Source organism: Hyperolius riggenbachi, chromosome 7 (assembly GCF_040937935.1).
Source record: "Hyperolius riggenbachi isolate aHypRig1 chromosome 7, aHypRig1.pri, whole genome shotgun sequence".
NCBI lineage: Eukaryota > Metazoa > Chordata > Amphibia > Anura > Hyperoliidae > Hyperolius > Hyperolius riggenbachi.
This window is the reverse complement of record NC_090652.1, coordinates 214,613,823-215,190,538: the sequence shown is the minus strand read 5'-3', so window position 1 is coordinate 215,190,538 and position 576,716 is coordinate 214,613,823. Positions and strand designations below refer to the sequence as shown.

The window sequence follows — 576,716 nt, the reverse complement described above, 5'->3', positions numbered from 1 at the left end:
ACTCAGTATTTGGCCTCTTGCACACTGCAAGCAAATCAGATTCAGATTCAGATTTTTAATCTGTTTTTACATCCGATTCCGATTCAGATTTTTAATCTTAACTGCATGCTGCGTTTTTTGATCCGTTTTTCTGTTGAATGTATTCAAGGAAAATCGGAAACGGAATCGGAATCGGAATCGGAAACGGAATCGGAATCGGAATCGGAAAACGGATTTGCAGTGTGCAGGGAGCCTTAGGTAGGTTTGCTTTGCTGTCTTATATATTAACATGTTTAGTTATATGATAGACATTGCAGTGTATTTGACTTTTCAATTATTGGTTCAGACTCAGAGTGCTAAATACATAAATGTAGTTTGGGCATTTCCTATCAAAAAAGTACTAGGCAGTCAGCAGCAGTAGGGTATGTGATAACATTCCATTTAAATTAAATTTACTTTTTGATTTCGGTCTTTATATGTGTTTGAATAACACTTGGGCTCAGCATCCTAGCTACCCACTGAGCCCAAAACAATTAGGAAAGTGCTACCAACACAGCAGAATAGATGGATGCATTTGGAAAAACACAACACCTGCTAAAACATAATACACAGGATTCAAACACAGGCTACCCCTGCTTTATATCATTCCATTTACATTTTATACTGTGTACTTAATGTATGTCCAAAGTGCTTCAAATACGCACATCAAGCCAAAAAGTAAATGTCCGTCTATACAAGGTTATGTGTACATTTTTGCCTACATATATTTGCATATTACTGTGTTTGGCACCGTATTGAATAGCATCTAATTTGTGTGATTAGAACTAGCTACATTTGGAAAACAGAACACAAAACAACACAGATGGCATTTAAACAGTTGTTAATACTTCTCCATAAGATCTAATTAAAACATTTTTTGTTTCCAAGTGATGATTCTTGCGAAATATTATTTTTCTGAGCTAGATTAGCGAGAACTTAGATGGCATATTTGCTGGAAAGAGGGCGATATTGCTAAAACTATCTATCGGAGTTTAGTTTATCTTATAGCTCTGTGTTTCATATTAGATATGCTTATTTATATGCTGCTCATCACTGTCTTTTTTTATGGTAGATATTTGAATGCTGCTGTAGTTTATACATTTATGCTTGATATGTTTGTAAACTAAAACACTTTTTGAATAAAAATGATTATATATATATATATATATATTGTAACGATCGGTGTAACACAGAGAGGATCTGATTACCGGTGATCTGCAGTATCACCGAGAATACAGATATATACCCGATTATTGATGATCTGCAGTATCACCGATAATCAGATATATCTCTAACCTCTGGACACCTGGGTAATAAGAGTGTTTGGTGCAACAGAAATACTTTGAGGACTGCACCTGAGGAGCAGGTGCACAGCAGTAAGGAGTACTGAACAGTAACACGTTCCTTCCGTAAGCCTGAGACTCTCCCGAGGGAGGGGTCAGGCTAGGGGTAGGAAGGACAGAGTGTGAGTGACACCAAGGAAGGGTGTCACCCCCAGGTCTGTGAGCTATCTCTAGACTGGGGAGATAGCTCTCAAGGTCGGACAAGCCGGGTCGGCAACAGACAGACAGATCAGGGACAGAGACAGGAGACAGATGCGGAATCCTAAGACAAGCAGAGTTCGGCAACAGAGTATCAGATATAGCGAAGTACCTAATCAGAGATCAGAAGAGTAGTCAGGAAAGCATAAGGTCTTAACAAATAATCAACAATGCCTAGTCTTGGGTGTGAGCTCCTTGATCATCAACACCCTGGAACTGGTCTAGATAATAACACAGATAATATACAGTTTTCCCTAGATTGAGGTGTGAGGTCCTTGATCGTCAACACCCAAGAACTGGTCTAGATAATAACACAGATAATATCACAGATACTGACAAGGTCTGAGTGCTACCACGTAGTGATCGCAACGGCAGACAACCAGAGAATGACCAGCACCCAGTATATTTAGCAAGGCGCTCTCCAGCGCCTCCCCTAAGTGCTGGACCAATGGAAAGTGGTGGAATTGTCAGCTGACCGGCTTGGTCAGCTGACTCCCTTCTGGCTGTCATAAAAGCTCTGCCTCTCAGCGCGCATGCGCGCGTCCTTCTAAACCTGTGTGGACTATCAGTCCCAGCCACACCAGACCTGTGCTGTAAACCATCCGCTGTGCTGGGTGCGGAACCAGCCGCACCGCTATCAGAGCATGCGGCGGTTCCTCCGCGTTCCGCCATACTGTCAGATGTAGGCCTATGCGTGCAAACTGCCGTGTCGGACGCGGAATCCGCCGCCTTGTTCTCAGGACATGCGACGGTTTTTCCGCGTTCAGTCATGCCAGCAGATGCAGGCACATGCGCGCAACCTGCCGCGTTGGACGCGGAATCAGCCGCCTTGCTCTGAACACTCGCGGCGGCTTTTCCGCATTTTCTCACATATATATATATATATATATATATATATATATATATATATATATATATGTATACAGTATATACATAGAGAGAGAGAGTTTAAAAAGAGGAGGTAGTGGTAGACTTACCTCCTCCAAGAAGACACCAAAAATTGATGGTTTATAGTAAACAACAATTTATTCAATACTAAGTGCAACGCGTTTTGCATGTTTAATCCCTCTTCATCAGGCAATAACAACGGAGTAATAGCATATAGGGTAAGTAGACGAACCAAGCACCTCTCACAGAGCATCTCTGTGAGATAGCATCTGGTTAGGTCTACAGCCCCTCTGTGGAAGTTTATCCATCACCATGTAAGAAGCATGATTACAGCCACAATGCAGAGAGACTGCTTTGCCTCTTTGCCTTGAAGATGTTTGTAAATGCTGTCAGTAGAACAAGTTAACTTTAGAAAGTAATTTGTCCCCATCATATTGACACTATAAATTAAGAAGGTGGCATTACACAACAGATAAAAAGTGTTCCAATGTGGTCCACAATCTTTGAAGTATTGCTGGTACTGGTAGTGATCCTCTCAATATGGTACAAAAATCCACCACCACACCCAATAGGTACAGACTCACCAGATCCACAGACCTATACGTAGGAACACTAAGCTGTTCCACACCGAAGTGGCAATGTTCTTCTATGACACAATCCTCTTCCTCTCATAGATCAATACTCTTGCAGGAATAACCTCAATGCAAACAAGGCTTTCATTAGTGTAAAACTGTATGCCTGTTTATTATATTAAAATAGATGTGCACTTACAAATTTCTTGACATAAAATTTGCTCAGAGTTTTAAAACGGCTCTCCCCTCTATGTAGGGCACTGGCTAGCTTTCTGGTAGATCACTCCGGTCGGCGTGCTATGACCTCTGCTATACCTCCAAGAAGCTCCGCTTCCCCACACGTGTGTTGCTCTCGCGTCCAAACGCACCGGGGAAACAAGAGCAGCACACATGTGGGGAAGTATGTAAATTTTTTTGGGGGAGGGGGCACACTTCAGGTATCCTTTACTATAGATTGCAGCTGAAGATATTTAACAACTTAGAGTGAAACTATGCATATACAGTTGCCCATACTAATAGTAAATAATTAAAAATGACACATTACACTCCAGGCTGGCATTTTAAAGGTCCATAAATAGCTTTATTCAATGATAAGACTTATGTTGAAATAAACAACCACAAAATATATAACTCAGTTTTGATCCACCACCATGGTTCAGACCAAATATATACAGAACAACTTCCAATATGACCCCATCATGAAAACTTGTCCACACATTCTAAGAGCGACTTTAACCGATTAAAATTGACCACGACAAATCCATGCAGATTAGGGAGAAGTGGATACGGAGCTCGTCCCAGACTAAGCTGGAAAAGGCAGCTAAATCAGCAAACATTATATAAACCCTTTATATACACCTAACTTACCTGTGATTCGCTGCTGCAACATTGTTTCACCCCAGCAACATCTGGCAGAAAACTCCATCTTACCTGAGCCGACCAATCAGCTGCTAAGCTACTATTTATTCCCTTACAACCTGTATAACAGTCATCTGCCAATCAGACAAGCTGTTACCTCAGAGAGGGAAACTTGAAAATCTCCTCATGACAGAGAATATAGTTTCACCTCACAAGGTTGCCACAGTCCCATATAGGGCCTACTTTATACAATGCGGTCCTTTTCATTCTTGCAGTCAGCATGCAAATTGCACGCTTCCTTAATAGAGTTGGGCCGAACCTCCGATTTTAGGTTCGCGAACCGGGTTCGCGAACTTTCGCGGAAGGTTCGGTTCGCGTTAAAGTTCGCGAACCGCAATAGACTTCAATGGGGATGCGAACTTTGAAAAAAAAAATTTATGCTGGCCACAAAAGTGATGGAAAAGATGTTTCAAGGGGTCTAACACCTGGAGGGGGGCATGGCGGAGTGGGATACACGCCAAAAGTCCCCGGGAAAAATCTGGATTTGACGCAAAGCAGCGTTTTAAGGGCAGAAATCATATTGAATGCTAAATGACAGGCCTAAAGTGCTTTAAAACATCTTGCATGTGTATACATCAATCAGGTAGTGTAATTAAGGTACTGCTTCACACTGACACACCAAACTGTTCACTGAACAGAACAGGTATACAGTGGCGGGTTCACTGAACAGAACAGGTATGCAGTGACGGGTTCACTGAACAGAACAGGTATACAGTGGCGGGTTCACTGAAAAGAACAGGTATGCAGTGGCGGGTTCACTGAACAGAACAGGTATACAGTGGCGGGTTCACTGAACAGAACAGGTATGCAGTGGCGAGTTCACTGAACAGTACAGGTATGCAGTGGCAGGTTCACTGAACAGGTATGCAGTGGTGGGTTCACAGTACAGGTATGCAGTGGTGGGTTCACAGAACAGGTATGCAGTGGTGGGTTCACAGTACAGGTATGCAGTGGTGGGTTCACAGAACAGGTATGCAGTGGTGGGTTCACAGTACAGGTATGCAGTGGTGGGTTCACAGAACAGGTATGCAGTGGTGGGTTCACAGAACAGGTATGCAGTGGTGGGTTCACAGAACAGGTATGCAGTGGTGGGTTCACAGAACAGGTATGCAGTGGTGGGTTCACAGAACAGGTATGCAGTGGTGGGTTCACAGAACAGGTATGCAGTGGTGGGTTCACAGAACAGGTATGCAGTGGTGGGTTCACAGAACAGGTATGCAGTGGTGGGTTCACTGAACAGGTATGCAGTGGTGGGTTCACAGAACAGGTATGCAGTGGTGGGTTCACAGAACAGGTATGCAGTGGTGGGTTCACAGAACAGGTATGCAGTGGTGGGTTCACTGAACAGGTATGCAGTGGTGGGTTCACAGAACAGGTATGCAGTGGTGGGTTCACAGAACAGGTATGCAGTGGTGGGTTCACAGAACAGGTATGCAGTGGTGGGTTCACAGTACAGGTATGCAGTGGTGGGTTCACAGAACAGGTATGCAGCCAGGGACAAGCTAAGCCTAACTAATCTTTCCCTATGAGAGAGAGTGTGCAGCAGCTCGCCCTACTCTCACTAATGCAGGCACACGAGTGACCGTAATGGTCGCCGCTGCCTGCCTTTTAGTAGGGAGGGAGTGGCTCCAGGGGCTAGTGTAGCCTAATTGGCTACACTGGGCCTGCTGACTGTGATGTAGAGGGTCAAAGTTGACCCTCATGGTGCATTATGGGGCGAACCGAACTTCCGCAAAAGTTCGCCTGCGGGACGCGAAAGCGAACCACGGAAGTTCGCATGGAACCGTTCGCAGGCGAACCGTTCGGCCCAACTCTATTCCTTAACCGTTGCAACATCTGTGGCATCGTGCTATGTGATCAAACTGCACATTTCAGAGTGGCCTTTTATTGTGGCCAGTCTAAGGCACACCTGTGCAATTTTCATGCTAATCAGCACCTCGATATGCCACACCTGTGAGGTGGGATGGATTATCTCGGCAAAGGGGAAGTGCTCACTAACACAGATTTTGTGAACAATATTTGATAGTAATGGGTCTTTTGTGTATGTAGAAAATGTTTCAGATCTTTGAGTTCAGCTGATGCAAAATGGGAGCAAAACTGAAAGCACTGTGTTTATACGTTTTCTCAGTGTATACACAGTATTTGATTTTCTTATGAAATATGTATATGTGTGTATACTTTTTGAATGTCCTTTCATATGCAATATAAGGATCCATTAGTGAGTGTGTTGTAATTGAGAGGAAGTCAATATTTTAATTTGTTAGTGAATGGAGGATTGTACTCCTAAGGATTAAAGGACTCAATTTAGCCAGCGTTCATTTGTTTGATATAGTCTAGTAGTGTCTAGCCTTTCCCTTTCTTACTACACAATGCAAGTCTTTCAGCAATCCACATTCTACATTTCTCGTCTTACTGCAATGTGCTTAACAGTTCAGAAAATAAAGCGTTTGTTAGAGCTCAGCAAGGAACAATTGGAATGATTTATTTGAACATAACAGAAACAATGATGGTCTGTAAGCCCCAGTTCTGCTGCTGTTGGGCAAACAGAAGTCTGCACCTTGAAGGGAGATGGATTCAGTTCACTTTTTTAACAGGAAATATCACAATTACTAGATTGGTCATCAAAAGACAAATAAAGGACGGTATCATCACACATTACCCATTAGCCTAAAACAAAGAAAACTGTTTTTTTTCTAAGCTTTCATGTTATTTCTACCTTTATATGAAAATAGTTTGGGAAATGTTACTAGGATCTGTTTGACACATTTGCTTTTCCATACTTCTGTTTCATGAATTCACATACAGAATTGTAGTTAGAATTGGTACATCTTTCTACAAGCCAGACAATGAATTATTTTAAAGAGCAAGATGAATTATTCTGAATTTCTGAGAGTTCTCTCTTTTTCAGTCTGTATTTTAAAAGGAATGTTTTTTGTTTTTGGGGGTTTTTTTTTAGCATATTTGTTTACTTATTGTGTTAAAGAGGAACTGTCGCGAAAATCTTAAAATTTAAAACACATACAAATTAAGAAGTACATTTCTCCCAGAGTAAAATGAGCCATAAATTAATTTTCTCTTATGTTACTGTCACTTAAAGTAGGTAGTAGACCTACTGACCTTACCGACAGATTTTGGACTAGCCTATCGTCTCATAGGGGGATCTCAGGGTTTTCTTTATTTTTAAAAGCACTTAGTGAATGGCAGTTACATCATCCAACTGCCAAAATATTGTGCAGTGAGCAGGGAGGCTGGCCACTATCTTTGTATTAAACATTTTCAGGGAATGTCTTTATAAAGAAAAAGGCCATGCTGAGAATCCCCCATGAGGAGATGGACTAGCCCAAAACCTGTCGGTAATCTCAGATTTGAAGTATGAGTATATATAAGTATAAGCACTGAAATATGTTTAATTAAGAAAAAAAAAAAAAAAATATATATATATATATATATATATATATATATATATATTATGATAATCATTATTATTTTTTAATTTATATAGTGCCAACATATTCCGCAGCGCTTTGCAAAGCACAATAAGTCGACTAGGAGGGCCAAAAAATGTACAGCAGAGTCTTAAGCAGCACAAATATTGTGACAAAAACAGTAAACATTAGGAGGAGGACCCTGCCCTTGCGAGCTTACAATCTAAAGGTATATATATATATATATATATATATATATATATATATATACTGTATATATACGGTGGGATGCGAAAGTTTGGGCAACCTTGTTAATCATCATGATTTTCCTGTATAAATCTTTGGTTGTTACTGTAAAAAATGTCAGTTAAATATATCATATAGGAGACACACACAGTGATATTTGAGAAGTGAAATGTAGTGTATTGGATTTACAGAAAGTGCGCAATAATTGTTTAAACAAAATTAGGCAGGTGCATACATTTGGGCACCACAAAAAAGAAATGAAATCAATATTTAGTAGATACTCCTTTTGCAGAAATTACAGCCTCTGAATGCTTCCTGTAGGTTCCAAAGAGAGTCTGGATTCTGGTTGAGGGTATTTTGGACCATTCCTCTTTACAAAACATCTATAGTTTATTCAGGTTTGATGGCTTTCGAGCATGGACAGCTCTCTCTAACTCACACCACAGATTTTCAATTATATTCAGGTCTGGGGACTGAGATGGCCATTCCAGAGCGTTGTACTTGTTCCTCTGCATCAATGCCTTAGTGGATTTTGAGCAGTGTTTAGGGTAATTATCTTGTTGAAAGGTCCAACCCTGGCACAGCTTCAGCTTTGTGACTGATTTCTGGACATTGGTCTCCAGAATCTGCTGATATGGAGTGGAATCTATGGGACGCAGAGATTCCACTCCATATCAGCAGATTCTGGAGACCAATGTCCAGGAATCAGTGACAAAGCTGAAGCTCTGCCGGGGTTGGATCTTTCAACAAGATAATGACCCTAAACACTGCTCAAAATTCACTAAGACAAGATTCCCAGTCCCTGCACTGGCCACACAGCCTCACAGTATGGTGGAACCATCATCATATTTTACTGTAGGTAGCAAGTGTTTTTCTTGGAATGCTGTGTTCTTTTTCCTCCATGCATTACGCCCCTTGTTATGCCCAAATAACTCAATTTTAGTTTCATCAGTCCACAGCACCTTATTTCAAAATGAAGGTGGCTTGTCCAAATGTGCTTTAGCATACCTCAAGCGGCTCTGTTTGTGCTGTGGGCGGAGAAAAGGCTTCCTCTGCATCACTCTCTCATGCAGCATCTCGTTGTTTAAAGTGCACCGAATGGTTAAACGATGCACAGTGACTCCATCTGCAGCAAGATGATGTTGTAGGTCTTTGGTGCTGGTATGTGGGTTGACTCTAACTGTTCTCACCATTCGTCGCTTCTGTCTACCTAAGACTTTTCTCGGTCTGCCACTTCGAACATTAACTTGAACTGAGCCTGTGGTCTTCCTTTTCCTCAATATGTTCCTAACTGATGAAACAGACAGCTGAAATCTCTGAGACAGCTTTCTGTATCCTTCCCCTAAACCATGATGGTGAACAATCTTTGTCTTCAGGTCATTTGAGAGTTGTTTTGAGATCCCCATGTTGCTACTCTTCAGAGAAAATCAAAAGAGGAGGGAAACTTACAACTGACCCCCTTAAATACGCTTTCTCATAATTAGATTCACCCATGTATGCAGGTCAGGGGTCACTGAGCTTACCAAGCCAATTTGAGTTCCAATAATTAGTTCTAAAAGTTTTGGAATCAATAAAATGCATCTGCCTAATTTTATTTAAACAATTATTGCGCACTTTCTATAAATCCAATAAACTTAATTTCAATTCTCATCAAATATCACTGTGTGTGTCTCCTCCTATATTACAACTGACATTTTTTATTGTAATAACCAACGATTTATATGGGAAAATCATGACGATTAACAAGGTTGCCCAAACTTTCGCATCCCACTGTATATATATATATATATATATATATACATGTATTGCTTGATGCATACTGTACATAGATATATCACTAGTATTACATTGTGAGCTCCTCTGAGGGATAGTTAAGTGACAAGACATTATACTCTGTACAGCACTGCAGAAGATGTCTCTATAAATACTAAATAGCAATATATATATATATATATATATATATATATATATATATATATATATATATATATATATATATATTGCTATTTAGTATTTATAGAGACATCTTCTGCAGTGCTGTACAGAGTATAATGTCTTGTCACTTAACTATCCCTTTAGAGGAGCTCACAATGTAATAATAGTGATATATCTATGTACAGTATGCATCGAGCAGTATATGTATCATAGTCTAGGGCTAATTTTAGGGGGAAACAAATTACCTTACCTGTATGTTTTTGGGATGTGGGAAGAAACCAGAGTGCTCAGAGGAAACCCATGCAGAAACAGGGAGAACATACAAACTCCATGCAGATAGTGATGCCCATATATATATTTTGTGATTAGAAACACTGCGGCTGGATTCACAGTGGTCCGTTGCATACTACACGCATTATAATGAGTGTGAACTGCAATGGAGACTGGACATAGACTTTAATACAAAGCCTTCATGTAGCGATTTAGCGTAACACAATCAGTTACAACGCAGTACTGTATTGTATGTGCAGTGAGTTGACATGCAGAATTATTCTGCAATGCAACTGAACACTGTAAACTAGCCCTGCATGTACCATAAGTAAACATTTCAGCAATGTTGGTGCTGCATCTGCACCTTTATGTGTGCTGTTTTATGAACAGAGCAGAGTGTCACTTTACTGCTACAGTATTCATTTCTCTAACATTACAAGAAAAATAACTAGACTTGTTACTCAGTACTAGAAACCACTGTTCTCTTATCTTAAATGATTGTCATTGAAACCAGCAGATCACATTTTAATTTGTGATGTTTTGTAAAGTGGCGTAAAGAAAAAATATATCTATAGAGAAACAGATCACAACCCAGATTAACAGAAGCTAAGCATACAAAGTACATACAATATACCGTATATACTCGCATAAACGCCGACCCGCGTATAAGCCAAGATATCCACTTTTCTCTCAGAAACCAGGAAAAAGTGATTAACTCGTGTATAAGCCCCCTACCTGGTATAGCCCCCTACACAGTAGCCAGAAGTGCCTCCAGTGCAAGTCAGCCCCTCTCCCCATAGACAGATGTGCAACAAGGATGATACAGCTGTGTCTTAAGACGCCACTAGATGGTGTCATAGATATGAGAGACAGCGATTGCCACACAGAAAGAATCCCTGATCATTGCACTAACACCTTGTTTGCACGCTCCGATTCACAAGTCAGGGGACACAGGTAGTCTTGAGCAGATCACTCTGCACACCATGTTGTGGGGGATTGGGCACGGACCCAGCAGGGAGCCAGCTGGCAAGAGCAGGATCACAATCCTTAAAGCGGACCCAAACCAAACATTTTTTTAATTCAAAATATTTATTTGCACCACTCTGACACATACAAAGATAAATAAAAACTCCTTCAAACCTATAATCATTTCAGTGCATGCTTTTCACCCTTCTCTTTTCATAGCTAGGGTTATACTGGGGGCAGCCATTAGCAATTCCTCCATTGCCGGACACCATCTACTCCACCAGTTTGCCGGAAAAATCCTGGCAATTTGAAAGGAAGGGAGGGGTTCCTCCAATAAATGTAAAATATTTTATATTTGTCATCGTGCAGCTGAAAAAAGGCTGCTATTTATTATTATAAGTTAGAAAATAGATTTTATTTCTGAAATCTTGTATTTTTAGTTTGGGTCTACTTTAAGCTCCTCTGCCAATAAGAAAACCTGCTCCACCATCCATTCTGTTCAACTGACTCGCATATAAGCCAAGGGGGGTAACTTTTCAGCACATTTTTTGTGCTGAAAAATTAAGCTTATATGCAAGTATATACAGTAATTCTTATTGAAATGTACATGTCACAGTGATTGTTGTGTGAACAGGGAGCAGGAGGCTTCCCACCGCTGAAAAAAAACGGTAATGGTTGGCCAAAAATAACTGATGCAGCCAATTGCCCATGACACAGCTACAGAGAAAAGGATCCCTGTACAGATATAAAACTTGACCTAGAACCATAACAAATAGTTATTTCTGGTGGCACAATGTTCATGTCTGTATGAAGCTTCACATATAGCAAGGAGTAAACGTGAATTGTTAACTGACAGTGCTTTGTGCTGACTTAAATTGATTAAAACCTTAGCAACTTAAAGACAATTCACATTGGCTGCCATGGATTATTTTATTTATCAGATTTAATGTTCATTTCATGAAGACTCTGTGCACAGTAGGGTCTGTTGATTGCAACAGTTGCAAATAAGTAATAACAATAAAGTTGGAGCAGAAGTTGTATAGTTGCCCAGAGCCATCAGCTTTCAGATCACTTGCACTGAACAGCTGCTTCAATTTTTCCAGGGTTTCTTTTTACCCTAGTCCTGATAAACCAGCCTCAGCTGGATATACATTTTACAGCAATTCCCTTTGCAATATATACAATGATTTGTTTGTCTTTGCAGGTTTGTGGCTGGAGGAAGAATGACGGATAACAGGCAGGATGAGCCCAAACCATCTCACTGGGCCACAGGGCAACTCACTGAGGCCTCACCTCTCCCCCACACCACAGACATGAAAGAACAAGGAGAGGGGATAGTTCACAGCTCCAATGGCATTCCCTTCCGAGAGTCAGGATATGGGGAGCGGGCTCTCCAAGATTCCCATCCCACGAGCAAGGAGAATGGCATTAATGGAGAGATGCCCTCTGCAGATTCAGAAACAGCAGGTATTTACACTAACAATTATCAGCAATCATTTTTCAGTCTTTAAAAAAAACGTTCCTTTTTTTCTTCTTTGTACGTACCAGGCAAATCAATTTGACTGTTTTGCAGAAAATTTGCTGTTATTATTGGTTTATATTGCACTAGAAAAAGAGCTTGTAAAATATAAGATACATAGAGGAATTGGCAACAGTAACTTTGTTGTAGATAACATGGGAGAAAGCCAGCTAAAACAGATGGTTGGTGAGAGATGCGAATCTAGGCTTCATACATGCTAAAAAAAATACAGGGCCTGTAAAATGTATTCAACCACTTTGAAGTTTTCTTGTTTCATTGCCAGATAACATTTACAGTGGAATTTAATAGTTTTTTTTTTAGGCTGATGAGCAGAAATCAACTCTTTCATGTCATAGTGAAAACATAAATCACCTGGCCATGCACGGAGGATGCATGGAGTGACCCTGTCACACGTTCAGAGGCTTTGGGGGAGGGGGGGCATCATTTAGGAGCAGTAAGGATGTTAAGGTGCAGCCTTATTGTCCATGTGAGTTTGTTTCTGGTGCTCACAATACTGCTTTAATAGTTAGATTAATTGTGATTCAAGGGGCCTTGGAAATGCATTCCACATCACATACCCACTTAACAAGCTAAAATAATGACAAACACAATTAATGGCCAATTTTATTGGGGATTCAAATTAACACCTTGTTCATTAGAATTCCATGTTTATTTGAAAATACAACCAAAGGATAACTCAGAAGATCACTGAAACCAAACATTGACAATACCAGCCAAATAACGAATTCGTATCCACCAAAATGACCAACCATACCTGGGTACCATTATCCAAGCCATCGCCCATTTGGACAGGCAGCAAACCCCCAATAAAGTTAAAGGCCAGCGACAGGGAGGGTGGGCGATGCTTTTCCGCTGAGACAGTTACTTGCGGGGACACACCTGCCGAACTTCCTCCTTAAAGAGACTCTGAAGCAAGTCTAACTCCTTTTTTTTAATGTTAAGCACTGTAAGCCCTGCTAAACCGCTGCATCCCTGCGGCAAAACAAAGGGTTTATACCCCCAAATCCCCTCTGCAAAATCCACGACTTTCTTGGTTGTAGATTTCGCTGCTCATGGAAGCAGAGCTTTGAGCTGCAGCTCTGCCTCCATGCGCGTCAATCTGCCCGTGGATCTCCACCTCTCCCCGCCCTTCTCAGTGAAGGAAGATTGAGAGGGGAGAGGCGGCAATCAGCGGGGATTGACGCGCGAAAAAGCAGAACTACAGCCCTAAACTCTGCCTCAAGCAGGAAGCGCTCCCCGGACTTTGCAGAGGGGATTTGGGGGGTATAGACCCCTCGTTTTGGTGCGGGGATGTGGCGGTTTAACAGGGCTTATAGTGCTTTACATTAATATAGGTTAAAAAAGTGCATTGAGACTCGCTTCAGAGTCTCTTTACGTAATCTTCACTCCGGCTCCATTGGCTGCTTCAAACTATTCGACGAGCGAGAGGGCCAATCAGGAACTCCACCTGGAAATTCTCTCCCCAGAGACTGGGGGAGAGATGCCTTACACCTGCGGAGATGGAGAGAGATCGAGAGACAAACACCTGCAGGTAATTAATTAACCCCCCGAGGGTTTAGCATTCCCATGTAAGGCCTTCCTTATAGCTGTGGCCTTTTATGTTAGAGATTGAAAATGTTCCTGCATCCATCACAATTTAAAGTTGCTTGAAACTTGGTGTTATCTATATGGTAGGAAAAGTGCTGTGGCATTTATTCACCAGGATGCATTTCCCCTAAGCAGCCATGCAGCCATTCACCACTGAACTCTTTTTGTGACTTAAGAAAATAGTTGTCTGCATCAGTGATGACTTAGCTTTGTCCTATCCAAAGGAAAATAGAGTACCTGCATAATTTCGATATGTTCTAAAATATGCCTTGCCTCTCTTAACAAGCAGGTTATTTGGTTCTAATAGTAAGTAGACGTGAAGGAGTTGCTCAGTAAAAGTGATTATACCTCATATGGAACACAAAACAGTGCCTGCTTGATGCTACTTTTATCTATTTGTATCACTTCCAGGGTAATTGAGAAGCTTCATGGAAATAGATTTGTCACATTAAAGAGGTCGGATACGTCTATGTAATAATTTATGCTGTGATTTGGAGAGATCTATTTCTACATTGCTTGAACAAGTCTGTTTCTGTTCATTAATGTAAAAAATTATTCCACAATGATTCATGGTTTTTCAACAGTAAAACCCGAAAACTCCAAAGGGAATGAATACTTTGTTTAGGCACTGTACCGTAGATGTTGAGGAACATTGGAGTTTTGGAAATGTCTAGAAGCATGTGAATATGGAATTCTAATAAAAGGGGCTCAGCAGGAGAAAATATGGAGATGTCAGAGGATAATGTTTGCCAGTTGGAAGAAGAGATTGTGTCAGCATTAAGGACTGCAGTGTTTTGTTTGGCTATGGAGTAAGTCCCCCTGTATATGGCAATAGATTTAAAAGGGCCTCCTCTACGCACCTCGAAACTCAATGATGCTGTCTTATGCTTACATAAATAGGAACAAGTCCATAGCTGCTCAAATGCTTCCTACCATGTTGGGTTCACTACAAAGCAGAGTCGCGCCTTCCGTTAACAGCCTATTATACTTAATCATTCCAAACATTTTCCCCATTAAAATAGCTGAAGTAGGGCAAACATTCTTACAGTGACTATTTTCTAATGTACATAGTTTATACTACTTACAAGCAACCGTATCATTGTATCCTTGTTAACAGGACTCAAGAACGTGCCCATAGTTCTTATGCTTGTGCCGTTCCCCCATGACTGAGTGAGCACTGTCCCGTGACAGAGGCAACATGAACATAAGAACTAGAAAGGGAAGGATGGGAGAAGTTTGATGTTATATAATTGTGGTAGAGTTTTGATATATAATTGTGGGAGAGGTTTGATGTTATGTACTTGCGCAAATCAGGGTGGAAAGAAGTAGCATGTGGGACTTGTTGGTGTGACTAAAGAAGCAGTCAGGTACAAAGACTTGAAAACTTAAAGAGACACTGAAGCGAGACTAAATCTCGCTTCAGGTCTTATATATAGCAGGGGCACGTGTGCCCCTGCTAAAACGCCGCTATCCCGCGGCTTAACGGGGGTCCCTTCACCCCCAACCCACCCCCCGCAAACCTGGGTCGGAAAAAGGTCGCTGGAGCTGATCTTCCTGGAGGCAGGGCTAACGGCTGCAGCCCTGCCTCCAGTCGCGTCTATCAGACGCGCATCGCCGCCTCTCCCCCGCCCCTCTCAGTGAAGGAAGACTGAGAGGGGCGGGGGAGAGGCGGAGGTACGCGTCTGACAGACGCGCATGGGGCAGGGCTGCGGCGGTTAGCCCTGCCCCAACCAGGAAGCGCTCCCCCGCTGCTCGGAGGGGGTTTGGGGGGACAGGGACCCCCGTTAAGCCGCGCTATAGCGGCGTTTTAGCAGGGGCACGCATGCTCCTGCTAGCTATGAGGTCTGAAGCGAGATCTATTCTCGCTTCAGACTCTCTTTAAGTTATAGCAAAATACACAACAACATAATCAGTTTATTTGTTTTTGTGGTACGTATTAAAGCTGCATGATCCCTCTTTATCTCCTGGTTGTGCTCTTGTCTTTGGTAATCCAGACAAGGCATGTGCAAGTAAAGTGCTCGCATGCCCAGTGGAACTAAGCCGTTTATACATAATTCTGTTTGTCCATGCACAAGTGCTCCATTCTTCATTCTACTGATCATGCGCAGACCTTACTTGCACGCCTAGTCCAGATGTCCTCATCCTCTTCAGGGAACATAGTCCGAAGAAACCAATTTGACAAGCTTTTCTTGAATAGCTTTGGAAGGAACATGCTCTGGAATGGTGAGATATAGGAGGAATTTGAGTCTCCACAACAATTCAACAGTGTAAAGCAGGTTAGTGTTAGGTATACATGGGAGGCGATTATTGTTATAGTTTAACGGTTATACAGTATATATCATCTTAATTATATTGGCAGCCACAACAGTTTAATAGTTTCAGGGGGGTTAGTGTTAGGACTGCTTCATACGGGAGTCTGAAACAGCCACCTGTCGTTTTGCTCAAACGCTTTTCTGCAAGCGTGCAGCAAAGCATTTGGCTACCTTTGTCGCTGCTTCCCGTCATTTGTACTGAGTGACGCATTTTAGATTTCCCCCGGGGGCATGAAAGCACTGAGATACGAAGGTAAAAATCGTGATCAAGCGCAGCATTTGCGCGAACAATGGTAAACACTGGTACCAAGCACTGTCCATTCATTTGAATGGGCATTGCTTAAAAAAGTTCCACAGCCATTGTTTAGGCATGGTGGGAGGTTAGTGTGAGAATTGAATAAGATGATAAAAGAATATTGTTAAATTTACCAATTTTGTTCTATCCGTAACATGCGCTAGTAGAATACAGGTAAAATTACCCATATTGTACTATCCAGAATAGTCGGTAGTAGAATATCAGTAGTACTACAGATATACTCCTATACACAATACCCGCACCCAAATTTCCTTGCAGCTTTATTAAATAGAGAATCAGAGAATCAGAATCTTTATTTCGCCAAGTGCGATCAAGTCGTACCCGGAATTGGTTGTGGTTCACATGGCAGTGGCAATAGAACAAGACGTTAACAGATACAAGCAGTACAAAAAACAAAAAACAGACAGGCAGCAACACAGTTTAAATTTTCGATTGGCTCGTAAGCAAGTCATGAGTCTTGAGTCATGAGCCGCCACCCAGGTGTGGGTTTGTGCCACTCGGGCAGTAAAGTTGCACTTGCACCTAGAGTCATGAACTTCCTGTAAGTGAACCAGGGTGACAGCTGGGTTATATGTCGGCCACCGGCTAGTATGCGTCGACCAGGCATATCTCGACTGAGTGGGGCTAGAGCGCCACTGATGGCCTGGAGTTCAGCAGGATGGCTGCTTGGGGAAAGAAGGTGTCTCTGCGCCTGTTGGTTCTTGGGCGGATAGTCCTGTAGCGTCGGCCCGATGGAAGGAGCTTGAAGAAGCGGCAGCCTGGGTGGGAAGGGTCCTGGGAAATCCTGTTGGCCCTTGCCCTCATTCTAGAGGTGTAGAGGAGGTCTAGAGGTGGCAGTGGAGAGCCAATAATCCTTTCCGCTGAGCTGATAACTCGTTGGAGCTTGTACTTATCTTTAGCGCTTGCCCTTGCATACCACACGATGATGGCGGAGCAGAGGGTAGCTTCAATAGTGGCAGTGTAAAAGCTGTACAGTAGCTCCTGTGTCATACCAAATTTTTTCAATTGGGGCAGGAAGAATACTCTCTGCTGAGCTTTCTTCTGGATTTTGGAAGTGTTCTGTCCCCACCTAAGGTCGCTAGTTAGGGTTGTGCCCAGGAACCTAACACTAGATACCCTGGAGGCTTCGATCTCGTTGATGAGTACAGGTTGGTGTGTGTGTGTGGGGGGGTCTCCTGAAGTCCAAGACCAGTTCCACTGTTTTTGCTGCGTTAAGGACGAGCTTGTTGGCCTCGCACCATCCGCAGATTCTCTCGATCTCGCTGCGATAATTGTGTTCCCCCTCCCTGCCAATGAGCCCGATGATGGTCATGTCATCCACAAATTTGATGACTTTTACGGAGTCGGCGGAGGAAGTACAGCTGTTGGTGTACAGTGAGAACAGGAGAGGGGAAAGAACACACCCCTGCGGTGCTCCTGTGTTGGTAGTGCTCACACTGGAGAAGCAGTTGCCAAGCTTCACCTGTTGCGTCCTGTTTGAGAGGAAGTCCTTTACCCATGCGCAGAGTGTGGAATCCACACCGAGATGTGCCAGGTTGTCAGTTAGGATGTTTGGGCAGATCATATTGAACGCAGAGCTAAAGTCCAGAAAAAGGATCCTGACATAGGAGCCTGGTCTTTCGAGGTGTTCGGTGATGTGCGCCAGGCTGATGTTGATGGCGTCTACGGACCTATTTGCTCCGTATGCAAACTGATGTGGTTCAAGGAGGGAGTTGGTGAGATGCTTCAGGTGGGCAAGAACCAGTCGTTTGAAAATCTTCATTATGATGGGGTTGAGGGCCACAGGTCTGAAATTATTGTGTTCTGTGTTGCCCAGCTTTTTTAGGACCGGAATGATTGTGGACCTTTTGAGGCAGGAGGGGACCTTGCCTTCCGTCAGGGATCTATTGAGTAGGGAGGTGAGCATGGGGGCCAATTGGTCCGCGCAGGTTCTAAGGCAAGTTGGTGACACACCGTCCGGGCCGGCTGCTTTCCTAGCATTGAGTCTGCGGAGGTGACGGAGAACATCGGGTTCTCGGACCGCTACTGGCACTAGGTCGGCGCAGGCCTTCGGGGGGGGGCTTTGTCGAGGGTGCTGGGTCAGCAGGCTGCGTGGAATTGTGCTCAAACCTACAGTAGAACTTATTACGTTTTTAGTTTTTAGTTCCTCTGCCAGTGTGGTGCTGGGGGTCGTATGCTGAGGGGATGGTTTGAAGTTCGTGGCTGCTCTGAGGCCTATCCACACCTCACGTGGGTTGTTTGACTGGAGGCAGTGCCCCAGCTTTTTAGAGTAGGCCCTTTTTGCAGCACACAGTTCATGATTGAGGGCGTTCTTTGCCTCCCTAAACTCATCTGGGGTACCGTGTTTGTGCGCTGCCTCCTTGATCTTTCGGAGGTGGCGCAGCTTACTATTGAACCACGGCCTGTTATTTGGGAAGATCTTGAAGGACTTTGATGTAACGCACATCTCCTCGCAAAAGTCGATGTAGGAGGTGGTGTTCTCTGCCCATTCCTCCAGGGAGGGTGCCTCTAGGACTGACCAGTCGGTGCAGTCGAAGCAGGCCTGTAGTTCCACCTTTTGACAGACTTGACAGCAGGCTTTGTAGTTTCAAGTTGCCTTCTGTAGGTGGGGATCAGGTGGATTAGGCTGTGGTCAGAGTTCCCCAGTGCTGCACCTTGAGTGGCCTGGTATACGTTCTTGAGGGTCGTGTAACAATGGTCCAGGGTGTTGCGTTTCCTGGTGCAGCAGGAGATGTGTTGCTTGTAGCGGGGCATCTCCTGTCGCAGATTTGCGCTGTTGAAGTCTCCGAGGATGACGAAAAAAGCCCCCGGGTAGGCAGTTTCCCACTTGAGGATGCTGTTGCTGAGTACACTCAGGGCATTCTTAGTATTTGCATCTGGGGGAATGTAGACCCCAATGAGAACGATGGAGTTGAACTCCCTGGGGGAATACTGTGGCCTGCAGTTGATGGCTATGAGCTCCACATCAGGGGAACAGGTTTTACTGAGGATGGTGGTACAGGTGGTGTTAACGTAGAAGCATATGCCGCCTCCTCTTTTCTTCCCGGAAAGTGTTTGGTCACGGTCTGCGCGAAGGAGCTCGTAGCCTGGGACAGCGATGGAGTTGTCAGGAACACCGTCATTCAACCAGGTCTCAGTAAAGCAAAGAACCGGGGTGCAGCTGCTGATCGAGGGCTTGTTGCCAAGCAGTAGGAGCAGTTCGTCGACCTTGTTAGGGAGTGAGCACACATTCCCCAACAGGATAGCAAGGATGGGAGAGCGTAGGCCTTTCCTCTTGAGTCTGACGCGGACTCCCGCTCTTCTCCCTTTGTGGCGCCGTTTGCTGTGGGGGAGTTCAGTGGTGCTGACCAGGTGTATGATGTGGGCGCTGACTACCTTCCACAGGGGAGAGTCTGAAGGGGGGTGCCCGGCAAGGGAGGGATCCTTGGTGAGGGGGTCCCATTTTAGGAGCTTCACTCTGGACAGCATGGCCATGTGCAGCTTTTACCGGGGAGGTGCTAGCTGAGCCTGAGAGCTATGGCTGGGAGAACATGATGCAAAATACAGCCCAGGGGTGCCCCAGAAAGACATGTGACCAAAACAAGACAGAGGTGCCCCGAACAAGTCCGACTATACAGGGATACAGTTCTAATGCAGTTCAGATCAGTTCAGTACAGCACAGGAATACAGTTGTAATGCAGTTCAGCACAGCACAGCACAGGGATACAGATCTAAGCAGTTCAGCACAGCACAGGGATGCCCCCATGGAACAGCAGTTCAGCTGGGGTAGCAAGGTAGAAACTGGGATGAGCAGGTAGAAGCAGAACAGTCCGACAGCACAGGGATACCTAAGATGCAGTGCAGCACAGGGACACAAGTTCAGAGCAGTTCAGCACAGCGTAGGGATGCACAGGGATGCATTCAGCTGGAGATGAGCAAGACAGTGTATATAGTCCTCACCCTGTATCGCTGCGTCCTTTGGTCCTTCGGTTGAGGGTCAGTGGTGATGGAGGAGCAGTGGTGATGACCAGCAGTGGGACCAGGAGAAGTGTGGTGGAGGTCGGGAGGCACAACAGCAGTCCATCGGGCAGTGCAGCACTAGCAGCAGATCAGCCAGCACGTGGTGTGACGAAGCAGGCCTCAGCAGCGATCGACACCTGGAGGAGGAGCGTGGCGGTGAGCGCGGCCGCAGAGTAGGTGGAAAGCCCGGCAGCAGCGAGGAGTGGTTGGCTAGGTGGAGGCAGACCTGTGCAGCGCTGTCGTGTAGGCGGCGGGCCGCTTGTGCCGGTAGAGTAGGAGCTGACTTCGGCGCCGCTGGCGGCGTTATCTGCCTGAAGCCACGTGGGTGCCAGAGATGTTGGGCCTCCTGGGACCGTGGTGCCCGCAGCGGTGTCAGCTGGGTAGGTGTGCCTCGGATCGGGCATGTGCTAGGCGCAGGGAGAAAGGCACTGCATCGTCCGGTGCTGGAGAGCAGCCAGGATCGTCACAGGGGCCGATGTGTCTTGGCTGCAGGAGGCCAGGAGAGGCTGCAGGTAACTGCACGGTGGCTGTGTTCCGCTTCCAAGCATTCGCTGCACACAACACACTAAAACTAGAATCTAAAAACTAAACTAAACTAAGACGACAAGCTACTCTACGCTACATCAACTATTCTGCAGCTGAATAGTCGCACAGGAGACGCCAGAAAGACAGAGAATTTTTGCCTAGCCGATGTGACCGAGGCGTCCACCTACGGCGCCGGGCCGGCTCTTTGACGCCATTCAGCAGAACCTTGGCTTACCGTGTGCAAGCTGTACAGCTTACATATGAACTTCCCACACAGTCAGGCCAGGAGAAGAGGCACATTACAAGGAACTTCTTGTATTTTAAGGTAAAAACACTGGTGGTTCTTTCACAAGCCTAATTTGATTTGTGAAAGGCTTTTACACCTCCTGCTTAAAGCTTATTGGGACCAGGTGCCTGGAGTTCTGCTGTGCTGTAATAAGTCTGGTGAACAAGGGGAGCAGCAACTTTAGCCCCATAAGTTCTCGAGCCCTGCTTTGTTCCTACTTTCTGTAGTACTTGTTTATATATCCTATGATAACCACCTCTACTGTGAGCATCCCTGTATATACTAACAGTGTAGTTCTCGATAGTACCTGTACTAGTTTAATATTCTATTTTTAAAACAGACAGCATTTACTAGCCACCACAGACCCTGCTGGCTTTTATTGCTTCTTTATAGGTCTCCCAAGATGTTTTCCAAAGGTTTAAGCTTATTAGACTACAATTAGTTTTATGAAGCTTAGCTCTCCGTAAACCTCCAAAGCTGCAGTAATTTTTTTGAAGCACATGTAGTTGACTGTGGATAGATTGTTAAAATGAATCATTGGCCAGAGGCATAAAACTGCATTGCTGAAATTCTCTGAAGTATGAAAAGGTCAGTCTTAGTGCCATTTAGATTCTGTTATGATGTTTGGCTGGAGGGAATGTGCTATTCTAGGTGCAAATATGTTCTTTTGCCATTTGGTTATTTTATATGAGGTGGTGGCGACAGTTACTGATGCATGAACAATTCAATATAGAGGCAAAGGCTGGACATGAATGTGATACAATGTGGATGGGAGATTGAGACTTGGTGTCACAGGGCTAAACAATGAAGTGTGTCTGCCGCCTATATACAATAGTATTAGTACTCTTAGTCCGCAGTAAGTGTATTCTGGGATATATGCAGAGCTGTGGAATAAGAGTCAAGGAGTTGGAGTAATTTTGGGTACCTGAAGTTAGAGTCGGTGGTTTCAATAGACTGAGGAGTCTGAGTCAGATGATTTTGGAGTTGGAGTCGGAGTCGGTGGTTTCATAAACTGAGTGTAATACACGAGGCAGCTGCGGCGAACAGCACCGCCGCCGCAGCTGCCTCTATGCGGCCATCCGTCCGTTCGGCGTCTAGGTCGCCGAGGACGGAACGTTCTCTGGTGCAGGGGGTCGCCGTCTCGCGCGGGTGTGCGCACAGACAAGACCTTTATGCGGAGAGGAAGCCCGTCAGCTGACCTGTAGGTCGGCTGACGTCAGAGGAGTCCCACGGCACCCAGAATTGGCTGATGGAAGGGGGGCGTGCCAGTGGGGTCTCCTCTGCTTCTTAGGCCTCCAGGCTTCATTTACATATTGTCTGTTGTCGTGAATACTCTGCGTGTTAGCGCTCAGACCTTAGACTAGATCCCAGGTGTTGATGCTAAGGATTTCACACCTAGTCTAGGATATTGCTACCTTGTTACTGTTTATTTGATTAGACTAGTTCCCGGGTGTTGATGCCAAGGACTTCACACCTAGACTAGGATATTGTATTGTATTGATCTCCTGTGTATTCTCTTGCTATCCCCCTGACTCTGATCCTGCTTTCCGTTCTTGTACCTTTGCCTATCTGCCTTGTTGTTGCTGAACCTTTGCCTGATTACCGACTACTCTTTTGTCACACGATTCTGTACCGATACTTACCTCTTTGTTGCTGAACCTCTGCCTGATTACCGATTATTCTCCTGTCTCAAGATTCTGTACTGATATTTACCTCTCTGTTGCCGAAACTTGCCTGTCAGACCATTCTACTCACCAGTGGGCCCTCGCCACTGGTGAGGTGCTAGCTTCACCAGCGCCTCTGGTGAAGTTATTATTTTGTGCAGTCCTGGTTCTGTCTCCTAGGCTGCAGTACAGTCTGACTCACCTGCTCCAAGGGTGATCACTCGGCTGCAGTACGGTCTGACTCGCCTGTTCCCAGTTAATCACTAGTTCAGTACTAGTTGTATATCATAGGCTGTAGTATCGTCTGAGTCACCCGCTCCACGGGTGATCACTTGGCTGCAGTACTTCCTGAATCACCCGCTCCACGGGAGATTCAGCCTCTTCGATATTGTTTTCTTCAGCCTGCTGGAGCTTGTACTCTAGTGCACGCTCAGTGTACTGATAGTACCTCACCAGCCCCTCTGGTGAGGTCTCATTAAACTATTAAAGTTATGGTTGCACCTAATCACTACACACTCAGCTCTTTGTCTGCTATACTGGTATTATTGGTGATTCTGCAGATCACACATAATCAGGTATAGCGTCTGCATTATTGGTGATTCTGCAGATCACCACGTAATCAGACATCTGAGCTACGACACAAGACCGTTACACTGAGGAGTCGGATGATTTTTGTACCGACTCTACAGCTTCGGATATATGCCACCAATTGAGGTTCTTGAGTTAATTGGTTGTTGCCCTGTTCCTTAAACCTTCTCCGGGTTGCAGAAAGCTCCAAAATATGTTTAGCGCCTAGGTCTGAAGCTCTGAAGCTGAAGCACTGCCAGCCCAACATTTTTAGTTATTCCTTCCCCCCCCCCCCCCCCCCCAAAAAAAAATATCCTTTTCTGATTCACAAAATTCAGGAGACAGAAATGATGACATCTTCATTAGCCAACAGAACTCGGAAATGTAGTGACATCTGGGCTCCCTGGTCATCGTGGGTGACATTGCACTCTTGATCCAGTACTGGGCAGGATATCTGGCATGTTGCTTGTCCCTCTGTCCACCCCTAGTGGGTTTATGTATCACTAACAGATATTTTCTTTTTTGTTTTTGATAACTTGATTAATTCTCCTAAGTACTGTATTGTATTTTGTTTTTGCTATTTGTCCTTCCTTGATTATGCATCACAAATTGTACTTGATTCCTAGTATGAGCATATCGTCAAGTTTCCTTCTACTTTGCCATCTTTTTTTTGGTGTCTAATTTTATTTTTTAAGGGGATTTCTTGTAAAAAAAATATATGTGAAAAAAGTGTAAATAAAAATAAAGTTGAAAAAAAGAATGATCACACTTAGGTCCTGAACCAGTACAGGTTGTCTAAGGCAGGGATCACACTTGGGGGAAGCGCATGTGTTTTGCCATAATGCATAATCATATGCAAAAATGCAGGTAATGCTTTCCTACGGACTTTCGCTGTCAAGTGTTACAATGTACGTTTTTCTGTGTGAAGTGAACAAAAAATACCAGCTTTGTTGCTTTTTTTCACACACCGCTTTCACAAGATACCATATATCGAATCTATAGGGTATGAGTGCTGAGATACTGGTCCTTAAATATCAGTAGCATAATATAATACTGTAGAAATGTGATCAGACACAGCATAGGCAAAGCAGCCGAGTGGAGAGACATAGCAGACAGAGATAGCAGAGAAGAAATAGCAGAAAATAACACATTGTGAAAACCAGTATGGTTCATACTGAAAATCATAACAAAATTTCCCACAATTGCATTCGCATTTTTTCATTCACAAGAATTGCAAATGGAGTTGTGGCAAAATAACTGTGATGTTGCAGAGATTTTCAGTGTGAAACGGGGCTCTAAGCAATCTGGATAAACTTGGGTATCTACACTTACCTAAAGGTATATTAGGAACACCTGTTCAATTTCTCATTAATGCAATTAGCTAATCAACCAATCACATGGCAGTTGCTTTAATGCATTTAGGGGTGTGGTCCTGGTCAAGACAATCTCCTAAACTCCGAACTAAATGTCAAAATGGGAAAGAAAGGTGATTGAAGCAATTTTGAGCGTGGCATGGTTGTTGGTGCCAGACGGGACGGTCTGAGTATTTCACAATCTGCTCAGTTACCGGGATTTTCACGCACAACCATTTCTAGGCCTTGCAAAGAATGGTGTGATAAGAGAAAAACATCCAGTATGTGGTAGTCCTGTGGGCGAAAATACCTTGTTGTTGCTAGAGGTCAGAGGAGAATGGGCCAACTGATTCAAGCTGATAGAAGAGCAATGTTGACTGAAATAGCCACTTGTTACAACCGAAGTATGCAGCAAAGCATTTGTGAAGCCACAACATGCACAACCTTGAAGCGGATGGGCTACAACAGCAGAAGACCCCACTGGGTACCGCTCATCTCCACTACAAATAGGAAAAAGAGGCTACAATTTGCACGAGCTCACCAAAATTGGACAGTTGAAGACTGGAAAAATGTTGCCTGGTCTGATGAGTCTCGATAGAGTCAGAATTTGGCGTAAACAGAATGAGTACATGGATCCATCATGCCTTGTTACCACTATGCAGGCTGGTGGTGGTGTAATGGTGTGGAGGATGTTTTCTTGGCACACTTTAGGCCCCTTCATGCCAATTGGGCATCGTTTAAATGCCACAGGCTACCTGAGCATTGTTTCTGACCATGTCCATCCCTTCATGACCACCATGTACCCATCCTCTGATGGCTACCTCCAGCAGGATAATGCACCATGCCACAAAGCTTGAATCATTTCAAAACTGGTTTCTTGAACATGTCAATGAGTTCACTGTACTAAAATGGCCCCCACAGTCACCAGATCTCAACCCAATAGAGCATCTTTGGGATGTGATGGAACGGGAGCTTCGTGCCCTGGATGTGCATCCCACAAATCTCCATCAACTGCAAGATGCTATCCTATCAATATGGGCCAACATTTCTAAAGAATGCTTTCAGCACCTTGTTGAATCAATGCCACATAGAATGAATGCAGTTTTGAAGGCAAAAGGGGGTCAAACACCGTATTAGTATGGTGTTCCTAATAATCCTTTGGGTGAGTGTATATAAGTAAAAAAATAGCTTGTCTTCAACTAAGGGAATAAAAACCCCTCTAGCTCTGCATGCCAGTAGTAAACATGATTCCTACCATGCTGCATGAGGCAATTTTTTTTGCACAACACTCAACAGGGTAAGAGGATTTTTTTCTCTCTTTTGCTTATCTCTTCTTCTTTGCCTCATAACACACTCTCTTTCCCTTTTTTTGTAAAAAAAAAAATCCTCTCCTTACAGTTCCTCTTTAAATAACAAACAGTGCTATTAATAAATCAGATCATATGCCCTACAAGCAAAGCTGAAGAGTAAATAGACTGATGAAACAAGTGTGCAGGGAGCATTATACCCATATACCACCAAAGATTACTTTTTGCATCTACCTAGCTACTGGCCACAAGAGCTCCAGGATCACTTGGTCACATGGCAGTGAGCTTGAAACTCTTGTGGCCAGTTTGGAAGCTGACAGGGAGATGCGCGGACCAGAGCTGGAGCAAGGAGAGGTAGATATGCTTCCATTGGCATGTTCCAACGTGCACACTGCATGGGGGACTAGGGTGCCACATGGTGGTGTTGGGAAATCGCTATGCTGCTGCTTTTAACTTATTTTGTAGGCGAAAAGTGTGTGTGGGGGCGCTTATGCGTGGGTCGCCTTATGCGTGGGTATACACGGTATATGTATGGTGCTATTCCTGCATAGGACTTTCCTAGTGTGCCACACTCTTATTTTGTGTTTAAAAGCTAAAAACATTGTTAAATGTTTTCATTGTCTCAGCTGAAGGACAACATTTTTTAATGTTTTACAACTCTCATCTTGAACTATTGATCTTCTATGTATATTCCTCGCACTCAGAAGTGTTTCTCTTCCATGCATTACGCTACAGTCCTATTCAGGCCTGACTAAAGAGAAAGTGTCATTTACTTACCTGACTTTTCAATCCTTACAGTGAATCAAAAGGAACATAGTCTAGTTGTATGTAGGATTGGGGCTGTTCATGGCATAGTTCCCGCAGTGGCATAGTTCCAAGCCACTGTGTTCCCCAGCACTTTTGGGAGGCTGAATTGTGTGTATGTCAGGCAGTTCAGCCTCCCATTTGCCATGCGTGTCAGCCCTTGACATGGAATGCAGTTGCCCGGCATAAAAAAAAATGCATTATGACAAGTCTGCGCAAATGTGACTCAGTGTGGTGGCTGCCTCTGCACTCCTGTGAAAGCGCTAGCATGTACCCCATCGATGCACAGGAGCTGCTGACAGGAGGTGTCACTACTGCCTTCGGCCTCTCTTGTGAAAGAGGCCTCAGAATCCAGAATAGCTGGCTAGCTCAGTAAGCCAGATTTAATTAAAGTGTTACTTATTAATTTGCACACTTTTCAATGAAACTGGCAGTTATGTAGATATTTAATGACACAACATCTTTTCTGAATGTATTATCAACAGTTTACTGTAAACTGATGAATTATGCTTTATACAGTATGCATATTATTCTGTATAATAGAAGGGAAAGTATTGTGCTGATACAGGAAGATGGGTATGATGAGCTAAGTATGTTTATATCAGAGGGTTTGTAGTTGAGTCAGTGAGATAATTGGTTAGCATCAAACAGTTGTCTGTTCTTGGTTGGGAGCCCCAAATCAGCTGCCTTCTACCAGTGTTGTCATGGCAACCTTCCAGCTATGTCTGCTCCTTTCCTGCTGCTATGCTGTGCTGGGACATCCAGGCACAATATTCTATGCAGGGGAAGAACTACTAAAAGATCTATAGATTAATCTAGTAGGTTTACTACATACTGGCCACCTTCAAAGGCAAATAGCCAGCACTAGAAGATGCCGTATGCCACGCCCCTCACATGGGGGTCAGTAGCAACACAATAGGATCTATTTATTTAGAAACAATTGAGAGCACTTATCAGATTTGTATTTGAAAAGAATATAAAAAATAGCAGCAGAGTGCAAAATAATTCCTTGATTTAAAATTCCCTTGAAACTGGCTTAAAACCAAATCCTAGCTCAATTCTTCTGAATATCCCCACTGACTATCAGAAAACGACAACAAGGTAAGCCCCCTCCAGTCTTGCCATCTCCTCACTTTAGTTACTGATACACATGGGCGTCCGCACATACAGCAAAACCGGGCATCAGCCCGAGCCTGGCCGCCCGCTGCCCCCCCCCCCCTGGTCGCGTGCCCGTGCAGCCAGAAGGAGGGAAGCAGCGCAGAGAAGAGAGAGAGCTATGGGCACAGTGGGGAAGGGCGGACGTCTCCCCCACCTTCCCTCACCTTAGGGGGCTCTCTCTCCCTCGCTGTCCCCTCCGGAATGAAGTGTGCTGTGCAGCGGCTGGGCAGCGGGCGAAAATTACCTCGTCTCGCTCCTGCGCCGGAAGTTCTGGTGCCGCACTCTGGTCTGGATCAGGCCAGAGTAGCGGCTAATCCATCCGGCGCGTGCAACGAGAGGAGGTAAGTTCTGCCCGCTGCCAGCCGCTGCACACTTCATTCCGGACTCCAGAGGGGACAGCGAGAGAGGGAGGGAGTGCCCATAGCTCTCCCTCTTCTCTGCGCTGCTCCCCTCCTGCTGGGGCACACATGGCCACTTTTTCTGGGGACATATACCCCTGCCTACATATACTGGGACATATACCCCTGCCTACATATACTGGGACATATCCCCCTGGCTACATATACTGGGACATATACCCCTGCCTACATATACTGGGACATATCCCCCTGGCTACATATACTGGGACATATACCCCTGCCTACATATACTGGGACATATACCCCCTGCCTACATATACTGGGACATATACCCCTGCCTACATATACTGGGACATATACCCCCTGCCTACATATACTGGGACATATACCCCTGCCTACATATACTGGGACATATACCCCTGCCTACATATACTGGGACATATACCCCTGCCTACATATACTGGGGCATATACCCCTGCCTACATATACTGGGACATATCCCCCTGGCTACATATACTGGGACATATACCCCTGCCTACATATACTGGGACATATCCCCCTGGCTACATATACTGGGACATATACCCCTGCCTACATATACTGGGACATATACCCCTGCCTACATATACTGGGACATATACCCCTGCCTACATATACTGGGACATATACCCCCTGCCTACATATACTGGGACATATACCCCTGCCTACATATACTGGGACATATACCCCTGCCTACATATACTGGGACATATACCCCTGCCTACATATACTGGGACATATACCCCTGCCTACATATACTGGGCATATATACCCCTGCCTACATATACTGGGGACATATACCCCTGGCTACATATACTGGGCACATATACCCCCTGCCTACATATACTGGGACATATACACCTGCCTACATATACTGGGGACATATACACCTGCTTACATATACTGGGCACATATACCCCTGTCTACATATACTGGGACATATCCCCCTGGCTACATATACTGGGACATATACCCCTGCCTACATATACTGGGTCATATACCCCTGCCTACATATACTGGGACATATACCCCTGCCTACATATACTGGGACATATCCCCCTGGCTACATATACTGGGACATATACCCCTGCCTACATATACTGGGACATATCCCCCTGGCTACATATACTGGGACATATACCCCTGCCTACATATACTGGGACATATACCCCCTGCCTACATATACTGGGACATATCCCCCTGGCTACATATACTGGGACATATACCCCTGCCTACATATACTGGGACATATACCCCCTGCCTACATATACTGGGACATATACCCCTGCCTACATATACTGGGACATATCCCCCTGGCTACATATACTGGGACATATCCCCCTGGCTACATATACTGGGACATATACCCCCTGCCTACATATACTGGGACATATACCCCTGCCTACATATACTGGGACATATACCCCTGCCTACATATACTGGGACATATACCCCTGCCTACATATACTGGGACATATACCCCTGCCTACATATTCTGGGGACATATACCCCTGCCTACATATACTGGGCACATATACCCCTGCCTACATATACTGGGCACATATACCCCTGCCTACATATACTGGGCACATATACCCCTGACTACATATACTGGGCACATATACCCCTGGCTACCTGTTCTGGGGACATCTCTACCCCTGGCTACCAGTTCTGGGGACATCTATACCGCTGGCCACCTATTCTGGGGACACCTATAGACCTGGGGCTACCTATTTTTGGAGAACCACTGCTGTCAGATTTAGTGTATTTTGGGGAACTGCTGCCAGGTGAGAGGTGTCTACATATTAAGGGGGCATTCTGCCTATTTATGTGAAAAGCTGTCTATTTATGTGCCTCATGACTGCTGAATTTGTCTTGTTGCGGGCCTCATGGTTACTGACTTTGTCTTGTTGGGGGCCTCATGATTTGTTGGGGGCCTCAAGATTGCTGAATTTGTCTTGTTGGGGGCCTCATGATTGCTGAATTTGTCTTGTTGGGGGCCTCATGATTGCTGAATTTGTCTTGTTGGGGACCTCATGATTGCTGAATTTGTCTTTAGGGGGGGGGGGGGGGGGGCTCATGATTGCTGAATTTGTCTTGTTGGGGGTCACATGATTGCTAACTGCGAAACTATGGGAAAAGCTGAATCATCATCATTAAACCTACTTTTTCGGCTTTTTAAAACAGAAAATGAAACTGGGAGGTTCTAAAAAAAAATGAATAATTTTTTCAAGAGTACGATGGATGAAATTGTTTATCTTCACAGTTTATTTTCAACTTAATTTTCCATAATGTTCATGTATGAGTTAAAACGTTTGTATTTAGTTTAAATTGCTGTTGGCACTTTCTGATAGTAAAGTGACTTTGCAGTTTGGACACTCGACCTCCAAAAGGTTCGCCACCACTGTCCTAATCTAATGTCCCACCATTGCTTAGTTCATGTAAACTTGTTTCCACCCACGGCCACACCCACATTCTGGTTCATGACCACACCCATTTTTTGGCGCGGCGCGCAACGCGCGCCGCATGACGTAGCTCCATTTCCTCCGACCCAGACTTGCGGCGCGGCGCACGCCCCGCTTTTTGCTCCCCACTTTTTGCCCCCCCCCCCCTGGAAAATGTTCTGCGGACGCCCATGCTGATACATATAAATTATACAGCCTTTGCGGATGGTTAGATTCAGTTTAAGCACTGATTGTATATAATTAACCACAGAAACTATGCAACGTAGACATGCCAGCAATTTAAGTGAATCTGTAGTGAGATGTGGAGGCTGCCATAGGTATTTCATTTTAAACAATGCTAATGCCTAGCAGTCTTACTGATCCTTTACCTCTAATACTTTGCCAATGACCCTGAACGAACCCACAGCCAAGGTGCTCTAACTAAAGTCTGACCACATGATACTGCTTGTTTCTGGTGTATGTATGTATGTATGTACAGAGGCACTGCTGAATCCAGAAGAACCAGCAGGACAGCCAGACAAGTGGTATTGTTTGAAAGGAAAATACATGTGGCAGCCTCCATATCCATTACCAATGAGTAAGCAACACTGCCCCCTCCTGTTCCCTCAACACGTGACTATGCCGTGACCTCTCTGTTTGAGGACAGGGCTGTAGCATTGATTTTGTGATGTGTTAAGCATCCATAGCTGCCTACACTTCTGCTAGTCATAGGTGCTGGAGCCCCGTTATATTCTCCTGTACTCTCATATAACATGATGCAATAATAGAATCAGCAGTATGGCAATAGGGGATGCAAGTGTACTTTTCTCCTATGTTGCTGTCACTTATAGAAATCTGACAGAAGTGACAGGTTTTGGACTAGTCCATCTCTTCATAGGGGATTCTCAGCAAGGCTTTTATTCTTTATAAAGATATTCCCTAAAAATGATTTAAACAATGATGCTGGCCAGCTTCCCTGCTCGCTACACAGATTTGTGGCAGTTGGACAGAGCAACTGCCATTCAGTAAGTGTTTTTGAAAATAAATAAATCCCTGAGAATCCCCTATGAAGAGATGGACTAGTCCAAAACATGTCGCTTCTGTCAATTTCTACTACCTACTGTAAGCGACAGCAACATAATAGAAAAGTAATTTATGGCTCATTTTACTCTGGAAAAAAAACATACTTCTTATTTGTATGTTTGCACAAATTTTAAATTTTACAATTTTTCGCCATAGTGCCCCTTTAAAGGCAGATGATCAGCACAAGAGTTAATCAAGTAGTATAATTTAAAAATAAGTCAGACATGGCTAACTTATTCCTTAATTTCCTTTTTTGTTGAATCTATTCAGTTCAGTTTTATATACTGTATTGCAAGAATAGATGAAAACCCTTATTTCAGCTTGCTTACTTTCTTTTACTCTCCATATAAAATACAGCTATTCCACTGTATTTCTAAAGCCTTGTACACATGCTAGAGGGAATCAGCTGGGAATCTAGGCTGTGTACAGATGTCCCACGCTGTCCCTTTGAGATCTGTTATGCTGGATCTCTAAGTGACATCTGTGACAACTAAACGCTAGTCACCTGAATTCAGCGCAAATCCTGCACTGGGGGACAGCAAGAGTTCCCCTCTAAGTGGGTGTGTTTAAGAGACATAGGCAGAAGTCTTTATATACACTATTTCCAGGGAGTGCTTTTGCAAACAATAAATGAAATACTGAGAAATCCCCATGAAGAGTTGAACTAGTCAAACACGTGTCAGTTCTGTCAAATTTCTATTAACTACTGTAAGTGACCGCAGCATAGGAGAAAAGTAATTTATATTTATAGCTCATTTTACTCTGGAAGAAACATACAGTACTTCTTATTTGTATGTGTTTAGATGTATTTTAAATGTTTTCATTTTTCGCGATTGTAGTCCTTTAAAGGGAACCAGAGACGAAGCACACTTGTGTATTTCACCATATATATCAGTAAGAACATTAGAGAAAACACCTACCATGCTTTCGGTTTCATCCTCACTGCTAAAAGTGTCTTTTACCAGTGGTGATAAGAATCCCGGACTGAGCATTCAGTCTGGCTTTGCAGGGAATAATTATAGCTGAGTCATTATAGCAGAGCCACAAGGGGGCAGGCTTGGGCTTGAAAAGACACCAGAGAAGACAGACTCAGCTGTAATCTTTCCGCAGCAAAGCTAGACTGAGTGCTCAGTCGGGGATTCTTATCAGAGGTGATAACAGTCAGATTAAAGAGAGAACAATGAAACAAAGAGCAGATTAGGTGTTTACTGTCATGTTCCCACTGATTTATAAGGTAAAATACAAGAGGGTGCTTCATCTCTGGTTCTCTTTAAGCACCTTGTGATTATGAGTAATGTGGACCCATCAAAGTTAGATCTTATGGTTTGTGAGAGTAGTGTGGAGCTTGCCTGTGGAGGAGACACTCCTAAATACCTTACAATCACCTACACACGTCTTCCATTGCTGTGTACCCAACAATAATAAAAAAATAGCATTTTATATGTACCGTTTCCCTGAAAATAAGGGGTCTTATTTTAAAGGACCACTATGAAAAAACATTTAAAATTTAAAATAGATGTAAACACATAGAAATAATAAATATGTTGCTTCCAGAGTAAAATGAGCCATAAATTACTTTTCTCCTATGTCGCTGTAACGTAAAGTTAGTAGTAAAAATCTGACAGGTTTTGAACTAGTCCATCTCTTCATGGGGGATTCAAAGCTCCTTGCTTTTACTGATGACTAACACAATACAAAACTCAACTGCTTCTACTGTGATAATGAAACATCACAGACAGTAGAGGGCAGTAGACAATAGGTGACTATACTGCTTCCTCTCCGGTTCAGCTTGATTCACAACACTTCCTTGTGTTTTGTTTTGCATTCTTAAGGCATAGGGAAACATTTTGTTTTTATTGCATGATATGCCCGACTGTAATCCAGTGTTTGCCATCTTCCAAGAGGAACAAGTTTCTTTAAGTGACCATCAACAACACAATCTTGATTGTGCTATCTTAGCAAATCTATATAGTTGAAGGATAAACTGAGTATGACTATATTTTGAGTGGATACTTTAGGTAGTCCCTCACATCATGTAGTGTGGTAAGATTGTAAAATCAAGATTCTCTCATTGACAGGACCCTTTAGGGCCCTTTCACACCAGAGGGATTTTTCGGCGTTTTAACGCCACGGCCGAAGTTGGCGTTTTGCTAGGTAAAAGAAAGCCCATAGACTTTCATTTTACCTTTCACATCTAACTCGGCGTTTTGGAGCGTTGCGTTTCAACGCTCCCAGGAGCTTTTTCAGGGCTGTTAACAGCCGAAGTTGGCTGTTGGCGTTTCAATGATAGTCAATGGAAAACGCCAACTTCAGCGTTTTCAAAGCCTTTTCAAAGCGTTTTACAGCTATCTTGTTCACTTATTTTTATAGAAGAAAAAAAAGGACGTTTTCATATGGGCTGTAAAACTCTTTCAAAAGGCTTTGAAAACGCTTTGAAAACGCTATGTATTGGCGTTAAGCAAAAGGCTGACTTTCAGCCTTTTCTACCGCAGCCTCTAGTGTGAAAGAGCCCTTAGGGCCCTTTCACACCAGAGGCTAGTTTCGGCGTTTTACAGCCAAGACCATAGTTGGCGTTTTCCAAGGTAAAATAAAAGTCCATAGACTTTAATTTTACCTTTCACACCTAAAGCCGCTTTTTTGGGCGTTGCGTTTTGAAGCTCCCCGGACCTTTATCAGGGCTGTTTACAGCCGAAGTTGGTTGTTGGCGTTTCAATGACAGTCAATGGAAAACGCCAACTTCAGCGTTTTCAAAGCGTTTTACAGCTGACTTGTTCACTTATTTTTATAGAAAAAAAAAAAAAAGGACGTTTTCATATGAGCTGTAGAACGCTTTGAAAACGATTTGAAAACGCTATGTATTGGCGTTAAGCAAAAGGCTGAGTTTCAGCCTTTTCTACCGCCGCCTCTAGTGTGAAAGAGCCCTTAGTGAGTTGTGCAAAGCAGAGAGCTGTGGCTTAATGTAGAATGTTTTATTCCTATCTGTGGTGCAGCAAGAGAACAGAAACACTAGCAATTGCTATGGGCTATTAGTCCCTGGTGGTGTGCCTGGTCCATAATGAAAGGGAACTTGTTTTTTTCCCTTTCATTGTATGAATTATGTAGTGCCAGTTAGCTATAAAATGATATATACTTACAAGTGTGTTATATAACGCATTTACGGTATGTGTGGCTGGGTTACAAATAATAAGTGTAGACATTGGGATCCAGTATTAGTTTTCCACCATGGTCCAGAAAATGTTACTTGTGCTACTGAATTGTATTCTGTCACATCTTTACAGTGTAAACAGACTCACTTTAAATATAGTTTAGTTTTATCGCTGGACCATCTGTGGAACACACCATTTGGATATGAGCCAACCCAGACACAATTAATAGCTGTTGCCATGGAAACCTGCTGCACCCTGCCAGCAAAAGAGAGTCATGTTTTGACTGCAATTCTGCGATAATAATTATATCTTTACTTACACTGGGTGCAGTTTTTGTATTTATACATCAAGAGAAGAATAACTGCACATGGCTGTATAAATGTACAATAAATACATATGCTTTTTACATTTTAGGTATTGTCTAATTCCATAGGCCCTGCGATTAGAATGTTCCTCTGGGCAATCTCAGGGTTGTTTGCTGTATGTTAGCCAAAGAGCATGCAAGTCTTACTACATTTTTGTAGAATAAAGCCTTGTGCTAGGTGTGTAGAGCCAAATCGATAGAACATGCATACGGATCTGCAGAGCTAATCTGAACTGGATATTCAAATTACATCAAATTTGTCAGTCCTTATATTAAGTTACAACCAAACAAGGGAACCAATTTCTCACAATGCTTCATAATTTATTGATTCATATACAAACCCCGCAATAAACAACCCCTACCCCCCTAAAAACAATGCCTATATTGGATTGGAGCGCTCCCCATTCACACCAACACATGCACATGCAAAATTAAGGCCTGGTCAGCACAAACAATGCTCAGTTTGAATAGCAGTTCAAGATCTATCTAGTTTTCTTTGCAACATCACATTTATCAATGGAATTCTGTTTGAGATCTAGGCAGTTTAATTTCCGCATCACAGTTCCATATATTGTTTTAATCTTCCAAGGAAATACTAATGTCCATGGACTACACCTTCCTCTACAATGGGCTGTACTCTCACAGCATGGTTAGGGCTCCCTTGAGCTTTCTTAATCATGCATAGTCCTTATATGATGCTTATTCCAACGCTGCTCAGCAGCAGATGCACTGAGGAAGCCCACGTGACGACTAGTGGGCGTAACGCGTATGCGAGGCGTGGTACATGCCGCTGGAAGAGAGCATGTGACGCTATGTACGCCTCCACCAGCACATAGATTTAGCAAGTCTGGCCGGTCAGAGAAGACTACCCCTCAACTCGTGGAGTATCATTCAGTGATGGCAGAGGAAGCCGCGGGACGCCGCGGACACAAGTCTACAAGCGCTGAGATGATCTTATAAGAGACGAGACGTGACATGAGGTGGTGAGTGCTGCTGAGCAGCATTGGAATAAGCATCATATAAGGACTATGCATGATTAAGAAAGCTCAAGGGAGCCCTAACCATGCTGTGAGAGTACAGCCCATTGTAGAGGAAGGTGTAGTCCATAGAAATTAGTATTTCCTTGGAATATTAAAACAATATATGGAACTGTGATGCGGAAATTAAACTGCCTAGATCTCAAACAGAATTCCATTGATAAATGTGACGTTGCAAAGAAAACTAGATAGATCTTGAACTGCTATTCAAACTGAGCATTGTTTGTGCTGACCAGGCCTTAATTTTGCATGTGCATGTGTTGGTGTGAATGGGGAGTGCTCCAATCCAATATAGGCATTGTTTTTAGGGGGGTAGGGGTTGTTTATTGCAGGGTTTGTATACTGAATCAATAAATTATGAAGCATTGTGAGAAATTGGTTCCCTTGTTTGGTTGTTAAGGATATTGGCACCCTTTGCTCCCCCTTAAAGGGGTAAATGCACATTAAATAACCTGTTCTCCAGTATTTAATATGGTCCTTATATTAAGTTAGCAATATACGAGTAAATGGCAGCACAAACCGTCTAGTGATTGAGTGCTCCCTGATTAGAAATTGATAAGATTGAAAAACTAATTAACCCACATGCACCAATTGATTGTGAACAGATTTCAACACATACCCATACCCAGTACACATATACACATACACATACCCAGTCATGAACTGATTGAACAGTTGTACCTTCTAGCATGATGCTGCTATATGCAGTACAAAGCTATGTATCCATTTAATCCTGACTGTTTCTCGAACCTAATGCCCAATTAATATTACTGCTGCACCTAATTTACTAGTGTTGGTGTTGGAATCAGGGTTGCCAACCAAATTTCAAATTTTTGACGGACAAAAGGCCCAAAAATGCAGGACACCCCAAATTTTGGACAGACAGGGGGTGGAGTTAGGGGCAGAGTCAAAAGCACACTTTTAAAGAGGAACTCCAGTGATGTAGCTGCTGCATGGTTTTTGGCAGTTGGAAGCAGCTGTAACAGCTATTTTCCACAATGCAACAAGGTTCACAGACAGAAAACTGCCCAAAAAAAGTACGTACTTTTCTTGTGGGAGGGCTTTCTTGTGGGCGGGGTTTCACCACAATATCAGTCATACAGCCCCCCCTGATGGTCTGTTTGTGAAAAGGAATAGATTTCTCATGTAAAAGGGGGTATCAGCTACTGATTGGGATAAAGTTCCATTTTTGGTCGGAGTTTTTCCTTAAGTAGAGTTGTGAGTGGGGCTAAGCACTGGGCATTATTTTTTTAAGTATTTATATAGCACTGACATCTTCTAAAGCACTTTACAGAGCACATAGTCATGTCACTGACTGTCCTCAGAAGCGCTCACAATCTAATTAGCATAGTCATAGTGCAGTCATGACTGGCAGGCATAAAGGGGAAACCAACCAAGCCGTCTGGATTCTGTATCGCGTCAAACAGTGGATCAATGAAGAGTACCAGGAGGACTACGAAAGACCAACAAACCTATGGGGGCTGGAAGAAGTTATATACTACGTTATGTTGAGGGAAGGCTCTGGATCCTATAGAACCTACCATGTCCTCTCTCGGTGGAATCGTTCCAGTGCTGTACCTAGTTCAAGTTTGCCACCTCTGGAAGCTCTCCTGTACCCGAGTACTTCCAAAGACGAGCGGCTTCGTACTGCACATGCACAAGTGTGCGATCGCATGGTACAGAACTGCCTTTCTTCTGTAGCAATTGAGGACAGGAGGGATTCCAGAGGTGGCAAATTTGGATTAGGTACAGCACTGGAACAACTCCACTGAGAGAGGACAGGGAAGGTTTTATAGGAATGCATTCCCTCTCTATGTGAGGCCCAGTGCACATCGAGCAGTTTTAGGAGCGATCCGCCAACCACATCCGCCTGTGAAAACGCTTGGCTAATGTATTTCAATGGGATGGTGCACACCAGCAGTTTGAGGTTTTTAGCAAACTGCAAACGTGCCTCCAGCTGCACGTTTGCGGTTTGCAGAAGCGTTTCTGCTTCAAAGTAAAGTATAGGAAAAACGCGAACCGCTGTGGAAAACGCTACATCAGAGCAGTTTTCCAGGCGTTTTTGTTACAGAAGCTGTTCAGTAACAGCTTTTACTGTAACAGTATTTGTAATCTGCTACACAAAAACGCTCCCAAAAACGCTAGGCATGTGTAGAAAACGTCTCTAAACATGCCTAGAATCGCTCTGAAATCTGCTTCAAAAACCGCTAGCGTTTTGAGGATCTGCTAGCGGTTTTGGTGTGCACTGGGCCTTAAAGTATGTGACTTTTTTTCAAGTCGCTACACATTTGACATTCTTAATCTTTATACAGACATTCTAAGCACTGCAGATTCCCTGTGACATATTCCACTCACTATCACACAGACTATGACAGTCTGACTCACTTGCTGGCTTCTGAAGCTGCTGACTGTGGCTTGCTAGTGTACACTGTCTGCATGCCTCCCCTCCTGCAAAGGACGCTAGACTAACTGCAGTCACTGCTTCCTCTCAGTGACCGTGTCCTCTCCTCCTTCTCGTGACAGGTTGGACCAGGCTGGGCTGCCTGCATCACTTCTAGCTGCCTCTCTCTTATTGGGCAGCAGAGGCGCCCCTCACCAAAAGGCAATCTGTCACTGGACGGGACTCGGAGGAGGGAGGCTGAGAGCGTGCATGACGCATGCGCAAAAGAGATTAAAGGAATTTATGTGTATTTGGGCGGACGAGTGCCCAGGAAATACGGGCACTACGGACAGCAGTTTTTTTTAAGTGTTTTTTTACTGACAGTCCGCCTTTTTATGGACGCTTGGCAACCCTGGTTGGAATTCAGGATCTTGCGTTCAGAAACCCGAATTAGGCCGAACACGCACTTCAGAACTTAAGCTGGTGGACAGGGTCATGAAGAGGTCATTAACAGCGGGCTTCATGCGATGCCTCCTCCTTCCAGCTTGCAGAAGAAAGCATTGAAGTAATGTGAAGCGCAATGCTGACCGCAGCCCTGTGACCCTGTCCGCTAGCTTTGGTGCTGAAGTGTGGTGTTCTGCAAAATTCGGGTTTCAGAATGCAGGATCCCGAATTTGAACACCAACACTACTAATAATTACCCTTTCAATAAATAAACTTTAAAGTGATCAATAGTTAGTTAATCAGGCTAGTGAAGGTCAACAGCTAATTGTATGGCCACATTTACTTAGATGTTGGCCATATTTTATTGTGGAAGGCCGACCTCAGTAATGTGCATATTTTTACCTGATAAACAGTATTTGCTAAAGTATTTGCTATTTACAACAATGAGAATATGTTTTTCATTCTTCATTCATGCTTACCATTTTATTCTTTAATTAGTTTTTAAATTATTGCAGCTTCCAATGCTAAGGGCCATGTCACACCATAGTCTCAGTTGCTGCTAATAAGATGCTACACAGATGCTGTCAATGTTATAAAGGGAAGTTGCTATAACAACAATATCAGTTAGTTGCAACAGCTCCAGTGTGGCGTAGTTCTTTGCAGCTTCATTGGATAACATTAGTAATAGCTGTGACTGGTAGCATGGCCCTTAGGCATGACTATGCAGTGTGACAGCTGCCTTGGCAATCACGTCAGAAAGAATTTAAAGAGGAACTGCAGTGAAAATAACGTCATGAATAAAATTGCTTGTATTGATAATATTCATTTATAGTTTACTTAGTCAGGCTTTGCCCATTGCAAAATCGTTTCTTACCGTTTTACATTGTGAAATTTATCACAAATGGCCAGTATCTTTAGGTCTGTCAGGTGATCTCTGTGGAATGTTTGGTTACTGAGAGTTCTGAAACCAGTACAAAATATACCTGGTTTCCCAGAATGCTACGTGTGTGGGAGGTGGGAAGATTCAGTTTTAGTCCCTTACAGGCGGGTGGTGGTGGGATGGGGGGTATAGATATCTGCAGGGGTGCCCAAAAATAATTATGTTTACCAGGCACCCCATGTTACGCGTGTGTGTGTGTGCGTGCGTGCGCGCGTGCGTGCGTTTTTAGAGTGTGCAACTCTACAAACAGGAGTGCTAAGCTAAGTTCCTGTTAGTGCTATTAAGAAGGGAGGAGCTGGCAAAAGTGAGTTACTGTGCCGGTAATTGCCGGGCAAGGTTGTCCATCCTGCCCATTTACTTCTGTACTGCATGGCTGAACTTGGCCACCAGTGTTTATCATAATTTGTAGCATCTGCAGAGCACCTAAAATCCACACCATACAGGCGACTCTGCTGTTCTAATGTGTTGCCCCATTTGAAGCTGTGACATGTCTCTTGCAGCTGTGGCATATAGCTAACAACAAAAACAGACAGAAATGAGGTGTGACAGTGTCACTTCTCAGAATCTTTGGCAACCATCATCCCCTTAGCAACTAAATGTTCATAAAAGTTATTCAGACATGCTAATTGCAACAGCACATTTCACAGCCTCTACAGACATGTTGTGAAATGTTGCAGCAGTGGAGTTGCCTTTTGTGACCAGGCCCTGTAATATTACAGGCTGTGCTAACTGCTATCTCAGGTCTTTAGGTAACTTTAAAAGAGCCCATAGAGCATCTTGCTATGGCAACACTATTTGTACTCCTGTCCTGATGCAGAATGTTATTTATTAACAGCACCAAACTCATATTTGTGAACTCATCAGCACCTTTACTGACTGATGCGGAGATGGGTTTTATGGCATAACCTCACACTCTATGGCACTTCTTTAAAAAAAAAAATGGACTAATAGAAAGCCCTGGCCCTTATGGCTGATGCCATGGTATGTCTTTCTGGTATGGAAGTCTGGCTGTAATGAGAGTAGCCTTCCCCTTTGCATTCCACTTGACCATAGCCTGGCCTCTCTAATTGTGTATAGGTCAGCTTATTATCTTGCTGTCACTTACAGTAGGTGGAATTAATGTGACATCCCTGCTGACAAGTTTTGGACTAGTCCATCTTCCTATGGGGGATTCTGATCATACAACAGAGAAGCAAGCAGGCACTAGATCATCCCCAAGCTGGCACCTTTATTAAAAAGCTGAATACAGATATGGGGATATACAGCAGTGGGAGTGAGAAGGCCTCTGAATGTTTTTTTTTTTTTTTTAGGCTAGGTTCGCAGTGGTCAGTTGCTTAACGCATGCGTAGTAATGTGTTATTATGAGTGTGAACTGCAATGGAGACTGGACATAGACTTTAATACAAAGCCTGCATGCAGCAAATTAGAATAACACGATCAGTTACAACGCAGTACTGTGCACAGGCCCATAGAGTTGTATGGGCGGTGAGTTGACATGCAACATTATTCTGCAGATGAGCACTAAGATTTTGGTCTTATTCTTTTCAAAAGCATTTCCTGGCAAGAACCTATACAAAGATACTGGTCAACCAGCCTACTGATATGTACACTGTTTTGGCAGTTGGAACATGCCATGTCTACTCAGGGAGAGCTTTTGAAAAAAAATAAACCTTGAGAACCCCCCTTGAGGAAATTGACTAGTCCAGAATCTGTCAGCAAGAGGTTCAGACTTCCCTTACTAATAATACCTAGTGTATTTGACAGCTCTATAGGAAATAGTAATTGTATACACATGTCTTACTTGTATGTGCATATACCAATTTTAAATGTTGCACTTTTTTGCCATAGTAGTCCTTTCCTACTATATACAGTATTGTCAGCCTAAAGGAATAACTAAACATCTCCATGTCCATGAGCTATATTCACTTATAATACTTGTAAAGGTAGGAAGAGTGTGCCCAAGGGCAAGGGGTTTGATGAAAATGTTGTTATGGGGCCTGTGACATACAGCTACACCATAGGTTGGGCACGCTCCACCTCACTGCTGCTTTGTCACTTCTTGTAGATCCATTAAGTTGACTTCCCTAAGAGTCTATGATTGATGAACTAGAAGGGTATTCAGGAAACTCTAGATACAGAAGTGCAGAACAAGGAAACACAGTAGCTGTAGGATGCTGCGATTTCAACAGCATAATTGCCTACTCGTTGATGAATATGACTATGATACCCACACTAATCTACAGCACAGGAGCTCTTCTTTAGATCCACCTAATTAGCTGTACAAATGTCACATTTATTTTTGCATGTTTACAAATGAAAAGATCCTTAAGATATGCTCTTTTTATTCAACATATCACTTCTCTGTTCAAAGCTTTAAACAGTCTTTTATATACTTTCTTCAGTTCTTCAAGAACATGGAGTATTTTAATCTAAATAAGGAAGGCCGTAAACACATGCCAAAGGTGTTTAGTGTATTCCTCAATGTTGGTTTCATAGTAATCTGGCATTCCTTTCCATATAGAAGTCGGTGGAGACATCCTCTTGATCTGCAACTGCCATAGGCTTTTGAACAGAGGTCCAATTGTACCTTGTCATGCACACCCTAAAATGCATACATGTAATTAATACGCCGGAAAATTTGGACGCAGGGTAATCCAAAAAATGGTTCACCCTGCTCCTGCAAAAGTGTTAATTACTATTCCCCCCTAGGCCGCCGTTGACTCTGGGGTAACATGCAATTCGGCTTCCAGCTATTGCTGGAGGCTGAATTACGCAGTTTTTATTGTAATTTTGGCTCTTTCCTTTGACAGCAAACACATCACTGCCTGAGCACCGCTATAGCCGTAACTCACATTACGGCCTATGGCGACTCCATCTGTGCCCAAATTTCCAGAGAAGTTTTTGCCTAACTGGCTCTAAAGTCCCCTCCCGCTTGCATACATTAACTCAACAAAACCCTTCATTGGAAGAACCCTACAGGATGTCTATACCACTTCATCTATCTTTCTGAACATGAAGGAGGAGGCCTGCATAACATCTGAAGCCACAGTGGTGAAGTCCAAAAAAACCTTTGGCGATATCTATTATTTGCATGTTAAATTGCAAAGCTTTGATTGTAATGTTAAATATTAATAAAGCTTTATTTATTTTGTTTAAAAAATGGCAAAGCTGCTCTTTAATTGCCCATAGCTTGTAGGCCCTGTTTATCATTTCTAAAAAAAAATGTATTATGCCCCCTTTTTCTCCTAAAATACCCTTTCACAAAAATATGCACCCCTTTAGGGACTAGCAAATAAATATTTGTGATGGAAGAACTGCACAGCTCTGCCATATACAGAATAATATCAGTTTAAGCTTAGTCTGTCCTGGTTATTTGATATGTCTGCCATTTCTGTCCAAGACAAAAATACATGGAAATTTAGTACGTGATACATATGAGCAAGAACTCATTTGACAAGTGTTTATTTGATAGCAACCTTGTAAATTGAGGGGGTCTCTCCACCCTGTGAGACTAAATCATTGAGAAAATTGGACTTCAGTTAGACATAATGAGACATGAAAGAATGAGGTGAAGGCAAACAAGCTAAGAAGCAAAAATGTACAGGCGACTTCAAACTTGGCAGGCTATGTGTTTCTCACTGTATCCTTTCTGTTCCTTGAACTTCGGCTGAACCTTGAGCAAAGTACAGCTTGAAGACTATCTGAATGAAGCCTTCAAGGGTAAAGCAGCATGGCTGGCTCCGCTATTTATAGAGCACCCCCATTAGTTCAGAAGTGTCTGTCCTTTTTTCAGCATCATTAATAGTAAAATCACAATTTCAGCCGCAGTGCTTCCTTCTCTTGTCTTTTGGAATAAGCATCATAGTGGAAGATATAAAGCTGCATTGCTCTTCAGGAAGTCCCTAAAGGCAGGCTGGTCATTTTAGCAAGTGTTAAAATCTGTGCACTTTCATAAAGCTGCATCTTCCTTATCATTCCTTACCGAGTCTATATTAATGACATTACCTCTTGGCAAGGAACATCTAACCATCACGGGCACCTAGTGTATCAGCATAGACAATGGAGATAAAATGTTTTGCTACTGAGACACCAGTAATCAGTGATGTCTTAGTCTTTTCTGTTGTTGGCAGAAGCCCTGGCTTTCTAAAAGGCTCTTCTGTCTCCATAAACAGGACTACCCAAGAATGCACTGGTGCAAACATTTAAATATTCAGTGTTAAATTAGCATATTAATCTGGTTTGTAGAAGATTTATATTTTGCCACCTATTTGGTTTGGTCCCCTGAGGGCTCTCTGGTTGAGAGAATCCCGCCCGTCTGGCACTGTCAGGACAGCTGCTTCCTTGTACACTTCCTGACCTCCTGCTCACAGCAGATGTCATTTATTTTCTTTGAGTATGTATTGCAATACTAGGGTGTTGTCATTGTTTTTACGATAACACTCCCCTTTGATACTATTGTACAATATGAGAGGTCAATAAGTGTGTGTTACCAGCAGATAATGAATCAATTAAACCCCTAATTCACCATCAATTTTTATACATATGATAGTAAATTTGCTTCAAAGAGGAACTTTACTGAATATAAGGTAATGCATAAAATTGCTTATTTTTTTTTTACAATACTTTACAATATGAATTTGTAGATTATTTAGTCAATGTTTGCCCATTGTAAAATCTTTCCTCACCCCGATTAACATTCAGAAATGTATCACAGGTGGCCACATCTGGCAGATGCATCTCTGGGGATTGTTGATATACTCGGTGTTCCAAAGTAAGCATAAATAATACCGGGTCTCCCAGAATTCTCTTGGAGGAAGGAAGAATTCCACACAGCAACACAGCTAAGCATCACTGGGAGGGCAGGGTTACATCTGAATCTACAGCAATATATAGATATAGGAAGTGTTTCTGATGATGAAACCAGGATAATTAACACAAAAGAATGTATCCTGAATAATTTACTACATTCTACAATATTTCACTACTCTTTAATACGCAACACACAAAATGTTGCTTCCAGTAGTGTGAGAATTGAGGTTTCTATAGGAATATGATCAGTTAAGATACCTACCTTGGGAGGGGGAAATCTCTAGATCCTCCTCTGGCTTCCCCATCCTCCTCTGCCAGACCAATCCAGCAATGGGACGCTTGAAGCACAGCCACACTGCACCTGCACAGTAGCACAGACCCGTTTCAGCTTCGGCAGGAAAAGCCAAGCCTGATTGAGTCCCTGCTACTGCACAGGTGCATACGGCTCACTCTTGCACAGTAGCGCAGACTCGATCGTTCTTGGGCGTATCTAACAAAGCCCTAGCGGGTCCATGTTACTGCATGTATCCGAGCTGTCGACATGCAAATTATCCGTGGTTTTCGGCTGGACCCAGTGGAGGAATGGTGAGGAGGAGGGGGATGGGGGAAACCTCTGGATTATGCAGAGGTTTCCCCCTACCAGGTAAGAACCCAAACTGCCCACTTTTTTCCCTGCAGGTTTCCTTTACAGTGAGGGAAGGAAAAATGATTAGGGTAAGAAAAAGAAACTGTGTTTTAATAAAACACATACGTCTCTGGATATAATTATGGATCCATGCGTGTGGACTTACTACAGGGCTATGTTAAAGTGGCTTGATAATAACAACAACAAAACATTTGAAAAGTGCTTTTCTCCTTTAAGACTCAAAGCGCATAAGCTTGTTTCAGATCGGTACGTAGTGGTGCATGCAGGGGAAAAAGTTATGTGATCATAAACGCCAGACTAAACAGGTGGCTTTTGTGTTTTGATTTAAAGCGTGTCCAGGGTTGAAGCTGTCTTAATTAAGTTTGGTAAGGCATTCCACAGGGTAGGGGCAGCATGACAGAAAGCTCTGGCTCCAAAAGTTTTTAGTTGAACTCTAGGGTGGTTAAGTTATTGGATCCTTTTGACCTGAGGTTGTGGGAGGTGTGATGCAGTTGCTACAAATCCTTCAGGTATCCAGGGCCTAGATTGCGTAGGGATTTGAATGTTAGCAGGCTGATTTAAAAAAAAGACTCTCCACTTTATGGATAAACTACATATAGCTACATATATACAATATATACAAAAGTGAGTACACCTCTCACATTTATTGTCAATGTTTTATTGTATCTTTTCATGGGACAACACTTACAATATGTTACTTTGATACAATGTAAAGTAGTCAGTGTACAACTTGTATAACAGTGTAAATCTGATGTTCCATCAATATAATCCTGAAATGCAGTACAACTGCATAAGTAAAAGTAGCCTTAGTAGGCAAGGTTACAAGGAAATTTGCTTCAACAGGTAAATGTTTGTGATTTCATAGGGCAGCCATCTTTTTGGTTGAAAGGAGGTAACAGAGCATGAGACACAGTTCCAACTGTCCTGTGTCCTGATCGCCCCTCCCAGCTGCATGCGCTAGGCTTCAAATCTCAAATTCAAAATGTAAAAAAACAAATTACGCCAAAAGAGCAGAAGGAGAACAACAACATCAGAAATCCCATCATGCTTTGCACAGCATCGGGAAAAATGCCCAGGCAGATTTCTTTGATGGGGCAGAGCATAGCTTCTGTGCAGCTAAAAATGAGGCTTGGGTAAGAAAAACAAAGTTCTGATGCCATGAAACTGTTAAAGAAACACCAAGGGCTGCTGAGTAGATTTTTAGTCTGGAGGTTCATTTTAACAACCAAAATCTGATATATTGTATATACATTACTAAGGCAAAGAGAAAAAAATGTTACTGACTGCTAAGGGCAGCTGTCATCTAATGAAAGTATTGTCACAGCTCATAAACCTACAAGATGCTGTTGAATGAAAGTGCCCTGTCTTCCAGCAAAGTCTCCTGAACTAAAGGGTAAATTTTATAGCACTTAGCATCAGTTACTGTATAGTGCATTATTATGTCACTCTCCAGTTGCATTTTGGTTTAAAAGCTTGATTCATGCAGTGAGCTGGATTTGGATGGCTGATTTGTGCAATGAAATGAGGAATATTGATAGTACATATTCAGCTACCTGTTATTGCTGAGCGCGCAATTCATTTTTGTGATGAGTGCGGTGGGTGCAGGAACAGAATGGTTCCCATAGAGAGGCGTGTTATGGCAAATTTTACCATTCCGAGATTCTTTTTGTGAGATATAGCACTACTTTTAACACCTGTAATGCAAAAAGAAAAAGGGACCATAGACAAGTTATTTGTAGGACTGGTACAATATGTACCGATGTTTATCTCATCAGGGAGTTGATTTATCTGTCCTCATCTATTTCTCACATTACATGTATACATAATATGAAAATGTTCCTGAACATTTCAGTCAAAAAAAGAAAATTACTTAAAATAAATTATTCCTGGTGAACTTAACTTTGACCTTACTTTTTAGTCTTGTTTGTAGTGCCTTTTGCTCTTATGGTGCTTTAAAAGTTTTATATAGATAAGGGGAAAACCAGATAAAGTGATATAAATTATGAGAGAATCTCATGTGAATTGCCCCTCATGTCACGTGTCAGAAAAGGTACTTGTTAAAGGCAGATCATACACATTTTATATCCTTTATTTTCATTGACTGTCTTATCAGAATTTGCTTCCTTGTTTGTGGTAGGAATAAGACTGTTTATTGTTTCCAGTTTGGGATATTGGAATAATGGAACCCATCTTTATATTCTGGGTTGGCTAAAGTATGTATTAGTAACACAGTTAGCTTGGTTGCCATCAAGATGGCAGTCAGATAATAACCCTGGATCAACACTGCCGTGGATATCCTTCAACGCAAGGAAAATCATCTAAGCCCCCTTTAAAGGAAACCTAAACTGAAAAGGATGTGGATTTTTACTTTTAAAATAATACCAGTTGCCTGACTCTCCTGCTGCATGCAGATCAGGTGCTCTGACTGAAGTCAGACTGGATTAGCTGCATGCTTGTTTCAGGTGTATGATTTAGCCACTAATGCAGCTAAAGAGATCAGCAGACTGCCAAGCAACTGGTATTGTTTGAAAGGAAACATGCATATGCCTCCCAGGTAAGGTTCCCTTTAAATCCCCCCTAAAAATGCAAATATAGAATTTGCCATAACTACTCTCTGTGGCAACAAATTTCACATATTAACCACTCTCACAGTAAATAAGTGTGTATGTGTCAAGCTTAGAATGACTGTGGAGTGTCTCACATAGGACATAACTTTTCTGGAGAGAGCAATATAGCAGAAATGGCATAACATCCTGTGTTTGCTTTCAGGGAGCGAGTTCTTCTAGCATTGATCAAACCTCCTCGTGAGCAAATTACATGATCAGATTTAGAGGACAGCAATGAAACTGAATCACAATACTTCCTGAACAGCTGTTACACCATTTACTCCCCTGGGGAATATTGTCCCTAACCACACATGCTGGGAAGCTGTATGTCACAAAGCACAGCTTTCTTCATGTAGCCCATTGAATAATATTAATATCAAGTATGAAAAAAAGAAAATAACTTATCAATACTTATTTCAAACAAACCACCATAATTGTATCATAAACGGAGTTATTCCCCTTGCTTTCACGTGTTAAGGTAGCCATATACGATGCTAACACGTTTTTCACATTTTTTTTAGATTTTTTAATCTTTTAAAAATCTATCATTTTTTTCAATCATTATCTTTCAGTCCCATGGAAAAAAAATAGATTTTGGTGATCTTTTTCCTGTTTGCCATCATGTACTAGGAGCAATCTGACCTTATATCAATTGTATCACCACTAGCTTTGCTTTGCTTATGCAGTACAAAGCTACAAATCCATCAATTGTGTATCACACCCGTCTGTTCCATTTGATCAGTGATCTGAAAACTTGGCTCTCCAGCTGTTAAGGAACTTCCCACATTGCTGTTAAGGAACGTCCCACAATGCATTGCAGGAGTCTGACAGCCACAGATTCATAAAGGCAAATGCATTGTGGGACTAGTAGTTCCTTACAGCTGGAGAGCCAAGTTTGCAGATCACTGCATTAGATGAATTACAGCCTTTCCCAGTGTTTGATCGATATAATAATCAAACATTGATCAAGAGGGTCTGAATTTTTAATAGATAGCATAGAATGCATGGGTGCCTTTAGTCTGAAATACAAAATGCATGAATGTTTTACAAAAGACAAATAGGTGTTGACATTTTTTTTTATTAACAATGCGTTTTTTCAGATGCAGACAGTTTTATGAGGTAAAATCTGTATAAAAATAGTTTAAAGCTAGTGCTTCTTTAAGTCTTAAAGTGGTATGACACTCAGCATTTCCTCTTTGTTCTAAAAGATTATTTACAGCATAGAATCCACTACCACAAAAAATGTAGCAGAAAAGTATTCAAACAGTTAAACACAGCACTTTGTTCTCAGTGGATAGCTTTTGGCCACATCCAAAGAGGTGATAACATTATCTTTTGTTTATATTTCTTTGCTACAATTAGTATACCGCCAGTAGCATGCTGACACTGAACTGCACACTTTGTAGAACCAGAGACAGCTGAAAAGTAATCACTAGATACATTCTAATATATAAATATAGCAGCTGTGCAGTAAAATGCAGTGGCAGCTTGAGAACAGATAAACTGTGCTTTGGGAACTTCTAATTTGTAAACAGACAAAACTATGTGTGCACAGAAGCAAATATGATAACGGTATGCGTAATAAAAAGTAGGATGACACATTTTTATTGAATTTTTTGTCAGAGTTTTATCCAACTTTAAAGTGGTGCTATTAGCTCCAAGGTAAGAATGTAAGCTCACCTTCCCTAGCACTACACCTTAGGGAGGCACTTCCAATTAGTGTGCTTTCCCAAATGTACCTCCGATCAGGAGGTCATAATATACTGTACCTGTAAGCCACCCCCTAAAGAGTTTAGGATACGAGAGCAAGCTGGAAGTGAAATAATTATTTTATTTTCTGTTTTTAAAATGTTAGTATTAGTATATTTTTATGGACTTTATTGCTTTCCTGCTGGAAATACTTCCTTTATTTGCTGTCCCTGGGACTTTTGTGGAGCTTTGTGGCTGTAATATGAAAACTAGTAGTCACAGGAAATTATTGATAGCAATAAAAAAAAACTTGTTGGCGTCCTATCTATTTTGTTTTCTATGAGAAATGGTTGTATTTGCTGTCTCCTGAGTTACTATTGGAGAATGTTCCCACTTTTTGTCTGGCAGGAAGTAATGGAAGTGCTTATAGATGGAGACACAGCACAGCAATACACATAAAAAAACACCATAGCTTACAATCCAAAACTATTTATCCCCTGGAAATTAGCTTTAATTACTGTGCAAACCATTTAACGAGTGGTAAGACTCAGGTGCCATATACTTAAAGAGAACCTGAACTGAAAATAAAAAGTCAAAATAACCATACACAGGTCATACTTACCTCCTGTGTAGCCTACTACTCAGTCTCTTTCTCCTCTCCTGCGTCCCATTTGTCTACTGTGATTAATGGATTTCTCCGTCCTCCATTTTAAAAATGGCCATTACCCCCTAACAGCTTCCTGGTCAGCACACAGTTAAACTGTAATATCACCCACTTGAGCCATAGGGAAACATGGACATTACCTTGCAAATTCAGTTGTAACTGACAGCTGCTGAAATATAACTGACAGCAACTGGTATATTTCAGTTCTGACAAAATATTGTCAGAACTGGAAGGGATCAATGTAAGAAGAAAATGGTGAGCCTCTGAGAGGAACTGACGGTGAGGTTAATATATAATATTCATTTGCAGCAACATCATGTGTTTATTCTAAATAATTTTTCTCGCTTCAGGTTCCCTTCAAAGTTGACATATATTTTGGATCATTTCATTTTTGAAAGAAAGAGTTCGAATCAATTAGATGTATGCCAGAAAAAATGTTGTAGTATAAAACGTTGGCCGTTGTAGTTTGGTTGCCTCTGTGATAAAAGTTGCTTTGATACAAACCCAAGCCAGAGCTCTTCAACTTCTATGTTTGACCATGGGTGGCATTTCTTATTCTGTTTTATGTCGCAACTGCATTCTTCTCCTTCAAGTTAGGCTCACCTCTCCATAGAACCTACTTCTGTTCTTTCTCTTTCCATTTCTTGTACGTCTTTGTCCACTGTAGATGCTTTTTTTGTGGGGCGACTTCCAAGATATACAGTTATATTTTAGTTATCAGTTATTTTTTAGATATCTTAATTGACCGGGTGTCACCAAACCTTAAAACATATCTGTATAGTTTTTAGAGAAATCTAACATTAAACTGGACTGGGCAAAAAAAAAATCAGCATTAAACAGCTGTAATATTCCTCAGGCTTTCTGTTTAGTCAGCGCTTTATTTAATTCTAAATTTGGAGTGGCCTCCTCAAATGCTTGCTTGACAGCTCTAGAGACAATAGAGAAAAATCATTGTCAGGCTTTGTCAATATAAATAGTAGTGTAGAAAGTAAAAGTAAGAGACTATAGAAACCTGACAGAGGCTTATCCACCTTGTCAAAATAAAGATAAGTTAGATGGAGTTCTACTTTTATGGTCACTTCTTCAACTTGTTCTTTAAAACAGCCAGGCAATGCAGTAGGGTTCTTTCGTGCTCCATAGTTATAACTTTAATGTACAATTAAAATGTTATTGCCACCACAAGAAAAACTCACCTAAAATCTCCCATTGATGTCTATAGAGTAGCCGTCATTGCATCAGTAGGAACTAATTATTTGGCCAATATTTATCTAAAGTATAGGCAAAAGCTGTTCTCATAGGAGTGGATCTGGTGCTGAATTGTATCAGCTTCTATTCACTTTCATTGCTATTTATATAACAGTCTTCTCTCGTGGGAATGGCACTTGTAAATGCAGCCTTAGTCTTCCTATGATTTCTATAAGTTTCAACGCAAACTCCTCCAAGGATTTAATGGGAGAGAGATGAGGTAACAAAATCTTGTGATGGCTACAGTTTTGTCGATAGCTGTAAATTATGAGGCCCTGAGGAACCTGGGGGAAGTTGCTCAGAATTCTCCTTTAAATGTGACAAGTGGAATCTAGTTGTTATGGGTAATCATTTCCTTCCACTTGGTTTATTAAGTAGATCTACTGACCATACTGAATTAGATTTCTGTAAATTCCCTTCCCAGCCATATTAACCATGTCTGTATTGTTTGCTTGTCTTGTTTTGCCCCCATTGGTGCTTCGGCAGAGGAGGTATCTGCAAGAATAGTCCAAGTAGTAACTGCTGATGCTGTAGCGGTCCTGAAAGGTGAACAGGAGAAGGAAGTCCAGCTCAAGGGCCCTCCAGGAGATCTGCCTTTAGGTAACAGAAGATATAGTGGGGAGTGTGGGCGGGGCTTGTTCTGTCCTTTAGAAACCTTCTATAGTTTTATTCATAGTGATTTAAAGCCCTAGTTCAGCCTTAAACTTGTTTAATGCATAGTATTTCAAATTTACATCAATTAGCAAATTAAGCAGTGGGTTCCTGCCAGCCTCGAGTGGGTGATATTAGCATGGGGAGGAGTTTGAACAATGGTCTCTCCAATAAACTTGTATGTCAACAGGGAACAGAGCTATAGGACCCACCCATACACTGATTTCAGTTTTTGCAAAATGTGCAGATGTTCACATTACAAAACTTTGTTAATTAATGTAAATGTGTCCTGTGCATTAAAAAAAGGGGAGGCTGATCTAGCATTTTAAAGTGCATTTTTCAAATCGGTCCTTTACCACTGCCCTACTTAAAGTAATTATTAACATATTGTTTAAAACCTGTAACCAAGAGTCATTGGTTTAGTTGGAAACAGCTATAGGTGTACGTGTTTTTGGATTGTTTCCATTGTCTGGCTGTAAGCAAATGTTTGGGTACATATGAAAGTGTATATCTTTGTTCGGTTCGGCTGCACAGGAGTAGGTATAAGTTGGGCTGTGTGTAAGTAAATGGGAGTTAAGATATACAGTTAAACGTCAAATTGTGGTGGGCAGTGAGTCCTGTAGAAGGTGAATGGCCACAAGCATGCTAAGAAGTCCGCCAGCATTGTTTCTTGCCCATTTTGTGAATAATTTTAGCATAGGGACTTTAGTGTATAAAAACATTTTTTGATTTTTCATACTTTTAAAACTTTATATTTTTGAAGATGTTTGTTTATATAGTATACTGCAGATCTGTTTTTTCTATTTGACTAAAGAACTTAGTTATTCCACAGTACTTCTGGTTCTGAAACATTTACCTGTCTGGCTTCGAAACAGTATTTCGGAAACAGCTCATTTTTTGTTCCTTTTAAATGTTTGTTTTATTGCCCATTATTACAAGTGTCTGAATGCACTGTTCAATAACAGTGTTGCAAGGGGAAGTGTACCTTCACTTTCATTGATACAAATCACGACATTGCAAGTAATTAAACGAACATTTTTTATTTCCTCTCGTTCTTACTCACAAACTCATATTGCTGTAGCTGCACCTTGGTTGTGGCCAGACAGTTTGGGCCCAGATATAACTCTAGCTGTGAACAGGCATAACTACAAGGATGTTGGCTGGATAGTGTAATGGTCAAGGGCTCTGCCTCTGACACAGGAGACTTGGCTCGGCTCTGCCTGTTCAGTAAGCCAGCACCTATTCAGTAAGGAGTTCTTTGGGCAAGATTCCCTGACACTGCTACTGCCTACTGAGTGCGCTCTAGTGGCTGCCGCATAAACGCTTTGAGTCCGACAGGAGAAAAGCGCTATACAAAAAAAGGAATTATTATTATGAAGCACTTGCTGCACAGGTAAATTAGGTTGACTGCAGTCTGAAGTAGAAAATAAACACATGTTCACACATGATGCGATGAAGCCAATTTTGTTATCTTGGAGATTTTAGCTTTATGTGCCTGCACTTCACTATTCCTGACATTCTTGAGTTATTAAGTTTGCTGATAGGTTCTGAGACAGCCTGCTTCATACATGATCTATGTTTTTGGTGGTGGTGGGGATACTTTTATTTCACTTTTCTTATCAGACTTTGTACGATAAACAAGGCAAAATGTTTCTTTACATAATAGGAAACCTGGTAAGATTCCCCTACTGCAGGCAGCTACAACTCTTTGCCTTTGAGAATGTGCACACTTGTTTGCTTTTAAAACTAGACTAAAGTTAAACAGATTTGTTTTCCAAAACTGAATTTACCTTATTATGACCTTAATTCAGTAAGCGGCTCGAGATAGGGTGAGGAACACCTTTAGAAAAAACACAGGGACAACGGGAGCCCGATAGTGCAATACGTCACTAAGTTTTGTGTACAAAAAGTAGGTGGCAGAAAATATACTCACAAAGGTAGGTTGCATGGGGAGCAACCAACCACAGAGAGCAGGTGCAGATCACAAGCCCGTCTCCACTCCAGTACCTCTAGGGACGGCTGGATGCAGGATGGTCGCACTCTTGGAAAAAGAGGGACTAGTATAACTAGTGGCTTAGCCACTGTAAACTGTCCCTCACTCCCTTACTGCAGGAGATGGAGCTAAAACTTGCACACAAAGGGTGAAGAGGTGCCCAGAATCGCATAAAGGTAGGTTTAAAACACATAAAATAGAATTAGTATAGGTGGCTTTCCTCTTAATGACAGCAAACCTATGGGGAAAGATTCATTTATTTGCATGGGCAATGTGTCTCGTGGGTGCTCGTCCACTTCATCAGGTCAATAAATGCACCGCAATTAGCCTCAAAATTTGGAGTGCCTCCGAGATTTGAGGCTAACTAATTGCATCACATTTATCGGCCTGATGAAGTAGGCGAGCACCCACTAAATGCGTTTCCCTTGCAAATAAAATGTATCTTTCACCAGGTGTTTGTCGTCATTAAGAGGAAAGCCACCTCTACTATTTCTATTTTATGTGGGTTTAACCTAATTTTATGGGATTCTGAGCACCTCTTCATCCTCTGTATTAATTCAGTAAGCTTTTTCTTATCATTATATCTTAGTTTTATTTTATAATTTTAATATTTTTTCAGCACCCAGCAATCACAAGGGTCTAAAGATAAACTGAGAGAAAAAACAGGCAAACTTTAAAGCCATTAATCAGGAATAACTTATTGCAGTGTGTCTTTAACTCACCATGTGCAGAAAACATTATTATATATATAAACAAGGTGTACTGTAGGTGGAGATGGAGATACAATGTAGATATCAGTGGGGTAGCTAAGGAGCTATAGGCCACAGTGCAAGTTTTACATTGGGGCCCCTTAAGCACTCTATACATAACAATTGATATGGCGCACCAAAACAGGCCAAGGACAACCACAGTGTCAGAAGTGCCAGGAGGGGATGGGGAACAGTGTGTTAATGATTACTACTAATAAAAGCACCTATAGAAGTGATTATTACCAGCATAGGACCAATAGAGAGCTAATTCTGTGTTTGAGGGTGGGCCGCACAGGGCCCTGATGCGGTTCCTACCTCTGCACCCCTATTTTTACACCACTGCGAGATATGATACATAAGACCAGTGGCATAGTCAGAGATTATGGGGCCCCATAGCAAAATGTTCATGGGGCCCTCAGATGTAGGCACTCTTGAGAAATGCCCCTACCCTAGATATGCATTAATTGGGCAATTTACATTATTGTGCAATCTACACTCTACATAGTCCATGGGCACGGAGACAAAGTCAGTGGGTGGAGGAACACAAGAAGGTATTTATTGAATACATCAATTACCACCTGGGCCCCCGCTGCTCCAGGGCCCCATAGCAACTGCTATGGCTGCTATGGCTATTGCTACGCCCCTGCATAAGACGTGTGAAAAAGTGGCTGGCTTACAGTAGAATTCTCTACCTACAGTGAGGAATTGTTTTAAGTGGCAAAATTAGCTGTTTCAGATTTCAGGGAATGCTACAGACATGCAACGTAAATTACTTCTTTAGGCATTTTACTATATAGAAAGGAGGTCAGAAAATCAGGGCCGCCATCAGAAATTTTGGGGCCCCTCACAAATCATCAGTCCGGGCCCCCCCCCCAAACTGAGAAATGTGCGTAGCCATTACATGTTGGCAGAGCTAGTTGGAGGCTTGCTGTCCACAAATTAATCACGAATAACCACGGTGGATACTCGTGATTCAAGTTAGCTCTAATTGCCTAATTGCCACAGCTGAGCGGCTAGATGCGGCGGGGTTAATTACCCAGAAAGCCGCTCTCCGCCCAGCGTTTCAACGAGGTGCAAGTTTCCGAATGGACGCGTTGCAAGCCTCGATATCGAGCACTTCCTCCTTCAAGCCGGAAGGAGGAAGTGCTCCATCATTTTTTTAGAACCTCCCAGTTTTATTTTCTGTTTAAAAAAACTAAAAAAGTAGGTTTAATGCTATTGTCTCATATGGTAATGATTCAGCTTTTCCCATAGTCTCGCAGTTAGCAATCATGTGACCCCCAACAAGACAAATTCAGCAATCATGAGGCCCCCAACAAGACAAATTCAGCAATCATGAGGCCCCCAACAAGATAAATTCAGCAATCGTGAGACCCCCAACAAGACAAATTCAGCAATCATGAGGCCCCCAACAAATCATGAGGTCCCCAACAAATCATGAGGCCCCCAACAAGACAAATTCAGCAATCTTGAGGCAATGAGGCTCCCAACAAATCATGAGGCCCCCAACAAGTAAAAATTCAATCATTAGGCCCCCAACAAGACAAATTCAGCAGACATGAGGCACATAAATAGACAGCATTTCACATAAATAGGCATAATGCCCCCTTATTATGGTAGACACCTCTCACCTGGATTCTGACAGGGACCCCCAGGTTAGGTAGTGAGTGACATGGAGCCCTTTTAGGTAGTGAGTGAGTGACAGGGAGCCCCTTTAGGGAGTGAGTGAGTGACAGGGAGCCCCTTTAGCTAGTGAGCGAGTGACAGGGAGCCCCTTTAGGGAGTGAGTGAGTGACAGGGAGCCCCTTTAGGGAGTGAGTGAGTGACAGGGAGCCCCTTTAGGGAGTGAGTGAGTGACAGGGAGCCCCTTTAGCTAGTGAGTGAGTGACAGGGAGGCCCTTTAGGGAGTGAGTGAGTGAGTGACAGGGAGCCCCTTTAGGGAGTGAGTGAGTGACAGGGAGCCCCTTCAGCTAGTGAGTGAGTGACAGGGAGCCCCTTTAGCTAGTGAGTGAGTGACAGGGAGCCCCTTTAGCTAGTGAGTGAGTGACAGGGAGCCCCTTTAGGGAGTGAGTGAGTGTGACAGGGGGCCCATTTAGCTAGTGAGTAACAGGGAGCCCCTTTAGCTAGTGAGTGAGTGACAGGGAGGCCCTTTAGCTAGTGAGTGAGTGACAGGGAGGCCCTTTAGCTAGTGAGTGAGTGACAGGGAGCCCCTTTAGCTAGTGAGTGAGTGACAGGGAGGCCCTTTAGCTAGTTAGTGAGTGACAGGGAGCCCCTTTAGCTAGTGAGTGAGTGACAGGGAGCCCCTTTAGCTAGTGAGTGAGTGACAGGGAGCCCTTTTAGCTAGTGAGTGAGTGACAGGGAGCCCTTTTAGCTAGTGAGTGAGTGACAGGGAGGCCCTTTAGCTAGTGAGTGAGTGACAGGGAGCCCCTTTAGCTAGTGAGTGAGTGACAGGGAGCCCCTTTAGCTAGTGAGTGAGTGACAGGGAGGCCCTTTAGCTAGTGAGTGAGTGACAGGGAGCCCCTTTAGCTAGTGAGTGAGTGACAGGGAGGCCCCTTTTAGCTAGTGAGTGAGTGACAGGGAGCCCTTTTAGCTAGTGAGTGAGTGACAGGGAGCCCCTTTAGCTAGTGAGTGAGTGACAGGGAGGCCCTTTAGCTAGTGAGTGAGTGACAGGGAGGCCCTTTAGCGAGTGAGTGAGTGACAGGGAGCCCCTTTAGCTAGTGAGTGAGTGACAGGGAGGCCCTTTAGCTAGTGAGTGAGTGACAGGGAGGCCCTTTAGCTAGTGAGTGAGTGACAGGGAGGCCCTTTAGCGAGTGAGTGAGTGAGTGACAGGGAGCCCCTTTAGCTAGTGAGTGAGTGACAGGGAGCCCCTTTAGCGAGTGAGTGAGTGACAGGGAGCCCCTTTAGCTAGTGAGTGAGTGACAGGGAGCCCCTTTAGCTAGTGAGTGAGTGACAGGGAGGCCCTTTAGGGAGTGAGTGAGTGACAGGGAGCCCCTTTAGCTAGTGAGTGAGTGACAGGGAGGCCCTTTAGCTAGTGAGTGAGTGACAGGGAGGCCCTTTAGCTAGGGAGTGAGTGACAGGGAGGCCCTTTAGCTAGGGAGTGAGTGACAGGGAGGCCCCCCCCAGCCGCCACCGCTGCTTCCCCTACCTTGCCAGGCTGCCAGCAGCATCAGACCTCAAGATCAGCGGCGACCCGACCAGTAAGAGCGGGCGCTGGACGCACCCGCTCTATATGCGGAAGTGACGTCACTTCCGCATATCAGTGCGGGCGCTGGGTCCTAGCGCCCGCACTATTGTCGCCGCCTGATCGGGGTCTGACGCGGCTAGAGGGATGGAGGGAGCAGCGGCCAGGGGAGGTTGAGCGGCGGTCGGGCGGCACCCGCTAGGGCCGCGGCGGGGATGGGGCCCCCCTGCAGGCCCGGGCCCGTGACGGCAGTCACGGATGTCCCCCCCTGATGGCGGGCCTGCAGAAAATAGAGGCCCTTTTATTCTTTTGTAAAAGTATACATTATGCTATGAGATTGTTATTTGATAGCCTAGGGTGGAAGCAAGTAAGCAGAAACGCGTACACAGATGTTGCTGGCATTGTATAGTCCCAAGGAATGCATGTGGTATCCATGAAAGTGTCTCCCTTATCCCATTTGTATCAGTGTCACTATGGAATTCAAATGCTTTGGGCAACAACTTCACATTCCCTCTCCACAATGCAGCTCGGAATTCATGAAATAAAAATGTAATGTTAGGGATGCTGCTGCATCAGCAGCTGCTTAGCCCACTGTGCAGATCTTACAAGACAAAACATGGGGATACCCCCACCCATTCCCCTTCTTTCCCTGGTGTTACATAATCCTCTGTACTCTCTAATCTATCTTTATCCAAATGCAATGTGAAAATGAGCTTCTCATGATGCAGCATACATGGGGGACCAGGTGGTCGCAGCAAGAGGTGAGGAAGTGACCTCATAACACATTGTTCATGTCTTTACATCTACAAGAGCCATGTCTGGTAGACCTGACACGCCTTGAAGCACACCGGAAGCAAGAGGGATATGGAGGCTGTCATATTTATTTCCTTTTACACAATGCCAGTTGCCTGGCTGTCCTGCTGATTCTCTGCCTCTTATACTTTTAGCCATAGACTCTGAACTAGCATGCAGATCAGATATTTCTGACTGAAGTATGACTGAATTAGCTGCATGCTAGTTTCAGATGTATGATTCAGACAGTGTGGCAGCCAAAGAGATCAGCAGGATGCCAGGCAACTGGTATTGTTTAAAAAAAAATGTGGCAGCCTCCATATTTATTTATTTATTTATTTAAAGTGGATCCGAGGTGAACTTTTACTCATTGCATAATTGTGTTCCTTTTCTATTATTTATAGGACATTCCTCAAGCCAAATACTTTTTTGTTTTTCTTATTCCTTATAAACGAAATAAACCACGCCCACAGGTTTCCAGAGAGCCTTGGAAGTAGCAAGGGCTCATGGGAGCTCAGTCTGGGCAGGAGGAGGAGGAGGTGTTACTAACCATTGATTTCAGAGGCGGAGGGAGGAGGGAGGATTAGGTTTTTTCACAGGCTTAGTGATCAAGATACAGATAAGCCTGCCTCTGTGTAAACAACATGGCTGCTGTCATTGTATCACAGGAAGAAATAATAATTTTCTATTAAAGCTGTTTGCAGCTATATTTGCTGTGTAAACTATCTGAACTTTAGATAAGATATATAGACAAGTTATTTGTTATAGTTAGTTTTTCATCTCGGATCCGCTTTAAGTATTTATATAGCGCCGACATATTATGCAGAGCTGTACAGAGTATATAGTCTTGTCACTAACTGTCCCTCAGAGGGGCTCACAATCTAGTCCCTACCATAGTCATATGTCTATGTATGAATTGTGTAGTGCAAATATCATAGTCTAGGGCCAATTTAGGGGGAAGCCAATTAACTTATCTGTATGTTTTTAAGATAAGGGAGGAAACTGGAGTGCCCGGAGGAAACCCACACAGACTCGGGGAGAACATGCAAACGCGGAGGAAACACACACACACACAGGGAGAACATGAAAACACCTTGCAGATGTTGACCTAGCTGGGATTTGAACCGGGGACCCAGCGCTGCAAGGCGAGAGCGCTAACCACTAGGCCACTGTGCTGCCCAAAATATATATATATATACCTCTCACTTCAGGTTTCCTTCAAAGGGGACCTAAATGGAGAAAGATATGGATTTTTCCTTTTAAAATAATACCAGTTGCCTGACTCTCCTGCTGATCCTGTGTCTCTAATACTTTTAGCCACAGCCCCTCAACAAGCATGCAGATCAGGTGCTTTGAGGTGCTTTGACTGAAGTCAGACTGGATTAGCTGCATGCTTGTTTCAGGTGTGTGATTCAGCCACTACTGTAGCCAACAAGATCAGCAGGACAGCCAGGCAACTGGTATTGTTTAAAAGGAAACATCCATATCCCTCTCAGTTTAGGTTCCATTTACAGAGAAACTCCGACCAAGAATCGAACTTTATCCCAATCAGTAGCTGATACCCCTTTTTACATGAGAAATCTATTCCTTTTCACAAACAGACCATCAGGGGACTCTATGGCCTCAATTCACTAAGCTTAGCTCCTGTCTTTAATAACTCTTCTGAGCTGTTTTACATTTATCACAATTATATCACCATGGTGATAACTGTAAAACAGCTCAGAAGAGTTATTAAACACAGGAGTTAAGGTTAGTGAATTGAGGCCTATATGACTGATATTGTGGTGAAAGCTCTCCCACAAGAACCTCTGAGGACTGTGGTACTCCTGGCAGTTTCCTGTCTGTGAACCTTGTTGCATTGTGGGAAATAGCTGTTTACAGCTGTTTCCAACTGCCAAAAAAGCATGCAGCAGCTACATCACCTGCCAACAGTAAAAATGTCACGATGTAATAAATGTCAGAATGTGAATCAGGGATTTGAAAGATTTTACAATGGGCAAACACTGACTAAATCATTTATACATAATTATTGTAAAAATGAAGCACTTTTTTATTACATTATTTTCACTGGAGTTCCTCTTTAAGCAGTTGACACTAATGCAGTTGTCCAGTTCCCCAGTAAAATTGCATTGTAAATGGACATCTCTTCATTCAATGAGAAAATGCAAATACTGTATATACTTTACTTTAACTTTTGTAGTATAATTTTGGCTGAAGCTTGGATTACTTCCAAGCTGCCCAAAATAGGACTGGGGTTTTATTTCTAGAACTAGCAACTGCTTCCGCTGCAAACAGTATAAATGGGTGTGTGCTCCCTTGGACACACGTCTACTGCAGTTATTCATCTGTGCTGAACCAACTATTCTCCTGAAGTCGTATGTGTCATTCCATCACCCAGTCTGTCGGGGGGAGGGGCAAATGACAGCTCTCTTTGCTGCCGCGATAAATAGCATTTCCCCACCAAGTAGTAGCAGCTCGGGGCCCGGGAGAGATATCATTCGGGGCCTGGCTATTGCCAGCACCCAAATTATATTGAAAATCCCTTTGTGCCGCTATAGCTGTAATAACATTACATCTATGGTGGCGCTCAAAGCAGGTGCTACACTGCTGCAAGTTTTTTCAGGCTTAAAGAGAAACTCCAACCAAGAATTGAACTTTATTACAATCAGTAGCTGATACCCCCTTTTACATGAGAAATACAATGATTTTCACAAACAGACCATCAGGGGGCGCTGTGTGACTAATTTTGTGCTGAAACCCCTCCCACAAGAGGCTCTGAATACCGCGGTACTCTGGGCAAACTGCCACAATGTAACAATGTTCACAGACAGGAAATGGCTGTTTAAAGCTGTCTGTAACAGCCAGAGCAGCTAGAAACAGCTACATAACTTGCCCACAGTAACAATGTCACCATGTATTACATGTCAGAATGTGAATCTGGGAGAGGAAAGATTTTACAATGAGCAAACACTGACTGCTTCATTTTTACAATAATTATGTATAAATGATTTACTTTTTTTAATTAAATTATTTTCACTGGAGTTCCTCTTTAAGTGCAGTGGAACAAAGAAATGAAGTGGCGGTACAACACTGGCTTTGCTAATTAAGGGTATATTGCGATGGAACAAAACAATACACTACATGTTGTGAACCATCATGGTCCTTCGTCAGATGTACAACGTTGGTACCATCATAACTTACATATATAGCAACCTGAAGGACACACCTGAGGGCGTGGTTTAGAAATATCATTGTAAGTTTAACCCATAAGAGTCCATGCAAAAGTCCACTTAAAGAGACTCCGTAACAAAAATTGCATCCTGTTTTTTATCATCCTACAAGTTCCAAAAGCTATTCTAATGTGTTCTGGCTTACTGCAGCACTTTGTACTATCACAGTCTCTGTAATAAATCAATGTATCTTTCCCCTGTCAGACTTGTCAGCCTGTGTCTGGAAGGCTGCCAAGTTCTTCACTGTTGTGGTTCTGCTATGCACTCCCCCCTCAGGGGGGAAAGAAACACACAAATGATCTCTTGAGATTCAAAAGGAAGGGTGTATACAGCCTGCTTGTGTATGGATGTATTTTCTATGTGTGGACATACTGTACATCAACCTACTTCCTGTTTTGGTGGCCATTTTGTTTGTTTATAAACAAACTTTTTAAAACTGTTTTTAACCACTTTTAATGCGGCGAGGAGCGGCGAAATTGTGACAGAGGGTAATAGGAGATGTCCCTTAACGCACTGGTATGTTTACTTTTGTGCGATTTTAACAATACAGATTCTCTTTAAAGTAATCCTAGGGCACTCCAATTTATATCTACCCGTGAATACCAGTCTGTGAAGGAGGATAAAGTTGATGATAAGTAACAAAGTAATGAAACAAACATGTACACAAATATGCAACAACATGCCATCTGATCTAGCTCATAAGTGCAGTGGAATCACATGCGTTAAGTCTGAATACCAGAGCTCCATGGTCTCTCGAGGTCAGGAGTTTAGAAAGCATTAGAGACAAGATCAACATGACAGCCAGCCATGCAGTATTTGTACACTGAACCCAGCCTAGTATCTCTCATTCCCGTATGCCTTTAGTATGAACACACTGATACAGTCCCTTGGTGTGGTGCAGCTTCCCCACACAGGTGCTGCCTAAAGCCAGCGTCCATGCCTGACAAGCTATGAAGCTGTAATGTCAGCAGACAGTCGCTGGAAGCTAACATGCCATAGTCAGCAAAGCTCTCTGCAATATAATGCAAACTGACAGCTTCTCTTTAAAGGAACATGTCGTTCAATACAGGCAGTCCCCTATTTACAAACAACTTAAGTTACAATTTGTCATAAATACAAACAAAATTGTCTCCATGTACAAAATATACATTACTGTTTTTTTATTACTCATTTTTGTTGTTACACGATACAGTATTGTATAAACTGTTGTAAGTAATTAAAAGCAAACTTAAAGCATGTTGAAAACAACAAAAAAAACCTAGTTTAAACTTTATGTTCAAATACAGAGTTATTCAAAACCGAAAGTAAATCATTAATCCTCCTCTCCTGATGTTTAACACATGCCTCGACTTACAAACAAATTCAGCTTACAAACAATCTCCCCAAAAGTAACCTGTTTGTAAGTAGCGGACTGCCTGTAAATAAAATACAATAATAAAGGTGTCCCATTCGTGCCTGTTTATCCAAATGCAGTATTTTGGGTGCAGGGCTGTTGCTTATACTTTAATATGACTGTGGAACATGTGAAATATTATTTGTTGAAAATCCATACCACTAAATATATGTAGTAGGGTTTCTCTGAATCCAGATTTAAGATTTTTCCTTGTCTGAACAAGAACTGTATTGTACAATGTACCATTAGCTTCAGGCCACAAAGGCCATGGCCTTGGGTGATAAAAGCAGAAGGACAGTAGGACTCGGAGGGACAAGATGTCACATGTCAAAGTAAATCATCTCTCCTGGTCCATGACCGCCGTGCTTTGCTCTTCACACACTGGTTGCAGCCTGAATTCCCTCCATCTCTTTCACCTGGTGTGTGATGACAGTCACAGCATGCTTTGCTGAATCTGCTTTCTCCTGATGATCCCGTCCTCTGTATGACAAGAGAGACATACAAGCTGCAGTGATTAGTGCCAGGGGTTGTACAGTAAAGAGCAGAACTCCTGAGTTTGGTGAGTTTTCCGGGCCAGGAAATATCAGCTCCGCTAGTTCCTTCTTATGTTGTCTTCAGCTATCAGACAGTTTATTGCTGGGCAGCCTGTTAATGACATGAGTTCATCCTCAACCCCTTATCTAAAGCTCTAGATTTATGGCTGGCTTTTATCCCTATGGATGTTTTTTTGGCAGCAACAGTCTCAGGGCTAAAGGTTAACTCTTTTCTTGCCTCATCTTAAGAACTCTTACTCATTTTCTTTTAAATTAGTCAATAAATGCTATCATCCTGATTCAGAACTTCTTGCTAAGTGCTAAAATGTCACTGTGTAAAAGACACCTTAGCTGACACCATATCTATGCCAGCATGTGTAGTATGGGATCCTTCTAGTTACATGTTCTCCGTTTTGGATGGGATTCTCTCTATAGTACTGCCCTGTCCCTGTTTGTGGCTTTGACTGCAGTCAGTCACACAGAGGTCAAAGAAGCAGTGCATGCGCTGTCCACTTGTGCTCGCTGTAATTTTATGCTCCTGTCCGGATGTGCACAGCAGCTGAGGCTTGCAGTGTTATGGGTATGTATACTTGATGAGGCCTGCTCGTACTCTAGTATCATGCCTCAAGTATTTATGCCCAGAATGTTATCACCTGCTGTGCGCACCTGGGCAGAAGCACAATATTACAGGAAGCGCTAGTGGACAGAATATGCAGTGCTCCTTTGTTGAATGAGGGCAGAGCAGCACAACGGAGGGGAGCTCATTCAAACCTGTGATCGCTAGTCAGAGTGTAGGACATAATGGTGTTGGGTGGGAAGGGGCGGGTTGGTGACAGCGGATCTTGGGCACTGGAAAGTACAAATCCATCTCTGCACCTAACCTCCCAAACATAAATGTCAAATTCTCATTATAGCATTAAAAGGAGCCTAAAAAGGGTACATGGTGAAATAAACATGTGTATGGACAGTTCCAATGCTGTTTTTCTTGTCTCACTATAAGGGTTAGGAATTCAGGACTCCAAATGACCCTTTCTCTCCAATGAGACTGCAGCGTAACTCTCACGGATTCAGATACCTAATTAGAACTCATAAAACTCCTGTATACCTAAGAAACTCTTTTGAATGCAGGGAAGAGATAAAAAATTCAATAGTTCAACATTTGTTTGCAATTTTTGAATTAGGACTATACACACAATTATTTATCTCATAAGTTCACTTTCCTGAAATAAAATATTTTTCTGCCAGCTTAGACGCCAGGATGATTTAAATGGATTATTTTCTGTAAATTCTGCAGAATGTTGGTGATTTCTGTGCAACGTGTGCCTCTGTTATGTAATGTGGCCTGTTCTGTTCGATGCAGGGCAATGCTACGGTCCATGGATTGTCTGCTGGCAATCAAGTTTCAATTGATTTTTGGTCAGAATTGAGTGTTTCGATGAGACATATTGGGGCATGGAGCTCTGATAGATGTGAACACTCCGATCTAAACTGCCAGAAAACAAATGGAATATTTGAAGATCAAACTTTCAGGATTGACTGGGAACAATTTCCAGTAAATATTCAATTTAGGACTGGTCACATAGAGAGCAACACTGTCCTATTTCTGTGATCAGATAAACTCTAAAGTGTATTTACAGTTTCCAAACTTATTTGGACATCTGCTCTCCAAACTCCCAAACATGGTCAATAGTGCATATTAGGCAACTTTAATCAAGTGGGAGTACCTGATTTTACTCTGCAACAGCAGTCACATGAACAGCTGTTCTAAACCAGAGTATACAACTTGTTTAGTACTGTTTAGCAGATGTTGAAATGCCATCTCCTCTTCTTTAGTTTTCTGTTGTGTGGTGTAATTTCCTCCCCCAGTATACTGTGTTAATCCTCCTATGTGGTTGATGCTGGGTGGGTCAGGAAAGGAAAAAATATCATCTTTGTTCACAAGGGAACTACAAACTCACAGATAATGCGGGGCTATAATGCATTTCCTCTACTTTCTTATTCAAAAACTATAGAGCTTTGAGGGTCAGATATTATAATAGAGGGCTTGTGCTGCTGATCAGTATTCAGAGAATAATTGCAGGATCTTGGGTTCTAATGGAAGCAATCCCATTTCACTGTAGGCTATTTAATGTCAGCCAGGCCACACAGAATGCTGTATGGGCTCTTTTCTGTAACTGAAGTTAGAATATAATGATTCATGGTCAGTAGTGACTCTGTACCTTCCTGTCTCACTGTATACTGGGAAAAATCAACAACATTATATCTAAATTGAAACCACTTATTTACCCTTACTTAAAGAGGAACTGCCGCGAAAATCGTAAAATTTAAAACACATAGAAATAAGAAGTACATTTTTCCCAGAGTAAAATGAGCCATAAATTACTTTTCTCCTATGTTGCTGTCACTTACAGTAAGTAGTAGAAATCTGTGACATTACCAACAGATTTTGGACTAGTCCATCTTCTCATACGGGAGTTCTCAGGGTTTGCTTTATTTTAAAAGTACTTAGTGAATGGCAGTTGCCTCGTCCAACTGCCAAAATAGTGTGCAAAGAGCAGGGAGGCTGGCCAGCATCTTTCTTTTAATCATTTTCAGGGAATGTCTTTATAAAGAATAAAGGCCATGCTGAGAATCCCCCATGAAGAGATGGACTAGCCTAAAACCTGTCAGCAATGTCAGATTTCTATTACCTACTGTAAATGACAGCAACATAGGAGAAAAGTAATATATGGCTCATTTTACTCTGGGAGAAATCTACTTCTCATTTGTATGTGTTTTAAAGAGACTCTGAAGTGAGTGAACCAGCATGTGTTTACTGTAAAGCACCTTACATAGTGCTAAACCACCGATATCCCGCGGCAAAACGAGGGTTTTTACCCCCCAAATTCCCCCCGCAAAATCCACCACTTTCTTGGTCGTGGATTTTGCTGCTCATGGAGGCAGAGCTATGAGCAGCAGCTCTGCCTCCATGCGCATCAATCGCGACACGGGTCTCTCCCCCGCCCCTCTCTGTGAAGGCAGATTGAGAGGGGCGGGGGAGAGGCGGCGATCGGCAGGGATTGGTGCGCTGAGAGGCAGAGCTACAGGGCTAAGCTCTGCCTCTTCAGGAAGCACTGCCCCGAGTTTACAGAGGGGATTTAGGGGGTATAAACCCCTCATTTTTCTGCGGGATATCGGTGGTTTAGCACTATATAAGGTGCTTTACAGTAAACACATGCTGGTTCACTCACTTCAGTCTCTCTTTAAATGTTAAGATTTTCACGACAGTTCCTCTTTAAGTACTAGAAATGCTCCTGTGTTTTCAGATAGATACCTTTAAAGTAGGGTGTTGCCCATTATCTTTTGAAAAGAATGGGGAAGAGTCACAGCCTCTGGTCTTTCTTGCTGTTTCATTTTTTCAACACACAGCCTATGTTTTATTTTTTTTTCAGAATAGGAACTAAAAGGCAATCATCCCATCTATATTATTACTAGCAATAAAAACACATTTTGTTGTTGAGTGGGGAAGAGTTCAAAGATCTGCCTGTTTTTAACATTAACATTGCATGTTGATTCGGTCACATCCTATTTTGCTAGAATACTGAAAACACTGGTGGTGGTGCTGCCCTTGATGAATAATAATAACTATATGATGAGGTATAAGTGAGAAGTCTATGTCTTTCCTTCTCAGAAGAACAAACCAAGTGTAATGGAAAAAAATATTAATTCATGTACATTAAGACAACGAGTTTCGAGGGCTTTTGTCCACTTCTTTGGGTCAATTCAAGACTAGATGGAATGAAAAGACACTACATGCAAATGTCGGAGCCCTGGTGTAACGATTTTTGTCAGCAAATAACAGAATTCTGATTATAGGTGATCTGCAGTATCACCTATAATGCAGATGTATACCTGATTATATGGTGATCTGCAGAATCACCTATAATGCTGATATATCAGAAGCTTTAGTGACAACAATATATAGTGATTTGGTGCAACAGTAGTACTGATAGATTTAACAATACCTCACCAGAGGAGCTGGTGGGTACTAACAGTACAGTGCCCCTCACAAGAGTCAAGGGCCCTCTGGTGAGAGTAGAGAGGTCAGACTGATCGGGTTGGCAACAGACAGACAGATGCAGTACAAAATCGGAAGGCAGAGACTGAAAGGTATAAACAAGCAGTCAGCAGCAAGATCAGATGGGCATAGGTACAGAATCGCTGAGCAGAATAATAGTCAGAACAAGCCAGAGTCATGCACAAATAATACACAATAGTATAATGATTAGAGCTATCAAACAATTCCTATCTTGTGTGAAATCCCCGGTTTCCTCCTGGATCAAAGCACACGGGAACTATCTAAGGGTCTGAGCGCTAGCACGAAGTATTCGCAACAGCAGACAAGTTGCGAGTGAATCAGCTAGGCTTTTGAAGCAGAGGAGACCCATCAGGCACGCCCCCTCCTATCAGCCAATGAGGAGCGGCGAGCGTCTCCTCTGACGTCAGCCGGCCGGTCAGCTGACGCGCCTCCTCCCCGCATAAAGGTCCTGTCTATGCGCGCGCGCACGCGACAAAGCAAACCTATGTGCAACAGACAGTCACGTCCTCGCCGTGCTAGACGCCTGAGGCACGGATACAACGCTAGACAGGAAGCTGGAGGCAGCCACGGAGGTAGCGCTATTCACCACGGCTGCCTCTCCAACATTTGTTACACCTGGGAGATGTTTAGGGGACAGGACCTGATGTGTTCCACTGTAGCAAGCACTAGGCTCTGTCATGTACACTGCCTGTCCCTCCAAAAGTCAACCACCTGCATTTAACAAAGCAAATACACTAGGTTTGCTGCAGTTGGTCAGGTCAGATTGAACAGTTGGTCAGATTCAGCAGTTATGTACTCAAAGTATGAGGACATCTGACTACCTAAATATACTGCATGACCAGGTTATTCCATCAGTGAATATCTTCTTCCCTTATGGTATGGGCATATTACAAGAGTGAGTGATAGAGTGTAGTGTTGGTGTTTCGAAATCGGCATAAGGAGTATATTAATATATTTTTTTTAAAGATTATGGGCTTGTAAATAGTGATGGACGCAAATTGAAAAATTGCACCTTTACTTCCAAATAAAATATCGGCGCCATACATTGTGATAGGGACATAATTTAAATGGTGTAATAAGCAGGACAAATTTGCAAATAAAGTACATGGGTTTTAATTATGGCATGTGTGAATTTTAAACTATAATGGCCAAAAGCTGAGAAATAATGATTTTTTTCCATTTCTTTCTTATTCTTCCTGTTAAAATGCATTCACAGTAAAGTGGCTCTTAGCAAAATGTATCACCCACAGAAAGCCTAATTGGTGGCGGAAAAAACAAGATATAGATCCATTCATTGCGATGAGTAGTGATAAAGTTATTGGCAAATGAATGGGAGGTGAAAGTTGCTCAGATGCAAAAAAAATGTCAACCCTGTGGGCTTAAAGAGAACCCGAGGTGTGTTTAAAGAATGTTATCTGCATACAGAGGCGGGATCTGCCTATACAGCCCAGCCTCTGTTGCTATCCCAAACCCCACTAAGGTCCCCCTGCACTCTGCAATCCCTCATAAATCACAGCCCTGCTGTGAGGCTGTATTTACATCTGTAGTGTCAGTCTCAGCTACTCCCCCGCCTCCTGCATAGCTCCGGTCCCTGCCCCTGTCCCTTCCCTCCAATCAGCAGGGAGGGAAGGGATGCAGGCGGGGACTGGAGTTCTGCAGGAGGCGGGGAGAGCAGCAGACTGACACTATAGAGATAAACACAGCCAGCTCTGACAAGCTGTTTGTCAGCAGCGTGGCTGTGATTTATGAGGGATTGCAGAGTGCAGGGGGACCTTAGGGGGGTTTGGGATAGCAACAGAGGCTGGGCTGTATAGGCAGATCCAGCCTCTGTATGCAGATAACATTCTTCAAACCCACCTCGGGTTCTCTTTAAGTGGTTAATGTAGTATTATATAGATGAATATACAGTAGGTCTCCTTTAAATAAAAATGCAAACTATACGCTTCATTTGCATTGTGTTCAGTGCATTGCTGATACTTCGAACACTGATCCCAGATGAAGTGTCCCTGTTCTATATTTTGCCTTTTTATGCTGAGCTTGTGCTTATATTTATGCATAGTATCCTTCATGGAATCATGCATTTCATTAACTGCCTTTCTTTCTTTCTTTTTTTCTTTACATCTTAGCTGTAGAAGATACAACCAACCTGCCTCCTTCTCCTCCTCCTTCTCCAGCTTCAGAACAGATGGGAACGGTAGAAGAAGGTAAGGCCTTCTTATGTAATTTGTCCCTTGGAAATTTGTATGTTTCATGTACAGTGCAGAATGCTCATGTGTGATTCCAAGGTGTCATAAACAACCTGCTTCTCATGAATAAATATAATCTGGTGGTCGGTGAGCTCAGGGAAATTCATCACCACCACAAGTAGCTTTTACACAGTTACCTGTTCCATATCCATTTCACATACTGCATTTACCCTCTTTCTTTGCACGTCACTATTCCCAAACTGGAACAAAATCCAAGTCTCGTTACATTATGTTTTTAGAGCAAATACTTAGGTCCCTATTTACAAAGTGGTGATAAATATAATTTCACGTTCAGGGCAGCAGATGATTTTGCCCTGTTTATAATAAGTGGTGAAAACCTGAATTGATGGGCTGTGTGCAGTAAAATCAAAGGTAATTCAAATGCATCAGAATTGCCTTTTCTTTTTTTTAAAAAAAAATTAAAAGCCCTTTGGTTGGACCTATTATGAATGATGGAGGAGGAATTAGGAGGAATGAGAGGTGAAGAAGAGGCTGATATATGGAATGTATGATTGATAGTAAGCAGAGAATGAATGTATATGTAGGATGGGTGGATGGAAGAGATGATAGGGGTAGGAGTGATTTTATGGGAGGGGAGAATGTGAGTTGGGGGATAGGGGAGGTATTGGCTATAAGAACGGATTTTTTGCTCTTTGTGCAAAATTATACTCTTGCTTGCTGCTTGGCTTATTATATTATTAAATAAAGGAAAGAAAAAGAGAAGAAATATAGTTGAGGTGCGAACTATGATGCAAATTAAAGAGCTAGACACTGGTTGTGTCCCAATGAAGCCCGTGATTAGATCTTGCAAGGGCAAGGCCAAGCTGAGTTCGCAAGAAGAAAAAAAAAAAAAAAAAAAAAAGAATTGCCTTTTCTTCAGAAAACTGTGCAAGGAAGTAATTATAGGATGAAAGCACTGCACAATGCTTTCTTCTGCTGGCTTGCAATGATATTAACGTGTATATAGGTTGCCAAAATCAATGCAGAAGCCACACAAAAAAACAAAACAAACAAAACACTATTGTAAAGCTGTTTTATAAAGAAGTCAATGTTAGGCTTCCACTTTTTTATTTCAACACACATCGTTGTTGATTTTTGTATTATTATTATTATTATTATTATTACAACATGTTCTTAATTTGTTTATTTATTTTTTTTTAAGTAAATCTCAAAGTTCATTTAGCTGTTACATAAGATTTTTTTTTAAAGTGTAGCTCCACTTTCATGTAGACAAATTTACATGTTGAATGGCAGCTTCTTACTACTCACAGTGGTCAATCTAGACAAAGAGGAAAATAAGAACATGATTAACACATAATGGCATCTATGGCCGTAACAGATAATGTTGGCGCTGAGCTGTTTTGGGCACCGCCATAGGCCATATTGAGAATTGTGTCTAAAGCGGTGCTCCGTAACTAATTTGGGTGTCGGCAATTGCCAGAGCTCAAATTAAAAAATTCGGCTTCCGGCAATAGCCGGTGCCCAAACATTGTGACAGCTTGGTGGGGAAACAGCATTAACGCCACCCTGGAGTTTGCCTTCAGCAGGGTAAGCCATCTTTCGGCTTCATCCTGCTCCGAAATTTGTCAGTAGCGCTTTTGAATGTATGCATCTATGGCCTCTTTTAGATACACATCATGCTTTCCCAAACACATGCAACAGACTATAGAAAACCTAAGGAAAATTTGCCCTAAGATGCAACACTTTTCTTTCTGCTTTGAGCAGCTAAATGTGTAGATGGGAGTTTGAGGACATTCTGTTCACTGAACGTAGCACCTGGACCATGGTTGCAAGCAGGTGAAATTTGAACCTCCTTGTCAATTTTAGAAAAGCACCACTGACTGCAAATTGAAATGAATTTTTTTTCGTAACAATTTTTTATGAAATGTTAGGGTTAAGAATGATGTTACATCAATTATTTAAATAAATAAGGTGAATATATACTTTCAAGAATTTAAAAGATTTGAGAGACAGATGCAATTGAAAATAATAGATTTTCTACCATTACTGCCACCTGACAGCCTCATTCTGTACCATTCAGGTATCAGCTATGGTTCCTATCTACTACAAGGAGCAGAAACTTTAGGTTAACAGATAGATCGAAGCCCTAGTTTACCCTCACTGATTTTGCATTGTTAATAAAGGTAAATCCAAGACTAATGGATTATGCCATTCTTACAATTGTCAAAAATGTGGTCCGGGGCCCATTGAGCTAGTGAACAGCTTTTACTCCTCCGCACAGATTACCTGACCTCATATCCCCTCTATTGCTTATAGACTCGTTGTGTCCAGCTCTGCAACTCAGCAGTTTCACTTCTATGCCCAGTTCCCACCTGCTTAGTGTTTAATAAAGTATAACACGTTCAACGCTATCCTCAGAGTATGTTTTTAAACATTATGTGCCCCTTCTCCCATTTTCCTGCCCTATTGCTTCAAGAATGTATTTCTTACTGCTTTGCTTTTTTATGTAATCTTTTTTCATTAAAACACTAGAAACATATGGAAAGTGTAAAAGCTTTATTGAAACAACCAGCAGAAATGCTCGAGACAGGTATTGATGATGAGACCCTGTAGAACTATAGCTACTTTGCTGGCCACAATCAGTTATTTCTCAGCAGCATAGGGAAGGGATAGGCAGGGTCAGACAATTTGGTCACAGTGGAAGGATATTGGGCGCCCAATCCTAAATCCTCTCTAAATACTTTGTGTGGGTGGTGATGGTATAGGGAGGAATTTGTATCTGCTCCCAAGTGTGTCAACCTAAAAGCAATAAAACTCAAAAGGACTTCCCTTCTTTCCACACTAAAATAGAAACACTGACAGGTAAATTATTTTATCTGCCAGCATTGTAAGATTAGAACTAGAGTATTTAAAGCGGAGCTTCAGCCCATTTATGGTGTCAGTAGAGTTGGAAAGTGTTAGAAGTCGCCAGTTACTGGTAATTCTCACTCCATATCCCTGTGAAGGAGGCCATACACGATTCAATTTCTCAGGGTTTTTTTCGATCAGAAAAATCTGATCTTTTTTTTTTCATTGAATAATCTGCAATATATCACACACCTATGATCATTTTTTTCCAACACATCCAGAAAGATTTTTATTGAAAAATTGACAATTTTTTCTCGTTCGAAAAACATTCTTTTCAGTTTTGTATACAATCGATCATTTTTATATACAAACGGTAATGGTTGTATCGTGTATTGCCACCTATATGGAAATATCCTCCCATTTCCTATTGCAGTGACATCTAGCACACTGCTTTCATATAAATTGTATTTTCCCCATTTGGAGTTCATTCTTTATAGGGAATATTTTGTGGAGAATGAACTGTAATGGGTTTCCAGATTTGTATAATGTGCCTCTTTAAGAATATCATCGATCTGTTTAAGCACCGCTCAAGTTGTGTTCTTTGTAGGCCACACTATTCCAAAGCTCTTCACAGTTCATCTAAAAGTGTGTTTTCCTCCCAAAATAGACACAGTTAGGAACTTAAAGTGGTCTAACACCCAGCATTTCAACTTTGCTTTAAAAGATTGCTTACAGCTTAGAAACTATTATGTCAGATTTTTTTTTTTAGCAGAAATTCACTGAATGGATTAAACATGACATTTTAGTTTTGCATTTAGCTAGAAATCCGCTTCCGTGCCGAGGTTTAGATACAAATGTATCTATTTACAATGTAAATAAACAACACCTGAGAGAGCACAGAGGGCTTCCCAGACAGGCTTTTCAGAGGTCTATTTGCATTCCAAACAAAGATACATTTGTATCTAAACCTCAGCACGGCTGCGGATTTCTAGCTAAATGCAAAACTAAAATGTCATGTTTAACCCATTCAGTGAATTTCTGCTTAAAAAAAATCTGGCATAATAGTTTCTAAGCTGTAAGCAATCTTTTAAAGCAAAGTTGTACTGCTGGGTGTTAGACCGCTTTAAGTGCCAAAGTTAGACCCATGTCACACAGGCAACTTAGTAGCAGTGTTTTGTTTTGTTTTTCTTTATTTTCCATGTGTGCTATTACATTCTAAGTTTAATTTAACATAGTCATCCAGTTATTAAGTCACAAGGGATGTCACTGCAGCTATTTTTATCACCATCGGATTAATTTTATCAGCATTTTGTGCTGATGCCGGTAAGAGATTCTGCCTATTAGTTTCTTTTAATAGGTGCACAATCCTTACCTGGCAACACTTTGTTGTTATGTAACATAGCAGCTGGCTAATGGCTGCTTCAGGTACTCTATAGCTAGGAGTTATTAATGAGGTAGATTTGTAGCTGCTAGAGATCTTTACTATATGTTGTTGCCCGTGTGATATGGACCTTACATGGTTCTGCAGAAAAACCTTGTTAATGTGGAGATTGTCTTTTCTTCCCAAACATTTACTAAAATATTCTTGCATATCTCTTCTGTGAACATCTTGTCTGTTCTCTTCATGTCATCTTGTTTCTCAACACCAAAGAAGAGAGAGTTAAGGGTCCTGTGACTGAGAAAGAAGATGAGACAGCTCAGGGGGGAGAGAGCGGGCCATCTGAGTCCCCTGTCTCGGGGCTTGACCAGATCCAATCAGACACAGGATCTGATGACGCACAACACCAGGAAGAAAGTGTTGAATGCGAAATAACAGATGACAAAATCATTACAAAAAGTGAAGCAGAGTCTTCTGCTGTTATATTGCCTTCCTTACCAGAGGAAGGTGTGTCCTGTGTATGCTCTGCATGTAACTGCTCCCCAATGCCGACTTAAACGCTTGTCTGAGGCTGTTCCATCTCCACGTGTTGCCATGATTACTGGCTATGCTGTTATGCTAAGCTGACCGCAGTTTGTTGTTTGGCGCATACTACATGGGATGTAGCGTTTCCTACCTCAATAGCTGACTGCAAGTTACTTTGCCATGATACAATTATGCTTTGCTGCTAAGCTATTGCTTCGTGTTAGTCTCTCTTCTGCCTTGTTAGATGTTTGCCAGTCACATTGCTGATAACTGTATACTTCTCTGTTTTAATTTTTTTATTCATTTAAATACTTATATTGGTTCTTTTTTTTTCACATAGAAGCTTGGTTTTTCAACATGATTTTATATCTCATTTGTTTAAGTTCAGTTTTGTTATTTTTTATGTTGTCTTCTTTATTTTTTTATTTTTTTTAACAGTTGCTGTTTTTTTTCTTCTTTATAGCATGTCCTTTTCCATTCATTGCAGTTTGCAGCTGTTGTTATAAAGCTATGCTATGAGTTAGTCTTCTTTTTCTTGCCTAGATAACTGTTTAGCTTTGTTGTTTCCTTTCTTCTGTATGTGGTCTTGTGTACAACCCTACAGATCATTATATTTTAGCAGAGCCATGATAACAGACTTACATATCTATTAAGGTGGACTGATTCTGTGCACTGCAATGTTACACTGACGTATGAAAGAAGCAGCAGAAGTGGGGGCTACGTAAAACAGAGACATCCTTAAATTTAGATCATTTTTATGCTTACGTCAACGTCAATAAGTAGTTGACCTATGTGAACTCTATGTGAAGAGTTTAGCAGGAGTGGGAACACTTTCTTGCTTCAAGTGATCAAGTACAAATTAAGGGCAGGGAACATACTCAAAAAGTAGCTGTTACAACCTATTTTAAAAAATGTTTAAACTGAACTTGTCATTATCAGCATTTTTAAACTGACTATGGTAGCTCTATATTCTGTATCCTTCCTTGTGCCCCCAGGAAGCTTTCATAAATCTCAGGTCTACACTGAATAGAAGTTTTGATGCCCAACTTGGATGTCTGTACATTCTCTCTGTTATGGATAATCAGTAAGACTCTTGTCTTAATGATGGACGTGTTCTGGCTGGTGTGTAGATGATAGGCATGAATGTGGCAGAGCTCCACATTTGAAGTTATGGCTTCTGTTTAATGTAGGCCTGAGACTAATGAAGACACCATGGGAACACATTAAAAAAAAGATTTAAAGTGCTGATGAGTATGCTTAGAATGTCTTAAAATGAGGTCTGACCAGTATGAAATACACTTGCATTACTGATTTGTATAGATTTTTACATCTTATCCCAATAGATATAGTATAACCAGTCACTCTGTGTCTGCCCTGACTGTAAACTCGATACAGTGTAGACTCATCCCTGTTTGTCTACAATTTTCTTTACCATATTCCACAGTGTGTCTGCACTGCTTATCTCTGCATAGCTCTTAAGGCGCGTACACACGCCATACTGTAGCGAACGACGGGTCCGTCAGACCCTCCTGCTGGGCGGACTTCTGCCGACAGGGTGTACACACTGTCGGCAGACTGATAAGACAGATACGCGGATCTGTCAGAAACAGTCTTATCAGTCACGTGCTACTATCGGCAGAACATCTGCCCAGCGGGAGGGTCTTCGCTACAGTATGGCGTATGTACGCGCCTTTATGAGTGCAGTAATGTGGATTGATGATAAATTATCCTTTAGCATAAACAAAGAAGGGCCACCTCCCGCCTTAATACTCTGCACTCGGTGTGCAATGTGTGTTAAAATTAAGATAAGGTATGCACAGAGATAATGTGCAATGCAGATACACAAATTATAATAACACAGACGAATAGGAAGATGTTAGATGAGCCTTTCTCAACCTTTTTTACCCTGGAGGAACCCTGCAAATAATTTTTGGATACAGAGGAACCCCTGCATTTATTTTGCAGGAGACATGGTCTTTAAAAGTAGGTGTGGCTGTTTATTTCACTACACTGCCACACATTATACTGTCTCCTTATGCTAGTGCTTTTTATTACGGTAATGTTATGTTAGTGCTTTTTATTAATGTGCTTATTATTTGACCTCCAATTTAGTGCTTCTTTTTTACCATACCCCCTATTATAATGTGATCTATCATACTTCCCCCACGGTGGAGGAAAATGCCAGGGAACCCCTGCAGAGTACTCAAGGAACCCTGGTTGATAAAAGCCTGTGTTAGACACATCCAGACAGAAACAGCACACTCTGCAGCTAGTGTGCTCTGAGTATAGGCACAGGGTAACAGCTTCTACTAAACTTGATGAGGATAAAATCAATAATGCAAGTATATCCAGGCCCATTTTAAGAAATATTAAATAAGCTTAAGTACATAGAGTACAATAATACTCTAAAACTATCAAAGCTGGTTGTGTGTTAAGATGTTAAGAGTCAGTTTACAAACCCTGAGAAACCTGACAGATTTGCTTTAAAACCTTATATAAAAATGTAATGATTACCCTTCACTTGCCCATACACATACAGTCTGTTCACTTGATCCGCCAGTCAGCTACATTATTTAGTTCAATATCCACTGAAGACGCACAGCGCTCAATCCAATTCACTTTTACTCCTAGGAAATACCGGTAATCTTTGATCCTATGTTTAAAATAACGTTACGCTCAGCAATTAGAAAAGTACCAAAAATTTGGTGGAAAAGTACTATCAAAATGATTGTATTTTCTTACTTGCTAGTGGCTTGGAAGGAATTTTATTTACAATGTACAAAATATCACCTAGTAGAAAACTTAGGACAAAAAGTGAAATGGATTGGCCTTACACGGCTCAAGTGACTAATAAAAATGAGTGAGTCTTCTGTTGATACTTCAATGATTCATTGTTGAACTGTCATTCAGATTTTATCAACAGAAGGCCAGATCAGACTATTTTTGATTATTGATTGATGTGATCACTACTGCATGGTCACCTTGAAAGATATGTATAGTTTATCAATGTAAGACAATCACAGATATGGAGTGTTTATACTGATTTTACATTTTCAGAATTTATAACAGAATCATTTTTTATTGGTTTTGTTGGCGTGTTCCCATCATTAGAGGAAATTAGGCAATTACAAATAGATAAGAAACAACCAGTGCCTACATGCCACTTCAAAATGGTTATCAGGGACATTTTGTTTGCAGTGGCAAGACTTTTCCAGATAAGCACACTGCATTGTTCAGTCCAAGCAGTGGTATAATTCAGAAAATAGCATACTCCACAACACTGTTATTATACAACTGAGCCTGTTTATAACCTTATAATTCATGACCATTTTATACAGCTAATTCATTAATGAAAAATGACTCTAATACAGTAGAATTTTGGGTTAGAATAGGACCCCTGCACAGTAAACTACCTAATAAATGCTTTTTTTATATACAGTCTGTCCTGTTTCAATGTATTTTCCTAATGCACTGTAACCTGATTAATAAAAAAGGGATAAACAGTGTAAAGATTTATCCAAAATATGTCATGTTCACAGACTTTATACTGGATTATTAGAAAAAAGTGGAAGTGGACATTAATTTGTTTTGCCCATAGTCAATATATTTAGTACTTGTATCATTGATACACCAGTTTTACATTTATGGATCCTCTGCTACAAATCCACACATTTATTAAGAAATGATATATGCTATGAACTGTGATTGTACTGTCTTATTAAAGCGGAATATAACCCTGCATTTCAACTTTGCTCTAAAACATTATTTACAGCATATTATATGCAACCAGCATTTTTTTTTTACTAGACCAGTATTGGAAGGGTTACACACAGAGCTTTAAAGTTCCGTGCAGAGAAATTCTGCTGCAGCCGAAGTTAGATAATGATACATTTAAGTAAACACAATATAACAAATGAGGAATGTGACTCACTCTCTGACTGTCCAGCAGCTTCTGCACAGTCAGAGAGTGAGTCACATTCCTAACTTGTTATATTGTATTTACTTAAATGTATCATTATCTAACTTCGGCTGCGGCAGCATTTCTCTGCACGAAACTTTAAAGCTCTGTGTGTAACCCTTCCAATGCTGGTTTAGTAAAAAAAAATGCTGGTTGCATATAATATGCTGTAAATAATGTTTTTGTAACGATTGATGTCAGCACACAGAGAGAATCTGATTATTGGTGATCTGCAGTATCACTAACGATACAGATATATACCCGATTATTGATGATCTGCAGAATCACCAATAATACAAGTATGACTAACCTCTGGACACCTGATAAAGTGTAAGTGTTTTGGTGCAACAGTAGGCTGTCTCCCGTGGGGCGGGAGACGCCGATAACAATGAGCATGGACCACCTGAGGAGCAGGTGGCCCTTGGCTGTGTGTGAACTATCTCCTAGGAAAGGGGATAGAGATAACCTGCGAGCCAGTGATTCCCTGCAATACTGGGAATCAGAGTATACTGCAACCAAAGGACTCCTAAGGGATAGAGCCCCTGACTGGACTGCAGAGAGGCCTTTCTGAGGAACAGGAGGTATCTGCAGCTACCTGACACTTGGAGGGGTAGTGTCACAGGTAGTACAGACAGACTGAACACTCAATGTATGAGTGACAGCCTGGAGGGTCGGCCAGGCCAGGTCGGCAACACACGAGCAGATAAGGTACAGAGACAGAAGGCTGATTCGATAACCAGGTACAGGCAGGGTTTGGCAACAGGTAGACAGATATGCATAGGTACCAAATCAGAAAGCAGGAGAGAGGTCGAGAGAGCAATAGGTCATAACAGATAAAGCAGAGGCCTAGTCTAGAGTGTGAGGTCTGTGGTCTCAACACCCAGTAACTAGTCTAAAGTATAACACAGCAATGACACAGTATTCCTAAGCTTGGGTGTGAGGTCCTTGGTCACAACACCCTGGAACTGGTATAAAGTACAACACAGCAATGACACAGTAATAACACAAGCGTAATCTGGCTAAGTGTGAATTCCCAGGTCCACCTGGTTCTAACACACTGTGGGATCTGACTATGGTCTGAGTGCTCGCACGTATGTATTCGCAACGGCAGACAACCTGAGACAGACCAGCGAGATCTATATATAGTGCAGCGCTCCTCAGCGCCACCCAGCTCTATACAGCCAATGACAGTCTGCGCTGGGATCAGCTGACCAACCTGATCAGCTGATCCCTCTCCTCCTGGCATAAAGGTCCTGCCTCCCCGAGCGCGCGTAGCTCTCCATCTGTGTGCACTAGAAGGCTCAGACAAACCAGACACATGCTGCTGTGCGGAAACCGCCGGTCTGAACACGGAGACAGCCGCCCCGCCGCCACACCGTGCGGCGGCATCTCCGCAATCCTTTACAGTTTTAGGGCAAAGTTGAAATGCAGGGTTATATTCTGCTTTAAATAGAAAGCCTCTGGTGGTCATAACAGGAACTGCATTTTTCTACACTGGCTTTTGGACAGCTTTTTGTAAAAACACCATAGTAATGCATTAGTCTCTGTGCACATTAAGATGACAATAACAGATAGGAGTAAACAGCATCTGCCAGTATCATCAGCACTGAGCGCCTCTGTGACAGAGGCGCCCAGTGTTGATGATACTGGCAGAGTGGCAGATGCTGTTTACTCCTATCTGTTATTGCCTGATGAAGCGGGTTTGTATCCCGCGAAACGCGTTGCACTTTATTTGGAGTATCCAATAAAATTGTTTTGACTGAAAATCCACAGTCGTGTGTTCTGTTTGGAGGAGGTGAGTCCACCACTGCCTCCTCTATTACCAAGATGGGTTTTTAAGTTCTTTTAGTGTTTTTTTATCCTGTTGGCACCTCTGTTATCCTATTATCTAAGATGACAATAAGTAGCATTGCTTAATATTACTTATCATGATTTCAAAACAATTAATTTAAGATCTTTATAAATATAACTTACCATATTCTGCTGCTTAAAAGTACCGACACAAGTTTTCATTAGGGATGATCAGTGAGATGCAAATAATTCAAAGTTCATGCAAAATAATAAAATTTCTGTTTGCAAATGTATACAGCTTGAAAATGGACAAAGCAAATCCCACCAAGGTTTAAATTGATCGGTCAATTTTCAAGCTGCGTACATTTGCATACAGAATTTGCATAACCCGGCACCAAGAACAAATCTCTGATGCTGACCACTCACAGAGCAATCTGCTTAAGCAATCACTAACAAACTTGTAGTATGAGGAAGGTCCTAAAGAACATGTTCAAATTGTACAAAAGGGGGGAGAAGAGGGTATGATAAAACTAGGTTAGGAACCAAGTAAATGAGAAAAGGAATTAGATGGCTTACCTCAATGAAGACAAAATCCATATGATAAATTAAGTTTATAATGCGCTAGCAACGTGTTTCATGGGTCTGTGACCACTTCCTCAGGCCAATCCAATTAAAGTGCCAAAAGGTGCTTGTAGTCAAGATTCGAGTTCCTAGAACCTTCGCTACATGCACCCTTTGGCACTTTAATCGCCTGAGGAAGTGGGCACAGACCCACGAAACACATTGCCAGCGCATAATAAAGCTAATTTAACATATGAATTTTGTCTTCAAAGATCAATGTGATCTTTTCATCAAAGATCAATGGGTGTGGTCAGCATCATAATTATATGTTCCTTTGACATGATGAAATGATAGCCTCACTTAGTGTTGCTGCTTTTCCCTTATTTTGGTTACAATGAGAGGATTTCAGCATATAATTTTGGGAATTAGTATTCTGCATTCTTATTGAAAAAAAACAATAACATTTTTTGTAGCATAATCAATTTCATTTCCTGCCCCTATACAGTTTAATCTCAGTTAATCAGGTTACAGTGTGATAAATTCATGCTTTCTATGCCAGTCCCTGCTGTTATGAGCTGCAGTCCTATTTGCTTTACACGTATATTGCTTTGCATCCGTTTACAAAGGTGTCTCTTTTGAATTATTACCAGCTGATTGTTGTGAATAAATGTCAAACTACTGTAGATTTGCTTGCAGCCTCGAAGATGGGGGCACAAGGACACTCCGAATCTATTCCTCTCTCCACGGAAGCTGTAGACACTATTGAAGATATTTCATCAGCTAAGAGCATGACTGAGGCAGTACCAAAGCAAGAAACCCTGTCATCACACACTCTTGAGAAAGATGTGAAGACTTCAGTGAAGCAAGATGATAAATTGCCTTCAGTACTACAGATGTCTGCTGCTGACACAGAGTTTGAGATTCCACATGGCTACTCATTTTCTATAGAGCCGTGCACTCCAACATCTCCTGAAGCGGAACAACAAGACTTTATGAAAGCTGAAAGTGTAGGTAAAGACAGTCTTTCAACATCTCCAACAAGCAGCCTGACGGAAAGCCTCCCTTCTGCTTTCCATGCTAGTGAAAGTTCTCTTCTACAGGACAAAGGACTATCTGTCAAGGATGAACTTTCTTCACATATGTCATTGTCTGTTAGAGATTCATTTGAGAAAGATATTACAAGTGGATCCAACATAGATGTGTCAGGTAGTGCCAAAGATAGTGCCAGTGATAGATGTGACAGTGAGATTTTTCACTCAGAGGCAGGACCTATTAGCTTAACAAGTACACAGATAAAGGAGGACATTTCTAGTTCAATGGCATCTGCTTTACCAAAATCAGATGAAACCAACGTTCTGCCAAAGCAGGCTGAAACTATTACTGACAGAGCAAGTGAAAATGAAAAACAAATTCAAGAAAAGCAAGAGGCACTAGTTATAAGCAAAGACACATTTGAGATTCATGATGACAAAGAAATTATGCCCGAATCACCTAAAGAAAGACATTTACCAGAATCAAAGGAAGATGTAACGGATCACAAAATTAAACTAGAAGAAGATAAGTCTGGCATGTCCACATATTTTGAAACCTCTGCCTTGAAGGAAGAAGCTTCAGACAGCAGTGTTCAACAAAGCAGTGATTATTATGAGCTTACTGATGTCAAAGAACCCCCTTATGAAGCTTCTTCCATTCCACATATAGCCAAAGGAGAGGATGATGAGGAAGATGAGGAGGACTTATTACCAGTTGTGGAAGCTAAAGATAGTGGAGCTCCACATGTAGGTTACAGTACACTTACATCAGGAAAGGTCCATGCAAATGTATCTCATGGGGATCGTCTTTTTACAATTGATCCTAATATCTATGCTGACAAATCAGAGTTTCTTAGTAAAAATAAAGATGATCTAACTCTAAGCCGTAGTTTAGGACTTGGTGGAAGATCAGCTATCGAACAAAGAAGCATGTCTATAAATCTTCCAATGTCTTGCCTTGACTCCATAGCTTTAGGTTTCAGCTATGCTCGTGCTCATGACCTTTCTCCTCTAGCAACAGATATTCTTTCTAATACAAGTGGAAGCCTAGATGAGGGTGATGAGTCTGACTTACCAGCCACAACTCCTGCTATTGAAAAAGCCCCTTCTTTTCCAGAAGAAGCTGAACAGGAACAGGAAGAGGAGGAGGAAGAGGACAGGGACAAACAGGAAATAGAAATAGATACAGGGAAGGAAAGGTTTGCCCTAGAGCCATTATGTGAGTCTCAGTATCCAACTAAAGAGTACTACAAAAATGGTACCATTATGGCTCCAGACTTGCCAGAAATGCTAGATTTAACTCAGCCTCGATCCAGACTAGATTCAGGTAATGCAGACATAGATGTTACTCGGAGAAAGTCTGGAGCATCTGAAATAATTATTGATGAAGGAGGTGTAATGCAACATGTTCCTGTAAGTGAAGGAAGCAGCTTTCTTGTAAAGACTGATAGTGAGCAGGAAGAACTAGGCTATTGTGTTTTCAATAAGTATACTGTCCCTCTTCCATCCCCCATACAGGATAGTGAAAATATGGGTGGGGGAATGTCTACCCTTTATGAAAGCCATGGAGTAGATCCATGTCTTGTTGAAGTGAAATTGGCTGCAGCTGAGAAACTTGGAAAGGAATTACAAGAAGCCAGCAGTGACACTTTGACAATGGGGTGGGATTCAGAGCAGGAGAAAAAGTTTGGGGAGGTAAAACTTGACACTGTCATAGAAAAAGGAGAGGAACAGGCTGAGTTAAAAGAAGCCTCTGTAGAAAGTATGCAAACAGGCTTTAAAGATGAAAAAGATACCTTAGTCAAGAAAGATAAGCAAATTAGTGAGGAGCCAAGTGGCGTCTTTGATGATAAGATATCCGTAAAAGACTTGAAGCCTGAGGAAAGTAGCACAGGCCATGAAGCTGTTCCTGATCAAGTTGTATCAGAAACATTGGAAGAGGTAAAGTTGTCCATGGAAGAAACACTTGGTTTTCAAGAAGATACTAAAACTGCAAAACCTGAATCAACAGTACTGAAAGAGGCAGAAAATGAAACAGATACAGGGACTCAAGCCGTGGGTAAAGATTCTGATTCTGATATAGTGAACGTAGATTCTGATGCTCAAGATGAAATCACTGGGAAGGATAGTGGCAAACTTTCGGAAATTGATATGAAGGAGAAAGGTGCAAAACCTGACTTAGTACATCAAGAAGCAGTTGACAAAGAAGAATCTTATGAATCTAGTGGGGAACCAGAACAAGTTCAAGAGCGTTCACAAGAAGGGACCCAGAGTGTCTCAACTGTAGATATCCAGAAACCAGATATTCAGGAGGATATCAATGTGCAGGTCAAATCAGAACCATCAGGCGCATCTGTTTCCCTTACACAGGAGACAAGGCAAGAGCCAGAGGAAGTTGAGACAGAACAAGTGGCTGAACCTCAGCTACCACAAACCACTGAGACCACCATAAAGACAGAAGAAATTGAGCAAAAAATGGTAACACAACCTATTGGTGAAGAATCTGATAAAGAGATACATGAGGTAGAGTTGATCGTACCAACTAGTAAAGAGTTGACAGAAGAACTGCCTGAGCAAACTGAGCAAGAACATTTTGATAAAGAACCAGTTACAGAAGAAATTACAGGGATTATTGAGTCTGTAGTCACAGTGGATGATGACTTTATTAAGGTAGTGCAGACAGCTGTGGACGAAGGTGAACCTGTAGCTCACAGTGTGCGCTTTGAAGCAACCCAGCCCCCTGAAATGGGAGAGAAAACTTTAGAAGAAGAGGAAGAAGAAGAAGAAGAAGAAGAAGAGGAGGAGGAAGTAATAGAAGAAGAATCCCAAGAAGAACCTAAGGAAGGGCAACCTTGTAGGCCTGCTTCCCCAGAAAGAGAGGAGACGGAATACGGGACAGAAACACAAGATGATTATAGAGATGAAACAACCATTGATGACTCTGTGCTGGACACAGACAGCATCTGGGTAGACACTCAAGGTGGGTCACGTTATTTTATTTTTAATAATTACACAATTGTTTTAATTGAACTACTTAAAACAATCAATGCACCGCAACAACTAGGCAGGGCAGCAACAATAAAAAAAAGTGATGCCCCTTCACTTTCAGATATTGCTACAAAAAACAACATGACTTGTGTACTTATGCCAGTACGTCCAAGTAAAACACATGTATTGGAAAACTGATAAGTGCCAATAGTAACCAATACTTAACAGCATTACGCATGTACTAGCCAGAACGTAATAAAGAAAATAAACAATGACAGTAATATAAGATAAGCAACATTTTGAGACTCTAATGAACAAAAAGTATCTACCTCTGTGGACCAGACCGCTACAGTGACAAGAGTAGATTCCACCAACAACCTCCCTCCGTCACCTCAAACATACCTATGCCCTCATGCCACATATTCAGTCTCTTACACAACATTCCCAGTTTCAGTTGACACATAATGCAGTATGCAGCTGCTGAGGTAATACCCCTACATAGTGTAACCATTTAAAGTAAAACTAAAGTGAAAAAAAAGTCAAATACATACCTATGTATAGGTAAGGATTTCATTTCTATAGAGCCCTCCCTGACCCCTTGCTCCAGTGCTGTCACTTCCAGCACACGTATTCAACCAACTGGTCAAATACCCCTTCGTACTGTGCATATACGAGTGTGCACTTATGCATGCGCAGCACGGAGTCGCTTGTGTTCTGAAGCACTTGGGGATGCCAGTGCCTCTGAAGCCTTCCAAAGGCTCCCAGAGGTGGTAAATTCAAATCGGGGGCAGAACTGGAACCAAGACAGCAAGAGAGGACAGGAAAACATCTATAGAATCCAGAGCCTTCCCTCTCCATTGGTGAGTTTGTGACCCCCCCCCCCTTCAAGTGCCTAAAACTAACCCAATTCATACCACTAACCTGAAGCCCGAATGGCCACCAGTTTTAGCCCACCTTCTACAATCGGTTACAACCATTATCACCTCTGTAGTAGCCGATCAGCTACTATCCGCATCAGGAGCCTAAATCACTGCCAACAATTAACACAGCTTGACGAACCCTGCACCCAAAAATCACCTGAATCGAAATGTGTCATCTATTTATTTCTAAATGTTTTGTGTCAGACAAATCTAGAATACGCAAAAATCAATTTCAATAGGAGGTAGTTTGCCTCTGTCTTGTTAACCAGAGTACCCAGGCCCAGATTTACAACACAGTTGCCTATAGGCACAGATGTCCTGGCACCCTAGACCTTGCCCTCCATGAACCTACAAACCCCCGCCGAACCTCACCACAAGTGTGCTGGCTGGCCTGGTCACTTCTCCCTTATTTCCCTTGCCCGTTATAGCTACGGGTGTCCCTTAGCATTAGGTAACTAATTGCAGGGTGATCTCATCAGTAGAATGCCAAGAGCTGGGTGAGTAACATATCATGTACGCTCTGCATAGGGAAGGAGGGAGGGAGGCACTGGGGGAGAGGAATGAGCCGCCTTTGCATCAACAGACGCCTGTAGGCACATGCCTACAGTGTCTTATGGTAAATCCGACCCGGAGAGTACCATTACATTGCGAGGCAGATCAAGAAATTTTTCCAAATTACACTGAACACTTGTCTTGGCCACCTTTACTTCCACAAGCCTTTGTAGCATTCAATCATCGCAGTGAGAGCTGTCAATGCTTTGTAGACATGTGGGCACACAATCATAAAATAATAACTACCCCCAGTAGTTTTAAGTAATCCACATTTCCAAGTAATCCAAATATAACTGTTAAGCCTAGGGGAAAAAAATGTGTTCTTGGCTTGAAACTGCATTGCCATTGTTTGCACTTAATATTGCTGCAAATAAGTTACACCAACAAATAGCAACGTAGCAAGCTCAGCACAATGAGCAGCTGTCAGCTCTCCAAGCCATGAATCAAGTGTGATAGCAGTTGGGGCATATCAGGTTAGCCTGCAGACACACCGTTTCTAAATCAACAGTATAATTTGTACTTTGCGGTTTGATTCTTTAACGAATCAGTAAACCTAAAATTGTAGAAATTTAAAGGAGCAGAAATAATGAAAAAAACATGTTTCTGGCAGGATTCAGGAGCTCACATTGAGAAGTTGAGAAATTATTTGAAAACTTTCATAAAAGCCTGACATTACCTTTGCAGACACTTTGTTCCCTGATGAAATCTACATGTAAACACATAACCTGCTACTATTATTTCAGTGATGTTCCTAACAATGTCTGAATTGATAAACTGAATACTCAATACGTGTAAAGGATACATAGCCAATACTGTTCATATTAGTGTAAGAATATTAAGGGTAAGCTTTAATCAGATCCCACCATGAGCACCCTAATACCCCCAGCTTCATGTAAAATATTAAAAGCTTTTCCAAAAGTGCACAAAAATTAGACCCCCTCTTTTAACCCTCAGTTAAGTTTGATGGACTAGAGCTAATCACGTATAGCTACAGTCATTGAGATACTTGCATGAACCAAAAGTTTACAACCACAATTTCCAATTATTATCATGTACTTATATATCGATTCCATTATAGAGCACATACTCTTGTCCTTAACTGTTCCTCAGAGCCCATCAGAATTTAAATCCTACCGTAGTCATCGTCTGATGCCCCTTCCATAAGGTGGCCATCAATGATACAATATGGATTGTAGAAACTTGCCAGATCTATGTAGTAGAAGAGTAAACTGAGGACATATTCTATGAATATTGAAGGTGCTTCCTTACATTACAAAGAAGTGGTAAGATTGTATCAAGTTTATATCATTAATGGGCACCTTCAGATTCTGGCCAGTTTTTGGAAAACGGGGGCCAATTAGCTCACCAGTATTAGTATATTTATAGGAGTAAGGTAAGACAGAGATCTCCTGCTCCTCTGCTCTGTGCCATCTTCTAATAATGTACCGTACATGCTTAGTTTGTGCTTTGCACATCCAGGTACCACCAATTATCTGTCAATAACTTAATGCTTGCTGACTCTTTAGAAACAGCACTCAATCATGGTAAAGCTACAACAACAATTTAAGATATGGCCCTCGCCAAGTTTTAATGAATGTGTCTTCTGAATAAATAGCATTGCTGTTGATGGGAGGACATACGTGGAATAGAAGTTCCACAGTGTAAGTTTACACTGGAAGTTCTTCTGAATGTTTATGAATAGAACATACCATTGATCCACTGATTTCTGCATAACTCTTGACTAACTTGCATGAAGATTCAGATATTTGTAATTTAAAGACACTTTTAGACGTTTTTAAACATTTCCTTCCTTTTTCTGACACTTATATATGTGCTGCTCTCCTGACTCTTTCCAACTGCGCAGATGATGAGCGAAGCATAATGACTGAAGCAATAGAGCCAATTCCTAAAGAAGAGAAAGTAGAACGAGAGGTACAAAAGGTCCCAATTGAAAGACATCGAAAAGATAAGATGCACAAAACTGGCCGAGGGCGAATGTCTACTCCGGAAAGAAAGGTCCCTAAGAAGGAGCTCAGCGTAACCTCCAGAGATGAAATAAGAAGGAAAAAAGGTCCATCACTTATTCATCTTTTATATCCAAGTGCAGCTTGGCGGCTCATCCAGGGAGCCTAAATATTATTTTTCAGCAATGTTGCTATTTATTGTGAATCCCCCTGACCTGTACTTTTTTCTCTCTTCTCATTTTCCCTATCTATAGCAGTTCTTAAGAAAGCTGAAATTGGTAAAAAAACAGACGTTCAGAGCCACTCTCCCTCCAGGAAAGTTATTTTAAAACCTGCGGTCAAGCAGTCTAGAGCGGCTCATCAGCCTTGCGTGAGGAGAAAGCCGGCAGGTGACCGCTCTGTTCAGTTTTTTGCAAATGTGGCTGGCAAACATGATTTTGGTTAGTTTCCATGTTGCGTTGCTTGCAAATCTCATCCTTGCAGAATTTCTTCTGTCTTTTTTGTTTCCCATTGGAGAATTTCCAGACTTCCATAGATACTAATTTCCCATTACAAGCCTTGCAAACATTTTTTTTTTGTTTTACTCTGTGTTGCTTCTTATTTTGTTTCCTGTTCTATTTATTTGTTGATTTATGGATTCTTGTTCATTTCTTTGCAGAACTCATGATCACATTCGCTTGCGAGAGCCATAAGCGTGCATTGGTTGTATCTTGGCATAGTGACTTAGTGCTTTCTTAGAAGTTTGTATATCCATGTCTCTGTTCTGGTGGAAACCTCATGATCGATTGCAGCCATGGTACATTTCCATTGATTTGCCTCTGTTTCATAAAGTAATTACATCACCTTTGAGTTTTTTCTTACCTGCTGTAGAGAATGGTAAAATCAATCTGTCGCTAGCTTCTGTAGTTATGCCCCTCCCCTCCTAAATGTCTATGCATGTACATGTTAGTGCAATGTGTAAATAATATACGTCTTTATGAAACTTTGCTCTAAAACCATTGAGGTATTATATGTTCAGAGTGTACACCAAGCATGGTAACCTGTAGCTCAAAATGTATTTGGTTGTACATCAGCGCGCTCTTCAGCTAATTATACTTCTTTACTGTTTTTGGACAGCATGTTAATAGGATCAGTCTACCCAGGAACTAGGGTTCAGTGCAAGCTTATATAGCACTCTGGGGCTCTGCACTTGAGTTCCAAATGTTCTTTGCTTTGTCATGAATTTTACGCTACTTGGAATCGTCAGTGAGAATATACAGTAAATTCATGGTGGGAGGGGGGAGAACGTAGAGCAAGAGATACTCCAAGAATAATCAAAATCATGTGGGTAGTTCAGTTCATTCAAGATTACTCATATATGAAATATAAAGAAGTTTGATAATTTTTTTCAGCCAATTGCTATAGTTTGTCCCCACATTGGGAAGTCCCCTGCTACTCTTCTCCCTTCCCTCTCCCTATTCTAGCACATAACAGTTGACTGAGCTAAGTATGCATGTCTCTGTGGGTACATATCCATGGCTGGGCTCTGCACAGTCTGACTACGATCTAAAATCACTTATCTCCTATAATGCACACACGTTGTCTGTCAGATAGCAACTGAGAATGGGAACTATTATTGAATCAGTTGTTTGTAGATGCAACTAATTATTTTCTAGAAGGGGGTCCCTTCCTTTATGCTTGACGTAAATAAATGCAGAAAAAGTTGAGAGGTGAAATATTTTATTATCAGCCATTAATGTGGCTCATAATAAAATATTATTATGATAGTGCCCTTTATAAAGTGTTAGTGTCCTTTATACTTATTTGCAAGTGGAGAGCCACAAAAATCATACAAACCCTATCTACTACCTGAATACACTGTTTAAGAAGGTCGTCATAAGACATAGATTTTGGTAAGGTTTCACAGGAGCTGTGGATTGTACACTCAGATTATAGTGTTTTTATGTGTAGTTTATTTTATTGTCGGCAGGCATCAGACTCTGGCAGGCTATTTTAATGTGGATATGTGATTGTCAGAAGGCATTTTGCAGATGTGGGAAAGGCACATTGTAGGGTAGCACTGGAGCAGTTAGGTCTAGGTTGTCTTTCTTGATTGAAATGAGTTTCTGAGTAATTTGGTGGGGAACACAGGACAGGATTGTAAAGGTGGACAATAATGATACAATTTGCTGAACGATTAATTACGATCGATTCTTCATATGAACAATCGTGAACAATCATTTGGGTCCACTAATGGACAAACATCTCCTAACCAATCCGATTGGATTGAACTGAAATTCGGATCGATTTCATTAATCTGATCAAATTGGTTTGGAGATTTTAGTCCATTAGTCGTCCCAAGCAATCATTTACGATCATTCATACGAAGAATCATTCGTAATCGATAGTTAAGCAAATTGTATCATTAGTGGCCACCTTAAGGTTTGTCTGTATGTCTCTGCTTCCATATGCAGCATATATGTGGCCAGCTTGAAAGTAAGCATATACCTCCAAATCAGTCTTGTTATCTGGCTCAAGAACTAGTAAGCTGTAAGTTAGCTGTAAGTTCGATTTTAAAGTGATATTCCACACCTGATGACAACACTGATCTCCTCAGTTCAGATCACATGGTATTTGCAAATATTACTTTATATAGATTTACCTGGGGTTTATTTGCAGAGAAAGCAGCATGAATTGCTCAGGTATATCTTATTATTGCTACTAGCCGACCCACGGCGTAGCATACGCCACATAAGGGGGTAGCGGGCAGGAAGGGGGTATTTGGCACAGCGGCGGGGAGGGAAGTCGGACCCCCCTCCTTCACCTGGGTCCCCCATGTGCGCTCCCCCTCCAGCTTAAGTTTGCGGCGCGGAGGGGGGTCGGACCGCCCCCCCCCTCCCTCACCTGGATCCCCATGTGCGCTCCCCCTCCAGCTTAAGTTTGCAGCGGAGAGGGGGGTCGGACCCTCCCTCCCTCACCTGGGTCCCCCATCTGTACTCCCCCTCTAGCTGAAGTTGAGCTGCAGCCGCCGCTATTAGTGAGAGGCAGCGGGCGGGGTTGACTCACCTCTTCCACGTTCCAGCGTGCATTCCACTGTCGTCACTTCCTGCAATGCCACCCACTGTATTGTAAGTGGACGGCATTGCAGGAAGTGACAACAGTGGAATCCACGCTGGAAAGAGGAAGAGGTGAGTCATCCCCGACCACTGCATCTTACTAATAGTTGCTGCTCAACTTAAGCTAGAGGGGGAGTGCAGATGGGGGACCAAGGTGAGGGAGGGGGGGTCCGACCACCTTTCCCTTCGCTGTGCCCAATACCCCCTTCTTGCCCGCTACCCCCTCCAGCTTGGCGGACACCCTCCAGCTCGGCGGCAAGTCTAGGACCGCCCCTGCAGGCAGGGCGCTACTTGTTCTTCTTGCTTGGACCTGCCCCTTCTTCTGCTTGGACCGGCCCTGGGGGCAGGACGATACTTCTTCTTCTTGCTCGAAGGTTGAGGCACGTAGCCTATTATATATATAGATAGTAGTACAGTATAAGGAGCCCCCCATATACAGCATTTTTTTAAATTTGCCTCTGGGGCTCCCTATTGGTCCTTTAACCATTTAATGACAATGTAACGTATTAAAACGTCATGCTTTAGCCTATTAAAGGCAACATGACGTTTGAATACGTCACGCATTCCTGACGCCGCTCCGCACGTGTCCGCGCCACTGTTTCCGTCGGTATCCCTTGTTAAGCGATTGGGGAAGAGGACCGAGCGGTCCTATACCCAATCGCAAGCCTGAAGTGAATGGACGTGACCGCGAACAGCAGCCACCTCCATTCATAAAACAGGAAACAGTTTAAGTTAAATAAAGTCTACAAAAAAAAAGTGATCACTTCCTTAACGGGAAAGTGTTCACTAGCGCCATCTTGTGGCCAAAAAGTATATTACACACAAGCACAAACATACTATGTAAAATACACAATATTAATAAAATAAATTACACTTCCACCAGCCCCCCCCCCCCCCTTAAAAAAAACCCCTTGTTAAAAAAAAATCAACTTAAAATCAATAAATAAATAGTTGACTGAGGAAAAATTAATTTTATTACATAGGAGTTTAATTATGGCTAAAAAAAAACAAAAAAACTGAAAAATAACACCTATATTTTAAAATAATATATTGTTGCCATACATTGTGATAGGGTCATAATTTAAATGGTTTAATAATCGGGCCAACTGGGCAAATAAAAAGTGTTGGTTTTATCCACAGAAGAATGTTTAATTTTAAAACTATAATGGCTAAAAACTGAGAAATAATGATTTTTTTTCCATTATTTCTGTATTTTTCCCATAAAATGCATTTAGAATAAAAAAATTCTTAGCAAAATGTACTACCCACAGAAAGCCTAATTGGTGGCGAAAAAAACGACGTATAGATCATTTTCTTTTGATAAGCAGTAATAAAGTTATTAGGGAATAAAAAGGAGGAGCACTGACAGGTGAAAATTGCTCTGGTCGGTTAGGGTAAAAACCCATGGGGGTGAACTGGTTAAGAGACCAATGGAAATCCACCCCTGTGAGGATTCTCATTGGTCCAGTCAGGGGAAGCCTTAGTGCCAATAATTAGCAATAGTGTCGGTAGTGCCCGACAGAGGTGAGGTGGGGAAAAATTTGTGCCAAAGAGACCCTTTCATTAAAAATTTCAGCTAGCTATCAGTTTCCAAAAACACAATCTGTACTCTGTATTTATCATATTTATCTGTCATTTATCACATTCTGACATTTTTACTGCTGGCAGGTGGTGTCTGTGGAAAGAAAAGTAAAATCTTTTAAATCCCTGATTTACATTCTGACATTTTTTACATGGTGACATTTTTACTGTTGGCAGGTGATGTAGCTGCTGCATGCTTTTTTGGCAGTTGGAAACAGCTGTAAACAGCTATTTCCCACAATGTAACGAGGTTCACAGACAGGAAACTGCCAGGATCATGGTCCTCACAGTTTCCTGTGGGAGGGGTTTCACCACAATATCAGCCATACAGAGCCCTGTGATGATCCGTTTGTGAAAAGGAATAGATTTCTCATGTAAAAGGGGGTATCAGCTACTGATTGGGATGAAGTTCAATTCTTGGTCACGGTTTCTCTTCAAGTCCTGGCAAAGTGTAGAGCTGAACTGAATGACCTGCATATTTTTTAACCTAGGTGGAATTTTACTTTAACAACTAGACTTTTTTAGGGCCATTATAGAAAAAATAACATGTATTCTTTATACAGTAGCTTATTTGATTGAAGTCCATTAGTTACCAATCTGATGCTAATTAGCAGTGGAAGTTCTGATATAAATAAATTAAGTTAGTTGTTTAGATGACAGGCATGATCCATTTGCTGAACAATAATTTTGTCTAAGCTTTGCAATATTGATAGATATATTCTTTGTGAACGTGGCTGCCATATCACTGACCTTTTATCGATCCTTGCTATGCCTGATTTTAATCCAGGCAAACTTCTCCCACGTAGTAACACATTTCGGTAATACAAGCAGGGATTGCAGCATCAGTTCTGGTCCTTGCTGTTCCCCAGCAACAGAGGACATTAGTGAATTACTTTGGTACCAAAAAATACTGATATGGGTTCCTCTTATAATTTAGCATTAGATATTGATGACAATGATTACAGTACTTGGTTGCAGAATTTTCAGCATCGTGTGAAAGTGGAATGAGTGAACATTTTGCTCATCACTAACCTTATTGCTGCTGCATGCATAAAACTAACCTTTTTACCCACCCTAATACTAACTATCCGTGACATTAATTCTGACACAAACCATCCTAATCCGTCCAACTGATATTGTCAGCTGCTTACACAAACAGAAAAAAAATCATATCATATCAATAATGGTACCCAAATAAATGTGGTAAAAATAAAGACACTAGGGAGTTGGATTCACCAAATGGAGGTAAAATTGCTGTGCACAGAGTGTACAACAGTTTTACTGATATTTATTCATGTAGCATAGCATACATTGCGCTCAAGCTATAACTCAGGTTATGTACACTACACACGGGCTACTAGTATAATGGCCAATACGCAAATGGCGCAACATGCATTATAGAAGTGAAAACACGCATTTTGTGCACAAGGGGAGTTGCGATATGTGCGTAAATACCCACAAGCAAGAGTAGCCATCCTGCTGGGAACAGGACAAATACTAGTAAAACTATTGTCCAGTCTCTGCGCAGTGCAATTGTACTGGGGTTTGGTGAATCAACTCCTGTGTAAGGAATATAACAAGTTGTTATTTATTGCTGCTTATTACAAATGAGTTTCTGGGGGGGAAATTGCCCACATATTAGAGACCTTGATAATATCGTAGGCCATTTTTGTAGTGTACGTTATTAAGTACCAGCTGATTACAGGCACATGACTAAACATTTTCCTAATTTTACAAACTGTGAAATCTTAAATACTCCTGTAAACATACATGTAAGATATATAATATATAATATAATAAATATACTGTAAGTGGATGAATTATTAATATTAAAGGGGCACTATGGCGAAAAATATAAAATTTAAAATATTTGCAAACATATACAAATAAGAAGTACATTTTTTCCAAAGTAAAATGAGCCATAAATTTATTTTCTCCTATGTTGCTGTCACTTACAGTAGGCAGTAGAAATCTGACAGAAGCGACAGGTTTTGGGCTAGTCCATCTCTTCATAGGGGATTCTCATTGGATTTATTTATAAAATAAAACCTCTTAGTGAATTGCAGTTGCTCTGTCCAACTGCCAAAAAACTGTGTAGCGAGCAGGGAAGCTGGCAAGCATCATTGTATAAGTCCTTTTTAGGGAATATCTTTATAAAGAATAAAAGCCTTGCTGAGAATCCCCTATGAAGAGGTGGACTAGTCCAAAACCTGCAATTTCTGTCAGATTTCTACTACCTACTGTAAGTGACAACAACATAGGAGAAAAGTAATTTATGGCTCATTTTACTCTGGAAAAAATGTACTTCTTATTTATGTTAGCACATATTTTACATTTTACAATTTTTCGCCATAGTGCCCCTTTAATGTTACTTATAGCCAGCATTATTAAACGTATGGCTGTAACCTCTTTTGGACTAGCCCATCTCCTTATGGGGGAACCTTAAGTTTTTTTCTGTTAAAAGCACCCCCCTGGCAAGGATTTATACAGTGAGCCAGCCCAGCCATACTCAGCCAGCCAACCCACTTGCTCGCACACTATTCTGGCAGTTAGACTGAGTAACTGATATTCATAAAATGCTTTTAAAGAGAAACTCCGACCAAAAATTTAACTTCCCAATCAGTAGCTGATACCTTCGTTTACATGAGAAATCTATTCTTTTTCACAAACAGACAATCAGGGGGCGCTGTATGACTGATATTGTGGTGAAACCCCTCCCACAAGTAACCCCTCCCACAAGAAAAGTTCAAACTTTTGGGAGTTTCCTGTCTGTGAACCTTGCTGCATTGTGGGAAATAGCTGTTTACAGCTGTTTCCAACTGCCAAAAACCATGCAGCAGCTATATCACCTGCCAACAGTAAAATGTTCACTGGAGTTCCCCTTTAAAGATCAGGAAAACCCTGTAAACACTTGCTGTACGTGGCATCTACACAGAGTCATTTACAGTGTATTTTACTCAGAGACAAACATACATCTCATGTGTTTGTGTCACTATTAAGTCAGCAGCTGCAAGTGAAAGGTACTGAAAGACCCAATAAACAGAACCCTCTGCAGTCAGGCTGGCAGGTCACCATGTTGTCAGCTGTAGGGAACAGGCTGCTCTGAACAAGAGATGTTATGATAGAGACACTACTGATACAGCCATGATTAGAATATACTGCACAATAATGAAGTGCATATTGTCACGGATGAGTTTTATATGTAAAAATTATTATAGAAATACGTCTGTGGAATAGACTGAACTATTTAATACATTAATTAAATATTAGTATTTGGTTGTTATGGTGATAAGAGTAGAGGGTACATATCACAGAGTTTAAATATTAGGAACTAATATACTCTGGCTTAGCATTTGGTTGTTATGGTGATAAGAGCTGAGTGTGCATATTATGGAGTTTAAATACGGTATTAGGAACGATCATACTCTGGCTATGTTTTCTACCAGTAGGATTCTGGTCATTTATTAGAAATAATGAGGAATCTGAGCAGTTATGTCATTTGTTCAATATATTACTTCTTCATAAGGTTTGCATGTGATATCCTCAGTGCTTTCATAAAACATATGGAGCACTTACAATACTTAACATTAAGTATATGAGCTACTAGTACACCAAGCTGTGTATACGATGATCACTAGGATCTGTAAAGACATTCATCTGCCAGCACCTCCTGTCTGGTAGTCCCTTTCTATTGAAACTTTGCACTCTTAACCATTAAGTTTTTCTCTTTTTTGTTCCCATGTTAATGCCAACAGGGGGAGATTCACAGCAGAGTGCCCATCGGCAGACCAAGGACAGGATCAGCGTGAGTAGAGCATCTGCTATATTTTACCTGCTTTCTGTATCTGATGAGTCCTAATATATGTAAAGTACAGTACACGAATATAATGATGTAATTGGAAATAAACAAATTCCAAATCACAGCAGCATCCTGGTTAGATAGTATGGTACAGTTCAGTTATTTTATTGAATTAACTTAAAAATAAAATGTCTAGACCTCGTTCAGACTATGCACGCTGCTGTGCACATTTCGGCAGCACGTATAGTGTGCAACATGCAAAAACGGTAGAGGGGCATAGACGGCCCTTCTACCGTTCCCATCCTATGCTCTGCGCAGCAGTGTGATGCGCTATCGCACTGCTGCATGCATTTTTCGGGAATCGCAGCGCAGATCCATTCACTGTAGTGAATGGGATCTGCAGCGCAAAGTAGACCAGATGGCGTGCGATCGTACGAGTTGCGTTCCGATCGCACAGCCATCTCTGCTAAATGATGTGAACGAGGCCTAGTTACATACACACGCTAGATTAAACTCAGCCTGGGGTGGCCCATAAGGACTGGCTAGGGCCAAAATCTGGCATTTGTACAGGAGCTACCAAAGCCGCCTAAAGATCTGGCATGCTGTATCTTTAGCAATGATTGACGCACGACCAACCCTTAGCGCATTGTTCTCCTAATCACCTGCCAGCTGGAAGCTGCTCTATTGTGCACTGTGTGTTCTCCACAGTGTCAGATAGCCTCTAGGCTAGCAACATGTCTGCAGAGAACCCGTCACTAAACTGTCACTCCAGGGACCAAATCGCAGCGTTTAACTGTATTTACATCTTCTTATATCTGAAACATTCAAAACAAACAGAAGCTTTTTAATATCTTTCAACCAAAATACCACATTTTTGTGTTGTTTCTATTTGATTGTGATCATCTTCAGTTGAAAATGATCAATACTGGTTTACTCAGTCCTTAGGGAGACAGTTCCGGGCACAAGTGCTATACAGGCCCATTGCTCAGCTATGGGGAAGGAAAGAGGGATAATGGCATGGAAGATGATGGATCTGTGGGGTACATTTATTGCTGTAGTTTAAAGATTCAGTATACCAGATCTTTAAACGACATCAGAGGCAGCTGTACACATGCTAGATGCTAGATTCTTATCTGAAGCAACCCCAAACGGCCACTTCGGCCATTTTCGGTCTAACTTCTGCATGAGGCTTTAGCCTACACAGGAAATTGCTTGACACCATTAGAAAGTTTATGCAGGTCTCAAAATATTGATTCTTGCTTCAATCACCTACAGTCAGATTAGAAAATTGTCTTATTAATAGGGCTGTCTGGCCACCAATCAACCTCCTGTTCCTAAACCTATTTAAAATGCAAAGCAACCAGCCAAAGTATTTTTTCTCACCCAAATATAGATTGCTTTCCCTCAAAGATAAAGTATAATCTCCTGCTCCTCTCCTCCACGTTAAAGTGTGCTGGTTAGCTGTACACAACTCTTTTCAGGAAAAACCGATTTTAGGTGGTAAAAACATGTTTTGCTCTTCCAGCTACCATTCAAACTTAGTGTGTAGCCATCTTCACACAACCAGTAGATTTAGGAAACAAAAATTAGATTAGACAAATACCATTTATATTGCACTTTTCTCCTGGTGGACTCAAAGCGCTAGAGCTGCAGTCACAAGGGCGCGCTCAGTAGGCAGTAGCAGTGCTAGACAGTCTAGCCCAAGGACTCCTTACTGAATAGGTGCTGGCCTTCTGGCTGAGATTTGAACTTAGGTCTCCTGTGAAAGGGGCAGAGCCCTTACCACTATCCAGCCACTGACATTCACCACTACTGATGCCAATCTCAGATACTGTACAAAATTATGTCGTTCTGCTATCTGTTTAGCCACACATTCAATGGTAGCAGAATAACATCCTCATTATAGTTTGTACAAGTCATTCGTGTTCAACTCTGGCCCTGTGAGCCATTAAATTTGGCCCTCAAGAGGTTTCCCTACTTTGCATTATGTATGGTCCACTCTAGGCCACCAGGGAAGCTATATTGGAGGTGAAGCCCTAGAACACTAGGAAAGCAATATGGGGGAGATGGGGTAAATAATTAAACACTATGATACTGTATAGGGGAAGGTGGGGGCCTCTAGACACCAGGGAACTGTATAGGGGAATGAGGACCACTAGGCACCAGGGAACTGTATAGGGGCTGAAGGGGGGCCATTAGTCCCCCCGGTAACTTTATAAGGGAGAAAGGTGGCCAGTAGACATTGAGGTTGGCCCACGACTAGGTCCCAGTGTACAATTTCGGCCCACTTTGTATTTGAGCTTAACACTCTTGATATAAGTAAAGGAAGGGAAAATAAGCCCTTAAAGAGAAACTCCAACCTAGAATTGAACTTTATCCCAATCAGTAGCTGATACCCCCTTTTACATGAGAACTATAATGATTTTCACAAACAGACCATCAGGGGGCGCTGTATGACTGATTTTGTGCTGAAACCCCTCCCACAAGATGATCTGAGTACCGCGGTACTCTGGGCAAACTGCCACAATGTAACAATGTTCACAGACAGGAATTAGCTGTTTACAGCTGTCTCTAACAGCCAAAACAGCTAGGAGCAGCTACATAACCTGCCCACAGTAAAAATGTCACCATGTAATAAATGTCAGAATGTAAATCAGGGAGAGGAAAGATTTTACAATGAGCAAACACTGACTAAATCATTTATACATAATTATGGTAAAAAATGAAGCACTTTTTTTACTACATTATTTTCACTGGAGTTCCTCTTTAAAGATAGCATTACACATGTAATAGGCAAAATATTTTATTGAAACATATCAAAAACCACTATAAGTAGTAAAAACACTTAAAACCAGGAGAACAACCATGCCACAATGTATCGTATTAGTATTCAATACTATAACCTCATAATAATGCGTATAGACAACACATAAGTAGGGTAAAGGGTAAAGAACCATTCTTAGTCCACCGGGGGCTCCTCTCTTCCATGCCACAGTACAGCCTCTTGGAATACCTTGGCTTTATTGCTCCTATTGTTCATAGCTTATCATGTCCTATCTCCCTCCAACCTTAGCACTGGGATTCTTTCATGTACTTTTCTTAAATAGGTAGCTGAACCCGGGTTCTTTACCCTAGGGTGCTCTATTCCTCAGGGAATACTTAATATTAGCTACTTATGTGCTGTCTATATGCATTATTATGAGGTCATATTATTGAATACTAACACGATACATTGTGGCATAGTTGTTCTCCTGGTTTTAAGTGTTTTTATTTCTTATAGTGGTTTTTGATATGTTTCAATAAAATTGTTATACAGTGGGTTGCAAAAGTATTCGGCCCCCTTGAAGTTTTCCACATTTTGTCACATTACTGCCACAAACATGCATCAATGTTATTGGAATTCCATGTGAAAGACCAATACAAAGTGGTGTACATGTGAGAAGTGGATCGAAAATCATACATGATTACAAACATTTTTTACAAATAAATAACTGCAAAGTGGGGTGTGCGTAATTATTCAGCCCCCTGAGTCAATACTTTGTAGAACCACCTTTTGCTGCAATTGCAGCTGCCAGTCTTTTAGGGTATGTCTCTACCAGCTTTGCACATCTAGAGACTGAAATCCTTGCCCATTCTTCTTTGCAAAACAGCTCCAGCTCAGTCAGATTAGATGGACAGGTTTGTAAACAGCAGTTTTCAGATCTTGCCACAGATTCTCGATTGGATTTAGATCTGTACTTTGACTGGGCCATTCTAACACATAGATATGTTTTGTTTTAAACCATTCCATTGTTGCACTGGCTTTATGTTTTGGGTCATTGTCCTGCTGGAAGGTGAACCTCCGCCCCAGTCTCAAGTCTTTTGCAGTCTCCAAAAGGTTTTCTTCCAAGTTTGCCCTGTATTTGGCTCCATCCATCTTCCCATCAACTCTGACAAGCTTCCGTGTCCTTGCTGAAGAGATGCACCCCCCAAGCATGATGCTGCCACTACCATATTTAACAGTGGGGATGGTGTGTTCAGAGTGATGTGCAGTGTTAGTTTTCTGCCACACATAGCATTTTGCATTTTGGCCAAAAAGTTCCATTTTGGTCTCATCTGACCAGAGCACCTTCTTCCACATGGTTTCTGTGTCCCCCACATGGCTTGTGGCAAACTGCAAACGGGACTTCTTATGCTTTTCTGTTAACAATGCCTTTCTTCTTGCCACTCTTCCATAAAGGCCAACTTTGTACAGTGCATGACTAATAGTTGTCCTATGGACAGAGTCTCCCAACTGAGCTGTAGATCTCTGCAGCTCGTCCAGAGTCACCATGGGCCTCTTGACTGCATTTTTGATCAGCGCTCTCCTTGTTTGGCCTGTGAGTTTAGGTGGATGGCCTTGTTTTGGTAGGTGTACAGTTGTGCCATACTCCTTCCATCTCTGAGTGATCGCTTGAACAGTGCTCTGTGGGATATTCAAGGCTTTGGAAATCTTTTTGTAGCCCAAGCCTGCTTTAAATTTCTCAATAACTTGATCCCTGACCTGTCTTGTGTGTTCTTTGGACTTCACGGTGTTGTTGCTCCCAATATTCTCTTAAACAACCTCTGAGGCCCTCACAGAGCAGCTGTATTTGTACTGACATTAGATTACACACAGGTGCACTCTATTTAGTCATTACTCATCAGGCAATGTCTATAGGCAACTGACTGCACTCAGATCAAAGGGGGCGGAATAATTATGCACACACCACTTTGCAGTTATTTATTTGTATAAAATGTTTGGAATCATGTATGATTTTCGATCCCCTTCTCATGTGTACACCACTTTGTGTTGGTCTTTCATGTGGAATTCCAATAAAATTGATTCATGTTTGTGGCAGTAATATGACAAAATGTGGAAAACTTCAAGGGGGCCGAATACTTTTGCAACCCACTGTATTTTTCCTTTAATATATGTAGTACTATCTTTAAGGGCTTCTTTTCCCTACCTTTGCTTATAGTTATAGTTACACACTGGCCTGGTTGAGTGCTGTGACTACTATATGTTCTCAATATAATTTGTGTTAAAAAAAACAAAAAAAACAGCTCATAAGTAGCACATTTCAACATCTGACAACCCCTAATTGCTTTGTAGGGCCAATGTCAGACACATGTATTCCCTTTCTTATTTTGTCTGTTCCACCTAACAGCTGTTACATCCTTGCTCCAGAGGTCCTCGCTAAGCCCACTTCCACCACCTACCATTGGGGAAATAGTGGTAATGATTACCACTATGCATGCTTTGCTGCCTTTGCACTTTAGCTTGCACTAGTGCGGTTCACGGATCTGATCAGAGGCATCTCTTTTCTATCTCTGAAAGTTTGAGGTTGATGCTATGCGTCACATGACACATCACATGAGGCAAAGCGCAGTCACCAAAACTGTGGAGGAGAGCTTCAAGTGATCGTATCTGAGATTGGCATGCATAGTGATGAACGTTCAATCAACCAGTAGTAGGGGTTTAACAGCATTGTAGCTGAAGAGCAAATGTAAAGTAGGTCACCCAGCACTGCACCACAGTAGATCTGAGTATCTGAGTTGATTTTACTGAATTCTCATCTTGCTAATCTACCACCTTAGGAGAGAAATCAATCAAGTCTGTAACATATAGACTAAATATGATTTATATTACCTGCATACTCTTAAGTGAATCCTCTCATTTTAACCTGCCTATGAGCACCTGAGGTCACTCCCTCCTGTTGCTGCCACACTCTTTGTGCATTTTGGCTTTTCCTTCTTCTTGGTTCCTGACTGTGTCCCCAGTTCTCTACAATCTCATCAATGCTTCTTCAGGTGTTGAACAACATACTGTACTGGTGAATTCAGCAATCACAGCTTAAGCCATATTTCAGCAACGTTCATAATTTCATAATACTAATCTGACTAGCATGGAAAGCTTGGAACCCTTATTAGTTATAGCTGTGTCATAGTGTAACACTGTCTATCATGCTTGTTGTGATTCATACATATTATGTTGACCAACTTCACCTATTACTGACTGTTGAATCACTACGGTTACTATAAAATAAGCTGCTGTATGCAGGGGCGTAGCAATAGGGGGTGCAGCGGTAGCGACCGCATCGGGGCCCTTGGGCCAGAGGGGCCCCGAAGGGCCCTCCCTCAACTACAGTATTAGCTCTCTATTGGTCCTGTGCTCATAAAAATCACTTCTATAGATACTTTGAATAGTGGTAATCATTAACAAACTGTTTCCCATCCCTTCCTTGCACCTCTGACTCTGTAGTTGCCATTGGCAGGTTTTGGTGCACCGTATCAATTGCTATGTATAAAGTGCTTGGGGGGCCCCATTGTAAAACTTGCATCGGGGCCCACAGCTCCTTAGCTACGCCACTGGCTGTATGATTAGATGTGCATGTTCTCACACCTGGGATGTAGCATTATGTTTTTAGTTTTGGGTATTTTGATATGCTTGTTATAGGTGGAACAAATCACCTTGGTCCTATTCCCACCATGGCGTATTTATCAGTTTTGTTTGAAACATAATAAACAAATTGCATAATTACCTGCTTCTGGTGTGTACTCCATCAATAGCTGCCTGAGCGTTGCAGGCATATTCACCATGTGATGCCACACTGTACTGTACTTAAAGGGAACCTGAAGCAAGGAAAATTATTTAAAATAAACACATGACGTAGCTGCAAATGAATTTTACATACTAACCTCACAGTCAGTTCCTGTCAGAGGCTCACCATTTTCTTCTTACAGTGATCCCTTCCAGTTCTGACAATATTTTGTCAGAACCGAAATATACCAGTTGCTGTCAGTTATATATCAGCAGCTGTCAGTTATAACTGAATGTGCAAAGTAATGTCCATGTTTCCCTACGGCTCAAGTGGGTGATATTACAGTTTAACAGTGTGCTGACCAGGAAGCTGTTAGGGGGTAATGGCCATTTTTAAATTGGAGGACGTAGAATTCCACTGATCACAGTGGACAAATGGGACGCAGGAGGGGAGAAAGAGATTGAGGAGTAGACTACACAGGAAGTAAGTATGACCTGTGTATGGTTATTTTGACTTTTTATTTTCAGTTCAGGTTCTCTTTAAGTACCGAGTGATTATGCAATATTCACTAAGCCCATCATTCTGCACAGGGAAGGAGAATACTGGCATTGCACCTGAGATGGATACATACCACATCCACGGGAAGCCAAATAGTCATCAATATCGTTACCACGGTACAAACTCAACCACCCCTACCATTGCTATGGTAATACCCCAAAGCATCCTACAACCATTACATTACGGGCTTGATTCACAAAACCAAGATAACTCGTATCACGGCTGCGCTAGCATTTTTTAATTTTCATGCGCAATCATTAAAATTTGCGATTGCGCGCGAAGATGCTACCGCGGCTGTGATATGACTTATCACAGTTTAGTGACTCAAGCCCTACCAGTGTTAATGAAGACTAGACTATCCCCATTGTAATGTAAATTTCAAGTATAGGTTTGCGTAAGTCCTAATAAGCTAAACTAGAGTTCTTTCCTTGGGATCATATAACCATATAGATCAGTGGGCACATTATTTTGTGTTGAAAGGGAAAATATAAGTCCAGTTTGAGGTTCTGATTGGCTGATTTTAGCAAGAGGCTCGGACCGGATTCCACAAAGATCAAGTGGTACTACAATTTTTTTTCTGCTTTAGGCTGCTATGGAAGCTGTTAATACTTTGACTTTTAATATACTGTTGTATTGTGTTTTAGGATGGGGTGAACAAGAGCCCTGAGAAGCGCTCATCCTTACCTAGACCTTCTTCTATCCATCCCACAAGGAAGATCATCCCTTTAGTAGATAAGGAAGAGAACTCTTTTTCCACCAGTACTTCTGTGTCTTCTTCAGTGAGACGCACAACAAGTATGTTTCTCAGCTTTTGGAAAACATTTCTTTAAAGGTTCTTAATTATCCAGATGTGGCCAATGGAAAATAGCGTATCTTCAAATGTACTTCTTTTTTGTTCTAGATGTTTCACCACTCCCAGATCGCATATTTCTCAGTTCTAATAAGGTTGTGAAGTTTATTAGGCATTTTTAACCAACGTTCTTCAGCCAGCAGTCTAGCTAATTGACTGTTATACAGATGGTAATTGTTAAGTGCCTGTAATACTCAAAACATTGGCATAACACTCCAAAGAGCATTCTGCAATTACCAAACTTGCCTGTGTTAAGTGCTGGTGGTACAATCAGGCAATTTCTAAATTGATTATCCCCTTATTATTGTATGGCACTTCCTGATTCTACTATAAGTCTACCCACAGGACCTACCATCACATATGTGGGGTATTTATACATACCTCAGAGTTCTCCCCAGAATTGTTTTCCAGCTGGGTGGCATGAAAAAGTAGAAGGGCGGGGCACGATGGGGAATGCAGCACTGGTGCAACTCTGCTTACAGCATAGGAGGAGGAGGAGGAGGCAAGCCAATGACATCCAGGTGCTCACCAAAATTAGCACCTGGCTAAAAGGGTAGTGGAGGTGTATATGAGACGCTTGTCCTTGACATGGATGGAAGGGCATTTCTGAAGAGGGGAGGGACATCATGGACCATGCAAGCTGACAGGGTATAGTAGGACATAGCCTCACACTGTCTAGCTCCGCCATCTTGGCCATACTAGTGGGCATGGGGCACAAGGGATTACAAAGTCCTGAGAGAATGCAACTACATAATTGTTTATTACTTTTAAAGTGAACCAGAGACGAAGCACCCTCATGTATTTTACCATATATATCAGTGGGAACATTAGAGAAAACACCTACCTTGCTTTCTGTTTCATTCTGCACTGCACAGCTTGCTTCTAATCAGCTCTGACAAAATCCCGACTGAGCATTCAGTCTGGCTTTGCTATAATGACTCAGCTATAATGATTCCTGAGCAGAGCCAGCAGGGGACAGGCTTGGACTTGAAAAAATATGAGAGAACACAGACTGAGCTATAAATATTCCTGAGCAAAGCCAGACTGAATGCTCAGTCGGGGATTTTATCAGAGCTGATTAGAAGCCAGCTGTGCAGTGCAGAATGAAACAGAAAGCAAGGTAGGTGTTTTCTCTAATGCTCCCACTGATCTATATGGTAAAATACATGAGGGTGCTTTGTCTTTGGTTCTCTTTAAGTTTAAAAACAAATTCAAGAAACAGTCAGCACTGCACTTTGCTCACAAACTGCCTAGTTTTGTCTTTGCAACAGAGAGAAGCTGGCAATTAAATTAGTCAGTAACTCATATGTTAGTAGATAAAATACTCGCTCCAAGTGAGTCTTTTACCCAGTGCAATTGCACAGATCCCAGGGGATCACATTGTTCAGTCTTTTAAAGACATATAAATCTTTAAGGAGAAAATGAATGAGCTGTCATGGGTAAGACATTCACCTCTATTCAATTCACTTTTTTCTCCTGAGTTTATTCCCAGATATGTTTTACATCTTATCAATAAGATGCGTTTTAAGCCACCAACAAGCAAGAAAATGCTCAATATAATTTTTATAGTAAGGTAATTTTTCATCTACTTTTTGGTACGTTTCAGTTGCAAAGAAGATACATGTTATTTTATAGAGAACATAAAAATGATCTCCGGGGAGAAAACGCAGGAGATAAAGTTAATTGAATAAAGTCCATTGACTGCTTAACATCTGGAAAAGCAAAAGGCAATTGACCTTTAACCTGTGGCAGCTACACCATGCATACTTGGTGGGAGACCAATAAGACCTATTGTCAACAGTATTAGCTTGGTGACATGCCACAATCCTAGTTATCATACTTCAGTCATAGTTCCTAAACTCTAAATAATTATTTAAGAAGGACAATGGATTTATTTTAGGAACATAAGATGGAGTCTAAGGTGTCCTACGATGACACATACCTGTCCACTAGTTTACCTACTGTAGAAACAAACAACTGAGAGGGTGCAGAATTTTTTGAAAATTTGAACACCTTGAGCAGACGGATACAACTTAATTTGGACCTCTTATGTGATTTTCTGGACCTCTGACTAAATATCACTTGTTTAAAATACAGGGATAACTCCTACAGACAGAAACAATAAATGTGTCAAAGTCCAATATTCAAGAGATCATATAAATTCCATGGATAAAAATGTCAAGACAGGATTGATGTTTGATTGTATCCTCAACATACAACCACAGTACACAGTTTCACCCAGTTCAATGTACAATCTTACCTGTTCTATGTAAAATGAGGGACTAGCTAAAGTATGCATGCAAACCATATTCACTCAGTTTACCCTACTTCTGCATTGATATGGCAAGATTGTACAATTATGATTGCATCATTAGTGGACCTTTAAACAATAAACTCCATAATAGTGTTAGTTGACTCAGTGTTTCTCAACATAATCACATTTTATTCTGTACCCCCTTTCTGAAAGATAGTATGCACCAAGTACCCCCTGTTATGGGTGAAGTCATATTGTGTAACCTTATATGGTTTGATAGGTCTCGGACTTAGGAGACCTGGGCTCAAATCTCGGCTCTTCCTATTCAGTAAGCTAGCACCTATTCAGTAAGGAGTTTTTTACAGCGCCAGTCGGTGGTGGAAGAGGAGTGATGGAAGAGTCTCTTTTACCACACCTTAACCACCACCAAGTATCGCTGTAACTCTGACACCATCCCCTGGTTCCCAATCACATGTCATATCATGTGATCGGGACATAGAAGTCATGTCAGCTTGCCTTGTTCTAAGTATTAATACAGGATAACCAGTAACCTACCTGGACACCCTGTTTGTGAAAATATGCTTGTTTTTTTTTTCTTGTTTTTTTTTTACTCTACTCAAAGCAGTTCTTTTTTGTTTTGGTGGTGTGGAGAAGCATTAGAACTGGCATTTCCTGAACAGTAATGTAAAACTTTGCAAACAGGTCACAAGTGATATAATCCTATAGCAAGCTAACCTAAAACAATATGGAATTTCACTTTACGTTAGCCTGGAGATGACGTAATTGTCACTCAATACTATTCTTTGTAATCATTTTTAATTTTAGTCCTGTGTGTACAGGCATCCTCTGTCTTATGCCACTGCGTAATCTGCAGATCAATGTGTTGGATTTCTTTGGTCAGTTGCTGCGAATTCCACCTCATTGGGGCGGTTATCCTCTCCTCTCTTTTCCATTAAACACCAAATACTGTTCATCATAGAACTGAACATGTAAGCCTTTAAAAGAATGCTGTCCAGATTGAAGAAGATGGTCAGATAATGACCAGCTGTTAAGTCAAGTCTGTATGTAGCTTAATTTATACAAAACTAGCACTACAGGTAGACCCCAACCTAGGAACACCCAACTTACTAATGACCTACTGATATGAATGGCCTAAAAATGTGAAATTTGATTCTGCGAAAACAAGTGAATTTTTTTTTCAAAAGACATTGTAGTTTTTGAGAAAATTAATATAAAAAATAATCAAAGAAAAATGGCTTTTAAACCGGTGAAATTACATTTTGCTGCAGTACACTGAGGGCATGGAGGAGAGAGGTGACACAATGGAGGAACACTGATGGTACAGGGGGACAGAGGTGAAACAGTGGGGGGGACTGATGGTACAGGGGGACAGAGGTGACACAATGGGGGAACACTGATGGTACAGGGGGACAGAGGTGACACAATGGAGGAACACTGATGGTACAGGGGGACAGAGGTGAAACAGTTGGGGGGGGGGGGACTGATGGTACAGGGGGACAGAGGTGACACAATGGAGGAACACTGATGGTACAGGGGGACAGAGGTGAAACAGTGGGGGGGGGACTGAAGGTACAGGGGAACAGAGGTAACACAAAGGGTACTAATGGATGCACAGGGTGGCAAAGAGAAGGTACAGGGGAAAATATGGAACAGTGTTTCAAATTATGGACCGATTAATCTGTCCTGATCTGAATTATGAATTATGGTCAGTTTAAGAACAAACCTACAGTCCCTATCTCATTCATTAATCTGTATTTGCCCAATGCCCTTCGTATATACAAGTGTAGCAATTTCCCTAAGAATGCAACAGTCCTTATCAAATAATGTTGTACAGTTGAATTACAGTATTTTAAAATGTTGACTTTACATTGGGAAAATAACAGAATGTGTAAGTTAATAGACTGCAAACTACAGAGAGCTGTTGGTGAGCAGTTAATTTAAATAATTAATTATTTTAGTTTAGATCTCCTTCCTGACTGGGTAGAGCAGCCAGTTGCTTTGCGATTTTTTTTGTTAGTGTTATAAGCACAACTTCTTGAAACTTCAATATTAACATATCAAATGAAGCCCTGTCTGACTGCCAACTAGATTCTGTAGATGGATTGACAGACTTATAGTATACAATCCTATGTATTCCTGAGTCAGTGCTTGAAAAATATAGATAGACTAATAAACACCCATACAAGGCCGTATGTGCAGCTGCTCCAGTACTTCAAACCAAGGACAACTATTAGATTAAAACTTGGAAACCAACAGTTTGAAAGCTCTAATTTGAAAAGCTGCAGTTGGGACTTATGTCAATACTAAAACGGCAATACACAAACCACATAGTGAATATACAGTATATACTCGCATATAAGCCAAGGTACCCACTTTTCCCTCAGAAACCAGGAAAAGTGATTGACTTGCATATAACCTCCTCCCTAATATAGTACAGTAGTACAGTAGTCAGATGTTCCCCCAGTACAAGTCAGCCCCCCTCCCCATAGTCAGGTGTGCCCCAGGATCATACATCTGTGTCTCAAGAAGCCACTAGATGGCGTCATAGATATGAGACACAGCGATTGCCACGCAGGAAGAATACTCAATCATTGCACCGCTGACACGTTGCTCCACTCTACAAGCCAGGGGACACAGGTAGTCTTGAGCAGCACACTCTACACACCATGTTGCAGGGGATGGAGGGCACGGACACAGCAGGGCACAAGCTGGTAAGAGCAGGATCACTAGTGCACAATCCTTACACTCCTCTGCCAGTAACAAAACCTGCTCCACCATCTGTTTTGCTCCACTGACTCGCATATAAGCCGAGGGGGGGGGGGGGGGGGGGGTAACTTTTCAGCACATTTTGTTATGCTGAAAAATTAGGCTTATATGCTGTATCATTCACTTGCATTACATATTTTATGTGTGTAAAAGCTGCTCAAGAATATGATGCACTCTGAAACCTGCTTGGTGGCAATAGAGATTTAACAAATTTTAAATAGTTCAACCCATGCACATCTGCTTTATAGAAAAGGGGAAAATGTTGGAGTCATTACTGTATGCCAAGGCCATTACAATTATAGTATTACACTATTATAGAATAGTGTATTTTTCATAGCCACTTTAATACGAGATTTAAGGGATTATTGTGTTTAAGTATGCATAAATCTTGCCTGAGCAAAGGAACTTCTAAGGTCCCTCCTCAAACTTGATTCCGCACACACCTCCTGTTTGCACAGCATAATCTCCATTTATGGAGAAATTCCTGTCCACTGTTAATTGTCTGTGTTTAACAAACCTCCAACAGGGCATATGCAAAGGCTAAGATAACGCTATGGTTTCTGCAGCAACTGTGGTAAGGTAATTTACACATTTCCAAAAAGCAAGACAACAGTCTCCATAAAACAGAGACAACGTATTATTCAGTTTGAAAAGATGATACGGCATGCTTGGACCAATATTTTATATGTACAGTAGAATAAGGCAAAGATGGACTCATGCAGAGGAAAATTTAGTTCAGGTTTGCTTTAAATAATAGTCCTGAATGATTCTTATCTGTCTACCATTATTTTAGAAGAACTTCTTAAATATTCTTGCTTTATAAGTACTGACAATTGGTTGATGGAGGTAAATGTTTCTGTAGACTAGAGAAAAATGTATCTGTTGCTTCAATTATGTGTTAATTTTTACTAGGATCTGAACCAATCTGGAGTCGAACAGGGAAGAGTGGAACTTCTACTCCAACCACGCCAGGATCTACAGCTATTACTCCTGGAACACCACCAAGTTATGCTTCTAGAACTCCAGGCACACCAGGCACCCCTAGCTATTCTCGCACACCGCGCACACCGCGCACTCCGGGAACTCCAAAATCTGCCATGTATGTGCCTACTGAAAAGAAGATCGCCATTCTTCGTACACCTCCAAAGTCACCTGCCACACTGAAACAATTGCGTTTGATGAACCAGCCACTACCTGACCTGAAGAACATCAGATCCAAGATTGGATCCACAGACAACATTAAATATCAGCCTAAAGGAGGACAGGTAAAGGTCTACATCCTGCTGCTCTGTTTTAAAACTCCATTTATGTGCGGCTGGCCACTGGAATATCCTCAAATATGACATGGAGTTTATTAAGATTATATTTTTTCTTATCAGGAACAAACAGTAATATTACAGTTCTGAAATTTAATTGTATATCTCTTTGAAGTCACTGTATGAAGCCAGCTACAATTAAATAGTCTATAACATAATATATTGTAGGTTAATACCATTACCGGGATTGCACCATTGGAAATCCTTCTCTACAGTTCAACACTTTGCATATTGGAGATGTTTCCCATAAACAGTCAAAGCAACACTTATCCATGGTGATCTAGTTTATAATTTGTTTATATTCTGAAATAAAGTGCTAAGTAAAGCTGTTCTACCTTCATAGAGAGAAACTTAGAACAGTGCAGGCTGAAGGTATCTGTACCTGGATCACTGAACAAATGCTGCACAGTGTTAAAACGTAGTACTTTATTGTGGTCAAATACCAAATATCAAGATGCCCACTAACATGTTTCAAACTCGCACTGGCCCTTAGTCATAGTCAAGTGTATAGGCTTAGCAGAAACATTTAAATATGTAATTAGCTCATCCCACAGGTGTCCCACCCAAAGGTGCACACCCAAAGGGGGGGTACATATGCACAAACAATAAAAACAATAATTACAAATGTTAAAACCAATAGCGTCAAGCAACAAGGCATATCCAATTAGAGTAATCCATTCTTATAGTTACATAGCATATATATTGCTAGATGAAGAGTGTAGTAGAGCACCAAAAATATGTACCGTATATACATAAAAATATACTGCTGAGCACTAAACAGGGGGTTTAAACTTGCAAACCATTCTGAACTTACATGATGAGACTAATGGCTTATCTTGCATTAAGGCCATTTGGGGCCCATGAACCCAACTCAAAGATCATCCGGGCTTCTTTTTATATTCAGCAACTAATGGGTGTAGACACACGCTCAGTGCCCTGAAATTGAAAACTGGTCATGCCACCCTTGTGGACTGTCAAAAAGTGTTAAACAGCATTGGAAAGGTTGCTGGTAAGCTACCCAGGACCCTTGTAGTGCTCTGCAATCCATTGTTTAAATGCTGCATGTGTTAGACACACACTTTTACTTAAAGAGAACCAAATCCAAAGCTTGGGTTCAGAAACTCATATTTACCTAAGGCGAGAGAAGCCTCTGAATCCTAATGAGGCCTCCCTCTCTTTTCTCTGGTTCCCCATTGCCGCTCTTCAGCTGATTGGGGCCATGTTCCTCTTCTAGCATGAGCACGGCCGTGCTGCAGCTGTGTGAGCATGGCCACACCTGCGCTGTAACATGGAGATGCTCATGCATGAGCGACTCTGTCTTACTGAGCAGGCACAATATGGCTACGCTTCTGCTTGAAGAGGAGGTCGGCCCTGATCAGATTACCAACAAGCCCACAAAGATAAATTAAGCAAAACATAGTTCAGATGGTAAAATCCTTAACCTCAGAAGAGCTCAGCCAAGTTTCTTTCTGGAACTGCCTAAGTTATTTAGTGTTTCAGTAATCCTCCTACCACCACCAAGAATTTCTGCATTTGTTTCCCTCTAGTTCCTGTTCACTAGTCAATCATGTAAACTGGTTAGATAACTTATCAATTGCATTTTCTGAAACATGCTGCTATAGTGTTACATGCCTTTCTTTATACGTACACTTGAGAATTATAATCATTGGTGTATGTTGTACAGCCAATAATAACGTAAGGTTTCCCTTCATTCTCTGGAATTGACTTGTGCTACAGGAAGCATCAGGACCCTTCTGATTGGGTCAGCTGTGAAGTACATTACAAGTATAGGTTTTGGTGCTTCCTGATTTCACATGGGCACACTTATTCTGCCTCCTGTTCCTTTTAGGTTAAGATCTTAAGTGAGAAGATTGATTATAGTGCTGTTCAGTCTCGTTGTGGCTCCAAGGATAACATCACTCATAATGCTGGGGGAGGTGAAGTAAGTAAGGGCACACTTTACAGTAGAATTTCTTCCCCCACTTTCTTGGTGCTCCTTTCAAGATCATCGGAGGTTCTACCCTTATTTGTGCCTCACCTAACCTCTCAGCACTTGGTCTGTCCTATATGTCTGTATGCTCTATGTTCACTCTTGTAACAAACTTCTAAAGCTTACTTTGGTCGCGTGAGCCACTAATCTAAAACTTAACAGTTTGAAGAGTTATCAGTTACGTGCATGTCTAGAGAACACGTTCTTCACCAAAGAACTCCAATTTTGAGATCTCCTTTCCTCTGTCTTCTTTTCTTGTCAAATGTTTGGAAATAATAGAAGCCATGTTCAGTTTATGAAGATGAGAAAGCAACTGCATTGCTTTCCATCTGGAGTCAAATGATACAGGGACATAGTAAATCCTAGTGAATTCTAGATGGGCTGGCGGTTAAAAAAAAATCTGAATTTTTTTTTATGTATTAAGGAATAGATGAAGGAACACTTAATGTGAGAGGGATCTAGAGGCTGCCATATCAGTTGTCTGGCAGTCCTGCTGACCTCTTTGGCTGCAGTAGTGTCTGAATCACACACCTCAAACACGCATGAGTCTAATCCAGGCAGATTTCAATCAAACAACTGATCTACATGCTTGTTCAGAATCCATGACTTAAAGTATTAGAGGCAGAGGATCAGCAGGGCAGCTAGGCAACTTGCATTGTTTAAAAGGAAATAAATATGTCAGCTTCCATATCCCCATTGATTCACAAAACGTTTCTTCCCATGATTTATCTCCCATTATTTGTTTTTCTCCTGATTAATTTAAAATGGTATTATTTTTTAGACAAGGTGAGAAAGAGGTAAGAATAGTTGATTCATTTGAGAAGATTTGTGAATCAACCTCAATGTATCTACAGTACCATGTTAAAAAAAGAAGTTCAACCCAACACTACCAGAATACCTGGTTATTGGTAAGTTTGGGTGACAGGCATTGTTTTGCTGTCCCTAGCCTACTTTCAGCTAGGTGTTGAGTTAGTTCTCTGCAGGGTAATTTTTAGATAGTGTTTGACACATCCAGGTGTTTTCAAGCAGAATGCTTGTAACATGATAGAGAAGATATTGAAAAGCATTCTGTGAGTCTGGAAACAGTAACTAGAATCAATGGAACTGTCTCAGGAGAATAATAATACTATATCGTCAAACACTTAAAGCCATTTTAGCTTATATGCATTAGGGGATTAAATACCAGTCAACGACAACCACAGATCCAAGTACAGTGACCTTTTCACTTGAATGTAACCTTTGCTTGTTGCATTAACTCTCTCCTGAATGCGGTGTAAGAAGGGTTGCTTGAAGTAGAAGCTTTCTGCACCACTGACCTTTGTATCCGCACTTCCTATGAAGCATGAACCTGCTGTTATAAACAAACTCTTTTCCACCCTTTTCACTAATTTTCTTGGGAAAAGGCTTAGCTGGATCTTAATTAAACCTTCATGCTTTTATTACATCTTAATTTACCCTTCATGCTTTTATTACAGATCCAGATTGTAAGTAAGAAGATTGACCTTAGCCACATTACATCCAAATGTGGATCCCTAAGGAACATACGCCACAGGCCAGGTAAAAGTTCAGATCTTCCAGCATCATTTGTTTCATTAAATAATAATTTATCATAGTTGCTTACAGAGTTATTCTAGTGGGATTCTTCATAAAGGTGAATCCCATGTGGTCAAAACAGTAGTATGTATGAATTTGGTGGAGGTAGTTTGGGCACAGGCTCCAGATTTCACCTATGCACCACCCAAAACAACCACACCAAATTCATACATACCATAGTATAAAGAATCATAAACAGCTATATGTTGGCAACATTTTTAATTCTAATCTTTGCAAGCATCAGACTAAAATGTATTACTTTTCCTAAAAAATGTAAATTCTAAATAAGGCTAGGTTCACACTACCATGGGTTTATACTGCACAATGCACTGTCATCAGCCATGCCACAAACCTCTGTTCAGATCTGTCAGTGTCATTGTACATGTCATGATACCATTGCTATTATTACTGGTCTGGCTTCCACCTGGTGTCTGAAAAAATTGTGCTAGTTGGGATTTTCTATCCTGTCACACCAATGGACACTGTAGTACCATATATCAGGGGATAGACACAAAAAGATCCTTCATGGTTCTCCACTTCACCAATTTACATCACAATCAATTAGAAGGATTCAGAAAGGTTGAAAAGGCATCCAGAAACTGAAAATGAAGATAAATTGCTTTTTAATTATTCAAAAGTGCAAAAACATATGGAAATATATTCAATCAATAAATCTATCTTTAAGTGTAGCCCTTGCTCAAAATTATGAAACATGCAGACATTTTTTTATTGAATGTTTCCTTTAGGTGACAATGTGCAATGAGTAAAAGTTCATCTCGGATCCACTTTAAAGGAAACCTGAGACTTGAAATAGTGCAGCATTTATACTTACCTGGGGTTTCCTCCAGTCCCATGTGGGTTGTGGGCTCTTTTCCAGAGCCGTAGTGGAGCACAACTGGCCAATGTACCAGAGCTGACTACTGGACAACGGAGCTCCCTGGGAGGACAACGAGGAGGGAGCCCACTGCCCACATGTGGCTGGAGGAGGCCCAAGGTAAGTATACATGCTGCACTATTTCAGGCCTCAAGTACACTTTAAAGTGATCTTGATGCATAGAATGGGTGAAAATCTTTTTTTTTTCTCCCATCTGAAAAGGATCATTGTAATGTGGCTGTGAGATAGTCAATAAAGATCCCAGTCAGATACCATTTAGGTAGAAGTGACCGCAAAAGACCAGTTTACATTTGTCATTGATTCGAACCGTCGCCCGTCGGAGCTGTCGCCAGGCGATTGGCGCGGTCAATCGCCTGCTACAGCTGTCGCCGCAACTGTCGCTAGTCCGCCGTGTGTATGCAGACTAGCAACAGCAACACACTTACCATCGACGGAGCTTCCGGCGGGGGGGAGGAACCCTCGGCGACAGCTTCCGCCGCATCTCTGTCCCTCTGTGCGCCATGAGGGACCTGGCGACGAGCTGTCGCTGCTTTTTTTTTTTTTTTTTTAGTTGCGACTGGCAACATTTGTGCCTCGTGAGTACGAGGCTTTAGCACATAATGAAACATGAGTAAGCTTGACTGACAGAGCAGAAAGACTATGGTGGTATAAAGCAATTGACCTGTTTGGAAGTGCAATTAATAGAGGATTTGTGGGCTTTCCAAAATTGAGTTGGATTAAAGTAATGGAACACTTTAGAGACATATACAGTATATCAGAAAATAAACCCTTGAGGTGTGCGCCGTAAAACAAATAAATAAAAACACAGTTCAGTCAATTTGTAAGCATTAAAGAGACACTGAAGCAAAGAAAAAAAATGATGATATAATGATTTGTATGTGTATTACTGCTAAGAAATAAAACATTGGGAGTGGAGACATAAGTCTAATATTGTTTCCAGTACAGGAAGTGTTAAGAAACTCCAGTTGTTATCAATGTAAAAAAGCCATTGAGCTCCACGACTTTTAAAGTCGCAGAGAGCTCTGTCTTCTGAAGCTTATTATCTAAAGTGTCAGTCACTGTATTTTCTTTTTCTCTGCAGAGGTCAGGTCAATAGTTCACAAGACTGCTCTGTAAAAACATTTAGAATGCTGACTTGCTGAGTAGTGTGTAAACTGCAAATATTAGAGAATGATGCAATGTTATAAAAAAACACTATATAACTGAAAATAAAAATATGAGAATATTTTCTTTGCTACTAAACTTCTAGTAATTATCCGTACTACGCAACCAATTAATTATATCATAATTGTTTTCCGCTTCAGTATCTTTTTAAATAGAACATTATTTTTAATTCAATTTTTATTAAAAAGTTTAAATAAAAACCTCCCTATAAAGCCACCAGTTTGCTTGTAAATCTTAAGTCATAGGTTATGGTGGTGGTGAGGAACCGGACACATGGTACCCCGGTGACTTCAGTTTCTCCAATAGAGACTTGGTTGAGGGTGGGTGAGTGCTTTTTGAAGTCTACAGTCAATTCAACAGTTTTTGCTGTGTTGAGGACGATCTTGTACATTGTAGTTTTTTAACACTTGGTCAGGGTCTGAGCCCACTAACGCAGTTGTGTCTGCTTTTCAGCATCTATAATATTGATGTGTTGTTGAAAAGAGGACACAACTTTGTTAGTAGGCTCAAGCGCTTATTGATAGTTGTCCTTTAAAGGACAGTTTACTATGTCTTCTTCACGGCATTTTTAGAAGCGTTTGACGTCCAGTTTTTATCAGTTGCCAGTGTAAACCCATCCTAAATACTAAGTGGGTGAAGGGTAGAGCAATTGTCAGTTGCTTACAATTTAGTGTATTCTTTTGTCACATTAGAAACAAAATCTTTGTTTGAAAATGTAAAACGGAAAACGTCTACGTTATCAAGATAAGTACATGGGCTGAACAGATACTGTAACTGTACATCCAGACTATATCAACTGCATTTCAGAATAATTCTACATGTGAACTCACTTCCCATATATGCATCTCTGCGTTATTTTTTAACTCAATAAATGCAGGCTTTGAATTAGCATGTACTGTGTGTTAAGGCCATTGCAGTTCACACATATTATAACACGTGTTGTGCAATGCGCGTAAATCCACTACAATTTATGGGTAAAATATGTTAAACATCTTAAAGGGAACCTAAACTGATGCAGAAAAAAAAGAGATAAACTTACCTGGGGCTTCTACCGGCCTCCTGCAGCTGCCCTGTGCCCGCGCAGGTACTCAATGATCCTCCCGTCTCCCGCCATGGCTCAGTTTTGAATCTGCCAGTCGGTGGCCACAGTGCGTGCCCGCCCCCTGGCCGCGCGCGCCCTTGTTCATTCTCCCATTATGTGAAGCGCCCTGCACAGTAGAGATTTTCTCATATTGTACCTGTGCTGGATGCTCCCAGCACAAGAGCACAAATGAGGACGCACGTGGACAGGGCCTTGCAGGCGCAGTGGCCATCAACTGGCTCAGTCGGCATAATTGAAACTGAGCCATGGCGGGGGACCGGAGGATCATTGAGTACCTGCACGGGCACAGGGCAGCTGCAGGGGGCCGGTAGAAGCCCCATGTAAGTTAAACTTTTTTTCTGCATTGGTTCAGGTTCCCTTTAATTACAAATGTATTGTTTTCATATATGTGCTTGAAGTATCTTTTACAACTCTGAAATGGTTAAACCAAAAATAACAATGACAACTTCTTTTTCAAATCACAGGTGGCAACTATCTGTCATCATTGTGGGCTAGTTCCAAGCTTGGACTTGGAGCGCCGCTAGCTCGTGTTAACGTTCGGCTCCGCGATTGCGATTTTAACTAATATCTTGCGATTGTGCCGCGATTTGCGCTTGTGATTCACGTTCAATAGAATATGAATCACAGAGCAATAGCCCCCAAAACGCTGCATGCACCACGTTTGCGATTAATCGAAATTGCAACCGCTGCAGTGTGAATGTATCCATAGGGATACATTGTAGCAGTGCTTTGCTGATCGCCGGTGATCAGCAAAGCGCTGAAGAATCGCCCGAGTGTGAACCAGCGGTACGGAGAGGAGTCGGACCCCCTCCCTCACCTGGGGCTCCCCCGTCCGTACCCCCCCCCCCCCCCTCCAGCTAGTTTTGCTAAATTTAAATGAGCCAGCAGTGAGCGGGGAAGCAATTACCTACTTCCATACTTGCGTTCCACCACTCGCCGCGTCACTTCCTGTAGTTCCTGTACTCCTCTGTACTTCAGTGGGCGGCATTGCAGGAAGTGACACGGTGAGTGGTGGAACGCAAGTAAGGAAGTAGGTAATTGCTTCTCTGCTCACTGCTGATTAATTTCAATGTAGCAAAACTATCTGTAGAGGGGAGCACAGACGGGGGAGCCCCAGGTGAGTGAGGGGGGGTCCGACCCCCCATCCCACCGCTGTGCCCACTACTCCCCCCCCCCCCCTTGGCTGCTACCCCCTCCAGCTTGGTGCCCTCCCCCCACCGACGGCCAGGCAGGCATCGCCCTCCCACTTCCGCTGCCAAAGAAACCTGCCTCACCCCGCTTCATGGGCGGCCCGGGGCTGAGTAATATTGCTGTGCACTGCCTGCACACTGAAGTTTTACCAGCACTACATGAATCAGGTCCTTAAAGTACTTCTTTTGTTTATTTACAATATGTTTTGCTGTTATTAATAATAATTTTTAAAGATGTGCAGAAAGATTTCATTATGTGGTCTCAGTTTTATTATTGTCTTCTATACAGGTGGAGGACACGTGAAGATTGAAAGTGTTAAACTGGACTTCAAGGAAAAGGCCCAAGCAAAGATCGGCTCATTAGATAATGCTCATCATATTCCTGGAGGGGGAAATATAAAGGTAAGGAAGCTGATTATAGGATTATAGTATTGCCATTAGTGCATACTAGGGAGTGTTCATAAATCATACCTATAATAACAAAAGGTAGATGCTGAGAAGGTAGGTGCTCACTACTGGCCCTTACAGCAATGCAGGAGCGTGGGCGCAAACCCAGTAAGGCAGAAACATTCTTAAAGTGTAACTGTCGGGCATAGAATAAAAAAATCAATTATTTATTTTTATCTGGTAACAAGTAATAAGGATGCTAACCAGGCAATCCAAAAGTTAAAATCTCTGTTACTTTTCTTGTTTATAAATGATCATTCCCCAGTTTACCTGACTCTTATTTGGTACGTTGCCACACAAAGGAAGTTGCAGGGCATGCTGGGTTGTCTTTTTTTGCTTCTTTATTTCCCCTCAGACTTAACTAATGTACAGAAGCCAAAAAGGACAACCCAGCATGCCCTGCAACTTCCTTTTTGCGGCAACGTACCAAATAAGAGTCAGGTAAACTGGGGAATGATCATTTATAAACAAAAAAAAGTAATAGAGATTTTAACTTTTGGATTGCCTGATTAGCATCCTAATTACGTGTTTAACAGATAAAAATAAAGAATTGATTTTTGATTTTATGCCCGACAGTTACACTTTAAAGTGGAACTACAGTCTGGTATAAGATCTCAAATACTTTTCTAAAAGCTTTAAGTGTCCTTGATGGGCATCTCCATGTGTTTTCAGAAGGGGCCATCCCTTGGCTGTGGTTGGAAAGAAAGAATTGCACACACAATAAAGGAATGCTTATCACACACTCGCACTATAATAATAATGATAATAATCCTAGGATTTGTATAGGGCTTTTCTCCTGTTGGACTTTGCTTGATACTGGACTAATTTTGACGGATTCATGCAAACCATGGAGCAAACCATGACACTCACCAATATACACACAATATTGCACAGATTAACACAGATCACAGTAATCACAATAAGGCTCCCTGCACACTACAAATCCGTTTTGCGATTCCGATTTGCAATTCCGATTTTCCCTTAATACAATCAACAGAAAAACAGAGGAAAAAACATAGCATGCAGTAACAATTAAAAATCAGAATCGGATTTGCATGCAGTGTGCAGGGAGCCTAATAATGTGGTGATCAATTACGTAGTTATAGTGTAGTATTGTAGTGTAGTATAGTTATAATTTGTGTCTTCTCAGTGAAAATTCTGCATTTTTGTTCATCTTTCAGATCAATGGCTTATGCTGCCACACAGTTATGACATTAGGTCATCAGAAAAATCCCAGTCAATCCTTGCACAATAGACTTTAATCACAAAGCCCTTAACCTGTTGCTGACCGCGTCACACTAATGGGCGTGGCCGCGGCGGCAGCCCCAGGACCGCCTAACGCAGATTGGCGTAAAGTCCTGGGGCTCTGTTTTGCAGGCGATCACGTGCAGACTGCACGCGCATCTCCTGCTTGGGGGGCCGAGCTCCGCCCCGCTTTCAGTCTCCGAGCGGCTATTGCCGCTCGGGAGACTGTTAGACGGTGTGATCGCTGTCTATTTACACTTTGCAGTGCTGCGATCAGCAGCAGTGCTGCACTGGGGACAGCTGTGTGACACGGCTGTCCCCCTGGGGGAAAAGAGAGCGATTGTCCCTCATAGGCAGAAGCCTATGACAGCCGATCGCCGTAATTGGCCGGCTGTGGGGAGGGAGGGAGGGAAGGGTTTTAAAGAAACAGGTTTTTTTTAAAAAACAAAACAAAACAAAAAACACGAACAATAATATTTATTATTAAAAAAATAAACATGGGGGGAGTGATCAGACCCCACCAACAGAGAGCTCTGTTGGTGGAGAGAAAAGGGGGAAGGGGGAAATCACTTGTGTGCTGTGTTGTGCGGCCCTGCAGCTTGGCCTTAAAGCTGCAGTGGCCAATTTTACTAAAAATGGCCTGGTCACTAGGGGGATTTAGCCCTGCAGTCCTCAAGAGGTTAAAGAGGAAGTGTTGGGAAAATCTTAAAATTTAAAACACATACAAATAAGAAGTACATTTCTCCCAGAGTAAAATGAGCCATAAATTTTAATAGAAATCCGACATTACCGACAGATTTTGGGCTAATCCATCTCTCCATAGGGGATTCTCAGCATGGCCTTTATTCTTTATAAAGACATTCCATGAAAAAGATATATAAAGATGCTGGCCAGCCTCCCTGCTCGTTGCACACTATTTTAGAAGTTGGACAGAGCAACTGCCATTCACTAAGTGCTTTTATAAATAAAGAAAACCCTGAGAACCCCCCTATGAGAAGATGGGCTAGTCCAAAATCTGTCAGTAATATCAGATTTCTACTACTTACTGCAAGTGACAGCAACATAGGAGAAAAGTAATTTATGGCTCATTTTACTCTGGGAGAAATGTACTTATTATTTCTATGTGTTTTAAATTTTAAGATTTTCGCGACAGTTCCTCTTTAAACAGTTAATTGGTTCTGCTGTTCCTGAAATGCTCCCAATCTTGACTCAACAGCCAATGATTATGCTTTTTTCAATATCTGAAAATTAGCACGTTTCCCCCAAGACAGCCACAGGTACCATAGTAATAACTTGCCGCCTTATATACCCATAAAGTCTGTCAATTCTTTCTTTGTCTGTGCATCACTGATGTCAGAGATAGGCGATGGTCGCAATAGCTTGCTTTACAGAACAGTAACACAAGGAATATTACGCTAAATATTTTGTATTAACCACTTGAGGACCACAGTCTTCCTACCCCTTAACCCCCTTGCCGTTCCAATTCTGGAGGCAAGAGGGCAGCGCAGCACTTTTTTTTTATTTTATTTTTTTTTAAATCATGTAGCGAGCCCAGGGCTCGCTACATGATAGCCGCTGAGCAGCGGCAACTCTGCAGCCACTCCGATCGCTTCCGGCGATCGGAGTAAGCAGGAAATCCCGTTCAGAACGGGCTTTCCTGCTGGGCTTCCCCGGTCGCCATGGCAACCGGGCAGGATGATGTCAGAGGGAATCCCGATCCACCCCTCAGAGCTGCCTGCCACTGATTGGCCAGGCTGCGCAAGGGGTCTGGAGGGGGGCGGCGTGGCGGATAGCGGCGGATCGGCGATGAGCGGCGGTGATCGAATGTTACAAGCAGCTAGCAAAGTGCTAGCTGCATGTAACAAAAAAAAAATTATGCAAATCGGCCCAGCGGGGCCTGAGAAATCCTCCTGCGCAGGTTACCCCGAGGTGAGCTCGGGATAACTGGCAAGGAGGTTAAGGACCAGAGCCTTTTTTTCCATTCAGACCACTGCAGCTTTCACGGTTTATTGCTCGGTCATACAACCTACCTAAATGAATTTTCCCTCCTTTTCTTGTCACTAATACAGCTTTCTTTTGGTGCTATTTGATTGCTGCTGTGATTTTTAGTTTTTATTATATTCATCACAAAAGACATGAATTTTGTCAAAAAAAATGATTTTTTTAACTTTCTGTGCTGACATTTTTCAAATAAAGTAAAATTTCTATATATATTTTTGTCCAAATTTATTCTGCTACATGTCTTTGATAAAAAAAAAATCCAATAAGTGTATATTTATTGGTTTGGGTAAAAGTTATAGTGTTTACAAACTATGGTGCCATAAGTGAATTTTCCCATTTTGAAGCATCTGACTTTTCTGAACACCTGTCAGGTTTCATGAGGTGCTAAAATTCCAGGATAGTATAAATAACCCCCAAATGACCCCATTTTGGAAAGAAGACATACCAAAGTATTCACTAAGAGGTATAGTGAGTTCATAGAAGATTTTTTTGTCACAAATTAGTGGAAAATGACACTTTGAAACAAAAATAAAACAAAAAAGTTTCCATTTCTGCTAACTTGTGACAAAAAAAAAAGAAACCTGCCACGGACTCACCATGCCCCTCTCTGAATACCTTGGGGTGGCTACTTTCCAAAATGGGGTCATTTGTGGGGTGTGTTTAATGTCCTGGCATTTGAGGGAGTGCTAAATTGTAAGCACCCCTGTAAAGCCTAAAGGTGCTCATAGGACGTTGGGCCCCTTAGCGCACCTAGGCTGCAAAAAGAGGTCACACATGTGGTATCACCGTACTCTAGAGAAATAGTTTAATGTGTTTTGAGGTGTATTTTTACACATACCCATGCTGGGTGGGAGAAATATCTCTGTAAATGAGATTTTTTTGATTTTTTTTACACACAATTGTCCATTTACAGAGAGATTTCTCCCACCCAGCATGGGCATGTGTAAAAATACACCCCAAAACACGTTATACTACCTCTCCTCAGTACGGCGATACCACATGTGTAACACTTTTTTGTAGCCTAGGTGCGCTAAGGGAGCCAACGTCCTATGAGTACCTTTAGGATTTCACAGGTCATTTTGAAGCATTTGGTTTCCAGACTACTCCTCACGCTTTAGGGCCCCTAAAATGCCAGGGCAGTATTGGAACCCGACAAGTGACCCCATTTTAGAAAGAAGACACCCCAAGGTATTCCATTAGGAGTATGGTGAGTTCATAGAAGATTTTATTTTTTGTCACAAGTTAGCGGAAATTGATTTTTATTGTTTTTTTTTCCGCAAAGTGTCATTTTCCACTAACTTGTGACAAAAAATAAAATCTTCTATGAACTCACCATACAACTAACGGAATACCTTGGGGTGTCTCCTATCTAAAATGGGGTCACTTGTGGGGTTCCTATACTGCCCTGGCATTTTAGGGGCCCTAAAGCGTGAGGAGTAGTCTAGAAACCAAATGCCTCAAAATGACCTGCGAATAGGACGTTGGGCTCCTTAGTGCACCTAGGCTGCAAAAAAGTGTCACACATGTGGTATCGCCATACTCAGGAGAAGTATTATAATGTGTTTTGGGGTGTATTTTTTCACATACCCATGCTGGGTGGGAGAAATATCTCTGTAAATGGACAATTGTGTGTAATAAAATAAAAAAATTGTCATTTACAGAGATATTTCTCCCACCAGCATGGGTATGTGTAAAAATACACCCCAAAACACATTATACTACTTCTCCTGAGTACGGCGATACCACATGTGTGACACTTTTTTGCAGCTTAGCTAAGGGGCCCAACGTCCTATTCACAGGTCATTTTGAGGCATTTGGTTTGTAGACTACTAACGGCTTAGGGCCCCTAAAACGCTAGGGCAGTATAGGAACCCCACAAGTGACCCCATTTTGGAAAGAAGACACCTCAAGGTATTATGTTAGGAGTATGGTGAGTTCATAGAAGATTTTATTTTTTGTCACAAGTTAGCGGAAATTACTTTTTATTGGTTTTTTTTTCACAAAGTGTCATTTTCCACTAACTTGTGACAAAAAATAAAATCTTCTATGAACTCATCATACCCCTAACAGAATACCTTGGGGTGTCTTCTTTCTAAAATGGGGTCACTTGGTGGGGTTCCTATACTGCCCTGGCAATTTAGGGCCCCAAAACCATGAGGAGTAGTCTGGAAACCAAATGCCTCAAAATGCCTGTTCAAGGGTATAAGCATCTGCAAATTTTGTGATTGACAGGTGATTGACAGGTGATCAGTGAGTGATTACAGGGAAGAATAGATGTATACAATACACAGGGGGGGGGGGGTTTGGGGGGGGGTCTGGGAAGGATCTGAGGGTGTGGGGGGGTGATCAGGAGCCCCCAGAGAGCAGATTAGGACCTAATAAAAAAATAGCGTTGACAGATAGTGACAGAGAGTGATTGATGGGTGATTAGGGATGTGATTGGGTGCAAACAGGGGTCTGGGGGGTGGGCAGGGGGGGGTTTGAGGAGTGCTGTGGGCGATCAGAGGGAAGGGGGGGAAGCTCAGTGTGTTTGGGTGCACATAGGGAGGGCTGCAGCCTGCCCTGGTGGTCCCTCGATCACTGGGACCACCAGGGCAGGAGGCAGCCTGTATAATACGCCTTGTATACAATACAAAGCATATTATACCTTGTATTGTGGCAGATCGGGGGTTAACAACCCGCCGGCGCTTCCGTACGGCCGGCGGGTTGACGTAGCGGGTGGGCGGAGCCAATTGCCAGAGGATGCGAGCGCAACGAGCGCGTGATCCCCGGCACTAAAGAGCAGAACGACCCTCCGCCAATCGGCGTATTGCGGTCGTTCTGCGGGCCACTTTGCCGCTGCCCATCGGCTGTGGGCGGTCGGCAAGTGGTTAAACAGAACTGCTTTAGGTATCTATCATGCAGCTTACATCCAGATCTCACATAAACAGCTTCCTCTAACATGCTGCATTTCTTGCTAACATTTATACAACTGATTTTACTTTCACAAAGTGTACCTAGCATCAGCCAAACAACAAAACTGCTATATTTGGGCTCTTCTCCTCCCTTGATAAAGCAGTGTACATTCCGCAGAATTAGTGAGGGCTGTGTGCGGAGTTCTTGGCTGCGACTGCTCGCCATCCAGATCTAATACACCTGCCTGCCTGAATCTGTACTCGTTTCCTGGGTCACATAAGCACACTTCTCATTCCACATGGTCAGGTCACCTATTTCACAGTTATGATTTATGCAAAGGTCTTTTGTTTGTTTGTGGTTTTGTTTTTTAAATATTTTTTGCACTACTGATTTTTTTGTTTCTATGCACTTTGCATCTAAATGAGTTCAGTATGTAAGTACATATTCAGCTTGATTCACTAAACCGAGATAATTCATATCACGGTCGTTTTTACGCACGCAATCGTGAATTATCACGCACAATCGTGAAAATGTCATTGTTTTCATGTGAAAATTCGCACTTGCACGCGTTAATTCGCAATTGCGAGCGCAAATTCGCAAACGTGCTCTGCGTAGCCATTTTTACATCTTGCATCAGGCTGTCTGCATATATTCATAGATTAATTACATATTCATGATATATACTGTATATACTATGGCTTGTAGCAGTGACAGTCTTTTATGGGCATTTTAATTATGTTTTAATGCAAAGATAAAATATACCAGATCATTTTGTTATATCTTTTCGACTAAACAACGAAGTGGTGCTACTTATATGAGACAGACAAGCTTCTCCTTTCCTATTTGTGCTTCTACATACAGTACATTGTCTTAGCACACTCCTGTTCTTATTATATACGGCAGGTGCGGATCTTTCCTCATTAGCTATATTCATATTTTTTTTCTGCCTGCATTTCTTCTAGAAGACATTTTAGGAAAGAAATTACAAATTTAAAAATGGTTCATATTCTGAAAACGACACATGCGCTACAACGACTATACAAAGCAATGCATTCATACCCGATTGTTAGTTTCTTACTGTGGTTTGTGCACAAAAGGCCTTAACCACTTGACCACTAGGGGGATTTCCCCTTTAGGATCAGAGCAATTTTCACCTGTCAGTGCTCCTCCCTTTCTTTCGCCAATAACTTAATACTAATCACAACAACATAATCTATATCTTTTTTTTTTCACCACCAATTAGGCTTTCTTTGGGCGGTACATTATGCTAAGAATTATTTTATTCTAAATGCATTTTAATGGGAATAATAAGAAAAAAATTGAAAAAAAATCATTATTTCTCAATTTTCAGCCATTATAGTTTTAAAATAAAACGGTCTACTGTGGATAAAAGCCACACATTTTATTTGCCCATTTGTCCTGGTCATTGCAACGCTTACAATATTTCCCTAGTACAATGTGCCAATATTTTATTTGGAAATACAGGTGCATTTTTTCAGTTTTGCGACCATCACTAATTACAAGCGCATATAAACAAATATAACAACAATATACCCTCTTGACATACATAATAAAAAAAAAATGCAAAAATTGTATTTAGGTACTGTGGGAGAGTGTAAGAGGTAAGCAGTTAATTTTAAATGTAAATATAGGGCTTTTATTAAAAAAAATATGTATGTAGGTATAATTTTACTAGTTGGCCACAAGGTGTTGGTGTACGCAAAAAGGAATTAATGCGTGGATGAGTTACTTCCTAGTTACAATGAATGCAGGCATGTCATTGATGCCGGTGATCATTGACATGGAGACTTAGATCAATGAATGTGTTCCCATTCACTGATCTCTCCTCTAACAGGGGGCGATGAGTACCCGCACTGGAGCGTTTTCCGGCTATCCGCCACAATAGACGAGGATCTATGTGCCTGGGACTTTAGATGACATTTCCCTTGGCGTAGATATACTGCACAAGGTGCAGTAAGTGGTTAAATGACACCTGAAATGAAAGCAATATGGAGGCTGCTATATTTATTTCCTTTTAAACAATGCCAGTTTCCTGGCATCCTGACAGGGCTGGCGCTTCCATTAAGTGCTTCCAGGCCCCCAACCCCCTCACCTTAACTCTTAAACTCTTACGTGCTCTCCGGAGCCCCTGCACAATAGCAGCATTGGTATCTCACCTGTCCCGGCAGCCAGCACGATGTTCTGCACCTTCGTGCTCCTTGTCTTCTTCCTACCGCCTGCCTCTTGTGACCGGCATATGTCATTAGGCTTACGCATAGCATGTGCTGGTCACAAGAGGCAGGCAGCAGAAAGGAGACAGGAGTAGTGTGCTGGCCACCGAGACAGATAAGTTACAATGCTGTTATTGTGCAGTTGCAGAGTTTGCTGGGGGGGAAGCGTTTACCTTTGCTCCCCGGCCCTATCTGATCTTGAACTGGCCCTGCATCCTGCTGATGTTTAATGCATCAGTAGTGTCTGAATCACCTACTTAAAACAATGATGTGGCAAATCCAGTCAAACATATGATCTGCATTGTTGTTCAGGGCCTGCGGCTAAAGGTATTAGAGCCAGAGGATCAGCAGAACAGCCAGGCAACCCGTACTGTCTAAAAGGAAATAAATATGCCAGCCTCCATATCCCGCTCACTTTAACTGTCCTTTTATATGGCTGTAGTTCCTGCACAGCAGCTCTTTGTCCATTTACAGATGAATTCTGTAGTTCACTGATACAGAGTAATAAAGTGGCCTTATTATTGTGCTGACCTGTGTGTTTTATGATGTGTGTAGAAGACATTAAATCATTGTATATTGCTTTCCCTTCCCTCTCCTGCAGATAGACAGCCAGAAGCTGCACTTCCGAGAATCGGCTAAGGCTCGTGTAGACCATGGTGCAGAGATCATCACACAGTCTCCAGGAAGGTCCAGCGTCGCCTCTCCACGGCGCCTCAGCAATGTGTCTTCCTCCGGAAGCATCAACCTGCTAGAATCCCCACAGCTTGCTACTCTAGCAGAAGACGTCACTGCAGCCCTGGCCAAACAGGGCTTATGAATGTGTTCTACCTTTAGCAGTGAATGAAGTTAATATTAAATAATATTAAGAATGAAAATATTTACGCATGAGCTCTTGGCAGGATTTGGGCTCAAAGCAGGTGTCACCTTCATTATTTATCCTTCAACACAAACAAGCAAATATCACATCATGTTAAGCCTATACCCATGTAGGTTTTCTCACTGTATACATGATTTTCCATGTGCAGATGCCAGATATACTCATTACGTCACAACAACTGACCAATGATGATCTTAGGATAGCAGTAGACAGGTAAAACTGGCCGTGCTTCATCACTCTTCCACTGGAATTAGAAGACCAAATGTCACCTATTACGACATTGTCAAAACATCACCCAAGTTGTTATCACTGCTCTTAACTAGTCTTGCATGGAGCCCTAAAATACTTGGTGTAATTTCAACATGTGCCTGCAGGCCACCCGAGCAGAGTTTGTGTAAGAGCCATGTCCCGTCAGAGCGGCTGCTCATTTTCTTGTTCAGTTTAAACAGTGGTCAAGCTCTTTGTTCCATCAGATCCCCAGTCCCCATAGGCTAACAGTCCCATTGAAGCTTGCTGCTGTGTGAGAGATCAGGAACGGTGTGTTAAGAGAAAGAGACAAACAATCTCCACTTCCCAACCTTAAAAGCCAATTTTTGTTAGCATTAAGTTGGTCATGCTATTGCAGTGGCAGAGAAGCAACCAATTTGACGAGGGTCCTTCAAGGAAACTGGTGAAACACTGTTATAAGGGAGCAGTAAATAAAGCACTTGTTTTTTTGACTAGTACATGTATATTTGATGGTCTTTAGCTACTAGAATTCCTGCATTGCTTTGTAACATGGTGCATCGCAGACTTTCCAAGCAGCTGAGGCCACGAACAGAAAATTTTAGCTTTGTGCATAGGCAAACATTTCCAACTCCTTTTTCCACCTGTTTGATACAGTATTATTAATCTAGATGTATATATATTTCTCTGTGGCCATGTTTTCATGCATTCCCCTACCCATTCCCTTTTCATATACTTGAAAATTCCATTTCTTACTCACAGTATCTGTGTCTATTGCACCATTTGGTAAACGAGTTTTAGGTAGGCATAATTTAATGTTAGGAAAACTTCTTCTTTTTTTTTTCCTATGTAAAAAAGTTACATAAAGCAAGAAAAAACATAATAAACATAAAAAGAACAACATATATTGAAGACAAAGAAGACTAAATTCAACAGGGCTCTTTAGCATGATGTTACCCTGTTTCGGGTCTTAAGAAGCATTGGCTATCTTGATTTCCTTTTTTCCGCTGGAATGCTCCAAATCAAGAGCTGTTTTGTCAATGATTTTGCTTTTCTCTTGCTCCTCGTTTTGAAAGGGCTGCCGTACACGTTGGTTTTTAATCCTGAAGGTTTCTGTTTTTTTCCACTTACAAAGATTCTGTAATGAGGAAATAATTGATTTTTACTTTCTACTTGCTAAAGTTGAACATAAGTACAGCTGATGTATTGATTATATGCCAAGTGATTTTATGAACTGTCACAATGGGCTCCAGACCAATCTTTATTTATACTCTACATATTCTCATTGGTGATCATTACAGCCAATCACTATTATCACATGCTTATGGAAAGTGGCATTTAATTCATACACATTTACTCATATATATAATCATCCGTGCAAGCCTCAAGGGAAGAGAGGAGTGGAATCCAGGGCCCATAAGTCTGTATGGGGCCATTGAAGATTTACATTTTTTTAATGACTATTTGGGCCTGTTGTTTTCTGACAGGTTCTCATTAACCCCTTCTGTTTCTTACAACTGCAGAAATCATGAAGGGCTTATAAAGATAAAGGCAGGTGCTAGTACTAAGAGGAAGCCAAGCCTTTGGGTTGCAGCATTTCCACAGTTTCTGACAGTGTAGCACTATGGATCCCCTCTTTCCCTCTATTTGCCCCCTGAAAAATAATGTCAGTGAGCAAGCTTGGCCAATGATGATCCCGGCTGCTCTAACTGCCCCAGAAAAGTGCTGTGCCCCAGTGCATGTCTAATCGTTCATATTTATTCAGTTATTATTTATTAGCATTCTACTACTACTACTATTATACTACTATTACTACTACCACCATTACTGCGACTTATAATTGTCATAACATGCTAGTATATTAAATACCCATTCAGACAAAGCTTACAGATTCATTTTTCACTGATTCTTCTGACAACCATTGTTCTGCTACACTGGTTTGATGCTGTTTCAGGCATACTCATTTTTCCATCCAGCTACATTTTATATGCTATGAGCTCCATGTTTTACAACATGCATTTGCAGCAACTCTGTAATGTATACCAGGTAAGCAATCTACCACAGAGAACAAGGAAATAAGGAAAGCTTTCAAGTCAATGGCAGCCATGTAGTGATACTGTTTATAGCGGTGGCAGCTACAGTAACTTGAAGGTACCTTTAGATCATGATGAGGGTAGTGTACCTGCAACAGAGAAAGCAGATCTCTGCAGGGACCATTCTATCTTTCTGAAGAGTAATCGATAATACATTTTTATTCTGTATTAAACTTAGTTGTCCGACATTTACAAAATGTGTATGGCTGTGCAGGGAAGTTGGTAGATTGTTTTGGGGTTAATATTTGTAAGGAAGGTTTTATGTTAGCAGCTGGTTCTTGGGTACTTGTCCCTGAAATGCCATTGACATACAGTACTTTTATTACATTTTGTTAGCTAATTAACCCTCCCTTAGCTATAGTCCATATTTGTTAAATAAATGGCATTGTTTTAATCTACCACCGGTACACAATAAGCAAAACACTAGTTTCATGTGCGTAGTATGTATTTCAAGTAGCGAACAGGTATAATATATTAATATTTTAATTGCTCAGCAGTCACCAAAATTCTGTGCACTATGATGTATGGAGCTTATGGAGTCTACTTGGCCAGGAAACCATGTAGAACTTAACATTATAAGCTTTATGCCCAGAAGTGTACTGTATGAGTGGCTGCAGACTGGCTATGATAGTCAGAAGATCCTTTATATCATTCCTAAATGTAAAATGACTTTCAAATTTAGCAGTGAAAGTCCTTCTAAAATGAATGCCTGTAGTAAGCATTTATCAAAGGACAATATACCATTTCTGCAGACACCATAAGATGTTGTGTCCCATGTAGTGTAGTTTATAAGTTGTTGCGACAGTAGGTAACCTCCTCCACTTGCCGCACAACAGAAGAAGAGACTGTTCAGGAAATGAACATTTCTGTTGGAGTGTGAAAAAAGGGTCTTCACATTGCAACAAAAAGAAAAGCCCTGTTTGCATCAGAACTTTGAGGGGCTTCAAAGGTCAGTGAAGGCACTTAGTGTGTATGAACAGGCAAATACCTCCACGTAAGTATGAGTGTTCTCAATCCCAGTTTTCCTACACTGTTTAACTGGGTGTAGGATACAGAAGTTATTGTGCACCCCTGATATCCAGAAACCTGGGATATCCAATAAAATTATATTAAGCCTCACCCCTTTCCCTATTCCCACTCCTTGTAGTAGTTACTTTCTGCCTTTCTGAGGCAGTCTTATTGAATGCCTACTACTAAGCCCTGATCTATTCCCTAGTCCTAACCCTAACAGTCAGTTTTTAAAGGACACCAGAACTGACATGTGACATGATGAGATAGACATGTGTATGTACAGTACCTAGCACACAAATAACTATGCTGTGTTCCTTTTTTTCTTTCTCTGTCTGAAATAGTTCAATATCAGGTATGTAAGTTGCTGACTCAGTCCTGACTCAGACAGGAAGTGACTACAGTGTGAGCCTCGCTGATAAGAAATCCCAACTATAAAACACTTTCCTAGCAGAAAATGGCTTCTGAGGGCAAGAAAGAGATAAAAAGGGGACTTTCTTATCAGTGAGGGTCACACTGTAGTCACTTCCTGTCTGAGCCAGGACTGGGTCAGCCACTTACATACCTGATATTTAACTCTTTCAGGCAGAGAAAGAAAAAAAGGAACACAGCATAGTTATTTGTTTGCTAGGCACTGTACATACACATGTCTATCTCATTATGTCACATGTCACTTCCGGTATCCTTTAAATAATGCCTAACCTGTCCCTTTAGCTATCATTACACCCAGCCTAACCCGTTACATTTGCCAAACCCTAACTTAACCTTGGCCTAAACCCTAATGCTAATCCATCTAGGTTTTGTATATCCTCAACCATCCTAACCCCATCTTATAGCATGGCCTTTTCTATACAAGTACCTAAAATGTTGCTGAATATTGTCCGATTTTCCAGAGGTGTTGAGGCAATCAATAAAAAAGTCTAAAACTTTTGGCATAATTGTAACACTGATCATATTACTTTTTTGGTAAATGAGCGACCTTCCTTATCTTAATTGGTGTGTCCATTTAGGCATTAATAAATGCTTGGACTGGCAAAGTGTTATGGTGTATACTGAGATTTTATCTGCCCTATACTTATACCACAATTCTATTTTATCTGCTCAATGGTGTATCCAACACCATTGTATAAACGATCCCATAAAGAACAGTGTGTTTGTTATGGCTCATAACTGACACTTTAGCTGGTGTGCTCTAATCAATTTTCTGTGACTAAAAAGGGCCTTGGATTGTAACAATACTGATCTGCTGGGAGGATATGATATGATAATTGCTTTGACCAAATAGTATCTGCTCCATTGTAGCTCTATTGTGTGATAGGAGCTTTTTAACTCCGAGCCTCACTATTTTGAATTTGTATAAATTCTTTTGAGCTTCATGGGTGAGAGATACAGAATAACTTAAAGAGCAATACATTGCTGTTGTTCATATCTCATAATGATCCTGCATGCAGTCAGCATTTCTTGATATTCGCAGGTGTAACTTTTACAATATATTTTCCAAAGATGACCATAAAATGTCCTTCGCTTCAATAGTATAGCCAGCATTTTACAAGACACCTGGAAATGATGTAATGTGTGCTGCATCTTATAAATCTCACTTTTATACTCAGCCATTTTGTAGACTACTCTTAATTCTGTTGCCTATCGCAGGCATCATATTAGAGTCTAAAAGCGGAACTTTCTGTACTGCCCACTGCTGCTTGATCGTTCTCATTTTGTTTTATACTCGCACATTAAAACAACAACTGGAATCTGCTTGGTTGGTGAAGATCAATGAGATACAGTATAGTATGAACATACTGTAGCTTTGTTAATACCTTCTACTGTATTGTCCATAGCCAAGGACTACTAATATGGCAGTTGAGTTACCTAGAGATGAGGTAGAACCCCCAGTCAGGAGCAACAGTCATGCATAATGTAACCGCAGCTATAATTGTCATTGCTGGCATTGCTAAGAACACTCCAGACAGTAGCCACTAGCCAGGGGTGCCACTAACTACAGTGGTATCCCAACTTACAAGCAAACTGCACATGCTGTCTAGAAAAATCTGCACAGCCAACACAAACTGTTAAATTTAGTGACTGAGGAAAAGGAAGCCAAAACTTCTGTGTGTCTATGAATATATATATATATATATATATATATATATATATATATATATATATATACACCATGCCTGTCTCCAAAACCCCTGAAAACAAACTAATCATTAGACGTTACATTTTCTCCTACTTTATAAATCCCTTTCATACATAACAAATTCTGTTGGGCATAAATATGTGCTACATGCCAATCCCAGTCTGGCACTGGGCACTGACCAGTAGCACAGAACACTTTACTACTTACCTGAAGGCCATGTGTATTAGTACTCCCTCCCTTGACTGCAGGATTTTGTGCACTGCTACTGTAGTATAATAGTATTAACATGTTTCAAAAATACAACAAAGTGGCACTAAAAATGTAGCCTTACTCACTATGACCCACCAATTACTTTCATTAATTTTTAGGAAGGCAATCCAAAGACAAAGTATGCTATTTAAAATACATTGCCCTATAGCAAGCAATGAGATACAGTTTTAGGGGATCGATTACATAATTGAAAGATGAGAATTTATAAATAATCTGCTCTAGTTAAAAATGCAAGCTCTCTAAGTCACTGTAACGTAGAATACAATTTTTGTAAAGTCCGCATGTAAAAATCAAATATGAACCAGCATAGTGTAAAGCCTTTTAAAGTTGTACAATCTGTTTACAAGTGTTTAGTGATAACGAATTTCCATACTGGATGCACATGTTTTGAAAGCAAAAACTCAACAATCCAGATGTTCAACTTTAGCAATGAGAAAGAAAATCTAGTGCGTTACTTTTGTGCTGGGCTGTGAGGGGTGTGATTTGCGAACCTGTGCATTTCCCTGATACCTTTAAAGCCTGTAATAGGGAGGTGTTTATTGAATGGCTGGTGGTAGTTAGTTCATGTTTTTCAAACCAATTTGCAGTTGTATTTGTTGCTGTATAGTGATTGTTTTGCAAAATAAACCGCTTGTCATGGTCTGTATTCCTCTTCATTATTTAGAAGAATGTAAGAAAATCATGGATAACGTCCCTACAGCAGTATAAAGACAAATAGAGTGATAGGGCTACAAAAGAAAGGTGGAACTACAGTTGCTGCATATGGTGCAAGTATACCAGCTCCTGTGAGTAGGTGGACACAATGCATGACTGCAGAGTTTTTTACTGGCAACAGCTAGGAGGTCTCATGACAGTCACATGACTGTGTGCCATGAAGCCTTCCTCTTTGACTGGATGCAAGGACGCTAGATTGCTGCAAAACATTTTGTACCCCTGCTGAAATGCATCATGGTCTTCAGAGTCACTCTAAATAGTTCTATATGGAGTTAAATGCGTTCAACACCACCTATTACAATAATTCCCTAAAGCAGGCACTTATTTTGTGATTTTCACTTAAAGATGTTGTTTTATTGCTGAAGTTTGAAGGACATAACCAACTAACTCTGTCTGAGTTAACACCCAATGGACAGGAAACCACTTACATATCTCTTTGTCATTCACTAATTATAATGTGCAGAAAGCCTTGAACAGTCTTCAACCTGCCAGTTATTAACACAGACAAAGCAGATGTAAACTGTCAAAAGAAGCTATGTATGTACTCCCCACCAAAGGGATCTCCAAAGACATGCTCCATCTACTGTCAACATCTAGGAACTCTTAGTAAGCTGAGCTTGAAATGTCTTTTTGTTAAACGATAATAGTACTATTCTTCACTAAGTCATGATATAACAATGTAAAAAGGACCATTTGTTACCATAACACAGAGGTGAAGTATAAGCATATCTATGTCCTTAGTCCCTTGCTTTATAATAAGGCAGAGGATGGGGCTTAGAGGAGCTCCGCTGGAATTCCGGAGAGAGGGTGGAGCAAAGTTTTTCTGTTCCAGAATAAAGTGGACAAAACGACAGTTCTTGGTGTATAGAATTGTCACATGCAATTAGGGAACCCTTGTAGTTTTTTAAAGGCCATCCCCAGGCGTAGATCTAAAAATACCAAACTGTTCAGATGATACTTTCTGTTTCAAATGAGGATTTTATAGCACAAAAATGCTGCCTTGAAATTTGAATTACTTAGCCAAAAGTAGAGAGCGCAGTGGCACAGCTTTCAGACTCTGTGGGTGTGTTTTCTGCTGATGCCCTGATTGCATCATCCACACTGCTCATACTGCAAGAGGAAGGCCATAGTCTGAATACCTCAGGAGATTTCAGCCTATAGCACAAACAATGGTGCAGAAAGTGGACAATAATTGAGCTCCCTCCCCGGTATTTTTGCAACTGATTTTCTTGTCATTAGCCAATCAAATAGCTTTTAGACAGAAAGCAAACTCTACAACTGAAGTGAAACGACTAGTGTCTGTTATTTTGATTGGTGATAACATTGATCAAATAACAGTCCAATAAGTGTCTAAGTTTGGCTCATTACTTGTGAAAAGCCTCATGCCTGGAAGGTCTACAGCAGGGGTGCCCATTAGATAGATCGCGAAGGCCTTCATGGTAGATCCCGACCCCATTACATTTTCCATTCTGTATATACAAGTGTGCTCCTAAAATTGTACATAGGTAGATCACTTTGACTTGCTAATTTTTAAATGTAGCTCACAAGCCAAAAGAGTGTGGGCACCTCTGATCTACAGTGTCATTTGAAGGAATCATTATGGAAATTACAAATTGCAAGTGGTTTGAGGTTGGGGAAGAGTATTGTGCCTTGCAAAGTACATGGGACTGCCATACACCTAAGTCCAAAGCCACTGCATTTTAATCCATAAAGCAAAGCCAAGAAAATTGTAAGGCTACTTCCACAGGTGGTATAAAAATTTACAAAACACTTTATTATACATTCCGTTAAAGCAATTTCAGGCAAAAACAAATTAAAAAAAATCCTTTTCTTATCTCCTGCACTAAAATGTAATTTATGGACAACTATTGTGAAAAATGCACTAGAAATGATTTTTCCCTATGTCGTTGGCACTTACAGTAGGTAGTGAAAATCTGACAGATCTATCAGGTTTTGGACTTGTTCATCTCCTCATGGGGAATTTTCAGATGTGTATTTATTTGTTTACTTACACAAGCACTTACTGAACTGTAGTTGCCCAGTCCAACTGCCAAAATAGTGTACACATTAGTAGAGAGGCTGGTTGACATCTTTGTATAGATCTTTTCCAAGGAGTGCTTTTGTAAAGAATAAAGGTAATGCTGTGAATCCCCATGAGGAGATGGACTATTTTATGATCTGTCAGCTTTCTTACTGCCTACTGTAAGTGACAGCAACATAGGAAAAAGTAATTTGCAGTGCATTTTACTCTGGAAGGAATGTGCACTTTATATGTATGTATTTACATTTTACAAATTTTAGTGACAGTGGTCCTTTAAATAGACTATGTTATCAGGTAAGTCCAGTATTTACCGTAACCCTTTGAACCCTCCAGACTAAAAAAAGGTACTGCAAAATTGTGTCAAGTTTAAAAGGACCTTGTAGTGACCAGAAAAGTGGTAATCTACCATTGACCCCAGATAAAAGAGGTAAGGTAGTTACAATTTATGAGATCCTACCCCTTTCCTCATTAGTATTACAGCAGTATCTACTCGGGTAATCTATGCTCTATCTGACCATCTGGCCTGTTGAAAGGAGATAATCTATAATATAATAATCCAAACATTTGTATAGCACTTTTCTCCTGTTGGACTCAAAGCGCTCAAGAGCTGCAACCACTGGGACGTGCTCAAGAGGCCACCCTGCAGTGTTAGTAAGTCTTGCCTTGAACTCCTTACTGAATGGGTACTGATACTAGCCAGGATTCGCATCCTGGTCTCCCATGTCAAAGGTGTTGCCCTTAACCAGTACACTATCCAGCCACTCTATCCAATCTGGATGGAGCATCATTCTCCTCCTACGTGGCATAAATCCCACCTACCTTTCCTCCCCTAAAAATCTTTTGGGCTAGTTAGGGGAAAGTGGGCAGGATTTACGTTGCTCAGCTCTGCCCCAGAGTGCAATTTACCAGATTGGGATTCCACCACAATACTAATGGAGTGTAGAATTCATGGTCAACATCCTGTAAGTCAATACATACATACATCACATACATTCACTATTTACAGCTTTGCTTGTGCACAAAACATTCCTTCACAAAACTTATCAGCATCTATGGCTCAGCTAGAATCAACCATCACTCTCCAAATTATGACTGCTGATCCAGGTCATTCTCTCACCAAGTACTTAACCAGATCACAGTAGACAATTACCAGTGGGCACTGCTGCCATCCTTACTCTTACCGCATGGGAGAAAGATTGGAATTAAGCATAAATATCCCCTGCAAACTCCAACACTTCTTTTCTTCATTCGGGCTTATGTTATTCCATGTACCCAATGAGGTATTGTGCCTTTATGCAAAACCCACAAGTGTACAATCACCAATGGTTTGGGACCAACAGGAATCCTCTGTGGAATGTATTCAGCAAAGTAGCATCTCTCCTGCAATATCTGATACAAGGCAGGAATTATGCATCTATAGGTGGCCATTATGGTGCACCTCCATAGGAAAGCAGGTGGCTGTTCTGCATGTCTGTTGGTTTGCTGCTGTCGGCTCTGGGAAACAGTTCACAGCAGACCCAATCTGTGAGCCTAACGTGTAAGGAGGAAACCATTTATAAATATGATAAAGAAAAACTGCTGCCTTCCCTAAGCCCAAACTGATGTAAAAAGAGATGAAGTGAAGCCCCTTCGTGTGATCTGATGAAGGAAAATTGGAAATTCTGTCTTAAGACTAAAGAGAAGAAAGACCATACATCCTGTTATCAGCACATAGTTCTAAACCTAACATCCATAATGGTATAGTGGCACAGTAATGCACATGGGTTTAGTAGCTTGTAATGCCAGTAGAGCCTTTGCTATTTTCCCTGTGCATGCCCACTGGACTCTCACTAGTGAGCACTGCATTGCCAGTAGAGCTCCTGGTGCTGCTGTCCCTCTACATGCCCACTGGACTCTCACTAGTAAGTGCTGTATTGCCAGTAGAGTTGCCAGTGCTGCTGCCCCTCTATATGCCCACTGGACTCTCACTAGTCAGCACTGTATTGCCAGTAGATATGCCCCTGCTGCTGCCCCTGTGCATGCCCACTGAACTCATACTAGTGAGCACTGTATTGCCAGTAGAGTTTCCAGTGCTGCTGCCCCTCTATATGCCCACTGAACTCACACTAGTGAGCACTGTATTGCCAGTAGATATGCCCCTGCTGCTGCCTCTGTGCATGCCCACTGAACTCATACTAGTGAACACTGTATTGCCAGTAGATATGCCCCTGCTGCTGCCCCTGTGCATGCCCACTGAACTCATACTAGTGAGCACTGTATTGCCAGTAGAGTTTCCAGTGCTGCTGCCCCTCTATATGCCCACTGAACTCACACTAGTGAGCACTGTATTGCCAGTAGATATGCCCCTGCTGCTGCCTCTGTGCATGCCCACTGAACTCATACTAGTGAACACTGTATTGCCAGTAGATATACCCCTGCTGCTGCCCCTGTGCATGCCCACTGAACTCATACTAGTGAACACGGTATTGCCAGTAGATATGCCCCTGCTGCTGCCCCTGTCCATGCCCACAGAACTCATACTAGTGAACACTGTATTGCCAGTAGAGCTCCCGGTGCTGCTGTCCATCTGCATGCCCACTGAACTCACACTAGTGAGCACTGTATTGCCAGTAGATATGCCCCTGCTGCTGCCCCTGTGCATGCCCACTGAACTCATACTAGTGAGCACTGTATTGCCAGTAGATATGCCCCTGCTGCTGCCCATGTGCATGCCCACTGAACTCATACTAGTGAACACTGTATTGCCAGTAGAGCTCCCGGTGCTGCTGTCCATCTGCATGCCCACTGAACTCACACTAGTGAGCACTGTATTGCCAGTAGAGCTCCATGGAGCTAATTTATAAAAGTAAGTGCAGAGAAAACTTTAGCAAAGGGAAAACAAATGCCCAGAGCAACTAGTCAGTATTTTTATTTCATTACAGAGCAGAAACCAAGGTATTGCCCAATGAGTATGTTCTCCACTTTTGATACAGCTTTTACAGCAACTCCTTTGTTGAACTGGGGCCATTGCATTCTGGCCAGCACTCACTACCACAAAATGCTTGTTGTATTTGAGATCTACTGTGTTATACATATAATACAGAGAAAAGACACTTTTTGGAATATCTAATAACCTCCTTTATGTGCCCTTCTACAAACAGATACATTTACGCAGGTAATCGTTGACCGATAGGGGGTATTAGTATTATATTATTATAACTATACACTAAATGCAATGCAATAAAAGTATTTTCTCGAAGAGAAGCAGTGTTGGCACCTAAGAACATGTCTATAGATCACATGTGTCGAACTCCAGGCCTGGAGGGCCAGATCCATGCCAGAGTTTAGGATGGACTGAGAAAGAAAGGAATGTGTTGTTGTGTGTTCTACCTTTCCTGATTCAGACCCATCAATTCATTTGAGCTATATCAAAAATGTGTGAGGATCTCAGCCCTTGTAGGACCAGTTTGACATACCTGCTATAGATGGTTTTCATCTTGCAAGGTACACACAACTAACCAACACACCCCTTTACAAAACAAGTATTTCTTCAGGGGTGGCCAAACTTTTTAGGCTAAGGGGCATATTGCTGTTTTTTAGAGTGCTAGGGGGCCGAACTAGCGAAATGTTACACATTTTTGCTAATTGCCATTAGGTACACTACGCCTGCAACATTTTGTCAAACAAAGCATTTCCACAGTAAATAGCCCATATTTATAGCATTTAGCACAGTGGCAGATGCTAATCAGTGGCTGTTACTGCTGCTGGCCCCAGCATGTGGCCCCGAAGCTACGGCCTGTGTGCCAAATGGAATTAACAACTGCAGAGAGCTTTCATGGGCACCAGCCACATTTGACCCCCAGACCGAACTCTGGACATGCCTGTATTACTTAAAGTGCTCCCGAGTTAAAGCTTGGGTCCAAAACCAGATAGATACCTTAAAAGAGGGAATCCTCAAGATCCTGATGAGGCTTTCCTTGCTGCTGTAAAGCCCCCCATTGCAGAGCGCGATCCCCCTTCACATCGGGGCCGTGCAGCTCTTCTACTGGAAGTGGGTCCGCATTGTTGCTAATTTTCTGGGGGGCTGTGCTCATCAATAGGGGATGACACAGCAGGGAGAGAAGCCTCAATCAGATCCTGAGGCTTCCCTCTCTTTAGGTAAGTATCTAATTCTGTGTATCCGAGCTTCAGTTCAGGTACTCTTAAATCATATCAAAAAAACATAACCATCTTCAAATACACAACTGCTTTTATCTGAGAGATATAACTACCTCTCAAAAAAGTGCTACAGTATTATTTTCCAATGCAGACTAAGATAATAGCTTAATTAACTGAGAAACTGATAGCTAGAGAGGCTTGGAATCTTAACAGAGCATCTGTGCTCACTTGTAGGTTCGAAAATGTAATGTAAAAGATGGTCTGTTGTAACTATGGCAACAGTTTGATCTTATCTCAGTCACCCTCCCCCAGACCAGAGCTTTGATAGAGTCACTGGAATCATTATCACACAGAAAGAGAAGCTTTTGAGACCAGAATACCAAAACAGCTACTGTATTTAAATTAGGGAACCTGTAACCTTGCATTACGTGTACAGTATGTATTGGTATGAATGTCAATGTCATTTCATTTGCTTACAATGACATTAATTTAAGAATTTCAATGCAAAATAGACACAGTGAAGATTGACAGGAGGGTATGGTCACATTACAGAGCTTCGCTGGCCCTCCCCCACCACAACCACCAGCATCCTCTATAAGATAATGGCAAAGAAAAGTCAGTAGATCGTACCAAGGTAAATGTAATGAGCATACACATTTTAATGCAGTGTTGATTTTGCATATGTTGATGATATAGGAGTGAATCCATCATTATGACAGCACACATGTTCGTCATTGTTGCAGTCACTATCTCCACATTTGCTTCAGTGACTATGACAGGGTTGCCAGATGGACATCACATGTATACAATATATTCCTTTATTCCATCTACCTGTTCTAGATACTGTATTGGCCAAAGAGGATAACACTTAGCTTAGCAAGTCTGCCAGGACATCTCTCCCAGCTACTATAAATTATTAATCTGTACTGATTATAAAATCACCCTTATCGACTTCTTCTGTGTCTTTGAGATAGCTTAAAAAAGTAATAGGAAACCAATCGACAAAGAACAAACTTCTATAGAATATAAAGTGTATGTTAAATTAGAAAAAAAACTAATACGGGTTTCACCAAATCCATAAAAAATATAGCTTTTAATTACATCACCATAAAATCACAAATAACAATTAAACTAAACAGAACTAGGCACCTTTAAATTCAAACTAGGGGAGTTGCTAAAGAAGCACGTTCCTATATAATCCGATAATAATAATCTAAACATTTGTATAGCGCTTTTCTCCTGTCGGACTCAAAGCGCTCAAGAGCTGCAGCCACTGGGACGCGCTTAAGAGGCCACCCTGCAGTGTTAGGGAGTCTTGCCTTGAACTCCTTACTGAATAGGTACTAACCCTAGCCAGGATTCAAACCCTGGTCTCCCATATCAAAGGCAGTGCCCTTAACCAGTACTCTATCCAGCCACCTTGTGTACATTTAAAGGAAACCCAAGGTGAGAGGGGTATGGAGGCTCCCATATATATATATTTCCTTGTAAAGAATGCCAGTTGCCAGGCCACCCTGTTGATCTTCTGGCATAAGTAGTGTCTGAGTCAAAACCCTGGAACCAGCATATGGCTAATCCAGTAAAACCTGAGTCAGCTGAGTCAGAGTACCTGATCTGCTGCATGCTTGTTCAGGCTCTATGGCTAAAAGTATCAGAGGCACAGGATCAGGAGGACTGCCAGGCAACTGGTATTGTTTAAAAGGAAATAAATATGGCAGCCTCCATATCCCTCTCACCTCAGGTTCCCTTGAACAGTACTTTTTACCTACTTTATGGTACTTTTTCCATTGCAAAGTGCTAAAAAGTACATTTAAATTGAGGATGAAAAATTATCTCCTAGGAGAAAACTTAGGAGAAAAAGTGAATTGCATATGGCCCAATGAATTTTAAATGAAACAACTAAGATGCAGTTGAAGTGCAGACTGTCAGCTTTAAAGGAATTGTCAAGCAAAAAAAAAAAAAAATGAGTTTTACTTACCTGGGGCTTTTACCAGCCCCATGCAGCCATCCTGTGCCCTCGTAGTCACTCACTGCTGCTCCAGTCCCCCACCGCCAGCTAGTTTCATTTTTGCCGACCTAGGAGTCGGCAGGCTGCATTGCTTACATTTTTTTGGCATTCCCACTGGTGCAGCAACATTAACGCTTACATTTTTTGGCGTTAGCAGTGTAACGCTAACAAATTTTGGCGTTAGTGTAGCAACGCAAACATTTGTTAGCGTTGCAACACTAATGCCAAAAAATGTATGCATTAAAATCATTCTTTTGGACAAATGAAACCAAGATCAACCTCTTCCAAAATGATGGCAAGAAAAAAGTATGGAGAAGGCGTGGAACAGCTCATTATCCAAAGCATATCACACAGTGGGTACCTAGGGCATTTGACACCCGGTGCTGGGGATTAAAAGACACCCCCCGCCATAAAAAAAGCGACTGTGTAGGCCAGGTGTAGGCCCCCCTAAAGTTGGCCTCAGTATAGGTAGCTAACAAAAATGGGTGCGGCTAGGCGGAAAATGGGCGTGATCATGACCGGATGAGGGCGGAGCTAACTGTAATTTAAAGTGAACCCGGGATGAGAGTGATATGGAGGCTGCCATATTTATTTTCTTTTAAACAATAGGCAGCCCTACTGATCTATTTGGCTGCAGTAGTGAACAATATTGTCAGAAACCCCTGACCTTCTGCATGCTTGTTCAGGGTCTATGGTTGAAAGAATTAGAGGCAGAGGACCAGCACGGCAGCCAGGAAAATGGTATTGCTTAAATATTATTCTCACCTCAGGTTCCCTTTAAAAGTGCAACGCAAAGACAGTGGGCTCAAGTTTTGGTGACCCTTTCCCCAGAAAATTCACATAATTGTGCAGATTTTCTCAAGAAAATACACGTAATGTGAGCAGATTTACCCAGAAATTACATTCAATCATGTCGGCAGATTTGACCAGAAAACATGTTCAATCATGTCGGCAGATTTGACTAGAAAATACGTGCAATCATGTGGCAGATTTGCCCAGAAAATACGTGCAATCATGTTGGCAGATTTACCTATGAAATACACGCAATCATGTCGGCAGATTTGCCCAGAAAATACATGCAATCATGTCGGCAGATTTGCCCAGAAAATACATGCAATCATGTCAGCAGATTTGCCCAGAAAATACATGCAATCATGTTGGCAGATTTGCCCAGAAAATACATGCAATCATGTCGGCAGATTTGCCCAGAAAATACATGCAATCATGTCGGAAGATTTGCCCAGAAAATACATGCAATCATGTCGGCAGATTTGCCCAGAAAATACATGCAATCATGTCGGCAGATTTGCCCAGAAAATACATGCAATCATGTCGGCAGATTTTACCAGAAAATACATGAAATCATGTGGAAGATTTGACCAGATAATACATGCATTCATGTGGCAGACCTGGCCAGTATAGCTAGTACAGTTGCCCCCAGTATAGCTAGTACAGTTGCCCCCCGTATAGCTAGTACAGTTGCCTCCAGTATAGCTAGTACAGTTGCCCCCAGTATAGCTGCCCCCAGTGAAGCTAGTATATTTGCCCCAGTGAAGCTAGTTGCCCCCAGTGAAGCTAGTTGCCCCCAGTGAAGTTAGTATAGTTGCCCCAGTATAGCTAGTATAGTTGCCCCCAGTAAACTTAGTTTAAATGCCCCCAGTATAGCTAGTTTAGTTGCCCCTAGTATAGCTAGTACAGTTGCCCCCAGTATAGATGTCCCAGGAGGGGGAAGCAGCGCTAGAAGGCAGTGGGGGCAGCAGCAGAGAGGGGGGCCAGAACCCCCCCTCCCTCACCTGGGACCCCTCCTTCTGCCTCTCTCCCCCTCCATAGATTACAGGCAAGTGTAGGCTCGGCAGGGAGGCATGCGGAGAATTACTCACCTCACTTCTGCGTTCCAAGCGCTGGCAGCGTCATGTCGTCACAGATCTCCGCCTTCAATGCCGCCCACTGTGCTTCCGCTAATCAGGAAGCACAGTGGGCGGCATTGAAGACGGAAACCTGTGACGACATGACGCTGCGCTCCAGCGATTGGAACATGGAAATTAGGTGAGTAATTCTCCGCATGCCTCCCCGCCAAGCCTGCTCTTGCCGGTAATCTATGGAGGGGGAGAGAGGCAGAAGTAGGGGTCCCAGGTGAGGGAGGGGGGGTTCTGGCCCCCTCCCCGCCACTGCCCCCACTGCCCCTCCTTCTAGCGCTGCTTCCCCATCCTGCTCTGCTGCTGTGGGGGGTCGTGGCGACTCTCCCCTAGCTGTCAGTCACCCTGTGCATGGCCACCTGCGCCCCCCTGCGCTCTATGGTAGGAACGCCACTGATATCACATCATCTGCAAAAAAACAGTGGAGGAAGTGTGATGGCTTGGGAGTGCATGGCTGTTCAAACTTACACTACTGTACTTCTATAAAAAAAATCACCTAAAATGGTACAGAATACAGAAAATGAGCTTCATTCCAGACCACATGGTCCACAAATAAAAACTGAATTGTGCAGATCCCCTAGGGATCCAGTACTCATTTAAAGTCAAAGTCAAATTGATAAATTAATTGATTTCAATAGGAAAAATTAATCTACAGCAATTCTCATAGTTTTAAACCAAGTTGCCCAGACTTTACATGCTTTCTGTGCACCTGGATTGAATGGGGATGATATTCTCTATAGTTTTTAAGCCAACATCATGTGGTTTCTTCAGAAACAACACCATCTAATTCACTATACTATATTTCATGTTCTGCCAATTCTACACAGCCCACTGTGTGCACCCCTATTAATATGTAGTCTCATGCTACTAAAAGCATCTAGAAATGGCAATTGCAGGGATTGTGTTCTCTATAACAACAAGTTCAGTCATATATGTCCTTCTTCCACAGGCCCCGTATTCGCCATCGCCAGGACAGTACTGCATTTTTCAAAACTGTTCCTGCTCATCCATAATTATTAATTCCTTTGAAGAACATGACTATGGATCCTGTAAAGTGTTTAAGATGTCAGCACTAAATTTATACAAAAAAATAATAACTAAAACATAAGTCATGGACGCTGGGGGGATAGAGAAAAAGAGCGGGAGGACATTGGGAACCCGATCTGGTGTACTATCTCAGGTATGATGGATAAGTATAGAAGATATTCGTATATGCTCCCAAAGCCGGGTTGCATATACAGCAACCAATCCGAATCACATGTGGGAAGTACCGTCTCCACTCGGCCTTGTGTCGTCGCTTCGATGGTCGCAGCTCCTTAGGGAAAATACCACACGCTTTTTGTATATATATATATATATATATATATATATATATATATATATATATATATATATATATATATATATATATATATATATATATATATATATATATATATATATATATACAAAAACGGAAGGTAAGGGAAGGTCATGCCTTGTAAAGTAGTCACTCAGGATATCATAAAAATAATTACTTTAATGGGGCACTTTTATAATGACAACGCATTTCGCGGCGTAAACCGCTTCATCAGGTCGAGTGTTGTGCCAATAAGAAGGTGTCCCCAGACTTAGGTGCCTAATTCTTTTTATGATATCCTGAGTGACTACTTTACAAGGTAGGACCTTTCCTTACCCTCCGTTTTTGTGTGTGTGTATGTGTGTATATATTGTAAGGGAACGAGTCCAATTTGTGTAGTCTCAGGGGGTTTAGGCAGATTGCAGGGACCAGTTTGGTCTTAGAAACAACAGTTCAGTCAGCAGACCAAGTTTTAAGCTGATAGCATCAGCTTTATTTACATATCCAACACACAGGAGTACAACAAAAAACAAAACATAAAAATAAACCCTAGCCTGTCCGGCTCTAACTAACATACATAGATTCCCTCTCTATGCAATAGAGAGGATCTAGCATCCAGCTCTACAAACAGTATGCTTAAGTTTGGTTACTCACTGTGTCTGGCTCTCTCCTTACTGCAGGCAGGCAGATCCCAGGAAGAGAGAGAGAGTAACACTGGAGACACCATATTTAAAGGGTTTCCCCTGAAGCCTAATGAGGCAATTAATTAGCCAGGCTTCTTCAAAAGCCTGGATAGCCTGGTGAATGGAAGTCCCACCCGCTCACTTCCATTCACTCCAGGGCCCCTTTTACCGGCTTTTCCAAAAAGCCAAATGCAGTGAAAGAACACCCTTTCACTGCTGAAATGCTTGCTGCCCTGGAGTTTTAACATATATAAGAGAGAAATCTGGGAGAAATATACACACCTTCTACCTCTAACCCAGCATTTCTCTCACACACCCTCCCCCTCTGTTTCGACGTAGGGGTCGGAACATAACTAGCCTCAAGACAGTGTACCCGGGACAAGGCATCTGCATTTCCCAGCTGGGACCCGGGTCTATGCTCCACTGTGAACTTGTAGTTCTGAAGGGCCAGGAACCATCTTGTCACCCTTCTATTCTTTTCCCGATTTTCACACATCCATTTTAGGGGGGCGTGATCAGTAATTAATGTAAACTGGCGGCCTAACAGATAGTATCTAAGCTCCTCCAGAGCCCATTTAACTGCTAAGCATTCCTTCTCTACTGTAGCATAGTTTCTTTCATGGATGTTCAACTTTTTACTCAGGAAAACCACAGGATGCTCTGAACCTTCTCTGATTTGGGACAGTACTGCTCCCACTCCCACATCAGATGCGTCCGTCTGCACAATAAAGTTTTGTGTGAAGTCTGGGGTAATCAGCACTGGTTGGCTACATAAAGCTTTTTTAAGGGTCTGAAAGGCCTGTTCTGCCTCAGAGTTCCACTTGATCATTATAGACTTGGTCCCTTTTGTAAGGTCAGTCAGGGGGACCGCTATAGTGGCAAAATTAGCTATGAACCGTCTGTAGTAACCAGTGATTCCCAAAAAAGCTCGAACCTGTTTCTTTGTCAATGGTCTAGGCCAGTCCTGAATTGCTTGCACCTTGTTAAGCTGAGGCTTAACTAGCCCTCTGCCAATGTTATACCCCAAATATTTGGCTTCTTCCAGGCCTATGCTACATTTCTTTGGGTTGGCTGTCAGTCCGGCCATACGTATGGAGTCCAGCACGGCCTGTACCCTAGGTAGATGGGATTGCCAATCCGCGCTATGGATAACCACGTCATCCAGATACGCTGCTGCATACTGTCTATGGGGCCTTAAGATTTGGTCCATGGTACGTTGGAAGGTGGCAGGGGCCCCATGTAACCCAAATGGCAACACAACATACTGGAACAGTCCTTCGGGAGTGCTGAAAGCAGTTTTCTCTTTGGCTTGGTTTGTCAGGGGGATCTGCCAATAGCCCTTGGTCAAATCTAAGGTCGTCAGATATCTGGCTGTTCCTAGTCTCTCAATTAATTCGTCCACACGAGGCATAGGCTAGGCATCAAATTTGGAGACAGCATTTAATTTTCGAAAGTCATTGCAAAAGCGCCAGCTCCCATCCGGTTTAGGAATTAAGACAATTGGACTGGACCAATCGCTATGCGACTCCTCAATGACCCCCAACTCCAGCATTTTTTTAACTTCCTGAGATATGGCTTCTCGTCGAGCTTCAGGCACCCTATAAGGTTTTATGTTAACCCTTACCCCAGGTTCAGTTATGATGTCATGTTTTACCAAAGAGGTTCGACCAGGTTTCTCCGAAAAAACATCCCTATTCTTCATTACAAGGGCCTGTACTTCTTTCCTCTGAGTGTCGGACAAGGAGTCTGCCACCTTAACCTCTGGCACTAAGGGTTCTGCACTTAGAAATGAAGTAGGCTTGGTGAACAGTGACATCCTTTCTTTCCAAGGTTTGATAAGATTGACGTGGTAAACCTGCTCAGGTTTCCTTTTACCTGGCTGGCGAACCTTATAATTTACCTCGCCAATCTTCTCAAGAATTTCAAAGGGTCCTTGCCACTTTGCCAAAAATTTGCTTTCTACTGTGGGTATTAGAACTAGTACTCGATCACCAGGGGAAAAATTACGTATTTTAGCACTCCTATTATACACCCTCCGTTGGGCTTCCTGCGCCTGCTCCATGTGTTCTCTTACTATGGGCAGCACTGCAGTTATCCTGTCCTGCATTTGGCATATATGCTCAATGACACTTTTAAAGGGGGTGGGTTGACCCTCCCAGGTCTCCTTGGCTATGTCCAACAGGCCCCTAGGGTGTCTACCATATAACAATTCAAAAGGGGTGTATCCTGTAGAGGATTGGGGAACCTCCCTTATAGCAAACATTAGATAGGGTAATAAGTAGTCCCAATTTTTCCCGTCCTTGTCAACCGCTTTCTTAAGCATATTTTTGAGGGTTTTATTGAACCTTTCCACTAACCCATCAGTCTGGGGGTGGTATACAGAAGTGCGAAGTTGGTCCACTTTGAACAATCTGCACAACTCCTTCATGACCCGGGACATAAATGGGGTACCTTGGTCAGTAAGTATTTCTTTTGGGATTCCCACCCGGCTAAAGACTTGTACCAACTCTCTAGCAATGGATTTCGATGAGGTATTACGTAGGGGAATGGCCTCGGGGTATCGGGTAGCATAATCCATTATTACTAATATATGTTGGTGTCCCCGTGCAGATTTTACTATCGGGCCTACCAAATCCATTGCTATCCTCTCAAATGGTGTCTCTATGACAGGGAGAGGGACCAAAGGGCTACGAAAATGTGGCCTAGGAGCCGAATACTGGCAGTCTGGACAGGAACTACAGTATTCCTCGACTTCACAATGTAGTCCTGGCCAGAAAAACCGTTGCAAAATTCGCTCCTTTGTCTTCTCTACCCCTAAATGTCCACCCATCACATGTTTGTGTGCAAGGTCAAGTACCATACGTCGGTATGGTTTCGGGACAACCAGTTGCTCCACCCGATCATTTCCCTTTTCTACTACCTGATATAACAGGTCATTTTGGAGGGCTAAGTAGGGACAAGAGAGCGTGGAGTCAGGGTTTACGGGTTTCCCATCTATAACTTTTACATTAGCCCTTGCTCTAGATAAAGTGGGATCCTTTAACTGTTCTGAAGCAAAATTATCCCTCCTAATCTCCAAATCAGGCATGTCATTTTCTTCCTCAACCGAGTCTACATGGACTTCCCCCTCTGGTATCACCGGGTCAACCTGGGGTTCCATGTCTACCTCATCAGCTTCCCCTGCTAAAACAGAGAACGGAAAATCTCTAGTAGCCCCAGCCTCCGGTACACCCTCAGACACATTAGTACCAGAATCAGGGGAGCTTCCCTTTGAGCAAGATTGGTTCATAACCTTGTCTGTCTCCCACAATTTCCAAAAATGTGGGAAGTTTCTACCCAAAATGACATCGTGTGGTAAAGTGGGAACCAACCCTACGGGGTACATTAATGTCCCGTAGGCAGTTTTGATTTCCACTTCCGCAATAGAATACTCGCGAGTATCCCCATGTATACATGTAACCCCTACTTTATCATGCACATATTGAGGAGTTTCAACCAACACAGATTTCATCAGGGTAACCTGACTACCAGAATCCAACAATGCATTTACTTGTTTTCCTTCCACAACAACATTACACAGGTGCTTATCATTCCCTGTCTGTGGAAGGGCTGTACACACAATCTGAGCATACATTGACGTACGTCTATTTGTTAAGGCCATATCACACTGCATAGGTTCATCAGTTAGGCTGCAGTCTGCAGCAAAGTGTCCCAGCATATTGCACCTGAAACACCGCACTAACTCTTTATTAGGTCCTCGGCGAGGAGGGGGCCCTCCTGACACATTTTGGTACTCTCTGAGTCTAGCGCTAGTAGATTCTCCACGTTGGAGCATGCTCTTATCAGTTGTAGATCCTTTTTTCCAAGCAGGAAGCTTTCCCTTGGGAACCTGGGTTCGCTCTACTTGTTGAAGGCTGAGTAGCTCCTCAGCAGAAACGTACCTCTCCACCATTTCCACAAGCTGATCAGCAGTTTTTGGCTCTGCATGGCTTACCCATTTGCGCAAAGGTGTCGGTAGAGACCTAAGGAACCGGTCCATCACTACCCTCTCCACGATCTGTGGTCCGGTTAGAGTCTCCGGTTGCAGCCATTTTTTAGTTAGATGAATTAGATCATGCATCTGGGAGCGGGGAGGCTTTTCTGTTATAAACATCCACTGATGAACACGCTGGGCGCGGACTGAGAGCGTGACCCCCAGTCGGGCCAGAATCTCAGCTTTTAGTCTGTCATAATCTTTAGCGGCTACGTGATCCAGATCAAAATAGGCTTTTTGGGGTTCCCCAGATAGAAAGGGGGCCACCAGACCCGCCCACTGCTCTCTAGGCCACTCCTCACGCTCTGCAATCCTCTCAAATGTGGAAAGGTAAGCTCCAACATCATCATTTGTAGTCAACTTTTGCAGATAGTAGCTAGCACGAATAGCACTTGACTTAGCGGTTTCTGTAGGCGGTGCTGCTGCACTCCTTGCAGCTAGCTGCTGCACCACCTCTTTGAGGAGCTCATGATCTTGACGCTGTTCCTCTCTGTTTGCAATCAGCTGTTGTTGCTGGACTCTGGTGGCCTCTTGCTGGGCAGCCGTAGCCTGTACCAGAGCCTTGACAATGTCATCCATATTGACATGCAACAAAACACTTTATAATGATGAATTGCAATTAGGTTTCTAGCCCCTTAAAAAAAAAAAAAAAAAAACCAAACCAAAAAAAAAAAAATTTTTTTTTTTTTTTTTTTTTTTTTAATGCCAAAGCATCCTCCACCACATGTAAGGGAACGAGTCCAATTTGTGTAGTCTCAGGGGGTTTAGGCAGATTGCAGGGACCAGTTTGGTCTTAGAAACAACAGTTCAGTCAGCAGACCAAGTTTTAAGCTGATAGCATCAGCTTTATTTACATATCCAACACACAGGAGTACAACAAAAAACAAAACATAAAAATAAACCCTAGCCTGTCCGGCTCTAACTAACATACATAGATTCCCTCTCTATGCAATAGAGAGGATCTAGCATCCAGCTCTACAAACAGTATGCTTAAGTTTGGTTACTCACTGTGTCTGGCTCTCTCCTTACTGCAGGCAGGCAGATCCCAGGAAGAGAGAGAGAGTAACACTGGAGACACCATATTTAAAGGGTTTCCCCTGAAGCCTAATGAGGCAATTAATTAGCCAGGCTTCTTCAAAAGCCTGGATAGCCTGGTGAATGGAAGTCCCACCCGCTCACTTCCATTCACTCCAGGGCCCCTTTTACCGGCTTTTCCAAAAAGCCAAATGCAGTGAAAGAACACCCTTTCACTGCTGAAATGCTTGCTGCCCTGGAGTTTTAACATATATAAGAGAGAAATCTGGGAGAAATATACACACCTTCTACCTCTAACCCAGCATTTCTCTCACAATATATATATATATATATATATATATATATATATATATATATATATATATATATATATATATATATATATATATATATATATATATACATGCCTTACTAGTGGTATTTAAAACCAATTCATTTATCATTGGTATACAAACCACCATTCGAGTACCCCAAGGGCGCCTCCTACCCTTTTCATTCATAAAACATAAGTCAATCCACGGTGAATTGGGCAGTTTAATGAGTGAACCAGCATGTATTTTTATTCTCTTACCAGAAGTAAAAGGCCATCAGTAGGACCCTGCGGTCTGATTCCTGTGAGCCCAGGTCGGGTTTTATCAGTAGTAGGAGATGAGAGAGTAGGGAGACAGGAAAAAGCATCAAGCATAGATTTTATTGCTACTACATTTCATAAATCCTAACCTGGACTGGATGCTGAATGGCAATGCAGTCTATCTTCCAGCTCTAATTCCCATGCCAGGTCACAGGCATCAGGATAGAGGTGGAGGTGGGGCTACCCACACACAAATGCAGAAGAAGCTGCTGTCTGCTCTTCTAATAGCACAACTTCAGCATCCACTCTGTGCCCCCTAGAAAATATACCCGTGGCAAGTATGCCTACTACCTCCTCTCTACACCCGCTATCTGATGTACAACAAGGCTCTGTTCTTGAACCTCTTCCTAGATTCTCTACTCATGGCTTGGGACAATTAATATGCTCTTTTGGTTTGATGTCGCCAGTGGTGCTCACCGAGAGGTGATCACGATATGACGTGATTCCACAACCATTTTTAAGCTATCCGTCACGGACTTTCGTCGCCGTGGACCATTTTCATTCACTAAAAGCCACTTCGGCAGACCGTGAATGCGTACTTTTGAACGCATTCACGCTCGTGAAAACGGCACAGAAGTCATGGTTAGGTCATGAATAGCGGAAATAGGCAGAAGTGACTTCCCTGGCACCAATCAGAGGCCCCCAGCCAGGCCCTAGCAACCAATCACAGGAGGGGAGGCTATGCCCTCCCCTCCTGTATATAAAGCGGTGGCCATGATGGAAAAGCTCCGTCCTTGCTAGACTGTGGTACTGAGAGGATTATCTCCAGGCCACTGTAGCTTCAGCAAGCGCGTTTTTGTGTGGAAAACCTAGCGTTTTTACTCCTAACAGTGCTCTTATACTACACTTGTATTCAGTTAGCTAGCCAGTGAGTCATTGCTGTAGTTAGTTGTAGTCAGTGTAGTCAGAGTGTACTGGTGATTACTGATTAGTGTGTGTAGTGCAGGCAGGCAGGTTCAGAGTGTACTGCTCACTTGTATTCAGCTAGCCAGTCATACACTTCAGCTACTACTTACAGACAGTCACACTGCCAGTGCTGGTCATTCAGCAAGTTTTGTGAGTGAAATTGTGTACTGTGCTCACTGGTATTATTCATCTCATTTGGCAGTGATACCCTTCACTTATGCTATACTGTGCTCACTGCTCACTGGTATTAATCATCTCATTTGGCAGTGATACCCTTCACTTACGTTCTACTGTGCTCACTGCTCACTGGTATTAATCATCTCATTTGGCAGTGATACCCTTCACTTAGGTTCTACTGTGCTCACTGCTCACTGGTATTAATCATCTCATTTGGCAGTGATACCCTTCACTTAGGTTCTACTGTGCTCACTGGTATTAATCATCTCATTTGGCAGTGATACCCTTCAGTTAGGTCGTACTGCTCACTGCTCACTGCTCACTGGTATTATTCAGCTCGTTAACCAGTGATTCGCTTCAGTTACTATTTACAGACAGTCAGACTGCCACTGCAGTTCGTTCACCACCTTTCGTGAGCCCATCATGAATTCTTCACAGACCTCCGCTGTGAGCAGCACTCCTAACAGCAGCAACAGCCAACGCCCCACACAAGTTATAACATCCACCCCAGCAGCCAGTGGTCAGCAGCAGCCCTCCCCGGACGAGAGCGTTGTTTCCCTCGGTCTGGCACCAGGGCTATTGTTGAGGGCTACCATTGAGCAGATGATGGGGCCTGATATGGAGGAGGAGGTTGGGCTCGGGCCAGCATCCCAAGTTAATGTTGAGGACGATGAGGGGTCTGTGTCTGGGGATGTTTGGGTGGCAGAGGTGGTGGTGGGCGGGGGGGGGGGGGTCAGGAGAAGAGTTCTATGGTGATGATGATGATGATCTGGGCCATCTGTATGTTGTATCGTGTGTTTAGGTACTAAAATCTGCGTTCTCACTGACCGGGTCCACGGGTGCATATAATTTTTTGGGCAGCACTATCAAACTGTGGTACTATCAGTGAGTTGCCATGGTCCTTCTGTGCTGCCGCACTGACCATATAAGTACAAGGATATATAGTAAAGAAATATTTTTGAAGAGACAAAAAAGTTTCAAGATGATCTTAAATTTTAATGTATCAAAAAGTCCTGGTCGGTTCTTTCTTTTACTTTCACAGTCAGGACCAGTGTATCCCCTGCCGTGCCTGCTGCCTTCCTTGTGGTAGCCGTTTCTTAGGTTCCAACTCTGGAACGGAATCGAAGCAAAATTCCCCGGCCTGTTACCCGCCATGGACACCACTTGATCCACGACTAATACTTGTCCTATGGACAAATTCCCCCACCTAAGCTGTAGATCTCAGCAGCTCGTCCTTTACAGCAAGGCCTCGAAAAAGTCATGGTCGATTCTTTCTTTTACTTTCACAGTCAGGACAAGTGTATTCCCTGCCGTGCCTGCTGCCTTCCTTGTGGTAGCCGTTTCTTAGGTTTCAACTCCAGAACGGAATCGAAGCAGGATTTCCCGGCCTGTGTGTTACCCACCATGGACACCATGGTACTGAGAAAGTACCAAAGAAAGTTTAATGCACAGCTGAATGGATGCCAGACTTGCCCTCCCTAACATTTTCATTGAAGGTACTGTAGAGCCAGCAGAAAAAGCAATTAAAAAAAAATAAATGTAAGCTTTAACTATGGGAGAGAAAGTACCATGGAAAGTTGATAAGGCAGTCAGACATTACCTGACATCACTGAGTGAGGAAGAGCAATCTCGCCAAAGATGGAGAGAAGAAAAAGTAGAAGGTGAAGAAGAATAAACAAGAAATGCAGGAAAAAAGTTTTCCATCTTTTTTTTTTTTTTAATTACACCTATTTAATAGTGATTTCCCATTAAAAAAAAAAAAATTAGCCATAAGGCCATCCGAATTCGTGATCATGAATTCGAAACCTGAATTCAAGTATCGATCACGGTCCGAATTAGAATTCGATTCGAATTCTACTGGTTGTCGTGATCACGGCCGAACCCGAATTTGACTCGGATCCGAATTCAAATGCACTTGAATCGAATTTGGGTACATTCGAGCATCCCTGCTCATGCAAGGCCTGGGTTCATGTGTCAGAAAGCGTCGCCTTGTTCTCCTGTACCTCCACTTCCATCCTGTGTGCTGGGTTAGCGTTGCCGGTCCCATTGGTACTAGAACAGCGTTTCAGGAATATCTCATTTCTATTATATTTATCAATGCATGGCGATAAACTGCATTGGCCTTAAAGAGAACCAGAGAGGAATAATTAAAAGTTATTTATACATACCTGGGGCTTCCCGCAGCTGCAGAAGCCTAATCGCTCCCACGCTGCGGTCCTCAGCTTCCTCCGTTTGCCGTGGGGGTCCCGTCACTTCAGCCCGACTGGCCAGTCGATCGTAGCTGAAGTGCGCTCCTTGCATACCTCCCCAGCGGCTGCTGGAGAGATACGCAAACAGCGCACTTCACTGGCGTAGGCTGGCCACGCCCCCTGGAAGGACGGGACCCGCACCGGCGAACGGAGGAAGCTGAGGCGGCATGGGAGAGATTAGGGTTTCTGCAGCTGCGGGAAGCCCCAGGTATGTATAAATAACTTTTAATTATTCCTCTCTAGTTTCCTTTAAGCGTGCAGTTTTTCCCCATACACGTATGCCTTTGTTTGGGAGTTTTATGTGTTTTATTGGCAGTCAAGTATAATTGGCGCACTGCTCTGCAAACATGAGTCCCTGCTTTTATTCTGAGCCTAAGATATATGTGTAAAATGCCCCCCCACTATTTCCAACCCATTTTGCAGAAGTTCCCTAATTTTGCAAGTCATTTCCAGGCTTGCTCGGGTCCCCATTGACTTACATTAGGCGCGGTGTTTGGCCGAATATGCCGAACATCTGGACCATGTTCGGCCGAGCCGACCCGGATATCTGGGTGTTCGATCAACCCTACTAGTACTACTCTGCGTTCACTCTGCCCGGGTCACTGGACGCATCTAATTTTTGGGGCAGCACTATTACACTGTGGTACTACTACCAGCGAGTTGCCATGGTCCTTCTGTGCTGCTGAACTGACCGGCCGCTTTGTCCTCCTGACTCAGGGGCTACTAGTACTACTCTGCGTTCACTCTGCCCGGGTCACCGGACGCAGTTTTTTAGCATCTAATTTTTGGGGCAGGACTATTACACTGTGGTATTACCAGTGAGTTGCCATGGTCCTTCTGTACTGCCGCACTGACCAGCCGTTTGGACCTCCTGACTCAGTCGCTACTAAAGTCTGCATTTACACTGCCCAGGTCCACTGACAACTCTGCTGTTATGTCATTGCTAATCGCTGCAAAAAAAACCCCAACAAATTACAAAAACCTCTCTGGGCCTTTTTGGCGTCGGCCACTCATCCTCCTCCAGTGGCACCATCACCGCCAAGTGCCATTGGAACTCACCTTCATCTCTGTGATTGCTTAACCTGTATTTCCCTGTTTAAAACCACTTCTTACCAATTAATAGCCCCATTTAAAATGTTGATTTCACATTTTAAAATCCATTTTCTCAACAACAACAAAATATTTTTGGATTTTTTTTTAAGTTGTAGCCCCTTATCACCTTGATAATCCTGCAATTTGAGGGATTGTAGCATGTATGGGGGCTTTGCTATTAACGTTAAAAGAAAATCCGGATCCGGCCGTGGATCCGGTCGTGATTGCGTCATTCATGGGCGAAAATCCGCGTCGTGCCGTGGACGCGTATCGAAATCCGGATCCAATGATGCCGGAGGCGAAATTTTTTTGGCAACGGCCGTGGTTGCCGAATTAGTGGATTGGGACATCCGAGCACCACTGGATGTCACCCCTCTCTGACAATCCCTCCATAGGCTGCCAATCACCCAAAGGATCCAGTTCAAACTCCTAACACTATCATACAAAGCTCTACATAACATAAGCTATCCTCCTCACATATTTTTCTTTATCAATAACCATATATCATCCCTCCAGGAACATTCACTCCTCCCATGAGACCATCTTCTCCTCCAGCTTGGTCACCTCTCATCCTTGCATCCAGGATTTCTCACCTGTGTCACCTGTCCTTTGGAACCCTCTCCAACAGCCTGTCCATCATGTTCAAAGTCTGGAAATGTTTAAACATACAAAACACACCTATTCAAGCAAGCTCATAACTTGTTGTAGCTCAAATTTGAGGCTCACTGCCTCATCCACTAACCCTTTTGTCTGCTTCCCTAGTGTTTCCACAGCTACCACCCCTAGATTGTCAGGGCAGCAGGGACTTCCCTGTAGCGTTTCCTGTTTCAAATTAAATATATAACGGTATAGGTGATGTTTTCAAACTACACCTAAATTATAATGTCTTTATTGCACAGCTATTGAACTATTCATGTCTCTATGCTCATTATTATTTTATGTTTTCTACTATTACTATTTGTACTATTTACAGCGCTACGGAAGATGTTGCTACATAAAAATAATGATAATACATTCAGAGTCATGTACATATCTTTGTTCATCTCTCCTGCGTGCGGGTTGTATTCCGTGCACACTTCCATGGTGTTTACTCATTCTTTCCGTATGTCTGGTGCACCAATATCAAAGCAAATTTCCATAAACTTCGGAAAGGCAAATCGCTTGTGTGAATGAGGTATGGCTGCAGCAACAAGCAGCGTAGCTCAGGCTGCAGTTCTGCGCCGTGCCGCTAGAGACAAGGCGCTGTCCACAAGGGGAGGTGCTGAAAGCAGGAAAATCACAGGAGCGGACATCTTCCCCAGCAGGAGACGGGCAGCGCAAAGCAGGCTGCTAGCCGCTGCCTTCCATCATGGTGAAGAGGAAGAGTTCCGAGGGCCCAGATCAGGAGAGACTGCGGGGCATCCCGCTGCCCATTCAGATCTTCCTATGGCGGCAGACCAGGTACATCACTGCTCTTGTCGTGTCATATATGTGACCACAGGTTTTCACCTAAATTAATTTGATTAGAATACTCCATATGTACGCTCAGCCTGCTGCTGCTGCACACTGCTCCATATTGCTGTCTCCCTGCTGTATTCTATGGTGACCATGCTCGTGTACAAATTGTGTCCATAGATGAGTATCTATCTATCTATCTATCTATCTATCTATCTATCTATCTATCTATCTATCTATCTATCTATCTATTTATCTATCCATCGATCGAGCTATCTATCATCTATATGCATCTTTCTATTTATTTATGTATTTATATACTGTATATCATTTTCATTTTTCATGTACAGCAAACACTGCTTTTGCAAGGCTCACTAAATCAAGCAGGGGCCAAGACTTCTCTGAATCTCGTCTATTTTTAATTACAGCAAAATAGAGCAACTTCATTTGCACAGCCATTATTTTATCAGACGATCGTGATCACTAGCTGTTGCTAATGTTATCTTTTGATGTGACATAAATACTTGCATTTTCACTATTCAATGAAATAGCTAACAGGTTGAAACACCCTCTGCAGATTCCTCACATTTAGGGGGTGTTATATACACTGCAGCTTACATAACTGTCTATTTCTGTCCAATGTCAACCTGGAAAGGAAACTAATTTAATCTTAGCTGCCATTTTCTTAACAATGGGTCATGTAGGGAAGCTGAATTTCAGTTCATGTTCTGTAGAATTCAGTATTGTGATTAGGTAACATTGCAGTTCTGTTGTAAAAACAGCCACAGAAATGCTGTGCAAGAAATAACCAACAAGTGGTGATGCAGATTGGGCACTGTATATTGAAAGGAGTCAGCCATGTCCATATGATAGATAATACCTGATCTAGAGCAAGCAATAGGCCATATTATAAAATGACTTGGGAGATATTGTGTAATATATATCATAGGAGCTTCCTCAGCATCTGCATGTCATTTCTAACTGAATCACATTTTGAAGAATAAATGAACCTAAAATGAAAGAGGTACTGTATGCTGTTTGTGTGTAGCAGCTAATGTTATTGACTGGTGTGTGTGTAAGAGATCAAACGGCACAGAATATGCAGATAGTTGAGACATATATTAAAGCAGCACTCGGCTTCTCATGGAAGTCATTCTCAAGTGCTGCTCCTCTGCTTTAAAGCAGTAGGATCAGCCATACTATGCCAGGGGGAAAAACCACATATATAAGTAAATAAATACATGATCTACTTACATAACACATGTATTATACTGTCCATGTTTTGATTTCAGTGAATGTTATATAGTAAATGATGAGAATTCTGTTCCTGGTGGGGGCCATGTCTTTTGCCCACAGTTAAAGAGACTCCATGTGATGATCCGCTCAGCTGGCTGCACAGGCAGACAGCTGTTTGTCCATTCCTCTAGTCTGTGGGCTGCAGGTCTCTGGAACAGAGACCTGTCTTTCCATTGCAAGTTTCTGGTCTGTTCTCTTGCTGGGGAATTTGCATACATTCGTTATGCAAATCCCCTACCTGCCTTCTTTGATGACTGGCACTATAAGAGCTTTATGTTTCCCAGAAGGCTTTGCTGGTCATTTCCCTTCCATGGTCTGTTCCTGATGGACACTGCTGGAGTGTCAGCCATTGCTATCTAGTATAGTTAATTCCTGGGGGTTGCTTTAGGCTCCCCTTCTAGCCGTGTCAGGTTGTATTATCTGTATTGCCTGTTCTGTCTTGTCTTGCCTGTTGCCATTGTCCTGTCCCAAAGGTGGTCGACAGGAAATGGTTCTGATCTCTGTTCTTGGAGTATAGCTGGTGCAGCGGTTGCTACCAGCTATCTCTTCTGTTCTGTCTCCTGGGATCGCGCTAGCTACTTTTTGCTAGCACTGGGGATCCTTCTGTTCTGTCTTCTGGGATCGCGCTAGCTACTTTGCGCTAGCGCTGGGGATCCTTCTGTTCTGCCTTCTGGGATCGCGCTAGCTACTTTTCGCTAGCGCTGGGGATCCTTCTGTTCTGCTACTCTGTACCTGGATCGCGCTAGCCACTTTTCGCTAGTGCTGTAGGATCCTATCTCTCGATTGTCCCTGTTTTCGTGTGTCTGTCTTGTCCGCTACGCTTGCTGGAGGCTCGGTGAGGTAACCGTTAAGCAAGCGCTCGCGTCCTCTGTTTCATGTTTGTCTGTTAATGGTTAGTTAGGCGTGCTTGTCTCTATTGTGCTTATCACGTGGAGATCGCGCATAACCGCGTGCACTGTTGCGAATGAGTGCGGTGTTCGCGGTTAGCTAGCGTTTGTTATTTTCCGTATCTCCTTATTGTATTATTTGCTGTGCCTTTGCTACCCTCGTATTCTATTCTGATCTGCCTTGTGTCACGTCTGGCGATCGCACCTCTCGCGATCGCGTTCCTATTTCATATCTGCTGTTGTGTGTGCGCGGTCGCGGGGTGGCGACTGGATTGGCGCACACACATACAACCTGTCCCTTTGCTCAATCTCATTCGCAATCGCCTCTCTTGCGATTGCGTTCTGCGCTTCGTACAATTCCTGTCTGGCACTTGTGGAGGTACAGAGGATTGGTTCCTCTGCACTCCCCAGCGCCATCTGCCGACAGGAATTTCCCTCTACAGGTGCGTAGCACCTTTTGCTGGGTGCCTACAAATATACGCTTGTGGAGGATTTCCGCCGTGTCAGCGCACGCGTTGTGCGCTGATCACGGAGAAGGTTCCACAATCGTTACACTCCGTAACAAAAATTGCATCCTGTTTTTTATCATCCTACAAGTTCCAAAAGCTATTCTAATGTGTTCTGGCTGACTGCAGCACTTTATACTATCACTGTCTCTGTAATAAATCAATGTATCTTTCCCCTGTCAGACTTGTCCGCCTGTGTCTGGAAGGCTGCCAAGTTCTTCAGTGTTGTGGTTCTGCTATGAACTCCCCCTTCCTGGCCCCTCTCTGCACACTGCCTGTGTGTTATTTAGGATTAGAGCAGCTTCTCTCTTATCTTTTACAAGCTGGATAAATCGTCCTCTGAGCTGGCTGGGCTTTCACATACTGAAGAATTACAGACAAGGGCAAAGCTGTTTGCAGGAAGAAAAGAGCAGCCTGAAACTTCAGTGCATGGGGGAAAGAAACACACAAATGATCTCTTGAGATGCAAAAGGAAGGGTGTATACAGCCTGCTTGTGTATGGATGTATTTTTCTATGTGTGGACATACTGTACATCAACCTACTTCCTGTTTTGGTGGCCATTTTGTTTGTTTATAAACAAACTTTTTAAAACAGTTTTTAACCACTTTAAATGTGGCGGGGAGCGGCGAAATTGTGACAGAGGGGAATAGGAGATGTCCCCTAACGCACTGGTATGTTTACTTTTGTGCGATTTTAACAATACAGATTCTCTTTAAGGCTAACGCGTGATGTAATTTCTGCCCTTTACTTTTTTTCTTGTCTCCTCCAATCGCTGAGTCGCCTCAGCCTTGCTTGTAAACACAAGTGAGGAGGGGATTAGGTTTCAGATAAGCAGCTGACAGGGAAATAAAGGGATAAGGAGGAATAGTTCATAGATAAAAAGAACCTCCAGCATGCAATTCTTTGGCACGACTACTAAAGGGCCAATGCTCCTTAAGTATGTGATAACTCCAAATCATAACAGCAGAAAAAGTTTTGAAAGTTTTGAGTGCAGGATTAGCATCTTTATCACTTAATACACTCAGACCAGTTGCTGTTGAAATTTGATTTTTAACTAGCATGTTGTATAATGAATGTGCATGAAGGAGCACAGCAGTGATGATGCGCTCTGACCTCCTGGTGGCTAGCAGGGCAGCATGTTAAGTAGATGTGTAAAGGTCTGCACCATCCAAGTAAAATTAGCTCTTTAAAAAGTAGACTGCACTAATGCTGTTCTTAACATGTCTACATTTCAACAAAGAGCTTATTTTACCTGGATGGCGCAGACCAGCGACATAGCAATAGCCCTTGCGACCCCTGCCTTCGTGGGGGCCAGGGGGCCCGCTCTTGTACTTAATGCAGAACAGCTATGGAGCTTTATACATTACCTGTGTCTGGCAGCAAGATGGTCCCTTTCACTCCTCTTCAGTGTACAAGCAACGTACAGCCAATCACCATGCGCCTACAGAAGCCACATAGTGATTGGCTGTATGGCAATTTTACAATGAAGAGTAGTGAGCAGGACCCTCCCGCTGCCAGAGGCAAGTAATGTATAATACTCTGCTGCTGCTCTGCATTCAGTACAGGAACCCTAGCACCCCCCCTTCCCATGACAGAGAACTGCTAAATGGGTGGGGGCAGCATAGTGGGCAGAGCAAGAAAGTTGCTCTACTTAAAGAGACACTGAAGCGAAAAAAAAATATGATATAATGAATTGGTTGTGTACTATGAATATTTACTAGAAGATTAGCAGCAAAGAAAATATTCTCATACTTTTATTTTCAGGTATATAGTGTTTTTTCTAACATTGCATTATTCTATAATATGTGCAGATTACACAACACTCAGCATTCAAAATGAGTCTTTCTGAGCAGTCTGTGAAGTAATGACATCTCCTCTGGCAGAGGAAAAGTAAATAATCCAGGAACAGTTGAGATAATAAAAGTCAGCTAACAGCCCTCTCCACGACTAACTTAGTCTGAGAGCTTAATGGCTTGTTTGCATATAGATAACAACTGGAGTTTTTCAACTCTTCCTGTACTGGAAACAATTAGACTGATGTATCTGATCTTAATGTTTTATTTCTTAGCTGTACTACACGTACAAATCATAATATCATAATTTTTTTTTCGCTTCAGTGTCTCTTTAAGACTTAATGTTAAAAATGTGAATCTAAACTTTTGACAAAAAAAGCTTGCATTAAATGCGCACGGCAAACAGCTGACGTTTACTGGGAACTGTCCGCCAGCGAACTATTCAGGCCATCACTATTCTTCATTGCATACAATGAAGAGTTGACCTGTACACGAATCATGAGTTTATTAACCAGTTTACCCCCAAGGGTTTTTACCCTAACAGACCAGAGCAATTTTCACCTGTCAGCGCTCCTCCCTTTTATTCCCTAATAACTTTATTACAACTTATCACAAGAAAATGATCTATACCTTGTTTTTTTCGCCACCAATTAGGCTTTCTGTGGGTAGTACATTTTGCTAAGAATTTTTTTATTCTAAATGCGTTTTAATGGGAAAAATACAAAAATAATGGAAACAAATCATTATTAAATATTAGTTTTCAGCCATTATAGTTTTAAAATTAAACATTCTCCTTTGGATAAAACCAATACATTTTATTTGCCCAGTTGTCCCGATTATTAAACCATTTAAATTATGTCCTGATCACAATGTATGGCAACAATATATTATTTTGAAATATAGGTGTTATTTTTCTGTTTTGTTTTTTTTTGTTCTGGCCATAATCACAAGCCCCCTATGTAATAAATTAAAATTAAATAAATTTCCCCTCATAAAATATAGATTAAAAAAGCTGAGTCCCTAAGCTGATTTTTTTTACAAAAGTTTTTTTTGGGTGGGGGGAAGGTTGGAAGTGTAATTTTATTAATTTTTATTAATAATGTGTATGCACTTGTATATATATATGTGTTTGAATGTGTAATTTTGGCCACAACGTGGCGCTAGTGTTCACTTTTTTTTTAGTACACTTTATTGAACTGTAATAGTTTCCTGTTTTATGAATGGAGGTGGCCGCTGTTCGCGGTCACGTCCATTTACTTCAGGCAGTGCGATTGGGTAGAGGACCGCTCGGTCCTCTTCCCCAATCAGTTAGCAAGGGATCCCGACGGTAATAGCGGCGGTAGTGGCGCGCACATGTGCGGAGCGGCGGCGGGAACGCGCGACATATTAAAAAGGCATGTTGCCATTAATAGGCTAAAGCATGACGTTTTAATATGTTACAATGTCATTAAATGGTTAAAAGATGCAGAATTTATCCTTTACCACTGCTTGAAAAAGTGTCTTCTAAAAAATGGCAGGAGGTTTGAGAGTTTAACTCAAAAAGGTCCACCTAGCTCATCTTTAATAGTAGAAGATTATGCTAGAACCCCACATTCACCTTATTGACGTCTGAGTCTCAGTGGAGCTCTGTGCCCTTTGCTGATCAACCACAGGCCTATCAGTCTGGTCCATCATGAGTCACTTGTATCCCATCAGTCCATTAAGCCTATGACATATCTGTTTGAGATATTTCTTGGCCTATTTATTTATTTATTGTATTTATAAAGCTCCAACATATTACGCCAGGCCTAGTCTTGATGTTTCAACTTATCTATCTTGTCCAGTGGTGGTCCGGTGTCATCCTTTCTTAACTTGGCCATGTCTCTGACTACTACACATTGTACTTCTGAGCAATACAGATAGGTTGGAGTTCTAGAATACGACAGCAGTTGAGAATAATGGGTTCCTGGTAACTTCACTTTTGATTCTTTTCAAAACTTTGGCTGTTGATTTTTTTTCTTTTTTTCTCAACACTTTTCGTGCGGGGAGTACTCATCCCTCTGAGAGACAATTTTTGACCTTTTAGAGTTTGTTATATCTTTTTTTTTTTCTCCCATTTTATGTGAGTAAAAGAGGCTGCCTAATAATTATGCACACCTTGATATAGCGTGTTCATCTCCTTAGGCCATACCTTTACTCTTTACGCAGATACACATCACCTGATATGCTGACATCTAATTAGCATTCAAGTTTATACAGCTTGTAATTAGAGTATATGCACACTGTGTACTTAAATTCTGCTCTTCCCCCCATAGTCATGTTCAGTGACAACAAATTACAGTGGTACCTGAGTTTGCAAGCATATTTCATTCTGGAAACATGCATGTAATTCAAAGCATTCTTATATTAAAGCAAAATTTCCCATAAGAATTAATAGAAACTTAGATGATTCTTTCTACAAACATATATAGAGAAATACGTAATACAAAGTACTGTACTGTATAAAGTAAAAATGACTTTAACAAGGAACTTATCCAATAACAGTTGCCTTTGTCTACTTTTGAGGATTTCATGGAAATGTGACTTTATACAGTCCCTACATTCAGATTAAAGACACTCTGTATTAAAAAAAAGTCCCCTGGGGGTACTTACCTCGGGAAGGGGAATCTAGCGCTGGCTCCCTCAAATCCTCCTGCAATCCTCCCCCAACTATTTACCTTTCCAGGATCCAGCGCAGGCGCGGTTCTTCGTTTGGGCTAGACGAAAATAGCCGAGCCTGATAGTATCCGCTCAGTAATGTCTGCACAGTAGAGCGTATCGATCAGGTTCAGCTATTTCCACCTTAACCCAAAAGTAGAGCCTGCGCTGGATCGCAGAGGTAAATATTTACAGCGCCGCACTTTAGGGGGCTGCAGTAGGAGATTGTCGAGACACCGGAGGATGGGGGGAAGCCTTGTTAGGATCCAGAAGCTTCCCCCTCCCAAGGTAAGTATCCCCCAGGGGACTTTTTTCTTAATACAGAGTCTCTTTAAAGCGGAGCCAAACCAAACATTGTTTTTAATTCAAAATATTTAGATGCATCACTCTGACACATACAAAGATAAATAAACACTCCTTCAAGCCTATCAGCATTTCAGTGCATGCTTTTCACCCTTCTCTTTTCATAACTAGGGTTATACAGGAGGCAGCCATTAGCAATTCCTCATTTGCCAGACCCCTGCTACTCCACCAGTCTGCCGGTTTCTGTCCCGGCAATATGAAAGGAAGGGAGGGGTTCCTCCATTAAATGTAAAATATTTTATATTTGTCATCATGCAGCTGAAAAAAGGCTGCTATGTATTATTATAATTTAGAAAATAGATTTTATTTCTGAAATCTTGTATTTTTAATTTGGGTCCACTTTAAGTACAATCCTGCAGTGTCAAAGGGAAATGCATACTTTCCGTGCTTGCATATCAAGAAGTTGCTTGCACATCAAGTCAAAATTTCATAAAAGTTTTTGCTTGCCTTGCAAAGCACTTGCTCACGGTCCAAGGTTTTATTGTACTTGCTTTTGCTTTTCTAAGTGAGATTTTTAGAAAAGCTGAATTAATCAAATCCTCTGCACTCTCATATGCAGGATGACCAGTGGTGTAGCAAAAGGGGATGCAGAGGTTGCAACCACACTGGGGCCCCTTGACCAGAGGGGCCCACTAGGGGCCCTCCTGAATTTAACTTATTAGCTTTCCTTTGGTGCTATGCTGGTAATGAACACCTCTGTACATGCCTTGAATAGTAGTAATCCTTAACAAGCTGTTTTCTTACTCTGAGTGTACCTATCTGACACTGAAATTGTCCTTGGTAAATTTTGAGGCTCTACATCAAAAGAGTTCTTGAGGCCCCATGGAAAACTCACACTGGGGCCCCAACCTCCTTAGTTATGCCACTGTGGCTGACTTTTACAGATAGGAAAAGAGCCCAGCCACTTACTAATTTATAAGTTCTATTGTTATACATTGTGCTATCAGTAGTCAGAATGAACCCGTAAATATTTCTGTTACAGCGCATTTCTGAGACCAAAGCTCGGCAAGCAGTACGAAGCATCTTGTGTGGTATGTATGATGCAACTTTTAATGTAATGACATGATTAATAGGATGTATCAGTGACTGTTTATGTACATAATATGCATTACATTACTGCATGCAACTTTAAGGGAAATGTGTGGCTCATTGTATAATGCTAGCCCTGAGGTTACGGTATATCAATTAATGCAATTAATTTTTAAACCTAAATTGCAGGAAAATATAAAATTGGCTAATTGTATCCTTGTATCCCCACTTCCACATAGTGGACATATACAGTACATTTTGCACTGTTAACATGCACTGCATAACGTTTGTAGCTTAACACACATTGGGCCATATCTTATAAACAAACTCATCAGCAATAATTTCTGGCAAGTTCTTAAATTAGGCGATGGGAGCAATTGCCTAATCCAATTAATATTTAACACCACACCCATTCGTCCCCCCGGACGGTAGAGAACTGTTTTGTCCAATCATCTGCCTCAAAGTATGTTTTCTCAGATTTACTAAAATAGGTTCCCTTGGCCGAATATCGGGATGCTGCTACATGTCTGTGAAATCATTGCCCACTGGTGAATTTGAAAGCCCCATTCACTGCTGCATTACTGCCACTACAGCCAACATCTGTGATCTGAAACAGGACTTGTAGGCCAGGTTTATGCATACATTGTACTTTTTCTTCCGACATTGCACTGTAAAGTCTATTTGTTTGTCTGGAGATGGTAAGCCAGCCATTGGTGCTTGTGTGCAGACTAAAGTACCATGTCTACTGCAAATTTAACAGCTGGACGTATGTCTATGCATTATGTATAGTCATCTTTACTGTTCTGGATAATACAGTGTTAATGTTTATATCTTTTTATCATTGTCTCTACACATTAGTCTTTTGAAAGAGTTTTGGTGGAGAACAAGTTGCATGGCCTCTCTCCTGCCCTGTCCGAAGCAATCCAGAGCATCTCCAGATGGGAACTGGTCCAAGCGGCACTTCCACATGTTCTACATTGCACAGCGACCCTGCTGTCTAACCGAAATAAACTAGGTTGGTGTAAGTCAGACATCTCCAGACTTTATGTTATTTGTCTGCATGACGTGACTTTAATAGTTGAAATAGTCTACTTGCCAACAGTTTGAGAACTCTACTTGATCACAGATCCCTTTTTTGTCCACAAGTTGTATATCTCAGATGTTTCTGTGCGCTCCTAATGCTATTTTACATTTCTACTTAGGCCACCAGGATAAGCTTGGTGTTGCAGAAACTAAGCTACTTCATACTCTCCACTGGATGCTGCTAGAAGCCCCTCAGGACTGCAGTAATGACAGATTTGGCAGTGATCGGAGTTCCAGCTGGGGAGGTGGGAGTGGTGCTTTCATCCATCAGGAAAATCAAGGCTCCCCAGGACAGTCCAGGCATAGTAATGCTAATGATGAGGATGAGAACAATCGGCGGAAGTTCTTGCAGAATTCTATGGCCACCGTGGAGCTCTTTGTTTTCCTTTTTGCTCCTCTAGTCCACAGAATTAAAGTGAGTAATTTATAGACCAACAAACACATTAATAATTTTATTTACTCGGAACTGTTTGCTGTAAAATATTAACAAATATTCCTTTATGTATTACTAAGATTTACCTAACAGGGTCTTCTTTTTAAGGAATCAGACTTGACTTTTCGCTTGGCTAGTGGTCTTTGTATCTGGCAGCCGATGTGGGAACATAGGCACCCTGAGGTTCCAGCCTTCACAGCTCTGGTTAAGCCTATACGTAACATTGTGACAGGTACCTTGGTCAAAGTTGTGGCTACTGGCATGTATATCTTCTTGAAGCTCTGGTATAATAGTGTCAAACAATCTCCATATGTGCCATCACTACAAATGCCCAAAGAACAAAATAATTCACCACTCCTGTATGCAATACAATCTTCAGAGTCCAAAAATAATATAAAAGTAAAATAATGCATATGATTGCTACAATAGTTCATTAACGTTTCTTCTGAAAATCTGCACCATTTTTGCACAGTCCAAGTTACCGTGCACTGGATTTGACAAATCTGCCCCTTATAGATTGAGATAGTCAATGAAATTCTAATTTTTCCAAGCAGATGCAAATTTAGTAACAGTTTGTGTGCAGAATTCTGGACCAATCAAAATTGACTACAGCAGCATTTGATTGTTCAATGTAGTATGATAGCTTCAGTGTGTATGCTAATTGCAACCAGATTTGCATCTGCAAAAATTAGTATCTCGTTTATCATACTGAATTATGCGCAAGTGAAGAGCCTAATTTAAGATCTGTCGAAGTACATGGTCAAGTTTTCTCATTTGCATATGTTCTCTATGATGAGAACTAGGGATGGCCAACATGCTAATCATTCCGATATGATGATAATTTTCTGCAAATGTATGCAGCTTTAAAATGAACCAATCAAATGCAACCAATGCTGCTTTTATGTGGTCCATTTTCAAGCTGAATACATTTGTATAAAATTATAGTAACATTTTCATCAACTTAGAACTATTAGCCTCTTATTGACTATCACTAATAAATACAAATGATCATCATGTATCCTTTTTTTGTTTAAACTGTCTATGTTTCAGCAAAACGAAGTTCTCCATGCAACAGTCAGAACCTAGTGGTGGATTCTTCAAAGCAGGATGCTGGAACCACACAGGTAATTTTGAGGGATTACTATATCCTACACTCATAATTCTATACCACAGTAACTATTATCTAACACCTAGATATTACATTATGTATTTCAATATATTCTATATACTTTAACTTAGCCAATATGTAACCTATTGTTACTGTAGCAAGGATTTGAAGTGGTGTCTGAAGTGGTGCAGGCAGACTCCATATTGCACCGGCCTACTGTCTCCAGCTGTCAGAGAGCCAACTCTTTTGATGGTTGCACTACTTCCCAAGCTTCACAGGAGAGAGGACCTCCTCTGCCTCTAAGGTAAGAACATTTGCATCTTATCCTTTACAAGCATCTAACGATGAGCTCTTCTTTAAATAATGATTTTCTTACTTCATTGTCATTTTTAGGCCATCTCTAGTAATTCCACCCTGCCAAAAATCTCGATATGCCACTTACTTTGATGTGGCAGTACTAAGATGTCTGCTACAACCCTATTGGTCGGAGGAGGGAACACAGTGGGCGCTTATGTACTATTTATATCGGCTTAGACACATGCTGGAGGAGAAGCCAGAGAAGTCACCTGAGCCCGAGGATCTACCAATGCCACGGCCTCGCAGTAGCTCCATGGTGGCTGCTGCTCCTTCTCTTGTCAACACCCATAAAACCCAGGTAAGAAATCACTTGGAATTTTTAAAATGAGAACCTTACTCGGAGGCCTCCTGAAACAGAACATTAGTTGGTACAAATGTGATATTAGTAATAGAAAGTGATAACATTCATGCAATTTTTTATGTACAAATGTTCTTACTACTGACAGTTAAGCCTATCTGTCTGTCTAGACAAACATTGGTAGTAATTAAGACATGAAAGGGGGCTCCCATAAAGCACACAATGTTTTTAGACACCATATAAAACCAAATAAACTTCACTTATATCCTAAAAAGAGAGCTGTGCAAAATGAACAAAATTGTAGCAGTCACATATCCTTAAAAGGTATTCTGAAGACAATAATCCAGCAAGTACAAATAGAATCATTCTTAATCAATGCATTTGTTTTATTGCAACTTCCAATGTTTTGTGGTCACGCAAGGACCCATCTCTCAAGGAAAGGCAGTATAAATATCCATTGAAAACACACAAGGGAAAACAATATATGCAAATTATTAAAATGCAAAAAGTCTATTACTACCTGTAATCAGAACTACAAAAAGTGGAAGAAACGGAAACAGATATGTTGAAGTAAACTGGAGAAAGTAAACCTGATCACCAATCTTGACATCAAGCAGTGTGACAGGTCCAAAAGTATCAAGATGTAACAGGTGTCAGCAGGGCTGGATTTCTAGAAAGGCCACAAAGGCCATGGCCTATGGCACTGAAAAAGCAGTAGGATAGAAGAGCGGCAGGACTTGGAGAGAGATAGGAGGCTGCGTGTCAACAGAAATAATTTCTCATGCTCAGAAGCTGCCCTGCTTTACTGCACACAAAGCCTGAATTCCAGAGCTCCGTGCATTTTCCTTACTTCCTGTGCAATGAGATAGTACTATCTCCTGATGATCCAGGATTGGACTATACAAGCTTTAGTATAGTGCCAGGGTTGTAGAGAAACCTGGTTCACCATGTGTTTGCTGGGCAATGTGTAATTTTGGCTGTGGACAAAATTTCTGATCCGGTAAGGTAAACATTTTAACGGCATTATCAGCTCCACTTTACAACTCAAGCTGAGCTTAACAGTATATAGCTGGTCAGACTCTGTTAATGATTTGAGCCATTCCTTCTTCTCTCTACCTCCCTGGACTGTAAATCTTACAGAAAGAGGTACGTTTTTTGTTCCCCCTAGAGAAATTTATGGCAGTCCCTTCTAAGCTAAATCTTAGCCCCTTGATGGCTCATTTTAAAGGTAGCAGTATGGTATTTGTACCATGTTGGCAAACAGTAAAAAAAAAGAATCAATCAGTAAAATAAATGTTGCCTTTTGATAGCTAAGCAACAGGTCTCTGATTACAGGAGAGCACAGAGGGAGATGAACGCTGCTCTGTTACTTCATGCCTGGTACACACCATGCAATTTCCCATGAGATAGACCGGTGGAAACAATTATTTCTCTCAGCAATCTGATTTCTGATTGTTTTATTGATAGAAGCGATCGGAAAATCGGTTCAACCCATCTATCTGATGGGAAATTGCATGGTGTGTACCAGGCATTAGGAGCTCACTGCTCTGACAGGAAAAACAATCGTTCATCATTTTTCGGAGAGAAAACATACACACGTATTCATGAGTCACTAAAACAGGCATTCCCTGACCCTGACTAGTCAGAGTGTTGGACAGAATGCTACTAAGTGAGTGCGGGGAGAGCGTTTGGTGACTTGGAACTGGAAAGTAAAAATATGGCCCTGAGTGTCAGATATATAAAAAAGGTACATGGAGGATGACAGTGGCCCCCAGTTTGCAATACATAGGGCATGAGCACACTAACGCAGTTGTGGCCTCTTTTCAGCAACACATCAATGTTACAGATGGTGAAAAGTGCACAGAAGCAGACTCAGCTGTGTTATTGGGCACAGGCTCTCAATAAGTGAATGGAGCATTCCAATACGAAAAAGAGGTGGACTGACTGCTCATGCATACTTCAACAAAAAACAAGAACATTTAAAAAAGCACAGAGTAAATGTAAGAAACAAAACAATTAATAGTGAAAAAAAATATTGAAGAAAGTCAGCATACACTGAGGGAGCAGGAATACTCACTGCACAGTGATGTGTGTCCAAAGAGCTATAATGGGATGTGCACTACATCACTGACTAAGTATCCTCAGCATTATATTATACAGCATGCCTCTCCTGGCATGTCCAGCTATAATAGGTGTTCATCCTACAGATCTGCAGCAATGTGGGGAGTGAGGAAAAATCCCCCTATGATGCGATCAGCCAATCCTGGAGTCAGGCAACTCTAAAGATATCCCCTGGAACACTGTTAAATAAAATAATAGAGCGCTCTGAGTGTCAAAAATAAAAGCTGGCAGCCGTCCTCCTAGCCAGGACAGGTCTCACCTGATGTATGGTGGCCGTCTAGAAGGATAAGCCAAAGAGGACTTTGTCCCTCTTACGCCGGGGACAAGGCTTGCGATCGCTCCAGCCGCATCCGAGTCATAAGCACGTGGAAGCAGTCATCTGGTAGCGGTGATAGGGGTCTGGGGTCGGTGCCCATCGTGAGTCATCAAAGGCAGTGTGTGCGTGATGTCGCTCTCTCACTCCATACTAAACAAGAGAGGAGGGGTGGCTATTGCAAGCCACCCATCAGTGATTGCAGGCCTGGTCCCCAGCATCCTACAGATCTGAACTTCTCAGGTTCAGAACAAATTCAGAATATCTGAATTTGGAAAACTAGGAAGCTAGTCTTAGGGTATGGTTGATGTGCTTAACCACTTAAGGACTGCAGTCATAAAACCCCTTAAGGACCAGACACTTTTTTTCCATTCAGACCACTGCAGTTTTAACGGTTTATTGCTCGGTCATACAACCTACCATCTAAATTAATTTTACCTCCTTTTCTTGTCCCTAATACAGCTTTCTTTTGGTGCTATTTGATTGCTGCTGTGATTTTTAGTGTTTATTGTATTCATCAAAAACGACATGAATTTTGTCAAAAAAATGATTTTTTTAACTTTACAGTATGTGCTGACATTTTTCAAATAAAGAAAAATTTCTGTATACATGCAGCACGAAAATAGTGGACAAACATGTTTTTGATAAAAAAAAACCCATTCAGCCTATATTTATTGGTTTGGGTAAAAGTTATAGCGTTTACAAACTATGGTGCAAAAAGTGAATTTTCCCATTTCGAAGCATCTCTGACTTTTCTGAGCACCTGTCAGGTTTCGTGAGGTGCTAAAATTCCAGGATAGTATAAATACCCCACAAATGATCCCATTTTGGAAAATAGATATGCCAAAGTATTCACTGAGAGGCATAGTGAGTTCATAGAAGATATTATTTTTTGTCATGAGTTAGCGGAAAATGACACTTTGTGACAAAAAAAATGGAAAAAAGTTTCCATTTCTGTGACAAACAAAAAAGAAATCTGCCATAGACTTACCATGCCCCTCTCTGAATACTTTGCAATGTCTACTTTCCAAAATGGTGTCATTTGCGGGGTGTGTTTACTGTCCTGGCATTTTGGGGGGTGCTAAATTGTAAGCACCCCTGTAAAGCCTAAAGGTGCTCATAGGATTTTGGGCCCCTTAGCGCACCTAAGCTGCAAAAAAGTGTCACACATGTGGTATCGCCATACTCAGGAGACGTAGTATAATGCGTTTTGGGGTGTATTTTTACACATACCCATGCTGGGTGGGAGAAATATCTCTGTAAATGAGATTTTTTTGATTTTTTTTACACACAATTGTCCATTTACAGAGATATTTCTCCCACCCAGCATGGGTATGTGTAAAAATACAACCCAAAACACATTATACTACTTCTCCCGAGTACAGTGATACTACATGTGTGGCACTTTTTTGCACCCTAACTGCGCTAAGGGGCCCAAAGTCCTATAAGTACCTTTAGGATTTCAAAGGTCATTTGATTTCAAGACTACTCCTCACGGTTTAGGGCCCCTAAAATGCCAGGACAGTATAGGAACCCCACAAGTGACCCCATTTTAGAAAGAAGACACCCCAAGGTATTCCGTTAGGAGTATGGTGAGTTCGTGGAAGATTTAATTTTTTGTCACACGTTAGCGGAAAATGACACTTTGTGAAAAAAAAACAATAAAAATCAATTTCCGCTAATTTGTGACAAAAATAAAATCTTCTATGAACTCACCATACTCCTAACTGAATACCTTGGGGTGTCTTCTTTCTAAAATGGGGTCACTTGTGGGGTTCCTATACTGCCCTGGCATTTTAGGGGCCCTAAACCGTGAGGAGTAGTCTTGAAACCAAATGTCGCAAAATGACCTGTGAAATCCTAAAGGTACTCATTGGACTTTGGGCCCCTTATCTCTGTAAATGGACAATTGTGTATAAAAAAATAAAAAAAATTGTGATTTACAGAGATATTTCTCCCACCCAGCATGGGTATGTTTAAAAATACACCCCAAAACACATTATACTACTTCTCCTGAGTACGGCGATACCACATGTGTGGCACTTTTTTGCACCCTAACTGCGCTAAGGGGCCCAAAGTCCAATGAGTATTTTTAGGATTTCACAGGTCATTTTGCGACATTTGGGTTCAAGACTACTCCTCACGGTTCAGGGCCCCTAAAATCCCAGGGCAGTATAGGAACCCCACAAGTGACCCCATTTTAGAAAGAAGACACCCCAAGGTATTCCTTTAGGAGTATGGTGAGTTCATAGAAGATTTTTTTTTTGTCACAAGTTAGCGGAAATGTCATTTTCCGCTAACTTGTGACAAAAAATAAAATCTTCTATGAACTCACCATACTCCTAACTGAATACCTTGGGGTGTCTTCTTTCTAAAATGGGGTCACTTGTGGGGTTCCTATACTGCCCTGGGATTTTAGGGGCCCTGAACCGTGAGGAGTAGTCTTGAAACCAAATGTCGCAAAATGACCTGTGAAATCTTAAAGATACTTATAGGACTTTGGGCCCCTTAGCGCAGTTAGGGTGCAAAAAAGTGCCACACATGAGGTATCGCCGTACTCAGGAGAAGTAGTATAATTTGTTTTGTAGTGTATTTTTACACATACCCATGCTGGGTGGGAGAAATATCTCTGTAAATGGACAATTGTGTGTAAAAAAAATAAAAAAATTGTGATTTACAGAGATATTTCTCCCACCCAGCATGGATATGTGTAAAAATACACCCCAAAACACATTATACTACTTCTCCTGAGTACGACGATACCACATATGTGACACTTTTTTGCAACCTAGGCACGCTAAGGGGCCCAAAGTCCTATGAGTACCTTTAGGATTTCAAAGGTCATTTTGAGGCATTTGATTCTTAGACTACTCCTCACGGTTTAGGGCTCCTAACATGTCAGGGCAGTATAGGAACCCCACAAGTGACCCCATTTTAGATAGAAGACACCCCAAGGTATTCCGTTAGGTGTATGGTGAGTTCATAGAAGATTTTATTTTTTGTCACAAGTTAGTGGAAAATGACACTAGTAAGTAACTGCATCGCCGTAGACTAACATGACTTCTGGGCCAACCCAAATTGCCGCAGAAGCCACACAGTAACGTAGGCATGCACTAGTGTTAAGTCAAGCACTTCCGGGGGGGGGACCACAAGTGTGACTTTCGCTAGGCAATTTTCTCTAACGCATCACGCCAGTGTGAAATAGCACAGAGACCCTTGTGTGCCTACTGCTATGTCTGGAGTTCCCTACTCTCTAAAATCTGCTCATGATACCTCTGGAAACACTCCCCTAGGCATAGGCCAGGCTGGTTAGGACACATGGGACAGTAAACAGAGGTGTCACGCCTTGTTCCAGCCCTGCTGCAGACACGACAACGTTTTCTTGGGGTGCGTTGATTTGGGGTACTCAGAATGGGAAAGGCGTAGTGCCTTTCATGCAGCCGGCTAACTGCATTTTGGGGTCGGGCCACGGCACCTCCTGGATACAGGAGTTCCATAACGATGTCTTCCTGGAATTTAAGGAACGTTCCAGTTCTCCCAGCCTTACTGTAGAGAACAAAGCTGTTGTAAATACCCAATTGAATTAGATAAACAGACACTTTTTTATACCAGCGTCTGGTTTTGTGGGAAACTAAATAGGGCCCTAACATCTGGTCATTGAAGTCCACCCCTCCCATGTAAGCATTATAGTCGTGGATGGCGAGGGGTTTTTCAGTGACCTCAGTTGCCCGTTGAATTTGGACTGTGGTGTCTGTGTGAATGGTGGACAGAAGGTAAACGTCCCTCTTGTCCTTCCATTTCACCGCGAGCAGGTCATCTGTACACAAGGCAGCCCTCTCCCCCCGTGCAAGCCGGGTACTAACGAGCCGTTGGGGGAAGCCCCGGCAACTAGGCCACACGGTGCCACAACAGCGGATCCCTTCTATCTTTAAATGCTGATAGAGGGCCACACTTGTGTAGAAGTTGTCCACATAAAGATGACACCCCTCCTGGAACAAAGGTGACACCAAGTCCCACACAGTCTTGCCACTGCTCCCCAGGTAGTCATCCAACCGGCTCCAATTTTGAGTCTTTTCCCTCATAGACCCTAAAACCATAAGTATAGCCTGTGGCCCTTTCACAGAGCTTATACAGTTTCACCCCATACCGGGCGCTCTTGCTTGGGATGTACTGTTTGATGCCAAGGCGCCCGGTAAAATGTATGAGGGACTCGTCTACACAGATGTGCTGTTCAGGGGTATAAGCATCTGCAAATTTTGATGACGTGGTCTATGAGGGGCCGAATTTTGTGGAGCCAGTCATAAGCAGGGTGGTCACTTCAATGACAGGTTGTGTTGTCATTGAAGTGCAGGAAGCGCAGGATCATCTCAAATCGTGTCCTGGACATGACAGCAGAGAACATGGGCAGTTGATATATAGTATATATATAGTTGATATGGGCGCGTAGACCAATAAGACCGCAATACATTCAATTTGACTAGACCCATGTTAAGGAGAAGGCCTAAAAAAGTTTTAAGTTCGGAAACTTGGAGTGGTTTCCACCGGTAAGCCTGGGCATAGTACTTATCCGGGTTGTCGGTGATGTATTGTGTGGCATAACGGTTGGTCTCAACCACAATTAAGTCGTAGAGATCCTCAGTGAAGAACAGATGAAAAAAGTCTAGGGCCGTTCCTAGATTATCTGTCTCCACCTGGACTCCAGACTGGGCGGTGAAAGGGGGCAGTACTGGTGCGGCAGAACCAGGGGATTGCCAATAGGGATTTGCCAGCACCTCTGGAAGACTATGGGGAGTACGGGCCCGTTTTCTTGGTGGCTGCGACTCGGGTCTTAGTGCCACCGAACCAGTTTCAACTTCCATTCTGGTGCTCACCACTTCACCAGGGTCTACGGAAGTACTGGTGCTAGGTCCAGGAGATGCTGCGCTGCTGGTGTATGCCTCACCATGAAACCTCAGACCAGCGCTAGCACCACTCTGCTGCCCTTGAGTCAGATCCTGCGCCACCTGCGGTTCAGTGACATGGGGTGTGGTACGCCTGGCTCTAGCCGGGACCTCAACCTCGTTATCGCTATCGGTCAGCGAGCCACTGCTGTCCACAGGTTCGTACTCTGACCCAGAAGATTTGTCGGATGAGACGTCCCAATTGTCCTCATCCAACTGGGCCATGTACCTGTACACCTCATCATCGGAATACCCCTTTCTTGCCATGGTGGGCTGTTAAATCTAGGGGGTATTCCTCTGAGTTTTGAAAAAAAAAATCAAAACTGATCTTTACAGTGCCACAGCTATTGTACAGTGTTTTTTGCAGTAATCAGAAAAAAAATCCTGTCACTGCGGTGGGGCGGGCTGAACGCAAGTGCAGGCGAACGATCAGGCCTGATCGGCAAACACTGCGTTTTTAGTGGATCCTAGTGACCCCAATATAGATCTGTGTGCGATCAGTAATGATCACTTACAGATACTATATATTACCAATGCTGATTAGCGACAGTGATGACGCTAATCAGCGACTAATTAGTGACTGTGGTGCGGTTGGCTGAGCGCTAACTGACACTAACACAGGGACCTAGCTAACTGGCCTAACTGTTAACACTAGTGATACTAAAAACACTGTTTTTAGATCACTAGGATAGTGACCGGGGGGGGTTGATCAGGGGGCAGTCAGACAGCAATGGGGGAAATCAGAAACAATCACAGACAATCAGAGGGCAATCAAGGCAATTACAACACAATTAGAGCCAATAAGAGTGATTAGAGGGCAATCACAGCCAATCAGCGCAATCAAAGCCAATCACGGGGCAATCGAAGCCAATCACGAGACAATCGGAAACCAATCACGGGACAATCGAAAACCAATCACGGGACAATCGAAAACCAATTACGGGACAATCGAAAACCAATCACGGGACAATCAAAAAACAATCACGGGACAATCGAAGCCAATCACGGGACAATCAAAGCCAATCACGGGACAATCGAAGCCGATCACAGGACAATCAAAAAACCAATCACAGGACAATCAAAAACCAATCACGGGACAATCTAAGTCAGTCACAGGGCAATTGAGACAATTGGAGCCAATCAAAGCACAATCAAGCGTTACAGACAGGAGATTAGTTGTACACAATGGCAGGGGGGTGATCTAGGGCAGGGTGGAGTGATCAGAGGGAGATCTAAGGGCAGGGGAAGGGTGATCAGGAGCCCGCAGTGACAGGTGGTGACGGGGTGATTGATAGGTGATCAGTAGGTAATTACAGGGGAGAATATACGCAAGTAATGCACTGGCGGGGGGGGGGGGGGGGGTAGTGACAGGGGGTGATTGATGGGTGATCAGTAGGTGTTTAGAGGAGAGAATTGATGTAAACAATGCACTTGGGAGGCATTCTGAGGGTGGGTCTGTGGGTGATCTGAGCGTGTGGGTGGGTGATCAGATGCCCGCAAGGGGCAGGTTAGGGTCTAATCTGATGGGTGGCAGGTGATGACAGGGGGTGATCGATGGGTGATTGACGGGTGATTGACAGGTGATTGACAGGTGATTACAGGGGAGAATAGCTGTATACAGTACACAGGGGGGGGGGGGGTTGGAAAGGATCTGAGGGTGTGTGGGGGGGTGATCAGGTGCCCCCAGGGGGCAGTTTAGGACCTGATCTAAAAGATAGCGTTGACAGATAGCGACAGGGGGTGATTGATAGGTGATTAGGGGGGTGATTGGGTGCAAACAGTGCTGTCAGGGGGTGGGCAGGGGGGGTCTGATGGGTGCTGTGGGCGATCAGTGTGCAGGGGGGGCAGGATCAGTGTGTGTGTGTGTTGTCACTCACAGTGCTGCCTTCCTCTCTGGTGGTCGATCGAGTGCTGTGACCACCAGGGAGGAGGCAGCGTGTATAATACGCTTTGTTTACCTAACAAAGCGTATTATACGCTTTCTATTGGCCATTTTAAAAAGTTGCAACCCGCCGGCGCTGCTGATTGGCCGGCGGGTTGACGTCACATGTGGGCGGAGCCTAATGCCGGCGATGCACGTGCACCCGATCGCCCGCAATCCCCTCCCCCAGGACCTGACACCAATCTGCGTTACGTGGTCCTGGGGCTGCCACTTTGCCGCCGCCAATCTACAGTGGGCGGTCGGCAAGTGGTTAATAATAGTACAGTAGTGTGTTCTGATCTGTGGGTTAAAAATATTTAACAGGAATAAATGAATTGGCCACTACAAACCACTGCCTATACCCCACAGAGCAAAGGATACTGAGGCCAAATAGTAGTTGGAAGAGAAACTTTGCTTCACCATGTGCAGATAAAAAATTATCCAGTCTTTACATAACACAACACGGACACAGCAACAAGTTAGCTCATGCGTATCGGATAAAGTGTTGCTCCTTGGTCATAGCCAAAGCAGAGTTTCTCTCCCTCCAGTTTCTAAATGAATTGGCAAACCATTCACCAGACATGCAAATGTGTACCTCAAGAAAGGTAAAGTCATGTACTGAATGATATCTCATCATTAAATTCAGCGCCTGAAGACAGCCCATTAATGAAAGCAATGAATGTGCTAAGATCAGATCTTTCCTTGTGCCAAATCATTAATTTTGTCAAGGTACTTGATCCAACCTCCCTATCACACTATGCAACACTACAATAAAATAAACAGAAGAAGTGAACTCTTAAGGCCCGTACATAATAGGTTAGAGTCGGCTGAGGTGGCTGATAATGGACTGCTTTTGCCGACAAATCATTGTGCCAGCAACATTGGTGTAACAATCCCCCAGCAACCCGCACTGTCACTGGGGGGCTTGGCAGCTAAGGGGGCCCATTTCTGTTTGGGATGCAGGGGGCAGCAGGGTCATATATTAACTGTTTTTAGCGGCACATCATGTGACGTGCATCAGGTGCTGTAAGGACTTAGGCCGTAAGGCGTGGCTGGAGAGAAGAGTGTAGCTGTACTGAAAACAGGTAATTCATAACGCTTATGCTGCCATGCTCTAAATTTTGATCCAGGGGGGTGGTGCTTGAGGGGGCAGGGTTTTGCAGGAAACCCAGCCAGCTCAGTTTTGCTGAGGTTTGAGTTAGGACTAGAGGGGGCTAGGCATTAAGAAGAAATTAATGTAAGCATAAGGGATTACAATGGGGGGCAGGTATCAGATAATGGGAAGACTTTGTTTAGAAATCAGAGATTGATGAGAAACCAGAGCGAAAAACGTGACAAAACTACCAATGCAAAACGTTAGTAGAATATTGGTAGCAGAACATTGCCGATATTATACCTATTGCCATCACCCGGGACCCAAATGAACATGCACCTTTTTTAAACGTACATGTAAAGAAGAGAAACCGAGAGCCCAATATGGTGTAGTAGATCGGATATCAGCAAATAAGGATTAGTCAATAGTGAATCTACTCACAAACATGGGTTACCAGCCAGGTAACCACTTTTATAGCAGGTGGGGAGAATTATGACCTGACCCCTCTCAGGTATAAGAAGTCGCTCTCTGTGGATAGAAAAGTTGGGGATAACACCCCTCCACCTGGGGCGGACTAGACTAGATACAAAGGTTTTGAACAGAGGCGCTAATGTAGGCTAAAAGGCATCTAAAATCAGTTTAAAAGGAGGAAGTTGATGGACTTACCGCCTTTAAGGATAAACAGACAAGGATTCGTTATTTTTACAACAAAAAATAACATTTATTTGTAACCCCAATATGCTGTGGAGTTACAAATAAATGTTATTTTTTTGTTATAAAAATAAAGAATCCTTGTCTGTTTATCCTTAAAGGGAACCTTAACTGTAAAAAAAAATGAGTTTTACTTACCTGGGGCATCTACCAGCCCCCTGCAGCCATCCTGTGCCCTCGCAGTCACTCATGGCTCCTCTGGTGCCCGGCTGCCAGCTAGTTTTGTTTTTGTCAACTAGGAGTCGGCCGGCCGACATGCGTACGTTTTTACGCATCCCTGCTGGTGCAGGAAGCTATTGCAGACATCAACAAGTACATTTTACGCGTTACGGGTGTAATGCGTAAAATTTTACGCATTATTATTATTATTATTTTTTATTATTATTTAGTATTTATATAGCGCCAACATATTACGCAGCGCTGTACAGTGTATATATATATGTCTTGTCACTAACTGTCCCTCAAAGGAGCTCACAATCTAATCCCTACCATTGCCATATGTCTATATTATGTAGTGTAAGTACTGTAGTCTAGGGCCAATTTTTAGAGGGAGCCAATTAACTTATCTGTATGTTTTTGGAATGTGGGAGGAAACCGGAGTGCCCGGAGGAAACCCACGCAGACACGGAGAGAACATACAAACTCTTTGCAGATAGTGCCCTGGCTGGGATTCGAACCGGGGACCCAGCGCTGCAAGGCGAGAGAGCTAACCACTACGCCACCGTGCTTCCCCACCCGTAACGCGTAAAAATGTACTTGTTGATGTCTGCAATTGCTTCCTGCACCAGCAGGAATGTGTAAAAAATTACGCATGACGAACTCCCAGTCGGCAAAACCAAAACTAGCTGGCAGCGGGGGACCAGAGGAGCCATGAGTGACTGCGAGGGCACAGGATGGCTGCAGGGGGCTAGATGCCCCAGGTAAGTAAAACTAATTTATTTATTTTTTTGCAGTTAAGGTTCCCTTTAAGGGAGGTAAGTCCACCAACTTCTCCTTTTTAAACTGATGTTAAGGTCTTTTATCCTACATTGGTGCCTCTATTCAAAACCTTTGTATCTATTTTAAACGTATGCTCTTTTGTTATGTTTATTAGGATCTTTTCACAATCTTTGCCTTACTTTATTTTAAAGGATATGACAAAATGTAATGAAGAGGACAGGTCCTTGGGCACAGAGCCATATGCAAAAGTCTCACTGACTAACCTGAGAAGACCTGCAATACCGGATCTCTCCTCTGATCTTGGGATCAACATTTTCAAGAAGGTAAGATATAGAGATAAGTAGCTACAAAAAAGTTTTAGAAAATATGAAGTGTTTAATGAGAGAACAGTGGAGTGAAGTGTAAATTCATTTATGTTCATTGCATTCCCCAAACTATCTGATATGCTAAATGTTTTTTCAGTTTTCACCTATGTAGGAGAATCCTTAGGAAATTAGGCCCTATCATCCTCCTGCTTGAGGTTGGATTCATTTGTCACTTGTTGACCACCTTCGTCTTGGGAAAGTCTTGCTGTCTCTGACTCCAAGGCTGGATTTACACTTTTTGTACCCCCAGGCCAAGTATGTTATGTCTACCCTTTCTTGTGCAGCAGCGCCCCTCTCATTCCATGTGCAGCCCTACCTTCCATGTGTATGAACAATGTACAGCAGTTCCTTTGTTTCGTGAAGCTCCCTTGAGCATCAGTTTCCCTTTTTTATGTGTTGCTTCCCATTTTTAGCCTCCTTTCTCATATGTAGCAACCCCTCTTTCATGTTCAGGTGCTCATTTGGGTTGCAGCCTCCCAAGGCCTGGCCCTTCGTGACCTTTCCATAAATCCCACCCTATCTGAGTCTGTTGACTTTTGAAATAAAATCTGACAACTTTTAAGCATCTGTGATTTCAGAACAGTGGTTAAAAAAACAGGGGCGATCAGAGAGCCAGGACTGTTTACCACCTTCTGTTTTGATGCAAAGGCAATTCCCTTGGTTTTTATTGAAAGTGTTAAATTCAGTAAACATTTTTACAACTGCAAAGCCCTAGTGTGTCACTAAAAATGTTTGTAACATATTATATTAAAATTAACATTCAGTTGTGTATTCTTGCAGTTTAAGAGCCGTCGGGAAGATAGAGAGCGCAAGGGATCCATCCCATATCACCATCAAGGGAAGAAACGGCAGCGCAGAATGGGAGTGCCCTTTCTACTGCATGAGGATCACTTGGACGTTTCCCCAACCCGCAGTACGTTTTCCTTTGGGAGTTTTTCTGGTATTGGAGAGGACAGGCGCACTATTGAGAAAGGGGGCTGGCAAACCACAATATTAGGTGAGTCTGGTTTGCTGTAGGTGGTTGCTATAGGCTTTGTATATTAAGTGGGCAGCCATACAACAGATCTAGGGTGGAAATAATTGCACTTTTCTATTTTTTTTTTTGCTGCTTCCATCCTATCGTGAGACAATGTAGAAGTTGTAAAGTCTGGTTTACAGAAACAGGCTTTGAAAGATTTTTGCAGTGTAGAAGCAGTGCAGTATAATTACATGCGCATAGACTGAATAGAAGGACACCTGATAACTTTTGGACAATGTTATACTTAGATTGAGTAAAATAAAGGAAAAAAAATCGGTTTTCAGAAGCACTACCTGTCTAATTTAGGAGGGGTTCCAAAAAAGAACTGATCTGGTGCAAATTAAGTGTCCTGTTTAATCTAACTTTATAAGTAATTTCTATAATCTGACTATATCCCTGCTGTGTTTCTATGCTGCTCAGTGATTTGATTATTACGGAAAACATTTGTCATCAGAAATTATATACCTAGGCATTAGCAAAGGAATTAGTGTGTTTGTGAAGGTAATCTACTTTTGAATTCTCTTTCTTGGAGTCTTGATTGTAGGGTCAGTAGGTTTCAGAGAGCTGTGTTGCTGGTGGTCATGTGAATTAGGAAAGATTATTAGTTCTGCGTGTTGGTTCAGCAGATATACTGTACTTAGCTTCTAGCCATGCTTTAGTTCCAACTCCATCGGTTCTGTTTACATCTTTTTCTGCTACTTAGCTGTCTGTGCTATTTTGGAACTGGCAAGCCATACATTTGCTGAATAAATGGTCATGTACCCTATACAAAAATTATACATTTCCTACAATAATATTTTAAGATTTTGAATGTATCTTGATAATCACTGTACAGTGTAAATATTGGTCTAGGCAAATTCACCCGACGGGGGAGCTCTGATACAGCCACGGAGATGGAGAGCTTGAGTGCGAGACATTCTCACTCCCATCACTTGCTAACTGACATTCCTGACCACTCAAACAGTCATGGAGACAACACAAATAAAGAGGGTAAGTAAAATGTAAGAAAGTGACTGTGCATAATGTGTAATTGTACATCACATAAAAGAGTTGATAACATAATAATGCTAACTGACTCTTTGCAGTAAGATCCCAAATTTCAACCATAACTGTGGCTACTTTCAACACTACCCTGGCCTCTTTCAATGTTGGCTATGCTGATTTCTTCACTGAGCACATGAGAAAACTTTGCAATCAAGTGCCCATCCCAGAGTTGCCTCATGAACCTCTTGCCTGCGCCAATCTGCCGCGTAGTCTTACAGATTCCTGCATAAACTACAGCAGCCTTGAAGACACAGATCACATAGATGGCACTAACAACTTTGTCCATAAGAATGGAATGCTGGATCTAGCAGTAAGTCAAATAAAACTAGAAACTAAGGATCTGATTTACTCGGGTTCTGCTTGGCTGGAGAACATTAGCTAGGTTATAAGTCATCTTAAAAACGAACCTCAATTTATAAAAACAAATGTGTGTTGTTATGTAGAAAGAGCGTGCAGCAGTTAATGAACAACCCTTCCCACCCTGGCTGGCTTTACTTCAACCAGACCGCTGTTACAGATCCATCCCCACCAAAACCTCCACCTTCAGTCTCCCAGTGACGATCGCCGCTAGGAGACTGTTAGATGGCGAAACCGCTATCTATTTACTCAGTACAGCGCTGCGATCTAAGGCAGCGCTGTACAGGGGACAGCTGTGTCACTTGGCTGTCCCCTCCAGAGGGACAAAAGCGATCCACTGTGATAGGCTAAAGTCTATCACAGCCGATCACGCTGATTGGCTGGCATGGGGGGGGGGGGAGGAAATATAAAAAAGCCATGATGCGCAAGTAAGTCAACTCCCCTGACCCTGTTCTAAGGTTCGGTGCTGAATAGGGCTGAAGTGTACTTTTCGGGTGTATGCGGAATCAATGTTCCGAATTTGAATAGAACAATACTAATAATACTAGTTATTATATTAGGTTATATTAGGTGCTTTCAGGAGGAGTTTACCAAGTTATCCTTTTTAGTTAAATTCTGGTTCTCCTTTAATATATTTTTAACCAAGCAACATGTCAAACAGCAATAATTGACACAATTTATTTTTCTTAATTTAAGGTTGTTCTTAAAGCAGTGTATTTGGTTCTGAACCATGACATTAGCTCTCGAATATGTGATGTGGCCTTAAATATTGTAGACTGCCTGCTGCAGCTTGGCGTGGTTCCTTGTGTAGAGAAGAAGAGGAAAAAGAGCGATAACAAGGAGAATGAGGCAACTAATGTAGCCGGATCTGCCTCAGTTTCTGCAGAAAAAAGGCAAAGTGAAGGGAACTTCCAAATTAAAACATCTGCTCGTGGATCTAGTTGTGGTTTTGGTGGTCCATCAAGTGTTGGTGGCGGTGGAGCCAGCAGCGGATCAGGAGGAGGTGGAGGTGGAGGAGATGATGGTAGTGGTGGAGACCGATATTCTGAAAAGAATGAGAAAAGCAATGAGAAGGTAATTATGTATATGAAAAAATAAACAATGAACATTAATCTTTATTATCAAAAATGTATTTTATTGAGTAAAAAAAAACATCCAAATTGGTCTATACATGGCCAGGATCTTAACTCTGAACAAAGAGCTACAAATGAGGCTGAGCGCCTCTGTGGTGCCGTGTGTTGCTGTAACTTAAATAAACGAAGGAAATATGATTATTTGCACATTAGTAGTCATCAGGACATGATAGTGTCATGTAGGTGGTATATGTAAGAGTGTTCACAGTGAATGAAAGTATCCATCTTATGTGAGTGCAGAAAGTGCGGAGTGCATGAGTACGAGTGCAGTCTGCACTTATTTATGCATTTTATTAGTATTGAAGCGACTATAGCAGTCTTAGTTTTTTAATTACCCATTAAGTTTTCACTTCTTAACTTGCAAATTCATTATTTATCATTACTATCTTCAAACACTTTAATTACATCTAATCCATTAAAAAGTATAACAATGCATGGCTACAATTATCCTGAAGTCCAAACTGTCCTTGACATTCAACCTATCATTCCGAGTTGCGGATCATACAGAAACACTATTCCTTAAAACTTCATGTTTACTCGGTTTGAGGGCAAATTTGTGATACTTGCTCTAACAGTGCTGGACTGGATAGTAGGTAGTTCCATGTAGGCTAAAGAACAGGGCCGGGACAAGGTCCACCACCAACAGAGGCTGGGCTGCCCTAGTGCGCCCCCCCCCAAGTGCCCCCCTCCCCCCCCCCCCCCCCCGTTTAATGTCCTTCTCTGCCCACGACACATCGGTCCAAGTCTCTTTGGCCAGCAGTGGCGACCACCACAAAGCTGGCTGGTTGCCGCCAGACGGTGGCTCCTGCACATGTGCGGCCCCAAGCCATGCGCACACTGCGCATGTGCATTAGCAATTTTCATAAATGGCAGATGCGGCAAACGCCCCCGGGAGTGCGTTGAGGAGGCCCGCTGCTGGCCAGAGAGTCTTGGACCGGCACCGTGGGCACAGCACAAGAGGACTCCAGGGGGCTAAAAGAAGCCCCAGGTAAGTTCAACTCCAATTTCCTTTAAAGTAGTTATCAGGCAAATATTAAATGAAAAGCTTTACTCACCTGGGGCTTTCTCCAACCCCTAGCAGCCGACTGTCCCAAGCTGTCATCTCCACTCCCCGCCGCTGTCCCGGTCTCCATGCTCGGTGCAAACTGCCAAAGTCAATCAAGCCCACGTTGTACACGGCTTACTGCGCAGGCGCCGAACTACTGTGAGGGGCGTCCTGCGAGGGACGTTACTGACGCCATGTGACCGTCGTGACGTGATGCCTGCGGAAGGGGGGCAGACTCAGCAAGCACAAGCAGGCACTGTGACCACATCAAGTGAAGCATACCTCCCAACTTTTGAAGTCTGGAAAGAGGGACACTAAGACACGCCCCTGCATCACCTTTAACTACACTCTAATTTTACATATGCTGCGCCCCCTACCACCTCTATACTGTTCCCTGGTATCTAGTGGCCTCCCTCCCCTTATACAAGTTCCTGGTGTTTAGAGATTCCCCTCTCCTATACAGAGTTTCCTCCTTCCCTCCCACCCTCTCAAAAGGTCACAGGAGCAGGGACGCCACTACAATAAACCATGTGTGGTGCACTAAGGAAGGAATGAAGAAGCATACTGGCCTAGAGGATTTACCTTTCTGGCAAGCTTGTCCCCTGGGTGACACCTGGTGAGGTGACAATGCAGTAGACCATGCTGCTTACCAATCTGGCCCAGGTGTGCCCCAGTGACAAATGGCAAGATGACGATGCAGCATAGACCACAATGCCACTGACTAACCAGTTTCTGGCCAGTGTGCTCCTTCCCTGCGTGACCTCTGGTGAGGTGACAATGCTGCAGACCATGCCACTTACCTTTCTGGCCAGTGCACTTCTCCCCTCCCTGGGTGACACCTGCTGAAGTGACAATGAAGCAGACATGCCACTTACAGTAAGTGGCATAGTCTGCAGCATTGTCACCTCACCAGAAGTCATGCAGGGAAGGAGCACACTGGCCAGAAAGGTAGGTGGCATGGTCTGCTGGATCGTCACCTGCAGTGCAATGACCCCTCTTTCTGATCCCCCTACTCTCAGAAACTCACAATAGCCTGAGTTTCAACTAAACACACTATTTTTTACCTTTGAGGAGGATAAATTAAAATATAACTTTAAAGCTATTTATATTAAAAGTTATATTTTAATTTGTCCTCCTCAAATGTCAAAAATAGTGTGTTACTTAGCCCCTCACAGCAACAACACTGGCAGAGATTCCCAGTAAGCAGGCTGTACGTCACACATCACGGAGCAGCCAGGGCCAGTGAAGCGTGTCCATGACAGCACAGCCAGCCTGCTCTTGTCTGTCTGAGCAACTGTGCTATCCCTCGGAGGGGGGGGGGAGAGGGATGCTCTCAGCCAATACCTTTATCTTGGGGAGAAGACCTGCTGGAATTCACATCTGTCTCCCACGTGTGCGTTCTTTCTTGAAGTCAGTAGCTGCTTGCCGCTCTCCCATTCAAACTGCGGCTGGTCGCACAGTAAGGGGGCGGGACGGAGTGGGATCGAGGTGCAGTCTGTGCCTGTGTAATACACAGTTATGTTCCTAGGGGACTGAGGGGCGGGCCGCGGGCGGGACTCATGCGAGAGCCAGTGTCAGCAGCCACAGTAAGCATGAGCTTACGAGTGAGCTGCACTCTAGGTTGATATAAAGTAACAACATGCCTGGCATCGGCTCTTGAGAGGGGGCGGTGCAGGCAGCGTTATTGTAGCCATGGCAATTGTACACTCTCTCAGAGAGAGAGTGTACAGAGACAAATTATTGCAGGGCGGGCAGGCACGGATCCGAAGTGCGCTCATAAGTTAATTGATTGACAGGCGCCCAGAGGCCGTAGCCTCGCCAGCCTATGTGTCGGCCCGGCTCTGCTAAAGAAACATGTATCTTTATAGGATAGGCATTCTATTTCATGTTCTCTGTTTAAGATTTGTATACAAATATTGTAGGAGCCCCACATTCATTTCTGGTACGGTGAATATCAAGATACAAGTTTAGTTTGTTCTCCCAGAGTCGGGCTGTCCAATTCCAGTCCTTGAGGGCCATATCCACGCCAGTGTGTAGGATAGACAGAGAAAGGGAGAAATGTGTTCTACGTAATTAATTTTTGTTTTAATGCCGTAATTCCGTATTAACTATACAAGCTGCGCCCACAGCTCCTCGAGCACCTAGGTATTCTGTGTCTCATGTAGCAAGTGCTCATGTAGCAAGTGCTCTGGGGAGAAGGAGGCTTTTCCTGAAGAAGGAGGAGGAGGCGTTAACCAACTGGGAGCTTCTGAGATTTCAGAGGCAAGGGGACAAAGAGGGGAGGAAAGAGGAAGAGAGGGAAGTGGAGTTTTCACAGGGTGAGGGGTGGAGATGCAGAGCAGCTTGCCTCTGTGCAATGATGACAAGCAGAATATGGCTGCTTTCATTTGATCACAGGAAGAAATAATAGTATACTGTTGAAGCTATTTGAAGCTAGATTTACTGTGTAAACCACCTAAACTTTAGATACTTGCTATAGTTTTTCATCTGAGATGCGTTTTAAGTTTGTATTCTTTGTTCTTATCTCTATTATCAGGATGACGATATTCCAATCACCACCCACAAATTGGCTCTCACAATGCTCATTAGATTAGTGAAATCATTGGGCTGTGCATATGGTTGTGGTGAAGGACATCGGGGATTATCTGGAGATCGCCTTAGAAACCAGGTATGAAGCTAGACAAATGTGCTGTTGTTGAAATGATACTTCCATTTCTGCTGTGTATTGCTTTGCCTAGATCTATGATAAGGTCATTCACTCTCTTTATGTTTTACATTACATTGTATCTCCACTTAGTGGCAAATAAATCAAAATCATTTTTTATCTTCGTTTTCAGGCCCAGAACTGTCTCACCAAACTCTATAAACTAGATAAAGTCCAGTTCCGGCAAACAATGAAAGATTATGTAAACAAAGACTCACTCAATAATGTAGTGGACTTTCTTCATGCTCTTCTGGGATTTTGTATGGAGCCAGTTACTGATAGTAAGTGTGTAAAAAATAAAGGGATACAGAATGTAAATGCACCATAACCATAATCTAGTAATTATAATTGTAAAGTAAATCTGAACTGAACTGTTTTAATGAGTTTTTAGTCCTCCATTATGGAACATCAACATCCTTGCAATTCAGAGCATGCCGATGCAGTTACCATGGAATCTTCACTGGTGTGTGCGTGTGTATAGTGTGTGTGTGTGTGTGTGTGTGTGTGTGTGTGTGTGTGTGTGTGTGTGTGTGTGTGTGTGTGTGTGTGTGTGTGTGTGTGTGTGTGTGTGTGGTGTGTGTGTGTGTGTGTGTGTGTGTGCATAGTGTGTTTGTGTATGCGTGTGTGTGTGTATAGTGTGTGTGTGTGTGTGTGTGTGTGTAGTGTGTGTGTGTGTAGTGTGTGTGTGTGTGTGTGTGTGTGTATATAGTTTGTGTGTGTGTGTGTGTGTGTGTGTATAGTGTGTGTGTGTGTGTATAGTGTGTGTGTGTGTATAGTGTGTGTGTGTGTGTATAGTTTGTGTGTATAGTGTGTGTGTGTATAGTGTGTGTATAGTGTGTGTGTGTAGTGTGTGTGTGTGTGTGTGTGTGTGTGTGTGTGTGTGTGTGTGTGTGTGTGTGTGTGTGTGTGTGTGTAGTTTTGTGTTGTAACAATTGCAAAGAACGATATAATTAATTATTTGTCTCAACAGTATGCACATAGATGTCAACATATCATGATAAAACTGCAAATGCAAAAAACTGCAAATGCAACACAAGTGTATTATCAGTAATGTGCACATCACCCTATTTGAACCATATAATAGTCCAAAGATGAAAACACCATTTTATTAGAATTCACAAATATTTCATTAACCGAAATCATCAACTGAAGAAAACTACATGAGATCATTTAAAAGGCAAATTCAAAGCAAAAACAACGCCAGACAAATATAAATTAACATTCCAGTGAAAATGATAATTATTGAAATATTAATATATAATATATATGAAATACTACCAAATACAGAAAAATAGATTCCAACAACAAATGTGTATACAGTGTTCTCCCTAGATTTTTTTTCCATCTGGGTGGCATGAAAAAGTAGCCGGGTGGGATGCAATGGGGGATGGGGGGGGGTTCTGTGGGATTACAAGGTCAGCTGTAAGAATCTGCGCATGCAGATCCTTATGAAGGCAAAACAGGAATAAGAGATCACTTGCAAGGAAATGCTGAGGTCTGCACAGGTTGGATTTAAAGGTGAATGAATGTGTTTATTTACAGAAGTGAAGATTAACATACCGTCTATACTCGCATATAAGTCGACCAGCATATAAGCCGACCCCCCCACTTTTACTTAAAAAACCAGTAAAAAATGATTGACCCACATATAAGCCAGGGGTAGGAAATGCTGGCCGCCTTATTCCCCTAGTGTGTCCCAGTATCGCTAGTATAGTGCCCAGTATCGCTAGTATAGTGCCCAGTATAGCTAGTATAGTGCCCAGTATAACTAGTATAGTGCCCATTATAGCTAGTATAGTGCCCCAGTATCGCTAGTATAGTGCCTCAGTATCGCTAGTATAGTGCCCCAGTATCGCTAGTATAGTGCCCCAGTATCGCTATTATAGTGCCCCAGTATCACTATTATAGTGCCCCAGTATAGCTAGTATAGTGTCCAGTATAGCTAGTATAGTGCCCCAGTATAGCTAGTATAGTGCCCAGTATAACTAGTCTAGTGCCCATTATAGCTAGTGTAGTGCCCCAGTATCGCTAGTATAGTGCCCCAGTATCGCTAGGTAGTGCCCCAGTATCGCTATTATAGTGCCCCAGTATCGCTATTATAGTGCCCCAGTATCGCTATTATAGTGCCTCAGTATAGCTAGTATAGTGCCCCCCGCCTCCCCTCTCCGCCGCGGCCGCCGCTGCTTTTACCTTAGAAGGCGCCGCTTCTTCTATTCCCCCCCTCTCCGGCTCCGTAGGACAGCAGCACTCTTCACGGTGGCTGCTGTGATCAGACAGGAAGCAGCGGAGAGCGCGGCTTCCTGTAGCGGCGGTTGCTATGGGAACCACTCTCTCTCTCTACTGCAGCCGCCGTGAAGAGCGCTGCAGTGAATTACGGAGCCGGACAGGAGGGGAATAGAAGAAGCGGCGCCGGGCAAGGTAATTGCAGCAGTAGCGGCGGCCGCCTTGGATGGATAGTGCGGGGAGCTCGGACCACCATCACCAGCACCAGACTCGCATACAAGCCGACCCCCCAACTTTTCACCCACTTTTTGGGGGTCAAAAATTCGGCTTGTATGCGAGTATATACGGTATATATACACACATACAAACATACAAACAATATGCATGCAATCGTACAATATGACCACAGTGCCCCGATATCACCCTGACTAACTAACTAACTAACTAACTAACGAACTAATATTTACAATAAATATGCAAAGACACGGGTCACACGATATATACAATGGCAGCACACAGGAACCTGGATCAAACAATATATACAATTGCAGCACACGGGAACCTAGATCACAAATTATATACAATAGCAATAATAATACAATATATACAGACACGTATTAGCAGAATCAGCACACAGAAGAATTGTCGTACAGGCCAGGATCAATGATCAGAATATCAGAAGTATACAGACAGTGGGCAAGAGAGTAGTCAGACAAAGCAAGAGGTCGATACCGGGAGATCAATACAAACTACAGGAGGCAAGGAGTTAGGAACAAGGATGAGTGACCGGAGCACAAGGCCTACAGCAAAAAACGATCTAGCAATGTTCTTCTGCTAGAGGCAGCCTTAAAGCGGACCCAAACCAAACTTTTTTTTAATTCAAAATATTTAGTTGCACCACTCTGACACATACAAATATAAATAAACACTCCTTCTAGCCTATGAGCATTTCAGTGCATGATTTTCACCCTCCTCTTTGCATAACTAGGGTTATACAGGTGGCAGCTAGTGTTGGGCGAACAGTGTTCGCCACTGTTCGGGTTCTGCAGAACATCACCCTGTTCGGGTGATGTTCGAGTTCGGCCGAACACCTGATGGTGTTCGGCCTTTTAAGTTCGGGTTCGCCCCGAACTTCTGTATGCCCCCGAACAGGGCCGAACAGGGCCCCTGTTCGGGCGAACAGGGCCCTGTTCGGCCGAACAGGCCGCAATACGGCCCCCCTATGGGGTCGCAGGCATAAGGGGGGAGCATGCCCCGATCGCGGGGGGGGTCGGAAATTCCCCCCACCCCCTCCGCTAGCGCTCCCCCCTCTGCCCGCTTCCCCATAAAAAAAGTTTAAATCAAGTTCAATAGTAGTGTACCTGGGCTGGTGGCATTGGCTGGCAGTGGAGTGAGGAGGAGGAGGAGTCCGAGTAGCAGAGTGACGTTGAGGCCGGGCAGCGGGCGGTTCAGCGCTAGTACCCTTGTGGTACTTCCGCCCTTTCTCTGACCTCACGTCCTCTGCATACGAGGGTACGCATCACGCGTACCCTCGTATGCGTCATCACGCAGAGGACGTGAGGTCAGAGAAAGGGCGGAAGTACCACAAGGGTACTAGCGCTGAACCGCCCGCTGCCCGGCCTCAACGTCACTCTGCTATTCGGACTCCTCCTCCTCCTCACTCCACTGCCAGCCAATGCCACCAGCCCAGGTACTATTGAACTTGATTTAAACTTTTTGTATGGGGAAGCGGGCAGAGGGGGGAGCGCTAGCGGAGGGGGTGGGGGGAATTTCCGACCCCCCCCGCGACCGGGGCATGCTCCCCCCTTATGCCTGCGACCCCATAGGGCCCCCAAAATGGGCATGTTCGGGGGTCCCATTGACTCCCATTGAGTTCGGCGTTCGGGCCGAACATGCCGAACATCTGGCCCATGTTCGGCCTGTTCGGCCCGAACCCGAACATCCAGGTGTTCGCCCAACACTAGTGGCAGCCATTAGCAATTCCTCCTTTGCTGGACACCATCTACTTCACCATTTTCCAGGATTATTTGCCGGCAATATGAAAGGAAGGGAGGGGTTTCTCCAATAAATGTAAAATATTTTATATTTGTCATCATGCAGTTGAAAAAAGGCTGCTATTTATTATTATAATTTAGAAAATAGATTTTATTTCTGAAATCTTGTATTTTTAGTTTGGGTCTGCTTTAACCACTTCACCATATCTGGACGCATATATCCGTCCAGATAGGCAGTGGTGCTGCATCCATGTGGTGCACGCGATCGGGCGCGCCCCCGCGTGCGCTCCCGCTACCTCCCGCTGCCCCCCCCGATCAGTGAATGGGAATATAATTCCCATTCACCGATCTAAGTCCCTGGCAGAAATACCGACGCTTTCTCATCAGAGAGCGTGGTATTTCTGCCCCCAGGAAACTTCTTCTCTTCATTTTAGTTCCTAGATGCGACATTGTTCGCATCCAGGAATTTTTTGAATGTGGCCATCTTGTGGCCAAACAGTAAACTGCACCCACATACTTTTATTAAATAAAAAAATACATTATATTACATCTAAAATTAGCAGTTTCCCTTACAAACTAAAATTACCCAAATACATTTTTGTATTAAAAAAAAAAAAATTAAAATTAAAAAAAAAAAAAACTACATAAATAGTTACCTAAGGGTCTGAACTTTCTAAATATACATGTCAAGAGAGTATCTTATTAAATTTTTTAAAATTATAAGCTTGTAAATAGTGATGGACGCAAATTGAAAAAATGCACCTTTATTTCTAAATAAAATATCGGCGCCATAGATTGTGATAGGGACGTAATTTAAACGGTGTAATAAGCGGGACAAATGGGCACATAAAATGCATGGGTTTTAATTACTGTAGCATGTATTAATTTTAAACTATAATGGCCAAAAACTGAGAAATAATGATTTTTTTCCATTTCTATCTTAATCTTCCTGTTAAAATGCATTTACAGTAAAGTGGCTCTTAGCAAAATGTACTACCCAAAGAAAGCCTAATTAGTGGCGGAAAAAACGAGATATAGATCAATTAATTTTGATAAGTAGCGATAAAGTTATTAGCGAATGAATGGGAGGTGAACATTGCTCAGATGCATACGATTTTCGAAGATGTAGGCTGAAGTGGTTAAATACTGCACAATGGTCAGGTGAATGTTCACAGAGTTCCAAAGATGAGGTGAGACCTCTGCTGGCGGACAGTGGAAGGTCATGTAAAGTCCATAGTGTGACACCAGCAGGAATTCAAACAGTAAGCAACATAACATCAGCACAACTCTGCTTACAGCATAGCTGCGGAGGTGAGCTGGTGAGGACAGTCCGGTGCTCACCAAAATTAGCAGAGTGGAGCACCGGGCTAAAAGAGCCTGGGGAGAACACTGGTAGATAACAGCCATTCAGAAGCAATATAAAACAGCTGTTCAGAAGCACAACATATAGTGACAATGATTAGGAATAGCAACTGGAATGAAGAAAATAACTATGCATAAGATCACCGAAGTAATTCCTAATTTTGCATGAGCATGCAGGGGCTTTTATCACATTTCACCACCATTGTAGGCCATGCAGCGTCATCATCTTCAACCAGTCCTGTGGAAGGTAGGTTAACCACAAATATTGCTTTACCTTACCTGTGTGATGTTATAATTATATGGTAAATGTCATTAGGGGTGACTGTTGTATTGTGTTAATCATGTCATTGATATTTAGAACATTGGTGTTACCTATGTTGCCTGCAGCCCACACAGTATGATGGTAGGCTTTGTCTAAGTCATTACAATGAGATGGCCCTATAGAGAAGCTACAGCAGTGTTTGCAGGGAAAACGCTATTCTGCTACTGTTTGATAGATGAGGTTTTTTTATCAGTGTATTTAATAATGAATGCAAGAATGGTGGCTATTTCGGTAGTTTAATTTTTAATTTCTCTTTGATTAAAAATAGTTGGAAAGAATTTGAATGGCCTCTCTATGTGTTTTCACACAGACAGAGCTGGCTTTGGAAACAATTTTGCCACAATGGACAACAAGTCTACAGCTCAGAGTGTGGAGGGGATCATCGTGAGCTCCATGTTTAAGTCTTTGATAACACGCTGTGCTTCTACAACCCATGAACTGCACAGCCCTGAAAACCTGGTAAGACCATTACAATTATTGTGAGGGTGCAATTATAGGCATATCAGAATAAGTAGCAGGAAACAAAGACTCATACTACCAAATATATAACCTAGAAGGAGTTTTGATCCTTGATGGTTAACCCTAATCTCCAAATATCTGTGAAATGAGAGAGACCAGGAGCCCAATGGTGCAGTTTAGTTGGACAAGGAGTAAAAAAGAACAAGTGTGTATGTACTATACTCACAACGGTGGGTTGGAAAACTTGAAACCACCGTCAGAGCCTGCTGGAATAAAGCCGTCCTCGCTCAGTTTCCCAGGTCTTGTTGATGCAGAAGCTGGTTGGTTACTCTCCTCCTAGAATAGTAGTGAGGACTTCTAAGAATCCTCGTCACTGTACACCCCTTGGGGTATAGACTATGCATACGCTCATGGCCCAAAACCTCTCAGGCATTTGTATTAACCTGAAGAAGCGGGCTAAGACCCGTGAAACGCATAGTCTTGTGCATGAATAAATATACCTTTCCATTAACTTATGGTTTGTCTTTCTGAGAAGGTAAGAACTTACCCTTCTGATATAAAAAAACATTTATAGTAGCATATCATCAAGGGCACCTCCATCAGTGTTTTTAGCATAAAATATATAACGTGATCCAGAAGGATTGTGTCCTACATACAGTGGTGTGAAAAACTATTTGCCCCCTTCCTGATTTCTTATTATTTTGCATGTTTGTCACACTTAAATGTTTCTGCTCATCAAAAACCGTTAACTATTAGTCAAAGATAACATAATTGAACACAAAATGCAGTTTTAAATGATGGTTTTTATTATTTAGTGAGAAAAAAAACTCCAAATCTACATGGCCCTGTGTGAAAAAGTGATTGCCCCCCTTGTCAAAAAATAACTTAACTGTGGTTTATCACACCTGAGTTCAATTTCTGTAGTCACCCCCAGGCCTGATTACTGCCACACCTGTTTCAATCAAGAAATCACTTAAATAGGAGCTATCTGACACAAAGTAGACCAAACCCACCTCAAAAGCTAGACACCATGCCAAGATCCCAAGACATTCAGGAACAAATGAGAACAAAAGTACCCTAATTGAGATCTATCAGTCTGGTAAAGGTTATAAAGCCATTTCTAAAGCTTTGGGACTCCAGCGAACCACAGTGAGAGCCATTATCCACAAATGGCAAAAACATGGAACAGTGATGAACCTTCCCAGGAGTGGCCGGCCGACCAAAATTACTCCAAGAGCGCAGAGAAAACTCATCCGAGAGGCCACAAAAGACCCCAGGACAACATCTAAAGAACTGCGGGCCTCACTTGCCTCAATTGAGGTCAGTGTTCACGACTCCACCATAAGAAAGAGACTGGGCAAAAACAGCCTGCATGGCAGATATCCAAGGCGCAAACCACTTTTAAGCAAAAAGAACATTAAGGCTTGTCTCAATTTTGCTAAAAAAACATCTCAATGATTGCCAAAACTTTTGGCAAAATACCTTGTGGACCGACGAGACAAAAGTTGAACTTTTTGGAAGGTACGTGTCCCGTTACATCCGTAGAAGTAACACAGCATTTCAGCAAAGGAACATCATACCAACAGTAAAATATGGTGGTGGTAGGTCTGGGGTTGTTTTGCTGCTTCAGGACCTGGAAGGCTTGCTGTGATAGATGGAACCATGAATTCTACTGTCTACCAAAAAATCCTGAAGGAGAATGTCCGGCCATCTGTTCGTCAACTCAAGCTGAAGCGATCTTGGGTGCTGCAACAGGACAATGACCCAAAACACACCAGCAAATCCACCTCTGAATGGTTGAAGAAAAACAAAATGAAGACTTTGGAGTGGCCTTGTCAAAGTCCTGACCTGAATCCTATTGAGATGGTGTGTCATGACCTTAAAAAGGCGGTTCATGCTAGAAAACCCTCAAATAAAGCTGAATTACAACAATTCTGCAAAGATGAGTGGGCCAGAATTCCTCCAGAGCGCTGTAAAAGACTTGTTGCAAGTTATTGCAAATGCTTGATTGCAGTTATTGCTGCTAAGGGTGGCCCAAACAGTTATTAGGTTCAGGGGGCAATTTCTTTTTAACACAGGGCCATATAGGTTTTGAGTTTTTTTTCTCACTAAATAATAAAAACCATCATTTAAAACTGCATTTTGTGTTCAGTTATCTTATCTTTGACTAATAGTTAACGGTTTTTGATGAGCAGAAACATTTAAGTGTGACAAACATGCAAAAGAACATGAAACCAGGAAGGGGGCAAATAGTTTTTCACACCACTGTATATATAGTCAATCCTTTATATTATTATGCAATCACATTATTTTAGAATGCATAACAAATTATTGAACATTTGAAAATATAACTTCAATTAAGTTGATTTACATTGGTAAACTAAATATAGATGACATTCAATAATCAGTGTGTTACCATATGATCATACTATTATAAATGGAGTCTCATGACTCTGATCCATGTCAGTGGGTATATTGTCACTTTAATGGCTTAGGGGCAGGAAATACCAAGCCTCCTGGCCACAAATTATAGACAAGCTATTAACCCACTCTAATGAACACAACCAGTTAAAGGTACTCATAAACTAGAAATAATGGGTATCAAGTGTAATCAAAATTGAATATAGCTTTATTATATCAAAAAGGATTATAAAAAAAAACATTTAAAATCTTGAAGAGATGTTGCGGAGCTCCGCTTTCACATCCCTGGCCGGCCAAAGAATAAACACTCATCCACTCGCAGCCCACTCAATCGCCTCCAGACAACCTGCCTAGAGCTCTACTCTGTGCAAAACTATAGCATCAAGTCAGATTTAGATAAAAGTGAGAAATAGCATCAATTTGACTTCCACCACACTATAGTTGCATCTTAGAAGTCCACATATGTCTGACATATGTGGACTTCTAAGATGCAACTATAGTGTGATCTTCAAGATTTTAAATGTTTGTTTTTATAATCCTTTTTGATATAATAAAGCTATATTCAATTTTGATTACACTTGATACCCATTATTTCTAGTTTACGGTTACCATATGATCAGCAGATTTGTACTGTTTATGAGAATTACACAAGTGTTTCTGGACTGGGTATTAAATAGGAATAACATTTATAATTTATACCTTTCCGTTTTTTCTCTTTAAAAATTGTTGTATCATAAGACTGGATTGTATTATGATGCAATTTTGTTGAAAGGGCAATGAACACCTATTTTCATGCTTCTAAAATGTCTTAGTAGTGGAGATTTTACCCACACACTCCTTGATGTGCCAGAGGCAACGGAAAGAAATGCATTCTGTCCAACGGGCTCAGACAGCAGTATAAACCTTTTCTGTTTATAGTGTGGTGGTTGAAGGGCCAGCATTTTTGTGTTTTTTTTTTTCATTTAAGGGCTGGTTCAGACGGATGTCTGCGTGGCGTCGCGTTTGGGGGCGTTGCGGCGGCTGCGCGGTCAGGCTTTCAGTAGCCTTCGCGTTGCGTTCCGTTGCAGTCGCATTTTTTATTCCCCTAGGGGGACATTAGCCGTTGCGGTTGGCCGCCCCCTGGAAGCTACATGTCGCTTCCAGGGGCAGCTCGAACGCTAGCGAAAATCGGGACCCAAACGCCGTGATCGTGCAGACGCGCGCAAAAGCTCGGTGTAAACGCTCCCATTTACTTGAATGGGAGCGTTTACTGCGACGTTCCGAACGCTTGCGGTAAACGCTCCGCAAGCGTCCGTCTGAACCAGCCCTAACTCATGGAGAGTTTAAATTATCATTGTTACCATCTGCTTATTTAAGCCTGACATCTTCAACAGTGCTTTACGGAGTACATAGTCAGTCATGTCACTCAATCACTTAATGTTCCACGGAGAAATTCACAGTCTAATCTCGACCATAGTCACAGTCCTCCCTTTCATAGTCTAAGGCCATTTTTGAAAGAGGGACAATTAAATTACCAGTATGTTTTTTGGACGTGAGAACTGAGAAGAGTGCTCACAGGAAACCTGTGGTAAAATTGGTCTTTGATCTTTCACTTTCCAAATACTTTTATATCAGGTGTGTACTTAGCTTAAAGGGTGTATACACACATCCAATGTTGATTGGCCAATGATTTGCCAGTTTTACCACTTCCATGTAGCATGAGAGCTTACTTACACAGCCTGTTCATAGTACCTAAAATCTGTTTCAAAATAATATTGTTTGGTGAAAGATTGTTGCTTTGTTATGTAGTGAGTGCCTTTTGCAGAAGCGGTTCTCCAGTCTGTCCTGTAGTAATATGCTATTCTTCTGCTCCAGTGCTGTGCCTGTGTCACTTTTACATTTATCTTAGTGAATAAGTGGCGCTATCGTTCACATACATCTGGGTGCAGACATGGAGAATGACAATTAAGAAATGTATAGAAACACTCTCACCACCACTGTGTCACACGGATGGCTCCATTTATCTACGCAGACAAATGGCGGTTGACACAGGTGAATAAAACTCATTTTTCAGAAGGACAAACAATGAGATGTGTCTACAAATGGCACCTCCCCGCTTGTTTTAGCAAGCCATTAAAAATGATGTTAGAACCGAGAGTGAGCCTGTAAGGCATCCATCTTTTATTTTGATTGTTTTGTCAAAGCATCTGTCTTTTGTTCTTTCTGCAATGACAGGGTCTGTACTGCGATATCCGACAACTAGTGCAGTTCATCAAAGAAGCGCATGGCAATGTATTCCGCCGTGTAGCACTCAGTGCTTTGCTGGACAGCGCTGAGAAACTAACACCAGGAAGAAAATCTGTTGACTCACAGGAACCCAGACCATCTGGAAGCAAAAGGTGTGATGCGATATATAAGCACTTTGCTACATGCTGTTATATCCACGCTGTGCCCTGCTGCTGGATCTGTGGCTGCTTCAAGCTTAAAACTTTTCTTTATGTTGTTTATATGTTTACCTTTTCTACTTTGCTTGTAAGATTGAAGTAGGTCTGCAGTGATTGTCTATGTCCAGGCTTATGTACAAAGAGGCCATGAAGAAATGCAAATTTTACTGTGCCATTGGCTTACACTGAGGTTGTTGACAAACCTGGAGAATGACAAACTGACAGTCAGAAAACACCTTTTTCCCCCTTTAAGCTATAGTGTGCATGTTTGTACATAGGCCACGCTCTGTACGCTGCTAACGCTAATTTTTATTTCCTGGGAACCATGCTGCACTGACTGCTATCATGCCACAGAACAGCGGCTTCCTGGATACTTACAAATTATAGATAAAAAGATTTGTGCACTAGATGCAATGCTTTATTATTAACTTTTCAGTAGTCAATTTATTTAGAGGCTTTATTCAGCACATTTTTTATTCCTCCTTTGTTACATTTACTTACTTCTGATTAGTACTGCTGTAATGTGTATTTATGGCCATTTGTCACTAGGGGGCAGTGTGAGACAATAACAGAGAACTTCTGGTTTCAGTTTCTATAGTGTCTGCTAGTAGAGAGAGATCAATGCATTCCAAGAATTTACAGCACAATGAATTCTGCTGACTAAGGTCGAAAGCAGTGCATTCATCTCAAATGAGATCACTCTATTGAAGCTTCTTATGGGTTAAAAAGCAGTAGTTAACTGAGGTGTCAATGACAAATGTAAAATTACAGATTGGAAATATATGGAGGCAGAGCGGTTTGGAAAATGGTTCACATCTACCCAAAAGTGGGAAGTCCACTTCTTGTAGTGAGTACTTGTAACTTAATTCTCTCCTCCATAACTTCCAAGTATTAAAGCAGAGAGCCCATTCGGCTATGTTTTATCAGGAGCCATAAAACAGCTTTTGTTTCCCTCACAGCATTCCACAACACTTCTCTGGGAAATATTTGGTACATTCAGAAAGGAAATAAAATTGCCCTTCATAATGTAGTTGGCAGCAAAGAAGTTGGCAGGAAATAAGTTTACCCTGCATAATGTAGTTGGCAGCAAAGGAGTTGGCAGAAAATACATCCTATTCAGCCACCTACCCAACAAAGAATCCTTGTGTAAAGTGCAAGATGAAGACTGCAGTGCACTTGCCACCGCTAAATGGAAGGGGAGAGAGGCAGAAGGAGGGGTCCCAGGTGAGGGAGGGGGGGGGGATATTTCCCCCCTCCCCACTGCTGCCTCCACTGCCCCTCCTTCTAGCGCTGCTTCCCCCCTCCTGGGCATCTATACTGGGGGGAACTGTACTAGCTATACTGGGGGCAACTAAACTAGCTATACTGGGGGCAACTAAACTACCTACACTGGTGGCAACTAAACTAGCTATACTGGGGCAACTATACTAGCTATACTGGGCACTATACTGGGGCACTACCTACCTATACTGGGTACTACCTACCTATAGCGGGCACTATGCTAGCTATACTGGGCACTATACTAGCTATACTGGGCACTATACTAGCTATCTGGGCACTATACTAGCTATACTGGGCACTATACTAGCTATACTGGGGCACCATACTAGCTATACTGGGCACTATACTGGGGCACTACCTACCTATACTGGGTACTACCTACCTATACTGGGCACTATGCTAGCTATACTGGGCACTATACTAGCTATACTGGGCACTATACTAGCTATCTGGGCACTATACTAGCTATACTGGGCACTATACTGGCTATACTGGGCACTACCTACCCGTACTGAGCACTATACAGGGGCACTACCTATCCATACTGGGACTATACTAGCTATACTGGGGCACTATACTGGGGCAACTATACTAACCGTACTGGGGCAACTAAACTCACTATACTGGGGCAACTATGCTAGCTATGCAGCCGCACCCCAGCCCCCCCCCCCCCCCCCCCCCATAGCCTGCTGCGCACGGCACTGTCCACGACTAGGTCGCGCAAACACCCGCGCGCGAGTGTTCCCCGGGCCGGAAAAGGTTGGGAACCACTGATCTAGATGCTCTTGTATTAATAATGGAGTCCCCAGATATATGCCCCTCCATGGTGAATATTCAATGTTATGATATTTATAACATAGTCATGTTACCTATTCATCCTAACAAGATAACCGGTAAAACAAAAAACACCCATTTTTGTATCAAATAAAGCAGCAGTTCTACTTTTCTTCATCTGTATTCTCTCCTTCTTCTGTAATTCTTCTGTCTTGCTTCTGTGCCATTATTTCCATACTGCTAACTTACAGGGAGGTATAGCAACAGCATATTTGAATTTCTTGCTGGGGCTTTCTGTTGGTACATTATTATGAATGAATGGAAACTTTTGGCAGTAAATTAAACTAAACCTTTGCAGAAATTCAGCTCCAGTAGAGCTCATTCCTTCTCCAGGCATAAGAGCTGACTTGGGTTTTCAGGCCCAGGCTGAGGATTGTTAACATAAGCTATGGAGTCAGTAAAAATTATTTATAGGTGATTTTCAAGTAGTGTTGGTGTTCCAATCTGGGTATCTTCATTCGAACACCTGGTTTATGCCGTACACTGCAGTTAAGCACCAAAGCTAGTGGAGAGGATCATTGGGTTGTGGTCCATGTTGCACTTAATTTTACTCTGATGTTTACGCCTTCCAAGCCAGAAAGAGGTATCATCAGAGTTACATGAAACACAACATGGGCCGCAGCCCCGCGACCCTTTCCACTAGCTTTAGTGCTAAACAGTGGTGTACAGCCAGGGCCAGTTTGCCCATGAGGCGGGGTGATTCAGGTTCCTCAGGTGGCAAAATTTGAGGGCGGCACCTGCGTGGCCGTGGGTGTGGGGGGCCGCCGAGCTGGACGGGGTAGCGAGCAGGAAGGGGGTATCTGGCACAGCGGCGAGAAGGGGGATCGGACCCTCCTCCCTCACCTGGGTCCCCCGATCTGTGCTCCCCCTCTAGCTTATAATTGCAGCAGCTGCTTATTAATACCAGGCAGCGGACGAGGATGACTTACCTGTTCCAAGTTCCACTCTCGTCACTTCCTGCAATGCTGTCCACTGTATTGTAAGTGGATGGCATTGCAGGAAGTGATGAGAGTGGAACGCACGCTGGAACGCGTGAGTCATCCCCACCCGCTTCCTGATATTTATATGCTGATGCTGCACTTAAAAGCTAGAGGGAGAGCGCAGATCAGGGGACCCTCCCCGCCGCTGTGCCCAATACCCCCTTCCTGCCCACTACCCCTTCCAGCTTGGCGCCCCCCCCCCCCCCCCACTCCCACGGCTGAACCCTGGATTCAGACACCAACACTGCAAGATATTTAGAAATTTGGTACACTGTAGAGAAAGGACCACTCCGCACTCAGTGTATATTTTTGGGGGCGGGGACCATGTCCTGCATATTTTGCATAAACCTCACCCCAAAAGCAAAACACCTCTGTTGTGGCACTTTAAATAAGCTGATAGAAGTGCTGCCGGTTAAAAAATTGCAGAAAACACTATACAGATATGTCGTACATAGAGACAGAACGGGTACCGTCATTCAAATGCTTTGGTCCCTGGTCGGGTGGTGGGGGTATTCAGGGTGCGGGTGCCCTGGTCACCCGCACCCTGAACACCCCCACACCACTGTCAATCAAGGTTTGAACCGTTTATTGTGACTGTTGTTGACTATACTGCATAACTTGTGGTTGGAAAAGAAGATTAAAGCATTTAAATGACGGTGCCCTGGTCTGGTCTGGTTTATTCAAACACGTGACAAACCATTCCACAAACCATGAGTCGTTACGGGGCCCCGTGGAGTCCCCTTTGTCAATGCTACAGTACAGAATGGTAACAGTGTATAATTACATGAGGATGATATATGACCAGTTCTCCCACACCAAGCCACACCTCGCATTTCAAAATTGCCGCCAAAAATTAGCATAATTAGCATAATTGTCAAAATAAACATATACACATGGCCATCATATTACACCAGCAAACAGTAAACCGAGCAAACAGTATTAAACAGTATGTGCATTACCTGAGAAGGTACAGTGTCTGTCCCCCATGGTGCTGCTCTAAGTATGTGCTTTGCCACATTCACATTGTAAGTCAATGCCCACAGCTTCTCGGCTGCCGTGTGGGGCGGAAATCCTGCCTCCCTCTGGCCGTTAGCAGCCCCGGGTCATTGCGAGACTATTCTCGCTGGTCCACAGCGCTGTCATTCGCCGTTGGCCGGCACCGCCCCCATCGAGTTCGTGTGGCCAATGAGTTTGTGGAATGGTTTGTCACGTGTTTGAATAAACAGGACTTGGTACTTTAGAGTGTGCAGACCTTCTGGAATTTTTTGTAGATGTCATTCTTGGCTAGAGATGGCCCGAACGGTTCGCCAGTAAATGGTTTCTAGCGAACTTCCGTGGTTCGCGTTCGCGGAGAACCGCAAACTTTTGCGGAAGTTTGATTCGCCCCCATAGTGCATCATTAGGGTCAACTTTGAGCCTCTACATCACAGTCAGCAGGCACATTGTAGCCAATCAGGCTACACTCCCTCCTGGAGGCCCTCCCCCCCTTATAAAAGGCAGGCAGCGTCAGGCATTTTACTCATTCATGTGCCTGCAGTAATTAGAGAAGGGAGAGCTGCTGCAGACTCTCATAGGGAAAGCTTAGTTAGGCTCTTGTAGGCTTGTTAGCTTGCTTCTTGCTGATTCTTATTGCTAAAAAAGCACCCCTCAACAGCTTTTTTGAGAGCAAACCTTGTTCTTGTGATCTATTTTTTTTGTGTGTGTGGCCCACTTGCATTATATTTATGTACAGCCCTGTCAGTCAGTCGCAGCTGGCCTTTGGCCCCTTAATTCCACTGCCAGGCCCAGCACATTCAGTGACTACCTGTGTGTGTGACAGCTGCAAATTTGTAATCCCAATCACTGCATCTGTTCACTGCTTAGTGCACCTACCTACCTACCTACGTGAGCGCACGCATTGTTAATACCACCAGTCATTGCACCTGTTGACGGTACGTGTGTGTGTGTGTGTGTGAGACAGGTGTACATTTGTAATACTCAGCAGCACTGCATATACCTACCTACCTGTTGTTCGGTGCACCCACCCAGAACACCTCATCTTTCTCAGCTTCCGCACGGAAGCGTGACATATCTTCCTCCGACTGCTCTGATTCTGGCACCCCACTTAACACAAAGTCAGCTGCCACCACCAAAGTGCCATCACCCCAGGGCTCAGCGGTGTGGAAATTGTTTTGTGTGTCTGACTCAGATGAGAGCAATGCCATCTGTACTCTCTGCCACCGAAAATTGAGCCGTGGAAAGACCAAGACCTGCGTAGGGACAACTACCTTACGAAGGCACATGATTACAAAGCACAAACTGCAATGGGATGACCACCTGAGGAAAAGCAGCACACAAAAGCAAAGCCACACAAAAAAGGCGATACCTAAACTGTACCGTGATGTTGAAAAGCAAGTGGTGACATCTCTTGCACACAGCGTTGGGTCAAGGGTCCATCTGACCACGGATGCCTGCCCGAAGAATAAGTCAGTCCCCACACACAGCATCTCTGCCTGCACGCCAAGTGACTGCCTGCCCCGAGACTAAGTCAGTCCCCACACAGCATCTCTGCCTGCAGGCTGCTTGACTGCCTTCTCCGCCATTACTAACAGGGTCCACCAGGACTCCAGGCGGATTCCTGAATTTTATGGCCGCTGCTAGCAGTGGCCGTTTTAATAATTTTTCTGGTGCGTGTACATGCCTGCCTAATTTTTCTGGCTGCACTGCGGCTGCAACAACAAAACAAAAGGCATGTACATGTGTCAATTCCCCTTCGTGACCATTACCTTGCCGCGGTGAAGGGGCTTGTGTATCACAATGAAGCAATGACCGCCGGCTATATGAGTTCCTTCGGGGGGTGGCACACCGAAGATAATAAGGTCGTTGCTTCATTGTGGACAGACCAAATTCGATCAGCTGGACAATCACTGTTGTTCTGTCATTGAGCTACCTCAGCCTGGCGACCATATGGGCTTTAAAACGGCTATCGCCTGCACTCTCGTTATGGTGCGCACCAGTCCAGCACGGCCATCACAACACAAACAGCTGTTTGCAGTGCGTTACACAGTGAGTTAGTGTGAAGCAGTACTCTAATTACACTCCCTGATTGATGAATACACATGCAAGATGTTTTAAAGCATTTTAGGCCTCCAATTTAGCTTGCAATGTGATTTCTGCCCTTAAAACGCTGCTTTGCATCAAGTCCAGATTTTTCCCCGGGACTTTTGGTGTGTATCCAGGGTCGGACTGGGACACTAAGGGCCCACCAAGGAAGTTTCAGCCTGCCCTCCCCCCCCCCCCCCCGATCCCCTCCTCCTCCTCCCCCCCGATCCCCTCCTCCTCCCCCCCCCCCCCCCATTTTGGGCTCACATACACATGTACTCTAGAAATTTTGCATGAGTTTATGGTAGGGAAAAGATCGTGAGCACTTCTGAGGACAGTCTCCAATAGAGATATGTCCACATGCGGCGCGCGCAGCGCGCCGCAGCGAAAGTAATTGGGTGTCACCACGCACTGGAACATCGGCGTGGTCACGATGAGTCATGGGTAGACTTAAAAAACAAACAAACACAACATAAGTAGCGGTGTTATTCACAGAGATTAGGTCCGACCAGATACATTTTAGATAAAATATTCAAGTAGTTACATGCCTCATGATAATTCATCAAGTAGTCAAATCGCAGCAGATTTTCCGACAAAATGCAATCAGGTTGGCGGCAGATACCCCCACAACACGCAATCAGGTTGGCGGCAGATACCCCCACAAAATGCAATCAGGTTGGCGGCAGATACCCCCACAAAATGCAATCAGATTGGCGGCAGATACCCCCCAAAATGCAATCAGGTTGGTGGCAGATACCCCCCCCAAAAGTGGGCAGCAGTGACCAGAAAATCGTAATGTGGGCAGCAGACATCTGAAAATCGCAATGTGGGCAGCAGTGACCAGAAAATCGTAATGTGGGCAGCAGACACCTGAAAATCGTAATGTGGGCAGCAGACACCAGAAAATCGTAATGTGGGCAGCAGACACCAGAAAATCGTAATGTGGGCAGCAGACACCAGAAAATCGTAATGTGGGCAGCAGTCACCAGAAAAACGTAATGTGGGCAGCAGACACCTGAAAATCGTAATGTGGGCAGCAGACACCTGAAAATCGTAATGTGTGCAGCAGACACCTGAAAATCACAATGTGTGCAGCAGACACCTGAAAATCACAATGTGCGCAGCAGACACCTGAAAATCACAATGTGCGCAGCAGACACCTGAAAATCACAATGTGTGCAGCAGACACCAGAAAATCACAATGTGTGCAGCAGACACCAGAAAATCGCAATGTGGGCAGCAGACACCTGAAAATCGTAACGTGGGCAGCAGTTACCAGAAAATCACAATGTGGGCAGCAGACACCTGAAAATCGCAATGTGGGCAGCAGGCACCAGAAAATCGCAATGTAGGCAGCAGTCACCAGAAAATCGCAATGTGGGCAGCAGGCACCAGAAAATCGCAATGTGGGCAGCAGTGAGCAGAAAATCGTAATGTGGGCAGCAGACACCTGAAAATCGTAATGTGGGCAGCAGACACCTGAAAATCGTAATGTGGGCAGCAGACACCTGAAAATCGTAATGTGGGCAGCAGACACCTGAAAATCGTAATGTGGGCAGCATACACCTGAAAATCGTAATGTGGGCAGCAGACACCTGAAAATCGCAATGTGGGCAGCAGACACCTGAAAATCGTAATGTGGGCAGCAGGTTGGCAGCGGGCAAAGATCGGCGGGGTGGGGCGGAAGCCACCCCCCTCCCTCACCTAGGGGCCCCCCCCTCCAGAATTGCAGCCAGCGGCAGCAGCGGGAATGAATCACTTACCAGCATGACGGAGATCCGTAGCTCTGCGTGCCGCTGGCTGGTCTCTGTCTCCTGAACTGACTGTCCAATCACGCTCTCGCAGTACTTCCTGCGAGAGCGTGATTGGACAGTCAGTTCAGGAGACAGAGACCAGCCAGCGGCACGCAGAGCTACGGATCTCTCCGTCATGCCGTTAAGTGATTCTTCCCCGGTGCTGCCGCTGGCTGAAATTCTGGAGGGGGGGGGGAGCGCGGAAGGGGGGCCCCTAGGTGAGGGAGGGGGGGGAGGCTTCCGCCCCTCCCCGCCGATCTGTGCACAATGTCCCCCCTTCCTGCGCTTAGCCCCCCTCCTTTTTAGCACTGGGGCCCCCAGGAGGCGGGACGGCCGGGGCCCACCGATGGGACCATCGGTGGTTCGGTGGTCCTGTCCGAGGCTGTGTGTATCCCACTCATCCATGCAAAAACTCAGATGTTAGACCCCTTGAAACATCTTTTCCATCACTTTTATGGCCAGCATATGTGTTTCTAGTTTTCAAAGTTTGCCTCCCCATTGAAGTCTATTGCGGTTTGCGAAAGTTCGCGCGAACCGAACTTTTGCGGAAGTTCGCGAACCCGGTTCGTGAACCTAAAATCGGAGGTTCGTGCTATTTCTATTCTTGGCTGCACAGTTCTTCTGACATTAATAAAATATGGGAAGACACTGCACTTCTGTGCCTGTTTTTAGATTATGTTGCAGTGGAAGTCTGGGTTGAAAGATCTGATACATTTCATCCTGGAGCCTCAAGAATACTTTTTGTTTCAAGATTTTTTTTCTCTTAAAGTTGTCTGATTGAAATGAAAGAGAAATTTTCAAGCATGCATTTGTTCATAACGGAAATATAGTAATAATATCAATTCTGCTATAACTTCAGAATAACTACATTTAATGTGTAAATCAGACTTAATTGGATCGGTGCTCCCACATCTAAGCACTGATTAGAGATGGTTCATGAAATGCTATTAATCTTGGCTTACATGCATATGTTATGTAGATTATATACAGCCTGGAATTGGGTCAGCCAAATGCACTGCCTAATGTTTTTGGTTGTCCCGGCTCCAAGCTTGATACAATTTGCATGAAAGTTGCATGCAAGTCTTGTTGACCATAGCTTATGCTTACATTTAGATATATATGGTCACTCCTTTACATTTAAAGATAAAAGCACAGCAGAGCGGACATTGTCATGGTGAGTATTGCCTCAACAGTAAACCCTTGTGCATTACACACACTGCGTGAGGGAAAAGACTATCACCATAGACCGGGGAGACCACACACGCCCCTTTTTGCCCCTGCTCACCGGATAATTACTTTGAACCTTGCATATCAACAAATCCATGCTGTATATAATATCTATTAAAATGCCAAAACAACTCTCATAGCATAAAACCGCTTTATTAAGGCTCCCAATGGCCCCCAAGTTAAAACTGCGTACATTAAATACACTTGCGAAATAGCATATCACAATACCACATCTCCTCCAGCTCCGGTCACCTCTCACAAGCCCAGGCCACGGGTGTCTCGATAGCTGAACAGCTTGCGTCCTCCAAGCCCAGGCCACGGGTGTCTTGATAGCTGAACAGCGGGCGTCCTCCAAGCTTGGAGGGTGCACGCTGTTCAGCTATCGAGACACCCGTGGCCTGGGCTTAGAGGACGCATGCTGTTCAGCTATCGAGACACCCGTGGCCTGGGCTTGGAGGACGCACGCTGTTCAGCTATCGAGACACCTGTGGCCTGGGCTTGGAGGACACACGCTGTTCAGCTATCGAGACACCCGTGGCCTGGGCTTGGAGGACGTATGCTGTTCAGCTATCAAGAGACCCGTGGCCTGGGCTTGGAGGACACACGCTGTTCAGCTATCGAGACACCCGTGGCCTGGGCTTGGAGGACGCACGCTGTTCAGCTATCGAGACACCCGTGGCCTGGGCTTGGAGGACATATGCTGTTCAGTGATCGAGACACCCGTGGCCTGGGCTTGGAGGATGCACACTGTTCAGCTATCGAGACGCCTGGGCTTGGAGGACGCACGCTGTTCAGCTATCGAGACACCCATGGCCTGGGCTTGGAGGACGTATGCTGTTCAGCTATCAAGACACCCGTGGCCTGGGCTTGGAGGACACATGCTGTTCAGCTATCGAGACACCCGTGGCCTGGGCTTGGAGGACACACGCTGTTCAGTTATCGAGACACCAGTGGCCTGGGCTTGGAGGACATATGCTGTTCAGTGATCGAGACACCCGTGGCCTGGGCTTGGAGGACGCACGCTGTTCAGCTATCGAGACACCCGTGGCCTGGGCTTGGAGGACGCACGCTGTTCAGCTATCGAGACACCCATGGCCTTGGCATGTGAGGGGTGACCAGAGCCGGAGGAGATGTGGTATTGTGAGATGCTATTTCGCAAGTGTATTTAATGTACGGACTTTTAACTTGGGGGCCATTGGGAGCCTTAATAAAGCAATTTTATGCTATGAGAGTTGTTTTGGCTTTTTAATGGTTATCCTATACAGCACAGATTTTTTGATATGCAAGATTGAAAGAAACTATGCGGTGATTAGGGGCAAAAAGGGGCGTGTGTAGTCTCCCCGGTCTATGGTGATAGTCTTTTCCCTCACGCAGTGTGTGTAATGCACAAGGGTGTACTGTTGAGGCAATACTCACCATGAGAATGTCTGCTCTGTTGTGATTTTATCTTTAAAGGTTCTATACAATCTGGATTGATTGTGTATGGACTACTGGCGCGACTATTTCTTGTTTTTATTTGATTGGGACTTGTATAGGAAATTGAGGACGTGGACTGAGCGCGACATCACGGTTTAATACACTCCTTTACATTGTCATAGCTGGACAGTTATAAACTTGTAAATAATGCACTGGAAGCTTTCCATGCTGTGAACATTGCAGGCTGAGACAGATGACACGCAGGTTAGTTGTACACATGGATAGTGATGATGAGGTCCTGACACTGCATGTTTTTCTTTTCCTTCTCGGTAGGAAAGACAGGGAAAATGTTAATGGCTAGTGCTTTGGAAACTGCCATTGATGCATGTTATGTTCATGTCTCTTGGAGTCCCCAACATTGAGACTTCTGGTTTTAGAATTAATGTTGTGTAAACCTGCCATAGCAGTCATGAGTGGGCTCACTGTTTGATCCTTAGGTTACACAACTGTCTTGACAATAACAGAGTATTATTGTTATTAATATTTAGTATTTATATAGCACCAACATCTTCCGCAGCGCTGCACAGAGTATATTGTCTTGCCACTTAACTGTCTCTCAGAGGGGGCTCACAATCTAGTCCCTACCATAGTCCTATGCATGTATTGTGTAGTGTATGTATCATAGTCTAGGGCCAATTAAGGGGTAGCGAATTAACTTATCTGTATGTTTTTGGGATGTAGGAGTAAACCAGAGTGCAAGGAGGAAACCCACAAAGACACAGGGATAACATACAAACTTCATGCAGATAGTGCCCTGGCTGGGATTCAAACCCAGGCCAGGGCAAGGCAAGAGTGCTTACCTCTACGCCACTCATGCAGTTTACGGTAACCCGGAACCACTAAGAAAGTATAATGGGTTAAATGAGACTGAAAAAACCCTCTTACTAAAATGTGATGTTAATTATAATTTTGTCTTCTTAAAACAGAAGGTGTTTGCAATAATTCAGCTTTATGTGAGCAAGTGTGGTTACAGGCCTCCCAAGTACGCAAATCATCTCTTTATGAAATCACAGTGAGACTGCAGGCTGGACTGGAAGAGAGCCCAAAGTTCTTTCAGACCACTGAGTTCTATTTGCAACTACAATACCGTCCTTTGTATTCAGACTGGCTATCTTCTCTTTAGCAAATTTCATAGAGAAGCATGAGAACTCATGGAGACACATGTGATCAGTTTGGTCAGGTAAGTCTCTGATTTGCTAGTCGTGATCATGTGCTAAAGCAGGATTTGATCAAAGCAAATCAGAGCCTTACAAATCTATCAAAATTGCAATGATCCTGCAGGCTACACCAACTGAGGGTGTGTGGCGTGGAAGCATCAAGATCCCTCAGGGTGATCCACTACCCCTGTCAAGGACCAAGCAAGAAAGAAGATATGACCTGAGCTCAACCACAATTACAAATGAATTCCTTTTATTGCGCAGTGTGGATAATGCAGACAAGGAAATCTATCAGCTGATTAAACACATCCCATGCTTCTCCATGAGTTCTCCTGGACATGACCATCACTCATCCACATCCTGCACTTACTGGGTTAATGTAGATTTCTTGTTGTTCTGGCTGTTCCTAACAATGTTGCTGAACAGAGATAGAGCAATACTGTCACACTTTCCCATTTGCGCAAAAATGTCAGGTCTATGGTGAAAATCTCTAGATTAAAATCTTTTGTTTTATATACCTATGTCAAACACCTGTAGAGTTTGATATTTAGCTTTCTGGAAATTTTTGCCTTACGAATCATCCTTTTGCAGAACGATTGTTCAATGTAGAACACTGTTCCCACTCATCCATTGTCACTGTAATTGAGAAGAGACTTATTCATATTATGATTAGCAGGTTGACAGAACAGGTATCTCAATAGTGACAGAGAAACTACTGACACGTGTAAGGATCAGCTCTTGGCTTGAAACCAATGTGTGTTTAAAGGACCTCTGACACGAAAATATTTAAAATTTTAAATACATGTAAACATATACAAATAAGAAGTACGTTTCTTCCAGAGTAAAATGAGCCATAAATTACCTTTCTCCTATGTTGCTGTCACTTACAGTAGGTAATAGAAATCTGACATTACCGAGAGATTTTGGACTAGCCCATCTTCTCATGGGGGGGGGGGGGGAAGGGGTTCTCTGGGTTTTCTTTATTATTAACCACTTGAGGACCAGAGTGTTAAACCCCCTGGATCTTCCCTCCCCCCCCTTTTCTCCCCACCAACAGAGCTTTCTGTTGGTGGGGTCTGATTGCACCCCAGGTGTTTGTTTGTTTTTTAATAAATATTTATTTGTTTTTTCTTACCAAAGTAGTGCTTTTTTTTTTCCCCCGTGCAGTGGCCATACCCTCCCTCCCCCCGCCAGCCTATCACTGTGATCGGCTGTCATACGCTCGTCCCCGCCAGCACTTCCTTATCAGCGCTCGATTCCCTGCCATTGTCCACCAGCGGGGATCGAGCGGGCGGGGGTCAAGCGGCTTGATCGGGCCAGCTGAATATTCTCAGCTGGCCGGATCAGCTGGTCGATACACGGTACAGAAACGTACCATGTATCCCCAGCATAACAGTCTCCCGAGTGGCGATCGCCGCTCAGAGACTGAAGGTGGGGCGGAGCTCCGCTCCCTAGCAGGAGGCTGTGCACGATCTCCTGCATTAGCTGGCCCCAGGACTTTACGCTGAATGGCGTCAGGCAGTCCTGGGGCTGCCGCCGTGGCCGCGCCCAGTGGCATGACGCTGTCCGCAGGAGGTTAAGAGCACTTCGTGAATGGCAGTTGCTCATCCAACTGCCAAAAAAGTGTATGGTGAGCAGGGAGCCTGGCCAGCATCTTTGTATAAATCTTTTTCAGGGAATGTCTTTATAAAGAATAAAGTTCATGCTGAAAATTCCCAATGGAGAGATGGACTAGTCCAAAGCCTGTCGGTAATGTCAGATTTCTAATACTTACTGTAAGGGACAGCAACATAGGAGAAAAGTAATTTATGGCTCATTTTACTCTGGAAGAAATTAACTTCTGTATGTGTTTTAAACTTCAAGATTTTCGCGACAGTTCCTCTTTAAGAGGAAATAAAGCCATCTGTTTTGTTTTGAAGGTTGTAATCTTGGTAGGTCCATGCAGGTTATGATCCCTGCTGCCATTTGCAGTACATGCTGGATCTCTTCATGAACTAACATATTTCCACTTAATCTCTCAAACATGTACAGCACAGAATCCAGCTAGAATATCAGGTTGTTGAAGCAATGAGCACATAGCTTTTTTGTTCTATATAATGCAGTCTTGAATTCTTGCTTCATGCTGTTCCATTCCATTGCTTGCTGCTGCTAAACATACTTGCTATCAGCAGAGATTCCTGCTTATGCATAACCTTTCTTGTGGATAATGCTGAAAGCATGTCTTGCAGTTTCCGTTGCGCTCAAGATTATGTTAGTCAGTGCAAAGGGACTGGGCAATGGTTGACTCTTCTTTCCCCTGGTTGGTCCTATTGTACCTTTAGACCAGAAGAAATGAGCGCTCCTGAAAAGGGCCGGGTTTCCTATGCGCCCGAGGAGTGCCGAAGTTACATCTCTAGCCATCCCCCACAGACTCCAGAGCAGTAAGTAAGGCAATGATTTCAAAGGCCGTATTGTGTCTGCACTGTGTACATTGACATCAGCTAATAAAGAGCTTCTCATGTTATCTGGCTGTATCATTACTTCAGTCCCTGTGTTGCGAGTCTATAGTGATAGGTGATTAAATTCGTAAAATAGAACATAGATTCCAGCAAGTGTCTGTGGTTCTTCGGAACCAAACTACACAAGGAAATTGTTTTTATTAGCATGTTATTGTATCATTCCACAACAATTTCAAACATAACATAGACTTTCTCGGTAGTCCGTTGTAAAGTCATGCAACAGTTGTCATAAACACAACCTAAGGAGTATGCAGACAATTAATGTTTGTCAGCAGAAACAGTTCAGTCATCCTATCTCTTGTGACCAACACAACTCATCAAGTTGGATTTTGTTTGGTTTTTTTTGTCCAGTTTTTCCTCTCCTCCTCTCCTGATTCTTAAGCCTCTCTCCTCTCCATAGGACAGTACATGCAGCTCTGTCAAAGTTGTTAGGCAGATAATGGTCTAAATGTTCTGAATTATCCTTTTGTACACTAAAGTTTTATGTCTTTATTAGGGGCATAACTATCCTTGTCCGCCCCCCCCCCCCCCCAACAGTGTTTTGTCTGCAGGACTGCCCCCTTCCCCCCACGTTCATCATGGGGTGGTGGGCCAGGAGCTTGAGAGCCCAGTCTTGTTCATAATTATGCAGAGCAGGCAGAACAGCAGAAGTGTTATTATTAATTTCCTGCTCCCGGCGCTGGCGTCTCCTCCACTTCCTGGTTAGTTTACAAGAGCCGTGCACTACGTGCAGCTAGCCGATCACCATGCGGGGACTGCAGCTGCATGATGATCAGCTGGCTGCACACAGTGCTCAGCAGTTAGCAGACGTAGCAGGAAGTGGTTGGAGATGCCAGCGCAGGGACTGAAGCCACATGGTGATTGCCTGGCTTCCCGCAGTGCACGACACTTGCAAACTTACCAGGAAGTGGAGGAGACGCCAGTGCCAGAAACAGGTAATGTATAATAATGCTTAAGCTGCGCTGCCTGCTCTGCATAATAATTAACAGGGCTACCTCCCAAGCCCCCGTCAGCTCTGCCCCCCTTACCACTGCAGTGGGGGCTATAGTTGTGCCACAAGTCTCTATAGTTCTTTAGTCCCAAAAGTAGCAAGGGGTGAAAGATGCAGTACTATTTGACTTTTCAGATCAAAACATATTTATGTGTGTGCAAGTGAGACACACATAATACATACAAATAAACCAGATAAGCCACAAAACACTTATTTGTCTCCTGGCGGACTCAAATTGCCAGAGCTGCAGTCGCTAGGGCAAGCTCTATAGGCAGTAGCAGTGTTAGGGAGTCTTTCCCAAGGTCTCCTCACTCAATAGATGCAGGCTTACTGAAAAGAAGGAGCAGAGATTCAAACCCTGGTCTTCTGTTCCAAAGGCAGAGCCCTTAACCAGTACACTATCAAAACACAGAATGTTAAGACAATGTTGGACATTAGATGGTAGAATGATATGTAAAGCATTATGAAACCCATTTACCATCTTTTTCTGAAAATGACTTACCTATGGAGAAAAGATCAAGAACAGAGTAGAGTCCATAGTGAAGCAATGGATGTGTGATCCACCTCACTCCAACCCTTCAGAAACAGGGTCGCAGGGTAGTATTACAGCATGATAACAATCCCAAACACACCTTCTAGACGCCCACTGCCTTGCTAATGCTGGGGGTAAAGGTGCTGGACTGACAAAGCATGTCTCCAGGCCTAAACCCTATAGAGCATCTGTGGGGCATCCTCAAAAGAAAGGTGGAGGAGTGCAAGGTCTCTAAAATCCACCTGTTTCATCATGGAGGAGTGGAAGAGGATTCCAATGACAACCTGTTAAGCTCTAGTGAACTTCATGCCCAAGAAAGTTAAGGCAATGCTGGAAAATAATGGTGGGCACAGAAAATATTGACACTTTGGGTACAATTTTGTCATTGTTCACTTGTGTACTCACGTTTATTTCCTGCAGTTTAGACATTAAAGGGAACCTGAAGTGAGTAAAATTATTTAACATTAACAAATGACGTAGCTGCAAATGAATATTACATACTTACCTCACCATCAGTTCCCCTCAGAAGCTCACCATTTTCTTCTTACAGTGATCCCTTCCAGTTCTGACAATATTTTGTCAGAACTGAAATATACCAGTTGCTGTCAGTTACAACTGAATGTGTAAGGTAATGTCCATGTTTCCCTTATGGCTCAAGTGGGTGATATTACAGTTTAACTGTGTGCTGTCCAGGAAGCTTTTATGGGGTAATGGTCAATTTTAAAATGGAGGATGGAGAATTCCATTGATCACAGTGGACAAATGGGACACAGGAGAGGAGGAAGAGATTGAGGAGTAGAATACACAGAAGGTAAGTATGACCTGTGTATGGTTATTTTGGCTTTTTATTTTCAGTTCAGGTTCTCTTTAAGGGCTGTGTTTTAATTTATTTTGATGGGACAGCAATTTTACACTGTTGTACAAGCTGCAAGCTGACTACTTTACATTGTATCAAAGTGTCATATTTACAAAAATCTAAGAGGTGTACTCACTTTTGCGAGATACCATATATTTATGACACACACATACTGTACATACAGTGTATATTTTTTATGAAAGAATATCAGCAGCATACATGGTTCCATAGAGAAATCCACCGTCACCACCAATCATCTTCAGCAAATGTTCCAGACTGCATGTCCTCCTGAGCACACAAAGCTAAATTTACATGTAAATAAATATCACCAATGCAAAAAATGTTTACCATAAAAAAGACGCATGCTCTTCTGCTACTGCTTATTTGTAGGCAGAAGCTTACCAGATATGAAAGACCTAAATGATAATGTCTTACATTCCGGGGGACACCTCCTGAAAAACCCTTCACAAACCACTCAGTAATCTTGAAAAGTCTTCTTCCCTGACAAGAACTGGCACTTCTTGGAGGGTCCTCCTCAACTAATCTTAAGGTGGTTGGATGTAGCTAATGAATATACCCACCTTGCCATTGCTTGGCAGCTACAATCATATAACCACTAATTCATTAAAGTTTCAGCAACACTGTGGTCTTACATAAAACAAACTATTCACATTTTTAAATAAACATTTTTAAATAAACCCAAGCTAGTTTTCAGGATCTTCTATGATGTATTTTTTGTGAATGTCTTGTTCCTTGTTAAAATGGAATTATTGGTGGCTCAAGGATGAAAATCTTCTAGTACAAAAATGCAATTATATATGTATAGTTTACCTTTTGGTAAAAGGTTTTTGCTTTTACATTTTAGTTAATTATAATTTCTAGACCTTTATTTATTATACTTTGTATATTTACATATTTCGCCCCAGCTTTCATTAAATCAAAATTAGAGTGGTGGACAGAATGGTACAAACAAGCACACTTGTTATTAGTGCTTAAACTTTACATGTAGAAAGTCCTTTTGTGTTGTTTCTTGATTTCTGCTAAATCAAAACTATTAACTGTTGTAACATTTAGTTACAAAGGGATGATATTGAAAATGAATAACATGTATGTAATGTATTTTATATTATGTGGTATTGCTGCATAAAACGTAATTACAGGAAAACTAATGATAAGCCTGCGGTATATGAATCTATAATTTATGACAATGAACTTACTTTACACATTTTCTCTTTTTACTTAACAGCAATGCCGAAAACTTAAATATCCACCCCGACCTCTCTCGCAGTGATGAACAAATGCAGGGGGCAGGGTTGGGCCGTAAGGATTTCTGGCGTAAAATGTTTAAATCACAGAGTGCAGCCAGTGATACCAGCAGCCAATCAGAACCAGACACCTCAGAGTGCACTACAGCTCACTCTGGCAACACCAGTGAGAGACGCTCAAGATCCAGGTCTCGTAGAATCTCCCTCCGCAAAAAGCTGAAATTGCCATTAGGTCAGTAATCTTTAGTAATGTTTTACAATTACAGACATACAAATATGTGGGTTTATTCAGTAAGGCAAATTGAAGTGTTCAGTATTAAAAAAACAATAGCTTTTATCAGAATTACCTATTTATCAGCATATAAGACACTCCAGACTATAAGATGCACCTAGGTTTGGAGGGCAAAAACCCAGGGAAAAAAATATACCAAAGCTGGTGCGTCCATGGTCTAGGAGGATCTTGTAGGTGTTCTCCCCCAAAAATTGTGTTCTCCTGTGTCCCCCATGTGTCCTTCTGTGTCTCCTTTACCCCACTTGTCCCCTCCTGTTCCCATGTGTCCCCTTCTGTCCCCCTGTGTCTTTTGCTTCCATGTGTCCCTTTCTATGCCCTTGTTTTTTCCTTTGTTCCGCCTGTGTGTCCCCTTCTGTCACCCTGTGTCCCTCTTTGCTCCCCCTGTGTGTCCCCTTTCATCCCCCTGTGTCCCCTTCTATTCCCGTGTTCTCCTCCATTCCCCCTTGTGTCCCCTTCTGCTCCCCTGCATCCTCCTCTCCCCCCCCCCCCATGTCTTCTCTGCTCCCTGTGCATAAATGTAAGTTAGTTTTGGGGGAAGAAAAAGTGCATCTTATATGCCAAAAGATACAGTAATTGAGACTGAAGCAAGGAAAAAAATGGTTGATACTCGCCTATAGAAAGAGAAAGCTCTGGATCCTATGAGGCCTTCCTGGTCCTCATTCTGTCTCCTTGTTACAGCGCTGTCATCCCCACTGCATGTATTCAACCAACTGGTCAATTACGCCTGTGGGTATCCTGGAAGACTTCAGAAGCACTCGTTTCCCTGAGTGCTTCCTAAGTGTGGCAGATCCATACTGCGTATGCGCAGGGACACATAAGCGCATGTGCAATTCGGAACCGCATGTCTTTGGAAGCACTTAGGGACACAAGTGCTTCCGAAGTCTTTTAAAGTGGGTAGGTTTGGCGTGGTGCACCTAACCATGTTAGTTGGGTGCATTACCTTGGAAGCAAAAGAACATCCTGTGCAAATTAGCAAGTCCAAAGATTGGTTAGCACACCAGGCTTCTCAGGAGCAAACGTGGTATTTATTCTTCAAAGCTTGTGTCAAACACCATATGTTGACAATAGTTTTGGGACCCCCTACTTCAGAACAATGCAGACGTACTATGTCTGTACTGTCTGAAGAAGGGGATCCTGCGTGGCCCCAAAACAATTGTCAACATATGGTGTTTGACACATGCTTTGAAGAATATATATCACATTTGCTCCTAAGAAGCCTCTTGTGCTAACCAATCCTTGGACTTGCTTGCTTCTGAAGTCTTCTGAGGGCTCCAGGAAGCAGCAAATTTGAACCAGGGACAGCCCTGGAATGTGGACACTAAGAGAGGACAGGGAGGGCTCTATGAGTTCCTGAGCTTTACCTCTCCATAGGTAAGTAGCTGACTTTTTTCAAATTTGCTACACGTTTGCTTTAATATAAACTGAACTCTGAGGGCCTTTTCACACTGGCATGGTGTGGTGCTGCAAATTTCCGCACTGCTACTGTAGCCTAGTTAAACTCTATATGGAAGTTCATACTTTCCGCGTTGTGCTACACTGTGCTGGAAGTCCCTAATCTAACGTTAGGGCCGAACTACGTTACCGTGCTTGATCCGCGGCGATCTGTGCCAGCCTGGAAGTCATGTTAGTCAATTATGATGCAGGGTTTTTAAAAAAGTTGATGTCATGGTGCGCATGCATGGAAGCATATTTTTACAATACGCTTCCATGCACTTACACTTACCCCGAAGCAGGGAGTGACCGCTGGCACGCGTCACTTCCTGCTTAACTTGTGGCCAGACAGGGAACACCACATTTTTGGCAGTGGAGTGACCAGCCTCAGTGCTGTGGATCATCACTGTGCATCAATTGCACATGTTGCATGACATTATTGAATATCCTTACATGCTACGCTAAATAACAGGCAGACTTCTATAACATGCCAATATAACAATGTATGCATTCCATGCCAAATGATTATTAATATTGTCTTCACCTCTGTGTATATTCAGGCAATTGGTTGAAGCGTTCCTCACTCTCTGGGCTGACTGACAATGTTGAAGATCTCCTGGACATAAGCTCTGTAGATCGGCTTTCGTTTATCAGGCAGAGTTCCAAGGTGCACATATTATATTTCCTTAATCTATCATGATTATACTTCATAAAAGTTATTTGGTTTAGGAAAATCACAGGATTGTAGATTTAAAATTGTCAAATTAATTTTTCATTATGATTTAAATACATGAGATAATGGTAATTTTTATTTTTTTATTTTTGACAATTTCATACAGTCTTTGCATGTAGGTTCAGATATGGAGTAGTTCTGATGTCAGTACAGCAAGCTATGGTTACTCCCCACATCAGTGCTGAGGACCACAATACTTGAAGGATTTACCATGTCCAGAATTTGTTGACCATGATCAGTGAAGTTTCCTGCAGAAAGTAAATAGTTACTGTATCTGCCCCCACCATAAAGATTTGTCCGAGACTGCTGAAGCCTGCCCTATAGTAATGTAATTTAAAGTGGGTGTCAGAATGTTTGTTGACCCATTGCAGCTTTGGATTTGTGGAATCCTGAAGGTAACAATCACCTCACTGAGAATGGATACTTGAGATAGATTAACTCGTATAGTTATATACAGTAAAGTTGTCGATAGCCATGATAGAACATCAAAATGTATGAAAGATCTGATTGCCTTCTAGGCACTCTGTCTGTAGTCCTAACCTTGTAAATATGATTGTTTGACTCATATGCGTATTCAAATTTTCAGTCGTGAGAGATAGAAAACACATCCTCTTATAGGTATCAAGACATATGTTTGGAAATGGCCTGATAACCTTCCCCACATTGATGGACAGCAACAATTGTTTTTTTATATCATTCCTGATGTTTCCTCCTTGGCATTGGGTTAACACTCATCTTAACCACTTGATGACCCAGCCTTTACCCCCCCTTAAGGACCAGCGCTATTTTTTGTGATCTGTGCTGGGTGGGCTCTGCAGCCCCAGCACAGATCAGCTGGCACGCAGAGCGATCAGATCGCCCCCCTTTTTTCCCCCTATGGGGATGATGTGCAGGGGGGGTCTGATCGCTCCTCCTGGCTGGCATTTTGCGGGGGGGGGAAAGGGCACCTCAAAGCCCCCCTCTGCGGCGAAATTCCCCCCTACCTCTCCTACCTGCTCCCCCCCCGGTGTTCGGGGCTGCACAGGACGCTATCCGTCCTGTGCAGCCAGTGACAGGCTGTCCCCTGCCACATGGCGGCGATCCCCGGCCTCTGATTGGCCGGGGATCGCCGATCTGCCTTACGGCGCTGCTGCGCAGCAGCGCCGTACAATGTAAACAAAGTAGACAAATGTCTCCTACGTTTACATTTAGTCTGCGAGCCGCAATCAGCGGCTCGCAGGCTATTCACGGAGACCCGCTCCGTGATCTAACAGGAAACGGCCGCTCGCGCGAGCGGCCTTTCCTGATTAATTAGGGAGGCACCTGGCGACGCAGAGCTGCGCCGCTGGTCCTCCAGCTACCACTTTGCCGCCGCACGGTATGAGTGTGCGGTCGGCAAGTGGTTAAGCCTCATACACATGCCCCAACAATCTGCCCAACTATATTCTAAACTTGGTCTGTTAAAAGATAGGAGATCGCTGGGCATGTGGCAAACAACCAACTGATAACAGGTTGTTTGTCGATTAAACAGCCCAACTATCATGCAGGTTGGAACGCGTGTACAAGTCTTTTGAACAACTTTGTTGTTTTTGAATGCAGGCATGTTGTGCAGTTTGTCGTTTATCTTGCACGCATAGTATTTAAGTGAGTTGGTTTTTAGTTGGTTGGTTGGTGTGTGTGTACGTACTTGTTGTGTAAACAACATGTTGTGCAGTTGGTCATGTTGTGCGGTTGGTTGTGTATTTTGTTGGACGTGTGTATGAGCCCTAAATGCTCCAGACCAGTTAATTGCCAAAACATCTGCTTTTATTGAGGTTTTCACATTTTACGATAATAATTTAATCAAGTTCATTTGATTAGCAGTGCCTGGAATTGCTGAGTGCTGGTTCACACGGGCATCTCGGGACAGCAGCGGTTATGGCGGCGTGTTTAGCCCAAGCCAAATGCTTTTCTGCTACTGATCAAAAAAGCATTTGACATCCCCTGCATTGTTTGCTGTCAGTTTTGTTGTTGTGCCCTAAGGGGGCACAGAACTGCTCAAACAGTTGGCATCTTTGGTGCTACAATTAGCATCTAAGACAATTTGATAGGCTCTGCCATGGTGTTTACACAAATGACGGGAAAAGCCATTACTGTCATTTAAACAACCACTTGCATTCATTTGGTTGGAAAGGTGGTTGATCCCATGAAACAACATTTGTATCGCCCACCAGAAATGCCACTGTAAGCGCCATGTAGAAGCCCATATGAACCAGCCCTAAGAGTGTACCTAATTTTTCACACACTGCTTCTGCATTTTGACTTAGACCTTGATAAAAACATACTGATATGATGTAATATGTCATGTGTTGTTGCTCACCTGAGGTTGTATTTACTTACATTTTAGACCTGCTAAGGACCAGGTGAGTTTTATTATTTCATGGTAAGCAAAATGTAAGATCTGAATTTCCTCATGACTATCTATCTATGGGGAAGGAACTGTGAAGAAATGCTTTAGGAAGAAGGCAGTGCCCTTTATCACCATGTGGAACAATAGCAATCCTGGTTTTTCATGATGCCTATACAATAGCTTCACCTGAGGACTGACATTTAGTGATCATCAGAGGCTTCCTCGGATGTGAGATCACTGGATAAGCTGGCTGAAAATGGTCAGACTGGGCATGTTTCTTCTCGTGTCTTTCAGTACTGGAATTCTAAAGTGGTCAGAAGAACCTGAGTGAGCCTACGGTTAAGGGACCACTGTCGTGAAAATCTTACAATTTAAAACACATGTAAACATATATAGATAAGAAGTATGTTTCTACCAGAGTAAAATGATCAATAAATTATGTTGCTGTCACTTACGGTAAGTAGTAGAAATCTGACAGAACCGACAGGTTTTGGACTAGCCCATCTCCTCATTGGGGATTCTTAGGGTTTTCTTTATTTTCTAAAGCACTTAGTGAAAAGCAATTGCTCCATCAAACTGCCAAAAAAGTGTGCAGCGAACAGGGAGGCTGGCCAGCATCTTTTTATAAATCTTTTTTCAAGGAGTGTCTTTACAAAGAATAAAGGCCATGCTGAGATTCGCTTATGGAGAGATGGACTAGCCCAAAACCTGTCAGTAATGTCAAATTTCTACTACCTGCTGTAAGTGACAGCAACATAGGAGAAAAGTAATTTATGGCTCATTTTACTCTGTAAGAAACATGCTTTTTAGTTGTATATGTTTACATGTATTTTAAATGTTAAGATTTTTGCGACAGTGGCCCTTTAATGTGAAAGCATTGTCCTGTAGCTGCAGTTTGTTTTACTGGTTTATTGATTTGACATGTAGATCTGAATGGTCATTATTGACACATTTTTTTGAAGAACAATGTTATTTTAAATTTTGCCGCCTTTAACCACCTATTAATTTTGGAAATCAATGTAGCCTTTTTAAATGTTGTTGGTTGGCCAAAAGATTTACTATATTTAGATCTACGAATCATTTGATGAAAAAAAAAGAAAACATGACACTTTTTTTTCACTCTTTCCTGGTTACCATAGAAATTATTGTAACTGGATTTGTCATTATCCTTGACTGCATTTTTATTAATTTATTTTGAGATGGAAACATCAAAAACATTAACATTTTTACTTCTATAGGGAAACTTTAATTGACAAAGTGGGGTTATTTGGGCATGGCCCATCTTATTTTATCATCAACTAACCACTAGAATGCCTGCTGAACCTGTCTGCTCCTTCTCATTTGCATAGAATGTTACTGGCACTAGGAAGAGCTTGCCAGCAAAGGAGATGGAGGAGATAGACAAAAAGGTAAATGACTGACTTTAAAAGAAAATATTTCAGGAACAAATATCTAGCATGGCATGTAAGCTTACGTAATGTATACACAGCTGTCTGTGATATGCAAGAATTACAATATAATCTGGGTTCAACCCTTTTAATTTAGGGGTAGCCCTATTTAGGCTTTTGCTACTCAAACAGTTCTTTAAGTGCTCTACTGCTCTACATAAGTCTAGCTACCTTGCTTCATGGGTTAAAAAACAGCTGTCTGCCTGGTCAGATGTGCAGGACAACCGTGTACTCCCTATGCCCAGTTGAGTAAGCCAGACTGATTTGTATGCATGAAAGGGCCGGGATCAGTCACTGCGGGTAAAGATGTCCATATAGGGTAGTCAATTGCGTACCCTAGTCAAAGGACCACTATCATGACTTTAATGGCATTTTGGTAAAGTCCTAATGGAAATCCTAATCAAAATAAGCAACATCTCAGTATATTTTCTTAATTAGGAAAACTGATTTATTTAAAATTCCACAACTTCAGATGTACACATCACTGTATTAAATATGCATCATAGGTATTCAAGAATATCCATAAAAAGGAATAAGGGTGGACAGCAGCTGCAGGTGAAAAAAAATTATTGGATTCTGTAAACAGATATTTCCGTGCTGCTTTAAGTGACGTGTGTGTATGTCTAATAAATGATAATATCCAAAGCTATATAATGTAATTCAATAGTTTATTGCCAGTGAACAAAATCCCATGGTGTGTGTGTGTGTGTGTGTGTGTGTGTGTGTGTGTGTGTGTGTGTGTGTGTGTGTGTGTGTGTGTGTGTGTGTGTGTGTGTGTGTGTGTGTGTGTGTGTGTGTGTCCCAGCTGACAAATTATTTTTTTACTTCTCTGAGCAGTGAAAGCTCAGCAGCCAAAGTAGAGTTCTGAGCATCTGCATTCCTCTCGCTTGTCCATATTCCTCTCTGTTGTAATCTATGTTAAGACTTGTTGTTCAGCTATAAAAATGCAGTAAAACAATTAGCTGATTAAAAAAAACACAAGTGTAACTCATTACACGCTTTTTGGGTCTGAATTAAAAACAGCAGAACAGCTTCTTTCCTGTTCTGTACATGAAGCAGTTAATATGTGTCTGTTTACCTATGTAAACATGGTGTGTTCCCTCCCCATCTCACAAGTAGTTAGTTGTGTTGATAAGACACTGGAATTCTGCTAAGGCTGCTCTCTCTGACTGAAAAAAAATATAGCCATGCACATTAATATGTTTCTTTTTATTATGACATTACAAAATGAACCTTACATTTGTGATAGTGGTCCTTTAAAAGCAATCCATGCACTGACTGTCATCTTGTGCCTAATGGTGCCATAAAGGCAGTTTAACGGGCTCCTTAAGCCTAAGGGAAAAAAATCAGTTTTACTCACCTGGGGCTTCTTCCAGCCCCCTGCAGCTGTCCCGTGCTCTCACAGTCACGATTGGTTCCTCCTGTCCCCCGCCGCCTGCTGCTTTCACTTTTGGCTGACAGGCTTGCTGCTCCTGCACAGGCCTGGATATGTGTCTCCTTCTACGCGTTCCCATCCGCAATAGTGCTCTGCGCAGGTGCAGGATGCTAGTGCGGACGGGAACGCGTACAAGGAGACGCGTGGGCAGGCCTGTCAGCGAACTGAAAGTAGCTGGCGGCTGGGGACAGGAAGAGTCGATCGTGACTGCGAGGGCACGGGACAGCTGCAAGGGGTAGAAACCCCAGGTGAGTAAAACTGATTTTTTTTTTCCCCTTAGGCTTAAGTGTCTCTTTAAGCCTTGCAGTAGTGTTTATTTAAAGAGCTGCATTGTAGAAAAGTCCTTATGCCAAATAAATTTATATTCTGCCTCACAGCAATTGCAGAATAAATTGCAGAATAAGTGGGAACCTTTTATACGTGTGTGTCTTTTAGATCAATTTACAGTATTAAATCTAGTCTGACACCCAATAGTAATATAAAAGGGGAACTGAAGTAAGCGGTATACGGAGGCTGCCATATTTATTTCCTTTTAATCAATACCAGTTGCCTGGCAGCCCTGCTGGTGTTTTTCTCTGCAGTAGTATCTGAATAACACCAGAAACAAGCATGCAGCTAGTCTTGTCAGATCTGACTTTAAAGTCTGAAACACCTGATCTGCTGCATGCTTGTTTAGGGGCTATGGCTAATAGTATTAGAGGCAGAGGATCAGCAGGGCTGCCAGGCAACTGGTATTGCTTAAAAGGAAATAAACATGGCAGCCTCCATATACCTCTCTCTTCAGTTCCCCTTTAAGCTTTATGTATTATTGACTCTAACATTTGTGGTGCTGTACTTGCTGGTTTTTACTGTGTGTAATGTTTGTGTTTGTGTTTTTCCTAGAAGCTTTTTGCTGCATGTTAATATGATGCTTATTAATAACAATAATATAAATGTCAAAGTCAATTATGAATTGTGTTGTATTTGCTTACTGCTTGCAAAGAACTGTGCTCAAAATGTGTTAATGCAGATGTATAGATTTATTAAAAGAAGACTCGAAATAATATTAGTATAGTTTTTTTTTAATTTTTAGTTTTCATGTTCTACTGTCAAGTTTTCCTGCACGTTCGGAATACAGGATGAGGTTGACAGAAAGCTAGTTTTGACAATACAACCGGCGGAAAACAGAAAACTAATTACAGTTTAATGTTATGACACCTATCTACAGTATATGGGGACTTTTGTGGGTAAGCTTGAACCAGGGAGGTGGGTAGTTATAATACAAACACTTAAACAAATGGAACCCTTCCTCAAACTAGTTTGCATGTAAATCTCGCTAAAGGTCATTGGCAACCAACGCCGCTTTATTCTAAGCTTCATCTAAGGTTTCCAAGCACATGTGTATATATGTGTGTAAACAAAGCTCTATAAGAAACCTTGAGGCAGAGTAACAAATTACAGCATGTCACCTTTTACAGCCCATTAAAGGGAAATAAAAAAGGGGCAATATGCTAGAGCAATGACACTTTGAGGCTGAAAGAAAAGGCAGTTTGCTGTTCCCAGTTACCCTATTAATTCTTTATTCATCAAAACACTTGTAACCCAAACTGCCCAGGTGTCTAGTGGTAGTTGTTTGTTCCATTTCTCCAATTATCCTAATTCTGTTAAAATAGGTTTTACAAGTTGGAGGGTTCATGTATTTCCCTCCTGCAAGGATGTAATCTTTAGCTGCGTTTAAAAGGTGCATAGTTGATTGTTAAAAGACAACAGCATCCCTTAAAGAGAACCCGAGGTGGCATTTCATTACGTTAGTGGGGCACAGAGGCTGGTTGTGCACACCAACACCAGCCTCTGTTGCCCCATCGTGTGCCTCAAAGACCCCCCTGCTCGCCGCTATACCCCCGCAGTGCTGGTGACACGCAGCGCGTCGCCAGCACAATGTTTACCCTAGCGCTGTCTGTCAGCGCCGCTCCCCCGCCTCCTCCGTATCGCCGCTACCCGCCCGCGTCCCTTCCCTCCCGCTGCGTCGCCAGCACTGCGGGGGCTATAGCGGCGAGCAGGGGGGTCTTTGAGGCACACGATGGGGCAACAGAGGCTGGTGTTAGTGTGCACAACCAGCCTCTGTGCCCCACTAACGTAATGAAATGCCACCTCGGGTTCTCTTTAAAAGAAAACGTTAGATAGTCACCTAAGAGGAGGGAAGGCTCTGGATCCCACAAAGTATGCCCCCCTTCACAGTATTTGTCCTCAGAAGGCCACGGAAGTACTCAGGTCTCCGAGTACTTCCGAAGATGACCTGTCCCATACTGCGCATGCAATGAATTCAATTTTTTTAATCAATTCATTTTTTGAGATTTTCACTCATTTCCGTGCACAACTTCACAAAAGAGATATTTTTTGAAACTTTGGGTAGTTGCACAGTTAAACACATGGTGGACCCTTGCGCCCATTAAAAGGAAAATATAATTTACAATTTTAATACTCATTTTCAAAGACAGTAATTTTGTGTAATAGATTTTTAAGTTCAAAAGGTCACCAAACTGCACCAAGGGGCTTGGTAAAAAAAAAAAAGTAAACTGGTAAACAAAAATAAACAAATCAGCTCTGATCTTGACACCATGAATGTTTTGGTGTTCATGCAACATGTTCAACAATGGTTCAAAGGTCAAAATAAATCTGAGAGGGGAAGGGGAAAACCCTGCTTAGTGTCATAATTTGTTTGAAAAGGTTATTATTAAAAATAACTTGCACTGGAATTCATATTAATTGATGAGACCTACGTGATTCTTTGGACCCGAAAGCCAGTAGTTCATAGTTCCATGCCAGCATATAAATGGCCTTCTCATTTTGCATGGAAAGCCTTCCAACAGGCCCAATAATAAACACTGTGTTATATTGATAGCCTTTGTGTTGTCCCTGGCCTCTCTTACAGTAATGAAGTCTACCTGATCCTTACCTATCAGCTTAGGGATGAGGAGAGAAATGCGATTGTCCAGCATTTTAAAAGTAACTTATTGTTATTGAGTAACAATATGGGCCTACAATAAGTGCACATGGAGTCATCTTTGCCCACCTTTGGTATAAGGACTATATGTGCCTCAAGTAATGCTGGGTAGGGATGAGTGATATTTGTTAAGGAGTTAAATGATTTTAGGAATGTCCAAAAGATTTTATATTATTGCAATGCCAGTCCATCTAGGCGTGTACTTTTATTTGCTTTTGTGCCAGAAATAGCTACCTTTAATGACTCTTATATAAAAAAAAAATTCCAGCTCATAGACCTCTTTGGTGAGCCCATGTTTTCAGTAGAAATCAGCAATTAGACTTCATTTGATTTCTCTTTGACTTCCCTTTTAAAACTGTATATATTATTGTAGTGTTGCCTAAAATACCATCAAAGGTGTACTTTAAACCACAATTGGAAATCCTGATCACGGTTGTTTTAACCCCTTTGGCTCTATTTTTAAGTGCTCGTGCCAAACATCTATGTGGCTTACTGTCTAATTTACTTATTTAATTTAAGTTTTCTCCCAGGAGATAATTTTAAAATAACTTTTCAGCAATCTGCAACTGAAAAAAGTATTACAAAGTAGGTGAAAAAGCACTGTCAAAAATATTTTCTTGATTGCTGGCAATTTACAAGGCATTCTATTCATAAGATGTGAAAATATTACCTAAGAGAAAACTTAGGAGAAAGCTGAATTGGATTGGGCCCTTTCTCTTTTAATAAACTGTTTAGGCTGTTTAGGTCTAGCCTTGCATGTTGTAGTTTGTCATAATCTTCAATATCCATCATTTTGTATGCACAGCTTCAAGCTCAGTGGTACTTTTAATCAAGTTATGAAAGGATTTCTCTTTTAATGTGGGACTCAGGCTTAATGAGATCCTCTCTAATGCCTGCATTGTGCGCCTTCCATATTGTCAGAGATAAAACATTCTCTGTCTTATTTTAATTTACATATTGTTTATTTCTGAGATTGGCATCAGAAAGCAGGGAAGGGTTTAGCTTTTAGTCACATATATTTTGCTGTGGAACAGGTCTGGTAAGAGAGAGAATCCAGTTACTGGTCCAAAATTTAGATTTTTTGTTCCAAAGCTTCAGTAATATCGCTGAAGTCAAATAATAATTAAAAACAATCAAATAATCTAAAAAGTGAACTGCCCTGGGTTTGGGAAGTAGACATTCACTAATATAATTGGTGTTTCATCAATTTCTCCCTCCAATGATGATATATCTACCTTCTAGTCTATTCTATCTATTGTCTTTCTTTAGCTTGAAACTCTCCAAACATCAGCATCCTTCCTGCCCTTGCTCTATTTGTTCTTCCAAGTTCAATAAGCAAGTCCACCAACTGTTCTTTTCAGCAACTCCTTAAAGATAGAAAGTGAGGCTGAATGTAGCTGATTCAACATTAGTAATTCTGGTATACCATGTCTAAAAAAATGTGTTGTGTATGACATGTGTTAATGTTGCTTTTGTATATATCATGGGTTGCTTTGGTCTCTATAGTACAGGAATAATGGAAAGGATAGTTATGTAACGCCATAATCAATTGCAACAGTGTAGGCCATAAGTTAATGGCCTATGTACATTGCCCAAAAGCTTAATCTGAAGTATATTTGAAGGAAGCCTAGTGGCATGAGAGTTATGTTTTAAAGGCCATATTGAAATGTTCTCATCATGGTTTCCATTTGTTTAGGAATACCTGAAAATTACTTTCATTGAGTCAACCTACAGTTTTAAACATATGTTTAGTAAGTGTTCACTGTTAAGTAGTAGAAACAGGGATATAGATAGGAGTCAGGTTGCTGTTCATGGTCATAGGATGTTTACTTTATTTTCCTAACCAGCACTAATCACATGAATATGCTCTTGCTCCTTCTTGGCCTAGGTGAAATTTACTAGTGCTGTCAAGCTGTCTGAACCTGGACCCGGGTCTGGAATGGATGGTGGACGAGACGATGAAGAGAATTTTTTCAAGCGTCTTGGTAAATGGCGCTCAAGCAGAAGGAATGCATCCAGGCTTCATCACACAGAAGAAAAAGATGGTTAGATATCAGGGTTCTATTTTTTCTGCTCCTTTTGTAATTATTTTACCTTCTTCCACTGAAATTTTGAACAGTTTTGCTGCTGAGGTGACTTGCAATGGATTCATTGTCAGTTCACTGCAACCCCCTTCCTTAGCAAAATATGACCATTACGATTCCTTCTCTCAATCTTCACATTTTCTCCACAAAACCCTTATCCAATCTGCTCATCTTTCATGTTTTCTACCCATTTTTCTTATTTTCCATTAATTTACCACATGAATGAAAAAATGAATCAATTTTTTTATGATCATTTTTTATGCAGGCCATTGCCCAGACTAATTAACAGAAGCAATAAATATTATTATTATTATTAAGGTTTTATATAATGCTATCTTCTGTTCAGCTAAGATGACAGAAACATGTGTACAAACAATTTACCTGATATAAGTATGAATAATATGACAAGTACAGAGACAAGATGATACTGAAAACCATGTTCCTCAGTTTGAGGATACAATAGGAGGGAAACACCATTCCATGTGGCTAAAGAAATTGTTTTATAGCAAACAAGGAGAAATGGCAGAGGCAGGCACTACGGCAACGTGCAATAAACAACAGATCCAAACTTCACAATCAGATCCCTTGGGTATAAACAATGGACTGATTATAGCGTGCTTCAGACAAAAAAAAAGTAGATCAGCATCAAATATTTCATAGGTAGAAGATAAAGTCTGGCACTGCTTCTACTTTCCATAAAAAGAGCTTTATTGTGCTCGGCTCATGATAGTACAAAAACTTGTCATAAACAGTTCTCGTACACATACCCATTTGGAGATTAAGTCAGGTTGTGGGGCATAGTGGTGGCTACCGCCCGCCTAACTACCGTTTCGCTAGGTTTAGTGTCTTCAGAGGCATGTGTGGCAATCGCGGCGTCCCGTTTCCTTTTTTTTATACAGGTGAAAGGATCACTTCCGGTTTCCTGTGCCGCCTTACCACGCGTACGTAAATATGCATACACCCATGAACGTACGCGTACCAAACTGACGCGCACGCATAGGTGATGCGTATTTCTGTAAGTATGCTTCTGCCATATATCTTCTGCATACTTATCAGTGACCACCAGTGACCAGATGTAAGAGTGAAAAACTTCACATGTCAAACGAAGTGAAACGAAGATTGTGGTCTATATTATATGGTGCCCCTGCCATCGTTTCTATATAGGAATGACGACACGAGAAATGAAAACTAGAGTGATGGAACATTTTAGATCTATTGAATCTGGGAAGGGATGCCCTAGGTTGATCGAGCACATGAGGGTAGCACATAATTGGGATCCAGATTGTTTACTGTTTGCGTGTTTGGACTTTATGCCAGTACCACATGGGGGGGAGACAGAGAACGCTTGCTTCTGCGTAAAGAGTCCTCCTGGATCATTAAGTTTGATGCTATGGGCCCCCTGGGACTGAACACGAATGTCGAGATGGCTTGTTTCTTGGATTCATAGTCCCTAGTATTAGATAGTTATCCAGACCCTGTAAGCGAATAGTTAGGTAGCTGTGTGACTTGAGTATTGAGTAGTATTTACAGTTTTTTTTTTGTTTTTAATATGCTAGCAATTAGCTATATGCTGTAGCATTATGGAGAAGGTTGTACGGTTGTGTGACACTAAGAGGCATCATGTATATTACAGAGTAATTTTCAAGTAATTTTTGTAATAAGTAAATGTAGTACAAACTTTGTTGGTTTTGTTTTTGTTTTTTCCACCCACTGCCTTAGATCCAATTCTATTTGGTAGCAGTGATAAACATTCTCCAGGTTGCTTCAAACCTTGTAGCAATGTTTTTTAAATTCTGCAGCACTTACCCATTTTTACTGCCATCTTGTGGTCACTGATAAGTATGCAGAAGCTGTATGGCCGAAGCATACTTTATTATTATTATTATTTTTTTTTATATAGCACCGACATATTACGCAGCGCTGTACAGTGTATATATATATATCTTGTCACTAACTGTCCCTCAAAGGAACTCACAATCTAATCCCTACCATTGCCATATGTCTATAATATGTAGTGTAAGTACTGTAGTCTAGGGCCAATTTTAGGGGGAGCCAATTAACTTATCTGTATGTTTTTGGAATGTGGGAGGAAACCGGAGTGCCCGGAGGAAACCCACACAGACACGGAGAGAACATACAAACTCTTTGCAGATAGTGCCCTGGCTGGGATTCGAAACAGGAACCCAGCACTGCAAGGCGAGAGAGCTAACCACTACGCCACCGTGCTGCCCATACTTACAGAAATACGCATCACCTATGCGTGTGCGTCAGTTTAGTACGCGTACGTTCATGGGTGTATGCGTATTTACGAACGTGTGGTACAGCGGCACAGGAAACCGGAAGTGATCCTTTCATCTGTATGCCACACAGCCTTTGAAGATGCTATACCTAGTGAAACGGTCGTTAGGCGGGCAGTAGCCACCACTATGCCCCACAACCTGACTTAATCTCCGAATGGGTATGTGTATCTTTTATGAGAACTGTTTATGATAAGTTTTTGTACTATCATGAGCCGAGCACAATAAAGCTCTTTTTATGGAAAGTGGAAGCAGTGCCAGACTTTATCTTCTACCTAAGAAATCGTTGTATAGCTTCTCTGGGTGCAGGTTGGCCAATAAAGCTATTATTAGGATCAATACCAGTAATTGTCATCTCCTAATGGAGTGTTGAAGCACCTCTGCTGTTTCCACAGCGGCATCTGATGTTCTAGCTTTGCAATGTAGCAAGAATGAGACGGCACACAAAGGGTAGAGCAATCATGCTTTATTGAGTATGTCCAAAAAGTGCATAACTATTTTTGGAGCCCTTCATCAATTGCTGATGAAGCACGATTGCTCTAACCTTTGTGTTGCTGAAGTGTGTTGCAGGGGGTGGTGTCCCTGCAGAGCCTAGTGCATCAGTGATACTGTGACATTGTCCAGTCCTATCTGGCCAGAGGTGGGTACCTACCTGACCTTGGATGTTCTAGCTTCCAACTAATTAACTAACATAAGACTATTGAAGCCAGGAACATAGCAAGAAACATCAGAAAAAAAGAGGTGGGCCTGGTCCTGAGGGAGACAATGTGGTAAGGATAAGGCGTAACCCTCATTTATTTATTTATTCAAGTATTTATATAGTGCCAGCATATTACACAGCACTGTACAGAGTATATAGTCTTGTCACTAACTGTCCCTCAGAGGGGCTCACAATCTAATCCCTACCCTTCTAGAAATGAGCTATATGGAAAGGTTTTTTAATATTTATTTAGCTCCAACATCTTCCACAGCGCTGTACAGATTATATTGTCTTGTCACTTAACTATCCCTCAGAGGGGCTCACAATCTAAGCCCTACCATAGTCATATGCCTATGTAAGTATGTATCATGGAGTGTATGTATTATAGTCTAGGGCCAATTTGGGGGAAGCCAATTAACTTATCTCTATATTTCTGTGATGTGGGAGGAAAGCAGGGTGCCCAGAGGAAACCCACACCGACTTGGGAAGAACATACAAACTCTGTACAGACAGTGCCCTTGCTGGTATTGGAACCAGGGAGCCAGCGCTGCAAGGCAAGAGTGCTAACCACTACGCCACTGTGCAATGTTGAAATACTTAGAAACTTTTTGTTTTTAGGCCTGGATGGAAATTTAAAAGTTACATTAGGTAAGGTTAAGACTATTAGTACTACATCATAATATGAGTAAAATGTCAGATTATATGCTTGTCTGACAAGGTGAAAAATTTGGTTGGTTTGAGTTCAGAACAAATTGTGAGAAAAGGTTTTGGAGGAAGGGACCAGTCTAGGAAAAGGTCTCTAGAGTGTCTGGCAGAAAATGTCCTTTTGCAGAACAAACAATGGGCATGATCCATTTCAATTTCTCTCCAAAGTTTTCTCCTAGATTATATTTTTACATCATAAATAAAATGCATTTTAAGCCACCAGTAAGCAAGAAAATAATGAGAATTTTGACTGTACTATTCCGCCTACTTTTTGATACTTTTTCTGTTGTAGCGTGCAAAAGATATTTTAAACAGAAGATGAAAAATGATCTCCTAGGAGAACATTTAGGAAAAAAAAGTGAATTGGTTCAGGCTCATTGTGTTTCATCAACTATGTTGAAACAAAATAAATATTATTCAGACCACCTTGATTTATTCATTTTCAGTAAAAGTGCGGGCTTTGTTTTTATTAGTGGTAATGACCCTGCTTACAAAATGATTGACATCATTATACTTATGCATTTTCTATAGATAAAATTGGACTTCAAAGCATGTTTTAGTCAACATCCCTCACTGAACCCCCATCCATTTCATAGCATGCCTCCTTCCATTTTTCCAGCATGACTTATTTTTCTAAATTTGGATGGCCAACAATTTCAAAAAGGACATTGCAAAATTCCATAATTTTTGCTCCAAATCCACATCTTTGTTGTAAAATTAAAAATATACATATATTTTTTGTTAATATTCCAAAACACTGAATGAGTTGAAAATCCCACCCAGATACCTTGTTTCAATTATCTCTTTTCTTCTGTGTTTGCATGACCAGCATTTGCATAACCATCTTCAAATAAGACACTGTCCTCCTTGCATCAGCACTGTTAAAGTGTGACTGTAGTCGTGAAATAGGATATGAGAGTATTGTACAGAGGCAGCATGGATGTCCAACAGACAGAAATACAGTATTAAATACTGCTAACTAAGAACTACAATACATGTTCAATCAACACCTATTTGAAGTTATCACTGTAACAGAAATATTTGGTGGGGCATTAATATTATATTTGATTATATTTGCTTGGTATTTATATAGCACTATGAACTTCTATAGTGCCATACACTGTTAAATAAAAATATGGTGGGTAATGTAGTTAGTACAAACAAACGAGTCAGTGTGTCTATAAAGGTTCCTATTATTTCAGATCACAGTACATATAGTGGAATGTGCAGATTTAAAGCCTTTGTGCCCTCTCTTATGTTCCATGTACAAGTGAGCAGTACAGCCTGGCCAAAGCCAGTGCCTCTGCAGGATTATCAATGAACAATAGCAGCACAATAATAATTTAGCTTCCTGCAACCTGCACTCTTTTATAGCCCCCTCCCTCTTTCTAATAATGCTCAACATTTTTAAAATGCATTAAGTTATTCTTGAATCTGCCTGCCATTCAGTTTTTAATGTCAAGTTTATCAATTGTACACCTATCTCTAAACAAATGTTTCTGTAGGTATAATTTCCCTCTAAATACCAAATGAATAGATCTTAATAGCAATAAATTAATGAGTAGTAAAGATAATGTATGAAGCTATATCACTAACGTTATCACTATTATTGTATCTGTGAGATAATATCAATTTCAGCCCTAAAGCTATGCACCCTGTTTAAGTATTTGCTGCCATGCTCTCAGTGTGGAGTGATGTACACCTAAGGAGACATGCTTTCTGTGACACCATATCAAGGTGGGCAGAGTTGAATGGCTTTATCTGACATGGGGGGCTCAGCAGATGATGATTGTGATGGAGCTGACCTCAGGACACTGCCTTTGGCTGCATTCCATCTCTGTCTCTCTGCTCTCGTGGTACTGTGCTTTGTGAAGTGTTGTAATCGGCTGCCCATCTGTTCCTTTAGCTCTGTTGTGTCTTATATATTCTATTTAAGAGTTAGCCAAGAGAAATTCCTAATTTAAAATTGCATTAAAACACTGCATTATATTGCTAATGAGGAAATACTGGTCAATCACCATGTTAGCGCAGACCCAAACTTTTGCACAGCACACAATTGAAAGCCTTTATCCCATACAGTGGGATGCGAAAGTTTGGGCAACCTTGTTAATCTTCAAGATTTTCCTGTATTGCGATAAACTGTATTGCGTTGGTTGTTGCGATAAAAAATGTCAGTTAAATATATCAAATAGGAGACACACACAGTGATATTTGAGAAGTGAAATTAAGTTTATTGGGTTTACAGAAAGTGTGCAATAATTGTTTAAACAAAATTAGGCAGGTGCATAATTTTGAGCACCACAAAAAAGAAATGAAATCAATATTTAGTAGATCCTCCTTTTGCAGAAATTACAGTCTCTAAATGCTTCCTGTAAGTTCCAATGAGAGTCTGCATTCTGGTTGAAGGTATTTTGGATCATTTCTCTTTACAAAACATCTCTAGTTCATTCAGGTTTGATGGCTTCTGAGCATGGACAACTCTCTTTAACTCACACCACAGATTTTCAATTATATTCAGGTCTGGGGACTGAGATGGCCATTCCAGATTGTTGTACTTGTTCCTCTGCATGAATGCCTTAGTGGATTTTGAGCAGTGTTTGGGGTCGTTGTCTTGTTGAAAGATCCAGTCGCGGCGCAGCTTCAGCTTTGTCACCGATTCCTGGACATTGGTCTCCAGAATCTGCTGATACTGAGTGGAATCCATGCGTCCTTCAACTTTGACAAGATTCCCAGTCCCTGCACTGGCCACACAGCCCCACAGCATTATGGAACCACCACCATATTTGACTGTAGGTAGCAGGGCCGGGCCGAGGCATAGGCTGGAGAGGCTCCAGCCTCAGGTCGCAGTGTAGGAGGGGGCGCACAATTCATTCAGCTGTCATTCCTAATTGGGTATGAAGCAGAAAGAAATAAGAAAAGGGGATACATAGCAGTGACTGCAAGCCATATAACTAGATATTAAGGTGTTGGGGAGGTTGTGGGCCCTGTGGCCCTCTTAGTCTAATAGCAATCAGTGTGTGACGACTGGGAAGGGAGGGATGGAGGGGCGCACTTTGGTGTTCCAGCCTTGGGTGCTGGAGGACCTTGTCCCTGCTCTGGTAGGTAGCAGGTGTTTTTCTTGGAATGCTGTGTTGTTTTTCCTCCATGCATAACGCCCCTTGTTATGCCCAAATAACTCAATTTTAGTTTCATCAGTCCACAGCACCTTATTCCAAAATTAAGCTGGCTTGTCCAAATGTGCTTTAGCATACCTCAAGCTGTGCTGTGGGCGGAGGAAAGGCTTCCTCTGCATCACTCTTGCATACAGCATCTCCTTGTGTAAAGTGCGCCAAATGGTTGCATGATGCACAGTGACTCCATCAGCAAAATTATGTTGTAGGTCTTTGGTACTGGTCTGTGGGTTGACTCTGACTATTCTCACCATTCGTCGCTTCTGTTTATCTGAGATTTTTCTTGGTCTGCCACTTCGAGCCTTAACTTCCTCAATATGTTCCTAACTATGGAAACAGACAGCTGAAATCTCTGAGACAGCTTTCTGTATCCATCCCCTAAACCATGATGGTGAACAATCTTTGTCCTCAGGTCATTTGAAAGTTGTTTTGAGACCCCCATGTTGCTACTCTTCAGAGAGAATTAAAAGAGGAGGGAAACTTACAATTGACCCCCTTAAATACTCTTTCTCATAATTGGATTCACCTGTGTAGGTCAGGGGTCACTTAGATTACCAAGCCAATTTGAGTTTCAATAATTAGCTCTAAAGGTTTTGGAATCAATAAAATAACAACAGTGCTCAAATTTATGCACCTGCCTAATTTTATTTAAACAATTATTGCACACGTTCTGTAAATCCAATAAACTTAATTTTACTTCTCAAATATCACTGTGTGTGTCTCCTATATGATATATTTAACTGACATTTTTTATCGTGACGACCAATGATTTATATAGGAAAATCATGACGATTAACAAGGTTGCCCACATTTTCGCATCCCACTGTATATAGTTGCCAAAGAAATCCACTTCTTTGTGTTCTGTGTTTGTTTAGCCAGATCAAATTTTCTTAGCAGCAGCAGCTGTGACTAGACTGCAGGAGAGCTCTGCAGAGGCAGCTGTAATATAGCAAACACTGAGGCTTATCCGTTCAGTGCCTTCTGCAAAATTGATACCAAGTTTACCTTACATTTCCATATTTCCTATTTTCATAAATTGTAATGAAGATTTTTATATTTTATACCTCTCCACCCTTTGAAAAAAGCATCTTAAAATGTTTTGCTTCTTTAACTTAAAAAATGTTTTCAGCATCAAAAATAATATTGCAAACTGTTTTGTCTAGTATAATAAGTAGAGTACAACAGTGATGTTTGTGCTCACAATGCACATTTTGAAGCTGAGGATAGCTTAAAATTGCTGACTACATAAAAGAAAAAGGTTTCTTTTAACAAACTCACTTTTTGGGGTGATTTACTTTCCCCTCCTCATTGTGTGATGTGGTATGCTGCCTTTGGGACTAGACTACCTCACTGGTCAGTTGATTCTTATGACCACTGGCAGATGCGTCAGCTGACTTGACAAACATTTAACAATTCAGAACTGTCATCTGGGACTGTAGAATCTAATATAAGCTATGTTGGTTGCATGTCTCAACACTGATTATACCAATAGCCAGAAGTGGCCAGCACTAAGCAAAGACAAATAGTTAGTAATTATTATTATAATTATATTCATGGAATCCAAATCCAAATCCAAAAAGATTCTTGAATCCTTTGAATCTTGCATCTAATGAATCCTGTACATAAAAATTGTGTGATCCATGTAAGGATAGTAGTTAAAACAGTAGTTAAACTTAGAATATACTAACTAGTATCCTTACATGGATCAGACATTAAGTATGTACAGGATTCATTAGAATCGAGGATTGAAGAAAATCAAAAATCTTTTTGGTTTCGTATTTGAGGAAATAGGTCCATGGACTGTTTTCACCATGAATTTGGGCACAACCCTTGTGAGTGTACATTTTGCTTACATGTCTCTTCCAAATGGAGGTCTAAGCAAACCTGTGTCAAAAATGTGCTTAGTATGTTTTACATTTCTCGATAGACACGGGATATCAGCCCCTCATACTTGACTTATACAGTATACATTATAATGACTTTTTTTTCCCATGAAAGGCATGTCCTATTTTCACTTGTCATTTCACAGAGCTGGTTTGCAGATATAACAAGAAATAAAAAGAGCTATACTATATACTTAGCTTAACTAAGTTAATTGAACATAGGTTCCACCAATCCTGTAAAAAATATTACATGATGCCCAATGGGATCAGCTTAGTGAGAGGGGGGTGTACGTATGATTTATGGCTCAGACCTATGTCTCACTCTGTACAAATATGCAAAAAGGAAATTTAAAAGCAAAGACAAATAACAATGAAACCAGGCATAGATCATTCATAAGAAAGCAAGAAATGTAATGCTTTTTCAGGCTGGCCTTACTTTACAGGATCTGAAAAAGTTTAGTTTAAAGGGTACCTGAGACAAGTAAAAAAATACTTTTATATATACCTGGGGTTTCCTCCAGCACCCTTCAGGCTCATTGGTCCCTCGCTGTCCAACTCCACTGCCTGGATCCTCCGCTAGGTGGCCCAGTAATTTCACCAGTTGGTGCTAGTCGGCGAAGGCACAGTCTGACTGTGCAGACTTTGCTGTCGTGCTACGATATCTGGGAGCGTTCTGCACTTGGGAAATAGTAATGTGTAGGCGCAGAACTCTCCCGGTGATGGGACGAGTGCGCACTGCTGTGCAGAGCATGTGCAGTACATCCCAACTTGCAAAGGTACTGCCCGGCCTAGAGGAGGAGAACGGTGAGATATTGATCAGCCTGAAGGGGGCAGGAGGAAGACACTGGTATATATAAAACTTTTTTTTTTTTTTTACATATCTCAGGTTTACTTTAAAGTGTACCCAAACCAAAGCTTGGGTAGAAAATCGCATATTTACCTAAGAAGAGGGAAACCTCTGGATCCAAATGAGGCTTCCCCGCTGTCCTCCACTCCCCCATTGGCGCTCATGGCTCCGTGCTACTGCATAGATGCAGCCCTGCTTGTGTCAGAAGAGGAGTGTGGCCCTGATCAGCTTGTGGGTCTGAGGACCAGAGAATGCTGTGGGAAGTCTCATTAGGATCCAGAGACTTCCCTCTCCTCATCTACGTATGTGTTTTTAAACCCGAACTTCGGCTTGTTTGGTACAACATTTCATTTCCCTAAAAACCCTCCAGTTTCTTAGTCCTTTTCTTTTGAAAAACATTACTTTGATCAAAATATTTTGCTTTGAGTAATATAATACTGTATATTATATATTACCTATTTCCTCATTAGCAAGTATATACAAAACACATGTAAATCCATAAGGATTAAATCCAAAATACAGCAGAATACAGGTTCTTAATAAACATGAACATTTTTCAGATATTTTATATATATTGTAAAGCAGCAATTTTGGTAAGCAGATTAGTTGTGTACTTTGCTATTGCTATCTTGTGTGTATGCTATAGAATGAAAGTCAAACTATCTCTTTATTGGTTTAAGTCTAGCTGTATTAGAAAGACGTATTAATTTTCTTAAGATATTCCACACTCTAGATCCAATGTATAAGCCATTAGGCTGCTTTTGTTCTACAGATTACCATATTTTAGATGTACCATCTATGCATGTTATTTAAGGTTTTGCAAGAAGCCATCTGATTTGTGGAAAACCCAAACATATAAGAAAGTTAAAAGTAAAATGCAAAGGCGTGTGGAATACCTTGAATAGTCATTGTCTGTACATGCCCCATAATACGCTGGTGTTGTGGGTGATGCCACCATGTGCGCTTAGCTTCAGACCACGCATTAGACTAGAGTTCTGGGGTAATCCAGTGGGTTGGGGTTCTGCATTGGCTCTTTATTGGTGAGATCTTGTGCTTCCCCCCCTCTTTCCCCTTGCCTTTGCATTCTTCAGGATGCCACAGCTATGACGATCACAGCACTGCTAACCAGGAAGGCAACAAAAGTAAAAATGTGGTGAACCTGGGAGCTATAAGGCAAGGCATGAAGCGATTTCAGTTCCTCCTCAACTGCTGTGAGCCAGGAACTATTCCCGATGCCTCCATCCTCGCTGCTGCCTTAGATTTGGTAAGCATCTATTGTTCTATCTACTATGTAGGAATGATTGTAGGAGAACTTCAGTCTGGTAGTATTTAAGGTTTCTAAGGAAGACATTTTTGGACCTTTCATTATCGAATGAGACTCCATTGTGTGTAATGGCTTATTGAAACACACAAAAGCATGATACCTTTGCATATTTATGTCTATGGTCAGCCACTTCAAACCTAAACCTTTTACAATGTTAATTTTTCGGCAAGACCAGACTGTTTCAGCCTTTGGAATTGTCTGTCACGTGTATAGCCAAATTATACATTTAGAGAGGACAGATGAGATGTTATTTTGATACTATATATAAAGCCCACACTATAGCTATCTGAATCTGAAGTGTAAATAAAGTTATGATATAATAATTTGTATGTCTAGTACAGCTAAGAAATAGAACATAAGTAGCACAGATATGAGTCTCATATTGTTTCCAGTACAGAAAGAGTTAGGAAACTTCAGCTGTTATCTATGCAAAGGAGCTTCTCTGAGCCCCCCAGTGCTGTTTTCTGAAGCACTTATCTCAACCTGTTGCTCACTGCTTCTTGTTTTTTTTAAGGTTTTACTGCCAGGAAATTTAAAGGGTCATTAGCTCTGCTTTGTTTCATCATTTAAAATACAGAGTGTAATTTGTAAACTGCAAATGTTAGAAAATTATGCAATGTTATAAAATAATCCACAAAATGGAAAGACAAGAAGTTTTGGATCAGGATGATACCATTTATTGGTTAACTTAGAGATGAATAAACAGTAAGCTTTTGGCTAATAATAGCCTTCGTCGAATTTGGTTCTTGTATATGAAACTGAAAATAAAAATATGAGACTCTTTTCTTTGTTACTAATGTTCTCTTAATTATCCATACTACACATACAATTCATTAAATCATACGTTTTTTTATTTCACTTCAGTGTCACTTTAAACCAGTAGCTTTACCCTCAGCAGATGGCAGGAAGTTGGGGAACAGGAGCTAATTGTTTGTCACTTTCAGTTTCTCACTTGTCATAGAACTTTCTGCTTCCAAATCCCTGTATGCACAACTCTGACGAATATAATATCTCAGCAGAAGGAATGATAAACACAATAACCATAGAATAACCATGTTTCAAAGAGTTACGCAATATGGAGTAACAATTAATATGTATAGAAGGTGCATCATGAGTGAGGTTGAGTAGGTTGACCGAGATGAAATCTAGCTATCCAATTGGACCAAAAACAATTAGAACTGTCCAGGTTGGGCTTTTATTTGTACGATATCCGTTCCATATGGTAAATCCACTACCTTCTATCCAATATATCTATGGTGAGGGATGGAACCTTTTCAATGCCTTTCGATCAGTCATCTGGTGGCCACACAGAACAAAGAGGCCAAATCATTTTGGTGCTTGGTAAGTTGTTGAATTTTCTGGCAGAAAAGTTCAACGTAGGGGCTCAGGAGTGATTCATATGTGTATCAAAAGTTGTTAATATTTTGTGAAAGAAGCTGATCCACATATCTTGAACCTGAGTATAGACCCACCAGCAGTGGGTAGAATCTACATTTACATTGTTACAATGAAAGGGCTGTACAGTTGTAGGCTAGTATATTGTAGATAGAATTTTGGGAGTTTGATACCATTCATAACAATTTTTAGAACACTTCTCTTTAATAATAATGTTACTAGAGGCCTTAGCCATACGGAGGAAGAGCTCTTCCCAGTCTGCAGGAGGGAACATTGCAGATCATTTTTCCATAGGAGGGATAGTGTTAGGCCCCTTTTCCACTAGCAATCGCTAAAATTTCGCGGCGATTACCCGACGTTTGCGATCGCGATTTTACTATGCTATGCACTGCATAGCAAAATCACGGCAATAATCGTTCCACGGCGCGATTGAGTAAAAAACTAATCGCGGTAGTGGAAATGACCTACCGTGATTCCTATGTTAAATAGCAAACCGTAACGATTTGAAAATCACTAGCGGTTTGCGATTCAGCAATCGCAATCGCGCTAGTGGAAAAGGGCCCTGAAGGAGGACATTGTACCAGAGCAAAGAGTCTAATCTAGATATCAAGCCTGAGGCTTCCACAGTTTCAGTTCTTTTTCTGTAGAAGTTTGCATGTTTTGTTGTGATTTTTCTATGCATTTGAATGAGAATTTGCATTTTTTACATTTGCATACCAATGAAATGAACTCACATAAAAGTTCACATTAACTTAACTTAAAATTTTCATGTGATTTTTCATGCAAAACTTGCACATGGCACATTGCTCACAAAAAAACAAGTATACCTGCCGTCAGAATTTTAAATGCAGAAAAATAAAAATTTCAAAAGAACACACACAAATTGCAAAGTCATTACATGTGCGGCGATCGCATTTCAGAGATTCACAAACTGCAAGCATTTTCTAACAAGTGTCACCTTTACCTAAGAAATATGTTTATGTTTACCTAATATGCTCTCTCTGTCTCTGACAGGAAGCTCCAGTGGTGGCCAGAGCAGCTCTCTTTTTAGAATGTGCACGATTTGTGCATCGGTGTAACCGTGGAAACTGGCCAGAATGGATGAAAGGACATCATGTTAACATTGCCAAAAAAGGCCTTTCCCGTGGTCGATCCCCTATAGTAGGAAATAAACGCAATCAGAAGCTCCAATGGAATGCTGCCAAGCTATTCTACCAATGGGGAGACGTAAGTAGACTATTTCGTTGTGATTCCAGTTATCGTTAATCAGCCTCTCCTGTCTGGTGGGATTTTAGCTATTTCAGAAACAAAGCATGATGACAAATATGCCTGATCAGTGAGCTTAAAGGGAACCCGAGGTGAGAGTGATATGCAGTCTGCCATAGTTATTTCCTTTTAAGCAATACCAGTTGCCTGGCAGCCCTGCTGATTCTCTGCCTCTAATACTTACAACCATAGACTCTGCACAAGCATGCAACAGATCAGGTGTTTCTGACAATATTGTCAGAACTGTCAAGATTAGCTGCATGCTTGTTTCAGGTGTTATTCAGTCACTACTGCACACAAATAGACCAGCAGGGCTGCCAGGAAACTTGTATTGCTTAAAAGGAAATCAATATGGCAGCCTCCATATCACTCTCACCTCGGGTTCACTTTAAAACACAAATATGAGGTTCATGTGGCTGAGAATAACTGGTCAGACTGATAGCATTTATAATAGGAGATTTGATGCCACCGCAGAGGTATGATGAACTTTTGCTACTGTTAATGACAATAGCACTTCTAAAGATGTATACAAATTGAACTTCCAATAATCGAATATGAGGTGTAGGGTGGGATGTGTATAATGTGGCTTTATAGCTTGTTTCTGGAAAATCTTAAACACAATATGCAACCACAGTACAGATATCAAAAAAACTAAAATTGAACCCATAATTAACTGAAATCAGATTATTCTGTTCTATAATGGGCCTTTGCAGGGAGATCCCAGCAATTTAACTTTTACTAGCGCAGCGGGAGCACTGGCCCTCAACCCATCAGCGGCACGTGTGTTACCGTGGGGACACACACACACTGCTATGTTAACATGCAGGGTATTGCGTGTTTCCATAGCAGCGTGCGTTACCTCAGGGAGTGCATGGCAACTTTACCGTACTTTAGTGCATCAGACCCTGAGTCCACTAGGTTGCTGTATGAGAGGTTCTAATATGGGGAGGGTGCAATAGTCATGTTTGTGGTTGTAGGATGGCTAGATTGTCCCAATTAGAAGATGTACAGTGTGTTATGTGTGAGAAGATTGTGGGGAGGGTGCAGCATCATGTATGTGATTGCATCCAGTGGCATGGGGAGTGCAATAGGGAGAGAAGTACTATATGTGCTGGCCAAATATTGTTGTGAAAAGGAATGTGCTCAGGTGGAATGTGCTGGAATGGGGGACCTTGTCTTATATGCAGGTCTCATGGGAGTGCCAGAGGGTTGTGTGTGTGGGGGGGGGGGGGGGGCAATGTCATGTGAGCATAATGTGCTGATGTGCTGTGTAACTTCTGTCTCTCTCTTTCTATCTCTCATAGTTTAGGTTCTCATCTGATCTCTTTACTCTTTACCATTAGCTCTTTTCTCTCTGCCACCATTGTTTTGCCACCTCTTTGCTTCTATACTGGGGGACTGTTACTTCCCTCTGTCTCTCTCCACCACCTCTATATCTCACATCCCTCTGCCCTCTACCCCTTCCTCCTCAACTTCTCTACCCATTCAACCTTTCTCTCACTCCTCCCCCTATTCAACCTGTCTCTCACTATTCCAACCTCTTTCGCTCCCATCACCTATTTTTCTTTCTCTCCCATAAGTCTTTTTTCCTTCTCTTCCCAACCTCTCTCTCCACAACTTCTCTAATTTACCTCTGATTTTTTTTTCTTTCTCTCACATTCTCTATTTAAAAAAATATATATTTGGCATGTATTATAGCTTTGACATCTTCCACAGTGCTTTAGAAAGTACATAGTTACATACTTTGTCTAGGATCAAAACAAATTATCAAGTTCAACCTCACAAATCATCTCACTGACTGGAAAGAAGATATCTTCCTACATCTAGAAGTCATAGCTCTGGATTTCCTTTAAACGACTTCCTGTGGTAACATATTCCACTTTTTAACTACTGTGAAGAACCCCTTTCCAAACAGGTTGTAAAATCTCCTTTCTTCCATGTTTAGATCCTATCTTCTTGTCCTTTGTACAGACCTAGGACAAAAACGCTTTTCTATTGCCCTTGGATGTATTTATACATGCTAATCAAAGCACCACTCGGTCATAATTGTTAAAGTTAAATAAACCCAGTTTGTCCAACCTTTTTAGTAAGTGAGACCTTCCATCCCCATGATGAATTCAGTTGCCCGTCTTTGTACCTGTTCTAGAATGTCAATGACCTTCCTACAGATGTGGGAGAAAACTGGAGTGTCCAGAGAAAACCCACACAGACATGGGAGAACATGCAAACTCCATGCAGATTCAAACTTGGGACCCAACTCCGCAAGGCACTGCCCCACCCAATATTTCTTCTCAGTCCACCTTCTTCTTTCTCTCCGGACCTTCATTTGCTAAGTAGCATAAACCTATAGCTCATTCTTTTCATAGCACCTGTAAAGGAAATTTCACTGTACTGACGGTGTAATCTGATTGTGATGGCAGTTCTGTCCATGACTTCTTTATTTTTTTAAGGCCCAAAGGGCATAATGTGAACCTCTTTATCGGTAACGCTATTTTGCTGAGATAAATAGGACAAAGAAAATGCAAGGAAGCTCTAAATGTATTGCTATATATCTTAGGCAGTAGATGCCAGCTAATCAGACACAGGCTGGTGTCTAAGGAGCATATTCCAAGCCTCTATCTGTGAAATTACATACATACAAACATAATGAGATACATATTAATCTTGTTGTAGGTTATAGGTGCCCGTCTCAATGAGGTTTGTCACAGTGAGAGTGAAAGCCCAGCCAATCTTCTAGGCCTTATCTATGATGAAGAAACCAAGAGAAGGCTGAGGAAAGAGGATGAGGAAGAAGACTTTTTAGATGACAGTAAGGAGAATCCCTTTACTACAAGAAACCCTGCTTGTAAGGACCTCTGCTTTAGGAGCACTCTATTTCTTTTTTATTCTTGATAATTCTTGCTTGGATATTTTAGGCGGGTTTATCACCTGTTCCTTGTTTCTCATATCAGATCAGCCAATTGCGTTTTTTATATGGGGTCAGGAAGTCAAAAGGATAATGCTTGGAACTTTTAATGTGCTAGTCCTGACCTTGTGTTTAGAACCTGATATGGCTGGATCATCCTGAGGGACCAAGATGCAGGTGGCAATCCTACCCAGAGGCTGTATGCACAGAACTCTTTGCACGTGCCTTTGGTAGACAGAGTAATAGAGGCCCCCAAAGTTTTTCCTTGGATATCAAACTGAGGTAAAGTTTTCTAAACTCTCTTATATATCTCTGCTGATCTACAAGTATATTTTGCTGACAACTGGAAATTGTTGGGTTTTCCCCCATACAGGACAGCAACAATACATCATCCAGTTGAAAACCGTATTTCTTCTAAAACAATATTGTTTTGTGCTTGTCCAAACCAACTGGGATTAAAATATATCTTATTACCTAACCTACACTAACCCTAAATATATACTGTATATATAGATCACATTCAGATATTCTAATGCTCTCAATGCACACCCAACAATCTCTAGAGTAAAGAAAATTAGCATTGGTTTTAAAGCTGACTTAGCCCAATAATTCTATTGAAGAGCTACACTACATTGCTCTATGATGTCTCTGTGATCTTTATTTCTTTAGCTGAAATGAAATAAAGATTGTAATGTAAATTATTCATAGCTTCTGCATCCCTTAACCTAAAGTGCAGCATCTGTTTGTGTCCAGATGGGTCTATACCATGTGCCTTATTGCTCTGTGGAAAATATTACGTTTTACGTTGTTAAGGCTCTTTTTTCTGTGCAGTCTGTCTCCATATATTTCCAAGGCATTATGTTATACGATATCTACACTGTAGCAAAAATGTTCCATTGATAGCTTGATAACCTGCCTTATCAAGCACAAAACTGCTACAAAACTTTACATAAACAATATGCTCTAAATTGCACAGCACCAGAAATTGACTTGCTCACTGCTATCAACTATTGCTTCTGCCCAATTTTTTAACATATAAAATCCACAAATAATGCCTTGGCCATATGTGTGCTAACACTTCTATTCTTCTAACTAGAAAATACTGAAATGTTAAATATTTTCTAGTTAGTATTGATTTCTACAAATACAACTATACAGCTTTTGCAATGTTAAACCTAAAGGTTGTGCTTACTTTAACTTTCAAATAAACTTGGTCCTTTGGACTAATGACAAAAAAGGTACTATGTATGAACCAGATGTTTTTGGGGTTGTTTTCTATTTTACGCATTACTCACGTGGATCTATGTTATATGGATTCTTAAGAAAATCCCCACAATTATGCTTCAAGAGTTCACAAATATAATCATAAAACACACTAATGGACAATAAAAAAGAAGGTAGGTGGAAGCATAAAGCTGGACAATCACATGAAATCGGAGTTTAATCTGATCAGACTCATCTGACTGTTTTAAATCTAGATTGGGAGACAGTCCTAAATCTATTGCACCAGTAGACACCACCAGCTGACTGTTCTTCCGGCGGAAACGTAAAGGTCTGAAAGGCTTGTCCAACATCAATTGTCCATTGAGATAAGTGGCTACAGGCAGTATCTCTTATTTTTCATGCCCCTTAGGCATAAACATCCATGTGTGTGCCTGCATTGTGCAGAAAGGAGGGAAGAGACGTGAAGCTAAGAAGGAGATGTTTTGTCAGAAGATGTATGTCTAACGGACCCCAAACTGGGATGCAAATTATGATCTAGGCAGAGGCAGCAGATGTTGGTGGTTATTGAGACCAAGTTGTTAGCATCACATTTTAGCTTTCAGCTCTCACTATAGATGGTAAGGCCAGGAGTTAGGATTATTGATGTTAGCTATGAGTAGCTTTGAGTAAGTAGCTACTCATAATCAAAATTTAAATTAGATAGCGCTACCTGCGGCAGAGTTGGGTTAACTTATCTATGCCGTCGCCTATAGCCGATGCATTCCACTTGCGGTCCTTGTAACTCCACTACTTACTTCTGCAATCTTGGAAGGAGGAATTAGTGGCATTATGTGGACCATGAGTTGAACGCATCGGCAATAGGCGACAGCATAGGAAAGTTAATCTCCCCCCCTTCCTCGCCAAGGGAAGCACTATCTAATTTAAATTTCAATTATGAGTAGCTAAGTACTTGTAGCTATTTGTAGCTAACATCCCTAGTTAGGATTAGGTTGGTGTTGGGGAAGGATCCAGAACAATGTTAAATGTACTTGGTGCTGAAAGCGTGGAATGAAAATCAGTACTGTCAAATCCTATTCATAAAAGTAATGGACTTGCAAAAGTATCAGATATACTTAAGCTTCTAAGCACCTACATGCAAACCACTTAACGACCAGCTAACGCCCATAGGCGTCAGCAGGTCTTAAGTGGGTTACCATGGAAACGGCCGCTCGATCAAGCAGCCTTTCCATGTCAGTTCACGGAGGGTGTCTCCGTGAACAGCCGGAGAGCTGCCGATCGTGGCTTGCCGGCAAAATGTAAACACATGGGGAAGAAATCCCCGCTGTTTACATCATACGGCGCTGCTGCGCAGCAGCGCCGTAAGGCAGATCGGTGATTCCCGGCCTCTGATTGGCCGGGGATCGCTGGCATCTGATAGGCGGAAGCCTATCCTTCAATGCGCAGGACGTAAGTCCGTCCTGCGCATTACGTAGGAAGAGGGAGAGGGAGGTAAGCAGCGTGAGGGCGGAAATGGCTGCGGAGGAGGGCTTTGAGGAGCCCTCCCCCCCGCAAAACGCAGATGGCCGGCGGCGATCAGACCCCCCTGGCAGGACATCCCCCTAGTGGGGAAAAAAGGGGGGAAGTCTGGTCGCCCTGGCTTCAAAGTGATCTGTGCTGTGGGCTGGAAAGCCCACGCAGCACAGATCGGACCAGCATAGGCTGGTCCTTAAGTGGTTAAAATACCATACAGGTTAGCCTCAAGTCCCAGGTACTCAATTACCATACCTTACTATTGGTTGCAGTTTACACCACCCCTTCTTTGCTTTATACACACTAAGTATAACCTCTCAAGCTTTGCAATTGGCTTGAGAGGTGACCAAAGTCTCACTAACTGATTGTGAGGCCTGGGAGTAGGGAGAGATTGCAAAAAAAAAAAAAAAGCTAATTAAAATTATATGACTGGGTCAGTATTTGAATGCCCTGGGGAGATCCTGTGCCATCTAAAAGGTTGGAAAAGTGCTTATAGGGATTTGAAAATGCCTGCAACCCATCTATGTTAACAGTTTAGAAATCATCAATTATATTACATTCATGCTTGTTGTAGGTATTTGCAACTTACCTCTCAGAAATATTGCTTTTACTGTTGCCAGGGTAAAATACTTAAATTGCTACACTAATTGCTACTTCCTTTTTCTCTGTTTTGTACTATAGAAAACAGAATTTAGATCCATTTTTATATTTTAATCCTGTATACACCATTTACCTTATGCAGGGGAAAAGAAAACCAAGGTAGAAAACTGATAAACTGTCCATACACTGCTCTGCTCAGTTAATATAGTCAACAACCCATTAATTATTATTGATTTTTTTTAAATACTTGTGAATATATTATCAGTGTTTAATCTTTTGGCTTTTTTGTTGTAAATGTAGTGAGAGACGATTTTAAAGTTCAGGTTTTTTTTTTATATATAAAAGAGCCTTTTCTGGCCAGCTAGTACATAATATTCAGACAGCATACCATTTTGTGCTGTCTGCAAAGAATAGTAATAAATGCAGATGACTACTAATTGACGATCACAGGACACAACCTACTTTGCTAATTTGCGTATCAATAAACTAGTATGCACGGTGGCTGACTTACAACAGAACAAACATCTGGATCATGCATAAAGACCTACAACTATGTGGTCAAAACCACAACATTTTGTTTAAGTTAAAGTGACCATTTTATGCCAATTATGTTGTCCTTGTAACGGCTTTTTATGTTCTTTATCATGTGTATGTTGGAATATTTGTAGTGTCAGATGTGCAACCAGATCTAGTACTATAAACATTATACTCTAAAAATTCCATACTGGAACATCACGGATGCTTTTGTATTTTGATTTTTAGGCACAAAATTCTATAGAATATTTATTGTGGACGATCAATGTAAAACTATATTTAAGGCTTTCTCACAGTGGAAACTAATAAAGATATATATATATATATATATATATGTGTATATATATATATATAATATATTCTGGTTGCATCTTTCTGAGATATTAACATTGCTTTCCTTTTCTAGCTATATTCTGCATGCATTTTACATGCTAGTTACTATATTGATTTTGCATGCACCTAACTGAAACATGTTGAGAATACCGCTTACTGATTTTCATAGTTTATATGGGTGGAGCAATCTTAAATTATTCATTTCTTTATATTATCATTAATATCATTAATTATTATTATATACTACAGACGTATAGAATACTGTAGAATACCAGTGTATACAGAGAATCATACATATGTTTGTTCTGAGATACACTAATATGGGGAAGATGTTCACCGCATGATGGTACACTGCGAAAACTGCATGTTTATTAAGCTGCTACACCAGTAAACTGCAGTAAATACATAATCAAACACTTGCCGGAGTCCCCTATACTTTCCTAATGGTTTTGGGTCACCCGAGCTGCTTAGGTATTCTGTTCACTGTACTACACATACAATTCATTATATCAAAAGTTTATTTTCTCTTCAGTACTTTTTGGAATACTAGATGTTGTATAAGTCTCATTCACTTCCATTTAGAGTACCCCAATTACAGATATGTACATAGTCTACAATGGAAATTTACTGTGTAAATTATGAACAGCATGCATGTTTCTAGAACACATTTCTGATCGAAATCAAGAAAACCCTGTACTGTTAGCTGAAAAGTTCCAGAGAAGTTCCTTATTTCCTTCATTCTAATACAATGTTAGAGCAAATCTTTGGAGGTTTTTAGACGATAAACTAGTGGCAACTGTGTTTACAGCTATGCCACCTCTTATTGATGAAGCTTCTTGGTTGAGAAGCTCAGCCACACCTCCTCCCATCTTAACCATGCCTTCTGCTGCTAGTGGTCATGCCTCTACTCACCCTTGGCCCGTGCCTCCTGCACCAGACACACCATGTCTGGCTTCTTGGGGATATTATTGCTTGGCCTCTGCACCATTACAGGGCCAGGCCGGTATAACATGGAGGTGGTGATAGTAGACAGATCAGTAATCAGGACTAATGGGAACTCACCAGGGCTCAGAAGAGCCACATTTGTGACAGCAGACAGCACTGCCGAGGTAGTAAAAATATAAACTTTACTTCTTTACTGTAAGATAGGAAAGCAATAACCAATTCAGGGTAACTTCAAAATAAGTTCAAAATATACACATGGAACACAGCTAGAGCAACTACTGTGATGATTTTCAGTTGGAAACCATTGTTTAATTTAGATAAATGTGATTTGGATGAGGTCTTCTGGGAACACAACAAAGGTATAAACTAAGGTCTCTCTCTATGTGTAGACCAGAAAAAGGCACAGTTGCTGCTTCTTGTTAAGGGGCCATTATCCTTCCTTCAAGAGTCCTTCCTTCCAGGCCATGTGTGTTTGAATCTGTCATAAGTGGATGGTGCCGTCTCATAGTTTAGATGCACCACCAGTTGATTAATTGTGAGAGTCCAATAAACAGAAAGTATATGCAAAAAATATGCATTCACAATTCAGTGTTTCCTGCTGATATTCCCAAGCACTGCAAATGTTCACAGTGTAATGCTGGGCATACATGGGGTCGATCCGGCGGCCGATTAGCCGCTGGATCGACTCCCGCCGCGTCCCCGCTCATCCGCGCGTACGCCCAGATAGATTCCCGCTCATCCCTGCCGGCGCTTTTTATCTTCCGCTCGATTTGCCGCTATGGTCCGCCCGCGGGTATTGAGCACGGATTCGATCCCCTCGGCAATCGGACACGTCGGATATTATCAAACAAGCCATCAGCTCGATTGATAAGCCTCCCTCGACGCCGTGTATGCCCAGCATTAGATTACTTTACAATCAATACATAAAAGCAAAAATGTTGTCTCTACAAGGATGGCATGCTAAAAAGTCAACCAATGCTTCTTTGAAATCTCAGATTTCTGAGGACAGATTTGTTATGTCTAGGATTAGCATAATTAACACAAGTTTGATTATGGAAAAAAGCCCTTATTTACAGTATATTCTATTTATGCTGTAGCTACGTGACAGTTTATTGAGGGAGACATGCAGTGAAGGGCAGTCACATTTAAAGCCAACCTGAAGTGAAAATAAACTTATGAGATAAATAATTGTATCCTGACCCTAAACAGAACTTTCCTGGAGTCCATATTCATATTTGGGGTTTAAGAGATAAAAAAAACTCTGCTCTAAAAGATTAGCCACAGAATGAAAACCTTTTATGTGCAAAAACAAATTTCTTACTATTTTTTCATTACTATTTGTGGAAATCCTTAAAGAAACTGAAGTTAAGAACTTGATTTCACTTTGCAGACAGCACTAAAGAGGTAAAGCCTCAGTGTTTACTGCATGGAGAGAGAACCGTGGCGGTGCTCCTGTAGTCTATTCACAGCTTCTGGTAAAAACTAATTAGACACTTTGATGTTCCAACCACAGAAATAAAGCACTGGTTTAATAAACCCTTGCTGTGAAAAAAAAAAATTAAAAATGGACCCAGGCAAGTTCTAAGTAGGATTGGTACTATGTATTCTTGTTTATCTCATCATGCCACATGTTACTTCAGGTACCTTTTTATTTCTCTGTGTTCAAACAGAATATTCTTGTTGCATAACTTTGCTTCACTGCTCTTTACTGCATGGTCGTCTATTAGTAAGTGCTCTCAAAAGTAGACTGCAGTATTTCCATGAGATTAGTGTTCACACCCGTACACACAATCTGAGGTCCAGAAAAAAATTGGCTTTGGTCTTTTAATCATGTAAACAAAAGACAAATGCTCAAAAACATGAAGATGCAATTTTGAGGAGAGCGGTCTTTGCTCTGTACCTGAATGCATGAAGGTGTTTTTATGATTGGAAAATGTGTTCTTACACATATATATCTTCAGTCTGTGCTGATCTGCACAAAGCAGTATCTCAACATGTTTTAATTTTCAGGACATATCTGACAGACTGTTCAATTATGGATTCTTATAGGTATTACTCTAACATATTTACTTTCTAAAATCCAAATAAGAAGCACCCATAATTGTACAGATAATGTCTTGATGCAATTGAATTAAGTAAATATATTCATAAATGTTCAATGTCTGCAGTGCCATACTTTCCCTCATTATCTAGATTCTAATTTCACCTTCGACTTTCTTTGTATTCATTTACTTTTTCAGGTTGGCTTCTTTTTGTTTCTTATACCTCATACCTGCATTCTCTCCATCTTTTGCCTCCTTGTACTTTTCACAAATGGAATTTGCACTCAGGCACACATGTTTAATGTGTGACGTAATCACAGTGGCCAGTCCAGACAGTAACCACTGTGGATCCTGAAGCAAGAAAGCAGATGCTGATTTAATCCTCTATGGGACTGAAATTACAATACTGCATAGAGGCATTAAATCAAATCCTTGCAATTTTTAGCTGACCTCTGATATAATGGATATGAAGGTTTGCTGGAACAGGCACTTCAACCTACCAGAGATCATTCATTCATACATGTGTGCTTTCAAGATACTATTTCTTTATGATTTTATGTTTACAATTTGGCAGTAATTAAAAGCTTGGAACAGTGTTAGTTAGAGGACCATATAGTTGTCCTGGGTTTTTAACTATGCCGAACCCAGATGTGTGTATATTTCCAATTTGCTAAGCATCAATGAACTTTCGGTACTAACTGTCTACACAGTCAAAGCTACAGTTCTTCAGGGTCAAGCATAAAAGTTGTTTAGGAAATATCAAAATGGCAGCTCAGCTCCAAACAGAACCTTATACAACTCACCAATGTCCTGATAGCATATGCACTTGTATTTGTTGTCTGAGTTCAATCAACTGCAGTATACACTTAGTGCAACTTAAACCCCAAATTAACATAAAAGGGTTAGAACTGCAAGTTTCTTTGTGTTGCCTACTAGGCAATCACTGCTCGATTCACTGGCCATTCTATCGAATAGTCCCAAATTGTTCGGGTGATCGAATGGCGAAGTCGAGCACCAATAAAGTCAATGGGGAAAAAATTCAGGTTAGGAGAATCCTTGCAAATTATAAGAATGTTAATGGACTAAGGGCTCTTCCCAACCTCCATGCCTCTCATAAATGTGGTGTGGTAATAAAATGGGGGGGGGATCATGGTGATTATTTGGTATTCAGCTTATAGAGGTAACCAAACAGTCACTCCCACCAAGGTGAATAAGTTTCAGAAATCTTTTTTTAACACCTTATTCTCGACAAAGTGTTCAAAATATTAACAAAAATTAAATTAAAAATGTAAAAAAACACATATTATGATGTTAAACAGATTTTATTAAAATCCAGCATCGTAATGCAAATCCCTTTTCCTAATTTAATTTCATATTCATACTTCTTTTTTTTTCTGCTCATAATTTCTTCCTAGATTGAAAAACTGAAGTCTCACTATTTGCAATTGTTGCCGATCTTCTGCATATTCAATTACAGTGTCATGGGCTGCCATTAATCCACTGTTCTGGGCCCCTAGAAAGCCTCTTTAAGAAGGTTAAAAACGTTGGTTCCTGAGTTCCGGGGCAATGTGCACCAGGGAGAGTCAAATGCAGACGGTGGGCTACAATTTTTTAATCAAGCAAGACAACTGCAAGGGAGTTAGTAAAACAAAGAGAGTTATGACACTGGATTTTAAATTAAATGTATTTATTTCATTAAATCTTTTTTAAGGGGTGTGGGGTTTTGTTGTTTTTAATTTATGCAATGTTTAATCTCTTTCAGAAAAGGGTTAGAAGATTAACCATCTACTTTTTCACCTGGGTAGCAGTAGAAAGCACCATAAACCCCCATTAAACTACCCCACCTTTTTTTCTGGGGACACAGATGTAATGGGACAAAGGTGATATTTTCTATCTCTCTCTGCAAAGTACCCCCTATATGCTGAAAACTATGTAGGCTGGTTTTTATTCAGGAGAAGGACCAATAAGCTTACTAGCAATTTCACACTGGGCCACGTAAGCTACATTGTCATATAAGAGGTTAGGTACTATGTTGAGGGAGGCTACATTTAAAAAAAATAAAAATAAAAGAATTGCATGTCACTCTTATTTGAGGTGCCAGTGATATTTTAGAATCATTGTTCCTGAGAAAAATCAGTGGTTGAAAAGTATTGCTTGACCCGTGAACAGTTAATATGGGGGGGGGGGAGTTAATGCAGCCATAAGGATATTCTCAATATCACTGGCACTCACGGTTTACTGTGGCATTAACTTGTCAGATCTGTGGCCCCAACTAAAATTAACGATTTCTCATGGGACTTCTCCTATGAGATATATTTTCATTTGTCTTTAAGACTATTTTTTTAGTACTTTAAAAATGAAAAACTACCAAAAAGTAGGTGAGAGTGTACTATCAAAATGTTTTTGAGTATTTTCTTGCTTCCTGGTGGCTTAAAGGGCATTTTGTTAACAATGTGTGAAAATATCACCTAGGAGAAAAGGTTTATTGAATAGGGGCCCTTGTTTCTCTACCACAAGCTGTGTGAATGGGTGTAGCTACTAAGTTACCTCAACATCAACTAGCAAAGTCTTTTGCATTCCAATTTTTAATGAAGCCATAAATCAGTTTTAATGTTATTTATTTTTGTAACCATTCTTTTAAAAAAAGCCAACACATCAGAAAAGTACATTACACACAATAGACCCACAACAAGTCTCTCATTGGAATACAAAAGGAAGTTAAGAAAAGGCAAAACAAGTGGAAACGAGTGAGAAGCCCATTTAGATTTAATGATACAACTCAAATAATTAACATCATTGACACAAATATATACAAATGGTGAAGAGCCATCTATAAAGTACAGTGCACCATGGATAATTTGAAATAAAGTAATGGATCAAAGAGATGAAGACAGGGGTTAGGTCACTTAGATCTCTTTATCCTAGCTGGTTAGCCACCCCAAACAAAGTGTGTGAGGAGTTTCTGGAGTTCAGCTATCCAACACTTTCTGATATAAATAGGGAGGGTTTGGACATGGTATAGGATACGTGGTAAAGCTGTCATCTTGACCCTTGCAATTCTACCAAACCAAGAGAGTGACCACTCTCCTCACTGTACCTAATCAGTTTAATTTTATTGTTCATAAACTTCTAAAGTCCGTTTTACAAGAAAAGAGAAGCGGCAGTATAGGCACACAGAACTAACAAACAAGACTAAGTATACCAATAAAATATGGTGCCTTCTATTCACATTGTTAAATGGAAGTGCTAGATTCGGTCTGCAATGCAATTCTTCTCTTTTTTACCCATGATGACTAATCTCTGGTGTTGAATGTCTGGTAAATAGTAAGACGGTTGTACATTTCTCGGCATCCACTTCTCCCCTCACAAAACATATCACATTATAGGTTCCGTAAACCCAACAAAGTGTGGCTGTCCTTTTGCCCTGAAGATGTCTGCATGTCAGCTGCTCCTGGAGATCACCACTTTCTTAAGGGAAACATTCCCATGTCTGCCCAGACCTAGGGCTGAGCCTCTTGTGGTAAGTTTAAATCTACCATGCATTAATCATTTTTTTTCAGAAAGTAAATAAGACAGAACATTAGAATGAATTAGTCATTTCTAGGTGCATAGGAGGTAGAATCACATCACATGGGGGTCCCCTGGCTTTAAAACACTCAGTGAGTTCAGGAATGTGAAGCTAGGGACAAAGGTGCATGATGGGGTCACCTGCGTTGCTAGCCAGCGCACAAGTGTGGATGTGGATTCCGCAGTGCTTCACTGGGACATAGTGCTGTGCATCACACAAGTGTGGACATTAAACACTGTCGGGAATGCACTTTCTGATGTTCCTGAGGAATTCACTATGTGTTGCTGAATCAGCAATGCATAAGGCTTGATCCACACTAGGGGAAAAAAAACAGCATTTTCCAGACATGCAAACAGTTCCCATGTAAAGTATAGGAACCGTTCACATTTCTTTTCTTTGATGGATGTGTTTGTTCAGATCTGCGTACCTAATGCAAAGTCCCAACGTGCAAATTTTTTTCGGCTGCGGATAGCGACAGATGAAAGCCTATGAAGCTGGCCACCGCATGCATTTTACAAATGTTACTCACCTGCCTTTGTCACAGTCGGTTCCACTGCTGCTGCTGTCACCACCACTCCCCCCCCCCCCCCGTGCTGTCCCCACACATGTAAATGTTCAGTGTTTCTCCCCCCATAAAAACACATATCTAATTCCGATGCGAAGGCGGGGGGGGGGCACTCTATTTCCCCCTCTCCTTCAGGACCCCCGCTGCAACAGAGGGAGGAAGGGAGGAAGATGATTTGCATTAGCATAGCTGGAGCCTGTGTGACATGGCCACTGTTCAAGGCTTCAGACTATGTGTGTGCCCCATACGGCGGTACTAGTCATACCGCCCTGACTGCAGCCCTGCCTGGCTTAAGATGGCCACTAGTGGTCCAATTTCTAGCAAAAAAATTATTTTAACAATCAGAAATTCTGATCAGATTGGTTGAAAATAATTTCAGTTGATGTGCACAATCGATTATGAACGATTATAAAAAAAATTGTCAGACTGGATTTTTGTTAAACCAAAATTTGAATTTTCTTGATTGGTTGTGATAGATAGGAAGCAAAGATTGGTTCGTTGATGGTGTAGTGAACAATTGTTTTTTCCGATCAGAATTTCAGATCGTGCAAATGATTTTTCGCTAGAAATTGGACCATTAGTGGCCACCTTTACTATACAGATACTCTGCTAAATCCAACTGTTAGCTTTTTTATACAATAATTTTTACTGTTTCATGGTAGAGAAAATGGTGCTTCTTTTTGCACACTTCCAAGCCAAGCAATTAAATGTTTGCACACAGTGCCCCAAATAACTTTGTATAATAGTCTTTTGCAGCCACAGCTTTGAAATACCATGTTTTAATGTCAAGTGAGAGCAGACCTGTAATACCCTATGCGTTATGACCCCACACTAGGACCTGGAGTCTTGCCGCTTGCGTCTTGATCCTGAGATGGACCGCCACAGGTATGAAAGGAAAATCAGTTTTGCTGGAATCCTAGATGAGAATGAAGACTCTAAAGACTCTCTGCATAGTAGCAGCCACACCCTGAAGTCTGACACAGGATTTGAGGAGAAGAAAGGTAGGAAGATGCTGCACCATCTACAGTAAAATTATTATTGGTGCACAGTGCTTTGGCTCAGTGTGGATTAGTTTCCTGCAATGGGTATATTTCAAAAGACTAACAGATAAGACAGAGCCAGAGCAATGTATAAGATGCTTACCTTCTCTTGCATAAATATGTATTTTAATATGATCTTAATTGTACAAGATATGATTGTATCATCCCGCCATCTCAGTACTTATGAAACACTGAGAAGAACCTGTATCAGTGCCTGTCTAATAGTCTTAATGGGTGAATTAAATGAAAAAAATGCAGTTTAATTTACCTAGGAGATGAGTTAGGAATCTCTGCACCTCTTGTAGCGTATAGGTCAGCAGCAGTAAGTAAAATAAGTTTACCTGAACTGCGCTAGGGTAATTAGCCCAGGTGTAAATAAATTGCTCTAGAATATACAGATAAAGATCCTCCTTTCAGGCAAGGACACTATTAATATTAAGTAAATCAAGATGATAGAAAAGTTAATCAATTTAAAAAGGCAATCTGCATATTTATTGTAACAACCAGTAGTAACAACCAGCAGTGCATCAATTAGCATAAAAAAAAATCACATATAAGTATAGTTAGCATAACGCAAGGTTATTAAACACAAAGAAATGGACTCGCCGCATGTCACTGGAGAGTGGCATTAGTCAAACATCCCTTCGGCGGATATTAGCTACTCACAAATGGCACCCTTACAAACTCCAGCTACTGCAGCATCTCAACGAGGATGACCCAGATCGGCGCACTGAATTTGCAGAATGGGCAAAACAAAAATTGGAACAGGACCCTCAGTTTACGCAGAAGATTTTGTTCAGTGATGAGGCAAACTTTTATGTGAATGGTAAAGTTAACAAACAAAACCACCGCCATTGGTCTGACACTAACCCACATTGGATAGATCCCTCCAAGACTGTTGGAACAAAAAATTGATGGTATGGTGTGGTATATGGGGTACAAAGATAGTGGGGCCATTGTTCATCATTGGAAACCTCAAGGCCACTGGATGTGCAAAATTGCTACATGATGATGTGTTTCCCTCTTTATGCACTGAAGCTGGCATGTTCCCTGAGTTTTTCCAGCAAGATGGTGCACCACCACATTATGGGTGTCGGGTCCGAGCATTCCTAGATGAACAGTTTCCTGGAACGTGGATTGGTCATTGTGGGCCAGTTGAATGGCCCCCAAGGTCTCCCGATCTGACCCCCTTAGACTTTTATCTTTGGGGGTCATCTGAAGGCAATTGTCTATGTGTGAAGATACGAGATGTGCAGCACCTGAAACTACAAATATTGGAATCCTGTGCTAACATTTCTCCTGCAGTGTTACTATCAGTGTGTGAAGAGTGGGAGAAGAGGGTTGCATTGACAATCCAACACAGTGGGCAGCACATTGAACACATTTTATAAGTGGTCAGAAACTTGTAAATAACTCATGAAAGAATAAAGTTACGTTAAAAGCAAGCACACCATTGTTTTTCTTGTGAAATTCCCAAAAAGTCTGATTTGTCACATGACCCTCTTCCTATTGAAAAAAATAAACGTTGGATTCAAAATGGCCGCCATGGTAACTACCCATCTTGAAAAGTTTCCTCCCTCACATATACTAATGTGCCACAAACAGGAAGTTAATATCACCAACCATTCCCATTTTATTAAGGTGTATCCATATAAATAGCCCACCCTGTAGAACAATTAAAAATAGTTTTTATTAACCCCCCTGGTGGTAAGCCCGACCTGAGCAAGGGCTGTGATTTACATGTGCATAGCGGTAATCCCGTGCTCAGGTCGGGCTGGCTGAAACCTGCTTGTGCTGAGAGCGCTGCACAGCGTGACCCGGACGCCCCATTACCTCTTTGATCTTCCGAGGACCCGGCAGCCAATGGATGGCTTGAGCGGCGGTGCAGCGTGACGTCGGGGGGCGGTGCGGAGTCATGGAGGAGGGAGGGAGATATTTAAAAAAAAGTAATAAATAATTTCATTAGAGAAGAAATTACAAAACAAATGCCTGCACTAAAACTGGGATGTTAATATCTTACAAAGTAGATGTTCACCTCCTTACTGATTAAACATGGTTTCTTATGTTGAAAAATATAAATTACAAATGAGTATCCTCTTGGATTGTAATATTAGACTTTCAGTTCAGGAAGATGAATATCCACTGGAGGATTCACTGGAACATCTGTGGCTGCTAATCTGTGTTGCAGTTACTGCTTTCAACAGATTCTCCACCCACTTTTATGGACTTCTGATACATGTATGTTTGCCCACTGCCACAGTACCCACTGCTTATTGTGTTTCTTAACTGCTTGTGTTCTCAGTGACAGTACATCTGCATCTGTATTTCTGTAGCTTTTAATGAGCTTGCAGCTCTTACTAGCATGTCCCTGTGCTCACTACCGCTGGGCTGTGGTTCCCCACCCTTTTTTTGCACCATGGACTGCTTTCTTGCAAAATATTTTTTTCTTATAGACTGGGTGAGGGGTGGGAGGGGAATCCAAGAGCCTAATAAAACACAGTCCATAAAACACAGTCCAGAGCATAGTATATAATTTAATTATGTCATATATGATTTTGATGTAGTGTAATTATTACATTTTATATTATACATGATATCAGTACTGTACTACTATCACTCTTGTGGTGACTTTCAGAGCAGTGGGAGCAGAGGATGATACTTAACCTACTTTCAGCGGCATGACAGGTCCCCACTCCTCTCTTCAATGCAACTCCACACCGCACAGCTTAATGCATGTCACTTGACTTGCAGAGTCAGAAGCTGCAAAGAGATAAGCTGTGAGTAGCGTGGGTGCACTGAAGTGAGGAAAAACCTGTCCCAACACTGGGAGTAGGTAAATTATCACACCCCAATGTTATATTTACTCTAAAGGCAATGAGAATGTGTTCAGCACAACTGATGCTTTATTTAATATAAAGCATATTAGCTGTCTAAAGAATGATGCTCTCAGTAGGCAGTAGCAGTGCTAGGCAGTCTAGCCCAAGGTCTCCTACTGAATAGGTGCTTACTGAACAGGAAGAGCCGACATTTGAACCCAGGTCTCCTGTGTCAGATGCAAAGCCCTTAACCATTGCACAGCCACTGGGTATCCAGCTGCACATAAAGAACAGTGTTTTTGTACAAGTCAGGGAAAACATGATCTGATTGAAATTAACTTTCTTTATATACTACTGTATACCCATTGGCTCAATATGATTGCATATTTTAAAGATGTTTTAAAACTTTACCACTTGTAAAATTGCTTTGCTTTTTGGATCTACAGCTGCTACCGTGTTTCCCCGAAAATAAGACACTGTCTTATATTAATTTGTCTTTCAAAATTTGTGCTAGGTCTTATTTTCGGGGAGGTCTTAAATTCTATGGTGGTAGCCAGATAGATTCCCCCAACCCGCCCGCTATCTTTACCTCCCCTACTCCTGCTGCTGTCCCCCTGTTAAACGGAAACCTCTCCTTATGCCTGTCATTTTACACACCACCTGCCCGCCCGCTCACTTGCCTGCCCGCTCCCTTTACCTCCCCTGCTCTCACTGCTGTCCCCCTCGTTAAAGTCCGGGAAGCCTCTGCCTATTCCTGTCATTAATCACACCACAGATTAGCGGTGACTCGCGGTGAAAGCAGCTACAAGGATGTATCCGGTAACAGCGCCGACAGGAAGTAAACAGAGACCACTTCCTGTATAGGGCGGCACTGTTACTGGATACATTCCTGTAGCTGCTTTCACAGCGAGTCACCGCTAATCTGCGGTGTGATTAATGACAGGCATAATCAGCAGAGGATTCCGGACTTTAACGAGGGAACAGCAGCAAGAGCAGGGGAGGTAAAGGGAGCGGGCGGACAATCGAGCAGGAACAGGTCTGCCACTAGGTTTTATATTAGGGGGATGTCTTATATTTCGGGCATACTCGAAATATATGGGGTGTCTTACTCTAGGGGGAGGTCTTAAATTCGGGGAAAGACGGTAGCTTGACTGCAAACTGCCGACTTGTTTTACTATTGCAGTAAACATGCTTAGCATGACAGAGGTCAAGCTTCCTGACTTGTTATTTCATAAGCTCAAGTTATTTACTATGGACTTTTATTTACTACACTGCAGTAGGAAAAATGTTTTTGAGGTAAGAAACTTGTAAATCAAACCTGCAGATGGCTCTACGCAAATCAAAACCTTCATTTCTTATATTTTTAGATTTCATAACAAATTCTAGTACTGTACTAAGACTAATAAAGTCGTACAATAAAAATTGCTATATACACTTTTTTTTTAAAGCATAAAGATTGATTTGTTTATAATATTGAACTACTTTCTTAAAGTCTAAAATGTCATCAGTATAATTTAAATACACCTGCAGGTATTATTGGTAAGAATTGAGCACCAGACTGTACCTTATGCTTTGTTATACAAACTTGTTTATGGTTGTTAAAGCTGAAAATTACTGTCTTATTCTATGTGTACAAGAACTCACATTTCTAACAAAGACTAATTTAATGTTATGCAGTGGTGTAATGCTTTCTGCTGTGGCAAAAGGCTTCTCGCAGACTTCATTGCTTTTTAAATTGACTAACTTCATTTTGACCTCTCTGGCCTCCATATGTAGTTATCACAACTTTCTGAAGTCTCCTTTTGCCATTTAAAACAAAATATCTTACACAATCTGTTTATTGTTAATATATAACATGGGACTGATATACACTAGACATTTATAATAGCGGAGGTCAGAGTACGTACAGTATATAAGTATGTTTTTTTGTGCCAATTTTGTCCATTTTAGGTGGATTGTGTCATTTTAATTTTTCTCCTGTGGTGCTGTCTTCAATCAAGCCCCATTTTGGATTTTTTTTTAACATTTGTATATCATATTGCAGTATGTGTGATAGAGGCTGTTTCTGTAAACTATTTATTACTCTTTAAAAAAAAACGGTTTTGGAGGCTTGTAAAATATTTTGTGAAAATTATAGCTCTTATGTAGTATGATAAGCCTTCATTATCTTTTTTTTTAAATCATTATTATAAATGGAAGAAATAAAAGCCTACTAAACAGCTGACAAATGCATATAAAGTTTATACAGTACAGCTTTGAATCCTTTCATCAAACTGTATATTTATAAATTGTGTTTTTTAAGTTAGTTTACCTATTTTATGTGTGGATATGCATTTTTTCTTTTGAAGGAATCCCATACTGGCCCTATACTTACTGACATGAAATATTACAAATTAATGTATCATTATTATTTTTATTATTATTTTTGTAGTGGCACTTGCAGTCTGGAATGGCAAGTTTTATAAGCAGAAACTGTCTTACTTTGCCACTGTAGTAAAAAAAAAGTCTAACATTCCAGAAGCCAATCTGAAAGACTTTGTTAATGATGGTTAGTTAAAGTGGACCCAAACCAAACATTTTTTTTATATCAACATATTTAGTTGCACTACTCTGACACATACAACGATAAATAAACACTCCTTAAAGCCTATGAGCATTTCAGTGCATGCTTTTCACCCTTCTCTTTTCATAACTAGGGTTATACAGGTGGCAGCCATTAGCAGTTCCTCCTTTGCTGGACACCATCTACTCCACCAGACTGCCGGATTATGTCCCGGCAATATGAAAGGAAGGGAGGGGTTGCTCCAATAAATGTAAAATATTTTAGATTTGTCATCATGCAACTGAAAAAAGGCTGCAATTTATTATTATAATTTAGAAAATAGATTTTATTTCTGAAATCTTGTATTTTTAATTTGGGTCCACTTTAAGTTCTGTTCTGTACTTTTATTAATTTTACAGCAGTAAAACAAAAATTTACACTGAGTACACTGAAAATGTAATATTTATTTTCTTGCAAAAAAAATAAATTAAAAAGATAGAAAAATCTATATTTTTTTAGTACTAATTTGTAAACAAAAATAGAATAATATTTGTACAATTCAACTAAAGTACTGCAATTATTATTATTATTATTGATTTATAAAGCGCCACCATATTCCGTGGCACTGTACAAAGTAAAATGTGCTACCATTTATCTTAAGTTAAGATTTAATTGGATATTTTCATATCTTGTAAATAAAATGCCCTTTATTCCACCAGCAAGCAAAAAAAATACTCAAAATAATGTTGACAGCACTTTTTAACCTACTTTATGGTATGTTTTCCATTGCAAAGTGCTATAAAGTTATTTTAAATTGAAGATGAAAAATAATCGCCTAGAAGAAAACTCAGGTGAAAAAGTGAATTGTGTATGGCCCAACTGTCTTAATACTACTATTACATTAAGATGCAGAATAATGCTTTTCAATAATGTCACATTCACTTGATATTGCTAACTGAAAGCAAACCTGAGGCAAAAAAAACCCTCTTATGATATGTATGTGTAGTAAAGACAACAAATAGAACATTAATAGCAAAAAAAAAAAGTCTCATATTTTTAAATTTCAGTTACATAGCTTTTTTTTTTATAACATTGCATCATTCTGTCATATTTGCAGTTTAGAAACCACACTCTGGCCCATATGCTATTCACTTTTTCTCCCGAGTTTTCTCCTAGGAGATCATTTTTCATCTTGTGTTTCACATCATTTTTCAGCCCTTTGCAAATGAAAAAGTAGGTGAAAACGTATCTAAATTATTTTGAGTATTTTCTTTCCTGCTAGTGATTTAAAAGCCATTTTATTGACAAGTTTGAAAATACCTAGGAGAAAACTCAGGAGAAAAAGTTAATTGCATATGGGCCCTTGTCTTTGAAGCCATAGAATAGAACAGAAAAAAATGCCTATTTGAACTTCCCTGCAGTAAAACCTTATCTCAAGCTGTCTCTCACTGTTTCTTGGCTGTTTAAGTGCTTCAGAAAATAAGACTGTATTGGGTCAAAGAGCTCAGAGAAGCTCTTTTGCATAGATAACTCACGTTTTTTTAACTCTTCCTGTACTGGAAAACAACATGAGCCTTTTTTCTTTGCTACTGATCTTCTATTTCTTAGCTGTACTAAACATACAATTCATTATTTCAAATATTAATCTCCAGGTTTGCTTTAATACCTCTTGTATTTTTTAATATATTTAAAGTATTTATATATTTTCAATTAAGCATAATACTCTATGGATGAAATTTCAAAATCAGGCCACATTTATTTAGTTTTTATCTGTAAAAATATTATTTATGGACAGTTTGGTGGAAGGATAATGGTAGTATAAACAGCAATATGATATACTGTGCGTGTGTGTTTGTTTTTATTTATTAAGAAGGAGAACCAATTCAAATGCTGTATCTAATATAGTCATGCCCAGACAAACACAAGTCAACATTTCCTTAAATAATAAAATAATTCTGAATTTTCAAGCAACTGTTAGATCAAATTTTTTCTTCTGCTATCATCTTAAATGATACTGGAATTTACAATAGGACTGAGATTTTCTCCAAACAAGAGGCTATAACTTATGGTAGTTACAGTGGGGTGCAAAAGTTTGGGCAACTTTGTTAATTGTCATGATTTTCCTGTATAGATCGTTGGTTGTTACGATAAAAAAATGTTGGTTAAATATATCATATAGGAGACACAGTGATATTTGAGAAGTGAAATTAAGTTTATTAAATTTACAGAAAGTGCACAATAATTGTTTCAATAAAATTAGGCAGGTGCATAAATTTGGGAACTGTTGTCATTTTATTGATTCCAAAACCTTTAAAACTAATTATTGGAACTCAAATTGGGTTGGCAAGCTCAGTGACACCTGACCTACATACACAGGTGAATCCAATTATGAGAAAGAGTATTTAAGGGGTCAATTGTAAGTTTCCGTCTTCTTTCAATTTTCTCCGAAGAGTAGAAACATGGGGGTCTCAAAACAACTCTCAAATGACATGAAGACAAAGATTGTTCACCATCATGGTTTAGGGGAAGGATACAGAAAGCTGTCTCAGAGATTTCAGCTGTCTGTTTCCACAGTTAGGAACATATTTAGAAAATGGAAGACCACAGGCTCAGTTCAAGTTAAGGCTCGAAGTGGCAGACCAAGAAAAATCTCGAATAGACAGAAGCGACGAATGGTGAGAACAGTCAGAGTCAACCCACAGACCAGCACGAAAGACCTACAACATCATCTTGCTGCAGATGGAGTCACTGTGCATCGTTCAACCATTCAGCGCACTTTACATAAGGAGATTCTGTATGCGAGAGAGTGATGCAGAGGAACCCTTTTCTCTACCCACAGCACAAACAGAATGCTTGAGGTATGCTAAAGCACATTTGGACAAGCCAGCTTCATTTTGGAATAAGGTGCTGTGGACTGATGAAACTAAAATTTAGTTATTTGGGCACAATAAGGGACATTATGCATGGAGGAAAAATAACACAGCATTCCAAGAAAAACACCTGCTACCTGCAGTAAAATATGGTGGTGGTTCCATCATGCTGTGGGGCTGTGTGGCCAGTGCAGGGACTAGGAATCTTGTCAAAGTTGATGGATGCATGGATTCCGCTCAGTATCAGCAGATTCTGGAGACCAATGTCCAGGAATCAATGACAAAGCTGAAGCTGCACCGGGGCTGGATCTTTCAACAAGTCAACGGCCATAAAAACTGCTCAAAATCCACTAAGGCATTCATGCAGAGGAACAAGTACAACGTTCTGGAATGGCCATCTCAGTCCCCAGACTTGAATATAATTGAAAATCTGTGGTGTGAGTTAAAGAGAGCTGTCCATGCTCAGAAGCCATCAAACCTGAATGAACTAGAGATGTTTTGTAAAGAGGAATGGTCCAAAATACCTTTAACCAGGATCCAGACTCTAATTGGAACCTACAGAAAGCATTTAGAGGCTGTCATTTTTGCAAAAGTAGGATCTACTAAATATTGATTTCATTTCTTTTTTTGTGGTGCCCAAATGTATGCTCCTGCCTAATTTTGTTTAAACAATTATTGTGCACATTCTGTAAATCCAATAAACTTAATTTAACTTCTCAAATATCACTGTGTGTGTCTCCTATATGATATATTTAACTGACATTGTTTATCGTAACAACCAAAGGAAAATTATGACGATTAACAAGGTTGCCCAAACTTTCGCGTCCCACTGTATATGCTCCCTTTCTCAGAATTTGTAAAATTGGCTATTAAAATGCATGAATAGCCTTCCTACTATAATTTAAAATTCTTTTTAGCAATTTTGACTCCTCTCAAGCAAAAATCACTGTTAGTATATGTATAATGTCTTCACTGTTTATATTCCACTTTACTTTCATATCATGTACTTTAAATAATAATGAAATGCAAATTACATAGATATAAATGTCGAACCAAATTCTTAAAAACCCTTTTTTTTTAACTAAAGAACACAAGCTAATCATAATTAGCAAAATTGTAGGCCTCACATGCGTAACATGCAATCATGCAAAAACAGCGTCGGGAAATTTGGGCGCAAGGTGAAGCCAAAAACCGTCTCACCCTGATCCTGTTAATTACCATTGTCCCTGCAGAACGCCATTGACTGCAGGAAAGTTGCAAATTGGCTGTTTTTCTCATAATTTGGGATCCATCTTTTGCTGGCACCCAAATTACCCTCTGAGCGCCACAGCCTAAGGCGGCACCCAAATGTCTGGGTCCTTTTTTGACCGCCACACCGACAGTGTAATACGTGCCTGAAAAGAAACTGTAATTTCCATAGTAATCTGCCAGACACTGTTTTTACATGGCTAAATAACTGTAAGGTATATGTCTCTATAATTTAGCATCATTTAATGATGATTCTCTAAACTGAAAAAAAATGGTTATTACTACTAAATAATTTAGATGAAACATATATCAGTGGCTGTCATCTCATACTGTCACTGTCTGCCATTAAATACCATTTCGTAGAACTGGCAAATGCCAGTTTTGTAGCTCTGAAGTGAGCCCTATTTTGCATCCTCATACCAAGTGGAGTACAAAACTCCATGATGTCTTTTGGTTACTGTGAGTCCAATCCTAGTTATACTGAACGTAACACAAACAGATTGTGCAAGATTTCCTGCTTATATTTTTCTGTTTCAAACGTATGGTTTAGTAATTCTGTCCAAGATAAAAACTCTTTATTTAGCCTTTTCCTAATGGCTGCAATTAGTTTAGTCTTGACAATGAATAATTGGATAGTTAAAATAATTGATTTGTTCTTAGCAAAGGAAATTTAGTAAGATGTGCTCACCAACATTCAGAAAAGAGGGAACAATTCCTCTTGTGTTCTTTCAATGCAGCTCCCAGCAGGAAGATCAGGATAGGAGGCTCCCGCTTGCTCCAGATAAAAGGAACCCGCAGTTTCCGGGTGAAGAAAGGGGGCTCCCTGTCCAGCATTCGCCGGGCCGGCAGCTTAAAGAGCACCAAACTTACCCGACAGGACTCAGGGTCCGAGAATGATGACATCCAGCTGTCACAGAGCAGGGACACAGTAACTGACATAGGTAACTCAGTGAGAACATTTCAAAAGGTGTTTGAGAAAGCTACTTTTTCCCATGACAAGATGATTCTAATGCTCACTTTCTGTTGTACATTGACAGTCAATTTTCCTATCTCTCTTTTTTAAAAATCTGCCTTAAAAGTGTAATAAGATCAACTAAGTACCATATACAGTATGTCCATCCATAGTTGAAAAATCAAAGCAGTTGAAAATGATGTTGACCACAGACCAGTTTGGTACCAATAACTGAAAGCTCAGGAGCTGAGAAAACTTTCTTACATTAAGAACTGACTACTTTATTTGGCTGGCCCATAGCATAGAAAATCCAACTGAGATGGAAGACCCTAAATTAAAGATAAAGTTTACTCTAAACTGATATAACAGGAAATCATTTTATATGATTACAATATGAATTTATCAATCACTTCAAAAAAATAAGTAATATCAAATCATTTGTTTGGACACGCTTTTTTATTAACATTAAAATATATAGGCAATGTTCCCTTTCACTTTGTAATGTTTAGCATAGATTCTTATCAGATTAATTGAATGATCTGCAGCATCTCCAAGATGCAGAGAATTCGTTCTCCACTTTTTTGTCCCATCCCTTTGAAAAAAGGGGACATGTGCCAATAGCTGTGCTTGTCTTTGCCAATCCTGCCAGTGATAAAACGGTTGGGTGCTGGGGTTTTGTGTTGTGTTGCTCTGTTGTGACATCATTTGTGCATGGCTGGGACAGCTGGATCATCTGAAGGCCAATTGCATATTTTGGTTATGTAACCATATGGCTTGTTTAATGTTTGTTTCTGAGAAGAAGGGAGCCCGTGGAGCACTAGTGAACCCAGTATTGAGCCAGATGGAGGCAACACTGAGGAAAGCTATCATCGTAACATGTCTTGGTTGCATGTAAGTAGAACGTGAACCACATTGCACAGGTCTGCAAAGCAGCTGTACATGATGAATGTGTAACATGTTGGTACAGACCACGTTGAACATCATGTACAACTTCCTTTCTTCTCCTAGAATGTTCATTACAGTAAATGTAAATTTCATAAGGTGTGATATTTTTTCATAAGGTGTGATCTTTGATAAGGTGTGATATTTGAGTTATCACGGTTTAGTGAATCAAGCCCATAGAGTGAATATAAAAGCCTTTCTATGAGTGCGTATATAGAGTGCAGATATAAACCTCTCTATCAGTGAATATTTAAACAGAGTTTGCCTTGTTATGGAGAAATCTTCATAAACAGAGCAAAATGTTTATTACAGTAAGTTAATGCTTTTTAGTTTCACTCTTTTTTCACATTTCTTACACTGGCTTCTGTGGAGGAAGGAATGTCCACAACATGCGAATTGATATAAAATTATTTATTCCAGCGTCACAAAAAAAAAAAAAAAAATATGCAAATTGCCTGACTATTTTGCTGTTCATCCCAGAAAAGGATTAAGATGAAATGGGGCCCTTGGCAAGAAGCAGTCCCCCCCCCCCCCCCCGATGGTCACCTGGCTTTGTTTTTAGTAAGATTTGGTGGGGGCTAGCATCCACCAGGCCCCTAGACTCTCTCCAGACCCTAGGCAACTGCTTATGATTGCCTTGTGGATAATCCAGCTCTGGTTCATTTGACTCTAATACTCTTAGTCATAGACCATGAACAAGCATGCAGGTCAAATATTTCTGACTAAAGTCTTACTGGATTAGCCACATACTTATTTCAGGTGTTTGATTCAGACATTACTGGTTCCTGAAAGGTCAGCAGGATGCCAGGCAACTGGTGTTGTTTAAAATGAAATAAATATGGAAGCTTCCATATCCCTCTAACTTCAGGTTTCCTTTAAAGAGAGTTTGTGTAGGATCATTTATTAGCTTTTTGTAGAATACCACTTTACCTTGAAATAAATTTGTGCCCAATATTGGTGGATTTTTTTTCTCACGTATTTCTCACAATTAATAGGTTATGATCCTTTTATGCAACCAACAAAGCTTCATTTGCACCCATGTGGACTACTGCCACCCCCACTGCTACCTTCACCACAGTCGCTCATGTGCCCGACTGGTAAGAGCTCTCAAGCTGCTTTATGGAGACACTATAGATTCCCTCAGAGAAGACAACCTTGGCTGTGGCTCTGGCCTCAGGGGGAAAAAAACTAAAGAGGTGTGTATATGTATATGTGTATAACCACATCTGTACTTAACAAAAATCTTTGTAATGTGTATCCTTTCATAGGGAAAGTACAAATAAGTGGACGCTAGCTGAAACATGAGATTTGATGACAGATTAGCTGACTTCTATTATAGAGTTCCATGTGATGTCATCAACCAATGATTGGAGGATCAGGGCATCGATAGTGTTTATGTGTTAATTGCAATAGAAATTGGTACTACAGAACCTCACTTAAAATTGGTGGGCAGCACCACCAAGACTATTGAAAAACCAACTGGCCAGCAAGCACTCCAAATGTAAATCAATATCTACTAACAGATTGCATAAGATATTCCAATGTTTTGGGATCACTCTGGATCCCTTTCTCAAGGAAAACAATCAATATTAGGACAACTCATCAGGATCTGTGCACTTATTCACACGATGAGCTCAGTCCCATATACAATACTGTAAAAACCTTCTTATAGTAAATTTTAATGGATCTGGCCAAGTACCGTATATACTCGCAAGCAAGCCGAATTTTTGACCCCCAAAAAGGGGGTCAAAAGTTGGGGGGTCGGCTTGCTTGCGAGTCACCAGTGCTCTATACTAGCTATACTGGGGCACTATACTAGCTATACTGGGCACTATACTAGCTATACTGGGCACTATACTAGCTATACTGGGGCACTATACTAGCTATACTGGGCACTATACTAGCTATACTGGGGCACTATACTAGCTATACTGGGCACTATACTAGCTATACTGGGGCACTTCACTAGCTATACTGGGCACTATACTAGCTATACTGGGCACTTTACTAGCTATACTGAGCACTACCTACCTATACTGAGCACTATACTAGCTATACTGGGGCACTATACTAGCTTTACTGGGGCACTATACTAGCTTTACTGGGGCACTATACTAGCTATACTGGGGCTCTATACTAGCCATACTGGGCACTATACTAGCTATACTGGGCACTTTACTAGCTATACTGGGCACTATACTAGCTATACTGGGCACTAAACTAGTTATACTGGGCACTATACTAGCTATACTGAGCACTATACTAGCTATACTGAGCACTATACTAGTTATACTGGGCACTATACTAGCTATACTGGGCACTATACTAGCTATATTGGGGCACTACCTACCCATACTGGGCACTATACTAGCTATACTGGGGCACTACCTATCCATACGGGGCACTATACTAGCTATACTGAGCACTACACTAGCTATACTGGCCACTATACTAGCTATACTGGGCACTTTACTAGCTATACTGGGGCACTACCTACCCATACTGGGCACTATACTAGCTATACTGGGCACTATACTAGCTATACTGGGACACACTGGGGGGATCACGCGGCCAGCATTTCCTACCCCCGGCTTATATGAGGGTCAATCATTTTTTCCTGTTTTTTCAGGTAAAAGTTGGGGGGTCGGCTTGAATGCGGGTCGGCTTGCTTGCGAGTATATATATGGTAGTTTACTTTATCAGAAGTTTACTATATTAGGATTTGTCATACATTGTATTTTTAAACTGGGACATGGTCGGGACCTGGAGACTGAGTTTACTATAACCAGAGATTTACTATATAAGAGTTTACTATAACGAGATTCTACTTTATTACACTGAGCTTCCAGTTATGAATGGCAATTCATTCAAAAGAGCAGTAGGGAAAAATCGGCACCAAACGCAATGACTATCTGTGATCACATTGTAGGGTATTTAAATGTATGTGTTATTTAGCTCTAATGGTCTCTGAGGAAGCAAGCAGCTTAGCTTGCGAAACGGCTGTCAGACCAGCTACTTGTTGCATGTGTCTTTCTATGGATGGGATGAAATAAATTGGTGGATTGCAAACTAATGGTGCCCGGCTTGCCTTTCTCTGTGGACTGTATGAATGGCAATGCTTAGGAGAGCTCATGGAGAAGCATGTCATCAGTTTGATCAGCTGATAGATTTGTAAGGCTTCGATTTTCTGGTCATAATCATGCATTAAACCAGGACGTCATCACAGCAAATCAAAACCTTTCAAATCTATCAGCTGATCAAACTGATAGATACATATGCTTCATCAGAATCAGAATCAGAATGACTTTATTCGCCAAGTGCGACAGGCGCCGCCCTCGGAATTATTTGTGGACACAAGGCATATTGACAATGACAACAGTGCGAATAACACTACACATAGTACAATTTATAACGAAACATTACAGCATATTGGCAAGTGACAACAGTTCAAGTAGCACTACACATAGTACAATTTATAGAAAACATTACAACATACTGGCCAGTGATGACAGTGCAAGTAACCCTACACGTGGTACAGTTTATAAGGAGAACATTGCACCATAGCAGTGACACATCGAGCAGTTGTCACCATATAGTGCAATGGTGTATACAGTGTTATGCAAAGATGACCATGTCATCCTATGGGCGCTCGTTTGTGCCCCTGGGTGCTGGAGGGGCTTAGGAGATGAAATTTGGGAGAGGGTCTGAGTTAAGGAGAGTGATCGCTTGAGGGAAGAAAGTATTCCTACGCCTGGTGGTTTTGGTGTAGATGGACCTATAGCGGCGTCCCGAGCGTAGGGGACTGAAGAAGTGATTACCAGGGTGGGAGGGGTCGAGTGTGATTCTATTTGCCCTAGACCTCATTCTGGATGCATGGAGAAGGTCCAGGGGTGGCAGGGGCGACCCAATGATCCTCGCAGCCACATTGATGACTCTCTGGAGTTTGAGCCTGTCCTTTGCATTTGCCCCCGAGTACCAGACAATGATGGCGGAGCAAAGGACAGATTCGATGGTCGCCGTATAAAAACTGGTCAGTAGCTCCCTGGGCATTCCAAACTTCCTCAGTTGCCTCAGGAAGAACAGTCTCTGCTGGGCCTTCTTTTGGGTTGTGGAGGTATTCTCGTCCCATCTCAAATTCTCCGTGATGGTGGTGCCTAGGAACCGTGCGCTGTGTACCCTGGTGACTTCTGTACCATCTATGATGACTGGGCTGGGTGGTGGGGCGTTCCTTCTGAAGTCCACTATCAGTTCCACCGTTTTCGCTGTGTTTAGTACAAGTTTGTTGTCTGAGCACCACCTGAGAATCCGCTCGATCTCGCTGTGGTATTCCCGCTCCGATTTATCACCCATGAGTCCTACGATGGTGGTATCGTCCGCAAACTTGATGACCTTGACAGTGTCCACAGAGGAGGTGCAGCTGTTTGTATACAGGGAGAAGAGCATCGGTGACAGCACACACCCTTGCGGGGCGCCTGTGTTTGTGGTTCTCACACTGGAGGAGCAGTCTCCGAGTCTCACTAGCTGTGTCCTGTTCGTAAGGAAGTCCTTGATCCAGGTGCAAAGGGTTGGGTCAACACCAAGCTGTTCTAGGTTGTCGTGCAGAATATTTGGGCAGATGGTGTTAAACGCGGAACTGAAGTCCAGGAGGAGGATCCTTGCGTAGGTCTTCGGTTTATCCAGGTGTTCAGTGATATGTGCAAGGCAGATATTAATGGCGTCTTCCACAGACCGATTTGCTCTGTATGCAAATTGTAGAGGATCCAATAGGGTGGCAGTGTGGAGCTTCAGGTAGGAGAGAACTAGTCTCTCGAAGGTCTTCATGATAATCGGGGTTAGGGCGACGGGTCTAAAGTTGTTTAGGTCCGTGACTCCTGGCTTCTTGGGGACCGGGATGATGTCGGCTTTTTTGAAGCAGGAGGGAACCTTGCCCAGCTCCAGGGATCTGTTAAAGATGGAAGTGAGGACCGGGGCTAACTGGTCCGCACATGTTTTTAGACAAGATGGGGATATGCCGTCTGGGCCTGAGGCCTTCCTGATGTTTAGCTTCCGGAGGTGCCGTAGCACATCGGTCTCCTGGACTGTTACCTGTGTTGGGGGAGTATGACTAGCGTGTAGAGGAGGGGAGGGGGGTGGATGCTTGGGTGAGGGTGTGGTTGTTTGAACCGCAGGGTGAGTGGGTTGTGCCTCGAACCTGCAATAGAATTTATTGAGATCCTCGGCTAGTGCAGTGCTCGGGAGTATGTGTTGAGAGGGGGGCTTGAAGTTGGTGGCTGCCCTTAGGCCTTTCCAGACCTCCCGGACATTGTTGGACTGGAGGTTGCGACTCAGCTTGTCGGAGTAGTCTCTCTTTGCCACCTTCAACTCTCTTTTCAAGGTATTTCTGGCCTCCCTGAAACTCTCCGGTGTTCCAGAATTGTGAGCTTCTTCTTTTTCCCTCCGGAGCCTGCGCAGCCTTCCGTTGAACCAGGGCTTGTTGTTCGGAAAGACCTTGACGGTTGTCGCTGGGATGCATGTCTCCTCGCAGAATCTAATGTAGGAGGTGACATTCTCTGACCATTCCTCCAGGCAGGGGGCTTCCAGGACTGACCAGTCAGTGTTGTCAAAGCAGGCCTGAAGTTGCCCCTTCGCCTCCTCTGTCCACTTCTTCACAGACTTGACTAGCGGCTTTGTGGTTTCGAGTTGTCTTCTGTAGGTGGGGATCATGTGGATTAGGTGGTGATCAGAGCTGCCTAAGGCAGCTCGGCTAATGGCCTTGTACGCGTCTTTGAGGACCGTGTAACAGTGGTCCAGGGTGTTCTGGTTCCTGGTGGGGCAGGAGATGTGCTGTTTGTAGCGGGGCAGCTCTTGACGTAGGTTTGCCCTATTGAAGTCTCCCAGTATGATGAAGAGAGAGTCTGGGAGGGATGTCTCCCACCTTGAGATGGCATCGCTGAGTGTGCCCAGTGCATTGCTGGTGTCAGCATCCGGAGGGATGTAGACACCTGCCAGGACGTAGGAGCTGAATTCCCTGGGAGAGTACCGAGGTCTGCAGTTAATCAGTAAGAGTTCAATGTCGGGGGAGCAGCTTTTCTGCAAGACGGTCATGTTGGAGCACCAGGTGGAGTTGATGTAAAAACATACCCCTCTGCCCTTCTTTTTCCCCGAGAGTGCCTGGATGCGATCTGCCCGAAAGAGATCAAAGCCCGGTAGATGGAGGGAGTTATCCGGGATGTTGTCATTCAGCCAAGTCTCGGTGAAGCAGAGTACCGGGGAGTTGCTACCAAGCGTGGGTTTACTGCCAAGCAATAGAAGCAGCTCTTCTAGCTTGTTCGGGAGGGAGCGAACGTTCGCTAGCAGGATGGCTGGGATGGGTGACCGCAGTCCCTTCTTTTTAAGCCTTACTTGTTCGCCTGCTCTCCTCCCCCTAGGCCTGTATCTGGACCCTCGGGTCCACTGATCTAGGTGAGCCAGGACTGTATCCCACAGGGGCAGTACCTGGGCCTTGGACTCCCATCCCAGGAGTTCAGCTCTGGTATAGGTGATGGTACTCTGGGGGTGCATCAGTGATATAGCGGTTCGGACACTGCACCCGCAGAAGTATCAGTGGCATCGACGAATCATATACAGTACATATTGTGTGAGTTATGACAGTTTACAGTGGTTGTATCATACAGGAGTAAGACATGTGTGAGCAGGGTAGGAAGGCCGCATCGGAAGGTTTTCATGCAAGTGGTTGCTAGAGGTCATACCCAGCAGTTGTGAGACAGGTCATCTTTAAAAGTCCATTTTTTAAAAGTCCATGTGGGGGGCAGCTTCCGGCTAGTGACAGTCCATATGTAGCAGTCCGTGCCGGGAGCAGTGGCAGGCTGATTAAGACAGTCCGTGCATAGCAGCTAATGTCCCAGGTTAGTAGCAATCCTTATTGAAGCAGCCCATACCCAACAGTTTTGAGGTGCCAGATCATCTGTAAGAGTCCATATGGGGGGGGGGGCAGCTGCAGGCTGGTGACAGTCCATATGTAGCAGTCTGTTAGGGGAGCAGTGGCAGGCTAATAAACGCAGGCTAGTAGCAGCCCATATAACAGCCAAGCATAGCAGCTAAAAAACTCAGGCTAATAGAAGTTAGTCTGGAACAGTCCCTGCATAGCAGCTGAGGTCACAGGCTTATATCAGTCTATATGAGTCAATGCATAGCATCAAAATAGATCTGGAGTTGTTGCAGGGAAAATTACTCACACATGGTTGGAGTCCGGTGGTGGAGCAGGCAGGGGTTCTGCGGAGTGTTCTGGTTGCCCCAGCTTGTGTCTGGTAGGCCGCGCGAACTACGTGGCTGGAGCAGCGTCGGGACTCTGGGGTTGTGGCAGGATTCCGTGAGGGCTGATGCTGGCTGGCAATGGGAGCTGGCAGCGGAAGGTCTGTAGTGGAGCACCGCTGTCGCAGGCAGCCCACAGCGGAAGATCTGCCCAGGAAGGTCTGGCTGAGGCTGGGCAGCCGGAGCTCCGCTATCGCTGGATGACAAGGGAGCCAGCAGCGGGAGATCTGCGGTGGCGGCCGACTGAGGCTGGGCGGCCGGAGGTCCGGCGGCTGAGAGCGAGAAGCCTCGTGGGTGGCCTAGTGCAGCAGAGCGGCGGCGGCCCGTATTCCCTGGGACCAGGTGGAGTCAGCCGGGCATCGGAGGTGGAGAGCCAGGGGCCATGTGAGTGGCTGACTTAGTCCGGAGGTGCGGTGGCTGGGAGCCAGGGGCCACGTGGGTGGCCTAGTGCAGCAGAGCAGCGGCGGTTTAGTCCGTTGGCTTCAGTCCTGAGGTGCGGCGGCCGGGAGCCAGGGGCCACGTGGGTGGCCTAGTGCAGCAGAGCGGCGGCGGCGATCCACATTCCCTGGGACCAGGTGGAGTCAGCCGGGCGTCGGAGGTGGAGAGCCAGGGGCCGTGTGAGTGGCTGACTTAGTCCGGAGGTGCGGCGGCTGGGAGCCAGGGGCCACGTGGGTGGCCTAGTGCAGCAGAGCAGCGGCGGTTTAGTCCGTTGGCTTCAGTCCTGAGGTGCGGCGGCCGGGAGCCAGGGGCCACGTGGGTGGCCTAGTGCAGCAGAGCGGCGGCGGACCGTATTCCCTGGGACCAGGTGGAGGAGTCAGCCGGGCATCGGAGGTGGAGAGCCAGGGGCCGTGTGAGTGTCTGGCTTAGTCCTGAGGTGCGGCGGCCGGGAGCCAGGGGCCACGTGGGTGGCCTAGTGCGGAAGAGCGGCGGCAGAGGATGATCCTAGCGGGAGCCGCGGGGATGGCTAAGCAGGGTTCCGGAGCGGGGGTGTTGGATCGGGTCCCGGCTGCGGAGACCCTCAGCGGCAGATGGAGGCCTGGAAGCCCGTGGGTGGCCTGTGGACTGGAGGCACGTGGGAGGCCGCCCCGCGGTGGTAAGAGAGGCTGGGCACTGCGTTCTGGGGCGTCCGCTTCAGGCTGACAATTTCTGGCTGCAGCGCAGGACTGTAACTACAGACCTAAAATCAGAACTAAAAACTAACACTAACTAACGCTAAAACTAAAAACTAAAACTAAAAACTAAGACTAAATAAGACGAAAAGACAGAAAAACTGGAGAGCCGATGTGTCCGAGGCTGCCCAGTAGGCGCCCTAGATCTATCTATATTGATTAGATCTTGTTAAAAGTAAATAAACTTACTCATGAGACATTCTTCGCTCAGTTGCCAAAACCTTAGAAATCTTTATTACTTGTACAAGGACTTTCTAACAGCCAGCATATCGAGTCTATCTCTAACACAGGCCCAGCATAGCAGTAGAAAGTGGCTCCTCCTGTGTGCAGGGAACTTTTATACTCTAATCAATATGATAAAATATTCCTCCTTTTGGGCAGTTCTTTCTGGTAAAAGTCCAATCAGCATGTCCAGTTCCTTCTTTTAGGTGGGGTTGTTCTTCCTCTGTGTCCTTCATGAATAAGTAAAAGTCAACAGGAAGAAGAAATCCTCTGACATCAGTTCCTTGTCTCATGTCCTTCAAAATCACCCACACTTTCAGAGAACTGGTTTTAGGCTGCTCTTTCCAACTCGCTGCCTGTGCCTGGCACACAATGACATTGAGGGGGTGGGGAGTTGCTCTGGAATTCACTGTGAAGAACACAAGAGACTATACACAGTAAAAGGTTCAAAAACATATATTCAGTGAAATTGTGATAACTCTTAGGATAATAACAATCCTATTACTTAAAGTGTCACTCTAACACACTGGTCTGATTCTGTGCATGTGGTTTTTATAGCCACGTGAGGATATAAAGGATATACGTAAAGATTAACATATTAATTTTAAATTTCCATAATTCTTTCCACATTTCCCTCCTGTTTATAATTAATACTGTGGGTTGTGGCTTGATTATATATGTGTATAAAAAGAATATTTACATTCACATTTCTGTGCTTATGCTTACTTAAGCCTCAGGTATCTGCAAATGTGTCTCCACTACAGGGATTAGAGGTTCAAGCAAACACAGCCTTCTATTCCCCTTTGCTGCAAATGGGTATGCACTACAGCAAGTCAGGGCATAGAAGTGAAATGATCAAAAAACAAAAATCAGGCTCTGGCCGTGAGCTGGCTCACACGTCGGCCTGGCCATCCCCCTCCAGCATGCCATCATAATCTCCTCCCAGATCACCGTATGCTTCTTCATCATGCTGTGCTAAGGCTGCATACATAGTAGTACTCATATTCTTATCTATTAACCTTGCAAAAAATGTTCTCAGCATTGGAAAAATACAGCAGGCTAGCAGGAACAGAACCATGAGAACAGTTAGGAATGCGATACCAAAACTCTGAAAAAATGAAGTCCAGCTTCCAAACCAGTTCTGTAACCAGTCTGTTATTGGGTTTGAAACACCTGAGTTTCGTTTCAGCTCTTCAGATAGGTCTTTTAACTGCTGAAGAGCCACTGTCACTTTTCCATCAGGGGACGTATTATCTGGAATGTAGGTACAACATTGTTCCCCCAAAAATTCACATACACCCCCTTTCTCTGCCAACAGCATATCTAATGCAATTCTATTCTGCAATGCTGTTAATGATGTTGCTTTCAGTTGCTCTGCCAAACCTTCGATAGCATCTCTAGTATAATTAACAAATCTCTGCTGATTGTAGTAAATGTAATTAATCCAATCCACATTTTTGTTAACTGTTGGCCATAAGAAAATTGACTCAAACCCTGCAGCAATTTGATTCCTAGCCTTGAACTCGTCTGGCACCCCTCTGGGGACCCCTATCGCATCAATATATACATATGGGTCCAAACTTCCTTTTGGTGCCTCCCTTTTACTCCGGTGTACCTTTTTATCCACCAAAATTTTAAAGGACTCATAGGGCAATATAGTGACATGTTCTATCATCCAGACAGGGGCACACAACCCTTTCCATTCTGGTGGCAATGATGATTCTGCTTTGTTGGGTTCACAAGTCCACCAAGTATATTCTAACTGCCATTTTGTTCCTAGGCTCAACCCTTTATCATTGGTTATCTCCACTATTTCTCCACAATACTTGATCATTGGATGGTTACTGGGGGCAGATCTATTATAGCACGTAAGATTGCTGGCTGTAGCAAATGCACGCTGTGGCGTGCCTGGTACCTTCATACGGGCTCTCTCTGTGATACAGTTCCGTGGTTGATTCACACTTATCATACTTTGTATCATACATTCTAATTCAGACCCACTCGCCACTACTGGTACCAGAGCAATCTGCGGTCTAGCCGCTGCACACACAATACAGTCAGACGCATTCATTTGATTTGCAGTAAAAGTTGCCAAAGTGGTCCACAGATTCCCCCTGTATTCTACCTCGTTTAATAGATGGAGTAGCTTAGGGGGTAGCTGCTCTCCTTTTACTAAAACCTTGTTACTAGTCACGTCCATCCTGTTAACACTGTTCAATGGGGATCTGTCAGTAGTCTGTTTGTCTAGCCTGCCATTGCTGTTCAATGGAGATCGTTCAGTGGTTTGTTTGGGTCGAGCAGTTATTGTCATTGTCATAATAACATAGGGATCTGTCCCTGGAATCGTAACCTCAAGTACATATGTGCCAGTATCTGTCGCCTCAAGTCTTTTAATATTATCCAAACTTCATTTGCGACTTTCTGGATGCTTATTCTGTCGTACAGGTTTATGTCTTTGGGATCTAACTTTGTACTCGATGTCTCCCACCCAGATGGATCAGTAGTCTTCCACACATCTTTCCAGCTCAATATGGGTAGTCTATCCCTTGCTCCCAAGTAAAAGTTGTAGTTAGTTCCATACTTATCCACAAATATTTCAGTGGGCTTTAGTCTAAACACTACATTGTCCATACCAGGTGAGGTAGTTGCATTCAAGTCGATCACCCCTGTCCCATACCCGTGGTTAGTATATTTGGACGTTCTCTGTGTGATTAGTTTTCTGACTTGTCTAGTTAAAGTTTCGTCGGTAGGGAGTTGTAACCAGGTGATTCCTTCAACTATGATCACAATCAGGGCCAATGTTACCATAGCAACTATGGTCCCTTTTCCCACTGGAGTTTTAAAGAAACCCACATCCATTATACTCATGTGCGGGGGCGCCCTCTTTCCCTCCTCTACCTCCTTCATCCTGCTTCAAGCCAGAACAGCTGTATAGGTGAGAAGTAACCTGCTAATATATTTCTGACCTTCGTCCCTTTCTTGACCAGTTCAGGCAAATGTTCCTTTCCTGGAGACAGATTCCACTGGAGCTCTCTGCAGCCACTAACTATTCTTTCCCTGCGACAGGTAGGAGCACCCTTTTACAGTGAGTCAGATGGACCCAGGAATTCCTTCTTGCTTGCTTCAGAAACTTGGTAAGGGCCCTCCCACCCTGGGGTAGGACAGTGCTTCTTCTTTTGTTACCTTGTCCTGTGTTTTTCTGTGGGTATTGGGCCTGGGTAAGTGTTTGGTGCTTGCGGGTATGTCTCAGGTTATCTGCCAGTCACCCCTCCTCTGGAGCTATTCCTGTGTATTGAAAAAGAGGATATCTGTTTGTTTCACAACTGCGGACAACATCTCAAAACATCACAATTTCTTCCATGTGGTGTTTTTCTAGCTTAGTTACCACACCATCCCTCCTGTTGACACATGTAGAAAACCATGTGTCATTACTGCAAGTCAGTTAAACATCACATCAGTCAAGGGAAAGCTAGTAGGTCAGCAGTATACAGGGTGATCTAAAAATGAAGCCTGAGACTGCAAAGCTGCAGAGGGAGCTGTAGTTGTAGAGTTAGGACTGCCAAATCGTTGCCACGGGAGATGAGGGGACTGGGAAGTTGCACACAAGTGAATGGCCCGTGCTGTGGGAGCCCGGAGAACATCCATGGTCTGTAGGACGGATGGGCTCTTCAATTGCTGACACCTAACCCTGCGGATACCACTAAGCCTCAAACGTATGCATGATGGGAAAGCATACAGACTGTTAGTGAAAACAGTGGGGGACGAAATCCCATATAACAGAGTGGCATAGGGTAAGTGATAAACACACAGCTTGAGCAGAGACGCAGAAAGAAGCTTATCTATTCCACGATGTTCTTCAGCTCACTACTGTAAGACCAGGACAATTGTTGGTGTATTCCCTCCTGTGCACATAGAACTGATCCACAAAGATTTGTTAATTGCCCTGCGGACAAGTCACTGCGTGCAGGTGCGGACGGGAAAAATATCCTCTGGTCAGTAAACAACAAAGAAAACAAAAGTACAGGGGCCAGGGTGGTGCAGCTTTTTGGACAATGAAGATGTAGATGCCCAAGCAAACTGGTTGTGCAGCATAGGCGGGGTGGGGGGGGTTGGATGGATGGAGCTGGCGGGATGGGGCTGGTGGGGGTGGGGCTGGTGGGGGGTGGGGTGGGGCTGGTGGGGGTGGGGTGGGGCTCTTGGCAGAGAACTACAATCATGCATCCCTCTCTGCAGTCCGCCATTAAACAAAACATTGTAGTCAAAATATTTCTATCAGAGTCATTTTACTGAAGTTCTTCTAACATACCCACAAGTTATAAAAATTTAATCAGATGTCAATCAAAACAGCCAATCAATCGATGACAATGACCCACATACTACAGAAATGCAGCAATCAATTGTTCCCAGAAACAAAAACAAAAATCATCATATTTACTCTTATAATTGAAAGTAATATTTGCGGGGGTTTCTCTTTTTTTTTTAGTTTTCCGCATTCTGGGTTTCACAAAATATATATACATTGATTTCTTTCAAACAAACCTTTCATCTTGCTACATGCATTTTTTTTTTTCAAATCACTCTGTTCCGCTTCAACACACACACACATCTAGGCTGGGATCAGTAGTCCATGAGGCCTCTTGCCCCCTCCTCAGAAATGTGGGCGTAACCCATACCTTCTCACAGATCCCAGGCAGAAACTCCACTCAAATTTCACAGAATTTAACATTACAAACACATTCCAAGTGACATTCACAGACAGACAACTGCAGGCAGTAAAAAATCACTTTTAAATCTTCAACCTTCAGACAAAACATCAAACAAACAGAGTATAAAACTTGTACAGACATTCATATACTGTAAAAAACTACACAAACAACAAACAGACAGACAAACAGCAGCTCATAACTTGTGGATTTCCCCTATAGCCCCCCTCCTCCTCCCCCTCTGCTGGAAACTTCCCCCGGGAGCTCTGGTGATTTAGATTACAGAGCTCAGAATTCCCAGCTTCACATCTTACACACCACAACGTAACATTCTATGTTCATCAATAAATTCACTTACTCATTTGCCTTCAACTAGGGCACAAATGAGTACCCTTAACCACACTTTGTCACTTAGTAACCTTGGTGTCTGTCAGGACACTGCTGGACTAGATGATCCTTTTTACCACATAAAAAACATTCTCCGCGTCGTTTGCGACCTTTATAATCCCTATATCTGCGCCCTTGTGGGCGAAGTGTATGCCCATTATCATTCATGTAACAGCCACTTTCATCATCATCACAATCATAACCATATGTAGCAACTTTCTTCCCTTTCTCTTTGATCACACATACAGGGTGCCGGGTGCTTTTTAGAAAATCACTCGGTCCACAGATTCTATGATCCACAACATATTGTGTGACACACTTGTGTATCCCTTCAGTCAAAACCTCACGTACAACAATCCTAAACCGTTCATAAGGGGAATCTGTTGTTTCAGCAGCAGGGGTAGCTACACCTCTATATTTACTGAAAACCTTCATCACTTTATCCAGTAGCTCATCTATGTCTAATCCAGTTATATCATATTCGGCCTCATATGTCTGGGAGGTCCCATCTACCCTTCGTGGGAGGGGCTGGGTTTGGTTTTGGGGAGGGTTCTGAGGAACCTGACATACAGTAGATGGTACCTCCTCCAAGTCTTTGTTCTCTATTCCTAACCAATGTGCTAAGACTTGGCCCCTCCTCGTATATGCTTCTTGTAGCCATCTTTGAGCTTCTGGTAAGCCATATTGCTTCTCTAAAACCACATTTCCCTGAGCATCACATTTAATTTGAGAAACAAGGTTTTTGCACCCCTCAAGGTGCAGGTGTCCTGAAAAATCATATTTACTTTTCCACAGGCTGCAATATTTTACCCAGTATTTATTTTTCTTGCGCATAACACATTCATCATTAGTGGCAATAAGTTTACTTGTACCTTGGCCCATTCTCTCACAACAATCGAACAATTCTTGCCGTTTAACTCGCCCCCCCCCCCCTTGTTTACACACCTCTTCACAATGTCCCGTGGGTCCCCTCCCGGAAAACGTACTGCCCTTTATGCACAAAGATATAACAATTCCTGCATTTACAGCGCAAAGGTCTTATAATTGCCGCTGAGGCAGCGTGCCTGCACTAAGATAAAAACTTTCCTGCTAAGGCACCTCGGGGGCTGCAGCAGAGACCTGACAATGCTCAGTGTAATAAACCGTTACTTGGGACTTAGGACTTAGGAATTAGGGAGTTAAACCTTTAAACATCAATTCCTTACTTCAAAACATCATAACAACACATCAACAGTTTACACTCTAATTTTGCGCAGCCCTGTGTATGAGGAGTTACAGAAACAAAAGGTAGTACTTACAATTAAGAAGCTTTCAGGACACCCGAGAAGTTTGTTTTAGAATCCTAAGCAGGCGATTTCACCGACCTTGGCTGAAGAAGTCTCACGGTTCGAAATAAACCGTATGTCACAAAGACGTGAGATCTAGTTGCGTTTGGCCACCTGTTTGAAGAGAACGTAGCCTCGGTGGACTTTCACCGGCTTGCTATCATATTCGCCAGTCGCAAACGCGCTCCTAGGCCTCAACTCTCTGTAACGATAGGTTTCCGGTTCGAAGGACCAGATGTTAAACGTAAATAAACTTACTCATGAGACATTCTTCGCTCAGTTGCCAAAACCTTAGAAATCTTTATTACTTGTACAAGGACTTTCTAACAGCCAGCATATCGAGTCTATCTCTAACACAGGCCCAGCATAGCAGTAGAAAGTGGCTCCTCCTGTGTGCAGGGAACTTTTATACTCTAATCAATATGATAAAATATTCCTCCTTTTGGGCAGTTCTTTCTGGTAAAAGTCCAATCAGCATGTCCAGTTCCTTCTTTTAGGTGGGGTTGTTCTTCCTCTGTGTCCTTCATGAATAAGTAAAAGTCAACAGGAAGAAGAAATCCTCTGACATCAGTTCCTTGTCTCATGTCCTTCAAAATCACCCACACTTTCAGAGAACTGGTTTTAGGCTGCTCTTTCCAACTCGCTGCCTGTGCCTGGCACACAATGACATTGAGGGGGTGGGGAGTTGCTCTGGAATTCACTGTGAAGAACACAAGAGACTATACACAGTAAAAGGTTCAAAAACATATATTCAGTGAAATTGTGATAACTCTTAGGATAATAACAATCCTATTACTTAAAGTGTCACTCTAACACACTGGTCTGATTCTGTGCATGTGGTTTTTATAGCCACGTGAGGATATAAAGGATATACGTAAAGATTAACATATTAATTATAAATTTCCATAATTCTTTCCACATTCTCCATGAGTTTTCCTAAGCATTGCATCCCTTCTTCCAGTCCTTTGTACTCCACTCAGCTGTTTAACCACTTGCGACCGCACACTCATACCGTGCGGCAGCAAAGTGGCAGCTGCAGGACCAGCGACGCAGATCTGCGTCGCCGGCTGCAGACTAATTAATCAGCGATCGCGCGATCGCAACGTCACACTGTTCGGCCCCCTTGTGACGTCAGCCCGCCAGCCAATCAGCAGCGCCAGCGGACTGTAATTTTTGAAACTGCCCAATAGAACGCGTATAATACAGTTTGTTTACGTAACAAACTGTATTATACTGCCTGCCTCCCGCTGGTGGTCACACTTAGCGATCGACCACCAGCGAGGAGGGCAGGCACAGTATTGGAAAGCACACACACACTTTAGGAGCCCCACAGACCCCCCGATCACCCGCAGCACCCATCAGACCCCCCCCCCCCCCCTGTACACCCCTGCAGACCATAGTCTGCAGCCAACCACCCCCCATATCACCCATCAATCAATCCCTGTCACCACCTGTCACTCCTATCAATCAAATCAGACCCCCAACTACCCCTTAGGGGTATCTGATCACCCCCGCACCTCCAGATCTCCCCCCGACCCCCCCCCCCGTATACTGAACCTATCTATCTCCCCTGCATCTGTCTATCTCCCCACTGATCAGCTGCCAATCACCTATCAGTCACCTGTCAATCATCCCTTGTCACCACCTGTCACTGCCCCCCATCAGATCAGACCCCCAACTGCCCCTTAGAGGCTTCTGATCACCCACCCTTTCAGATCCCCCCGAGACCCCCCCCCCCCATCACATCAGCAGTCCATTGTTTACATCTGTTTTTCCCTGTAAACACCCACTTATCACCCGTCAATAACCCATCTAACACCCCCTGTCACCACCTGTCACTCCTATCCATCAGATTAGATCCCCAACTACCCCTTAGGGGTATCTGATCACCCCCCACCCCTTCAGATCCTCCCCACACCTTCCTAGTGCATTGCTTGCGTATATTCTCCCCCCTGCCATTGTGTATCTTATCTCCTGTCTGTAAGGCTTGATTGTGCTTTGTTTGGCTACAATTGTCTCAATTGCACAGTGATTGGCATTGATTGTTGTGTGATTGGCTTTGATTGTCACGTAATTGGTTTTCGATTGTCACGTGATTGGCTTCAATTGCCCGTGATTGGTTTTGATTGTGCCAATTGCCCTCTGATTGGCTGTTTTGCCCTGTGATTAGCATCGATTGTCGTGTGATTGGCTTTGATTGTCACGTAATTGGTTTTTGATTGTCGCGTTATTGGATTCAATTGCTCCGTGATTGGCTTTGATTGCGCCGATTGCTGTAATTGTGTTGTAATTGCCTCGTGATTGTTTTTGATTATTTGTGATTGCTCTCTGATCCCCCCCTCCGCCCCCCTCATCATCACTATCCTAGTGATCTAAAAACTTTTTTAGTATCACTAGTGGTAACAGTTAGGCTAGTTAGCTATACAAAAGGGTTGTTAGTGTCAGTTAGTGCTCAGCCCACTGCACCACAGTTACTAATTAGCGTCATCACTGTGGCTAATCAGCATTGGTACTATATAGTATCTGTAAGTGATCATTAGTGATCACAGTCAGATCTATATTAGGGTCACTAGGATCCACAAAAAAACACAGGGTTTGCCCAATCAGACCTGATCGTTCGCCTGCACTGCGTTCAGCCCGCCCCACCGCAGTGACAGAATTTTTTTTTATCTGATCACTGCAAAAAACATTGTATACTAGCTGTGGCACTGTAAACATCAGTTTTGATTTTTTATTTAATCAAAACTCAGTGACCACAGCTTTCTACCTCTCAAGTACTCCTTTTCGCTAGGTAGGTGCTCTTTTTCCTGGGTAGTCTCAGAGGAATACCTCCTAAATTTAGCAGGCCACCATGGCAAAAAAGAGGTTTTCCAATGAAGACATCTACAGGTACATGGACCAGTCGGATGAGGATGATTGGGTCGACTTATTCGACGAATCTTCTGGTTCAGAGTACGATCCTGTAGACAGCAGTGGCTCTCTGACCGATAGTTCCGATGACGAGGTTGAGGTCCCGGCTAGAGCCAGGCGTACCACACCCCATGTCACTGGACTGCAGGTGGCAGAAGATCAGTCTCAATGGCAGCAGAGTGGTGCTGGCGCTGATCTGATTTTTCTTGGTGAGGCATGCACCAGCAGCGCAGCATCTCCTGGACCTATCAACACCAGTATTACTGTAGAAGACCCTGGTGAAGTGGCGAACACCAGCCTGGAAGTAGAAACTGGTTCGGTGGTACGTGAATTAAGACCCGATTCGCAGCCACCAAGTAGACGGGCCCGTACTCCCATTGGTTTTCCAGAGGTGCTGGCAAACCCTGATTGGCATTCCCCCGGTCCCCTCGCACCCGTACTGCCCCCTTTCACCGCCCAGTCTGGAGTCCAGGTGGAGACAGTTGAACTAGGATCGGCCCTAGACTTTTTTTAACTGTTCCTCACCCAGGATCTCCTTGACTTAATTGTGGCTGAGACCAACCGTTATGCCACACAATTTATAACCGCCAATCCGAAAAGCTGCCACGCACAGCCTTGTCGGTGGAAACCACTCCAAGTTTCCGAACTTAACATTTTTTTGGGCCTTCTCCTCAACATGGGTATTACCAAAAAAAATGTATTGCGCTCTTATTGGTCTACACGCCCAATACATAACATGCCCATGTTCTCTGCTGCCATGTCCAGGTCGCGATTTGAGATCATCCTGCGCTTGCTGCATTTCAATGAAAACAACACCTTTCATGCAAGAGACCACCCAGCTTATGACCGGCTCCCCAAAATTCGGCCCCTCATAGACCACCTGTCATCCACATTTGCAGATGCTTATACCCCTGAACAGAACATCTGTGTAGACGAGTCCCTCGTACATTTTACCGGGCGCCTTGGCATCAAACAGTACATTCCAAGCAAGATCGCCCGGTATGGGGTGAAACTGTATAAGCTCTGTGATAGGGCCACAGGCTATACATCTCGTTTTAGGGTCTATGAGGGAAAAGACTCAAAATTGGAGCCGGTCGGATGTCCTGACTACCTGGGGAGCAGTGGAAAGATTGTGTGGGATTTGGTGTCACCCTTGTTCCATATGGGGTACCATCTTTATGTGGACAACTTTTACACAAGTGTGGCCCTCTATCAGCACTTAAAGTTAGAAGGAATCCGATGCTGTGGCACCGTGCGGCCTAATTGCCGGGGCTTCCCCCAACGGCTTGTTAACACCAGACTTCAACGGGGGGAGAGGGCCACCTTGTGTACCGATGACTTGCTCTCGGTGAAATGGAAGGACAAGAGGGACGTTTACCTTCTGTCTACCATTCACACAGACACGACAGTACAAATTACACGGCCAACAGAGGTCATTGAAAAGCCCCTCGCCATCCACGACTATAATGCCAACATGGGAGGGGTGGACTTCAATGACCAGATGTTAGGGCCCTATTTAATTTCCCGGAAAACCAGACGCTGGTATAAGAAAGTGTCTGTGTATTTAATTCAATTGGCGACGTACAACAGCTTTGTTCTCTACAGTAAGGCTGGGAGAACTGGATCTTTCCTTCAATTCCAGGAAGAGATCGTTTCGGCACTCCTGTATCCAGAAGGTGCCAGAGCCCAACCCCCAAATGCAACTAGCCGGCTGCATGGAAGGCATTACGCCTACCCGATTCCCAGTACCCCAACTCAACGCAACCGCAGAAAGGATGTCGTGTCTACAGCAAGGCTAGAATAAGGCGTGACACCCCCGTTTACTGTCCCTCCTGTCCTGACCAGCCTAGCCTATGCCTAGGGGAGTGTTATGAGAGGTACCACGAGAAGGCACACTTTTAGAACCTAGGGAACTACAGACACAGCACAAGGGTCTCTCAATACTATTTCACACTGGCGCGATGCGTTAGGGCAAATTGCCTAGCAAAAGTCACACTTTGCGGTCCCCCCCTACGCCGGAAGTGCTTGACTTAACGCTAGTGCATGCCTACATTACTGCATGGCTTCTGCGGCAATTTGGGTCGGCCCGGAAGTCATGTTAGTCTACGGCGACGCAGTTAATTACTAGGCCGAATGCTACTCTTGTGGTATTCCCTGAAGGTCTGTTTTGGGCGAGACTGTGCGGCGGGCTTGACCGACCGGATAGGCCAGTATGCAGTGTGAACCCAAACATCAGGTTTTGAGAGATCCAAATACACTTGCCTGCCAGAAACCTCTCCTTTCACTTGGGACAGAATGCATAATGTACTTCGCCACATATCTTTGCACATTGACCCATGGGGGAGGAGAAGTTTATCCTCAGATCTCAAGTAAAAAAGAAAAGAAAAAAAAAAACAGGTAAGCAAAAAAGTTAATATTTGGTTACCAATGTTATTGTTTGGTTTGAACATATTTAATAAAGTTTAAAACTTTAATGTTATTGAAGTGCTTTGCTGCGTGCTTGCTTTTTTTTTTTCTTCTTCTTCTTCTTCTCTCTTTTTTCCAACCGACCAATCAGCTGCAGCACTGATGATGCATCCTGAAAGAAGCATTGCGCTTCTGTCAGGTTACACAAAATTGGTGCATGCAGTGCTGTAGGACGAGATTTCTCCTCCACAGTAAAAAAGATACGTTTGCCGAGGCATATGGGCCGAGGAGTGGTGTTGGGGTTCATATGCTTTGGCAAGCACTTTGTATCAAAAAAGAACTCAAGCAATGATTTCTCCATTCACATGGATCAATGTGTATGAATAAATCAGGTTTTCCTGGGCAAACGAGCTGGTGGGTTTGGATTTTTGGGGTGGCAGCTCCTATGTCCAGGCGGACGCCTTCCCCTCCTTTTTGTTTTGCTTTTTCGTTTTTCTTCTCTCTTTTTTCTATCCAGACCGACTGACCGACCAATCAGCTGCAGCACTGATGATGCATCCTGACAGAAGCATTGCGCTTCTGTCAGGTTACACAAAATTGGTGCATGCAGCGCTGTAGGACGAGATTTCCCCTCCGCAGTAAAAAATATACGTTTGCCGAGGCATACGGGCCAAGGAGTGGTGTTGGGGTTCATATGCTTTGGCAAGCACTTTGTATCAAAAAAGAACTCAAGCAATGATTTCTCCATTCACATCGATCAATGTGGATGAATAAATCAGGTTTGCCTGGGCATACGAGCTGGTGGGTTTGGATTTTTGGGGTGGCAGCTCCTATGTCCAGGCGGACGCCTTCCCCTCTTTCTTTTCTTTTTTTTCACATTTTTGGCAGATATTTATTCATCCACATTGATCGATGCGAATAAAGGGATGTTTGCCGTTCATTTTTCCTTTTAGCCCAGAATGCACTACCTGTATGCCCAATATAAGGAGTATAGCAGAAATACTGGCCATACATGTAATGATTGCAGAGACCCTAAAATGCCAGGACAGACCCCACAAATGACCCCATTTTGGAAAGAGGACACCCCAAAGTAATCCGTGAGGTGCATGGTGAGTTCATAGAAGATTTTGTTTTTTGTCACAAGTTAGCATAAATTGTTGTTTTTTGTTTTTTTTTCACACAGTATCCTTTTCTGCTAACTTGTGACAAAAAATAAATTTTTTATAAACTCACCATGCCCCTCATGGAATACTTTGTGGTGTCTTATTTCCAAAATGGGGTCATTTGTGGGATTTGTTTACTGTCCTGTCATGTGGGGGGGGCTAAATTGTGAGCACCCCATGTAAAGCCCAAAGGTAGTCATTGCACGTTGAGCCCCTTAGCGCAGTTAGGCTGCAAAAAAGTGCCACATGTGCTATTGCTGTACCCGGGAAAAGTAGACCAATGTGTTTTAGGGTGTATTTTTACACATACCCATGCTGGGTAGAATAAATCACTCTGTAAATGACAATTTTTTGATTTCTTTACACACAATTGTCCATTTACAGAGAAATTTCTCCCACCCAATATGGGTATGTGTAAAAATACACCCCAAAACACATTGTACTACTTCTCCCGAGTACAGCGATACCACATGTGTGGCACTTTTTTGCACCCTAACTGCGCTAAGGGGCCCAGAGTCCAATGAGTACCTTTAGCATTTCACAGGTCATTTTGCGACATTTGGTTTCAAGACTACTCCTCACGGTTTAGGGCCCCTAAAATGCCAGGGCAGTATAGGAACCCCACAAATGACCCCATTTTAGAAAGAAGATACCCCAAGGTACTCCATTAGGAGTATGGTGAGTTCATAGAAGATTTAACTTTTTGTCACAAGTTAGTGGAAAATTATTTTTATTGGTTTTTTTTACCAAGTGTCATTTTCCGCTAACTTGTGACAAAAAATAAAATCTTCTATGAACTCACCATATTCCTAACGGAATACCTTGGGATGTCCTCTTTGTAAAATGGGGTCATTTGTGGGGTTCCTATACTGTCCTGGCATTTTAGGGGCCCTAAACCGTGAGGAGTAGTCTTGAAACCAAATGTCGCAAAATGACCTGTGAAATGCTAAAGGTACTCATTGGACTCTGGGCCCCTTAGCGCAGTTAGGGTGCAAAAAAGTGCCACACATGTGGTATCGCCGTACTCAGGAGAAGTAGTACAATGTGTTTTGGGGTGTATTTTTAAACATGCCCATATTGGGTGGGAGAAATATCTCTGTAAATGAACAATTGTGTGTAAAGAAATAAAAAAATTGTCATTTACAGAGAGATTTCTCCCATCCAATATGGGTATGTGTAAAAATACACCCCAAAACACATTGTACTACTTCTCCTGAGTACGGCGATACCACATGAGTGGCATTTTTTTGCACCCTAACTGCGCTAAGGGGCCCAGAGTCCAATGAGTACCTTTAGCATTTCACAGGTCATTTTGAAACATTTGGTTTCAAGACTACTCCTCACGGTTAGGGCCCCTAAAATGCCAGAGCAGTATAGGAACCCCACAAATGACCCCATTTTAGAAAGAAGACACCCCAAGGTACTCCATTAGGAGTATGGTGAGTTCATAGAAGATTTTACTTTTTGTCACAAGTTAGCGGAAAATGATTTTTATTGTTTTTTTTTTACCAAGTGTCATTTTCCGCTAACTTGTGACAAAAAATAAAATCTTCTATGAACTCACCATACTCCTAACGGAATACCTTGGGATGTCCTCTTTGTAAAATGGGGTCATTTGTGGGGTTACTATACTGCTCTGGCATTTAAGGGGCCCTAAACCGTGAGGAGTAGTCTTGAAACCAAATGTCGCAAAATGACCTGTGAAATGCTAAAGGTACTCATTGGACTCTGGGCCCCTTAGCGCAGTTAGGGTGCAAAAAAGTGCCACACATGTGGTATCGCCGTACTCAGGAGAAGTAGTACAATGTGTTTTGAGGTGTATTTTTACACATACCCATATTGGGTGGGAGAAATATCTCTGTAAATGAACAATTGTGTGTAAAGAAATAAAAAAATTGTCATTTACAGAGAGATTTCTCCCGCCCAATATGGGTATGTGTAAAAATACACCCCAAAACACATTCTACTACTTCTTCCGAGTACGGCGATACCACATGTGTGGCACTTTTTTGCACCCTAACTGCGCTAAGGGGCCCAGAGTCCAATGAGTACCTTTAGCATTTTACAGGTCATTTTGAAACATTTGGTTTCAAGACTACTCCTCACGGTTTAGGGCCCCTAAAATGCCAGAGCAGTATAGGAACCCCACAAATGACCCCATTTTAGAAAGAAGACACCCCAAGGTACTCCATTAGGAGTATGGTGAGTTCATAGAAGATTTTACTTTTTGTCACAAGTTAGCGGAAAATGATTTTTATTGGTTTTTTTACCAAGTGTCATTTTCCGCTAACTTGTGACAAAAAATAAAATCTTCTATGAACTCACCATACTCCTAACGGAATACCTTGGGATGTCCTCTTTGTAAAATGGGGTCATTTGTGGGGTTACTGTACTGCTCTGGCATTTTAGGTGCCCTAAACCGTGAGGAGTAGTCTTGAAACCAAATGTCGCAAAATGACCTGTGAAATGCTAAAGGTACTCATTGGACTCTGGGCCCCTTAGCGCAGTTAGGGTGCAAAAAAGTGCCACACATGTGGTATCGCCGTACTCAGGAGAAGTAGTACAATGTGTTTTGAGGTGTATTTTTACACATACCCATATTGGGTGGGAGAAATATCTCTGTAAATGAACAATTGTGTGTAAAGAAATAAAAAAATTGTCATTTACAGAGAGATTTCTCCCGCCCAATATGGGTATGTGTAAAAATACACCCCAAAACACATTCTACTACTTCTTCCGAGTACGGCGATACCACATGTGTGGCACTTTTTTGCACCCTAACTGCGCTAAGGGGCCCAGAGTCCAATGAGTACCTTTAGCATTTTACAGGTCATTTTGAAACATTTGGTTTCAAGACTACTCCTCACGGTTTAGGGCCCCTAAAATGCCAGAGCAGTATAGGAACCCCACAAATGACCCCATTTTAGAAAGAAGACACCCCAAGGTACTCCATTAGGAGTATGGTGAGTTCATAGAAGATTTTACTTTTTGTCACAAGTTAGCGGAAAATGATTTTTATTGGTTTTTTTACCAAGTGTCATTTTCCGCTAACTTGTGACAAAAAATAAAATCTTCTATGAACTCACCATACTCCTAACGGAATACCTTGGGATGTCCTCTTTGTAAAATGGGGTCATTTGTGGGGTTACTGTACTGCTCTGGCATTTTAGGTGCCCTAAACCGTGAGGAGTAGTCTTGAAACCAAATGTCGCAAAATGACCTGTGAAATGCTAAAGGTACTCATTGGACTCTGGGCCCCTTAGCGCAGTTAGGGTGCAAAAAAGTGCCACACAAGTGGTATCGCCGTACTCAGGAGAAGAAGTACAATGTCTTTTGGGGGTATTTTTACACATACCCATATTGGGTGGGAGAAATATCTCTGTAAATGGACAATTGTGTGTAAAGAAATAAAAAAATTGTCATTTACAGAGAGATTTCTCCCACCCAATATGGGTATGTGTAAAAATACACCCCAAAACACATTGGTCTACTTCTCCTGAGTACGGCGATACCACATGTGTGGCACTTTTTTGCACCCTAACTGTGCTAAGGGGCCCAGAGTCCAATGAGTACCTTTAGCATTTCACAGGTAATTTTTAAACATTTGGTTTCAAGACTACTTCTCACAGTTTAGGGCCCCTAAAATGCCAGAGCAGTATAGTAACCCCACAAATGACCCCATTTTACAAAGAGGACATCCCAAGGTATTCCGTTAGGAGTATGGTGAGTATAGTGAGTTCATAGAAGTTTTTATTTTTTGTCACAAGTTTGTCAAAAATGATTTTCCGCTAACTTGTGACAAAAAGTAAAATCTTCTATGAACTCACCATACTCCTAATGGAGTACCTCGGGTGTCTTCTTTCTAAAATGGGGTCATTTGTGGGGTTCTTATACTGCTCTGGCATTTTAGGGGCCCTAAACCGTGAGCAGTAGTCTTGAAACCAAATGTTTCAAAATGACCTGTGAAATGCTAAAGGTACTCATTGGACTCTGGGCCCCTTAGCGCAGTTAGGGTGCAAAAAAGTGCCACACATGTGGTATCGCCGTACTCAGGAGAAGTAGTATAATGTGTTTTGGGGTGTATTTTTACGCATACCCATGCTAGGTGGGAGAAATATCTCTGTAAATGGACAATTGTGTGTAAAGAAATCAAAAAATTGTCATTTACAGAGAGATTTCTCCCACCCATTATAGGTATGTGTAAAAATACACCCCAAAACACATTGTACTACTTCTCCCGAGTATGGCGATACCACATGTGTGGCACTTTTTTGCACCCTAAGTGTGCTAAGGGGCCCAAAGTCCAATGAGTACCTTTAGGATTTCACAGGTCATTTCGAGACATTTGGTTTGTAGACTACTCCTCGCGGTTTAGGGCCCCTAAAATGCCAGGGCAGTATAGGAACCCCACAAATGACCCCATTTTACAAAGAGGACATCCCAAGGTATTCCGTTAGGAGTATGGTGAGTTCATAGAAGATTTTACTTTTTGTCACAAGTTAGCGGAAAATGATTTTTATTGGTTTTTTTACCAAGTGTCATTTTCCGCTAACTTGTGACAAAAAATAAAATCTTCTATGAACTCACCATACTCCTAACAGAATACCTTGGGATGTCCTCTTTGTAAAATGGGGTCATTTGTGGGGTTACTGTACTGCTCTGGCATTTTAGGTGCCCTAAACCGTGAGGAGTAGTCTTGAAACCAAATGTCGCAAAATGACCTGTGAAATGCTAAAGGTACTCATTGGACTCTGGGCCCCTTAGCGCAGTTAGGGTGCAAAAAAGTGCCACACAAGTGGTATCGCCGTACTCAGGAGAAGAAGTACAATGTCTTTTGGGGTGTATTTTTACACATACCCATATTGGGTGGGAGAAATATCTCTGTAGATGGACAATTGTGTGTAAAGAAATCAAAAAATTGTCATTTACAGAGAGATTTCTCCCACCCAATATGGGTATGTGTAAAAATACACCCCAAAACACATTGGTCTACTTCTCCTGAGTACGGCGATACCACATGTGTGGCACTTTTTTGCACCCTAACTGTGCTAAGGGGCCCAGAGTCCAATGAGTACCTTTAGCATTTCACAGGTAATTTTTAAACATTTGGTTTCAAGACTACTTCTCACGGTTTAGGGCCCCTAAAATGCCAGAGCAGTATAGTAACCCCACAAATGACCCCATTTTACAAAGAGGACATCCCAAGGTATTCCGTTAGGAGTATGGTGAGTATAGTGAGTTCATAGAAGTTTTTATTTTTTGTCACAAGTTTGTCAAAAATGATTTTCCGCTAACTTGTGACAAAAAGTAAAATCTTCCATGAACTCACCATACTCCTAATGGAGTACCTCGGGTGTCTTCTTTCTAAAATGGGGTCATTTGTGGGGTTCTTATACTGCTCTGGCATTTTAGGGGCCCTAAACCGTGAGCAGTAGTCTTGAAACCAAATGTTTCAAAATGACCTGTGAAATGCTAAAGGTACTCATTGGACTCTGGGCCCCTTAGCGCAGTTAGGGTGCAAAAAAGTGCCACACATGTGGTATCGCCGTACTCAGGAGAAGTAGTATAATGTGTTTTGGGGTGTATTTTTACACATACCCATGCTAGGTGGGAGAAATATCTCTGTAAATGGACAATTGTGTGTAAAGAAATCAAAAAATTGTCATTTACAGAGAGATTTCTCCCACCCATTATAGGTATGTGTAAAAATACACCCCAAAACACATTGTACTACTTCTCCCGAGTATGGCGATACCACATGTGTGGCACTTTTTTGCACCCTAAGTGTGCTAAGGGGCCCAAAGTTCAATGAGTACCTTTAGGATTTCACAGGTCATTTCGAGACATTTGGTTTGTAGACTACTCCTCGCGGTTTAGGGCCCCTAAAATGCCAGGGCAGTATAGGAACCCCACAAATGACCCCATTTTACAAAGAGGACATCCCAAGGTATTCCGTTAGGAGTATGGTGAGTTCATAGAAGATTTTATTTTTTGTCACAAGTTAGCGGAAAATTACACTTGGTAAAAAAAAACAATAAAAATCATTTTCCGCTAACTTGTGACAAAAAGTAAAATCTTTGTGGGGTTCCTATACTGTCCTGGCATTTTAGGGGCCCTAAACCGTGAGGAGTAGTCTTGAAACCAAATGTCGCAAAATGACCTGTGAAATGCTAAAGGTACTCATTGGACTCTGGGCCACACGTGGTATCACCGTACTCAGGAGAAGTAGTACAATGTGTTTTGGGGTGTATTTTTATACATACCCATGCTAGGTGGGAGAAATCTCTCTGTAAATGGACAATTGTGTGTAAAAAAAAAAAAAAAAATTGTCATTTACAGAGATATTTCTCCCACTCAGCATGGGTATGTGTAAAAATACACCCCAAAACACATTGTACTACTTCTCCCGAGTATGGCGATACCATATGTGTGACACTTTTTTGCAGCCAAACTGTGCTAAGGGGCCCACAGTGCAATGACTACCTTTAGGCTTTACAGGGGTGCTTACAATTCAGCACCCCCCAAAATGCCAGGATAGTAAACACACCCCACAAATGACCCCATTTTGAAAAATAGACACTTCAAGGTATTCATTGAGGGGCATGTTGAGTCCATGGCAGATTTCATTTTTTTTTGTTACAAGTTAGCAGAAATGGAAACCTTTTTTTTTTTTTTTTTTTTTAGTCACGAAGTGTCATTTTCCGCTAACTTGTGACAAAAAATAAAATCTTCTATGAACTCACCATGCCTCTCAGTGAATACTTTGGGATGTCTGCTTTCCAAAATGGGGCTATTTGTGGGGTATTTATACTATCCTGGAATTTTAGCACCTCATGAAACATGACAGGTAGTCAGAAAAATCAGAGATGCTTCAAAATGGGAAAATTCACTTTTGGCATCATAGTTTGTAAACGCTATAACTTTTACCCAATCCAATAAATATACACGGAATGTTTTTTTTTAATCAAAGACGTAGCAGAATAACTTTCGTGCTCAAATGTATAGGAAATTTTACTTTATTTGAAAAATGTCAGCACAGAAAGTTAAAAAAAGTCATTTTTTTTGACAAAATTCATGTCCTTTTTGATGAATATAATAAAAACTAAAACTCGCAGCAGCAATCAAATAGCATCAAAAGAAAGCTGTATTAGTGGGAAGAAAAGGACACAAAATTCATTTAGGTGGTAGGTTGTATGACCGAGCAATAAACCGTTAAAGCTGCAGTGGTCTGAATGGAAAAAACAGCGCTGGTCCTTAAGGGGGGGGTAAAGGCTGAGTCCTCAAGTGCTTAAGTTCAGCAGGCGAGTTTTTATTTACTATTTTTCTACTTCAAGTTCCCCTTTTAATGTGTTAGAGTGTTAGAATTCCATGGGAAAATGTTAGTGACATATATAGCTATATTTTACATGAGGCACTTAAAAATCTGTGCCATAGGCGATACATTAAAGGACGGCTGTGACAACAAAAAATTAAAATGTAAAAAACATGTGTACACATACTTATAAGAAGTACATTTCTTCCAGATTAAAGTGGACCTGAACTCAGAACTTCATCTCAGCTCTAAAAGATATGCAACAGCATAATAAGAAAATAATTTCTGTGTTACAGATGATACAAGTCCTGCAATAAATCTGCAGTTGGTCTACTTCCTGCTTTCATGGTAGCAGACATATTGTTAACATTTTGTATTTACAAATGAGCTCTCTGCCGTGGCAGTCAGCTGACACAGCTAAGAGGTCAAATTACAAATTGTGCTTGGTCACAGATGAGGGGGAATTGGACTAAACTCTATAAATACATAATGGCCTCAATTCACTAACCTTAACTCCTGTCTTTAATAACTCTTCTGAGCTGTTTTACAGTTATCACCATGGTGATATAATTGTGATAACTGTAAAACAGCTCAGAAGAGTTATTAAAGACAGGAGTTAAGGTTAGTGAATTGAGGCCACAGGGTGCATGTTCTGTTTTCCCTCTGTCCAGTGCAAGAGTTCAGTTCCATTTTAAAATGCAGCATAAATTACTTTTCACACCATATTTTTAATGCATTTTATAGTTTTCCAACCTCTTTGCAACCATGGGACATTTGTAATGAAATCCAGTAGGTGCACTGAGATACTGCATCACGGGGAGCTCACAGCAGGAGCCATGCATGATGCAGTATATACTAGACCAGCCATTCACAGGAGAATATAAATAATTACTTCTCCGGTGGCGGTACAGAGCTGGCAGGGATTGTAGTATATCTGGCTGGGGCTAGACAGTATCATTACTGAACCCCTCGGTAAGATCTACAGGAAATAAGGCATGGAATTTAGATATTGGTTCTGATTGGGGCCTTGATTCAATTACAAGAGTACAGAAAATGTTTAGTACTGATGATAAATAGACCATTAGTAAGATGGGAATGAGTCTCATATTTTTATATGCAAGTAAATTGCATATGGGCTTCTGTTAAAGAGGAGCTGTTAGGTATAGGGTCTCAGAGAAAAAAACATATATCAGTAGCTAAATATGGGCTGTACTTACATTACATATGCATTTCCCTGTCCACGTTTGGATTTCACAGAATTTTTATATAGTATTTGCAGAGAATGATGCTCCTGACAGCTCATAGCAGGTTCCATGTTTGTCTGTCTCCTATGAAGCTAATTGTGAGGTCATATCCTCCCTGCTTCCTGATGATTCCACTCACAAAAAAGATCGTAATGTACACTACTGTGCAGTGAATATTAATTAGCCATGTGGCTAGGAACAATAGCGGACTCTAACAGAACATATGCCCTGTGATTTTTAAGTGCTGGTTGCTGTTAGAAGCTACTGTAACATGAGCCTGTAATGTCTCACTGAGAAAGCAGCCTAGGCGTGATAGGGAAAAGAAGTGGAATGATCCAAGGTACTGCAGTGGGAAGAAGAGGCAGCCCCAGAATGCTTTGCAGTATCTGTTATTCGGCCTGCGTCCTCCTTAGGAGTTTGGGAATAAAGAGCCTTGCTGTTCAGCACACATCACAGTAAGAGAGATTTTTAACTTCAGTATTGCCTTTTTGGCTTCCTTCTAAACTGTTTAACACAGGAGAATAGAGGTTTAAATTAGCTTTTGCAGCCTGACAGTAACTCTTTAAATATCACAATATGAGCACCTCTAGTTAATGTAAACTTGTTTAAATAAGATGCTGAAAAGGCAAGAGGTGACTAGATGAAGTACAAGGGAGGCTCATGTGAAACACAGTTTGCATTTCAAACATTGGCAGCAATTAAAATGATCAAAAATCATAGCTGACTGCAGACTGAAGTGTAAAGGCAATTCTTCATAATGGATGGATAGAGAATTACCGTACATTTTTGCAGGAAAAAGCTATATTGAAAACGCACAATAAATCCTATGTTTACACCTCCAGTGTTCAGACAAATCTTGCCTGCGGACCCCGTCACTGAAGAAAAGAGTCACAGAAGCTAACCTAGAGGGAAAGAAGGACAGTGGAATGCTGAAATATATAAGGCACCAGGTAAAGCTTTGTAAGCATAATGTTGGTAGAAAAAAACAGAAGGTTAAAGGTTGAAATGTCAGAGGAGAATATTGATGTTAATGACTAGTTATATTGTATTTGCAATGTACTTCAGAATTGACCATTGTGGAATCTGCCTTGTGCTTGATATAGAGTCTGCAAAGCAATACAAAGTCTGCCAAGCAGTGCAGTAATCCAAAGCGATTCCAAACTCCAGATAGTGGTCCTTTGCTTTGCTGGGTTCATGATTCAAACCAATGCACATCAGCACAACATAAGAATTTAGGGTGCAATGTTCCTCAGATCATGCTATGGCATTTGGTTTATAGTCACTCTTTCTCAAGGCAGGAATCTCACTAAAAGTAACAATCACTCCCCAGGCATAAATTGGTTAGGTATAAGTGAATTATATTCTACCTTGCCTAACTTGATTTAATATATTTTCAACAGAGATCGTAATAAAGGGAACCTAAACTGAGAGGGATATACAGGGGCACCTCTAGCCATTTTGTCACTCCAGGCGAGAAAACCTGTAGCGCCCCCCACCTCCCCCCCCCCCCCCCCATGAAGATAAGCGTTTCACCAGAAAATAATCATAATGCGGCAGCGTTCCACCAGAAATGACACAATGCTGGCAGCGTTTCACCAGAAAATACACAATGCGACAGCATTTCACCAGAAAATACACATAGGCAGGGCTCCACTTTCATGAGGCACAAAGTGGGACAGAAGGAGGCACAGGGGGACTGAATAAGGAACACAGGGCGACATAGGGAGGCACAGGGGGACAGAAGGAGGCATGAAGGTCAGAAGACGTCACAAAGGAGGACAGAAGGAGGCACAAGGGAACAAAAGGAGGCACACAGGGGGACACAAGGAGGCACAATGAGCAACAAAAGGAGGCACAGTGGGGGGGGGGGGCAGAATGAGACACAAAGGAGGACAGAAGGAGGCACAGGAGGACAGAAGGTGGTACAAAAGGGGACACAAGGAGGCACGATGGGCAACAAAAGGAGGAACAATGGGGGACAGAATGAGACAGAAGGAGGCACAGGAGGACAGAAGGAGGCACACAGGGGGGCAATGGGTGGTACAGGGGGACAGAAGAAGGCATGAGGGACAGAAGGAGGCACAAAAAAGAACAGTGGGAGGCACAGGGGGACAGAAGGAGGCACAAAGTGAGGCAGAAGGAGGCACAAAGGGGGGCAGAAAGAGGCACAATAGGGGACAAAAGGAGGCACAGGAGGAAAGAAGGAGGCACAGGGGGAGTGAATGAGGCACACATGGGACAGGAGGAGGCACAAAGAGGGCAGAAGAAGGCACGATGAGGGTCAGAAAAAAGCACACAAGGGGCAAGAAGGAAGCACAGGAAGACAGTAGGAGGCACAAAGGGAAACAGAAGGATGCACAAAGGGGGACAGATGGAGCCACAAAAGGGTGACAGAAGAAGAAGAGGAGGATGTAAGGGAGACAGAAGGAGGCAGAGGGAGACAGACAGAGCCACAGGGAGACATAAGAAGGCACAAAGGGGCACAGAAGGAGGCACAGGGGGACAGAGGAAGGCGCAGGGGACAGAGGTGGCACATGGGGACTGAAGAGGCACATGGAGACAGAATGAGGCACAAAGGGAGACAGAAGGAGGCACATGAGGACAGAAGGAGGCAGAGTGGGACTGAAGGAGGAATAGAGGTGCAGAGGTAGCACAGGGGGACAAAGAAAGGCACAAGGGGACAGAAGGAGGCACAGGGGGACAGAAGGCTGCAGGGGTAGCACAGGGGGACTGAGGGAGGCACATGGAGACAGAAGGAGACACAAAGGGAGACAGGAGGCATAAAGGGAGACAGAAGGACAAACGGGGTCAGACATAGCACAAGGGAATGAAGGAGGCACAAGGAGACAGGAGGCACAAAAGGGACAGACAGAAGGAGGCACAAAGGGGGGGGGGGGGGGTGGAAGGATGAACAAGGCACAGAGGGACACTGTGGCAGTTGCCTGCAACTTACGCTAAGCAGATGCATTAGAAGCAAGTAATAGAACACCAGTGGGGGTGTGGCTTAACCAGGGGGCGTGGCTTCATCCAGGGGGCGTGGCTTAATCCAGCAACATGGCGCCCCCAGGACCAATGGCACTCCAGGCAATGGCCTGTACTGCCTATGCCTAGAGGCGCCCCTGGGGATATGGATGTTTCCTTTTAAACAATACCAGTTGCTGTTGATGTCTTTGGCTGCAGTAGTGGCTAAATCACACACCTGAAACAAGTATGCAGCTAATCAGAATACAGTCAGATATGCATATTTGCTAAGGGGCTGTGGCTAAAAGTATTAGAGACACAGGATCAGGAGCCGAGCCGGCGCTTCCATTAAGGCAAGGGGGCAATTGCCCCAGGGCCCAGAGCACTGCTGGGGCCCCAGACTCCTCAACATTAGTGTGCTCGCGCTGCCGCCCCCTTCCCCCACGATGGCAGAACCCTGACCTCCCTGCTAATTGATCTGCGCTAACAAATATATCCTCTCGCTGGGCCCCAGCACGAGAGCAGCATTTGTAATTTGTACTTGTCTCGGCTGCTGTGCTGGAGCCGCTTCCCTGTCTTCATCCTACTTCCTATGTGACCCGGCGCATGTTACACATGTTATGATGCACTGGGTCACACAGGAAGTAGAATGAAGATGGCCAATTGACTCCAGCACAGCAGCCTAGACAGGTAAAGTACAAATGCTGCTCTCGTACTGGGGCCCCGCTAGAGGATATATTTGTTAGCGCAGATCAATTAGCAGGGAGGTTGGGGCTCTGCCCACAAAGGAAGGGGAGGGGGTCTCAGCATCTGGCCAGTAGCTGTAATTTTTCTGGGGGATGAGGGTCCCAGGATTACCTTTGCCCTGGGGCCCCATTACGAGTTAAACAGGCCCTGATCAGCAGGAGAGTCAGGCAACTGGTATTATTTTAAAAGGAAAAATCCATATCCTTCTCAGTTTAGGTTCCCTTCAAAGGTGCGTACACATGTCTGATTTTACGCCGATTGTCATTCAAACCAGACGTTTGAACAACTTGTCATTCAAACAAAAAGTTATTCAGACACCTTGTTCACACAGACTACAAAATGTCTGATATGCTAATTACAGCTAATTTACATGTCGTTTGACTGGTCAATGGGCTGGATAGAACAATGTATCAGATCAAACGACTGATCAAAAGACCTTATGTTGGAATGGCAATTACTTGTACAAACAACTCCCAGTCGTTTGTACACATGTACAGACCTAACTGTTGTTTGAACGACAGTTTGTCCAACGGATCCGCCAAGCGGATCAGTAAAAACTGCTGCTGTCAGTCTAACAATCATTTGTACACTCATCAAACTGTCGTCCTAATGACCAGTTTGAATGACAAGTCATTCAGAAAAATCAGACCTGTGTATGTACCTTCAGAATCAGTTAGGCTACTGATTGCATTGGGTTTGTAATGCTTACTGAAGTTCAAACCTAGGTGGTACTTGATCCCCCGTCCACTCAATTTAAATTTACTGCAAGGCCTGATCAAGGCTTTGATGATTAAAATGTAGAAAAGTAGTCAAAACTTTACTAATGTAGGGTCAATGGTGAGCGACAGTATAGAGAAAATCTAAAGTTTATGAAGGACATACACCTGTGCAAACTAATGGACATGCAGAATGGATCTCATGCAATAAACACTTTCACCCAAATCTGTCTCTGAGATGCCCGGGTTTGTCCATTGCATTTCCACAAAGCAAAAACCAGATATGCAGAGTGTTACTGTACTGCAGATACATTGCTATAGCATCTCACGCATCTGCTCTCAAGTGTAGCTGGAGTGATGGACACTGCCATGGTCTGCCAGTGTGCACAATGTGTCCGTGCTTTATGAATACACTGCCACTCTGGTGTAGTCTTAGTGTAGCACCTGGCTTAAGAAAGGGTGATTACACACCTGTGCGAGCATTTGTGCCCACACGTCCATGTCATCTGGCACGTACTGCGCTTGCGCAGAACTACTGCGCAGGTGCAGAATGAGCCAGATGACGTGGGCACGGGCAGGTGCAGAGGACCTGACCCACTGGTGGGATCGCGATCATCACAGGCGGCCAGCCGGATAACGCGGTGGACCGATTGTGCGACAAGGGATTTTGACGGTTACAAGGGGCTGGAAGAAGCTCCAGGTGAGGAAAAAATAGATTTTAATGTTGATAATAAAAATCTAAGCGTAGAGTTGAGGAGGAGAACACTCCAATTAAATACTCAAATAACCATGATTATCGTAAAAAATACAAAAATACTTTATTATTAATTATTCAACATATTAAAAAGTTAACCCACAGGGTAGCCGGCCAACCCTCAAAAGATGCAACCCTCATCACTCACACGCTTCATACATGCAGGGACAGAGCTCATATTAGGTGATCACCAAAGATTGTATGTCCATATATCCTGAGGTCTGGACTGTGTACTCGCTGTTGCTGTGAAGCGCTAGACAGCGCGGATGTTCATCCAGTTTTAATATTGGTCTCGGTAGTTCTATGAGTGATATTGTAAAAATAAAATGTAGACTTTTGTTTTCATTTGTATCAAATGAATAACCGTTCCTTACCTGATCATGGTACATTAGTATGATCACTGTAGAATTTGGGGGCTGTGATGGCCGAAATCATCACTGTATGTGTCTTGCACTTTATAGTTCACATCTGTATTCTTCTGTGTCATTTAGGTTATGAGCTTGTCTCCAGCTCCTTTGTCACTGCTGATTAAAGCAGCTCCAATCCTAACAGAGGAGATGTATGGAGACATTCAGCCTGCTGCTTGGGAGCTGCTTCTGAGTGTGGATGAGCACATGGCAGGAGCTGCTGGTAAGAAAAGATCTTTGCACGTAAAGCTGTACAGGTCCTTCTCAAAAAAATAGCATATTGTGATAAAGTTCATTATTTTCTGTAATGTACTGATAAACATTAATCTTTCATATATTTTAGATTCATTACACACAACAAGTAGTTCAAACCTTTTATTGTTTTAATATTGATGATTTTCGCATACAGCTCATGAAAACCCAAAATTTCTATCTCAAAAAATTAGCATATCATGAAAAGGTTCTCTAAACGAGCTATTAACCTAATCATTTGAATCAACAAATTAACTCTAAACACCTGCAAAAGATTCCTGGGGCTTTTAAAAACTCCCAGCCTGGTTCATTACTCAAAACCGCAGTCATGGGTAAGACTGCCAACCTGACTGCTGTCCAGAAGGCCATCAATGACACCCTCGAGCAAGAGGGTAAGACACAGAAAAAAAAATTCTGAATGAATAGGCTGTTCCCAGAGTGCTGTATCAAGGCACCTCAGTGGGAAGTCTGTGCGAAGGAAAAGGTGTGGCAGAAAACGCTGCACAACGAGAAGAGGTGACCGGACCCTGAGGAAGATTGTGGAGAAGGACCGATTCCAGACCTTGGGGGACCTGCGGAAGCAGTGGACTGAGTATGGAGTAGAAACATCCAGAGCCAGGCGTGTGCAGGAAATGGGCTACAGGTGCCGCATTCCCCAGGTCAAGCCACTTCTGAACCAGAAACAGTGGCAGAAACGCCTGACCTGGGCTACAGAGAAGCAGCACTGGACTGTTGCTCAGTGGTCCGAAGTACTTTTTTCGGATGAAAGCAACTTTTGCATGTCATTCGGAAATCCAGAAAAGGTGCCAGAGTCTGGAGGAAGACTGGGAAGAGGGAAATGCAAAAATGCCTGAAGTCCTGTGTCAAGTACCCACAGTCAGTGATGGTCTGGGGTGCCATGTCAGCTGCTGGTGTTGGTCCACTGTGTTTTATCAAGGGCAGGGTCAATGCAGCTAGCTATCAGGAGATTTTGTAGCACTTCATGCTTCCATCTGCTGAAAAGCTTTATGGAGATGAAGATTTCATTTTTCAGCACCTGCTCACAGTGCCAAAACCACTCGTAAATGGTTTACTGACCATGGTATTACTGTGCTCAATTGGCCTGCCAACTCTCCTGACCTGAACCCCATAGAGAATCTGTGGGATATTGTGAAGAGAAAGTTGAGAGACGCAAGACCCAACACTCTGGATGAGCTTAAGGCCGCTATCGAAGCATCCTGGGCCTCCATAACACCTGAGCAGTGCCACAGGCTAATTGTCTCCATGCCAAGCCGCATTGAAACAGTCATTTCTGCAAAAGGATTCCCAACCAAGTATTGAGTGCATAACTGAACATAATTATTTGAAGGTTGATTTTTTTTTGTTTTAAAAACACTTTTCTTTTATTAGTCGGATGAAATATGCTAATTTTTTGAGATAGGAATTTTGAGTTTTCATGAGCTGTATGCCAAAAGCATCAATATTAAAACAATAAAAGGCTTGAACTACTTCAGTTGTGTGTAATGAATCTAAAATATATGAAAGTCTAATGTTTATCAGTACATTACAGAAAATAATGAACTTACAATATGCTAATTACAATAATGAACTCACAATATGCTAATTTTTTGAGAAGGATCTGTATATATTATTGTGTGACGCAGGTAACAATCATTATTATTTAAGACCTACACTATATTCCAAAAAGTATCAAGACACCCCTCAAAATCATTGACTTCACAATTACATCCATGGCTACAGGTATATATAATCAAGGACACAGGCATGCAAACTACTTCTACTGACATTGAGAAACAATGGGTATTTCTAAGGAGCCTAGTGAATTCCAGCATGGTACCATGATAAAATACTACTTGTGCAGTGAGTGCATTCATAGTGGACTGTTGTGGTATTATAGCAAAGTGGAAGCAATTGGGAACAACAGAAACTCAGCCACAAACTGATAGGCAATGTTAAATCACAGATTGCTGTCAGCACATACTGAGAAACACATTCTGCAGAAGTCACAAACTTTCTGCAGAGTAAGTAACTGTAAGGGTTTTTCGCCTTCCTCTGGATCAACAGGGATATGTGAGGGAGCAGGCTGGTGTTGTACTTCGTTTTCTGGTTGAACTCGATGGACGTATGTATTTTTTCAACCCAAATAACTATGTAACTATGGACCTCTGAACCTTTTATGGCCTTTAGATTAGTTCAAACACAGTGAGTAGAGAGCTTGATGGAATGGGTTTCCATGGCCAAACTGCTGCATCTTAAGCCTTTCATAATTTGCAATCCAAAGCATAAGATGCAGTGATGTAAATCATGCCATTACTGGACTTTAGAGCAGTAGTCTTGTTCTCTGGAGTGTTGAATCACAGTTTTCTGTCTGGCAAGCTAATGGATGAATCTGGGTTTGACTGATGCCAAGAGAACAGTACTTGCTTGCCTGCATTGTTCTAAGTGTACATTTTGGTGGAGGAGGGAATATGAAGTGAGATTGTTTTTCAGAGGCTGATTTTAACCCCTTAGTTAAGGGAATGGTCCCTTCCTATTTCAACATGACTCCACACCAGTGCACAAAACAGAGTTTATAAAGACATGGTTAAATGGGTTTGGTGTGGAGGAACTTGACTGGCCTGCACAGAGCCCTGGCCTCAACCTGATAGAACATCTTTGGAGTGAATTAGAGTGGAGATAAATCAAGGAATCATTCAGAAAAGGACAAAAACAACAGTAAAAACAAAACATAGCAACCAAATGATACATTCGCATTGCGCAACATATAACTACTAGCCAAAATTTCTGTCATGTTTCCCTTCCCAAATGTCTCCAACCCCCCCACCCACCCTCCAACCTCTCTCAGATCCCGTTGTGCTGAAGTGAAAAGTATTATTTTTCTTTTTTATTTATATAGCTCCAACATCTTTTGTGGTGCGGTACAATGTATAAAAAACATACAATAATGGGGAGCATAGGTACATGATACATAGATATATTAGCAGTCCAGCATATTATACACCTAGTCATTTCACAGTGACTCTTCTGAATAAATTTGAGTCTCCCCAAAAGAACTTCTCAAGTCTTTAAGGCAAAACACAGAAGTTAAGGGAAGTTACACATTAAAAGATGAATCTGCTCCGAAGAAAACTAGCGAGGGACAAAATTCCTACAAATCTTAAAGAAACGTTTTACTTTTGCTTGGAAAGTGTTTTAAGTTTCTCCACTGTGAAGACATAAAAGAGCTATTGATGGACTAGGTTAAAGTCCACTAGGATGATTACTGTTTTGATTATTATTGTCTAGTAGAAATATACGATATCTGGAAATAGCAATTGTTGCTCCATATTGCACCCACAATCCTAACTAAATAGATTGTAGCACAAAATACAATTGATATCCACAGTCCCAGTTTCAGATCCTCCACGAGACCTTAGATGTCCCTAATATGTCTTCTTTCTGTTTAAATGTTACTAGTAAATGTATTTCTATAGGAAATTACTTAACGTAAAAGTATCTTTGTAGTCTTCTTGGGTTCTAGTGATGCTACATTTTTGGGTAAAATATTTATGGTTGAAGTTCAAATGGTTAATACAACACCTCTTGCTTCTTGCAGCTGCCATGTTCCTGCTGTGTGCTGTAAAGGTACCAGATGCTGTCTCTGAAATGTTAACATCTGAATTCCAACACCCAGAAACAGGCCAAAGGCTGAATGCTATTCTGAAGTTCCATACCCTCTGGAGGTTTCGGTACCAGGTCTGGCCAAGAATGGAGGAAGGAGCCCAACAGATCTATAAGGTTTGAATTATAACAGGAGTCTGGGGAGCAGTTAGATTAACTTATGGTATCAGAAATGTTTTAAATAGTGTTCATTTAAATTTACAGATCCCTCCTCCAAGCATAAACTTCACATTACCCTCTCCCATCTTGGGCATGCCTTCAGTACCAATGTTTGATCCACCCTGGGTTCCACAGAGTAGTGGAAGTGTACAAGATCCAATTAGTGAGGACCAATCTGTAAGTAGCTGACTTACTTGCAGTGATCTACTATATGTAAGATATGTGGATGATTAAATTATTTTATAAAGAATCATTCTCGATTTTATATAGAGAACGACTTCTTATTATGTTATTACGTATTCATTGGTCTATGATCAGCATTAGAGATGATCACATATAAGCAAAATTATGGAAAAAGATGTGATCAGTTTGACCATGTAATAGATTTGTAAGTCTCTGACTGGCCACTCATGATCACATATCATTTCTGCTCCATGCATAACCTAAAACAGCAAGTTGGCACAACCAGCCAATCAAAGACTTAAAAATCTGCCGCATGATCAAATTGATCATAAGCTTTTCCATAATTTCTCTTCTGGGTGATCAACCTAATCATTGTTAAATATTTTATAATGCATTGCACTCTTCCCATTTTTAACTTTAGAAATCTTTCTCTGCACGAGCTGTGTCCCGATCCCACCAGCGAGCTGAACATATTCTCAAAAACCTCCAGCAGGAAGAAGAGAAGAAGAGGCTCGGCAGAGAGGCCAGTCTGATCACTGCCATACCAGTCACGCAGGAGGCTTGCTATGAACCGACCTGCTCTCCTAACTCAGAGCAGGAGGAGGAAGGTGTGCCTCATGCATGTGGTCTACCAATAAATACTGTACACACAGACAAATGTAAATACTGTGGAGGGGATTTGCTAAAGGAGAAGTGGAACGAAGATATATTGCATTGTTTTTAACCTTGCTAGCAACCAGGGCCAGATTTACCATATGGCACTGTAGGCACGTGCCTACAGGCGCCTGATGATGGAAAGTCGTCTCACTTCTCTCCCCTAGTGCCCACTCCCTCTTTACCTATGCAGAGTCCCGAGCAGAGTGTAAATGAGAGGTTACTTACTCAGCTTTCGGCATACCACTGAGGACGAGATCTCCCTTCAGCACCACTAGCTACTTAATACTGAGGGTACCTCTGGCTACCTTATGCTAAGCAACACCTGTAGCTATGACTGAAAAGGGAAGTAAGGTAGAATTGAAAGCTGCGCTAGCCAGCACACTTGCAGTGCAGTTCGGCGGAGGTTCGTAGATTCGTAGATGGCAACGTATAGGGTGCAAGACATCTGTGCCTATAGGATCCTGTGATGTAAATCCGGGCCTGCTAGCAACCTGTGTGTCAGAATCGCTGATTATGTACTGTACCAGCATTTCTTTAGAAAATGAGGGCCTTTGTATAGTCTTAAGACTTAAGATGCATGATTGTCAATTAGTTATTACGGCAAAAATGGTTTATCGCACCTGTTAGGAGAATTCACTGTGAGCTATACACTGTGCATTCTGCTGTAATGGTGGGTTGGATAGGGCAGGTTTCACCTCTTTAATTTTGATTGCCAGTAGAAGAAGCCACCAACCTGAATTCCCGGCGTCTATCAGTAAGTCCGTCCTGCACTTCAAGCACTTCTCACCGTAACTACTCTTTCCGCCGTGGCTCTGTGTGGTCGATACGCTCTGCTGTCAGTGCTGAAGGTCAGTCTCTACCATTGCTAGTGCCAGATGTTGTCTAAGTAGGACAAAGTACTAATTGATTCTCCTGTTCCCTTTCTGTCAGATGAGGAGCATGCTACAGAGCACAATGCAAATCATCATGTGTCTCAGCCACCACAGCCTGTGTTCCCTGCATGTATCTGTGCTGCTGTCCTGCCAATTGTTCACCTCATGGAAGATGGAGATGTCCGTGAAGATGGTGTGGCAGGTGAAGATCAAACTCATTTTGTTAAATTTTGGTTTACATATTCTTGTATACTTTGTCTTGTGTATATAAAGGTAGCCTATTTTTATTATTATTGACACTATGATTACATATTATTATAAATTAATACATATTTGATACAGTACTTGCAAGAACATCAGTTCATGTCCCTAACTGTCCCTGACCAGAGCTCAAAGTCTATGCCACAACCACAGTGTAATTTGGGGCAGGGGCTAACCTTTCCTCTCTCTGATACTTCAGGTGAGATGTTTTTGTGGCTACACATGTTATGGGTGTGAAGATCCTAATGAGTATGCTTGATTTATGAGCCCACTCCCCCCCCCCCCCCCCCCAAGCTGTGAGTGTTACCAAAAAGAGGCAAAGGAAGGGTTATGAACATTAAGGGGCCCCATCAATGTTTTGCCGGGGGGGTATTTTTAGTTACACCCCTAATTTGGGGGAAGCCATTTAACCTACTAATATGTTTTTGACGTGTGGAAATAAATGAAAGTTCCTAGAGTAAACATACAGACACAGGAAGAACATGAAAACTCTATAGTGATGTAATGTTCTTTACTTGCAAGATGCAAGTTGAGAGGTTGGTTGTTAGCCACTTGGCCACCATTTTGCTCTTACGTCCAAAGGGAGATTTAAATAGTCCAGATTAGATGTATCAAGACGTATCTAGAGGGCCTCAGTTCTTCAAGCAATTGATGTGGTCTCTGCTATTGCCCAGCTTTATTTGTTATTGAATGTCCACACCATGGTGTGCTAGAGACTATACAGGGCCCTAGTGCTGTAAACAGTTTATATGGCTTGCACAGGATTACCAGACAGCTGGTATTATTTAAAAGGAAATAAATCCCTCCTACTTCAGGTGTGCTTCAACTGAGAGGTATATGAAGGCTGCCATATTTATTTCCATTTAAACAATGCACATTGCCTGGCCGTCCTGCTGATCCTCTGCTTCTAATATTTTTAGCCATAGACCCTGAACAAGCATGCATATCAGGTGCTCTGACTGACGTCTGACTGAATTAGCTGCATGTTTGTTCCAGGTTTGTGATTCAGTCACTACATACGCCAAAGAGGTCATTAGGTCTGTCAGGCAACTGATATTGTTTAAAAAAAATATGGCAGCCTTCATATCCCTCTCATTTCAGGTTCCCTTTAAAGTGAGATAAAACTAACTTTATAGCATTTTGGTACCTGGTGTTAGGTACAAGAGTATACACTTAATATTACATTTCATGTATACATAAAAATCTACAGTTACCTAGTCGATCCTCTAATGCCATGCTAGCATTTAGTAGCATGCAGAAGGAAGCCCTGCAAGGCACACTACCATTGTTCCCGGCCTCCTCCTTCATAGTGACGTGTCACTGTGGCAACGTTTGGCGTGCCACTCATTGCCATGCTAATGTGACACTATAAAGGAGCAGGCAGGGAGGAGTGGGAGTGTGCTGTGCAGAGCTTCTTTTTGCACTGGAGAATTTACCAGGTATTTATACATTTATTTGCATACATTACAAAAGAAAGGTTAATGTATGCTAAACTTAAACTCTTGTCCCTAACAATAGGTTAAAAGTTTTATAAAGCAAGTAGCTGATGCTTGATGGTCTGACAGCTTCTCTATTCCATTACTAGCACCTTACATCCAATCTCCACTACCACTACACCAGTAGTATTATCTTCTGTCTGCCAATCTGGATTTTTGCCATACTACCTCTTCCTCCCCCACTCTGCTACCCATCACTGTGTGTGACAGCATTACTTACATATCTGTGATCTGTTAACCGCACGTCAGACTGGCAAGTGATCTGGACACATAGGAAATAAATGGCTTGCACAGAACAGAACAGTGATGTGGGTAAGGTTGTCTCACACTTTTATTGGTCAGTGGTAGAGCAGCTTGTAGAAATGTATTTTGTATCACTGAATGCATAGCTTCCTTTCTGTTCCGTTCTCTTGTTTTTCCTCCTGTAGTAAGTGCAGTAGCCCAGCAAGTACTCTGGAACTGTTTGATTGAAGATCCATCCACTGTCCTACGACACTTCCTGGAAAAGCTCACCATCAGCAACCGACAGGTAACGTTGTTTCATATCTGATGATATACAAAACAAAATGGCAGCTGACTTATTAATTACCAACTACTATCGGCAGTCACGGTGGTATGAGTGGTCCCTTGTGTACACAAAATATAAGTCACCAAAGCATTCCCATTCAGATAAAAGAGGACCTGTTTACAACTGAAAGTAAAAGCAGAGATTTCACTTACATATATTTTAAGAACTATACTGTATGTATAAGCTGCACATTGTGACACGTTGCTTAGGTAGCTAGTTGTACTAAACTAATGCATGAAAGGACAAGCATCTGTAGAACGGTGCAAAAAAAAAAATCACTTAAGGATTTCGAGCAGTGCTGGGCACACACTACCTACACACACTAGTTCTGCTGTAGTCATATGTGAAGTGAGTGAGAAATTGGGGCTTTGTTCACTTTGTACAGAGTATGTACCATCAGGGTCGGACTGGGACACTGGGGGCCCACCAAAGAAATTTCAACCTGGGGCCCACACATCCCATGATTGCGGTGAAAAAAGGGTGTGACCATGCACCGGAAGGTGGGTGTGGTCATGATGTATTATGAACAGGGCCAAATGTACATGATGTTAGCAGCATTGTAATTCATAGACACTGCTGTCCAGCAAAACTTTGCATAGGGTCCCCTACTTCAATATAAAGTAATGTCCTACTTTGTAGAGGTTGCGACCGCAGAGGTTGCAACCGCATCAGAGCGTTTTGGCCAAAGGGGCCCCGAAGGGCCCTCCCTCAACTACAGTATTAGCTCTCTATTGGTCCTTTGCTCATAATAATCACTTCTATAGATACTTTGAACAGTGGTAATCATTAACAAGCTATTTTCCATCCCCTTCTTGTTCCTCTGACACTGTAGTTGCCATTGGCAGGTTTTGGTGCGTCGTATCGATTGTTTTGTATAGAGTGCTTGGGGGGGCCCATTGTAAAATTTGCATTGAGGCCTACAGCTCCTTAGCTACGCCACTGCTCTCAGCATGAGTGATTACAGCACTGAGAAGAGAATTTTTGTGCTGCAGGCAGCAATTGGAGCTCTGTCAGACAAGGAGGGGGGGGGGCCCACCAGAGATATGGAGGGGGGGCCCACCGAGGGAAAAAACTGTACTACTGTGGCCCAGTCCGACCCTGTGCACCATTATTGCTGCACAAGGCAGTCATAAAAATACTTCCAACTGACTGTTGCATGAAATTACTGGACACTTTCTGTAATTAAATCAGAATCAGTGATTCCATCGGTGTGACATCATTTGGAAAGCCAGGCTACTGCAGCAGATTAATAATAATAATCCTAACATTTGTATAGCGCTTTTCTCCTGTTCAACTCAAAGCACTTGAGAGCTGCAGCTACTAGGGGTGCGCTCGGATTATGTTTGCTATTCACTAAACTGAAAGCATTACACCGTCTCTGCATTAGCAAAACTTGGTGACTGCAAAATAATGGAGAAGCTGACAATTCGGCATATTCTGGATTATTTTGTGATTCTGTTTTGTATGATTGTTTCAGGATGAACTCATCTACATGTTGAGAAAGTTGCTTCTAAATATTGGAGATTTTCCTGCACAAACCTCACATATATTGTTCAACTATCTGGTGAGTTCAAGAGGTGTTGTTTTATGTACTCTGAAACGTATTTCTGTCTGTTATTGGTTTTAATACAAAAACATAAGGAGAGAATACACAGAATCATTAGATGCATTATGGAATTATGGTCTTGAGACACAAAACGTTTCTCATGGCTTATCTCTCCTTCAGATGATTCATTTGGCTTTCTGTGTTGCCTTAACTTTTTTTAACCCTGTTTAAATGATTCTCTAAAATGAAGTATCAATGACAAATGTTTTACAGTAATTTTGTACCAAATTATGCAAGAAAAATCCACTTTTTATCAGACATTTATGTAAAGCAGTATCAGCCTAGCTAAAACACTGCATTGTAGCGGCAGAACAAGGTAATTAAACCCCCTAAATACCGGGGCAAAATACCACAACTTTCCAGGTCATGGATTTTGCTGCCCGGGGAGGCAATGCTTAGCGCTGTAGCTCTGCCTCCAGTCGCGTCAATCTCTGCGTGGATCTCCGCCTCTCCCCCACCCCTCTCAGTGAAAGAAGACAGAGGGGCGGGGAGAAGCGACAATCATTTTAAAACAACTGCATACGTAAAACAAGCCATACTGAGCCCTGCCACCCAGTCATGGGGGTGGATAATAAACAGAAAAAGGTGCTGCTTGCATGTACAGTAGGTCCCCTATTCTAGGCATAGTCCTGTCAGCAGTATAGGGGTTGCCTGGTTATTCAGCAGTATAGTGGTTGTAATGTTATTGGACAAGCTTGCACATGAGATAAATCTCACATTAATATTAAATAAAAAACATAAATTTTTCTTACATGCCTAACTGCAAGTAAAATTCACTCAAAATACATTGTTCCTGAATAACTTAAAAGTATATCTCTGGTTGCAGAAATAGCACCATATTGCTTTCCAATTGACTCCAATAACCTATCATTGTTACGCATTTTTTTTAAAATATACTATCATTTTGAAGTGCAGATTACCTAAACCCAATCCTTATTTTTATAGCATCTTTTTAGATTCAGTCACAAGAATGTGTGTCTACACCCTTTACTCCTCTTCACCTGTGTCTAATAAATCCCCTATATGTGTATGGAACTGCGTGAACACCAGACAATAAAGGGGGGAGAGAAAAACTATGGAGAGATCTCAGCTCTCAGGCTACTGCAAGTTTACATTTAGATGAGTTGTACTGAGTTTTATTGAGATTATGAAATATTAGAGATTGTGTGATTTACATACTTGGGATTTACTGTATTTCCTGAATAACCCATTCCTGCCATTCTGTCCTTCCTTACCTCCTAGCCTGTAAGCTAAAATGGGAAGCACGCTCTTCCAATCAGTTTGTTATATTTTCTATTTGCTATGTAGTCATTTGTAATTTGTGCGCCTTATTAAAATTAAGTTAGATGCACTAACTGCCGGTAATATTGCCATGCGCAGGCAGCACAGGGCAATATTACCGTTACTCCTGCCAGCAGTGTACCCGCAGTACATGATTAATGCGAGCGTTGCTTCGGTAATGCGTTACCATAGTAATTCTCACCTTAATCATGTACTGCAGGTTGCACTCTTAGGGTAATGTGTGATACACTGCTGGCAGTAGCAATGGTAATATTGCCATGTGCTACCTGCGCATGTTAGCTGGCCGTACATGCATCATGTGCTGGTGACTGATGAATAGCAATGATATGTTTGCCTATAAATGACTGGCTTTTCTCAGGTGGGTCTGATCATGTACTTTGTCCGTACACCATGCGAGTGGGGCATGGATGCCATATCTGCAACTCTTACCTTCTTGTGGGAAGTGGTGGGGTACGTGGAAGGTCTCTTTTTTAAAGACTTGAAGCAAACAATGAAGAAAGAGCAGTGTGAGGTGAAGCTTCTAGTGACAGCATCAATGCCAGGTGAGGGATACTTATCATTGATATCTACCACTGGATGAGTGATTTATGTGAGGGATACTTATCACTGATATCTACCACTGGATGAGTGATTTATGTGAGGGATACTTATCACTGATATCTACCGCTGGATGAGTGATTTATGTGAGGGATACTTATCATTGATATCTACGACTGGTTGAGTGATTTATGTGAGGGATACTTATCACTGATATCTACCGCTGGATGAGTGATTTATGTGAGGGATACTTATCATTGATATCTACCACTGGTTGAGTGATTTATGTGAGGGATACTTATCACTGATATCTACCGCTGGATGAGTGATTTATGTGAGGGATACTTATCACTGATATCTACCGCTGGATGAGTGATTTATGTGAGGGATACTTATCACTGATATCTACCACTGGATGAGTGATTTATGTGAGGGATACTTATTGATATCTACCACTGGATGAGTGATTTATGTGAGGGATACTTATCACTGATATCTACCACTGGATGAGTGATTTGTGTGAGGGATACTTATCACTGATATCTACCGCTGGATGAGTGATTTATGTGAGGGATACTTATCACTGATATCTACCACTGGATGAGTGATTTATGTGAAGGATATTTATCACTGATATCTACCACTGGATGAGTGATTTATGTGAGGGATACTTATCATTGTTATCTACCACTGGATGAGTGATTTATGTGAGGGATACTTATCATTGATATCTACCACTGGATGAGTGATTTATGTGAGGGATACTTATCACTGATATCTACCACTGGATGAGTGATTTATGTGAGGGATACTTATCATTGATATCTACCACTGGATGAGTGATTTATGTGAGGGATACTTATCACTGATATCTACCACCGGATGAGTGGTTTATGTGAGGGATACTTATCATTGATATCTACCACTGGATGAGTGATTTATGTGAGGGATACTTATCACTGATATCTACCACTGGATGAGTGATTTATGTGAGGGATACTTATCATTGATATCTACCACTGGATGAGTGATTTATGTGAGGGATACTTATCACTGATATCTACCACCGGATGAGTGGTTTATGTGAGGGATACTTATCATTGATATCTACCACTGGATGAGTGATTTATGTGAGGGATACTTATCATTGATATCTACCACTGGATGAGTGATTTATGTGAGGGATACTTATCACTGATATCTACCACTGGTTGAGTGATTTATGTGAGGGATACTTATCATTGTTATCTACCACTGGATGAGTGATTTATGTGAGGGATACTTATCACTGATATCTACCACTGGATGAGTGATTTATGTGAGGGATACTTATCATTGATATCTACCACTCTTTGAGTGATTTATGTGAGGGATACTTATCATTGATATCTACCACTGAATGAGTGATATATGTGAGGGATACTTATCATTGTTATCTACCACTGGATGAGTGATTTATGTGAGGGATACTTATCATTGATATCTACCACTGGTTGAGTGATTTATGTGAGGGATACTTATCATTGATATCTACCACTGGATGAGTGATTTATGTGAGGGATACTTATCATTGATATCTACCACTCTTTGAGTGATTTATGTGAGGGATACTTATCATTGATATCTACCACTGAATGAGTGATTTATGTGAGGGATACTTATCACTGATATCTACCGCTGGATGAGTGATTTATGTGAGGGATACTTATCACTGATATCTACCACTGGATGAGTGATTTATGTGAGGGATACTTATCATTGATATCTACCACTGGATGAGTGATTTATGTGAGGGATACTTATCACTGATATCTACCACTGGATGAGTGATTTATGTGAGGGATACTTATCACTGATATCTACCGCTGGATGAGTGATTTATGTGAGGGATACTTATCACTGATATCTACCACTGGATGAGTGATTTATGTGAAGGATATTTATCACTGATATCTACCACTGGATGAGTGATTTATGTGAGGGATACTTATCACTGATATCTACCACTGGATGAGTGATTTATGTGAGGGATACTTATCATTGATATCTACGACTGGTTGAGTGATTTATGTGAGGGATACTTATCATTGATATCTACCACTGGATGAGTGATTTATGTGAGGGATACTTATCATTGATATCTACCACTGGTTGAGTGATTTATGTGAGGGATACTTATCATTGATATCTACCACTGGTTGAGTGATTTATGTGAGGGATACTTATCATTGATATCTACCACTGGATGAGTGATTTATGTGAGGGATACTTATCATTGTTATCTACCACTGGATGAGTGATTTATGTGAGGGATACTTATCACTGATATCTACCACTGGATGAGTGATTTATGTGAGGGATACTTATCATTGATATCTACCACTGGTTGAGTGATTTATGTGAGGGATACTTATCATTGATATCTACCACTGGATGAGTGATTTATGTGAGGGATACTTATCATTGATATCTACCACTGGATGAGTGATTTATGTGAGGGATACTTATCATTGATATCTACAGCAGGATGAGTGATTTATGTATTTTCTTCTTTATTTCTGTTGGTGTTTTAGGTACAAAGACTTTGGTGGTTCATGGTCAGAATGAGTGTGATATCCCCACTCAGCTTCCGGTTCATGAGGACACTCAGTTTGAGGCACTCCTGAAGGTGAGTAAAACATCAGCAACATTAAACAGGTAGTGAATACTATTTCTCAGTCACTATACAACACCATTTTTATGAGCGCAGCTGAATGTGGATTATGGATGGGGGTAATTCGTTCCAGGTACAACTTTGGAGTATGTGAATCAAATGAGAAGAGTTTTAGTGCTCTTTTCAGTTCACAAATCATATGCAAAGCTATATGATCTACCTAAAGCCAATCAGCAATGCACAAGGTGTCGTAAGCAATCCACTTTTTCTCCTGTGTTTTCTCCCATGTGATATTTTTATACCTTATCAATAAAATGCATTTTAAAGGAAACCAGAGACCACCTGAAAGATAAAATGTACACATACCTGGAGTTTCCTCCAGCACCCTTCAGGCTGATTGGTCCTTTGCCGTCTTTCCAGTACTACTGCAGGCGCAGGACACTCTTGGCCACAGGAGTGGGATGGGGAAGTGTGTACGGCCAGACTGCCCCTGCACCAACTGGCGTAATTAACGGTCCACCTAACAGAGGATCCAGGTGGCCTAGGTAGATGGCAATGGACCGATCAGCCTAAAGGGTGCTGGAGGACGCCCCAGGTATGTATAATTTTTTTTTTAGATACACTTTAAGCCACCAGCAAGAAAATACTTTTTGAATTGCAGATTGTGGGGAGCATAATATAGGGGCAAGCTGCTTGTGGAATTAGGGTGCCGAGAGGAGAACAATGCAAACACAGGTAGAACATATAAACTCCTTGCAGATATGGTAATTTTCAGATATAATCTGATGACTCTACTATTGCAAGAGGAGAGTTGTTGCCACTTAGTCATCATGCCATTCACAGCATCAGTTATTACTGGCAGTATGCTACCTTATGGTCCATAATGGAGAAGAGTGGATGCTGGAGAGTTTAATAATGTTACTGAATTATTGACTTCATAGGGAAGGCAATGCTTAGTTTACTATAACTAGATTCTACTATATCACACTGAGCTTCCACACGGTTTAATTATGTCACTGACAGGGACACATATTTGAGGTTAACTTTCACTGGAAGAATTACTCACTTCATTTTCTCTCTTATATCATGTCAGGAATGTCTGGAATTTTTCAACATAGCCGATTCACAGTCAGCCAATTACTTTCTTATGGACAAGCGATGGAATCTGACTCATTACAATAAGGTGAGTGAAAGGTTTAGGCAGCTACACTGATCTGTAGCAAGACACAAATATATACAAATAACAGTTAACAGTTATCAGCAGGGAAGGCTGTAACCAAGCAGCTTGGAGTGATCAAATGTAATGCTTGGGGGTCATACTTTGACCACCCAGGGCAACAAGGCTGGCAGCTGAATAATGGAAGAGGCTACACAGACTGCCCAGAGCAACTGCAGCTCTGGGCTTCTGATATCGCTACAAATAAAACACAATGGCAGCGCAGTGCGATGTTGCGCTGCCTTAGCGATAGCAAGCATTCAGACAGGTACAAGACAGGACTAGAGATTTGAGCGTAACTAGTAGCAACCGCAGCTAACAGTCATGTCCACAGAAGCAGAGTAAGCAGGCTAACAACAGTCACCAGCAAGCATCCACCCAGGCAAGACTACAGGATAGAACGTAACTAATAGCAACCGCAGCCTATAGTTACGTTCCCAGAAACTAGAGTAGCAGGAATACTACCAGTCACCAACGTGGTGATGGCAGAATCCAAGCTATCAGGATAATGGACTTCACTGACACACCGCGGATGCAGCGAACGTCCATCCAGCATGGAACAAGGCAATACACAATAATACAGAAAAATAACAAATGGCTCAACTAACGGATAAATATATATTAGCAAGTCTGCATATATATTTATCAAGAAACTAGCTAAAGCACAAGTAATAAGGTCACATTAAACTACGATAACAGAACTATACAGAGTAACAAGGTGCCCAGCAGACTAGCGTACTGACCGCTATGACGGGCAGGGTCTAAAATGGGAGGCAGACTTTTAAACCGGCATCAGCCAATGGATGCAAGCATGCAACTTTCCACACAGCTGAATGGTAATCACTCAAACCTGAGCTGGCTTGATTACCATTTGCTAGCTGTGAATGCAAAGGACTCCCATAAGAAATTCATGCAGTATTATGTAACAACATGCATGCAGGAAATCCAGGGCTATCCGGTTGCAGCTCAGCTGCAATAAGCAATTGGTGGAATGATGACAGCATCCTGAGCTGCCCAGAACTGCAGAGCGATTGCAAATGACAATGAGACTTATTGCGAATGCACAACCGAATGCAAGCAGATAAGCCAGAACTGTCCGTTTGCAGCTGCACTGCAACGGACAGAATACGCTACAGGAGGGATCCTTACATCAAAACTGTCTACATGTAGGGTTGATGTGGCTCTGCAAAATTTAAAGCTACAGGCTTGCTAGATACCAGCGGTTCTGGATGTAAGCCTGGCTACAGGGGCATAAAGAGATAATTTGCATATTCAGTAGCGGTGCATTGTGGGTAGCCACAAATGTTCATTTAAAGCTGAATTATCACAAGTACTGTACCTTCTGTTTTAAAGGAGTTATCAGGCATTATTAAGCAGAATAAGTGCTACTTACCCGGGGCTTCGTCCAGCCCCAAGCTCCCAGCATGGCCCTCGCCGCAGCTCTGCCCGCAGCTGTTGGCCTCCTCTGCCTCCTGGTCCCCGGCGATGACGTCAGGCTGACCTGGAAGTCGGCCTGTACTGCGCCTGCGCGAGCGGTGCTGTCAATCACCGCCACGTGGACCAGAGCGTACTGAGCAGGCGCAGAACTACTGCGCCTGTGCAGTACGCTCCGGTCCACGTGGCGGTGATTGACAGCGCCACTTGCGCATGCGCAGTACAGGCCGACCTCCAGGTTGGCCTGACGTCATCGCCGGGGACCAAAAATTATGACCAGGGCTACCACAAGTTTCTATCAAAAGTATAAATTCACTTTATTGAATACAATCATATTAATTTTATAAAACTATATTCATTAAAAGCACATGGGATGGCCACCCCGCCATACACCCAGCATATTCACAACACACTCAGGTGCACCATCCTACTGGCCACTAGGGATAGAGGAAATTGTCCAATCAATTGTAAAGGTAAGGGGAGCCGGTGTGGTTAGATGGATACTTGAAATCCATATATGTCGCTGATTGCTCTCTCAATTTCAAAATTGCAACATAAACAGCTCATGAAGCAAAACAGAATGCACACATAGCCAGTCACATTTAAATAAGCTTTTCAGCGGCATTGTCCAGCAGTCATCAATGTCAGGATCGAAAGGACCCAAGCAGCCTTAGTCCGCTATGACCAGATATGGTTGTTTTTCCGAAGCAGAGAGTCCGTGGTAGCACTATTGAGAGTAATGGAAGAGAGACACAGGGAAGTGCAGTGCCAGCCCGGGTTATCTCCACGGGTGGCAAGTCAGGCAGGATGTCAAATGCCCTCCAAAATTCCTGTGTCACACTGGAGGTGCAAGGCGCCGTGGCATCCCATGATATGGAGCGGCTCCCAAATCACACTAAACTCTAATAACAAACACATTTCCTGCGATATGTTTTTATTTTCACAGCAGCAGTTCTTTTCACTAGAAATTCATCCCTTTCACTGGCAAGTCTCTCTTTGAGTCTCAATGAAGTGGACACTGGGCCTGTGTGTTTTACTATAGTGGCCCTTTTAGTATAAACAAAGTTACTGTAGAGGAAGATAACCCTCTAATTTGTGAAGCAGCCATCAGATATCAGCAGAGATTGGATCAACTGTAGGAAAATTAAGATCATTTTTTTCTTTACAAAGGGAGAGTCTTACCAAACAGTGGCCAGCAAAGTGTTGTGCACCTATCATTGCCATACCTCTGCAGCCTCAGGGCACCCCTGGCTTCCCAAGCACAGTAACTGGCGGGACTGCAAAACATAGGTGTGTGGGGACAGGGATGGAATAGACACTAAGGGCCCACCAGGGAAGTTTCAGCCTGGGGCCCACACGCCTCCTGATTCGGAACTTACATACACATGTATTTTGTAAATTATGCGCAGATGTCACTGCTATATAAATACATAATAATTTGGTAGGACATTAGACTATGACTATGGTCGGGAATAGATTCTGAGCTCTTCTGAGGACTGCCCATGACATGACTATGCAGGGCTGCTGCAGAAATGTTTTTATGAGGGCAGCAGGGGGGCTATGCAGGTGCTGGATTCACTGGCATGGGAGATGGTCATATGCGGCGCGCATATGACCAGCTCTGGCATGGCATGGGGTGTGGCCATAAAATAGTTAAGTTGCCAGGTGCCTTACAATGAACAAATTAAATAGCCAGGCACATACAGCACATGGCACATGCATAAATTAAGTAGTCATGTTCCCCAGAAAGAGAAAATAGAAATATCAGTATTAGGTAGCCAGTGCTGGCTGGGGAGGGCTGGGTACTTTGCAAGGTGCCGGGCTTGGTGCTGCCTTCTTTGCAAGGTGCTGCCTGGGTGCTGGGCTGGGGGCTCCCCTGGGTGCTGGGCTAGGGGCTTTGCTGGGTGCTGGGATGGGGTTTTTGCTGAGCAATTTGCTGGACGATTTGCTATGGGATGTGCTGGGTGCTTTGCTGGGCAATTTACTAGGTGCTGGGCTGGGTGATTTTATGGGGGCTTTGCTCGACGGTTTGCTGTGTGATGGTCTGGGGGTTTTGCTGGGTAATTTGCTGGGGGCTTTGCTGGGGGCTTTGCTGGACTGGGGGCTTTGCTGGGAGCTTTGCTGGTGCTGGGCTGGGGCTTTGCTAGGCAAAGGGTTTTGCTAAGTGCTAGGAGCTATGCTGGGCTGGGAGTTTTGCTGAGTGCTGGGAGATTAGCTGGTCTTGGGGCTTTGCTAGGCTGGGGGTTTTACTGGGCGCTGGGGGCTTTGCTGGGCACTGGAAGCTTTGCTGGGCTGGGGCTTTGCTAAGTGCTGGGAGCTTTGCTGGGCACTGGGAGTTTTGTTGGGCTGGGGGCTTTGCTAGGCTCTGGATTTTGCTGAGTGCAGGGAGCTTTGCTGCCCTGGAGTTTTTGCTGAGTGCTGGGAGCTTTTCTGGGTACTGGGGGCTTTGCTAGGCTGGGGGCTTTGCTGGGTGCTGGGGGCTTTGCTGGGCACTGGGGGCTTTGCTAGGCTGGGGGCTTTGCTAGGCTCAGGATTTTGCTGAGTACTGGGAGCTTTGCTGCCCTGGAGTTTTTGCTGAGTGCTGGGAGCTTTGCTGGACTGGGAGCTTTGCTAGGCTGGGGATTTTGCTGAGTGCTGGGAGCTTTTCTGGGTGCTGGGGGCTTTGCTGGGCACTGGGGGCTTTGCTGGGCTGGGGGTTTTGCTGAGCTCTGGGAGCTATGATAGGCTGGGGACTTTGCTGGGCATTTTGCTAGGCTGGGAGCTTTGCTGGAAGGCGTTGTTGCCACGCTACAGACCTCAGATCTGCGGCCATAGAGAAGCAGAGCAGGGCACACCACCTGCCCAGGACAGGAACACTTCAAATGCAGCTCCCGATGTGTCACCTGACCCACATCGGGTCACATGCACCCATCAGGATCCATACAGAGAGGATGCAGCAGAGCAGCAGGCAGCTATAGGAAGTAAAGAGGAGCAGTGCTTGGAGCTCTTGTAAGTGGTTTCTGCTGTACACTGCTCTGCATTTGCTCGGGAAGGGGGGAGATGGCTTAGTGTTATGATGAGGCTCCCTGTTGATTGATCTCTCAAGCAACTGCAAATAACACACATCAAGCATCAGACAATCCCTGCCTGTGCAGGATAATTGAGATCCAACTGCATTTATAACTTAGCTGCAGACACCAAGGTAACATTGTTTAACAACACCCAGGGGTTCTCTTTAAAGCTCTAAGTATGGCTAGTTTATTTTACCTTTAGTCATATTTATAGTAATAAGAAATCTTTTTCCACATAGAATGAGGAAAATGAGTTGACAGGTGAGGAATGGGCATTGCTACTATCCTTTTTACTTGCAATTCAAAAACAATCTGCTGTTACAGTGTCAGTGACATTTGTGTTTTTATATTTCACAGACCTATGTACGTGACATTTATCCATTTCGGAGATCGGTTTCCCCACAACTGAACCTGGTGCACATGTCTCCTGAGAAAGGGCAAGAACTGATCCAAAAGCAGGTAGGTCAGTGTGATTGCCCTTAGAATACTATAAGGGCTGACACAACTAACAGCAGTGCAATTGCAGGAGATACATCATGGTTCTTCATCTTAAAGCTCAACACCACACCAAAAATAAAGCAACACAAATTCTTGTGGCAGTCATACTAATTGTTGCAAATTATAATTATTACCTTTGGAGCTGAACTTTCAAATTGAAAAATAATTATTGTGCAGCTGTGCTTGTCTGCAGCTGTGCACCCATCCATACAGACTTAAAGTGTACCCAAGGCGACATGTGACATGATGAGATAAACGTGATTGTATAGTGAATAACATGGCAAAGCAAGAATTTAAGGTTTTCTGTTTAGTTGACCTGAGGAAGCGGGCTGTGTCCCGTGAAACGTATTGTCAACAGTATAACCGTTTTTTTTTTAATAAAGACTACCTGTTACCCATCCCAGTGAGTCTTCAATAGAGGTAAGAAACCTCATTTTATTATTTTTTAGCAAATACTTATATAGTTTGGGCACCTTCCCACAAACCCTATCGAGTACCCCAACAACTCTCACAGATCTGGCGATCTCTACTATATTGGGATTTATTCCACTAGTGGAGGAGACCAAAGGAGGAGAGCGACCGCCCGATTACAGAACAAGCCGGGTGACTGAGCGGGAACGGTCAAAATTTCCCACACGCGTATACGGTATTTGCAGAACTGCAACCCATCCTTGTGAGTATTCAATTATCCACAATTGAACCTCCAGGGCTTTAACGATACTGCACTATTGGGCTCCTGATCTTCCTTTCCTCAACAGATAAACAGGCAGTGGCGTACCTAGGGTATCTGACACCCGGTGCTGGGTATTATAAGACAAACCCCCCCCCCCCCCCCAAAAAAAAAGTAAAGGGGCAAAAAACGGGTGGGGGTTATAACAGACAAAAAATGGGCGTGGCTGTGACCGGATGAGGGCGGAGCTAACTGTAATTTACCATGAACCCGGGGTGAGAGTGATATGGAGGCTGCCATATTTATTTCCTTTTAAACAATACTAGTTGCCTGCCAGCCCTGCTGATCTATTTGGCTGCAGTAGTGAACTGAATCACACCAGAAACAAGCATGCTTGTTCAGGGTCTATGGTTGAAAGAATTAGAGGCAGAGGACCAGCACGGCAGCCAGGCAACTGGTATTGCTTAAAAGGAGATAAATATGGCAGCCTTACTATTATTCTCACCTCGGGTTCCCTTTAAAAGTGCAACGCAAAGACAGGGGACCCAAGTTTTGGTGACCCTTCCCCCAGAAAATTCACATACTTGTCCAGGTTTTCTCAAGAAAATACACGTAATGTGTGCAGATTTGCCCAGAGAATACGTTCAATCATGTCGGCAGATTTGCCCAGAAAATACATGCAATCATGTCGGCAGATTTGCCCAGAGAATACGTTCAATCATGTCGGCAGATTTGCCCAGAAAATACATGCAATCATGTCGGCAGATTTGCCCAGAAAATACATGCAATCATGTCGGCAGATTTGCCCAGAGAATACGTTCAATCATGTCGGCAGATTTGCCCAGAAAATACATGCAATCATGTCGGCAGATTTGCCCAGAAAATACATGCAATCATGTCGGCAGATTTGCCCAGAGAATACATGCAATCATGTCGGCAGATTTGCCCAGAGAATACGTTCAATCATGTCGGCAAATTTGCCCAGAAAATACATGCAATCATGTCGCCAGATTTGCCCAGAGAATACGTTCAATCATGTCGGCTGATTTGCCCAGAAAATACATGCAATCATGTCTGCAGATTTGCCCAGAGAATATGTTCAATCATGTCGGAAGATTTGCCCAGAAAATACATGCAATCATGTCGGCAGATTTGCCCAGAGAATACGTTCAATCATGTCGGCAGATTTGCCCAGAAAATACATGCAATCATGTCAGCAGATTTGCCCAGAAAATACATGCAATCATGTCGGCAGATTTGCCCAGAAAATACATGCAATCATGTCGGCAGATTTGCCCAGAAAACACTTCAATCGTGAAGCAGACCTGGCCAGAAGATAAACGTAAAAATATAAATTAAAAAAAAAACATTTACTCACCTGCAGCAGAGCTCCTGTTCCGGGGCCCACACCTCCCACGATCCTCTGCAGACAGCAACTGAAACCCCCAAAGTCTCCAGAGCAGGGCTTCGGACATTTTACTATAGCCCTGCTCTGCTGATGCGGTGAACTGACACGGCATCTATTAGATGGCGAAAGTCAGTTCACGCTGTCAGTTCACGCGAAAATAGCTAAAACTAAAAGGCGTAGGGCGGCGGTTTATATATCATTGGAAAGAGGAGAAAGAGAGCTTTAAAATGATATGCATCTTTCCATAGTTTCTGCACTGCTCGGAGTCCCTTTAAACACCCCTGCTCAGTACTCCAGGTCCTTCTGGATACTGGATGGTCGCTCTCCTGTAGTATGATAGACTTTCCAGAAAAACTGCAAAGCTATTAACTCCTAAGGAGGTTTGACTGGTGATGGGTAGGGTGTAGGCGCCCAATGTGTGTTCTATTTTAATGCTTTAAAATAAAAATAAAAAGAGAGGCAAATGCTTACCTCTCCAAAAGAAAAAGACTCCAGTTTAACTAGAAAAACGTTTATTCAAAAAGCAATCTGACAACGAGTTTCATGGTCAAGACCCGCTTTCTCAGGTCAATACAAAATGCCTTGATAGCATAGGGGATAGAGTGTAGACTCTAATACTACATCCTACAAGTCCCACCTCTTTATGTTATGTAGACCCTAGGTTCTCAACATGTGGTATGCGTATTCCAGGGGGTACTTCTGATGGTTCCAGGGGGTACTCTGGTTTGATATACTTAACCAAGAACAACAAATTTAGAGTTTTAGAGAATGATAAATCTTATTTAAACTACACTAAATTAGTATTTTAGCTAATCAAAAGCAATAGTAAATGCTTGGAAATTGTTTAGCACCAATTATAATGTACTACGATTAAATAGATATTTGTCAAGGGGTACTTGGGATAATGTTTATTATGATAGGGGGTACTTGGTGAGTACAGGGTTTTAAAAGGGGTACATACCAATAAAATGTTGAGAAACACTGATGTAGACAGATAGTTTGTATTGTAATGCAGGGATTTTGAAAAAGTTGTAGTAGATTTTTATTGTTAGTGATATGAAGGTCCTCCAATAAAAAGGAAGCTAATTTACAACATGACTCACTACTAAAAATAAATTGAAGAAATAAACAAAAGTATGTGCAATTTCTTATGTGATCAAAGTGACAAACTCATTAATTGTTTTGAGGACAATAAACGAATGAGCGTTGAATAGATGATTTTCAATGAATTTCTGTGTAAACCTGTGACGTGTACAGTGTAAGTAATCTGCAATACTTTGAATATTCACCAGGTATTTACTAGAAAACTTGAGGAAGTCGGAAGAGTATTATTTCTAATATCACTAACTCAGAAGATCCCTACTGCTCATAAGCAATCTCATGTATCAATGTTGCAAGAAGATCTTTTACGTCTTCCGTCATTTCCAAGAAGTGCTATTGATGCAGAGTTCTCACTGTTTAATGACCCCCAAGGTAACCCATTATATTTACAGCTTCAGGGACGATTATGTAATGTTACAATGCTTAGAACTTCTCATTAATGATGGTTTGGGGACAAATGCATCCTTATTAGGTGGCAAAGAGCTGTTCGGCTTGGATACCTTACATAAGAGCCTATGGATAAAGCTTCTGGAGGAGATGTTCTTGGGCATGCCAAGTGAATTTCCCTGGGGTGATGAGATAATGCTGTTCCTTAATGTCTTCAATGGAGCCCTGATTCTTCACCCAGAGGACAGCGCCCTCATAAGGCAGTATGCTGCTACCTGTATTAACACTGCAGTGCATTTCAATCATCTCTTCTCGCTGAGTGGATACCAATGGATTCTACCTACCATGCTCCAGGCAAGTAAATATGGATGAGTTTGTAGCATAAAAGATGTAAAGATAAAAGATGTAAAGAAGGAATAATTGCAAGGAGATATATATGAATACGCTTATTTTGTAGGTGAGCTAAAGGCAGACCTAAACCCAGGACTTCCTCTGTTGTGCTCTAATAGATAAGCAACAGCATAATAATCTTTACAGAAAAACATACCCTTGCCAAAGCTTATAGAGCTCCTTCAGAGATGCTGCAGTGTAGTTACTTCCTGGTTTGCTGGGAGCACAGAAAGGGTTAACACCCTATGCTTACATATAGTCTGTCTGAACGGCACACCCACGGCACACATCAGACAGAGATGAAAGTAGTGCACCTCGACTGCAGTACTCCATAAAAGCACGGGCACACTTTTACATTAGTGACTCCTGCTGGGGTTTGCCCTTCTCCAAGCAAAAATTGTAGGACTATGTTTATTTACTCTTCAAGTTGTTTTGCAAGATAAGAATAAGCGTGTATAAAAACCCTTTTAAATATCTTAAACCTCAACTACACCTAGAGCCTCATATGCACAGTAGACGAAACGTGGCTGAGGTGTCCAATAACAGACACCTCTGCTGAGCATCTAGCGTAAGCACAGCAGCCTTCGATGCCACTCGACATCTCAGTCACAAAGTTCCTTCAGCCCTCTTGGGCCCCCTGCATAGCCATAGCAACAGAACACGTGGCTAGCCTGCAGGCTAGCGGCGTGTCTGTACAGCCTCAGCCCTGTAATGTTGTCCAAAGGGTTTGGATAGCAATCAAGATGATAGGTAAATATAAATAGTGTATAGAAGAAAAGTGGTGGACAGAAAGAGGTGTCTTTGACCTGTACTACATGATTTATCTGCATTTTGAGTGTTACTGCTAGTTAGAGAGAATAGACTGCATGTGTCTTTAATGCAAGTGAATTATGAGATAAAATAAATTCATAAAAATGAACATACAGTACCATTAAAGTACTAAAAATGTATACAGTATATTATAAATAATGATATAATTATTCAGATATAACTGTTCTTTTCTTCAGGTTTATGCAGACTATGAAAGTAACCCACAGCTTCGCCAAGCAATAGAGTTTAGCTGCAGACAGTTCTATGTGTTGCATCGCAAGCCATTTGTGCTTCAGTTGTTTGCCAGTGTTGCTCCTCTCTTGGACCTTCCAGTAAGTGTATCTCTGTTATCTCTCCCTGTCACTTCTGTAAAGCTATGTACCAGGCAACCCAGCCAAGGAAGCCCTTGTCCAGGTGCATATTGTGACGGCACTGCTTGAGTCGGGCACAGGGTGTTGCCGCCACTAAAATAATGGTATTTAAATTACCAGTATTTTACAGTGTACTACCCTCTCGTCTAAGTGCCTAAACCAAACTCCGCACCTAATGCCAAATCCTAACCTCCCTGACAAAACCTATCACTCCTACTTAGTGCTTAAAGGGATACTTAAGTCAAACAAAAAAAAAATGAGTTTTACTCACCTAGGGCTTCCAATAGCCCGCTGCAGCTGTCCGGTGCCCTTGCCGTCTCCCTCCGATCCTCCTGGCCCCGCCGGCAGCCACTTCCTGTTTCGGTGACAGGAGCTGGCAGGCTGGGGACGCGAGTGATTCTTCGCGTTCCTGGCCACAATAGCACCATCTATGCTGCTATAGCATATATCATATACCATATAGCAGCATAGAGGGTGCTAATGTGTCTGGGAAAGCGAAGAATCACTCGCGTCCCCAGCCTGTCAGCTCCTGTCACCGAAACAGGAAGTGGCTGCTGGCGGGGCCAGGAGGATCGGAGGGAGACGGCGAGGGCACCGGACAGCTGCAGGGGGCTATTGGAAGCCCTAGGTGAGTAAAACTCATTTTTTTTGTTTGACTTAAGTGTCCCTTTAACCCAAACCCCCCTGTAAGTACCTAAACCAAACCCTCCTACCTAATCCTACCTAATCCTCCCTAATGCCTCACCCTAAGAATGCACCCCCCCCACCCGTGCCTAAACTGAAACTCCCCCCACCTAATGCCTAACACACTCCCCCAATTGCCCTAAGCAGACCTCCCAACCTCGGTGCCTAAAAGCCCACTAGTTGAAGCCGATCATCTAGAATGTGCTACAACCACCATTGATTCCTAGACAATCGGACACCCACTAACCGTTTGGGCACCCGGTTACAGATATTTAATACAGGCATCTATTAGATGCGTGATGATCCCCTTGCTTAAATGACCTGATCCACACAGCTACACTTGTCACAATCATAGGACTTTGCTGCAGTAAGTCAGCTTTATTGACTTTCTCCAATATAATCAGCATTTTCTTGAGGGCAGGAGAAGCAGAATTACCCAGTGTCTGCCCCTTAGTTTGGGAAGTGAGCACTACCTTTCATGCTTTTTGAAAAAGATGCACATTTTCAGGCAGGAGTTCACATTTCATGAGCGATCTTACTGATTTATCAGTAGTTAGGTGTCAGTAATGAAGACAGTGTGAATTCTTACTGTCATTCTGTGTATCCTTGAATTTTTCTTTTCATAAAAAGCAGCATCTTCATATAAAACTCTCCATCCATCTTTATGTCAAAAACTCTTGGTGCGTAATTTTTTCCAGGACTTCAAACTACTTTTTTTTTTACCATAAGTGATACAGTACAAATAACCTCATCTACACACGTCAAAAGTTGTGTTAAAATGCAAAATACATTAATATTTTGATGAAAATCAAGTGTGTTTTATAAGTGGACATCAAGGCTCTAAAATTAATCTCCTATGATGCAGTGCCTCTTCAAAAGGTCATAGTCTAGTCTCTAGAGCTTAGCAAAGAAATGAACAGCGCTACTTAAGTAGCGCTGTTCATTTCTTTGCTGTGTTTGATTTAATTCTGGTCAGCTGCTCCCACTTGTTAGTGTTTCTTTGGTGTATATGCAGAGCCTCTGTTTGGTTCAAGGTGCGTTCGTAGTTCCTGGGGGGGGCTCAGCGCATCTCTGAGCTGAGGCCATTCAGGGGCGGCCTGGTGATGCGCTGATCCCACTTTTTCTGCGCTAGTCTCTAGAGCTTGCTCAGACCTGTGTGAAAAAAATGTAAAGCATCCAGTGAGCTACAGGTATTCAATCGGAAACACCTTGTTCATGATTCAGAAGAGAATGGCCAGACCAATTCAAGCTGACAGGAATACTTCATTAAAACAGTGTCAGAGTGCAAAGTCAGGTTCCTCTTCTGTTAGCCAAGAGGAGAAATCTGAGGCTGCAGTCGGCACAGGCTCATGAAAACTGTGGAAGACTAAACAAAATCTGTCCTGGTCTGATGAATCTTGGTCTCTGCTGAGGGACACGGGTGGTAGAGTCAGGGTTTGGCATCAGTTGTATGAATCCTAAGGGTACAATCTTAAAATAATATTTCCAGTATTTTCTGAGGAACTGAGGCTGATTTCAGAGGAAGACCAATATTAACACAGTGTTCTGAACAAATTGCTAACCTGTATATTTATATAAAACACAAATTTGAAAAATTAAAGTGTTAGTATACATATTTATACATTTGTGTGAGCTGTTTTAGAATGGTCTGATCAATAATGCAAAATTCCAGTATGATATTTTTAGCCCCATGTCATAATACTTTTTCATCACCCCGAGTATCTACTGTATATGTTGTTACGCTTTGTCTGTACTGGTGCCTGTGTGCCTATCCTTGTTTGAAAAAATTGTGCTTCTAGAATGTTCCTTTAGCTTCTGAAGTGTTTATTTTACTCTTGTCGAAAATTGTCTTTCTGTACTCCTCTTTAACTTTGTGTAGATCTTAAATCAGCACGTTAAAAAAGGGAATGATAAAAGTGTACCTCCTTAAAGTGTACCCGAGGCAACATAAAAAAGATACATACGGTATTTAAGAGGGAAGTCTCTGGATCTTGCAGAGACTTCCCATGTCCTCCTGGTCCTCACCATTGCTGCGAGTGGACCCCCCGAACAATTCCAACAAGACCTTGTCGGAAATGTGATTGTGGCTGTGCTCCTTTTCATGCCTACTGCACCTGTGCTTGAATGGCATTGCCTGCACAGTAAGTCAAAGCCCTTTCCTGCAGGATCGGCTCTGTGCTATGCAAGCGCAGTCATACTTGCCAGCACAGTACGACCGCACTCATGCAAGAATAGGAGTGCAGCTGCAAACTTCCAGAGGGTCCTGGGCATGGGCAGCAGTGGTAGGGGCATAAAAGACACAGGACGCCTCTGGAGGATCAAGAAGCTTCTCTCTACCTAGGTAAGTATCTTTTTGGGGGGTTTAGGTTCACCTTGGGTTTACTTTAAGAAAAGCAAAAAACTTTTATCAAATCATCCCTATATTTGGAATATTTTAAAGTGACCCTGCAGTGAAGGAAAAGTTACTAAAGTAAGCACAATCCCACGCGGCACTAGGACTATACTTAGAGTCACTGCCATCCAGGCCTATATTTAGAGTCACTGCCATCCACGTTCCTATCCTTGTTTGCATAGTGGTGTATTCCCTTGTATCACGTTCTATTCAAACCCTACAGTCAGCACAGTTCCCAGAGCTTGACATAGATGTAGTGACTGCCTCCTTACTTCTCCGCCTACATTATGACTTCACTTCCATCTCATCTCCCTCTCTTCAGCCCACCCATTTGTGCAGTGAGGGAAGGTGGCTGGGTTGTGACATTGCAGTGTGAGCAGAGAGGGTCTGAGCCAGCCACTACATCCATGTTAAGCTCCAGTAGCTGTGTTCACTGATGGACTTCTGCAAAGACCACATAGACTGAGTCCTAGAAAAATCTTGCCTTGACTGTCTTTCATGGAGCATGACACCAGGGAATAGTTTACTACAGTAGTGAGGACCAAAACACGGATGCACTGAGTGTAAGCACTGTCATTATGGATGCTCATTTGGACTCCACGAAATGGAAATTTCTGCATTTCCGATCGGACACTCAGAAATCAGATTTCTGCAGAAATCTGATTTACCACAACTCTGTAATTTTAGCCCAATCAGCCAACTTGGAAGTATTTAGCCAATCAGAGAATGCAAAAAAATGACAATGAAAGACTTCTCATAAATTGGTAAAATGGAAATCAGAAATCGACATTGGCGGAAATCGGAATTTCCGCAGAATCTGAAGTCACCATTTCCGACCATCCCTGACAGGCATAGTGATACATTAGTGCTGTACTTTAGTAACTTTGCTCTCATAACACGGTGAATTTAGTATACAGATACACAGGTGTAATTCCCAGGCCACTGCTGTGAAGGTCTACAACATATATCATTGTGAAAGCTGCCTCCCATAACTCTCAGCTGGGACTGAGATGGGAGTGATTATTCCCAACTGCGTGTTTGCATAGCCAGCATTACCCAACATTCTCTCCATGAATGTGTGATTGCAGTGAACCCAAACAAAGCTCTATGGGTACGAAGGGATGCATTAAATCTTACTTCCTGCTTTTTGCAGAATTGTGAACCAATGAGACAAACAGAGAGAGAAGAATTCTGGGTATGTCTTACACCAAGGTTTCCAGCAAGTCTCCTAAAAAAAAACCTAAACAGCATAGCAGCTGAAGATTAAAGCTGAAAGAAAATATTTAACATCGTTCAATTACAAAATGGCGTGTACTAATAATAACTGTTAAAAAGATTTTTGTATGAAAGTGGTGTTGGTTAAGTATAAGTACACAAAAAACTCAAAGGAGAAATTCAAATTTTGTTAAGAAAAATAAAAAAAAATACCATAAACATCCATCAGGGGTTCATTAGTTTTTTTGTAAATTAATCTTTTTAAACATACTTTTAGAGATTAAATTAATCTTTTTAAATAAAAGATTCACTACTGTCACACTTGATCCATTGCATCGGACAATATAATTGCTTCAAAAGGCGATGCCAATGTATTTCAATGGGGCCTTTCACACTCCTCAGCTTGGGGTGCAATGAGCTCTGATGGAACAACATTCAGGGTGTGGTTCAAGTCTATAGTACACTATGCTGCACTGTACATGTAGCATCGATGCAATGCACCCTTACATCAACCTTGCAGTGCAAACCCATTTCTGTGGATGTGCACTGCAACGGATCAGCTGTGAAAGGAGCTTTAAGTGAGCATGTCGATTAGAGCGCAGGAGATTTGGGCACAGCCGGCGCCACCATAAACCGTAATAAGAATTATGGCTATGGCGGCGCACACTGAATAACTTCGGCGCTGTCAGAAGACGGAGCTGAAGTTACTTTTAAAGCACTGCAATTCAGCCGGCAGCAATAGCTGGAAGCCGAATTACATAATTCTCCACCATCCACATGGACTTGGAGGAGAAATAGTAATTACTTGTGCAGGAGCAGGGTAAGCCGTATATCAGCTGTATCCTGCGCCCAAGTCTACCTGCGGCGATTTCACTCGTAAGCGCTTTAAGGTGGTAGCCGTATATCAATGTAGTATTCAGTACCATTAATACTATACTACATTAGTACTATCAATATACCTAACAAATTCTATGAGCAACAAAAACCCTAAATGTACAGGAAATGGAACAATTTATTTTTACCATAAGACTATAAGTACAAGAACCACACCTTGACAATACAGAAACATGAATATCACCAAATCTAAGTGAGAACTGCTTGGGTCCTCATAAGGGTAAAGTGGTGGTGCTTGTCGACATACTGCTGCTGGGAGGGCCAGAGTTAGATTAGCACATCTTGACTCCTGGCTCGTTGGCTATTGCAGGCACCGCCATAGACTGAAATGCAAAGTTGTGGCTATGGAGTGGTTTGTTTGGGCATATGTATAGCTGCTGTTGTACAGTCAGTGCTTGGCTATTGTATAGCCAAAACTATTTCAACTTAGCTACAGGGTAGCTGAGTGCACTGCAGGGTTACTTGGGTGCCAGTGACCAGCCACTTTATAGCTGAATACTGACGCTTGGCTATTGAACAACATATCCACGTATCAGCTATTAGTCTAGTTTGCAGAGACGGGGCTCGGCTGTGTAATAGCTGATCACTGGAGAGACGATAGGGAGAGTTATATTGGTAAGTATTCGGGAATTGGGTAGAAAAAGGACAGGGAACATAGTCAGGTAGAGGAGGTTAGTGTTAGGCTTTATGGGAAGAATATGTTTTGGGTGGGAGGTTAGTGTTAGGCATAGGTAGAAGGGTTAGTGTTTGACATAGTGAAAGGTATAGCCGATGGTAGATTATTGGACGCCAAAAGAACAGTGAATAGTAAAATATTGTATCCAAAATATCAGTGGCATCAGGTGCCCAAATAAACGAATGCCTTGTACAAGCGTACTCGGCCTGGGTGGGCAAAGCTTTTGCTGACAACCCCCACCATTAATCCCAAATGAGAACCTGAGATGTTGTCACTGAGATATGGTGACACCCATATTTCTATAACATTAATGGTTCTTGGTTTTATAGGCTTGGCATATATTTGTCATTTTAAAATAAAGTGTTCTTTTATGCCTGTGCTGTTTGCTACGTTATATTATTGTTGACTCACTGTACACATAGGCTTTTTTTGTTACTATTAGTCATATTAAAATTATCTTTCTGCTCCAGTTTGAAGCTATATATGAATTTTAACCATTTGCCAGCCTCTTTCTGGCACCAAGTCCTGTCCTGCCTCCCCACCACTTTGTGTGTCTCCCCCATACTCCCAGCCTAATGCAGACCGGGCGCAGGTAGCGATTTGATATTTACTTGCTGAGGACACAGGATCTGATCGCTTCTTCCCCCACCGAGCGGCGTGCTGGCGCTGACATCCTCCCTTGGGTCCCGATCACATAATATAACTATCAGATATCAGCATTATAGCGTCACGTGGAGGGGGAAGAAGAGAGGGGATCCTGCGTCCAAAGCAGGTAAATATCAAATCACTCCTGGCGCCCATTTTGCATTATGGTGGGTACACACAATGCTATTTCCCATTCGACTGACTGGAATCAGATGATTATTTCCATCATGTCCGTTCTGCTCCTGTTCGATAATGGAATCAATTTTCCAAAGTTATTATTGGAACATCGATCCTGTTATCAGTCCGGAACAGTTTGGACATGTACACACTATGCAACTTCCTGTCAGATTACCCATCGATCGGAAGGGAAATTGCATCATGTGTACCCAGCATTAGGCTGCATTACGCAGCCTGAGTATAGATGGTGCCCACTGCCCTATCCCATTTTATCTGAAATGAGACAGTACAAGTGGGGCAGCTAAATGGTTAAAAAGGAAAGTGAGCTCAAATTGCTCTATTTTTTCTTAACAAAAGTGGAATTTCCCTTTAAGACTTTGTATTGTTAATGAATATGGTTGTTTCTAGCAGTTTGGGCCAGATTCAGTAAGCTAGAGGTTTGTACATTGCTATCCTTTGATTAAAGTAAAACAGAAGCCACCTTAAAACTTAGATACTTACCTACGTAGAGGGAGGCTCTGGATCTCATAAAGCCTTCTGGTCCCTCTCTCCATGCCCTTGTTCCATCACTGGGCCCGGTCAAGTTCTTCAATTAACTTGGTGAATACACCTTTGGGGTTCTTGGAGAAGGCATCAGAAGTGCTTGCGCCCCTGTGTATTTCCGAAGACCAGCAGGTCCGGGCCTGTGTGTGTGCAGTACTGATGCAGCTGTCTTTGGTAACACTCGGGGCTGCAAGTGCTTTCAAATGCCTACCAAGGAGTCCCAGTTTCAACAGGGGACAGCGGTGGACCAATGACACAGAGAGAGGAATGGGAAGACTCTATGGGATTCAGGGCCTTCCCTCTACATAGTTTAATATCTAACTTTTGTTTAAGCTGGCTTTACATTTGCTATAAGTATGTCAGAGCAGCCATGGTGGGAAGGCAGTATACCACTGAATCCTGCCCATGTAAGCCACAGTGTGCAACAAACACAAACTCCTGGAGCTCTCTGTACAGCAGGAGCTGCAGTGGTCTGTGTTGCAATAAGCAGGAAAATGTGCATGCATGTGCATGTGTCCCCATTCATCACCAGGCATCATACAACCACTGCACTGTATATGAAATAAATGATTGTGACTGTGCAGTGCAATATCTGTATTTCACTTTATCCAGATGTGTTGGAGCTTTCCCTGATTAAAAAAAAATGATGTTTAAAAAGCAGCAATAGTAACTATTTGCTCACAATCACTGCAGCCTTTGCCAATAGCATTGTCGTTAATCACTTGGTGAATTCATTGATGTGCGATGGCGTGCTGCGAGCAGCTTTGTTTTTCAATTCTGAATCTACAATTGTGATTTTATTGTTTTTGTGTAGCAGAGCACAGGAATAAGCATGTTACTTGTTCCATAAGGTAGTAGACAAGACACAGAACATTTACATAACGCTTTTCTCCTGGCGGACTCAAAGCACTTCAAGGCTGCAACCACTTAGGGCACACTCCACAGGTGACCAGGATCAGTAAGGAGCCTTGCTCAAAGACACCTTACTTTTTTTACGTACTAGCTTCGAACCCTGGTCAAAGGATCACATCCTACATCAAAGGCAACAGCCTTAGTTACTAGTACTCTATTGTGGTAGATTTGTAAGGCTCTTATTTGGTGTTATCTGTTCCTGCTTTAAGCTACACATGATGACATGAAATAGAGAGACACATGGGCACATATGCAATTCACTTTTTCACCTGAGTTTTCTCCTAGGAGATAATTTTTCATCTTTGAGTTAAAATACATTTCCAGGACTTTTTAACAAAAAAAAAGTACCAAAAAGTTGGTGAAATGGTACTATCAAAATTATTTTGTGTATTTTCTTGCTTTCTGTTGGCTTGAAAGGCATTTTATTGACAAGTTTAAAAATATCACCTAAGAGAAAATTCAGGTGAAAAAGTTAATTGCATATGGGCCATGGTCATGACCGGCAAGGCAGAGCCTTACAAATCTGTCACCGTCTCCTCCATGTGTTATGCTACGCACAAGCACCTCTAATTGTATTGCAGTTACAATCATGAGAAATCATTGCCCGTGAATTTATATTTATAATGTCCAATGTATGCCAAAGGATTTGAGAGTTAAAGTAATTGAAAGCCTAAATTAGAATGTGCATACATTATTTGTGAGACTTTTGGTACAGTAGCACACAGAGGATTAGCACCTTGTTTGTTAGTCTACAGATGATATCTTTGTATTATTGCCATTTCTAACTCAACATGTTGATCCCCAGGATGGAGTGAGTAGTGGCTCATCTAGTAAGGGAGTGTCTTCTCAATGTTTGTTCGACCTTCTTCAGTCTTTGGAAGGAGAAACCCCTGATAACCTGGATATCCTAGAGCTTGTGAAAGCAGAACGGCCCTTAAAATCATTAGGTATTTATGGAAACTCTGTACTGACTTTATTGCTAGAAATGCAAAATTATTTGTTAACGCCCCCTTTTGTTTCCTGTTTCTTTTTTTTCCCCTTGTTTTTGTGCAATTTCTCATATGTACTTCTTTTAATATTGGTGATGTAATTTAAATTACACATCAATTGTATGTATTGGTACTTGTGTCACTGGTTGTCCAAATTGTACAACATGTTGAACTGCTCATGTATCTATGCTCACGTTGTTGTATGTTTTGCACTTTGTACAATGCCAAGGAATATGTTGGAGATGGTCCCGATCATGATGGTCCAGGTGACAAGGGGATTGGTGGCAGGTGGCAGGGGACAGAAGTCCCCTAAGCCAATCCGTGCTTGTCCGCCGAGAATGATCACTGTTTTTGTTCGAAAACAGTGATCGTTCTCAAATGGTGCTGCCACACTCACTCCCGCTCGCACGTTTCCGCCCATTCATTAATCTCCCCTCTAGGTCCATGTGATTGCCGTCATCAATGAGATGCCTGTGTCACTTCCAAAGTAACACAGGCACACATTACTTCCTATTTAGTGTACTTATTGTACGTAATAGGAAATAAAGTGCAAGGACATCTTGTGGCCGAATAGTAAAATTACACCTACAGACTTTAGGGTATAAAATTGTTTTAATATGTATGTCAAGAGGGTATATTATTATTAAATTATGGGCTTGTGATGGATGTAAAACTGAAAAAAATTCACCTTTATTTTTAAATCAAATATTGTCACCATACATTGTACTAGGGATATAATTTATTTATTTTTTAAACACAATTTTTATTGATTTTATCCCATATAACAGCAATTCAGGAATTCGACTGTCACATAATGAACAAACAGTTACATTGCCAAGATCTAGACCGCATTTAGCCTTAACATTACAAACATATATCCGTCCACAATGTGTTATAACCAATTTTGTTTACATTCCTGATTCCTCTCGCCCCTCCCTCAACCCCCACCCCCCCTTCTGTCATCTCTAAGGCGAAGCATTAAATGCTTATAATCTAGTTGGAAAGTGAAATGTCCAAGCGGCCCAAAGTTCCCTGGATGTGATTTGTCAGGTACCATTTGGTATAGATGAAAGGCTCCATGATATCTTTGATTTCCAAGTCTGAGTATGATGCCAAAATAAAGGTCCTCCATTTTTTGAAGAAGTTCGCTGTCTTTCTGTCTTTATGTATGGTTGCTTCTAGTCTATCCTGGTTAAAGAGGTGAAATAATTCTTCTTTTACATCCCAAAGCGTTGGATTGCTGGGATAGATCCATTTATTAAATATGGCTTTGCGTGCCGCAATCAGAATCAAGTGTGCGAGCTTGCTTGGGATTTGATGTTTATGTGGGTCGATTTCTAGATTTGGAGGTGTGATATAGTTAAAAAGACATGCTATTGGGCAACAATCCAACCGATTTTTACAGACAGAATCGATATATAACAACACCTCCTGCCAGAAGGTGGTAATTGCTGGACATAACCAAAGACAATGGAATAAGTCTGCATTTTGTAGTGAGCACTTAGGACATCTCGGAGAATAATGCGCAGGGGGGATACGGTACTTTATATTAAACGCGTATTTCGCTCTATGAATTAATTTTAGTTGCGACTCCCTCCATGTCTCCCCTGGTATAATTTTGTGCACTAGTCTGTAACCCTCTAATATTTTTTCCTCGAGCTTTTCTGTTGGAATGTCCTTTTGCCATTTGGTTAAATTGTTCCTAGCTTTCGTTTCTATATTTATTGCCTGTAATCTTGAATGCATTTCAGCTAGCGATAATTGATGCATATGGGGCGAGATAAATTTATCAAAAGTGTTTAGGGCTACCACTGATGATATATCATTAATTTTGCTCCGTATGTGTGATCTTATTTGGCAATAATAGAGAAAATGGCTTCTGGGAATCCCAAATTTAGCTCTTATTTCCTGAAAGGTCATAAATCTCCCCCTGCGCAGGTCACAGATCTGGCCCAAGTGCTCGAGCCCTTTCTCACTCCAACTCAGAAATCCTCCATGCATAATGCTTGCAGTAAAGCCAGGAAGTCCCCAAAATGGCATGTATTTTGAGATCTGCTGAGGTACCCGATATATTTTCCTTAGCTCCCTCCAGGCCATCACCGTATCTTTAATAACTCTACTATTTACCAGCTTCGGGGGCATTTTGCTTCGTGGGGTGTGTAGGAGGCCTGCTAGTGACCATGGCTCAGAGAATGCTGCCTCAAGATCATAATTTGAATACACGCTGGATTTATTTATCCAGTCTCTCACATGTCTTGCCAAACAAGCAAGATTATATCTTCGTATGTCAGGAATCGCTAGACCCCCCCATTCTCTTGGTAACTGTAATTTTACGAGAGCAATTCTTGCTCTTTTGTGTTTCCATAAAAATCTCGATATTGCTCTGTTTATGTCTAATATGTCTGAATGTTTCAGTAGCAATGGGATGGTTTGTAAGGGATAGAGTAGTCTCCCAAAGGTGACTGATTTAATCAGAGCAGCTCTACCTGCCAGGTTTATTGGTAAATTTTCCCATCTTAACAGCTGATTCTTAAGATCTTTTATCAGGTGAGAATAGTTCAAGCTATATAGCATGCTTGGGTCTTTATGAATTTTTACCCCTAGATAGGTAACCACCGTACTTACTTTTACTGGAAGATGGGTCAGTCGGTGTTTGGGTGCCAGGGGGGAGAGATATAGTAGTTCACATTTGGAAACATTCACCTTGAAGCCGCTAAAGTTACCAACTTGCTGGATAATGTTTAGGGCTTCTTCCAATTGAGTTTCTGGATTTTTTAAAAATAAAAGGATGTCATCGGCGAACATGGCTTGCGACACCACAGTGTTTCCAATATCTATGCCTGGCAGTTTACTCTTTAATATTTGGGTTAGGGGCTCTAGCGCTAGATTAAAGAGCAGGGGAGACAAAGGGCAGCCCTGTCTGGTTCCTTTTTCTAATACTACTTCTTCCGAGAGAAAACCTGGCGTATATATACGTGCCTTCGGGTTTGTATGCATTGCTTTGATGAGATTCCTGATTTCTCCTTGTATGTTGAATTTATCTAATACCTTATCCATCCATCCCCAGTCTACGTTATCGAAAGCCTTTTCAGTATCGATTAATAGCAAGGCATAATTTTTGCAGGATCTCGGGTATGCTCTAACATGATCTTGGGCTACCAGGACTTTGCGTATATTTGCTATAGCCGACCTTTGTCTCACAAAGCCCACTTGATGTGGGCTAACTAATTTTGGGAGCAATTCCGCCAGGGATATAATTTAAACGTTGCAATAACCGAGACAAATGGGCAAATAAAATGTGTGGCTTTTATCCACAGTACATTTTATTTTAAAACTATATGGTCAAAAACTGAGAAATAATGAATTTTTTCTATCTTTTTCTTACTATTCCCATAAAAATGCATTTAGAATAAAATAATTCTTAGCATAATGTACCACCCAAAGAAAGCCTAATTGGTGGCGAAAAAAAGCAAGGAATAGATCATTTCCTTGTGTGATAAAGTTATTGGCAAATGAAAAGGATGAACAATGTAATGTGAAAATTCCTCTCGTCCATAAGGTGAAAACAACCCGCGGGCTGAAATGGTTACAATTATATTTTGGGGGTTCTGACTTCTGAGAAGCCCCACTGAATTATTCAGAGTTCTTCTTTAAATTATCTGTACACAGCTAGAGATGGCCGGAACAGTTTGCCCGGCGGGAATTTCAACTGTTCGCATCCGTGGCGGGTAGCGAACACATAGGGTGTTAGAACCGCCCCCTATACCTCATCATGGGACTAAACTTTGACCCCCTACTTCACAGTCAGTAGACACATGGCAGCCAATCAGGCTGCACTCCCCCATGAAACCTGCCCCCCTCCTTATAAAAGCGCAGCAGCGTTGGCCATGTTCTCAGTCTCTGTCTGCTGCTGTATTGAGAGGAAGGGAGAGACATTTCTGGAGATAGGGAAAACGTTAGTTAGTCAGGCTCTTGTTAGCTTGCTCCTCACTGAAATTTGTTGCTGAAAGCACCCCAAAAAGCTATTTTGAGGGCTAATATTCTTCTGATGTTTTTTTTTTTGTGTGTGTGACACTGACACTGCATAGATACAGCCCTGTTGCAGCTGGCCCTTGCTGTACTGTGCCAGTGTGAAGCAGTACAGTACTTACACTACCTGATCCATGTATACACACGCAAGATGTTTTACAGCACATTATGCCTCAAATTTAAGAATGTAATGTGATTTCTGTCATTTAGGGACTTATAACCCTGCTTTGTGTCAAATACATAATTTTCATAGGGGCTTTTGGCATGTATCCTACTCCGGCATGCCCCCCTCCAGGTGTTAGACCCCTTAAAACAACTCTTCTATCACTTTTGTGGCCAGAAATAGTCCCTGTATGTTTTAAAATTCACCTGCCCATTGAAGTCTATGGCGGTTCATCCCAGGTTACGCGAACAAAACTTTTTTGTAAGTTCGCCTTCACAGTTCGCAAACCCAAAATCTGAAGTTCGAGCCATCTCTATACACAGCGAGGGGAAGTACTTGCACTCTGAAATAGAATTTTAAAGTATACCTGAAATGTGATAACATAAATGTTGATAGATAAGTAGGACACGTGGTTAATTCAAGAAATGTAATGACACTTCATGTTTACCAGTGCTGTGGGAGGAATAGCAGTAATCTCCAGGCTTTGTACATTGGCGTGCTGTTGACCTGCACTGCCTGGTGAACATGTCCTTATATTACTGGAATATCCTGGAGAGAAGCCAGATCAGGTTCCTGGCTTTCTTCGTTTGCTCAGTGTTCTGAATTATAATACTGGCAGTAGAGAATACCAAATCTTATGGCTGGTAAAAGATTTCACACATACTGATTTCTTTATTTAGTCTGTCTTGAGTTCAGTTTTTAAGGTGCCCATTAACAGCACAGTATTTTTATCAGATGCAATCTTTTGATTAGATGTGCAGGATTGAAAGTATTCAGAAGGTAATTACAGTACTGATTGTTCGCATAAATGAAGATTATGGCACTTTCTCTCTTCAGATGGGATCATGAAAAAAACAACATTCCAATTGAGGACATTTTCTATTCCAATCAACCATAGCAACGTATTTCATTGTTTTTCTGCACATACAATTTGCTGTTAAAAATCTGATTGAAAGATTGCAACTGAGGAAACTATTGTACCATTAATGGGCCCCTTTAGACACTGACTAGGACTGAGTATTTGATCTCTCTATCTATTTATCGGTCTCTGTCATGGTACTCAAAAAACAATATTTTTAAGTATTTCACAAAGGTCTCCATTCAAGCTATGATGGAAGAAGCAACTAATAACTAATCTGTTCCTTAACTCTTTCCAGACTTCTGTTATGGCAATGAGGACATGGCTTTCTCCATCAGTGAGTGCATTAAGCTATGTGTAACTGTGGTGGCCTATGCTCCAGAGTCTTTCCGCAGGTAAAAAAAGAAAAGGTTTTGGAACTATGTTCAACATGAGAATTATACAGGTAGTAAACAAGATATGTCCCCTTCTAGTCCCCTTCGTCAAGCCTATTCTCAGATGTAAGCTTAACCTCCTTGCTGGTTATCCCGAGCTCGGCTCGGGGTAACCTGCACAGGAGGATTTCTCAAGCCCCGCTGGGCCGATTTGCATAATTTGTTTTTCCTACACGCAGCTAGCACTTTGCTAGCTGCGTGTGGTACGCGATCGCCGCCGCTCGCCGCCGATTCACCCGCTACCCGCCGTGCCGAGCCGCCCCAGACCCCTGCGCAGCCTGGCCAATCAGTGCCAGGCAGCGCTGAGGGGCGGATCGGGATTCCCTGTGACGTCCCGACGTCAATGACGTCCCGACGCCATGGCGACCGGGGAAGCCCTGCAGGAAATTCCGTTCTGAACGGGATTTCCTGCTTACTGTGATCGCCGAAGGCGATCGGAGCGGGTGGGGGGGATACCGCCGCTCAGCGGCTATCATGTAGCGAGCCCTGGGCTTGCTACATGATTTAAAAAAAAAAAATTTTTTAAAGTGCTGCGCTGCCTCCTTGCCGGATTAATTAGACCGGCAAGGAGGTTAACCACTTGAGGACCGCGGTGTTAAACCCCCTAGTGACCAGGCCATTTTTTGATAATTGGGCCACTTCAGCTTTAAGGGCTCGCTGCATAGCCGCACAACTCAGCTCACAACCTGGCTGTCCCCAGTACAGCGCTGCTGTAGATCGCAGTGCTGTACAATGTTAAAAGACGGCGGTTTTGTCGTCTAACAGTCTCCGAGCGGCGATTGCCACTAGGAGACTGAAGGCAGAGCAGAGCTCCGTCATTCATGCGGAGATGCGCGCGCATCAGTGCGTATGATCTCCTGCAAACCCCGCCAGCAGCCATTCGCGCCAATCGATGTGGAGTGGTCCTGGGGCTGCCGCCATGTTCATGCCAATTGGCGTGGAGCAGTCGGCAAGGGGTTAAAGGAATACTCTTGATTAAAGCATTTTTTTTAAATGCTGTATGTTAGGGCACACATTACCACAAATACTAGGAGCAATTTCCTTCCTTACAGAGTTCTGCCTCTCTGAGGTAAAATCCTCTGTCAGTTTTTAGATACAAAAGTGTCGGGCTGTTAAAGGGCTAGACCATGTTCCTGCAGGGGTTGCTATCAACTTCTCAGTGTATAGTTTATTAATCACTTTGCTGAAAGAATCATATTCAGATGGTGGTAAGGGATTCCGGCAATGTGTGTTCCTTGTCTTCTGTTCTCTGACTGGTAAAGATCCTGTTAATGCCTTGGTAAACAGTGTCTCTCCCTCTCATAGCAGCCTATGAAGTAGATGCAGCCTGGAATGTAACATCACAAGCAAGCCAGTCAGTCAGGAATAGTGTATACACATCTCCTTGCTAGTTATATTACAGCAATATTACAGCTCATCTAGTTATCTAGCCTCCTTAGATCAATCTCCTCCTCATGTCTCCTGCATGCTGTGACACAGTGAAGTATATTTGTTAGCTGTGCGAGGAATGAAGGATGATTTTTAAGCAGGGAGAGAGGGAGAGAGAACTGGGTGAATAAATAAAGTACCTCTAGCCCTAGTAGTAAGGTGTACCCTAATATAGGTTATTAAAAAAAAGTCATTTTAATTGATAGTGTTCTTTTAAGTATCAATAGTGTGGGACGGACTAGACATCAATGGAAACAGGGAAACCCAGACTCAAAGACAATCGTCACAAGGAAGGGGGACATAGATGCTTTCCACATTGAAAGAGGAGGGGAAAATACAAATACTGGCCACACTGGGGGGGGGGGGCACAAATACTGGCCACACTGATGGTGGGACACAGATACTGGCCACACTAATGGTGGAGCAAAAATACTGGCTACATTGATGGGGGGGGGCACTAATTTAGTTATAATGGCTGCATGTGGGAACCTGGAGGAGTTATTAGTTGCCCTTCCAGCTTATGAGGGGTTAATAGCTGCAATACTTTATGCAGTGCAGCATGCCAGGGGCATAGAGGATAAAGATTAAGTGACGTTTGGAAGTGCTAGAACCCCTTTTTATTGTACAAGACTTATACAAGAGGTCCACCTATATTAAGACATGATACTTGTTCATCATAATTATGTGAGAAAAATGATTATTAGTGACAGTAATGTCTGCTTTTCACTTCTTAGCCTGCAGATGCTGATGGTATTAGAAGCTCTTGTTCCCTGCTATTTGCAGAAGTTGAAAAGGCAAACATCGCAACTGGAGACAGTCTCAGCTGCCCGAGAGGAAATCGCTGCCACCGCTGCTTTGGCCACCTCACTGCAGGCTCTTCTGTACAGTGTAGAGGCTCTGACAAGGTGAATTATGTAACATTTAACAAGATGATCTTAGATATTATCCCCAAACCATTTTCCATGTGACTTTTTTCTCAGTTTTGTGTGTCCATTTTACTGGGTATTTTAAACACCGGAAATCAAATCCGGTCAGCTATGGCTGATAATCTGAGTACAGTATCAGGACAGAGGAAAGGAAAGAAAGGGAGCACTCACACAGCGAATAGGTGGTTGGCTGTGGCCGATAGGATAGATCTCACCTGATGTGGTGCACCATTTGTTACAAACAGCCTTCTGTGCTTTGGTCCCATTTAGAAGTCAGATTAAGGAGCAACTCCACCATTATGGAGTAGCCCTTTGAGCAGGAGTCTCCCTGATCCATGTAGAGGACCAAACCTCACTGCAAATGCAATTTAAGGAGTACAGTTTTGGTTGTCCTGGTCCTCAGTCTTCTCTTCCATTTGTAATGGCTCCTATGTGTATGATTTTGTAATTTATGCTAATTTTTGTATACATTAATACATTATGTTAGTGCTCGGGGCTATAGGTCATCTTTAGGGCCAGTGTTTGTGTGCACGTTTCTGCATCTTCATTGTATTTCAGCCTCTATCTACCTTGAGTGAAGGGTCTTCCCTTTGACTGGCTTTCACATATGTGAATTTATTATTTTATGGTGCCAGTTTAAGCTATGAGTAAGGGCCAAGTTCAAAATCCTATAAGCTTTCATGACTCATTCTTAAACAAAAATAAAGCTGTTTTTATAGTATTTGTGGGGGGTCTACATGAAAAGGGCGCCGGTAAAAAAGGGCGCCTGGAGGATCCCATATATATACCAACTTCGGCTACAAAAAAGGCGCCTGGTGTAGCCCATATAAACTTCGGCTACAAAAAAGACGCTTGGTGTAGCCCATATAAAAACTTCGGCTACAAAAAAAAAAGGCGCCTGGTGTAGCCCATATAAAAACTTCGGCTAGAAAAAAACTCCGGGATGTGTTAATTACTATTCCCCCTCCAGGCCGCCATGGATAGTGGGGTAACGAAATAATTCGGCTTGTAGCGCTTGTAGCCCATATAAAAACTTCGGCTAGAAAAAAACTCCGGGATGTGTTAATTACTATTCCCCCTCCAGGTCGCCATGGATAGTGGGGGAATGAAATAATTCGGCTTACAGTGCTTGTAGCCCATATAAAAATTTAGGCTACAAAAAAAAGGCAATAATATGGGCTACAGAGGGGCACCTTACTGTAGCCGAAAAAATTACGGGCTACAAAGGGGAGCCCGCTTGTAGCCGAAAACCTTGTAGCCGAAAAAATATGGGCTACAAAGGGGAGCCCGCTTGTAGCCTATATCAAAACTCGGGCGCCCTTTTCTACACCTTGTAGCCCATATTTCCAGAAATAACATTGATGTCTATGGCGGCGTCCTTTTCATACAGGCAGCTCGGGCGCCCTTTTCAACCGATCCCTTTGTGGGATAGTTGTCCTGTTTCCCTGCTGTAAATGTCAGACCCCCATCCCCACACCGCTATCACTTAAATATTAGAAAACTTGCTTTTCCTTTCTAACTCTCTTGATTTTACTAGACTTCTCACCTGTATTGTTCCTCCACCTTCTGTCCAGGTCTTCTGCAGTGCCCTATTTGTGTATTTCCAGTTTTAAAGGTGTCCATTAATGGCACAATTTTAAGCAAACAATCTTATTTACAACAGTATCATTCAGATTGAAAGAAAAAATTGTATTTAGTTGACCACACCACTAAAGACTCCAGCTTGTGATCATATCGCCACCAGTTCACCAAGCAGAATTCATCAAGTAGAATGAAAATTTCTTTAGCCTCTTCCGGATGGCCATGGTTCAAATCTACACCCTGTTGCTGTGGCTGGATAGTGTAATGGTTGACACAGGCGACCTGGGTTTGAATCTCGGCACTGCCTGTTCAGTAAGCCAGCACCTATTCAGTAGGAGACTTTGGGCAAGACTTCCTAACACTGCTACTGCTTATAGAGCACGTCCTAGTGGCTGCAGCTCTGGCACTTTAAGTCCGCCAGGAGAAAAGCGCAATATAAATGTTCTGCGTCTGTTTGTGGCTGCTTAGTCCTGCCAGGGTGTAGATTTCAACTTCTGTGTTTGTGTCCTCCCACCAATACTGTGATGCATCAAAAATAAGATTGTTCACTCAACGTTGTACCGTTAATTCTCTAATATTTTCATTGCCAGTATTTCATGCCAATTCTGAACATGTTGCATTTATAACAATATTCACAGTATTCAGTGCTAATTAACTATCAAACGTTTCATTTTATAAAGTTGAACTTATTTTGAGCAAATGTGTTGTGGTGTAGATGCAGTAAAGCCATCTTGTTTTGCATATAGAAAACGTGCAATCAGATTATGACATTTAACTGATGTTATGTTTAGGCCAATGACTGCTCCACAGATGAGCCGAGGAGATCAAGGCCACAAAGGAGCCACAACAGCCAATCATACCATGTCAGCTGGCGTCAATCTTAGGTATTGGCTCATACCAATCTTTCTAAATATCTGGGTTTTATTTGTAGAATGTCAAATAAAATTTTGAATGAGTACCTCACAATTTTTTAGAGATAACTTGCATCTGTTGGAAGAAGGTCAAGGACTTCCAAGGGAAGAGTTGGATGAGAGGATTGCTCGAGAAGAGTTCCGGAGGCCACGAGAGTCTCTGCTCAACATCTGCACAGAGTTTTACAAACACTGTGGTCCTAGACTGAAGATTCTACAAAACCTGGCTGGAGAGCCACGGGTAACCTCATTGGAGCTCCTAGATGTGAAGTCCCATATGAGGTCTGTATCATATTAAATAATGAGATATTCAACTAAACAAGAATGTTGACTTTCTACTTGATTGGTGTATAGTAGGTATGAAGTCCATAGAGTGTTATTAATCATTGTCCTTGTTTTATCCATAATTCAGGTTGGCAGAAATTGCCCACTCACTTCTGAAACTTGCACCCTATGACACACAGACTATGGAAAGCAGAGGCCTCAAGCGATACATCATGGAGATGTTGCCCATCACAGACTGGACAGCAGAGGCAGTACGACCAGCCCTTATACTCATCTTAAAGAGACTGGATCGTATGTTCAATAAAATACACAAAATGCCAACTTTAAGGTGAGCAGGTGCCACAGAAACCTGGTTTCAGTTTCTGATGTTGCAAACCTTGAAGTAGGGGCATGATATTAAGGACTTTCCTCTGCTGTTGCCCACAAACACAATTATGGTGGTTTATCTGGACAACAGCAGAGGAGAGCATAATAATAATAAACAAACAAACAAAACACAGGTAGGTAAACCGTAGAAACATTCAAAGCTTAGGCACCGCTAGGTACATGAGTTATATTGCCAAAATATTGCACAAGAGAAGAAAGAGGATATAAATAATCGGTATCACAAATACGTTCACTTAATTTCTTTAGTAAATTGTTATAGGTTAAACTTTATTGTACCTGGAGGTTATTATGTGTACACTATTTATATCAGGTATAACACATTATTGTTATTTTGTGCTGATTTTCTTCTTTTTTAAAATGAATGGGGTGATTATGCATCTTGTTGTGCACAGGGGCATATCTGGGTAATATAGAGCCTGTGGCAAACATTGAATTTGTGCCCCCCCCCCCCCCACCCCTCTGCAGTCAGAGCCCCTTTCCCCTCTAAAAACAGCATCCTTTCTCATATACATGTGTTATGGTTACCTGTTTTTTTTTTATACTTTTTGGAAAATATCTTATGTTATTTCCTCTCTGTCCTCTTTTCTATCACTAAGCCAAGTGAGCCCTGCATACATAAATTAAGTAGCCAAGTTCCCCAGATAACAATGATCTGAGGTCTGATTCTAAGGTATGGCGCCACATGATGCTGTGGCGCCCATGGCACAAGCCATGCCTGCACCCCTCTAGATACTCCTCTGGTTGTGCACATGTATTTACAGTAGTTTTGACATGCTTTGTGCAATTATACTTTCTATGGTCCCATGTGAAATGTGTATTAAAGTGAACCTCCGGACTAAAATTCGACACAGCAGCACTGAAAAGGCCTGGTGTTTCTTTAACAGTTTCACAGCATCAGAACTTTGTTTCTCTTATACAAGCCTCATTTTTAGCTGCACAGAAGAAAAATGCCTGGGCTTTTTTCCCCTGATGCTGTGCAAAGCATGATGGGATTTCTGATGTTGTTGATCTCGTTCTGCTGTTTTGGTGCAATTTTTTTTTTTTTTACATTTTGAATTTGACATTTGAAGCCTAGCGCATGCAGCTGGGAGGGGTTATCAGAACACAGAACAGTTGGAACTGTGTCTCATGCTCCGTCACCTCCTTTCAACCAAAAAGATGGCAGCCCCCATGACAAAGATGGCAGCCCCCATGAATCACAAACATTTGTCTGTTCTTTTAAAACAGGGTGGGTAAGAGATTATATTACCTATCTATTCTAATTAACATACCTAATGTAACTTGATGACAGTATGTTTGTTTAGGCTGAAGTTCCCCTTTAAATATAGACTTTGGGCTTGATTCACAAAGCGGTGCAAAGTGTTTGCACGCCTGTGAAAAGCCCCTTATCACGCCTAAACTCACTTTAGGCATGATAAGAAGAAACTCGCGCCCATTGAACCCTATGGGACTTTGCGCGCGCGCCTGTGCGTTTGCTTCACGCGAAGAGCAGCAAAAATCAGTGATAACTCAGCTTTGCACGGCTTATCACGCCTAAAGTCTTTTAGGCGTGATAACTGAGTTATCACCGCTTTGTGAATCAAGCCCTATATGTTCTTGTGCACCAGTAGGAGAACGTAAAGGACAACTAAAGTGAGAGGGATATGGAGGCTGCCATATTAATTTCCTTTTAAGCAATACCAGTTGCCTGGCTGCCCTGCTGATCCTCTGCCTCTAATACTTTTAGCCACAGACCCTGAACAAGCATATGGAGATCATGTGTTTCTGACATTATTGTCAGATCTGTCAATATTAGCTGCATGCTTGGTTTTGTGTTATTCAGGTACTACTGCAGCCAAATAGATCAGCAGGATAGCCAGGCAATAAATATTGTTTAAGAGGATATAAATATGGCAGCATTCATATGCTCTTCGCTTCATTTGTCATTTAAGTATGTTATTGCATTTGACAACATAATGTTGTAGAGCAGTCATTTCTACACAAAAAACGTATGCTAACACTATAGCTAACATAATGGCAAACAATAAAGTCTAGAATTTCTATTCACTGTTCACACACCAGAATTCAAGTGCAATTTTCAAAATCTATTATTGATTAACTTGGTCACTGTGAAAAGGTGTTAAAAAAATATCTATGGAGAGAGTTCTCTTAATCACTTTAAATAAGATTTGTTATGGTACCTCTATTTGAAGTAATTCTCATTTACAATATATGATAAAAATCAACACAGGTATATTATAATAATAATAATAATAATAATAATAGCATGGAACACTAGCATAGTTCTTAACATAGCGTATGGCTAGTGCAATTAATACAGTGGCACACAATGCAGTGCTGCATTGTAACATACAACTGCAAAATGATTGTAGAGGTGGCACACCCTAACCAAGTGGTGGGTGCATAACCTGTGATGCCAAGCCAAAGCACCCAGCAAATACAAAATCGAGTGCAGGTTCAGGTTAGCACACCAGCTTCAAACTTCAAATGTTTCTGTTGCTTCATCAGAACATATACTTGACAATTGTGCACTAGACAAGGCCCATGGGCCAAATGTGGCCCTCCCTACTATTTATGTGGCCCTCAAGAGCTTAAAATGTTCATCATCGTAAGCCTTCCCATCCATAGAAAGACAGGGTTTCCGGTTAAAACATTGTCAGTTTGAGCCTGGCTGCAGCTACAACCCACGGGACCCTGTAAAATTAGCATGGGGTCCCCTTCTTGGATCCAACTCCCGCCATGTGGCTGGTAAAACACACATACTGTACCTTTCCCCTGCTACCTTCTCCTCATGTAGCAGAGTAGCGGAGTAGTGTAACATCTGTCTGCACCAGTGCTGCGTCTTGTCTCTTCTGTCCATCCCAGCAGCTGCACGCTCTATACTTCCATACCTCCAGTTTCCGATCACATGTCAGGAAGATTAAAGGAGACCCAACACAGCACTGGAGCAAGTAAATATTAAACTGCTCCTCTCTGCCACTGCAGAAGGGGGAGGAGCAAGGATCCCCTCCTCCCCAGTCACCATAGTTAGGCTACTTTAGTTGAGACAAATTGGCCCACAGCTTAGACTGTTTTAGATTTTGGCCCCTTACATGATTGAGTTTGACATCCCTGCACTAGATTATGTAATCCCCACCAATAATCTTACAGTAGTTATGAATTTTTATTATAATAGTAAAAATGAAATATTTAGTCAAGTGAATAAGAACATACACCGCATATAAATTTGTGGTTTTAACATGTGCATTGTGAAATAATAATAAAAAAAAATTGGAAGTTTGACTTAGCAATCATCAGGGGCATAACTACATGATTTGTCAGATGGAACTCACCCCACCTCCATCACCTGGGAGGGATCAGTCCTGTACATAGTGCAGAGTGGCAGCAGGACATTATACATGACCTTCTTCCAGCGATTCAGGTCCCTTTTCACTTCCTCTTCAGTTTTCAAGTATCATACAGCCAACCAATCACCATGCGGCTTCAGTCCCATGTCACGTGACAGGAACCGAAGCCACATGGTGATTGGCTGGCTGCATGGCACTTGTGAACTGAAGAGGGGGTTAAGACAACCTGAATTGCCACTGGGAGCAGGTAATGTATAATGCTCCACTTCGCTTCTGCTCTGTATAGGACTGCCCCCTAGCTCCTGGTTGCTGACTATTGAAGCACAAAAGCCATACAACTAGAACTGACAGTATTGGCTGCCTTCATTATTCTCTACAGTTCTCTTTTAACTCTTCTAATGTTCACATATATCTTTTATCAGAAATAGAATAGATCTTTCTTGCTCCAACATTGTCACTCTATCCGTTACATGTTAGGTGAACCTGTGCAGGAAAAAGGCATTCCTCTACACCAAGGCTGGGTATAAAACTTTTCTTCAACTTTATTGGCACATCAGTAGAACATGTAAAGGCTGACGCGTATCGGAGCTCTAAGAGGCTCCTTAATCATAGCCAGTTTACACAAACACATCACAGGTTTAAGTAGTCAGAAGCCCGCCCACTAGGGGCGTGGCCATCATTCTTAAAGAGACATAAGGTGAACCTGTGTCCGATTGTTTATGGAGTGAGACTCAGGTCATAAATCCTGCCTGCTCCTTCCTCCTTCACTACACCACTCTCATTGGCCAACTGACACCATCTGTAGTCATGAGATATTGTGGTACACTAGTGTTGATGTTTGAATTCGGAACATCATTCTGATTTCACACTAAAACACTCTTCAAAACCATTCAGCACTGAATCTTCGGACAGGGTCAGTTCACTTACTTGTGCTCCATGGCGCATTTCATGTGACCCCGTATTTCCTTGTTTTGGCTTTGGAAGAAGGGGTCACATGAAAGATTTTGGTGAAGCACAAGTAAGTGAACTCCCCCAACCCTGTGAACCTGTGAATAGGGCTGAATTGTGGTGTTCGGGTGAATTTAGAATGCTATTTCAAATTCATACACCAATACTAGTGGGCACTGTTGTTGTGACAGGTGACCAGTGGGGGCAGCTTAGCGAAGGAAAAAGGGCCAGGCAAAATTTGCAGCTAAGGCCAGAGTCTCCCTACATGCCACAGGTTCAATTTAAAGGGACACTTAAGTCAAACAAAAAAAAGAGTTTTACTCACCTGGGGCTTCCAATAGCCCGCTGCAGCTGTCCGGTGCCCTCGCCATCTCCCTCCGATCCTCCTGGCCCCGCCGGCAGCCACTTCCTGTTTCGGTGACAGGAGCTGACAGGCTGGGAACGCGAGTGATTCTTCGCGTTCCTGGCCACAATAGCGCCATCTATGCTGCTATAGCATATATCATATACCATATAGCAGCATAGAGGGTGCTAATGTGTCTGGGAACGCGAAGAATCACTCACGTCCCCAGCCTGTCAGCTCCTGTCACCGAAACAGGAAGTGGCTGCTGGCGGGGCCAGGAGGATCAGAGGGAGACAGCGAGGGCACCGGACAGCTGCAGGGGGCTATTGGGAGCCATAGGTGAGTAAAACTCATTTTTTTTTGTTTGATCCGCCGGGCGGATCGCTCAAACTCACTCTTATCAAGCGAACGACAGTCTGTACACATGCCCGATTTAGCGGGCGAATGACTGAACGACGGGACGTTCAAACGACCCGTCGTTCACGGAAATCCGACATGTGTTTGGGCCTTTAAGTGTCCCTTTAACATATTGGCACTAAAACCAAAGATCACTTACACTGATTTTTAGACATGTAGTTAATCTATAAATAAATGATTACAATGTGTTGAATGTTTATTTATGCAGAATGGAAGCTGTCTGTGCAGTGATGACCTGGATCACCATTTTAAATCCTTAGTTTTATTTTAATATTTTCCTTTCTCTAACCCTTCCTCCTGTTATATTGCAGACGACAGGTTGAGTGGGAGCCTGCCAGCAATTTGATAGAAGGGGTTTGTTTGACACTTCAGAGGCAGCCAATCATATCCTTCCTGCCTCACCTTAGGTCACTGATCAATGTTTGTGTGAATCTGGTGAGTAAGCATGAACTGGGGGCGGTGCATTTTGGGAAGAGGTCACTGTCTCACTCCCACGTCTGTGCCTAAATCCTGCATGCTACATGGAGCCCTGTGTGAGGTGCTCCGATCTGTGTTGTCTCACATTCAGAGATCTGTGTGACCTGTCCCTGCAATAATTGTCATTTGATCTAACTAAATGCAGCACTTGGTATTTACATTACAGGTAATGGGTGTTGTGGGGCCCTCTAGTGTTGCAGATGGGTTACCTCTCCTCCACCTCAGCCCGTACCTCTCCCCTCCTCTGCCCTTCAGTACAGCAGTTGTCAGGCTGGTAGCACTCCAGATACAGGTTGGTGTATGATCTAACTTCTAATGCAATTACATTTGTTTATTAGTATTATTTATTTATACTGCATATATCTGTCTTATTTTTTTTTAACACGTTTTGTATTGTCAATATTGAAAAAACAAGCATATAAACAGCAAAATCACTGTTGCAAGAAAAGTGAATCCAGCCTAAAAATACAGAGCAACAAAAATAGTATACTAATGATTACATTAATAACCAAATACTTTCACAACAGGCCTGGATAAATCAGTAGTTCCTGCAGTATATCACAATACAATATAGTATAACGTGTTTGAGAATAAAACAAACTCAAATATATCTTTAACATATAGTACAAAGTAAGGCCTATGATACTTATGAAAAATGATGACATATTCTCATGATGTATTCCGTAATAACAAATGCACACAGTGACTGTAAAGCATCATAGATGTTGGCACCATATACAGTAAATCTATATATGCAACAGCAACAATCATCAACATGACATTGTCCATCGAGCAAAATGTCAGTTTCTGTTAGTGGGTGAAATTTACTGTAGCAATGTTGGCATTGCAGTTGCTGGTGACTAATGCTGCCTTTTAACTACTGTTATCATAATAATCGTAATATTGGAATCTCTTTATCTTTACAACTTCTGTATCTTTCTTACACCAATCTCTTTCTCTTTCCCTAACTTGTGCTGCTCTTCCTACCTGTTCTGTCTTTTCGCCAACTCACTGTTTTTTTGTTTTTACTCTTTTTGTCTCTCTCCACCACCTCTATCTTTCAGTTATCTCTGTCTACCACTTATTCCTCTGCAAACTCTCTCTGCCCTCAAATTCATTCCCCTGCATCCTCTTTTTCTCTCTGCTCCCATCCTCTCTTCCTGAAGCTGTCTGTAATAATGTGCTCTCTCTCTGTCTGTCTGTCTGTCTGTCTCTCTCGCTCTCTCTCTCTCTCTCTCTCTATCGTATCTCTGTCAGTCTTTTGCTCTCTGTCTGCGTTGTGGGTTTTTTATGCTTTCTCTTGGCCTCTTCACTTGTTAAAGGGAACCTGAAGTGAAATAAGCTTATGAAATAATGAATTGTATGTGTAGTACAGCCAAAAAATAGAACATTAATAGCAAAGAAATATATTCTATCAAAACACTTCAGCGCTAACTCTTGAAATTCTTCACCATAACCACTAAGATCAAAGATACGCTTACCAGAGATCCATAGACCTTAATTACAGGGTCTATACATGGCTTGTATAGGCCTGCAGCTGGTCTTCCTCCTGTCACGCCTCCATCATATCATAATGTATCCACCCCAGATAGCAGATTTGCCACAAATCACCAGCCTTTACAGGATGAGCTGGAGCAGGAACACTGGTCACATGATCATATATTTTTTCCAGTACAGGATGAATTAAGAAACTTCAGTTGTTATCTATGCAAAAGAGCTTCTCTGAGCTCCACGACGAAATTGGTCGCTGATTTCTAGAGCACTGTACATCAAAGAGACAGTGACAGACAGCTTCAGATAAGGTTCAGTGAGAAGAGAAGTTCAAAGGGTCATTAACTCTGCAAACCAAACTGTATTTTAAAATATAAAACAGAGCAAACTGCAAATAAGACAATATGATGCAATGCAGGAAAAAAAAAACGATATATAACTGAAAATAAAAATGAGACTAATTTCTTTGCTACTAATTTTCTATTCCTTATCCTTGCTACACATACAACTCATTATTATCAGATTTTTTTTCGCTTCAGTGTTACTTTAAATATCATAAACTTACAGATCATTTTTTTCATAATCCCTCTGCCTAAATGGGCACATTTTTAAAATAAAATATAGATTCACTGGACGTTGAATAGATCAGTACTAAACTAATCTGTGTGTGATTTAGGCATTAAAGGAGGATTTCCCTTTGAGTCATGTGATCTCCCCTTTCACTAACCTGGAGAGGCGAGAGGGGATGCTGCTCAACCTGCTTATTCCGTTTGTACTGACTGTTGGATCTGGAAGCAAAGGTATGTTAAGTTTCACACAGTACCGTAATTTGTGTCCATTTCATAGCACATATGGGTTCATTATTGCTCTTATGGTTAATGCTATATTTATTCATAGAATGATAGCATCTCACAGACTGAGCAGAATATTATATTTATATTTATATATATATATTATTTCACATCAAATAATAAAGGATACCAAGTTTTAGTAGACCTACAATCAGTAAATTTTCTTTTTGCTGCTGCCCATTTTACACTGAAAAACATCGTATGCAGCCTGTATATGGCATGACAGTGCAAGAACCGGACAGTTTTGATATGCATAGCAGCCTCCGTATTCCCTCTCACTTCAGTTTCCCTTTAAAGAGGAACTGTCGCAAAAATCTTAAAATTTAAAACACATACAAATAAGAAGTATATTTCTTACAGAGTAAAATGAGCCATAAATTACTTTTCTCCTATGTTGCTGTCACTTACAGTAGGTAGTAGAAATCTGACATTACCGACAGGTTTTGGGTTAGTCCATCTCTTCATGGGGGATTCTCAGCATGTCCTTTATTCTTTATAAAGACATTCCCTGAAAAAAATTTATACAAAGATGCTGGCCAGCCTCCCTGCTCGCTACACACTTTTTTGGCAGTTGGGCGTAGCAACTGCCATTCACTAAGTGCTTTTAAAAATAAAGAAAACCCTGAGAACCCCCCACAAGAAGATGGGCTAGTCCAAACTCTGTCGGTAATGTCAGATTTCTACTACTTACTGTAAGTGACCGCAACATAGGAGAAAAGTAATTTATGGCTCATTTTACTCTGGAAGAAACTTACTTCTTATTTGTGTATGTTTACTTGTATTTAAAATTTTAAGATTTTGAGACAGAGGTCCTTTAAAGGCAAATGTGCAGATCACTTACCCTGCTGCTATCATGAATCTGAACAAGTACCCCATAGACAAATACAATTTGAAGTTGGCCTGGGTTGTGAGGAAAATCTGTCCTCGCCCTGCCCATAAATGTTCAGATAGGGAAAAACTGTAATGAGTGTCACAAACTCCTTACTATTCTTTGCCCCTTGTATTCTTATGTTTCTTAGCATGTCTCAGTATATGTTGCCCTCTCTTGGATCTCTTAGATAGCCCCTGCTTGGAGCAGCCGGAGGTTTTCCTGTTGTTGCAGACTGTGATAAACATCCTGCTCCCTCCGCGGATCATCAGTACCTCCCGCAGCAAGAACTTCATGTTGGAGAGTTCACCCGCACATTGTTCTACCCCTGGCGATGCTGGAAAGGACCTGCGAAGGGAAGGACTTGCAGATTCTACCAGTCAAGCTGCTTACCTTGGTGAGTTTCTATCTACTATGGCCTAATAGTCTGGTGTACACCTCATCATTCATGCCTCACATCTATACACATTGACCCAGCTTTTACTCAACCCTTGTCCTAAAATATTTATAGTTTTGCTGAAGTACGTATGCCAATTCATGTCACAGAGTGACCTCATTAGTGAAAGGTGAAATCCATTGTCGTTCATCATCTACAACTGCTGCTCAGAGATCTCAAGAAGGGGTCATATTTGGTTTAAAGTAAAAATTAGTTAATGGAGAGAAGAAATGCATTATGTCACATCATGTCAAATACTTTTCTCTTCACAGCTCTAAAAGTTATCCTGGTGTGCTTTGAACGCCAGCTGGGAAGTGAATGGTACCAGCTTAGCCTGCAGGTAAAAGAGATGGCATTAAGGAAGGTGGGAGGACTAGCTTTGTGGGACTTCCTGGATTTCATTGTAAGAACTCGGATCCCAATATTTGTTCTTTTAAGACCTTTCATCCAATGTAAGGTGAGATCATTTGCAAAAGCAATTTTTTCAAACCAAATATTGAATAGTTTACAGCATGTTCCAAATTATAATGTAACTTGTATGTGTCACAAATATTAAATATTTATTTTGTTTTTCTATTAACCTCATGGATGATATTGTGTCTCAGGGCTCTTTTGATCACTGAAATCAATCTCAAACATCTGTGATAACTAGTATGTCAGGTGAGCCAGATTAAAGGAAAACTACTAAAGAAGGGTATGCGACATGATTACCCTTTTAACTGCCCTGCCCGAGGTAAGTGGCTGGATAGTGTACTGGTTAAGGGTACCGCCTTTGACATGGGAGACCAGGGTTCGAATCCTGGCTAGATCAAGTACCTATTCAGTAGGGAGTTCAAGGCAAGACTTCCTAACACTGCAGGGTGGCCTCTTGAGCGCGTCCCAGTGGCTGCAGCTCTTGAGCGCTTTGAGTCGGACAGGAGAAAAGCGCTATACAAATGTTCCGATTATTATTATTATTATTGTTTGAGATAACTTCTCCTACAGGCTTCAGAAGTACCTGGGTCCTGGAGTACTTCCAAAGATGAGTTGATCTGTACTGCTCACATGTGAGTCTGCGGGTGCATACACAGTATGGATGCGTCCATCTTTAGACATACTCGGGAGGCATGAGTATGTCTGAAGCCTGTTAAAGAGGAACTCCAGTGAAAATAATGTAGTAAAAAAGTGCTTCATTGTTTACCATAATTATGTATAAATGATTTAGTCAGTGTTTGCTCATTGTAAAATCTTTCCTCTCCCCGATTTTACATTCTGACATTTATTACATGGTGACATTTTTACTGTGGGCAGGTTATGTAGCTGCTCCTAGCTGTTTTGGCTGTTAGAGACAGCTGTAAACAGCTAATTCCTGTCTGTGAACCTTGTTACATTGTAACAAACTGCCAAAAGTACCGCAGTACTCAGAGCTTCTTGTGGGAGGGGTTTCAGCAAAAAATCAGTCATACAGCGCCCCCTGATGGTCTGTTTGTGAAAAGCATTATAGTTCTCATGTAAAAGGGGGTATCAGCTACTGATTGGGATAAAGTTCAATTCTAGGTTGGAGTTTCTCTTTAACCTCCTTGCCGGTCTAAAAAATCCGGCAAGGAGGCAGCGCCGCACATTTTTTTTTTTTTTTTTTTTTAAATCATGTAGCGAGCCAAGGGCTCGCTACATGATAGCCGCTAAGCGGCGGCATCCCCCCACCCACTCCAATCGCCTTCGGCGATCAGAGTATGCAGGGAATCCCGTTGAGAACGGGATTTCCTGCAGGGCTTCCCCGGTCGCCATGGCGACGGGGCGGGATGACGTCACCGACGTCATGGACGTCGGGACGTCATAGGGAATCCCGATCCGCCCCTCAACGCTGCCTGGCACTGATTGGCCAGGCAGCGCAGGGCTCTGGGGCGGGGGGAGCGACTCGGCGCGGCGGATTGCGGCGGATCGGCGGCGAGCGGCGGCGATCGGAAGTTACAAGCAGCTAGCAAAGTGCTAGCTGCTTGTAACAAAAAAAAAATTATGCAAATCGGCCCAGCGGGGCCTGAGATATCCTCCTGCGCAGGTTACCCCGAGCTGAGCTCGGGATAACCGGCAAGGAGGTTAAGGAGTCCCGAAGACACAACTGGGTGCACATTTTAAACAGAGACAGTGGTGGACTGAGGGGACGGGGAGAGGATCCAGAGCCTTCCCTCTCCATAGGTAAGTATTTAACTCTTTTATTTTTTCACCTTTAAATCTCACACGTTTGACCATACAGTAATGTCAGTGGTGTAGCAATAGGAGTTGCAGAGGTAGCAACCGCATCAGGGCCCTTGGGTCAGAAGTGCCCCAAGGGGCCCACCATCAACCACAGTATTAGCTCTTTATTGGTCCTGTGCTGGTATAATCACTTTTACAGATGCTTTGAATAGTAGTGACCATTAACACACTGCTTCCCATCCAATTCTGTGTCACCTCTGACACTGTGGTAGTCCTTGATTGGTTTTGGTGTGCTGTATGAATCGTTATGTATAGAGTGCTTGGGGGGGAGGGGGCAATGTAAAACTTACACTGGGGCTCACAGCTTCTTAGTTACGCCATTGAGTAATGTAGTCACTATGCCAGTGCCTAGAGTTGGTTGACAAACCTATAACGCACTTTTTCAGTTGCTAGCACAGCCGGCAGAGACCCAGGAAGAGCTGAGTGCGCGGCAGCACATAGCCGATCAGCTGGAGAGACGCTTTATCCCAAGACCTCTGTGTAAGAGCTCTCTCATTAATGAGTTCAATAATGAGCTGAAGATCCTGAAGGAGGCAGTTCACAGTGGATCAGGTAAGGGTTAAGCTATTGTCAAATGTGCAACTCTAGCATTGTGCTGTTTAAAGCAGATACTTTTTTTTAAATGACTTGTATGATATTTATTATCTTCATTGTTAAAAATGTTTAGCTGAGGAGATAGCATAGCTCAAATAAAAAAAAAAAATGAAGTGTAAGACACTATGAGGAGAGAGTGTGGAGACATGATATAATTAAGTACAATCACACTTTGCTGGAGCAGTACAACGCGTTTCACAGGTAAACCTGTTATGAAAGTGTTATAAGAACTGCCCACTTCTCAGGAAACTAAAATCCTGGGAGAAACATACAATAGGAAGGCTGGATTGCAACACAAAATTAGTTCAGTACATACAGAATACTCAAGGAGCTTGGAGTGACCCAAAACCCCTAGGAATGTATAGGGGACTAAAAGAGGCTGAAAAGCCCTACCGTCCAGTACATAGAGAGCCAGCAGTCCTGTTACTAGGTCCAGTGTACCTTAACCACTTACAGGGGCACCACCAGCATACAAGCAAGCCAAGCCCTCGCTTGGGGCCTCACACTGCAGGGGGCCTTGCTCTTCTGCTGGCGGCGGAAGTACGGGCACCAGGCGGCAGGTGTGCTGGCACCAGGCAGAGCGACGGGGAGAGAGAAGTTCCCACTTACCTTCCTCGATCCTGACAGCTTCTATCTACTTCCTGTCCCGGCATCTGTCGCTATGGTAACAGCGCCCCCTGTGATGACGTAACCGCATGTTGGGGGCGCATTTTACACCCTCGCCCTGGGTGCAATTTAGCCTAGAAACTGCTAGTATTTGGCTCCACCCACATCATGTTTTGGTCACGCCCATTTTCGCCTTGTTTTGAGGTGTGGCTGTCCATTTTTTAGAAGCGGTGCACAAAACTTTCGTGGATGGGGGCCTCAAGTTATGGACTGCTTGGTGCCACCAAAACCTTAGCTGTACCCCTGACCACTTAAGCCTATCTGGACGAGTATTCTCGTCCAGATAAGCGCAGGTAAAGTCTAACTGGACGAGTATTGTCGTCCAGTTGGCTAGCGGTGGTGCATGCGGGGCCGCAGGCCTGCACAGTCCAAAATTATTCATACCCTTCTCAATAATCAATATAAAACCTTTATTGGCTATTACAGCAATCAAACACTTCCTATAATTGCAGACCAGCTTTTTGTATGTCTCTACAGGTATTTTTGTCCATTCATCTTTAGCAATGAACTCCAAATATTTCAGGTTGGAGGGTGTTCTTGCCATCACCCTGATCTTTAGCTCTCTCCACAGATTCTCAATTGTATTCAAGTCAGGGCTCTGGCTCGGCCACTCCAAAATGTTAATGTTGTTGTCTGCTAATGATTTCTTCACCTCTTTTGCTGTGTGTTTTGGGTCATAGTCATGCTGAAATGTCCACTGGTGGCCAAGGCCAAGTTTCTCTGCAGACTGCCTGATGTTGTTGTTGTTGAGAATCCTCATGTATTGCTCTTTTTTCATGGTGCCGTTTACTGTGATTAAGTTCCCTGGTCCATTGGCTGAAAAACCACACCCAAAGCATTAGGTTCCCACCACCATGTTTGACAGTGGGGATGGTGTTCTCTGGGTTTTTTTTTACAACAAATGAAGGAAACATCATTGTGACCAAACAATTAAAATTGTGTTTCATCTGACCATAACACAGAAGACCAGAGGTCTTCTTCTTTGTCCAGATGAGCATTTGCAAAGGCCAAGCAAGCTTTTGTTTGCTTTATCTGGAGAAGTGGTGTCCTCCTTGGGCTGCATCCATGGAACCCAGCAGTATGCAGTGTCCGTTGTATTGTCTGCCTTGAGACATTGCCAACAGTGGTGCCCAGATTCACTAGGATGGCCTTGGTGGTGATGCTTAGATTCTTTTTCACCTCTCTCACTATCCTCTTGGCCAGCACAGGTGTCACTGTTGGCTTCGGACCACATCTTCTGAGATTTTCCACAGTGCGGAACGTCTTGGATTTTTTAATAATACTTTGCACTGTAGCCACTAGAACTTGAAAACATTTAGAAATGGTCTTTGTCTTTGTCTTAGCCATGACTGCCCACAAACCAAGTGCAGAGAGCTGCTGTGTTTTAGCTGTTGAGTTGATTACACCAACTGTTCCCAATTAATCAGGGTAATTGGGATGCTTTAGAACAGCTTGGACAATTTGAAATGGTATAGAACTTTTGATTTTTCCCACAGACTGTAACAGTTTGTGAAGTGTATGAATAATTTTGGACTAGACACTGTTTGCTCAAATGTAAATAAATGCTGAGAAATGTTTTTTTTTTCCCCCACAATAATGGCTCATGTACATTGTCTTATCTTGTGGGAGACACCTATGTCATTTCCCATAAAAAAAACGTGCATTGGGGCCCACAACTCCTTAGCTACGCCACTGAGCTTGTGTCAAATAATTAATTATAATTAAAGTATATGAACAGAAGGCCAGACACTAAATACTTCTTGCACCTCAGCCTGTTATTGCTATAGCCAACAATTGTCTGGTAGACACATTCACTCTGTGCCTGCCTCCTGCAGTCTGAATAGCAGAATGATGAGATTAAAGCAACAGCAGAATTCCCACCCCCAACCTAAAACTGACCATCTTAATCCAGCATATTTTGGTGCATATTTTGGTCACATAATTACATTTTTTTTCCATAAATCTGTGCCTACAGATGGGTTTTAAATAAAATAAACATAGGTGTCTATAGATATAGTTTGGCCGATTTGTCATGTCTCTAATGCTGGGAATACACCATTAATTTTTTCGCCAGATATATGGTTCCATAGATAATTTCCGACAGGTCCGATCTGCTTTCGATCGATTTTCTGATAAAAGTAAACGGAAATTGATCAGAAAAGCGATTGGGAAATTGATCGGAAAGTAAATCTGCCACAAAAACTTATTGAGTATTTTGTCCTAAATTGTGTCCAGTAACCAGGGCCAGTTTGAGCCGCACAACTGGGGCAAAAGGTAACCTGGGGGGGGCCCTATCCCCCCCAAAGCAAAGTCAGCTCCCAGGGCCCCCAAGTTGGCTGCCGGAAGGAAAGTCCCCTGATGGAGAAGCTTCCCAGGACCCCTGCATAATGTGTGGTTGCGTTGTAATAACTCCCCTGGCCCCGCACGCTGCTCCATCCTATGCTCTGTCTTGCATCTTCTCCATGTGGCGCATGTCATACATAAATAAATGCGCCGAATGGAGAAGAAGCAGACTGAAGAGGGAGCATAGATGTAGCAGTGCCGCCGGGACAGTTCAGTTATCTCAATGCAACCACACATCTTTCATGGGCCGGGTGACTCCTGGGGGGGGGGGGGGGGGGGAGTCCAGCAGCAGCATGGGGTGCCCAGCAGTGGTCGGGGGCCCTGCGGCAATTGCCCTCTTTGCCTTAATGGCAGCACCAGCCGTGCCAGCGACTACATTAATAACTACTTTTACAACCTTTACATAGGCATAAACATGAATTCAGGGCTAAGTTAGGTGTCCATACATCTTCCGATTATCACGATTGTAGCTTTTGTATTAAGAGATTCCAGTGTTTATACATATCAAACTCTTTTATTAAGCTTATCAAGGAAAGACATCCATCAGCACCGTTGGCACCTCCACCTCTGCTTACCGCTTGAGTTTGGCCACAATGTCGCGCTCCAACACAGGGACAGGAACAGTATGGGAACAAGATAGTGAGCACTCTCAGCAAGCCTCACAGGACACACTCAGCCGTACAGACGAGGAGGAGGAAGAAAGTGAGTAGAAGAGCCTCATAGTAATGAATGTAAACTTCATTGTCTTAGTTATTTTCTGAGAGGTTCAATGTCTGATATATTTCTCTTGCATTGAAATTATAAGTACAAGTAATATACAGAGCTCCAGTTTCCCTTATGTGTTCATAGCTAGATCTGTCAAGGTAGCCGCTTCAACACAAGAAACAGTAGTTTCTCTAGCCAGTTAACTAATGTAAATCAAAATTCTTACACTCCAGTAATACCTTAGAAAAAAATCCTTTATTGACCAACAGTAACACGGGATAAAAACAATTACCGTAAAACCAAACCTGTTTTTCCCAAGCCCATTGATCCCATAGTTAGTTAAATAAATACAGTGAGCCCCACCCGCCGTTCTCTTAGCAGCAGTGCAGTGTCCCAAAATAATTTTATGTGTCTCACCCACAATATCTAGACAATTTTAATGATACTATCAAGGTAGCCGGACACAAGTATAAACAATTTACCCGAGTAGAATAGCAAATACAGGTTATTGTCCACCCATAGAATGGTCGTCATACACTATAGAAACAGCCTTTGATATGCAGAAAACCAAAAATCACTCCCAGGAGAGGAGAAAAGGACAGCGCTCCACAGCAATATAAATAGTATAAAGTTAGCACCAATGTCACCAGTTTTGTATTGGGGATCCGCAGACTTCAACCGAGTACACACACTCTCCAACAAATTCCAGTCCACCAAACGAAGTTGCGATCACAATCCTGCCCTCCTAACAGGAGCCTAGGATTTCCCTGTAAAACAAGCAGGAAATAGTGCAATACTGCCTCATAAGAACCACCACGTGATTCACTTCAGTAGTTTGTGCAAATAAAGGCCTCCACCCAGGACTATAGGAAAGCAAGGGGGATCTTTATGCCCCCTCTGTGAGTCTCACTCACCAGATTGTTTCTTGAGTTTTATGCATAACAGCCCTCCTTCCTGGGCAGCAACAGCAACAGTAATCACCTTCAAACACAAAGCGGAACTCGCATAGTGTAAAAAAACTTTAAGATTTAATAAAAATGCTTAAAAGATCTGCGTACCAGATTGAAGATCAAACAAGCGCTTCTCTATGTGTGCCAGCACCGCCGCGGTCGGATCTCCGCTGCACGCCATAGTCCCCGCTTTGATCAATTCCCCCTTCCGTCCTGCGTGACTCCTAGCTCCGGGAGCTAGGAGTCACGCAGGACGGAAGGGGGAATTGATCAGAGCGGGGACTGTGGCGTGCAGCGGAGATCCGACCGCGGCGGTGCTGGCACACATAGAGAAGCGCTTGTTTGATCTTCAATCTGGTACGCAGATCTTTTAAGCATTTTTATTAAATCTTAAAGTTTTTTTACACTATGCGAGTTCCGCTTTGTGTTTGAAGGTGATTACTGTTGCTGTTGCTGCCCAGGAAGGAGGGCTGTTATGCATAAAACCCAAGAAACAATCTGGTGAGTGAGACTCACAGAGGGGGCATAAAGATCCCCCTTGCTTTCCTATAGTCCTGGGTGGAGGCCTTTATTTGCACAAACTACTGAAGTGAATCACGTGGTGGTTCTTATGAGGCAGTATTGCACTATTTCCTGCTTGTTTTACAGGGAAATCCTAGGCTCCTGTTAGGAGGGCAGGATTGTGATCGCAACTTCGTTTGGTGGACTAGCCTTTGATATGCACTGAACCCTCCCTTGCTTGCTTCTCTTGTTATGAAGATTGTAACACTGCTTTATATATTGGATGTCTGCATACCTGTTATTTGTTATGTTTATGTTGAACCTGTACTTTAATAATCATACTCTGCCCAGTCCCGAAGTGGACATACTCACAATTGCTGTAATGATTACCTGTTCTGGTTAAACCAATTAAACCTTTTTGAAACTAAACAGGTTTCACATTATAGCAAAATCAAAGTAATCTACAAACTTTTGGGGCCCATATGCATTAAGCTTCTGGATAATCCAGAGGCAACCTGGATCCTCTGCGACCCCTTTGCTCCTGACCGGTGCTCATCCAGGGCTTGATTCACAAAGCGGTGCTAACTGTTAGCACGCCTGTGAAAACCCCCTTAGCACGTCTAAACGAGCTTTTCGCGCGTAAAACTTTACGCGTGCAAAACTTTATGTGCGTAAAACTTTACGGCGCTCCGCGCGAAGTGCCCATTAAAGCCTATGGGACTTATTTTGCGCGCGGTACTTAGCGCGCGATCTGATTGAGAAAACCGGTGCTAACCTACTTAGCACCCTGGTTAGCCAGCCTAAAGACTTTAGACGTGCTAAGTAGGTTAGCACCGCTTTGTGAATCAAGCCCCCTTTTCTTTATGGCCGCACTCCCCTCCGTGTGTGATCATAGCTGCACTGTGCAGGCATCAGTAGGTTTGCGCCTGTGCAGTAACGCAAAGCCACTCATGCACAGAGAAAAAAGCAGTGCACGAGCGGCTCCATACTAGGCTTGGATCGTACTTTTCACTGTGCAGTACGGCCGCACTCGTACACAGAGGAGAACGCAGCTGTGAGCAATTTTTGACTTTGACGGCAAAGCTTGTTCCGAGGGTCCCAAGCAGCACAGTGCAGGAGGGTCGAAGGGAGACCGGGAAAGCCTCTAGACCAGGGGTCTCAAACTCAATTTACCTGGGAGGCCGCAGGAGGCAAAGTCAGGATGAGGCTGGGCCGCATAAGGAATTTCACAATCACGGCGCATCGCCGCCTCTGCCCACCCTTCTCACTCTTCCTTCACAGAGAGGGGCGGGGAGAGGCGGCGATCCGTGCGGCGATTGACGTCAGGAGGGGCAGAGCTAAAGCTGAAAGCTCTGCTCCTTCCAGGAAATGCCGGCGGATTGCCTCCCGGGCAATTTGGGGGCTCTGCAGCCCTCGTTTAGCAGCGGGGATGCGGCGGATTACTTGGGAGCACTGAAGCGAACTATAAGGAAGCTTTTGCCGGTGAGGGCCACAAAATATTGTATCGAGGGCCGCAAATGGCCCGCGGGCCGCGAGTTTGAGACCCCTGCTCTAGACCATTCAGAGGCTTCCTCCTACTGCGGTAAGTACAGTATCTAAAATATGCTTACAGCCTGGTACCCTTTAAAAGAATAAACTGTACATTGTTCTAGAAGGTTCACATGAGAAATAATTAGAAATGTGTGATTTGTTTTTGTGTTGTTAGATGATTCTGTCAGCATGCCCAGTGTGGTAAGTGAACAGGATGCGTACCTCTTGAGTGCCATTGGTAGAAGACGTTTCTCCAGTCACACATCCAGCATGTCTGTCCCCCAGGCTGAGGGTGGCATGCTTCCCAGCCAAAGGTAAACTGTGCTGTCCATCCATTGCATAGTAACTAAAACTCCACACAGAGTGGAAACATCTTAACCATATTATGATATTGGTACAATCTACACATAGCAATGTTGTCATGGAAACATTACATCACTGCAATACCTTTTGATAGTTAGGACCTCTAAATCATCCAATAATCACCAGTGAGTCCTGCGAGTTAATCTGCAATTCTGCATCATTCCAGTGATGACACCAAATGTGACAGTGTAAGGAACACAATATCTTCAGTGTAATGTCTCCTCCATCCAGGAACTGTGTTTGTGTTGGTGTTACTGAAACGAAAACTATGTGATTGCCAGAAAAAAAATCATCAGTTGGAGTTAATGTAACAAAAATAGTGCACAAGGTAAACAGCAAACCAATATCACATGGATTCAGTAGAGCAAATCCATACATTTTCTTTTACAATTCAAAACTGAAAACGTTTAATTTCTCAATTCAGGACACACATATGTAACCTTATTTATATCTGAGCAGTGTTGGTATATTTCTTCCACTGGGAGCTATTATGGAATTGTTTAACTAAAAAAACTGTGTTTAACTACAGTGATTATCATTTTTTTACACTGTGCAATAGTTCCACATTAATACTAAAGAATATGACCGGATTACAGACTTTCTTGGGAGCTACCGGTTCCTCTTTTCCATTGTGTTTCTCTTGAAACAGGTTCACATTGCCCCTTGATCTCTTGTTTCACAACACCCTTGCTAAAATGTTTTTATTTTATTTTATTTTATTTTAATGACTTGTGGTGAGATAACTAATCCCCAACATCAGGAGTAAAAGGTTCTGAGATGTTTGCAATGAACATCATTTACAATATCATACAATATGTCAAGGTACAAGCACCTGTTTAAGAGACAGTCTAGACGAAAACAAGCGTAATCTGTAAGTCTAGTGCTGCGTCTCATATTTGTTTTAGTGCCATATTCTGTTTGTTGGCTAGGTACCTATTTTTGATATTTTGTGGGTCAAAGAGTCAGTGTTCCTTTAACTAAATGTACATAATCAGGTGGATTGTATGTACTGGACAGTAGTTCTGAAGAGAAGCATTGGCTTTTGTTGGTTGATAATTGTATAATTTAAATCATTTTTATTATAACAGGAAAGCTTGTTATGTATGTTTTTCATTGTTTAGGTGCCCCTTTTTTGAGTTCCATGGAAGATCTATGATGCCCTCTACTGTATGATTAAAGCAGCAGAACTAGAATTTGTCATTGTTTCTAAAAGGCAAATACAGTTTTTGGTCCTTAAAAAGCTTTGTACACACTCTGAATTAAACTCGACTACCTTTGGCAAGAATCTAGAGTGTGAATAGCAGATTCCAATCCCCCTTGGCATGGCAGCACGCGATCCACCTGGCGGATCAACTCAGCTTGATCCCTGGCTGAGGACATTGTCCACTCCCAGTCACCATGCCACTCATGCTATGTCAGCCTCCACCTCCCGCATCAAGCCCTAATCAATGCCAGAGAACCTGCCTTGTTTATGTGTATGAGGTTTCAGAGCTGTAACCAAAGCACTCACTGATCAAGACAGGAGCATGAGATCAGTACAAGAGAAGTGACAGATGGAAATCAATGCAAGAACTGTCTGGGGTGTTTTTTTTAATGAGGAAGAAGGTTAGAAACACTAGGTAATCAGTGTTTCTTTCCTTTGACCAAAAGCTCACTGGAATTTTATAGTTGCTTGTGGTCTGGTGTTATTCATGGAGAGAATCTGAATACATAATAACAAAAGCTGTTTAGGTGATACCTTTAACAACTAACTTTACAAGATGTCTTTGCATTTACGGTTCTGATCCAGTTCTGTAACATACTTGAAGAAGAAACTCCAAGTTTTGAAAGCTTGCAAAGAAATCTTGTATGGTTAATCATTAAAGGTATCACCTAAACAACTTTTGTTGTTATGTCTTAGGAATTTTATAGGATGTGCTTGAGCCGAGTGCAGAATGCAGATGAAATGAGTATCTGAATCTTTTTATTAGTGGGCTACACAGTGTATGTCTCAAACATGGTCCATAAAGGGTAACTCCACATAAGCTCAAAAATGTTTACATCATCACTATACAAGTCATAAGTCATTAAGTGACTTTGATTTTCATCTTTAACTTTGCCCAGGTAAAACATTTTTAAAGGACCCTATAAAATATACATATAAACGTTTTACAGACTAAATAAAGCATGATTTCATCCTGTCTTTAGCTGTTTCATTCTCATAATGGATAATGCCTTATGCAAGAAAGCACCAAAATACATTTTGGGAGGGTTTTTATTTCAATCCCTGCAGCCCGAGAGATCCCAATGAGACCATTAGCTTACTCCATGAGTTTTAATTTATGATTTGCAGCAGGCTCTGTCTATGGCATCAATCAAACTTTATGGTTGATGGCTGTCCTCATCATGCTTTATTTAGCCTGCCCTGTACAACCTAATATATATATATATTTGCAAGGGAACTTTTTAATTTCACTGTGATACAACATACAGCAAATAAATGAATCAAATAAACTGTTTATTTATGTACTTCATGCTTTGCAGAAATCATGGATAACTAGCAACACCCGAGTTTAGCACTAGAGAGGTGCCCAGGGGACTATGAAAGTTAGTAAATAATTGTATGAACTGAACTGCGGATTTGCCTCTTAAGGGATTTTAAATGAATAATAAGCAATATGAATTATTTATGTGTATGTTGCTTGTATAATATGCATTGCTGGCTGACTTATGCTGACCGTGTCACCTAGTTATGTACATTATAAAAGCAATGTTCCAGTATTAAGTTCTCAAATTAAAATATCATAAAAATGTACCCTGATACATGACCTTGATATATTACTAAACTACTGGTCAGGTCAATAATGTATAAAGCAATTATACATATGTAACGTTCTTTGGTAATAACTTCTGAAGGCAAAAAACAGAACCCATCTGTACCCCAAACACAGCTCAATGAGCCAGACATGAAAAATATATCAAAACATTTACTAATCAAACATTACAATAAGATCAATAGCAAATGGTGGATCTAATGGTAGCAAAGAGAACAAAATAGAGGCACTGTGCTTGCAAAAAAGATATACCTTTAATCCACGATGGGGAGACACATCAGGGTGAACAGTGGGGGCGAGGGAGGCCTGACAGCTGTTTCGCTTAAAAACAAAGCTTCCTCAGAGGCCAAGGGAAAGAACAGTTCTTTCCCTTGGCCTCTGAGGAAGCTTTGTTTTTAAGCGAAACAGCTGTCAGGCCTCCCTCACCCCCACTATTCACCCTGATGTGTCTCCCCATCGTGGATTAAAGGTATATCTTTTTTGCAAGCACAGTGCCTCTATTTTTTTCTCTTTGCTACCATTACAGTGCTTTGTTCAGAGTGCACGTGTACGCATTGAATACAGAATCCGGTGAATTGGACCTATGCAGTGTTGTTGACATCTAGTGCCAGTCTTTTCTTCTCACCTTTGTGCAAATGGTGGATCTAAGTGTCAAGGCAGTGGGTGAAAATAGAAATCAGTATTACTCATAAATTGTATAAAAAAGAGTCCTTTAAGAATTAAGTAATATAATTATATGGTAGTATCAATCCACAAGGATAGCCAAAATCCAACTTCAGGATGTGTAAGAATAAGCTCTCAGCACATGGCAACTGTAATTCAAAGTCTATGCAGGTCAACAGATTGTCCAGTATGGCATATTTAATGCTGTTCAATAAAGTAAAATGGAAGGCAATGTGGCTAGCAGATGCATTGCCATATTGCAAACAGGTGATTCCCAAGTAGATATGCCCAACAGAGAGCACAGTTCAATGAAGTTGCATAGAAAACATGTAGGCTGTTAGATATGGCTGTATTTTCCTCTAGTACTGCTGCTTTAATCACCAGGTCATGGACCATAGGTTCTTGCTTGCTCTCGTATTCTCCTAAATCTCCTCAGTTCCATCGTTTGGCAATGCATCCCCCCCAACCCATCTCTTTCTGTCCCTACTCTTGTAACATTTAAGTGTAGAATGCCAAAAACCTTAGACGACTTGCTGTTGGTTTGTACTTAAGTTATTTTATTTATAGACATTTTTGTTATCTTTTTATGCTTTTGCATGCATTTTTTTGTTTTCTGTTTGCTTTTTCTATCCCTTCAATGCTTCATCTCCCTCCCCCTCCTGCAGCGAACCTAATGTTCTTGACGACTCCCATGGGCGTGATGGCGAGATCAGCCTGTCTAGGTATGAATGCTTCTTGTCTGTCACTGTGACATAGGAGGGAGAGAGAGGATTGAGACCAGATTGCCAAACCTGAAGCATCTCCTCTCTCTCACTCTTAGTATGTATCTCTGTTATTCTCTCCATTGTTCATTTCAACTGGACATTAAAGGTGCAGTTCTCTCTCTGGTCAGACCTGAGTTTAATCTCTATTATCTTTTTATATACTACTATGTCTTGCTGATCATAGCACGTTTTGAGATAATTTATTTGGTTAAAGTATTAGTGCCTTTTTATGCAATGTTCCATGGATTTTTACACATACTCGCAGATTTCTTTTCCAGTCCATAAATGAATATCTACTAGCGATATTTACAGGTGTTATTCTTTATTTGTGGTATATAAACACAAGTAATATTGATCAAATCAGATTAATAGATCATTGCCATAGACATGATCTCTTTCCCCTACATGATTTCTCCTACAGGCAGAATCCTGTATGACATACCATTTATATATTGTATAAGAAAACCCCCCAACTTTTCCAGTTAAAAATAGAGTTTGGTATATACTCGCAGTATAAGACTACCCCTCTTCAAACCATGCCTCCTGGCCCACCCCTGTATACACCCTCTGCACCTCACATCAATATGATAGTATTTTAAAACATAAAACTGCCATTACTGGGTGCTGCAGTCATCTGGGGGAAGGAAACGAGATAGGGCTGTGCTTCTTCAGGAGTGGCAAAGCTTGCTGTAATCTTTTTAGTACAGATGTTGTACAAGTTGTACAGAATACATACAGTATATAGTATAGTAAATATATAGTACAGGGTGTGCCAGGCAGAGCTTTAAATTATGTACCTGTTGCTGCAGCCATCGGGTAAAGATCCATTTGAAAAATCCGTTACAAGTGAAAGCTGTCTGCAATCCCTGTAGCTGTTTGCGAGCAGCCGCTCGCGTGGGTAGCAGAGCAGCTTCCTGGTTCCAGGTCACCTGACCGGTGACGTCTGCGCTCCACACTACAGTGTGTTCCGACAGCAATCTTTTCCAGCGTGAGCGTACACGTCACCAGACAGGTGACCCTCAAACCAGGAAGCTGCCCTGCTACCCGTGCGAGCAGCTGCTCGCAAGATGCTACCAGTATTGCAGGAAGCTTTGGATTGAAGCTTTTCCGCCATGGCTGCATAACCAGTCTGGCACAAGTACTGACTGACACCCGGCGTATAAGACGACCCCTGACTTTTCAGAAGATTTTCAGGGGTTAAAAATACGCCGGAATTTACGGTAACAGTAAAGGTAAAACATGGGATTAAGAAAAGGTAGGTGGAAAGGCTGCGCGTCCCTAAACACATGCTGCAATTGAATGGTTAATCGCACAGGCATACACCGCCTCTGATAGACTAAAAAATGCATGCCCTGCATCCAAGACAAGTGCTAACATTTATTAAACTAGGAGGAACTTTAGCTTCCAATATGGTTTGCATGCAAAAGTATATTATACTAGACACTTGCGCCACGGTGAGGCAAACCTCCGGGCAAGTGACCTAACCTAAATTTGAAACCTTGGTTAGCTGCTCCCAGCCCCTCCTCCTGAGTTTCCTGTTTGCATAATAAGTAGTAGCAGATTTGCATATGATTTGCATCTGAATTGACTGCAAAGTGTGCAGAAAATCTATTTAGGTGCTGCACACTGAGCTGGTGGTCATTTCAGATGCAGCCTTAGGGCCTGTTCAGACTATGCGCGTTCCTAGACGTTTTCAGGGAACACGTACGGGTACCAAAAACGCATAGAAACGGCTCCTAATGCTTTTGAATGGGCTAGTTCACATGTATGCGTATGAGACGCATACGTTTCTCATCCGCATTGCTGCACGCAGTTCTGTCCGTCCCGCATAGAAACGGACGCAATGAAAGTCTATGGACGCGTATCAAAAACGCGTACTATTGCGTTTTTAGCGTCCGTTTTCCTCTGCGGTTCCCATAATTTTTTTTTTTCCCCTGGGTCACATGTTTGTGGAAAACGCAATAGAAAACGCATTCAAACGCAAGAAAAACGCATGCGTTTTTCAACTTGCGTTTCTTTGAATTTATACGCGTTCTACAAACGCAGCAAGTATGAACAGGCCCTTAGTGGTATGCGCTGGCGTTCTCCTCGCTGTTCAACCAAAAACATGGGATTAGTTTGTGCATCTCTGGTTGTGTGTGGTCATATGGTCTCGTTTTTATGTTATTCTTCAGGATTTCATCTATAAGAGAAATCAAGTAGAAAAAGTTGATCATGTCTATTGGCCACAATCAAGTGGAATAGTTGGTTCAATCTGATATTTTATATTTAGGCAGACATCAGTAGAATGAATGATTAGTTAGTACTTGGGTTTCACAAGAACTGTAGTGGCGAGATTTTTACATCAGAATTCCCTTCTCCACTTATGTTCTCCAGCCACCCTCAGATGGTCACATTCTTCCCACTGGATTCTCAAATTACTTTTAATTAAGTGATGCAAAACGCACCAGGAGATCTCATTGCTCACCTTCATTATATCAGCATTGAGGCAACAAGTTACCATGGAGAGCTGATTACTGTAGTACTCAATGGCCCATATGAAATTAACTTTTTCTCCTGAAAATAATTGTACTTGTACTTTGTCACCTACTTTTTTCAAATGTATTCCATTAAAAATGTATTTTAAAGAGAAGATAAAAAATGATCTCCTTGTAGAAAACTCAGGAGAAAAAGTAAATTGCATATGGGCCACTGTATGTACAAATCCTAAGGGTGATTATCTCCATTGACATCTGCATATTTCACCACTGCTAGTTTGTTTTCATCTCCTAAGAATTAGTGCTGGTTTCAAGTCAAAATTTGGCAGCAGTGAACTTTAACTTGACTTTATACAAAGATTTGGTAAATAACATGATGATTTTTTTTATAGTGCAAATAAAACAATTTCAGGAAATTTTGAGAGTTTATTTCAGAGATAAAATTTTGAGGATATTGATTTCCTCTATCAATTTGCACAAAGGATAAATATTCTTTATTAGAAGTAGTGCCAGCTATTCAGTCCTCTACCATCTGTACAAGAAGGTTGACATAGGTTAATAGGCTAGTATTCTGTTCATAGAGACCCTGCACCTTTCACTGTTCAGACCTGTGATCCGGTACTGCTGTAGACTGTGTAGTTAGAAGTGCTTCCGCTCTCACCTGTTCCTTACCAGGGGACAGTAAATACTGTCTGCTAAATGTCATTATAAGATATCATGCAAATGATAAGTCAAGTTCTCTAATCAGACATTAAGGTATTCAACCATAAGTCCACTGTGCTTATCACTAATGACCTACAAACCTCAGGAATTAGTGTGGCAATCTTCAAAGAGAAGCTATGATAATATAACCTGATTGTATGAAGTAGGAATTATAATGACATTACACACTGTTCCAGGATTTATTACCATTGGAAACCTAACCATCCTGGAGCTTGCCTGCTGCCTGCTCCTGTGGGCTATTGCCAATCAACTCTTTATTCCAGACTTTCCCCTGATGCAAAGGAGAAGCTGAGAGACGCTGTGTTAGTAAAAATGGTTGGTGATTATCGTCTGTAGCTTTTAAAAGTAGTATGGTGCTCAATCAGTAGAAAATAATATACTCGGTAGCTCATTGTCATTCGTTCATCGTCATTGTTACTAATGTTTAACTGTATTGTGACTTAGAAAAAGAGAAAACATCGTTTCAGAAATCTGCCCGCCACCTACAATCATTGTTGGGACATTATTTATGTGCCTCGTAGAATATGAAATCAGATGATGAACTGTGTCCCATACTTGCCTCAAAGATCATAATTCTCTGCCCTGTTTTGCCAGCAGTCTGTTATGTTGTTATGTTGTAATATGTTGTAATCCCAAATGAAGTGCATTGCTCTGTTTCCCACATCCCTGTGTGGTCTCAGACTCAATTGCCCATATGCAGTTCACTTTTCCTCCTGAGTTTTCTCCTAGGTGATATTATCGCACCTTATAAAATAAAATGCCATATAATCCACCAGCAGGCAAGAAAATACAGTAGAGTCTCTGTTATCTAGCAGCAACGGGGATCAGCTGATGCCGGATAAGTGTATATTCTGGTTGCTGGAGACTCAATGTTAAAAATAGGCCTAGCTAATACACTACTATCTACCCCACTCTATATAAAAACCATAAACTCTGTATAAGATATTAAAATACAGTAACTGAAAGCATATTAACCTTGGGAGATCCATGGAACACAGTCTTTAAGCACAGCAGAGTCTACAAAAAGCCTAAGAAGTTGGCCTTCACCACTGTGAGCACTGCTGGCGATTAGTTCTGGTTGGTTGAGACTGCTGGTTAGTGGAGTTCTGGATAACCGTGACTCTACTGTACTCAGAATAATTATGAAAGTCCTTTTTAACCTATTTTGGGGGGGTATTTCTTTAGTTGCAGAGTGGTCAAAAGTTATTTTAATCAGAAGATGGAAAAATATCTCCTAGGAGAAAACTTAGAAGAAAAGGTGAATTGAATAAGGGCCAAAGGGTTGATGTTGCCATAAAGAATTACAGTTGTAGCAACCTGGGAGCTCTAGAGACAGAATGGAATATGTGTTATTTCTGGCCCTACCCACTGGACCAATATGTATCAGGAAGTCACATCTTTGACATTCATTATGTCTGTATTCCAGAGATGCGTATAGCCGTTAGGCACAGTTTTTAACTTTTCTTTGTCCAGGGATTAGACTTGTCCATCTACTCTTCGTTTACTTCAAGTTTTACCAGGTTATAAATAAAATGTAAGAACCAAAACCACATGTGCAGCTTTCAGTTATATCATTGCCAAAGATTAAAATCATCCCCAAATCTTTTTCTATCAGTGATATTAGCTGATGTGATTGACTGGGGCGTAACTAGAGGGGAGCTGCCCCTGTGACTGCAGGGGGGCCCGGAGCTGTAAGGGGCACAGCTACTTCTTCACTTCCTTTGATCGAGTCCATCCAGCTATCATTCTATGTTTTATAGTTTTTGAGATGTTTAAGTTTTTATACGGTTTTTTTTTTAAGTTTTTATAAAGGTCAAAAGTTCACTCAGCCTCACTCAGGGTAGGAACACACTAGTCAGAATTGCATATGCGTTTTACACTATGTGCTATGGAAGACGCATATGTGATTCGGTCTAGTGTGTCCCATGTTGTAGGGGGCTGAGTGAACTTTTCACTTTTATAAAAACTTGAATATCTTAAAAACTATTAGAGATAGAATGATGATTTTTGCAGCACAGATGAGCACAGACACAACACCACCCAACCATACTCGTTTCATGTCCGTAGGCTGTTATATGGGCTCCGTGTGATGTTATTCTCAGCTTTTGCAGCACAAATGGGCACAAACGTAGCACTAACTATAGCAGCGGAAATCTCAGATTTTGCAGCCCAAATGTGCACAAATGTAGCACTAACCGAACATGAATGAATTTTTATTTGTGCTGATTGTAGGCAGGGCAGCTTCATGGAGCTCAGGGGCGGCACCAGGGGGTGCTGAAGCACACCCTAAATTTGTCCAAGCACCCTATTAGCACCCCCTAAAAAAACAGGTGCTGATTTTGTTTTGTTTTTTAATAATTGTTTTTTTTTTTCTCTGTTTCTTTAAATTTATTTGACCCAGGCCAGCCCAGCCTGAGCCTGCGCTGCGGCGCTGTCCCTCTTGCTGTGTACTTGCGGGTGGGGCGGCCAACGTCAGACGTTGTGTGCGCAGCGCACGCTGATGTGACGTCACTCGCCCTGGCTCAGGCAGCATAAAACCGGAGTTGTGTGAGTCTCGCAGCAGCAGCAGCCAGTCATTCACTCTCTCAGTCCCCCCACTGCCCCCAGCCAGTTCAGCGCGGGCATCGGGTGGGGCGAGGGGGTTTGGATCCCGGGGACTGGGCTGGGCCCCTGCCTGCCTGCCTCTCTGATGGGGCCTGTTATCCAACCATACCATTATGTATTTATATAGCACTGGAATATACTCCAGCACTTCACCACGCCCCTCTTTTGATGGCCATGGCCTATTTTGTTGGCCACACCCTCCGTAATCCAATCACAACTTTTTAATCACAAGTCAAAGCCTTATCTTCTTTCCACTGTCATATGCCTGACCTGTTCCGTTGTTATATAAAGTAACCAAGCGCCCAAACACTTTGAATTTTGAATGTAGGACCCTCCCTGGAAACACTCACTTACACAGGGCCGGCCCTACAATAGAGGCAAAGGGCGCAATTGCCCCAGGTCCCCGATCTCTGCACGGGCCTCGTGCTGCCGACCCTGCTAAATTATGCCTGCTCCCCCCACTCGCACTGCTCCCCGGGGCCCTTGTGTGAAGCTGCAACAGTAATTAACCTATCCTGGCAGGCGGCGTTGGCTACACAGTCCAGGGCACTTTCTCCACGCAGTTCTTCTCCTCCTCTATGTCCCGGTGCATGATTACACATAACACGCGCCGGGTCATAGAGAAGGAGGAGGACTGCGTGGAGAGAGAGTGCCTCGAACTGTGTAGCCACCGCCTGCCAGCAGGGCCGGGCCGAGGCATAGGCTGGAGAGGCTTCAGCCTCAGGGCGCAGTGTAGGTAGGGGGCGCACAATTCATTCAGCTGTCATTCCTAATTGTGTATGAAGCAGAGAGAAATAAGAAAAAGGGATACATAGCAGTGACTGCAAGCCAGATAACTAGATATTAAGGTGTTGGGGAGGTTGTGGGCCCTGTGGCGCCTCTTAGTCTAATAGCAATCAGTGTGTGATGGCTGGGGTGGCAGGGATGGAGGGGCGCACTTTGGTGTCTCAGCCTTGGGTGCTGGAGGACCTTGTCCCGGCTCTGCCTGCCAGGATAGGTGAATTACTGTTGCAGCTTCACACAAGGGCCCCGAGGTGCAGAGAAGAAAGGTAATGCGGGAGGGTGTATCAGTCAGGAGCCCCGCGATTTAGTTTGCCCCAGGGCCCTGGAGCCCCTTAACCCAGCCCTGCACATACAAGTGAGCAGTAACACATATCAGGGCATAAAACCCCTGGCCACAGTCAGCCAGTGCTTACGCCTATTCTATCCATACTCGCCTTTTCTTGATCACAAACTGAATTTTTTCTGGTCTCAGTTGTCACTCCTATCCCCACTCCTGACAGCCATCCCCTTCATGTCATAGCTCACAAGCATCTCTTTGCCATCCATACCTTGATGCAGCACTAAAGTACCAGTGGGGTATAAAAGGCATTATGAGGGTAATATGCGGCTTCAGGGCCTGGATTACTGATCCCAGTATATCTTTCTAAACACACCAATATTTGTAAATATGGCCCAGTGCTCTATCAAATTGTAAAATCAATAAGAGTTTTACTTTACAGCTTCTTTCAAAGTACAATTACACAGAAGAAATGAGTAGGTAAAACAGCTATATTTATACACCTGTGCCTGGCCGATCAACTGAATTTCACTAGCTGTCAGTCCGGGGAGAACTTGTGGATAAAATATAGAAATGGTTAACTGAAGCACCTATGCCCTCTAGAGACATCAAGTGACTTGCTGTAGTTGTGTTGTACATAACTGTGCAGAGATGTCACCATGAACTTTGATGGTGCAATGCAAATCATTACGTTGAAACATTTCCTTTCTGCAGTTACAATAGGATATTGGGAAAGGATTTGGTTCCTGTGCAGCATAAGTGTTTCAATTCAAAAGCAAGCTTAAATATTTCCCTATATTAAAACACAAATTGTGTGCCGCACTATCCATACAACATGTGCAATGACCACAACTGAAATTATATGCAAAAGAGAAAAAGAATAATGACCACAAAACAGCACCACATACCTGGCACTTGAGAAAGTGGGGCGGCTCCCGTACCTCCGTCAGGCAATCCTAATACAGGACTCGACTACAAACCCTTGAATGAATCCGACGTAGTATTCATCAATTTTATTCCAGTACATTTGTATGCTGTTTCATTCCACTTTCATTGCACTTTAGGTAGCTCAGGAACTGAATTCATTTTTTGCACGATATATAGTAATTGGTCCCGAAGGACATTGTTTGCACAGGTTTTTTTCATTACACTCAGCACTTTTGTGATTATTCAGGTTTTTGCCTTCCCACTATATGCACTTTTGAAACCGGGTTCAGGAATTGAAGCGGTTCTGACAAAACCATGGATATGACATATACCGTATTTTTCCAAATATACAATGCACTTTTTCTTTGCCAAAGCTCGAGGGGAAAAAGTCCACGCATCACGCATCTTATATTACAAATACAGGGAGTTCCTGACTTACAAACAACCACCAATATGAACTGCCAACATGCCGCAATGTTGGGGACTCCCTGTACTGTGTCCTCCTTTGTCCCCCTTGTCCTCCTCTCCTCCATGCAAAGTAATTAGCAGCAGGCAGCAGCAGGCATGCCTCTCAACTGATCCAAGGGCACCCGTGGCAGTGAAAGGCTTCTCCTCTCCGTCACTGTTCCCCCAGTGCTGGCTTTTCCTAATGTCTTCATTACATGCAACCGGTACTAGGGGAACAGTAAGGGAGAGATCTCTGATCACCCCAGGCACCTTCAGATCAGCTTCTGCTGCTATTAACTATGCACTGGGGAAGCAAAGACACAGGGGAACAAAAAAGATGAAAGACATCAGGGGACAAACGAGGACACAGGAAAAAAAGGACACGTGGATAAACGAGGACACAGGGAGACAAAAACAAGGACATGGAGACAAACAGGGACACATGGAAAAAAAAATGATGACACAGAGACAAACTAGAACACAGGGGGACAAAGGAAGGACACAGTGGGACAAAAAGAAGGAAACGGGGACAAAATGGAGGACACAGGGGGACAAAAATGAGGACACAGGGACAAAAAAGGGCATGGAGGAGGGCACGAGGGGAACATTAGAGGATACAGAAGGACATAAGGAGGCACAGAGGAGGACACAAGGGGGCAATAGAGGACACAGAAGGACACAAAGGAGCATGGAGGAGGACACAAGGGGCATGGAGAAGAACACAAGGGGGGCAGAGGAGGAGGAGGACACCGATGGACTCAAGAGGACACATAAGGGACACAGGAGGACAAAAGGGGATACAAGAGGTACAGGGATGACGCAATAATTTGTGGGGAGAACATCCACAAGATGCCTCTGCACCATAGTTGCACCAGGTTTAGTATATTTTTCCCCTTTTTTTGTTCTCCAAAACTAGGTGCGTCTTATAGTCTCTTGTAGTGCAAAAAATACGGTATACATAAATATTAACATTGATAGCCAACAAAGAGTTCTAATATATCATTTTAAATGGTTTTATATGGTTGAAATAACCAGGTGGTGCTGCATTGTGACCATTATTTTTCTCTTTTGCACACTTTTTCTATTAACCGTGAATATTCTGATCAATTTTAAAGCCACTAGAATGTAAAAGCCCCTGAGCTCTGAAACATAATCTGTATTTTATTTTAAATATTTGATATTTGCTTCTAAAAATGAAACTATGCATGTGGTTGAATTTTGAAAACCAAAATCATAAATTTGTATATATTATACCAATACCATTCTGTGGTATGGTCATGTATTTTTCTGATTGTCATATAGCATTGGCATAGTATGCTGGATCTATAGAACCGTTTCCATGTTTACATGTGCCCCACCATACTTGTACACACTCTAGTGCCAGCTTTGTCAGCACCCTTGATGAGCTCTTTAAATCCATAAAAACAACATTGCAAGGCAATCATACTACCCACATAGCTGCCATGATGCCTGTGTTTCATCCTGCAAATTTTAACTAAGGATCTAAAACAGAACAAAATGCACTATTTATAATTTATAATATTCCTTATTCCTAGCCTACCCTGTTTTGTAGTGAATGTTTCTGTTTGTAGCAGAATAGATTTATTGTTGTACTGTGTTGCAGGTAGTGTAGGAAGCTGTGTTTAGTCACCTATGTATACTTAACCCTTTAGCAGCTACATTCGAAAAACTATACGTGCCTCCCCAAGTGTGGCAGCCTATGCAGAGTGGGTGCAGGGAGCAGCTTTATATTTACCTGTTGCAGACGCTGGATTAATTTTCCTCTTCCTTTTCTCTTCCTCCAACTGCAGCACTGCAATGCCGACATCGAGTTCTGGGTCCAGATCACATAGTATGATGTGATCAGACCCAGAGGATGGTGTCAGCATTGCAGCGCTGCCCGGTGGTGAAAGAATGGTGGTGGAGGTGTGTCTCTCTAGTCAGACAATAACTAATCTGCATGTTAGTTCAGAGTCTATGGATAAAAGTAGTAGAGGCAGAGGATCAGCAGGACAGTTAGGCAACTGGTATTGTTTATAAGAAAATACATATGGCAGCCTCCATATCTCTATCGCTTCAGGTTCCCTTTAAGTCATCACAGCGATGTGTGTTTAATATCTGCTCTGTATTTAATACTTTGTATTTGGAACAAAAGAGGAATTGGGTTTCCCAATAGTACAGAAGTGTGAAATTTGCTTTGCACTGTCATCTTTGTCACTTTCCCAATGACAGGTTACGCAGTCACAGCTGTTCAGAATTAAACCTCCCTGGCGGTAAGCCCGAGCTGAGCGCGGGCTAAGCCGCCGCAGAGGATTTCTCAGGCCCTGGTGGGCCGATTTGCATCATTTTTTTTGTTACACGCAGCTAACACTTTGCTAGCTGCATGTACAAACCGATCGCCGCCGCTCTGTACCAATTCACCGCTACCCGCCGCGCTGCCCCCCAGACCCCTTGGGCAGCCTGGCCAATCAGTGCCAGGCAGCGCTGAGGGGTGGATCGGGACTCCAGCAGATGCCATGACGTCGATGACGTCATCCCGATCGTCGCCATGGCGACGGGGGAAGCCAAACAGGAAATCTCGTTCTGAACGGGATTTCCTGTTTGCTCTGATCGCCGGAGGCGATCGGAAGGGGAGGGGGGATGCCGATGCACAGCGGCTATCCTGTAGCTAGCGCTAGGCTAGCTACATGATTTAAAAAAAATAAATTTAAAAAAAGTGCTGCGCCGCCCCCCTGGTGATTTTATTGTAACGCCAGGGGGGTTAAGTTGTGAATAACTAATTCTTAACATTGATAAAGGACTTACAATGGGCATTACAAAAGCATGAAAGCACACCTCTTTGGTTCTGGTGATTAGTAAAGCTCTGGTGTTCTTATGCATGAGTACCAACAGCCTGTGCATTTTACAAGTGGTCAGCCTGAATGACAAGCACAAGATCAGCCACATGGTTCACAGACTGTAGTCCCAACCACATACAGAATACCTACAGAACAGCACATCTCCAGCTTACACGTAAAGCATACGTGCCAAACTCTGGCCCGCGGGCCAAATCTGGCCCTCGGAGCCATCTGATTTGGCCCTCAGGTGGTTTCCCCACTTTGCATTATTTTTGGCTCACTCTACACCACCAGAGAAGCCATATTGGAGGGTAAGTCCTAGATTACCAGGGAAGCAATCAGGGGAGGGGAAACCACTGGACACCAGGGAACTCTGTATAGGGGGGGGGGGGGCACTAGACACCAGGGATCTTTATAAAGGATAGAGTTTGCCACTAGACATTGAGGTTGGCCCACGACTTGATCCCAGAGCTCAATTTCGGACCTCTTTTTATTTGAGTTTGACATCCCTGACATATAGTAAAAACACTAAGTGATGATATAATTAATTTAGTTATACAGACCTGTACATAAGATATGAAAGATGACTGGTGAGAAATCAGTAGGCATTTTATCACTGTATGGAGGTGCTGTGAGTGCGTTGGGGAAATGTCAGGAAGCATTGCCCAGAAGCAGTAGAACAACTACTTAGAACTGCTCAACATCTGTGCTGCAACAATATCTAAAGTGGAAATAAACACAGAATCTCCTTTTTGCTCTAAAAGATTAGCCACAGTGTGATAACCTTTATAGACAAAAAAATGTCTTCATTACAATTATGGAAATATTAAAAAAAACTCTGAAAGTTTACAACTTGCTTTCACTTTGCGGGTAGCACAGAAGGGGTTAAGCTTCAGTGTTTACTGTGCTGAGAGAGAGCCACAGAGTGCTACTGCAGTGTATTCACAGCTGCTGATACAAGCTAATTAGACACTTTGATCTAGGCAAACGAACATAGAAACACAGATCAGTGGATTTCTTCATCAACTATATTTCGAAAAAAAAAGCCTTTTTATTGTGTGCAGTGCAAGAGGTCTGTTCCGCTTTCTGTTTTTGTTTCAGATTTACAGTACAAATTGCTCAGACTGAACATCTACAGTTGTTTATTTTGATGGTGTTTTATCGCCACGATCATTTCTGCAAGTTAGACATACAGCTGGGAAATGATGTGTTACCAGCTCATGCACATTACCAACAGGCAGGTCTTGGAAATGCAAAAAAGCATACAACCTAATCAGTGGACTTTCCTAAGCTGCCTGAATTCATATAAACACTGTATATAGACCAGTGTGTTCCTACACCAACAATACAAGATACCTGTGAGGCTATTTCAGATCCGGGAGGCAGCTATTGATAAACTATGAACAGGCAATATGATCACTGTTTGGTGTCACTTACTATTTTCTGCAGGATGATGATGCAGTTATTGTTGGATGGAATTATGCATGGTTACTTCTTTACTTGTGTTCCATGTACAGAGCATATATCTGGATAAGGTATGTATACATGCAGAGTACAGTTTCCCAGTATGAGTTATGGTGGAATCATGTGCTTTCTTTGTATAGGGCAGTTTATTAGTCAGAAAAGCATCATTTTCTAGTGCTAGCTAACTATAAGCAAGAGACAACTTGTAGTGTTGATATCAATCTTTTCTGCTGAGAAACACTGAAAGCAAGAAAATTGGTAAATCCGTTTTTATTACTTTCACAATCCTCCACTCTGGCTTTGTTATGCATACACCAGATCAGTCACTTAGTGTTTGATATATATGTTGTGGTATATGTTGTCGTGTACATCTTCCATGTGTCCTCCATGTGTGTGAACATTCCATGTGTTAATGCTGTTAACACTCAACAGGGTAGCAAGTGTGCAAAGTGAACCTGGTCATCAGAACCTTCTCATACAACCACCATTGGGGAGAAAGAGAGGCCTGAGGCAGGTAAGAGCTCTATATGAATGAGGATGGCCAACTACATGGTGCCCACTCTCAGCATCAAAGAGGAATCTTTCTCTACATATTTGGCTTTTCCTGTATGTCAAAGCTGCACACACAGGTACTGGGGGACATACCCATTACTGTAAGTAGCAAAGTCCACAGGAATTATGTGATCATCACTTAATCCATCACATCTATGTTTGTCACAGTCCTGTGTCTAATTGTACTCCAGCATCATAAGACATCATCAGTTCATCCTCATTGCCTTCACTCTTCATTGTTACACAATCTCATAACCTACACTTGCTGATACGTGATGTAGCTTAAACCATAATGTCAGCTATTACTGACTGTTGGCTTCACTACTAAATATGAAAGCTGTGTTTTCCTGCAAACCCTTCAGTGCTGTGCTTACTCTGTGCTATTGGCACACACACTGCATGTGCTGTGCTGTTCTGAGACATTTATGACAAATCATCACAAACTCTAATTCTGAGTTATATTCAAATTTAGGTTTAGAGGATGAAATCAGCTACCCGCTTAGCCACACCATTAGTTACCTAATTTCTGTGTCAAATCAGCCCTCATTTTCTTATAGTCTTGGTAACAAATGCTGACCACATGCTTGTAGACAAACCTGACAGAACTTTTTAAATCATCTAAACCAGGGGTCTCAAACTCGCGGCCCGCGGGCCATTTGCGGCCCTCGATACAATATTTTGTGGCCCTCGGCGGCAAAAGCTTCCTTATAGTTCGCTTTAGTGCTCCCAAGTAATCCGCCGCATCCCCGCCACTAAACAAGGGCTGCAGAGCCCCCAAATCACCAGGGGGGGCAATCCGCCGGCATTTCCTGGAAGGGGCAGAGCTTTCAGCTTCAGCTCTGCCCCTCCTGACGTCAATCGCTGCCTCTCCCCGCCCCTCTCTGTGAAGGAAGAGTGAGAGGGGCGGGCAGAGGCGGCGATGCGCCGCGATTGTGAATATCCTTATGCGGCCCAGCCGCATCCTGACTTTGCTTCCTGCGGCCCCCCAGGTAAATTGAGTTTGAGACCCCTGATCTAAACCAACCATCAGTGCAGGAGGTCTTCTCAATGTACAATGGAGCTCCACTATGTTGGTTGCAAACATCCGAAAAATGGACGTTTGCTGGACATGACAGCATTTCTAAAGTCTCTTTTCAGGCAAAAATATTTTCTTACATCTTTGAAGGCTATGAGCCGCAGAGCTGGATTAGCTGATGGAAAATACATAATTTGTAATATACCTTGCCAGGAGCCCAGATACTGACCACTTCCTGTCCTACATACAGTACTATCAATGTTGCTGGCTGCAATCTTTTCAGAGAGATCCATTCTGTGTCTTACCCCCTTGCAGTCTGAACAGTGGGGATGATGCAATCAAAGCAGTTGCAGCAGGCACACCCACAGAGCATGAAACTCAGTCTCTGCAGTCTGTTGCTTTTGGTCATGTAAAGATTTCATGATTCATGACATGATTTTTAGACAGAAACCTTATTTCACACAAAAAAGGGAACATCTGGGCACTCTCATTACTAAGTTATTACAGTAGATTATAATTTTAGATCAGCCCAGGAGATGGTCTTTAAAGTTAACCTGTGTTTAAAGAGTAACTGTAACCAAAATAAAATAATGAATACGACTGCTTATTTATGTATTTACAATATTCATTTATAAAGTATTTAGTCAGTGTTTGCCCATTGTAAAATCTTTCCTCTCCTTGATTTACGTTCTGAAATGTATCACAGACAGCTGCATCTTTAGTACTCGCAGGTGATCTCTGCAAAATGTTTGGTTACTGAGCACTTCACAGCCTGTACAAAAACTTAAAGGGATACTGTAGGGGGGTCGGGGGAAAATGAGTTGAAGTTTCCCGGGGCTTCTAATGGTCCCCTGCAGACATCCTGTGCCCGCGCAGCCACTCCCCAATGCTCTGGTTCACTTCTGGAGTTTCAGACTTTAAAGTCTGAAAACCACTGCGCCTGCGTTGTCGTGTCCTCACTCCCGCTGATGGCACCAGGAGCGTACTGCGCAGGCCCAGTATGGTCTGTGCCTGCGCTGTGCACTCCTGGTGACATCAGGGGAAGTGAGGAAACGGCAATGCAGGCGCAGTGGTTTTCCGACTTTAAAGTCTGAAATTCCAGAAGTGAACCGGAGGTGGGGCCGGAGCATCGGTGAGTGGCTGCGCGGGCACAGGACGTCTGCGGGGGACCATTAGAAGCCCCGGGTAACTTCAACTCATTTTCCCCCGACCCCTACAGTATCCCTTTAACTGGTCTCCCAGAATGCTTTGGGGAGAATTCTGCATGATGAATATACTAGGACTAGCCTCAGTGGCAGGGCATGGCTACGTACCAATATACAGCAATAAATACAGGAGCTTTAGGAAGTGTTTCTGAAGCTGAAACCAGGATATTGAATGTGAAAATGGATATCCTGAATAGTTTACTGCATTCTACTAAACAGTTACAGTTCCTCTTTAATAGTTTATTTAGTGAAACTCTGGATTGAATCATGAATTTAAAATACCCTTTTCTTCCTCACTAATAAGCTGCTTCCACTAGCCAAATATCATCCTTTCTAGCCATGTTACTGGCCAAAAGGAGCAACTTAGTGAGAGTGGAAGGTACAATTGACAACTCAAACTTGGATCCCACTCCATAAACAGACATAGTTTCACTTTGAAGCAACCACAGTGAAACTGTACTGAAACTTTACTGCCTTTCACTGCAAGTTTGCTTTGGTGGTCAGCTCCTTCCACTTGTCACAACAATACCTGCCATACTGTGAATTGGCATCAATGTCCTTGCAAAAGGTGGCCACTAATGATCCAATATTTTTTGTCCTATCTTACCAACTCTATGGGCCCGATCTAATTTATTTTTTCTCCTGTTTTCTCCTAGGAGATACCGTACTTTTTCATTTTCTGTTTAAAACAACTGTTGCACTCTGCAACTGAAAAAGTACCAAAAATTAGGTGAAAAAGTACTGTCAGAATTATTCTGAGTATTTTCTTGCTTTCTGGTGGCTTAAAGGCATTTTATTTATAACGTGAACATAACATATCACTTAGCAGACACCTTAGAAGAAAAAGTATACATTGGATCAGGCCCTATGTAGTAGAAGGGTAAACTGAGTGAATATATTGAATGGATACTTTAGGCAGTCCCTTAAAATACATAGAAATGGTAAGATTGGACAAAAAAGATTGGATCATTAGTGGGATCCTTAATAAATGATTGGGGTGTCCTCTCGATCGGCAATGGGTTCTTTTGCTGAGATACTGGAATCGACAGATGAACAATTGCTTTATCAGCTGATTATCAATCAGATGTGGCAGTAAACATTGATTGATTGTGCAGATGCAAGTACTAATCAATATAATGCAATAAGATCAGGAAACCTACCAGAATTTGGCATGCAAAAAAGATTAAAGGATCCACCATAGACGTGCATGTTGATTTGGCATTATTGGTCAACCAGTTACCATCAATTCTTAAAATTGATCATAATGATCAGTTGCCTTAAAAAGTTGATGTGGATATGCTATGTTTATAAGGCCTTAGTCAAAAACTTGAGCAAAAGTATTTTTTCACAATAGTTTGTCTTTAGTAATACCTAATTAAAGCAGCAAACATAAATGGGTCATGCGTGTCTCAGCCTGATGACAAGTACATGTACATAGCAACGTGTCTCTGTGTTATGTGTCCCAATCACCAACACATATGTCTGTCCCGTGTCTGTGCCACTATGTGTTGTCTCTGTATGAGCGATTCAGGAAAACAGAACTATATAAGGACACTTTTTATTCTTTATGGTAGCCATAGCAGTTAAATGTTCCAAAAGCATTACAGACATGAAAGAACCTTCAGGTGTCTGCTGCTGTTACAGTACGTAGTTCAAAACGTACATTAAATGCTTTTGAAATAAGCAGATCACATAAGCTGATATTGCCCTAATCCTTGCAATGATGTTACGCTGTAAGTTCAACCTCATGTGAGTATCCAGTACTTATGTATGTGCCTTACATCACACGGCAGAGGTAAATATGTGTAAATAGATGGTTGGACAGCACAGAACATTAACATTTAAGCCACATCTTCATCTCCTCTGAAAATGGTGTATGTGAAGGTATCTCTAGAAACCTAAGTGCAATTAAATGAACATGTTGAAAAAACTAACTGCAAGGACAGAATATAGATTGTATAGTTATTTGGAATGAGCACCATACATTAAAACAATTTCCACTACAGTACAAGCAATGCTATTCCTATAATCAAGTCCTCAGCTTATTTGACAAAAACATGTCAGTAATCAGAAGACTGATTTATCCAACTGGAAAATGAAAACAACAGAATTTGCTAATACTAATAAGAGTCTCATTTACATACAATGTAAGTAATGTAGAATATGCAAATCTAATGGGCTAACATCTTACATGATGCCACTTTCAAGTCAGGTGATCATTTAACTTTACGAAACAGATTTCTAATAAATGATTTAAATATATAATATAAATACATGTATTGTGCTGCATGCAGTAAGAAAGTCTAAAAATTGCTGTGAACAAGAGAGCACTACCCCATTCTGATAGGAGGCTGCCATAATGTAGCCCCACCCACTCACTAACATGTCAAACATAAAGTCACTATTAAAGTTAAGTGGGTGGGGCTACATGAAAGTAGGCTCCTATATAAAATGTAGTATAAACAATTCGTTTAGACAAGACAAGACAAGACAAATAACATTTATATTGCGCTTTTCTCCTGGCGAACTCAAAGAGCCAGAGCAGAAGCCACTAGGGCGCGCTCTATAGGCAGTAGCAGTGTTAGTAAGACTTGCCTAAGGTCTCCTACTGAATAGGTGCTGGCTTACTGAACAGGCAGAGCCGAGATTCGAGCCCTGGTCTCCTGTGTCAGAGGCAGAGCCCTTAACCATTACACCAGCCACCACTTTCTTCATTACAGTTTGATTGTCAGGGCTGGCATCAGATTTTTTTGGCGCTCTTTGCTGGGAAAATGTAGGTTCTCAATTACTGTTGTGTTCCCTTTTATTGTGCCCAAGTTTGTCCGTTTCCTTCACAGCTCTCTAGTCCTCTTGTGTTGTGTCTGAGCTCTCCTGTCTCCCTCAAAATGTGTCCTCACTCTCCAGAGCCCCTAAAGTTTCTCCCAATTTTGTCCGTTTCCTTCACAGCTCTCTAGTCCTCTTGTGTTGTGTCTGAGCTCTCCTGTCTCCCTCAAAATGTGTCCTCACTCTCCAGAGCCCCTAAAGTTTCTCCCAATTTTTCCAGTAGCCCCCACAGTAGGCCCCAGCTTTCAAATGTCTCTGTATTCTACCCGATTTCCGTTATCCTCCAGATATGTCACAGCTTTCCTATGCCCCAAAAGACAGTCATTGCTTTCCATTTTTTACCCATCTAAAAGGATGAATTGTCTTTTTACTGTTTTGCCACCCCAAAGTGTGTTCACAATTGTAGTGTCCAGCAGCCCCCACAAGTCTAACCCAGCTTCTAATGCTGTATACTATGTCCAAGCTCTCCAGTGCCCCAAAAAGTTCGTACCAACCTTCCACCCAGATTTCCTCCTAATGTATCCCAGCTTTCCAGTGCTCCCTTCCAGAGTATGCCACAGGTTTCCATTTCCCCTCAAAGTATGTAGTCTGTGCCCCACATTTTAGTGCCATCGTAGAGTATCTCTGTTTTTTAGTGCCCCCATAGTATGTAAGAGCTTTGCTTTGTGTGTCTCCAGCTATGACCTTCACCACAATTTGACCAATGACTGAGACTGACTGCAGTCTAACTAATTAAAAAAATGTCTTTGACTGCACTATGACCATTGGAAGATTTGGTTTCCCTGTCTTCCACTGAAAGAAATCAGGTCCTCCTTGTGTCTACTGACAAAGAATTGAAACTGGCAGAAACTGGGACTATGCTATGACAATGCTAAATGTTAACTTAAGTGTTGACATGTGAATAAAACTTTGCTCACTGAGAAGCTGGAGTGCTAACCAATTTCTTGAGGTTTTATGTGATCGAAATGTACAAATATGAGATAACTGAATGTTCTTGGCATACAGTAAGGATACCGAATGTGATGCAATATATGTTGTACTTGGATTATGTATAGATCATGAGATATGGATATGTTTATGTTCATAATTGGAGGGGAGGTACATTCCTTGAACATAGGTGTCACTGTTTTTAGATGGTGTATTTAAGAAGGTATAATACTTGTCATATGGTTTGTCTGCCCTGTTCTGAAGAAGGGGACCCCTGATGGCCCCGGAACAATTGTTAACTTAAGTGTTGACATGTGATTGGAGAATAAAACTTTGCTCACTAAGAAGCTGGAGTGCTAACCAATTTCTTCTACTATTGGACTGCTTTCTGGATGTTGCTTGGCATCCGTGGTTACGCACCCGAATATTACGGAAAGGTGTGCCTCTCCCTACCACGTACCTTAATTGTTTCCAGTGGCTGCTCAGTATACCATGTGACTTCCCTCATAGCGCCAGAACTAAACAAGTTTTCAGCACAGCAGAGCCTACTGATAGGTTTGCGTTAGTTAACACTTTTGCCCATAAAACAGAACACCCACTTATTTATTTATTTTAATTATGGTGCATCATTTTAGAACGTTTACTACCAACAGTCTGTTACTGTCAGGATGAACATTTCTAAAGATATCTTCACATTCACGCCATACATGACAGAGCACATCCTATATGAAATAACTACTTGTGTCATTCATAGGTACATGCAGTGATTGGAATATTCTTTTTAGCCTGGTTAAACATGCCACAGAGGCAAAATCAGTCCTGAAATACTGTGGCGGGTTTGGATAGAATTTAATCTAATTGTATTTCTTTTTTGATTTTTTTTTTCAGTGAAATGCATTAATCAGCTATATAAACGCCAATAAATATTTTGTGCCAAGGCCTTGATTACAAATCTGCATCAATGAATGATACTATTACAGTATATTTCATAAGTCAGCAAATTGCCAAATAAGATCTTGCCAAATGCCCCCTTATAACCATGTTTTCTGCATGCCTTATAAAATAATAATATGCTAAGGTTATTAATATATGAATATTGCTAACATTGCTTTCTTTAACACTACTTATTTACTACCTACTTATTGCCCTAAAGGATAGCTGCACTTTCAGAAAACAAAGCGCTGCTGTATATTGCATAATTGGTTTTGCTCTCAATAGTAGAAATTAGACGTTTTAATGATTTTGTTTCCATATCAGGTGATGGGCAGAAAAGTGCTATTAATTCTACAGTAATGGTGCTATTTTTCTGGTGATCAGCTGGCAGCCATTGTTCTGAATAGGACTATACCTGTAACTGTGAACTAAGATAAGGCATAGTGCTTACTGATCATTAATCTTGTCAATAACCTCACCTGCTGCTTAGTCATTCCAAGCTGGGGAGAGAATCAGCTGGATTCAGAATGTGGAAGCAGCATAGAGCTTTTAAAATTGTTCTGTGATCAGTAAGTAAGAAGCTAATCTTAATGTATACTGTAATTAGTATAATGTTAACCTAGACTAGTAATAAAGCGATTGCTAGTCCAGATAGACTGTAGTCAGGGTTTTCTCCTGTAGTTAAATGTGATTAATGAGGTTCTACTGTTTTCTCTCATCTCCTCATATAAAGCAAAATCATGATCAATATTGAAAGATTTTGTATTACTTATCTGGAGGTACCCTATATTCTCAACTATAGGTCTGTAAATGTAAGTCTGACTAACTAAATAATTGTATAGGGGTCGACTTGTACTTGATTCTGTACCACATTTCTGACTTATAGCCATTCTCATTTGCACTGATTTATCCAGTGGTAAGTGACACTTTCTTAACAAAGGAAATGCCAAGAAAACACAGGTCTGAAAATCCTGGCCACAAATAACAAGGAAAGGGCAGAGGAAAAGATACTGCGTTGCAGTGCTTACTAAGGAGGAGGGAGTGGATAATTGCTGCGCTTGGGGACCTGGAGGAGTTATTGGCTGCACTTTAAGGCCAGGAGAGATTAATGGCTGCAATACTGAATGCAGTGAAGTCATTAACCCCTCCTGGTCCCAAAGTGCAGCTGTTAATTCTTCCTGGTCCCAGAATGCAGCCATTAACTTTGCTGGGTAGACTTATACTTGAGTCAATAAAAAATCCAGCTTAAGAGGGTCATATATTGAATTCGATTTATAGACAAGGAAGACTTATATTCGAGGATATACAGTACCTTTCTGCAAAGAACAGTTTAAAAGTACAGCTACCCTTTACTATACTGGGGTTGACAGGTCTGAGTTTATAACGCAGGGGTCTCAAACGCGCGGCCCGCGGGCCATTTGCGGCCCTCGGTACAATATTTTGTGGCCCGCGCCAGCAAAAGAGACACTGAAGCAAACTATTTTTGCCTATTTTACCTTATAGTTCTCTTCAGTGCTCCCAAGTAATCCACCGCATCCCTGCCGCTAAACGAGGGCTGCAGAGCCCCCCAAACCCCCCGGGCAAACATCCAGTACTGCGCTAAGGGGCATAGCTTCCAGCTATAGCACTGCCACTCCTGACGTCAATCGCCGCACGGATCGCCGCCTCTCTCCGCCCCTCTCTGTGAAGGAAGAGTGAGAGGGGCGGGCAGAGGCAGCGATCCGCTGCGATTCACGTCAGGAGGGGCAGAGCTGAAGCTGAAAGCTCTGCCCCTTCCAGGAAATGCCGGCGTATTTCCCCCCGGGGGATTTGGGGGCTCTGCAGCCCTCGTTTTGCGGTAAGGACACGGCAGATTACTTGCAATGGGAGCACTGAAGCGAACTATAAGGTAAAATAGTTCGGACACTTCATGTTCAGAAGAAATAATTAAAACTGTTAATAATGACATTTGAGGACTTTTTCCGTGAAATCCCTTATGCGGCCCAGCCTCATCCTGACTTTGCCTCCTGCGGCCCCCAGGTAAATTGAGTTTGAGACCCCTGTTAAAGCATCACATATAAATTTTGTTGGTTGAGATAGGTAAATTCATTTGTTATTTGGTGTTCTCTTACTAATCATGTATTAGTCTTTACAGAAACCTGGGTGATAGTGTTGCCAGTGCTGCTTTTATAGTATTGTCATTCGCTAGGCACAGACCTGTTACCTCCACAAGCTGTTATGTTTTTGATTTGCCATGCATGAATTAGACCATAGAAAACATATAAAGAACAAGTTTCAATCTGTGGCCACATGCTACACGATTGTGGCTATAACTCGAATAAGAGGAGTATGAAAGGTGTCATTGGTGACTCCTATGTAAAAATGTTACTTGCCTGGATGTTGCATTACCTCTCTGGCATATGAATCTATGACCCAGAATGGGTATGCTGCCTATTTGTTCTAGATGTGTGGCCTAGGCATTAATGGAGCCAAAAGAACATGTCAGTCTGGCAATATAGATGGCAGCCTTCATATTACTTTGAGTTCAGATATGCATTTATAGTCTTTTAGTGACATTGTTGATAACAACCATGAGATTCACTGAACAAGCCGTGCACTTATTAGCTTGATTCTTCCTCAGTTTTAATATGTCCCCTGTATTGTGGTATAACAGGGGGCTTTCTCTCCTTCTCACCTGGTTCAGCTACGAAGACCTTTACTTTCACGGCAGAAAACACAAACTGAACCAAGAAGTCGGCACGGGGCAAGGCTCTCAACAACTCGCAGGAGCATCCAACCCCGCACCAAGCAGATACGGGAGGAGGACCAAAAGACAGGTTAGTATCAATTATTCTGACCATAATTCAATGAATGAAGGTTGCTGTAACACCAAGACATGTGTTTGTGAAGTTTCAAAGGGGTATAAAAGAGGTAAAGTCTGAAACGCATCAATTTTATCTGTCCAATCCCATCACATTGATCAAATGTGCCAAGCATCTATTGCCCATCACAAAAAAATGTGATCTGACGTGTTGCAAAATCTCAGTGCGAGGGGGGTGTGACCAGGGGCGTAGCAATAGGGGGTGCAGCGGTAGCGACCGCATCGGGGCCCTTGGGCCAGAGGGGCCCTGAAGGGCCCTCCCTCAACTACAGTATTAGCTCTCTATTGGTCCTGTGCTCATAATAATCACTTCTATAGATACTTTGAATAGTGGTAATCATTAACAAACTGTTTCCCATCCCTTCCTTGCACCTCTGACTCTGTAGTTGCCATTGGCAGGTTTTGGTGCACCGTATCAATTGCTATGTATAGAGTGCTTGGGGGGCCCCATTGTAAAACTTGCATCGGGGCCCACAGCTCCTTAGCTACGCCACTGGGTGTGACCACTTAGTGTTGCACTGCATTGAGTAGTACAACGTTGCAGTTTGATTGATGCTTTACAGATTTCTTTTTTTTAATCAAAATTGAGTTTACCATGTGGTGATCAGGTTGAATTCCAGTCACAGGCAGACTGATCAGCTTGACATATCTGACTGTAACCAACCCGTGAATGCATAGACCACCATATATAAACAACAATATCAGTAATACAAGAGAATAGTGAACCAGGATGTCTCATCAGGATGCAGAAGATAGTATTCCAAAGGTACGAGCACAGGTAAGTTGTATAACCTTAGCAGACCTAAAGTATAGTGACACAGAGCATGATCAAAGGCACCATCCATTGGTAACCTTAGTTTATTGGGGGCAGAAATCTCATATGCTCACAACGTTCAGCTGCCTGGGAACTTGTGCCTGGCAATTTCCTGATCTGGTAGTGGAATCATTTAATACTATTCCTTTAGTAATAAATATTTGAGCAAATAAAAACAAATATTGTCAAAGACCAGATGCACAGTGCAGTTAACTATAAAGGCCAGTATTTCGTTTTCATTAACCTGACTGTCATTAGGACCTTGTTGGCCAAGAATGTAGTGTGTGGACAAGCATCTCCCGACAATGCTCCGTCGTACACCATGCATCATCCCTCCTCCCCCCTCCAAAGCAAGTTTTGCTAGCCTCTAGCCTGGCTATGCATCTGTACAACAATCACCCAAGAAATCAAATCCTGATCCCTGTGGGCAACAGTACATGTATGTGCATATGAATCTTAAAGCAGACCTAAACCCAGGACTTCCTCTCTGCTTTAGTGGATAAGCAAAAGCATAATATCCTTTATAGAAAAACATTTCTTTGTTACAGCCCACAGAACGGCTACTGAGATTCTGCAGTGTAGTTACTTAGTTACTTCCTGGTTTCATGGGAGCACAGAAATGGTTAACCTCCTGTGTTCACATATTGTCTGCCTGAACAGCACAAACCTTGGCACTGATCAGAGCTGACACCTTAAATTACAGTGGATCATTACTAGCAGATAAGGGAGAATTAGACAGACTGTTATCTCTAAATACAAACAGGGTGGGTTTTTCTGTGTTTTTCCTTCTCTCCTGTGGAATAATTTAGGTCCTTTTTAAGTGCGATAACAAATGCTGCAAGAAATTCTCAAGTAAATCAAACTTCTGTCTTAAAGCTTAAATCCAGGTAAGTAAGAAAACAAGTTTATTACAGGTCTCGAACACAGCAGCCACATACCTACACTGATCAATCATTGATATGGTCGCATGATCACAGTTCTAGTTTCATTTTAAATAATGCCACTGTTTAAGTTCTTATTCTCTTCAGGCTGGAAATGGGGTGGCATTTTCAAGCTACCTCATACTGTCCACATTACACTGGTTTTAGAGGGGAGCTGATGAGCCCTGCTCATAAAGAACCTCTTGCTGCTCTCCAGTTACTCAGCTTCCCATTATGCTTTGCAATGCAACAATAACAAATCTGACACCACTTTAGTCATTTCAGCAGCTATTAAAGTAAATCTGTGAATTTGTTAACGGAAGAATTTAAATTACTTACCTCAAGAGAGGGAGCCTCCAGAGGCTTCCCCCATCTCCCTCCACCTTGCTGTTCCCTTCAGAGGCTTTCCCCATCTCCCTCCACCTCGCTGTTCCCTCCAGAGGCTTCCCCCATCTCCCTCCACCTCGCTGTTCCCTCCAGAGGCTTCCCCCATTTCCCTCCACCTTGCTGTTGCCTCCAGAGGCTTCCTCCATCTCCCTCCACCTAGATGTTGCCTCCAGAGGCTTCCCCCATCTCCCTCCACCTCGCTGTTCCCTCCAGAACCTCCCCCCATCTCCCTCCACCTCGCTGTTCCCTCCAGAGGCTTCCCCCATCTCCCTCCACCTTGCTGTTCCCCCCAGAGGATTCCCCCATCTCCCTCCACCTTGCTGTTCCCTCCAGAGGCTTTCCCCATCTCCCTCCACCTAGCTGTTCCCTCCAGAGGCTTCCCCCATCTCCCTCCACCTTGCTGCTCCCTTCAGAGGCTTTCCCCATCTCCCTCCACCTCGCTGTTCCCTCCAGAACCTCCCCCCATCTCCCTCCACCTCGCTGTTCCCTCCAGAGGCTTCCCCCATTTCCCTCCACCTTGCTGTTGCCTCCAGAGGCTTCCCCCATCTCCCTCCACCTAGCTGTTGCCTCCAGAGGCTTCCCCCATCTCCCTCCACCTCGCTGTTCCCTCCAGAACCTCCCCCCATCTCCCTCCACCTCGCTGTTCCCTCCAGAGGCTTCCCCCATCTCCCTCCACCTCACTGTTCCCCCCAGAGGATTCCCCCATCTCCCTCCACCTTGCTGTTGCCTCCAGAGGCTTCCCCCATCTCCCTCCACCTAGCTGTTGCCTCCAGAGGCTTCCCCCATCTCCCTCCACCTCGCTGTTCCCTCCAGAGGCTTCCTCCATCTCCCTCCACCTCGCTGTTCCCTCCAGAGGCTTCCCCCATCTCCCTCCACCTCGCTGTTCCCCCCCAGAGGCTTCCCCCATCTCACTCCACCTTGCACCGTTTCCTCCTGAAGTTTGCGGATGAGATTCCATCCAAGCATAAGTGCAGCCCTACTGCAGCTGCACAGTAGCATGGATCCGCTCAGGCTTTGGTGGAAATAGTCGAGCCAGATCATGTCTATGCTACTGCGCAGGCGCAAGCAATCAATATGTGCTTGTTGACAGCTTTCAGCTGGACCCAGTGGAGGAACAGCAAGGATGAGTGGGGCAGGGTAAGCCTCTAGATTATCTACCAAGGTAAGTACCCAAAACAGAGGTGTGCACCAGGTAACAGTAGATATATGGAGGAAATATTGATAGAATTAATATTTAGAACAGTTAGAGCACTTAAAAATGTTAACAACAGAAGATGTATTGTTACTGTCTGGAATTTAGGTTAGGGTCTCACAATGTTGCTTTTACTCCATCCTTGTAAGCTAATATAAGAAGGACATGTAATTATCTAATGAAGCCATTAGATGGCCTATCCACTCTTTTGTGGTGATCATGCCTCACCCTCTGGTCCATGCCTGGCAAAATATTGCATATATGGCTTAATAACTCCTGATATTCAAGCAGTGGGTCAGTTGTGTCTACTCAATCACATCTGAGTACCTACCATTTCACAATTTTATTTTTGTTTGCAAATCTCCCCCTATAATGAATATTTCATCCAGCACAGATATATTTCATTTATATATCTGTAGTCATAACACTTATTGAATACTTCAATCTTTTTTATTTTCACAGCGGATCAGAAGAGATCTGTAACCTTTACTGAGACACAGCCTCAGCCATCCACATCTCATTCTGAGGTGCCTCCCATTGCTACACGTTCTGGCTGCAGCCCTGCTCCATCCATCAAACAAGCATCAACAGACAGCCCTGTCCTTGCTTCCTCTCCATCCATCACTGTAGCTGACCTTCACAGCCAGACTGACAGCCAGGTAACACCACAAGCAGGTTAACGCACCTGTATCTCCTCTCCTTCTAATGGCCAGTTAGGATCATTGACACGTAGCAAAAATGTGGCACAGTTTTTCACAGCACACACCATAGTTTTTGCATATGGAATTATTTATCAGAGCAATTTATTTCAGTTGTCACTACTGTGCACTGTTGTGTATGCCACAGTCCCTGGAAATACGCACGCTGAAAAAGGGTGCCACAGTAATTTGCGCACCGGGAGATACCACTAGTAGAATATTGTTAAAAGTTATGTTATTCTACTATTGTGCACTGGCTAATATCAATAGTAGAATATATGTAATTGTACACATATCCTATTATATTATCACACTAATCCACCTAACACGAACCTTCCCCATTACCAATATTCTTTCCGCAATCCTCTTACACTAACTCACCCTCTACCTACTCCTAACACTAATCTACCCCCCACCAATATCTGGGACACAGTCAATGCTGCTAAGAAGTTCCTCCACCTTCAGTAGTGTAGAAATTGTGGTAATAAATGATGCCTTTGGCATCCAAGTTGTACACTAGGCACTGCTATCGCTGAAGTTAGCAATGCTATGTGGCTATGAGTAAGGACACATTGTCTGAAACACGTCAGCCATTTTGCCTGTCCTGTTTAGCTAACAAAAGTGGACGTTTTGTTGGAGCCTTTGGAGAGTTGTGGATTTTCTCTAACAGTTTGTGCTTGCTACCTCTGGAAGAGGTCTCTTCCTGCACCTCCAGAGTATGTATGTGGCATGAGTGGTGTCACCCTGTTTAAGCAATTAGCAGTGCGGTCTATGCAGCACTAATTTTACCAGATGACCTCTGGAGCCCGAAATTACCTACTTCTCCTGGAAGTGGTAATTTGCAATAAAATGCAGATTGAATGTAGAACAGTAAAAACATTATCTATGACCTTCAATGTATGTAAAATGGCCTTTTGAATGAAAAGAAGTGTTGTGCATATGCTACTAGATAATGGCACACAATCTTAAATAGATATTGTCAAGTAGAGTATAAAAGCTTCAGTGAGGAAGACCCAATAATCTAGTATCCTTATTCTGTTCCTTTGTTCCGTACCTTTCACCAGACTAGACGTATGATAATTTTCCTTTATTTTAAAATGCAAACATTACCTAGGTGGTAAACAATAAATAATAAAGGCTGCAAGTTACACACTTTCATAGTTCAAAATACAACATAGAAGGGGAAGATTCTTGAGAGAATGTGGGATATAAAAGGTGAGAGAGATAGAAGTAGGCGTAGATGATGGATGTGTGGTACTTACTATGGTGGTTTTAGGGGCCTAGGGCAGAGCCAGAGATAGAAGCGTGTGGACAGCTTAGAAAAGGAAAAGTCAAATGGGAAGCTTCAAGGTATGGGAGCTGTTCTAGAGAAGACAATGGCCTCAATTCACTAAGCTTATCTCCTGTCTTTAATAACTCTTCTAGAGTTGTTACCATGGTGATAAGGCATGTAGTATTCAGGAAACATTTTACCTCAGGCAAACCTAAAGTTAACTCTTCTGTCTTTAAGTTAACTCTTTAATCCTTAAAATAACTCCAGAGTTAACGACAGGCTGTTCATTAACTGCGTGTGAAGATAACTACAGAGGAGGTAACTTAACTACAGAGGAGGTAACTTAACTACAGAGGAGGCAAATTAACTACAGAGGAGGTAACTTAACTACAGAGGAGGTAAATTAACTACAGAAGAGGTAAGGAATGAAGAGATAAGATAACTCTCTTACTGTGTGGAGGTAAGTTTTATCTTGCCTTATTATCTCCAGCATGATCTTAGTGAATTGAGGCCATTGAGCCATGCATGGGAAAATGTTATGAATGAGGAGGACACTAGAGGAGAGAAGCAGAGTGTATTTGGCAGTGAGGTCAAATCCAGAGGTGGAACATGAGCTATCAAGTGATTTAAAGGTAAAGCTTCATATCTTGAATGTGACTTCAAAGCTGAAAGTTGGTGAAGAGATTTGAATAGAAGAACAGCAGATGAAGAGTAGAGAGAAAGGAAAAGACAACGCTCGCTGCAGCATTTAACATGTATCAAGGAGGTGAAGATCATGCAAGTGGAACATCTGATAGGTGGACATAGTAGCGGTTGAGGCAAGCAATTGTAGAGCAAGTACGAAGAATTTGCTTTCTTACTCATATAGAAAGGGGAATATTTAGAGATGTTATGCACTTGAAAGTGGAAGGAGAGATCCTGAATATAAGTGTAGAAAAGTGCTGAGTCAAGGATGACAATGGGGCTGTGAGCTAGTGAAATGTAGGATGACTATACCATTTACAGCTATGCTGATCACAGTGTTAGATTTGTGGTAGGTTAAAGAAATACTTGAATATCCCTGATATTGATATTTTTTTGGGTTTATCACCTTGCACCCCAATGTATTGACAAGAATTCTGAAGAAATCACTAAAGCAGAAGACAAGAGATGGCCCTAGATAAACCGCACCACAACAGTATAATAAATGTAATAAGTCTTTGTTGTACACCATATAACAATTAAAACCATAAAAACAGTTGCACTTGAATGCAAAGCCCAATATTAAACATTAAATATGTACTCTCCATACGACAATATGTAAACATCTACAATACAGTACAAAACCCCCTAGATACCTGGATCGCACAAGAGGATAGTGTGGACCGTGACTACACCATGATTTGCACACTGACATGCGCGCACAGGAATAAAACACACATGTCAAGTTGCAAAATAATGTGAGGAAAATAAGGAGTGGAAAGTAAGTGCCAAGTAGGTAAATGAATAAGACCAGTGTTCCACATCAGCAGAAAAGTCCCACGAAAGGGAAGAGTAAAGTGCATAGAAGCGGAAAACCACTGATAATAAGGTGAATGCCAACACAGTCAAGGAAGAGCACCAACGTGTAGTACAGAGGCGGAAAACCGCCAGTAAACAAGGGCGGCTTACCAGGAGAGGAACAGGAGAGCGGGCAGGCAGCGTGCAGAGCCATCGCAATTCACCGCACACGGCGGCTTCTTCCAGGCCCGTTAAGTATTTCAAAGTTATAGTTTTAGAAAATGATAAATAATATACAAACAAGGCCAAATTAGTATTTTAGCTAGTTAAAAGCAAAAGTGAAAATAATTTATAAACAATGATAATGTAACTATAGTATACAGAAGTCACAATGGGTACTTGGGGCAAACTTTCCTATTCCAAGAGGGTTCTTGGAATGCAGAAGCTCTCATAAGGGGTACATGGTAAACATTGTGCAGGGAAGACAAAAAAAAGCAACTGTCTAAGGCAGACATGTCCAAAGTCCTGCCTGGGGGCCAAATGTGGCCTCCAAGCCTTTTTGGTGCCCCCCCCCCCCCCGTGATGCCGCATGCAGGGGCCACCTTTTATCCCCACTCTGCCTCCCCCTTTGCTCCTCTGTAGTTTATTAGCCACCACTGTAGCAGCAGCAGCCACTGATTAGCAGCCACCAGCAGCAGTAGCAGCCACTGGTTAGCAGTTGCCACTGCGCCAGTAGCACTGTGCCTGCATACTGAAAGGGGCATGCTAACTGCACACGGTATATGGGTTATTTCCTTTGGGATTGTTTTATTTGACAAAATGTCACAGGCATAGTGTACCTATTGAATACAAATAATGGCACCCAGATACTGCGCACATACAATCACAATGTCTATGTAAAACAAAAATAGATTAAAATAAAACAGGCAATGATATAACTCTAGCTGACAATGAATTAATGGAGCACTCTTCTCAGTTGTGTGCATCAACTATAGCAGAGTCTTTAAATAGATAGATAAGCGCTCATCAATGCTTGTATAAGGCTGCACATATATTCTTAACAATAGGAAGCCCCCTTCAGGTTTAAATTCACCAGATGTTGTGGCCTGTTCAGGCCCAAAATCGTGTTTGGGGTATCGGCCACCCCACAGCCTCACTGGCAATTCACCTCCAGCAATGCTCCAACTGATTCAGCTGGATGCTGATAGGGGAGAGAATAAGTGCTGATAGGTGTACATCTGAGAGTGAAAAAATTGTTCAGAAAAATTGTGTTGTGGGTTTGGGCCTTAAAGGACAACTGTACCTAATGGCAATCAGCTAAAATGTTGTTTAATATTGCTAGTTCGCAGTGGCGTAGCAATAGGGGTTGCAAAGGTTGTGACCGCACCGGGGCCCACTAAGGGCCATCCTTCATCCATCTTATTAGCTTTTTATTGCTGCTATGCTGATAATGAACACCTCTATATGTGCATTACATAGTGGTGAACCCTAACAAGCTATTATCTTACTCTGATTACACCTTTCTGACACTGCAGCTGTCCTTGGTAGGTTTTGGGGCTCCATATTAATCGAGTGCTAAGGTCCCCATGTAAAACTTGCACCAGGGCCCCAAGCACCTTAGTTAAGCCACTGCTAGTTCGCCCCCTAGCCCTAGCATTCTCAAGAAAGGCTATATGGCCCCTGGCCTAAAACCCCTGGTCTAAGAAAAAGTGAACTGCTATAATCCCCAACAGTTGCATCAGTTCAGTTCACTTACCGATTGCGTACAGTATCTCAAAGGTCTGCCTTATGTCAAATAATCAGTTGTTAATGGTATGTTTGGGAAGCACTCCCATTATAGTACGTTGCACGTAGTCAGTAACTTTTATGTGGGGTACAGATTGCCCAGCAAGCTCATGGTGAACCAGAACACCTAGGAGGGGCTACAAAGGAACAAAAAGCCCTCTTACTAAAATGTTATGCAAAACAAAGTTTGCTTTCTTAAAACAGAAGGGATTTGCTATTATTCAGGTTGGAGTGAGCGTATAATGTCTCCCATGATGCATCACTGCTGAATATGCAAATTATCATTTGCTGTCCCTGTAAGGTAGCCACACCTCCAGAACCGCTGGAATGCAATGATGTGTCAGCTTGTTATTTGTACAGAGCAACAAATAATCCCCTTACACACTCCTAGGAGTTCTGGTTCACCATGAGCTTGCTGGGTAGTCTGTAGCTCTGGTTGCTTCAAGTCCTACCCTGTAAAGCCACATTAATTCATGCCATTCAGTGATGAGGATCAACCAATCTGAAACAGTCTGTATGCATGTTGGATTATTGTGGCTCTGTACAATTAACAAGCTGACACATCATTGCATTCCAGCAAACCTGGAGGTGTAGCTAGCTTACAGGGACAGATTTGCATATTCAGCAGTGTTGCACCTGGGGAGACATCGTATGCTCACTCCAATCTGGATAATCACAAATACCTTCTGTTTTAAGAAGGCAAACTTTTGTTATTTGGGATACAAAGCAAGAAGCACGTTTGTCACTGGGAAAGGAGCTTAATGATTATTCCTTTCAATTCCCATGATCCTAAGGTACGGAAATCTGATACGGAAATATGTGCCTAAGCCTGTATGTGAAACAAATTATATTGTACTGTGACCCACACTTTTACATTTTGTAAATGAACCTTGTGAGATGCCAGAGACATCTGTGAAGTCTGTAACAGGTCCTTCTATGTCCTTCTATGAACTTAATAGAATGTTTGCATTCGCACTCAAGAAATACTACTTCCAGCTGTTCTCATATCTACAGAGCCTTCAAAATATTTACTGTGAAAATATAAGCTGGAACAGAGCTGCAAGAAATAACAGATGTAAAAACACAGGGCTTTATTGAGTTACATATTGTAAAAAAACAATGAGCAATTACTCATAGATAATCACATTTAGCAGCATATTCCTGCTACTTAAAAAATATACTGTACAACTGAGTCTCTCTCATAGGGGCTAGAGTGGGTATCAGCGATGGGGTACCACACTGGATCAAGTTCAATAGGCTTCTTTACAGCACAATCTGACAGGAGCGCATGTTGCATAAAGCACAGTTAGCTGCTCCTAAGATTGTCACTCAAAAGTTGCATTCCCATTTCTGTCTGACAACTGCAGCCATGTGACTGACGATTGTGTCAGCATGCCTCCAAAAAGAAGGAATACTGAGCAGTAATCATTGGAGCATGTAGCCATACTCAGCATACCACTAGCACAAACTGTATGTGAAGGTGGTGTGGTGCTGCTAGTGCCTATTAGCTTGACACTGGCAGCTTGGTGCTATTGGTTTCCAGAGATGTCACTGCAGTAGACAGTGAATTATGGAAAAAGCTTCCCCCGCATAGTCAATGTTGGTGCTGGGTTAGGTTTGGCACAGTTTAATTTTTTTTAAATGAAATGGGTGCATCTGCATGGAAGTGACTTTCCAGAAGGTCTGGAAAGGTTGTTGTAGAGACATCATTGTACTCTGCTCTGCTCCACGAGCATACAAGGAATGTGTCTAAAGGTTGGTAGGCCGCCTTGGTTTAGAATCTAGTGTTGGTACAGTTGTTCTCTGAGGTTGCTTAATGATCTGGCATGCTGGACAGTGACTATAGGTGGCCAAATCCGTTGTTCCTCACCTTACCACGAGTAGGTATTGTTACATCGCCTGTCCAGTTGGGCGCAGGGTGAGCCAAATGATGGCTCACCTTCTGCCGTTGGAATTCTGGGCAGCGTACAATACAAATTATGCCTCCGAGTCGTAGCAACTAGGAGGGATGCGTAATTCGGTTTCCAGCCATTGCCTGCACCCAAATTACACATACCGGGGCTGCACAGCTATAGTGGCACCCACATTAAGCCCAGCTGGGACCCTCTTCTTGTTTTAAGGCCATGCTTAGATCTGTTACAAGCGTGGCCGCACTGCCCGGACACAATTACAGCCATTTCCTGCTCAGCAGCATGGCACCGCTGGTGCATGGAGGAAAAAGCCATGCATGAGCAGCTTTATGCTTCTGCTCAGGCTGTACCTGTGTCATACCTGTGCCTGCACAGTGTGGTTGTGCCCATACCAGCTTGAACATATTCGACAAGCTCTTGTTGAATATGTTCAGAGGGTCCCAGAAATAGATTGGTGGGGTAAAGGAGGATAAAGGAAGCCTAAAAATTCTGATTTCACTAAGCAAAATATACATGTACAAAATATGCAGTACTTGGACCGCATTGCCCTCCCCCACAACTTTCCTTGCTACATACTACAAGACTTTACCCCAGTCACGTCCCCTGCACCCTGCATAGTACCCTGACAGTCACAGCTGCTTCCAATCAAGCTAAGGAGAGAAGGCGTGGTGTGTGTGTGTGTGTCAGTGCCCCCCTTCAGGACCACACTGAGGGGGGGCAGCCATTGCAATGATGTGGTAGGTTAATCTTGAGGTTACTTCTGGAAATCTGGTTCTGATCCAGTTCTGTATCATGCCTGAAGAAGAAACTTTAAGTTTCAAAAGCTAGTAAAGAAATCTTGAACAATTAGTCATTAAAGGTATCACCTAATCAACTTTTGTAGTTATGTCTTCGGACTCTCTCCATGTCTAACACCAGACCACACCCAACAGGACACTTCAGAACCCAGCAGGAATAAACCAGGGATTTGGGGAGTATTGATGTTCATTTGTGGGCACTGGCTTTTTTATTTTGGAATGGGAAGAGCAACCTTGAAGTGACAGCCATGACAAAACCTTTTTAGGCCATTTGCTTCAAATCCTACACTAGCATTTTAAAATTGAGCTAATGAAACAAAACATTGTCTTTTCTCACTTGATATGCTGACATCAAACCAAGAAATGTTAATTTAGGTAATATTTTTATTGACTAACTGTACATAGTTTATTGCAATAACTATGTACAGTTATCCATTAAAGGTATTACCCAAATCAATGTTTGTTCATTTGTGTCAGCATATCCAGTCCACGACAAATCCCGGACCTTACTTCACTTGCTTTTCTTCACTGCAAATCATGAATTAGTAACTAAACCCACCTACTGCACTTCATAAAAAAAAATCTCTTTTTTTTTTTGAAACATCAAGATAAAACTGGTCAAGCTCGAAGAGCGGGCCTCAACAACCTGGCAAGTAAATACAATCAAAAGGTTTCAAGCAGAAAACTAAAAGGGAGTGTCACACAGCTGATTCTCGGCAGGCACCAATAGCTGAACCTCAAGTACAGGTACTAATGTAAGCTATAAATGGCATAAAATATAGAAAAGAGTATTAAACATGATCTGACTCATTTCAAATATTAAAACTGGAAACGTGATGTTCCCAATACAATATCCAGGGATCCCAGGTCTTGTGGAAAAAGGGTCCACAATCCTCTATTTTAGCTCTAGAAAATTTGGATATCATGGCGGAGCTTATTTTCTGAATTTTGGCATTGGAGAAAGGGCATTGGATCTCCAGTTGGCAGGAATATGAATTTTTGTAGCATTAGAGATATGCTGAATTAGCTCATGGCCCGAATGGTTCTTGAAGTCTTATAGCCAAAAAGAACAACTGTAAGGTCCCTAATAAATTGAAACTGTAGGACTTCAGATATTAAGTGTGCAATCTGATTCCATAGAGCCTATACCCTAGCGCAGAACCACCACTAGACATGGGCCAGAAAGCCTGTGGAATTGCAGTTTTGGAAGCACAGGGGAGAATTTAAACTATGCATAAGGTGCAGCCTGTGGGGAGTAAGGTAGGTGCAATGAAGGAGGTGAAGGGAGACCTCAGTAACTGAACCATGCAAGTTACCAAGGTCTCCAAGCATGCTTAAATCCAACTACTGCTCTTGAACAAGAGCATTCCTGGAACACAGCTTTAAGAACATAGCTCTGAATACATGAGGTTTGTGGCTATATCAGCAGGCTTCAATTTATGACATTCTCAGCTTCCTCCTAATCCACAGCTTGGTCTGGAAGTTAGTAGTATGACACTGGTTCCAATCCTGCATTATAATCATTATTTATTTTTTACCTGATCATAAGGGCCAGGGCCTCGACCAAATATCTCTGCTATCAGACAAGGAGATAACACCATACCTTGGACATCCTGCCTCAAGTTTAGGAGAGGCTTCCATTATATCTGACAGATTACACCGCCCCTGTCTAGGGATTGCAAAATGCTATTGATCAGGGTGTATTTTTAAGCATTGGGAAGAAATAAACTGTAACTACAGAAAAGCAGACATCTATATTGTATGTTCAGCAGGGGCGTAACTAGACATCACTGGGCCCCCCCGCGAAACTTTGTATGGGGCCCCCCACCCCCCTCGCTTTCTGCACAGGAAAACTGAGGACCAATGTGTTTTCCCTATGCAGATAAAAACACTTAGACTTAAAGGAAACATCAGGCAATCTATGCTACCCCCAGATCTACTTACCCGGGGCTTCCACCAGCCCTTTGCAGCTGGCAAGTCCCTCGTTGCAGCTCTGCTCCCAGTACATACATACATACACACAGCCTTATAATTTTTTTTACATGAGAGCACATGCTGTATGGAGGAACAACAATGACATGCTGAACATAAGATATAGAATTCAATGTAACTTTGGCAAAATATTCAGAATGTCACTGATTGATACTGTTATTACAAGATCTTGGACTTCCTTGAGACAACAAGCTCTCAATGAAGCAGCAACAGTAAGACATCAATCTCCACCCCATTGCATTGTAAAAGTATTCAGAGGCCATAAAGTCATTAGCCCGTGTGATAAGAATCTAGGAATCCTTTTGCTGAAAAGGAAAAGTCTACAACTTTTTTTCAAAATGTGACTCCTTTGTTTGTAAGGTTGAACATCTAGTCATCAGAACTTTGCAGCAGTGAGAGACAGATGTTTTTTTACGAACCCTAGGGAACAGGGACAGTGTACAAATTCCAAAGTGTGTGTGATTCCTTATCTGTGTGCTGGACACATGCAGTCAATATAACAATGGTGCTAGAGCAGAATACGTTTTTTTACTCCATGCCCTTAGCTGTCAGTCTCTCAAAATTTCCCCCCCAAGGGCCCCCTGTGGCTTCTGGGCCACCCTGCGGAGGCATCCCTTGCAGGGTCTATTGTTACGCCCCTGATTTTCAGGCTGCAACTGGTTTTGTCTGTTAGCTACAGCAAAGACAGAATGACTGGGTCTCCACCTGGATTTGTGCAAAAATGCTGGTTTATTGTACCATAGTAATAGAAAAAACAGACGACGTTTCGGCCAGCGGCCTTTATCAAGTGTTACACACACTGAGTGAAAACTCACGTATAAATCACAAATTGTGTCTTAAAACACACCCCTAAGGGCGGGCACTTACTTAATTAGAGAGATTTAAAGCAACAGCACATGGAATACAGTAGGTCTGTTAGCTAAACATCACAGTTGCACTCTAGAGAATAAAGATAATACAAAGTCCATTCCACAGACAATGCAGCACAGCCACAAGTGATGTAAGCTCTATGGTACTTATCCTACAAGAAAACAAATTGTGGATAACAGATAAAAGCATCTTTTAAGACTGTTGTCTATTCAAATATTTCACCATATCCTAGATATGTACGTTTGATATGGTGGCAGTCACAGATTGCTACATAGCAGGTCTCAAGTTGAATGACTTTATTTCTTTATATAATTAACACTATTTGAATCATTACATAATTCCATCTAGTTTCTAAAACCTGTTCTCAGGGACAACCATAGGTTACCGGCATGTGCACATGTGAGGACCATTAGGACAAACCGATTGCTGTACAGACACGTCACACTGCAGACATGTACTGTTGCTATGGGGAGGGAAGGAGGGAGATGGCATGATGTGCAATGGAGCAGCTTCTGGTGGGCAGGATAAGAAGGGGAACAATGCAATTGGAGGTTGTTGTCGTTTGCAGATCCAGCATGACTGATCTTTAAAGAAGCTTGTACACATGCCATATTCTTGTCTGAGACAGAAATTTCTGCAGCTATCCAGTCACTTTCACATGTGTATTGATTAACCATTTTACTACCTCTATTACCAGGGCAGTTTCTAGGCTAAATTGCACCCAGGGCGAGGGTGTAGAAATTGCGCCCCCTTCCCCCCCACCCCTGTGGATTCGTGAACCCTTACTCTTTAGGAACAGTCACACAGCCACAGGTCACAAGTAGATCTGCCTACTTACTAGTGACCAGCCACTCATCCAGGAGGAAGCAGGGACCAGGAAAACACACAGCAAAGAGAGCCCGAAAAGCCGACTCCTCCATGGGTGCCGCGCACTGACGGCCTGCAGTACCGCTACGGGACATCCGGTGTCATCACGCAGTGGTGACGTGATGACTTGATGTTTGATGCAGGCAGCCCAGGAGAAGTCAAGGAAGGTGATTGCGCTGGTAATCTTCTTCCATTTGGATGCACTGCACGTCACCAGCTCTATGTCTTTCTCCCTGCGCGCCCCCCTTTCTTCTATTTGCGGGCAATCGCCCTGCCCGCACTGCCCAAGAAACGGCTATGTCTATTACACACACCTCTTTTTATTCTTTAATGTTATAACACTCCGATCTGATCATGGCTCTTGTATAGTTTCACTGATATATGCAGCAAGGATAGATGGGGCTTAATTTGTACCAGATATTTAACACTATACATTAAACAACAACAAAAAGGCTGCATTTGTAATAAAATGTAATTTTATTTTTTTATTCTTTTTAGAAGTGACGTTAACTTCAGTATTGATAATAACATTATTACCAACAGAAGTAGTAGTAATAATATTACTACCATCTATATTATGACTGTTATTGACATACTTATTGTTGATTAGACAGTAATAATATTTCTATTAAATCATTATTATTGAATTTGTCATTTACTATTTTGGTTTTAATTTTTTTTCTATTAAAACATTATTATTTTTATTCTCTAAATGGGGCATAATAAAGGTGTTTTTTTTAAAACACAGATTCCAAGATAAAGTACTTTTGCCAGAAGTCTGTTCTCTCCTCATACTGCAGGGGTACTGAGGAGAGAACAAACCTCTCCTTGCCCATGTGATGTTGCTTTGTGGGGGTGCTTGCGCTGCCCCTCATTTCCTGGGGGTACAAGGAGGCCAACACGCGGCGCCCCTGTTGAGATGCAAGAATTTGCGTGGGCCAACTCCTGCAGGAATGTCAGGAAGGTAGCCTTAGATCCTGCACAATCTGTTGCGTCAGAAGAGCCGCAACAGCGCACCCGATGGAGCCCAAAAAGGTAAATATTGCACAGGCTGCCGGATTTGTCGCCTGTGCGTTCCGGGGGCTGCAGCAAGACCGCCGTGGGACACAGGAGGATGGGGGAAGCCCCAACAGGGTCCAGAGGCTTCCCCCTACTGAGGTGAGTACCCCCCAGGGGAACTTTTTTTCAGTACAGGTTTTCTTTAACACAAGTCCAAGCAGATTTCCAGCAAAAATAGAAAAATATATTTATGCTCCACATTTATCTGATGTATTAGTAAAGTATGTTTTAATAAGAAAAAAACAATTTAGTCCCCGCTGTGTGTACAGCTGTACAGCAGTGCACCAAGCACAATGCAAGGAGATGTAGGAAAGAGACTAAACAGTCACATGACTTTGAGGCTAGAGGTAAATACAGTATTTTGTTTTTGACTTCACTAAGGGCTCGTTCACACTAAGGGCGTTTTCAGCCTTTTTTCAAGCGCAGGCGATTCTTAACCACTTCACCACTGAGGGGTTTTACCCCCTGAGCACCAGAGCAATTTTCACCTTTCAGCACTCCTTCCATTCATTCGTCTATAACTTTATCATTACTTATCGCAATGAAATGAACTATATCTTGTTTTTTCCGTTTTTTAGGCTTTCTTTAGGTGGGACATTATGCCAAGAATAATTTTTTTCTAAATGTGTTTTAATGGGAAAATAGGTAAAATGTGGGGAAAAAAATAATTATTTTTCAGTTTTCGGCCATTATAGTTTTTAAATAATGCATGCTACTGTAATTAAAACCCATGAAATGTATTTGCCCTTTTGTCCCGGTTATAAAACCATTTAAATTATGTCCCTATCACAATGTTTGGCGCCAATATTTTATTTGGAAATAAAGGTGCATTTTTTTCATTTTTGCGTCCATCCCTAATTACAAGCCCATAGTTTATAAAGTAACAGTGTTATACCCTCTTGACATAAATATTTAAAAAGTTCAGTCCCTAAGGTAACTATTTATGTATTTTTTTAATTGTAAATTTTTTAATTTTTTTTTAATTACAAAAAAAAAAAAACGGAGTGTGGGAGGTAATGAGTTAATTTTATGTGTAAAAGTCATTTATTTGTATGTGAAAAATGTGTAGGGTGTAGTTTACTATTTGGCCACAAGATGGCCACAGTAACTTTTTGTTTTAATGCGACCTCCAAGCTTCCTTCCGGAAGCTTGGAGGAAGTATAATGAGGCTGGACACGTGAGTTTTTTCTCACAATGATCGCGCTGCCCATAGGAGAGCAGCGGATCATTGCGGGGCTTAGATCAACGAACGGGAATGGATTTTCCCGTTCATTGATCTCTGGGCGAGCAGGCGGCGGTGTGTTTACTAGCGGCGGGCGGCGTGTTTACGAGCGGGAGCGCGGACAGCGTCGGGAACGCGGAAAAGTACGTATTTCTCCGTCCCTGGTTGTTAAAGGATGGAAAAAGGGGCGGAGAAATACGTACGCGCGGGGGTAAAGTGGTTAAAATCGGCCACAAAACGCTTGTGCAATGAATCTCTATGAGAAGGTTCATATCAGCGCGGTTTGTGCAGCAAAAGCGGTGCCTGTACCATTTTTGGGGGATTTTGCCTCTATGGAAGGTATCGGAAAACCGCAAACGCTCACAAAATCGCTTTGTGCAGCGATTGCTTTTGCATTTTTAAGGATAAATACATTGTGGTTATTCTTTTCTGGGTCAAAGAGTTCACTTTCTGACTTGAGTCAGGAAGTGAATTAAAAAATGCTCTGGAAAAGCGCTTAGAAAAAACCGCATCGCCCACCTAAGCGCCAGGAGAGGGAAAAAAAAGCCTCTAAAAAAGCCCAACGCAGACAGATACACGAGCAGAACGCAATGGGAACGAGGCCTAAGGGCTGGTTGACACTGAGGAGCTTTTCAGCAGTGTTTCAGCTCTTAACAATGTATCCCTAAGGTTACATTCATAATGGTGTGTTGCTGCATAACGGGCGCTTTGTTATGCGGCTTCAAGGCTTGCTGCACTGCAATACCTATGTGACATTCACAGTGCGGTGTTTGCATTGCGGTATAATAACATGCATTATTTTAGCGCACTGTATGCAGTGTGTTACTGCAAAACACGAGCGTTAACAGTGAAGCATACTTTTTATTGACTGTATGCCTTACTGTGATGTAATGTGCAGCACTGCTTTACCGATCTGTTCCATTCCTGCTGTACAGGGGACACAACGCACTGACTGTTGTGAACCTAACCTCAGGGCAGAGCCGGGACAAGGTCCTCCACCACCCAAGGCTGAGATACCAAAGTGCGCCCCCTTAATCCCTCCACCCCAGCCGTCACACACTGATTGCTAATAGACTAAGGCACCCCAGGGCCCCCCAACACCTTCATCTCTAGTTATATGGCTTGTAGTCACTTCCATGTATCTCCTTTTCTTATTTCTTTCTGCTTCAAACACAATTAGGAATGACAGCTGAATGAATTGTGTGCCCCCTCCTACAATGCGCCCTGAGGCTGGAGCCTCTCCAGCCTATGCCTCGGCCCTGCCTCAGGGACCATTCTCACTGCAGCGTTTGTGATTTGTATAAATTGCAAACGTGCTGCATGCAGCATTTCAGGAGAATTCACAATGCAATTCTCGGTCCCCCAAATGAGAATTGCAAAGTGCAATCACTGGGAATACACAGATTTTGTCTTGCAATCCGGGCGTGAACTAATCCTAACAAAATGTGTTTCTATTGATCCCTTGTGATTCATTCTTTTTTTTTTCTTTCAGAGAAGGGGCCACTTCCTGGGGAAGGAGGACATGGAGTCCAGTCGAGGAGCAGCAGCCCCTCTTCTCCACAGCTCCCCAACCTCCCATCTTTCGGATCCTGAAGACTTTGCTGGATTGGAGACCAGCAGTTTGCTTCAGTACACAGACACTGTCCTTCATATCAGCGAGGACAACGGCATGGAAAACCCGCTAGTGTCAGGACACTTTAATTTCACACAGATTGAGCTGGGGGAGACAGACATTGACCTGGATGAATCACATGTTTAACCCTGAGCTCTGACCAGCTTCACAAGCTCTGGTGCTGTGGTGTGTTGTTCTGTGCCTGTAGAGACTTTGCACAGTCTTTCCTCTCCCTCCTTAGTCATGCAGCCTTGTTTGCTCTGGAGGGTGTGTAGAAATTTGCTGCTCATTTTCTCTTGCTGCTTTGCTTTAGTTATATAATAGAAACTATTCATGAAGGTTTATACAAATGAATGGGGCAATGTGGTCACCATGTGGATACATTTGCTGCAGCTTGACCAAACTCTGTGAACTAGAGTCAGATGATTTGTACAATAATTATAAGTCTCAGCATAGATAAATGCATTAAATAAGATGATTTAAACCATGTTAGTGCAATCCTAGCATAAAAAAGTGGATACTGTGATATTTTCATTTGCACTAGCAAAAATTGTTATAGGATTAGCTGCCAGGAGTCCTACCTTTGTCAGATCATCAGAATTAGGTGCATCACCTCTCCATTAATTCTTTTTGACCTCCAATCTGGTTTCCGCTCCATCCACTCCATGGTAGCAACCTCCAGAAAAGCGAACAATCACTTCAGCACCACTAGTCTAAGGCCCCATTTCCACTTGCCGAAAAATGCTCCGTTTTCTGGCACGCAAATTCACATCCGAAACAACAGCCTACTTAAATCAATAGGCTGTTTTTGATTCACATTTGGGGGGGGGGGGGGGGGGGGGAAGGGGATCACATCTTTTTTTCATATATCGTAACTAAATTTCTATTGTCGCCCATTAGTATGGCAGAGGGATTCAGATGCGATTTCGCATCAGCACAGGTGCGTCTTCCATAAGGATGCAGTACACAAGTAAATCAAAGCCTTAAAAGGGTACTTGAAGTAAAGGTCAAAGTTAGATACTTAGTTCAGTAGAGGGAAGCCTCTGGATTATCAAAAGACTTCTCCAATTCTCCTCAACCCCATCGATCCAGCGCTGGGAGCCTCTGAAAATATTCAACAAGAGCTTGTCAAATATGTTAACGTCGCCGCGCTCCTGTCCGAGTAGGAACGTGGCCACACTGTGTTTGCGCAAGTAAAGCTGGTGCCTGTAAAGTAGCATGGGGTTGCTCATGCATTGCTTTTTCCTCCATACACAGACAGCTGTGAATAAGAAGGGGTTCTGGCGAGCCTCGTTGGGGTGCGAGAGGATCGGAGAAGCCTCTGGATCATACAGAGGCTTCCCTCTACTGAGGTAAGTATCTAACATTGACCTTTTTATCCCCACAGATTTGCGTTAAGGTTTTCATTGTTCTTGATTTCACTTGTGACTTAATGAACCATCCTTTTCTTCTCCAGATCCTGAACGCTCAGAGCATGCAGGGTCTTACTCCCTTCCAGCTTTCTTCATAGCTCACAGACATGACCTTTAGAGTAGAACATTGTGAAACCACCTCCCCCAGGGCTCAGTCCTTGGACCCCTTATCTTCTCTATTTATGCTTATTGTCTTGGGCAGCTTACCAGTTTGTTTGATTTCCAGCATCATGTATAAGCTGATGACACTTGTTCTCTTTGCTCTTAAAATAGCTATATTAATAACATATATCCCAACTGTCTTAACACTGCCATCTCTGTTATTTCCTTTTCTGTCTGAATATCAATTATATAATTATATACAAATCCCTTTACACTCTAGCTCCACCTTACATAACTGCACTTATGTCCGGATACCACCCTGCATGAAAGCTGCGCTCTGCTAACTCTGTCTTCCCCTCTAGTCACCTTTTACAAACAATGTTTGATGGAGTGGCAGTCATTGAAAAAGGGAAGAGTTGTGCCCAAGCCCAAAGGCCCTCCCACTCCAGGATCCAAGCAGTAGAAAACAAGAGCTTTGGCACTACCGATAACAGGGACGGAGCAAGACCAAGTTGCGCCTGGGGCAAGGTCAGGTTTTGGCGCCTAAAGGTCAGGTTTTGGCGCCTAAAGGTCAGGTTTTGGCGCCTAAACTGCCATTCATTTTGCCGCCTTTTTAAGAATTCAACAAACTGCGCCTGGGGCAAGATACCCGCTCGCCCCCCCCTAGATCCGTATCTGACCGATAAAAATGCTATTTCAATTTAATGGCAATAAAACATAAACATTATTGGCTTACAGGCAATGGCCCACTGTTTCTGGCTTGATAAGCGCTGACACGCTGTGGTTTTACCTGGCAGCAGTGGCTATACTCAGACGTGATGATTTCTAGCAGAGCGCTAAGCGCAGGACCAGTGCAAGAGAGCAGCTGACAGGCAGTGAATTCACTGCCTATCAGTTTCCCGTCTAAAGAGAGCAGAGAGGCCTTAGGGTTTACACCCCTGAAATGATAGGTATGGTATGTAGTAAATGATAAATAGTTTATGAAGGGACAGACAGAATGTAATTAGGGATTGTGTTTTAGATTTATCTCTAGGCCACGTGAATGCAGCCATGTGGTAATGGCATTGCCTTATCCATCTGTATGAATCCTGATGGCCTGAATTACTAAAGAATTGCTGGATTGGCAATCATAAATGACACTGCACATCTGGCCTGCAGTTATTAGTCAGCTAATATCAGGTGGTCAAGCACTACAACCCCCGCTGGGTCATATTAAAAAACACTGAATGGAAATGGGAGTTATTTGTTGTGCTATGGCAGCCATTTTATGCACCTGTGCCAACTACTTATTTTTAAATCTAGAACAGCCTGCAGTGAAATCACTCAAAACACTAACTCACTAGTTAGCAGCCCTCATTGTAGTCTGAAATGACCCGAGTATATGTTTCAGATACTAGAGCACTTTTGAACAATGATTTATGAGAACTGATAATTCCAGCAATGTTTTAATAAATCAGGCCCTGTGAGTCTGCCTCATGTTGGACCAAAGAATAGCTAAACCCCAACTCCAAGCAATTTAGCGTGTTCTATGTTTGTAGCGAATGTTCCGGCAAACGGTTGTACAGCCTTGTTCAGGCTGAATCCAGGAGATGTACAATTTACTAGATTTTTGTGTTAAACATATCAGCCTGATCACATTTTGGCCCTAGTAAACATGTGGCTGTTCCTCCAACTGTGATAGTGAAAATCGGGGATACTTTGCACAGTGAGTGAGGCCTTATATGTGACTTATATGTGTGTCTTTGACTGATGTCGCCCGTCGCTGGGCTAGGCTGAACAGACGTGAAGTCAGGTGTACAGCTCACGACACGCTCTGTTGCTATGTGGGTTGGTGGAGGGACAACGGAGTGGCGTGTGGGGCAAGCATGGCACAAAAGAACCGGCGGATGGTTGGCCAAGGTGCTCCGTCTGGCAGATTGCTTCCCGGGCGGCGGGTGGGGGCTACTGTACACACGCCCGATTACTGGCTGAGGCGGTCATTATAGGCCACCTCAGCCGACTTTAGTCATGCGTGTGTAAGTAGCTTTAAAGACTAGAATGTGTACATGTGTTCCTGTCAGTATGTGATTGTTCACATTCCGTTGTTTTGTGATATGCATTCTATTATAGTAGTGGTAATGGTGATCCTACTCTAGTACAATTCACATTGTGTTTCATTTTTATGTGAGGCGCTTTACTATCTTGCTCCAAGTAGAAAAGAAATCTGGCATTGGTAACGCTTGGATCTGTGTCATTATATGGTAGAGGAAGAAAGCCCTTAAAAAATAGCACCTCCCACAGCAAAATTAAGAAGTAATTAAGAATAAAACCATTTAAAAACCAAGCAAATATTCCAACATGATCCCTATTTGCTTGGTTTTTAAATGGTTTTATTCTTAATTGAATCATCAGTACTGTGATTATTAATATACCCAATGTTGAATAAAGATTTTTGTTATACTTTTTCAAATTTTGCTGTGGGAGGTGCTATTTTTTAAGGGCTTTCTTCCTCTACCATATAATTGCTCTTGATTTGAGCCCTAGCACACACAGTTATTTGGTTGAGGTGTTGCAGACACTCCCTAGAAACTATGGATCTGTGTCATGGCACATTCCTTCTCTCTGGTATGCCAGAGGCAAAACTATATACCTGGAGGAGACAGAAAAGCCTATACTCCCCTCTTTACTAGCAGTGTTAGGCCTGGGACCCACTAGCAGCACTTTTCTAAGTGCCAGTGATTTGAAAATATTTTTTGTTAAATCACATCCCTCAAGTGGGATCACACCAATCAGGGGCGTAACTAGGCCCCACCGGGCCCCCCTGCAGAATTTCAGAGCGGGTCCCCCCCCCCCTCCCTGGGGCCCGCTCGTGGCCGTTTTGTGGGAGCTGGAGGGGTGGCAGCATGAGGGGAAAGCCTTGGCCACAGTCGGCGGGGAGAGGCTTTCCCCTCATGATGCCACCCCTCCAGCCCCCACAAAACGGCCCCAAGCGGGCCCCAGGGAGGGGGGGCCCGGGCCCCCCCGAGGGAGCAGGGGCTGCAGGGCCTATTGTTACGCCAGTGACACCAATAGCATTGCATTAGCAAGAGCTTTTCAAATCACACAAGGCTTAGAAAAGCACCTCTAGTAGGTTCCAAGCCTTACTGCAAGCAGGCCACTGATTACTAAGTGCTACATACAGTCAGGCCCGGCCCTAGACTTTTTGCCGCCTGAGGCAAAATTCAAAAAAATCGCCGCCCCTCCCCCCCCCAAGCCGTGTGTGGGGGGCCGCCCGAGCTGGAGGGGATAGCGGGCAGGAAGGGGGTATTGGGCCTAGCGGCGGGGAGGGGGGTCGGACCCCCCCCTCCCTCGCCTGGGTCCCCCGTCCTCCGCTCCCCTCCAGCTTTAAAAGTGAGGTCGCTGGCTGCAGCTATATTGTAAGAGGCAACGGGCGGGGATCACTCACCTCTTCCTCGTTCCAGCCCGAGCCTGCGCTCCACTGCGGCGTAGCAGGAAGTGACGTCAGTGAAGCGCAGGCTCGGGCTGGAACGAGGAAGAGGTGAGTGATCCCCGCCCGTTGCCTCTTACAATATAGCTGCAGCCAGCGACCTCACTTTTAAAGCTGGAGGGGAGCGGAGGACGGGGGACCCAGGCGAGGGAGGGGGGGGTCCGACCCCCCTCCCCGCCGCTAGGCCCAATACCCCCTTCCTGCCCGCTATCCCCTCCAGCTCGGGCGGCCCCCCACACACACAGACGGGCGGGTGCCGCCCCTCCAGAAGTGCCGCCTGAGGCAAAAGTTTCACCCCGCCTCATGGGCGGGCCGGCCCTGCATACAGTATACACTTAAGGCCCATTTACACGTATGAATTTGCATTAGTACTGCAAGCGATGCAATTTCAATGGAACAGTTTCCATTGAATGTGTTTTTTGCTGTCCGTTCCGCTTCCACATTTTCACACCGCACATCTGTTTCCCATGATTGTCAATTATATGATACATGCAAAAAATTGCATAAAATAATGCACGAATTAGTAAACGGAAAAAGGCATGCAAAATGGGATGGTTCCACAGAGGTGCTGGGATTTTCTTATCCCAATACTCGGATAGGGTTTTGGAACCGTTCTGCAGCATTTATCAATTTTTTTCTTCCCGTACGCGATTCGGATGCAGCATATTGATTTCAATAGGCTGCGATTTTGCATCCAAAATCACGTGCGGAAAACGGCCTCGATTCCAGTCTAGTTGAAACAGGCCCATATCCTTGAGGGAACAGGCCCTAATAGTCTACAGGCCGCAGACACAATAAGATAAATATCTTTGAGATCCACCAGTTATACAGGGTGAATATCATATCCCTAACAACCAAGAGAAATGACCAAGACCAGGTATCAACCATATTTGGAGTTACACCATGAATTTGCTGCAGTTACAGAAGCAGAACTTCCCCACAGACCAGCAAAGTGTTTCAGGTTGTTGTGCCTTTTTGGGTGAATGGTCTGCTGCATTAACTAGAAATGTATGAATGGGATAATCCCAAGTACGGTTGATCCCTTCTCTTGGTGGTTTGTTTTATAAGCTATATACAAACGTTGAACTTGTTACCTACCTGATCATTGAGCAGTGGCTGGATAGTGTAATCTCGGCACTGCCTGTTCAGTAAGCTGCACCTATTCAGTAAGGAGTTCCTTGGGCAAGTCTCCCTAACCCTGCTACTGCCTACGGAGTGCGCTCTTGTGGCTGCCTTGCTTGTGGCTGCCTCAGTCTGATGTGAGAAAGACGCTATACAAATACTGGAATTATTATTATCATTGAAGATTGTTTTGGGTGACAGTATTGGAATGGGTATTGTACAGGAATGTTGCTTGATTAGCAGGTCTAGCAGCATGTTCTCCTTTGTGTTAATCAGGGTGGAAGGAGGGAATCAGCAAGGGAGACCTCTTTATGCGACCTTCAAAGTAATTTCCCACAGCACCAATAGTCGTTAAGCGAGAGTGAACCCATGTAAGAATGTGTCCATGTCACCGGGAGTTTACTGCACCAGTGCAGTGCGTAGCCAATGATCTAGGTGCATTCTCTTGCATGCGCCTGCGCAGCATGCTCGCCAACTATGTGGTTGCATTCACTTGCACGCATCCATGCATGGGCCGAAGACGCCGACCCAACGGCTGCTAGCAGGACCCAGGAGAAGACCGGAGCTGCTGCGAGGGACACAAATGACTTCTAGGATCTGGAAGAAGCTCCAGGTAAGTAAAGCTACATTTAATTTTTCAATTCGAAAATCCTTTAACGGGCATTTTATTGATAAGGTGCGGAAATATCCCCTAGGAAAAAACTTAGGAGAAATAGTGAATCGAGAAGCAGATGACATCTGGACTTAGATGATGCAACAGAAGCCGAAGTACAGTATCAGTTAGCAATCAGCATTATTCTCACAGTGGTTTGATAAGAAAGCTGAAATGTGACCAGATGCCTGGTTACGTCACTTTGCACATCACCATTGCACTGCCTTATGAAAAAACTGCATGTCTTTTTCATGACTGGAAAACTAGTGTATATCACTGCTAGAATCATTCCTCAGCAGCAAAAGAGAGAGAAAATATATACCTATTGCCAAATGTTTATCAGAAAAGGAATTATATATACATAAATGTAATGGGGAAACATGTTCTGTGTGCTTCACAAATAATAAATATTTATTTTAAAATGTTGTGTTGTGTTGTAAGAATATTTAAATCAAGGGTGTTCCAAACTATGGTGTACAAGTACTTGCCTTCTCTCTAGCTTCACCTGTCGTGCACATACCCTCTGCCACAGTGTACGAGTACTTACCTTCTCTGTAGCTTCACCTATCGTGCACATACCCTCTGCTAGAGTGTATAAGTACTTACCTTCTCTCTAGCTTCACCTGTCGTGCACATACCCTCTGCTAGAGTGTATAAGTACTTATCTTCTCTCCAGCTTCACCTGTCGTGCACATACCCTCTGCTAGAGTGTACGAGTACTTACCTTCTCTGTAGCTTCACCTATAATGCAGATATTCTGCCACAGTGTACGAGTACTTACCTTCTCTGTAGCTTCACTTATAATGCAGATATTCTGCCACAGTGTACGAGTACTTACCCTCTCTGTAGCTACACCTATAATGCAGATATTCTGCCACAGTGTACGAGTACTTACCCTCTCTGTAGCTTCACCTATAATGCAGATATTCTTCCAGTGCACGAGTACTTACCTTCTCTGTAGCTTCACCTATAATGATACATTCTGCTACAGTGTACGAGTACTTACCTTCTCTGTAGCTTCACATGTCACGCACATACCTTCTGCTATGGTGTACAAGTATTTACCTTGTCTGTAATTCACCTATCATGCACCTACCTTCTGCTATGGTATACAAGTACTTACCTTCTCTGTAGCAATACCTATCATGCACATACCTTCTGCAACAGTGTACAATTACTTACCTTCTCTGAAACTCACCAATCATGCACATACCTTCTGCTATGGTGTTCAAGTACTTACCTTCTCTGTAGTTTCACATGTCACGCACATACCTTATGCTATAATGTACAAGTACTTACCTTCTCTGAAACTCACCTATCATACACATACCTTCTGCTATGGTATACAAGTACTTTTACCTTCTCTGTAGCTTTACCTATCATGCACATACCTTCTGCTATGGTGTACAAGTACTTACCTTCTCTGTAGCTTCACCTATCATGCACATATCTTTTGCTATAATGTACAAGTACTTACCTTCTCTGTAGCCTCACCTGTCATCAGGGCCGGGCCGAGGCATAGGCTGGAGAGGCACCAGCCTCAGGGCGCAGTGTAGGAGGGGGCGCAGAATTCATTCAGCTGTCATTCCTAATTGTGTATGAAGCAGAAAGAAATAAGAAAAGGGGATACATGGCAGTGACTGCAAGCCAGATAACTAGATATTAAGGTGTTGGGGAGGTTGTGGGCCCTGTAGCGCCTCTTAGTCTAATAGCAATCAGTGTGTGACGGCTGGGGTAGCAGGGATGGAGGGGCGCACTTTGGTGTCTCAGCCTTGGGTGCTGGAGGACCTTGTCCCGGCTCTGCCTGTCATGCACATACCTTCTGCTATGGTGTTGTAACGATCGGTGTAACACAGAGAGAATCTGATTATTGGTGATCTGCAGTATCACCAAAAATGCAGATATATACCTGATTATTGATGATCTGCAGTATCACCGATAATCAGATATATCACTAACCTCTGGATACCTGAGTAATATGAGTGTTTGGTGCAACAGTAATACTTTGAGGAGAATACCTGGGGAACAGGTATCAGGGCAGCAGGCAATACTGTCCTGGAGAACAAGTATCTTCCAGTAACCTGGGACTCTCACGCAGGGAGGAGCCAGGCTAGGGGTAGGAAGGGCCAGAGCGTGAGTGACACCAAAGGCAGGATGTCACTGACTGATCTGTGAACTATCTCTTAAGTGAGAAGATAGTTCTCGAGGTCGGACAAGCCAGGTCGGCAACACACGGACAGACAAAGTACAAAGACAGGAGACTGATTCGGTAATCCTAAGGCACGCAAGGTTTGGCAACAGAGTATCAGATATAGCAAGGTACCGAATCAGTGATCAGAAGAGTGGTCAGGAAAGCAGAAAGTCATAACAGACAATAAACAATGCCTAGTCTTGGGTGTAAGCTTCGTGATCATCAACACCCTGGAACTAGTCTGATATATATATATATATATATAACAGAATGGTAACACAAGTCCCTAGACTTAGGTGTGAGGTCCTTGATCATCAACACCCTGGAACTAGTCTGAATAATAATAGAATGATAATACAAGTCCCTAGGCTTGGGTGTGAGGTCCGTGATCATCAACACCCTGGAACTAGTCTAAAGTATAACAGAATAACAACACAGATTCTGACAAAAGGTCTGAGTGCTTCCACGTAGTGATCGCAACGGCAGACAACCAGTGAATGACCAGCACTCAGTATATATAGTACAGCGCTATCCAGCGCCTCCCCTAAGTGCTGGACCAATGGGAACTGGTTGCAACGTCAGCTGACCGGCTTGGTCAGCTGACTCGCTTCTGGCTGTCATAAAAGTTCTGCCTCTCAGCGCGCGCGCGCGTCCTTCTGAACCTGTGTGGACTATCAGTCCCAGCCACACCAGACGTGTTGTGAACCACCCGCGGCGCTGGATGCGGAACCAGCCGCACCACTATCAAAGCATGTGGCGGTTTCTCCGCGTCTAGCCATACTATCAGATGTAGGCCCACGCTTGCAAACTGCCGCGTTGGACGCGGAATCAGACGCCTTGTTCTGAGCACACGCGGCAGCTTTTCCGCGTTTTCTCACAGGTGTACAAGTACTTACCTTCTCTGTAACTTTACCTACCATGCACATACCTTCTGCTATGGTGTACAAGTACTTACCTTCTCTGTAACTTCACCTACCATGCACATACATTCTGCTATGGTGTACAAGTACATACCTTAGTCGCACATTCTCCTGTCATGCACATAACTTGTCCTGTGGTATACATAGCTACAGTTATGGTGTGCATAGTTTTACCTCTGGTGAACAAAGCTTCACTTAGTGTACATATATTCCTGTATGATGTACGCACCTTCTCCTTTGACACACGATGCTTCACTTATGGTGTATTTACAGTAACAGTAAAAAGTATGTGAACCCTTTGGAATTATATGGATTTCTGCACAAATTGGTCATAAAATGTGTTCTAATCTTCATCTTCTGAGAACTCTTTTGTGCGAGGCATCATTCACCTCAGGCAATGCTTCTTGGGAAAAGCAAACCCAACCTGGTGTGTGGTATTTATAAGGCAGGGCAGCTGTAACCAGTACCTCCAATCTTATCTCATTGATTGGATTCTAGCTGTCTAACACGTCTAGCTCTTGGAGATGTCATTAGTCTAAGGGTTCATATACTTTTTCCACCCGGACTGTGAATGTTAGAATTTCAAAGGGTTCTCATACTTTTTGCTGCTACTGTAGCTTCTGTGATGTATACGGCTTCACTTATGGTGTACATAGCTTCTCCTATGATGCGCATAGCGTCATTTATGGTACACGTATCCAGGGCTGTGAAAATGGTACAAAAATCATCCAACTCCGACTCCTCAGTCTATGAAACTACTGACTCCGACTCCAGGTACCCGAAATTGCTCTGACTCCTGGACTCTGACTCCTTATTCTAATTCTTACCAAAGGTGTGGAGTTGGTACAATAATCATCCAATTCCTCAGTTTATTGAAACCACCAACTCTGACTTCAGGTACCCATAATTGCTCAGATTTAATGACTCCACAGCCCCACATATCGTCTCCTATGGCGAGCATAATTTCACCTATCGCGCGTGTGTGTGTGTGTGTGGGGGGTGGAGTTCCGATCTTACTCTCCATCTCTCCTAGGGTCCTCCTCTTGCTCCCCCAGTATTGGTATACGACGCCGTGTCTTCAGTCCATCCTCCACGACAGCCGCCTTCTCTCTGTCTCCAGCATGTTGCTTGTAATCACATGACATGTAGGAGAACCAGGAGGCAGACATGGTTTATCTGCTTTCAAGGTTTATATCATATGGGTTGTGTTTTATAGTATTTATGTACATATGGTTTGGAAAGGGGGGAAGGGGTATGACAGAGGTTTTTCTGCCTGGAGTAACAGAAAGGCCAGAAATGGCTCTGGCTGCAGAGGATGGACAGGAGACATGACGCTGAAAGGGTTGAGGTTTTACCTCAAACCCTGCCAGAGCATATTCCTCTGTATTAGAGTAATGTAATATAATGTAATGTATTAACTTACCACCAGCCCCCACTGCATAAGGAGAAGGTAGCTCAAAATAAAAAAAATCTCCCTCCCCACTTGTCCACTCCATCTCTGGATTGAAATAGCTCAAATACTAATTTATTGACCTATCAACAATCCTCGCAAAGTTCTGAGATGAATCAGGTGAGGTTAACAAAATCTGTCATCTAATAAAAGACACGTAAAAAAACAAACTCAGGTTTTCTGAACTAATAATTTTCTTCATTGTTCCCAAGTCTTATTAAACTAAACCAAGGGGTCACACTTGGGGGATGTAACAGCCCATATTAACCTCCCCGGCGTTCTATTGAGATCGCCAGGGAGGCTGCGGGAGGGTTTTTTTTTAATTAAAAAAAAACTATTTCATGCAGCCAACTGAAAGTTGGCTGCATGAAAGCCCACTAGAGGGCGCTCCGGAGGCGTTCTTCCGATCGCCTCCAGCGCCCAGAATAAACAAGGAAGGCCGCAATGAGCGGTTTTCCTTGTTTTGCTTAGATCGTCGCCATAGCGATGAGCGGAGTGACGTCATGGACGTCAGCCGACGTCCTGACGTCAGCCGCCTCCGATCTAGCCCTTAGCGCTGGCCGGAACTTTTTGTTCCGGCTACGCTGGGCTCAGACGGCTGGGGGGACCCTCTTTCGCCGCTGCTCGCGGCAGATCGCCGCTCTGGCAGCACACGCGGCTGGCAAAGTGCCGGCTGCGTGTGCTGCTTTTTATTTGAAGAAAATCGGCCCAGCAGGGCCTGAGCGGCAGCCTCCGGCGGTGATGGACGAGCTGAGCTCGTCCATACCGCTCAGGAGGTTAACCTCATAATCCTAGCTGGTCAACTATTGGTGTATACGCCTCCAGTGTTGCAGCGGGCGATTGACACTTGTTCACGGCAGGATTTAAATGGTGTCGATTGGCTCGGGGAACATATGTTTCCAAAGCCAACCGAAGTGCCTGTAATGAATGGACATGACCGAGCCCATTTAGGAGCCCTGTTCATTCATAATAAGGGATGGAAAAAAAAAAAACCTTCCTGGTAACCCAGGATAGTGTTTGTAGCGCAATCTTGTGGTGAAAAAGTAAAAATACAGTCAGGATACATTTAAGTTAAAAATGAATAAAGTTAATCCCTTTCAGAGAACCAACCCACCCCTGTTACCAACAAACACTTGTAAACAAAAAAATAGTAATGATAATAGTTTTAAAAAGTTTATTTAAAAAAAAGTTTATTAACAAAGTTTATTAAAAAAAATGTCAAAAAAACAACACATTTTTCAAGCCGTGCTAAAAAGACTTAAAAGGTGCTTAAAAATTGTAATTTCTATACGAACTGTATGGTACGGTGGGCCTTACAGTGGGAGCAACCTCCTCTGGTTATAAGTCAATACAATCCACACTACTGGCGCTGAATGTCCAAAGACTACAACTATCCGCAGATACTTGGTTCTTCAGATCATGCTTACACCTTTAAATGGAAAAACATCAGAGACAGAAACACATCATAGTACAGGATGTTTGCTATACTGCTTTTTAACCTATGTGCACCCAAAAACCAGCATTCAAAAGCGCACCAGTAGTGCCAGCAATCACATCCACCTGGGGATAGAGGGTCACCCCCCCCCCCCCCCCCTTTTAAATCCCTGCTCACCAGATAGTTTCTTTTAAACTTGCGTATCTCTCAACGTCGTTGCTTCCATTAATACCATACACCGCATAAGATAAAAAACGTATCATGTGTAAAACGTTTTAATACAGCTTCTCGCCTAAAAAGCATGCATACATTGTATATCTCTTGGTAAAAGCACATCACATAATCACCGTTGTCATCAGGAAGATTCCGGTCTCAGCTGCATGTGAGCTATTTCCCTGTTCAGCGAGCTGAAAACTGAAAGACAAGTGTGACATAGACCCTGAACAAGCATGCAGATCAAAGGTCTATTACACATCTGACAAGATTAGCTGCATGGTTGTTTCAGGTGTGTGATTTAGACCCTAGTGACCGGAAAGATCAGCACAATTTCCATGCAACTGGTATTGTTTAAAAGGAAATAAATATGGCAGCCACCACTCTCATATGAATGAAAGCAATGAAACATTTGCAGCAATGATTATAACATAATAAAAGCCTGACAACCTATTAAATATAAGTAGATATATACTGAGCTAGAAATATAATGCATTTTAACTATTGAGGTACACTGTACAAGAGAGAAGTTGCTAAAACTGGCCACAGATATTCCATCAGGATAATGTGCAGAGAGTGTCATAAATAAAAGTAAGTAAACAGAACATTGAGATAAGGCTGAGGAATGTGTGAATGACATAGAGGAGAATGAATAGAAGAGCCTGTAACCTCCAGACCAAAAGCATCTGCTGCTATCTCAGGGGACTGAGACATGATCCGTGGTAGGGAGGGTGGGAAAAGTTCGGAGCTCACCTCTCAATAGCTTCTAATGTAGATATATGACAAAGACTGAGCCGGCCAGGCTGCTGGATGATTGTTACTCCCTCAGACTCAGGAATGCTGTCAGCAGCACGGCACCCCCCTGTTGTTTGAAGAGGGAGGTCACCTGGGGAACGTGCCATGCTTGTACCCTTCCAGACACGCATCTGTGTACAGGCCTTAAAAGATAATCAATAATGTGTAAAGAAGGCAAAATTAGGCTAGATTCAGGAGGGTGTTGTGTTCCCTGTAAAGTAGGAATGCAGTGCAAGAGAACATAAAATTCGCACCGCATGTTATTCAACGTCTCATACAGTCAATGAAAAATATGCATCACTGTTAACGTGCAAGTTTTGAGGTAACACACTGCATAGAGAGTGCTGTAAGGCCGCAACAAAACAGCCGTACTGTAAACATAGCATTGCGACGTTCCATTACAATGCAGCCATTACGCTGCACCGCAACGCCCCACTGTAAATGTAACCTTTCGTAATTTTGATTGAAGGACTTCCTAGGCAAAAGAACTAATCTATTTTTTACTTACCTGGGGCTTTGGCTGTTCTGCGCCCGCGCAGGCACAGAAGAGCCGACCCTGCCGTTGGGTCGCAATCATTACTGCCGGCCAGCAGGGACACCAAGGAGGACCAGGGCTGCGGCAAGGGACTGAGAAGAAGGCTACAAGGGGCTGGAAGAAGCCCAGGGGCCATATGCAATTCACTTTTTTACCTGAGTTTTCTCCTAAGAGAAACATTTTCAATTCAAAATAACATTTTAGCACTTTGCAATGGAAAAAGTATCATAAAGTATATAAAAAGTACTATCAAAATTATTTTGAGCATTTTTTTTGCTTGCTGATGGTTTAAAAGTCATTTTATTGACAAGTTTCAAAATATCATCTAGGTCCTAGGAGAAAACTCAGGTGAAAAATGGAATTGCATATGGACCCAGGTGAGTAAAAAATAGATGAGCTCTTTCCCCTCCTAAGTCCTTTAAAAACATACTATAATGTTTTAAAATCAAACACAAATGTGCAGTATTCCTAACAAATATGCACATATGTGAAGGTGCACTGAGATTATGTTATTCACAATTAGTGTTGTCCGGATCATGAACGATTCGGATCTTTGATCCGAATCTATTTTATGAGTCGATCATCCGAATCATCAAAATGAGTGATTCGGATCACAAAAGGGGCGGGGCCAGGAGCGACACGCCCCCTCTCAGCGGGCAGCGGGGTCCTGGAAGCAGAGCAGCAGAGATGGATCGCTCTGTTGGAAGGGAGCCACCCTTGCAGGGAGAGAGGTAGAGGGGAGTCAGGGACATGGGTGCCACTGCCAGATATGTGTAGAGCACACATACTGGCTGCAATGTGCTGCTCATTACAGGCTGGCTGTTCCGTAGTTGATCACAGTGATCACATTGGAAGCTTTTGGCTCAGCACAGCTCAGTAACTTTGCAGGCACAGTGATTGCTGGGCAATTATATGATCCTCCTGCACTCGGCACTAAACAGCTGCACTTATCTTATGGGAATGCTTTCTTTCACTGTGCGACCTTTTCTTTCAAAGTGTACAGATGAACATATAGGTGAAATATATGTAAATCATATGATTGCAGCATGTGGGTATTGTGTGCAAACATTTCTGCTCTCTGCTCGTCCCTCCTCCCTTCTCTGTCCACTCCCTGCCCTCTGTCCATCTTCTCCCCTTCTCTGTGTGTCCACTCCCTCCCCTTCTCCTGTCCACAGACCTGTCCTGCTGTTCATTTTACCCCCGAATGCTTCTGGTAGTAAAATGATCCGAGATTCGGATCAAAGATCCGGATCTCTTCAATGATCCGATTCGAATCATCCGGATCATTGAAAAGATCCGAACTTCCCATCTCTATTCACAATAGGCGCATTCGCCAAGAAAATAAATCCGGATGACCTAAGCACATGTTGTCAGTAATTAGCATCCCTCCCGCCTCCCTATCAGAGCTATGCACAGTTGCACACTAGCAGACTACACTTCCCATGATTCAACACTCCTGCCGGGCGCACGTGGGCTGGGCTGCGCGGCGGTGACCACACTCTCATCATGTCGTCTGGTTGCAAGATCGGTCCGTCCATTCTGAACAGCGACCTGTCCAAGTTAGCGGCAGAATGTGAGCGCATGCTGCAGTGCGGGGCGGACTACCTGCACCTGGATGTGATGGACGGGTGAGAGGGGCGCTTGTACCCAGAACAAGGGGGGGTGGAAGGTGGGATTGCTTCCTTCCCGGTGCTGCCTGCAGCTTTCACTGGGGTGTGCAGTCATCACTGTTCAGCTATCCAGTTTTCGACTGGTCATGTTTGTGTTCTATAATATCATGTAATACGTCCACAGGTATCAGGGATATTTCCCCCTGCTGTTCGCCTGAAAGCATTGCCTTGGGGTGAAAGTTTTGTTAAAACCTAGAACATTTCTGAGCAAGAATTAAGGTGCCCATACACTTGTCAGATTGGCAGCAGATAGATAAGAAATGCATCTGATGATCTATCTGATGCGTTTTTAGAACATTTTTTGGTACTTATCCGTTAGCCGGGCGCATCCGGCAGGTGGCGCTAATTACTATTCCCCCTCCAGGCCGACATGGATAGTAGGGAAAGATGTAACTCTGGTGGAGTTTTGTCGCCACCTAGAGGATGCGCCCGGCTAACGGATAAGTACCCATTTTTTACCAGGATACCAGGATAGAATTCCAAAAGATTTCAGTTTGAAATCTATTGAAATTCGATCTGATGGCATTTTTTTTGCCATCAGATTTCCATTAAGGCCAATGCAAACTGATAAGCAATCTCATCAGATCGACCTAAATTTTCCACCCTGCCAGTTCGATGGAAATCAACAACAACAACAACAACAAATAACATTTGTAAAGCGCTTTTCTCCCGTGGGACTCAAAGCGCATAAGCATGGCTCCGACCATCGTGGTACAGAGGAAGAATTTTATAAATCTGGAAATGCCAGGCTAAACAGGTGGCTTTTCAGTCTGGATTTGAATAGCTCCAGGGATGGTGCTGTCTTTACTGGATGTGGTAGGGAGTTCCAAAGAGTAGGGGCAGCATGACAGAAGGCTCTGTCTCCAGATTTTTTGAGGTGCACTCTGGGAGTGACCAAGTTTATAGAACTTGCTGATCTGAGGTTGTGAGAGGTGTGGTGCAGCTTCAGCAAGTCCTTCATGTATCCAGGGCCCAGATTGTGCAGGGATTTGAATGTCAGCAGTCCAATCTTGAAGAGTATTCTCCATTCTATTGGTAGCCAGTGCAGTGAGCGAAGGATCGGTGTAATGTGACAGTGGCGAGGCTGGTTTGTTAGCAATCTGGCAGTAGCATTCTGCACTAATTGCAGGCGATGCAGGTCCTTTTTGGGGAGGCCAGCATAAAGGGCATTGCAGTAGTCCAGCCGTGATGTGATGAAGGCGTGGACTAGGGTTTGAAGATCCTCTGGGGGAATCAGATGTTTAATCTTTGCAATGTTCTTCAGATGAAAGAAGGAAGATTTAACTACAGATGAAATTTGGTTTCTGAAACTCAATTCCCCATCGATTAGTACGCCAAGGCTGCGCACAAGGTTGGAGCTGTTTATGTCTGAATTCCCAATCCTGATTGGTGTTGCTTTAGGATAGAGCTGTTTTGATGGCGAGCACTGGCTTTGGACAAACAGGACCTCAGTTTTGTCAGCATTCAGTTTCAACCAGTTATCATTCATCCATGCCTGAAGCTCAGCTAAGCAAGAGTTTATTTTTGGGGTAGGGTCTGTTCCACCAGGTTTGAAGGACAGGTATAGCTGTGTGTCATCGGCGTAGCAGTGGTACGTCAGGCCATGTCGTTGGATAAGTGTACCGATTGGCAACATGTAGATTGCAAACAGCAGAGGGGATAGGATTGATCCTTGTGGCACTCCGAATTGTAAAGGTGCAGGTTTGGACATTATAGGTCCTAGGGATCGGGGATCGATCGGTCGGCCAGAAAATCGGCTGAGTGTATGGGCCTATTTAGCCTTTATTGTGAAGTAGTCCCTTTCTGCTGTATGTTAGTGTTGTCCGGATCATGAACGATTCGGATCTTTGATCCGAATCTATTTTATGAGTCGATCATCCGAATCATCAAAATGAACGATTCGGATCGCAAAAAGGGCGGGGCCAGGAGCGACACGCCCCCTCTCAGCGGGCAGCGGGGTCCTGGAAGCAGGGATCGCTCTGTTGGATGGGAGCCAGCCTTGCAGGGGGACAGGTAGATGAGAGAGAGGGGACATGGGTGCCACTGCCAGATATGTGTAGAGCACACATACTGGCTGCAATGTGCTGCTCATTACAGGCTGGCTGTTCCGTAGTTGATCACAGTGATCACATTGGAAGCTTTTGGCTCAGCACAGCTCAGTAACTTTGCAGGCACAGTGATTGCTGGGCAATTATATGATCCTCCTGCACTCGGCACTAAACAGCTGCACTTATCTTATGGGAATGCTTTCTTTCACTGTGCGACCTTTTCTTTCAAAGTGTACAGATGAACATATAGGTGAAATATATGTAAATCATATGATTGCAGCATGTGGGTATTGTGTGCAAACATTTCTGCTCTCTGCTCGTCCCTCCTCCCTTCTCTGTCCACTCCCTGCCCTCTGTCCATCTTCTCCCCTTCTCTGTGTGTCCACTCCCTCCCCTTCTCCTGTCCACAGACCTGTCCTGCTGTTCATTTTACCCCCGAATGCTTCTGGTAGTAAAATGATCCGAGATTCGGATCAAAGATCCGGATCTCTTCAATGATCCGATTCGAATCATCCGGATCATTGAAAAGATCCGAACTTCCCATCTCTATTCACAATAGGCGCATTCGCCAAGAAAATAAATCCGGATGACCTAAGCACATGTTGTCAGTAATTAGCATCCCTCCCGCCTCCCTATCAGAGCTATGCACAGTTGCACACTAGCAGACTACACTTCCCATGATTCAACACTCCTGCCGGGCGCACATGGGCTGGGCTGCGCGGCGGTGACCACACTCTCATCATGTCGTCTGGTTGCAAGATCGGTCCGTCCATTCTGAACAGCGACCTGTCCAAGTTAGCGGCAGAATGTGAGCGCATGCTGCAGTGCGGGGCGGACTACCTGCACCTGGATGTGATGGACGGGTGAGAGGGGCGCTTGTACCCAGAACAAGGGGGGGTGGAAGGTGGGATTGCTTCCTTCCCGGTGCTGCCTGCAGCTTTCACTGGGGTGTGCAGTCATCACTGTTCAGCTATCCAGTTTTCGACTGGTCATGTTTGTGTTCTATAATATCATGTAATACGTCCACAGGTATCAGGGATATTTCCCCCTGCTGTTCGCCTGAAAGCATTGCCTTGGGGTGAAAGTTTTGTTAAAACCTAGAACATTTCTGAGCAAGAATTAAGGTGCCCATACACTTGTCAGATTGGCAGCAGATAGATAAGAAATGCATCTGATGATCTATCTGATGCGTTTTTAGAACATTTTTTGGTACTTATCCGTTAGCCGGGCGCATCCGGCAGGTGGCGCTAATTACTATTCCCCCTCCAGGCCGACATGGATAGTAGGGAAAGATGTAACTCTGGTGGAGTTTTGTCGCCACCTAGAGGATGCGCCCGGCTAACGGATAAGTACCCATTTTTTACCAGGATACCAGGATAGAATTCCAAAAGATTTCAGTTTGAAATCTATTGAAATTCGATCTGATGGCATTTTTTTTGCCATCAGATTTCCATTAAGGCCAATGCAAACTGATAAGCAATCTCATCAGATCGACCTAAATTTTCCACCCTGCCAGTTCGATGGAAATCAACAACAACAACAACAACAAATAACATTTGTAAAGCGCTTTTCTCCCGTGGGACTCAAAGCGCATAAGCATGGCTCCGACCATCGTGGTACAGAGGAAGAATTTTATAAATCTGGAAATGCCAGGCTAAACAGGTGGCTTTTCAGTCTGGATTTGAATAGCTCCAGGGATGGTGCTGTCTTTACTGGATGTGGTAGGGAGTTCCAAAGAGTAGGGGCAGCATGACAGAAGGCTCTGTCTCCAGATTTTTTGAGGTGCACTCTGGGAGTGACCAAGTTTATAGAACTTGCTGATCTGAGGTTGTGAGAGGTGTGGTGCAGCTTCAGCAAGTCCTTCATGTATCCAGGGCCCAGATTGTGCAGGGATTTGAATGTCAGCAGTCCAATCTTGAAGAGTATTCTCCATTCTATTGGTAGCCAGTGCAGTGAGCGAAGGATCGGTGTAATGTGACAGTGGCGAGGCTGGTTTGTTAGCAATCTGGCAGTAGCATTCTGCACTAATTGCAGGCGATGCAGGTCCTTTTTGGGGAGGCCAGCATAAAGGGCATTGCAGTAGTCCAGCCGTGATGTGATGAAGGCGTGGACTAGGGTTTGAAGATCCTCTGGGGGAATCAGATGTTTAATCTTTGCAATGTTCTTCAGATGAAAGAAGGAAGATTTAACTACAGATGAAATTTGGTTTCTGAAACTCAATTCCCCATCGATTAGTACGCCAAGGCTGCGCACAAGGTTGGAGCTGTTTATGTCTGAATTCCCAATCCTGATTGGTGTTGCTTTAGGATAGAGCTGTTTTGATGGCGAGCACTGGCTTTGGACAAACAGGACCTCAGTTTTGTCAGCATTCAGTTTCAACCAGTTATCATTCATCCATGCCTGAAGCTCAGCTAAGCAAGAGTTTATTTTTGGGGTAGGGTCTGTTCCACCAGGTTTGAAGGACAGGTATAGCTGTGTGTCATCGGCGTAGCAGTGGTACGTCAGGCCATGTCGTTGGATAAGTGTACCGATTGGCAACATGTAGATTGCAAACAGCAGAGGGGATAGGATTGATCCTTGTGGCACTCCGAATTGTAAAGGTGCAGGTTTGGACATTATAGGTCCTAGGGATCGGGGATCGATCGGTCGGCCAGAAAATCGGCTGAGTGTATGGGCCTATTTAGCCTTTATTGTGAAGTAGTCCCTTTCTGCTGTATGTTAGTGTTGTCCGGATCATGAACGATTCGGATCTTTGATCCGAATCTATTTTATGAGTCGATCATCCGAATCATCAAAATGAACGATTCGGATCGCAAAAAGGGCGGGGCCAGGAGCGACACGCCCCCTCTCAGCGGGCAGCGGGGTCCTGGAAGCAGGGATCGCTCTGTTGGATGGGAGCCAGCCTTGCAGGGGGACAGGTAGATGAGAGAGAGGGGACATGGGTGCCACTGCCAGATATGTGTAGAGCCCACATACTGGCTGAAATGTGCTGCTCATTATAGGCTGTCTGTTCCGTAGTTGTGCACAGTGAACACATTGGAAGCTTTTGGCTCAGCACAGCTCAGTAACTTTGCAGACACTGTGATTGAAAGGCAATATAATCCTCCTGCACTCGGCACTAAACAGCTGCACTTATCTTCTGGGAATGCTTTCTTTCACTGTGCGACCTTTTCTTTCAAAGTGTACAGATGAACATATAGGTGAAATATATGTAAAGCATATGACTTCAGCATGTGGGTATTACGTGCAAACATTTCTGCTCTCTGCTCGTCCCTCCTCCCTTCTCTGTCCACTCCCTGCCCTCTGTCCATCTTCTCCCCTTCTCTGTGTGTCCACCCCCCTCCCCTTCTCCTGTCCACAGACCTGTCCTGCTGTTCATTTCACCCCCGAATGCTTCCGGTAGTAAAATGATCCGAGATTCGGATCAAAGATCCGGATCTCTTCAATGATCCGATTCGAATCATCCGGATCATTGAAAAGATCCGAACTTCCCATCTCTACTGTATGTCAGGTAGTGTTGTCCGGATCATGAACGATTCGGATCGAATCTATTTTGTGAGTCGAATCATCAAAATGATTGATTCGGATCGCAAAAGGGGCGGGGCCAGGAGCGACACGCCCCCTCTCAGCGGGCAGCGGGGTCCTGGAAGCAGAGCTGAGATGGATCGCTCTGTTGGATGGGGAGCCAGCCTTGCAGCTAGACAGGTAGATGAGAGAGAGAGGGGACATAGGTGCCACTGCCAGATATGTGTAGAGCACACATACTGGCTGCAATGTGCTGCTCATAGGCTGTCTGTTCCGTAGTTGTGCACAGTGAACACATTGGAAACTTTTGGCTCAGCTCAGCACAGCTCAGTAACTTTGCAGGCACTGTGATTGCTGTGCATTATGATCCTCCTGCACTACTCTAAACAGCTGCACTTATCTTCTGGGAATGCTTTCTTTCACTGTGCGACGTTTGCATTCAAAGTACACAGATGAGCATATAGGTGAAATACATGTAAAGCATATGATTGCAGCATGTGGGTATTGTGTGCAAGCAAACATTTCTGCTCTCTGCTCGTCCCTTCTCTGTCCACTCCCTGCCCTCTGTCCATCTTCTCCCCTTCTCTGTGTGTCCACCCCCCTCCCCTTCTCCTGTCCTGCTATTCATTTCACCCCCGAATGCTTCCGTAGTAAAATGATCCGAGATTCGGATCAAAGATCCGGATCTTTTCAATGATCCGATTCGAATCATCCGGATCATTGAAAAGATCCGAACTTCCCATCTCTAATGTCAGGGGCAAACACAGGATTCTCAAGGGGGGGGTATTCCTGATAGTTCTCCCTCAGCCACGCACAATACAGTATAATAATATGGACATCACGCTGGGTACACATAATGCAATTTCCCATCTGACCGACAATGGGATCGATCAGGAGCAGTTTGGATACAGATAATGAGGACAGCTGACACTGGTAATAATGAAGGGGAAAGTGAAACATTCACACAACAGGGCACAGGGCTGTGATCATAACTGGCTCTGTTAAAGAGACTCTGAAGCGAGAATAAATCTCGCTTCAGAGCTCATAGTTAGCAGGGGCATGTGTGCCCCTGCTAAAACGCTGCTATCCCGCGGCTAAACGGGGGTCCCTTCACCCCCAAATCCCCCCCGTGCAGCCGGGGATCTCTTCCTGGTTGGTGCAGGGCTAACCGCCGCAGCCCTGCCCTCGTGCGTCTGTCAGCGTGTATCTCCGCCTCTCCCCCGCCCCTCTCAGCCTTCCTTCACTGAGAGGGGCGGGGAAGAGGCGGCGATGCGCCGCTGACAGACGCGCTGAGAGGCAGGGCTGCAGCCGTTAGCCCTGCCTCTAGGAGCAGCAAAATATACGACCAATTTGGTCGTTGATTTTGCGGGGGGGGGGTGAGGGGACCCCCTTTTAGCCGCGGGATAGCGGCGTTTTAGCAGGGGCACACGTGCCCCTGCTAACTATGAGCTCTGAAGCGAGATTTATTTTCACTTCTGTGTCTCTTTAAGCTCCCCAGAGCTTGTGATTCGACACAAATGAGCAAGAATTAAACAGGCTAAACTCTCTAAATACATACAGGGTGCATTGCTCTATGTTTTCCTTCTGTCTTGTGCAAGAATTAACCTTGTGCGGATGGATGACTCTGGAGACTTTCAGATCAGAGCTGTCTGTGACCTTTTAAGCCTTGTGACCACCATCAGCCATCTGGTAACCACACAGTGACAGTTCATCTGCTCCAAAACTGTTTTTCATTTTTACACAAGGTATTTATAGAGTACCATGCAACTATAGAGTACCATGCAACTAGTTTTGTTCCCGGTTGAGGTATGTAGTTAAGATTACTTGAACTAAGAATTAGTGATTTTGTTTTGGCTAGTTATTTAATGAGGTAAAAAAAAAATAAGTTTGACCTCATAGTGTATTTCCTGTTTCTGTAGACATTTTGTCCCTAATCTCACATTTGGACATCCAGTGGTTGAATGCCTTCGCAGTCACCTGGGAAGTGACCCATTTTTTGGTAAGTCTGCAGTGTAATCTAAAGCCCAATCTACAAGAAACGATTCTTTGTGTGATTCGATTACGATTCTATTTACGAGCCGATTAAATCCAACATGTCCGATCGGGATTCGATTTGCCATTGTTTTGCAATGGCAAAACGAATTGCATTGAATCGAATCCCGATCGAACATGTCAGATTTAATCGGATCTTAAATAGAATCGTAATTGAATAGCACTAAGAATAGTGTCGTGTAGATTGGGCTTTAGACCTTGATGTCAAGGATTTGCTCACCTGTCATAACCACTGGAAACCTTATCGGTTCTGCCAGTGTCTTGTCCCCGCAGGTACACAGCTCCTGCTTATATGTGCAATAGAAAATACTAGAGACCGCACACCAAAGGCTTGCAATCAAAGCTTGTGTATTCAAGCAAGATGAAGTCACACATGTTTGGGTGGAGTACAGTGGGCACTGTTGGTGGGGACACAAGGGGCATCTTATTGCCGCTGGGACACAGAGGGGGCTTGTATGGGGAGGGGAAGAATTGAAGACAAAAGGGAGACACTAATGCTGGGAATACACGTTGCGTTTTTGCCTTCGTTTTAGCCTTCGATTCGTTCGGTAAACGAATCGAGTGTTGAAAACGTATGTGAAAATAGTCATAATCTCATTATAGTTTGATTAATAGACCCCAAAAACGAACGACTAGTGATCGAACATGTTTGATATTATCTCTCTTTATCCATCTAATCGAGCCATTGGTAGGCTTGATGGCTGTTCAGATCGATTATATATTCGTTTATGCTAGTCCGTCCCTGTAAAAAGGGATTTTCGTTTCGTTTCTTTGCAGCCTTCGATCATTGGAAAAACGAAACCATCAGAATCGAAAAAAAAACCGAAACCGTGGGTGGTGATATTAACCGTATGATCGATTATTTCGGGATCGAAAAGGACAAAAGGCACAATCGAAACGAAGGTTTAAACGAAGGCAAAAACGAACCGTGTATTCCCAGCATTAGGCCTCTTTCCCACCAGGACGTTGCGTTTTAGGGGACGTTAAGGTCGCATAACGTGCCCCTAACGCAAATCATGGTGGTGTTGAAGTTGGACGTCAGATTGAGCCGCGTTATGCAGCTCTTGGTGTGCTGTTTTCGTTCTATCTATACTGCTGCTCCATGATGGTGATGTAGTCCTGATCTTTTCAAGGATTCGGATGATTCGAATCGCATCATTGAAAAGATCCGGATCTTTGAACAGGAATCATTTGAATCATTTTACTAGGGAAGCAGACTGGGGGGTGAAATGACTAGCAGGACACAACTTTCCCTGCACTGTACATTCTGTATGTTCTTATTTCTTCCAGACAGACATCCACTGTGAACCGAATCGTTCATTGTCCTGATCCGGATGATTCAACTCACAAAAAAGATCCGGATCAAATGAACGATTCATTCATGATCTGGACAACACTATGAGTCCAGGTTACGTCACCACAGTGCAGTGAATATTAATTAGCCATGTAGCCACAATAGTGATCACAACATGATAACGTTTGAGCTGGTGACTGATAGGCCACGGGGCAGCGGGACCACTAAAACTATGAACTTTAGAAAAGCAAAGTTCACTCAAATTAGGCAGGCACTAAGTTTGGTGAACTGGGATAATGTACTACAAGGGGAAGACACTGAAGGGAAATGGCAAGCTTTTAAACTTATACTCAATCAATACTGTAGTATGTATATCCCATATGGAAACAAAATGTCTAGGAATAAAAAAAGGCCTCTATGGATGAATAGAAAGGTTAAAGATAAAATGAAGAGGAAAAAGAATGCCTATAAGGTCTTAAAACAGGAGGGGACAGAGGCTGCACTAAGCAATTATAAGGAGTGCAATAAAAATTGTAAAAAAGAAATTAGGCAGGCAAAGATTGAAGCTGAAAAACAAATCGCTAAGGATATCAAATCTAACCCAAAAAAGTTTTACAAGTACATTAACTCTAAAAAAAGAAAGGTTGACTGTATAGGACTCCTAAAGGATGAGGATGGGAACTCAATGGTGGATGACCAAGGTAAGGCAGAGTTATTAAATGCTTTCTTTGCTTCTGTCTTCACAAAAGAAACAGCACTGTTGCAAACTACAGAGGCGGAAGAGTCTCAATCTTCTAACTGTAATATTAAATACTTAACGCAGGAAGAAGTGAAGGCAAGACTAAATAAATTAAAAATAGACAAGGCACCTGGCCCGGATGGCATGCATCCTCGGGTCCTAAGGGAATTAAGTTCAGTTATAGATAAACCCCTTTATCTTATCTTTTGTGACTCTCTTGCAACTGGCAGAGTCCCAGTGGATTGGCGTACAGCCCACGTTTTCCCATTTAAGAAGGGCAAAAAATCTGATCCAGGAAATTATAGACCTGTAAGTTTAACATCAGTTGTATGCAAACTATTTGAGGGGTTACTAAGAGATACTATACATGACTTCATAGTAGAAAATAATCTTATTTCTCAGCATCAACATGGGTTTACTAAAGACAGGTCCTGTTTGACTAACATGCTCAGCTTTTATGAGGTAGTGAATGCTAATATGGATATTGGGAATGCTGTAGATGTGATATACTTGGACTTTGCAAAGGCCTTCGACACTGTTCCCCACAAAAGTCTGGTGCAAAAGTTGAGGATGCAAGGACTGGGGGAGAGTCTGTGTTCATGGATAGGGAACTGGCTAATGGACAGAAAGCAAAGAGTTGTGGTCAATGGATCATACTCAAAATGGGAGACTGTTAGCAGTGGGGTCCCACAGGGGTCTGTTCTGGGTCCAGTGCTCTTCAATTTATTTATTAATGACCTAGTAGATGCAGTAGTGAGCAATGTTGCTATTTTTGCAGATGATACAAAATTGTGCAGAATCATCACCTCTCAGGAAGATAGTGTCATATTGCAACAGGATCTGGATAGGATGGCTATATGGGCACATACATGGCAGATGAAATTCAATGTTGACAAATGTAAGGTCATGCATTTTGGACGTACTAATGGTCTAGCACCATACAAAATAAATGGGATACAGTTGGGGACATCAAACTTGGAGAAGGACTTAGGAGTACTCATTGACAACAAGTTAAATAATCGTACTCAATGCCAAGCAGCTGCAGCTAAAGCTAACAAAATTTTGGGATGCATTAAAAGGGAAATAAAAACTCGAGATGCTAGCATAATATTGCCCCTGTTTAACTCTCTAGTAAGGCCACATCTGGAATATGGAATTCAGTTCTGGGCACCACATTACAAAAAAGATATTGCAGTTTTAGAGCAGGTGCAGAGACGAGCAACAAAATTGATGCGTGGGATGGAAGGTCTCACTTATCGAGAAAGGTTAGATAAACTGGGTTTATTTAGTCTAGAGAAAAGACGCCTTAGAGGGGATCTAATTAACATGTATAAATACATCAGAGGGCAATATAATACCTTGGCGGATGAGCTTTTTGTCCCTAGGCCTTCTCAAAGGACTAGAGGACATGATCTGCGCATGGAGGAAAAACGTTTTAGCCATTTATTTAGGAAAGGGTTCTTTACAGTAAGAGTGATTAAGATGTGGAATGCATTGCCACAGGAAGTCGTTATGGCAAACTCTATACCTGCATTTAAAGGGGGCTTAGATGCTTTCCTTGAGTTGAAAGACATCCATGGCTACAATTACTAGGTAATGCCTAATGATGTTGATCCAGGGATTTTATCTGATTGCCATCTGGAGTCGGGAAGGAATTTTTCCCTTTAGGGGCTAATTGGACCATGCCTTGTAAGGGTTTTTTCGCCTTCCTCTGGATCAACAGGGATATGTGAGGGAGCAGGCTGGTGTTGTACTTTATACTGGTTGAACTCGATGGATGTATGTCTTTTTTCAACCAAAATAACTATGTAACTATATGTAACTATGTGGCTAGTCACTGAGCATGTGCAAGCAGTCGTACGCATCTAAAGCCCAGTATAACGCACAGCATGCTGCACATTCATTCAACGTGTAGCATTACAATGTGATGCAACGTGGGCACTCTGAACAGCACATTGATTTTTCATTACTGTGAGTTGGGCTGCGTTATAGGCTGCTGTAACGTGGGACTTTAACGTCCCACTGTGAAAGCAGCCTAAGGCTGCTTACACACCAAGACGTTACAGGCGCACGTTAGTGCGCCTGTAACGCTCCCCCAACGCACAGCAATGTAACACAAGTGGGCTGTTCACACAGCCCACGTTGCGTTACATGTAACGCTGCACGTTCGGTGCAAAGAGCAGCATGCTACGGCGTTGGAGCGGCTATAGCCGCGTTAGACTGTTTGCACATGCGCAGTGGGGGGCGGAGAGGAGGCGGGGAGAGCCAGCTACAGTAGCCGCGCACATGGCTACTTAATATTCACTGCACTGGCGGTAGCTGATTGGCCGGCGGGACCACGTGATGCGGAGTGTCTCGCTCCGCATCACGTGGTCCCGCTGGCCAATCAGCGCCACTCTGGGAGACATTATAGGAATCGAGCCGCCGAACGCGGCTCACTCTACCGTCGGCTTTTGCAGCACCATACGTTGTGTTAGGTGCACGTTATGCGACCTTAACGTGGCACCTAACACAACGTCTTGGTGTGCAAGAAGCCTAAAGGTACAAATGGGACACGAGGTACAAGGTGGGACATAATGGGGGGGGGGGGAGAAGATTCACATAATGCCCCTGCACCATGGACGGTCCAGGTTTAGTATTTTTTTTTCCCCCCGTTTTTTTGTCCTTTCAATTTACAGTAGGTGTGCATCTTCTGGTCCGGAGCATCTTATTGTCTGAAAGATACGGGTATTTATTTACCAAGTGCAGTTACGCAGCGCATGGAGAAATGTTGATGGGCAAAATACATTTATCAGTTATCTTCCACAAATGCTGAGTTAACATGGATGCTTTTTCAAGAGTGTTATTGGATGCAGCAGTTTTAAGTGACAATGCGCAACTTTTCCAGTATTTATTGGCCAAGAGATTTTAACAAAGTTAAAAATAAAAATGTGCTGTAGGTCACCCTGTATTGCAGTAACTCATTATAAGCTCCCTGACTCCACCACAGTGCCCCCAACTGGTAAGTTCTACTCTAGCTAGGCAAACATTGCCATTTTTCACTTTGTATAGGGAAAACCTTAAAAAAAGCACAGAAAGAAACACAAAGAGATGAACAAACTGCAATTAAAAGTAGTGTCCTCCATATGCTGCCTGTTTTGACTTTCTGCTCTGGCTACTGTTGATAATTTCATTCACCATCCAGAGGTTTTTCTGCCGTCTGCTGCTGTTTTCTTTGCTCAAAATCACCTCTGTTATTTAGTCGGTCTCTGGACCTTTATAATCTCACTTATCTCCCTTACACATGAGACTTAAGGAAGTTCTGTATGAGTGATAAAATGTCTTCATTAAAACATACCTGACCCTAGAACACTGCACAGGTAAGTGGATCCAGGATGAACCTCAGTGCTTACGTAGGTAACTTTGCCTTAGGTCAGGTATCCTTTACCTGTAGGCAAGACACAGAACATTTATAACGTGCTTTTCTACTGGCAGACTCAAAGTGCCAGAGCTGCAGCCACAAGAGCGCGCTCAGTAGGCAGTAGCAGTGTTAGGAAGTATGGTCCAAGGTCTCCTTACTGAATAGGTGCTGGCTTACTGAACAGGAAGAGCTGAAATTTTAATCTGGTCTCCGGTGTCAGTTCACTATTATACCAGTACACTATTCAGACATTAGGGATGAGCAAGATTTGCAAATGCTGAACTGGTGTGTTAGATGACGCAGAGAGGGTTAACTCACCTATGTTGCTGCCTCTCATAACTGCGCTGCACTATGCTTTCTTCCGGCTGTGAACACGGAAGTGTCTGAGAGCAGCGTGCTGTACAGTAGCAATATAGGTGAGTTAACTCTCTCTAGGAAAAGTTGACACCGCTACACCCCACAGGGAACAGACCGTGCAGGACCAGGTCAGCAAAGCCTGTAGACAATATGGGTACAAAAAGAGAAAGTCCGCACCGATCCGTTACACCTCTTCTTTATTAATGGACATATCCAGAGTAAAACACCATCACCTCTCAAGCTAACATGTTTTGGACTTATTTAGTCCTTAAAGTGGATCCGAGGACTTTTACACATTGCATAATTGTGTTCCTTTCCTATTGTTTATAGGGCATTGTTCAAACCAAATCCTTTTTTGTTTTAATACTCTTAATTCCCTATAAACTAAAAAAGCCACACCCACATGTTTTCAGAGAGCCTTGGCAGTAGCAAGGGCTCATGGGAGCTCAGTCTGGGCAGGAGGAGGGGGAGGTGTTACTAGCCATTGATTTCAGAGGCAGAGGGGAGGAGGAGAGGGGATTAGGCTGATGGCTCAAGATGCAGATAAGCCTGCCTCTGTGTAATGTTTACAAACAACATGGCCGCTGTCATTGTATCACAGGAATAAATAATCATATTCTATTAAAACTGTTCGCAGCTAGATATGCTGTGTAAACCATCTAAACTTTAGATAAGCTATATAGACAAGTTACTTGTTATAGTTAGTTTTTCATCTCGGATCCGCTTTAATCATAGCTGAGCTCCTCAGCTATGATTAAGGACTGAATAAGTCCGAAACATGTCCGCTTGAGAAGTGATGGTGTTTTACTCTGGATATGTCCATTAATAAAGAAGAGGTGTAACGGATCGGTGCGGACTTTCTCCTTTTGTACCCAGTTAACTTTCTCTGCTGTGGCACACACAGTTAAAACACCAGTTTACTTTGGTGACCCACCACTCACTCATTCTTAGTAGACATCACACTTCATGCCCATTGTGTAGAAAGTGCTCCATCTCGAACTTATCTTCATCTTCCAGAAGTTTAGAACCACACTTTTCTAAAACCCATCCTGTAGCTTTTCTTGCCTGCAGTACTGCACCTATCCTCATAGGCTTGAAGCCTTCAGGGGTTGAGTAGTGGATACCAGTCTAGTGCATTTGACCTATAGGGTCAGCCTGGTGAGGGAGGAAAGTGGCACGCAAAATTACTTGAAAGGAAAACATGTGGCAAGTTATTATAACTTTTTATTAAAGGGACTCCATCAAATGTTGTTTAGGTTTTATAGACCATTTTAATAAATTAGTCCCACTATCATTGAGCTCTGTAAATTACATTATCCTTCCTCTGATGGTCAGCTACTGTAGTCACATTACACCCCTCCTTGTAAGTTGGCCCCTACCGCAAACACACAAACAAATGAAATCCCAACGCAACCAAACACACAAATCAAACAAACACACAATGAAATAATTATTTAAAAAATGGGATCTAATTTGAAATAAGGGTGTCTATGCCACTAAATTGATTGATGGCAGAAAGGCACGCCACAAACATCCTCCAGGAGGGAAGGAGATTTCTCAGATGAATGAAAAAAAATGTGCATTATTTATGTGGGTAAATGGATATATGAATCTGCATGCTTTGTCTTGTATCTGACATCCTCTACTTATAATTGCAGACATGCATATGATGGTAGCTAAACCGGAGCAGTGGGTGAAGCCCATGTCGGCTGCTGGTGCCAATCAATACACATTCCATCTGGAGGCTACAGACAACCCAGGGGCCCTCATTAAAGACATACGAGAGAGTGGCATGAAGGTGGGTGACAGGATTGCTTGGTCAGCTCTGCTCTTATTATAATTCAACTACAGACAAATATTGAAGCTTAAAGTTTACCCAAGGTAGAGGCGTCTCAGGTTTCATACCTACCTGGGGCTTCCTTAAAGAGACCCTGAATAGAAAAAATCGTCCCCTGGAGTGTACTTAACTCAGGAGGGGTTAACCTTAGGGTCCCAATGAGGCTTCCCCCTCCCCTGTAGCTGCAGGCAATCCAGCGCTGGCTCCCCTGAAGTATCCGGCAATCCTGGCTCGACAAGCTAGATTTATTTACCTTCCCTGTCTCCAGTGGGTGGCGCTGTTGCGGCTCTCAGCACGGAGATAGGCAGAAATGGCTGATCTCCGTCGGGTCCGCTCTACTACGCAGGCACAGGAGACTTCCACCTGTGCAGTAGAGCAGCCTGACAGCGATTGGCTATTTCCGCCTATCTCCGAGCGGAGAGCAGATACTGCGCTGGAATTTGGAAGGTAAATATTTACATCCCCGCTGTTCGAAGGGGCACAGCGAGACCACTGTGGGACACAGAACGGGGAGGACCATCGGATCTGGAGGCTTCCCCCACCCGAGGTGAGTACCCCCCCAGGGGAACTTTTTCTCATTACAGGTTTTCTTTAAGACTCCTTGAGGATGTTTTGACCCTCATGGTCTCGGCGGGTGGCCCCTGTCGCAGCCCAAAAGCCTGGCCGAGTCGCGCTTCATCGTGCATGCAAGTCGGATGGCATGCTGCAGTTTACCACTGCATGCACCTGAATCCCTATAGATAAGCATGGCACAGCTGTAGCGATTCGGCTGCAGCTTAACAGCACAGGTGCCGCATCTCTTTGGAAACGGAGATATGGCTCCCCAGTGGAAATAGGCCCTTATGTGAGAGATCGGCTTTAGGAACCTTTTCAGGAAGAAACACAGGCCAGTCAGAGAGCCAAATATAGTGTAGTATGTGATAATGAGATGTAAAAAGGGTACTCCCAAACCCAGATTGCCATCTAGAAGTCACTAGAGATAAGGATATAGACCAGTACGCAGGCGCCTCTCTTGGAATCCACAGTTCAGAAAAAGCTAAAATGTGTGACATAAAATATCAGTCTCACAATAGCCTCTAATGGGATAGGAGACCTGAAGTTCACATAGCGTAGGTTAATTCTTATCTTGTGCATGCCAGATACAAACACACCTACACACCCAGCTACGCAAGTATTGCTCCACCGTCCAGGCCCGTACAATGATAAAGTGTCCCTCACAGGAGAGGTGCTCCAAGTGCAGGGCTGTAAAGTACCGGACGTCCTCCAAGTGATCACTACTGTAATGTATCACTGTCACTTTGTCTATATAAAGTCCGTGACTGTGTTTAGTCCAGAAGAAAACTACTGTATTTTTGGACCATAACGCACCTAGATTTAGGGAATAAAATCTGGGGGAAAAAATATATACTAAACCTGGTGCATCCATGATTTAACGGCAGCTTGTGGACCTTTCCACCCCCCCCCCCCCCTTAAAGGGAACCAGAGACGAAGCACCCTCATGTATTTTACCATATATATCAATTGCAACATGACAGGAAACACCTACTGTATTTTTGGACCATAACGCACCTAGATTTAGGGAATAAAATCTGGGGGGAAAAATATATACTAAACCTGGTGCATCCATGATTTAACGGCAGCTTGTGGACCTTTCCACCCCCCCCCCCCCTTAAGGTGGCCACTAATGATCCAATCTTTTTCATCCAATCTTACCAAATCTATGTAGTATAAGGGTAAATTGAGTGAATATACTGAATGGATACTTCAGGTAGTTACCTTATATTACATAGAAATGGTAAGATTGGATGAAAATGATTGGCTCATTAGTGGCCACCATTAAAGGGAACCAGAGACGAAGCACCCTCATGTATTTTACCATATATATCAATTGCAACATGACAGGAAACACCTTCCCTGCTCTCTGTTTCATTCTTCTCTGCTAAATCTGCCTGTTATCAGCCCTGATAAGAATCCCCGACTGAGCATTCAGTCTAGCTTTCACCGGAATGATTATAGCGGAGTCAGTTCTTCTGTGATGTCTTTTTAAAGCCCATGTCTGCCCCCTTGTGGCTCTGCTTTGCTGCTATTCTTGAAGCAGCAAAGCAGAGCCACAAGGGGACAGGCTTGGGCTTGAAAAGACATCACAGAAGACTGACTCAGCTTTAATCATTCCGGTGAAAGCTAGACTGAATTCTCAGTCGGGGATTCTTATCAGGGCTGATAACAGGCAGATTTAGCAGAGAAGAATGAAACCAAGAGCAGAGTAGGTGTTTACTGTCATGTTCCCATTGACATATATGGTAAAATACATGAGGGTGCTTTGTCTCTGGTTCTCTTTAAGCTGAGTGCAGTGACAAGAGGGAGGGATTAGACCGTAAGCTCAGTGTACTGCAGCCTGCAGTGAAGATCAGTGTCACTCACCCTGTCTCCACATTCATAAAAGTAGAAACCAGCTAAGTGTATCACCTCTCTCAAGCAACCTTTTTTTTTTAGTTTTTTATTTTATTTCAGTGCCATATTCACAAAAACAGAACAGTTTACTAGAGATAACCGGCAATGCTCCACTGAGTGTGTGTGTTTGAGTTTAAATTCAGCTCTCTCCGCATCAGAAAGATCGTCTCCCCTCTACAATATGCAGCAGTTTGAAACGGCCATTTTTATGTGAAACATCTCCAGTTTGTATTCCTCCCTGCTTGAAAACGAATGCCCCTGATCCATTCCGCTGTCGTAATGACAGCGGCAAAGTCCTGTTAAAATCAGCTCCCCTCCCTTCCCTTCTACTCATGCACAATGTGTTGCAGCAAGAGCACACTTTGCTCGGTTTCTCTCCTCCCTCCCTCCGATAACCATGTGCTGCAGGGAGGTCAGCTTTAGTTTAACTCACCCACTCTGTCTGTGGCGCGGCGGCTGTACTAATTAGGCATGTTCTTCTGAAGTGTAGCCTCCGATAAAATGTGCTGCAGGGAGGTCTGCAGTGTCGCTCCCGTCCATGGAGCGGCGGATATTCTTCTTTGGGTAGCTTAGAGTTCTGCTTGATGACATCAACAAGCGCGGGACCCTTCAAGCTTCAACACAGAAAAACATCCACTGGTTCGTAATTAGTACAGCCATGACAACACGGACAAAGGGGTTGAGTGACACTGCGGACCTCCCTGCAGCACATTTTATCGGAGGCTACACTTCAGAAGAACATGCCTAATTAGCACAGCTGCCTGTCCACGGACAGAGTGGGTGAGTCACACTAACGCTGACCTCCATGCAGCACATGGTTATCGGAGGGAGGGAAGGGAGATGCGCAGCCAAACCGAGTGTAGTGCTCTCCTGCTGCAACACCTGGTGCATTGGTGGAAGGGAGGGGAGCTGATTCAAGCAGGACTTTTCTGCTGTCACTACATCAACAGTGGGGCATTCGTTTTCGAGTGTGGAGGGAAGGAAGGGGGCCCGGACCACTAGACTGCCAGGGATTTAGGGGAGGCATAGTCTGCAGTGGCACATTCGGACCACAAGATGCAGCAACATTTCTCTCCTCTTTTGGGGTAGAAATGTTGCTGTTGTCTTACGGTCTGAAACATACGGTATATAAATTCTACAGGATATTTGGAAATCCCCTTTTTATATAACTTTTCAGCAATCCTTCACAAGTTGTTGAGGTTTTATATTTTGTTACGTCTTTTCTGTCTGATTTCTGTTTTTCCCCCCTATAGGTGGGACTAGCCATTAAGCCAAACACTACAGTGGAATACCTGGCTCCATGGGCAGGACAGATTGACATGGCTCTAGTTATGACAGTGGAACCTGGTTTCGGAGGACAGAAATTCATGGAAGACATGATGCCAAAGGTGCATTTTTAATAATTCTAGGAAGACTTGAGAATAAATGATGGTAGATGGTGATACAGAGACACTGTTGATTTCTATTTTTTTTCATCCATATTGTTTGCCAAGCCCTGTAGAAATGCTGTATTTTTGCTGATTAAAACAATTGTGAGCTTCTGGACAGGCAGTGAAATTACCTGCATGCATGGCTCAGCTCAACTGCATGGCCTGACCTATGGAGAAGAGAGATGGAGGACAGAGTAGAGTGGCATATAAATTCCACCGAGGCTGATTTGTAGTTTCCATTGGTTTTACTTTGGGTTTACATGGTGGATGCTTGTATATAGTTAGGACTGTAGGGATTACAAGTGATCAGTGCAGTCGGAAAACATGTGGTGTGTGTGTATACACAGCTTTAGCCATTTAGCTATATCTGATGCATCAGGCTGTCAGTCAGCAGACCAGAACATCACTGTAGACCTTTGTGTCAGTACCGAATGTGTTTGTGTCTCCAGTTTTCATAGATTAGTTTCTGAGATGGTCCATTGTGGTCTGGCTTGAGCTCCTCACAGATGCGTTTCAACCATATGCTATATGGCAAAAATGTGCAGAGAACACAGAAGCGTGGTCTGCCTACCTCAATGGATCCAATGATCTGTTGCAGACAAGTGTGTACAGACCCCATTTATAAAATAGCATCCGTTTACTGTCAGTTATCTGATGCAGTAAAACTGACAAAACATCGGTTCTCTACTGTAGTTGGAACACAGCCTTAATGATTGGGATATCAGAAGACTCCTCGGCCATGTTCCTCGTTTGCCTAATTGGTCATGTTAAAAAAACAAAAACCTGTAAACTGTATTTTTTTTTTTGTATTGCTGTATCTGCATATGCCCAATTGTTGTTCATGTAGAAATTGTATTTGTATAGTTGTGTTGTATTCTTAGCCCTGTGCATGCCAAGCCCAATTCTGGGCACGACCCAGTCGTGCTTGGTGAAATAAAAGCGATTCTGATTCTGTATAGGGCTCTGATCATGTATACAGTGGGATGCGAAAGTTTGGGCAACCTTTGTAATAGTCATGATTTTCCTGTATAAATCGTTGGTTATTACTGTCACAGACCGCAAGGCCGGTCTGCGGGCGGGTCTATCGATCAGTCAGAAATCCTCTCACACTGTCATTTTGCTCATCACGAAGCGTAACCTGACTTCGCAATTTGAAAATTAAAAATAAAAGGGATAAAATTAGAAAGTTCTTACTTAGTTACGGCTGAGCAGTCCATTTGGAGAATAAAGAAAGAGTCCAGTTTAACCCTCCCCTTATGTTAGCTTTCTGTTACTATCCATGATGTTAACGGGTCGGTTTTGACCCGTGTCTTAAATCAGCCATAAAATACCCTCTGAACAAATATTTATCATCCAATTTGTTTCTTACCTCTTGGTTACCTTGTTAGGCTTCTTTATCCTTGAAAAGATTGGTTTTAATATTTTTGGTGTGACCCCTTTAACCTTTTTTTTGATAGCATACCTCTCATTTTCAATCTTAAAAAATGGTAAAATAAACCTGAATAGAATATTATAAGTAAATAAAAGGTTGTTATGTCACCAGAATGTTGCTGAGGAGTATTTGAACACATCTCTTAAATATTTTTTTTTATATTTTTATTTTAACCACTTAAGCCCGAAGGGTTGAAATTTTTTTACATCCGAGCAACTTTCACCCCCCATTCATTTGCCAATAACTTTATCACTACTCATCACAATTAATTGATCTATATCTTGTTTTTTTCCGCCACCAATTAGGCTTTCTGTGGGTGGTATATTTTGCTAAGAGCCACTTTACTGTAAATGCATTTTAACAGGAAGAATAAGAAAAAAATGGAAAAAATTCATTTCTCAGTTTTCAGCCATTATAGTTCTAAAATAATACATGCCTCCATAATTAAAACTCACGTATTGTATTTGCCCATATGCCCCGGGTATTTCACCATTAAAATTATGTCCCTATCACAATGTATGGCGACAATATTTTATTTGGAAATAAAGGTGCATTTTTTTCCGTTTTGCGTCCATCACTGTTTAGAAGCCCATAATTTATTAAATCATATTGATATACTCCTTTGACATGAATATTTAAAAAGTTCAGACCCTTAGGTAACTATTTATGTTTTTTATTTTTTTATTTTTTTATTATTGTAATTTTTTTTTTTTTAATTTAAACTTGTATGTGGGTATTTTTTGGTGTGGGAGGTAAACAGGGTTTTTTTTAATATATTTATAGGTTAATTCTTAAAACTTTTTTTTTTGTAGGTGTAATTTGCTATTTGGCCACAAGATGGCCAGAATCAAAAAGTCGATCTCGCTCCCAGGCAGAAGAAAGGAGACCAGAGCTCAGAAAAGCCGCAGCGTCTGAAGAGACGCTGTCAGCTTTTCTCCGGGGGGGTCCGATCAGCGAAAGGGATTTATAATCCCTTTCACTGATCGGTGGGCTAGCGGGCAGCAGCGGGGGCGCGCACGGGGGGGCCCGCGGGCGCGCACGGGGGGGCCCGCGGGAGTGCGCGCAGCCCAACTGGACGAGAAATCTCGTCCAGTTGTGCTTAAGTGGTTAATAACATTAACTATAATAACATTGATGGTGTTAGGGTCAATTTTGACCCATATATATTTACTTCAGGACTATAGCCAAAAGTCTTTTTTTTTTTTTTTTTTACGTAAAACATTCATAAACAATGAAAAGCAAGTAATAATACAAAATGTAGACTTGCAAGGTCAAACAAACACACAATCAAGCAAGGCAAACCAATAGAAATGAAGTACTAGTTTCAAAGCATCTTTGTGCAAGAACTTGCATGTGTTTGTATGGGTGTTTTTACATGCATGTGTGGCAAAAGCTGACACTTTTAGCATGTTAGCAGATATATTTTTTACAGTGGAAGCATAATGTGTGTGTCTTTCTGTCCTTATTGCTGGGGCAGACATGACACCTCTATCTTTTAGAATCAGATGGCATCACTGGAGTTGTGGCTGTGCTGGTTGATGTTGTGGCAAGGCTAGATGATGATGAGGATGCTGGCACTGATTCTCTTTGTGTTGTTGATGGTGTGGATGGAGTGCTTGATGAACTCTGCATCTGTCTGATCATGGCTGCAGCGATTGGATCTCGAGACACCTGTTTCCTTTGCTCAATGTGTGCCTTGACAAGGGAACTTCCTAGCTCCTCGAGAAATATTCTCCGCTTGTTGTTCTTTTTTGTGTTCCAACCTGGGTGGATGTGGGTCCATAACACAAATGCATTGTATGCAGACACATCTAGGATGTTATAAAACACAACCATCGGCCATCTCCTGGTCATTCGCTGACAAGTATAGGTAGCAGTCAGGTTGTCCACTCCCCCTTTGTTTTTTATTGTCATCCAGGATAATTGTGGGCTTTTTGTCACTTCTTGATGACACAGCTGCATCTTTGTGAAAAGTGGACATAAGTATCACATTTTTTTTTTTTTATTTTTTTTTTTTTTGGACAATATGAAACAACAGTGGTGGTGTCTAAAAGCAAATTTTGAAGAAAGTGGAGCTCTGTCCTTCACTTGCAAAATTTCAGTGTGCAGCTCAGGTTTTATTTTTTTTTATTGTGCCTAGTGCCTATCATGGTAAGTTTCCTCCTGAGAAGTTCTTGTCCAAGGTCATAGCTGGTAAAAAAATTGTCACATGTGATATTGTAACCCCGCAGTCCAGTAGTCATATCAAGGACTACACGTTGTCCTTGTTTTTTTTCTCAGGGATGCCACTTTTGGGTTTGCCGGTGTAAATCTGTAGGTTCCATGCATAGCTTGTTTTTGCATCACAGGCTGCCCAGATTTTTATGCCGTATTTGCCTGGCTTACTGGGCATATACTGCTGGAAGGGGCAATTTCCACGGAAAGGGATCAAACGTTAATTTACTGTTACCTGAGGCCCAGGATGAAACATTAGTGGAATGAGCTGAACCCATTTCTCCCAGACATCCCTTATGGGAGCAAGCTTGACAGATTTTGCTCTAGGATCTCTGTTTTGGCACTTATTAGTGTTCTATAATCCTATATCATAACTGGGTCAGAATTGACCCTAACACCATAAACGTCATAATTTTCACCCCAGTATTTTCTAATTTAGTGAAAAGGATTATTTTTCTATTACATTGTTTAAATAGAGGTTCCTGACAAAGTAAAAAAATATTGATGCAATAAACAAATTTATGTGATACTTATAGACATTCAAAACCTGAAAACGGGTCGGTTCTGACCCTTACATAAGAGGAGGGTTAAATGGGCTTTAAGAGTCCTTGTAAAAATGCATGCGTCGGTCCCTCTGTGGAACGCATGCTCCAAGCTCTTCTTTAGCAGATGAAATGTTGAAGGACAAGGCGGGCTCTGCTGGCCCCAGATTTATACAATCTTAGAATTGGGGCTGGGTTACCGCCAAACTGGGTGGGGGGAAGGCAGGGTTATCTCCTGGCAGCAAGGTTGCCACCCCCAGACTCAGAGCAAGAAAATGTACCATTTATTAATAATTTGTGTGACTCTGCCCCAGAGTGGCGCATCGCAAATCAGAGGCTATATTCATAAGCGGCCTGCGACCCTGTATCAAATGAGGCTACACATGCCTATTCTATCGCATTCGCTCTATGCAGGCTGAATAAAGCAGTTTCCCTACTGATTCCGGACAGTTAGAAAATTGTAATTCGGATGAATGATAGAACTGGCTTATGGGTTGTAGAAAATGTAATTTTTGTCTTTCTGTGACAAGCCTATTTTGAATTATTAATAAATGAAAGTTCTCTTTGATTGTATGATTTTGGTGGGGATTCTTATCTCTGTTATCTGCTGAGTCTGCTGAAGGTACTCCATGGCCACCATTTGGTCCTAGCTTGTAACACCTATGTGTCACCAGTTACGTGTGAAAAACTGGAGGAGGTGGAGGGGGTGATGGGCTCTGCTTTCATTAAGAAAGCAAAAGGAAAGACATTTGTTTTATTCTACACAGGACTGACAGTAATGGGCTGGACCATTACGCAAGTCGTTGGCGATTGTGCACGACTTTCTGTAATGTTCGTCACAGTTACGATAAATGTCAGTTAAATATATCATATAGGAGACACACACACAGTGATATTTCCAAAATGAAATTAAGTTTTTATTGGATTTAACCACTTAATGACCGCCTAACGCCGATAGGCGGCAGCTGGTCGTAAGTGGATTTACATGGAAACGCTCGAACGAGCAGCCGTTCCATGTCAGTTCATGGAGGGTGTCTCCGTGAACAGCCTGCGAGCCTCCGATTGCGGCTCGCAGGCGAAATGTAAACACGCGGGGAAGAAATCCCCACTGTTTACAGCGTACGGCGCTGCTGTCGCAGCAGCGCCGTAAAGAAGATCGACGATCCCCGGCCTCTGATTGAAGCCTATCAGAGGCGGTACAGGACGGATCGCTGTTCTGTACCGCCCATGGGAAGGAGAGGGAGGGGGGGGAATAGTGCTGCGGAGGGGGGCTTTGAGGAGCCCCTCCCCCGCTACACACAAGTGAGTGGCGGCAATCAGACCCCCCCTCCCCAGCAGGATATCCCCCTAGTGGGGAAAAAAGGGGGGGGGGGAAGTCTGATCGCCCTGTCTGAATCCTGATCTGTGCTGTAGGCTGAAGAGCCCACCCAGCACAGATCACACAGAATTAGCCCGGTCCTTAAGTGGTTAAAGAAAGTGTGCAATAAACAAAATTAGGCAGGTGCATAAATTTGGGCACCACAAAAAAGAAATGAAATCACTTTTGCATCCCACTGTACATGATCAGAGCACTGTGGACCTTGGAATGCTGTATCCGGTGCTGCTGTAGTAGTCACAGGTCTCCTTCCACCTTATGTACCTGTGTGCCGTTCCATTGTATTCAGCACTAGTTATTTTTCTTCATGGTTTTTGAGATTTGATGTGTTGACTTCATTTAAATGTTTCATATGCATGTACTGTAATTCACAATTTTTGCATTCTATTGATATATGGTTTTATGTTTGATTTTGTTGACCTAATGAGTATTGCTATACATTTATACAGCAGGCGGTGCTGATGAGCCATTCTTTTCTCCTTTTCTGAATGCATTTGTTTAAAGAGACACTGAAGCGAAAAAAAAATTATGATATTATTTGTATGTGTAGCACAGCTAAGAAATAAAACATTAAGATCAGATACATCAGTGTAATTGTTTCCAGTACAAGAAGAGTTAAGAAACTCCAGTTGTTATCTCTATGCAAAAAAAGCTATTAATCTCTACGACTTTCAAAGTCATGGAGAGGGCTGTCTTCTGACTTTTATTATCTCAACTGTAAGTGAACAGTTTTCTTTTTATCTGCCAGAGGACATGTCATTAGTTCACAGACTGCTCTAAAAGAATCATTTTGAATGCAGAGTGTTGTGTAATCTGCACATATTAGAGAATGATGCAATGTTAGAAAACACACTGTATACCTGAAAATAAAAATATGAGAATATTTTCTTTGCTGCTAATCTTCTAGTAATTATTCATAGTACACAACCAATTCATTATATCATTTTTTTTTCGCTTCACTGTCTCTTTAACATCATGTTACTTCTTTAATTACATGTTAATTCTTAACATTACATGGCTTCCACCTGCTCTGCATCCTGCTGCTCCTGACAGTTATTTCTCCCACACATACAGGTGCAGTGGTTACGCTCACAGTTCCCTTCACTGGACATTGAAGTGGATGGCGGTGTAGGACCAGACAATATTCACAGATGTGCCGAGGTAAGAACTACAGAAAAGGACTCTTCACATTCCCTGCAATCTTTCTTCTAAACTGTAAAGTAATGATTGCATAGTGCCTTCTAACCTTTCCGAGGCATCGTGTACCTGGCACTGCAGTCACTCAGTGTAGAGTATCCTATGGCCACATGGATGTTAGACTTGCTTACAACATAAATGTTTCTGTTCACACTCCAAATGGAAAAGTAACGCATCACCAGAAAGTGATAAGTAAACCTAAAACTAAAACGGGATTTCCACTCTCCACGTAGGGCTGGAGGTCCACGCAGAAAAGGTGAACCAAAATCTATGGAGCAGATCCCAATGCTGTGTTTCCAGACTACATTCTTATCTTACTGGGTATTACAACACTATGCACAAGATATATAATCTAGAAAGCTAGTGCAGCCACATGTCGGGAAATACACCGTAGATGGCGCTACATACAGTGGGCACCATGGGTTACTGCCACAGAGGTGAAGCGATCTTTACCTGCAGTGCAATTAAGCATTGATGGGCATGTGCTGTGAGCTTCTTGTAAACCTTTGCTGTAAAGGTAGAATCTAGAAATGTTCAGGAAGATGCTAATAATTGTAATTGATGCAAATTTTGTATATTTTATCTAATTTATGCAGTAACTGATGAGTTTAGTCTACTTTTGCAGCAGTTCAATTAACATTTAACTGACCAACCCTGGAGGAATCTTATTCTAGTGCTATATTGCAAGTTAGGGATTTCTTCAGTAAGATCCATTTTATTACTAGGGTGCCCGGACATCTCTGCCTATAGGCTCCTATGATTTAAATCTGGGCCTGGGCATGTTGGAATTTGTAGTTCTGCAGTGCCTGAAGAGCTACTGGTTGTCTATTAATGTTGAGTGTTTGCTTAGACATTCGGCATACTAATAATCCAGTAATGTCATTTAACAGGCTGGAGCAAATATGATCGTATCTGGAAGTGCCATTATGAAAAGTGATGACCCGCGTTCTGTGATCAGTCTACTAAGAGACGCCTGCTGTGAAGCCATTCAGAAGCGCTCCTTGGATCGATGAAGCCCTGTGTAATTGTAATACATGATTCTAGTACTCATCAGACTACTATGGGACCTCTCCAATACCAAGAGCAGGCCTTGGGACATAGACTAGGGTGACACATTACTGACCACCAGTGACCATGTGGGTTAGACTCAGACACCGTTACAGTTCTGAAATCCATTGTTTTGTTTTGTTTTTTTTGTTACTGGAAATTGCTTTGATTTGTTTTTATTTCATGCAACCTGTTTGGGTGGATCTGCAGCTCTGTTGACCCTCTGCTGTCTTGTCGGAGTTATCTGCCATCTCTTCTGGGGAGAATGTATTAGGGATGATTTGATACAATTAGCTGTATTATTGTGAGGCACATCTATATGGACCAGCAATGTGTGTAGTTGATAAATGTGTTTACTGGCTTCTTGAAATTGTCTGAAGTATCCTAAGGCCTCTTGCACACTGCAAGAAATTCAGATTCAGATTCCGCTTTTTAATCAGTTTTTACCTCCGATTCAGATTCAGATTTGCAGTGTGCAAGGAGAAAACTGCAAATCTGAATCTGAATCGGAAGTAAAAACAGATTAAAAAGCGGAATCTGAATCTGAATTGCTTGCAGTGTGCAAGAGGCTAAGTCTGCATTGTTGAACCTGGGAGCTAAAACTGTATGCATGACTTTTACATCTGGGAGTAGGACACATTATGGAAATGTATCTTAGAATGCTCTTGTGGAAGTCCTAGTACAGCATTAGCCTCCAACCTACTTACCACTTTGAGGGACCAAAATATATGTCTTATTGTGGCATAAGAGTTGAGAAAAATAAACCAGATGTGCTGTTCACATCTCTGTGCAGTGAGGTTATTCTAACTCGCTGCACACAGGCTTTGAAAGAATGTTTGTGTGTTGTCCATTGCAGTTCACACACATTATATCATGCGTTTAGCAACATGCACAGTGTGAATCCAGCCTCAATCTTTACTAGCACTAGCTTTGGCTGCAATCAAAACCTGCAAATCTATATGACCATTTTACATCTGAATCCTGAAAATGTCTTATTCTTGGCCAGGCCTCTTATATGATGAAACATATGGTAACCTCAAAAGGGAGGGAGTCGTTCCTGTTCAATGTACTGTATATCGAGTGGAAATCAAATTCCCTTGTGCTATTATAAGTTGTTTCATCGCTACGTCAAGTGTTGTCTTCATTCCAAATGCGGTGATTGAAAGTGTGCAGTATTTACATTTGTATTTGAAGTATCTATGTACATTTGTGTAACCAATATGGATGATATCACTGATTATCACTCACCGCATTTGCCTTAAAGAAGCCACTTGGGATATCTGTGAAATGTATTTTAGAAAGTCCATTTGAAATTGGCGTGTGGAAATATCTGATATATTTGAAACCGCTGCAATCTATCTCATGCTGGGAATACACGGCTTGATACTGAGTGATTTAGATGGCTCGATAGGTAATTTCCGACACGTCTGATCTCCCGCCCAATCGTTTCTCCGCTCGATTCTGCATTGAGGAAATGGGAAAAGATAAGAAAAAACGAGCGGAAGAGAATTGCCTGCAGAATCAAGCGGGAGACTTGAGCGGCAAAATCGAGCCATGTATGCCCAGCATCACAGTAATAGTTACACACGGTTTTATATGGTTAATCTTGTATGCCTTGTGTCTGTTAAATTGTCATATAAATCTCTTCCTGTAAGTGTCTGTGCATTCCACCTTCCCTCCAGGAATATTTTTGAGGTGAGCTATAAAATTTAAAGGACCAGTTTAAAGTAGTTTTTACATTTCACCTTGTCCCACAAAGAGAGTCTCTGTAGTAGCCGGATTCCTGTATTATGCTGGCAGTGTTTTTCCAGATAACATTGAGCTTATTGAACTGACTTGCTGCCTTGATTTGCGCTATAATTTTTTTGTGTGAAATAAAAACATCCCCCTGTAAGGGGAAAAGATCTCCCAAAGAAGGTTCCTGATTGTCCAGTCATTTTCTCCTAGACTTTCTAGGTGTCTTCTTCCTCAGGCTACTGTGAAGTGTCTGTAACATCTTCAGAGTTTTCTGCCCTGCAACCTCTGGTCACTACAGTTATGGGAACATCAGCCAGAGGGTGTGGTAATCAAAGTTCCACCTGTAGTTCCTATAGTGCCATTTATCGAAGGGGGAGGACTGTGGTGGCCATCTTGATAGTCATGGTTAAATGATCTTCACTGCCGTCACAGCGTTGTAGGGGAGGCATCTGCTGAAAAGGACTGGAGACCAGTTGGAGCTTTCCCAAGCAGGTGTTTTTTTTTTTTTTTAACTTATTTGGAAAACTAGAGGGAATCTCCAAGAGAGCAGTGATTTGTGAGTAAACCTATACGATTGTGGAAGAGATAAGAACTGTGAGTTAAAGGAGTAATTGCACTCACATCTGCTACTGTTTGGTGCAAGGGACTGTGAAGTTTAACAGATCTCAATTACCAAGAACACTAGAGATCACCAGTACCAGTATGTGTGGTATAGTATGGATGGTGAGAGTTTTCTCTTGCCCTCTATTGAAACTGGGCTGCCTGGTACTTAATAATGGTTTTATTGCATTGTAATCTGCTGTTTTCTACAAGTAGCTTAAACAAAAAATACTGGATTAGTGCAGGAGACTTTCATATTGATTTTGTCCATCAGCAAGTCTTCCTGCTATCTCTGCGCAGCTATTGATACATAGAAGTGGACAAGTACTGCAACTTTTATCTCTTATTCCTTACATAATGTGCTGGGGCATTATCATTTTCTTCACTAGTGTACCCACCAGTTTTTGATGATGCCACAGGTGTGCTTTTAAACCTTTTTTTGTATAACTACTGTATTATAAAAAAAAAAAGAAAACTACAATAAGTTGGTTTTTTTTTTTACTCTGGACCTGTTTATACAAGAGGAAACCGAATCACGTCCTTTGTGATCCTCCCAAGGAGAGGTTAAAAATGTTTTACCTTTAGAAGAGAGAAGCCTCTGGATTCTCCCGAAGCTCCTTGTCCCCACTGTTGCAGTGTGCAGACTCGCGGAACATATCCGCTAAGCTCTTGCACCTGCATGAGTACAGCTGTGCATGCGCATAAAGCTGAAGACACTTGCCAATCGTTTCCTTAAAGGGATACTTAAAGTGTACCCGAGGTGACATGATGAACATGTGTATGTACAGTACAAAACATAATAACCAGGCTGTTTTCCTTTTGCTGCTTAAGAGTTAATTTCCAGGCATGGAAGTGATAGCTTTTGTCTTGTCAGTAGCTTGTCAGGAATGTAGTACACATCACTGACAAGCAAATTAAAGCCATAAAAAATTCCTGGCAAAATACTTGAGGGCAGGGGATAGTTAGAAAAAGGTCAATAGTTCATGTATTTTAACTCTGGGACACTTAATAGACTGCCATTGAACAGAGACAATAAAACTATAAATCTACTTTGTAAATGTTTAACTATAAAATAAAACCATGGGATATCTAAAAAGTCATTTTTAGGAGTAGGAGAATAAATAAATAAATGGTTTATCTCATCAGCTTATTTTCACCTCGGGTTCACTTTAAAGAGAAACTGTAACCAAGGATTGAACTTCCTCCCAATCAGTACCTGATGCCCCCTTTCCCATGAGAAATCTTTTCCTTTTCTTAAACGGATCATCAGGGTAAAGCTCCCCCCACAGTGTGATGTCAGTACCATGGCATTGATGGCACATTGTGGGAAATAACAGCTGTTTCCAACTGCCAAAAAAAGCAAGCAGCAGCTACTTCCACTGACATCACCTGCCAGCAGTAAAAATGTCTCCATATGATAAATGTCAATGTAAATCAGGGAGAGAAAACATTTTACAAACACTGACTAAATCATTTATACACAATTATTGGAAAAATTAAGAACTTTTGTTCATTGTTATTTTCATTGGAGTTCCTCTTTAAGCCTGGAATAAATAAAATTACTTGTACTCACCTGGGGCTTCTACCAGCCCCCTGCAGCCACTCGTGGATTCTCCTGTCCCCTGCCGCCAGCTAGTCTATTTTCGACTGAGGGGCTTATTGCGCAGTCCTGGCCACGTGTTTCCTTCACATTCCCATCTGTGGATGGGAATGTGAAGAAGGCTATGCGTGGCCAGGCCTGTAGACGAAACTAGCTGGCGGCGGGGTACTGGAGGATCCGTGAGTGACTGAGGGCATGGGAAGGCTGCAGGGGGCTGATAGAAGCCCCAGGTGAGTAAAACTAAATTTTTTTTTTTATATATATATATATATATTCCAGAGTTCAGTATCCCTTCAAAGTGGTATGAAACTCAGCATGTCTTCTTTGCACTTAAAGATTCTTTACAGCAAAAAAGTACGACCAGAAAAAAACACTGGTAGCAGAAAAGCATTCAAACAGTTCAACACAGTACTTTCTTCTGCAGTGGTAAGCTTAGCACTGTTGCCAAACTTGAGGAAGTGATTACAATAGTAGCTGATAAGTAAACAAGATAATACAACCATTGTTAAGTGTCTCAGCTGAATACAAGCCAAAAGTGTACACAGAAGACACATTCTTCCTGGATACATTGTAATATATAAATACAGTAGCCACGCAATAAATTACAATGGCAGCCTTCACTGCAGATAAACTACTCTGGGAACTTTGTAATTTGTAAACAGACAATGAATATAACTGTATTGGTAATAAAAAGTAGGAAAACACGTTTTTACTGAATGTTATGTCAGTTTAATACTGCTTCAAACTGTTTGGCATAGTAGATTTTTTATTTTTTAAAAGATACAGTACACTCGTAATTGGTTTTGCTGTTAATACTTTCGATTTATAGATTGCTTAATTGCAATATATTCCTCTGAATGATCTTATCGAAAATACCAGGGCTGTGGAGTTGTGTACCTGGCGTCAGTCAGTGGTTTTATAAACAGGATTTGGAGCAGGATAATTTTTGTACCCACTCCACAGCCGTGTGAGAGTAGGAGGTAGAGTCAAAGCAATTTTGGACTACTGGACGCTTGGTGACGCTGCGTTCCACACTGCCTTTCATCTGCATGTAATTGCAGCTAAAGGGCACCTGTGGATGGGATGTAGCTATGAAATACTGTTAAGGGGAACCCAAGGTGGGGATTTAAACTGCAGAGCAGGTAGCCACAAGTTCCTGCTGCTCTACGAGGATCCTGTGTTCTGCTCTCCCTTAGTTTTTGTGACCCCTGTGGTCACAACGCTGGAAGAGTTGCTCTGTGTGTCTCACACACAGAGCAGCGTGTGGGGAAGTGGCAGTGGAGAGGCAGTGCTGCCGAATGGCAACTGGGGAAGGCCTGCAGGAACTGTGGGCGTGTAGCACGGATTACCTCTCCCCCATCCCCTCGAAACTGGTGACGAGCTGCACTTCGCCAATGCCGGGGGGTGTGTGTGTGATAGTGCGGCAGTGGGGGCAAAAAGGCGGCGTGGGAGGGACTCTGAGGCATATTATGCAGCAGGGAACATGGCTCTGTGTCCACACACACACACACACACACACACACACACACACACACACACACACACACACACACACACACACACACACACACACACACACACACTTTAAATAAGATGGGCTCTTGACACAACTGCAATAAAATAGAACATCTTTATTGAAAGCAAAACTGTTACCAACTTCTGCAAAGTATACTGACAACAACATGAGTTAAAAAAAGTTCTTTCAGTTAAAGTTCCTTCAGTTAAAAAAAAAATCAAAAAAAAAATTAAGACAGTTGCTCCTAATTCCTAAACAAAGCATTTGTCAAAGTGAAAAAAGGTATTTGTGAACGATATCTGAACCAAAAAATATTGAACAAGGCAACTTTTAATAGCAATCAGGATGTTGAGTGGGTGTAAACAATGTACAGTATTAAAGTGCTGGACAGAATATTTCATGGCCAAATGTACTTGGAACTGTGGCACAGCTTGCTTCCCCTCATTTTTGGATTCAGCTGCTGGGAGTGACTGTCATGTTTCTCAGTATGACGTGCCAAGGAGAAGTACAGTCAAAACCACAGATCTGCATTAGGAGAGGGAAACAAAAATAAGACATGCCTATTATTGATCTATACTGGTCTGATACATTTAGTATTTGTGAAAAATATTTTGACAATGACAAGACAAATAACATTTATAATAGATGCATTTTAAATGTCCCTATTGTATAAAAGATCCACAATTCATGTTGTCAAGCAAGGCTGATAAATTGGAGCATTTTTTGAGTACCTGGAGTTGGTTGTTTTATAAACAGTCGTCGGATGATTTTTGTACTCTCTCCGTAGCCACACATGGGCCATATGCAATTCACTTTTCCTCCTGAGTTTTCTCCTAGGAGATAATTTTTCATCTATGATTTAAAACAACGTTTTAGCACTTTGCAATGGAAAAAGTACCAAAAAGTAGGTGAAAAGTACTATCAAAATTATTTTGAGTAATTGTTTGCATGTTGGTGGTTTAAAAAAACATTTTATTTACAAATTGTGAAAATATCACCTTGGAGAAAACTCAGGTAAAAAAGTGAATTGCATATGGCCCATGGAGTCAGTCACAGAGTCTGAGTCAGAGCAATTTGATACTTTGGTGGTGGTCTCATAAACTGAGGAGGCAGATTATTTTTGTACCCGATTTCAAGGCTCTTTTAGTTCTACCTGCATTCTGTCTATGGGACGGGCATTCTAGGGCAGACGGAATATTTGTCCTCTTGTGTCTCACAGGATATTCATTCTCTGTTTCCAAGTTTTCTAATACTTTTCTTAAGCCCCTTTTCCAAACACAATTCACATGTTGCGCCTGTCTCAGAAACGGATGTGGAACCTATTATGGTGCTGTTATGAATTTGCATGTGGGTAATCAGAGGAAAACATGTTGTGTGGAAACAGACTTAATATTTAATTTGATATAAGTACAGATCTTGCAATGTTAAAGGGAGCCCTCCAAGTTGTCTTAGCCTTTTAAGTAACATTATTTTGTGGACCATTGATCTTCCTAAATGAGAAACCTTTTTATATATTATCTAGGTCTTGATGTTCCTGCACATCAGACACTGGCCCATATGCAATTAAAGCGGACCTCTCTGCTCTAAAAGATAAGAAACAGCATAATAACCTTTAAAGAGAATCCAAGGTGGGTTGGCAGATATAAAAAAAACAAAACATGCTGTCTGGTCCATGGGAGTTGCTGGACCAGGCAGCGCTAATTACCTCCTCTCCCCACTGTCTCTGCAGTAATCCATCATTTTTATTTCTGTGACCTTTTAGCAGATAACAGCGTCTGTGTTCTCATGTGAGAGCACAGCGCTGATTGATGTGAAGGGGCGGAGCAGTGGAGGAGAGCAGGCAGCTGAGAGCCTATTAGAAGGCTCTGATAGGCAGGAAAGGGGAGTTTTGTGGGCATTCCTTAGCCTGCAGTGGGATGCCCCTTCCTCGTTAGTTCGTTGACATCCTGAATGTCGGGGATTGCAGGGGGCGGCTAGCAGTTTGTCTACTTCCTGTTTTCATGGAAGCAGACATATTGTTTATATCCTGTGTTTACCTATTAGCTCTCTGTCACAGCTAAGGGATCAAATTCCAACTTGTGCTTAGTCACAGATGAGGGCTAATTAGACAGGCTAAACTCTCTAAATACACACAGGGTGCATTTCTCTATGCTTTTCTTCTGTCTTGGGCAAGGGCTCAGGTCCAATTTAACTTTCTCTCCTTGGAGATAATTTTTTATCTTCTATTTATAATACCTTTTAAGCTCTTTTCATTGGAAAAAGTATGAACATGTAGGTGAAAAAGTACTACTAAAATTATTTTGAGTACTTTCTTCTTGCTGATGGCTTAAAAGGCATTTTATTGGCAATTTTTGGAAATATCACGTAGGAGAAAACTTTGCAGCAAAAAGTGAATTGCATATGGAACAGTGGCCCATATGCAATTAACATTTTCACCTGAGTTATTTAGGAGAAAATTTTCATCTTCTCTTTAAAAGGGTTCTGTGGGGGTGCCTGAGGATAAAAACTGCCACATACCTGGGGCTTCTATCTGCCCCATGTAGCAGTAATGTCTCACGCCGTCCTCCTCCGATCTGCCGTTCCCCACCGCAGGCACTGGGTATTATTCGTCTGTCATAGCCGAATATTGTGCGCTGCTATTCGCGTCATCGGAAGCTTACTGTGCAGGCGGTTTTCTTGTACTGCGCCTGTGCAGTAAGCTTCTGATGACGAGGGCAGGAGCGAGCAGGCCACGCAGCCGCAGTTGGACGGCCTGCCGTGCTATACCGGGGTCGGGGAACGGTGGAGGACGGTGTGGGACATTACTGCTACAGGGGGCTGATAGAAGCCCCAGGTAAGTGGCGGTTTTTATCCTCAGGCACCCCCACAGAACCCCTTTAACCACTTCGCCATATCTAGACGCATATATCCGTCCAGGTAGGCAGTGGTGCTGCAGCCGGGTGGTGCGTGCGATCGGGTGCGCACTCGCGCGCGCTCCCGCTGCCCCCCCGATCAGTGAATGGGAATATAATTCCCATTCACCGATCTAAGTCCCCGGCAGAAATACCGACGCTTTCTCATCCGAGAGCGTGGTATTTCTGCCCCCAGGAAACTTCTTCTCTTCATTTTAGTTCCTAGATGCGACATCGTTCGCATCTAGGAATTTTTTGAATGTGGCCATCTTGTGGCCAAATAGTAAACTGCACCCACATACCTGTATTGAATAAAAAAATACATTATATTACATCTAAAATTGGCTATTTACCTCCCAAACTAAAATTACCCAAATACATTTTTGTATTAAAAAAAAAAAATTACAATTAAAAAAAAAAAAAAAAACTACATAAATAGTTACCTAAGGGTCTGAACTTTTTAAATTTACATGTCAAGAGAGTATCTTATTAAATGTTTTAAAATTATAAGCTTGTAAATAGTGATGGACGCAAATTGAAAAAATGCATCTTTATTTCTAAATAAAATATCGGCGCCATAAATTGTGATAGGGACGTAATTTAAATGGTGTAATAAGCGGGACAAATGGGCACATAAAATGCATGGGTTTTAATTACTGTAGCATGTATTAATTTTAAACTATAATGGCCAAAAACTGAGAAATAATGATTTTTTTCCATTTCTATCTTAATCTTCCTGTTAAAATGTATTCACAGTAAAGTGGCTCTTAGCAAAATGTATTACCTAAAGAAAGCCTAATTAGTGGCGGAAAAAACGAGATATAGATCAATTAATTTTGATAAGTAGCGATAAAGTTATTAGCGAATGAATGGGAGGTGAACATTGCTCGGATGCATAAGATTTTCGAAGCTGTAGGCTGAAGTGGTTAAACTAACTTTTCAGCATTTTACAGTTGAAAAAGTACCCAAAAGTTGGTCAAAAAGTACTATTACATTTGTTTTGAGTACAGGTAGTCCTTGGGTTACAAACGCCCGCTGATACAAATGGCCCGCCGACACGTCATTTCCACATAAGGGACGTTTGAAGAAATGGCTTCAAACGTCCCCCGAGTGCCGGCGCATGTCCCCACAGCAGCACCAGCAGTGTTGGACTCACCTCCGAACCGAGTCCAACGATGTCTGTTGTCCGCTCTCTGCCTCCTGCTCCCAATAGCTGCGTACAGCCACCGCTAGATGCCACATCCATTTGCTTCTTGTATGTCATGTGACATCTAGGGGTGCTGTATGCGGCTATTGAAAGGCGGAGGACAGACAGTGTTGGACTCGGGCTGGAAGGTGAGTCCATAGGGAGAGCGAGGGGAAAGAGTCACTGGGGGGTACAAACGGAGGCATTGGGGTAAAAACGGAGACATAAGGGGTACAGAGGCACTGGGGCATACAAATGGAGGCACGGGAACAACCAGAGGGGCTTTAAACAGAGGTGGAGATATAGAGGTGCACAGAGGGGGGACAAACGAGCACAGAGGGAGAATAAAGGCACTAAAGGGGAGAATCTGGCACAGGGGAAGATAGAGAGGCACATAGGGGGACACTGGAGCTAAAGGGAGGCACATAGGAGGCAAAGGGGACAGAGATAGCACAGCGTTCAGACTTAAGAACGAATTCAGGTTAAAAACAAACCTACAGTCCCTATCTCGTTCGTGAGCCGAGGACTACCTTTAGTTTCTTGGTTGCTGGTGGGTTAAAAGGCATTTTATGGCAAGTTGTGAAAATATCACTTAGGAGAAAACTTAGGACATAAAGTGAATTGCATAAGAAGCTATGGGAATTCCCAATTAAGGAGAAAGAATGGGAGCACCAATCTCATAACTTTATTCTATGTGACAAATGCAGTCTGCACACAATGGCAATGGTAGACTGGGGACGCCCAGGCAAGTGGGTGATTAGTCAGTAGTGTAGAGTGGCTAACAGGTGTTTTGTCATTACATGCGTTTGTTCATGTCGGCCTTTTCAATTGAGTGCAGAGACTGTGTTTGTCAGGTGGAATAAAGTCAGCATTTACCAGGTTGGTGCTCCCATTTTTTCTCCTTTAGGCTACATTCACAGTGAGACAACGCAGAAAGTCACACTTGCAATAGTAAGTCTATGGAACGTTCACAGTGCATGTGGTGCATTGGCATCCAACCCACTACAGTATTCCAATGCAGTGCATTACTGCATAATGTATGCGTTAATGCAGGCAATGAGGCTTATTTTTCACTGACTGCCACCTAAAGTCACATAACATGTTACGAGTTTTTTTGTTACTTTGCGCTCCTGTTATACAGGGAATGTAACGTCCCACTGTGAACCTAGCCTTACTATATTTCTAATGGCTTTCCTGAACAAGTACAAGGTACAACACGTTTTATTCCGAAGAAAAGGGTAATATACCCATCATGGTCACTTGGGACATGTACATATAATTAGGTTGCTGGGAAATGTGGGCGCAAGGTAAAGCCAATAAGCTGCTCACCCTGCTCCGGCAAAAGTTCCGGTGTCGTTAATTACTATTCCCCTCCCAAGTTGCCGTGGGGAAATATATAATTCGACTGCCAGCTGTTGTTGGCGGGCGAAATTACGCAGTTTTTATAGTAATTTGGGCTCCATTTTTTTTTTTTTTTTTTTTACAGCTCCCAAATTGCTGTCTGAGCGCCGCTTTTCCTATTATGCCTATGGCGGTGCCAGCTGCGCCAAAATCTCCAGTGCTGTTTTAGTTGTTTCACTCAGGACTGCCACCTCTCACATTACCTTAGTTCTCACTTCCTGCTGCAGCTGGGTCCATTAATATAAGATTGGATGGCTCCATCACTTGTTATTCACACTGGTCTCCTTGCCGTTCACATGCACTGGGGGTCTCTGAGTTAGAAGACAATTATGTCTGTGCAAATTCAGTAGCCGAGCATCAGCTCCTATTAAGGGAAATGCTCTACATTCCCAGGGTTCAACCTGCAAAATAGGTTTTATGCAAACACATCAATAACATTGTATTGGCATTACAATCACAGCTCTTGAAGGTTAGGAGCACACTAGGCAGAATCACTAGTTTAAAAACGCATGTGTTTCTGCACATAATGGAAATCCTAAGGGGCAAAAAAAAGCCACGTATGTGCGCTCTACAATGCGCATCTTTCAAAGCACACAACTTGCTGCATATTTCTCAAAAACACGTAAAACGCAAATAATGTATTTTCATGGAGACATAGGACTGTTTTTACATTTGTTTCTATTAAATAGGACACTGTTTACCCCATTGAAAAGGGAAAACATTGAAAAAATGCAAACACAAAACTGCATAAAAAGTTGTGGTGAGCCTCAGGGAAGATCGGTCCAAGAGGACAATGGCGAGTGCTCTTATGACAGCTGAATCTATCGCCATGCAGGATTACATTCAGGCCTCTGGCCGGTGTGGGAGCTGCACCCAGTGCAATGCAGTGATATCCCTATGGTGCATTCCACATGGAGTGCAGTGCAGCATAACGCATGCATTTACAGTGGCAGTGAGGCATATTATTGTACTGTATGCCTTACTCTATTATTGCACTGCAGCATGGTGCATCTTTTGGGCTACGTTGCAATCTTATCAGACTCGGTGTGAAAGGGACATACCTTCTAACAATTTTGAGCACTGTTTGAGCACATGTACAACAGATTACTGGAATCGGGCTAAGTTCGCATGAAGGTTGCATACACACATCCAATTTTGATTGACCAATCACTGGCCAATTATACCACCTCCATGTAGTATGAGAGCCAACAAACTTGGAATACTATGATCAGATTGTGTAGGTAAGCTCTCATATTACATGGAGGTGGTAAAATTGGACGTGTGTACTCGCTCACATTCTGCATATTATAATGTATTGTATTTTTGATACTATGAACAACTGCTATTGTCACGTGCTTGTTATTGCACACATTATCCAGAAAAACTGTAGAAAGTGTGTTTTGGATAACATGGTCCACTACATACACAGATGTGAACATACCCATAGAATTGTATGGGCACTGTGTTCATATGCAGCAGTGCAAGTATAACGCACACTTAGGGATGTTAATAATTCTGACAGAGATGTTAATAATTTGGAGTTGAAAATGGACCAATCAATTGCAGTGACTATTTCAAAGAGGCATACATTTGCATAAAATCTGTATCAACTCAGAATTATTACCATGTCATTGATCATCAAACATGTCATCTACTTCAAACACTCAATTTTAAGGTTTTACAAAAATGCATAAAAGCCGACATGTTCTATCATTTTTTAAATTTGTGCATGTTGAATACACATATTTATCGTTAAGAAAAATTAGGCTAGTTTCACAGTGGGACGTTAAAGTCGCAACGCAAAATTACAATGCAACAAAAAAGTCGCAAGGCAGCTTAACCTCCTTAGCGGTAACCCCGTGTTTGACACGAGGTAAGCCGCCGGAGGGTGCCGCTCAGGCCCTGCTGGGCCGATTTAAATAATTTTTTTTTTTGCTGGACGCAGCTAGCACTTTGTTAGCTGCGCCAGCACCCCGATCGCTGCCGCCGCGTGCCCGATCGCCGCTATCCGGTGCGGCGCGCCCCCCCCCCCCCCCGCCAGACCCCTGCGCTGCCTGGCCAATCAGTGCCAGGCAGCGCCAAGGGGTGGATCGGGTCTCCCAATGACGTCGCTGACGTCATCCTGCCCCGTCGCCATGGCGACGGGGGAAGCCCTCCAGGAAATCCCGTTCTTTGAACGGGATTTCCTGATCCGGCGGGGCTGGGGGGATGCCGCTGAGCAGCGGCTATCATGTAGCGAGCCCTGGGCTCGCTACATGATTTAAAAAAATAAAAATAAAAAAAAACTGCTGCGCTGCCCCCTGGCGGTATTTTTCATACCGCCAAGGGGGTTAATGCTGCGTTACCATTGCATACAGTGGATACAGTGGAGCATACAGGCAATGAAAAGTATGCTTCCCTGTATCTGTTAACGTCTATGTTAAGCGGTAACGCACTGCAGCAGTGCGTAACCATAACACAACATTAACACGACCTTAAAGTGAATGTTTACCGCTATTAAAATTAAAAAGTCAGATACTCACCTAAGGAGAGGGAAGGCTCGGTCCTAATGAGCCTTCCCTCTCCTCTCCCGATGCCCGGTCCCGCGCAGGATCCCCCGTAGCAGTATTCGACCAGTTCGGTCAAATACTGCCACTTCCGCTGCCGAAGGGATGTTTCGGAAGCACTCGGGCTCCCGAAGACGGGCCGCTCCATACTATGCATGCGTCCTCTATGACGCAATCGCGCGTGCGTAGTATGGAGCGGCCCGTCTTCGGAAGCCCGAGTGCTCCCGAAGACCTCCGAAGTCCCTGCGGCGGCGGACGCGAACGGGGGAGCCAGCGCAGCACCGAAGGCACCGGGAGAGGAGAGGGAAGGCTCATTAGGACCGAGCCTTCCCTCTTCTTAGGTGAGTATCTGACTTTTTTATTTTGATAGCGGTACCCATTGGCTTAAAGTGAACCTCCGGACTAGAAATCGACTCAGCAGCACTGAAAAGGCCTGGTGTTTCTTTAACAGTTTCACAGCATCAGAACTTTGTTTCTCTTATCCAAGCCTCATTTTTAGCTGCACAGAAGAAAACTGCCCGGGCTTTTTTCCCCTGATGCTGTGCAAAGCATGATGGGATTTCTGATGTTGTTGCTCTCGTTCTGCTGTTTTGGTGCAAATTTTTTTTTCTACATTTTGAATTTGACATTTGAAGCCTAGCGTGTGCAGCTGGGAGGGGTAATCAGGACACAGGACAGTTGGAACTGTGTCTCCTGCTCCTTGTCACCTCCTTTCAACCAAAAAGATGGCTGCCCCCATGACAAAGATGGCAGCCCCCATGAATCACAAACATTTGCCTGTTCTTTTAAAACAGGGTGGGTAAAAAATTAAATTACCTATCTATTCTAATTAACATAACTAATGTAACTTAATGACAGTATGTTTGTTTAGGCTGAAGTTCCCCTTTAAGGCTCCCTGTACACTGCAAATCCGTTTTCCGATTTTTCCCTGAATACATTCAACAGAAAAACGGATCAAAAAACGCAGCATGCAGTAGAGATTAAAAATCGGAATCGGATGTAAAAACAGATTAAAAAGCGGAATCGGAAATGTATGCAGTGTGCAAGAGGCCTTAATGTTGCACTGTGAACGTGCATAGGCTTAACATTGCAGTGCGGTAACCTGCGTTATATGGATTTTAAAAGCTCTAGCTAATGCAATGCTTGGGGGGGGGAGGGTTTACAAACTCACATCGCTCCAGTGTGAACACACACATAGGATTACATTAGCAAGAGCTTTTAAAATCACAAAGCGCTTTAAAAAGCTCTTGCAGTGTGAACTAGCCCTTAAAGTAATTTCTTTATTTAAAAATGTCAAATGTGTATTTCACTAAATCAATATTTTCAAACAAGAATACTGAAAATCCTAGTGCTTTATAAATAAAAGTATATTTCCAAAAATATACTTTTATTAAATACTACTATAAAAAGTGAGAAACACTCAAATCCTTTATTATGGTTTAAAAAATATTTAGATAGGCAATATCATAGCTGGCATACACCTAGGGAACACCTAGGGAGGGCTCACACCTGCATCTACAGGAATTGCAGATGAATTGCCGCAAAATTGTGTGTTTTGCGGTTTTAACTTGCATTTTTTTGTTACAGTAGCCATGGATTTCAATGGCAAAACACACTGGATGTGCAGGTTGTATCTATGTTTATTGCTATACGGAATTGCATAAGCCTCCGGAAAACGCAGCACCATAGACTATTACATGCGGCAAAACGCTGCAGATTTCTCATGTGTGACCCCCTGCCTTAAGCCCAGTTCACATGTACCTGTTGTACAGAAATGTGATTTCTTGTTTGTTGCACATCTAATGTTTTTGTTTTTTTAAATGTGTTTTGCAATTTTCATGTATTTTTAAAGAAAACCTGTAACAACAAAAAGTTCCCCTGGGGGGTACTCATCTCGGGTGGGGGAAGCCTCCAGATCCCATCCTCATGTGTTCCACGGCGGTCTCACTCTGGCCCTCCGAACAGCGGGGATGTAAATATTTACCTTCCCGGCTCCAGCGCAGGATTGGCTCTCCGCTCGGAGATAGGCAGAAATAAACTATTGCTGTCGGGCCGCTCTAATGTCTGTAACGCAGTAGAGCAGACCGGACAGAGATCGGCTATTTCCACCTATCTCGGTGCTGAGAGCCGCAACAGCGCCCCCGCTGGAGCCAAGGAAGGTAAATATAGCAAGCCTTGTCAGGCTTGTGGAGCGTGGATTGCTGGAGACTTCGGGGGAGCCAGCGCTGGACTGCCTGCAGCTACAGCGGAGGGGAAGCCTCATTGGGACCCTGAGGCTTCCCCCTACCAAGGTGAGTTCCCATCCCCCAACCCCCCCCCCCCAACTTTTTTTTTGTTACAGGTTCTCTTTAGGGCCCTTTTCCACTAGCGTTCACGCTGAACGCTAGCGATTGCTGAATCGCAATTACCGGCGATTTCCCGACGTTTGCGGCCGTGATTTTGCTATGCACTGCATAGCAAAATCGCGGCAAATATGCACTGCATAGCAAAATCGCGTTCCTGTCAAAAACGAATCGCGGTAGTGGAAATGACCTACCGCGATTCCTATGTTAAAAAGCAAACCGTAGCGATTGTAAAATCGCTAGCGGTTTGCGACTTTACGATTCGGCCAGCGCAAACACGCTAGTGGAAAAGGGCCCTTAACCACTTCATCCCACAGGCTATTTTACCTTTTTTTACATTTCAGGGCTCCTCCCGTACATTTTGCCATAAGTTTATCACACCTAAATGATCTATATGTTGGGGCAATTTTTGCCACAAATTAGGCTTTTTGTGAGTGGTACTTGTTTTCAGTAATTACTCTCTTTTCTATGCATTTTAAAGGGGAAAAAAAAACTTAAAAATATAGCATCCCCTATAGTTTTAAAATAAACAGTGCTACTGTAGATAAAACCCACACATTTTATTTCGTCCTCGCTATCACAAGATTTAAATTATGTTCCTATTACATTGTATGGGGACAATATGTTATATTGAAATAAAGATGTATTTTTTATGTTTTTTGTACACTATCAACAGTGGCGTATCTAGAGGGGTGCAGGCATGGCTAGTGTCATGGGCGCCAGTCCGCCATGGGCACAATGCCTGCTTCCACCTCGCCCGCCTTGTGCCTCCTGGTCCGCTATGCCTCTGGTCCCCCTACTGGTTCGTTATGCCTCCTTTCCCAAAAACGCCCTCTCCGCTGAGACCGCCCCCCAGCTCGCTCTCTGTTTCTGCCAGCAAAAGGAGACACAGAGAGCACACTACTGGCCCGGCATGTCAAATGCGGAAGTGATGTCATTGGTCACTTCCTTCATTTCAAGCGCACTGCGTGGGATATGTGTGCTCTGTGTCTCTCCTTGCCACTGATCTGACAACCAGGAACAGAGAATCGGCGGGGGGCAGTATTGGTGAGGACCACAAGGGGAAGAGCTGCAGGAAGGTATAAAATATAGTAACATTATACATGAAATGTCATACCTTTCTTTTGTGCCTGTGCATAGCGTGAGCTAGCCTGAATGTCTGCATACAAAAGACTGCAAGCATGTGGCCGATTTCCCAAATGTATGGGCTGGAGAGCACAGTATCCTGGGATCATGTTGTCACTGTACAAGAGGAGCTTACAATCTAAACCCTGCCGCACTAAGCTACTACTTGATTATTTTATCTTGATGTATCTGGCTATTTAATGTCTATCGTGAGGCACCTGGCTACTTACTTATCTTATATGGTGTGTGACTACTTAAAGGGACCCTGAGACAACTTAAAAATGGAATAGTAACTTACCTGGGCTCCCTCCGTTCTTCCACTCAGTTAGCTGTACTACCTCGCCAGAAGTCGTGCGTATGTGCGGCCCCATGCGCCCATCGCTGTGAGCTTTCTGCGCATGCGCAGTTATTTGTTTTGAGAACCAGTTGTGCACGACTCCTGGAAAAGTCATGCGGCTAATGGAGCTGTCAGCAGAAGAACGGAGGAAGACCAAAAGATGCAGATGGACCTCATGGACTACGGTGGGCTTCCTCCAGCCCCAGAAAAGTTCATATTCCATTTTTAAGTGGTGTACAAGGTTCTGTTAATATTTTATTGTGGGGCAGTGACTACTTGGTGTGGGGGGGGGGGGGGGCGGGTGTAATCTCTGTGTTTGCCATGGGCGCCATATTGCCTAGATATGCCACTGACTATCAATAATTACAAACCCTTATGACATACTTATTACAAAGCTGAGCTTATTGAAAAGCTTAAGTATTTATTTGGATTTTTTTAAATGGAAAACAATAGTTTGCTTTCTTGAAACAAAAAGTATTTGCAATAATTCAGGTTGAAGTTTTAATTTGGTAACTATGGGGACAGAGGAAGTTACTTACTATTTTTAGGCACAATCTGAAAACTCTTCAGGCAAGCATACTCTCCTACCTAGCACACTGCCCACTAACCACCATTTCTACCACTCCACACACAGCTTCCTTTACCTACTGTCCTATACCTCAAGGCTGCTTACACACAGGGACGTTACAGGCGCACGTTAGTGCGCCTGTAACGCTCCCCCAACCACAGCAATGTAACTCAAGTGGGCTGTTCACACAGCCCACGTTGCCTTACATGTAACGCTGTACGTTGCCCGGAAAGTGCAGCATGCTATGGCGTTAGAGCGGCTATAGCCGTGTTAGACTGTTTACACATGCGCAGTAGGGGGCGGAGAGGAGGCGGGGAGAGCCAGCTACAGTAGCCGCGCACATGGCTACTTAATATTCACTGCACTGGCGGCCGCTGATTGGCCGGCGGGACCACGTGATGCGGAGTGTCTCGCTCCACGTCACGTGGTCCCGCCGGCCAATCAGCACCACTCTGGGAGACTTTATCGGAATAGAGCCGCCTAACGCGGCTCACTCTACCGTCGGCTCTTGCAGCACCATACGTTGTGTTAGGTGCACGTTGTGCGACCTTAACGTGGCACCTAACGCAACGTCTTGGTGTGCAAGTAGCCTTAATGTTTAGACTGTAAGGCCTTTTGGCCAGGGCTCTCTTCCCTTTTAGTCTCACAATGCTGTGTAATGGGTGTACATACCTCCCACCCCTATGTAAAAGTAGAAGCAGTAAAGTGTTGTACCGTGTTAGCCATGAGTAAAAAAAGTAAAGCAGACTCTGGTGATGGGGAGACATCATAAATTCCTAATTCCAATTGTAACTGGCCTGGTTACATGCACCATTAATTCTAAGCTTAAAAGAATTGTGGCATTTAAAGCCAGCACCTGAAAGCAAATAAAATGAATAGTGACAGTGAATTCCATCTTACACAGCATATGGCACAAAAATGAATGAAAAGATAGAAAAATTAAAATTAAAAGAATTGTGGCATTTAAAACCCATCATACCAGCACAAGAAGTTAGAGTCCTTGTTTAAACCATCTTGTACAGTTTTGAACATTGGTTCAAAACTGTACAAGATGGTTTAAACAAGGACTCTAACTTCTTGTGCTGGTATGATGGGTTTTAAATGCCACAATTCTTTTAATTTTTCTATCTTTTCATTCATTTTTGTGCCATATGCTGTGTAAGATGGAATTCACTGTCACTATTCATTTTATTTGCTTTCAGGTGCTGGCTTTAAATGCCACAATTCTTTTAAGCTTAGAATTAATGGTGCATGTAACCAGGCCAGTTACCATTGGAATTAGGAATTTATGATGTCTCCCCATCACCAGAGTCTGCTTTATGTCATGTTGAGGATTCTATTGATCTTATCAATTTAGATAGGATGCCAGGGAAAGCCTCCTCAGTAACAGTTAAGGCATCTAATTACATTTATGTTTGCAAAGAATGTTTCTCCTCTGTATGTCAGTGTATATAAGCTGTGTTTTTCAGTTTTGGTCAGGAACCAGTCCGACGAAGGCTTTTTATAAGTCGAAAGCTCACTGTTTATCCATCTCTAAGTTAGCCAATAAATGGTATCATCCTGATTCAAAACTTCTTGTTTTCCCCTGTGTAAAATATGTAGTTAATTTATTCACTGCTTTAGCTGTTATACCCTCTTGTCTTGTATCAACTGTTGTATTGTTATACCCTGTATGCTATTGAACAGTGCCACGGAAGATGCTGGTGCTATATAAGTCAATAATAACAATAAGGTTATGACAACTGTATATGGGATATATTTTTTAATGTAATTATATTTCTTCCACTAGATGGCACTATACACTAAATGTTGTGTCCACAGAAAGTGTTTATGGGTTTGAACTTTTTACTGTTACTTTTTAAGAATAAACATGGCTCCTGATTGGAGCCATGCTTATTGATTCACAGACACATTGATTGGCTTTGTCTGTACGTCCTCGCGCATCAAGACTTATATGCCCAGTTTATTTTAGCAAATTATATTGTGCGGCAGTGTTGTTTTTTCCGTGTGTGATGTGCCAATGGAAATGCAGAGAAAACGCAATATCATGCGAAATATTGCATTCGATTTTGAAGTTAATTAGCAACGTTCTTATGTAAATTAATTTCATTTGTATGCAAAAAATATAAATAACATGAAAACGAGCACAAAAATTGCAAAGTAAAAATCAAGTGACAAAACCCCCAAAAATCGTACAATTTAGAAATTGGAAGTATCATTTGCAGTAGTCGGAAGGATAAGTGTGAGCAGACCCTAAGCGAGTCTGCTGTGGGCGATCCCACTGTCCATACACACCTAAAGTGTGGGGAATATGGAGGCTGAAATATTTAAGCTGCCCTGCTGATCATCTGCCTCAAATACTTTAAACCACAATCCATGAATAAGCATGCGGATCAGGTGTTCTGACCTGAGTCTTCCCCGATTTGTTGCGTGCTTGTTGTGATTCAGACACTACTGCAGCCAAATAAATCAGCAGTATACCCAGGCAACTGGTATTATTTAAAAGGAAATATGTATGCTTCTCACTTCAGGTTCCCTTTAAAGGACAACCAACTGACATGAGAAGAATATGGAAGCTGCCATATTTATTTCCTTTTAAACAATACTAGTTGCCTGGCAGCCCTGCTGATCTATTTGGCTGCAGTGGTATTTGAATAACACCAGAAACAAGCATGTGACTAATCTTGTCAGATCTGACAGTAATGTCAGAAACTCCTGATCTGCATATGCTTGTTCAGGGTCTGTGGCTAAAAGTATTACAGGCAGTGGAACAGCAGGATAGCCAGGCAACTGGTATTGTTTAACGTGCACCTAAACTGAAGTAAAAAAAAAAATCTAACTTACCTGGTGCTTCTACCAGCCCCCTGCAGCCACCCTGTAACCACGCTGTCACAATGCGATCCTCCGGTCCCCCTCAGCGACCCTCTGTTTCTACTCGACAGTTGGCTGGCTGGAAGAGGGTCACTGTGGGGGACTGGAGGATCAATTTAGTGACAGTGTGGGCACATGGTGGCCACGGGGCTGGTAGAAGCCCCAGGTACATTAAAGTATTTTTTTTTCTTCAGTTTAGGTTCCCGTTAAAAGGAAATAAATATGCAGCCTCCATATTCCTCCTATTATAGTTGTCCTTTAAAGAGGAACTGTAACATGAAAAGATCCCCTGGAAGGTACTCACCTCGGGTGGGGGAAGCCTCCGGATCCTAATGAGGCTTCCCACGCCGTCCTCCATCCGTCAGGGGTCTCGCTGCAGCCCTCCGTGGAGTCTGTGCAGCGGTGACGTCAATATTTACCTTCCTGGCTCCTGCGCAGGCGCTCTGACTGCTGTCGGCTCCGAACTACACGGAAATACCCGATCGCCGTCGGGTCCGCTCTACTGCGCAGGCGCAAGTGTCCTGCGCCTGCGCAGTAGAGCGGACCCGAATGAGATCGGGTATTTCCGTGTAGTTCGGAACGGAAAGCCGCCACAGCGCCCCCGCTGGAGCCAGCAAAGGTAAATATTGAACTGACAGTCGGCACAGTCGCCGGCTGTTTGGAAGGGCTGCGGCGAGACTCCCGTGGGACAGAGGACGGCGTGGGAAGCCTCATTAGGATCCGGAGGCTTCCCCCACCCGAGGTGAGTACCCCCCAGGGGATCTTTTTAATGTTACAGAGTCTCTTTAAAGGACAAACCCGAGGACAATAAAAAAGTTCTACTTACCTAGGGCTTCCTTCATCTCCTGACAGCCGATATGTCCCACGCCGCAGCTCTGGTGCCCTGGGGTCCCCTCTGTTGACATCGCCAGGTTGGTATCCTCTTCACCGCAGTTGCTGGGAGCGTTCTGCGCAGTAGTTTTGTGCCAGCGCAGACGCTCCAGGCCACGTGATCGCAAGCAGTGAGGCACTCGCAGAATATGCCAACCCGGCGAGGTCGGAATCAGAGGGGACCTAAGGACACCAGAGCTGCGGCAAGGGACATATCGGCTCCAAGGGGCTTGCGGAAGCCCCGGGTAAGTAGGTTTTTTTTTTTCCACTCGGACATTTCCTTTAAATAAAGATTTGTGAAACTGTTCTTGCACCACTTTTAGTGCACAAGGCCCAGTATCCTTAGTGACAGGAGCTCTAATATAATTCTCTATTCAGCACATGTAATCAGTTCAGCATTAGAAAGCATATTGCATATTCATGGGACTATCTGATATCACAATGGAGAAAGGTTTGTTTACCTTGTACAGCTCCAGTTCAGCCGGCGACTGGCTGTTGCCATTGGGTGATGGGGTGTCACAAGAGATCAGAGACAAGCAATTTGGACTGCAGTTCTCTTCATTACAAGGAAAGTCATTTTCTGACCATGCACTAAACCTGTGACAGGAAGATCTGAAATACAAAACTGCATTCACTATCTACTGACATAGAAGACACTCTTGAGATCTAACATATAATCAGTAAGCAAAATACTTTATACATAAGGCTATCACAGCAGAAAGCATATCCTGCCGGTGGGGCCATACAGTACTTCCAGGCCAGTACTAGAAAAAGATTACCTGTACTGCTTTACAACCACTATAAAGGTGCCCACTAATGATACAATCTTGATTGCACAATTTTACCAAATCTATGTAGTAGAAGGGTAAATAGAGTGAATATACTTGGAATACATACCTCAGATAGTTCTTCATATTACATAAAAGTGGAAAGATTGTACAATCAATTAAGATTGTATCATTAGTTTTTTAAATGGATTTAAAAGAGCTAAAAAATAAACCTTCCCATAAGAGGTACGTTGGTAATGATGTGTGTAATTGGGGGGGGGGGGGACGACCACCATTAATTACCTATGGGGTGCTGATCCTCTCGTCTCCGACCTATACGGCATGCACCATCTTCTCAAGCTGAGGCTGGGGGCTAGAGGAGCAGCACCCCATATGTAAGTAAAGGTGCCCCCCCCCCCCCAACAACACAATTACCAGGTTCATTAAAAAAAGAAGGAATAAAGTGCTCAGTTCACTTTAACTACTTGAAGATTGTTGCATCCCTATTGGCACGACGCGGCAGCCCCAGGACCGCCTAACGCCAATTGGCGTGCATTCCTGTGAGCAGAGTTTGCAAGGGATCGCTGAAGCCTATGACAGCTGATCACAGGGATTAGCTGGCGGTGGGAGGGAGGGGTCTTGAAAAATAAATAATAAATAAGGAAATGTATTTAAAAAAAAATAGAATACTGTAATATATATATATATAAAATAAACATCCTGGCAGTGATTAGAAAGGGGGGGGGGGAGGGCTAGTGTGCTGAGTTGTACGGCCCTGCAGCTAGGCCTTAAGGCTGCAGTGGACAATTAACAGAAAAATTGCCCGGTCTTTAGGGTGGTTTAACCATAGTCATCGACACTGCACAGATTCGTAAGTGTTATAACTCGTTAGCCCCCTGGTGAGTTTTGTCTGATGCACTGATCTGTCCCAGGAGAGGACATCAGGATGTGTGCTCCTAATCTTTTAGATAGGTTAGATGCAATGAATGTTTGCACGTCTGCACTATGCATGTTACAGGTTCAGTTAGGACACTTACGAATACCTGGGTACTTCTGCGCAGTGTAGGTGACTATGCAAGGGAATGCATTCTTTTGTAACTAAGACCCCAGCTTTTAACTTAGCTGTAGAAATTGCAGTAGTACCTGGATGACCTGGGTCTCTTGCAGCCCATGCACACATGGGATCGTCGCTGATTACAGCCTTTCTCTAGACTTCAGATTGCGGTGTTACTTGTTGTAGGCCCACGGATGTTTGTATACGGTGTGCCTCTGAGGATGCGGCTTTTGGCTGTGAAACACGTGTCAGGCAGTCTTTTTATGTGAATTGGAGGTCTGGTTTTGTATCTACAGGTCTTGTCCGCAATTTGAAGATATTACGAATGAAGAATAAATAAAAGAATATTGGTTCTAAGAAAACCCCGCTTTTCATCAGTTTGAAATTGTAGTGCTGGAATACTTAGGGGTGGAACCACTCTATTTTTATCTTGTCTATAGTACCTGGATGATTGATTCCTGTAAATGCATTAGTTTGAACACTTGCATGTGAGTGTGCAAAGGGTTAACTCTCTTTTGCTAGGTTAACAATGACACTGAAAATGGATTGTTTATCGGATCGGACAGCAGCAGATCAAGAGATGTGTTGGTCATAGGTGGGAATAGGATCCGTTGCTTCTGTTCCCTTCCAATAAGTGGACTGCATGTTTGTGGGGTACACAAGTTTGAACAGTGGGCATGTCATACATAGCATGCTACATAAGGGATGTCTGATGTAACGGACACAATGTAGGGATCTGTGGACATGGGTTGCATCTGCTCTACCATCCACAGAAGGAATTCAATGCAGTGTGGACTTAGTTTAACCACTTGAGGACCACAGTGGTAAACCCCCCTAAAGACCAAGCACATTTTTAGTAAAATGGCCACTGCAGGTTTAAGGCCAAGCTGCAGGGCCACACAACACAGCACACGAGTGATTCCCCCCCCCCCCCTTTCCCCCAAAAAACAGGGTTTATTTTTTTAAATAAATATTTATGATTGTTTTTTTTAAAATAATTTTTGACTATTATTTTTACTTATTTATTTTTCAATCCCCTCCCTCCCCCCCAGCCAGCCAATCCTGGCGATTGGCTGTCATAGGCTTCTGCCTATGAGAGCCGATCGATCTCTTGTCCCCCAGGGGGACAGCCGTGTCACACGGCTGTCCCCAGTACAACGCTGCTGCTAATCGCAGCGCTGTACTAACTAAAGTTGGCGGTTTTGCCGTCTAACAGTCCTGAAGGCGGGGCGGAGCCCCCCGAGCAGGTGATGCGCGCGCAGCTTGCGCGCGATCTCCTGCAAAATGTAGCCCCAGGACGGCGGTCCTGGGGCTGCCGCCGCGGCCACGCCCATGGGCGTGGAGCGGTCTCCAGTTAGTTAAGTATTGGGACTTTGCAGAAAAACATATTATTGTAATCTGTAGAAAAATCTTTGGTATAATGTATTTTTTGGACTATAAGACTCACTTTTTCTCCCCCAAAAATGGGGAATTAAAAGTTACTGTGTCACTATAGTCCAAATGCAGACAATTCCTGACTTCTGAACACCTGCCAATACAAACTTCCAACCTGCCGCAATGTCGGGGACTCCCTTTACTGTGCCCATGCAGAGGAGGACACGGGGACACGAAGGGGCATAGAGGAGGACACAAGCGGACACATGAGGGACAAAGGAGGACACATGGGGAACACAGGAGGACAAAAGGGGGCAAAGGAGGACACAAGGGGGACAGAGGTGGACACAGGGGGGACAGAGGAGGACACAAAAGGTGGAAGGGGCCTGAGGTACAAAGGGGGCATAATCCACAAGATGCCCCTTCACCATGGGTGCATTAGGGTTAGTATATTTTTCCCCCTGGTTTTTGTCCTCTAAACCTAGGTGCGTCTTATGGTCAGGAGCATCTTATAGTCTGAAAAATACGGTAATCACTGTTACAGAAGGCAAAATTCTGTTCACTTAATCAGGATCTGAAGGAATATCTCTCCTGTAACACATACAGTAATAAGTAATAACAGACCAAGGGGGCTATTTATTAAGATGGTGATTGTCAGAAATTTCTGCACTTCTCTGGAGATCTGCAGATTACCAGGATTGAGCCAGCAAGTATGGAAAGTGGCAAACAATCTGCGTGTTGGAGGGTGTGGGCCACAGCACAGTGTGTTAATTCACCAGCGTCCCGGCATCTCACCAATGCGTAGCACACTGCTCTCCATTTTACTACCTTTTCTGCCTTCAGGCTGTGAAGCCAAGCAAGCAATGCATTGGTTAGAGGCGGCAATACAGATTGATTAGCATTGTGTGACATGGCCTGCACTCACCAACACGCAGATTACATTTTTTTGTCACAGGCAAAACTAGATTTCGTTGGCAATAAAATGCATATAATTGTGGCCTGAGTGCATATTTATTGCATGTCAGACACAGCTTGGAACTAGAACGATCTAAACTGACAGAAAGCGCATTTAATTAGCCCAATTCGCAAAATGCATACAATTTGCATCAAGTGGCATGCAAGCGGGTGTTTTGTATCTCAATGATCATCTATAATCAACATACTTACATAAGAGGTGGCATCTGAAATGATTTCCACTTTTGCAAAGTATTATAGCTTGCCACAATCACCAATAATGTTTCTTATTAGAAATCAAGTGACCATCATTATATTTATTGTGGGGTGTTCTACAGTAGGTGTCATAGGAGTGTTTGTTTCAGACATAATTCTTGTTTACAGTGGTGATCCATGGCCACCATGCAATGGCGCTTGAACTGCCTTATTTTCTTGTTTTTAATTTTTGTCAAATGGTGATCCAAAACTTCAGATTGCCCCTTTAGGTTGATTACGGTAGATGCTCAAGGCAGTGATTGCCACTGTTAATAATCAGATTATTTAAATATGGCTGGATAATGTACTGTCAAGGACTCTGCCTCTGCCACAGGAGACCAGGTTAGAATCTCATCTCTTCCTGTTCAGTAAGAAAGCACTTATTCAGTAGGAGACTTTGGGCAAGACTTCTTAACACTGGTACTGCCTAAAGAGCGCACCCTAGTGGCTGCAGTTCTGGTGCTTTTAGGAGAAAAGCACAATATAGATGTTCTGAGTCCTGTCTTGTCTACAAATAGGTCACCAAGTCTGTAACATCTGCAACACTACCCTCCAAAAAAGTTCAGCTAAAATTCCACTCTATCTCAGACAGTTTACCTGCTCTTCTTGGGCCATTTATTTAGATGCCAAAATGACCAGAGTCTCTTTTCTCTCTGCTCGTCCTTCTCATGCCGGCGGGCATATGCTTCATCTGATAGGTCTTCCAGCTGAGGACAGAAGATATAATAATAATATATACTCACCATCATAATTGAACACCTTCCACAAACCTCAGCATGTGAAAATGAGTATAGAGTGAAAAATACTGTACATAGAAAAAGGTTACCTTCATTGAAAACCATGTAAAAAACAAACAAACAAACAAACAGATGTGTAAAACTTTCCCATAATAAACACTCACCACTTCATTATGAGAGACTTTTAGGGGCCCATAAACCAGCTCTTTCCAACTACAGGTGGGAGAAAAATCAAATATAAAAAACAAGGGTTAAGGCTTAAGAAAGAAACTGAATTAATCATGAACTTTAAATAGAATGCACCCACAGCATTATACATAGAATAAAGACTTAGAAATAAAATATACTGGGCAGATAGAAACAAGGATGTTTGCTTGGTGGTGCCCTCCTTAAAAAACAAAGTATCAACAATGCTCAAATAGGTCAGCGCTCAATGGTTGTCTAGTCCTTAGTGTGAACCAAACACAATAGTCCAATTCACTTCGAAGCACTCCTCAATAGGTATTCCAGCTAGAGCGATTCAATGAACCTTCTGGTGTAATGCACCACCACCACACCCCACGCAGTGGCCACTCACCATTGGAACTTGACCTTCTATTAGATAAGGTCTGCAGCACCTATGGGGTCATCTGGCTGCCCCCCGCCTAAATAGAATCCTCCTTGCGGTACTTCTTCCAATCAGGCTTGTTATACCATATCACCTCAAATAAAACATATTGGGGCAACCATGGGGTAAAACCGTACTTAAAATGTATTTATAAAATGAGTGTACACTTACAACATGCTGAGACATAAAAAATGCAGTTTTAACAGACTCTACCCCGTGTGTAGCCCACTTGGTAGGTTGAGGTTGCGCTACTGTTCCCAAAGCGTCCAGCTAGTGCCATGCTGTCCTCTCCACCTTCCCACACTTGCGTCTCATCAGGAGCATATGATGAGTCGCGAATGCAACAAAACTAGCAAGTGTGGGGACACGGAGAGAGGACAGCGTGGCACTAGTGGGGTGCTTTGAGAACAGCAGCGTGACCTCAGCCTACTGAGAGGCCTATGCAGGGGGTAGAGCCCGTTAAAACAGCGCTTTTTATGTCTCAGAATGCTTGTAAGTCTCCTCTTCTTGCTTACCAACACCTCGAATACCCTCTTCCCTCTGAGCCTGCAGTTCCCCTTTCCTTGAGCTTCAGCAATCCCTCTCTTCCCCGTATGTTACAGAAGTCCACTACTTCACCCAACCCATCCTCTGTGGTCCCGATTCTTCCACTAGCCAATCCATAAGGATGCTCCTACTAGTATGTAGCTACTGAGAAGCTGCCATACACTATGTGCCACCATATCCTGTTTACTTTTCTCCTGCGTTTTCTCCAAGGAGATCATTTGTAATCATAACTAAAAAAGTATTTTCAGTACTAAGAATTTAAAGAAGTACTAAAAAATTAGGTTTCAAACTAATTTTGAGTAATTTCTTGCTTGGTGAAGGCTCTAAAAGTATTTTATTTATAAGGTTTGAAAATATCTACTTTCAAACCTCAGGAGAAATGTAAATAGAATATGGCCCTGTATGAAACACACCGGGAAAGAAGGACATGCTACTGAGCTAATAAGCTTTGGTGGTACTGGAATGCTTGGACACATACTTGGCTAAGGTAAACCTGGGGTGCATTGGAAAGCTGAAACACACTGCAAGCAGGGCCGGATTTGTACTTTTTACCGCCCAAGGCCAACGATACTGGCTGTATGGTTGTTATCTCTGTGTGCCACAATGAGAATTATCCTTACTTTCCATCATTGGATGTCACAGACAATAACTATTTTAGTAATATGTGTATAGATTATAAATTATGTTTTCCTTAAGAACTTTTATGTTATGATTGCCATCTCGTTAATGATGGAACCATTGTGTCACCATGAGAGTTATGTTTATGTGTACCTTCAGAAAAGAGCTTACAGGTCATGCAGTGACGAAACAAGTACAGGATAGAGAGTTCAAAGGTTAACTCTGTCTTTGTATATAGGGATGGCTGCATAGAACAGCTTTACTGCTCCTCACTCAGCCGCCCCTAAATTTCTGGTGCCCTAGGCCATGGCCTATGTGGCCTTGCCAGAAATCCAGCCCTGACTGCAAGTATAGTAAGGTCTGCAAATGTTTTCTGCCCATACTCAGAGTCCCTTCTTTATATAGATTTAAGGTGCCCATAGATTACGCGACTTGGCGGCAAATCAACCATCCAATTCAATAATTATAATTAAATTGGATGAAAATCAGTGACGCCAAGAGCATGCCTGATCAATGATGCAACCAATTTAAGGCTGAATTTGGTCACATCTATCGACTGGACATACTGGAAAACCTCAGGCCGACATGCTTGGTGTGCAGCAATAATCACAAACGGGGAACGAGACGGAAACCATTGGCCACAGTCCCCCCTAGTGTTTTAAGTCTACCCCCCCTCCCACCCCGTTCCTGAAGCTGTTATACTTGTATACCTGCATACCTGTCTTGCCGTCCGCTAGTATCTAGAGCTGTGTCCAGCGTACTCTGGCATTCTGGTCCAATGTGACTACCAGCATATAGCAGGTGACGTCACACATGCGCCCCACATGCCATAACGCCGGCAACAACAAGGTGGTGCAATTACAAAAGTACGAGGATGGCAGCAGCGCAGACGGTAAAGTAACTGCACAGGGCCCCCGGGAGGTGGGGGGGAATATGACACACAAAACATTAGAAAGTAAGTGGGTGGCAAATATTTAATGCTGAAATCGATCGGGAATCGGCCTGCAGTTTACGGCGGCCAACAGATCTTTGTATGGATACCTATTTTACATTGGGCACCTTTTGTACTTGCATTCAATGTTACTGAATGAAAGGAGGATATCTGAGTAGCCTTTATGGGCAAGCTAAATCTTTCATACACAATAGTATCACATAATAGTTGTACCTGGGTGTGATGATTTCTTTGTATTGTAATTTTTCTAGTTTAATCGGTGCCACTAGGTTCATGGGAATGACAATGTTGTCAATGTCATATGAGCTTTCACTCCTCAACCTTCTCCGTGTTCCATTTGTTCCATTACTGGCGTCATGTGTCTGAAATAGAAAAATGTGCTCATTTTATGTTTTGTATAATACTTACATAAACAGGACTGAAGACCAGCCATTTACTGCATGTTTAGAAAAGGTTATTTTTCTGGAGCAACAAACTAATTATAACTTATTGCTGTTTTTATTAAAACTATTAAATTATGATGCAACACTCATTGCCTTATGAATATTTATCTGATAATCCTCTTCTCATTTTACTCTCGGTTGAATTACTTATGAATATTTATTATTAAAAGGAACTGAAAGAATAAACTTAACGCATAATGGAAAACATTACAGTTGTAAGGCACACTGTACCAACACACTGCGATTTACATAGTAAAGTTGGCCATACATCTAGAGGATTCTTTTTCCCAATTAACCATCCTATTGGAAAACTGGTGCCGCAACATGTCTGCCCGATCAAGGATTCAATCGATTTCGGGCGGAAATTGGGCGAATGCATAGATCTAGCATGCTGGAAAATCCTGGTCGAAAGTGCTCGATTGGGTGTGCAGGGGTAACGACATTCGATATTGTGACGACTGACAAATGCAATGGACCCCGGCCACTGTCTTCCTCCTCAAGTATAAAATGTTCCCCCGATGCCCATGCTGTGTAAATTCTCACCTGTTCTGCTGACGTGACTACAGACGTCATTTGTTGTGACCAGTTACCGTGTGCCTGTCCCATGTGGCACCAGGTGCGTCTGACGTAGCACACATGCCACGTGGTACAGCGCTTGTGGTCATCTACTGTGACCCCTGTTACTTAGAGCCTGTATCTCGTGGCACCAGGTGCATGTGTGACGTAGCACACATGCCACGTGGTACAGCGCTTGTGGTCATCTACTGTGACCCGTTACTTAGAGCCTGTACCTCGTGGCACCAGGTGCATGTGTGACGTACATGCCAGTGGGAGAGGGGAGAAGTTACACAGCACAAGGACCAGGGGGAACATTTTACACTTGGGGGTGGCCAAGAAGGCAGTGGAAGCTGTGTTGCTAAGGCGTTTTCGGGTAGATTTCACGCTGAAATCTATCGTTAATCGGTCTGCGGTGTATGGACAGGCAGGTTTGATCTGAGAGAGATCTGTCTCATGGTTTATCTTCCCCTACATCAGCAGAGTTTTGTCTGTGGGTAGTAAGGTTAATACTGCCGTGCGTTGTCTGTGCACGGCAGTATTACCACAATGTTGTGAATAAACCCCATTGTGAGGTTCATTTTAACTGGACAACAGGGAAAGATGATAAATATTTAAGATAATAAAACACTAACGGTAATTATATACTAACTGGATTACCATTTTATGACGATTATGATGTGTCGTTCACAATTATTGCCAATGTCAATTATTTATGTAACCTCATAAGGATGCAATTAAATTCAGGCTGCAGCTCCTTGAGCTGTACAAAATTATGTCCAACATGTCTGTCAGTGACACATGAAGGGTGAAGAAGTGGCGCTGGCAGCAGAATATATATATTTAGTCCTTTCAGGAAAAGGACAAAATATATTGTTGTAACACAGATCATTGTGTTCACATGCTAAAATAACCCTGTTCTCCTGAATGTAGATGTATGGCAGCATGCAAACCCCCTTCCCCGCTCCCCCAAATCCCCCCAATTTTACTTCACATCTTTACCCAAAGGCTACAGCCATAGGCAAAACTGTATCTAATTAAATAACTTGTCGGCTTTACTGAGATTACAAAGGACATTTTTATGCAACATATGTTATGAATGAAGTTACAGTGTCATTCAGCTTTATGAAGGTTTTTACAGCTTTTTGACAAAAATAGCTATTTCTAGAGGCAGATGGACTAATTTTCAGCAGACATCTATGTTTAATACATTAGCAGGGCCTGTGCTTGTAGTCCCCAGAGGTGAGGGTCACGCACTGGTGCTGAGCACCTCCCCCCCACCACATTATGAGAGACCGAAGCTCAGCAGGCCAAGGCCAACATCCACATCATTTCTTAGTGTCCCCCTGTTGTGTGATTGGTCAGCAGCAGAGAGGAGTATGTAATGCATGCAGTTCCCTAAAGTTAAGCAGGTAATTTGGGCGCTTGCAGCGGATCAGTAAAATGGGCGCCGCATAGATGACATGTTAATTGTGTCTATAGTGGCACACAGGGGATACTGTATCGATTTACAGGGGATAACTGTATTCTATTTACGGCTTTCCCCGCCACCCAAATTACAGCAACAGTCTTTTTACATGTATACCCCTGGAGAAGAAGTCAAATCCAGGACTATGGAGTCGGAGTTGGAGAAATTTTGGGTACCCAGAGTCGGAGATTTCATAAACTGAGGAGTCGAAATCGGGAGTCGGATGATTTTTGTACAAAATCCACAGCCTTGGTAAGTATTAGACTAAGGAGTCGGAGCCATTTTGCACACTTGAAGTCGAGTTGGAGTCGGTGGTTTCATAAACTGAGGAGTCAGAGTTGGAGTCGGAAGATTTTTGTACGGACTCCACAGCCCTGGTCTGTGTTGGTGAAGGAAAGCAGCATGTAGGAAGGTAAGTCATGGAAGATATCTCACCCTCCACACCGCTCTCCTCTGCATCTGCCAGTGCCACCAGCGCTCATCCAGCCCACAAGCACGAATACCACATATGAACCTGCACCTAATATGCATTGTGATACTAGAAAAGTAATTAATGCTGGTATAACCTTATATTTATAAGGTTATACCAGCATTAATTTAGTTTTCTAGTATCACATCCTCTTGAAATGTTATTGCAAAAACCCTATATTTATCTACTTTCCATAAGCAGTAGAAAATAGGATTTGTTAATACCATTTAAAGCAATTAACTATAAAAATAGTTACCTGTGAGGAAGATTTGAGAGAAGTCTGTGGTTTAGTAATGATATCTTCTATTTGCTCAGTCTTGTTATTGCAGTCTATTGTCATGGCATCTGTTGTATGAAGGCAGGCTGTGGTTTTATATAACACATATTAAACACAGTAAGTTACTAGCATAAAATTGTAGAACTAAAGAGTGTTAGGTCTTATTGTAATGTTAACTCACAAAGCAAAAATCGTCACATTCACAGCATACCCCCACGACATATACTGTAGTTAGTGCTATACCAACTTTGTATTATATGAAGGTTTTATAACCTTTGACTTTTAGGCCAGTTTTGCACCTAATGTTTGCGATGAGATGTGGTGTGAGCACTGCATCGCACTGCAGATATAAGCCTTCATATGACTCGGCACCACAGTGCGGCGCAGGGCTATGGAGTTGGAGTCGGAGTTGAGGAGTCGGAGCATTTTTGGGTACCTGGAGTCAGAGGTTTCAATAAACTGAGGAGTCTGAGTATTTTTGAACCAAATCCATAGCCTTTGTAAAAATTAGACTGAGGAATCGGAGCCGAGGAGTCGGAGCAATTTTGGGTACCAGGAGTCGGTGGTTCATAAACTGAGGAGAATCGGATTTGGACGATTTTGCATATGTATAAGTGACAAGTCTGCCCCCGACTTGTAACGTACTTACTGCTGGGAAGGAAGTATCTCACTGGGATTCCAGTCTGTCCGCACTGCACCACACTCCAGTCGTTCGCACTAGCTGTGTCGGCCACTGACTTGCATTGCTGCTTAATCAGTGTGGTAGGCACGGATCATGCAGCAACGCACTGCAGACTTTGCGTTAGGAATGTGGCGAGTTGATATTCCCAGTGTTCAGTGTCACATTGCGTTAAGTGTGCAAGTCTCTGTAGACTAGCATGGCCCTTGTGGTAGAGATGCAGTTGGATACAACACGGGACGACACAGCGTGCAAGTGTAAAAGGGGTTTAGTAAGACAACAGTGTTGCGCACAACAGAGCATTTTTTGGCAAGCGAGGTAAGGATAGGAACAATGCGATTAGATGCACTATGGTTTAAAGATCCAGTATACCAGATCTTTAAATGAGCTCAATACAATATATTTGTCCTTTTTGTTACTTTACAAATGTTTTTGTCATATTGCACACCAAGAGGGGGTTATGTTATTTTACATCAGCAGTGGCTGCAGGCTACATTACCCAGTTTGTTTCTCTGTAGCTCTGCACAGTTACAGGCTGCAGCAGTGCAAGTCTTTATTAGATCAGGTATCTGCTATAATGTAATCTAATACAGAATAGGGTCGTAGGCAGCTATTGTTTGTTTACCTCATCTTTTAGTATGTACTTGCCCTACATAGAGCTTGATTCACAAAACGGTGCTAACTGTTAGCACAGCTGTTAGCACGGCTTTTCGCGCGTTTTAGCAGTTTTCACGCGAAAAACGATTTTTGCGCAGAAAAATTTGCTCTCGCGCGTTAACGTTCGAACTGTCTAAAAAATATCATGACCTGTTTGGAAATCAAAACCAGGACTAAAGCTTAATGTAAGTGTATGTGAGTTTAGGTCCACTTAAGGGATAAGATAAACCGAGTAGGCTTCCTGACTATGACTTTACTGCAGTGTTTTATGAACAGCATTAGCGGTTCATAGACTGATTTAAAAAATAAAAACAAAAAAAAAGCATTTCCTGCAACATCAGAACACAACATTACATTTTAGGTTTACTTGATGAAAGATAAATATCCAACTGCCAACTCCCAATCCTACCCTGCCTCCAAACCCCCCACCCCCTTGCGGTCATCCCTTGCATCAATCCTGTTCATCGCTCAATATTCTATATATTCTATGTCTCATGGGCGATTTTTAATTTGAGGTTTCTAGCCTACCCAGTGTGCCCTGGAGCTGAGCTGTGCAATACCAACCAGTGTACTTGAAGTGCTCCATACAGGGTCATTTTTTTTCTCTAGTGGAGAATGAGGCCAGTATAAAAGACTTCCAAACTTTGAAAAGGTGCTTAGTATGTTTTTCTTTATGAGCGAGGGCATCCATCTAGGTAGAACAAGTGAGTAAGCTCTTCTTTCACATCCCACACCGTAGGCACTGATGGATAGATCCACTTATTGAAAATTGCATTACTGGAGGCAATTAAAATGAGGTGGGCTAGGGGACCAAGACCTTGCCTGGACTGAAGAGATTAAGAAAGTGTTGACGGGGAATTATCGTAGTAGTTAAATAATAATAACAAGGGTTTTAGAGGTAATTTTATATTACAAATTTTATAAATATAGTCTAGGACCTTATTCCAAAATGTTTTGATATGAGAGCATGGCCATGAGCAGTGGAAAAGGTTCATATTCGGAAGATGGCACTTTGGATAATTAGTGGTATAATGTGCTGGCGGAACAAATTATTTGATATAAAAGACAAATTTTGGTCTGTGGATGAATTTGAAATGTGACTCACGCCAGTTTTCTCCAATTACTAACTTCTGAACTGTATCTAGCCCGGAGCTGGGAAAAAAGGGTGCAGGCAGCTAGTGGACAAAAAGGGCGCCGCCATTCACTCCCATAATAAATAACGTTTAATGGGCGCCGAGCAGGAAAAAAGGGCGCCGGAGCTAAATAAAGTTTACAAACGGCGCCCGGAGCTAAATAAAGTTTACAAACGGCGCCCGGAGCTGTTTAATGATTTATAACTGAGCTTGTGTTAATTTAGGTTTATAAAATGCACCCGTGCCGAATAACGTTTATGAAAATACTAAATGTATTTATCTTATTTAAATAATTAAAACATTATTTAAAGTTTTATCCCTTACTGTTTTTAAAACAGTATTCACAAAATAAAGCGATCAGTACGTAATGTAAATTGGAATATATTTTTTGCATCCATAATTAGTAAAACATTATTATCCACATAATAAAGGGGGGTCTTAGGTTTAGGCACCAACAGGGGGGTCTTAGGTTTAGGCACCACCAGGGGGGTCTTAGGTTTAGGCACCAACAGGGGGGTCTTAGGTTTAGGCACCACCAGGGGGGTCTTAGGTTTAGGCACCACCAGGGGGGTCTTAGGTTTAGGCACCAACAGGGGGGTCTTAGGTTTAGGCACTAACATGGGGGTCTTAGGTTTAGGCACCACCAGGGGGGTCTTAGGTTTAGGCACCAACAGGGGGGGCTTAGGCACCACCAGGGGGGTCTTAGGTTTAGGCACCACCAGGGGGGTCTTAGGTTTAGGCACCACCAGGGGGGTCTTAGGTTTAGGCACCAACAGGGGGGTCTTAGGTTTAGGCACTAACATGGGGGTCTTAGGTTTAGGCACCAACAGGGGGGTCTTAGGTTTAGGCACCAACAGGGGGGTCTTAGGTTTAGGCACTAACAGGGGGGTCTAGGGGTAGGTACAGGGAGGGTTACTTAGGCACCAACAGGGGGGGTCTTAGGTTTAGACACCAACAGGGGGGTCTTAGGTTTAGGCACCAACAGGGGGGTCTTAGGTTTAGGCACCAACAGGGGGGTCTAGGGGTTAGGGATAGGTACAGGGAGGGTTCTGTGTAAGAGTAGGCTTAGGTATAGTTTTAGTAAAATTTTAGTAATAATTACTAATGTTTTACAACACTTATTACGAACGTACTTATATTTATATCATCGTTATAAAGAATATTTTCAGATTTTATTATAAGAACAAACCATAAATGAAGGTTATTCACAATAATATACAATTATAACAATTAAACATATATTATTGTTTTTTTAATAAACGTAATTATAAGTTTAACTTTAGAAATAGGCAAGATTAACGTTTTCACAATTTCCGATTTTATAAACATTATTTAATGATTTATAATTTTGTTAAACTTTATTTGTAAACGAAATATAGCACACTATTTTTATAAACCCTATTAATGATTAATTATTATTTAGAGTTTACACCCCGCGCCCTTTTTGTCCAGGCGCCCTTTTTGTACGTACGCATCTAGCCCAGTCAAGATCTTAATTGCAATTTCAGGGTCAGGGATGTCTTTAGTCCAAGACTAAAAGGTAGATTTTGTTTTGACAGGTAAGTGTACTTTTTACAGGGACTTCGGAATCTGGGATAAGGATATTTTGGGTGAGGGGCTAGGAATTCATCAAAGGTGTTTAAGGTGGTTAGATTAGTTGTATTACGGATTGTACTAGTAAACTGGGCTCTCAGTTGGCCAAAATAGAGGAAATGATGGGCAGGGAGTGCAAATTTCAATCTGGCTTCTTTTTTTTCTTTTTTTTTTTTTTTGTTTAATTTCAATAGTTTTTATTGAATCAAGAATCTTATACAGAGTAATTAACAGTCTGAGTTATGTTTTAAACGTTACAACGAGTTGAAAACATGTTGATTCAGTCTCAAATTTCAACAAGAAGGGAGTTGGACAGTTAAGAAATAGAAGAGTGATTAGTAAGATTCAACTAATATCATATTACAAGAGGATAACAACCTAATAGTATACTAACAAGCGAGAGTGGGTCTCAACATGTGAACTAATAGGAACAGAAACTAACAATTATCTTCCTAAGAGAGAGAGTGTGCCTGCAAACGATGTCTCGTCCAGATAAAAACAAGGAACACCAAGAGCCCCAATAGTGAAATATGTACTGGTAAATGGTTACTAGATAGAGTAAATATTAATACTCACAAACCAGGGTTACCATTAGGCAACCACTGTACAAGCAGGTGGGAAGATTTTCCTGACCCCACTCCGGAATATGAAGTTGCTCTCTGTAGATGAGAAAAAGGGGATTTAACCCTCCACCCAGGGTGGACTCAATATTATGCAGGAGAACAGAGGCGCCAAAAGGATAAAAGGAAGCTAAATGAGCTTAAAACAACACATTCTTGGTAAATAGAGGAGGTAGTGGTGGACTTACCTCCTCCAAGTAGACACACAACGACTGTAGTAAAGACAGTCAATATATTTTATTTATGAACTCCAAATATGCAACGCGTTCCGCAGGTTTGATCCCGCTTCATTAGGCAATAATATCGGAGCAATAGCATATGTGGTCAGTAGAAGAGCCAGGCACCTCTGTCTTTACTACAGTCGTTGTTTGTCTACTTGGAGGAGGTAAGTCCACCACTACCTCCTCTATTTACCAAGAATTAGTTATTTTAAGCTCATTTACCTTCCTTTTATCCTTTTGGCGCCTCTGTTCTCCTGCATAATATGTCTCGTCCAGACACACTTGTCCCTGTATGAACCTATCTTATCAGCGGAGAAGAGGGGAGGGGGGGGGGAGATATGATTGTTTGTTAGGTAGGAGTTATACAGGTAAGTAGGGTCAAGTGGTATATGTAAGAAGTAAAGATTTTAAGGTCTAGGAGATTTTTGTTGGTAGAGGAAGTGTGGTAGTATATTCTGCCAATTTATATCCATATCAATGTCGAAGGCCTCTTTGTTGTGAGGAGTGTTGTTTACTCTAAGTAAGTTTTTCTCCATTTGGAGGTTGTAGTTTGTTAGGTGGATTAATTGAGATAGGGAGGGGATTTCAGTGGGATTCCAGATTTCAGTGGGATTCCAGTTAGACAGTATTAGTTGTCGAGTGGCGCATAGTATATGGTTGGTTATGATTCTATGTCTAAGAGGGAATTTGTCCATATCTATTAAAAGTAAGGCGAGATGAGGGGTTAGGGTGAAGGGTGATTGAGTAATGTGGGTTATAATTTTTTCAACTAACAGCCAAAAGGGCTGTAAAATTAAATTGGGCATTCCCACAGGATGTGTTCCTCCAACAGAAAGGTTTAATATCTTTGGAGAAGTTGGACATTATTCTAGGCGTTATGTACCATTTGCATAGGATTTTCTGTGATGTTTATAAATGATTAATACATTTGGAATTTTTATTGGTATCATGAAAAGTTTTCTTAATTTTTTTGAGTGAGAGAGGAAAATGTAAGTCTGTAGCCCAAACTTTAATATATTTTTCTAAGGGAGATGGTGTAGACAAGGAAAATTGTTCATACCACATTGAAATACCTCCTCTTAGGAAAATATGGGATTTGAAGTTATTCCACAACACCAAGGGTAGTTTTTGGGCTTTTGTGTAAATGGGCTATGCGTAAATAAGTATAGAGGCAATTGTGTTTTAAACCAAATTTATGTTGGAGAGAGGTGAACGAAATTAGTTTACCTTCTTGTAATAGGTCATCTATGCGAGTGATGCCTAACGAAATCCACGGATGCATATCTTAGGCTGAGGGCTTGAGTTTCAGTATTTCTTTCCATGCTGTAATGGTGGCGAGATAGTAGGGTGATTAACAGGTTGGATTGGGGAATTTAGTAGGAGTAGGCTTATAATGTGGTGTAGGGGAATTATGGTTAGTTTGCTCTCTAAGTTAACCCAAATTTTAGAGGATGGAGTACTCCACCATTGTTTAGACATGTCTAAAATCGTGGAGAGGTAGTAATGGTAAGGATTTGGGAGACCAAAACCTCCCTCTTTTTGGGGGGAGGTTAGAGTGATAAATGAGACTCTTCTTTTCCTCTTTTTCCATATGTAATGGAGTATCATGGCTCTTAAGTCCTTGAAATATTTGGCAGGGATGTGGATTTGCAGTGTTCTGAAGAAATATACATTTTTTTGGAAAGGTGAACATTTTGACAATCTGGCTTCTTTAAGTGTAAGAAGTCTACCCTCTGAGAGATTTACAAGTTGTCCTAGTCTCACCAGACCTTTTTCTTCCCATATGAGAAAATCTGAGTGAGATAAACTAGCCGGGAACCCAAGATGACCCCATAATGGCATATATTTTGTGATCTGGTAGCATATTTTAAATTTTTTACATATCTTCTTCCATGATATCACTGTAGCCCTAATTACCTTACTAAATTTTAGGCGCTGGGGAAGAACGCTAAATGCTGTGTAATGGTGGCCACTAATGATCCAATCTTTTTCATCCAATCATACCATTTCTATGTAATATAAGGGAACTGCCTAAATTATCCATTCAATATATTAACTCAATTTACCCTTCTACTACATAGATTTGGTAAAATTGGATGAAAAAGATTGGATCATTAGTGGCCACCTTAAGAGACCTGGTAGAGTCCAGGGTTCTGCAAAGGCTGCATCCAGAGAAAAGTTGGAGAAAATGCTAGAGCCGTTGATCCAATCTCGAACACGCCTGGTCATGCATGCCAACTTATAGCATCTGATATTAGGGATGCCCAAACTGCCTAATCCTTTTGGTAACCTCAGTTTGTGCAACACAATCCTAGCTTTTTCATAGACTGATTTTACCGTAATTGTGCCTAAATTTAATTGGAGAGAGAATTATAGTGGATTTCAGTCCATTTTATTCATTTTGTAAAAATGTCTGGGTGCCATACTGGGTGCCATACTACGGATGATTCAACAGTGTGCCTGTCTTCTTCCACAGCGCTCTATCTGCAGTATTGGATTGGCCAACTGACAGATAAAAGGGTGTCAAGCATTTTACTGGGTTCACCAATTTCTACAGGAAACTTATTACAGGATTCTCAGCAATTGTAATCCCAACAAATCTTCTTACCCAACAGGGTCAGCCTTCCCAATGGATCATGTAAGTGCAAGCTGCTTTAGGCAAGCTCAAAAAGCTTTTTGTGTGTGTGCACAAGTCCTCAAACACACTGACCCTGTATTGCCTTTTGTCTTGAAGGTGGACATCTCAGAAACTGTTACTGGAGCGGTCCTATTTCAATGATCTGGACCTAAAGCCTTGTCACATCTAACTGAATTATTTTGCCACAAACTAAGCCCTGCTGAGAGGAACTACGATTTTGGGGACTGAGAGCTATTCCTTACTTGAGGAATGGCAGTATCTATTGGAAGAAGCCCACTGACCATAAGAACCTGGAATATCTCAGCACAGCAAGCAGACTCAGAATTAATGATTGTCGTATCCAGGAGAACTCATGCAAAAACGTGATCAGATTTGATTTGCCAGTCACGATCATGTGCTAAAGCAGGTTGTGATCACAGTCAGGCACGTGCAGAGGGGGGTGCTCTGGGTGCCCAGGCACCCCCCCTTTTTAAAAACAGCAAAAAAGGCCCCTCTGATCGCGCAAAATAAGCCCCGCCTCCTACCGTGGTAAGCCCCGCCCACCCGTGAGAAGCTCCGCCCCCGCCTGGGACACTTTCAGGTGAAGAGGCCTGGATAGGAATCCTAGTGTGGCATACTGACCTCACCCTCCACCTAGGACCCATACTGACCTCTACCTCCCCAAGCACCCATAGTGACTTCTCCCTCACCCACAGGGACCTCTCCATCCACCTAGCACCCACAGTGACTTCTCCCTCCCCAGCACCCACAGTGACCTCTCCATCCACCTAGCACCCACAGTGACCTCTCCCTCCACCTAGCACCCACAGTGACCTCTCCCTCCACCTAGCACCCACAGTGACCTCTCCCTCCCCCAGCACCCAGTGACCTCTCCTCCCCCAGCACCCACAGTGACCTCTCCCTCCACCTAGCACCCACAGTGACCTCTCCCTCCACCTAGCACCCACAGTGACCTCTCCCTCCCCCAGCACCCACAGTGACCTCTCCCTCCCACAGTGACCTCTCTCCACCTAGCACCCACAGTGACCTCTCCCTCCACCTAGCACCCACAGTGACCTCTCCCTCCCCCAGCACCCACAGTGACCTCTCCCTCCCACAGTGACCTCTCCCTCCACCTAGCACCCACAGTGACCTCTCCCTCCACCTACCACCCACAGTGACCTCTCCCTCCACCAGCACCCACAGTGACCTCTCCCTCCACCTAGCACCCACAGTGACATCTCCTTCCCCAGCACCCACAGTGACCTCTCCCTCCACCTAGCACCCGCAGTGACATCTCCTTCCCCAGCACCCACAGTGACCTCTCCCTCCCACAGTGACCTCTCCCTTCACCTACCACCCACAATCACCTCTCCTTCCCCAAATCTAGCAGTGATCCTGCCTACCCCAGCACCCACACTGACCTATCCTTCCCCCAGCACCCACAGTGATCTTTCTCTCCCCCAGCGGCTACCCTCCTGTCCTCTGCAGCACTTACAGGGACCTCCCATCCCAAAAGCAGCGCCCACACTGATCTCTCCCAACACACAGCATCCACAACTACTCCCTCCTCCAATAACTACAATGACCTCTCCCAGCACCCACAGTGACCTCCCCTTCCTCCAGCACTCATACTGACCTCTTCCTTCCACAGAACCCACAGTGACCTACCCTTCCACCAGCACCCACACTGACCTCTACCTCCCCTAGCAGCAATTATGCCATTCATAGCAGTACCCACAGTGACCTCCCACTCCCTGCACCCACCGCAATCCCACCAATATTCAGCACCCACATTACACTCAACCAGTAACCCCCACTATAGCAAGCACCCAGTACTTGCACCAAGCACCCTGCACCCAATACTTATATCCAACCTCCATATGGCACTTAGTACTTGCATCATTCACCCTATAGCTGGCTCCCAGTACTCGCACCCACTTGGCACAGTTCTTGCACATTATCTGAACTCACATAAACCAGTACTAGCACCAAAAGTACTGCACCCAGAATCCACATGGCACACAATGCCCACCCACAGCTAGCACCTAGTGCAGGCAATGCACCAAGTATGCGCACCAATGTACCTGCACCCAACACCCACATGTTTCATCTGCAGTAGTTCCAGTTGCACTAAGCCTCCACTTGGTGCCCAGCACAAACACCAAACACTCACATATGACATCTAGTACTTGCACCCAGAACTCACAAGGGCTTGAGTACCTGCAATCAACACCTACATGATGCTTGACACCAACCCATACAGCCAGAATGCACATGACACCCTGTGATAGCACCCAGAACCCACATGGCACCCAGCTTCTGCATTTAGCACTCACATGACAACAAATACCCCACTAACCAGCACCCATTACCCAGATGTTACCATGTACTCACTCCCAGTACCCACTTGGCACTCAGTATTTGCACCTATGACCCACATGACACCCTATAACCCCCATAATCAACACCCACATGGCATAGTACTCACACAGCACAAAGTTCCAAAGCCATTATATGCACCTAGTACCCATCCATGGCCAGCACCCATATAGCACCCAGTACCCACCCTTGGTCTGAACCCATATGAGACACAGTACTCTCCCATGGCACACATCCAGACCACACATGGCACTCCCTACTCACTCATGTCCAACACTCACATGGCTCCCTGTACCAATTAGCACTCACATGGCACCCACTATTGTTTATCACCATCTGCTACTCATTTAGCACCCAATACTGCACAGCACCCACTGCAAATAAACACACAATACAAACTGGACCTTGGTACCCACAGCAGCTTGACACGGACTTTACTTTGGCACATCGGCACCCACTGCAAATGAGCACAAACTGGACCTTTGCGTCTTACCACCCATTGCATCTGGGCACCCACTGCACCTTGGCACTTACTGCAGTTTTGCATCTACTAATGCTTAGCAACCACTGCATATTGGCAACCACTGCTTCTTTGCCTGAAAAGAAGCTTGGGTGCTGATCTAGAGGGACAGAGGTCCCAGTAATGAAAGGTGAGTCCATGCCTACATCAGGCTCCACTGCGCCTACCCTAATAGTGCGCACCTATGACTGCTGATTTGAGGGTGGTGGCACCAAAGAAGTTGGTTGGAAGAAGACACAAAGTCTGCCTGATACTTCTATAAAGATGTGTGTGTGTGTGTGTGTGTGTGTGTGTAGGTGTGGTGGGGGGGGGGGGGGGGGTTAAGACTGCCTAGTGCTTTCTGGAGAAGGGGTATTACATACACAATTTAGCACGATTTATCGATTAGGGCCCCTTTTTCAAATTTGAGCACCCCCCCCTTGAGAATCCTCTGCACGGCCCTGATCACAGTAAATCAGGCTTTACACATCTATCAGCTGATCAAACAAATCACATGCTTACATGAGTTCTCTTATGCTGGGAATACACCATACAATTTTCTGTTATATTTACCTGCCAGATAGATAAAGTTCAGCATGTTGGAAATGTATCTAGCTTACCATCTATCTGCCAAGCAATTAAGCATTGTTCTAATTATGCATTCTAACAGAACAGCTAACAGAAAAATCTAACAGAAGAATCTAATAGAAAATAGTATGGTGTATTCCCAGCATCATTTGTCAGGGTCCATAGCCTTTGTTTTTCTCTAGGGTCAACTTTCATATTATGTACCATCGATGGTACTAAACTGAGACAAACATGTTTCCCAGGATGTTTGATGGGGAGTCTACCAGAGAACTGGAGGAAACTGTCCTCTCACCCAAGCATTTCCTTATGATCACTCTGGATCTACTTTTTTCAAGTCAAGGATGCATCTGCAAATACCATCCTGATATTGGGAAAAAGTTACACTGGTATCTTGACAATAAAATCATTGTGCCCAAAGGTTTACAGGCTGACGTTTTTAAATGCTGTTGCGATCATGTGCTCAGGGCCAATGCACATCAAAAAGCGTTAGTGTAATCACAAACGCTCAGCACTTTTTAAAGTGATTTTTCAAGGCAATTCTAGGCATGTGCCTAGCAATTTTCTAATCATGCCTAGCGATTTCTGGAGCATTTTGGTGTAGCTTTTATTTTTTGTTACAGTAGAGCTGTAACTGAACAACTTCTATAACAAAAATGCTTGGAAAATTGCTCTGATCTAGCGCTTTTCAGAGCGATTCTCCACTTTCCTATACTTAACATTGACGCTGGATCACCTCAGAAATTAGCAGAAATGCTGCAGGACCCGTGTTTGCGTTCGGGAGAAAATCACATCGCTCTGGTGTGGTCCATCCCATACAAATACATTAGCCAAGTGCTGGGTGAGATTACTGCAATAGACCAGAATTAGCAAATAATTGTATTAATTCATCAACTGGTCAAACTCCACTCTTTGCCAGTTACACCTTTAATCCATTTAGGTTGCCTCGGTTGGACTCAATTTCTAAAGTTCGAGAGCGTTTAGAATTTGTCACCCAAAACCTCCATACTCTCTGCACCAACCTAGAGAAAACCAAAGGGGGGCTTACAAGTTTTCTGAGAAGCAGGGCTGTGGAGTCGGAGTCGAGGAGTTGCAGTCGGGGCAATTTTTGGGTACCTGGAGTTGGAGTCGGGAGAAAATGCACCGACTCCGACTCCTAATGAATTTAAACTGTAATTAAAATAGAAAATATGATAAAATGTTTTCTCAGATAATAGTCATCATAAATAATTTATATATACACAGTAATAGCTGTGCTTAGTCCACATAAATTAAATAAACCAATCAAAAAATAGTTACTTGTGCTGCTTCAATAAAGCAATCCCCGTATTTTTACAATCAGCTATACATGTCTGATTATATATACTAAATAACATCTACTGTATGCTGTAAGAATAAACCCTGATGTGTAGCTGTGTCACTAATGGAGATGGTCAATGAGATGGAAATAATTCTGCGTTGATGCTGGTTTATGCAAATATATGCACTCCCTTTGCTCATGAAATCAAATCATTTGATATGTTGTTAAAATTTGGTTTGGTGACTACGAATTAAAGGGTACCTGAGACGGATGAAAAGAAAAGTTTTATACATAGCTGGGGCTTCCTCCAGCCCCCTTCAGGCTAATTCAGTCGTTGTCCTCCTCCGCCACCTGAATCTTCTTCTTTGAGTAGAAATGGCCCGAACCTCCGATTTTTCGGTTCGCAAACTTCCGCAAAAGTTCGGTTTGCACGAACTTTCGCGAGCCGCAATAGACTTCAATGGGGAGGCGAACTTTGAAAACTAGAAACACTTATGCTGGCCACAAAAGTGATGGAAAAGATGTTTCAATGGGTCTAACACCTGGAGGGGGGCATGGCGGAGTGGGATAGACGCCAAAAGTCCTGGGGAAAAATCTGGATTTGACACAAAGCAGCGTTTTAAGAGCAGAAATCACACTGAATGCTAAATTGCAAGCCTAAAGTGCTTATAATTGCAGCAGCCTTAAAAATTCAGGAATCCACCTGGAGTTCTGGACCCTGTTGGTGGTGGTGGAGAAGGCAGTCAAGCGGCCTGCGGGCAGAGGTGCTGTGTGGGGAGTGACTTAGTCTTGGGGAAGGCAGTCACACGGCGTGCAGGCAGAGATGCTGTGTGCGGGGACTGATATAGTCTTGGGGTGGGCAGTAGCCCTCCGGGATCCATGCCTCATTCATAGTTACATAGTTTTTTTGGTTGAAAAAAGACATACGTCCATCGAGTTCAACCAGTACAAAGTACAACTCCAGCCTGCCCCCTCACATATCCCTGTTGATCCAGAGGAAGGCGAAAAAACCCTTACAAGGCATGGTCCAATTAGCCCAAAAGGGAAAAATTCCTTCCCGACTCCAGATGGCAATCAGATAAAATCCCTGGATCAACATCATTAGGCATTACCTAGTAATTGTAGCCATGGATGTCTTTCAACGCAAGGAAAGCATCTAAGCCCCCTTTAAATGCAGGTATAGAGTTTGCCATAACGAATTCCTGTGGCAATGCATTCCACATCTTAATCACTCTTACTGTAAAGAACCCTTTCCTAAATAAATGGCTAAAACGTTTTTCCTCCATGCGCAGATCATGTCCTCTAGTCCTTTGAGAAGGCCTAGGGACAAAAAGCTCATCCACCAAGCTATTATATTGCCCCCTGATGTATTTATACATTTTAATTAGATCTCCTCTAAGGCGTCTTTTCTCTAGACTAAATAAACCCAGTTTATCTAACCTTTTTTGGTAAGCAAGACCTTCCATCCCATGTATCAATTCTGTTGCTCCTCTCTGTCCCTGCTCTAAAACTGCAATATCTTTTTTGTAATGTGGTGCCCAGAACTGAATTCCATATTCCAGATATGGCCTTACTAGAGAGTTAAACAGGGGCAATATTATGCTAGCATCTCGAGTTTTTATTTCCCTTTTAATGCATCCCAAAATGTTGTTAGCTTTAGCTGCAGCGGCTTGGCATTGAGTACGATTATTTAACTTGTTGTCGATGAGTACTCCTAAGTCCTTCTCCAAGTTTGATGTCCCCAACTGTATCCCATTTATTTTGTATGGTGCTAGACCATTGGTACGACCAAAATGCATGACTTTACATTTTTCAACATTGAATTTCATCTGCCATTTATGTGCCCATATAGCCATTCTATCCATATGTGCCCATATAGCCATTCATTTTGATAAAGGTGAGGTACTGAACACTTTTGTGACTTAGGCGACTTCTCTTCTCAGTGACAATGCCTCCAGCTGCGCTGAAGGTCCTTTCTGACAGGACGCTTGAGGCAGGGCAAGACAGAAGTTGGATGGCAAATTGTGACAGCTCTGGCCACAGGTCAAGCCTGCGCACCCAGTAGTCCATCGCTGCTCATACTGTCGATGGTTCTTTCTCTACCATTGTTAAAGAAAGCGGGGGTCAGGATTTGATACCGGTCTGGATTTGGAGCCTGAGAAAAGGCTACCACCACACATCCAAAGAAGGCAGCAGGCATGGCATGCAAGTCCCGAGGTAATGACAAAAAATAACAATACAGGAGGACTTTCGAGGCCCTGCTGTATATGAGACGAATCAATTTTAAATCCTTTAACAAGAATCTGTTATGGAGGGCAAGTCTGCCATCCATTCAAGTGAAAGGTATGCACTGACTGCCAGGTATAATACAATGTGCAGTCACAGATGCAGTGACATGTATGCAGTGACTGGTATTACAATACAATGTGCAGCTGTCACAAAGGTGCAGTTAACAGGCATGCGCGGAGTGGTATATTACACAGCGTGCGGTCACACAGGTACTATGAACAATCATGCAATGACTGGTATTACAAATGTGCACCTGTCACACACAGACAGGTACCGGACAGGCACAGTGACACTGCGTGCGCTCACGTAGGTAGGTGGGTGCACTGTAAACAACAGGTAGTAGGTATATGCAGTGATGGGTATTACAATGTGCACCTGTCACACACAGACCGGTACCGGACAGGAACAGTGACACTGTGTGCGCTCACGTAGGTAGGTGGGTGCACTGTAAACAACAGGTAGTAGGTATATGCAGTGATGGGTATTACAATGTGCACCTGTCACACACAGACCGGTACCGGACAGGAACAGTGACACTGCGTGCGCTCACGTAGGTAGGTGGGTGCACTGACTGAAGTGAACAACAGGTAGGTATATGCAGTGATGAGTATTACAATGTGCACCTGTCACACACAGACAGGTACCGGACAGGCACAGTGACACTGCGTGCGCTCACGTAGCTAGGTGGGTGCACAGTGAACAACAGGTAGGTATATGCAGTGATGGGTATTACAATGTGCACCTGGCACACACACAGGTAGTCACTGAATGTGCTGGGCCTGGCAGTGGCACACACAGTGGGAATTACCAAGGCTGTCTATGCAACACAAGTGTCAGTAGGACACACACACACAAAAAATAGATCACAAGAACAAGATTAGCTCTCAAAAGAGCTGTTGAGGGCTGCTTTTTGAGCAATAAGAATCAGCAAGGAGCAAGCTAAGAAGCCTACAAGAGCCTAACTAAGCTTTCCCTATGAGAGTCTGCAGCAGCTTTCCCTTCTCTAATTAATGCAGGCACACGAGTGAGTCCAATGCCTGACGCTGCCTGCCGTTTATAGGGGGGGGGGGCCTCCAGGAGGGAGTGTAGAATAATTTTCTACAATGTGCCTGCTGACTGTGATGTAGAGGGTCAAAGTTGACCCTCATGATGCACTATGGGGGCAAACCGAACTTCTGGAAAAGTTGGCGTTCGCTGGCAAACGCGAACCACCAAACTTCACCGGTGAACCGTTCGGGCCATCTCTAGCTACGAGTCCCGGTAATTCAGCCAGTCAGCGCAGTCCGGTCGCGTGTCGCTCCCACAGCCAGGAACATTCTGCACCTGTGCAATGGTGCTGCGCAGGTGTAGTACGCTCCCAGCGGTGGAGTGTGGGCATGCGCATTACGCCCGACTGGTTCAAGTACCTGGACCCATAGCAGAAGATCCAAGTGGTGGAGGAGGACAGCGAGGGACTGATTAGCCTGAAGGGGGCTGGAGGAACCCCAGGTATGTATAAAATTTTAATTTAATCTGTCTCAGGTTTACTTTGTTACACGGTAGTACTATACGTTACATATGCTCTCCCCACAGAGCTGCAGGGAATCCACTGAGAATGCTGTGCACATTGAACACAGAGGTGCTGTCTATCACCCATAAACCTGGTTCAGATTGTAAATGAAGAATATGTAATAGACGAAGAATAGCCTTATTCTCCTGCAGAGTACCTGCACATCACTCTTACATGTACCCACAGTTACATTGCCTAGGGCCTGATAGATGTTCTTTGTTCCTGTCTTCTACAAGTACTCTTACCAAGGACTAGTTTTAGTCTATGACTAAAAGTATTAGAGGCAGAAGATCAGCCTGCTAGCCAGGTAACTGGTATTGTTTAAAAGGGAATAAATATGGCAGCCTCCATATCCCTCTCACTTCAGTTGTATTTTAAAATTCCTAAGCGTTGGCAGTTAAGAGATGCATTTTATGTTACATACTTTCAATCAACAAAATTGTAATATGCAAATTAGAGGAGTCGGAGTCAGTGGAATCTTAACCTGAAGAGTCGGAGTCAGTGGATTTTTGTACCAACTCCACAGCCCTGCTGACAAGCATGAGAGAGTCCAGAATTCCAGATCAGGGATAAGGTTTGGTTATCCACTGCTTTCCTGAAACTTAAAGAGTAACTGTCAGGCTGCAGAAGCTAATTTAAACCTCTATTCTCCTGTGTTAAACAGTTTAGACGGAAGCCAAAAAGGCAATAGTGAAGATAAAAATCTCTCTTTCATTTGATGTGTGCTTATCAGCAAAGCTGTTAGACCCAAGCTCTTAAGAGGACGCAAGCCGTAAACCATACTGCAAAGCATTCTGGGGCCCTCCCCTCGGCTGCTAATGAGAAGTTACAGGGTCAAGTAACAATAGCATGTAACTCAGTCCAGCGCACAGCACTGATAAATCTCCCGGCAGAGTACACTGCAGGAGTCTGCTATTGTTCCTAGCCACATGGCTAATTAATATTCACTGCAAACTAGTGTTATTCAGTACGAGCTTTTCTGTGATCAGGAAGCAGGGAGGACATGACGACACATTTGGCTTCATAGGAGACAGACAAACATGGAGCCTGCCATGAGCTGTCAGGAGCATCATTCTCTGCACATACTATATAAAAATTCTGTGAAATCCAAACGTGGACAGTGAAATGCATATGTAATGTAAGTACAGCCTATATTTAGCTACTGATATATGTGTTTATTTTCTCTGAGACCTAATACCTAACAGCTCCTCTTTAAAGACGAGCTGTCAGCCATACTATCTCAGAAAAAAACACATATATAAGTAGATACATACTTGCTCTACTTATATAACATATGTATTGTACTGTCCACAGTTTTATTTTAGTGATTTTTCTGCAGTAAAAAAAAGAGAAAATCCTTCTTAGCATTTCCCATTTTAAGAGTGGCTATTTTGAAGCCAACTCTGTCATTTCCTCCCTTAGTCTCCTCTGCCTGATTTGCCTGCCCTTCACTATAAAAAGTGTATTGTCTCAACATGAGAAATATTGGCCAATCAGAGAGGAACATAGGTGTGGGAGGAGAAAACAGGAGGGAAAGAGGCTTCAGCCAATCAGGCTGCATTAGTTAAGTCTGAGGGGAAGTACATAAGCAAAAAAGGACAACCCAGCATGCCCTGTAGCTTCCTTTTTGTGTACCAAATTTTGTGTGTACCAAATACGAGTCAGGTAAACTGGGGAATGATCAAAGAAAAGTAATAGAGATTTTAACGTTTTGATTGCCTGGTTAGCATCCTTTAACCCTCCTGGCGGTATATTAAAAACCGCCAGGGGGCAGCGCAGCCGTTTTTTTTTTTTTTATATCATGTAGCGAGCCGAGGGCTCGCTACATGATAGCCGCTGCTCAGCGGCATCCCCCCAGCCCCGCCTATCGCCGGATCAGGAAATCCCGTTCAAAGAACGGGATTTCCTGGAGGGCTTCCCCCGTCGCTATGGCGACGGGGCGGGATGACGTCACCGACGTCATGGACGTCGTGAAGTCTAAGGGAGTCCCGATCCACCCCTTGCCGCTGCCTGGCGCTGATAGGCGACGCGGATAGCGGCGATCGAGCGTGGGGCGGTGGCGATCGAAGTGCTGACGCAGCTAGCAAAGTGCTAGCTGCGTTCAGCAAAAAAAAAAATTATTCAAATCGGCCCAGCAGGGCCTGAGAAAACCTCCTGCGCAGCTTACCCCGAACTACGTTCGGGGTTACCGCCAGGAAGGTTAGTTTTTTTATCAGATAAAAATAAAGAATTGATTCTTACTCTTTAAATGCCTTTCTAAAAACCTGGGTCCCAAGTTTATTGGTCCTTTTCCAATCTGTCAGAAAAATAAACCCAATGGTCTTCTAACCGTAACTACCAGCAATTCTCTGAATACATCCAGTGCTTCATGTATGTTTGTTACTTGAAGAAGGTAGTTGTAGAGTACTTCCCTGTACATTTAGTCAATGCGGTAGAAGAGTTTGATGTGGAAGAAATTCTAATTTCAAAAAGAGTGGCTGGCACCATTCATTATCTGATTAAGTAGAAGTGTTTTTGCCCTGAAGAGAACTCCCGGGAACCATAAAGGAACATTCATGCACCAAGATTTTTAAAGAGTAACTGTCAGGCTGCAGAAGCTAATTTAAACCTCTATTCTCCTGTGTTAAACAGTTTAGAAGGAAGCCCAAAAGCCATTAGTGAAGATAAAAATCTCAGTTACCTTTGATGTGTGCTTATCAGCAAACTGTTAGACCTAAGCAGGACGCAAGCCGCATACTATACTGCAAAGCATTCTGGGGCCCTCCCCTCGGCTGCTAATGAGACGTTACAGCAGCTTGTAATCAGTCCAGCAGCGTAGCACTGATAAATCTCCGGGCAGAGTACACTGCAGGAGTCAGCTATTGTTCCTAGCCACATGGCTCATTAATATTCACTGCACACTGTGTTATTTAGTACCAGCTTTTCTGTGATCAGGAAGCAGGCAGGACATGACGACACATTTGACAGAAAAACATGGAGCCTGCCATGAGCTGTCAGGAGCATCTATCTCTGCATATACTATATACAAATTCTGTGAAATCCAAACGTGGACAGTGAAATGCATATGTAATGTAAGTACAGCCAATCTTTAGCTACTGATATATGTGTTTATTTTCTCTGAGACCTTATACCTAACAGCTCCTCTTTAAGAGACTTCCACAAAGCACACCCAGAGAACTCAGCTCCAGAAGGCACCTAAGGCTTGCCATTATGCTTCGAAAACCCACATTAGCCTCAACATATTTATGACAATCATGCCAGAACTCATTTGGACCTTATTTTTCCACTAGTTTGTGTCAGAATTAAAATGCTACTTTTCTGAAACCATTTTGCAAGAATCTTGCGACTTGACTGGAAGTTCAACAAAGTTCAACCTGCCAGCAACAATTTTGCTCATCCCTAGGGACTACCTCTGCATTTATTATGACTTTATAAACTAAAGTCTTTGAATTAAGATGTTTCTGCTAACTAGTAAAAAAAAAAACCTGCAATCCAAGAAAGTTTACTACATATGTTAAAGTACGATTATACTTCCAAAACTAAAATGTCAGTAACTACTCTTAGTAACATAAAATGCCTTTTGAAAGCATTCCCAAGTACTCCCTGTGTGATATTTTTTTTTACTTTCACTGCAGAGAGCAGTAGAAGATTGTTTATCTCTGGTCAACAGCAAAGGCAAGAATCACCTTGTTCCTGTGTCTTCACTCGGCCCCCTCCTTTTCTGCTGAAGTGACTCAGCTCTTACCAGGGTGATGTGTCTATTCAGAAGAGGGAGCGGGCAGTGTGAAGACATAGGCACAGGGAGGTTCTTGCCTTTGCCAATGACCAGAGATAAGCAAGTTTCTATTACTCTCTGCAGTGCAAATAAATGATTTTACACACAAGGGATACTTGGGAATGCTTTCAAATTTTCTTTTACATAACAAAGAATAGTTTCTAAAATTGTAGTTTTAGGAGTATAAGCCCACTTTAATCGTCCATAAAATTACACAGTGTGAAATAGAAGGCAGAAGGAGTCATCCATATCACAAGAATTTAGAATTTAGGAAGACATACCATCGCCATTGCATTTACTATCTTCTGGTGTAAACAGTGTGCTGGACACAACATTCCTACTAATTTCACCATTGGTCGTCCCAAACTGTAAACTGAGAGGAATATCTGGAAGACAAGTCAGTTAAGCTGCTTAGATGACATTAAATAGATGTGATCCAAGAAAGTTTACTACATATATTGTGTCCATAAAATTACACAGTGTGGAATAGAAAGGAAAATACAGTGGTGTCAATGACCTTCTAGATCACAAGAAATATTTAGGAAGACATACCATGGCCGTTGCATTCAGTATCTTCTGGTGTGAACAGTGTGCTGGACACAACATTTCTACTAATTTCACTATTGTTCTTCAGCAAAGACCCAAAATGTAAACTGAGAGGAATATCTGGAAGATAAGTCAGTTAAGTTGCTTAGATCACATAAGAATCTCTCATATATGCCCATTCTTTTTCAGATAAGTAGAATTATTTCAAGCATCTTTTCTAAAACTGTAATCCAGCGTGGGTCTTTCAGGAGAACGCATCAGAAATTGAAAAGTTGTGCCATGCACTGGCATGCCATACAGAATTGCCCCAGTTGTAGTGTATCAACTGTACCAGTTGTTAATGTCTCAAAGTACACATCAATTGCATACATTTGTACTTGTGTTGCTAGTTGCCCTGATTGTAAAGTGTTTTGAACTTCTTATGTCTCTATGCTCCCCATTATTGTCTGTTTTGTACTATGAACAGCGCTATGGAATATGTTGGTGCGATATAAATACAAATTAATAATAATAGATGGTCATATAAAGTACCATCCCATTATGATGTTAATGCCTGCAATGCGACCTCTGTATGTACTGGAATAGCAAGATCTATGCTATGAATGGATATGGGAGGGGATCAGGAGGACTCTCAATACGAGGGATTATAATAGCAACTAAACCAAAAAGTCCAACACAGCAGACAGTGCTGCTTCCTGAGCAATGTATACAGCACTGGATGAAGGTCACCTGTTTCCTCACAGTCTTTCCCTCCACAACATCTGCCTCTCTCTTGTGTGTCTCAGCTGTCTCTGCCACTTTCTCTACAGAGTGCCTCTTTAATTCTCTTTTCTCTTTCACAGTTCAGTTTTTCCATAGCCTACTTGTGCCAAAACAATGTGCAATTCTATCAATACAGATGCACGGATTGGAAGGTGGGAGACACATAAGATTTTGTGTGTGGGAGGCTATCAAAAACGTTTAACCACTTGAGGACCACAGTGTTAAACCCCCCTAAAGACCAGGCCACTTTTCCCTAAATAGGCCACCGCAGCTTTAAGGCCTCACTGCAGGGCCATACATGTCAGCACACAAGTGATTCCCCCCTCCCCCCCTCTTTTTCTCCACCAACAGAGCTTTCTGTTGGTGGGGTTTGATCGCTCCCCCAGTGTTTATTTTATATCTTTATAAATATTTTCCTCCTTTATTTTTAAATAAAAATGCTTATTTTTTTAATTATTATTTTTCCCTCCCTCCCTCCTTCCGTCAGCCTATCACAGCGGATCGCTTCTGTGTCCCCCAGGGGGACAGCCGTGCCATAGACCGCAGCACTGTACTAAATAAATAAACGGCAGTTTCGCCATCTAACAGTCTCCTAGCGGCGATCACTGCTGGGAGAATGATGACGGGGCAGAGCGCGCAACGGGGTGCGTAAATTGCATATGGGACAGAAAGAGAAGGAGCATTTCTCCAGTGAGGGAACAGACTATAGTAACTATCAAAATAGTACTAACCATTTACCACACTGTCTGAAACAAATATTTAACTTATCTAATTGGTATCTAGTGCATATATAATGATACTGTTCTTCACAATCCCTCCCCCCAGCTATCCTTCAAGTCAAATCCCAGGTTGGGGATAGGAGACTAGCTAGAGAGCATTGCAAATGATGTTAAACATAACATAGTGGTGGAATAAGAAACTGATGATGTATGGTCTGCCACATAAATATCTAACTATACTTACCAGAAGGCAGTGACAAGACTGGATGGAAGTGTGGGTCTATCTCGCACACATTGTTCCTCACCAATACAGCCCCTTGAGGCTTGATACTAATCCAGGTAGAACTGTAGTCTGAGGTTTGCAGGGATTCATCACAATACACAGCTTCATGGGAGTGCAGAGCCTGTGGCAAAATGATACAACTCACATAAGTTTCATGAAAACATACAATTAACACGATCTAAACAGCCAAAATCTAACTTTTATTTACAATGAGCATTTATGGTATGTTCTGGAGTTCTAAGCAGCTAAATAGTAGTATTTTGTGTTAACTTTAGTAAAGCAAACGGAATCTGAAGTTCATATATAGGTAGCCAGATGACCCCTTTAGTATAGGTAGCCACATGACCCTTCCCCCTCCCTCCTGTATAGGTAGCCCATTGACTCTTCCCTCTAGAATAGGCAGCCAGATGACCCTTCCCCAGTATAGCCTTCCGCCCATCCGCCCTTGATCCTGTGGTTCCCTAGGCCATTGCCTATGTGGCCTTGGCTTACATCCGGCTATATATATATATATATATATATATATATATATATGTATATATATATATATATATATATATATATATATATATATATATATATATATATATATATATATATATATATATATATTACAAACAGAAAAATTCAAAATAATGCCATTAAATCACACTAACGGCCACATACACAATAACTGATGGAGTTTACAACGAAAATGAAAACCTTTACAAGCTGAGTCCCGCCAGCTCATTCTGGTGAACACCTGGCTGGCACAGCTTTCCTCCTCACTTCTGTCCTATCGCAGCACCACATGGAGCAAAGGCGAGCTGGCCAGGAGAGCAGTGAATACTAATTAAGGGGTGAGACACACAGACTTGCAGCTCTAGTGTGTCAGCAGCTACAGATAGGCAGAAAGTGTGAGAAGGATCATCTGCTGTACCCAGTGCATAGCGCTGCTGCCCCCTAGAGTGTATTGCAAGAATTATGGGAAATCAGGCAGTAAACTCTAGGGGGTAGTAGTTGATTCTTCTCAGATTTTCTCACTATCTGCTGCTGCTGAAATAGGAGAGGAGGGAGTCTCTACATCACTAGTATTTACTGCCCTCCTGGCTGGCTCCACCTCCTCTCCATATGCATCTGCTTTCCCAGAGGTAAGCTGCTCTAATCATGATGAAAAAAAGCTTTGGTGACGCCAGCAGTATATAGGCTCTAAATTTAAGATTGGCAATTTTAAATAATAATTGACATTAATACTAGCAATTTGAAGAGTTGAATTAACTAACTAATCCTTTTAAAACGATAGAATTTCACTTTAAGAAAAAACCTTTAGAAAACAATTGTCTAATCTGGCCATTTCTAACTGGATCAGGAGCAGTCATGTCTGTTTATTATCTGCAATTACCACTGGTTTCTTTTTATTTGAAAAACTTGTCAGATGATGTTTGCTCCTTTTTAGATAGCACTGTTATGTGTTCACTGGACTATAGATTCACTAGGTAACAGAATTTACCTGACACCTACCAGCATGGGCGTTTCTACGGGCGTGTGGGGTGTGCCGCCGTCGGGGCGCTGCGATGGAGGGGGAGCTGCAGCCGCGAGGAGGGCAGCCCGACCTCTCCCTCCCTTCCTCTCCCCGGGCCACCCTCCGTGCGATCCCCCCTCGGAGTACAGAGTGATGCAGCAGGGAAGCGCTATGCAAAACTACTCACCTCGCTGGCTCCAAGCGCTGCTCTCTCGCCGCCAGTCTCCTCTCTGCCTACACGCTGATACACACACACGCTGCTTCCTATTTAGCAGCGTGTGTGTGTATCAGCGTGTAGGCAGAGAGGAGACTGGCGGCGAGAGAGCAGCGCTTGGAGCCAGCGAGGTGAGTAGTTTTGCATAGCGCTTCCCTGCTGCATCACTCTGCACTCCGAGGGGGGATCGCACGGAGGGCGGCTTGGGGAGAGGAAGGGAGGGAGAGGTCGGGCTGCCCTCCCCGCGGCTGCGGCTCCCCCCTCCATCATGGGGGGCACCTACCTAACCTATACTGGGGCAGCTACCTATCTAACCTATCCTGGGGGGCACCTACCTAATCTAACCTATCCTGGGGGGCACCTACCTAATCTAACCTATACTGGGGGCACCTACCTAATCTAACCTATACTGGGGGCACCTACCTATCTAACCTATCCTGGGGGGCACCTACCTATCTAACCTATCCTGGGGGGCACCTACCTAATCTAACCTATACTGGGGGGCACCTACCTAATCTAACCTATACTGGGGGGCACCTACCTAATCTAACCTAAACTGGGTGGCAGCTACCTATCTAACCTATCCTGGGGGGGCACCTACCTAATCTAACCTATACTGGGGGCACCTACCTATCTAACCTATACTGGGTGGCAGCTACCTATCTAACCTATACTGGGGGCACCTACCTAATCTAACCTATACTGGGGGGCACCTACCTAATCTAACCTATACTGGGGGGCACTTACCTAATCTAACCTATACTGGGGGGCAGCTACCTAATCTATACTGGGACAGCTACCTATCTAACCTATACTGGGGGGCACCTACCTATCTAACCTGGGGGGTAGCTACCTAATCTAACCTATACTGAGGGGGCAGCTACCTAATCTAACCTATACTGGGGGGCACCTACCTAATCTAACCTATACTGGGGGGCAGCTACCTATCTAACCTATACTGGGGGCAGCTACCTATCTAACCTATACTGGGGGGCAGCTACCTATCTAACCTATACTGGGGGGCAGCTACCTATCTAACCTATACTGGGGGGCAGCTACCTAACCTATACTGGGGGGCAGCTACCTAACCTATACTGGGGGGCAGCTACCTAACCTATACTGGGGGGCAGCTACCTATCTAACCTGGGGGGCAGCTACCTAATCTAACCTATACTGAGGGGGCAGCTACCTAATCTAACCTATACTGGGGGGCACCTACCTATCTAACCTATACTGGGGGGCACCTACCTATCTAACCTATACTGGGGGGCACCTACCTATCTAACCTATACTGGGGGGCACCTACCTATCTAACCTATACTGGGGGGAACCTACCTAACCTATACTGGGGGGCAGCTACCTATCTAACCTATAGTGGGAGCATTAACTTATCTAACCTGTATTGGGGGCACCTACCTACCTAGCTAGTCTATACAGGTGACAACTATACTGGCTACCTATATTGGAGGCACCTACCCAACTAACATATACTGGGGGCATCTACCTATCTAACCTATGCTGGGGGCAACTATTCTGGCTACCTATATTAGAGGCACCCACCTAGCTAACCTGTACTGGGGACACCTACCTATCTAACTTATACCGGGGACGCCTGCCTATCTAACCTATACTGTGGGCAACTATACTGGCTACCTATGCTGGAGGCACCTACCTGGCTAACCTATACCGGAGGCGACTATACTGGCTCACCTATGCCTGGCTACCTATACTGGGGGGACCTATAGCTGGCTACCTATACTGGGGTACCTATTCTGGGGGAATCTATACTGAGTGCAACTAGACCTGGCTAACCTACACTGTGGGCACTCATACCTTGCTTCGGGGGGGGGGGGGGCACAATTTTTACACCCTCGCCCTGGGTGCATTTTAGCCTAGAAACTGCACTGCTTACCAGCACCCATTCACTCACCTATTAGTAAGCATGCACCTATAACCTTTCAGTATCCACACCAGGCATGCAGCTACCCACTTATCCACCAACTCCACTTAGCCTACCTTCTCCCACCTAGGAGCAGCCAGCATAATTTCCCCCACCCAGAAGCAGCCAGCATAATTTCCCCCACCCAGAAGCAGCCAGCATAATTTCTTCCACCTAGGAGCAGCCAGCATAATTTCTCCCATCCAAAAGTAGCCAACATAATTTCTCCCACCCAGAAGAACCCAGCATAATTTCTTCCACCAAGAAGAACCCAGCATAATTTCTTCCACCAAGAAGAACCCAGCATAATTTCTTCCACCAAGAAGAACCCAGCATAATTTCTTCCACCAAGAAGAACCCAGCATAATTTCTTCCACCAAGAAGAACCCAGCATAATTTCTCCCACCTAGAAGCACCAAGAATAATTTTTCCCACCCAAAAGCTCCCAGCATAATTTCCCCCACCCAGAAGCAGCCAGCATAATTTCTTCCACCTAGAAGCACAAAGCATAATTTCTCCCATCCAAAAGTAGCCAACATAATTTCTACCTCCCAGAAGTATCCAACATAATTTCTACCTCCCAGAAGTATCCAGCATAATTTCTAACTCCCAGAAGTATCCAGCATAATTTCGCTCACCCAGAAGCGCCCAGCATAATTTCGCCCACCCAGAAGCGCCCAGCATAATTTCGCCCACCCAGAAGCGCCCAGCATAATTTCGCCCACCCAGAAGCGCCCAGCTTAATTTCGCCCACCCAGAAGCGCCCAGCTTAATTTCGCCCACCCAGAAGCACCTAGCGTAATTTCGCGCACCCAGAAGCGCCCAGCATAATTTCGCCCACCCAGAAGCGCCCAGCATAATTTTGCCCACCCAGAAGCACCCAGCATAATTTCGCCCACCCAGAAGCACCCAGCATAATTTCGCCCACCCAGAAACACTCAGCAATCATGTGGCAGAGGAGGACATTCTTATTCCGCAGGGGCTTCTGGGTGAGCACTATCAATTGGGGGGAGACCTGGGGTCCTGTAAACCAGCTCTAGGCAATTGTCAAGTTTACCCAATGGAAGCACCGACCCTTTATTTCCCTGTCTCGACTCACCCAGCTAATTTTTCATGCCATCCGGTTTTAAGAAATTTCTGGGGAAAACCCTGCATGTTCAACCAATACTGTACACCTTTATTAGTTCTCCTTAGGTTTGCTATTGCCAATATTGACCATACCTATGTATATTATGCTGTGGTGTTGTGATCACCCCCTACTCTAAGTTATATCTTATTTATGTAGCTTCCAGACGGCAATCCTAGATCTATGCTACCCATTTGTTTTTAATGAGGGAGAAAACTTCAAATACAGGCAGGTAGGAGAAATTTAGACTGTGTCTCCCCACTTGCAATCTAAACAGGAGATCATGCAATCAAAATAATTATCCACAACTGCAAAGCCAGGTACACAGCATTCATACTCAGTGCTTTTGGTCATGTGGGACATGCGAGACTGCAGGGGACCTCGGAGATCAGTGTAGCTGGCGAAGGCTCTGCGACCAGCTACCCTGATTTCACAGCTGCCTCAGTTGTCCCCTGCATCTCAACGGGCTGCTGTGTCACTAAATTGTTTGGCGACGTCCTGCCCTCTGTTGCTTGGAAGTCATGTCAGTCTCCACATTACTTTTGACCAGCCATTTTAGCTACAGTATATTAACACTAACTCCACTTGCACATATCATTTATTTAATTATCTGGGAATCACTGAATTCGCAATAGTGCCACTATAATGTAATTTTCTTTTTACTTTCTAACTCTTTCTGTTAAGATGTGTGGCATTTGCTTACCCCTTTTGGTAGGAGGTAACTATAGAGCACCACAAGCACCCCATCTAATTGCTTCAACTTTATTTTTGGGGACACAAAGTTAGGGAAGATCTTTTGTCTGTTTCTCTACCCTATGTTGCGAATAAGTTACACTTCACTAAAAGTTACACTTTAAGTTTGGTACAAAAAAAAATAGACAATATTTTCTAGCATCTCTAAAGGTGGCCCTACATCTGTCGACTTGGTGGCCAAAGAAAATCAGTGCTGCCAAGAGCATGCTCAATCAATGATTTGACTAACTTCGGGCTGAAATTGGGTCAAAACTATCGATCGGACATATTAGGAAATCTCAGCCCCATATGCTTGATTGGGTGTGTGGCGGTAACGGTGTGTGATAATTGCACTGACAACCCTGCCCGCTGTTCCCCCAAATGTTGGCCCCACATTTATATTTTACTGTCACGCCCTCCACTGCCTGTTTGCTGCTGTGTCCGCTGTACCTCAGCATTGGTGTCACACACACGCTGCACATGCTATACGCCGGAAGTCACGCGGAAGTACAGCAGACACTCGGGGGCGGTGCGACAGGTAAAGTATAAATGCACGGGCATTGCGGGTTACATAAAGCATTTGGAGGGACGTGTCTTTGGCAGTGAGGTGGTGTCACGAGACCGATTGCTGAAAGATTTCATGTTGCAATTGATCGGGAATAGGCCTGCAATGTATGGGCAGACAATAGATATTTCTCTGACCAGATTTGATCAGAGAGAGAACTGTCTCTTTGTCGAATCTGCTCATCATCACTAGATATAGTTTGCTTTAATCACTTGAGGATCACAGGTTTATCCCCCCCAGTGACCAGGCGATTTTTTCAGCACTGCACAGCTTTAATGGTTAATTGCACGGCCATACAGCTTACCACCCAAATGAATCTTAACTTATTTTCTTGTCACAAATAGGTCTTTCTTTTGGTGGTCTGTGATTGTGGCTGCGATCATTCGTTTTTGTTTTTTTTTAATGAAAAATTATCCTTTTTAAAAAACAAAAATCAAAAAAATAACTATTTCCTTTAATACCCCTCCTCCCCCCCCCCCCCCCCCAAATTGTACCTAGACTTTGATCAATACACTTCACTCTGCCAACATGGCATAGAACAATGGCAGAGATTAGATTGTGAGCCCACCCGAGGGAAAGTTAAGTGACAAGGCTGTCACTTGTACAGCGCTGCAGGAGATCGCAGCGCTGTTTACATTGATTTCTTCCTATATTTGAAAAAAAAAATCCTGCCAGACGAGATTGCGGGCTGGCAGGGCTGGGCTGATCTCTGTGTCTCTCTGTGCTGGCAGACGGGCGTTCGAGCGCAAGTGCCTGTCTAATGTTGCACATTGCAAGAGGACGCAAACCTGTGTTAAGGCAGTCCTGGGGGAGGCACTCTGCGGCCGTCATCCTGCGTTATGCAGTCGCAGAGTGGTTAACACTGAAAGTGAGCTAGTGACCTGCAGGACAAACAGATAAGCTCACAAGTCAGAGTTTGAGTGCTGTGATGGAATTTGGAGGATAATTAAGTAAAGCTCCCAAACACAGCTGAGGTTTGTATAGTGCATTCGGGACTGCTGGCAGTCACAGTGTATTCCTATGTTTTTATGATTTGCTAGAAGGCAGAACTTTCACTACAGGCGAGAATCCAAACTGCCCCACACACACCAAACACATGGCTAATACAAACGACTGCATCTAGTAAAAACAAGGAGTAATGTAAACTTCTAATTGTGATTTTTAGTTAATATTTTCCCAAACACTTAAAGCTGTAATTGAAACCAATGAAATCATAAAAGTCAACAATTTAAATTAGCAATATCTCAAATAGAGGTTTAGTTTTTTGGGGGACTCCATCGGTACAAAGTAGCTGACGAAGTTGACAATGTATTTGTGCCCAAGCATTCTCTGCTTTACTGCTGTGTAGTAAATCTAAGGCAGAGGTGCCCATGCTTTCCAGCTTGTGAGCTACTTAGAAAATTATCACTTGAAAATGATCTACCAGGTAGAATCTACATATGTATGTAAGCCCCAACTTCAGCCAGCGGCAGTCCATCAGTGATTACCACAAGCCATACACCAATGCATTTAGAGCAGAAAATAATGTGTGTAGTGTGATATACAACCTGGGCAATGATTACCAATAATTCATACATAGAAAGATACCCTTTAACGGTTGTGGGTCAGCAAATACCCCAAATAGTGTCAAATAAATAAATACGGTAAATGATCCGACCATACAAGTCCTCACAATATTTCAATTTATTAGAGACATATCCCATAAAAACAATTTAAAACCAATACACATAAAACCCCCCAACACTTCAGGTAAGCAGTACCCCTCCAAACAGCATGATACCAATGACAATAATTGGTATAATAGTTACAGGGGTTTGTTCACAAACAATTAAAGTGCCTGTGCTGCCATACAAAACGTAAAAATTCTGTGCAATCTCAAAAATATGCAAACATGTATTATTTATTTATTTATTTGTTGTATTTATAAAGCGCCAACATATTACGCAGCGCTGGACATTAATTTAGGTTACAGACAATATTTAGGGGTGACAAACAGCAATATGACAATACAGGAATACAAGAAAACCAGATCACACAGCACAGTATGAGTACAAGGTAATGCTTAGTCAGTCACTGGATGGGAGCATGGAATTAGGCAAGTTAGGTTCACTCAAATGCATAGCATGGGTGCACAGAAATAGAGGTGCATGATCAGGTAGGACACAAAAGGAGTGAGGACCCTGCCCAAAGGCTTACAATCTAGAGGGAGAGGTAGGGACACGAGAGGTAGGGGACCAGAGTTCGGCTGTGGGTTTAGAGCAATTGTGAGGGGTGGTAGGCAAGAGTGAAAAGGTGAGTTTTGAGGGCCTTCTTGAAGGTGTTGAAGGAGGGGGCTGCCCTAATGGGTGGAGGTAGGGAGTTCCATAGTGTCGGAGCGGCTCTTGAGAAGTCTTGGAGGCGTGCATGGGACTGGGTGATGCGGGGGACGGTCAGGCGAAGTTCATTGGAGGAGCGGAGTGATGTATCTCTGAGTAAGATCAGAAATGTAGGTTGGACAGGTTTTGTGGATGGATTTGTAGGTCAGACACAATATCTTGAATCTGATTCTGGACTGGATAGGAAGCCAGTGGAGGGATTCACGGAGGGGAGCCGCCCTGGTGGAGCGATGGGAGGAGTGGATAATTCTGGCAGCCGCATTCATGATGGACTGCAGTGGGGCTATTCGGGTCTTAGGGAGTCCAGACAGAAGGGCATTGCAGTAGTCGAGGCGGGAAATTATGAGGGCATGGATGAGGAGTTTGGTGGTGGCAGAGGTCAGGAAAGGGCGAATCTTACAGATGTTACGAAGGTGGAAGTTGCAGGACTTTGTGAGGTTTTGGATGTGGGGAGTGAAGGAGAGTGCGGAGTCCAGGGTGACACCCAGACAGCGGGCTTGAGAGGTAGGGTGAATAATAGTGTGGTTAACAGTGACCTGCACATCTGCAGGCCCAAACTTTCGCATCCCACTGTATTTATTGCACAGCACACTTTACCATTGATCGCCAAACACACATTGATGTTTACAGATTTGGACACAATTTTTGGAGTATGTTGTATGTTTGCACAATCAGATAGTTTTGTATATTTTTGTACATGTTCGCATATTTTTGAGATTGCACAGAATTTTTACGTTTTGTATGGCAGCACAGGCACTTTAATTGTTTGTGAACAAACCCCTGTAACTATTATACCAATTATTGTCATTGTTATCATGCTGCTCGGAGGGGTACTGCTTACCTGAAGTGTTGGGGGTTTTATGTGTATTGGTTTTAAATTGCTTCTATGGGATATGTCCCTAATAAATTGAAATATTGTGAGGACTTGTATAGTCGGATCATTCATTTATTTATTTGACACTATTTGGGGTATCTGCTGACCCACAACCGTTAAAAGGGTATCTTTCTATGTGTGAATTAGTGATTACCACAAGCCATCGGTTAGTTAGATGCATATTATAGTGTCACCCTTAGTAAGCCAAACAGAACAGTGCTTAGCCAGAGTCACAATATCATGCTCAATGTCTAGCAAAATTGTAATCAGCAGTAGCAAATAATGCTTCTAAATGTATGGCTCCCGACCTTGCAATATCATAATGCTCTACAGTGCTGTGCAAAATTTCAGGACAGCATATTACACCAAGCTCATCCAAGTCAAAGAGACAGAGTACGATGCATATGTCACCCAGGTGGGCAGTGTGGGATCTACCCAGAAGTCCTTTGCAATCTACTGGTACATCACTATTTACCCAATTTTCTGTATTAGAGGAAATCCAACATATTATGCAGTGCTTTACTGAGCACACTAAACAAGTCACATAGCCGGGCTCACAATCTAGTATCCCTAACACAGTCTACTGCCAGTTAACTTACCAGCTTATTTCTTGGTTGTAGGACCTGGACAAAACCAACACACATAAGAGAACATACAGACAGCCGGGGGGATTTCTGGGACTTCACAGCAGCCAATTAGAACATCTCTTACTGACAAATTTAAACATGGAATTTATATGGTTGGCACAGTCAGTAGCTCTACATTTTCAAAACAGAGACAGTGTGCAACAAATTGACTATACCCATACAGTTCATTTACCGTATATACTCGCCAGCAAGCTGAATTTTTGACCCCCAAAAAGGGGGTCAAAAGTTGGGGGGTCGGCATGCTTGCGAGTCACCTGTGGTCCGCGCCCCCCCCCGGCCGCCGCTATCACCTGAGCTTCTATTATTCCCCTCTCCGCTCGTAAAGTAATTCACAGCAGCGCACCCCATGGCGGCTGCTGTGATGATGAAGCAGGAAGCCGTAGAGAGAGAGAGCGGCTTCCTGTAGCTATGGGAACCGCTCTCTCTCTACGGTGGGGGCATTGTACTAGCTATACTGGGCACTATACTAGCTTTACTGGGCACTATACTAGCTATACTGGGCACTATATGGGCACTATACTAGCTATACTGGGGCACTATACTAGCTATACTAGGCACTATACTAGCTATACTGGGCACTATACTTGCTATACTGGGGCACTATACTAGCTATACTGGGGCACTATACTAGCTATACTGGGACACACTGGGGGGATCACGCGGCCAGCATTTCCTACCCCCGGCTTATATGAGGGTCAATCATTTTTTCCTGTTTTTTTTAGGTAAAAGTTGGGGGGTCGGCTTATATGCGGGTCGGCTTGCTTGCAAGTATATACGGTGTACTTCTCCTTTGAAAATAGCCCAGTTATGTCACACTTCTTAAATCTGCATTTGTGGTAATAGAACATTATTAAACAAAAACGGATATTAGCAGAAAGACCAATAAGATTTGTTGTTTAGCACATAGTTTCTCAAACCTGTCCTTGTGACTTTGTGACTACCCAACAGTGCATGCTTTACAGGCAACCACACATATGCACAAGTCGGGTAATTAGTGTCTCAGCTAGGTGGATTCTATGTAGCTGAGACACTAATTACCCCATCTGTGCATAGGCGAGGTTGCCTGCAAAACATGCACTGTTCGGTAGTCACAGGGGCAGGTTTGAGAAACACTGGTGTAGCATAATAATACCTTGTAGCAGTGGATTCATGCTTGAAAGAGTAGGTTACTAAAATAAGACTTACGTTGCATTCTGAAGGAAGTCTGTATAGATCACGCTTTTGGTAGAGTTGCAGAGGCTTGACACGAGCTGCACCTGTTCTAGATGTAGAGCGAGCTTTGGTACAAATCTTCTTCCTTTTCCTCATTGGCTGCTGTCGATTGCGTACATTAACAATGGGGACATCTGCTCTGTATCCACCTGAAAACCTGGCAGAAAATAAAGCCTGTATTATGACTGCAATATAAAAATGCAGGAACCCTTACTGAGTATCCTTCATTCCTGGGACAGTGTCTATACAAGGGATGGACACATTTCATGAGACAGGTTGCCAAGAGGTCCTTTAAAGTCTGAAGTAAATATAAAAAAAAACCAGATACTTACGTAGGAAGCCCCAGGTAAGTATCAAATCTTACTATACTAACAGCTCTGGTAACTCTTTAAGAAGAGGAAAGGCTCTGGACCCTATTGAGTCCTTCCTTTCCTCTCATGGCCCCCCTATTCAAATCTCCCACCACAGGAGGCTTAGGAAGTCTTTCGGGAGCCCGAGTGCTCCCAAAGATGGGCCGCTCCTTACTGCACATGTGCGAGCAAGCTCTCGCGGTCTCTCGCAAGCACTCGCACATGCGCAGTGTGGAGCCACCCGTTTGCAGGAGCACTCAGGCTCGTGAAGACTTCCAAAGCCTCCTGTGGTGGGAGATGTGATTGGGGAAGTCAGCGTTGGAACGCAGGGACTATGAGAGGAACGGGAGGACTCTATAGGGCCCGGAGCCTTTCCTCTCCTTAAAGTGTACCAGAGCTGTCAGTATAGTAAGATTTGATACTTACTTGGGGACATGCGAGTCAAATCTGGTTCACTTTAATATCTGGGTTTTTTAATATTCACATCAGATTAAGAGGAACCGAAATGATATACAGTAGAATGCAGTAAATGATTCAAGATATCTACATTTATGTTAAATATCCTGGTTTCCGCATGCTATAGCTATATATTGGTACGTAGCCCTGCCCTACCACTGAGGCTTAGCCTAGGCTATGTGGAACACTTCCCCTTCCCCCAGAGCCTTCTGGGAGACCAGAGATCTTTTCTACTGGCTTTAGAACTCTCAGTAAATGAACATTCTGCAGAGATCACTTGCCAGTACTAAAGATGTTTCTCGCCTGTGATAATTTTCACAAAGTAAATCAGGGAGAAGAAATATTTTACAATGGGCAAACAGTGACTAAATAATTTATAAATATTGTAAAAAAAAAAATGGGTACTTATCTGTTAGCCGGGCGCATCCTCTAGGTGGTGATAATTACTATTCCCCCTCCAGGCCGCCATGGATAGTAGGGAAAGATGTAACTCTGCTGGAGTTCTATCGCCACCTAGAGGATGCGCCCGGCTAACGGAAAAGAACCAAAAAATGTATTTATTATGTTATTTTGACTACAGTTCCTTTTTTATTTCTCCTGCTGGTTGCTGAATAGATTAGACTGGCTCCTGGAAGCCATATTCATTTTTCTACCCCTGATCTATACACATCATTTACAATAGAGTCCTGCAAACCGCCTACCACAGACAACATACCTGTCAGAAAATCTACGCATCTTATTTTCACATGTGTGGGACTTCATTTGTGAGCTGGGAGGCAGGATAACTGGCAGGGTAGTCATCACATTACTAAACATTTCTGTCAGCTGCGCACTCTACAAAACAAGGTAAAGAACACAATATCAATGAAGCCTGTGAGGAAAACACAATATGACTGCTGTAGCTCTGAGGAGAGGCATGTGACCAGAAGAGCAGTCACTGGATAGAGAGTGGGCAGGGAAAAGGCAGACAGTTATGTATGTCAGAAAACAAAGGGTGACTATTTACTAATTTTTATTTTTAAAATTGACAAATTACGTATCTACCTGTATCCAAGTGCTGGCTGCTGACATAAAGTAAAAATCCCATGTTATAGACTGTAGTGAGCAAACCATTGCTTATGCTTTACTGATATTTTTGAAAAAGGAGGTTTGAAGAAAAACTTTAAAAAGAACCTGAGGTGAGAAACATTCCTTTTAAACTATATCAGTTGCCTGGCAGCCCTGCTGACCTTTCTAGTCAGTGGTATCTGAATCACACACCTGAAACAAGCATGCAGCTAATCTGGTCAAATATTTTAAAGAAACGTTTAAACTGCATGCTTGTTCAGGGTCTTTGGCTAAAAGTATTATGGTTGGTTCACACGGATTCTGCCGAGCTTTCACTCGGCGCCAAGTTCAATGCCGGCGTTTAGACGCTAGCTTTTGAGAAGCCTTCAAGGCTAGCTGTTAAGGTCCCTATACTTGTTTCCAACCTCTGAAAGCAACATGTTGCTTTCAAGACAAGACGTGACACCGGGAACTACTGCCAGGATTTCATGAAAGCCTGCAAAGGCTTGTCCCGAACGCTCCCATTCACTTGAATGGGATGGTGGTTGATCCCGATAAATGATGCTTCTAAACGCTGGCTGTAAACGACGGCAAATCGTCCGTGTGAACCAGCTCTTAGAAGCAGAGGACCAGCAGGACTGCCAGGCAACGTGCATTGTTCAAAAGTAAATAAATAAGTCAGCCTCCATATATCTCCCACCTCAGGTTTCCTAGTCAAAGTATTTTTTAAGATTTACAGTATATATTATTTATAATCAAAATACAAAACAATATAAAAGAAAACAGAATAATAACCTCAGAGTTGTCTGTAATTATTGCCTATGCATAAGCTGTCTTTCAATAAGCAAAATACAGTATTAACAAATCACCCAGGTGAAAAGGAAGCAAATGGATATAGAAGTACACTCGTCAGCTTCTTGTTAAGCATAATTATAGTTGCGGAGTACCAACACGCATGTTATTAGCAATTCGCTGTATACAAACAGTGACTAAAATTATATCGACAATTTATATCTGAAAATGTCCACTAGCACATAAACTTTATTAAATGCAAAATTAATTCCTTATGGTATTTGCACTTTAAGGAGTACTGTTAGGGGAAAAAGAGTTGAACTTACCCGGGGCTTCTAATGGTCCCCCGCAGACGCCCTGTGCCCTCGTAGCCACTCACCGATGCTCCGGTCCCCGCCTCCGGTTCACTTCTGGAATTTCCGATTTTAACTACTTGCCGACTGCTCCACACTAATTGGCGTAAGCAGTGGGGCAGCCACAGGACCCCTCCACGCCGATTGGCGTGAACAGCCCTCTATGGGGCTAGCAGGAGATTGTGCGCAGGCTGCGCGCGCATCTGATGCTCAGAAGGCGGAGCTCCGCCCCGCCTTCAGTCTCCGAGTGGCTATCGCCGTCTAATTACTTTGTACAGCGCTGCGATCCGCAGCAGCGCTGTACTGGGGACAGCCGTGCGACACGGCTGTCCCCCTGGGACACCAGAGGGCGATCGGCTCTCATAGGCAGAAGCCTCTGACAGCCGATCACCGTGATTGGCTGGCGGCGGGTGGGCTGGAGGGAGAGGGGAAAAAAATATGTATATTTAATAAAAATAAATAAGAATAAATATTTGTGAAAAACAAACAACTGGGGGGCGATCAGACCCCACCAACAGAGAGCTCTGTTGGTGGGGAGAAAAGGGGGGGGGGATCACCTGTGTGCTGTGGCCTTTTTAACTGAAAATGGCCTGGTCTTTAGGGGGGTTAACACTGCGGTCCTCAAGTGGTTAAAGTCGGAAAGCCACTGTGCCTGAGCGGCCGCGTCCTTGCTCCTGCTGACGTCACTGGGAGTGTACGGCGCAAGCCCAATACAGTCTGCGCCTGCGCAGTACACTCCCGGTGACGAAGCGGAAGCTATGACGTGGGCGCACAGGCGCAGTGGTCTTCCGACTTTAAAGTCACAAATTCTGGAAGTAAACCGGAGGCGGGGACCGGAGCATCAGTGAGTGGCTGCGCGAGCACAGGATGTCTGTGGGGGACCATTAGAAGCCCTGGGTAAGTTCAACTCTTTTTCCCCCTACCCCCCTACAATAGTCCTTTAAAGTGAAAAACATTACTAAGCCTATTAATACCTAAACGTGAAATTATGTTCAGACGCACAAATACTGTATGTTATTTGAATACAGCACGGTGGCATAGTGGTTAGAGCTCTTGCCTTGCAATCGCTGGGTCCCCGGTTCAAATCCCAGCTAGGTCAAAATCTGCAAGGAGTTTGTGTGTTCTCCCCATGTCTGCATGGGTTTCCTCCGGGTACTCCGGTTTCCTCCCACACCCCCAAAAACATACAGATATGTTAATTGGCTTCCAAAAACAAATTGGCCCTATACTACGATGCATGCACTACACTAGACATATGACTATAGTAGGGATTAGATTGTGAACCCCTCTGAGGGATGGTTGGTGACTAGACTATATACTCTGTACAGCGCTGTGATAGATATCGGTGCTATATAAATACTAAATAATAATAATAATAATAATAATACTCTTGAACACACTGTCTGGCTAGCTTTGCATCTGAACCTTTCCAGGCTAACCATGTGCCCCATATTTTATCAAATTTCTTGTTACACCCTTTTGTTTCATAGGTTAGTTTCTACCTAGGTAGGTAGATTCTTATCAACCTCATCTGTCTATTCTTTGACAGTAGTCTCCTAAAGGCCCATACACACGTCAGATTTTAGCGAACGACCCGTCGTTTGAACGTTCCGTCGTTCGGACGTTTCCGCATCAAATCCGACGTGTGTACAGACTATCGTTCGGGTGATAAGACTGGTTACCAACGATCCGCCGGGCGGACCCGCAAGATGCACACACCAGTTCAAACAAGCTTATAATTTGCTATTGCTACAATTTAAAGCTTGGTGTCTCATCTGTGTCTCAGTGTCTCAACATGCCTCTGTGTCACATTTCCCCCTCCTAAAATCCACTACAGGTATAATTTAATCACACTATGGCTTAAATAGTGAGCTGGTATATCTGACTGCACATAAAATGGAACATTCAAGCAGCCCTGTCTGTAGGAGAAATAGAGGTTTGAAGTAAAACCTGCTGAGACAAGAAAGAGTTAAATACACAGGCACAGAGATTTCCTAAATATAGTGCAGTAATTGCAGCCACACACACACACACATATGCGGTGCCAGCTCCTCTTGCCAGCACTTGCCCTTCACACAGGTCCTTTTTCTTGGTGTACATTTAGTAACTTACGCTAGCCGAAAACAGGCTAATTTGTTTTCCTATGAATGCCCTCTTTTATCCAGGTCACCCAAATGTAAATAAGGTAGTTTCAACTGAATGCCCTTTTCTCCACTCACACAGGGTAACTTTCTAGGCACTTTACGCAAACGCTGCCTGTCAAGGTTACCCTATTCCTCTAGATTATAAACTTGCAAGGGCATGGTTTTCTCGCTTTGTTTCTTGCAAGTTGCTGTACATTTCATTAGCCATAATACATTCGTTCCTACCAGGGCTGTGGAGTCGGTACAAAAATCTTCCGACTCCAACTCCGACTCCTCAGTTTCTGAAACCACGACTCCGACTCCAACTCCGACTCCGGGTGCCCAAAATTGCCCCGACTCCAACTCCGACTCCACAGCCCTGGTTCCTACCATCGTCTTAGACTCTAAGCAGGGAAGGACTTGGCTCCCTCCCTTATTCTTTTTTTGCAGCTGCTGTATATTATAAGGAGAATAATTTGAAGTGACAGTCATACTTATCTTGTACTCCTGTTATCTTATGCACCCATGCTTTGTAATTATATTGTACTGCCCTAAAGAAGATTATGGCCTCTATAAATCAACAAGGAAGAAGAATACAACGTGTAGTATTTTATTTAGTTCAGTTTCGAGGCAGCGTATTTAAACTCAAAGATTAACAGACTTATGGTACTACCAATGAAAAATATTAATGAGCCTTAAAATCTGTCATCTGTACACTTTTGAACAGCTCTGATAATGTGCACAGACACAGCATACACCCTAGAATAATAATAGTTGATACAAGCAAGCAAAAACCACAAAATTCAAACTTCACTGACCACTGTTGGATACAGACAATAGATTATAGATAGCCATACACAATGCATGGACTAGCAACCATTATTAATATACCTGCTGCTCAGATCAGCTGAAAAGCAAACCATTCTGATAGAGGGATGATGAAGAAGGAGGAGAAACAGTTTTGTCTGTTTGCTTTTCCACAAATCATAGCACTTAAACTGACTGTGGAGTCGGAGTCACAGTAATTTTGGGTACCTGAAGTCGGAGGTTTCATAAGCTGAGGAGTCGGGTGATTTGTGTACAAACTCCACAGCAATGGTAAGTATTACACCAAGGAGTTGGAGTTGTAGAGTCAGAGCAATTTTGGGTAGTTGGAGTCGTTTGTCCAGTGGTTTCATAAACTGAGTAGTCGAAATATTTTTGTGCCGACTCCGCAGCCCTGAACCTATGTGTACCTGATCCAGTGCAGGTCTTTACAGAAAGCATAGGGACCTTCTACTCCAGCGAACAAATAAGCAACTTGCCAAGAAAATTCAACCCAGTGGATAATTAATCCCATGAGCATGATCTGTCCAACTAAACAGTTGCTCATTTGTTGTCCATAAGTGCACTTTAAACCTTTCAGTACCGATACAGTATATAAAACCCCTTTATAGAGGAACAGTAACTGAGGACTGAACTTCATCTCAATCAGTAGATGATACCCCTTTCCCACAAGAAATATTTACCTTTTCTCAAAAAGTGCAAGCTGATGAATATGTAATGAATTCAGAACTGGCCCTTCATAAACTGATCCTTCAGTATTGAAGTAAAGAAGAATTTTGTTAATCGGCAACATAATTGTTGGCATGCAGTATAGATTGCAAAAGACAACAGTATCAGTAGAATTCATGAGGTAGAGTGTAGATATGGACTGGCAGATAAACAAACGTTACGCATTTCTGAGCTGGTTGTACAATAATGATGTGGGCCTGAGAGCTGTGTAAATGTATTACACCCCTGGTTCCAGTGTGGTGCCTGGGAACAAGGAGGTTTATCAGCTCCCAAGAGTAAGATCACAGACCCACACAGGACAGCAAACGCCATGAATGAGTGGTGAACATGCTCTGCCTATACCCTCAGCCATCACACACCCAAGAAAAGTTTTCTTTGTTATACTGCTCAAGTCTCTATAATATACAAATAAAGTTCAATTCCTGGCACAACTGCTTTTAGCTTTGAATAGAGTACTGTATGAAAAGCCTGCAGCATCTATCAGGTTGTTCTTGCTGTTACAGGTCTCCACAAGAGGGACATCTTCCCAACACCGACTGTGATTACAAAAACAACAACAAACAAACAATGGAGATTCTTTCCCTTTAATAACCATTTGTGAGGGGATTGCCCATCATCCGTGAATTGCTTGTGCATGGCTGCAATGCTACAGTATCATCCAGTGTGCACATCTATGAATCTACTAATACTACTATCAGCAGTATTACCTGGTGAGACCTATGCTTCCTGTGCAAGCTGTTGCATGTATAGTGCATGCAAATCCCTGCATATTGAGCAACCTGCATTTTTGATCCAACTTAGACACTGTGGCCCATACGCAATTAACTTTTCAAGCGTTTTCTCCTAATAGATAATTTTGCATCTTCTAATTAAAATAACTTTCCAGCCCTCTGCAAATGAAGTACCAAAAAGTAGGAGAAAGGGTACTATCAAAATTATTATGAGTATTTTCTTGCTTGCTGGTGGTTTAAAATGCCTTTTATGACAAGGTGTCAAAATATCACCTCGGAGAAAAGTCAGGAGAAAAAGTAAATTGCATATGGGCCTGTCTGTGCTCGCTTGCTGAAGCATTGAAAATAAAAAAATGACTCCCAATTATTGACTGAATTAACATACTGCCCTACAGCATTTTTCCATGGAGAGAAGTGGGGAAAGGGGGGGAGAGGGTTTGAGCTGAAGGATGATACAGACTGGTCAACTGCTCAAGGAGGAGCCACCAATGTCAGAGGACGCCTATACCCTCTCTTGATCTTCACCCAAAACAATCATGAACTGTGGTGATTAAAATCTAAAGGTCCATAAGTAGCTTACGAAAAATGGCAACAAACGTCTTTTCAGCTCTGAGCAAAGAATGATTCATGCATAAAGATGGAAATCTGGGGCTATCTGAACATTGATGAATGTGTTATTGCCACAACTCCAAAGAGAAACTTGAACTTAAAAAGTGTACCTGAGATGGGCAAGGAAAAAGATTTCATACTTACCCGGGGCTTCCTCCAGTTCCATGTGCAGCAATGCGTTCCTCGCCGTCCTCCCTAGTGCCTCTGTTCCCCTTGTGTCAGTCCCGGTAATCCGGCTCAGTTGCGCCAGTCGACTGAACGGCGGCACTCAGGAGGACCGCCAACGATGCATCACTGCACATGGGGCTGGAAGAAGCCACAGGTAAGTATCAAATCTTTTTCTTTGCCCATCTCAGGTACACTTGAATGGAAAATACAACTGGCTGCAAACTGAGAGGATAATTTTTAAGAACAATAAGTGAAAAAATGGTTTGTATAACATTGAAAAGTGCGATATATGAAAGGTGGGTGGCGGCACTGGTGGGGGGGGGGGGGGGTTGTTGGGCGCTATTCCTTCCTATCTCTACTTTTCTTTTTGTTCTTTTTTATTTTCCTTAGTTAGGTAATAGGCCATGTATGGCTTGCCACAAGTGTATAAGGTTGAGTCCTGCACCTATTTTCGGGTCTCCTCTGCTATAGTCAATTATCTGTGACATGACACCTAAACGCAAATATATGGAGGCGCAATACCTTGTAAATGACTATGTGGTATGTGACGCTCTTCTTTGTGATGCGCAGTGTTTCGGTGAACTGTTATATAAAATTATGTTATAAACGTATTATTATTATTTAGTATTTATATGGTGCCGACATCTTCCGCAGCACTGTACAGATTATATTGTCATGTCACTAACTGTCCCTCAGAGGGGCTCACAATCTAATCCCTACCATAGTCATATGTCTAGTGTAGTGTATGTATCGTAGTCTAGGGCCAATTCTGGGGGAAGCCAATTAACCTATCTGTATGTTTTTGGGGGTGTGAGAGGAAACCGGAGCACCCGGAGGAAACCCACACAGACACGGGGAGAACATACTTGCAGATGTTGACCTGGCTGGGATTCGAACCGGGGACCCAGCACTGCAAGGCGAGAGCGCTAACCACTACACCACCATTCTGTTCAATAAACATTGAACAGAAAAGTGTGCTATACATTGTATATATTTGTATTTATTTGTAATTCCACTTTAAGCATTTACTTGAAATTTAAATTATGTAGACCCATTCCTGGCTCCAGTAGAAGTAATAAGTTAACGCTAACTAGATTAAGCACCCTGTTAAATTATGTTGAAAGTGCATTCCAGGGAGAGGTGAAATACTGTCACGGTTCTCTGCATTGTAATCACATAGCCTAGTGAGGTCACCCCTTACAGAAGCTTATCTCTATCCTGATGGTTTACCTGCTTTTCTATGTTTCTCAGGAGCCGAGTTGGGCTGCTTGGAGACATTTCAAAGTCTTTGGCTGGAGACGGATTTGTTTCCTTTCGGGGTGTTGCCAGCCTCCCTGCAGGCCATAATAAACTGCCTGGAACTTGCAGCTGTGTCCCTTCCCGGCAGTCTGGGGGCTCCTCAAACAGCAGTGTTCCCTAGGATACAGAAATAAACCAGTACGCCAGCTGACATTTTGCACAATGGTTCCTAGGCAGGCCACCCACCTTCACAGACACTTTCACAAGGAGATAATTAGCTATAAACATAAGTCATGAAGAAAATTATTTTTTTAAATGAGCGTTCTGTGGTTTCAGGCATTTTTTATGTCAAACATTTAATAAGTACAATAAATCAACAACAAACCTGTAATATACTGTACAGCGGAGAATAAATTACAGTACAGCACAATTCTGTGCTCTTATAATCTTATTATCGTTTTGGTACGAACGACTAACAGCGATTATCGTCTGAATTGATCTATCAGTGTACTTTGACACTAATCACTGTCTTTTACCATCATTGGGGCATCGGCCAATCTATCATTTGTCGTTCATTTCTAAAGGACTGTGGTCTAGCGTGTGTACAGAGCTTTAGCTGTAATGATCTTCCTTTCAGTGTTCAGACTGGCCATGCAAATGTGCCTGGACAAAAGCAGTAACCTCCGCTGGTAAAACTGGTAAATGGAGAGCAAACTAGCCCATGGTAGAGGATTCATATTCAAATTATATTAGCACATGTTTACATGACAAGTCTATTCTGGACTGAGTAATATCCATTTAGCCTTATACATAAAAAGGCATTTCTGGACTGGTGCATGTATGTTTGGTAGATAATGTTTTTGCAAGATAAACTAGGCATTTTACTCTGGGACAAATGAATGCTTGTGTATATGTGTTTATGTATTTAACATTTTTTTGTGGTAGTCTAGAGCTCCTCTATAGCGAATTATGTAAAACAAATCCCCCCCTAGTGGTCCACAATAGTGTGGACTGATGGATGGGAAGAGTGGGAGACATTACTTTCCCTTGTGTGTATCTCCTCTCCCCTCTTCTAAAGAGCAGACCCGCAGGTGCTGCAGCTTCAATTTCCTGCGGCGGTGTTGTGCGCCACCAACTATGAATGCAGTAGATGTAGTCCTTCGATATGAGAACATCTCCATGGTCCACAGTATGCACTAACCTCCCTTAGGTAGAGGTTTCTTTTATTTATTTCACTAAAGAGGTGCTACCACTGTATATAATCATGCTGATAGCATATAATCATGCAGAACAATATAACGTTCTGCCTGGCATTGTTTGTTTTCAGCAGTTATTACAATGGTTACCTTTTTGCTGTGGATCTGAGCCTGAAGATCAGTTAATTGCTGGATTTTGGAATCCAGCTCCAGTATCTGAGCCTCAAGCCATGTGCAGCGACTTCCAACATGTGCTCTCATGGACAGCCAGTTGTATTCAGGGCTACTGTGAACATAAGACAGTAGCCAACAGGCATTACATGTGAACCTCAAGCAACAAATGCATCAAAATATTGACATTAAATAAACACTATCAATTAACATGTTTTTTTTAACTTGGGATTGAGGGAGTTCCTAAAGTGCTGCTAAGTGTAACGATCGGTGTAACACAGAGAGGATCTGATTACCGGTGATCTGCAGTATCACCGAGAATACAGATATATACCCGATTATTGATGATCTACAGTATCACCGATATTTAGATATATCTCTAACCTCTGGACACTTGAGTAATATGAGTGTTTGGTGCAACCGTAAACCTTTGAGGAGAGCCTCCGTATAGAGGGTGCAAGGCAGTAAGAGATACTGCCCAAAGAACAGGCTCCTTCCAAAGGCCTGAGGCTCCCCAAGGGGAGGAGTCAGGCTGAGAGTGGGAAGGACCAGAGTGTGAGTGACACCAATGGTGGAGTGTCACTGACAGATCTGTGAACTATCTCTAAACAGAGGAGATAGTTCTCGAGGTCGGACAAGCCAGGTCGGCAACAGACAGACAGATCAGATACAGTGGAAAGAGACTGATACGGAATCCAAGGCAAGCAAGGTTTGGCAACGGAGTATCAGATATAGTGGAGTACCAAATCAGAGATCAGAAGAGAGGTCAGGAAAAGCAGAAGGTCATAACAAATAATCAACAATTGTCTAGTCTAAAGGTGTGAGCTCCTTGATCATCAACACCCTGGAACTAGTCTGAAAATATAACAGGATGGTAAAGCTAATTCCTAGTCTTGGGTGTGAGCTCCATAGTCATCAACACCCTGGAACTAGTCTAAAGAATAACACAGATAATATACAGTATTCCTAATCTGAGGTGTGAGGTCCATGATCATCAACACCCTGGAACTGGTCTAAAGAATAACACAATGATATACAGAATTCCTAATCTGAGGTGTGAGGTCCTTGGTCATCAACACCCAGGAACTGATCTAAAGAATAACACAGAATCTGACAAAAGGTCTGAGTGCTTCCACGTAGTGATCGCAACCGCAGACAACCAGAGAATGACCAGCACCCAGTATATATAGCAAGGCGCTCTCCAGCGCCTCCCCTAAGTGCTGGACCAATGGGAAGTGGTGGAATTGTCAGCTGACCGGCTTGGTCAGCTGACTCCCTTCTGGCTGTCATAAAAGCTCTGCCTCTCAGCGCGCGCGCGCGTCCTTCTGAACCTGTGTGGACTATCAGCCCCAGCCACACCAGACCTGTGCTGCAAACCATCCGCTGTGCTGAGCGCGGAACCAGCCGCACCGCTATCAGAGCATGCGGCGGTTCCTCCGCGTTTAGCCATACTGCCAGATGTAGGCCTATGCGTGCAAACCGCCGCTTCGGACGCGGAATCCGCCGCCTTGTTCTCAGGACATGGGGCGGTTTCTCCACGTTCAGTCATGCTAGCAGATGCAGGCCCACGCGCGCAACCTGCCGTGTTGGATGCGGAATCAGCCGCCTTGCTCTGAGCACCCGCGGCGGCTTTTCCGCGTTTTCTCACACTAAGTAGTGATGTATACACTTCAATTGTTTATCGCTTTTGTTTACAGTATCAAATTCCTTTCACTCTTCACTGACGCCAAATCTGATGGCCCAGTGAACCATGAGAGGAGGGGGGATTCCCTCACACTACATTTGTTAACCCTGTGTGTGAGAAAGCTCTCACTAGCTAAACTGCAGCTGCTTGTGTCTCTGACTGAGCTGTCTGCAGGAGAGCAGAGGAAATGTATCTAGCTATAAACATTTGTTATTGTGTGTGAAACCTCACACCCAAGGCTTTTCATACATTTTTTTTGCTTTCGGAGAAAAATACTCTGTAGTCTTATATGCAAAAAACAACACTAGCTGTGCATTGAAGCAGACACCCCTTTTGGGAATGATTTGTTTCAATACAGCTAAATCCTACACACAATGAATTAAACCTTTTGCCTCTGATATTTAACCACTTGAGGACCAAAGTGTTAAACCCCCCTAAAGACCAGGACATTTTTCTGTTAATAAGCCACTGCAGTTTAAAGTGAACCCGAGGTGAGAGTGATATGAACGCTGCCATATTTATTTCCTTTTAAACAATACTGTAACGATAGGTGTCAGCAACCAGAGAGAGAATCTGATTCTTGGCGATCTGCAGTATCCCCAAGAATACAGATATACCTGATTATTGGGGATCTGCAGAATCGCCAATAATCAAATATGTCTAACCTCTAGACACCTGAGTGTGTAAGTGTTTTGGTGCAACAGTAACCTTTGGACCACCGGGGTAGCAGGTGGTCCAATAAGTAGAGAAGACTCTACTGCAGTCAAGGACACCTGGAGAGGGAATCCCTGACTGATAAGGAGCAGTGCCCCCTCTGTAGAGCAGGGGACCCCTGCGGAAAGGCTGGACACCCTGCGGGGGGTGACAGCCAGAAGGTCGGACAGGCCGGGTCGGCAACAGAGTATCAGATATGCAAAGTACCAAATCAGAGATCAGAAGAATAGTCAGGAACTCTACAGGTCATAACAGATATCAGAACAAGGCCTAGTCTGAGGTGTGAGGTCCGTGATCTCAACACCCTGGAACTATGCTAGAGAATAACACAGATGATATACCGTATTCCTAGTGTGGGGTGTGAGGGCCGTGATCTCAACACCCTGGAACTATGCTAGAGAATAACACAGATGATATACAATATTCCTAGTTTGGGGTGTGAGGGCCGTGATCTCAACACCCTGGAACTATGCTAGAGAATAACACAGATGATATACAGTATTCCTAGTCTGGGGTGTGAGGGCCGTGATCTCAACACCCTGGAACTATGCTAGAGAATAACACAGATGATATACAGTATTCCTAGTCTGGGGTGTGAGGGCCGTGATCTCAACACCCTGGAACTATGCTAGAGAATAACACAGATGATATACAGTATTCCTAGTCTGGGGTGTGAGGGCCGTGATCTCAACACCCTGGAACTATGCTAGAGAATAACACAGATGATATACAGTATTCCTAGTCTGGGGTGTGAGGGCCGTGATCTCAACACCCTGGAACTATGCTAGAGAATAACACAGATGATATACAGTAACTGGCTAAGTGTGGATTCCCAGGTCCTCCTGGTTCCACCACACTGAAGGATCTGGCTAAGGTCTGAGTGCTAACACATAGGCATTCGCAACGCCAGACAACCAGCAACTGAACAGCAGGAGATATATATAGTAAAGCGCTCCACAGCGCCGCCCAGCTCCCATCAACCAATCACTGACTGAGCAGGGATCAGCTGACCGCCTTGATCAGCTGATCTTCCTCCTATTGGTATAAAGAGCTTGACTTGCAGCGCGCGCGCGCGCGCAGCTCTCCATCTGTGTGCACTACTAGGTCCAGACAGCCCAGACACATGTTGCTGCAGGGAAACCGCCGCACTGGACGCGTAATCCGCCGCCTTACCGTCAGAACACGCGCGGCCCCCACGCCATTCCTCCCATGTGCACCACCAGTTCCAGAAAACCCAGACGCATGCTGACGTGGAAAAAAACGCCGCATCAGCCGCGGAATCAGCCGCCTTACTGTCAGAACATGCGGCGGCTTTTCCGCTATTCATCACAAATACTAGTTGCCTGGCAGCCCTGTTGATCTATTTGGCTGCTCTAGTGAACTGAATTACACCAGAAATAAGCAAGTAGCTAATCTTGTCAGTTCTGACAATATTGTCAGAAACCCCTGACCTGCTGCATGCTTGTTCAGGGTCTATGGTTGAAAGAATTAGAGGCAGAGGATTAGCACAGCAGCCAGGCAACTGGTATTGCTTAAAAGGAGATAAATATGGCAGCCTCAATATTATTCTCGCCCCAGGTTCCCTTTAAGGCCAAGCTGAAGGGCCGCACAGCACACAAGTGATTCCCCCCTCCTTTTCTTCCCACCAACAGAGCACTCTGTTGGTGGGGTTAGATCGCCCCCCCCCCCGAATGTTTGTTTGTTTATTCTTAATTATTTGTTTGTTTTTTTAATAAATTTTGCTGTTTTTTATATTTAAATATTCCCCCTCTCTCCCCCCACCAGCCAATCTCTGTGATCAGCTGTCATAGGCTTCAGCCTATGACAGTCGATCACTGCCGAGACTCAGGAGGGGACGGCTGTCCCCAGTACAGCACTGCTGAAGATCGCAGCGCTGTACACCCTAATTAGACGGCGGTTTCGCCGTCTAACAGTGTCTGAGGGGCATTCGCATCTACTTTACACACATCCTTGATTCTGGCATCCCACATGGTTATTCATCACCAATGTAATATGTTATAACAGTCACAAGGCCATTGCGCCAGTGATGAAAAAGGGTCACGAGAATTCAGGATCGGCAGAAAATGAGTGAAGAGGACATTTAGAAGCTAGGGACACCATTTTGAAACTTTCTCAACCTGCCACGTGAGGCAACTCACCTCGAAAAGGAAAAAATGTTAGTGAACCCCTGAAAAATCCTTACGGAACCCAGGAGTTCGAGGGAACCCAGGTTGGGAAAGACTGACCTAGAGTGTGTACAAGGCTTAAAGGGTCGGTCGGTGATCCTTATGGTGCTAACAGCGGGACCCTGGAGGAAGACAGAACTGCAGCATGGGACCACACAGACTTCTAGGGGCTGGAAAAAGCCTCGGGTAAGTGAAACGTAATATGCTTTGCTCACCTCTGTTGCCCTTTAAGAAAAAAGTCTGAGTGCAGGAAACAGACAAGTTCAAAAGCTCAAGCTCTGTCTCAGGGACATAAGGGAATTTTTTTAAGGACAAAATAGGACTATGACATTTCAGGAAAGATCTATTTAGGATTAGGACTATAAATATGACTGATTATCCCATTCATTTATTCATTAGTTTCAGGGATAGTTTAACTAACACTACAGAAAAGAGATGAACTGTGCATTGGGCAACATATAACATGCCATGTGACTTTTCCCTTCTCCTGCAGTCCTGTTTTTCCAGGGAATGCAACGCAACTCCCAAGTGTGAAAGTAGCCCAAGGTTGCGTTTCTCCTGCATGCTTGCGTTTTACGTGAGAGAATTTGCATGCAAATTTTCACATAGAAGAAAGAAAAATGTGTACATTTTATGCAAACCTGTATGGGAATTTTCGCATGCTAGTAGCATATTAGAGACTATGTCCTCCACTGTGTTCTTTGTAAAACGCATGCAATTATTTTCATGCAGAACATTTCAGATTAAAAATTTGCAGTGGGTGGAAACTTGCCCATTGACTCTCATTATCAAAATGTGACAATCATAATACAAAATCTCATTTGGAAAAATCACACAAACGGAATCTTAGGAAACTTAGCGTAAAACTTTTATGAAACCTATGAAACCTATGAAACCAAGCCATTAGCAGTTTAAAAGGAAATTTTGCACTAACTACAAAAAGACAGCTTCTAAATTTAAAGGACAACTGAAGTGAGAGATATATGGAGGCTGCCATATTTATTTCCTTTTAAATAATGCCAGTTGCCTGGCAGCCCTGCTGATCTATTTGGCTGCAGCAGTGTTTGAATAACACCAGAAACAAGCATGTGGCTAATCTTGTCAGATCTGACAATAATGTCAGAAACACCTGATCTGCTGCTTGCTTGTTCAGGGTCTATGGCTAAAGGGATTAGAGGAAGAAGATCAGCAGGATAGCCAGGCAACTGGTATTGTATAAAAGGAAATAGATATGGCAGCCTCCACATACCTCTCACTTCAGTTGCCCTTTAACGCAAGTCCTCCGGGCTCCCCATACAATCACCATCTCTGTTAGGTTGGGTTGCTCCATGGATTTAAACTCAGGACTTTCTTCCTCTGCTTGCTTTCCTGGTGAGCTACAGGCTCTGCTAAAACACAATACTTTCCAGCAGTACTGTTTCTGGGCTTGCTGTCTCAGAACTGACCTCATTGGCATTAACTTGTGCTGTGCATTTCAGAGATTCAGAACCCATTTAAGCTCCTCCTAGTCATCAGAACCCTGTCCATTTATCAGTATTTTGTAAAGGGCATCCTGGCTTCTTGCTACATTTATCCCTGCCCTGGTTACCTTGTTCTTGCTATTTCTGACCCTCGTCCTGAATTGGATCCTGCCTGCTTAGTGGTACTTTGTTTGCAAGACTTCCTGATCTGACCTGGCACCATGCATCTGACTTTGCTTGTTATATCCCTGTTCTGACTTTGGCTCATCTTTACCCTTGTGTATTGCCCAAACCTCTATCACCCAATCCAATAATGCAGGAAACAAAGAGGCAGATGAACCATCTTAAAATGGAATAAACATTCTTGTGGTAGGGAAAATGTCCACTGAGGCAAAACTGTATGAAATGCTTTTAATTATACTCTAATACAACACAGAAACAGTCGACAAAAGGATCTAAAAACAGTGAAGCAGCAAACTTTGTGAAAAGCAGTATTTTCCGTATTTGTGCCATTCTAAATCTTTTGGGCCTTGACGGTTACAGTATAATGTATAAAATATACATTACTGCTTTTTATTACTTAATTTTGTTGTTACATGTTACAGTATTGTATAAACTGTTGTAAGCAGTCGAAAACAAATTAAAGGCAAGTTGAAAACCCGAAAACATTGTTTATACTTTATGTCCTATTTCCAGAGTTGTCTGAAAGTGAATCCTTTATCCATGTTTCCCTAACATGTCCCAACTTACAAACAAATTCAACTTACAAAAGATCGCCCGAAACATAACCTGTTTGTAAGTAGGAGACCGCCTGTACTTGTGTTACTCACATCATCATTTTGGGATGAGTGGAAAATGCTAATTCACTGCTCTATTATTATTCAGGGAACTGTATTTCACTGCTAGGGGTTAAGGTATTATTTACATGACTCAAGGACTCCTGCTGAATTGGCCAGTAGATCATTAAATACGAAACATTCTATCATAACACTAGGCCTTTGAGGCAGCTCAGGCATGTGGGTGGCTGTTTGCTTTATAGATTCTGCTTTGCTAAGTGAACCTTGTTTAATAAACCATGACTTCGCGCAGGCCAAGACTTGCCATGATACTTTAGCTGTATACACTCATAGGAAGAGCTAAGCACACAGTGAGGGGTGGGATTGATTCAGGGCATCCTAGCTCAGTTTTTTTCAGTTATGCAGTCATGTAAATAACAATTCTCAAAAGTTACTCATGTGTACCTACTAAACCAAAGCAATGGGGAAGCTTACTATTGTAGGCTTAGAATGCAACCTATCCCTTCTCTACAAGTTACTGGTTTAGCCCACAAACAATAAATTGTTGGAGAAGCGTTTATTTCTTTTACGTAAAAGGACTACTATGGCAAAAAAATGTTTAAGTGGATCCGAGATGAACTTTTACTCATTGCATAATTGTGTTCCTTTCCTACTGTTTATGGGGCATTCCTCAAGCAAAATACTTTTTTGTTTTTGTTTCAATACTCTAATCCCTATAAACTAAACAAGCCTCGCCCACAGCTTTTCAGAGAGCCTTGGCATTTTCAGACAGTAGCAAGGGCTCATGGGAGCTCAGTATGGGCAGGAGGAGGGGGAGGTATTACTAGCCAGAGATTTCAGAGGCAGAGGGGAGGAGAGCGGAGGAGGGGGGGGGGTTAGGTTTTTTCACATGCTGAGTGCTAAAGATGCAGATAAGGTTGCCTGTGTGTAGTGTTTAAAAACAACATGGCTGCTGTCATTGTATCACAGGAAGAAATAATCATATTCTATTGAAGCTGCTTGCAGCTAGAGTTGCTGTGTAAACTATCTAAACTTTAGATAAGATATATAGACAAGTTACTTGTTATAGTTAGTTCTTCATCTCGGATCCGCTTTAAGGCCAAGGTCTCAGTGACCGTTGTGTTTCCTGTTTTCTGCTCATGTATGAGGAGATATGGTATACTGACCACTGAGCCATATTTTTCAACATTAAGCACATTGAGGATTTTATTCTGCTAAGTGTTCAAGTAACAAAACGTCAGAATTTTAATTTTAGTCATCATAACGTGGTCCTCCCTGGATCAAAAATAGATCTACATCTCTGGACAAATAAGTTCCTTACACTATCATATTACATTCTGAGTAATGTGCAGAAACACAAACAGTGCGTCTGGAAAGTATTCACAGCGCATCACTTTTTCCATATTTTATCTTACAACCTCATTCCAAAATGGATTCAATTCATTTTTCCCCCCCAGAATCCTACAAACAACACCCCATAATGACAACATGAAAATGGCTATAATAATAAGTACGGCTATAGCAGCACTCAGTGCCTAATTTGGGCACCAGTGATTGCTGGAGCTCAGATCAGAAAAAAAACAACTAGGTTATTCTGCTGTTGACAATATCTTGTGCCAAATGTGCCCCCCCCCCCCCTCCCCCGAGTCTCTACAATTCAGACGGGGAATGATATTTAACTTGGCCCAGTATTTTAGCTGAAGCAGGGTGAGCTGTGTTTCGGCTTCATCCTCCGACTGTAAGCACAATTAACTGTAATAACAATTGAACTTGTTTGCAAACATTGTAATTGTATTTCAAGGCACTATTTCTATTATTGTTGCTACAGCATCTCCATTATATGAGACAGAAAGGAAGTTGGCAGGGCAGTTTTAGTGCCTTTTATCAGAAACGTGTCCAGACTTCGTCTGAGCAAGGGAAGAATGTGGTGATTGAGGAATGTGAAGGTGTTGTAATGTATCTGCAGGTTATACACAGCTCTCATGCACACAAGCACTCTGTAGATACATATACAGTTATGAGCATGCAGAATTCATTGTAGGAATATGGCAGCACAAAAAGCATCAACATTTTAAAAAATATATACTTAGTACACCTGAATGTGGATGGAGAAATGAGAAGCTGAAAACAAGCACAAAAACAAAGTGTGCTGTCATACTGGCCTCTGTCATTTTGTCTTAGATATGTTGATGAGAGAATTAAGCTGAGCTTCTGGAAGATGCTGTAGGGAAGGAAATGTTAATAGAAGGGACCAGTCCACTTGTGAACATTGTGTTTCCCAATTAAAGATGCTCGACCAATCAGGATTAGGTAGGAGAAGTAATGAGAGGCAGCAGTCTTCTGTTCAGTGGCACCTGAGGCAAGATGTTGGAGCTGCCTACCTGGTGGTGTTAGTGGTGGATTACTTGATTCCACAGACCAAGTAGTTAATGTAAATGTGAACATGTTAATGCGTACATGTTATAATGGTTATGCATTGGTTTAAAAAAAATGCTTTTAAAGCAAAAATCTAATTAAGAAAAGGTTGGAGACTGTTAACTGGCTTTTAATAAAGTAATTTTATAGTTAAAGAGGAATTTTAGTCAAAATAACATTATTAATAAAATTGCTTAATTTTCTACATTGTTGAAAAGCGGCGCAGACGGCTTCCTGTTTAAAAGGGTACCCGCTACAATAGCAGGCGCAGGAGCCACACGCTACTATAGCTTGCACCCTTCTAAACAGGACACATTTTAAGGAGGGAGGGGTTTAAGGTTAGATGCCCACTGGGTAGGGTTAAGGTTAGTTGCCTACCAGGGGGGAGATCAGCTAGGACAAACTCTGACACCTCTGCTAAGGCCCAGATCCCAGTCATATGCTAATTAACAAGTCACAGGCACAAGGCTTCATGAAAAGAGGCTATGAAGCTAGACTTCCCAAAAGAAGAACCCAGGCTGACAGGCTGCTACCCCCCTAGAGATAAGATTCCGATCTGGCAATGCAACGACAATCGATGCAGGAAGCCGATTGCAATTGCGTTTTCTGGTCTCACGGCTCGTCCGTCACACTTATCCCCTACCTGTCTGGTGTGTTTTTTAGACTTCATGGTGTTGTTGCTCCCAATGTTCTCTTAGACAACCTCTGAGGCCATCACAGAGCAGCTGTATTTGTACTACCATTAGATTACATACAGGTGCACTCTATTTAGTCATTAGCACTCATCAGGCAATGTCTTTGGGCAACTGACTGCACTCAGACCAAAGGGGGCTGAATAATTACGCACACCCCACCCCACTTTGCAGTTATTTATTTGTAAAAAATGTTTGGAATCATGTATGATTTTCGTTCCACTTCTCACGTGTACACCACTTTGTATTGGTCTTTCACATGGAATTCCAATACAATTGATTCATGTTTGTGGCAGTAATATAACAAAAAGTTGAAAAACGTAACCATTTAAGCCTCCTAGACGTAGCAGCTACGTCCAGGATACCATGTGTGCTCCCGCAGACGCGTATCGTTAGCCCAGGAATCAATCAATCGGCCCATGGTGCCCGATGATTGATTCCTCTCCCCTGCAGAAAAAGCGACGGCTTCTCTCGGAAGCCTCGCTTTTTTCTGTCTCTTGCATCCCCTACGTCTCTCTAAGCGTACATGTTACGCTTAGAGTGACCTCATGTAAACAAACTCATGGGTGCCATCTTGTGGCCAAAAAGTAAAACTACATCTAAATGCAAAAAAATAAAATAAAAATCAACACATATTTACCTAAAACAATTATTATTTACATCCCACCCTCCCAAAAATACCCAAATAAAGTGTTTAATAATAATAAAAAAAAAAACATTACAAAAAAGAAACAAAAAACAAATATTTACCTAAGGGTCTAAACTTTTTAAATATCAATGTAAAGATGAAATATTTCCATTTTTTTTTTAATTATTATAAGCTTGTAAATAGTGATGGATGCAACACGGAAAAAATGCACCTTTATTTACAAATAAAATATTGTCGCCATACATTGTGATAGGGACATAATTTAAAAACCAGGACAAATGGGCAAATACAATACGTGAGTTTTAATTATGGAGGTATGTATTATTTCAAAACTATAATAGCTGAAAACTGAGAAATAATGCATTTTTTTAGTTGGTGGCGGAAAAAACAAGATATAGATCAGTTCATTGTGATAAGTAGTGATAAAGTTATAGGCTAATGAATGGGAGGTGAACATTGCTCGGATGCATAAAGTGAAAATGACTGAAGGCTGAGGTGGTTAAAGGGGGCTGAATACTTTTGCAAGCCACTATATATATATATATATATATATATATATATATATATATACATACATACAGTGGGTTGCAAATGTATTCGGCCCCATTGAAGTTTTCCACATTTTGTCACATTACTGCCACAAACATGAATCAATTTTATTGGAATTCAACGTGAAAGACCAATGCAAAGTGTTGTACACGTGAGAAGTGGAACGAAAATCATACATCATTCCAAACATTTTTTACAAATAAATAACTGCAAAGTGGGGTGTGCGTAATTATTTGGCCCTCTGAGTCAATACTTTGTAGAACCACCTTTTGCTGCAATTACAGCTTCCAGTCTTTTAGGGTATGTCTCTACCAGCTTTGCACATCTAGAGACTGAAATCCTTGCCCATTCTTCTTTGCAAAACAGCTCCAGCTTAAGTCAGATTAGATGGACAGCGTTTGTGAACAGCAGTTTTCAGATCTTGCCACAGATTCTCGATTGGATTTAGATCTGGACTTTGACTGGGCAATTCTAACCCATAGATATGTTTTGTTTTAAACCATTCTATTGTTGCCCTGGCTTTATGTTTAGGGTCATTGTCCTGCTGGAAGGTGAACCTCTGCTCCAGTCTTAAAGAGAATCTGTATTGTTAAAATCGCACAAAAGTAAACATACCAGTGCGTTAGGGGACATCTCCTATTACCCTCTGTCACAATTTCACCGCCCCCCACCGCATTAAAAGTAGTCAAAAACTGTTTTAAAAAGTTTGTTTATAAACAAACAAAATGGCCACCAAAACAGGAAGTAGGTTGATGTACAGCATGTCCACACATAGAAAATACATCCATACACAAGCAGGCTGTATACAGCCTTACTTCTGAATCTCAAGAGATCACTTGTGTGTGTTTACCTTCTGTCCCCAGCTTCTCTCATGCACTGAACATTACAGGCTTCCTGCAGACAGCTCTGCCTATGTCGTTAATTCCTCAGTATGTGACAGACCAGCTCCTTTCACAGCCTCCAGAGGAGGATTTTTATCCAGCTCTCTTCTATCACTGATAAGATAGCAGAGAAGCTGCTTGCTTATGTAAATAAAACACACACTGGAGTGTGCATAGAGGAACAGTTCAACACTGAAGAACTTGGCAGCCTTCCAGACACAGGCCGACAAGTCTGACAGGGGAAAGATACATTGATTTATTACAGAGATGGTTATAGTAGAAAGAGCTGCAGTAAGCCAGATCACATTGGAATAGGTTTAGGAACTTGTAGGATGGTAGAAAAAACGTTGTAATTTTTGTTACAGAGTCACTTTAAGTCTTTTGCAGTCTCCAAGAGGTTTTCTTCCAAGTTTTCCCTGTATTTGGCTCCATCCATCTTCCCATCAACTCTGACCAGCTTCCCTGTCCCTGCTGAAGAGATGCCAACCCCCGAGCATGATGCTGCCACCACCATATTTGACAGTGGGGATGGTGTGTTCAGAGTGATGTGCAGTGTTAGTTTTCCGCCACACATAGCGTTTTGCATTTTGGCCAAAAAGTTCCATTTTGGTCTCATCTGACCAGAGCACCTTCTTCCACATGGTTGCTGTGTCCACCACATGGCTTGTGGCAAACTGCAAACGGGACTTCTTATGCTTTCTGTTAACAATGCCTTTCTTCTTGCCACTCTTCCATAAAGGCCAACTTTGTACAGTACATGACTAATAGTTGTCCTATGGACAGAGTCTCCCACCTGAGCGGTAGATCTCTGCAGCTCGTCCAGAGTCTCCATGGGCCTCTTGACTGGATTTCTGATCAGCGCTCTCCTTGTTCGGCCTGTGAGTTTAGGTGGATGGCCTGGTCTTGGTAGGTTTACAGTTGTGCCATACTCCTTCCATTTCTGAATGATCGCTTGAAGAAGAATCAGAATCAGAATCAGAATTTATTTCTTGAACAGTGCTCTGTGGGATGTTCAAGGCTTTGGAAATCTTTTTGTAACCTAAGCCTGCTTTAAATTTCTCAATAACTTGATCCTTGACCTGTCTTGGACCTGTCTTGTGTGTTCTTTGGACTTCACGGTGTTGTTGCTCCCAATATTCTCTTAGACAATCTCTGAGGCCCTCACAGAGCAGCTGTATTTGTACTGACATTAGATTACACACAGGTGCACTCTATTTAGTCATTAGCACTCATCAGGCAATGTCTATAGGCAGCTGACTGCACTCAGATCAAAGGGGGCCGAATAATTATGCACACACCACTTTGCAGTTATTTATTTGTAAAAAATGTTCAGAATCATGTATGATTTTTGTTCCACTTCTTATGTGTACACCACTTTGTGTTGGTCTTTCATGATTCATGTTTGTGGCAGTAATATGACAAAATGTGGAAAACTTCAAGGGGGCCGAATACTTTTGCAACCCACTATATATATTTGAATGAAGTAGTAGAATATCTGTAAATTTACCAATATATCCATTGTCTATTTATTTATTTATAGTATTTATAAAGCGACAACATATTACGCAGCGCTGGACATTAGTTAAGGTTACAGACTTTGGCTTTGATTTATAAAGCATTACTGCATACGGTAATGTTGAAAACAGCTGACTTTACCGAGCACTTAGGAAACTGTCAATTCATCAAGGCTGTTACTGCATGGAAAGCTGAAATTACCAAGCAGTTTGGTAAATTACCGATTTGTTCGGTAAATACCTCAGCAAATGTCAATAAATGTAAATTCATCAAGTATGCAACCAATGCAAAACCTCCGTCTCTGCATGTGCTTCTCAAAATTGTACTTTATTTGTGGCATACAAAAATTCTCACAGCATTCACAATAGTGAAATCATGGAATAATGGGGAGTTCTTTGACTGCCAGAGGGGGAGACCGAGGAGTAGACATAAGGAAGTAAAGGAAGATACGCCTTAACCCACATACGCTTTGAAAATGTCCCGTGGGTGGGGCAAATTGTGTCAGTGGGAGGGCCTGATCCAAACGAGTGAGCGCTCACAGCATCCGGAACACCAAACTGCGCCCGTGGAATCCCCCGGATAAGCATAGAGGAGGACACAGTACGAGGTGACGTGTAGGCATCAGGCAAGGATGGAGATGTCATGCCCTGAGCGAAGCTCCCTCGGGAAACACGTACAAGAGCCTTGTTACTGCCGGTGAGGGGAGGACCTTCCTACCACACGGAGATCTGGTGAAGTATATCATAAAGTACTGTGATGTAAGGAAGATATATCCAATGCGCTTATATCACACATTTAGAGGTTCATGCTGACAAGGAGGTGGATCAATCTGGACTTCGCTGATACAGCACTTATATATCTCAGAGGAAAAGGACAGTTGTTGACACACACACCGTGTTGCGAGAACTGTGCTGCAATTGCATGAAGTGTTTGATGGGTATACCGATTCCTAAATATACATTCTAGGACACCATCTTTAACAGTACGATTCAGGCTATTGAAACTTCTGTGTGAGAGTGGAGGCCTTGTGGTGTGCGCCGGTGGTGGGCCCACTAATGTCAGTTTGCGATTGGTGGACAAATTTGATTGGCATAGGCTTTGGCTGGGCGATTTGAGTGTGGTCATGACCATTGCAGCGACAGTAGGGTTAATATACATGTGCTCAGTGTTTGTGATCAGTGTTTTTAAAGGTTTTTAGAAGGGAGGGTAACGTATTGCATTTGCTGTGAGAATTTTTGTATGCCACGAATAAAGTACAATTTTGAGAAGCACATGTAGAGACTGAGGTTTTGTATTGCTTGCATAGTTGTCTAGTGCAGTGTTTCTCAACATTTTATTGGTATGTACCCCTTTTAAAACCATGTACTCACCAAGTACCCCCTAGCATAGTAAACATTATGACAAGTACCCCTTGACAAATATATATTTAATTTATTTAATCATAGTACACAATTGGTTCTAAACAATTTCCAAGCATTTACTATTGCTTTTAATTAGCTAAATACTAATTTGGTGTTGTTTAAAGAAGATTTATTTTCTAAAACTCTAAATTTGTTATTCTTGATTAAGTATATCAAGCCCAAGTACCCCCTGGAACCATCAGAAGTACCCCCTGGGGTACGCCTACCACACGTTGAGAACCTAGGGTCTAGTGTACAAAAGTCTCTCCTCTATTGGAGTTGTGCTTGAAATTACAGGTTGGCCACCCGATACAATTTGAAAAGTTTTGTCAATTCATCAAGGTTACAGAATTCGGTAACACACAGGAATGTGTTTGATCATTACTGGCTGTTCTGAGGTTGCGATAACCAGCTTCGAAAGGTTTCTGTGGATATCCCTTTGACTGACAGCTGCAGAGAGCCAGTAGAGAGAGCCAATAGGGACAGTTCTCTCTCTCCTGCAAGCCCGTCTCCTCCATGATAGGAAGCAAAAGGCTTTGCGGGAGGGTCTAGTTTTCCTACCCCCCAGGCAGCGAGCAGAGAGAGAAGAACGAAAGATGTTTTCCTGCCACCCTTCGGCAGTGTAACCCCTTAAAGAGAGTCTGAAGCGAGAATGAAGCTCGCTTCAGACCTCCTAGATAGCAGGGGCATGTGTGCCCCTGCTAAAACGCCGCTATCCCGCGGCTTAACGGGGGTCCCTTCAACCCCAAATCCCCTCTGTAAAGCGGGGGAGCGCTTCCGCATTGGGGCAGGGCTAACCGCTGCAGCCCTGCCCCACGCGCGTCTGTCAGACGCGTATCTCCGCCTCTCCCCCGCCCCTCTCAGTCTTCCTTCACTGAGAGGGGTGGGGGAGAGGCGGCAATGCGCGTCTGATAGACGCGACTGGAGGCAGGGCTGCAGCCGTTAGCCCTGCCTCCAGGAACGACCAAGACTACGACCAAGTCTTGCGGGGGTGGGTTTGGGGGTGAAGGGACCCCCGTTTAGCGGCGCGATAGCGGCGGTTTAGCAGGGGCAAACATGCCCCTGCTAAGTATGAGCTCTGAAGCGAGATTTATTCTCGCTTCAGAGACTCTTTAAGTTCCTGTTTGAATATGCAGTGGAGCTAGAGGGAAAATTACCTAAGCAGGGCATATGTAAGGTTTCTTGGCAGTTCATCTAAGCTGTGGCAAGTAAATAGAATGTTAAGACTAATGGGACAGATTCAGAGCGAGCAAAGGTAGTATAACATGCACATCTAAAGGGATGTCGGGGATGCCTCACTGTACGGAGAACTGCGTAACAACACAGATACACACAAAACTGCTGTTACCAAACAAGGATTTTTTCAATGGGCTTCAGTAAATTACCGAACATCTACAGCACCTGTGAATATTGATGAATTAGCACACACTAGTCTAAAATACCGCAGTATTTTAACAACTTGTTTTTTGTTATCGAACAGCCTTTGATGAATTTAATATTTACCGATATTTATTACTGCTATCCTGTGCCATTTTAAACAGGTGCCTTTATGACATGTATGCAATTCCCATAGCAGGGAGGGATTTGGATGTGCACTCACATCAGCACAAGCAATGTCGTGCGTCTCGGAGATGGAAGCACGAAAGTAAACAGGGCTTATGATGATTTCATTTCAGACTGTGGCGTGCAAAATCTTCAGGGCAGAAAAATTAAGTTTAAAATGATTTGTTGTTTAAAGCTGCTTTTAAACAACAGAAAAATGTGTTTGAAAATGAATTGTGATAAATGATATAGCATGATGAATACTTTCTTTCATACTTTGTGGAATTCTTATTTAAGGCAGCGATCACAAAAACGCGTATTGCTGCACCTATGATTATAGTCAATGAGCCACTTGACATTTAGGATTTTTTTTGCATCGGTCTGCATTCCTTTTTTGCAATAAAAAAAAAAACCTAAAATAAACCCAAAACAAACACGATCACAGCTCGTGAGCACTTGCAAGTGTGTTCCCTGCCTGAGGGTAAAGATTGAGATTCATATACTGTAAACACTCATTCAAAACAAAGTATTTTTAAGTCGTGTCACTTCTTACCAGTCATGTGTTTTCCTGGACTCTTCATCCCAATCCTCATCAGAACTGCTTCCGGTGGCATCAGAATCCAAGCCTTGCTCAACAGAGTTTATAATCCCTTTAATATGTGCAGAGAACTGCCTCACTGCAGGTGAAGTTACCTGGCAGGTCTCTTTTACCTGACTGGTTGTATCACTGTTTATACTCAGTGCATCTACAGCACTGATATGTGTCCGGTCACCACCTACTAATTGATCTATGGACTCACAACTTGACTTTGCCTTTTTAGTCTGATGCTTCAGAAAGTCACCTATCTGCTGGTGGCAATGTTCTGCAGCATGCCTTCCCAAAAACAGCTGCAGGCGTCTCTTACTTCTGTGTGCACGATCAAGAAGGATTTTTTGGCGATTAAAAAGCCTCAAAAGGGAGCCGTTGACATCATTTTCCTTATCAGGTACAATCTGTGGGCTGTTTTCTGAGACCACAATATTTGGCAGGAAGCAGTTATTAGGAAGTGGTATAAAAAGATCATCCTCTATTCTTCCGCTCAACATATATTTTGGACCAGGCGATCCAGGCAGCCCTCCAGCCTCGGTTACACTTAAATCCCTGAGTTTGTTCACATCTGCTAAAACCTGGCTCACAGTCCCCGGGAAAAGCTCTCTTTTAACTTTATTTTCAGTAAAGAGTGGGCGAGTATCTGTTCTTGAATGAAACTTCTGTCTGTGTGGCGCTTTCTCCATCCTCCTTGCAGGACTGTGCTTATTTTGTACCATCCATCCAGAGTTAGACAGAAAAAAGTCGGTTTCATATTGCGGCAAATAAATATAGGCAACTTCTGAACTTGTAAAGTCATTTTGAAGGCACAGTTTACTGTCAGCATAGAATATACTTGCGCTATTGGCTTCTAAAAGACTTGCTTGCTCCATTGATAAAGGCTTATTCATGCACAAACCAGCATCAGCACTCTAGGTCTTTAAGCCGAGAGAAGAAGAGAAATTAACTCCTGTCTCCTGTGTTACGGATTCTGTGAAAGTGGGGGTCATGGTTGTTCCCAACAGCAGTTTAAACTGTCCTGAAAAACAAGTAAAAATATTTATGAGGATAAAAATCCTACATAAGCGATCTTACAGTATTACAATTAAATGTATTATGTTAAAACCATGTATTCAACATGTAATTTTTCAAAAAATATAGGCTACATCTATAATTCTTAGTTTGCAAACCATGCTGAGATTTAATATAAAAAACTCTAGCACTGAGTGCATGCCTGGAGTATACTAAAAATCACTGGTGGAGGTGTCCTTGCTGATAATATACTACTAGATGTTGTATATATGAGACACCTAATTACTTACCTTCTCAGAAGGACAAAATATTATTTATTGGAAAAAGTAATGTTTATTCATGCATGGTAGACAATGTATTTTGTGGGTCTTGGCCCTCTTCCTCAGGTTAATACAAGTGCCTGTAGAATTTTATTTATTTATTTATTTATTTTAGGTAAAAGTTCAGCAGCCACTGGTGACCTGACGAAGCAGGCCAAGACCCACAAAATTAAATAATGGTTTGTTCTTCTGAGAAAGTAAGAAATTATGCTTCTCATATATAAAATATCTGATAGTATCAGATCATCAAGGGTGCCTCCACCAGTGCTTTTTTTTAGTACAGTCCATACCCTATAGTGGTTCTTTAGTCATTACCACCTTTAGTCCTCACAACTAATCCAGAAGAGTGATCAACCAGCATCTGCACCAACAGACCTGGCACACTGAGCTGGGATTGTTACATTCCCGCAGGCTCAGATGGTGGTTTCAAGTTTTGCAACCCACCCTTGTGAGTATAATACTTATATTTGTGTGCTTACATCCCTTTGTCTAACGATACTGCACCACTGGGCTACTGGTCTCTCTCATTCACAGAGACTTGGAGGTCATTACTAACCATCAGGAATCAAAACTTTTTTTTTTTTTGCATGCGGCAGCTCTGGAATACTGTAGCTGAGTAAGCATAACCAGTCCATCTTGTTTATTCTACTAGGTGCAGGAAGCAGCATATGTTTATCTTTGACAAGGGAGTGAAGTTCAGTTATAGCCTGCACACTTTTAATTTTTTAAAGATATATTTATTATTCATGCATTTATAAATCCATAACGCCAATGGTTTAAACTTTAAACCATTGGCATTATGGATTTATAAATCCTGAAGCGGTCCTTGGGTCAAAAAAAAGTTGGGAACCACTGGTTTAAAGGATACCCGAAGTGACATGTGCATGATGATATAGACATGTGTATGTACAGTGCCTAGCACACAAATAACTGTGCTGTGTTCCTTTTTTTCTTTCTCTGCCTGAAAGAGTTAAATATCAGGTATGTAAGTGGCTGACTCAGTCCTGTCTCAGACAGGAAGTGACTACAGTGTGACCCTCAATAATAAGAAATTCCCCTTTTTATCTCTTTCTTGCTCTCAGAAGCCATTTTCTGCTAGGAAAATGTTTTATAGTTGGAATTTCTCATCAGTGAGGGTCACACTGTTGTCACTTCCTAACTCTTTGAGACAGAGAAAGAAAAAAAGGTACACAGCATAGTTATTTGTGTGCTAGGCACTGTACATTCACATGTCTATCTCATCAAGTCACATGTCACTTCGGGTGCAGAGGATCTCTTCTCTAAGAAATACACCAGAAATAAACAGCCAGTGTGAATGTTAAAATTATACACACAGAACAACCCATAACCACTCCAAAAATAAGTAACCATGACTTTATATCTCCACGAGAAACAGATAAACGATCAGACTATTGATCAGAAGAAGAACAGACCATATTCCCATTATATACATTTTTACCTAAGATTTGCACTAACATAGTGAATCTAGTTCTGGGCAAATCAAGGTACAGCGTATAATCTGACCAGTCAGCCTAATGGTGCCCATACATGGTACAATTTTTTCACTTTTTTCGATTAGATAATTTTGTTTGATTATTCGTTAGATCAAATATAAAGATTTTTTCAACATGTCCGATCGGATTTTTATTGAAAAAAACGGGATAATCAATTCTTTTTCTGGATCAAAAAAAAAAAAAGTCTTTTAATCACTTGAGGACCCACCCTTTACCCCCCCTTAAGGACCAGCGTTATTTTTTGTGATCTGTGCTGGGTGGGCTCTGCAGCCCCCAGCACAGATCAGCTGGCACACAGAGCGATCAGATCGCCCCCCTTTTTTCCCCCCTATGGAGATGATGTGCAGGGGGGGTCTGATCGCTCCTCCTGTCTGGCATGTTGCGGGGGGGGGGGCACCTCAAAGCCCCCCTCCGCGGCGAAATTCCCCCCTCCCTCTCCTATCTGCTCATCCCCCGTGATCGGGGCTGCACAGGACGCTATCCGTCCTGTGCAGCCAGTGACAGGCTGTCCCCTGTCACATGGCGGCGATCCCCGGCCGCTGATTGGCTGGGGATCGCCGATCTGCCTTACGGTGCTGCTGCGCAGCAGCGCCGTACAATGTAAACAAAGCGGATTATTTCCGCTTGTGTTTACATTTAGCCTGCGAGACACGATCGGCGGCCCGCAGGCTATTCACGGAGCCCCCCGCCGTGAATTGACAGGAAGCAGCCGCTCACGCGAGCGGCTGCTTCCTGATTAATCAGCCTGCAGCTTGCGACGCAATACTGCATCGCTGGTCCTGCAGCTGCCACTTTGCCGACGCGCGGTATGAGTGCGCGGTCAGCAAGTGGTTAAACTTTCATTTGATTCGATCGTTTTGGTCGAATAAACGGGAAAATAGAACATTTTTATTGTACCGTGTATGGGCACCATAAGACAGACGGATCAGGCAGGTCGAGAAAGGGAAAGAAAGGAGGGGGGCTTTATACCCCTTCAATGTTCACTCCCCTTCCTTTGCCTCCCCTGGTGACCCTCACAGTCTGGGGGCCCATCTCACACCCCTTCCCTTGCCTCCCCTGGTGACCCTCACAGTCTGGGGGCCCATCTCACACCCCTTCCCTTGCCTCCCCTGGTGACCCTCACAGTCTAGGGGGCCCATCTCACACCCCTTCCCTTGCCTCCCCTGGTGACCCTCACAGTCTGGGGGCCCATCTCACACCCCTTCCCTTGCCTCCCCTGGTGACCCTCACAGTCTGGGGGCCCATCTCACACCCCTTCCCTTGCCTCCCCTGGTGACCCTCACAGTCTGGGGGCCCATCTCACACCCCTTCCCTTGCCTCCCCTGGTGAACCTCACAGTCTGGGGGCCCATCTTGCAAGAATCATAAAACAAGTGTGACAATCATGATCTTCACACTCGTAGCAAATGTAGCCACAAAAGCACCAGATCTGAAGGATGAACCGCTTTATCAGAGGAACAGACTAACCAGCAGGCTCATGGTGAACCAGAACTCATTGGAGTGTGTAAGGGACTACAATGGTCCTAAAAGCCCCCTTACTAAAATACTAAGGAAAACAAGAGTTTGCTTTCTTAAAACAGAAAGAATTTGCGATAATTCAGGTTGGAGTGAGCTTGAGATGTCTCCCAGGGCATCACTGCTGAATATATGCAAATTAACCATTGTTGCCCTTAGAAGCTAAACACACCTCCAGAACCGCTGGAATGCAATGATGTGTCAGCTTGTTAATTTGCACAGAGCCATAATAATCCAACATGCATACAGACTGTTTCGGATTGTTTGATCCTCATCAGTGCATGGCATGGATTAATTTAGCTCTATGGAGTAGGGCTTGTAACACCGAGAGGTACAGACTAACCAGCAAGCTCATGGTGAACCAGAACTCATTGGAGTGTGTGAGGTGCTACAATGGTTCTAAAAGCCCCCTTACTAAAATACGAAGGAAAACAAGAGTTTGCTTTCTTAAAACAGAAAGAAATTGCGATAATACTCCATAGAGCCAAATTAATCCATGCCATGCACTGATGATGATCAAACAGTCTGTATGCATGTTGGATTATTATGGCTCTGAACAAATTAACAAGCTAACACATCATTGCATTCCAGCCGTTCTGGAGGTGTGTTTAGCTTCTAAGGGTAACAATGGTTCATTTGCATATATTCAGCAGTGATGCACTGGGAGACATCTCAAGCTCACCCCAACCTGAATTATCGCAAATTCTTTCTGTTTTAAGAAAGCAAACTCTTTTTATCAGACAGTGAAGTAGTAGTTGGTGCCCCCTAACAGCTCTGGGGCCCCCCTGCAGTTGCAGGGGTTGCTCCCTTGTAGTTGCACCCCTGCCTTCAAGACTGGCTCCACACATTTGAAGGCATTATGCAAGCATGTTTGCACTTGCAGTTTCCCACAAATATGCATGATTGCATGCGTTAAAATGTATGTGTCTACACATTGGACATGCACTATGAAAACAAGTGCAGTGTCTGGAAAAAGCAGTGTGTGATCAAGCCCATTGATTAACATGGCCTGCCAATGCTTAATGCGATTCCATGTTGAGGAAAAGAAAGCAGAACTGTCATGCCCTGTGGATGAGGCCTTAGACTTTTTAGGTGTGGTCGCTAAGAATAAAAAATAAATGGATAATGCATACTGTTTGCATAACCTCAACTGTAAAGATTTGTTTGTTGCTGTGTTTGTTCCACAACTCATCCTGAAGATGATGTTCCAAAAAATGTAGTGAGCACATGAACATATGAGCATATGATGGTCAGCCACAACATTAACACCACTGAAAGGAATACAATTGACCATCACATTACAATCGGATCAGGTCATCTTGGCACTGCAACCGGCAGGTGTCTTATAGACTCTAGTAATATTCTGAGGTGTCATTGGTATCTACTGGTTTGGACCTACCAAACTGGTACAATAAATAAATAGTTAGCTGGAGACACAGCCATGGGCTCATTGGCCTCAATTCACTAAGCTTTATCAAACACTTTATCAAACGTTTGATAATTTACCTCATGAGTAAAATCTAATTTTTAATTCACTAGGGTGTTATAGATTTATTGAATGTTTTATCGATAAACTGTTCAATAAACCGATAACACCTTAGTGAATTCAAAATTAGATTTTACTCATGAGGTAAATTATCAAACGTTTGATAAAGCTTAGTGAATTGAGGCCATTATGTCCAAAAGGAGTGTAGTCCATCTGCTCCAATTCCACAGAATAGCTACTGCAGCACAAACTGCCGAAAAGCCTAATTCTGGTCATGAGAGAAACACACTGTGCATTGCAGCTTGCCATTTATGGAGCTGCATAGTTGCAGACCAGTCAGGCCATGATGACCCGCTGTCCACCACCAAATGCATCGGGGGTACATAAACTTCAGGAGGGGACCACGGACCAATGGAAGAACGTGACCAGTCTTGATACATCATGTTTTCTTTGGCATCCAAATCCCCTCAGTGCAGGTGTACATCGATGGAATGTGTCAGGAAAACAAGTCCAATTCATGGAGGCCCACCTCACAATTTATATCACTACTAATATAATGGAGCCAGATACCACAGAGGAGTTTCAGAGGTCTTGTGTCTTTCATGTTTCAAAGGCTCAGAGATGTTTTGGGTGACCCATGCATTTCCTTGCAAGCCCTAAATTTATTGCTTGTAATTTATTCACTTCAGCATACAAAGCTTTAATAAAATAGTATAACAATACTTGTTCTTTTAAACCCCTCCTTACATCTCTCTGCAACCTAGTAATTGAGCAAAGCAAACCACATACAGCAGTGGTTGATTATTAACAGCATGGTCAATGAAATGTCATACAGAATGCAAAATGTTCAAACTGGCTTTTCACTAAAAGCCTCAAAATCTTTTGTGCTACACTGTGGCAGTGCAGCCAAAAAGAACATATTACATGAGATCAGAATGATGCTAGTTTAGAGGAACTCAAACAATAAAAAGGGCAGCTGTAACAGCCAATAAGATATCTGGCACACCTGTTTTTCTGCAGAACAGGACTGTAGGTTACACTGCAAAAGTGCTTTTGATCAGTACGCAGAACATCATTCATCTCTTTGCTACTCCATGTGAAAGTATATGCAATATTTTGTTTCTTGTACCAATCCATTGGCACAGGATACTACCAATAACGCATTTTGCTAATATTTCCCAGGAGAGCCCCTTTAAGAGTAGGTGATGACACGGTGTGTGGAAACTACCATCATTTTGAATTTCAGAAATCCATTAATTAATCACTTTAAATCAAAGGTTCTCGACAAACCACAAATAATCTAGGAAGTACATCTGACAGGTTCAAGGCACCAATTGTGCTTTATATTTCCTCTCTCCCTTGCCCATATAGCTTCCCTGGTGCCTAGTAGTTTCCCCCTTCCTCTCCAATATAGCTTTCCTTGTGGAAGTAGTGATTCCTCCCACTCCTGCGTACATGTAAAAAAGGTGCCCAGTAAAAAGAACGCTGGATAAAGCCGCTAGTAAAATTACTGATATTCTACTAGTTAATGCCAACCTAAAAATATTGGTAATTTTTACTGATATTTTACTATGACCTAACCCTACTCTTAGGCCCGGTGCACACCAAAACCCGCTAGCAGATTTGCAAAATGCTAGCAGATTTTTAAACGCTTTTTTTTATTTTTATGAGGCGTTTTGCTAGCGTTTTGCGGATTGCTGCTGCGGATTTCAGTGTAGCATATTTCATATATTGTTACAGTAAAGCTGTTACTGAACAGCTTCTGTAACAAAAACGCCTGGAAAACCGCTCTGATCTGCTGTTTTTCAGAGCGGTTTGCGTTTTTCCTATACTTAACATTGAGGTAGAAACGCCTCCGCAATCCAAAAAATGCCTCACACCAGGAGTATGCGTTTCTGCAAAACGCCTCCCGCTCTGGTGTGACCCACCCTATTGAAATACATTACCCAAGCATATCCGCAGCCGCAAGCGACTGCAAAAACACCTGAAAACCGACTCAGTGTGCCCCAGCCCTCACATAGAACCCTTCCTTCCTCTACTGATGCCTAACCCTACCCCCCCTGGTGGTGCATAACCTTAAATACCTCCCCCCAACGTCTAACCCTAAACCTCCTCCCTGCCTAAACGCAGTTTGCATAGCGGGCAGCCCTGGCACCCTTCTTATGGCCACCATAAATCTTTAATGTGAATTTTTATACAGTGGGGTGCGAAAGTTTGGGCAATGTTGTTAATCGTCATGATTTTCCTGTATAAATCGTTGGTTGTTACAATAAAAATTGTCAGGTAAATATATCATATAGGAGACACACACAGTGATATTTGATAAGTGAAATGAAGTTTATTGGATTTACAGAAAGTGCCCAATAATTGTTTAAATAAAATTAGGCAGGTGCATAAATTTGGGCACGGTTGTCATTTTATTGCTTCCAAAACCTTTAGAACTAATTATTTGAACTCAAATTGGCTTAGTAAGCTCAGTAACCCCTGACCTACATACACAGGTGAATCCAATTATGAGAAAGACTATTTAAAGACTATGCATTTTAAATGGTCTAGCACCATACAAAATAAATGGGATACAGTTGGGGACATCAAACTTGGAGAAGGGCTTAGGAGTACTCATCGACAACAAGTTAAATAATCGTACTCAATGCCAAGCCACTGCAGCTAAAGCTAACACAATTTTGGGATGCATTAAAAGGGAAATAAAAACTCGAGATTCTAGCATAATATTGCCCCTGTTTAACTCTCTAGTAAGGCCACATCTGGGATATGGAATTCAGTTCTGGGCACCACATTACAGGAAAGATATTGCAGTTTTAGAGCAGGTGCAGAGACAAGCAACAAAATTGATACGTGGGATGGAAGTTCTCAATTACCAAGAAAGGTTAGATAAACTGGGTTTATTTAGTCTAGAGAAAAGACGCCTTAGAGGGGATCTAATTAACATGTATAAATACGTCAGAGGGCAATATAAAGGTTTGGCGGATGAGCTTTTTGTCCCTAGGCCTTCTCAAAGGACTAGAGGACATGATCTGCGCATGGAGGAAAAACGTTTTAGCCATTTATTTAGGAAAGGGTTCTTTACAGTAAGAGTGATTAAGATGTGGAATGCATTGCCACAGGAAGTAGTTATGGCAAATTCTATACCTGCATTTAAAGGGGGCTTAGATGCTTTCCTTGCGTTGAAAGACATCCATGGCTACAATTACTAGGAATGGCCAATGATGTTGATCCAGGGATTTTATCTGATTGCCATCTGGAGTCGGGAAGGAATGTTTTCCCTTTTGGGGCTAATTGGACCATGCCTTGTAAGGGTGTTTCACCTTCCTCTGGATCATGGGATATGTGAGGGAGCAGGCTGGTGTTGTGCTTTGTTCTCTGGTTGAACTCGATGGACGCATGTATTTTTTCAACCCAAGTAACTATGTAACTACTATGTAACTAAGGGGGTCCATTTTAAGTTTCCCTCCTCTTTAAATGTTCTCTGAAGAGTAGCAACATGGGGGGGTCTCAAAACAACTCTCAAATGACCTGAAGACAAAGATTGTTCACAATCATAGTTTAGGGGAAGGATACAGAAAGCTGTCTCAGAGATCAGCTGTTTGTTTCCACAGTTAGGGACATATTGAGGAAATGGAAGACCACAGGCTCAGTTCAAGTTAAGGCTCGAAGTGGCAGACCAAGAAAAATCTCGAATAAAAAGAAGCGACAAATGGGGAGGTCAGGGTCAACCCACAGACCAGCACCAAAGGCCTACAACATCATCTTGCTGCAGATGGAGTCACTGTGCATCGTTCAACCATTGGCGCACTTTACACAAGGAGATGCTGTGAGAGTGATGCAGAGGAAGCCTTTTCTCCACCCACAGCACAAACAGAGCCGCTTGAGGTATGCTAAAGCACATTTGGACAAGCCAGCTTCATTTTGGAATAAGGTGCTGTGGACTGATGAAACTAAAATTGAGTTATTGGAGCGGTATGCATTGAGGAAAAAGAACACAGCATTCTAAGAAAAACACCTGCTACCTACTGTAAAATATGGTTGTGGTTCCATCATGCTGTGGGGCTGTGTGGCCAGTGCAGCGACTGGGAATCTTGTCAAAGTTGAGGGATGCATGGATTCCACTCAGTATCAGTAGATTCTGAAAACCAATGTCCAGGAATCAGTGGCAAAGCTGAAGCTGCGCCAGGGATAGATCTTTCAACAAGACAACGACTCTAAACACTGCTCAAAATCCACTAAGGCATTCATGCAGAGGAACAAGTACAACGTTCTGGAATGGCCATCTTAGTCCCCAGACCCGATTATAATTGGAAATCTGTGGTGTGAGTTAACCATTTATGCCGCGCGGACGTGAGCTTCACGTCTGCAGCGGCAGGTGCTAGAGCCGCAGGGAAGCGCTAGTCACGTCCCTGCAGTTTGGGGGGTCTGCAAGCGATCCTGCTGGCAGATGCCCACGATCGCGCTGCTAGCAGGGGGCGATTGGCTGCAGGGGACAAAAGTCCCCTGTGCCAATCCGAGCATGTCCGCCGAGAATAAACACTGTTTTTGTTCAAAAACAGTGTTTATTCTGTAAATGGAGCTCCCGCCGTCATTTCCGCCGCCCGATCATTAAATTTATGAATGGAAACAATGTTTCCATTCATAAGCTCCCCGCCACCGCTGTGATCAGAGGCTTCCAATGGAAGCCTACGTCACTTCCACTTGTTACAATGTAACAATACATTGTATCCTATGCAGCGTAATTGTACTCTACATAGAATTTTCCTCAGCGGGGACATCTTGTGGCCAAATAGTAAAATACACCTACTGACTATAGGGGAAAAAATAGTATCTATGTCAAGAGGGCATCTTATTATTAAATAATGGGCTCAAAATTAGTGATGAATGTAAAACTGAAAAAAATGCACCTTTATTTCTAAATAAAATATTGTCACCATACATTATACTAGGGATATAATTTTAACGTTGCAATAACTGGGACAAATGGGTATATAAAATGTGTGGATTTTAATTACGGTAGCATGTATTATTTTTAAACTATAATGGCCGAAAAACTGAGAAATAATGATTTTTTTTTTCATTTTTTTTGTATTATTCCTGTCAAAATGCATTTAGAATAAAATAATTTTTAACATTATGTACCACCCAAAGAAAGCCTAATTGGTGGCAGAAATAAACAAGGTATAGATCATTTATTTGTGATAAGTAGTGATAAAGTTAGTGGGGAATGAAAAGGAGGAGTGCTGAAAGGGGAAAATTCCTCTCGTCCATAAGGTGAAATGGTTAAAGAGAGCTGTCCATGCTTAGAAGCCATCAAACCTGAGCTGTTTTGTAAAGAGGAATGGTCCAAAATACCTTTTAACCAGAATCCAGACTCTCACTGTAACCTACAGAAAGCATTTAGAGGCTGTAATTTCTGGAAAAGGAGGATCTACTAAATACTGATTTCATTTATTTATTTTTTTGGTGCCCAAATTTATGCACCTGCCTAGTTTTCTTTAAAGAGTAACTGTCAAGCTGCAGAAGCTAATTTAAACCTCTATTCTCCTGTGTTAAACAGTTTAGAAGGAAGCCAGAAAGGCATTAGTGAAGATAAAAATCTCTCTTACCTTTGATGTGTGCTTATCAGCAAAGCTAATTAGACCCAAGAGGACGCAAGCCGCATACTATACTGCAAAGCATTCTGGGGCCCTCCCCTCGGCTGCTAATGAGACGTTACAGCAGCTTGTAATCAGTCCAGCACGTAGCACTGATAAATCTCCGGGCAGAGTACACTGCAGGAGTCAGCTATTGTTCCTAGCCACATGGCTCATTAATATTCACTGCACACTGTGTTATTCAGTACGAGCTTTTCTGTGATCAGGAAGCAGGCAGGACATGACGACACATTTGACAGAAAAACATGGAGCCTGCCATGAGCTGTCAGGAGCATCTATCTCTGCATATACTATATACAAATTCTGTGAAATCCAAACGTGGACAGTGAAATGCATATGTAATGTAAGTACAGCCAATATTTAGCTACTGATATATGTGTTTATTTTCTCTGAGACCTTATACCTAACAGCTCCTCTTTAAACAATTATTGCACACTTTCTGTAAATCTAATAAACTTCATTTCACTTCACAAATATCACTGTGTGTGTCTCCTATATGATATATTTAACTGACATTTTTTATTGAAACAACCGAGTAAGGCCTCTTGCACACTGCATGCATTTCCGATTCCGCTTTTTAATCGGTTTTTACCTCCGATTCCGATTTTTAATCTTTACTGCATGCTGCGTTTTTTGATCCGTTTTTCTGTTGAATGTATTCAGGGAAAATCGGAATTGAAAATCGGAAACGGAATCAGAAAATGGATTGGCAGTGTGCAGGGAGCCTTAGGCCCTGTTCACACTTGCGGTTCGAGTCCGCAAGTGTCCGGGGGCCGCAAAGAGACCGTACGGGTCTCTGCGGTGGCCACAAGTTGCCACCAGTTGCGGATCCGGAATGTATCAGTTCCGGCTACAATAAAGTAGCCGGAACTAGATACATTTCAGTGCCAGAAAGGCACCACAAGCATGGGGGATACCGGCGTGTAGTCAGGGCCCCTCAAGTGGCATAGGACCGGTGCTGGAAGCATCCGGTCCTATTGCCAGTGTGATGAGAAACATCTGTTTCTCATTGCACAGCATGGCCGCATGTCCGGGTCAGGATCCGGCCCGGGTCCGCAGCCGCACCGGGACGGACTGAAAAATGGAGCATGTTGGAAAAAAGCCGGATCGTCCCGGAGCTGCGTTCCCGGACGGTCGCACGAGTGGGAATGGATACATTGATTAACAATGTATCCATTCACCATCCGCTGTGTACGGAGAGTTCCGGGTCCGGGGAAGCCGGATATGGAACGCTAATGTGAACCGGGCCTTACACAGGAAAATCATGATGATTAACAAGGTTGCCCAAACTTTCGCACCCCACTGTATATATATTTAGTTAGGTACATTAACCACATAAATGTGTATATTATGTGGTCCTGATAGTTACAAGAAGGGTTGTGGAGTCGAATCGAAGAGTCAGAGCAATTTTGGGTACCTGGAGTTGGTGGTTGGATAACTTGAGGAGTTGGGGTTGGATTATTTTTGAACCCACTCCACAGTCCTGACTGGACTGTGAAGTCAGATGGGATGTCGACGAGTCAGTCATTTTGGGTACCTGGAGTCGGAGGTTTCATAAACTAAGGAGTCTTATGGGCTGATACTCAGCCCATAAGTGTACCCATCAGACAGTGCTGTCCACACACAGTCTGATGTCCCTGTATATATATATATATATATATATATATATATATATATATATATATATATATATATATATATATATATATATATATATATATATATACATACAGGGTCTTGTCAAAAAATTAGCATATTGTGATAAAGTTCATTATTTTCTGTAGTGTACTGATAAACATTAGACTTTCATATATTTTAGATTCAAATACACACAACTGAAGTAGTTCAAGCCTTTTATTGTTTTAATATTGATGATTTTGGCATACAGCTCATGAAAACCCAAATTTCCTATCTCAAAAAATTAGCATATTTGATCTGACCAATAAAAGAAAAGTGTTTTTAAAACAAAAAAAAGTCAACCTTCAAATAATTATGTTCAGTTATGCACTCAATACTTGGTCGGGAATCCTTTTGCAGAAATGACTGCTTCAATGCGGCGTGGCATGGAGGCAATCAGCCTGTGGCACTGCTCAGGTGTTATGGAGGCCCAGGATGCTTCGATAGCGGCCTTAAGCTCATCCAGAGTGTTGGGTCTTGCGTCTCTTAACTTTCTCTTCACAATATCCCACATATTCTCTATGGGGTTCAGGTCAGGAGAGTTGGCAGGCCAATTGAGCACAGTAATACCATGGTCAGTAAACCATTTACCAGTGGTTTTGGCACTGTGAGCAGGTGCCCGGTCGTGCTGAAAAATGAAATCTTGATCTCCATAAAGCTTTTCAGCAGATGGAAGTATGAACCCACTTTTGAACCAGAAACAGCGGCAGAAGCGAGTGACCTGGGCTACAGAGAAGCAGCACTGGACTGTTGCTCAGTGGTCCAAAGTACTTTTTTCAGATGAAAGCAACTTTTACATGTAATTCAGAAATCAAGGTGCCAGAGTCTGGAGGAAGACTGGGGAGAGGGAAATGCCAAAATGCCTGAAGTCCAGTGTCAAGTACCCACAGTCAGTGATGGTCTGGGGTGCCATGTCAGCTGCTGGTGTTGATCCACTGTGTTTTATCAAGGGCAGGGTCAATGCAGCTAGCTATCAGGAGATTTTGGAGCACTTCATGCTTCCATCTGGTGAAAAGCTTTATGGAGATGAAGATTTCATTTTTCAGCACGACCTGGCACCTGCTCACAGTGCCAAAACCACTGGTAAATGGTTTACTGACCATGGTATTACTGTACTCAATTGGCCTGCCAACTCTCCTGACCTGAACCCCATAGAGAATCTGTGGGATATTGTGAAGAGAAAGTTGAGAGACGCAAGACCCAACACTCTGGATGAGCTTAAGGCCACTATCGAAGCATCCTGGGCCTCCATAACACCTGAGCAGTGCCACAGGCTGATTGCCTCCATGCCACGCCGCATTGAAGCAGTCATTTCTGCAAAAGGATTCCCGGCCAAGTATTGAGTGCATAACTGAACATAATTATTTGAAGGTTGACTTTTTTTGTTTTAAAAACACTTTTCTTTTATTGGTTGGATCAAATATGCTAATTTTTTGAGATAGGACATTTGGGTTTTCATGAGCTGTATGCCAAAATCATCAATATTAAAACAATAAAAGACTTGAACTACTTCAGTTGTGTGTATTTGAATCTAAAATATATGAAAGTCTAATGTTTATCAATACATTACAGAAAATAATGAACTTTATCCCAATATGCTAATTTTTTGAGAAGACCCTGTATATATATATATATATATATATATATATATATATATATATATATATATATATATATATATATATATATATATATATAGCATTGCTGAAATCAGAAATAAATACATGTCAACAAGTGAAATAAATAAATAAACAGGATCTTGGATTGTTTTGCTTTTGCACAAATATTTAATTTCATGTTGAGCTCCAGGCAACAAAAAACTTGCGTTTTGTCACTTTTATTTCCTAGGACAAATGCAGAGCTGTTCTATGATTCACAATTTTTGCCTATGCAGTTAATTACATTTATAAGGATATTAGCTTGTGAAATTACCAGGAAGCTTAGAGAGCAAACTGGTGTTATACAGTATAAGAAAAAAAAACACCTCAATTTAACTTATAGCTACATAAAATACCTTATTAAAGTAGGTCTTGTGTGAGAGGAATATGGACATAATTACTTTTGAAAACACTACTTGGTCCCTTTCATCATATATACTTATATATCAAATATTATATTTAGGCCTCTTTTACGGTGTGACGTTAAAGTCGCACGTTAGAAAATGTTTCAACGCAGACAAACGCACAGCGATACTGTCTGTGCGACATTCACAGTGCACACGTTGCGTTTGTGTGTAACGTGTAGCGTTATTAGAAAGTGCTGCATGCTGTGCGTTTAGCAATTAATCTGCTGTGTTATTTGTGTTGCACATGCTCAGTAATGTTTTTTTTTTTTAATGTAACGCATGCGCCATTTTCGTTCCATCACTGTGCGACGAAAACGGCGCACCAAGAGACGCATAAAGAAAGACGTCATAACACTTATCGTAGTGTTAAAGAACGCACAATAACATCCAACGCACAATAACGTCCAAGTTAAAGTCGATATGCGTTGCGTTAGGGCCGTGTTGTGTGACCTTAACGTCGCACTGAACCGCAAAGTCCAACTGTGAAAGAGGCCTTAATGTGGACCTGAACTCTTGCACAGTACAGGAGCGTGTTTTGTTCCAATTTTAACTGAAGCATAGATGATAACATTTTTGCAGTGGATCTTGGCTGCCACAGGGTGACAGACAAACCCAGGCATCACTTCTTTATTTTTTGCAGTATTGTGCAAAAACCAGGGCTGTGGAGTCGGAGTTGGAGTCGAGGAGTCGGAGCAATTTTGGGTACCCGGAGTCAGAGATTTCATAAACTGAGGAGTCGGAAGTCAGAGTTGGATGATTTTGTACAAAATCCACAGCCCTGGTAAGTATTAGACTAAGGAGTTGGAGTAGAGGAGTCGGAGTCTGAGCCATTTTGGGTACCCGGAGTCGGAGGCTTCATAAACTGAGGAGTCAGAGTCAGAGTTGGAGTCAGAACACTTTTGTACCGACTCCACAGCCCTGGCAAAAACCAGGGCTGTGGAGTCGGTACAAAAATCTTCCGACTCCTCAGTTTATGAAACCACAACTCCAACTCCAGGTACCCAAAATGGCCCCGACTCCTTAGTCTAATACTTACCAGGGCTGTGGATTTTGTACAAAAATCATCCAACTCCGACTCCTCAGTTTATGAAATCAACGAATCCGACTCCAACTCCGGGTGCCCAAAATTGCCCCGACTCCAACTCCACAGCCCTGGCAAAAACTCTCAATATTTTACTTAAAAATGTCCACTAGGTGGAGGGCTTAATCATTAATGTACAGCAGTTCCTCAAACTCTATGACAAGCCCCACACCAATTACAATCGTCAAGAAACTGCATTTTGGAAAAGATAATATTGTCATCTGAAAAGTGTGATCTGCATTGTTTCCAGTCCATTAAACAAACAGAAAATGCATTGCAACACATTTGATTTCAACAGACATACTAACGGAAAAAGAAAACAGTTCCATTACTGCATCCATCTAAATAGATAGGGAGTTAATCGGGTGTCAACCTCACCTGAATGACTGCGTATGGCCATTTTGAACTGAAACTGATGATACGAATAACACAATATTTTTACAGATCAGCCATACCACCAGGATTTGACTAAAGATTTTTTTCTACAATAACCCACTTTTACAAAGGCGGTGTGGTGAAAATAATTGTGACTTCAAAATTGGCATTCTCCACCTTTACTAGGCCTGCCATTAAAGTGTACCTGAACAAAGTAAAATTATTTGAAATAAACACAATGTACCTGCAAATAAATATTACATACTTACAATGCCATCAGTTCCTCTCTCACCATTTTCTTCTAACAATGATTCCTTCCAGTTCTGATAAGATTTTGTCAGAACTGGGATATATCAGTTGCTGTCAGTTATTTATCAGTTATAACTGAAAAGACAACTGATGTAAAAGGTAATGTCCATGTTTCCCTATGGCTCAAGTGGGCTATATTACAGCTAAACCGTGTGCTGACCAGGAAGCTGTTATGGGGTAATGGCCATTTTCAAAATGGAGGACGGAAAATTCCATTGATCACAGTAGACAAACAGGATGAAGAAGAGGAGAAAGAGATTGAGGTGTAGACTAGGCAGGAGTTAAGCATGACGTATGTATGTTTATTCTGACTTTTAGTTTTCAATTCAGATTTGGTTTAACCTACCAACCCCTCTTTTATTCCTAACTGGTGGCCTAAGCCTGTTAAAAAACGGGCTGGGTCCATTCATAATGCGCAGCGCGCATCCGCCGCGCGCACGCACACACGCCCACCCCTCCTGGCCCTGTCCTCCTCCGGCTCTCGACGGTGTCTTTGCGTCTTGTCCCTGCACATGCGCAGTGCTAAAAAGCACTGACGGACGGACGCAGCGACACAGGGATTTTATAGTATAGGATGTTTTTCTATCCATCTCTGTTGCCTAAAACTAATCTCCAACCGTCCTCTGCTTAACATAACCTACCCTCTCCTCTGCCTAAAGGTGGCTATAAATGATACGATACTTTGGGCAATCGATTCTTCGATTTGCTGTGTTATTGATCGTTCAGACCCACTAAAAGAAGTAAGCCTGCTATCCAATTTGATCAGATTTATGGAATCGATGCGAAAATTGATCATCCAAAGAATCGTATTGTTAATGGCCACCTTTACACTGAACTCTCCTCCCTAACGCTAACCTCTGCTCTAAACTATGTACCACTAACCTTCTCTTCTGGGACACAAATTCTGCCAGGTCTGAAAAAATACTATGACACCAGTCCAGAACCAGAACTTTGCACTAAGCTAGTCAGAAACAAATGAATAACTTGATTAATTTATCTGTCTATACCTATGCAGTGATTCAGATTAGTACCAACACCATTCTAGATAAAAAAAAACAGGAACTCGAATTTCTGATCCCTGTTACTAAACCACAATCACCAGGGATGGCCTGAATACGCACTTGCAACAAGCTCCACCCACGCGCAAGACTTCTAGCCAATCATAATCCGGCACCGGACCCCCAGCAAAATGATGACGGATCTATGGATGCTCTGAGCGGAACTGCCGCGTATGGAGACGGATGAGGCGCTACTCCCGTTAGGACAGATCAGTAATTATACTTACTTGGCCGGATCGTGGCAATCCCCGCGGCGTAACCCCGGCACAATCACCCTACACCCTCCTCACCAGGCTGAACAACTGCCAGTGCCACCGCGAGCGCTCATCATCACTCAGTAACCCATCCGCAGCCTCACAATTCACAGGAGTAATCAGATTACCCCGATAAACCAATCACTTGCCGCACATAGAGAAGTGCTCTGGAAACGTCATGCGGGAGCCAATAGCGGGCCAAGAAGACCTGTGTCCAATAGCGAGTGGGAAGGGCGTGTTTAGGGAAATGAGTAGGGTGCTGACTGTGAACAAATACGGTACAAATATTATGAATGAGACGCGCGGCGTGGCGCCGAGATGGATGTGCGAGTTCGCCGCTCTCTGCTCATCAGATGCCATCAGTGAAACCACGTCACACCTATTCATCGTTCCGTTCCGCTGTAGGTGACAGAAACCGTCCATGACATATACGGTTGGGACTGCAGGTGTGACATATAAGCAGATGCTTTAGGTATATTTTGGCATTCTATACAGTTACTGATCAGTTATAATAAGCTACTAAAAGGGGAAATAAGTACACTGATCAATCACAATATATTGCACCAGTCAAAAGACTGCTACAAACATCCAATCTTGATTAGCCAATGACCGCTGGTGGCAAGAGCAGTAAAGGAAACCAAGATTGCAACCACACAGCGCCCTTGGGAGACGGGCACTTCCTTAACAGCAGTATTAGGTCTTTAAAGGTGCTGTGCTGGTAACGATCATTTCTATATTTACTTTGAATAGAATCATTTACAAACTTGCTCACTGCTTACCAGGGGCGTAACTAGAAATCACTGGGCCCCCCTGCGAATATTTGGATGGGGCCCCCCCCCCCCCATAGGTGCCAAATAATCGTAATGGGGCAGCGTTTCACTGTAAATTAATTGTAAAGTGGGCAGCATTTTACCAGACAATCGTAATGTGGGCCAGAAAATCGTAATGTGGGCAGAGTTCACCAGAAAATCGTAATGTGGGCACCAGTCACCAGAAAATAGTAACGTGAGCAGCAGTCACCAGAAAATTGTAACGTGGGCAGCATTCACCAGACAATCGTAATGTGGGCAGCGTTCACCAGAATATCGTAATGTGGGACAGAAAATCGTAATGTGGGCAGAGTTCACCAGAAAATTGTAACATGGACAGCATTCACCAGACAATCGTAACTTGGGCAGTGTTCACCAGAAAATCGTAATGTGGGCCAGAAAATCGTAATGTGGGCAGCGTTCACCAGAAAATCGTAACGTGGACAGCATTCACCAGACAATCGTAACGTGGGCAGTGTTCACCAGAAAATCGTAATGTGGGCCAGAAAATCGCAATGTGGGCAGCAGTCACCAGAAAATCGCCATGTGGGCAGCAGTCACCAGAAAATTGCAATGTGGGCATCAGTCACCAGAAAATCCTAATGTGGGCAGCAGTCACCAGAATATCGTAATGTGGGCAGCAGTCACCAGAAAATCCTAATGTGGGCAGC

At 42.7% G+C, this 576,716-nt stretch overlaps 4 protein-coding genes and 1 long non-coding RNA gene across 37 annotated transcripts in view; 3 read left to right on the top strand and 2 right to left on the bottom strand.

Annotated features, from left to right (window-relative positions):
* The window catches only part of MAP2 (microtubule associated protein 2), a 468,156-nt gene extending 338,333 nt beyond the window's left edge, over positions 1 to 129,823 (top strand). For 5 of the 9 annotated variants that reach the window (XM_068245203.1, XM_068245199.1, XM_068245200.1 and 2 more), the window contains 10 exons: positions 11,984 to 12,246; positions 52,578 to 52,691; positions 70,818 to 70,895; positions 97,845 to 97,894; positions 105,633 to 105,783; positions 111,792 to 112,144; positions 114,045 to 114,137; positions 115,661 to 115,742; positions 120,419 to 120,531; positions 129,550 to 129,823. In XM_068245203.1, the coding sequence (XP_068101304.1) occupies positions 12,003 to 12,246; positions 52,578 to 52,691; positions 70,818 to 70,895; positions 97,845 to 97,894; positions 105,633 to 105,783; positions 111,792 to 112,144; positions 114,045 to 114,137; positions 115,661 to 115,742; positions 120,419 to 120,531; positions 129,550 to 129,765 (1,494 nt within the window). In that variant the 5' untranslated portion in view covers positions 11,984 to 12,002 and the 3' untranslated portion in view covers positions 129,766 to 129,823. Of the gene's footprint in view, positions 1 to 148; positions 238 to 11,983; positions 12,247 to 52,577; positions 52,692 to 70,817; positions 70,896 to 75,396; positions 75,631 to 82,642; positions 85,970 to 89,313; positions 89,521 to 89,667; positions 89,803 to 97,844; positions 97,895 to 105,632; positions 105,784 to 111,791; positions 112,145 to 114,044; positions 114,138 to 115,660; positions 115,743 to 120,418; positions 120,532 to 129,549 lie in introns of those variants that run through there. The other 4 variants (XM_068245206.1, XM_068245201.1, XM_068245205.1 and 1 more) reach the window with 4 other exon arrangements.
* A 29,992-nt stretch (positions 129,824 to 159,815) lies between these two features.
* Positions 159,816 to 420,907, top strand: UNC80 (unc-80 homolog, NALCN channel complex subunit). Of its 22 annotated transcripts, none has more exons than XM_068245180.1 (67): positions 159,816 to 159,962; positions 168,461 to 168,509; positions 169,366 to 169,522; positions 169,710 to 170,005; positions 170,132 to 170,255; positions 171,074 to 171,147; positions 171,290 to 171,435; positions 171,525 to 171,786; positions 184,016 to 184,147; positions 184,970 to 185,186; positions 186,060 to 186,197; positions 186,293 to 186,561; positions 187,305 to 187,682; positions 191,323 to 191,454; positions 191,624 to 191,771; positions 197,702 to 197,850; positions 202,486 to 202,649; positions 216,845 to 216,943; positions 220,647 to 220,897; positions 222,949 to 223,055; positions 226,839 to 226,898; positions 233,244 to 233,400; positions 244,133 to 244,305; positions 246,775 to 246,987; positions 249,700 to 249,871; positions 260,505 to 260,638; positions 262,087 to 262,252; positions 272,505 to 272,708; positions 273,519 to 273,610; positions 274,657 to 274,857; positions 304,635 to 304,742; positions 309,462 to 309,600; positions 313,225 to 313,406; positions 313,494 to 313,625; positions 314,053 to 314,239; positions 315,005 to 315,136; positions 315,219 to 315,362; positions 317,346 to 317,446; positions 318,963 to 319,049; positions 320,752 to 320,935; positions 323,504 to 323,598; positions 324,677 to 324,766; positions 329,641 to 329,742; positions 333,152 to 333,332; positions 333,433 to 333,701; positions 334,745 to 334,879; positions 339,148 to 339,189; positions 343,862 to 344,003; positions 349,395 to 349,491; positions 351,693 to 351,863; positions 354,257 to 354,349; positions 354,440 to 354,658; positions 354,789 to 354,989; positions 360,415 to 360,538; positions 360,747 to 360,872; positions 362,748 to 362,871; positions 363,981 to 364,187; positions 364,499 to 364,683; positions 366,848 to 367,013; positions 370,587 to 370,766; positions 373,926 to 374,064; positions 378,255 to 378,311; positions 390,946 to 390,963; positions 391,325 to 391,406; positions 401,001 to 401,163; positions 404,983 to 405,179; positions 419,965 to 420,907. In XM_068245180.1, exons 1-67 carry the CDS (start codon positions 159,871 to 159,873, stop codon positions 420,229 to 420,231), a joined length of 10,224 nt encoding a protein of 3,407 aa, XP_068101281.1. In that variant the 5' UTR covers positions 159,816 to 159,870; the 3' UTR covers positions 420,232 to 420,907. The 22 variants fall into 22 exon arrangements, with proteins under 22 accessions (XP_068101281.1, XP_068101277.1, XP_068101286.1 ...); XM_068245176.1 differs by having other exon boundaries at positions 197,660 to 197,850; XM_068245185.1 differs by having other exon boundaries at positions 169,366 to 169,528; positions 184,970 to 185,102; positions 197,660 to 197,850.
* On the bottom strand, positions 317,240 to 374,144 carry LOC137524826 (uncharacterized). The gene is made up of 3 exons (XR_011022782.1): positions 373,973 to 374,144; positions 362,799 to 362,859; positions 317,240 to 317,463 (listed from the first exon to the last, which is right to left on the bottom strand). It is a non-coding gene; the product is annotated as an uncharacterized lncRNA (long non-coding RNA).
* A 17,890-nt stretch (positions 420,908 to 438,797) lies between the features above and the next one.
* On the top strand, positions 438,798 to 464,903 carry RPE (ribulose-5-phosphate-3-epimerase). Its single transcript, XM_068245173.1, has 7 exons — positions 438,798 to 438,958; positions 443,540 to 443,619; positions 451,121 to 451,260; positions 455,004 to 455,138; positions 461,818 to 461,904; positions 462,831 to 463,376; positions 463,562 to 464,903. Exons 1-6 carry the CDS (start codon positions 438,837 to 438,839, stop codon positions 462,951 to 462,953), a joined length of 687 nt encoding a protein of 228 aa, XP_068101274.1. The 5' UTR covers positions 438,798 to 438,836; the 3' UTR covers positions 462,954 to 463,376; positions 463,562 to 464,903.
* Positions 464,904 to 468,588: 3,685 nt separating this feature from the next.
* KANSL1L (KAT8 regulatory NSL complex subunit 1 like) lies at positions 468,589 to 575,454 on the bottom strand. 4 transcript variants are annotated; one of them, XM_068245172.1, is made up of 16 exons: positions 575,210 to 575,454; positions 556,874 to 557,927; positions 539,816 to 539,948; positions 538,461 to 538,646; positions 530,569 to 530,687; positions 529,021 to 529,204; positions 517,824 to 517,983; positions 516,105 to 516,218; positions 515,834 to 515,938; positions 495,633 to 495,739; positions 492,655 to 492,803; positions 489,883 to 489,931; positions 489,579 to 489,688; positions 485,039 to 485,189; positions 474,122 to 474,319; positions 468,589 to 468,965 (listed from the first exon to the last, which is right to left on the bottom strand). In XM_068245172.1, the coding sequence occupies exons 2-15, from the start codon at positions 557,797 to 557,799 to the stop codon at positions 474,179 to 474,181; spliced, it is 2,634 nt and encodes an 877-aa protein (XP_068101273.1). In that variant the 5' UTR covers positions 557,800 to 557,927; positions 575,210 to 575,454; the 3' UTR covers positions 468,589 to 468,965; positions 474,122 to 474,178. The 4 variants fall into 4 exon arrangements, with proteins under 4 accessions (XP_068101273.1, XP_068101270.1, XP_068101271.1 ...); XM_068245169.1 differs by having other exon boundaries at positions 468,590 to 468,965; positions 539,816 to 539,951; positions 575,210 to 575,453; XM_068245170.1 differs by lacking the exon at positions 575,210 to 575,454 and adding an exon at positions 574,932 to 574,952 and having other exon boundaries at positions 468,590 to 468,965; positions 539,816 to 539,951.
* Positions 575,455 to 576,716: the final 1,262 nt, after the last annotated feature.

Coding starts and splice junctions, on each gene's coding strand:
- KANSL1L (XM_068245169.1), bottom strand. CDS start 557,799: ATGAATAAGCCTTTATCAATGGAGCAAGCAAGTCTTTTAGAAGCCAAT. Junction 495,740..515,833: donor TAGTAAATGCAATGGCGATG/GTATGTCTTCCT, acceptor ATAAAACCACAG/CCTGCCTTCATACAACAGAT. Junction 492,804..495,632: donor CTCTCAAATCTTCCTCACAG/GTAACTATTTTT, acceptor TTTCTATTTCAG/ACACATGACGCCAGTAATGG.
- RPE (XM_068245173.1), top strand. CDS start 438,837: ATGTCGTCTGGTTGCAAGATCGGTCCGTCCATTCTGAACAGCGACCTG. Junction 438,959..443,539: donor CACCTGGATGTGATGGACGG/GTGAGAGGGGCG, acceptor CTGTTTCTGTAG/ACATTTTGTCCCTAATCTCA. Junction 455,139..461,817: donor TGGAAGACATGATGCCAAAG/GTGCATTTTTAA, acceptor CCACACATACAG/GTGCAGTGGTTACGCTCACA.
- UNC80 (XM_068245174.1), top strand. CDS start 159,871: ATGGTGAAGAGGAAGAGTTCCGAGGGCCCAGATCAGGAGAGACTGCGG. Junction 186,198..186,292: donor AGACAACACAAATAAAGAGG/GTAAGTAAAATG, acceptor GACTCTTTGCAG/TAAGATCCCAAATTTCAACC. Junction 313,407..313,493: donor GAGCCCAACAGATCTATAAG/GTTTGAATTATA, acceptor TTAAATTTACAG/ATCCCTCCTCCAAGCATAAA.